At 28.4% G+C, this 467,230-nt stretch overlaps 83 protein-coding genes, 14 long non-coding RNA genes, 1 other non-coding gene and 2 pseudogenes across 131 annotated transcripts in view; 56 read left to right on the top strand and 44 right to left on the bottom strand.

Annotated features, from left to right (window-relative positions):
- Window positions 1–7,318: 7,318 nt before the first annotated feature.
- On the top strand, window positions 7,319–8,377 carry LOC142645443 (uncharacterized). Its single transcript, XR_012846570.1, has 2 exons — window positions 7,319–7,601; window positions 7,722–8,377. It is a non-coding gene; the product is annotated as an uncharacterized LOC142645443 (long non-coding RNA).
- A 2,475-nt stretch (window positions 8,378–10,852) lies between these two features.
- LOC142645444 (uncharacterized) lies at window positions 10,853–11,925 on the bottom strand. Its single transcript, XR_012846571.1, has 3 exons — window positions 11,604–11,925; window positions 11,264–11,531; window positions 10,853–11,194 (listed from the first exon to the last, which is right to left on the bottom strand). It is a non-coding gene; the product is annotated as an uncharacterized LOC142645444 (long non-coding RNA).
- Window positions 11,926–14,859: 2,934 nt separating this feature from the next.
- Frmd5 (FERM domain containing) lies at window positions 14,860–17,470 on the top strand. Its single transcript, XM_027340780.2, is given in 8 exon segments — window positions 14,860–15,144; window positions 15,263–15,482; window positions 15,567–15,867; window positions 15,928–15,991; window positions 16,047–16,213; window positions 16,274–16,379; window positions 16,381–16,468; window positions 16,540–17,470. Coding segments are annotated over 8 exon segments (1,911 nt in total). The 5' UTR covers window positions 14,860–14,922; the 3' UTR covers window positions 17,283–17,470.
- Window positions 17,352–18,798, bottom strand: LOC113791023 (pyroglutamyl-peptidase 1). The gene is made up of 2 exons (XM_075821788.1): window positions 18,337–18,798; window positions 17,352–18,270 (listed from the first exon to the last, which is right to left on the bottom strand). The coding sequence occupies exons 1-2, from the start codon at window positions 18,371–18,373 to the stop codon at window positions 17,648–17,650; spliced, it is 660 nt and encodes a 219-aa protein (XP_075677903.1). The 5' UTR covers window positions 18,374–18,798; the 3' UTR covers window positions 17,352–17,647.
- A 577-nt stretch (window positions 18,799–19,375) lies between these two features.
- On the top strand, window positions 19,376–22,748 carry LOC113791055 (uncharacterized). The gene is given in 9 exon segments (XM_027340774.2): window positions 19,376–19,985; window positions 20,051–20,093; window positions 20,164–20,580; window positions 20,650–20,727; window positions 20,729–20,803; window positions 20,869–20,954; window positions 21,027–21,103; window positions 21,172–21,295; window positions 21,361–22,748. Coding segments are annotated over 9 exon segments (2,427 nt in total). The 5' UTR covers window positions 19,376–19,842; the 3' UTR covers window positions 22,745–22,748.
- A 1,328-nt stretch (window positions 22,749–24,076) lies between these two features.
- On the top strand, window positions 24,077–25,454 carry LOC113791104 (uncharacterized). The gene is made up of 5 exons (XM_075821790.1): window positions 24,077–24,409; window positions 24,477–24,524; window positions 24,577–24,669; window positions 24,821–24,952; window positions 25,034–25,454. The coding sequence occupies exons 1-5, from the start codon at window positions 24,325–24,327 to the stop codon at window positions 25,285–25,287; spliced, it is 612 nt and encodes a 203-aa protein (XP_075677905.1). The 5' UTR covers window positions 24,077–24,324; the 3' UTR covers window positions 25,288–25,454.
- Window positions 25,455–25,537: 83 nt separating this feature from the next.
- amx (TM2 domain-containing protein 3 almondex) lies at window positions 25,538–26,484 on the top strand. The gene is made up of 2 exons (XM_027340779.2): window positions 25,538–25,905; window positions 25,973–26,484. Exons 1-2 carry the CDS (start codon window positions 25,639–25,641, stop codon window positions 26,363–26,365), a joined length of 660 nt encoding a protein of 219 aa, XP_027196580.1. The 5' UTR covers window positions 25,538–25,638; the 3' UTR covers window positions 26,366–26,484.
- Window positions 26,453–28,076, bottom strand: LOC113791058 (tRNA modification GTPase MnmE). The gene is made up of 2 exons (XM_027340778.2): window positions 27,223–28,076; window positions 26,453–27,150 (listed from the first exon to the last, which is right to left on the bottom strand). The coding sequence occupies exons 1-2, from the start codon at window positions 28,070–28,072 to the stop codon at window positions 26,453–26,455; spliced, it is 1,548 nt and encodes a 515-aa protein (XP_027196579.2). The 5' UTR covers window positions 28,073–28,076.
- Window positions 28,077–28,086: 10 nt separating this feature from the next.
- On the bottom strand, window positions 28,087–29,086 carry LOC113791080 (uncharacterized). The gene is made up of 2 exons (XM_027340806.2): window positions 28,964–29,086; window positions 28,087–28,906 (listed from the first exon to the last, which is right to left on the bottom strand). Exons 1-2 carry the CDS (start codon window positions 28,984–28,986, stop codon window positions 28,153–28,155), a joined length of 777 nt encoding a protein of 258 aa, XP_027196607.2. The 5' UTR covers window positions 28,987–29,086; the 3' UTR covers window positions 28,087–28,152.
- Window positions 29,087–29,192: 106 nt separating this feature from the next.
- Top3beta (DNA topoisomerase 3-beta) lies at window positions 29,193–32,508 on the top strand. Its single transcript, XM_027340803.2, has 5 exons — window positions 29,193–29,857; window positions 29,910–30,029; window positions 30,088–30,255; window positions 30,315–31,588; window positions 31,652–32,508. Exons 1-5 carry the CDS (start codon window positions 29,555–29,557, stop codon window positions 32,433–32,435), a joined length of 2,649 nt encoding a protein of 882 aa, XP_027196604.2. The 5' UTR covers window positions 29,193–29,554; the 3' UTR covers window positions 32,436–32,508.
- A 17-nt stretch (window positions 32,509–32,525) lies between these two features.
- On the bottom strand, window positions 32,526–37,759 carry LOC113791078 (uncharacterized). 2 transcript variants are annotated; one of them, XM_027340804.2, is made up of 5 exons: window positions 37,299–37,759; window positions 34,229–34,480; window positions 33,354–33,424; window positions 33,140–33,278; window positions 32,526–33,075 (listed from the first exon to the last, which is right to left on the bottom strand). In XM_027340804.2, exons 1-5 carry the CDS (start codon window positions 37,743–37,745, stop codon window positions 32,923–32,925), a joined length of 1,062 nt encoding a protein of 353 aa, XP_027196605.2. In that variant the 5' UTR covers window positions 37,746–37,759; the 3' UTR covers window positions 32,526–32,922. The 2 variants fall into 2 exon arrangements, with proteins under 2 accessions (XP_027196605.2, XP_027196606.2); XM_027340805.2 differs by lacking the exon at window positions 37,299–37,759 and adding an exon at window positions 35,223–35,497.
- Window positions 35,965–36,679, top strand: LOC142645484 (uncharacterized). The gene is made up of 2 exons (XR_012846613.1): window positions 35,965–36,108; window positions 36,198–36,679. It is a non-coding gene; the product is annotated as an uncharacterized LOC142645484 (long non-coding RNA).
- A 1,090-nt stretch (window positions 37,760–38,849) lies between the features above and the next one.
- OstDelta (oligosaccharide transferase delta subunit) lies at window positions 38,850–41,056 on the top strand. Its single transcript, XM_027340777.2, has 3 exons — window positions 38,850–40,187; window positions 40,255–40,756; window positions 40,829–41,056. Exons 1-3 carry the CDS (start codon window positions 38,968–38,970, stop codon window positions 41,039–41,041), a joined length of 1,935 nt encoding a protein of 644 aa, XP_027196578.2. The 5' UTR covers window positions 38,850–38,967; the 3' UTR covers window positions 41,042–41,056.
- An 86-nt stretch (window positions 41,057–41,142) lies between these two features.
- LOC113791051 (transmembrane protein 107-like) lies at window positions 41,143–44,035 on the top strand. Its single transcript, XM_027340770.2, has 4 exons — window positions 41,143–41,593; window positions 41,990–42,057; window positions 42,555–42,655; window positions 42,932–44,035. Exons 1-4 carry the CDS (start codon window positions 41,513–41,515, stop codon window positions 43,108–43,110), a joined length of 429 nt encoding a protein of 142 aa, XP_027196571.2. The 5' UTR covers window positions 41,143–41,512; the 3' UTR covers window positions 43,111–44,035.
- A 715-nt stretch (window positions 44,036–44,750) lies between these two features.
- On the bottom strand, window positions 44,751–46,274 carry LOC142645491 (uncharacterized). Its single transcript, XR_012846621.1, has 2 exons — window positions 45,945–46,274; window positions 44,751–45,886 (listed from the first exon to the last, which is right to left on the bottom strand). It is a non-coding gene; the product is annotated as an uncharacterized LOC142645491 (long non-coding RNA).
- A 2,350-nt stretch (window positions 46,275–48,624) lies between these two features.
- LOC113791047 (uncharacterized) lies at window positions 48,625–56,968 on the top strand. Of its 3 annotated transcripts, none has more exons than XM_075821710.1 (6): window positions 48,625–48,969; window positions 50,300–50,562; window positions 53,284–54,709; window positions 54,780–54,822; window positions 54,884–55,081; window positions 55,150–56,968. In XM_075821710.1, the coding sequence occupies exons 3-6, from the start codon at window positions 53,468–53,470 to the stop codon at window positions 55,419–55,421; spliced, it is 1,755 nt and encodes a 584-aa protein (XP_075677825.1). In that variant the 5' UTR covers window positions 48,625–48,969; window positions 50,300–50,562; window positions 53,284–53,467; the 3' UTR covers window positions 55,422–56,968. The 3 variants fall into 3 exon arrangements, with proteins under 3 accessions (XP_075677825.1, XP_075677824.1, XP_075677823.1); XM_075821709.1 differs by lacking the exon at window positions 48,625–48,969 and adding an exon at window positions 49,548–50,151; XM_075821708.1 differs by lacking the exon at window positions 48,625–48,969 and adding an exon at window positions 49,548–50,208.
- Window positions 56,952–58,681, bottom strand: LOC113791019 (solute carrier family 35 member E2A-like). Its single transcript, XM_075821714.1, has 4 exons — window positions 58,562–58,681; window positions 58,131–58,418; window positions 57,897–58,062; window positions 56,952–57,830 (listed from the first exon to the last, which is right to left on the bottom strand). Exons 2-4 carry the CDS (start codon window positions 58,312–58,314, stop codon window positions 57,095–57,097), a joined length of 1,086 nt encoding a protein of 361 aa, XP_075677829.1. The 5' UTR covers window positions 58,315–58,418; window positions 58,562–58,681; the 3' UTR covers window positions 56,952–57,094.
- Window positions 58,682–58,739: 58 nt separating this feature from the next.
- On the top strand, window positions 58,740–60,917 carry Alg3 (Alg3, alpha-1,3- mannosyltransferase). Its single transcript, XM_075821712.1, has 6 exons — window positions 58,740–58,968; window positions 59,042–59,450; window positions 59,577–59,697; window positions 59,802–60,120; window positions 60,243–60,387; window positions 60,676–60,917. The coding sequence occupies exons 1-6, from the start codon at window positions 58,740–58,742 to the stop codon at window positions 60,884–60,886; spliced, it is 1,434 nt and encodes a 477-aa protein (XP_075677827.1). The 3' UTR covers window positions 60,887–60,917.
- A 955-nt stretch (window positions 60,918–61,872) lies between these two features.
- Window positions 61,873–63,728, top strand: AstC (Allatostatin C). Its single transcript, XM_075821715.1, has 3 exons — window positions 61,873–62,120; window positions 62,601–62,877; window positions 63,056–63,728. The coding sequence occupies exons 2-3, from the start codon at window positions 62,602–62,604 to the stop codon at window positions 63,239–63,241; spliced, it is 462 nt and encodes a 153-aa protein (XP_075677830.1). The 5' UTR covers window positions 61,873–62,120; window position 62,601; the 3' UTR covers window positions 63,242–63,728.
- LOC142645470 (uncharacterized) lies at window positions 63,653–64,428 on the bottom strand. Its single transcript, XR_012846608.1, has 2 exons — window positions 64,006–64,428; window positions 63,653–63,940 (listed from the first exon to the last, which is right to left on the bottom strand). It is a non-coding gene; the product is annotated as an uncharacterized LOC142645470 (long non-coding RNA).
- Window positions 64,429–64,557: 129 nt separating this feature from the next.
- Window positions 64,558–67,650, top strand: beta'COP (coatomer subunit beta'). The gene is made up of 3 exons (XM_027340733.2): window positions 64,558–64,691; window positions 64,764–66,442; window positions 66,498–67,650. Exons 1-3 carry the CDS (start codon window positions 64,689–64,691, stop codon window positions 67,480–67,482), a joined length of 2,667 nt encoding a protein of 888 aa, XP_027196534.2. The 5' UTR covers window positions 64,558–64,688; the 3' UTR covers window positions 67,483–67,650.
- LOC113791064 (uncharacterized) lies at window positions 67,530–69,924 on the bottom strand. Of its 2 annotated transcripts, none has more exons than XM_027340784.2 (3): window positions 69,774–69,924; window positions 68,094–69,162; window positions 67,530–68,028 (listed from the first exon to the last, which is right to left on the bottom strand). In XM_027340784.2, exons 1-3 carry the CDS (start codon window positions 69,823–69,825, stop codon window positions 67,656–67,658), a joined length of 1,494 nt encoding a protein of 497 aa, XP_027196585.1. In that variant the 5' UTR covers window positions 69,826–69,924; the 3' UTR covers window positions 67,530–67,655. The 2 variants fall into 2 exon arrangements, with proteins under 2 accessions (XP_027196585.1, XP_027196586.1); XM_027340785.2 differs by having other exon boundaries at window positions 69,770–69,797.
- Window positions 69,925–71,478: 1,554 nt separating this feature from the next.
- Window positions 71,479–73,981, bottom strand: LOC113791103 (endoplasmic reticulum chaperone BiP-like). The gene is given in 4 exon segments (XM_075821707.1): window positions 71,479–72,759; window positions 72,761–73,317; window positions 73,374–73,622; window positions 73,705–73,981. Coding segments are annotated over 4 exon segments (1,998 nt in total). The 5' UTR covers window positions 73,829–73,981; the 3' UTR covers window positions 71,479–71,691.
- Window positions 73,982–74,141: 160 nt separating this feature from the next.
- Cog1 (conserved oligomeric Golgi complex subunit 1) lies at window positions 74,142–77,182 on the top strand. Its single transcript, XM_027340813.2, has 3 exons — window positions 74,142–74,288; window positions 74,372–74,614; window positions 74,682–77,182. Exons 2-3 carry the CDS (start codon window positions 74,493–74,495, stop codon window positions 76,936–76,938), a joined length of 2,379 nt encoding a protein of 792 aa, XP_027196614.2. The 5' UTR covers window positions 74,142–74,288; window positions 74,372–74,492; the 3' UTR covers window positions 76,939–77,182.
- Scamp (secretory carrier membrane protein) lies at window positions 76,936–79,159 on the bottom strand. The gene is made up of 6 exons (XM_027340814.2): window positions 78,650–79,159; window positions 78,024–78,564; window positions 77,799–77,961; window positions 77,628–77,729; window positions 77,436–77,562; window positions 76,936–77,370 (listed from the first exon to the last, which is right to left on the bottom strand). Exons 1-6 carry the CDS (start codon window positions 78,683–78,685, stop codon window positions 77,170–77,172), a joined length of 1,170 nt encoding a protein of 389 aa, XP_027196615.1. The 5' UTR covers window positions 78,686–79,159; the 3' UTR covers window positions 76,936–77,169.
- A 79-nt stretch (window positions 79,160–79,238) lies between these two features.
- Window positions 79,239–81,173, top strand: LOC113791039 (uncharacterized). Its single transcript, XM_075821713.1, has 2 exons — window positions 79,239–79,561; window positions 79,645–81,173. Exon 2 carries the CDS (start codon window positions 79,709–79,711, stop codon window positions 81,050–81,052), a length of 1,344 nt encoding a protein of 447 aa, XP_075677828.1. The 5' UTR covers window positions 79,239–79,561; window positions 79,645–79,708; the 3' UTR covers window positions 81,053–81,173.
- Window positions 81,174–82,100: 927 nt separating this feature from the next.
- LOC113791046 (uncharacterized) lies at window positions 82,101–83,195 on the bottom strand. The gene is made up of 2 exons (XM_027340766.2): window positions 82,811–83,195; window positions 82,101–82,692 (listed from the first exon to the last, which is right to left on the bottom strand). The coding sequence occupies exons 1-2, from the start codon at window positions 83,187–83,189 to the stop codon at window positions 82,160–82,162; spliced, it is 912 nt and encodes a 303-aa protein (XP_027196567.2). The 5' UTR covers window positions 83,190–83,195; the 3' UTR covers window positions 82,101–82,159.
- A 296-nt stretch (window positions 83,196–83,491) lies between these two features.
- Window positions 83,492–84,538, top strand: HINT1 (histidine triad nucleotide binding protein 1). Its single transcript, XM_075821669.1, has 3 exons — window positions 83,492–83,980; window positions 84,052–84,082; window positions 84,157–84,538. Exons 1-3 carry the CDS (start codon window positions 83,492–83,494, stop codon window positions 84,396–84,398), a joined length of 762 nt encoding a protein of 253 aa, XP_075677784.1. The 3' UTR covers window positions 84,399–84,538.
- Window positions 84,539–84,566: 28 nt separating this feature from the next.
- LOC113791045 (uncharacterized) lies at window positions 84,567–85,767 on the bottom strand. Its single transcript, XM_027340764.2, has 4 exons — window positions 85,583–85,767; window positions 85,281–85,504; window positions 84,974–85,180; window positions 84,567–84,878 (listed from the first exon to the last, which is right to left on the bottom strand). Exons 1-4 carry the CDS (start codon window positions 85,728–85,730, stop codon window positions 84,600–84,602), a joined length of 858 nt encoding a protein of 285 aa, XP_027196565.2. The 5' UTR covers window positions 85,731–85,767; the 3' UTR covers window positions 84,567–84,599.
- Window positions 85,768–87,098: 1,331 nt separating this feature from the next.
- On the bottom strand, window positions 87,099–88,508 carry Fnta (farnesyl transferase alpha). Its single transcript, XM_027340762.2, has one exon. It carries the CDS (start codon window positions 88,382–88,384, stop codon window positions 87,275–87,277), a length of 1,110 nt encoding a protein of 369 aa, XP_027196563.2. The 5' UTR covers window positions 88,385–88,508; the 3' UTR covers window positions 87,099–87,274.
- A 402-nt stretch (window positions 88,509–88,910) lies between these two features.
- LOC113791040 (proliferation-associated protein 2G4) lies at window positions 88,911–90,872 on the top strand. The gene is made up of 4 exons (XM_027340759.2): window positions 88,911–89,046; window positions 89,119–89,353; window positions 89,423–89,807; window positions 89,981–90,872. The coding sequence occupies exons 1-4, from the start codon at window positions 88,920–88,922 to the stop codon at window positions 90,503–90,505; spliced, it is 1,272 nt and encodes a 423-aa protein (XP_027196560.2). The 5' UTR covers window positions 88,911–88,919; the 3' UTR covers window positions 90,506–90,872.
- A 245-nt stretch (window positions 90,873–91,117) lies between these two features.
- Window positions 91,118–96,029, top strand: LOC113791102 (uncharacterized). Of its 2 annotated transcripts, XM_075821667.1 has the most exons (3): window positions 91,118–91,502; window positions 92,928–93,693; window positions 95,263–96,029. In XM_075821667.1, exons 2-3 carry the CDS (start codon window positions 92,993–92,995, stop codon window positions 95,975–95,977), a joined length of 1,416 nt encoding a protein of 471 aa, XP_075677782.1. In that variant the 5' UTR covers window positions 91,118–91,502; window positions 92,928–92,992; the 3' UTR covers window positions 95,978–96,029. The 2 variants fall into 2 exon arrangements, with proteins under 2 accessions (XP_075677782.1, XP_075677783.1); XM_075821668.1 differs by lacking the exons at window positions 92,928–93,693; window positions 95,263–96,029 and adding an exon at window positions 91,602–92,875 and having other exon boundaries at window positions 91,315–91,502.
- A 105-nt stretch (window positions 96,030–96,134) lies between these two features.
- Window positions 96,135–97,816, top strand: nmd (no mitochondrial derivative). Its single transcript, XM_027340763.2, has 3 exons — window positions 96,135–96,416; window positions 96,547–96,848; window positions 96,910–97,816. Exons 1-3 carry the CDS (start codon window positions 96,273–96,275, stop codon window positions 97,562–97,564), a joined length of 1,101 nt encoding a protein of 366 aa, XP_027196564.1. The 5' UTR covers window positions 96,135–96,272; the 3' UTR covers window positions 97,565–97,816.
- Window positions 97,817–98,016: 200 nt separating this feature from the next.
- LOC142645453 (uncharacterized) lies at window positions 98,017–105,751 on the bottom strand. 3 transcript variants are annotated; one of them, XR_012846586.1, is made up of 5 exons: window positions 105,608–105,751; window positions 104,782–105,391; window positions 102,904–102,926; window positions 98,569–98,737; window positions 98,017–98,514 (listed from the first exon to the last, which is right to left on the bottom strand). It is a non-coding gene; the product is annotated as an uncharacterized LOC142645453 (long non-coding RNA). The 3 variants fall into 3 exon arrangements; XR_012846585.1 differs by lacking the exon at window positions 102,904–102,926; XR_012846584.1 differs by lacking the exons at window positions 102,904–102,926; window positions 104,782–105,391; window positions 105,608–105,751 and having other exon boundaries at window positions 98,569–102,891.
- Window positions 105,752–105,975: 224 nt separating this feature from the next.
- rdx (BTB/POZ and MATH domain-containing protein rdx) lies at window positions 105,976–113,970 on the top strand. Of its 2 annotated transcripts, none has more exons than XM_027340761.2 (6): window positions 105,976–106,133; window positions 110,249–111,060; window positions 111,138–111,265; window positions 111,335–111,691; window positions 111,754–111,896; window positions 112,072–113,970. In XM_027340761.2, the coding sequence occupies exons 2-6, from the start codon at window positions 110,673–110,675 to the stop codon at window positions 112,214–112,216; spliced, it is 1,161 nt and encodes a 386-aa protein (XP_027196562.1). In that variant the 5' UTR covers window positions 105,976–106,133; window positions 110,249–110,672; the 3' UTR covers window positions 112,217–113,970. The 2 variants fall into 2 exon arrangements, with proteins under 2 accessions (XP_027196562.1, XP_027196561.1); XM_027340760.2 differs by having other exon boundaries at window positions 112,054–113,970.
- Window positions 113,971–114,494: 524 nt separating this feature from the next.
- Window positions 114,495–121,642, top strand: LOC113791053 (phosphatidylinositol 4-phosphate 5-kinase type-1 alpha-like). Of its 7 annotated transcripts, none has more exons than XR_012846583.1 (11): window positions 114,500–115,410; window positions 115,489–115,577; window positions 115,748–116,326; window positions 116,411–116,994; window positions 117,088–117,308; window positions 117,629–117,697; window positions 118,081–118,227; window positions 118,395–118,641; window positions 118,826–118,998; window positions 119,065–119,394; window positions 120,526–121,642. XR_012846583.1 is itself a non-coding variant. In XM_075821663.1 (11 exons), exons 1-11 carry the CDS (start codon window positions 115,263–115,265, stop codon window positions 120,535–120,537), a joined length of 2,424 nt encoding a protein of 807 aa, XP_075677778.1. In that variant the 5' UTR covers window positions 114,500–115,262; the 3' UTR covers window positions 120,538–121,642. The 7 variants fall into 7 exon arrangements, 6 of the variants coding, with proteins under 6 accessions (XP_075677781.1, XP_075677778.1, XP_075677776.1 ...); XM_075821663.1 differs by having other exon boundaries at window positions 119,065–119,219; XM_075821661.1 differs by lacking the exon at window positions 120,526–121,642 and adding an exon at window positions 119,908–120,459 and having other exon boundaries at window positions 119,065–119,222.
- Window positions 121,643–121,706: 64 nt separating this feature from the next.
- Window positions 121,707–126,545, bottom strand: LOC142645454 (uncharacterized). Of its 3 annotated transcripts, none has more exons than XR_012846588.1 (3): window positions 124,713–126,545; window positions 123,974–124,654; window positions 121,707–123,892 (listed from the first exon to the last, which is right to left on the bottom strand). It is a non-coding gene; the product is annotated as an uncharacterized LOC142645454 (long non-coding RNA). The 3 variants fall into 3 exon arrangements; XR_012846589.1 differs by having other exon boundaries at window positions 121,707–124,654; window positions 124,713–125,479; window positions 125,553–126,348; XR_012846587.1 differs by having other exon boundaries at window positions 121,707–124,654.
- Window positions 126,546–126,907: 362 nt separating this feature from the next.
- drn (zinc finger AN1-type doctor no) lies at window positions 126,908–131,157 on the top strand. 2 transcript variants are annotated; one of them, XM_027340742.2, is made up of 4 exons: window positions 126,908–127,266; window positions 130,171–130,716; window positions 130,779–130,932; window positions 130,998–131,157. In XM_027340742.2, exons 2-4 carry the CDS (start codon window positions 130,348–130,350, stop codon window positions 131,144–131,146), a joined length of 672 nt encoding a protein of 223 aa, XP_027196543.2. In that variant the 5' UTR covers window positions 126,908–127,266; window positions 130,171–130,347; the 3' UTR covers window positions 131,147–131,157. The 2 variants fall into 2 exon arrangements, with proteins under 2 accessions (XP_027196543.2, XP_075677785.1); XM_075821670.1 differs by lacking the exon at window positions 126,908–127,266 and adding an exon at window positions 129,264–129,533.
- Window positions 131,158–131,862: 705 nt separating this feature from the next.
- mRpL21 (mitochondrial ribosomal protein L21) lies at window positions 131,863–134,074 on the bottom strand. Its single transcript, XM_075821671.1, has 2 exons — window positions 133,913–134,074; window positions 131,863–133,824 (listed from the first exon to the last, which is right to left on the bottom strand). The coding sequence occupies exon 2, from the start codon at window positions 133,204–133,206 to the stop codon at window positions 132,628–132,630; it is 579 nt and encodes a 192-aa protein (XP_075677786.1). The 5' UTR covers window positions 133,207–133,824; window positions 133,913–134,074; the 3' UTR covers window positions 131,863–132,627.
- TRNAE-CUC (transfer RNA glutamic acid (anticodon CUC)) lies at window positions 133,394–133,509 on the bottom strand. Its single transcript has 2 exons — window positions 133,473–133,509; window positions 133,394–133,428 (listed from the first exon to the last, which is right to left on the bottom strand). It is a non-coding gene; the product is annotated as a tRNA-Glu (tRNA).
- Window positions 134,075–134,465: 391 nt separating the features above from the next.
- On the top strand, window positions 134,466–147,160 carry LOC142645467 (multiple PDZ domain protein-like). 3 transcript variants are annotated; one of them, XM_075821704.1, is made up of 13 exons: window positions 134,466–134,830; window positions 135,332–135,431; window positions 135,514–135,713; window positions 135,792–136,232; window positions 136,316–136,617; window positions 140,944–141,574; window positions 141,788–142,048; window positions 142,113–142,386; window positions 142,488–142,927; window positions 143,017–143,190; window positions 143,268–143,870; window positions 143,964–144,263; window positions 146,783–147,160. In XM_075821704.1, the coding sequence occupies exons 2-13, from the start codon at window positions 135,407–135,409 to the stop codon at window positions 147,158–147,160; spliced, it is 4,029 nt and encodes a 1,342-aa protein (XP_075677819.1). In that variant the 5' UTR covers window positions 134,466–134,830; window positions 135,332–135,406. The 3 variants fall into 3 exon arrangements, with proteins under 3 accessions (XP_075677819.1, XP_075677818.1, XP_075677820.1); XM_075821703.1 differs by having other exon boundaries at window positions 134,466–134,890; XM_075821705.1 differs by lacking the exon at window positions 146,783–147,160 and having other exon boundaries at window positions 134,468–134,890; window positions 143,964–144,595.
- On the bottom strand, window positions 143,574–146,887 carry LOC113791081 (uncharacterized). Its single transcript, XR_003474782.2, has 4 exons — window positions 146,312–146,887; window positions 145,993–146,239; window positions 145,771–145,931; window positions 143,574–145,590 (listed from the first exon to the last, which is right to left on the bottom strand). It is a non-coding gene; the product is annotated as an uncharacterized LOC113791081 (long non-coding RNA).
- Window positions 147,161–147,180: 20 nt separating the features above from the next.
- On the top strand, window positions 147,181–168,531 carry LOC113791101 (uncharacterized). Of its 2 annotated transcripts, XM_075821702.1 has the most exons (14): window positions 147,181–147,637; window positions 147,830–148,046; window positions 148,472–149,327; window positions 149,414–150,278; window positions 162,714–162,910; window positions 163,461–163,555; window positions 163,689–163,812; window positions 163,922–164,095; window positions 164,211–164,433; window positions 165,641–165,957; window positions 166,118–166,561; window positions 166,633–166,793; window positions 167,031–167,052; window positions 167,555–167,714. In XM_075821702.1, exons 1-14 carry the CDS (start codon window positions 147,181–147,183, stop codon window positions 167,573–167,575), a joined length of 4,173 nt encoding a protein of 1,390 aa, XP_075677817.1. In that variant the 3' UTR covers window positions 167,576–167,714. The 2 variants fall into 2 exon arrangements, with proteins under 2 accessions (XP_075677817.1, XP_075677816.1); XM_075821701.1 differs by lacking the exon at window positions 167,031–167,052 and having other exon boundaries at window positions 167,555–168,531.
- A 914-nt stretch (window positions 168,532–169,445) lies between these two features.
- LOC113791070 (cyanocobalamin reductase / alkylcobalamin dealkylase-like) lies at window positions 169,446–170,714 on the bottom strand. Its single transcript, XM_027340793.2, has 3 exons — window positions 170,509–170,714; window positions 170,208–170,456; window positions 169,446–170,151 (listed from the first exon to the last, which is right to left on the bottom strand). The coding sequence occupies exons 1-3, from the start codon at window positions 170,569–170,571 to the stop codon at window positions 169,645–169,647; spliced, it is 819 nt and encodes a 272-aa protein (XP_027196594.2). The 5' UTR covers window positions 170,572–170,714; the 3' UTR covers window positions 169,446–169,644.
- A 78-nt stretch (window positions 170,715–170,792) lies between these two features.
- Window positions 170,793–172,538, top strand: LOC113791067 (putative GTP-binding protein 6). The gene is made up of 3 exons (XM_027340789.2): window positions 170,793–171,391; window positions 171,452–172,260; window positions 172,341–172,538. The coding sequence occupies exons 1-3, from the start codon at window positions 170,870–170,872 to the stop codon at window positions 172,513–172,515; spliced, it is 1,506 nt and encodes a 501-aa protein (XP_027196590.1). The 5' UTR covers window positions 170,793–170,869; the 3' UTR covers window positions 172,516–172,538.
- Window positions 172,244–174,417, bottom strand: JMJD6 (Bifunctional arginine demethylase and lysyl-hydroxylase PSR). The gene is made up of 5 exons (XM_027340792.2): window positions 173,984–174,417; window positions 173,725–173,924; window positions 173,507–173,659; window positions 172,659–173,428; window positions 172,244–172,592 (listed from the first exon to the last, which is right to left on the bottom strand). The coding sequence occupies exons 1-5, from the start codon at window positions 174,093–174,095 to the stop codon at window positions 172,544–172,546; spliced, it is 1,284 nt and encodes a 427-aa protein (XP_027196593.2). The 5' UTR covers window positions 174,096–174,417; the 3' UTR covers window positions 172,244–172,543.
- A 110-nt stretch (window positions 174,418–174,527) lies between these two features.
- gny (ALG6 alpha-1,3-glucosyltransferase garnysstan) lies at window positions 174,528–176,968 on the top strand. Its single transcript, XM_027340790.2, is given in 8 exon segments — window positions 174,528–174,985; window positions 175,061–175,149; window positions 175,228–175,765; window positions 175,829–175,913; window positions 175,978–175,998; window positions 176,000–176,049; window positions 176,115–176,183; window positions 176,421–176,968. Coding segments are annotated over 8 exon segments (1,479 nt in total). The 5' UTR covers window positions 174,528–174,734; the 3' UTR covers window positions 176,797–176,968.
- On the bottom strand, window positions 176,810–179,171 carry LOC113791066 (intraflagellar transport protein 81 homolog). The gene is made up of 4 exons (XM_027340787.2): window positions 178,953–179,171; window positions 178,781–178,887; window positions 177,758–178,724; window positions 176,810–177,703 (listed from the first exon to the last, which is right to left on the bottom strand). Exons 1-4 carry the CDS (start codon window positions 179,091–179,093, stop codon window positions 176,867–176,869), a joined length of 2,052 nt encoding a protein of 683 aa, XP_027196588.2. The 5' UTR covers window positions 179,094–179,171; the 3' UTR covers window positions 176,810–176,866.
- A 272-nt stretch (window positions 179,172–179,443) lies between these two features.
- On the bottom strand, window positions 179,444–191,733 carry didum (dilute class unconventional myosin). Of its 2 annotated transcripts, none has more exons than XM_075821700.1 (13): window positions 191,601–191,733; window positions 185,952–186,124; window positions 183,546–185,859; window positions 181,884–183,465; window positions 181,606–181,808; window positions 181,320–181,429; window positions 181,111–181,249; window positions 180,757–181,029; window positions 180,602–180,695; window positions 180,388–180,535; window positions 180,072–180,322; window positions 179,879–180,009; window positions 179,444–179,803 (listed from the first exon to the last, which is right to left on the bottom strand). In XM_075821700.1, the coding sequence occupies exons 2-13, from the start codon at window positions 185,985–185,987 to the stop codon at window positions 179,619–179,621; spliced, it is 5,466 nt and encodes a 1,821-aa protein (XP_075677815.1). In that variant the 5' UTR covers window positions 185,988–186,124; window positions 191,601–191,733; the 3' UTR covers window positions 179,444–179,618. The 2 variants fall into 2 exon arrangements, with proteins under 2 accessions (XP_075677815.1, XP_027196587.2); XM_027340786.2 differs by lacking the exon at window positions 191,601–191,733 and adding an exon at window positions 186,652–186,770.
- Window positions 191,734–194,025: 2,292 nt separating this feature from the next.
- Window positions 194,026–205,215, bottom strand: LOC113791020 (uncharacterized). The gene is made up of 6 exons (XM_027340737.2): window positions 204,979–205,215; window positions 204,786–204,863; window positions 204,582–204,697; window positions 196,578–204,479; window positions 196,278–196,511; window positions 194,026–196,174 (listed from the first exon to the last, which is right to left on the bottom strand). Exons 1-6 carry the CDS (start codon window positions 205,073–205,075, stop codon window positions 194,339–194,341), a joined length of 10,263 nt encoding a protein of 3,420 aa, XP_027196538.2. The 5' UTR covers window positions 205,076–205,215; the 3' UTR covers window positions 194,026–194,338.
- Window positions 205,216–205,887: 672 nt separating this feature from the next.
- Window positions 205,888–207,701, top strand: LOC113791061 (CCR4-NOT transcription complex subunit 9-like). Its single transcript, XM_027340782.2, is given in 3 exon segments — window positions 205,888–206,054; window positions 206,134–206,862; window positions 206,865–207,701. Coding segments are annotated over 2 exon segments (1,248 nt in total). The 5' UTR covers window positions 205,888–206,054; window positions 206,134–206,141; the 3' UTR covers window positions 207,392–207,701.
- Window positions 207,702–208,988: 1,287 nt separating this feature from the next.
- On the top strand, window positions 208,989–210,970 carry LOC113791050 (uncharacterized). Its single transcript, XM_027340769.2, has 3 exons — window positions 208,989–209,478; window positions 209,551–209,728; window positions 209,998–210,970. Exons 1-3 carry the CDS (start codon window positions 209,054–209,056, stop codon window positions 210,127–210,129), a joined length of 735 nt encoding a protein of 244 aa, XP_027196570.1. The 5' UTR covers window positions 208,989–209,053; the 3' UTR covers window positions 210,130–210,970.
- Window positions 210,971–213,279: 2,309 nt separating this feature from the next.
- ptc (protein patched) lies at window positions 213,280–224,245 on the bottom strand. The gene is made up of 10 exons (XM_075821753.1): window positions 223,804–224,245; window positions 222,609–223,722; window positions 218,956–221,101; window positions 218,683–218,875; window positions 218,417–218,606; window positions 218,269–218,338; window positions 217,116–218,198; window positions 215,056–217,044; window positions 214,829–214,971; window positions 213,280–214,760 (listed from the first exon to the last, which is right to left on the bottom strand). The coding sequence occupies exons 3-10, from the start codon at window positions 219,562–219,564 to the stop codon at window positions 213,488–213,490; spliced, it is 5,550 nt and encodes a 1,849-aa protein (XP_075677868.1). The 5' UTR covers window positions 219,565–221,101; window positions 222,609–223,722; window positions 223,804–224,245; the 3' UTR covers window positions 213,280–213,487.
- A 287-nt stretch (window positions 224,246–224,532) lies between these two features.
- LOC142645483 (uncharacterized) lies at window positions 224,533–225,171 on the top strand. Its single transcript, XR_012846612.1, has 3 exons — window positions 224,533–224,634; window positions 224,691–224,786; window positions 224,865–225,171. It is a non-coding gene; the product is annotated as an uncharacterized LOC142645483 (long non-coding RNA).
- A 3,496-nt stretch (window positions 225,172–228,667) lies between these two features.
- On the bottom strand, window positions 228,668–230,003 carry LOC142645482 (uncharacterized). The gene is made up of 2 exons (XR_012846611.1): window positions 229,768–230,003; window positions 228,668–229,700 (listed from the first exon to the last, which is right to left on the bottom strand). It is a non-coding gene; the product is annotated as an uncharacterized LOC142645482 (long non-coding RNA).
- On the top strand, window positions 229,908–231,725 carry LOC142645481 (uncharacterized). Its single transcript, XM_075821758.1, has 2 exons — window positions 229,908–230,411; window positions 230,477–231,725. The coding sequence occupies exons 1-2, from the start codon at window positions 230,365–230,367 to the stop codon at window positions 231,612–231,614; spliced, it is 1,185 nt and encodes a 394-aa protein (XP_075677873.1). The 5' UTR covers window positions 229,908–230,364; the 3' UTR covers window positions 231,615–231,725.
- A 72-nt stretch (window positions 231,726–231,797) lies between these two features.
- Window positions 231,798–233,961, top strand: LOC113791100 (uncharacterized). 2 transcript variants are annotated; one of them, XM_075821760.1, is made up of 3 exons: window positions 231,798–232,012; window positions 232,069–233,505; window positions 233,571–233,961. In XM_075821760.1, the coding sequence occupies exons 1-2, from the start codon at window positions 231,966–231,968 to the stop codon at window positions 233,168–233,170; spliced, it is 1,149 nt and encodes a 382-aa protein (XP_075677875.1). In that variant the 5' UTR covers window positions 231,798–231,965; the 3' UTR covers window positions 233,171–233,505; window positions 233,571–233,961. The 2 variants fall into 2 exon arrangements, with proteins under 2 accessions (XP_075677875.1, XP_075677874.1); XM_075821759.1 differs by having other exon boundaries at window positions 233,563–233,956.
- An 844-nt stretch (window positions 233,962–234,805) lies between these two features.
- On the bottom strand, window positions 234,806–239,920 carry LOC113791056 (mechanosensitive cation channel TMEM63A-like). Of its 3 annotated transcripts, none has more exons than XM_075821755.1 (11): window positions 239,490–239,920; window positions 238,584–238,846; window positions 238,446–238,525; window positions 237,600–238,354; window positions 237,425–237,522; window positions 236,786–237,354; window positions 236,414–236,717; window positions 236,152–236,345; window positions 235,759–236,090; window positions 235,429–235,703; window positions 234,806–235,357 (listed from the first exon to the last, which is right to left on the bottom strand). In XM_075821755.1, exons 2-11 carry the CDS (start codon window positions 238,764–238,766, stop codon window positions 235,226–235,228), a joined length of 2,922 nt encoding a protein of 973 aa, XP_075677870.1. In that variant the 5' UTR covers window positions 238,767–238,846; window positions 239,490–239,920; the 3' UTR covers window positions 234,806–235,225. The 3 variants fall into 3 exon arrangements, with proteins under 3 accessions (XP_075677870.1, XP_075677871.1, XP_075677872.1); XM_075821756.1 differs by having other exon boundaries at window positions 238,584–238,771; XM_075821757.1 differs by having other exon boundaries at window positions 238,584–238,735.
- Window positions 239,921–240,477: 557 nt separating this feature from the next.
- On the bottom strand, window positions 240,478–241,354 carry Trs33 (trafficking protein particle complex subunit Trs33). The gene is made up of 4 exons (XM_027340811.2): window positions 241,212–241,354; window positions 241,083–241,144; window positions 240,788–240,989; window positions 240,478–240,725 (listed from the first exon to the last, which is right to left on the bottom strand). The coding sequence occupies exons 1-4, from the start codon at window positions 241,287–241,289 to the stop codon at window positions 240,603–240,605; spliced, it is 465 nt and encodes a 154-aa protein (XP_027196612.1). The 5' UTR covers window positions 241,290–241,354; the 3' UTR covers window positions 240,478–240,602.
- A 93-nt stretch (window positions 241,355–241,447) lies between these two features.
- On the top strand, window positions 241,448–243,463 carry Coq8 (ubiquinone biosynthesis protein COQ8, mitochondrial). The gene is made up of 2 exons (XM_027340807.2): window positions 241,448–241,642; window positions 241,710–243,463. Exons 1-2 carry the CDS (start codon window positions 241,448–241,450, stop codon window positions 243,435–243,437), a joined length of 1,923 nt encoding a protein of 640 aa, XP_027196608.1. The 3' UTR covers window positions 243,438–243,463.
- Window position 243,464: 1 nt separating this feature from the next.
- Window positions 243,465–245,031, bottom strand: LOC113791083 (damage-control phosphatase ARMT1-like). Its single transcript, XM_027340809.2, has 2 exons — window positions 244,844–245,031; window positions 243,465–244,780 (listed from the first exon to the last, which is right to left on the bottom strand). Exons 1-2 carry the CDS (start codon window positions 244,888–244,890, stop codon window positions 243,484–243,486), a joined length of 1,344 nt encoding a protein of 447 aa, XP_027196610.1. The 5' UTR covers window positions 244,891–245,031; the 3' UTR covers window positions 243,465–243,483.
- Window positions 245,032–245,059: 28 nt separating this feature from the next.
- On the top strand, window positions 245,060–246,433 carry aurA (aurora kinase A). The gene is made up of 3 exons (XM_027340810.2): window positions 245,060–245,174; window positions 245,243–246,128; window positions 246,199–246,433. Exons 2-3 carry the CDS (start codon window positions 245,268–245,270, stop codon window positions 246,322–246,324), a joined length of 987 nt encoding a protein of 328 aa, XP_027196611.1. The 5' UTR covers window positions 245,060–245,174; window positions 245,243–245,267; the 3' UTR covers window positions 246,325–246,433.
- A 55-nt stretch (window positions 246,434–246,488) lies between these two features.
- LOC113791086 (neo-calmodulin pseudogene) lies at window positions 246,489–247,363 on the top strand (annotated as a pseudogene).
- Window positions 247,364–247,643: 280 nt separating this feature from the next.
- Window positions 247,644–250,614, top strand: LOC113791062 (E3 ubiquitin-protein ligase RNF13-like). The gene is made up of 7 exons (XM_027340783.2): window positions 247,644–248,638; window positions 248,716–248,799; window positions 248,860–249,009; window positions 249,074–249,167; window positions 249,238–249,528; window positions 249,592–249,672; window positions 249,732–250,614. Exons 1-7 carry the CDS (start codon window positions 248,564–248,566, stop codon window positions 250,601–250,603), a joined length of 1,647 nt encoding a protein of 548 aa, XP_027196584.1. The 5' UTR covers window positions 247,644–248,563; the 3' UTR covers window positions 250,604–250,614.
- Window positions 249,203–251,171, bottom strand: LOC142645485 (uncharacterized). Its single transcript, XR_012846614.1, has 2 exons — window positions 250,816–251,171; window positions 249,203–249,483 (listed from the first exon to the last, which is right to left on the bottom strand). It is a non-coding gene; the product is annotated as an uncharacterized LOC142645485 (long non-coding RNA).
- Window positions 251,172–251,510: 339 nt separating this feature from the next.
- LOC113791024 (uncharacterized) lies at window positions 251,511–253,323 on the top strand. Its single transcript, XM_027340741.2, has 4 exons — window positions 251,511–251,751; window positions 251,846–252,104; window positions 252,198–252,659; window positions 252,732–253,323. The coding sequence occupies exons 2-4, from the start codon at window positions 252,054–252,056 to the stop codon at window positions 253,191–253,193; spliced, it is 975 nt and encodes a 324-aa protein (XP_027196542.1). The 5' UTR covers window positions 251,511–251,751; window positions 251,846–252,053; the 3' UTR covers window positions 253,194–253,323.
- An 11,296-nt stretch (window positions 253,324–264,619) lies between these two features.
- On the bottom strand, window positions 264,620–267,043 carry LOC113791097 (uncharacterized). The gene has a single exon (XM_075821649.1). The coding sequence runs from the start codon at window positions 266,548–266,550 to the stop codon at window positions 264,733–264,735; it is 1,818 nt and encodes a 605-aa protein (XP_075677764.1). The 5' UTR covers window positions 266,551–267,043; the 3' UTR covers window positions 264,620–264,732.
- Window positions 267,044–275,897: 8,854 nt separating this feature from the next.
- On the bottom strand, window positions 275,898–278,063 carry ClpP (Caseinolytic protease proteolytic subunit). Its single transcript, XM_027340802.2, has one exon. The coding sequence runs from the start codon at window positions 277,976–277,978 to the stop codon at window positions 277,253–277,255; it is 726 nt and encodes a 241-aa protein (XP_027196603.1). The 5' UTR covers window positions 277,979–278,063; the 3' UTR covers window positions 275,898–277,252.
- An 18-nt stretch (window positions 278,064–278,081) lies between these two features.
- Window positions 278,082–280,509, top strand: LOC113791074 (U4/U6.U5 tri-snRNP-associated protein 1-like). Its single transcript, XM_027340799.2, has 3 exons — window positions 278,082–279,894; window positions 279,956–280,178; window positions 280,284–280,509. The coding sequence occupies exons 1-3, from the start codon at window positions 278,162–278,164 to the stop codon at window positions 280,461–280,463; spliced, it is 2,136 nt and encodes a 711-aa protein (XP_027196600.1). The 5' UTR covers window positions 278,082–278,161; the 3' UTR covers window positions 280,464–280,509.
- Window positions 280,510–280,554: 45 nt separating this feature from the next.
- atms (RNA polymerase II-associated factor 1-like protein antimeros) lies at window positions 280,555–282,457 on the bottom strand. The gene is made up of 3 exons (XM_027340801.2): window positions 282,127–282,457; window positions 281,766–282,062; window positions 280,555–281,707 (listed from the first exon to the last, which is right to left on the bottom strand). The coding sequence occupies exons 1-3, from the start codon at window positions 282,345–282,347 to the stop codon at window positions 280,555–280,557; spliced, it is 1,671 nt and encodes a 556-aa protein (XP_027196602.2). The 5' UTR covers window positions 282,348–282,457.
- On the top strand, window positions 282,422–283,640 carry LOC142645487 (serine/threonine-protein phosphatase 2A regulatory subunit B'' subunit gamma-like). Its single transcript, XM_075821770.1, is given in 6 exon segments — window positions 282,422–282,646; window positions 282,706–282,760; window positions 282,835–282,942; window positions 282,944–283,165; window positions 283,240–283,284; window positions 283,353–283,640. Coding segments are annotated over 6 exon segments (813 nt in total). The 5' UTR covers window positions 282,422–282,551.
- Window positions 283,641–283,807: 167 nt separating this feature from the next.
- On the top strand, window positions 283,808–284,423 carry LOC142645477 (serine/threonine-protein phosphatase 2A regulatory subunit B'' subunit gamma-like). The gene is made up of 3 exons (XM_075821749.1): window positions 283,808–283,903; window positions 283,970–284,235; window positions 284,294–284,423. Exons 1-3 carry the CDS (start codon window positions 283,808–283,810, stop codon window positions 284,421–284,423), a joined length of 492 nt encoding a protein of 163 aa, XP_075677864.1.
- Window positions 284,424–284,885: 462 nt separating this feature from the next.
- LOC113791072 (prolyl endopeptidase-like) lies at window positions 284,886–288,869 on the top strand. Of its 2 annotated transcripts, none has more exons than XM_027340797.2 (11): window positions 284,886–285,046; window positions 285,112–285,765; window positions 285,849–285,976; window positions 286,056–286,422; window positions 286,481–286,623; window positions 286,699–286,963; window positions 287,023–287,307; window positions 287,400–287,513; window positions 287,584–287,945; window positions 288,024–288,345; window positions 288,420–288,869. In XM_027340797.2, exons 2-11 carry the CDS (start codon window positions 285,577–285,579, stop codon window positions 288,492–288,494), a joined length of 2,250 nt encoding a protein of 749 aa, XP_027196598.2. In that variant the 5' UTR covers window positions 284,886–285,046; window positions 285,112–285,576; the 3' UTR covers window positions 288,495–288,869. The 2 variants fall into 2 exon arrangements, with proteins under 2 accessions (XP_027196598.2, XP_075677884.1); XM_075821769.1 differs by having other exon boundaries at window positions 285,109–285,765.
- Window positions 288,870–290,089: 1,220 nt separating this feature from the next.
- On the top strand, window positions 290,090–296,031 carry LOC113791073 (peroxidase-like). The gene is made up of 7 exons (XM_027340798.2): window positions 290,090–290,617; window positions 292,421–293,341; window positions 293,494–293,685; window positions 293,785–294,002; window positions 294,113–294,286; window positions 294,366–295,758; window positions 295,845–296,031. Coding segments are annotated over exons 1-7 (2,994 nt in total). The 5' UTR covers window positions 290,090–290,615; the 3' UTR covers window positions 295,939–296,031.
- Window positions 296,032–296,623: 592 nt separating this feature from the next.
- Window positions 296,624–297,344, top strand: LOC113791096 (uncharacterized). Its single transcript, XM_027340825.2, has one exon. It carries the CDS (start codon window positions 296,701–296,703, stop codon window positions 297,202–297,204), a length of 504 nt encoding a protein of 167 aa, XP_027196626.2. The 5' UTR covers window positions 296,624–296,700; the 3' UTR covers window positions 297,205–297,344.
- Window positions 297,345–297,975: 631 nt separating this feature from the next.
- Window positions 297,976–299,783, top strand: LOC113791091 (uncharacterized). The gene is made up of 2 exons (XM_027340816.2): window positions 297,976–298,945; window positions 299,014–299,783. Exons 1-2 carry the CDS (start codon window positions 298,417–298,419, stop codon window positions 299,568–299,570), a joined length of 1,086 nt encoding a protein of 361 aa, XP_027196617.1. The 5' UTR covers window positions 297,976–298,416; the 3' UTR covers window positions 299,571–299,783.
- On the bottom strand, window positions 299,651–301,680 carry Alg-2 (Apoptosis-linked gene-2). Of its 3 annotated transcripts, none has more exons than XM_027340819.2 (4): window positions 301,535–301,680; window positions 300,786–300,914; window positions 300,490–300,727; window positions 299,651–300,040 (listed from the first exon to the last, which is right to left on the bottom strand). In XM_027340819.2, exons 1-4 carry the CDS (start codon window positions 301,676–301,678, stop codon window positions 299,892–299,894), a joined length of 660 nt encoding a protein of 219 aa, XP_027196620.1. In that variant the 5' UTR covers window positions 301,679–301,680; the 3' UTR covers window positions 299,651–299,891. The 3 variants fall into 3 exon arrangements, with proteins under 3 accessions (XP_027196620.1, XP_075677861.1, XP_075677862.1); XM_075821746.1 differs by having other exon boundaries at window positions 300,496–300,727; XM_075821747.1 differs by lacking the exon at window positions 299,651–300,040 and adding an exon at window positions 300,110–300,317.
- Window positions 301,681–301,807: 127 nt separating this feature from the next.
- On the bottom strand, window positions 301,808–303,175 carry LOC113791093 (glutathione S-transferase pseudogene; annotated as a pseudogene).
- A 742-nt stretch (window positions 303,176–303,917) lies between these two features.
- Window positions 303,918–304,224, bottom strand: LOC142645476 (uncharacterized). Its single transcript, XR_012846610.1, has 2 exons — window positions 304,122–304,224; window positions 303,918–304,020 (listed from the first exon to the last, which is right to left on the bottom strand). It is a non-coding gene; the product is annotated as an uncharacterized LOC142645476 (long non-coding RNA).
- Window positions 304,014–308,355, top strand: LOC113791021 (uncharacterized). The gene is made up of 5 exons (XM_027340738.2): window positions 304,014–304,653; window positions 304,720–305,206; window positions 305,272–306,966; window positions 307,026–307,234; window positions 307,291–308,355. Exons 1-5 carry the CDS (start codon window positions 304,623–304,625, stop codon window positions 307,530–307,532), a joined length of 2,664 nt encoding a protein of 887 aa, XP_027196539.2. The 5' UTR covers window positions 304,014–304,622; the 3' UTR covers window positions 307,533–308,355.
- On the bottom strand, window positions 308,056–318,887 carry Ptpmeg2 (Protein tyrosine phosphatase Meg2). The gene is made up of 7 exons (XM_075821744.1): window positions 318,381–318,887; window positions 312,996–313,381; window positions 312,105–312,338; window positions 310,624–311,836; window positions 310,261–310,545; window positions 310,039–310,185; window positions 308,056–309,872 (listed from the first exon to the last, which is right to left on the bottom strand). Exons 2-7 carry the CDS (start codon window positions 313,035–313,037, stop codon window positions 309,637–309,639), a joined length of 2,157 nt encoding a protein of 718 aa, XP_075677859.1. The 5' UTR covers window positions 313,038–313,381; window positions 318,381–318,887; the 3' UTR covers window positions 308,056–309,636.
- Window positions 318,888–319,281: 394 nt separating this feature from the next.
- LOC113791012 (uncharacterized) lies at window positions 319,282–320,168 on the top strand. Its single transcript, XM_027340729.2, has 2 exons — window positions 319,282–319,939; window positions 320,008–320,168. The coding sequence occupies exons 1-2, from the start codon at window positions 319,513–319,515 to the stop codon at window positions 320,136–320,138; spliced, it is 558 nt and encodes a 185-aa protein (XP_027196530.1). The 5' UTR covers window positions 319,282–319,512; the 3' UTR covers window positions 320,139–320,168.
- LOC113791008 (deoxyribodipyrimidine photo-lyase-like) lies at window positions 319,858–321,612 on the bottom strand. The gene has a single exon (XM_027340726.2). It carries the CDS (start codon window positions 321,502–321,504, stop codon window positions 320,140–320,142), a length of 1,365 nt encoding a protein of 454 aa, XP_027196527.1. The 5' UTR covers window positions 321,505–321,612; the 3' UTR covers window positions 319,858–320,139.
- A 186-nt stretch (window positions 321,613–321,798) lies between these two features.
- Window positions 321,799–322,319, top strand: LOC113791010 (protein lifeguard 3-like). The gene is made up of 3 exons (XM_027340727.2): window positions 321,799–321,992; window positions 322,057–322,116; window positions 322,190–322,319. Exons 1-3 carry the CDS (start codon window positions 321,799–321,801, stop codon window positions 322,302–322,304), a joined length of 369 nt encoding a protein of 122 aa, XP_027196528.2. The 3' UTR covers window positions 322,305–322,319.
- A 1,810-nt stretch (window positions 322,320–324,129) lies between these two features.
- On the top strand, window positions 324,130–326,045 carry LOC113791011 (ubiquitin-conjugating enzyme E2 R2). The gene is made up of 6 exons (XM_027340728.2): window positions 324,130–324,273; window positions 324,348–324,468; window positions 324,656–324,742; window positions 324,800–324,897; window positions 324,963–325,097; window positions 325,172–326,045. The coding sequence occupies exons 1-6, from the start codon at window positions 324,206–324,208 to the stop codon at window positions 325,413–325,415; spliced, it is 753 nt and encodes a 250-aa protein (XP_027196529.1). The 5' UTR covers window positions 324,130–324,205; the 3' UTR covers window positions 325,416–326,045.
- Window positions 326,046–326,937: 892 nt separating this feature from the next.
- On the top strand, window positions 326,938–328,902 carry LOC113791095 (potassium voltage-gated channel subfamily KQT member 1-like). The gene is made up of 3 exons (XM_027340824.2): window positions 326,938–327,138; window positions 327,230–327,721; window positions 327,800–328,902. Exons 1-3 carry the CDS (start codon window positions 326,967–326,969, stop codon window positions 328,765–328,767), a joined length of 1,632 nt encoding a protein of 543 aa, XP_027196625.1. The 5' UTR covers window positions 326,938–326,966; the 3' UTR covers window positions 328,768–328,902.
- LOC113791013 (uncharacterized) lies at window positions 328,756–329,473 on the bottom strand. Its single transcript, XM_027340730.2, has 2 exons — window positions 329,067–329,473; window positions 328,756–328,986 (listed from the first exon to the last, which is right to left on the bottom strand). Exons 1-2 carry the CDS (start codon window positions 329,236–329,238, stop codon window positions 328,811–328,813), a joined length of 348 nt encoding a protein of 115 aa, XP_027196531.1. The 5' UTR covers window positions 329,239–329,473; the 3' UTR covers window positions 328,756–328,810.
- Window positions 329,474–329,546: 73 nt separating this feature from the next.
- LOC113791030 (uncharacterized) lies at window positions 329,547–331,589 on the top strand. The gene is made up of 3 exons (XM_027340747.2): window positions 329,547–329,776; window positions 329,841–330,813; window positions 330,887–331,589. The coding sequence occupies exons 1-3, from the start codon at window positions 329,660–329,662 to the stop codon at window positions 331,564–331,566; spliced, it is 1,770 nt and encodes a 589-aa protein (XP_027196548.2). The 5' UTR covers window positions 329,547–329,659; the 3' UTR covers window positions 331,567–331,589.
- On the bottom strand, window positions 331,551–333,250 carry LOC113791071 (uncharacterized). The gene has a single exon (XM_075821748.1). It carries the CDS (start codon window positions 332,936–332,938, stop codon window positions 331,781–331,783), a length of 1,158 nt encoding a protein of 385 aa, XP_075677863.1. The 5' UTR covers window positions 332,939–333,250; the 3' UTR covers window positions 331,551–331,780.
- Window positions 333,251–333,305: 55 nt separating this feature from the next.
- Window positions 333,306–343,770, top strand: fry (microtubule binding protein furry). Its single transcript, XM_027340822.2, is given in 6 exon segments — window positions 333,306–340,410; window positions 340,412–340,849; window positions 340,851–341,042; window positions 341,128–343,089; window positions 343,161–343,416; window positions 343,483–343,770. Coding segments are annotated over 6 exon segments (9,981 nt in total). The 5' UTR covers window positions 333,306–333,501; the 3' UTR covers window positions 343,707–343,770.
- A 217-nt stretch (window positions 343,771–343,987) lies between these two features.
- Window positions 343,988–346,081, top strand: LOC113791015 (aldehyde dehydrogenase, dimeric NADP-preferring-like). Its single transcript, XM_027340731.2, has 5 exons — window positions 343,988–344,262; window positions 344,341–344,661; window positions 344,725–344,888; window positions 344,985–345,677; window positions 345,757–346,081. The coding sequence occupies exons 1-5, from the start codon at window positions 344,089–344,091 to the stop codon at window positions 345,926–345,928; spliced, it is 1,524 nt and encodes a 507-aa protein (XP_027196532.2). The 5' UTR covers window positions 343,988–344,088; the 3' UTR covers window positions 345,929–346,081.
- Window positions 346,082–347,273: 1,192 nt separating this feature from the next.
- Window positions 347,274–364,502, top strand: LOC113796372 (glutamate receptor ionotropic, kainate 2-like). Its single transcript, XM_075821648.1, has 14 exons — window positions 347,274–347,774; window positions 352,818–353,000; window positions 356,166–356,423; window positions 356,509–356,684; window positions 356,755–356,808; window positions 356,867–357,121; window positions 357,206–357,358; window positions 357,429–357,533; window positions 361,870–362,173; window positions 362,247–362,332; window positions 362,431–362,728; window positions 362,834–363,253; window positions 363,415–363,683; window positions 363,755–364,502. The coding sequence occupies exons 1-14, from the start codon at window positions 347,531–347,533 to the stop codon at window positions 364,319–364,321; spliced, it is 3,372 nt and encodes a 1,123-aa protein (XP_075677763.1). The 5' UTR covers window positions 347,274–347,530; the 3' UTR covers window positions 364,322–364,502.
- LOC142645446 (uncharacterized) lies at window positions 362,421–364,576 on the bottom strand. Its single transcript, XR_012846572.1, has 2 exons — window positions 364,453–364,576; window positions 362,421–364,352 (listed from the first exon to the last, which is right to left on the bottom strand). It is a non-coding gene; the product is annotated as an uncharacterized LOC142645446 (long non-coding RNA).
- A 2,972-nt stretch (window positions 364,577–367,548) lies between these two features.
- Window positions 367,549–386,975, top strand: LOC113796404 (uncharacterized). Of its 2 annotated transcripts, XM_075821771.1 has the most exons (11): window positions 367,549–367,879; window positions 368,418–368,525; window positions 381,065–381,883; window positions 382,160–382,216; window positions 383,053–383,096; window positions 383,479–383,596; window positions 383,661–383,870; window positions 383,962–384,751; window positions 384,821–384,936; window positions 384,997–385,196; window positions 385,755–386,975. In XM_075821771.1, the coding sequence occupies exons 3-11, from the start codon at window positions 381,197–381,199 to the stop codon at window positions 385,777–385,779; spliced, it is 2,247 nt and encodes a 748-aa protein (XP_075677886.1). In that variant the 5' UTR covers window positions 367,549–367,879; window positions 368,418–368,525; window positions 381,065–381,196; the 3' UTR covers window positions 385,780–386,975. The 2 variants fall into 2 exon arrangements, with proteins under 2 accessions (XP_075677886.1, XP_027202478.2); XM_027346677.2 differs by lacking the exons at window positions 367,549–367,879; window positions 368,418–368,525 and adding an exon at window positions 369,743–369,987.
- Window positions 367,915–369,742, bottom strand: LOC142645490 (uncharacterized). 2 transcript variants are annotated; one of them, XR_012846620.1, is made up of 3 exons: window positions 369,220–369,714; window positions 368,771–369,097; window positions 367,915–368,668 (listed from the first exon to the last, which is right to left on the bottom strand). It is a non-coding gene; the product is annotated as an uncharacterized LOC142645490 (long non-coding RNA). The 2 variants fall into 2 exon arrangements; XR_012846619.1 differs by having other exon boundaries at window positions 368,771–369,742.
- Window positions 386,976–387,915: 940 nt separating the features above from the next.
- On the bottom strand, window positions 387,916–390,297 carry LOC113796405 (facilitated trehalose transporter Tret1-2 homolog). 2 transcript variants are annotated; one of them, XM_027346678.2, is made up of 4 exons: window positions 390,190–390,297; window positions 389,689–390,100; window positions 389,394–389,617; window positions 387,916–389,331 (listed from the first exon to the last, which is right to left on the bottom strand). In XM_027346678.2, the coding sequence occupies exons 1-4, from the start codon at window positions 390,268–390,270 to the stop codon at window positions 388,366–388,368; spliced, it is 1,683 nt and encodes a 560-aa protein (XP_027202479.1). In that variant the 5' UTR covers window positions 390,271–390,297; the 3' UTR covers window positions 387,916–388,365. The 2 variants fall into 2 exon arrangements, with proteins under 2 accessions (XP_027202479.1, XP_075677887.1); XM_075821772.1 differs by having other exon boundaries at window positions 390,207–390,236.
- A 13,273-nt stretch (window positions 390,298–403,570) lies between these two features.
- On the top strand, window positions 403,571–440,050 carry mmd (disintegrin and metalloproteinase domain-containing protein mind-meld). 2 transcript variants are annotated; one of them, XM_027346672.2, is made up of 21 exons: window positions 403,576–404,471; window positions 407,527–407,568; window positions 407,659–407,807; window positions 407,871–407,959; window positions 408,031–408,100; window positions 409,186–409,268; window positions 409,439–409,502; window positions 409,616–410,041; window positions 410,142–410,380; window positions 414,226–414,512; window positions 414,582–414,913; window positions 417,670–417,750; window positions 418,210–418,433; window positions 419,746–419,944; window positions 420,044–420,266; window positions 420,338–420,496; window positions 420,578–420,680; window positions 426,468–427,894; window positions 436,716–437,247; window positions 437,324–438,011; window positions 438,335–438,914. In XM_027346672.2, exons 1-21 carry the CDS (start codon window positions 404,042–404,044, stop codon window positions 438,779–438,781), a joined length of 6,294 nt encoding a protein of 2,097 aa, XP_027202473.2. In that variant the 5' UTR covers window positions 403,576–404,041; the 3' UTR covers window positions 438,782–438,914. The 2 variants fall into 2 exon arrangements, with proteins under 2 accessions (XP_075677758.1, XP_027202473.2); XM_075821643.1 differs by lacking the exon at window positions 437,324–438,011 and having other exon boundaries at window positions 403,571–404,471; window positions 436,716–437,024; window positions 438,335–440,050.
- Window positions 431,732–432,970, top strand: LOC113796402 (phosphate carrier protein, mitochondrial-like). The gene has a single exon (XM_075821651.1). The coding sequence runs from the start codon at window positions 431,828–431,830 to the stop codon at window positions 432,842–432,844; it is 1,017 nt and encodes a 338-aa protein (XP_075677766.1). The 5' UTR covers window positions 431,732–431,827; the 3' UTR covers window positions 432,845–432,970.
- A 6,382-nt stretch (window positions 440,051–446,432) lies between the features above and the next one.
- Window positions 446,433–448,014, bottom strand: LOC113796371 (uncharacterized). The gene has a single exon (XM_027346636.2). The coding sequence runs from the start codon at window positions 447,942–447,944 to the stop codon at window positions 446,733–446,735; it is 1,212 nt and encodes a 403-aa protein (XP_027202437.2). The 5' UTR covers window positions 447,945–448,014; the 3' UTR covers window positions 446,433–446,732.
- Window positions 448,015–459,762: 11,748 nt separating this feature from the next.
- The window catches only part of LOC113796369 (uncharacterized), a 14,021-nt gene continuing 6,553 nt past the window's right edge, over window positions 459,763–467,230 (top strand). The window contains exons 1-2 of one of the 3 annotated variants that reach the window (XM_075821791.1): window positions 459,763–460,155; window positions 465,804–466,018. In XM_075821791.1, coding sequence (XP_075677906.1) covers window positions 465,917–466,018 — 102 coding nt within the window. In that variant the 5' untranslated portion in view covers window positions 459,763–460,155; window positions 465,804–465,916. Of the gene's footprint in view, window positions 460,156–463,745; window positions 464,191–465,803; window positions 466,019–466,547; window positions 466,686–467,230 lie in introns of those variants that run through there. The other 2 variants (XM_075821792.1, XM_075821793.1) reach the window with 2 other exon arrangements.

Raw genomic sequence — 467,230 nt, 5'->3', positions numbered from 1 at the left:
ATTTTTCTCTTTTTTTTTCTTTGTTCAATATTCAAACTTTAATATCATAATAATAATATCAACCCGAATGATGACCATAGAATGGAAGGAAAAACATAAAATTGGATAATAAGAATCCAAAATAGAATATGCCATCATATAATAAATCACCGAAAGAAAAGAAGAAGAAGAAGCAAGAATTTTTCTGGACAAATTGAAAAATTCTTTGCCGAATAATAACCGAATATAACCGAAAAATTTGAAAATAGAATTTTTTCCAGTTTTTTCCCGTTTTTGTTGTTGTCAATCGGGTATACACATGAATGCCGGAAAATGAACAACAAGCGGGAAAAAAATGAAAAACTTTTTTCCCTTGCCGTATGGAATTTTGTTCTTAGTTCCAAACAAAGACAAAATTCACAAGCAAACAAACAAACATGAAATTTTTCATCAAATAATTCGTTGATTTTAAGGTTTTTTTTTCGGTTCGTTTGTTGTTGTTTTATTTTTCTTTACGAAAAGATCAAAGACAACAAGCAACAGAGAAAAAAGAAAGAAAGAGAATCTCGACAACGAATTTATTCAGTTATTGGATTGAATTTTTCTTTTGAATCGATTGAAATTTTCTTCTTTTTTTGGTTGTCATCGTTGTACGACAAATACTGACTTCTTCGTCGTCGTCGTCGTTTGTACTTGGGTAATTGAATTTTTATTGTGTATTCAAAATGAAAAATCAAAAAAAAATCAACGAAAACAACAACCAAAATAATAATGATAACATTGAAAGATTGGCTTTTTGTTGGCCTTGTTGTTGTTTTTTTTGTCAAAAATTCCAGAGTTTTTTCTTCCAATCATCATTCTTTCCGGAAGTTTTTCATCATCATCATCATGTTGATGGAAAGAGAATGTCAATAAGAAAAAAAACTCTGAGATTTTCAGAGAATTTTTTTCTCTTCCAAATTCTCAATCGTTAGAAAACATGACGAGAATGAACGAAAAAGGAAAAAATTCATTTGAAAAGTCTTTTGGCTATTTTTATCGAAAAATTTTTTCCCGGAAAATTTCTTTGAAATCAATGATTTTTTAAAAAACAGATCCGGAACTAAAAAAAAACAAAAATTATCATTGATAAAACATAAATTTTTTCAATTTATCATTTGGAAAAACACAAACAAACCAAACACAAAGAATATCGATTCATTTAAAGTTTTAATTCGTAAATAAAAGTTTCTCTCTCGACTTCTCTCGCTCTTCTGTCAAACTTTTTTTTCCGAAACAAATAAACAAACGAACGAAGTAAAAAAATAACCAGATTCATTTTGGAAGTGAAAAAAACAAAATTTATTTATTTATTTTCTTCGTTGTTGTTTATGTAAGAACCAGGAAAACTAAAAACTTTCCAAATCAAACCAGATTCACCAATGATTCATTCCAGTTTAAACATCGAATCAAAGCAACAACAAAATCTTTAGATTAACATCAATGATCGACACATTCAATGAAACGTGTTAACCGAAGAAAATAAAACCAGATCTTATATCTAATCATTTGACATGGACATTTGTCTTTGTAACTTTCGTTTGCTTGTGTGTGTGTGTGTGTGGGTAAAATGGGAGGATAATGGTTGATCTCTCTGGTTGTTGCATCATCATTCGGTAAAAAACCTTACGAAAAGATATTGCTTGAAGATTCAGTTTTCTGCTTATCAAAAAAATCAGTAACGAAGAAGAAAAAACTTTCATAAGAAATCGACAATTGGAAGAATTTTCAAAGCTTAACTGATTTATTTGAGAAAAATCTGTTTTTTCTATTTTTGAATCCATTTTCTTTATTTATTCAGAAGAAAACGAAATTTTTCGGTTACTTAAAGGGTCTCGCGTTTTGGGTCGTTTCATAAATAAACTTTTATTTATTGAACTGAACACACAAAGTGTATTCTGGAACCAGAATATAAATTCCAACCAGAAATGAATGAATGAATGGATGTTTAGTTGGTTGGATGGATGAATGAATGAACGAAACAAAACAGCAAAAAAGAGAAAAAACACTATATTTCAATATTATAAACACATTCATATTCACGAATATAGCCCACACACACACACAATTTTGGTTTGAATTTTTCATTCATTTTTTTCTTTATTATCTTTTCTTAATGACCATAAATCTTGTCAAAAATAGAAAAAGAAAAATAATGGTATTCATTCACATTTATTTCGGGTAAAAAAGATGATTTTGTTGTTCTGTGTTTTTCCTCCATCTTCCCCATCTTCTTTTGGAACATAAAAAACATCGAAGCCAGTCTTTAATCTTCCCCAGAATATCATCAGGCCACAAGAAAGAAAAAAAATGTTGATGATGATCATCATCATCATTTTCAACAAAAAAAATAAAAAAAAGTTTTACTTTATTTTCTTTTATCATTTCGAATTCGAACACTAACAACAAAAAAAAAACACTGACAACTATTTCAACTTATGAAGTTCATTTGGGTGTTTCGAATTCGGTTTGATGACATTATTTTTTTGCTTTCAAAAACTTTTTTCCTTTTTCCTTTTTTTCTACTTATATTTCCAAAAGACAATGACATTCAATTCAATTCAATTCATTCGTAATTGATCTTCGTTGTCGTTGTCGTCATCATTATTGTCGTTGATGATTTAGATTCTTTTCTGCTGCTGCTGTTTTACAATGATACAATGATGGAGAGTGAGCGAGAGAGATGCTTTTAAGTTGCTTTCATCATCAAGTTATTATTGTTTGCTTGTTTGCTTGCTTGCTTACATTTGTTTGTTAGATGGATGGATGGATCAATATTGATTACTATGTACTGTATGTTTTATCCAAATTCAACATTGAATAATGATTATAGATCTATTGATGATGATGATAAACAATGCAATATAAACAACAAAAAAAAACCGGAAATAACTATCAAGAAAACAAGAAGAAGAACAAATCAAAATCATATGAATATAATCATCATCATCATCGATATAGAAATCCATCAAATGATGATAAAAAATCAATATTATAAAAACACAAAAGAAAAGAAGAAAAAAAACAAATCAATACAATTAAAGTGTGTGTTTAGAAAACGACAAACAAACAAACAAACGAAAAACATAATAATCATTATTGGATGAAAATAGACAATGTTTGAATGGCCAAAATATATTGGATTAGTAAATTTTTTCAATTCGAAAATCAATAGTAGGATAATCCATTGGAAAAAAAAATTTTTTTCCAACAACAATATCTATACAATATCATCATCATCATCATTAGCATAACAATCAAGTTTTCTTTTCTTGATTCTATCTATTTCTTAGTTTCACATATGACAAAAACAAAACAAAATTATTATGAAGATGACACAAAGGAAAGGAACACACACACATCGAGAACTCAAAAAAAAGAAAACATATTCTATTTCGACTGTAATGACTTGAACAATCAAAACAGAGAAAACAAAGAATATTCTATGAAGCATAAAGGAAAAACTTTCTGAATGGAAAAATATTCTGACAGATTGTTTTTGTTTTTTTTGTTTTGGTTATACTTGATTAATACTGGCCTAGAAAAAAAAAACAGAAAACAGAACAAAAAATCGGTTCGTAAATGTCATCATCATTTGGCTGAATTCTATATTCATATAAATTTTGAATCATTTTTTTTAAACAAAAATATAACACGCTGCTTTCATCTTTTTTTAGTTTGTTCATTTCATTTCATTCGATTTGACTTTTGATGCAAATTCAGCATCATTTAGATTGGCGAAAAAAATGAAAATCTATATTTTCTCTTCTCCATCGTTATTCGTGTATTTGTTGTTGTTGTTTTTTTTTGCCAAATTTCAACCATTTGAGCACGATCATTCATATACGATCAATTCAACAAACAAACAACAAAAACAACAAACTAGCAAACTAACAAATAATCGATTTTACGATAAACAGAAAGATCTTATAAAGCCGGAACTAGATGAAAAAAATATGGTCATGATGATCATCATCATCATTGTTGGCCCGGGTATAAATATCAACCGAAGGGAGAAAATGAGCACGATTATGATGATGGGTTTTGGAAAAGAATTTTGTGTGTGAGAGAGAGAAAGAAACCAGCGTTTACCAGAATTTTTTCGAATAATTTTTCATTTTTTTCTATTTCAACATTGATGGTGTTTTTGTTCCAAAATAAATACTGACAACCACCAAGTTGATTTTGACTTTTTTTTCACCAATCTATGTGTGTTTATATGTCAGCAAAATCGGCAAAGCAGTCAAATCAAAAATGAAAATTGTCCAACCCATGGGGAAAGAAATGCAGAATTTTCTTCTTCTGTCAAATTTCTTATTTAACCAAGTTATTGAGTACAGAATATTGGTCAACACAAAGCAAAACAAACAAATAGAAAATGAATTCGAGAAAAAAAACATATTTGGTGCAAAATTCAATCACCCTCGCCACCAACAACACAATCATCGATATTGAAAAAAAAGCGAACATATTATATTCAAGAATGAAAATATTTTTCAGTTTAGCTGTTACGCATATTATTAGTTTCTGGAACGATCAATGATGATGATGATGATGATAATAATATTGAAAAAAAACTTGGAGTACGAGTGGGAGCCAAAAAAAATAAATAAATAAAAATTTTCGCTAGCCAATATTGATCGGATATATATGTTTTCGAATGATTGGTTGGTTTGTTGTTGACCATCGATATATCGAATCAAATATATCGATTATTTTTCACTGTATACACACTATATATACGGGAGGAAATCATTTTGGTGGTGTGTAAATAGAAACGGCCGGCATTCGATAATTCATTCATTTTCATTTCTGGATCATCAACATAAGATTCTTCTCATTGGGTCATGGTATGGTGTGTGTGGGTTTCCTTATTTAATTCTGAAATCAAGAAAATTTCTGGGTTCGTTTGTTCGTTTGCTGTGAAAAGATTTGGCCTAAAATTTTTTCGTGGTCGATTTTCAAATCGGATTTTGGATTTTGTCGATTTGATGTATCCAGCTAGCAGCAAGTTGTACATCCAATTGTATAGTCTTATTTCGTCTTGTTCTAAACTGAATTCGATCATCATCATCATAATCAACGAAGGAAAAGTTTTTCAAAAATAAAAACTGGAACAAATTTCGATCCATCTGGATAAAAATCAGATGAAGAAGAAGAAAGTAGAAAATCTGCGGATCATTGAATCCCAAAGATTTGAATTCCATAAACCAAGGCAAAGGAAAGAAGCTGAAGGAAAAATTCGGTCAATAAATTTTTTTTTTTCAGAAAAATGTTTTCGAAAAACTAAACGAAAATTTTTACGATAATATTTTTCTTTGAAAAAAAAGTTTGACACTTTTTTTTTGTTTTCTGCATATTCAAAACAAAAAAAATTCAGAGAGAGAGAGAAAGGGGGAGAAACAAGTGACATGTTTTGACAAAACTTTGAACAATAACAAACAAACAAACAACAGCAGCAAATTGATAAACCCAACCGCCCACCAAGAATCCCCACCCCACACAAAAAAAAATTTAATGAACCGAATAAAGAAATTCTGTGGCCAACGAAAAATTTGAAAATGAAAGAACAATAGAGCCTGGCAGCAGCTTTTCTTTTATTTTGGTTTGATGGAAACTTTTTCTTTTTTTGTCATCATCATAATCGAATGAAAAAAGTGAAAAAAAATCGATTGGAATGAAATGATGAACGACGACGAAAAATTGGAAAAACAGCAAAACAACGAAAAGGATAAATAATAAAATGAAAATGAGAATTTGTTATTCACAGAATAAAGAAGAATACATTTTGTTTTAATCGATATGGAATTGGAAAAACAAAATTTTTCTTTTTGTTTTGACAAATCAAATTGGCCAAAGTCTATAGAAAGGGGCAAAACATGATCAATGAAGGAAGAGAGAAAAAAGTTTGACATATATATGAAGGTCGAAATAGTTTTGATGGATCATTTAGTTCTTTTTTTTGTTTTTTTTTGTTTTTTGTTTTTTGGTTTCACCAATTTATGTTGATCATTTATAAGGAATATAAGTCAAGAATAATAAGTTTTTTTTTGGTGTTTTTTTTTAGAATTGGTAGAAAAAAAATGGTACAATTGAATCGATCACACACCAGAATGCAAAAGAATTTATCGAAGAGAAGAACAGAGAAAAGATGATTTGGGAATTTGAAAAAAAGAATTCTTTCTTGATGAAATTATAATTGGTAATTTTAATTTTTCAATGGGGATTTCTTCGAATTCTGGATTTCTATTTTGACTTTTTTTTTATAAAAACAAATAATGTCGAAATGGAAATAAGTATACGACGACTTGAAGAAAATCATCATAAATTTTTGAAATTCTCGAATTAAGAGGAAATGTCAAACACACACACACACGAAGCAAACGAACAAAAATTTGCACCGAAATCATTATGATAATCATTTGATGATCAAACATTTTTGTCAAACATCATTATCCCAATCTTTGCTTGCAAATTTGATTCATTTTTTTTGTTGTTGGAAAAAAATTGTAACAACAACAGCAACAAAATAATGACAATCAAAGAAAACCTAAAGGCAATATGATTTATGAAATTGGAATTATTTTTTTTTTTTTTTGAAAAAAATATAGGTGTTTGGTGGATATACAGGTGTAGATATAGTTGGTAAACATGTACAGTGTAAATAGAATCGAATGTTGAAGAGAATAAAAATGTTCGAAATAGAAAATGTTCCATTTCAATGATGATTTGGGTCATAAAATTTTGAATTTTGAAATTTTTTGATTTTTCATTTATAATTTTGTGATTTTGAAATTGGATTTATTCTTTGTCCCTGTCTGTATATCTAAATTTGTGTTTGTTTGTTTGTTTACTCATCTAATATTTAGAGTTGAGTCCATTCAACAGAAAAAATCAGAAATCATGAATAAACAAAGTCCATTTTTGTTGTTTTTTTTGTTGTGTTTTTGATGCATCCATGCATACATCCAACCATCCATTCATCCACCCACCCACACAAACTGCCAAATTATTCAAATAAACATTCGTTGGATCTTGAATCAACAACTTTTTTCATTCCCCCATCCATCATGATGATGATAATGATAATGATGATGAGGATTCTGCATATCAACCAAAAAAAAAAAAAACATGTCATTATCATTAAGACAGCCATCCTCATCATCATTATGTATGTAAGAAAATAATGACAATGGAAAAAAAAACTTTTTTTATATAATATTTATTTAACAGGCTAAACACGATGTTTTTTCTTTTTCTTTGGTTGGAGAAAGATTATATTCATATCATCTATTTTTTTATTTATTCATATATTTTCATCCTTATAGTTGATATTCTTCATTGAATTTTCCATAAAAAAAAACTCACACGAATCAGGTGATCATTGTGTTCAAATCCGATTCGCACGATAAAGAACAATAAAGAAATAAAGAAAATAATGAAAATTTTCTTTAATAAAATGACCAAAAATGAAATTAAAAGACGAAAGCAAGGCAAAAAAAAATCTTGCTTTGCAGTTTATATGAGAATTGGTGATACATGTTTGGCATGCCAATCAAAACCAAAAAAGCCAAACCAAAAAAGTAAAGAATCTTTTGCAGTCTTTTTTTTCTTTCGGTTAAAAGTTTCCAATTGGAACAAAAAACTTTTTTTCATTTCATTCATTTTATTTTATTTTTATTTTTATTTCATTTTTCCAACAGAAATCATTTCGGTTAAATTTACTCAAACAAACATTAAGAAAAGCAAACAAAAAAATATAACATTTTTTTTTTCAAACTTGTGATGAACATATTTGGTAAAAACAACATTTCAAATGTGATTCTTGGAATGAGAAAACATACAAAGAAAGAAAGAAAAACTTTGATGATCGTTTTGTTGTTGTCGTTGTTGGTGTCGTTATTATTATTATTATTGTCAGAATTGATTTCTCAATTAGTGAAATATTTTTTTTGTCAATTTCAAATACCGGCTTGAACAACAACAACAACAACAGCAACAACAGTTTAGATATCCCGGAATTGGAAAAAATTCATTCATAATGAAGAGAATCTCATCAATAAAGAAACGAAGAAGAAAAGAAAATGAAAACAGACCAACCCACGAAACACTTTTACACATTTATCGTTGAGCTATTTGATGACAATCGATCGATCGATAAATCTAATCGATTTATTGATCCATCGATTGGCAAACAAACAAAAGAATACTGATTATATAAAACTAACAGATTCAAAATGAAGAAAAATACTGAATGAAATTTTTCATACGACCCAAAATTTCATTTTTACAACAAAATAAAAACATCCGGAAATGGATGTTTGTTTAAATAAATAAAAAATCAAAATTTGTTTGATAATGGCCAACAACGATGATGATGTTTATCAAATCAAATGATTCATAATTCATTATGATGATGATGGTTATTGTGTAAATGATGAATTTCGAACGTTCATTTCCTTCGAATCATCCATCCATTCGCACACACACACAAACAGATTGGGTCAAAATGGTCACAATGAAAAAATTGGGGAAATTTTTTTTCCATGAAAATCATATTAAATCGAACCATATCTTTGGATTCCATTCGAAATTTTTAAAAGAATCATTTTTTTCAAAATTCATCATCACAGAGAATATACAGTGAAATTAGTTTAGCGAAAAATTTTTTCAATTTTCTTATTCAATTTTCTTTTTTTTGATGATAATTTTGCAAAAAATGAGCAAACGAAGTATCACTGTAAATTTGATAATAAAACTGACCATTTATAACAACAACAACAACAAAAAAATATGGAAAATGAAAAACCAGAATCCAAAAATGAATGAATAAAATGTCTAACCGAAAGAAAAAATTCAATGACTATCATCATCATCATCATGATGTTGGTCATAATCGTTGATGATCTGATCAACACACACACACATAACACAAACAGACATTTAAAATAGATTTATTATGTAAATTAATTTTTTTTGTTGTTGTAGAAAAAAAACCATATGGTGGTTTTTTTTACAGTTATTATTTATTAAAAACGATTATATATGGCCATGATGATGGTCAGCCACAAACACTGAAAAACTATTACAATGAAAAATAATGAACAACAACAACAACAGCAATACTAAAATTTTGTTGTTGTTCCGGGGTGTTTTTTTCCCCGTTTGGTCATTAAAAAAATATTTTTCAAACTTGACAAAACATATTTTCTCTCTCTCTCATCGTGTTTGTTGGATGATGATGATGAAACAGAAATTATATCCATAATTCATAACAGAATTAAAAACAAGCAAAAAAAAGGAAAAATCATGATTAAATGTGTGGTAATGATAATGTAATAGTCGAGCAAACGAACGAGAGAAAATTTAAACATTCGAAATTCGAACGAAAAAAAAGAAAGTTTCTAGGAAGTTTCTAGGAATTTCAAACCCAAAAAAAGTTGTCAGGAAAATTGACCGGAAACTTGTCATATTTTTTTCATTATCATTAATCTCAATGTTTTATCTTTCTGTTTTGATTTTTATTGGATCAAGAAATTTGTCAAGAAAATTACAACAGACGATAGTTTAACTTGACCTAACTAATAAAATCGGGATATTTTTTTTCAAAAAAAAACGAGACCATTCAATGACCATAATCAATATGTTTTATGTGGGAAATAAAATCATTTGGGGATTATTATCGATGAATCGATGATGATCCCAAAGACCACAAACCACAGAATTCAGAAAAAGAAGACAAAGAAGACAAAGAAGACAATTCTTTTTTTTTTGTCATCACACATCATAAATATATCAGAATTTATGTGAAAAACACACACACACACTATATTTTTGTTATGTTTCTGGTAACCAGTATAGATAAAGTAAAAGCAAAGAATGGAAAAAAAATTATGACAAATTAAAATGCCAGTCTCGATTTTGTTGTTTTCATCATTTGTTGTTGTTGTTGTTGTTATTGTTGTTGAAGCTTATTCTTGTTTCTTCGTGATGATGATGATAATGATGATAAGGGGTCACAAATTCATTGCGTACGCGTTTAGAATCAATTTTTTTTCTCTTCTCTTCTTTCTTTCATTCTTCTGTTTAGGTTGTATATTTCATTTAACGAATTTGATCACAATTTGTTTGCTTGTCATGCAATCACCACCACCATTGACCGACCATTTGAATAAGAATGACAAGGAATCAAGAAAAACAAAAAACAACAGAATTTTTTTGTTGTTTTACAAATCTTGAAAGATATTATTTCTAGACACACACACACACACACAGAATTTGATTTCGGCAGTAATTTTTTTGTTTTTGTTTCTCTCGAATTTCTGATTCGGATTCTGTCTTTTTTCAAAAGGAAACCCTATCCCATTCTCTATTCTATTCATCTATGTGATTAGCGAAGAGAGTAGGGGAAAAAATCTCGATCTTTTTTGTTTTTGTTGTTGTTGTTACGATCGGTACGATAAGAAACGATGACAACAACAACAACAACAACAACAACAAAGATTTTATTCGTAAAGAATAACCCAAACACCCCCTCTTCTTTGAAGAGTAAATCAAGCTTTGAACATTAAATTCTTGCTTGTACGATTCATTTGTATTGTCGATGCCATGATGATTTTATAGCCAACCATGTTTTCATATAGAATAGAGAACCTAAATGAAACATAAAAGAAAACATTACATTTACACATACGGTCAGAATAAAGAGTGAAATAAAATAAAATGAAAAAAAAGAAAAAAAAAGAAATGAAGAAGGTCCATCATATTAGTTTTTTTTCTTTTGTTTTGTTCATTCATTGGCCTTTTTTTCAACAACGACGACGAAATAAAAAAATCTCTGAATCTGAATCCATCCGGAATCATTTTATTATTCTGTTCATGAATTTTCTTTCTTTCTTTTTTTTCAAACACACAAACAATATATATTCAGTAGTTTTTTTTCTCATTCTATTTTTTTTATTTCATTTTCTTCCTGTTTTCTTCCGTGTATTTGGTTGTTATTATCGTCATTTTTCTTCTTCTTCTTCTTGTTGGCATTGTTTTAGCCATTCGAATGAAAAGTCGACCAAGTTAGTTATTTTAAAATCCATTTTTTGGTTTATATTTTTTTTCGATTTTTAAATTTGATTTCTGACCATTCGCGTTCAATCATTTTGTTTGTTTGCGTATTCAATATCTTTATGGAAAGCAAAATAAAATTCATAAAAGTTTTCCGAAAAGATATATAAAAAAATCTTAACAATACTTTGGAGACTTTTTGATTTCCATTTTCCTTTTCCTTTAGCTCCAAATTGTCAATGAAATGAAAAGTGAAGAGAGAAAAAACAAACCACAATAATGCAACATTAAATTGATGATGATGATGATGATTCAAAGATAAAGAAAAAACAGAACCAAAATTCTTCGAAAGATCAGCAGAAACAAGCATAAAAAGGGATAAGAGTTTATGGATTTATTTCCTTTTCTTCCTTGTTTTTTTTCACAAATGATAAAAATATTCTGGATGGCTATGGCTATAGAAACAAAAACAAGGAAAAAAATGAAAAATGCAAAACAATCAGTTTTTTTTCTTTCGTTATTCTTACGTGATTCTGCTTATTCTTCATTAGAAATTCTTCAGAATGAATGGGAATTTTTCATTTTTTTTCATTATTATCATCAATGATGACGTATTAATTCATTCAAATTTGACATGAATGAAAATCAACAATGAGAAAGAGTTGAAAATCCAAATATTGATGATGATGATGATGGTAATGTTGTCATGAATATTTTTCCAGTTTTTTTTTATTTGTTTGGCTTTCTTTTCATCATCTTTTATCTTTGGGTTTCTTTTTTCATTTCGTAGAAATTCAACTCCATCCTGAAGGAACAAAAAAAAGAATGAAAACCTGGTGATATGAGAACAAAAAAAAAAAAAAAAAAAAAAAAAAACGAAAGAAGACAAATATTAGAATATCAAACAAAACACAAAAAAATAGAATAGAATAGATCCCTGTGTCAAACAATATCATTATCATCATCATCATTTTTTCTTGTGAAAACTCTTTTTTTTCATTGATACCTGATCCATTTCAACAAACAAACAATAGTGATGATGATTATTCGCGATGAATGAAATTAAAATTTTTGAAAAAAATTTTCATCGAAAATGAATGTTCTAGGGGAAAAAAATTTCCCAAGAATTTATCACGAATAAGGATGATCTATAGATACAACGACAACAACAACAAAAAAAATGTTTGAAAGAATCAAGGCAATTATGAGATTGATTGTCAGTGAATTCAGTTTTTTTCGTTGTTGTTGTTGAAACACGCAAAAGAAAAAAAGAAAAATCGATTAAATTTGTGTGAACAAAATCAAAAGAATCTTGCACCATGATTGTAAACGTCAGATAAATAAAAATCAAAATTTTGATAAAGAATATGAAATATTAAATAGCTGTTTGTTTGTTTGTTTTTTTTTTGAAAATATTTTTCGTTTCGCTTACCAAGAAAAAAAACAAACCAATCTAAAATGATTGTTTTTTGATATTTTCATTCATTCCATTCAAACCTTTTGGAAAAGAAAAAAGAAAAAGATTAACGTTGCAATTTGCAAGTGAAAAAGATGAAAGAAAGAAAAAAATTTGGTCTAACCATTTAATTTTCGTGGTTGTCTTGGTTATTTTTCACCCAAAAAAATTGGTCTGGATGAAAAAAAAGCATCCATGCGAGAAATTTTGAAAAGAATACCAATAACAAACAACAAAATTGAAAATATGAAATAACCAATCGATCAAATAATAAAGTCAAAAACAGAAAACTTATAATAAAAAGATGAAATGAAATTAGAGAAAATTCTGTAAATTAAGAAAAAAAGAAAAAGTTGCAAAAATTGAAAAAATCGAATTATCAAAACAAGCGAAAATCACTAAACATTCGAAAGAATTACGGAATTATTCCTTTCCAAAAATGACGTACAATTTTTGGTACTTTCGAATATAATTCTTTTTTATTCGTTGAAATTGAGCAAACAAAAATTATCGGAAAAAAACAACAAAAACAACGAATTTCGTAAGAAAACAACAATCAAAGTTAATTTGAAAACATTGATGATCATCATCATCATTATCATTAGATTCATTGTTTTAATCACTATCATCATGAGGATCATCCAACGATTCGAATAACAAATCAAAACGAAAAACAGAAAAAAAGAATAAGAAAAACTTTTTTCCCGAAAAAAAAAGATTACATCATTATCATCATCCGAATGATCGAAGCTAAAATGTTTTTCTGTTGTAAAACAAATTAATGCAACAACAAAAACAAAAAACAGAACAAATGAAACGAAACCGATTAAAAGAAATTTGAATACGAAAAACAAAATCAAGAAATAATTTCATTGAAAATTGGATTATATCGAAATGATTTGTTTTTCAACTAAAAAAAAGAAAATTCGGCTTCATTCTTATTCGATTATATTTTTTGTTCTTGAACATCACCATGCCACAGTTCACCATCTTCGATTGATTTCAAATCGTTGTTGTTCTACATAAACACATCATTGTCGATTGTAAAGATTCCATTTGGAAAATTGGAATCGAATCGGAATACAGCTTTTTGGCTAGCTCCGTGTTCTCTCTCTTGTCTCCAGATTCAGATCAGACCCAGATCTCTCTCGCTTATGAGGTTTTTTTTCTTGTGAAATTTAAATTTTTGTTCGTTTTTTCTGTTTCAACCAATTTCCATTGTTAAACAAAATTTTCATTCAAAAAAAAAGGCAAAAATGGAATTTAAAAATCGGACAATTTTAAATTTAGACCCACTAACGCCATCTTCATTTCATTAAATCTAATCAAATAATTTGGATCAGGATTTTTGGATTTTTTTTTGGATTCATTCATTCATTCATTCATCTACTACTACCACTCTTTTTAACTAATTTATTCAATGAAAAGGTGTGTAAATTTTGTTTACTACTACCATTTTTCACCTACTAATACTACTACCATTAATGGATTTAAAAAAAGAAAAAAAGAAACCAGAAAATTCCTAACAAAAAAAAATAGCCATGTTGGTCGTCAAAAAAGAGAGAGAGAGAATAGTTCCAGTATCCATTATGCTGCTATATTTTAGATGAGCATTATTTTTTTTTGTTGTATCGAAAGAAAGATGGCGCAAAGCAAATTGATGTTTCAATTCTGGTGACTAAATAATAATAATAATTGGGCTCAATTTTCATCAAATTTTTTTTCCCAAAATTAATTTATTACGAAATTCAATTGCATGATATCAGGGTTTTTTTTAAATCATTTTGAAAACATCAGTGAAATTTTTCTGTAATTTAATTTTTTCCCTCAACTTTTTGGTCTTGTTTGCTTCATTTTAAATCTTACATATCAACGGATGTTTGTTTATGTGTGTAACCATGATAATTTTTTTTTTTCTGACAATATGATTCATCAAATTAAATGTCAGATGATAATAAATCCAACCGGTTGATCAGTATCAATTTCTTTGGAAACAAATCTTCTTTTAACGCTTTTTGTAAAAGTTTCTGCTAAACAATTTCAACATCAACAACATTATCATTGAATTTTTCAAGGTTTTTCCCCGTTTTATTTTCTTCTGTTGTTTCTCTCTCTCTCTCTTTCTCACCATTTCATTGTTATATGATTATTATTCAATTTACCCCAAAAAAAAACAGTATTGCATCAGTATTTTGGTCATCGTCATCATTTTTGGTGGTGCGGTTTTTTTCCTTTTTGTCATTTGTCAATTTTCTCTTTTAAATTGTCATTCATTGTGTGTTTGTTTGTGTGTGTAAATAAAGACAACTTCGACGACTACAACGTCAACAAAAAGTATTTTTCATTATTATCAAATACGGAATTTTGAAAAGAAATCAATCAATCAAATAATGGCCAAAACATTATTATCAAGATTTGGTTCGAAAAAAGATCTAACAAATCAATCTGAATATCAATGTGCCATAAGATTATTAGATGATGAAGAAGTATTACAAACAAATTTTCAACGTGAACATAAAGGACAATATCTATTGGATTTTGTATTTAAAACATTAAATTTATTGGAAAAAGATTATTTTGGTTTACGTTTTGTCGACAGTAATAATTTAAGGGTATCTGATCTGTTTAAATTTACATATTTAAATTACCAAAAAAAAAAGTTTTTTTCACTAATTTTGTTTCTTGTTTTTTCGTTGTTTTTTTTCGTTGTTGATTTCAAAAATATTTTAGATATGGCTCGATCCAACACGATCAATCATCAAACAAGTAAAAAATCTAAATCCAATTATATTCTGTTTTCGTGTCAAATTCTATCCAGCTAATCCAACATTATTGAAAGATGAACTAACACGTTATTATCTTTATCTGCAATTACGACGTGATCTATTAAATCGTCGTCTTTATTGTCTTCCAGCTGATGCTATATATTTAATGGCTTGTGTTGTACAATGTATGTATATTCATTATATTATCATTTTTTCTCTCGAAATTCTCATCTTACATTTTGTTCAAATTTTCGTTTTTCACTTTTCAGCCGAACTAGGCGATTATAATGAATCCGAACATAAAGATAATTATGTATCATCATTGAAAATAATACCAAATCAAAATGAAAAATTAGAATTAGAAACAATTGAATTACATATGAATGAAATGAAATCATTAACACCGGCTGAAGCTGAATTAAAATTTCTTGAACGTTCATCAAAATTAGAAACATATGGTATTGATCCATATCCGGTTAAAGATCATAAAAAAGTTCAATATTTAATCGGTATTAATCATTCGGGTATATTAGGTTTTCAAGGCAACAAAAAAGTTTATCATTTTAAATGGTAATTTATTATAATAATTTCTGATTCCAATCTTAATAATAATGATTTACATTTCGACAGGAATGAATTACAGAAAATTACCTATGAAAGTAAAATGTTTATTCTTCATCATTATACGGGCGGTGTAAGAATTTTTTCGATTTCCTTTATTATTGAATTTTCATTGTCTTTTTTTACAGAAAAAGAATCTTGTTGGATTTAAATGTCCAAACGTTTTTGCCTGTCAAAATTTATGGCGTTCAGCCGTTGAACAACGATATTTTTTTACAATGAATTCATCGAATGATATACCAACTATAACGACTGGTGGTGGCCTATTTTCTAAACAATGTAAACTTCGTTATAGGTAACTATTTTGACGTTTGTTTTCCGGAAAACATTTTTAAATTTATTTTTTAAAAAATAGTGGTCGTGTTGAACGTGAAATTATTGAAGATATGAAAAAAATTCCTGATCCAAATGGTTCAACAACAATAAATCGTCGACATTCAATGAATACATTACCATCATCTAATGCGTTCATTTGGTCGTTCAAATACGGCACCATTACCGGATGATGGATCACCTAATAAATTTCAATCAAGTTTTTATGATGATAAAAGTAATTGCTTTTAGAAGAATATCAAAATTTATTAGCTAATTTATTTATTTGACATTTTTTGTTCAAAATAGATCCTTACCTAAATTATTCGGTCGTTTCTGAACCAGAAACTTATGGCCATAAAGATGTTGGAACATTTCAACCAAATTGTTCAATGATTGTTGAACCATTAAATGAAGATTATGAAAATCATCATCCAACACGTATTGTATCATCATCATCAACAACAACAACAACAAATCCATGTTTACCAACAGAATTTGATATGCGACCAGATTTAACACCAACAGGTGATGAACCGAATACGATCTCATTTGAAACACCAATAGTTCGATCATCACCATCACAATTATCATCCATACAACAACAACAACAACAAAAAAGTTCAGAAGAAGAAACAACAAATGATTCGGATGAAACATTAGAACAAGTAAGCGAAATTGTTGATCAAACACCATCAACATATCAACAACCACATAGTAAAAATGTTAAACATTCGAATAAAAATGATGGATCAAACAATCAAAATAATATCATTACTGATAATAATAATAGTAACAAAAATATGGAAAAATTATCAATGAAACGTAAGACAAAAGTATCATGTGGAAAAAAATTATGCATCATGTTATTTACATCATTATTAAGTGCATTGATCATATTCATATTGATTGCTGGTTTATTAATTGTCATACTTGAAACCGATACGGAAATGTTTATCGGATTACGTAAACTGCCAGAAATGATGATATTTCAACGAGATTATTATCAACCAATCAAAGAAAATATATTACAATCAATTAATTCGATATGATTCGTTTATTATTTATCAATATATAAGATATGACTGATATGACCATTAAGTTATCAATATTTTTTTTCCTGCTTAAAAAATGAATTACAAAACATTCGACATTCCCCCCCATTATCGAAACCAAAAAGTATTTGAAAACAAAAATTTTCTATTTTTTTCCTTTCCCGGTAAATTGACTGGAAAACAAACAAACAAAAACAAAACAAATCTTTGATTAATTATCATAATATATCAAAACAACAAACTTATGTTCAAAATTCGATATATATATTTTTCTATTATATATTTTCATTATTTTTATTTATAAATTTAAAAAAAAAAGTAAATTAAATTTTCATTCATCAATTTGATTTGTAATTGAATTATTAATTGGTTGTTTTTGTTTGTTGATGAATAAACGGTGGTAATGATTCTAATTGTTTTAATGCCGAATGAATAACTAATTCAATACATTTCGACAAATCTTTGATAGATAATTCTTGATTAATATCCGGTACATGAATAAATAATGTTCGTCGACAATCATATTGTAATGAACAATGATAAATATATTCACAAAGAAATTCACCCGCACAATCAGATATTTTAGCTGGAATTTCAATATTTCCATCATAATAATGTTGATTGATTTCATCACGAATTGTTTCCAAATTCAAATCAGTATAAATATAATCAGGTTTTAATGGATCATTATTTGAACAACGTTTTGGTAAACATGAAAAAATATCCGGTTGACAATAACGTTCTTTATTGGTAACTGCACGTTTTTCCAAATGTAGACAACGTGCTACACAAGATACACCACAATGTATAACTAATTTTGGTTGATATTTTGTCCAAATTTCTTCAACTATTCGTTCAACTTCATTATAAGCAACCGGAATTTGTATTTTAATTATTTCAATATTCGAACCAAATTGACATTCATCAATTAATTGTACAGCTTCCCATGATGGATTTATTTTATACGCACGAAATAGGCCGAATCCTATACATTGAAAAATCATTTTCTTAAAAAAATAAATCTTTTTGTTTTCATTAAAATCAAACTCACCTGTTAGAATGACATTTTCTTTTTTCTTTGGTTCCATTATTTCAGTTTTTTCAAGTTTCTAAATTTAAATTTTACACATCAAACAAATTGATTGAAATGAGCAATAAAACAAATCAATAACAAAATATATTTAAAAAAAAATATTTCAAACATAAACAAATGATAAGACTCTGTTTGGCTCTTCTGGAATGATGATCATGGATAATAATGACAGGCTATATTTCTTATGATGATGTCATGTTTTTTTGTTTATCTTCGTTCACTCTGATCATCAAATGATTTTTAAAAAATCAATAAATTTGATTCAACAAAATACGGAAATAATAATGGCAGCAGTTTAAAAATAACATTGGTTTGTTTACAATCCGATGGATAACGAAGAATCAAAAATCAAAAAACAACAAAAAAAGATCCTCATCGAACATTCATTTTCTGGGAAACTTTACGGGAACAACAAAAAAAAAAAATACACTGTGAAATGGACCGATCACACAAAACACAGAAGAAGTAACAGCTAATGGATATTTGTGATGTGTTTGTTTTGTTTGTTTGTTTGTTATCCAGCCACATAACAAAAAATCCGATATTAATGGATTCATTTTTTATTTCAATTTCGTTTATTTGATGATTATGATAATGATTTTTTATAATTAAAAGAAAAACTATATTTTCAAATAATGATTCGTCAAACTAACTAACTACTGATATTTTGTTGCAAGTCTAATGCTCTCTCTCTCCCGCTCTCTTTCTATCGCGATATATCCATCCACTCTATTTCACTGATTCTTTTACATATCCAATTTTCTTGTTGTTTGTTTGTTTGTTTGTTGTTTGATACTATTATCATCATCATCATCATTACATTGATTGCAATCATTTCATTTCATTCATTTTTTTGGTTGTATAATTTGTGTTTGTTTGTGTGTGATTTACATCGATTTTTTTTCCTATTAGTTTCACATTATCATATATGAATCCTCAACATTTTTTAGTAGGTGTGTTTGTGTAATAATCATCAAATAAACATTGGACATTTACAAAAAAAAACAGCAACAAAAATTTCATTGGATTCGGCCAACTGTCAAATTGTAAAATGAGTTTTTTATTTCGGAATAAATAAATCGACAACAACAACTGATTGTCAATAACAACCAAAACAAAATGTTCGATTTTTTTTTCGTTCGATATATCGTCTTCGAGTTCTTACATTCCAAAAAGAATTTAACCAAACGAAAAAGTCAATTTTCTTTGTCAAATTTTGCTACTAAGATTTTATTTAATCTAATCATGTGTTTTTAGTGGATTTTTTTTCTTGTTTTCAAACATCGAAATAATAACAAAAAAAAATTAAACACCCACATTGAATCATCCCTTTTTGTTTCTCTTCAACTCTCTCTCTCTCTCCCTCACAAAACATTGTCATTGTTTTCTTTTTTTTTGTTTTGGTGTTCATTTTTTTGGTTTGTTTGGTTTGTGGTGTAACAAACGTGGAAAAAAACAGTTAAAATGATGGATGAAAAAGATGAACGTGAAATTATAATTGAAAAATATCGTAAAGGTCGTGATAAACTTGATAAAGCTGAGATAAATGCATGGGAAGATCCAGATTTTGATATCTATCATGCAACTGATCGTTATGGTTTTATACAGTATGTTGTTTTTCTTTTGTTGCTCAACCTACACCCAATTCTTAATTTGTTTGTTTTATTATTAGCTCCAACCGACTTCCAGATCGATTACCCGAATATGAAACCAAAGTAAGTCATTAATTTCGGGCGAATAATTTAGACAAAATTAATTATTCTGATTTTTTTTTCTAAAAAAAAGCTAAAACTACAAGAGAATAGCCGATTAACAAAATGGCTTAAGATGCTCAAACAATGGGACCAGTATTATCCTGATTCAGAAAAACTTAGATCACGTATTTATAAAGGAATTCCAAATGCATTACGTGGTGAAGTATGGGGACGTTTATTAAACATACAACAATTAAAACAAGAACAATCAGGAAAATATGCCGAAATGTTGGACTGTGGTTATCAATACTCAAAAGATATTCGTCAAATTGATCTTGATGTTAATCGAACGTATCGTAAACATCTTATATTTCGTGAACGTTATAATGTTAGACAACAGATGTTATTTAAAGTATTGGTTGCTTATAGTGTTTATAATTCCGAAATTGGCTATTGCCAAGGCATGTCACAAATTGCCGCCTTACTATTGATGTACATGGATGAGGAGGTAGGAATTTTTTGTGTTTGTTTGTTTGTTTGTTTCATCATTTATCTAATTCAAATTCAAATTGAATAGGATGCATTCTGGTCATTATCATCTTTGATGTCGGATGAAAGACATGCTATGCATGGATTTTTTATACCGGGCTTTCCTAAAATTAATACGTTTTGCTAAACATCATGATAAAATTATTCATAAATTATTACCAAAAGTTTGGAAACATTTTAAGGTTTGATTTGATGTTGTTGTTTTGTATCTTCTTAATTAATCTTTTTTTTCGATTGATTCGAATAGAAATATGACATTGATTCCACTTTATATACTTTAAAATGGTTTTTTCAATGTTTTCTTGATCGTGTACCATTTTCATTGACATTAAGGTTTGTAAATTTTTTTTTAAATCAAAAAGATTTGATTGAAAACATAATTTTTCACTTTTTTAATCCACTAAGGTTATGGGATGCATTTTTACTTGACGGTGAAACCATTTTGACGGGTATGAGCTATACATTGCTCAAATTACATAAAAGTATGTCACAATGTTTGATTTTTTTTTATCATTTTTTATGATAATCATCAAAACTAATATGTTAATAGGATCTATATTGCGTAAATCGATGGAAGAAACGATCGAATTTCTACAGATTGAATTGGAAAAAGATTTCGGTTATCATGATGATTCGGCAATACAGGCATTACAGCAATCGATACAAGAATTAAAGTAACAAAATATCATATAATTTGATTGTTATTGATTTCTAATTTCCGTTTATTCATTTGATATAGGAAATATAAAATGCTTTCACCTGAACGACCATCGGATAATGAATTTCCATCAAGACCATTCGGTATAATTGCCACTGAACGAATGGGTTTTGATGATCAAAGTATTGCCGGTAGTGTACGATTGAAAGGTAATGATGCTTCATCAGTTTGTACCAGTCGAACCAGTGGTAGTCGTGAAGATGTTGGATCAATTTCTTTATACGATAATGTATCAATCAATGAAAGTATTGAAGCGGCAGCTAAACGTTCAAGTCGTATGTCGGATCATTCATCAACAACACAACAATCATTACAACAACAACAACAATCGAACAAATCAAATTTATCACCCGAATCGAATCGACCTGGTTCAGATCGTTCATTACATGATTTACATTATAATCATGGACAATCATCACCATCATCATCATTAAGGGAAAAATCAATTGGTGAAATTGAAGAAGAAATCAATCATTTGAGTGCCGATCTAGATGAAAAACTAAATAGTGCAAATTCTTTAATTTCAACGATTAATCAAAAAAATCGTGAAAATATTAAAAAAATAATTGTTAATGATTCACAGATTGATAATAATGGAACAATACCTACATTCAAGAGTAATTCTTCAACATATAAACGTATATTAACTTCAACTGCCCGCCAAAGTAGTCTAAAATCATCATCATCACCATCATCATCAAAAACAAATTGTGATATGAATATTCATACAATACCATCAAGTACGGAAGAGGCTATCAAGATATTGGAAAATTTTGTTACGAATGAATCGTCGTCGAATGAACATGTGACGAAAACCAAAGTAATTATCGATGATAATGTTGATGGCAATAATAAACGTAGCCATTCGGTGACGACCACCACATCACAGTATTTTCGTAGTCAATCAACACCATCACCCATAATGAATTCCCAAATTCATCATCCTCATCATCATCATCATCACCACCACCATCATCATCAACAACAACATTCACAAATTAATAATAATAATAATAGCAATAATGATACAATAACAACGATTGAAACAAAAATGACCAAAATTACTATACCAATTGGTGATTATCAGTTGATAAATAATGATAATTCATTAATATTGGAATCAAATCAATCAACAACAAAAAATGGCAATCATAGTCCACGTTTAAATAATATACCACCATCATCAACAATTTCATCAACGAAAAAACAATCACCATCCAAAATACGAATATTTGTACCATATACTGCTGATAATGTTAATAACAGTAATAATAATCATCAAACGACAGAAATTTATAACAATAACAAAAATAATGATAATGATGACAATCATGAATCGAAAATTTCTTCACAACAATCAGCAACAAAAAAATCAACAATAAAAATGCCTACAGTTGAAACTTGAAGAATTTAGAAACGAAAAAAATGTATTTTTTATTTTCAATTAGAATCTTCCTAATAATCTTCATATACAGGACATTCAATAACTGTGTGTATTTTTACAGGATATATTTATTTATTTTTTTATAGAAACAAAATCTTTTAGAGCAAATCGTGTTTTGATTTGAAATCTTTTTTTCCATTTAATTCTTGTTGGTTGTGCATATAATAGAATGTAGGTGTGTGTGTTTGTGTGTTGAAAAATTCTTTTCTTTTTTTATTATTTTTCATTTTTATCAATTCAAATTCTTTAATCTTTTAGCCTTTTGATTTTTATAGAAAAACCAAACAAAAATTAATTTTAAAGAAAATAGTGCAAATTCTTGTTTCATTCAATGATTCCATTGTACATATACCATATGTTTCACACACACAGAATATTCGTTTTTAAACACACACACACTTGAAGAATACTGAAAAAAACCCGATAGCCATTTGATTGAATTTTTTTTTTTCGTTTGTTAATTAAAAACCAAAAAAGAAAACATACATAGCAATAATAATTGTCAAAATGAAAACATTCATTTTTGATTCATTCAATTCGTGTTCTTCCGTGTTTTTTTTTCATGATTAAATATTATTATTTGAAAAACAAAATATTGATCATGATTTTTTTTTTTATAAATAATTTATTTGGACTTAATCATCATCATCAAAAGTTCAATGACAATTTTCTGGTTGAAAATTTAAATCATTTAAGAAGTGCGAAAATAAAAACGACAAATCTGGTTTCTCTCTCTCTCTCGCTGTTATAGTTATTTTTCTTTGGGGAAGCAATTGAGGAAATTGCCAATTTATCATGATCGATGTTTGTTTGTTTGGAGAAAAAATGATAATAATAAAAACATGCAAATTGGCCAGATGTCAGCAGCCAATTTTCATTTAAATCTAATTTAAAATGAAGCTTAAAACTTAACTTAGCCAAAATCTATTCTTAATTGATTCAAATCAAATGATTCATTCACACACATGATAACCAAAATGGTAATGGCCGAATTCGTTAACATTTGATGTTTGGATTGAAAAAAAAATTGTTATTTCTTTAATCATAACATGCTTGAACAAACAAACAAAGAATCGAACATCAATGTTTCGGAAATACAAGACAAAGACCAATCCCAGTTTTCTTTCTTTCTTTCTTTCTTTCTTTCTCTTTTCGGTTAAAAATATCTTTGTCAATGATTTTTCCATTTAACAGTCGTGTAATGATTGTTTATTTCTTTGAAATACACACACACAAAAAGCGTTGATTGTTTGAAGATTTTTTCTTTCTTTCATTCGTATTTTCTCTTTTTCATTCAAGTTTCGTCCCAGATTTCAGTCTATACATTCAAGCAAACACATTGTTATGCATATAGGATCGATGTTATTTTCTGGTTAGTTTATGAAGAAAATGTAGGGGCCATTTTGCGATGATAATGATGATGGTGATGATGATGATGGTGATGACAATCATTGGCTGTCATTTTTAGTTTAACTGTCGTCGATAAAACATCTCTAGTTGTTCTCTAGTTGGTGTGATTGCTTGAATCAAAAAAAAAAAAAATGATAATGAAAACATTTTGGATTGTCGGTCTGTATTTGATTGCGATTCTGTTACTTTCGATACAGATTGTTACCGCACATAAAGGTATGGTTCATAACAGATTTGTTGATTGAAATTTTAAAATTTTTCCAATTTTTTTTCGTTACATAAGAATGTAAATATGAAAAAGGCCGCTGGTTAGACTGTGATCCGGATACAGGTAATTATTTTGATCAAAAATCCTTAATAATTTTTTTTTCATCCAAAATAAGGAATGCAAAAACGAATTTTACGATTGAAAACATTTAAACCTCATCTGGTCGATTGTACAAAGGAAAAACAAATGGAACGACCATGTAAAAAACGTACGTTTCATTTCATTTTCAGGGAATTTCATGATTGATGTCATTGTTGTTGTTCATGAAAATTTTTCAGATTAAAGTTCAAAAGATCATCACATCATTAACATAGATTTCATTTTCTTTTTCATTTCATTTCCAACAATTTACAATTTAGAATGTAAATATGTTAAAGGTGCATGGTCAGATTGTTTGAATGGTAGGAAAGAACGTATCGATAAACTACGAACGGATGTATCGTCATCGTTTTGTAAATCGGAAAAAATTGTTAATAAATCCTGTCGAAAACGTATGTCATAGATTCGATTTTTTTTTCTTGTTCAATGAATATTTGATTTGATTTTGATTCGGGTTTTTTTTCATGAAATAGAATGTGCCTATAATAAAACTGAATGGACATTATGTGAAAATGGTTTAAAAAATCGAACACTTACATTGGTTATGAATCCGGAAACACCAAACAGTGATGATTGTGAACCGATAAAAAATATTGTCAAACCTTGTTCAAATCAAAATAATAATAATAATAAAAATAACATTAACAATAACCATGATAATAATAATAAAGGAAAGAAAAATCCAAACAAAAAGAATGGTCAAAAAGTCAAAATAGAACAACAATAACCGAAATTGATCATGACATTTGAATTTGTAAAACACACAAACACAAACACAGTCACAAATTTATTATTATCCATCCATATTCTCATAGTTCATCATCAATATACCAAAGATTTAATCATTTTAATACTTTTTTTCAAAAAAAATAAATAAAAAAATTTAAGAATTGACGGAAATGAATATGATTTTTGATTCGAAATAAACAAACATTACATTGTCTATGAATTATGTCGATGTTTATTGAGAATTTATTTTTGGCTTAAATAAATTTTCCATTTTTGTTTTTGTTGATAATGTTTATCCAATAATTCTTTGCAAATGTTTTGGATTCCATTTCTCGTTTAAAGATTAAAAATGAAATTCATTTATAAATTATTAATCAATTTAGTTTTTTGTCTTTTAATTGCTTTGATTCGTGTACGAACCAATGATAATATTGATGATAATTTATTATCGAATTTGAATGTTGTTGATGATAAAGAAATGATGAAATGTTCATCACAACATTGTTCGAATCTAAAACCCGAATGTTTTAATTGTAATTTTAATTATTCTTGTGTTTATGGAACAATCATGAATACTAGCTGTGTTGTGTCAAATATTGAAAATTCAAATTGTCAGGTAATGGGTTTTTTTTGTTTTGGTTAGTTTCATATTTTTTTTAAATATTCTGTTTTCATCAATAAAGGATCCCGAAAAAACATACTGGAAAACATATTATTGTTCATTTTGTTATCAATTACCACCGGATCTTTATTATTGTCGGCCACAATATCCTTGTCAATTAAATACACGTATAAAGACAATGTGTACAGTTCGTGATGATGTTTTTTGTTTGGGTCATCGAAAATTTTATAAATTTACACGATGTGAATATCAATCAGGATATAAATGGTCAACAGCTTTAATGTTGAGCATTACACTTGGTGGTTTTGGTGTTGATCGTTTTTATCTCGGTAATTGGCAAGAAGGTATCGGTAAATTATTTAGTTTTGGTGGACTTGGTATATGGACATTGATCGATGTTATTCTTATTGCTACTGGATATCTTAAACCAAATGATGGTTCAATTTATATGTGAACTCAAATCTTTTTCTGCTTTTAAACCAATGTCTTATGTAAATAATCATTATTGTATTTATTATCATCATTATTTTTTTAAGAGAAATTATTTTCCAATACAAAAATCTTTAAATAATACATCGAGAACATGTTCGGTAGTAATATTACCGGTCAAACATCCAAGATGATAAGATGCTTGACGCATATGAAATGATGAAATGGCTAAATCTTTATCAAAATTTTCCATTGTAATTGTCAATTCTTTTGACGTTTCAGCAAGATGCATAACATGTCGTTCATTACTGAATGAAATTCTATCTTCTTCATTGTTACCAACACTTTGTTCAATTTGTTGTTTAAAATTCTGAACAAAATTATCGAATCCTTCATTGTTCATACAGCTAACATAGATTGGTTTCTGAATTTTATTTGCAATTAAAATTGATTCAAGTTCTTGACGTTCATTTTTACCGGTCAACAAGTCAATTTTGTTGATAAGATATAATAATTCGGATTTATGTTTTTCGTCAATAATTTTCTTCAAATGATTACTAATTATTAATTTTTTATGATGATAAACATCACTGGCATCTATGACTAAAATTATTAGATGACATTCTTTTGCTCTTTGAATGGCTTTTTGAATTCCTTGCTGTTCAATTGGATCGATATGAGGATGGTTCGAATCTTTTATACCGGCCGTATCAGCGATACAAACACAATTTCCATCAATATCCATCCAAGTTTCGACTACATCTCTTGTGGTTCCACTTATCGGTGAAATTATTGATACATCTTTTTCGCCTAACAACACAATGGAAACAAAACAAAAACATTAACGTTAATACAAACAAATCATGAGTGATGATCACAAACTTAGTTTATTGATGAGACTACTTTTGCCAACATTTGCCTGACCAATGATAGCTACATGAAATCCATCTTTGATTAAATCACTTTTTAATTTTGTATTTGCAATATGTTGATCGATTTCTTTTTTTAAATTACGAATATTCTCACTTAACTCTTTAACAACAGAATCATCGATCAACTCATCTTCACCAAAATCGATAAAAGCTTCTAAATGAGCCATCGATTTGATTATTTGCTCTCGCCAACGGTTAAATTTATGATCCAACATTCCAGATAAACCACCAAGTGCACGTCGTCGTTGATTTTCCGTTCGAGCATTAATCAGATCACGAATTCCTTCTGCTTGTATTAGATGAAGTTTTCCATTCATTAAAGCGCGACGAGTAAATTCACCTTCTTTAGCTAAACGACAACCATGAATATCACTTAAAACTGAAAGCATTTTATTTATTACTGCCAATGATCCATGAACATGAAATTCACAAAGATCTTCACCAGTATAACTTTTTGGTTTTGGAAACCATAATGTCATTCCTTTATCAATGAGTTCGTTGGTTTTTGGATCCACATAATCATTAAGACAAGCATGACGAGGTTTCGAACGAATATAATCAGCTTTACCTTTCGTAATTGAATTGATTACGTTTAAAGTTTTATCACCGGATACTCGTATGACAGCTATAGCACTACCAGAACTTTTAATATTTGTAGACAATGCAAATATGGTTGAAGCAGATGATTCGAATGAACACTTTTGCATCAATTCAATTGTTTTGATCGCGGTTTGATGAATTTTCAAATTTCGTAAAAACATTTTGTGCACGCTTTTAAACATTTTTTCATAAATAAACATCTGTACACAGACGATAGGATAACTATAATCATTTTTTTTAATTCAATTACAAAAAAAAGGAAAAGAAAACAAATTATAAATTAATCAATCTTTTCAAATTTAGGCATAACTAAATTGGTTTGTTGACGATTTTTTCGAATCATATCTAGATAACGTTCATATTTTTGTTGTGGTGTTTCTGCTTGTGGAACATTATCGATTGTATACAATATATTCTGTACATAGGCTCGTGGATCAAATTCTTCTGCTTCTTTGATTTGGGCCAGAATTTCGGCACGAAATTGCTTTTCCTTTGCAATATTTCTTTCAAGTATACGACGTTTAATCATGGCTAGATTCTTTTTACGCCATTTTATACGTTGATGTTTTTTCATTTTACGATGTCGTACCCAGGTTAGATGAGTAAAACGATTTGGATCTTTATGTTTATAGTAATCGGCTCGTTTTTCGATTGATGCATTATTCGTTGTTGTTGGACATATGATGTGTTCATTTTGTTTAGGAAATGGTGATTGAATTATAATTTTATCATTAAATTTAGGATTCCAAGTAAGGGATGGATTTTGAAAATTTTCAATCGAAATGGTCGCATTTGAATTGATCATCAAATGTAATGAAAATGCAGCACAATACAAAGGATGAATAGATTGATGAAAGTCTAACATTGGTAATTTGTTTTTGCTTTCATTATCACCGGCAAAATTTTCCCGATGTTTTTCGGGTAATCGAATAATTTGTTTTGATAAACTTTCATTTGCAGCAGCAACAATCCCCGTCGATGATTTCCCAGTTGCATACATAAAATGATGAAATCTCATCGACGATGAAGCCAACCTTTTAATTAAGAAAAACAAATTTGATTAATTATTAGGGAAAAATGAAAATTCAAACCTCAAAAATCTTGTAGAATTCATTGTCAATAAAGTTTTTGAAAAAATATTTTCGCAACAGAACACATGACTGTTTGGATAAAACGATTTACACCTACAAGGATCATATGGATATTAATAGGATTCTTTGGTTCTTTGTTTCATTTATGAAAATTGCATGAATTTTTTTACAGTCGTCCCTCGTACAACGCGGTACTTGAACAACGCGGTTTCGATAGAACGCGGTTCTAGAATTGCGAAATTATACAGTTTTCCCTCGTACAACACGGTCAGGGTTTCGATACAACGCGGTTTTGAAAAATCGAATTCGCAAAATAATTAAATTAAAAAAATTATGTTTTAAAGCTTAGTCTCGATATAACACGGTACAAATTTCCATATTTCTACTATTTGTAGGTCTCGTACAACACGGTTTCGATACTACGCGGAACACGGTTTCGATACTACACGAGCCATTTCTTCTATTTTACATGCATTTCGTACAACGCGGTTTCGATACTACGCGGAACGACAAAACCGCGTTGTACGAGGGACGACTGTATTCTATCTTATAATATTTGAAGAATATTTTATATTTTAATTAAAAACTATCATGTCTGTTTTGATGATTGCCGAAAAGCCTTCATTGGCTCAATCATTAGCACAGATATTATCGTATGGAAATATGACCACAAGAAAAAATGCCGCTTGTCCGGTTCATGAATATCGCGGCACATTTTTAGGACAAAATGTTTCGTTCAAATTTACATCGGTTTGTGGTCATGTTTATACCGCTGATTTTGAAAGACGTTTTAAGAATTGGGATACAAGTGATCCGGTCGATTTGTATTCAGCTAAAATTGTACGCGTCGAAGCTAATCCCAAAATGAAATTGGTCAATTTTCTACAGAAAGAAGTGAGTTACAAATTAAGATTTGGCTAAATAATGATTTTATTTATATTGTTAGGCTCGTGGTTGTAAATATCTTGTTCTATGGCTTGATTGTGACAAAGAAGGTGAAAACATTTGTTTCGAAGTTATTGATACCATTTCAGGTATGATGAACATTTCATTACGGAATCCTCAGGTAAATTCTTCTCGATGAATCATGGTCAACACAATAGGTTAAATCCATTGTATTATAGACTGTCTTTCGAGCATATTTTAGTGCCATTACACAGAAGGATATTCGAGATGCATTTAATAATCTTCGCCTTCCAAATAAACTGGAAGCTCTTTCCGTAACTGCGCGACAAGAACTTGATCTAATTGTTGGCTGTTCGTTTACACGTTATCAAACTCGATATTTTCAAGTATGTTTAATTTTTTTTTGTAAAACATATGAATTGATGATAATTTCATTCTAAAAAAGGGAAAATATGGCGATCTTGATAGTTCACTTGTGTCATACGGTCCTTGTCAGGTTCCAACGTTAGCATTTTGTGTACAACGTCATGATGAAATTGAATCATTCAAACCGCAACCATATTGGACGATGTCAGCTGTTGTTGCACCTGTTAATTTCTCTGGTGAATACATAACGATGGAATGGATGGGCGAACCAGAATTCAATAACGGAAAAATCAAATCAATTCACAATTCTCTCAAAGATATTAAACGTGGAAAAATTGTTTCGATCAAAAGAACAACGAAAACAACTGGCAAACCAAAGGCATTAAATACTGTTGAATTATTAAAGGTGGCTAGTGCTAAACTTGGTATTGGTCCTCATACAGCCATGCAACTGGCCGAACGACTTTATACACAAGGTTATATTAGTTATCCTCGTACGGAAACAACATTGTATCCGAAAAATTTTGATTTTGTCGACGTATTAGAATCACAAAAATCGAATAATGTTTGGGGATCTGATGTTAGAGATTTATTAAGTCAAGGATTTTCACCACCACGTTCTGGACATGATGCCGGTGATCATCCACCGATTACGCCAATGAAAGCAGCTACACCATTAGAACTTGGTGGTGATTGTTGGCGTATCTATGAATACATTGCACGACATTTTATGGCTTCATTGTCCACCGATATGGTACATGATGTTGTAACGGTCATCGCTCAAATTGGATCTCAATCATTTAGAACTTCATCTTCCGAATTAAAACATCCGGGTTATACAAAATTTTTACCAAAAGGTTCGGCATTAAATGAACGATCAATACCATCGATGCTGAAGGAAAATGATGAAGTTTTAGTATCGGAGATAAAAATCAACAATCATATGACACAGGCACCAAGTTATCTAACTGAATCCGAATTAATTTCATTAATGGAAAAACATGGAATCGGTACGGATGCATCGATACCGACACATATCAATAATATTTGCCAAAGAAATTATGTGAAAATTTCCGGCGGAAGACAATTGACACCGACAAAATTGGGCATTCTTTTGGTGCATGGTTATCGTCGAATCGATAATGATCTGGTCTCATCGAACATTCGTTCAGATATGGAAAAAGAATTGAATCAAATTGCTAAAGGTTTGGCCGATTTCGAAATAGTATTGCAGAAAAATATTGATTATTATCGTGGAAAATTTCTACGTTACATTGAAAATATTCATCTTATGGATGAACTTTTTTCTAAAAATTTTACATCTTTAGTCGAAACAGGCAAACCATTTTCAAAGTATGTTCATGATTTATGTGTTTACATTTTATGAGAAAAAAAATCATTTTCTTTATTATGTAGATGCGGAAAATGTAAACGATATATGAAATTGATTGAAACCAAACCAGAACGATTGGTATGTGCTATTTGTAATGAAGCATATAATCTACCTGGAAATGGAAGCATTAAAACCTACAAAGAAGTACAATGTCCAATCGATGATTTTGATCTACTTTATTTTACTGGACAGAAAAATTTTATATTCTGTCCGAATTGCTACAATGATCCACCGTTTGAAGATATGGGCAAAAATGTTGGTTGTAATCGTTGCACAAATAATGAATGTAGTTATTCTATGCATCGAAATACACTCGGTCCATGTCATGCATGTAATTACAATGGACAATTAATATTGGATCAAGGATCCGGACCAAATTGGAAATTTCTTTGTAATCATTGTCAATTTTCAATGACATTGTTTAAAGGTGCATCCAAAGTAGCCATCGATCGTCAACGATGTCAATCATGTCAATCAAATTATTTGATGATCAAATATCAATCGGAAAAAGCCCGTCGAGAAAATGGTATGACAGATTTTCTTGGCTGTTTATGGTGTTCACCCGAATTACATAATGTCGTCGAAGCTATACAAAATTATTCACGAAGTTTTAATCAGGCACAAAACGGTAGTGAAGGTGATCGTGGCGGATATCCTCATCATTATAATGGAAGAGGAGGAGGTGGCCGTGGTGGTGGTGGACGAGGAAGGGGACGTGGTGGAAGAGGTGGACATTCATCACGAGGTCGCGGTGGTGGTGGTGGTGGAAGAGGTTCAAGAGGACGTGGCAGTTTCCGTGGTAGATAATTTAATTTAAAAATTTTTTATGTAAAATTTTTTATTTTAATTATCATTAAAACTGAATATATTAATTGATTAATCATAATTCATTAATAATTTTATCATCCATCGATCGAAAAAAATGTATCTTTTTTCATTTGTTAAAACCTGGAAAAAAAACAATTAAAATAACCGGAAATAATTATAAATAAATATCTGTTGATAAATTTCGAATGTTGTTGTTTTGTTTGATGGAATCGTTTTGAATTATCGATAGTATCGATAATTTGATTTGTCGGAAAAAAGAAAAAATTGAAGGGGAATATTATAAGAAAATTTTCTTGGTCATTTTGAAAATTTGTAAATCAAAGAGAATGTGAAAGTTTCTTCATTTTTTTGTGTTGGTTTTGTATATTTGTTCCGGAATGAATTAATTTTTTGCTCTACGATCATACCAAATGTTGATTGATCCCATAATTTTGCGAAAAAAAAAACAATATAAAGGTAATAAAATTTAAATCGCCTGAATATCTTTCAATGTTGTTTCAACTTCTTCTTGAAGTAGATGAGATTTTTCACGTTCACCCGATAATTCTTCTTCAAGACGATCAACTTCGGCCTGTAATTTTTGAACAGTACGTTCAGTCAATTCGGCACGTGCTTCAGCCTATAATCATATGAATGATAATAAATTTTTAGTAAAGATTTTATCAAAAATTTTTGTCACTAACTTCTTTAAGTTTGGCCGTAAGAGTCTTGTTACGATTTTCATATGCTTGTTCACGTATTTGGGATTTTTCTTCATTTGCTTCCAATGATTTAAGATTATTACCAACAATCCTCAATTCACTTTCTAATTCGGCAGCTTTGCTATTTACAACAACAAAACAAAACATGAAACAAGATTAATTAGGCATCTGTTTCCCTTCAAAAAAAACAACAAACCTTTCATTTTTCGAAGCACGTTCTTCGGCACGTTCAAGATCGGCTTCAAGCATGGCAATTCTTCGAGCCATCTTCAAAGAAAAAAACAATTAAATATTAATCATTATTATCATTATTTAACAATAAAACACCCGTGTACACACACACGTAACGACAAATTTAAATGATAAATCCATTAATTAATTGCTTCCATCGATAAATAACAGAAAAAGAAATAGAAAATAGATTTTCCCATTCATTCACTTATGAATGATACATTATAGAGAAAATGACAATCGCAATCGTTTGTTATCTAATTGTGTAAATAAATCAAATCAATAATGAACCCGGATTTGGCCATCATTGACTAAAAGACTGATTGACACCACTGACATTATTTCATTATTTTTATTTATATCCTTCAATTGATCAATGAACCAATATCAATCAATCAAACGATCAATCAATTATTTGATGAGAGAAAAATATCATTTTATTTTTATTAATTTTTTTTCTTGTTTAAAATTTAATAATTAATGAACGAAAATTAAACATTGATTTTTTTAAATGAAAAAATGAAAATTCAAAAGAAATAAATGATTTTGGCCAATGATTTTGTTGTTCAAAAACAACCAAACGAATTTCTATGATAAAGTCTGTAAAATATACTGTAAAAAATGAATAGGGTAAAGAGAGAAAAAAAACAAAAGGAAATATAAATGAAAAAAAACAAGGAAATTTTACAAAAATTTTTAATTATGGATTTTCCGGATTTGTTTTTTCCCGGACTTTTACGATGGAAGCATTTATGGATTTTTTTATCAAATAAATTTCTGTTTTACCATTGTGTGTGTGTGTACGTGAGTGTTAATATTTAAGTTATTTAAGTCTCTTACCTCTTCATATTTTTTATCCGATTCTTCTGCAATTTGTCTAGCCTGTGTTAATTGTGCTTCTAAAAATGATATACGATCATCTTCCATATTGGTTTTTGTTTCCAATGTTTTCCTAATACGTTCACTTTCATCTGCTGCTTGTTGTGCTTCTTCTAATTTCATTAATGTTATACGTAAACGTTCTTCAGTTTTTTCCAAATTATCTTCAATCATTTGTATACGACGATTTAATGTTGATACTTCCGATTCGGCCTATTATTATTATTTATTATTGGATTACAAAAAGTAGAAAAACAAAACAAAAATGATATTTATGTGTGTGATTTGATTGTGAAGGAATTGAATTGTTTTTTCAGTAGAAAAAAAACATGCATATAATTATTGCCTGTTGTTCTTTCTGCTACTGTCTCTGATTAAAAATATACATTTTGTTTTGTTGATAATTTCTTTTTTTCCATGTAAACAGGATCTCATCACCCATATATAAAAATGGTGATAATAATAAATTTGGATGAAATATCGATAATTTCTGTTCCTCATTTAGATTTGTTTAGAAATTATTATTATTATTGCATATCATTCCAATGAAAAATGAAAAACAAAAACAAATTCAAAAATTTTTTTTGTTTCCTAATATTCGACCCAAAATGAATGAATGATGACAAAACGAAAAAACACGATGAAATCCAACAATGTTGTTGTTGTTCAAATTGACAAATTCATGAAAAATAATGCGAGCTTTTTTGCTTTTTTGAAAAAACCGCACCCAAAGTGGATTATTATAATTTTTTATAATTTCTTTTTTTTTTTTTTTGGATTAGAATGTCACCATTATATAAACAAAACAAAAAAATATGGATATTTTATGGATACGATAAGAGAATGGGGTGATAAGAAAAGAAAAATTGATAATCGATCAAATCGATAGTTTCGTTCGATTTCGAATCATTTTGAGGAAGAAATCTCAGAAAAAAAATTTGTTCGGAAAACTTACTTCTTCACGACGACGTTTTTCAACTAAATATTTTTGATGATTTTCTTGTGCCGCTTCATGACTTGCTTCAAGATCCTCTTTCATGGATCGCATTTTTTTCTTCAATACATCTAACAATGAACCTTGATTGGCCATTTTTTTTTTGATTTGATTTGTTGATTTTGAATTTACAAATAGAAAAATTTACAAAAGGATTCGCTGACTTGATTGGCGAAAAACAACAATGATGATGATTTTTTCAGATGAAAAAAACAAAATTTATTTTGGTCCCCACAAAAAAACAAACTAAATGGCAGCGATAAATTGATTTTCAACCAAAATTAAGGAATGAATCACGGAATGTTACATTTACACACACACAAAACACAAATAATATTCAAAAATTCAAGAAAATTATCATCACAAATTTGTTTTTCCAACCAGAAAAAAAACAGAAACCGAAACAAAATTCTAGATTACTTTATATGCAAATACACACACACAAACACAATTATGCTATTGTTGTTGTTTGGAACATGACAACAACAACAACGATGATGATGATTGTGAAAACATTGACCAAACCCGAAATCAAATTTTATGTTGTTGTTGTTGTTGTTCAAAACATACACTCTTACACATTAAAGGTACCTATGGAGACCGGGAACAACACTTGAAAAAAAAACAACAAACTAATTTCAACCAAAAATATTCATTTGAGATTTAGTAGCAGTTGAATGATCATATAAAACCATTTAATCACCATCTCTGTATATATTTAAAAAAAACAACCACCACCATTAACCATCAATGATTATCATATCATTATTATCGTCGTCGTCGTCGTCGAATGGAGACAAATGTCGTTCAAAAATAATAACAACAACAACAAGAGAAATCAGAACAGGTAGTTGTGTTGCATCCTATATTTTTTATGTTTTCTTTCAATGATAATAGTGGTGGTGTGTTTTTTTTTTTTGTTGATGATAATGGTAGTGGTGGTATTGATGATGAATCCAATACTTTTGGAGAATTTTTTTTATAACTTCCAAGAAGAGAAGAAGCCACGCCAAAACAACAACAACAACAATAATAAAAATATAGCAAGTCGGCTATATTGAGTACATATTGGTTATGGTATGTCCTCGAAGCTATACGAACAACAACAACAACAACAATACGAGCCGCATTGGATCCTACCAAATAATAAAACAATCATCAAAACCTAACCTTATGGATAGCAAAAAAAAACCAGACATACAAAAAACATTTGCTGAAGCCAGATGTGAAATGAGAATCCATACAATTCACAAACACAAACATGAATGTCCTATATACACAATATATATAAAGGCGGTGTCCTCCGGGGTTGGTTTCTATTATCGACGATATAAATGAAGATTTTGAAGGTTGAATCCTGAATCATCATCATCATTTAAATGTGTTAATAATAAAAAAAATACAACATTAAAAATCTAGCAGCATTATGATATGTGTGTAATGAGTGTGATGCATTCAGATAATAATAAAAAAAATCATGATTGCAGAATAGAATCCAAAATTTTTCAATGAAAAATTGTAAAGGATTCAGATGATCTAGCGACATCTAGTGTTTGAGAAAAAACTAACTAAAAATATAAGCAACAGGTGTTGACTTTTGATTGTTTCAAACAAAAAAAAATGAAAAAAAAATGACTTTTTTTCACCAAAACTATCCTCATGACTATTTGACAAGAAAAATTATTTATTGTCGTGATGATTATCATCAACATCATCATCATCATCACAGAGAGACTGGACAAGATGACCAAAAAAAGATCGGAATTTTGCCATTGTCATCATCATCATTATCATAATGAATATTCAAACAAAAAGAAAACAGCTTGATGATGATGATGATAATGATGATGATTGTGTCGTTTTTTTCTGGACATAACACACACACACAATTTATGTAGATAAGATAATTGCAGCGCAAATTAGTTAGGATTGTAAATTCATTTCATATTTTTTTTTTGTTCTCCGATATGAATTTTTGTGGATAATTAACCCTATCATCACCATTCATTCATTCATATTTTTGGATCAAATACAAACCTTTTTCAATTGATTTTGTTTTAAATCTTTGATTTCATTAGCAATAATGCTAAATTTAAATAAAGTATTTGAATACATTGGTGAACCGAATGCTAATCCTGGATAACCAGTTGATGATTGTCGATTTTGTTGTTGTCTTTGTCGACGACGTTGTAATTCTTCTGTTTGTAAACTTGAACAACGTAAATATGATATATCATCTTCATCTATATCATCTGAATTTGATGGTGTTTTTCGGCAATTATTATTGATTTCAACATTGGTAGTCGTCGTTGATGATTGATCAATTTCATGATTATTATTACGGTCAAGGCCATTACGATGATGATGATGATTTAGAATTGGTAATTCATTTATATCGGTCATTTCAATACCATCACCATCTGTACGTATATCATTGGAAATATTTGGCTCAAAATCACATCCATCGGCTGGTTCTCGTTCCATTTTCGGTACTGTCGTTTTGAAATTTGTCAAGAAAAAATATATCTGCATTATCGAAAATTAATTTTGAATCAATCAATGAATCAATCGGACAACTTACCACAATTGGGTGAACAAAAAAACTTTGAAAATTGTTTCGAAAATAAATCAAAATCGTTCAGAATGTTCCGATCGATCGATTGATTGATTGATTTTTTTCAAACTAAAACCCAGAAAACAAAAAACATAATAATCATATCATATTTGATTAACATTCGATATGATTTTTTGATTTGTTTGTTTTTTATTTCAACTACTGTAAAAGGAATGAAACACAAAAAAATTGATTATTTTCATAAGAAACTTTCCGGGAAACAGAACAAAAGTGTTAAATATAAAAAAAATTATCAACAAAATAACCTTTTTGGATCAAGATAATAATATTAACATTTTTCTTAACATTTGAGCTAGGACTTGTTGCGTTGTTGTTTAACCCGGGTCTATATTACAATCAACAGATGATGATGATGATGATGATACAAACAAACAGAAAAATGTTTTGATTACGGGCGTGTTATTTATTATTTTATTATTTTATTTGTGCGTTGTTGCTCGATTTAGTTTATTTTTAGCTAAACAGTAAAAAAACTTTAGACTTATCATCACATAATTATATTGCTTATTATAAGAGCATCAAACATTCGTTGATGTCTGTGTTGTGTATCATAAAAAGAGTGAGGAATTAAGCTAGGAAAGAGAGTGTGGAGATGAGAGGAGAGAATGAAGAAAGTGATTGAAATTGAATTAATCCATAATTTTGTTGTTGTTGTTTTTGTTCTATAAATTCCGGGGTTAATTAATCAATTAAGGATCATTAACGATTTGGTTGATTGAAATTTATTTTCTCTTCTTTGTTAATCACCGAGAAAAAAGGATTAGTTTTTTTCTCCTCTGATTTTCCTGGATTTTTTTTTCCTTTTTTTTTAAATTTTTTGGTTTGAAAAAAAATTCAAAAAATTAAAAAAAAATTCATTTTCCAACCGAAAGATGTCGTTGTTGTTTCATTTGGAATTGATAAATTTCCCGAAAATTTTGGCCAAAGCACACGTGTCTTTGAGTGGAAATTATTCGGGAATTTTATTTTATTTTTTCTATTCTTTTTTTTTCTCTGGTGAATGTTCCGAATCGATCACATTTACCTGACGATTCTATTTGATTGAATTTCAATTTTTCTAACCAAATCATCATGATTTCATTCCAACATTTTATATTCGTTCTAATATTGTCGGGTCATTTATTTACATCGATCCAAGCTATTGATGAACCACTAAGCCTGACCGATAATGATAAATTACGGCTACGAAAAATTGTCGAATTAAAAACACCGTTGTCGGAAAATACATTGGCCAACATTTACTATAATGTTAATCTTAGGATTCATCTTGATAAATCCATAACAGAATCGCAGAAAATCTGTGATCATATAAAAAAAGATTCTGGTGAAACAATTGAATCGATTTATTTTCAAACATCGATTGCTAAACTAATTACCGGTTGTCAATTGGATCAAACAAAATTATCCATCAAATTACAATCATTAATTAATGATGATTTAATTGTTATGGATATTTATCGTGCTGGTTTATCATTGGCCAATATGGGCAAACCATTAGATTCGGCAAAATTTTCTCGATTATTGATTGAAGCATTAAAACGTGAAGATTCATTATTGAACACTGGATTGGCATTTCAATTGGCATCGAAATTTTCAAAACCACAGGATCAAAATCCATTCGTAGAAAAAATAGCCGATGTTATTGTTCAAGCGGATGAAGTGAATGCAAAATATCTTCAATTTGAAGGCGGATTAGGTGTTTCATCTGCTGTCATTCGTGGCATCTATCAATTGGCTACCGCTGCTAATAAACCTGTTGGAATAACTGCTGCTCAGGCAACAAAATTTGTTAACTATTTTCTTTCACGTAAATATGTTCTCACACCGAAAGGTGTATCGGAAGTAATCGAAACATTGGCATTATTTACAAACAATAAATATCACATTCCATATATGATTACCAAATTTGGATCATCGGCATTATCGGCAACCGAAAATCCAATTTTAACAATAAAAGTTACAAATGTTCTTGGTGAATCAGTTGGTCCGGTAACAGTTACCGGAACATCATTATCAATGAACAAAGATAAAAACAATGCAATAATGAAAAATATTTCATTCAAACCGGTCGCAGGTGATAGTACATTATTTGCATATGATTTTTTTGCCACAAAATCATCATTATCATCGGGTTTCTATACAATGACCGTAAATGTTTCACCACAAAAGCCTGATGCAAGAATACTTGGCAATAATGGAATTCCAATCGGTTTGACTATTTTGACAAAGGTTAAAATTGATAGTGCAGAATTGACCATTACCGATGCTGATGTTGGTACGAAAACTTTTGGGTAAGAATTGTTTTTTTTGATTTTGAATAGTTATTAAAAAATTGAAATTTAATTTTCTCATTTAAAGCCTTATATATCCATCATCACTTGATCAATTGATCGATGTTGATTATTTACAACGTATTCAGATGAAATTTCAGATTAAAGATTCACAAAATGATCAATCAGTTCGTGTACATCAAGCTTTTGTTCGTTTTTATCATTTGGATACTAAACAAGAAATAACATTTGTTTCGGAATTAGATTCGAATGGATTCCATAAAATTGATCTCAATCTACCGGCAAAATCAAAAGATTTTAATGATCTTTCGGGTAGATATCAATTAGATTTATACATTGGTGATCCATTGATTATTGAAGCTATAAGCTGGAAAATCGGTACAATTAATCTACAATTTGGTTCATCGCAATCAAATTTGATGACAGCAACAGCTATTCATCGTAATGAATATTTACCAAAACCTGAAATTAAACATATATTTCGTGAACAAGATAAACGTCCACCAGCATTGGTATCGAATTTTTTCACCATATTAGCTATGTTACCATTGCTTGGTTTATTTGTTGCTGTAAGTATTTTAATTTCCTATTTTAAATGTAAATCCTTTTTATAATTTTTCCAATTTTCTTTTTTTCAATAGTGGTTCAAAATTGGTGTAAATTTATCAAATTTTAAATTTTCATTATCGGCATTATTATTTCATGGTAGTATTGCAGCCATATTTTTACTATATGTTTGTTTCTTTCTTAAATTGAACATGTTTCAAACAATCAAATATTTGGCCGGTTTAAGCTTTATTGCCTATTTAAGTGGACATTCATTATTGTCAAATTTGATTCGTAATAAAAAATGATAATTTTTTTAAATAATAATTTTAAAATGTATACTACATGAAAATAACAATAAAAAATTTATTTGAAGAAAAAAATTTTTTCCCTTGTTTATAACGTTTATTTGATACTGTTCCAATTGGATCTTTTTCTGTCTGTCTGTCTGTCAGTTTTTTTCACGCAAAATTACCATGGTAACACACACAATGTGTGATGGCCAAACAAACAAACAATGATTCATGTTTGGAGCCAAAGACATTGAACGAAAGAGAGAGAGAGCGAAAAAACTTTCCTATCAAACAATAATCCTTGATAATCGATTCCTATTTTGATTATTTTGTTTTTCAATTTTTCATGTTTTCTTATCCTTCCACTTCCCCCCTCTCTTCCGAATAAGAATTACCTTCCAAGTATTTTTTTCGTTGTTGATCATTTTATCATTGAAAACTCTTCAGCAAAAAAAAAAAATTGATGTTTTTTTTTCTTTAAAAAAAATGAATAAATGGATAATATCCTTACGTTTTATATCGCTTGTGGCACATTTAGTCCTTGTCATTTTATTCATTTCAAATCGTGTAAGTATAATTATTATCTTTTTATATTTATTTTTTGCCAGTTGTTGATGATAAAAATAAACGAAAGTAAAGACCACATTCGAATTGAATTGAATTGGATTGTGACGACGGTGATGATCATGATCAATGATCATTGATCATCAATTCGTTAATTTTCAATGTCAATCTAATTAATATTAATGTTTTTCTTCTGCTTCTTCATTTCATTTCTTGTTTGTTTGTTTTCATTTCAATAATAATTATATTCGATGTTTGGGGTTTGGTTGTGTTGATGATGATGATTCGCACCATTTTATCATCATCTTTATCAACAAAAATTTTTTATTTGAAAAAAACATGATTCTTATCAAACCATGTTGATATCGTTTCTTAATTTGGCCACCAAATAAAAAAAAGGATTATAACGTAAGGATATGTTTATCATGGAATCATACTGATAATGAATATTGGTCAAAAGATTATGAGTACGTTATCTATGAATTTTGATAATTCTTTTTCCTTTTTCGAATGTTTCCTTTCGAATGTTTTTTTAGTTTTCTTTTTTTGTCTCTTCCTCTGTTCCTCTTTAATTTTTTTTTCATTCTCCAAAATCATCATTTTCAATTTAGTTTTTTTTTCCATTCGATCGCGATTTAAATTGATTGAATGAATTATTAATTTCAAACGTTACTAATTTTATTTATTTATTTATTTCCATTTTGCCCCCACTTCTCTCCGTCCATCGATCGATTGATTGATTGATCGATAATAACGATATAATGATAAAACGACATGGTCGTCATCATCATTATCATGTCATTATCTGAATCTGGAATGTTAAAAACAACCATTTGCTGTTGGATGTTTTGTTTGGAACGCAATTTTCCCTCTCTTGTCTTATCATATGCGATGGCCATCACCAAAAAAAAAAAAACTTAATGATAACGATTATGGTTGATAATGAATAATGTGATTGAGAAAGATTGGTAGTTGGACTGTCCCTTTCGATCGTATTTTTAATACTCGAATTATTGTCATTCATTACGGGTATTACAATGATACATCCTAAACAAACATTATTTTGTAAGTATTTTATCTGTGTGTTTTTTTCTACCATAATCATCATCATGATGATAATGATTATCACAATGACGATGTTGTTGTAGACTTTTCCCATTTTTTTTCCAAAAGATTTTTTCTTTCTTTATTTTTCCTGATTTTTTCCCACGAAACACCTAATCAAAATACAATCAACTAGAGCCCTTGTCTGTCCTTCAAGAAAAACTTTTTTTTTTTTTATTATGAAAAACTAATTTTCAAATGATTTTATTTTTTTTTTTTATTTTGATTATTTTACAGCATTTTGTTTGCATACATTCGGTACAATTTCATTAACATCATTCATATTGGATGGTTGGCAATGTCAATTATTTTGGTGGTTATTTGTTGGAACAATTTTATTACCATTTTTAACTGAATCCTATATAGTCATACATACTATTCTATTATTATATAATACAAATCTAACCTATATGTAATTGAAATGTCAAAGAAAAAGAAATGGTAATAATTTAAAGAGGTCAGAACCAATTAAAACAAGCAAGAAAGAAAAAGAAAAAGAAATAATGACCAAAAATTTATATTGAAACGAAACGAAAATGAAATAATCTAGACCAGCTGGATCAAGACAACAACAGAGGCAACCGAAAAATATTATTACCCAGCATCATCATCATCATTAAAATTGATGTTGGTTGCGAAAAAAAAAATGTTCCAAAAAACTTGTTGCTTCATTATCGTTGTAAAAAAGCCATCATTAAAGTTCGAGCATTTCAACAACCTCAACAAACATTTCAATTTGGTCCATGATCATCTTGATGATAATAAAATAAAAGTTTGTTTCCTAAAGAGGATTCCTGAAGAGGATCCCAAATTACCATCATCATCATCATTGTACATAGAGAAAAAATCTTCATCATTTTTTTCCTCATTCCTTTTTTGATTATCATCATCATTATGACCACCATGACTACCACTACTGTCACTAACAATCACTTTTTTTTTGCTTTTTCCATTTAATTTTTCAAAACAATCGACCCAACCAACAATTGAGAAACAAAACTAAAAGCAAATAGGAAAAACAAACTAAACAAAAAATGATCCTCTCAATGTCAAATATGTTTCCATCCATCCATTTTTTTTTTGCCATCACAACATGACATTCATATGGCCTTAAATTGAATGAATGAAAAATCCTGAATAGTGATAGCAAAAGAGAGAAACATAGAGAGAAAAAAACAAGTCATACTAACTACGAGAAAAAGAGAAATATCTCCTATGGTGTCCAATATTTTGACAATGCAAAACATTTTTTTTTCAGCAACCAAAAAAACAAAAAACAAAATAATCAAAATGAAATGAATAGACAATGAATTTGCAATAAACATCTATATTTCAAATGAACACAGTGGAAAAAATTTGTCAACATTTGATGCATCCATCAAGGAAAGATCTAATTTCAGATATATTTCATTCATAGTTTTCATTACAACAACAGGGTGTTTTTTTTGTCTTCAATTCTATATATCAATAATCCTATTGGATTGTTTCATTCACTTTATTTGATTAGTTGATTTTTTTCTTTTTGGTCTGGTTTAATTTCTGTTTTTTTAAATGATAGGTTTCCTGGATCAAAGCATCTTTATTTCAATAATAAAAAAAGTATGTCATCCGAAATGGATGACAAAGTAGTAGAAAATATTAAAAAAAAATGGAAATGACCAAAACAAAACAGAAAAATGTCAAACTTGGTGAAATTTCCATTTCCAACCAGGTCTAGGATTCTAACAGGAGAAAAAATGAATAAATATCCTGGGCAACAACAACAACAACAAAAACCGCACCCTTGGATGATTTCATTCTTTGGTTCCAAGTTTTTTTTTTTTTTTTTTTGGTTGTACATTTTGGGTGGAACCAAGGACCAAATTATCTATATTTTTCATTTGCCTGAATAGAGAAAAAATTCCATTTGGATCAGTCTATATCCGCAATGTGTAAAAGTATTTGGATCGGACCATAAAATTTTGAAGATGAACATGCGCGAATCAATTATTTCATTTGAATTGAATTGAATGATTCTCTATGGACCTTTTTTTATTTCTTTTGATTTTTTTGCTGCTGTTGTTGTTCATTTTATTTATTACCATTAAATTTTTGCTTTTTTCTCGTAATTTCCATCAGTTCAATCACATTTTTTATACCCTATGACGTCGACAAACCTTCGTTTATGTGCTTATGGCCATAATCATCATCATCATAAGTTCGGGCGAGTCTTTTTTCTTTTTTCTTTTTTCTTCTCATTCTAACCTTGCATAACCATACAAAGATCAAAGAGGAGAAAAAAAAGAAGTGAAAAAAAGAAGTGAATTCTCGGGGATCATCTGGTATCAGTAAATTTTTCTTCAACTTTTTCTTCTAGATAAAAGAAAGAACAGGTTCTTATTTTTTCCATTTCGTATCGGTTGGTTGGTTAGGATAGTTTAAAAGTTTGTTGATGATGATGATAGTCGTTCCCCAAAAAAAAATTGATCATTATATACCTAGCGAGTTTGTTATGTGTGTGTATCGTTCCGGTTTTTTTCCTTGCTTCTTTTGTGTTATAGTCCGTTTAAAATTTCAGGTTCATCATCATATGTCAGGTCCGAGGTTACTCTTTTTTTTTCTTCTTCGATGATGTTGATGATGCTAGGAATGTTGGCTGCTGTTGTTGATAATAATGGCTCTTTGGCTGGTTGGTTGGTTGGCTGCCTGCTGCTGCTGCTGTTTGTTGGTTATTTCTGTTTTCGGTCATTCGGGTTCGAATTCGATTTTCAATGGAAGAAAAAAAAACTCTGGCATTTTGTCATCATCATCGTTGTCTTTCTTCTTCTTCGTTTATATTTTTGGCTTTAATTCACGGTTACACATTGATAATGTCGGGTATTTATTTAGTCTCTCTACTTACTATATATATTAGGAATGGTAAATGTGTGTGTGTGTGCTTGGGTCGACGTACTCGAAAAACATCCATTTCATTCTTCAATCTTTATTATCTTTGGTCTTTGCTCTACGGGTCGATAGTTTGTTTGGCCATCACCACGGTATATTCACACACACACACACACAAACACAGACAAACAGAGAAAGACAATTGGGGATCATTCATGCCTCACAATGATGATTATGTTGAAATGAATGGAAAAATATTTTCCAAATCTCTTGCTGGTTTTGAATAACGAATAATTTTTGTCGTTTTTTTGGCTGGCTGGCTGGCAACTTGACAACATTTAATGAAATAAAATAGAATGATATTATTGAATTTTGAGCTAGGTACCTTGAATAATTTGATGATTGCAGCAAATTAGAATATTCTTGCTCGAATAGTCTTTATTGATGAATAGAAAAAATTCTTCATTGTTTTTTCACATTTACAATATGACGAACAAACGAATTGGGCTCCAATTACACGCATAGTCATGAAAAATAAGGATATTCAACAACGACAGGTGTTTTTCATAAATTCATATTCACATCGACAGGTGTCCAGGAGTCCATATATTTTCCTCTGTCGATTTGATTTAGTTTGTTAAAATCGACAAAAAACATCATTTCTTGGCATTTTTTTTCGGTTGTTTTTTTTGGTGATAGTGACAGAAGAAAAACAGAAAGTGAGTAAAAAAGAAAACATTCGAATTGTCATTCATAAATGTTGTAACAGAATTTTTTTCTGGAATTTCTGTTTCCTTCCGTTTTTTTTTGCAAGGAAAAAAAACAGATTTTTTTGAAAACAATTTTGCAGAAAAAGGAAAGATCCTAAAAAAATCCTACTCTATATCTATATCAGTCAACAAAAGTCAGAGTTCATTTGAGGTCAACAGGATTGTTGAATGCGTGCGTATGTTGTGTGAATGAATATGATTTGGGAACTTTTCGTCGGTGATTTAGATGATGTTGTCGTTTTTTTTCCTATACACTTTGCATACATTTTATCACACACAAGTGCCTAGATATGATGATAGGAGGGGGAAAAAAGAAGGTGGACAGATGTCAATAATAATAAAATTGAATGGAGTGGGGCAAAGATGTAAAAAAAAGATTGGGATGCTAAACGAAAAACATTGAAAAACAACATCTATGATATAGCCATAGTGTGGTCCCGAAAATGTAGTTTGGTCGGTTGATTGAATCGATTCGACCAACGAAAGACCGGTCGAAATCGGACGACCTTATACAGAAACCCAGAACACAGAACATTGCAGAACATGATAAAGAATGTTTATATGTGGCTGCCATTTCTCGTTGTTTTTTTTTGGGCTAGTCCGTTCAACGACAACAAAAAAAAATGGTCCCCATATATTAAACATCTCAATGTTTTCGTCCTTAGTCGTTCCTTGTTTTTGTTCTATAGTAATAGTAGCATCATTTACTATAAGCATCATTTTACTATTAGGCCGCATCAAATTTAGTTTGATGATTTTGACTGAAAGGAACCAAAGAAATTCGAATATTCTACTGTACTATTTTCATTCATATCATCATATCTGTGTATTAATAGTATGGTCATGACCTATGTGTGTGTGTGCAATAAGAGAAACAAAACACCATCCTGATACAGGAATGATGTTGAACAACATAATGATAATGGTATGTCCAGAAATAAATGAATATCATGGAGTTTTCCTGAAGGGTGTTGGCCAAATTCATATATATAGCAAGCTAGGGTTTGTTCATCATCATGTTTACCAAACCTAATATTTGGCCAAATGGAAAAACAGTCAAACAAAAATTTTCAAACATCCAGATGGTCGACAAACTTTTTTTTCTGGTTTTGTTTTAACCATTCCAGAGAGAAAAAATTAATTGAATTCAAGTTCTATTTTCGACAACAAAAACGATCAACCAGTGTGTCTTTCACTATGCGGGTGTTAAATATATATTGGGGACATATCCATTCATCATCATTTCAAAATGACAACAAGAATTTACCAAAAAACCAGAAAAATACCAAAATGACGCCAAAATAACAAAACTCAAATTCAAATCCTGGCTACACGTCATTTTCCTGGTGTATATACAGGGAGTTTCTCTGGTTGTCCTTGCACGTTACGTTATTAGAAAGAGATGTGTATGTGGTATCCATTTTTAATGTAGCATTTGTGTGATACACATATATGGCGTGTGTGTGTGTGTGCCTGACTGGCTTAATTTATTTGTGTATATACATCACATGTATATGATGATTATTATTCTGCCCCTTTTCTTTTCATTCTAAAACCATTCACTATTCTGATTCCTCTTTCTCTCTCTCAAATATGACTGACTGACTGACTGACAAAAAAAAAAAAGAACATCTAGGAAAAAATTACTTGCTTCGCCTCCCTACGGCCTAATAACCACCATACACACACACAAACAAACAGATTGTATTATACAATAACATTCGCAACAAACCAAAACACACCACTACAACCAAATAAAGCTATAGCACATCATCAACAACATTGGAAATGCAATGAAATGAAAAAAACCAAAAAAAAAAAAAACCAAGCAAGCAAGCAAGAAAAACATTGCTGAAAATAACGTGAATCTCGTTGAATGTTTTTTTTTTTAAATATTGGATGTCGACGATGGATAGATGATGATGATGACCAAGGATCGCGCGCGCGACCAACATCTTTTTATCATTATCATCATACTTTGGCCATTCAATTATGGCCACGACCAAAATGAGAAAAAAAAATGATACTAGCTTTTTTTTTGCTGGAGAAAAAGAAAAAAGTATAGCAATCGCACCATGGCGCGTACTACGTGTATCTGTATGTGTACATGGATATGGATGGTATAAGGGCACCAATAAAATACAAAACAAAACAAACAAAAACGCATATAGAAGATACACACACACACACATACCACAATCATTTTGGGAAACTAACTTAACTAAAATAATGATAATATTCGTGGAAGGAAAAAAGAGAGTTTTTTTTTGCTGAGACCAAACGCTGCAATTTTTTTTTCAGCATAGAAAAGATATACAAATCGCGTCACTTGAACGCACACACACATTATGTTTTTGCAAGTTTCCCAAATTTGCAATAACAACAACAACTAAGAACGAAGAAAAAAAATAGCGCCATTCGAATGTTTGCAAGAAGAAAAAACATTCGAATTTTTTTTTCTTGAAAATTCATTTCACCATCTGGCTTGACAAGCGATCCACATTTTTTTTCATTTATTCTATAGTTTTGGGACCTAGAATTTTTTTCGTTCTTTTTTTGTGATGACATTATTATTCTGTAACTTGTGTGTGTCTGTGACATATATAAACATATGGAATTTGAATTTTCAAAGATTTTTTGGTGGGTGTTTTTTGTTTTTGTCCTTGTTTTTTGATTCACGAAAAGCATCATTGATGATGATGATTAATCAATCATCGATTCTTTCCAATTTTTTGTTTTTTCCCCCTTTAAATTTTTGATCATCATCATCATCTGCTACGATGATTAATCAATCAATCATTCAGTGAAAATCCAAAGCAAACAAGCCCCTACAAGTTTTCAAGTTTTTTTCCTCCAATGTGGTTCTAATTTAGTCTGTCTGGTTTGATTTGGCGTTTTGTGTGAATGATTGTTGTTGTTGTTATTTGTGGTTTTTTTTTGATGTTTTGTTGGGCGACTTTGATCATCACCATCAAGTGACTTGGAGTATTGTTTTTTTTTATCGACAACCAACGACTCTTGTTTTTTAAAAAAAATTTCTAGTTTCCCTTCACACTTCTATTATTCATACAACCAATAGCCAACGCCTTAATACCTCGGTTTTGGCTCCGTGCTTGGCTCGACATTTACTTGGCACAATAAGGCTCGATATACTACGGCACGGCTTGTCTCCCTTGTTTCTGTTTGTTTAGTTTGTTTTTTGTGTGTGTGTGTGTGTGTGTTATTCACTTGTCTAAAATTAAATGTTGTTGTTGTTGTGGTGGTAGCCTAGGACTCTCTATGTCTCTCTCTCTCTCTCCGCTCCCTCTCATCATGTGGTATCTTCTTTTCTAATACAAAAAAAAGTTTGTGTATAAATGTATGTCTATGTAGAATGATGATGATGATGATCGTATTTTGTATATGAGTTTTTTTTCTGGAAGGGAAAGAGGATCCGAAGGATATACAAAGTGAGAGAGAGAGAGAGAGAGAGAGAGAGAGGGAGAGAGCCTAGAAGGCGAAAGAATGTTGTTACAACAACAACAACACAGCAGTAGCAAAAGTAGCAGGCAGTAAATGTTCAAAAAAAAACTGAAACGAATTGAAATGAAAAAAAAACCTGCGCTTGGTTCGATCTTGCGCGCAATTTTTTTTTTCTTCATGTTTTCATTTTATTTTTACCCAAATAGCTCGGTTTTCTTTTTTGATTTTTTCCTTGTGATGTGATGATGGTTTATATTGTCGATTCACAAATTTTCTCTGGTTTTTGTTGGTGATTCATAATAAGAGGAATCGTCGTCACATGCAGCACAACAACACATTATGTTAGGTCTTGATTCGAATGTGAGTTGGGCTCCAATTTCGATTTTTTTTTTTTGTTGTTTCAATTCGAAATTTTCTGTATGTTTCTTTCTGCTTACTTTCTGGACTTTATTTTTTTTTTTTTTTTTGTTATTGAAAAAATTTCATCATTTTCTTTTCTCCATAACAGAATTTTCTCTGAAAAACAAACAAATTCTGGCCTTCTTGGATCAAATCAAAAAAAACTATCAACATTTCATCAACAACAACAACAAACCTTGTGTGTGTGTGTGTGTTTTTGGTGTTTGTTTTCTTCATTCATGTGTGTGTGTATTTCGTCATTATTTGTTTCGAATGTTTGATTCAAAATCAAATGTGAAAATTATTAGTCATCATCAAATTCTTCAATATTTTTTTCAATCAACAGAATCTTTGAAAGAAAAAATTTGCAATGTAAGTACCGATTTTCCTTCGTTCTTTCATTCACAAATCTAGATTTGAAAAAAAGAAAATTTTATGTGAAAAACACAGAAAAAGAGAACCAGAAACACACTTGAATGAACAAAATCTGTATCCAAGTGCCAATTCTTAACAATAACAAACTCAATCTATTTGGCTATTTTCACTACATATGATCATTACCTGTACAGGCATATTTTTTTGTTTCTAGAACAATGTTTGCTGGACCAAACTTGCTCGATCCAACAACAAAAAAATGACAGAAAAAAGTTGAAAATGTTTTCATTGTATGTGTTTTCCATTAAAATAATTGTCATTATTTCCAGTGCGCTTGATATATTCAGGACAAAAAAAAAACTTTGTCAATTTTGATTGTCAATTTTCAATTCAAAAATGTCAACCCAGAAAATTTTGTAATGTTTTTTTTTCTGTATTGAAATGAAATGTTTTTTTTTGCCTGGCAAAGAGCATACAAGGTTCCCAAGATTTAGTTTTCAATCATTTTTTTTATGTGATACTCCCCACCACCACCACATTTTATTTGAAAATGAAATTTTTGTTTTGCTAGGCGCTTAGATACACACATATACACAGAGGTTTGCAACAAAAAAAAGGCGCAGGAGAAAAACGATCCAAACACGGTGTGTGTGTGTATTCAGTTGGAAAATGTATTTCAAAACATACACATACACATGTGCCATGTTAACAGGTGTATTACTGTGTTGATTGAATGAATGAATACATCCCTTTCTCCCCCCCAACCACCACCATCACACTATCATTTTTCCTAAATTTTTCAATGATAAAAATATGTATGTGGATATAGAGTGTGTGTGGAAAAAAGAAAGAGAAAAAAGACTTGTAATATTGTTGCATGTAAATATGGAAATTTTTCAATGTCAAAAATCAAAAATGAAAAAATCACTAACTACCTATGTTTTTTTTATCATGTGCGTTTTTTTTCTTCGTTGAAATTAATAATTAGGCGCCATAGAATTTTTTTGGATGCTTTTGAAACGCTCCAAACACATTTGATTGAATGAATGAATGTACCAAATAGGAAGATAAATAACGATGTAAAGCAAGTATGTGTGAGAGAGTCAGAGAGAGAGAGAGAGAGGAAAGTGTTGAATAGTGAGAAAAAGATATAAGCGTGCCCGATGAACATGGATTTTATTTTTTTCTTCCATTGAAATGTTTGGTTAACCTTCACACACACACAAGAAATTCAGCAAGAAAATTTTAGCTTTGTATACAAAACGTGAAATAAAACGTTTCTTGCTTCACCATTCTACTTTTCTATGATAATAATTCCCTATATTCGCGAATACTGATGGATATTTTCATTTTCATTTCTGGTAGAAATTCTTTTCTTTTTTTTTTTTTGCTGGGTTGGTTAGTTAGCTATGATGTGTCATCGCTAGAGAAAAAAAAGGGTTCCGCGAAAATATAATACAAGTAGCCAAGCCAAAGTTAACATTGATTCAGTGTCGTCATCATTATTGTCGAAGGAAAAGAAAATAAAATGAAAAAAAACTTGTTCCTGAACAGCAACATCACCAACTGCCATCATCATTGTGAATCGAAAAAAAAAACAGGACTCACTCCCTCCACTTTCCTCCCCCAACTTTCCCCCCACACACACATATAAATCCAAGCAGTCATTCATGATTGTAACTTGCTTGTTGCAAAGCCAACCTTTTTTTCTTTTTGCCCCTTGTTGGCGTTGGTTCTATCTTCTATCTATCTGTATAGTCTGTGTCTGTATCATTTTCTTAATTCAAGAAGAAAAAAAATACCCATTCTTTTCGGATGAAAAATTACTCGAGGTTTCCCCATTTGATAATAATCATTTTTGTTCATTATTAATCTTTGCCTTGAAAAAAAGTATGGACATTTTTTTTCAAAAAAAAAAAAAAAGAATTTTTTTTGAAATCAAGGGCCAAAGGGTTGGCAAATGAATTTTCTCACCATATATACCCACCCTGTCTATAGAAGATTTATTTTTTCTTTGTCCAATGTGTGTGTGTGTGTATTTGTACTAATCAATGGTTAATTTCATACGCCTGGATTCATTTCTTTTTTTATTTCAAATGATAATTTTTTTTTGCACTGTTGCACTGTTTGAATTGTTGATTCTATTGAGTTTTCTTGCTTTCTCAATCTGTGTTTGGTGTTTGGTGTTTTTTTGGTCCTAGATTTTTTTGCTGTTCTAGCTACAGAGACACGCACCCACAGACACAAACACATCCTTCAATGTGTTTGTTCTTCTCAATTTAGCATCAAGAATATTTTGGCAATGGCAAAAACATTATATGACAAAAGACACTCATTGATTTGTGCTTTAACACTATAAAATGTATTTTTGGTAAAATAATTTGGACATACTCTGAGTATGCTATCTATATACTTTGTCTCTCTCTTTCTCTCTATATATATTATGTTTGTGTGTGTGATGTATGGATTGTTGATTGTTGGATTTTCTAGTTGTTGTTGTTGTTGTCCCTGTTGTAAAGTTTAATATTTTCTTTGGGTAAGATTTTGGGTTCTGTTTTTTTTCTGGTTGAAAAAATGAATTTTTTGTTAGAAAAATTCATTCTTAAGTCTTTGGGTGTGTATAACTGATGTGTGCGATGACCACTTGTTTGATTGAAAACTTCTTTTTTTTCTGTTGATATATTCTCTAATGAATTTTTTTTTGTCTTTTTTTTACAGAAATGAATCATTTTTGATCAATCATTTTTATCAAAACATACGAAATATTATTTTTGTAACGTGTCCGGTTTTTTTTCTCTATCCCCTTCTTTCGGCAAAATATTTTCAATTTTTGGAGGCAATCAATATTTTTTCTTTTACTGGAATTATTAAGAAAATCAAAAAAAAATAACAACAATTTAAAATGGCTGCAATAAATCATCATATAAGTCATCAACAACAACAACAACAACAGCAATATTGTCTTAAATGGAATAGTTTTCATACAAATATGACCGATGGTTTTCAAAATATGTTAGTACATGAAAATCTTGTCGATGTAACATTAGCCTGTGAAGGTGCATCAATCAAAGCACATAAAATGATATTGGCCACTTGTAGTCCTTATTTTCAAAATTTATTCATGACAAATCCATGTAAACATCCAATCGTTATATTGAAAGATGTAAAATTTAATGATTTAAAAGCAATTATTGATTTTATTTATAGTGGTGAAGTTAATATACCACAAGATCAATTAAATTCATTATTAAAAACAGCTGAAACATTAAAAATAAAAGGTTTAGCGGATTTTGGTGATAATACTAATAATACGAATAATAATAAACATCAAACATCAATTGGAAATAATCATAATAATCATCATTCAACATCATCATCAATAATGTCAATGAAAAATTTATTGAATAATGGTAATAATAATTCATCATCAACAACAACAACATTATCATCATTAAATCATCCATTAAATTATTCAGTAAATTCATTAAATAATTTAATGATGACTAAAAAACGTAAAAAACAACGTACAACAAATATTCAATATCCACAACAACAACAACCTTTAATAACATTAAATAATAATAATAATAATAATCTAACAAGTGCAATCAATAATAGTCTACATCAAAATCTTAATAATAATATCAAATTAAATGGTGGTGGTAGTGTTGGTGGTGGTAATAGTTTAATGTTTAAGAATATAATTCCATTACTTAATGGAATGACATCGACAACAACAACAACATCGACGACGGCGACGACTACATTAACATCAACAGCTTTAACATCATCATCGAATGAAAATGGAACGACAATCGATACAAGTGATGATGATACTACCGGTAATGGTGGTGGTGGTGTTAGTAAAGATGATTGTACTTCATCATCTAAATCAATATCGAATATTGATAAGAATTTTTTCCTAACATCATCATTAAATAATACGTCAACGTCAGATACAACAAATCATTCACCTAATTTGAAAAATGGTGATTCAACAACGAAAACATCGAATAATCATAATAATAATAATAATAATAACAATGTTGTCAATAATAATAACAATAATAATGATGATGAACGTGAAGAATCGGAAGAATTTGAACCAACTAAACTATTGGAACAATCAATGTCAACACCTGAGGTATGATGTATTTTGAATGAAAAATTTGTTTGTTTTTTTTATTAATCAAATTCAATAATCATAAATGTAGAATACCGGTGATGCACAAAGCGGTGATGACGATGATGTTGAAGTTATTGTTGATTAATTTTTTCTTGAAACGAGAATCTAATTGTTTCTTTCTTGAATTTATAGAAAGCAAATTTATGGATGATGAATATTCATCAAATAATTCAACCAATGATATATCAAATGTATTAGCAATGACCAATTTTGCCAATCAATTTGCAGTTCCTAATAATAATAATAATAATAATAATTCAAACCATAATAACAATAACAACAATAACGTTACTGTCAATGGTAATGGCAATAATAATCGTTCAATTGAAGGTAAGTTTGGTTGTTTGTTTGGACATCTGAAATATTTTTTTTTTTTTTTAAATTCTTATTTCAAACAGAATCGATAGTATCGTTTGCTGAATATGAAACATTATTGGCCGAAATACAGCAAAAAAATCTAACAACATGTCCAATTTGTTCGAAAGAATTTATTAAAAAATCAAAATTAATACGTCATTATCATACACATTTTAGTGATTTTCGGCCAAAATTTTCTTGTATATTTTGCGGGAAATTATTCACAACACAAGATTGGTGTAAACGACATGCATTAAATTGTCAATTGAAACATTATCAAAATATGTCATCATTGGATATATTTAATGATTAATTCGATTGAAAATAACCAAAAAAAAGAAAAAGAAATTGATTGCCTAAAAAATTGTTTCCTAAATTGAAGAGCTTATGTGCAACTTATAACAACAACAACAACAAAAATTACAACGAACAAGAATATTCTGAATACTTTGATATAACTAACTAACTAAATTTGTAAATCCATCCTATTTTTTTGATTGTTTGTTGTTTGAATACGAATCCACCCAATTCACATCTACAAAATCATCTTATACTTAAAAAGAACTATGACCACCATAAACATCACCATCAATGGCCTTTTTTTTAAACAGAAAAAAAATCAATATTATTTTCAATTATCGCTGCCCATGATATGATCCTATCAACTTTTTTTTTCTTATCTGTTAATACAGTATCTATTCATTTGAACCAATCTTTTTTTTGTATCGGGATAAGGGATGCTCTTCTAATAATATTGATGATGTCGACATTCGAACGTCGCCTTTTTTTACATTTATTCTGCAAAACAATTTGCGTTAATATATTATTGTTAAATTTTTTTCTTTGGTTCAATTTTTATTTTATTATATATTTTTTTTCGAAGAAATTTTCTGCAATCATTCTTATCATATTAATATCATCATCAAAATCTCTATATGTAAATACATTTAACCATTCACATTGAATATCCGAATACAAAAAAAACAGGGGGGACAAATGAATCAATCAAATCTTAAGATATGTTTATATTTTCAATTTATCCGGTGTTTGTTTGTTTTTTTTATTACTTTTTTACCTTTCATTTGTAATCATTTTCAAGTGTAATTTTTTTTTTTTTTTTTGGTTTCTGTCTACACGAAATATATATTCTATTCGTTTTTTCTTGTTTGTTTTTCTTTTCTTTTTGTTTATTTGTTTATAATTTTTGTCTTGTTTTTGCTTTTTTTTCTGTTCACACACACACACACACACTTGTGCATTATATAAAAAACTATAGATAACAAATTAAATTAACATATTGTTCTTTTCCACAGTCCCACAATGTTAACACAGTGTTAACAAACACACACCAACAGAATATTCTATAAATATTTCCCCAGTTGCAATTTCAATTTCAAAGGCAAAACAAAATTAACATTGTATTTTCTATCATCATCATTATTATCATTATTTTGAAATTTTATAAATTTAAAAATTTTCAAAATGAAAAATACAAGTGGTTCCTTAAAAAATTTTTATTATTATAAAAAAAAACGCACATCAAAATTTTGTAATTTTCTTTTTCTACATCGAACAAACACAAGTAAAAAATATTCTGGTCGCTATTGAACAAACCAAACCATTTATCTCATTCAACATTTCTCATTCTTTCTTTTTTTAAAAAAAAATTATTATTAAATAATGTCCTTATAATTTCAAAATTTATTATTATAATTTTTTTTAATATTTAAAATATATTCAACAGATTGTTTTAATATTATTATTATTATCGATTATTGATTGATAAATATTTTTTTTTATAAATATAATTTTTTTGAAAAAAAAGAAGAAAATTTATAAAATGATTTTTACAACATACAATTTTTTAAAAAATTTTATTTTACAATATTTTTAATTGATTGAAAAAAAGGGATAATTATAAGGACACTTGTTGTCAAAAATGAATGAATTCAAAAAAAAATTTGACTTAGATGTGGCCGAATCAAATCATACGGAATCAATTTGTTTACTAGCTATGAATGGAATATTATCATCATTATTTTGAATTGATAATAATGATTGTTGCTGTTGTTGTTGTATTGTTTTATTATAAATAATAACACCGATTATAACTAATGCTGTACCAAACCATGACATTAATGTAACCGGATTACCAAATACTAATACAGATAACCATATTAATAATGCACGTTTTACTGTATTTGCTACACTATGTGATATTGGACTAATCATATTTAATAATGCATATTCAGTTAGACTTTGTAGATGAAATGATAAACCACATAGAAAATAATTAAAACAAAGAATTAGATTATCTTGAATATTAGTTATTGGCCATTCAAAACGACAATAAACAATATAATAAAAATATGGTATTTGTAATACAATTGAATAAGCACTAGTAAATAATTGTATTTGATTTGGTCCATATTTATCCATAATTAATATTCGTTTACTTAATACATTTTGTGTACATTCGGATAAATTTCCAAGTAATGCGAATGCAAATCCGACTAGATTGAAATGTATTTCATATGCTGAACATAATGATAAACCGATCATAATCGGTAATAAAGAAAGGGTAGTTTTTAATGATATTTTTTCCCGTATAATCAATAATGAAATTATCATTGTAAACATTGGTGCTGATGATTTAATCATTTCGGCAAATGATACTGGTATATACCAAAGAGCAACAAGACCTAATGCAACAGTTAATAGTCTTTTTTGGAAAAGAAATGGAAAATTTTTAGTAAAAAATATTGCCATTTTTAAACAGAATACCAACCGAAATGCTCCAATCAAAGCAAATTTAAATGGATTTGCTATCAGATAATGTAGATGAAATGAACGTAATTTTAATTTATCATCATGATCATTAATGATGGAAAAATAATGACAAAATTTTAGATATGTATAGCTGCCTAGTGAACAGCATAATAATTGAATGACACCTGCAACCAGAAAAAAATGAATTTTGAAAATCAATTATCCATTTGAAAACAAAAACAAAAACACATACCCAAAAACATTGGATCACCATTCTGATATGAAACAATATATTTATTTAGAAACAATGTTGTACCACTGAATAAAAACCATAATAATAAATAACGTATTAATCGACGATTAAAACCGAATAAATTATCAGTTTTATTATTATTATTAATGATAATGGGTATCGTCGTCGTTGTTGTAATGGTCATATTTTGTTGTTTGTAATTTTCGGTCCATCAATCGATTGAAAATTGGCATACGTGTATTTCTATCTATAAATATCAATAATAGAAATTCTTTTCTTTTTTTTTATCTTAATGACATTTGTATATGATTGATTGGTGGGGCAACATGTTATAAATCAAATAAAGAGAGAGAGAAAAAAAAATTGTATGAGCTGTCAGAAGAAAAAACGGTATTTTGGTGGATTATGTTTTGCACAATATATAAACATACAAACAATCGATATTTGTATGATGATATCCTCGTGTATTCACGATCGATGTTTTGTTTCGTTTGTTTGTATCCAACGTGGAGTTTTCGGATCACACAGAAAATCAGCTGATCGGATTTGTTTACATGCGCCAGTATAACGGGCTAATAAAATTGATCAAATTTTTTTTTCAGAAAAACAATGGGTCCGATTCGAAATAAATCAATTAATCGTCATAATCAATCGAGCAATAATAGTCAATCATTTGGCCATAATATAAAATATTTCATTAATTATATACAGGATTTTATAACCAAAAAAGTGTTAACATTTAAAATTTTTCATGAACATGAATGTTATCCAATTGTTTCGAATATACTTTTATTGTTTGAAATATTTTTAAATGTTATCATTATTAATAGAGTTCGATGTAAGTATTTTGAAATTGACAGATTTCATTTTGAGATTTCATTTTTGGAAATAAAAAAAATCTGACATTTTAGATACAGAAATTGATTGGTCAACATATATGCAACAAGTTGAATGTTTTCTAAATGGTACACGTGATTATTCATTGATTTCGGGTGATACTGGTCCAATTGTTTATCCGGCCGGTCATCTTTATGTATATACATTATTATATTGGCTAACCGATCAAGGACAGAATATATATCGTGCACAATATATATTTGCATCATTATATCTGATAACATTATTTATTGTATTTCAATTATATCGTCATTATTCACAAGCACCACCATTTGTATTAATATTTATGTGTCTTACATCATATCGTGTACATTCAATTTATGTTTTACGTTTATTTAATGATACGATTGCCATATTATTTCTTTATCTATCATTATTATCATTTACTGGCCAAAAATGGATACGTGGATCGATATTTTATTCGTATGTATTTAATTTTTTCATTTAATTTTCTTTTATGATTCCGGTTTATTTTTTTCAATTATCTTGATCAACAATGATAACAATTTTTTTTTTTTGTAAATTTCCGTTTTAAAATCAAAATAATAGTTTAGCCGTATCGATCAAAATGAACATTTTACTTTTTGCTCCTGGTTTATTTTTATTATATAATGAATATCTAAATAAATGGAATTTGATTAAAAATCTGGCAATCTGTGCATTTGTTCAGGTAAAATGAAATGAAATGATTAAAATGATAATATTCATAAACTAATAAACTGAAAAATTTTAATTAAAATTTCATTCCCGATTTTTTTTTACAAACAAACATAGATCATTATTGCCATTCCATTTATAACGACATATCCAATTTCCTATATAAAATGTTCATTCAATTTAGGACGGATATTTCTACATAAATGGACTGTCAATTATCGTTTTTTATCCGAATCTATTTTCATTCAAAAACAATTTCATATAATTCTTCTTATTTTACATTTAATATTTTTGATAATTATATTTCGTAAACGATGGATGAATTTGATTGAAAATTTTTTCAACAAAAATAATAATGAAAAAGTAGAGCATTCAAATGATGATTGGCATGAATATCCGGATAAAAATAAACAAATGAAACAAAAAATTGGACAACGTGAGTTTGATGAAAACTTTTGTTTTTCAATGTTATCAATTATCATGTTTACTGATTTAATTCGTTTTCATTTCGTTTTTTTCATTTAATTTTCATACAAAATCCAAAACAAACTAAATTAGACATACTGATGACAATGTTTATTTCAAATTTTATTGGTATTGTATTTGCACGTTCATTACATTATCAATTTTATATTTGGTATTATCATTCGTTGCCATTTATTTTATGGACAACATCAATTGGTGCTAATTATTTTATGACTAAGTAAGTTTTTCCTTATTTTTTCAATTATCTAACTGTTAGATTCTAACATGTGAATAAAGTGCACAGAAGTAGTAATTCAGAAGAGTAAACAAAAACAAAAAAAAAAATCCAATTAATACCTAGTGCGATTGATAATTGTACCGAAGAGAATTGAATTTGATTAAAAACCTCGAGATAGAGAATTAGTTAATTAATTAATTTGATTCAAATAAACATGGAGGTTCATTCAAATATTATTATAACAATATTTTCTTTTTGTTTGTTTTCGTTTTTTTCATTCAAAATTAGCATCTGCATGCTGGGCCTTATCGAATTAGTATGGAATATATATCCAAGTACCGTATGGAGCAGTATCTTGTTACATCTAGTCCATTTAGTCATATTATATCGATTGATTCGATATCGAAATTATAATATCGATATAACGACCATCACTCGAGCCACCATTAATATTGCCGGAACAATCATCAATAATGATAATGATAATAAAATTAAATGAATAAATAATGCAAATTAAAATTAACTGGAAACCCAAATTGCTTATATGAATTTGAAGAAAACATTATTATTTTGGGTTTAATTTCATCAAGTTGTTGTTGATGACGATGACAGACAAACAAAAAATTCAAGTGGATTTTTTTTTAATGTCATCATTGTTGATGATGTTAATGTTTTTGAAATCGGATATACAAGATTCTTACGAACAATTTTGAACAGAATCCGAAACTAATTTGATTTTTTCTTTTTTAGCTTTTCTTGTGGATTAATGTTTGTTTTTATTATTATAAACAGAGATAAATAGATACAAATAAAATTTGACCAAGTGGTATTTTGTTAATTTGTTCAGAAACAAAAAAAACAAAAACAAAAAAACAAAGATAATTAAATATAATAATTTATAGTGTAAATATTGAGAATATTCTCTAGAATCTGGAACCTCATCGATGTGTGTGTGTGGGGATGTGTAGGATATAAGGAAAATGAAAATGAATTCTTCATGTGAAATGATTTTAGGAAAAAATAGGCAATTGTCGTTATTTTGTTTTTTATATTCATCATTCCGGATTATCACATATATTGGACACGGATATCACATTACGCACATGCCAAAAATTCTTTATTCACAAATAACGTTGTTGTTGTTGTTGTTGGAAAAATTCAGATAACACAGAAAATTCTTTCAAACTCTAAATGTATCATTTTGTGTTTTACTATTGAACATAGGGAATAGTTGAAAAGATTTTCTTTTCAACTGAATGTTTCGAAAATGAAATTAATTCACATTTTCACTTTGATACGCATATAGAAATAAAATGAAAAGAATTTCATGTCATGCTCAATTCGATATCACTTTCATTCTTCCTTCTTGTACATACACTTTGATTTTGTCCATTGTATTTCGATGATTGGTCAACTTTTTGTTTTCAATTCTCTTTCATCGCAGATTTTTTTTTCTCATTAATCTTCGTATATAAACGGGATGTAAAATTCATTTGTTTAATTTATTTTCATTTCGATTTAGAATCGAACACAAACACTCATCACAAACATCGAACGAATCGAGAATAGTTTCCAGAACAGGAAATCAACAACTTGCGAAAAACTTTACGACAAATAAAATTATTTTTATCTGTGTTCGATTTTTTTTTTTTTGCTCTAAACATTCGATTTATCATCCAAAAATTAAAAATTTGAAATTTTTTGAAAATCAACGACAAAAAAAAGCCAGACAGGTAAGCCAACTTTTCAGGTGGTATTCCATTTTTTTTGTCTTGTTTGTTTCATTCCTGTTTGAAATGTCAAAAATTTTCGTTAATAAAATATTTGCAGAACAACAACAACAGCAACAACAGAAAAAAACGTGATTCAAACATATTTAAACAATTTTAATTAATAAAAATGTGTGTGTAAAGAAAGAGAAAGAAAACGGAAATCTAATAACATGATTAGATACGATGAAATTTTATTTATTTAGGAATTTCATTATGTTTTTTCCCCCCATTGAATTTATAGCCTTCTTTCAAAGTAAAATGAGGGATTATATTCAATGATAAGGTCAATAGCTAAATTGAAATGAAAACTTGTTATTAATAATAATAATAATAATCATTCAATGATCATAGAATGACATTGAAATCAAAATTTTCACTTTTTTCTTGTTTTGTTTTTCTTTTTTTCTTTTTAAAATTATAAATTAATTTCATTTCATTTAGAATGATAATGTATACACAACAACGATATTTAAAATCATCACCAATTTCAATGATTTCAACAATGACAATCATTTGGTTATTATTTACTATTATTATTATATCATCATTACAAACAATTCATACGGCAGCCATTAATAATGGTGGTGGTGGTAGTCAATCATCAATGATGTCAACTGGTAGTTCGGAAAAATTTCAATCCGATTCGGATATTATTGATCAGATGGCTAAATTATCACCAAATACATCACCATTTGCAACATCCATACGATCCAATATGGTATAAAAACAAATTGTTATTCATTTCAATTCAATTTTCATTTGAAAAAAATTCCCTAAATCCCTGAACTAATTCTTTTCAAATGGAAGAAGATTTTCTTTCTTTTTTTGCTAATCAATTTTTTTTTTTGTACGTTTTATTTCTCCAAAAACAAAAAAAAAAACATACAAATATATAGGATTCAATGAACAATGAACTAGATATTGATGGTGCCAATCATATTATATTGAATAGATTATTCAATATGTTGGAAAGAAAAAAATTGCCACCAAATTGGATGATCCATCAGGCATTATTATCCGGTCAACATAAACGACAGATACGTTATCAACAATGTTATTTCAATCCAATTTCCTGTTTTTAATGCTCCACATAATAATCACACAAATAATACATTCACACACACACACACATACGACATTTGAAATTCATCATCGACTAAACAAATAATAATAGAAATTTAGTATTGCCAAAAAAAAAAAAAAAATGAAGCGAGATAACGATTCAACGAAAAAAAAACATTCATACCATTTAGTGAAATTGGAGAGCGAAAAAACACAGAAATTCAAAACAAAACAACAAAATTTAATCATTTAAATTCTGTACTTTTTTCATCATTCAACTTTTTTGTTTAAAATTTGATTCAACTTTTTTGTTGTTGATTCATTTTTTGAACATCTTTATCATTATCCATTTATCCTTTCTTTAGAATCGTTATTATCGTTGGCCATCATCATTATGGAAATTAATCAAATTTATTTATTTTATCCAAAAAAAAAAAAATCATTTTATATTTTGTGAAAAGAGAATAATAATAATAAAAAAAAACGAAACGTTTTTTTCGGTTTTGATTTGTTGAAAATAAAAATTTTTTTGAATTTGAAACTTTTTTCTTGCTGTTGTTGTTGTTGTTGTTACCGGTCATGGTCAACGGTATACCGGGTATTCCGGTGCATTCGACCATATGATGAAATGAAAAGAATCCTTGTATGTGGATGCTGTCGATGTGTCGAAATAAATTTTTCAACTTTTTCTCGCTCGTTGTTTATTTATTGTGAAACATCTGTATTCATTGAAAGAAAAATTGAAAAGTGTGATTTTTTTTATTTTGTTGTTGTTGGTACCCACCTAATGTTTTTCATTGTTTTATATGAATGTCAAGTTTTTTTTTGAAAACCAATATTGACTTAATCATTAAGTGATTAGAAATGAAACCTTTGAACAGCCAATATTATTATTATTTGAAAGGAAATGATTTGTTCATGTTGAAAATATATGAATCTTTTTCAAATACGATTCAATAATTCATTGATAAATGATGTAGAAAAATTTTTTCAAAGGAAAAACTTTCACATTCACATTTCAGATTTTATCACGTAATATAACATTGTTTTTTTCCCCTGTACATTTTAATCGCCAAGTACGATAAATGGATTTCTAATGAATTTTCATCCGATTAATTACTACTATGGATTCTTATCGATAATCTTTTTTCATATTTTGAAATTTTGATTTTAAAATTGTTTTTTGTCATCGGAAGTTTTTTTGTGAACCAAGTTTTTTCATTGATTCAAAAAACAAAAAAAAAATACATTTCGAATTAAAAGGAATACTATTTTTATCCTACAAGGTACACAAGGATCGATATAGTTTGTACATGTTTTATGTTTTTTTTTTGGTGTCTCACTATTCATTGAACACGTCACACACACACAATCACACTCTGTCATTTTTTTTCAATTCTTTTTACAGAATTTACATTTGAATAATTTAAATTATTTTTTTTTGTTGTTCATTCCATCATTCTTAAGATGGTAGGTTTTAAAATTATCATTTGTTTTTTTGAAAAAATTAATTATTTGATTGATAAATTTCTTATTCATTAGCCATTAAAATTAGATGTTCGCCGTAAATTATTAGCCCATTCGGATCGTGTAAAATGTGTTGATCTTCATCCAGTTGAACCATGGCTTCTTTGTGGCCTATATAGTGGCCAGGTTCATATTTGGAATTATGAAACATCTCAGCTATTGAAATCGTTTGAAATTTGTGATGTACCGGTACGTGCTTCAAAATTTATACCAACTAAAAATTGGATAGTTACCGGTGCCGATGATATGCAAGTACGAGTGTTTAATTATAATACATTGGAAAAAGTATACACTTTTGATGCTCATTCTGATTATATACGTTCGATATTCGTACATCCAACACAACCATATATATTAACATCAAGTGATGATATGCTTATTAAATTATGGAATTGGGAGAAAAATTGGGCTTGTACACAGGTGTTCGAAGGCCATACACATTATGTGATGCAGATTGTTATTAATCCAAAAGATAATAACACATTTGCTAGTGCATCGTTAGATCGAACGGTCAAAGTATGGCAATTAGGATCGAATTCAGCCAACTTTACATTGGATGGTCATGAAAAAGGTGTCAATTGTGTTGATTATTGTCATAGTAGTGATAAACCATATTTGATTTCGGGTGCTGATGATCGTTTGGTAAAAATCTGGGATTATCAGACAAAAACTTGCGTTCAAACACTTGATGGCCATCTTCAGAATGTTGTAGCCGTTTCATTTCATCCAGAACTGCCAATTTTTATGAGTGGTTCCGAAGATGGTACTGTTCGTGTATGGCATTTGAATACTTATCGATTGGAGAATACATTAAATTATGGCCTAGAACGTGCATGGACGATTTCCTGTCTGAAAGGTTCAAATACTGTGGCTATTGGTTATGATATTGGTAGTTTAGTAATTAAACTTGGTCGAGAAGAACCTGCCATGTCAATGGATAGTTCGGGTAAAATTGTTTGGGCAAAACATTCCGAATTACAACAAGCAAATATTCGAACATTAAACGATTCGGAAGAGATTAAAGATGGTAATATTTTACCTTTAAGTGTAAAAGATATGGGAAGTTGTGAAATATATCCACAAACAATTTCACATAATTCAAATGGCCGATTTGTTGTTGTATGTGGTGATGGTGAATACATTATCTATACTGCATTGACATTACGGAACAAAAGTTTTGGTTCAGCACAGGAATTTGTTTGGGCACAAGATTCATCGGAATATGCTGTTCGTGAAAATAATTCCACTATAAAAATATTCAAAAATTTTAAAGAACGACAATCATTCAAACCGGATTATAGTGCTGATGGAATTTTCGGTGGATTTATGCTTGGCATAAAATCTGCTCTTGGTTTATCATTTTATGATTGGGATTCATTGGAATTAATTCGACGTATTGAAATACAACCGAAAAATGTTTATTGGTCAGAGAATGGTGAATTGGTTGCTATTTGTGCTGAAGATTCATTTTATATTTTGCGTTATAATGCTGAAGCTGTTGTAACAGCACGTGAAAATAAATCCGATACAATTACTGAAGATGGTATTGAAGATGCATTCGATGTTATCGGTGAAATTCAAGAAGTTGTCAAAACTGGATTATGGGTTGGAGATTGTTTTATCTATACGAATAATGTTAATCGATTGAATTATTTTGTCGGTGGTGAAATAGTTACCATTGCTCATATGGATAGGTATGTTTTAAACATTTTAATGGATTTTGTTTTTTTTTAATTTTAATTTTTTTAGACCAATTTATTTACTTGGCTATATTTCACGTGAAAATCGTCTGTATTTGGGTGATAAAGAATTAAATGTTGTTTCATATTGTTTGCTATTGCCGGTTCTTGAATATCAAACAGCCGTCATGCGAGATGATTTTGAAGCTGCTGATAAAATTCTACCATCAATACCGAAAGAGCAACGTACACGTGTGGCACAATTTCTTGAAAAACAAGGCTACAAAGCACAGGCATTGGCCGTATCTACTGATCCTGAACATCGATTCGATCTAGCATTACAATTAAAAGATACAAAAATTGCATATGAATTAGCCGTCGAAGCACAAAGTGATACGAAATGGAAACAATTGGCCAAAGTGGCTACATTATTATGTGAATTTGAATTAGCTCAACAATGTTTCAGTAATGCACAGGATTATTCGGCATTATTATTGTTGGCAACATCATCGGGCAATATGAACATGGTTAAAAAATTAATTCAAATGTCATATGAAAATGGTGTTCATAATGTTGCCTTTCTTTGTTCATTTATATTGGGTGATTTAGAAAAAGCATTGGAAATATTGATCGAAACAAATCGATTACCTGAAGCTGCATTTTTCGCCCGTTCCTATGTTCCATCACAAGTATCACGTGTACTGAAACTTTGGAAAGAAAATCCCAAAGTAAAAAATGATCGATCCGTACAAGCTTTGGCCGATCCGATTGAATATCCAAATCTATTTCCAAATTTTCAGAATGCATTAAAAGCGGAAAAATATTTCAATCAAACAAAACAAACAATTCCAGCTCATCTTTATCCTACTGTTGCCGCTCAGGAACGTAATCTAATTGAAGAAATGTTACAATCTGGAGATTTCGTAGATGATGATGGCTCAATGAATATGAACGGACCAAAATTGAATGGCGATATTGATGTAAACATTGGCAATCAAATGAATTTACTGAACATTGATGATGATGATGTTGATGATGATGATGATGACAATTGAAAATTGAAAGAATTGTAAACTGAATCGTGAAATAATTATTATAATAATTAAAACATGAGAAATAATTTTATTTCATTTTTTTACTATTATTATTATGCAAGATCATCATTATTCATTTATGAAAAAAAAAGATTAAATTTATGTAAATAAAAAATATTTGTTCAATTATGTTTTTAGTATGGATTATAACGAAGTTGTGAATGTAGCATAGCATTAGCATTATCGAAAAGAATTGGTGATAAAATACCAGTTGATGTAGTAACTGTCGCACCGGATGTTGTACCATCATTTGTTGTGCTATTACCAGCTCCGCTACCAAGTTCGGATGCTGATCCATTTCTTGCAACGGCTGCCGCAGCTGCAGCAGCAGCAGCCGCCGCTGCTGCTGCTGCACGATGTTCAACATAAGATGCGACCAATGCTGAATTATTAGCACTTGTTGATGTTGCTGTTGTAGCTGTTAAATTGATTGTTGTTGAACAAGGATTAAATGTACTGTTTGATGATCCATATGTAGATAATGTTGGCGTTGATGATGGATTCGGGCTGATTTATTGAAAACAAAAGAAATTATTATTATTTAATTTGGTTTTTTTTCTAAATTTTCGAACCTGTATTGTAGGCTAGGTAATGACCAATATGTAGCATCACAAATCGATGATGAACTTGTTGGCGTACAGGATGTTTGATGATATGGATTGTTAAAATAACCAGTATGATGATGAGAATGATGACGAACAGTATTGACTGTGGAATCGTGTACATTTCCAATCATTGTACGATCATTCGATAATGTAAATGTTGATGCCGGAATCGTAGCTAAATTAGTTGGAACCATTCCTGCATGTGCTGCAGCCAATGTAATTGCCGTATTCGAATGGCCAATATGAACACGACGATCAAATGCTGATTGATGAGAAATTGCCGCTGCTGCTGATGATGACGAATGATTCGAATGACGATTATGTGTCAATGGATATAATTTTGAATCATATGAATTATTACGATTTTTCTTAATCTTTTTTCGTCGTTTAAAATTTCCATCTTCAAACATATTTTCAAATATAGGATTTAATGCCCAATAATTACCTTTTCGTTCCGATGTACTTGTTACTTCACGTGGAATTTTAACAAAACAATCATTCAAACTTAAATTATGTCTAATACTATTTTGCCATCCTTTATCCTCTTTTTTATAAAATGGATATTTTGTATAAATAAATTCATAAATACTTGATAATGGTAAACGTTTTTCCGGTGTACTTTTTATAGCCATCGTTATAAGTGCAACATATGAATATGGTGGTTTAGCTTTTTCATCAATAGTACCATCATTATTAATTGAATCCTGTACGATATTTGTATTTGATGATTGTTGTTGTTGTTGATGCGGTTGTTGCTGTTGTTCATGTTGATGATGTTGATTATGATGATGATTAATCAGATTCTGTACTGTTTCCGTTGAAATTTTATGTTGTTGTTGTTGTTGCTGTATATCTATAGCTGTTCTTGATGATAATTTTTTGGAATCTGTTGTGGTCGATGATATTGGATGATTATGATTAGCAGATAAAATTGAATTACCATTCGAAGAAATATTATCACCTGCACTAACAACAGCCGATACTATCGATGGTTGATAAATGACTGATGTTCGATTCGATATCTGTACAGATAGCTCTAATGATGATGAAAGAATTTTTTTTTTTTTTGAGAGTTGAATTGAAACAAATGTCAAAAATCAAACAAATGGAGAAAAAAAACAAATAATTTTTTTTTTTTTGTAAATTAAAGATTGTTTAGTAAATAATTTTTTTTTCTCGATTCAATTCGAATGTATAAACGAAACGAAACGATAAAAAATTCCAATCATCAATGGAGTGGGGGTAAACAAAAACAAAATATAAAAATAAATAAATAGTAATAAATTTGTAACGGTAATTTACAAACACACAAACACACACAATCTGATTAGTTTGTTAATTACAAATATTTATTTTTTTTTGCCCAGATAATTATACTAACAAAAAAAAAAATATTTCTGTGTTTTTGTTTTTAATCTTTTTTTTTATTTAGAAAAATTACCTAAACACCAACCAACCAACCCGAATCGGTCAACAAACAAACAAAATGATTAGGTCAGGCAGAAAACAAGCAAACAAACAAACATTATTGAAATCATTTTGAATAAACAACCTGTTGCTTTTTCTTCGGATTTTGTTTGTTGGAGAAATTTATTTACCCAAAAAAATAAAAAAGTAAAATTACAACAATAATTTTAAATCACCTACCGGATGCATTCAAACCAAGAAGATTTACATATTTTGAATCCAATTCATTCATGATTCTATCGAAAATGATCCAGAAATTTTTTTTTTGAATTTTGATTTATTGTTGATAAATTTTAATGATATAATAAAAACTCTTTACAAGCACAAACACACACACACACACAATCATAGATTATTAGGTAGTAATTTTGTTTTTTAATTTTTGTATTTTTGTTTTTGTTGGAAATCTTCATACAAAACTAAAACAAGTATCGTTTGTAGCAATTTGATTATGATGTTTGTTTGTTTTTGTTCGGTATGTTCGAAACATTGATGAATATACAGATTCGCAATCAAACATTCGAAGGCACGCTTTCCGTAATGTAAAAAACATTCGAATCGATGCAATTTATCGACGAATTAACCAAGTAAAAAAATGCCGATCCTAAATGATGATGATGACGATACAAACACAGACAACAAACATTGCAACAAATGATTATTATAATATGGCAGCTAAAGTAGAAACAAAAACAAAAAAAAAAATATTATGATTACCAATCCGATACGAATCGAAAAAAATGTAAAAAACATCAACAACGATTACGACGACGACGACGAATAGCGAAAAAAATGTTTTCGGATAGAACCGAAACAAAAAACATCAACAACAAACATGGACCAAATGTTATCTTTTTTCTCCTTTCTAGTCCTGTTCATCATGTTGATGAACATTTTGATTTTTTACCATATCATTTTGAATATTTTGAGTGGGGAGGATCGGATTAATCATCAACAATCAGTAATGAAACAAGGAACGAAAAAAAAATACTGAAGAACGATAACGACTATTACCAATGGTAACCAATTTAATTCAATAATAATAATAACAACATTCATAATCATCTTGTTTTCGATAAAATCCAAAATAAAATCAAAAAATCAAATTCATTAAAATCGTCTCTATCCATGATTAATCATCATCGATGATCATGTTGATGATGTTGATCAAAAACCATCATATATTACCTAGGTGATTTGAAACCAAAAATGGCCGGAAAAAGTAAACAAAATTCTCTAAAACACACATAATTCGACTAACTGACTAATATTTGCCAGAATTATTGAATGATTGACCATTTTCGGTTACCAGTGTACCTGTACCAGTTTGTATTACATTATAACAAACAAATCATTGAATAATATCAAACCATTTGACTCAAACCAAATACCAATCATCAACCAGGATGGTTATAGGAATGGCTAGCCAAATGATCAAATCATACTTATAGAAAGAAAAAACATTATAACTTTTTGTAACCTTCATCTCCTAAGTAGAAAAAATAATAATGATGGCCAATTCCCCCCTCCCTCGTCGATGATCACCATCAACAACAACAATAATATTTGTCCATGATATAGTACAAAGGTCTGTATATGAACAAAATATGAAAACATTGTTACAATGTAGCCATGTTGATGATATCCATGAACAAAAAAAAAAACAAACGAAAGGAAAATTGTTGTTTTTGTTTTTTTTTTTTGTTTTCATAATTTTTATATTCGAATTGAACAAAAACAAAAAACATTCGAATTCGAATCCTTTATATTCGTTTGATGGTGTTTTTATAGATCCAAAAAAAAAACGAAATAAAACCCAAAATCCAAAACAAATTCATTTCCCATCATCATATTTATAGTTGTATTTTTTTTCTTTGGTTATATTTTGTATTTAATTATCATCAATTTTATTTAAATAGAAATAGAAAATATACAAATTATTATTGTATTATTTGAAGGGGAAAGAAAAAAAAGAAAGATAGAATTAAGAATACATTTGAAAGTTGAAAAGTAGATGAAAAAAAGATAAAGAAACCTGAAATAAAACTATTACATAAATTTGGATTGAAAATATTATTTGAATTATTATTTATATAATTTAAAGTTCATCCTTATTGAATTCATCATCGGTACCAGCGCCAGCTTCACCACCAGCACCACCACCACCTGTACTTGCATATAATTTAGTAATAATTGGCTGTACAATATCTTCTAATTGTTTTTTCTGTGCTTTAAATTCTTCAACATCAGCTTCACTATTAGAATCTAACCATTTGATTGCCTCGTCAATAGCTTTTTCCATTGTTGATTTATCATCATCGCTTAATTTACCACCCAATTTTTCTTTATCACCCATCTGATTCTTTAAAGAATATGCATAAGATTCCAATTCATTTTTAGCTTCAACACGTTCCTTAATTTTTTTATCTTCATCGGAGAATTTTTCCGCTTCTTTGATCATACGTTCAATATCTTCCGGTGTCAAACGATTATGATCGTTAGTGATGGTAATTTTTTCCTTGTTACCAGTGCCTTTATCTTCGGCTGTTACTTTGAGAATACCATTCACATCAATTTCGAAAGTGACTTCGATTTGTGGAACACCACGAGGAGCCGGTGGAATGCCAGTCAAATCGAATTTACCCAATAAATGATTATCTTTGGTCATAGGTCGTTCTCCTTCATATACTTTGATTGTGACTGTATTTTGATTATCAGAAGCAGTTGAAAATATTTGTGATTTTTTGGTCGGAATTACAGTGTTTCGTGGAATCAATTTGGTCATCACACCACCAACAGTTTCAATACCCATGGTCAATGGATTGACATCCAATAATACCAATTCACCAGTGTTCTCTTCACCAGACAATACACCAGCTTGAACGGCAGCACCATAAGCTACAGCTTCATCGGGATTGATACCACGAGTAGGTTCTTTTCCATTGAAGAATTCTTTCACAAGTTGTTGGATTTTTGGAATTCGAGTCGAACCACCAACCAATACGATTTCATCAATATCTTTCTTTTGGAGATCAGCATCTTCCAATACTTTTTGTACAGGTTTCAATGTGGATCGGAATAGATCCATATTCAATTCTTCAAACTTGGCACGAGTGAGAACTTCACTAAAGTCTTCGCCTTCGAACAAAGATTCGATTTCGATTCTGAGCTTGATGGGCACTACTGAGTGTACGTTTGGCTTTTTCGACTTCACGTCTCAATTTCTGGACGGCTCGGTTATCACTTCGAATGTCTTTGCCATTCTTTTTCTTGTATAATTTGATGAAATGTTCCATAACTCGTTGATCGAAATCTTCACCACCAAGATGAGTATCACCATTTGTAGCAACAACTTCGAATACACCATTATCGATAGTGAGCAAAGATACATCAAAAGTACCACCACCAAGATCGAAAACAAGGATATTTTTTTCGCCTTCTCTTTTGTCCAAACCATAAGCAATAGCAGCAGCAGTTGGTTCGTTGATGATTCTCATGACATTCAATCCAGCAATTGTACCGGCATCTTTAGTAGCTTGACGTTGAGCATCATTAAAATAGGCTGGCACTGTTACAACGGCATGAGTGACCTTTTTGCCAAGATACGCTTCAGCTGTTTCCTTCATTTTAATCAATACCATTGCACTGATTTCTTCCGGTGCAAAAACTTTTGTTCCAGATCCGGTTTCAACTTTGATATGAGGTTTGGCATTCTTTTCAATCACTATTAGGAAAAGAATAATGAGAATTAAAATGATTTTGGAATCAAAAAATAATTACCTTTAAATGGAAAGAATTTAATATCAGATTGAACAGTTGGATCACCCCATTCACGACCAATCAAACGTTTAACATCGAATACAGTGTTTTCTGGATTGCTAGTCAATTGATTTTTAGCTGCATCACCGATTAAACGTTCGCCTTCAGCGGTGAATGCTACATATGATGGTGTGATTCGATTACCCTGATCATTTGGAATGATTTCGACACGTCCATTTTTAAATACACCCACACAGGAATATGTTGTACCTATGAAAATCCATTTGGTCATTATTATTATTATTATTATTTTTTTTATTTTTTTTTGAGAAAACAAAAACGAAAAACTTACCTAAATCAATACCGATTACAGTACCGACATCTTGTTTATCTTTACCACTATCCTTTTCTTTTGTCTGACCGAATGCAATTAAACATCCGATCATAAATAATGTCGATACTAATAACCTGGTCATTGTTATCACCTATAGAATTGATTGGTTTTGTTTTTTTAATAACTTTTTTGTTATCGTTTCACAATCTAATAGAAAAACAAAATAAGAAAGAATCGTCCGAAGAAATGAAAAGAAGCCGAATAAATTCTGATTCAGTTTACACTGCAGTCATGCGCTCAACAAATACTGATACCAGAATGGACACGTTTCAGATATTTTGTTGTATATATGCAGAGTATCAATTTATACCACGCTTGGTTTCTCGCTCACACACACACACACATATACAGAAGAATTATGAATTGGCCGGCCTATCTCGTATATTGAACGACCAGTTTTATCATCCGTCAACGCGTCATTCGCTGATTGGTCAAATTATTTTCTGAATTGTTTTTTTTATTTAATTTTTATCTAAAGATCAGAATTATCTAAAATGATTGTTTTTCTTGTTAAATTGGATACTATTTTATCAGTTCGATTTGTAAGAAATTCTTTATTAATTTTTTAATCAGGATTTTTTCCCCAATTCATGAATAATTTTATGTTTCGTTTGTCGATCAATAGAAGGAGCCATTCAGGTGATAATTTTTTAAATTACTATTTTCACATTGATTGTCCAATATTGGTTATAATAATGGTAACAAAATTCTGATAATGTATGAGAATTGAATGAATCATGTGAAACATGGAATCAACAAATGTTGATTATCTTTTTCGAAATTATCTTGTTTCCGATGTTGTTCTTGTACAACAGAAACTTAAAAATGATGTACAGAAAAAACAAAACGACTTGAAACAATTGATCGGGTATGATAATTGTTTTTTTCAATTTAACTAATCAATCAATCAATTTTGCTGTTTAATTTTTTTCTAGTGAACGATATAATGAATTGTTTCGTGCGACCGATTCATTCGGTCATATGAATCTTTCGATCAATCAGTTGATTGATTCGTTGAAAAAATTATCGACAACTGTTCAGGAAAGTAAAGATGGACATAAACCGATCAACGTTGATCAAATAAATGATTCGAATTTTCCTATCAATGATAATTATTTTGCCAATGCAACTGTATGCAAGTTTTTACTTGATTTACCATTACAAATATGGAATTTTTTACATGAAGAAAACTTTTTTCTTGCTACCTATGGTAGCTACTTTGGTGATCATATTGTACAATATTTGGCTGATCAACAACAGTCATTTCAATGTTCAAATATTTGCTCACTACGATTATATTCGATTCATAATCTAAAATCACATATTATTCGAAATTGTTGGCAACAGATTGCCGAACAATCATTAAAAAATGATATTAATTTGGATGAATTTGCTCGTAAATTTTCATATTTAAAACTGTTGAAAAATTGTTCAACAACCGAAGTGATTGATGATTTTTTTAAAAATCAAGCTAATAATATTGATACAATAATCAATGAAACAAATCAAATTTCCATATTGATTGAGCAAATATTGAATATTATTTTCAATACGATAAAATGTTCACGAATATTTCATCAATCGGAAAATGATTCACTGGATTGTCTTCTTCAAATACATTTAAAAGAAATTTGTTCGACAAATCATGTTGATGAATTGATTGATGCTAGTCATGCACAGCGAATAAGATGGCCTAAAAAATTATTGTTTTATACCATAAACGATTCTATCAAAATTGAATCAGATAAAAAGATTAAATTCGATGAAACAATTCTAGTGCAATGGATACAAACAATAAAGACAAATTTTTCTACAAAAATTGAACAAAAATTCAAATCGGTTGAATCGATTCGTGAATTATTTCAAGAAATAACTATCGTCGAACAATGGCTAATGAAGAATTCCATACTCGAAAATTATTGCACATTTGTCAATGTTATTGATTTTAATAAATCAATCTGGACAGAATGGTTTATGGCTTTATTCGAAACAAGAGTGTATGAAATTACATCGATCGAATTGCAATCTATACAAACAATTTTCATTGAATCATTGCCAATGATTGAACAAAATTTGTTCAATTGTGATCTTAATATTGTTGAATTTGTTTGGAAAGAATCAAATCAACCATCGCGAATTAATGATTTTAATGGTTTAGTGCAAAAAACATGCGATATGATTAATCAAAAATTATCAAATTTTTATGAAGATATTATCATATTTCAACATAGTCATCAAACATTTCTGATTCGAATTCATTCTAGCATTGCCGAATTTCTTCGTTCACTTCAGATTCAAATTGATTCGGTTAATAAAAATCGACAAAAATCATTGTTACTTTTTGGTGCTGTACTGTTTCAACGAATGCCAGATTTATGTCCATCAATAAGTCAAATATTTTCAATGTGTGATCGAAAAACAGATTGTCTGAGTTGGCAACAAATTTCGACCCAACTTCGTGAGATAAATGAATCTTATCTACAAAACCTATTCGATATTACTATCACCGAACATTTTGCACACATTGATCCGAAATCATTTGTTGATTTGAATCAATTTTTGAAAAATTTTTCCATTTGGGAAACTATTACCATTTCAAATGATCAAGATGATCAATCTAAAACTATTGTTGAAGTACCGATGCAATTATCATTGAAAACGTATAAAGTTTTGCATGACATTTCTAATGATATTAATCGATTTTGTGCTCACACAGTAACTCGTCAGGTATTGATCAATATTTTACGATTAATCGGCCGCCAAATAGTGATACTTTATGGTGATGCATTGAAAATTTTGTCCGAACTAACCGATCCTGTTTTAAAACCACCTAAACAAATCATTTCAATACAATTATATTTTGATCTATTTTTTCTGAAAAAATTATTCATTCAAATTAAACATGATGATCATTTTCGATGCGAATATCTTGAACCAATCAACACAATGATGACCGAATTAGAATCAAATATTGATCCATTCGATATGCATCTTATACATCCTTATATCGAAGCGAATGTCTATCGATTACAAAAGTCCTATCAAATTACATTCGGATTTTTACTATTCGAACGTACAATGAATTCTAATCTTTCAAAACCAATGAATAATTCGAATAATGAAAATGTTCATAATTTAATGTTGATACATTCCTGTCATGGAGAAGATTTTAAAACAATGTTATCGAAATAATGAATAAGTATTGAATTTTTATTATTATTGAATTATTCATAATGTGATTATATGATCATTTTTTTTGATTTTTTAAAAATTTATAATTTTGTTTGTTTTTTTTAATGAAAAGAAACCAATATAATTTTATATGATTATTGCAAAGAATGCAGCATAACACACCCACACACACGCACAGAAAATATATTAAACGAATGTAATATGTTACATAATTATCATTTTTAAAGAATTCTAATAACGAAAACCACCTCCAGATTGTTGTTGTTGTTGTTGCTGTTGTGGATTGAATGCCTGATTCATTGCTTGACGTGCAGCTTGTTGAGCGGCACTCGTTGCCATTTGTTGTACACGTTCATTGCTCATTACTCTTGATGTAAATTCAGCTTGGGCTTTTTGGATACTTAGATCGCTTTTATGATAAATACCATGTACCTTGATGATCGAACAAAAAAAATTTTAGAATTTTAAAGGCAAAATTAAAAAAAATAATAACAAACCTTGATTAGAATATAAACTGATGCCAAAGCATAACAGGATAGAACAAAAGTACATATTAAACAAATTATTCGAAACCAACCGGATATTCCCGATGTAGAAAAATATTTCAATGTTTGAATTAGGCCACTAATTGACAAGGGAAATTTACATTTTGATAATGTTCAATGAAACTTTCATGAAATAAAACTTACATTCCACCAGAGCCCGGGAAGCCCAATGCCCAAACCGATGACAAGACCAATTGACAGAAAAAAACAAAAAAGAAAACCATAAAATTGAATGAACTATCATCCCTGTAAACAAAATGAGGAAAAATTCCATAGTTAAAGTTTGGTATATGCTTAAAAGAAAGAAAAACAAACCGGAAAGCTTTGTATAAAGGTCTAAACCAACAGATGAATGATAATGGTATAAACAATCCGATAGTAACCAATGCAAAACTAAACATTCCGGCGCCACCCGGTATTCCTTCGATGAATGCAAACAAACATCCAATGAGATTGACCAACAAAGTCAGGATATAGACTTGATTTTTGTTTAGAAAAAAATGAATAAATAATATCAACAAACAAACGAGGCAAACTTACACATCCATAATTGATAGACTTGTCGTACGATATTTTGAAAATTAATTTCAATTTCAATATTAATATCCTGATAGAAACAAGGTTGACATGGAAAAAAACTTGGCAATGGTGGAAAATTGTTGACTCGAACATTGTTGAGACGTTGTGCACGATGAAGTTCGGCTTCTCTTGCGGCCAATTCCGCCGCTTTACGATCCAATTCTTCTTGACGTTGTCTAAGCTGCTCGGCTGTTATATTGTTTGATGATGAATTTGTTGTTGATTGTTGTGGATTATTATTATAAGATAAATTAACATTTTGTGTTGCTACATTAGTTGGACTTAATATGGCTGTCGTTGGTGATGTTACCGATGTTGTAGCAGGTGGAGATACTAATGTTGGTGAAAATGGATCAACATTTGTATTGGTTGTTGTGACTGTCGGTTGATTTGCAAATGGATTATAATCAAAATCATCGGAAGCAACAGCAACAGCAGCAGCTGAAACATTATTACCCGAATTTCTTTGTCCAGAATTAGCTGCAGCTGTTATAGCTGGATCCTAACAAAACAAAAACAAACAGAAAATTATCATTCAAAAAAATAGAGAGACAAAAATAGAAAAAAAATAATAATAAACGCCTTACAGCAAATGGATCATTTTCAAAATTATATGTTGACATTTCTCAGAGATTTATTTATGTGATTTTGATTTGACAAAAATTTTTCATTTCAAAAATTCGTTTCAAAAAAATATAAATAAAATATTTTTCACTTTATTTCACGGATCTGATTTTATGATGTCATTTAAATGGTATGCCATTAAAAAACAAACACATACACAAACACAAAATCAGTGAGTCGATATTGAATATTGAAAAAAAATGTTGGTGGCAATTTTAAATTTAGTAATAAACAATGATGATAATGATGATAAATAAATAATAGATCTCTATAGTTATATGTAAACTTATATTAACATAAACAAACTTCTATATAACAAATATATATTTTATTTCTGTAGATTGTAACCATTGCAATATTTTGATTAGAAATTTTTTTTCAGATTTCTTTTTATAACATTGATTTTTTTGGTTTGATTGGTGTCTGGATGAAAACAAAAATCCTAACTTTCATACATGATTATCATTCAGATTAGAAAATGAGTGAATGATTGATTGGAGAGAATTATTTCAAATATAGAAAACAAACAAATATTGTTCATTGAAAATATTCCTGATGATTCATGATGTTTTAACATTAAAAATGAGATCAAAATCAAGATTAAATACAGGGATTTTTTTGTTTTTGTTTAATAAATGATGATTTGACAACAACGAAACACCGACACAGAACACATCAACACAAATACCTTTTTTTCTTTCGAGTTTATATCAATAACTTGGGCGCATGTTCGAATGTTTTGTTTTGAAAAAAAAATATCCGATAGTATCGATAGTGAGTTGAGGGTATATTTGATTGTTATTTGGGCCGGAAATTAACGATTATTTTGATTGATTTGAGAAAAATTTTCATTAACTTAACTCAATAATCATTTGGTAACAATTGAATTCAAAATTGAATTTGAATTATTTAAATTTACAGTTGAAAAATTTTTCTGATTTAAATTTGAAATTTATAGTAATTTTGGACCGTTATTTTTGGTTTTTAATCTGTGAAATTAATTAAACGAAAGACGAAAAAAAATGATCATTAAATTGATTCGAATAAAAATTTTCCTATTCATAATGATCATTGAAATTATGAATGTTTTTGGATCATCAAACATTTTTGAATTGCCCGAAACAAATGTTTCATCAATTGGATGGAAATTATCAGTTGAAAAAATTTTTTCCGGTTCAATATCTTGTGGTTTAAAATATCTACCAAAAACAATTGGATTTTCATTTCATGAAAATAATATTTTTCAATTTATAAAAGATAATGATCTTAAAGTTATTGTTTATCCAAGAATTTGGTCACATATTAAAGAAAGTAAACAAAAAATTCAATTTGATCTATCAATTGGTCGAAGATATTATTTGGCTGAAATCGATAGATCAATGAGAGAATTTTTAACAAGATTTGATCAACATTCACATGCACATGCAATGGCAATTGTAGCCAAAACTAGTGATATATCATTATTTGCCTTTCTTTTTCATCAAAATGATAATAATTTTACATATGGTTATCATTTATCATCAGAAAAAAATATAAACGTTGGTAATATGGATGATTGTGATTTCAATCCAAATTGTCCATCATCATTTGCATCAATAATTATGATCAATACAGATACCAAAATTTTTATTCTTACAACAAAAATGCTTAATGATTCAAGTAAAAATTCATTACAAAATTTTCATCTTGATAAAATTATCGGTTATTTTTGTATGTTGAAAGAGCAAAAAAATCAAATAATATTATCCAAAACACCTTGTAAAATTGATAATCATAATTTAAATGAAAATGATCGATTGATTCATTTTGATTATGGATTTGTTTTCAATCATCAACTATATTTGATTGATAAAAAAAACAATGAGGTATGGGAAATTGATTCGAAAATTTTAAGTCATCATGGAAAAAAATCTTCCATAATCATTAGAAAAATGGATGATGTTTTTTATTGTTCACCAAACCATACTGAAACAATGAAACCAACTACGATCAATATCCAAACAACAAATATCAAAACAAAGATGATCAGTTTAACTACCAAACCGATTATTCGCATTACCACCACCACCACCACAGTCAGTCGGCCGACCGAAAAATCTTCAAATTATAATTCATTAATAATTGCAATCATAGTGTACATTGGCATAATATCAATCGGTTTAACATTATTCATATATTTTAAACGTAATTTAATAATTGATGAATATGTTAAAATGACAAAAAGATCGGTTCCATTATCACGTTTTTCATTATTTCGTTCGGGTATTCGTTCGAAACGTATGCGTTCAGCTATTGGTGGTTGGGGAAGAAGTAATTCATCGAATCGTTCAACTATTCTTTCTACAGAATTAACATCTAATATATAACAGTTTTTTTTTCTATCTCAATTTTTAATGTTAATTTTATTGACGAAAAAAAAATAAAAGAAAGAAAATTTGAATGAAAAAAACAAAATAAAACCAAATATATTTTCGATATTTTCAATCATGTTTTGTTTCGAAAAATTTTCGATAGTATCGATAGTGCGTGTTTGATTGTTATATAGCCGGAAATTAACGATTACAATTAACAATTAACAATAACAATTAACAATTGAATTGAAATTTAAAATTCGAATTATATAAAATTAACAGAGAAAAACTATTTAGATTTAAACTTAAAATTTTAAGTAATTTTGACCGTTATTTTTCTTTTAATCTTTTAGAATTTAATGAAAGAAAAAATTATGATAAAAATTTTCTTTTTCATAATGTTCAACGAAATTATGAATGTTTTTGGATTACCATTGTTTTTTGAAGAATCTGATTCGACTACTGTTTCTTCAAATATTCAAACTATCAAACATAATCATCATATAATAAGAAAATCTATGAATTATTATCCAATAATACTTACAATCATAATATTTATTGTTTTAATATCAATCGGTACAATGTTATTCATTTATTTTAAACGTAATGAAATACTTAATGATTATATTAAAATGGCAAAAAGATCGGCTCGATTTACACGTTATCCAATGAAAACTACTCATAAGATTGATACTACTGGTTCAAAAAGTCCTACATCGACTATTTATTCTGCTTTACGTTCGGCTTTTCTTTCGGCAGAAGAATCATCAACATAAACTTTATATTCAAAAAAAAAAAAATTCAATGTTTTGTTTTCTATCTCAATTTTTAATGTTAAATTTTTTTTTATTTATTCATTGAATTGAAAAAAGGAAGGGTTAATTTGATTTAAACAAATTTAAAAAAAACGAAAAATAAATAAATAAATGGAAAAATTTGAATCAGAAATCACAGTTTTTTTTCTTTGTCTTTCTCTTTATCTTTCTCTCTCGCTCGCAAACACACACTTATAAACACCATCCACATTTATAAAAACAATAACAATATTAAGAAGACAAAAAGGTAAGCGACAAAAATATATTTTCAAGAAAAGGATTTTTTTTTTTGTTGAAAAAAAATTAATTAAAATCCATTTGGATATGAAGATGATGATGATGGTGGTGATACTTGTGTTACAGGTGAATTAGATAATAATGATGATGATTGTTGTTGTTGTTGTTGTTGAGGAGAATAATTATGATTATAAAAATTATTATTATTATTATTATGATTAAAATATTGTCTAAAATTATCATTATAAAATGTAAATGGTTTTGGCATTAATATTAAACGTCCTTGATCAGTACAATCCATATTAAATTGTCCAATAACATCACGTATACGTTGTGCAATAATATTTTGTTGTATAACACGTTGATGTATACCGAAACATAAAAGAAATAATATAATCAATATGAAACAATTTATTGTAAATAAACGATGATTATATAATGATTGCCAAAATGATGATTCCAGTGTTTCAATATCTAATAACCATTGTATAGCTGTTATTAATGTAATTATAATCGATATGGCTAATATCCAACGCCAACGTTTTGTTTGTGGTTCATAATTATGAATAATTTCCATTAAACGATTTTCAAATGCATGTAAATCTGTGGAGGAAAAATATAAATAAAAGGAAAATTGAAATTTAAAAAAAATGAAAAAATTGAAATTTTTATATTCAAATAAGACGTATCAAACAAAAAACGAAAAAATCGAATAATATACCATCACATATGATTTGTTCCAATGACATTTGAATTTGTTGTTCATTAAATTGATATGTTGTAGTTGTTGATGTTGATGTTGTTCGTGGAATTGTTGATAATTCTTGTACATGAATATCATCTTCTTCATCGAATAGTAATGTTTCTATACTATCTTCATCATCATCATCATCATCATCATCATTACTGTTGTAATTAATATTTGTCGAAACATTATTATTATCAAATTGATGAAATGTTGATGAACGTTGATGATGTTGAAAAAATTTTCTTTGTTGTTGTTGTTGATCATTCTGTTGTTGTTGTTTATCATTTGATAACATTATTATTTTATCATCATCATTATCATCATTTATCAATGATTCTTGTGTTTTTAGCATTTTTGTTTTGATTATTGTAAATATTGTGACTGGTAAAATTCAATTCATAATTGATAAAGATTTATAGTTATTATTGTTCGTTGTTTCTCAGTGTGTGTAAGTGTTTGTCTGAGTACATGTGACACGTGTATATGTTTTCGTTTTCTTTTTCAAAAAAAAGAAAGATAAAATTAAGAAAATTCTACATAGAATTTAATTGATTGATTGATTAAAGATTATCGATCTATCTAATCGATAACAACGACAAAAACATTTACAATTTGGACTACAAATCGATATAATCATTTGGTTTTTTAAAGAAAATGGAATGTTTTTGGAAATTTGCTTTTGCAAGACAACGATTATTATTATCAAAATCGAAATCAATTTTTTTCAATCACATGGATATGATGATTAGAGCCAAAACACTATCAACAATAACAACAACATTAGCAGCAGCAGCAGCAAATGCTGCCCAAATCAATAGTAATGGCAAACGGCATGTTGCCGGTATTTGTAGTGGTATATTCAGAATGAAGATTAGTAACGCCATCTTGATGCCATCATTGATGATATCATCATTTGATCATCATTGGGTGTGTTGTCGTCATTATTATTGTAATTTTTCTAATTGGAAAAATCGATCATTACAAATACGATCATTTACTACCGATCGAAAAAAATCAACAACAAAAAAAATGTCGGATGAACAATCAAAAGCACAACAATCAACCGATGATGGTAAAGAAACAATTTTTGGTATGATGTTAGCCGGTAAAATACCGGTAAAATTTATCTATGAAGATGATATGGTTAGTATTTTGTTTTCTTTCTTGAAGAAAAAGATTTGAATTCAATTTCCTTTTGCAAAATTTTTTTTTAGTGTGTTGCCTTCGATGACATCAACCCTGTTGGTATGTAAATTTGATTAGTTCTTTAGCATTTGAGTTTATTTATTTTGTTTTCGTTTTTGTTTTTGAAAATAAAGCACCGGTACATTTTTTGGTCATTCCACGTAAACCAATAACACAATTATCAAAATCAACTGATGATGATCAAATGATTTTAGGACGAATGATGTGTGTTGCACGTAAAGTAGCCGAACAAAAAGGTCTAGCCGAAAATGGTTATCGTTTGGTTATGAATAATGGTCGACATGGTTGTCAATCCGTTTATCATATTCATATTCATGTTATTGGTGGACGTCAATTAGGTTGGCCACCATGTTGAAACAGAAAAAGAAAAGATTTCACAGATCTTTGGAATTCAAAAATTCAAAAAGTTCTTCAACAACAGCAAAAAAATTGATTTTTTTTTAATAACATCATCATCATTATGCATAATGAAATAAATATTTAATGAAAGCAAAATATGTTCAAAAGTTCAAAAAACAGAACCAAAAAAAATTTGTATTTTTGTGTGTTTGATATTTCATGAATCTGATTCATTACCAAATACATTATTAGGTATATTGTGGCTTTGGTTATTGTCATTATTATAAGTATAATTATAATAATAATTTGTAACACAATTTGAACATGATCTGATTGTTGAACCATTATTATTATCATCATTATTTGGATTTGTATTTGTATTTGAATTTTGTTCATTATATTTTGATGAACGACGTTGTTGTTCTTGATGATCTTCTAATCGTTTAATTATATCCATACTGTTTATATGGCCATGATCATAATCGAACATATTTTCCTTTTTTTTTATTCATTCGAAAACAAAACAAACAAAAATAAAATATTGAATGATGTTATGGAAATGAGAAAAGAAAAATTTTTCGAAATACTTACATTCTGTTCCAATTGATCATGTATACGATGACAAAGATCAAAAAATAAATTCTGTATATTAAGATTATTTTTACAACTACATTCATAAAATGGTACATCTAAACGTTTAGCTAATTGTTTAGCTTGTTCATGATCAACAATTTGATAATTTTGATCAAGATCACATTTATTTGCAACCAATATTTTGATTACCTGTGGTGATGCATTCTTTTTTTGAGAAAATTTTTGGAGAAAAAATTTCAAAAATAAAATATTCATTTATTCATCAAATGCCAGAAAAGAAAAATATTTGTTTGTATAAACTTACTTCATCAATATTTTTAAACCAATATTGTACATGTTGAAATGATTCTAAATTTGTTACATCATAAACAACAATAATACCCATTGCACCACGATAATAAGCAGTGGTTAATGCACGGAAACGTTCTTGTCCGGCTGTATCCCATAATTGTAATTTTATTAAATTTTCATCACCATCATCATTATCATCATCATCTAATTTGATCATTTTTTGTTTAAAATCGATACCTTTTTTTCATAAATAAAAATTATTTTTAAAATTTGTAAATTTTTTATTTAAAAAATAAAATTTACAAATTTACATACCAATAGTGGAAATATAACCATCGATAAATGAATCATCACAAAATCTTTGTACAATACATGTTTTACCAACATTTGAATCGCCCAATAAAAGTATCTTATAAACATTATTATTATTGCTATTACTATTTCCATTATCTTTGGTATCCATTTTAATTATTTTATTTTTTTTTTTTAGTTTGTTTGTAAATTGACCAAAAAATAATTGTAGAATCGTTTTGTTTTGTTTTGCGGCTTTGTGGACTAAATTTAAACGACGAAATTTCCAGATCAATAATAATGGCTAGTTGGTTTGTTTGTTTTTGGCGGATAAAATTGTTTTTTTTTGTCTATTTTTCTTTCTAAATTGAAAAAAATCATCATTATTATTATGGTCAGCAACAATTATATTCAATGTGGGAGGGGGAAAAAACAATTTCGTTGAAAACAAACCTCGGATCAAGAAATAACGGTGATGATCGGTTACATCATAATGAAAATGATGTTATTCAATGAAACAAAACAACAACAACAACAAAATTTAATCAAATTTTCACTTTGTTTGTAACTGATGAAATTTAATATTATGAAATTAACGGAAACAAAACAAAAACCAAAACAAAAACCAAATTCAAACAAACAACAAAACAAACAAACAACAACAAGGAGAGAAAATTTTTTCCAATTTCGTTAATAATGATGATGATTATTATTATTGATTATCCAGGTTATTCGATTATTTGATTATTCATTCACAATTGTTTCAATCGGGAATAATGAATTCGAATGATTTTTCTTTGATGATGATGATGATGATGATGATGTGGCTACTTTCATGTGCGTTTGTGTAATGCAATATTTTATTACGAAAAAACCCCAAAAACAAGAATATTCTGTCTGTTGTTTTCTGCAGCCTTCGAATATATATTCCCAAATTTAAGGTTTCTTCTTCATTTTGGTTAGCCCGCTATATTATAAACTGAATTCCAAACCAAAGTGTGAATTGAAACATTGCAAATTGAGAAACATGCGCCAGCACTTGCTCTTTCCTGATTCGTATAAGGAACGATCGACCCAAAAGAATATTATCATAATGATGATGATAACTAGTGAAAAATTTCTTCATTTTCGGGAAATAATTTGCAAATAAAAATAGAATAAAATTAAACAAAACAAACAAAAACAAACAGATATTTTGTTTTGTTTAGTAATTTTATCCAAAAATTTGCTTTTTCAATGGAAATTAAAAATTAACAAAAAAAAATTGAAATCAAATTCAGAAAATTCATGTTTCATTTCGATGTGATATTAATCTTTTGACATTTTAATTTTTTTCTGCTTTCATACGTAGGTTTTGTAAATTTGATTTTTTGAATAAAAAAAATTTCCTTGTTTTTTTGTTGTCAAATTTTAACCGGATTTGCTTCAGGTAATATTCTTTGTTTGCTGTTTCCAGTATGTGTGTACCGTATGTTAATCGGATCTTGCATAGAATAAACAAATAACATGGAAGATTAAAAGATGAAAATACGAAATGCGATTAGTAGAAAATTGATTTATTTATTTATTTCTTGAGAACAAAAAGGAAACTTTGTAATAAAAAACCTTGAGACAATGGAAAATAAAGAGAAAAATCTCTTCAAGTAAATTGAAAAACAATGTTCCCGTTGTTGGTTGTTTGATTTTGGATTGAAAAATTTCAAAATGTTCTGCTGGTTATGATGCATAAAATTTTTTCAACTGTTCCAATTGATAATTCCAATAATTTTTTCGAACAGTATCGATCGATTTGGCCAATTTTTCACAATAATCTACTGCTTGTTCATATAATGATTTCATTGTTTCCGAATTTTTATCATTATCACCGCCATCATCATCATTTTCGATTAATGATTCCATTTTTAATGTTAAAAAACGAAACATAAAATAAACTAAATGCGGTGAACATAATGTTTTATCCGTTTGTTCATTATACATTGTTTGACATTCATCCAAAATCCATTCGAATGATTCAATTTTTGTATCGGATTGTTTGATAAGGCCAAATAAATAATTCCAACTTGATTCATTATTTGGTGCTAAACGATTTTTTTCCATTGTATATTCACATTCTTGTTTGATTATATCGAATGAAAAACCGGTTGTATTTTTAATGACAAAAAATCGATGATTCCATGCCGAATTATTACGTATATCATGATCAATCATTTTTTCGGTAAAATCAATTTCACCATCAAATTTTTTCCAATCACGAATAAACCATTGTCGTTGTTGCCATGCATGATAATTTTTTGAATCATCATAATGAAGTACTTTATCAATAAATTGTTTAAATTTTTGACAAACATCTTCGATAGTTAATTTTCCATCGAATTCATTTCGTTCAATTTTTTCACGAATTTTCCGTAACATAAATTTTTGATGTTCCCAAACTTGATAATTTTTTGGATTTTTCAATATAATTCGATGAATATAATTCAATTCATCGATTGGATCTTTTTTCAAACGTTCCAACAATATACGACGATAATGCCAAACAGTATAATTGGTTGGATTGAAACGAATACAATCTTCGGTTAATTGTAATGCACGTTCACTAATTTCTTCTTTAGCCATTATAGCACGAAAATAATTATATGTATCTTCATATTGTGGAAGATAACTAATCGATACAATTGCATGATGACCATCATTCTGTTTAACCGGTTCAATATCAGCCCAATCTTCACGATCTTTATACATAACAAAATCATTACCATAATATTCATCTGATGATGAATCATCAGCATCAATTTGATCTGGATTCAATATGGTAAATGTAGCCATGATTATAAATTTTTTTTTCAAAATCAAATTAAAATTGTTTCGAAAATTGTACGCAAAAAAATAATCACCTGAACAAAATAAATCAAAACGTAACAATCTTTATGAATATTACCACCATCAACAAAAAAAAATTAATCCAAACAGCCAATCAAAATAATAAAAAAAACCACATTTTGTTACAACAACGGAATATTGTTGAATGAACATTTGCCACTACCTCCGTTTCCCCCCATAACATACAAACAAACAAACGCACACTGTCGTCGTGGTCGTCGTCGTCGTGTTTCCATTCTTCTTCCCTTCTTCTTCTTTTTCTGTGTCTTATGCATGTGTTCGTTCGATCCAGAAAATAATAAACGAAAATCCAAAATTAAATTTTTCATTTTTTTTTTGTTTTGAAATTTTTTTTTCAATTGTTTAATTTTTCATTTTGAAAAAAAAATAAAAACAATTCAGTTGATAGTTGTGTTTATATATAGAATTTTATTATTATTGAAATTTTTCATACGAAACAAACAAACAAACGAATATCATAATGTCCGAAAGTAAAGATTCAACAACAACAACAACAGCAGCAGCAATTAGTGGTGATGGAGAAAAGAATACAATTGCAACGGATATTGTTGTAACCAAATATAAGATGGCAGGTGAAATGGTTAATCGTAAGTTTCTAGCCAAATTCTTTTCTGATTGATTGATTGATTGAATTCTACGTTTTTCTTTCTGAAATTCAGGTGTATTGCAACAAGTATTGGATAAATGTGTTGCTGGTGCTAGCATTATTGATATTTGTGAATTTGGTGACAATCAAATCAATGAAGAAACAAGTAAAGTTTTTAAAAAAGAAAAAGAAATTAAAAAAGGTATTGCCTTTCCTACCTGTATCTCGGTGAACAATTGTGTATGCCATTTTTCACCATTGAAAAGTGATCCAATTGTTACATTAAAAGATGGTGATCTGGTTAAAGTGTATGTTATATTAATTAATTAATCAATCAAATTGAATATAATTACTGTATTAATAAACATAAAATATAGTGATCTTGGCGCCCATATTGATGGCTATATGGCATTAGCTGCACATACAATTGTAATTGGTGCTACAATGGAGAATAAAATTAAAGGACGTAAAGCGGATGCATTGTTAGCCGCATATTATGGTTCAGAAGTTGCATTGCGTTTAGTACAACCAGGTAATGAAAATACTGCCGTTACTGATGCTGTACAAAAAGTATCCGATACATTCAATTGTAAACCAATATCTGGTATGTTGTCACATCAATTGAAACAATATCAAATGGATGGCGGCAAAACAATCATACAGAATCCTACCGACATTCAACGTAAAGAACATGAAAAATGTGAATTTGCTGTTCATGAAGTGTATGCCATCGATGTGCTTATCACCACTGGTGATGGAAAGGTAAATAAAAAAAAAAAATTATTTGATGATACACATGTTGAACGATATGTAGCAGCATCTGTATCATCAAATACAAATCGATCATTAGTTTTCTAATTTTTCTGGGTATTTTTCCATTTTCTATTCATTCAATTTTTCGCACTACAATATCAAATTACAATACACTTATATAGACAAGAGAAATGGATTCAAAGACAACGATTTATCGTAAGACCGATGAAAATTATCAGCTAAAAATGAAAGCATCACGTGTACTATTTTCGGATATTGATAAAAAATTTGCCAACATGCCATTCACATTGCGTGCATTGGATAATGAACAAAAAGCACGTATGGGTGTTGTCGAATGTGTCAAACATAAATTATTAGAACCATATAGTGTTTTATATGATAAAGATAATGAAATAATCGCTCAGTTTAAATTTACTGTATTATTGATGCCATCCGGTTCGCACAAAATTACTGGTCTATCATTTGATCCATCCATTTGTGAATCTGAACATTCAATAGAAGATGAATCATTGAAAACAATTCTTGCCAAAGGTTTGACGAACAAAACAGCTAAAAAGAAGAAAAAATCAAAATCATCAACAAATGTCGGTGATGGAAATAATGATGCGGGTGATTCCTCTGATGCTGTTGCTGCTGCTGTGGGTGCTGCCCCGGAAAATGGTGGTGGTAGTTCATCAAATAAATGAACCGAAAAATAAATAAGAAATTAAATTGTTTTGTATCACCCCATTTCCAAGTAACTAATTGATATCAAGGATTTTATTCATGTATTTTTGTTTTTTTTTATTTTGCAAAACATCAAATGATTTTTTTTTGTTCAATTTGAAAAATCATCATCAAAAACCGATGATATTCCCCTAAAAGATTAAACCGAGAGACAGAGATACTTCTTGTTCGATACTAATTGAAATGTTTGGAAATCTTCACACCAAACACACATATTATAGTTTGTTATAAGAAAAAATCTTGAATAATTTTTCCTTTTCCTAATTCAAAACAACAACAACAAAAATATATCAATTTCAAACAAAATAAAAAAAATAATTATCAAAACTCGCGAAAGATTGATGATATTTGATGTAATAATCGAAAATTTCTTTAATCAATTAATCGATTGATTGACTTGATTTGATGATGATTATCTAATGGTTTTAATCAATGTTTCGAAATCACGTATCATTCATTAGTAATGCCTTTCTATCTTTTATTTTTCTTCGTTAGTTTTCCGTCATCATCATGAGACATTGATTGATTAAAAAAATGAAATGAATAATTCACGTGGTACAAGTATGGTTGTTTGATTTTCAATAATAACAAATTAGATCATCATCATCATCATTAATCCATGAAAAAAAAAGATTAATCGAAGTTTGATTGATTGTTTTTGGTCGGAAAATCGATATGGTTTATGTCTTGATTTTATCACTATAATTTTTTTTTTTGAATCGAAGCTTCGAAGTGGCTATTTAGACCCGAGATGTTGACATGATTCCAATCATTTAACATTTATAAGTGGGTTGTATTTTGTGAAGAGCATCAATTCTATTAAATCGAATCTTTTTGATTTCTTTATTGAATAATCAAAACAAATATTTCTTTCCGTGTTTATAATTATTATGAATTAATTAAATTTAACATTAAAATTAATTAAAATTATCATAAATCATCATTATCTTACTAAGGGTAAGTTGCATGAAATCTGTATTTATTTATTTTTTTATTTGTAAACAAAAAAAACAAAATATTTCTCATTTATTTTCCCTGTTTACCTTGAAATATTAGCACTTTTCTTGATCGCATTTTCTTTCCTATCTTTATTTTTGCTTTTCGCACATTGGTACAACCGTACCACTTTCTGGTCACTATCATCATCATCATCATAATCATCTTTATTTTTATTTTGTTTGAATGAAAAAATATCATTCAATTATTTTTCGTATATGATCAACGTAACAACAAAAATATTAAATAGAAAAAAATGGAATTAAAACAATTACTTGAACGACAATCATTAGCAATTAAATTGGCTAGAAAAGCCGGTGAACTAATTATGAAAGCTTCAGGTGAATTAATATTGGTTGATGAAAAATGTAGCTTTGCCGATCTAGTTACCGAAAGTGATAAAGCAGTTGAAGAAATGGTTTTCGATGAGATTAAAAAACAATATCCAAATGATAAATTCATTGGTGAAGAATCAGCAAACGATACTGATGAATGGTCGGATGATCCAACATGGATTATTGATCCAATCGATGGTACCACTAATTTTGTACATAATTTTCCATTCTGTTGTATATCGATTGGTTTCACTTATAAACGTATACCATGTTTGGGTGTTATTTATCATCCACATTTGGATCATCTATACAGTGCTGTTAAAGGTCATGGTGCTAAATTAACAAAACCTAATGGTGAAACTATTGATATACGTGTACGTCCATGTCCATCATTAAGTAAGGCATTGGTTGTAGCCGAAATAGGCAGTCAACGTGATGAAGCTAAACGTGAATGTGTATTCAGGAATTTGGAATCCATTGCATGGGCAAGTCATGGTATTCGGTCATTAGGTTCAGCAGCATTAAATATTTGTGCTGTTGCATCCGGACAATTGGATGCATTCTTTGAATTTGGTCCATATATTTGGGATATTTGTGCCGGTGTTGTTATTGCAATGGAAGCCGGTGGACATGTTTGTGATACAACCGGTGGTAAATTAGATCTACAAGGTCGACGATTTATATTTGCAAGTAGTGAAAAATTGGCCAAAGAAATTGCTGATAAATTGGTAGTACAAATGGAATTTAAAAATGGTGAAAAATAATTTCTTCAACAAAAAAACAACATCAAACTATCAAATTATTTTATTTTATTATTATTATTATTTTGTTCATAAATCATATCGCTAGAATTGAATCACTATCATTTTACAATTATCAAATTTAATAATAATTATAACCTGATTATATTGTTATCACTTTTTTGTTTGTTTTGACTGAAAAGAAAAAAGAAAAAATTAATATTTTTAAAAAATAAGATGATTTTCATTTTCAAATTGATTTGATTTTCGTGTTTTTTTTTTTGTTATTTTGTTTTGTTTTATTTACAAAGATTTTTAGGTGACGAAAGATTTATTTATTTCTGTTGATTGGCTAATAACAATAACAACAGCAAGAATGAGTTGCTTCAAGGATGGTCACGATTCGTTGCAAACAACAACGACACGACAACAATTTGAATCGGTCGAACGGCCATTTATAATACGTGGCCTATTGAAGGATAAATGGCCATGTATACAATGGACATTGAATGATTGGGCAGATAATTGTCACCATGAAACTAAGTTTAAATTTCGTGTCCATCGAAAACAATCATCATCATCATCATCAAAACAATCATTTTTTAATAATAAAAAAATCAAAATTAATAATGAAATTTATCCAAATAAATTGTCAACTAATGATGATAATTTACCAACTGAAGAATCATCATCATCATCATCCATTGATGATTATTGGGAAAATGAATCTATCGATATGATTACGGCTACAATGAGACAATTTGTTGATTTTATTATGATGGCAAAAAATAATAAAGATGGAAATGAAAAAACCAAATTAGATTCCGAAAATCCATTTCTACCATATTCATTAGATGATTATTGTTTTTATAGTTCTTATAATCATATTGATAAAATAATGGATGATGAAAGTTATCGAAAAATTTCGAATGCAATCAAATGGAATAATTTAGGTCTGTGGAAATCGGAATCGAATGAAGAATTACATTCGACTATTTGGATCGGTACGGCCAATTCCTGTACACCATGCCATCAGGATACATATGGTTATAATTTTGTTGGACAATTATATGGAAGGTAAGTCCGTTTTTTCAACCCTTTTCTTTCGATCTTTCAATCCACCCACGCACAAACACCAATCTGATAATCATAACGGGGACATTTCTTAAATAGAATATCCTCATTTTTTTCCATTTCGATCATTTCAAAATGGTTCATTTTCTCTTCTCAAATGAAAAATCTAGACTGGATCCAATTTCAAAAACACACACACGTTGTTGTTGTTGAAAAATGTACGAAAAAAAATTTAATACGGTCAAATCTAATGTACAAAAAAAAATTCATTGAAAGAAATTCATTCTCTTCTTTTTCGTTGGTTGATTGTGAACTCAATAATTCACATTTATTTTGTTGTTGCTGTCTTTCTCTTTTTTTTCAGTTCGCATTTCGATGATAGCATCGTATTTTTTTTATCCATCAAAAATCAAAAATCAAAAATTTAGATTTTTAGGCCTCCACTAACCATCATCATCATCATCATTCCTTGATAAAAGTTTTTGGATTGAAAACAACAACAAAAAAAAATTGAGAAAAATTTTGGTTTGAAACATTTTCACCGAAAAAAACCAAATTGATGCAATATTGCTCGATATAAGAAAATCTTTTTTGTTTTCTCGTTGAATCCAATATAGTGAAAAAAAAACAATTTACCTTTTTCTCACAAATTTCAAACAATGTCTAACAATGGCTCAACTAATATATACATTTTTCTTCATCCTCGAAATGTGAAAAATAAAGTTATTTAGTTTTTGTTTATTCGTAAACGCGTACAATAGCATAGCGTAAATAGTAGCACGCCTACGTTTGTTGTCATCAAAGAGGCAACAACAACCACGAAAATATTCAAAAATATCGGTCAAGATCGCATTGATGATGATGATGATCATCGACCAATTCCATTTTCTCTTGATATCCTGTGTGTGTGTGTTTGTGTGTTTTGTTGTTGTTGTTTTACCATTTTTCAATACACACACACACAAATCATTCATTTGTATTCTCCAAATTCCAATGACTTTCATTGGTTATCATTGTTTTTTCGAATGTTGAATCTTTCATAATTCATTTTTTCGTTGTTGTTACTGTTGATTGTTGATTGTGAATGGTATTTATGGGCTTCCTTTGAAATGTTATTGATGATTAATAAATGGAATGAATGAATGATTGAAACCACCTTGATTCTGATTCAATCAATTCATTATATTCATTGTTTGAATCAAACAAACATAAAAATGTATCTATTACATTCAAATAGAGCTTGTCATCATATTAGATTAGATTTCTGAATTGAATTAGATCGATGTGTGTGTGTGAGAGAGATAGGTATATTTTTCTGATTCGTTCCAAATGTTTAGAATGGGGAAAAAAGAAAATTGGATTAAATTTTGCGTTTAATAGCACAAGGTAAACATTTCATTCATTCATTTAGTGAATGAAAATTGTCGACCTTTTTTCTCTCTCTCGCTTTCGCAAACATGAATTATTATTTTTTTTTCTGTTTCATTTTGGTTGCCATACATTCAATGATCTGATTTATTAATTGTTTTATTTTTTTCTTTTTTCATTTCATTTTTCATTTTTTTTCCAAAGAAAACAATGGATTCTTTTTCCACCGAATAATATTCGAAATTTATATCCAACACGTATTCCATATGAAGAATCATCTATATTTAGTCAGATAAATTTTCAAAAAAAAATTAATCTAGAACAATATCCATTATTTCAACAATGTAGGCCATATATAATCATTGTTGAATCGGGTGACCTATTACATGTTCCACATCATTGGTGGCATTATGTTGAAAATTTAGATCATATAAATATAAATAATAATGATAATGATCAGGTATCTATTTCGGTTAATGTTTGGATTGATCATACAGCAAAAACATTAATCGATAAGAATATTATCGTAAATTATCGTGATCATATTCAAGAATGTTTAACACAATTATTATTCAATTCATTACATCAAACTATTGGTTTATCCGATGAAAAATGGCTCAATTCAATGGATACGAATCCATTATCGTCAAATGAATTAATACAAACATTAAATCATCTAATTGGTCAACATCGTGATGATAATTCCAATGATGATTGTTATAAATATCAAAAACCAATTGAACTTCAAGTAGAATATCTAAATGAAACGGATATTGAACATTTATCATCACGTTTAATGAAATCGAAAACGATTGTTAACGATGATAATAGAAAATTGATAACATCTAAAGATATTGTCAATCATATACTGGATCCCGAAGTTATTAATATTTTGATTGATAAATTATTAAATAAATGAAGATGATTCAAATAAAATTTATCTAGTTTTTTTTTTGTAACCAAAAATTTTGAATTTTTTAAAATTTTCATTTCGTAACGTAGTTTATGAAGCATGCATTCAAAGTGAACTCACATGATCATTCGCAAAAACATTCGAAACGCATGAAAATCATTTGCTCCATTGCAATGTTTTGCAATTACAATTTATCATTTTTTTTCATTTGACCCTTTTTTTGTAATTAATTTGATTGTTATAAATCCATAAAATAACGATATTTGTATATTTTTTTTGTTGAAAACATTAATATCATTTGATGGAGGATTCATCATTACGACGAGAATTGGCCATTGCCGTCCTTCGTGTTGGTTTAATCGCAGCTGCATCATATCTGACCGTTAAATGGATGATCAATGCCATCGATCCGACAAGAAAACAAAAATCAAAAGCCAAAGAAAAGGTAAATGAAAGAAAATAATGATTATTTACATTGGTCATGTTTAAATTATTGTAATTAAATTCTATCTGATTATATATCGTTGTTTTTTTGTCCTTGTCTTTGTTTGGTATTTTTTTCTTCATTTTTTTAGGCGGAAAAAACCTTACAAAAAATTGGTATATCATCATATAAAAATGTACTAACTGAATATGAATTAACAATAGCATCACAGTTAATAAACCCTGAAGAATTGGACATAACTTGGAATGATATTGCCGGTTTAGATGAAATTATTGATGAATTACAAACTACGGTCATATTGCCATTGAAAGTACCGAATTTAACAATTTATTCCAAATTACATGAACCACCAAAAGGTGTTCTACTATATGGGCCACCCGGTGTAGGAAAAACAATGGTAGCCAAAGCTACAGCTAAAGAAGCTGGTGCAAGGTACACTTAATGTTAATTGTATTAATTCGTTATTAATGGTTTTTTTCGTCATATAAAATAGATTCATCAATTTAGACATATCAGCATTGACTGATAAATGGTATGGAGAATCACAAAAATTAGCAGCCGCAGTATTCACCTTGGCAATCAAAATACAACCTTGTATCATCTTCATTGATGAGATTGATTCGTTTCTACGTAAACGTGAAACACATGATCATGAAGCTACATCAATGATGAAGGCACAATTTATGATACTTTGGGATGGCCTTATTTCTAATAATAATTGTTCGGTAATTGTTATGGGTGCAACAAATCGTCCGAGTGATGTTGACTACGCAATACGAAGACGTATGCCGGCTACTTTCCGCATTGGTCTGCCTAATCTTGATCAAAGGCAACAAATATTGAAGCTAATATTATCGAAAGAATCGCTTGATGATAATGTTGATCTTGAAACATTGGCCAAACAATGTGATACATTTAGTGGTTCTGATCTAAAAGAATTATGTCGACTTTCAGCAATGATACGCATAAAAGAATTATCAAATTCATGTTCTAATCAAATTGATCATACAAATGTTGATCAATTTATGTTAAATTTACGTCCAATCAAAATGAACGATTTCATGATGGCATTGGAAAAAATGAAACGAACTAAGAATAATGTACTTTTAAATGGTTCGGAATTTTTAGACAATTTAACCTATGATTGAAAATAATTTTGTCATATAAATTCTATCATCATCATAATCATCTTAATATATTGTTTATTGAAAAACATCTTAGTATGGCAGCAACAGAAAAAAATTGTTCGTTTTTTTTTCTTTGTTGAAAAAAATCATGTCAACAGAAAGAAATCACTTTTTTTTCTCATATTGTAACCCGTTATTATTATTATTATTCATTATAAATAGTCTTAATTTTTTTTTGGAAAGTATTATTTATTAAGATCATTTTGGCATTGATTTTTTGTTCTTGTTTTTTAAAAAAATATGACACAATTATTATGATTGTTTGGGCGCGAAATAATTTTCAATGATCCATTATAATATTCATCGTTTTCAATTTACATATATATAATTACTAATGTGTAAGTGTGAAAACAACAAAAAGAAAAGGATACAAAATGCGCATACATTGCAATGAACCCGATTGATGGTGGGGATGATGGTGGTGAAAAAAATAGTTTTATTTGAAAATTGATGAAAATCTTTTAGATTTTCATGTCCGGTTGATGATGATATTTCGATCTTTGATCCTTTGTGGAAAAAAAGGGGTGCGTTTTGCCATTGATTGTGATTGATTGATTGATCAATTTTAGTTAGTTTTTTTTTGTTGCCCCTCAAATATTTATATATTTATTTTCACACGATATCGATAATCGAAAATAATATCAATTTGTCATTATCATCGAATGATGATGAATGGGAGATGTTGATCATTGAAATTGATGGCCAGAATGACATTGAAATTTTTCTTTTCTACAAATAAATGTTTGATTAATTTATTGATTGCAAATGTTGTTATTGTTGTTTGTCGAGAATGTGATGATCAACATGGCCATGACATTGACGATTTCCAAAATATCATTTTTGTTTCGTTTGTTTTGTTTCCCATACTCAATCCCAAGAATCATCAGTCTCATCATTTTCGAAATCTGGTTCTATCCGGAAACAAAATTGATCAAATTTTTTTCATTATTGATCTTTGAACCTACTTGAAGAGTGAATGTTTATCTTTATCTTTTTCAAAAAATTTTCCATTTCATTTGATCTTGAAATGTGAATTTTTTAAACATTTGAAACAAACAAAAAAAATTGCCATGTTTATAGATTTTTACGTTCCACCATTGTTTTGTTTCTCATTTTTTTTGTTTTGTTTGGTTGCTGTTGATGATAAATTGCAAATTTTTCTCTTGTTGGAAGCAACAAAAAGATTTTCGTTCCAAAAGAATTGTTTTGTTTTTTTTTTTGGAAAAAAGAGAAAAATAACAGCAGCAATAACACAAGACAACGACAATGTCAATGAAGGATTGTCATTGAAAAAAAAATAATATTTGTCGATATTATTTATTATAGACATTTTTAAACAAGCAACAAATGTTGATCATAATGATGTTGAAATGTTGATCATCAACAACATCATATAAAAATTTTAGTTGAACTTGATCTTGGCGATTGTCGAAGGACATTGTCGACGACATTAAATCAAATCATTACAAATACAGACAAAGAAAGAGAGAGATACACAAGGAGAGAAACAGTCGCCAAATGTACTTGATTTTTTCTTTTCCACCAACAACAAATAAATATGTTCAATGGTAATCAATCTAAACATTCATTCATTATCTTCAATTTTTTTTTCTACCAATGATGAAAAAAAAGATTTTTCAATTGTAAACGATAATGTTCAATGGTAAATGGAATAAAATGAAATTTCACTCATTCATTCTTTTATACGAACACAAGGATTGAGTAGTGGATTTTTTTTTGCATTGTTTTTTTTGTTTCGTTTTGTATATTTAACACAAATTAAAACCAAAAATTCAATTAATGAAACACAATGATTTTTGAATGAATGAAGGAAATGAAATTTTATTCGAAATCGAATCGAAGGAAGTATTTTTGTTTTCCAAAGAAAAAAAATATTCGATAATCGATTATTTCGTTCATCTAATCATCGATTCGAATCAATAATGATCTTTGTTCTTTCAAAATGACAGGATAATGTTATTTTTGTAACAATTTTTTTTCTTTCTTGATCTTTTGAAAGATATCCAGCCGAAAAAAAAACGAGAACATTTTATTGTCAGTTAGTATTGTATGTCATGGACCTCATTTTTTTTGCATTCAATTTTGAAAAAAGTTCAACTTTAAGAAGAAAAGAAAAGAAAAGAAAAGAGTTCGATCTGGTTAAGGATGGAGAATTCTCTCTCTCTCTCTCATTTATTCATGTTTTGAGATGCTTTATTGTGTTGTGTGTTTGATGTGATCACGATTATGCAGCAACAGAAACCATTTTTGTTTTGGTGATCATGATGATGATTATGGTAGCTCTATACACAAATAAAATTTTTGGTGAGAGAATGCGAACAACAACAACAACCAAAAACAACAAAAAGATTGGTTGACCACCTTAAATAAAAATAATCATCATCATCATCATGATGTTTATCGGGTCAAGCCGGTCATTTTAAATAATAATGGTCATTATAAATAAATGAATTTGGATGATGATGATGTTCAATAAATTTGTTAAATTTATTGGTGCTGTTCATTTTGCTCTTTTTGGTTAATCAACAAAACACACCAGATAATTATTATCGGGTAACTAATTGGCCTCATTAATCAATCGATGTGACTATCAATAGATCGATAGGATCGATCTATCTATCTTAATCGACCATCACCACACATCATCAATCGTATTGCAAAAAAAAAGAAAAAGAAAAGAAAAAATCATTCAACCGGAATATTGAGAGAAAGAAATTTTTCATCATCAAAATCATCATCATCATTCTCTATACATCTTTTCTTATCGAATGGCAAACATAAAAATAGCTTCCTTGTTTTTTTTTTTTTTTGGTTCATTAGGCTTCTATCTATTCTTCATATTTTGATTGATCATAAAATACTTTTTTTCCCCGGTAATTCTTCTTGTCGAAAGGGTCAAGATAAATTATCTTTTTTTTTCTTGAAAAAAAGGAACCAAATGAATAAGTATGAATTTTTCTGGTTAATCGATTTTTTGTTGTTGTTTTGTCTCGGATTAATTAATCATAATTTATCAATCATCTTTTCATTAAAACATTTAAGACTAATTTTTCATTTTCCCGAATGATGATGATGATCAAAAATGACAGCAACCAGCAACAACAGCAACAATCCTTGGGACATGTCTTTTTTTTCGGTCAATTTTTCAAATCACATCATTCGGGCGTCATAAGGTTTCATTTTATTTCATTTTTCAATTTTTCTCATTCAGGAAAAAAAAAGATCTTGAAGCCATCATATAGGATCTTTGATCTTATTTCTGATTGATTGTTTTATTCATTCCAGTTTTTTTATTCACTTTGTTTTTTTCCTATCTTTGATGGTCAAACTGATTTCGTTTTGAATGTTTGATGTCAACATTGAACACCATTCCATCTCTCTCTTTCTCTCTTCCACACACACACATAGAATATTTCACAGAATGCTCCCCAAAACAAAACCACAGCGCAATACCGGAATCAATTTTCAAATTGGTTTTTTCTTTCACTGTTGTTTATTCAATCAATCGGTCGTTACACTATATTCCATATCGGGATTGTTTACGAATAGGGGGGAGGATAATAATTTAGCAACCAAAAAATCATTTTACTATTTCAACAACAATTGTCACTCATAATTTTGGCTATTTTGCACATCCTCTTTTCACACACAATTCGATTCTTTGATCAAACAAAAGCAAAATCAAATGAATTTCTTTAAACTACAGAATTTCAATGTGAAAATATATGGAATTTGAATTGTTTGTTTCTGTTGTCATCGTTGTCGTCGTCGTTGCCTAGCTAATCAATTTTCTTGTGTTCTAAATAATTTTGTTTTGTTTTTTAATTTATTTATTTTTATTTCTTAATGTTTTTTTTGTTTTGTTTTTTGTTGCACACCTGGATTTCTCACACAGTGGCTCTCTCTCTCATTCACTCACTAACTTCTATTCGTCGATTATTTGTGTTTGTATGTCATGATGATGATGATCTAAATTTCTAAATTTTCTTTCATTACATTGTTATAGATATTTTTGTTTTCACAACCACCATCATCATCATCATGGAGCATTCTATTTTCTGACCACATTTATTCATTTTTTTTCTATATATCAATCTTTCCAAGCCAAAGGTGATGGTGTTCCAAATTTTTTTCTTTGCTAATCAAATCGTCATTTTCTTTCACAAAAAAGAGTTGATTTTTGAATGATTAAAAAAAGAGTGATTTCATCATTTATGAATTTTAAATCGGAAAATCCAGAAAAAAACCGAAATTTGAAAGTTTTGTTCATTGAAGTTTTTTTTTACTGATCGGCTCGGTTTGTTTATCATTTTTTTGGTTGCTTATTATTGATTGCAATTTGTAAATATTTTGTTGATCAAAATAAAAAAAATTGATCCTTGATCAATTTGATGTCTATAGATTGCTTTGTTGTTTCATTTTTGGCATATAATCATCGGAAAATAAATATTAAAAAAAAAAAATCTTAAACAAATTTTTTTGATGTCAGTGGAAAAGTATACCAAAACTAAATCATCATCATCATCATCATAAGAAGTAGTAAATAAATCTGTGTTGAGATGTGTCCCAGAAAAAAAAATAAGAAGAAAAAAAAATTGGCTCACGAAAATCCCAATTTCTCTTCAAAGATTTATTTTTGATTAATTTTTTTTCTCTTTCTCTCTCTCTCGCTATTGTATTGAAATATTTCTTTCTTTGAAATGATTCATTGATTTTATATCGATCATAAATCAATGAATCATATTTTTTTAAAAAATAAACTATTTCGATTTATTTAGGACTACAAATTGGAATCGAAATTAAGATATAAGAGATATTCGAATTCGAACTTTTCTATTTGGGTGTGTTCGAATTTGAATCAAATGAACGAATATATCGCGATACAATCGAGGTCGTCATCGATATTTGATTCAATAATTTTTTCGTTTTGCATTTGAAATTGAAAGATACTAATAATAAAAAAAATTATTCAGATATTTTTTTTACCCGGTGATGATTATGGTGATGATTAGGATGATGGTCACACACACACACACAAACAAACAAGACAAACAAACAGAAACACAAGATGAATTGAATGATAATCAAGGAAATAAAATCATTGAAATAATAGAGACAGAGACAGAGAGGGAGAAAAAGATGGTAAACGATATTGGTGATAGGGTAATTTCAATGATGGTAGTTTTGTAATGTTAGATATAGAAAAAAAAAGGTGAATGAATGAATGAATAGATAGTTAGTTAGTGAGTAAAAGAAATGATGATCCTGTTTTTTCTTACCTGTTCACATTCTGGTTATTCTTCTGTTTTACAATAAAAAAAGGAGTTTTTATTTATAAATAAAAAAATGTTTGAATTGAATTTTGAAATTATCATTGAACCTATCATCATCATCATTATGATTATCATGATGATGATCATCATCATCATCATTAACAGGTCGAATAGTAGTTAGATTTTGTACCTGTCATCGACTGTCATTCGGTTATCAACAACAAAAAAAAATTGTAGTAGTGGTAAATCATTCTGTCATTTAAAGGTTGCTTTTTTTTTCTTCATTTACTTCCTGACAACGGAAAATAAACTACCCTTCGAACCATCACCACCAACACATTATTTTTTTTCGGTTAATAATTTTACATTAAATAAAAATATGAAAAAATTCAAGTTTTCATTTCCTAAAATGATGAAAACAAAAACAACAAAATGCTTCCTGTATTCTACCTATCTGAATGCTGCTGCTGTTTGACATGTTTGTCATTCGATTCTATTCATTCTCAACAAGAATAAATAGACATTTTTAATAGATTTTCTTTCATCCTTTTTTTTGTTCAACTAATACCCAAATCAAATTTGATCAATTTTCGGTAAAGAATATTCTCTATATATGTGCAGAATACATTAACAGGAATTATACTCGGTAACTAATTAATTCTGTGTTGCTAATAAACACACACAAACAACAAATTAAATGTCCTCGACATTTTTCTCTCTCTCACTCTTTCACCATATATCTCTCTTGTTTATATTGGGCCATGGCTATAAACATAAACATTATCATCATCATCATCACTATGATCAATGTTTCATTATAAATATACAAATTTAATGAATGAATGAATCAAACAAAACAAAAAAACTGAACTAAAATGAATTTATAAGCTTTATAATAATAGCAAATATTTTTCCCCTTTTATTTATTTCAAACATTAGGTCAACAACATTATCATTGTTATTCATGGATCTATGAATGAATGAAAAACTGATATAAAAATAAAATTAGACCGGGTCAAACATATAAATATAGACACCACACACACACACACATATACTCACTTCATCATTATCATCTTTCTCTCTTGCTTTAATGTACCAAAAAAAAAAAAAAAAAAAAAAATGACAATAGATATCATAACAATCAATCTGTCACCTATTTCTACATAGGATAGATGACAGATAAAAATTACCTTTTTGGAACGACAACAACAAAAACATATGATGAACCTTGAACCTTATCTTTGTTGTTGTTGTTGGAGAGAGAGAGACCATATATATGAATGCAGGATCGATCGATCCATAAATTTGACCTTAATTGTAAAATTTGTTTCGTTTTTTTTTGGGTCGGGGTCAAAGCAAGAAGCAAAGAGAGACAGAGAGAGAGCAAGGACATTATTTTCAATGGTAGGGTATCAGGGTATTTTGGATTCACATTTGGTTTATACACGGAAGATAATTTTTCATTCTTTTGTTAACGAAACAAAGATTGAAATGACCTCGGATAGATTTGGGTGTGAACCCGGGTTAAGGTTTTGTTTATGTTTTTTTTTTCCATTCTATTTTGAGGTAAAAATATTTTATCATCATTCATTGAATTGAATTGAATTTTATTCAAAAATTAATTTGGTTTCAAAATTTTTTTTTCTCTCTCTTTTGCCGTTCTTTCTGGAAAAAAAATGTTAATCACACACACGAATATGGGGGTGGAATGTGTTGATGTTATTATTGTCGAAATCCTAATTTTATTTTAAATATCTCAACCTCGATAGCCTTTCATACACACACACACACACACACACGAACGCATATTGAGCATATCAACTATATGCGTTTAAATGTTGTTGTCGTTGTTTCGATCGAAAAAAAATAGAACAAACAAACCCGAATGATGATGATGATGATGATGATGAAGTTGATGTGTTTATGATCTCTCTATCTTCAACAACAACAAGGGAAAAAAAAAGAACGGGATGAGTTAAGATGATGCGAAATGAGTTGATGAACCAAATTAAGTAAAAAAGAAAAAAAAAGATTTTCTTGCCTAAAATAATATTATGAATGATGAATGGCATCAATTTTTTTTCTTGAATTGAAAAACGAAAAGAAAAGAATGGATGAATGAATTGAAGAAACAAAAAAAATCGATGTTATGACCTAAGATTAGCCGTTTTGGCTAGTTTGGATCGAAATAGTGGATTCGAATTCGAATGTTTCGAAATATGTTCGAATTTTTTTTGTTACGTTTATGTTTTTGATTTGATAAAGTTTAAATTCTTGTGATGATGATAATTTCAATATTTTGAAACAAAGTCTATTTTTTTTAATTTTCTTTTCAAAACAAACGAAAGAACGAATGATGGTGACAATATCTAGTTCAGGGATTTTCTCTTTGTAAATTTTATTTATTTATTTATTTTCATTCTATTTATTTTCCAATATTGAGGTTGATGATAATGATGGCAAACAACAACAAAAAAAAGATGGCTTAGTCCTTTTTTTTCATTCGATTTGACCGAATTATTTATTTATTTTGATTCAATTGAAATATAATTAAATAAATGAAATGAAAAAAAATGGATAATTAGATAATATGACAATTTGTAAATGATCAACAAGTAGCTTTTTTGAAAAGGGTTAACAACAAAAAATTGTATACAATTGAAAAAAACTGATGATTTCAGATAATTAAATATTACAATTAGCTTACGATTCTTTGACCGGATTGGAATTTTTTTTTCAAAATTAAATATCGATAAATTTTTCGATTATAAACAAAACGAGAAATGAAAAAAAAATAGTAGAATTCGATAGTGAAGAACAACACTATCGCGATAGTAAAAAGGCAACTAGCTATTAGTTTTGGTAGTGGTATCAATTTCTGTGCAGCGATTTTTTCTCTCAAGCAAAAAAGAAAACTTGCTCATTCGTGTGCGTGTGGTCTTTTCGATATCATTTTTGCTGTGATATTCGATACATTTTCGTTTCATTTACAATTTGGCTGTCGATGGTGAACTGTGTTTTTTTTTCGTTCGTTCGTTCGTTTGTTTTTTCTATTTGTTGCTGCTTGTTAACCTTTTTTCTTTTTTTGTCTTCAAAATAAATCATTTCACAATTATCGCACGTTTTTATCGTGTTTGAAAATATCATTGATTAAAGCTACTTGATTCGATTGTCATCGTTAGAAAAACAAAAATCAAATCATCATTTTTGTGAAGAAAAAGAATAGAATTCTGGTAAGTTTTTTATTTGGTTTACTCAACCAAAAAATGATTCCATGTGAAAACTTTACTTTTCGTCACTGTTTTTTTTAAATGTATTTGTTTTGTTCATCACACAATATATATAAAAATATCGTCAAGGTTGTCGACAGGTGTGTGTTTGTGTATCTATGTAAATGTAAATTCCATATACCTCGAGAGTGGCAAAAAAAATCGACCATTTTTTTTGAAAAAAAAATGTTGATGATGACGACAATTAATGATTGAAAAATTCAATCAAAAATAGAGACTTTGTGTGTGTGTGATTATCATCAGTATCTGATTCTCTTTCATCATCATCATCATTGTGCGTTTTGTGGAACTTTTTATTTGTGCGTTTTTTTTTTCGAACGTTTTGTGTCGGAAGAATGTGTTCGAATTTTTGGTTTCGAATGTTCGAATTCATTCGATTTGTTTGTTTATGATTTTTTTTTGTTTTTTGAAAATAGTTCTTGATAGTCGTCATACTTGTAATTTCGTGGTTGCCTACCATTTGATTTTTACCATCAGCATCATCATCAACATCACTATCAATCATTGACATCATCCTTGTGTTTTGTGATTGATTTTTGATGATCATTCAACAATAATCAGAATGATACCGATTATCAATGATCAATAAATTTTTGTTTGTTTGTGTGTTTTAAGCTTATTGATTGTTTGTCTTTATTGTTCTTTACTCGTTTACTTTTAATTTTGATGACGATGAAAATTTTTGTTCCATTTCTTTGTTGTTAATTGTTTTTTGTTTCGAAGTAGATGAATGATGAAGGTTGAAAAAAAATATCAAGGTTTTTTTTTGTTCTTGGCTGCCTGGTTTTTTGTTGTTGTTGTATATGTTTGATTCTAATTCGATTCGAATCATTTGCTCATCTGTTACGTTTTAGTTTTTTTTTGCTTTTTGGTATTTTGTTTTTGTTTTTTGTCTCGACGATGAATGCATGCGTCGTTTTTTTTTCTTCTTTGTATTCTAATCATCTGTCGTCATAAATGACATTCGTCATTTAAAAAAAAGCGAACTATAATCTTTCTGACTGATGAAGAGCTAATAAATATTGTTGTTTTTCTATCAACCAAAAAAAAAAAAAATTCAAATGATAAACCTAGATGACAAGGTCGAGGTGTTAGTGTTTTGGTTGATTGTGTAGGTCGGTCGGTTTATCTATGATTACTATAACTATTATCATACCGAAAAGTAATGATATCAATTGTTGCAAATTTTTTTTATTTCATTTTAAATTTGTCATTGTTTATGTACTACGTATCATTTACACACCTATACGTACACAGGATTTAAATGTACTTATTTGACATTGATGTTTTGAAACTATTTCAACCCTTTTCATATATTAAACTTTGATAATTATCTGATTTTATATGATAAGGAAATTCCAAACATTTTTTTTTTGTTTTGCTTTGTTCTTTCTAAATTGATTTGTACACAAATGTAGTTGATAATAATTTCAATAAATAAGAGAAAAAATAATTCAAGGTTTTTTTCTGCTTATGTAAAATATATGTCCTGGATTCGTTTCACATTTCCACCGTAATTATTGTGATCGATTCTTCCAATCGAATTTAGAACATTTATTGAACATTTGTCGAGACATCCCAAAATATTATGAATCGATCATCAACAATCAAAGTAATGAACAAATTGGGATCGCCGCTCTGAATTTTTTGTTGTTTGTTGTCTATAGTATTTATTAGGATATAGAGGAGATAGGCCATGTGCTCTACACAAACGACATGACCTCATTAGTCATTACGTATGTAATATTTAAGTATGCATGTAGATGCGGTGTTTGTGTATGTTTGTGTGAATTATTGGGGACATGTTCTCTTTTGTTGTTCGCTTTTTTTTTCGATGATTTTTTTTTTTTTGATATATAAAGTTTGTTGTTTTGATAATGATGAGAGAACATATGAAAAACTATCATACATTGAAAAAAAAATAACTAAAGCATAGGCCACTTACGACACCCGATAGATAGATGGATATATTTGATAGATAATATAGAAAATAAAGGTCCAAAGTGCCCTGACCTCAACCTCAATGTCGACACATTTGGATTTTTATTTTTTTAAATAAAAAAAAGAACGATGATGTGAATGGCAATGACGACGAGGTGTGTGGACTGACTGTTTTTTTTCTTCAATTCATTCATTCATTCGTCTTTTTTTTCATTGTTGAGCAATTTCTGCCAAAATAAATGGCAGGGGCTATCTGTTTTTTTTTAAATTTTCGTTTTGGATAATTTTTTTTTGCTTTCGATTTGTACCTTGACCTCATCATCCTCCTTATCCTGTTCATTTTTTTTGTGGGGGGTTTATTTCTGAATGATTTTTAACAAAGAAAGGTTATCTCTCAGTTTTGTTCGTTTTTTTGAGTGAGATTGGGTTCAATCCAGAAATTTTTAAATATTATAATTCTTTCGATCTTTATATAGAAAATGTGAAGAAGATAAAGTTCAGTTGAGTTCATTTCTTGTGTATTAATGCATAATAATAAAGAGAGAGAGAAAGAAACCAGAGCATCAAACTATTTAGATACACAAACAACATCAAGAATAAATGATATATGGGGTTTTGATGTGTTTGTGTGTGATGCTATGGTGGATGTTCAAATAACGATGATGATGAGAACATTCAACTTTAGGTCTCCTCTATGATGATGAGGGTGATGAGCAGTTTGGTTGGTTGGTTGGTTCATTTTGTAGATTGACCGGATCCAACCATTGTAGAAGAAAAGAATGTCGTCTGCATTGCATCTATTTTTTTTCCATTGCTTCATTGTTTTATTCTTCAAACAAACATTCGAAAGTGTCATGCCCTTTTTTTGTTTTTGTTTGATCTTATAAAAATTCCATAGTGGTGGTGGTGGTGGTTAGTTCTGTTGTTGAATTCTGGTTCTGAATTCTTTTATCGGATAATGTCGATGACTTTTTATGATTTTGGAAAGAGAGGTAGAAAAATTCTTTATCTCTAAATCATCTATTGAGAATGTAGAATTTCATTTTGAAAATTTGATTCTTCTTAGTAATTTAAAATCCTGTTCTGTTCTTAAGTCTTTTGTTTGATCAATTTTTTTTAAATGATGCAGTGGCGCTGGTATTTTTTTAAAAAATGGTTTGATGTCCTCGAGTTCACCTTTGACAGTTGGAGTATTATCGCTTGTTTGCTTGTGAACAAAAAAAAACCTGCACTACTAAATGCTTTGTGTTCAGCCTGATTTGAATCAATAATGATGATGATCAGTGTCCTCGAATATGGTCTTTTTGGGCAAAAATATTATTTACTGATGGCTTAAATATATGCGCGCGCTTAAAGTTTTTTTGATTTCTTTTCTTTTTCTCTCAATTTTCCTTCAAAAAAAATTCGATCTTGCTCATTACACACAACCGACAAACTTACACACACGATATATTGATGTGTTGACCTCTTCGGGGGCCATTTCATCGTCATCATCATCATCATCATCAACATCAAAATCATTTTCATGAATTTCGCCCAATCCAATGTGAATTGTATTGTATTGTATTTGGTATACCATATAACTATAGTTGTTAAGCTGAATGAATGAAAGAATGAAAGAAAAGAAAACAGAAGGCCATTTGGATAAAAAAAAATAGGAGTAGTAACAGCGAAGAATGATATTAAAAATAGCAGTAGCATTTATTAAGGATACATGTTTTTTGAGTGATGTCGAGGTCGAATGAGGATTTTTCTGTAAAAACACATAAATGGTATATGAGTAGTAGTTGTAGTGGTGAATGGTGAGAGATGGGGGCAAAAAATTGATGAGGGAGCAAAAAAAATTATCCTTAACTTATGAATGGTGAATTGAATCAATTTTTGCGCTCAATAGTCGACAGCAACATTTTTATTTTAGCCAATTTGAGCTTTTGATTCAAAAAACGACGACGTCTGGCTGGCTGTCTTTTGCTATTCCATTTTTATTTGTCTCTTTTTTTTCTGTGTGCATATAAAACATTGAATGAATTTGATTTTTTTTAGATTAATAATAGAAATATGTTCTTATTTTTTGTCATTTCTTTCTCTTTTTCTTCATCATTGATTGGTGTATGTAGAACAAATTGATCCATCATCATCGATATTTCTGTTTCTCTCTTCAAATAACAATAATCAAAAGAAGAAGAAAAAAAAATTAATCATCATCAATTTTTTGTGCTAATTTTATATCTACTGAACACACATAAACAACACACGCATATATTGATCCAAATCATCTGTTATTTTTTTTGTGTGTGTGTTCAGTAGATTGTTTTTTCTAGCCTGAATTCTACCTCTAAAGTGATTTACAAATAAAGAAGAATTTTCCATTGGAAACAAGATTATCCATAATTTCGTAAATTTGAAATTTTTCAAATAAATTATCTTATAAAAACATCAAAAACGGAAGCCTCTTCGGGAAGCAGTATTGGTGGTGGTGGCGCCGGCGGAAGTAATGGTGCGGCTGGTTGCGGAATAAATAGTTCGATTGGATCGAATAGTATGAGCTCTAGTAGCAGTAGTAATAATAATGCCTCAACGGCATCAAGAGCGCCATCGCCACCACCAAATTCTGAAACGAATTCACCGGTGGCCGAAAGCTGGTGCTACACACAAGTCAAAGTGATCAAATTCTCATACATGTGGACAATCAATAATTTTAGCTTTTGTCGTGAAGAAATGGGCGAAGTGTTAAAATCATCAACATTTTCTGCCGGCACCAATGATAAACTTAAATGGTGTTTACGTGTCAATCCAAAAGGATTGGATGAAGAAAGTAAAGATTATCTTTCATTATATTTATTACTAGTCTCATGTAATAAAACCGAAGTTCGAGCAAAATTTAAATTTTCAATACTTAATGCCAAACGTGAAGAAACCAAAGCGATGGGTTCGTATATAATTTAATTTATTTATAAAAATATATTTTACTGATTTGGATTTTTGTTGAATCATGAAAAATTATAGAAAGTCAGCGTGCATATCGTTTTGTCCAAGGAAAAGATTGGGGTTTTAAAAAATTTATTCGTCGAGATTTTTTACTAGACGAAGCAAACGGGTTATTACCAGATGATAAGCTAACGCTATATTGTGAAGTAATTTTACCATTTTTCATTTTTTTATTGATCTAATTTTTAAAAAATCTTATTTATCTTGATTAATAGGTTAGCGTCGTAGCTGATTCTGTCAACATATCCGGACAAAGTAATTCGATACAATTCAAAGTACCTGAATGTAGTCTATCGGATGATCTATCACAATTGTTCGAAAGTCAAAAATTTAGTGATGTAATATTGTGTGTGAATAAGAAAGAATTCTATGCCCATAAAGCTATTTTAGCGGCAAGATCACCAGTATTTGCCGCAATGTTTCAACATGATCTTGCAGAGAAGAAACAAAACAGGGTTGACATTACTGATATGGAACCCGAAGTTTTAAGAGAAATGTTGAGATTTATTTATACGGGCAAAGCACCAGCATTGGATAAACTTGATGCCGATCTTTTAGCGGCTGCTGATAAAGTATGTTTTGATAGTTTAATGAATTTTACTTATTCTTGTTATTTATTATCATTGATGAACAGTATGATCTCGAAAGATTGAAAGTAATGTGTGAAGAATCACTTTGTTCGAATTTATCCGTCGAAACGGCAGCCGATGTTCTTGTTCTTGCAGATATGCATAGCGCTAGCCAACTGAAAGCTTATGTCATCGAATTTATTAATACGTAAGTTGATTTCTTTTTTATTTGTTCATTGGCAATCCATATCCCTATTCCAATGTTTCGATTCATTCATTTTAATGCATTGAGACATTAATTTCCTATAAATTTTTTCTATGTGCTTTTAATCGTTTTGAATATTCTCTTGATTAATGATCAAAAGTTTTGCTAATAACAATAGCCATGCTACGGACATAATGGAAACAACTGGTTGGAAAAATATGATACAACGGCAGCCACATTTAATTGCTGAAACATTTAAGGCATTGGTCACACAACAGATGCCACCAATGGGTCCACCAAGAAAACGTGTCAAACAAACATGAAATAACATTGACGAATAATAACCAACCGATCAACTTTATATGTGTGTGTATGTGTATGTGTCTACCTGTCATTGTATGTCCACTCTCAACAATCATAGCTCGACAAAATCATCATTATCTCAACAACAACAAAATCGACACCACTACCCAATATCATAATTATACCGAAATCCAGTCCAATCAATTCACATTCGGTCATTCTCACTTGTTCAGCCATCATCATCAAAGTTGTCGCCAGCCAATATGAATTTTACAGTGATTCTTTTTAACCAATTACATCGAGAAAGATGAAAAATTTTTTTTTTTGCTTCGGTCATGAACTTGTTGTTTGACCATCATCAAATCATTAAGCCAGTACCTTTTCTCATTTAATCTTTAGCCGCCTCTTTTTTTCTATTTAGCTCTCTATAAATATATCTTTAATTAATTAATTTTTTTTTGATGTAAATAACTTTTTTTTTGTTTCAATGTCCCAACACACCTACCTACATACATACATTAATTATCGCTAGGATACCCTATTCCCATACAAACACACATTCATAACACTAGGAATTTCTATTTGATAATTATCCTATTTGATTCTAATATGTAAATTTATTAATGGTATACTCTTTCTCTTTCTCTCTCATAATATTTATCTATGTATTGATGTTCACATTTGTTTGGATGGGGAAGGGAAGATATGATGATTGTAATTGTTGTTGTGTTCATTAGTATTATCATCATCAACATTAGTATTATCTGAAAGAATTTGTGGTTTGAAGATCTGTCATCAGCAACACATCCAACCAACCCCCACCACCACCATCATCAAACAAAGACATCATCGAATCAATTGATGAATGAGTGATGAATAGAAGAAGAAAATCGAAAGAGAGATAGTGAAGAAAAGATTTGATTTGTTTCAATCTCAACAAAATGCAATATTTAAATGAATTTTTTTTCCAAATTATCAACACAACAAATCATTCATATGAATGATGTTCATCATCAAAAAACTCGAATCGAGTTTAAATTGTCCCAAATCATTGTTTTTTTTTAAATTATAAACACAAATACACACACACAAAAGAAGAAATTTTATTTTGTCTTAACCTAATCATCATCATCATCATCAATGATCATCATTATGGAAAAAAACAATATGAATCAGTTTTCCAATCTTGTCAATTCTTGACCTTTAAAATTTTTTTTCTTGGCTTTTGATTCTTGATCTTATCACACATAATCAAGTTTTTTTTTCTGTTTTGCCGGGCATTCTGCCTGGTATATATGTCATATAAAAGCCTTCCCTTTTAACCCCCATCAATTTTTTGTTTGTTTGATTTTTTTCCCCATTTTGATTTCAGATTTTTTGTTCTTCACACAAAAGTATTATATCATTTTTTTTTGTGGTGATTTTTTTCCAACAACATCAACATCAACAACAACAAAACAGATCTCTTTTTTTCTTGATTCAATTTTTTTTTTAATTTTGTAAAGTTTTTTGTTTCTTTTATTTTACATCATTGATTGACCACAAAAGTACATAAAATACACTTGTAAACCACCCACACACACAAGACGATTGCTGAAACTTTTCATTCATTTTTCTCTCTTTCGATTTTTTTTTCTCTTTCTTTTCAATTCACTTCATTCTCATTCTTATTCATCATCATCAACAACAACATCGCTATTTTGATTAAATTAAACACAACTTTTTTTCTTTTGTTTTTTTTTCGATGAATTAAAAAATCATTATTTGTATTTAATTAATTTAAGAAGGAATTACTGTGAAAATTCACAAATGACGTATTGATTCGGGGATATATTTTTAGCATCGATAATAATGGGAAGCGGGGTTGGTAGATTTTTTTTTCAATTTCAATTTGGAAAAGTAATTTCTCGGGCCACACATGCTCGACGGCACGGACAAGACACCACATTTCACAAGGGTAAAAATTATCGAATTAAAAAAAAGGAAAAAGATTCGTCATTCGAAATCTATATGTTGGACATTTATTATCAACGACAACGACGTCGACGCAATTCTGAAATTCTTGGTTTATATGAATTTTTCGATCGTTTTTTATTTCTCTTTTCGTTCAGTGGATTCATTTCATTTTTGTTTGTACAATTATATGGTAATGTGCAACCAAAAACTAACAAACTTCTATAGCATTTTGCTTAAATCTTTGAAATGAATTTTTCTGTTTGTTTTGTTTGTTTTCATCAAGAAATAGTAAATTCGTGAACCGGAAGAGGGCGCTATCGAATAATCTTGAATGAGAAAAAAAAAGAGTCTGTGTTATTATTTGGTGTGTATCAAAATCACCTCCTTGTTCATTTTTTTTGTATTATTCGTTTTGATTTTGATTTTGATTTTAAAAAAACAAATCTTATTTCAAATCTTATTCTATTTCGTCCATCAATTTACAGTGTGCGTGTGTAAATCTATCTCAAACAAAACAGGATAGGATCGAAAGAAATTTGTGTGGGAAGCGAAAAAACGTAAACAATATCTCAAGTGAATCAGGCTCAAATTGTCATTCGTTTTGTTGTTGTTGTTGTTTTCTATCGGTCAATTTCAGGAAGATAAACAATCTTAATTTTCGAAAATAACAAGAATAATATTTTTTTCGGGAAAATTTCGCTTTCAATTTGATTATTCCGGTTTCCTTTCAATGATTGTGGATTGAAGAAATCATCAATTTTGTTTCCCTTGCCAATTGATAATTGAATTCTTATGGTTTTGACATTTTCATCAAATTGATTAATCAATTGATTGATTGATCATCATTCACCAATCATCATCACCATTATCGTAATTATCATCAATCGCCATTATCAATCCAATCCTTTCTTTGATTAAAGCAATAATATTATCAATCAGCTGATAATGTAAATGATTGTAAATTTCCTACAAAAAGAAACAAGCAATATCCTTTTTATAAAACACGAAACACTGCAAAAAAAAATCTCATCTCTCAAAAAATAATTTCAATCAATGAATGTGGATTATTTCATTTGTTGATCGTTTTTAAATGGTTGTTTGGTTGAATGAATGAAGAAAATGTCAACAACATTGATTGAACAAGATATAAATAAACAAAACAAATCAATTGATGATGTTTCTACAAATGATCAACAACAACAACAACAACAACGACGATCATCATCATCATCATTACATTGTCGTCAATCGAATGATGGTAAAATTATAATTTTTAATTAAAAAAAATAAATTAAAATTTCTTATCATTTTTTTTCATAATATTTAAATTTTATAGCTACATCAATTAAAGATGATAGTCATCATAGTAAATTATCATTATCATCATCATCATTATCAAAGAAAAAGAAACCACCACCATTACAAGTATGTATGAATTGGATGATTTGAATGAATAAGAGATTTTGAAAACAGGAAAACAAAAATTTGGAAACAAAATTATAAAATTTTAGGGATAACATTAGATGAATTCTGGATTCTTGTTTAGTTTTTTTTATTTACGGAATATGGTTTTTTTATGTTTTTGTTTGTTATAGATTATGGATAATAGTAATGTACCATTATCTGGTGGTCGTGGCAGTATCGATGATCCAAAAACACCCAATACACCTGGTCCATTATCGGCTGAATCAAAATTACGTAAACAATTGGAAAAAGAACGAAAAATTGGTCATCGAAGAGTGGATGAAGAAGGACAAGTTACATATAAAAAATTTCCAACCACACAGATTATGGGATCAATACAATTAGGTATTGGTCATACTGTCGGTTCATTAGCATCAAAACCAGAACGTGATTTATTAATGAAAGATTTTATGGAAATTGAATTAGTACAATTTAATAAAGAAGGTTCACAAACAACACCGGCTCATCATTATAGTGATTTTAAATTTAAAGTATATGCACCGATTGCTTTTCGTTATTTTCGTGATCTATTCGGTATACAACCGGATGATTATCTATTATCATTATGTAATGAACCATTACGTGAACTATCAAATCCTGGTGCTTCAGGCAGTGTTTTCTATCTAACATTTGATGATAATTTTATTATTAAAACTGTTCAACATAAAGAAGCAGAATTTCTACTTAAATTATTACCCGGATATTATATGGTATGTTTTGCTGTTGTTGTTGTTATTATTATTGATGTTTTTTTTCTCGTTCTTTAATTCCAAATAATAAATATATCATTATAGAATCTGAATCAAAATCCACGTACATTACTGCCAAAATTTTTTGGACAATATTGTTATATTTGTGGTGGAAAAAATGTTCGTTTTGTTGTTATGAATAATCTATTGCCAAGTTATGTTAAAATGCATCAAAAATATGATCTAAAAGGTTCAACATATAAACGTAAAGCAAATAAATATGAACGACAAAAAACATCACCAACATATAAAGATTTAGATTTTATTGATCATCATCCTGAAGGCATATATCTTGAAGTTGATACATATAATGCATTGATTAAAACAATGCAACGTGATTGTCGTGTATTGGAAAGTTTTAAAATAATGGATTATTCACTTTTGGTTGGTGTACATAATCTTGATCAATCGGCCAAAGAAAAAGAAGAACGTTATCGTGCTCAAGCTGAACAAGCAGCATTAGAATTATGTAAAAATTCAGATACAAATCAATTGGATAATATCAATCAAAAACAATCATGTCTTGTGAGGCAAAAATCAACGAATAAACAGCGAATAGCTGCATTTTCCACTGCATTGGAATCGATACAAGCCGAAATCGATCCTATCGATCAAGAAGAGGATATTCCGTATGTTCATTTTTTTAATATTAAAAAAAAATATTAAAAGAGAGAATTTATTTTTGAAAACAATTTTTTTTTTTAAACAATCATTCAATTCAGACCGGGTGGAATACCAGCCCGAAATTCACAAGGCGAACGTTTATTATTATATGTCGGTATTATTGATATTTTACAAAGTTATCGTTTAAGAAAAAAATTAGAACATACATGGAAATCAGTATTACATGATGGTGATACAATTTCAGTACATAGGCCCGGTTTTTATGCTCAACGTTTTCATGATTTTATGAGTACAAAAGTATTTCGAAAAATTCCATCACGTAAGTTATACTTACTTTTTTCTTTTTTTCGAAAAAATTGATTCTTTTTTTCTATTATTAAATTCATTGATATCATAAACTTTCGCACACTTTTCAATTCACATAATCGACATAACTTTTATTCTTTTCTCTTTCTTTTTCAAATGTTTTTTTTTCTTCTTTTCGTTTTTTTCCCACATTAACAAACCTTTTAATGCTTCCTAACCAAAAAAAAAAATCAATTTTTTTTATTATTACAAAATCACTACTTATCCACTGTTCTACTGCTACTTTCGAAACCAAAATTTAAAAAAAACTTTAAACCAAATAAAATCCATCAGTCGATTTGCCCGAAATCAAAGGTCAACATCGAAAATTTCGTAATTTGGTTACAAGTTACATAGGTCTCGGTATGTTGTTTGTTTGTTCCTATGTTTTTTTTTCTTTTCTGTTTTGTCATTTTTTTGATTTGTTGTTCTGTGGAATGTTTGATAATATTTTCTTCTTCTTCTTTCTCTCTCTTTCTCTAATTTTGTTTGTTTATGATTATTGATGATCGTATGGTTGTTATCATGTTGTTCGTTTTCGACATTTTATAATTTAATCCTTTCTTTGTCATTTCCAATTTCGTTTTCATTCATTCATTCATTGCGACCAATGTCAATTTATTTCCTTGAAACACAAAAACAAAACAAATTCCAATTGCATCTTGATATTCATCGAATTCCTGTATTTTGCGATCTTTCCTGCATTCTTTTCAAAATTCTTTTACCATAAAAAAATAACTGAATAGCACTGAATAAACCATCCAATAAACGACCACCAATAATCACCGCCAATCATAATAATACTAGTCAAATGTTAAATAATAATCAAACATCTTCTATTACTAATAATAATAATGATAATAATATTCACGAAAAATCTTACTCGGTTATCGGTGAGAATTTTCTGTTTTTTTCACTTTTTTTCACTAATTGCTCGATTAGTTTTGGAATTTTTAAATTTAAAATTCTTTCTTTTTTTAAATTGAAATGTTTTTTTCCCGGTTCATATTGATTAATTAATTGATTTTATTTTGATACAATTCCTTACTTATAAAAACAGGTATGACACAACCGAAAACGAATCATAATAAACCGCCAATACAATCATCAAATACAAATGTTAATACAAATTCACAACCAAATTCAATTCGTTATAGTTTTAGCAGTGGTATTGATAATTCAAATAAATATCTTAAAACTGCTGTTATTAAACAGACTGTTAATAAACAACAATCAATAATACAAAGTGTGATCCAAAAACAACAATTACAACAACAACAACAACAACAATTTATTAATGATCAGAAGTAGGTTGGTTTAATGTTTCGAATATTTCATTATTATTTTAATCATTCAAATTTATCATATCAATGATTCAAAAATGATTGAACATTTTTTTGTTTTTTGGCTTTTTCGGTTTTTCATTTTTGGTTCGATCATTGATTGATATGAAATCTTTATTATTTATTTTTATTATTTATTATAAATTAGTCATCCGGAATATGAATCAACGGTAAATAGTTCTGGTTCATTTGCATCATCCGGTCTGGGTAGTAGTACACTTCGTAGCAATATTACATGGACACCACCGCATAGTATTGGTACGGCAACACCAACACATACTGAAGGAACACCATCATTGACTGAATCAAGTGAAAGTGAATGTAAATTTTTTGATTTTTTAATTTTAAAATTTCGATGAAATTAATTTTTTTTTCTCATTAATATAGATTATCCAACAACACCGATACGAATGTTACGTCATAAAATGAATCATCATAATCAATCATCAAATCATTCACGTTCGATAAAAAATGAACAAAATATTGATGATAATTTGAATATTGATGATAAGAATGTAGATGAAGAAGAAGAAGAAGAAGAAGTGGTATGTACAATCATTCAACAACAACAATAACCAACAACACCAATCATCAAATGGCTTTTAACCTGTGACTTTTATTCCTACAACAACAACAAGAATGATAAGATCCGGTTGTGAAATATGACAACCATAAATTAAACGAAATGCCATTGAATAAATTAAGGAAGAAGAATCTGTATTGCGCTTAATTACTTATCATATTCTTGAAAGTTCAATATTCTTGAACTTTCATTGTTTTATTTTCTGTCTTTCTATATGTGTGTCTGCGTGTGTTTGTTTGTATTTAATTGTCTTTCATTTTATTTTATCAATCTTTTTCTCTTCAAAAATTTCCACTTTATCCATCGCACATCACAAACGACCAATACAACCATTTTTTTCCTTTTTGTCTTATCATATTAATAATTTTCATTATTATTATTATTAAAAAAAACGTAAAAGGAACCGAATCTTAAATTCCGTATGTGAATTATTTGTTTTTTAATCTGAATGCTTTTCTCAACTAGCAATAGAATGACAGATTCTTGTTTTGTTTGTTTTAGTTGTTGTTGTCGTTATTTTCCATTTTTTTTAATTAACAAATAATTTTTTTTTCATTTATATTCAATGTTGATGATTGTCTCTAATTATTATTTTCATTTCTTTTCTATTGTCTTTGTCTTTTCCGTTGTTTTTTGTCCAATTTAAGAATTCAACAAATCAACCATTAATTGATTATATTACATCAACAACATTACAACGTGCAATGACACCGATACTATCGACCATTACTGAAGATTGATCGGAATTATTATTTGCATTTCCACAATGGGAAATGAATAATATTTTTCATTCACAACTGTTGGACCACATTCATTCTTTATCTGTGTGTGTTTTTTTCCTGAAATTTTTTTTCTAGTTGAAAATTTTAAATCGATAAAATTCGTGATAATTCATCATCATTATTATTGTCATCATTGTTGTTGTTGTTGTCTTTAATTGTTCAAATATCATCATTTTTACTAGAAACTATTCACTGAAAATTGAATTTCCTTCATTATTTGTAAATTAATTCTAATTGAAAAGCAATGATCTTTAATTTCCATGTATTTTACTTGTTTGTCTGTTTTTTTTGTTTCCAGTTCCTATTTATGTTTGATGTTTGTTTTTCTTTTCCTTTTTTCTTACAAAAAAATCATTCGAAATAACATAAGCGAATATCATTTACATTCAGCACAAAATACACAATCATTAATTATAAAATTAACAACAAAAAAATCAATTCTAATTCCCTTTTTCATTTTCTTCCTATTTTTTTTAAAAAAAGACTCGATTATGATGATGATTGATGTATATTCAAAGCGACCGAGAAAAAAACCTCCTGAACCAAATCCCTTTCTTACCCAAGACTGAAACAAAAAAAAAACAAAAGCCATCAATGAGTGCAGCTATGATGAATTATGACAACAACAACAACAACAAATCATCACTATTTTCAAGCAATAAATTCAAAAGCCAAAAATTCATTTTTTTTCTTATGACATTGTTGTGTGTGTGTGACAAAGGTGATATTTGTAAAATTTAAACACACAACAACTACAGCAACATTAAAGTTTTTATTCCGAAATTTTTATTTGAAAAACAACACAAAAATTCTTAGAAATTCTTATCCTTATGATAATGATGATGATTCACACAATCAATAATTCTCAATGACAAATGTATTGTCGTCATCATTTATTATCACAAAACAAAATAAAACAAACAAACAAACTGAAATCAAATTCTATTCTAATTGACGATATTCACAGTCGTCATATTCTGCCAAAATGAAGAAATTCATTAGAAATTCAACCACAGAAAAAACACACACACCCACCCACCCACAATCAAACCGTAACCACCAAAAAATACATACCCGCTACTATATTTTAAAAAACAACAACAAAAAACACTTATGACGCCAATCATATACTGTAAAATGATAGCCGAATACACACAAAAAAAACCACAACCAAAGATGTTTTTTTCTTTTTTTGTTCTTCACATTTTATTTTCCTTGTCAAAAACGATCATGTTTTTTTTATTAGTTACGTCGAACGAACGAATGTCGTTCGCGTGTTCCCATAAATATGCGTATTGGTAACAACAAAACAAAAAAAGTTCAGTATTCATCTAAAAAAAACACTTATCCAATCACGAGTTATTCTGATTTTCATTTTGTTTTTCAGAGATAAATTACTTTACTTTTCCATCTTCTGCTGCCATCGTTATCGATTGAGAAAAGCTTATTATTATTAAATAATTATTGGAATTAATTTTGTTTGAAAACTTTTTTTTAATGATAACAAAAATGTATTTGTTGTTGTTTACAAGGAAACATTTATAGTTTGTGTGTGTGTGTTCAATGTCATCAAAATTGATTGATGCGGAAATTGAGTAGATTTAGGAAGAAAAAAAGCGGAATATAAATTAGAGAAATGTCCCCGTATTACGTAAACATTTTTAAATAATAATTTGTTCCTAGATGCAATTATCACTTGTTGAATAGTTTGTTTGTTTATTAAGTTGTTGATAAAATGAGAAATATCTTTCAAGATCATCTAGTTTTTCATTTTGTTGTTGTTGTTGTTTACGAAAAGATGCTGTTATCCCTGAAATATTTTTTGTTGTTGATCTGATTAAATTTCCGAAAAAAAAGAGAGAAATTAATCGATTCACATAATTATCATCATTATCAACATTAAATGAATTCATTATCATTCCAATATAGGAAAATCATCATATCGTTTTTTTTTGTTGTATACTTTATCCTTGAAAATAGATGATATTTTTTCTCGTTTTCCTAAAGGCACAACATTTGTATTTTTTTTTATTAAAATTATCTAATTTCAGATAACCAATGTAATTAATTGAAAATGTTTATCTAATCTGTATCTATAATTAGCAATTTGTTCATCAATTTCCTATATATTTCCTAATCGATTCTGTTTGTTTTTTCAGTGACTGAACGCCCACACACACACCAAAACACCTTTACAAAATCCTTTAAAAATATACAACGCACATCGCGGAATAAACATGCTTATTCACTGATTTTATCCAAAATTTTGTTATTATAACATGCACACACACACACACAAGTTAACTTACAAAAGTGATTGTTATTAATTATTTGTAATATTGATTGTTAGTAATTTTACAAAAAACGATAAAATCTTAATATTTTTTTTCTGATTCTGATTGTCAATAAGTATTGATTTTTTTCCTGTTTTTGTTGTTTTAAATGAATGAATAAACTTTGATTGATTATTATTGTTTTTATTTTGTTTGGTTTTTATTATCATCATCATTCAGATTCTGATCAGCATGGACTTCTACTTCGGTAACTTTTCCTCGAAATGCGTATTTGGATTCATAAAAATAAATGCAATTTTTTCAAAGAGAAACCATTTGAATTTCTGAATGAATTGTTGATTCATTTAGAAATTAAATCATCAACAACGAAAAAGAGTTTGATTTTTCGCTTGACATTCGTTTTCTGTCGAATTCTTTTGCAAACATTTCTTCTTCTTTTTTTTTACACAAGTTCTTTGAACTTTTTTTGTCGTCGTGGTTATTCATTCATTCTTTATTTGAGAATGAATGTATTATGGGGTGAATGATCATCATCATTTTTATCATGAATAAAAAAAATAAAAATATTCGTCATTTTGAATGTAATGGAAATTCTTGTATTCAACAATGAATATTCAAAATGAATATTCTGGAAGGAAATGAATAAAAAAAAACAAATTTCCTTATATTCAATGAAATATGAATTTCCTCAATGCATATTCTTTTTCGGGGGTGATGACAGAAAATGTCATATCGGAAAAGGCTTTTGAACGAATCGATTGGATAAAATTCTTGGATTTTATTTTTGATCAATATATGCCACTACTTCAACAATGGTTAGTTTAAACTGAAGAAAACCAAATGCGTGTGTGTGTCATGGATGGATAGTATCGACAAATCCAATAATCTGGTTTTTTTTTGTCAAATTGAAGCCATCATGATCGACATTCACTCACACAAACATATGGCGTACCACTTTTTTTATTTAGGTTTCCGTATTTAAAATAAATTTCACTGATAATAATTGATGATGGTCAAGTTAAATTATCGACAAACAAAAAAATAGGAAACAAAGTTGAATGACACTGATCATAGGTCACATTTAAACACAAACACAGTAGGATGAGAGAGAGAGAGAGAGAGAGAATCCTGGTTTTAAAACGTAGTGAACGCATATGCAGAAAGTATATCACCCCCATCCATCAACCAACCACCACACCAGTTTGATGAACTGAATTTGTTTCTTTTTCTTTTCAATTTCGGTTCATTCACTTATTATATAATGCCATTCATGATGATGCCATATAAATTTTGATTTGTTTTATTTGATGCCTTGTTGCGTCGTACACGCTCACTCTCTTTCTTGTTATCTTTATCGAATGATTGAATTCTATAAAGATGTGTGTATGAACTGTTGGCCAATGTCATCAAAACAACGATGATATCATTACATCATCATCCATCATCAAATAGTTTGATGAAGAGCACCCAAAGAAAATTGAAAATGAAAACAACTTTTTTTTGTTGAGAATCTTAATTTTCAAGTCAATTTTGTTAGTTTTTTTTCTAGAAATTTCCTAGGAAAAAGAGGAGAGAATAAAAGGGCCCCATATTTTGCTTATCAATGACTATTCGTCAATCATTAATTGTCGATTTACCTTGGATGATGATGAGTATAGCAACAAGGTAATCTATTTTGATTTCTTTCTCTTTCTCTTGATGAATCAATGGCAAAAAATGCTTTTTTTAGATCTCAATATCAAAACGAATTTGGATTGAATTGAATTTGTTGTTCCACAAATTTTTGTCAATTTTTTCTTTTTTGATTATCTAATACGATTTTTGTCGTTATGGATTTTGATCTAACTGTCTCAAGATGGCGTTATTGGTAAATTGGATTTTTTTGGGTTTCAAAAAGAGAAAATCGGTCCGTTTTGTTTTTCGGGAGCAATTTTCATCGAAATAAAAATGACCAAGTGTTTTCTTTGCAATAAAAGGCGAGAAATTAAAGAAAAAAGAAAAAAAAACGAGAAAAACTTGCTCGCCCCGTAACATTGATGTGCAATTTATTCGAGTATTAAAACAAATCAACAGAAATTGATTTAAGCAAGTAAACAAAAAAAAAAAGAGGTAAACCCGAGTATAATTTCCATCATCATCCAATTCAATCTGTGATGAGGAAAATAGTTGCTGGCTCACACTTGTCAAATCTTTTCGAACAAAAACAAACTCAAAGTGATGATGAGAAGTAATTGATCAAAAATCCTTTGCTTTCAGGAGAAAAAAAAGAGAAGCAATTTACAGTAAAAAACAAAATAAAAAATGATCCACCTATTCCTCTATTGGAAAAAAAAATAAATTTATGAAATTTATCAAATCAATAAAGGAGTAGATTACTTGTTCAGTAGGGCTTCATCAAACACTATATATATAATATCGATGATGATGATGATGATGATTTAGGTCAAGTCTAATGTGTCTACCATAAATCGGTATATACAGGATACAACAGGTATGACAATTTTGTTGTTGTTGTTGTCGTCGTTTTGATATTCAGTTTTAGTTCATTTTTCTTTCAGAAAAAAAAACATTTACATGTAATTTGTATCAGTAATAATTGTGTGTTTACATTTACATTATTATTAAAAAAATAAAAAGGAAAAACAAATCAAATGTTAATTTTTTGTTGTTGTTGTTGATACATATTGAAATGGAAAAGAAATTCATATGATGATGGTGGCTGTTTGCAGAACAAGGGACTATACTTCCTGAATATAACATAATAATGTTTTGAATTTGAATTGATAGAAAAGGAAAGGCGTTTATTATTGTTGTTGTTGATGATGATGATGATGATGATAAAAAAGAAAATAATAACAAAAATTTGGGAAGAAAATAAAAAATTTAAAAAATCCATTAAAAGTAACTTGGTTATTTAGAGAAATTCATTCAGTTAGTTTTGCTCGGGAAATGTTTCCAACAAAAATCGAACGTTTTTGTTTTCGAGCGATAAAAAAAAAACATTTTCGAAAATCGAATGTTCGAATCCTGCTCGAAGTTTTTTTTTCTTCGAAATTACCGATCTCCAATCGATCTTATTTTTTTCCCGAGAAAATATCTCTATATTTTGTTTTTGTTTGTTTGTTTGTAATCTCTATTTTTTACTTTCGATTGTTGATCAGAAAAAAATGTGTAATTATTATATGAGTATAATTATCAGAAATTTTTTTCTTTCACCTTTTTTGCTACAATTTTTTTGATCGAGTACATCAAGATCTAAACAGGTATAAAAACACAATAGACGCAAAAAACAAGAAGATGAATCAGAATGGATTGGATTTCATCATTCTCATCATCGTCATCATCATCATCACCAGACCAATCCTAATGGTGGTAATAATGATGATGATGATTATGATTTGTTGGATGATTATGGCAATGGTGTTGGATGAAAAAATAAAAGTCACATGATATTTAATGTGATATTTGCATCACATTCATTGTGTGACAACCAAAAAAAAAGAGAGAGATACTTGAATGGATATACACACACACAAATTGTCGAGGTCGTTTCTTATGACTTTTTTTGTTTTTGGTTGCCTCTTGAAAAAAAATGATGTTTAAGAAAGGATTTCACCATTTGTTTTTTTCGTCAATTTCGATTCCGATCAATAATAGTTTTATTGAATATATGTAAATATCTATTAAATCATGATTAATCAATTGGATCCGATTTTCGTAGTCATAGAATCGAACAGAGTGTAGGCGGAATTCTTTCAGGAAAATAAAAAAATGATGAAATCTAACTGAAATTCGAATTAAAATCCAATTTGGTAGTGGAACCCAAGAATAACGTTCGATTTGAACCCGATTTTATTTATCCAATAGTTTCTACCGTTAATCACTATGCTACTACTATTCGAATTTTAATTTCGAATAATCTATACTACTACTATATCTCTCACAAACAGAACAAATAAAATGCCAAATCATTGTTGATGATGGTGGTGGTTGTATCTTCCGCCTATCATCATCGAACAAAAAAAAATAGTAGTGGTATTGAAAAATGTAGAATCACCTTTTTATCTTTCTCTTTCATGTTTAAAATGTCAATGCGAAAAAAAGAATGTTAATGATGATGATGACGTAGATAGACCACTAGCATTCGAATATCTGCTATCGTCATCAAATAATATCAACGTATTCAATTGCCTAAAAACATTTTGTTGTTGTTGTTGTTAAAGTTCAGTTATAGTTGGCTTTATTATCGTTTTGCTGCTGCTGCTGCTGTTTCGTGCTCGTGTTTGTGTTCGTCCGTTCGCGGATTGTGGCTTTTCATTTTTTTATTTTATTTCATTTCGTTTTGTTTCGTTTTTTTCATCATTTCGTTGTCTCATTATATTTGTCGCCATTTATTCGATCGTGTGTTTGATTGTTTTTCTCGTGGTTTGCTTGTTTGTTTGTTTGTGTCCACGTCGTCATCATCATCAATGTTTAAAATAAAATTTAAACTAAAAAAGATTCTCTAAAATAAAATAATTCTTTATTTGCGCCTTTTGTTCATAAATCAATTATCATCATCAACAACATCAACATCACATTCATATAAAAAGACAATTTAAAGATTTAAAATAAGAAATCATTCAAGTTTTTTTTTATTTCTAACAAAACAAAACAAAAAACTTTGGCTAATTATCATTTGGGTATTGATGAGTGATCTGATTGTTTGTGTGTTTGTTAGTTAGTTAGTTTGTATGTTGTGTGTGCCCTAATTTTTTATTCACATCTTTCTCATTTGAATTAATCCAAAACACAAGAAAAAACAACAAAATACTCAACAGCTCTTGTTTAGTTTTTGGTTAGATCAATTACCATCATTGAAAATTTTCCAAATTCAAATCATCACATCATAGTTTGTATTTTCTTTCGGGAAATAATATCGAGAATTTAGGTAAGTTTTTTATACCTATTTTACAATAATCAAACAGGGTGTAAATCATGAAAATTTTTACATAAATCTTCTACTAAAACAAAAACATAAATGAAATAGTTAACGGTAACGATGACACAATTTTTGTTTTGTTTTGTTTTTGTTTTCATTTCATTTTATGATGACGTTCTTTTTTATATGATGATGGTAATGTATGGTTTGTGCATCGATTACTTGTATCTGCGTAGTTTTCTTATTTGTGGAAAATGTTAAATGGTGTTATGGTGCCACCCCCTCTTCCATGAATGATGAATATGAAAAACGCCAACCAAAAAAATGATCAATTAGGAAAAATTTCATACAATTATCCATTAGCCAATTAATATTGATTGTTTTACTTGTTAAATTGCTAAAAGATTCTTCTTTAAACGCCTACAGCGGATGTATTTGTTTTGTGTGATTGACATATCGAATAAATCAATCGAAAAATCATTTTTTATTATGTGAATAGAAAAAAATTCCACGCTATTATTTTGTTGATTGTAAGAACATCTGTGAAAAATATGTCCGCATTTCGGATGGGGTTTTTCCCGTTTTTTCAAAAAAAAATGTCATTTTTTTCCCGTTCAAGATGAAATTCTATTCAGACTAGTTTTGCTAGTTATTAACCATTAGTTGTATCTTTTCTGTTTTTATTTTATCTACATTACTTTGCAAAATTGTATTAAGTCAAGAAATAAAATAAAAAAATATGATTTCAATGTCGCAGATATCATCAAACCTACACCAAAATACGCATCAATATACAAGATGAATCTTTTTTTTAAAGTAAAAAAAAATTGACGCCATTTTAAGACTGAGATAATGTGTAATTTGTCTTGTGATTTTTTTTTCCGTTTGTTTCTCACAACATGATGATTAAATTTACTCTTGATTTTTCTGGTTTTCACCAAAAAAAGATATGGTTTTATTTCTTCATTTTTAAAAATGCTGTTCGAACATTTTTTGTTGTTGATAACCCTCCACCATGAATAAGTTTAAAGGGCAGGTATTTTAGTGTGTGCTGTGTGTGTGTTAAGTGTTTAGTTAAATGTCCATCCTCAATGAGTTCTCACCCTCCACCCAAAAAAAAATTTGATCCGATAAAATATCTCAATATGGAGTCCATTTCAAAAAAAACAAAAATATTTTCCTTGTTTCTTAGTGAGTACATCTGATAACTTTGATGAAAAAATCAATGATAAAATTTTCTTTTAATAATTTTTTTAAAAGAAAGAATTATGATTGTTTATGATATGATGATTATTACAATTATTAGAGAAATTTCATCGTTATCACCTTTTTTTCAAGAGAAAAAAATCTTACGAAAATAGTATCCTAAAAGATGATTATCATCATCACTAATAATCTCATCATATCATATGCTTAATGACAATGTTGTTTGATTAAAGAACTACAAAAGAGAGAGAGAGAGATTTGAGTCGTACTCGATTTCGACTCATCACATGAATAATATACTCACCAATTCATAACACCGTAATCGCTCATTCTGTATTTTTCTCTCTTTTTGGTTTATGTGCTTGATATACATGCTTGCTTGAATGCAAGAGGATACAACGCCCGTATATTCATTAATATACAAAATGGCCATCTATTGGATGTGGTTTCAAATAAAAAGTTTTTCCTCATTCACTAAAGGAAAAATGGTGGAGTAGTGATGATGATGATTATACGAAGAGGAAGATTTAAAATGAAATAAAAAAAAAACATAAGGAGTCGAGGTGTAGGACGATGACGACGACAACGTATATACGTTGCAATATCGTTGCTCAAAACACCACACACACAATTGATTCGTTTTTTTTTGGCTGAAATTGTTTGGTTCGTGCCTTGACGACTATTGCTTCTGCTGTTGTTGTCTTTATCGTTTCTATTTGCTTCTGCTGCTAAATAATATTTTCTCATTGTATTTTTTTTCGTCGTCTTTTCTTTAATCTTCATCACCATCATCATCACCATTCAACATCATTATCATTCGACTTTATGATTTCAATAAATCGAGCTGGTTCTATTCGTGGTGGTGCTGATTTGTTTTGTTTTTTTGGTAGCCAATCATCATCCTGGCTGCTGATGAGTACAATTCATTAATGTCAATGAAAAGAGAAAAAGAGAGAGTGAGCTTATGATTTAAGTGAATTTTATCATTTATTAGCACATCTTTTTGTTTGTGATTGATAAGATGAGATGATACACTATTCTACAATCAATTAATTTAAAAAAATATAATGGTATGTGTACGATTGATTGTTTTTTCCCTTTTTTTTAAAGTTTCTTCAAAATTCTAATCAAAATCATCAATTAGCTACCCTATTGATTTGTAAATTTTCTAATCTTTCACCCTTTTCATGTGATGCTTAAATTATTTTATCACTGGTCACTTATAATGCATAATCATCATTAATCATTAAATTTGAATTGTTATACTTGATGATGATATGATATGATTGGAAAATATCGAATACACTTTTTTCACCATTTTTTCCACCATCAATTCCCTTATCATCATCAATTTTTTTTGTAGCTGTGTATTTTCTTTTCTCTTTTTTTTCAAAATAAAATGTATGTTTCTTTCAGTGCGTGTGTTTGAGCATTCATTTTGGATTTTCCTTGACGTTGTTTGTGTGAGTGTGTATATCGACTACGTCGATAGCGATCATGACGACGAATGACGGCCATCAAATGAAACATTTTTAACCATAGAGATAGTATAATTGAGTATGTGTGTTTTAGTTGATTTACTGACTGTGTGACTAAATGAATAGGAAAATAATTTCAATCGATTGCATTTGTTTGTTGTAAATTTCTTTCTTTTTAAAAAAAATCAATCTTTGACAAATGTTTTTCATTTTTTTTAATTTCAATTAGATTGAATATTTTTCATCAATTATTACTTGGCTGACGGATTAAATCGTATTCATCGTATTGATATTGTTCATTTTGGAATTGATGATTTTCTTTTCATCGTGAAATTCTTCACCATTTGGCTTGTTGATTTGTTTTTGAAGTTTTGAAACAACTGAAGTATATCTAAATTTAAGAAAAATGGAAAGCGATCCGAATCAAATGTCACAAAGTGCAGCCTTGTGTAGGTCTGGATGTGGTTTCTATGGCAATCCATCCAGTGATGGCCTTTGCTCTAAATGTTATAAAGATGCATTGAAAAGAAAACAAGCTGCACCAACAACAACTGCCTCAACGAATGGTTCATCATCTCAAACAACACTCGATAATGTGGCAGCCGATAATATCAAAACTTTGATTGCATCATCATCATCATCATTGATTAATAGTAGTAATAATAACAACAACAATAACAATAATAACAGCATAACATCTCTTGTAACAAGTAATTCAAATTCAAATATATCTGCGATATCTGCTCAAGAATCTAGCCATTCATCGAATTCTGAGGTAATTTTCATTTAAAATTGTTAATTAACCTTTTTTTAATGATATCATTTTTTCCAATAAAGGCAAAGGTAGATCAGCCAAATTTGACGACGACTAGTGAAATTAATACCTCTGTTGGTGGTACACAACAAGATGAAGAAGAGGATACACCAACAAAACAACAGAAGAAGAAAAAATTACGATGTCCAATTTGTCGTGAAAAGCTTGTTATCATCCGTATGTTATATAATGAATTTTTTAAAATGAAATTTGTTTTCTTACTCATTTAAAATTATTAACAGGGTTTGATTGCCGTTGTGGTCTATCATTTTGTGGTACGCATCGTTATGCTAAAATGCACAATTGTACATTTGATTATAAAGAATATGGAGCTGAAGAGATTCGTAAAAATAATCCACAAGTGATTGGTGAAAAAGTTCAAAAGATTTGAACAAAACATAGTTTAAAAAAATCAATAACCGCATATGCAAATATTAGTTAAAAATTGTAAAATTCAAAAACAAAAAATACTACAATGGATTTGGTCCCGATGATGATTCATGGTGGTCGAGAATCTAATGATTTGAAAAAAATATAGAACCTTAACATGAAAAGAATCATGTGAAAATATGAAATCAAGTTTACAAACATACCCCAGTTTTTTTTTCTTTTCGTTTCCTTTTATGCAAATACACACACACACAATCATTTCACTAAATAATTCTCAATCTCCAAGTCAAAACTTTATGCAGAGCTCTTTATTCTATTCTTCTTTTTTTTTAATTTCTCATTTCACTTTTTTTTCATTCATTCATTTTGTTTCTCTATAAAAAAAAGGATAAAACTTTATGTTAAATAATTTAAATTTAAACACACACACAAACAAACTAATGAAAAATACATGTTATGTTATTTTAACATACATTTATCATTAAAAATATCAGATATATTTGCTTGAATTGTGTTAACTCATCATCATCATCATCATCATATTCTTATTCATCTATTTACACACACACACAACATGGAGAATGAATGATTGCAAAAAGAAAAACATTTTTTTTTCACCCAACATTAAACAATACTAATTGTAGAATGGATTATGATAATGATAATGATGATTCAATATAATATGAATCATTTTACAATTAATACCCCCCAAAAAAACATTCTTGTAATTGATTTAAATTTTATTAATTTGAATCAAACAAATCAAATCAAATGGATTAACTAATCGAAAATAGCAAAAATATTCAATTTTTTTCTATAATTTGCATGTATAATTTTCACTTGGATTGTTCGTTTTTTTTTTCTTTTTTCGTTTGTTTGTTTGTCGCGTTCAATCAAATATCATCTTTGTCACACCACAATTCATTTTTTTCCCCAAACACTATTCTATTCGCTTTTGTAAATATAGAAAATATTAAATCGTCTTTTTTTTAAAAAAATAATAATAATACTTTCATTTAAATCGTGTGTGTGTGTTTGTAAATTATTTTATTTTAGTTTGTATTGCTTTGCACAAACCGAAATCACAATCAACGATGATGATGAACACGACGATTATTGTGTGATTTTTTTTTAAATTCAAAATTATCATTAAAAGTATGGATGTTATTTGTTGTTTCAATCTTCGAAATGGAAATTGTTGACCATCGAATACCATCGATATAGTCACCCACTCCCAATATACGCCAATAACTTAACCTTATTTCTTCTTATTATTATTTGTAATTTGTAAAATGTAATTCTTTTCTTAATTTGAAAATTAAAATGATAATTTTTTTGGAAAAAAATTACAAAATTTATTTTTATTTCGAAACTAATTTTTTTTATACAAATTATACCGAACATGGCCATGGCATTGTTTTTTGTTTTGTTTGTTGCAAATATTTATTAATGAAAAGGTTATTATTGTATATGGGAAAGGGATTAATTAATCTGTTTTTGATTTGTATTTAATGGATGACAAACAGTTATATCATTGATCCGTAACATTGTTAATGGTTCACGATTAAAACGATAACGTTTAAAACCATGTTTACGTGGTATATGAAACATATCCATATTTGTTTGTGTCATTGTTTTTTCAATGATTGTTGCTTCAACTTGTACAAGATCACGATTTAATACCGGACGTCCAATTAATGTAAAATTTTCATTACCAACAAGTAAACATTTTTCCAATTTTATACGTTCACCAATATCGGCTGGTATTGCTGTTTTTACAGCAAATATATCATTTAAATGTACTAAATATTGTTTACCATAAAGATGTATGACGGCAAATGTTTGACCAAAATTTTTTGATTCAATTATGGAATTTACTTTATGAAATACAATTTCATGTTGTTGTTCCATCAATGTTCGTTTTGTTATTGTTTGATTAACAATTTTCGATATGAATAATGATTGTTGATTAGATTTACGTAATAATAATGAAAACATTTTATTTGTTGTTGTTTTATTTTTTAACGAAAAACAAAAAAAAATCGAACGTAAAAAAATCATGAATTCGAATCAGATGGCAACAAAAGTGTGGTTCAGTTTGATCCATTCATAAATATGGTTATGATTTTTTTTCCTTTTAAACATCCATCTTTAAAAAATTAGCAAAATGATTTCCTCATTAAATTCTACAAATTAATGAAAAACCAATGCATGAAAGGTAATCAACAAAAAAAGAATAATTTGTGATCTCCGATGCCGGGAATCGAACCCGGACCGCCTGGGTACACTGCTAAGATTCGAAATTCTCCTTTTTATCGAATAAAACTTGAGAGCCAGAAATCCTAACCATTAGACCACATCGGATCATCATTAGCGCTAAATGGACGATTTTCAAGTTTTTATCATGAACATTGAGAATATTCTTTTTTCGGTTAATTAATGAATCTATTTTGAATATAGAATCATAGAATCAATTTGTTTTTATTGTTGTTGAAATAAATAACTCATCATAATAATAACCACTAGATGACACCTGCGTGTTTAAAACACAAAGGATTCTTGATGTATATGAATCGAACCAATTATATATTTTGGATAATATTCCATTACAGCAACAACAAAATAATGATAATCATTATTTATTCCATTATAAGGAAAAAGGAACTCTTCTTGTTCCACCTTTTCAATGTTTTTTTTTAAATATTGATTAAATTTAATATATGATTATAACAAATGATGAACTTTAATTTAAAAAAAAGTGATTTACCTGTAATTTACCTACGTGCGTTTGTATGTTATAAACATACAACAATTATAATTGATAAAATTCTGTTTGTAATCAAATAGAAAATTGTGAAAACAAGAAAAACTTTATCAAAAAAACAAAAAAATCAATGTATGGACATCACAGGTAAGACAATCAAAACATCCAAAACATTCGATTCGATTAATTTTGTTCCATTCCGTTTGATGGCGCTTTGAATCTTATCATGTATCCAATATATATAGGGATAACTCGATTATCAACTTAAAAATCAATTAATGAATGAAATTTCTGAAATTTATTAATTACTGAAATTTTGAAAATTCTGACATTCACAATCAATTAATATAGAAGATTTTCCATATAGCAATCAAAGAAAACTGAACAAACTTATCATTGATAGTTGTTATTCATTATTTTTTTGGTTTTTCCAAGAATAAAATAATCATCAATATGAAATCGATGTATCGCTGTATGAAATATATCGTTGGCTCATGTATATAGTATTCTCAAAAAGTATATCTGGCCATCATTGGTGACATTCCACATTCCAATGCACTGAGTATCTACTAATATATAGAATGTGTATGTTTTGTTTGTTTGTTTTTTCTTCCGAATGAAATATCAAAATAAAAAAAAACATCCCAATTTTTGCCCAATTATCATCCATTCATCGAATCAATGAGCTTTGACATTTAATTTTTTACGATATTTTTTTTGTTGCCGATTTCCATCACGATTTTGTTCATTCTGCCAATCCACCCTTGCCCGAGAATAAACAACAAAAGAAACATTTTTTTTCTTTTGATTACCGATTCTGCTCGGGTGTTTCGGTTTTCTCATAAATTTTTCTTCCTCCTTACCACTCTTCTTTATCGAATTGTTTTGATATTGGTGGTAGTTGTGGCCCAGGTAGTGGTGGTACGTTGATTTCATTTTTTTCAGATTTTTCTTCTGGCAAAACAAAAAAATTCTTTAATGGTTTGTTGTTTTTTTGTTTGTTTTTGGCCCCATAAATATCCCCCCTCAATCTTTTTTCGTTTTGTTTTGTTATCATCATTCCATTTAGATAATTAATTGATTGATTGATGGATTGATAAATTGAATGTAACAATTTCATATTTATCATTTTGGTGATGATGTATTTTTATCATGTATCAATCGATAGATAATCAAAACAAAACGAAATAGAATTTGAATTTGAATATATCCTGAGGATTTACCAATAGATGTAAAAATCATGTTTTCAAACCTGAAACAAAATCCTGAAACAAAAAGTTTGTCAAATCGATCGATCGATCGATTGATTGATTTGGCAAGTTTTTTTTCAGATGGAAATGATGATTGATTGTGGAATTCAAGCCCGATAAAAAAATGAAAAACTTTAAATTAATTTTGTTTTCATTTTTTTTCATTTCTCAGAAATTTTTCCCTGGAACAAAACTATCAATATATTTTGAGATAAAATCATCATCATTTTAATTTAAAAAGAAAACGATGAGAATGAATAATATTGTCCAGGGTAAGTTTAAATTTTAATTGAAAAAAAAACTTGTTTTTATTGTTTAAAAAAATGAATTTACCAAATTTTTTTTTGAAAATAGATATTAAAAAACTTCAAGATTCATTGGAAAAACTTTATAATACATCATCGATTAATTATAATGGTAATATTGGACAACAACAACAACAACAACAATCATCATCAACAACATCGGCACATCAACAACTATTAAAAGATGATATACGTATTTTATTAGATGTATTGGAATGTCCTGTATTCGAATCAATCGTAAATGTTCAGGTAGATATTAGAATTTTTACTGATGAAAAAGAATAACCTTTAATCAAAAATTCTTATCAAACATTTTTCAATTCAAAGTATTCATTACAACAATTACGTGAACAATTTATAAATCATCCGTCCTTATTGCCAGTTGATTTTGATATTGATCAAACAACATTAGAATTAAAATTAAATCCAAATATACCAAATGATGATAATAATAATAATAATTTATTGATTAATCAACAACAACAATTGAATAAACATCATCCACCAACATCAACTTCTACTACATTTAAAAATCAAGATAATGATAAAGTTGGAACAACGACAACAACAACAACGGCAGCAGCAATAGCTGGAGATCATAATCAATTCGATGATTATGATAATCGTACGATACCATCGAAATTTTCATTACAACAATATATGTATGAAAATTATGATCATCAAGAACAATCATCATTAGGTGGTAGTGGTGGTGGTGGTGGTATCCGTGATTATTGTGAACCAGATTATGTTAATATTTCATCACAAGTAATTTTATTTATCTATTTTAATCCGAAACAAAAAATTTATTGATTTTTATTTTTTTCAATTGAAAAAACTGAATTGTTTAGGATGAAACATTTCGAAAAATAATCAATGAATTAGCCAAAGGACGTATGATACAAACAGTTGAATTATATAAACCGGAAGGAAAAAGTCTTGGTTTTAAAGTTGTTGGACTTAATCATCAATCTGATTCGTTGGCTACTGGTAGTGGTGGTACAAATAATAATGTTTCGAATAATTCTGTCGTATCGGAATCACAACAACAACAAATTGGCCATCATCATTTTGATGATTTGGCTAATAATAATAATAATAAGAAATTGGGAATTTATATTCAAGAAATACATGAAAATGGAATTGCTGCAAGGTAAGCCGTTTTTTTTTCTTTTGAATTTTATAATTTTTGGGAGAAAAAAAAATTACACGAAATAAGTTTTGCAACAAAAAATGAGATACAAAAAAAAAAAAAAAAAGATTCGGAATCTACAAAACGGGTTTAAATATCCAATTAGTATTCATGAAAATTCATTAGAATTTTTTGTTTTGTTTTTGTTTTTGTTTCGGATCGAAAATGTCATATGAGATTAATTATAATCAAAATGAAAAACAAAACCGATCCGCTTAATAATGTTGATGAATTTTTTCAAACTCATCAATTTTTGTTGTTGATTTAATTTAATTTGATTTGTTATTTCATCATTAGTATTGGAATATCTTTTCTCACTCACTCATTGATCACTCAGTGGTTCATTATTTTCGGTTCTGGATTACATTTTTTTTTACGAAATTCATTCTTTTTTTTGCAGGAGAAATTTTTTCGTTGGAATTTTTGTGTACGAGGAAATAATGTTAATGAACAACAACAACAACAACAACAACAACAACAGAAAAGGTTATGTAATGAGAATGTCAATGTGAAAAAAAAATAGTGAATAGATTTCCGAAACTTTTTTTGTTGTTTGATAATTATCATTCTATGAGAATTTATTCTTTCTCTCTCGCTCGCTTTATGAAAAGTTTAGTTGAAAATTATTATTATTATTAGTAGCATACACCCAATGCAATCTGAATTTAGATTTTTGTTGTTGTTGTTGTTGTCGTTATTATTATTATTATCTAGCCATTCATCCATAATATCATTGCATGTTTATTACATGTCAGTCAGTCAGTCAGTCAGTTGGTCACATTTTTTGGTCCAGTGCGGCCTACATATTATATATACATTTCATTTGGATAATGAGTTTTTTTTCTTGTTTCTTCTTCTTCTTGGTTCAATGTTCATTTTCCTCTCGATTTGGTCCATATTTTTTATTATTATTATTTTTTCGGTTCGATTCTTTATTCAGATCGATCGGTAATTCATGATTTTTTTTCTCCCGATTTGTTTTTTTCTGAATGTATGGTACAGAATGAATACACAGAAATTATAATAAGCAAAAAATAATAATGATGATGATGATGATGAAAATAAGTGTTTTTCTTTTTTTTTACTTTCAAGGAAAATATGTTTATTTTATATGTACTGAATGAATGTTTGTGTGTGTGTTAGTGTTATCTGTGGTGGAAAACCCTCGTCTTTTTCATGAAAAATAAGGGAAAAAAGACATTTTTTTTCTGGTTTGAAACCTGAGAACCAAAATTTTCAAACAAATCTTGGTTCTTCAAACATTCAAAATAGATTCTGCTTTTTTTTTGTTTTGTTTGAGGGGGAAATTTGAATTTTTTTTTAATTTTAAAATCCATTAATGTTGAATATTGAATTTCATTGAATTCAAAGATGAAACTAATATGACATGACATTATATCATCAAATTTGACAATGTAATTATTAACCAGAAGTAACAAAGAAAAAATTGAACATCTTTTTCTTATTCGCATTCAGAATCATTGAATTGAACAAGAAAAATTCTTCGGAAATTCTATATTCTGAATACAATATTTGTATGTGTGTTGCTATATATATAAAAGAAGAAAGAAAGAAAAATTCTTTGAAGGAAATTGCATTTATGTGTCGAAATGTCGATAAATATGATGATCGTGTTTTTTTTGGTAAAATGATAACAGCAACAACAAGGAGGAAAAAAAATGAATTTTACTTTTTTCCCCGATTCTTTTCCTATTGTTGATATGGAATTGGTAGATTCTTTCGAAACTTTTTTTTTGTTATCTCTTATCACGAAATTGTTGTCGTTTTTGTTGTTGTTGTTGTTGTTGTTGATGATGATGATGCAATTTGTACAACCATTTTTTTTATTACCATTCTGGCCCAATTTTGAAATGATTGTTACTTTATTATGGAATTCGTTTTTATTATTTTTTAGTTATGACAAAAAAATAATAAAAGAAAATTCTTTCCAGAATCGAATCTTAATTTAATCATCATTCGACTATATCGTAGATAACGTACGAAACAGGTAGAAATAGAAAAGAATTTCTTTAGAAAATTGTCGTTCAAGTATTCAATTCATTTCAATTCATTGATTTTATCCGTTGTCAAATTCAATTAAAGAAATGTTTGGATTTCTTTTTTTTTGCAGCCAAAAGAAAAATTATATTTCATGATAAAATCTAATTTGATTGTTGTTGGTTTCTTCTCATAATGATGATATTTGGTTGTAAATGTCATCAGATATCATTTATCATATTCTGGAGAAAAAATAGCAGCAACAACAAAAAAAAACATGAAAACAAAAATGTTTCATTAATTTTTTTTAAAGAAGAAAAATAACAATGACAACAACAACAGAGATAAAAATTGACAAAAGAATATCGAAATATATTCTCGAAACAAACAAAACGAAAAACAAAAAGAGCAATAGAATATTCTATAACTATCGATATATTCGTCCTATATGATTGGACAGACAAACGCATTTGAAAAAAAAGAAACGCACGCATATATGCATGATGAATATGCTAATGATGATGATGATAATAATGTTGAAAAAAGAAGAAGAAGAAGAATAACAAAGAATCAAATCAAATGATCAAAAAGAGAATTCCAACTACAATTTATTCAACAACAACAACCAAATTTCCAAATTTACAAACAACAAATGGATAAACTGAATACACTATATACATAAATAGGATAAAGATATATTTCGTAAAACCTAATGGGTTATGTAATTTTGTAGTTTTCTTTTGATTATCATTATTTTCTTTCTTCTGGTTGCTCTATTTTTTTTTCATTCAAAATAAAGAAAATACGCGCGCCGTATTTCATAAAATATTCGCTACAGGAGAGTAGTAGCAAAGTAATTGATGATGATGATGATGGTTGTATTCTATCATTATAAACAGGAATAAAATTCCTTTTTTACTAAAGGAATTTTTTTTTGTTGGATTTTTATATATACGTGTGTCGATCACGGTGTGTGTGTGTGTGTGTGTTTAGATTCTAGAAAATGGAACGAAAGAAATGCTAAAGGTGGATCCCGGTATATATTTTACTAGACCAGAACAACAACAAAACATACACACCATATTTCATTTTGGAAATGAATTTCACATTTTGCCGATACCGTTTTTTCCTTTTTCACTTGAAACCTCGAAAATATGATTCATTCATAGGTAGAGTATATCATTAATGATGATGATGGTCATGATCATTATTGGTGGTGGTGGTCGACGTTTATATTCACATCATCCAAAAAAGAATTGCGCATTCTCTCCAATTTCCAAACAAGAAAATATGGTGAATGTTGAAAACGAAGAATTTCTTTTTCGCTTCAGCAATAGCATCACCATCATCATCATCATTAATATTTTGTCCATAGAAAATTATTATCATTATGATTATTGTTTTTTTCGTTTGGTTGTTTATTTTCTGTTCCCGTTAATATGTGTGTGTGTTGTTGCCATATATTTTTGCGAAAAAACTATTCTGTTGTAGCTGTTTTTGTTTTGTTTTGTTTTTCACTGTTGCTGATAATGATGGTCATCATTATTGAATTCTTTATGCGATTTGTTTGTTTGTTTAGTTTGAAATGATCATCACGATATAATACAGGGTGATTAAATCTTTTTTTCTTTTTCGGTTTCTGTTTTTGTTTTTGTTTCATGTTTATTGTTTGTTCTTGATGTGTGTGTGTGATTTGTGTGACTAATACAAATATCCGGTGTGTGTTTTTTCGGATTCCCGGATCATATTTGTGTTGATGTGTACATTACCGAATCATTATGATTATTTTGTTTTTTGGAAAAATGGTGAATATTATTTGAGAAAAATCTCTTTTTCGGATGTGTTTGTTGTGTTGTTGGTCATGATTGTGATTTGATATTTGAAGCACACACATGAAAAAAAAATACCATGACTGCATTAACAAGCAAAAATTTTTGTTTTTGCTTATTGATATTTCAGTTTGATGGAATCGGTTTTTTGTTCCACAAAGTGATAATGTTTGAAATTGGATGATTCTAGTCGTACAAACACACACACACACACACGCACATCTAACTGATGGTGGTGTTAAGTTTGTTGTTGTGATTTTCCTGTTTCTGGTTTGGTTTGGTTTGTTCATCGTTGGTTTTAAATTTGTTAATTTTTTTTAAATTTTGTTTCGAGAATCTTTGTAAAATCTTTATCTGGTGTGTGCGTGTTTGTGTAAATGGACTTTGAAAACAAAACAAAAGTTTTACCATAAAATTTTTCTTTTTTTTCTATTTATAAAATCATCGAATAAAATAATAGAAGTGGCCTATTAAAACCACGTGATCAAATATTGGCCATTGATCGTCATTTATTTACCAATGATCTTTCACATGAAGATGCTATCAATATATTACAAAGTGCCAAAGGTGTTATACGTTTGATTGTTGCACGTTCAAATGATAACAACAACAACAACAACAAAGATGATGATAATAACGATGATGTTGTCGATGATAATGCCAAAATTACAACAACAACAACAACAACATCGATATCATCAACAACAACATCACCGACAACAACAACAACAACCGTCCATAATGTTGAAGATAAATTCATTACATCAACAACAACGATTAACAACAATCAACAATCAAATTTAAATTCAATTATAAAAACATCGGATACATCTTTATTATATAATAATAATGATGTAAAACGTTCATCATCGAATGCAAGTGATTCATCATCAAATAATTCATCATCATTATCAATAGCCAATAATCAGAATCAGAATAATAATAATATGGTATTGAATACTGAATGGATACAGATTGATTTGATTGAATTAGATCAAGAAAATGAACATGGATTAGGTTTTGGTATTGTTGGTGGACGATCATCGGGTGTTATTGTTAAAACAATTATACCAGGTGGTGCAGCTGCTAAGGTAGGTTTTAAGAATTTTTTTTTCGCATTTATTACCCTTTTTTTTCGCAAAAATTTATGACATATTTTAAATGTGTGTGAGAGATAGTTAATTTAATTGCGCAAACAAAACCGAGAAGCAAAAGAGAAAACATTAATTAAATTTCAAAATTTCAATCCATTTATCTCCCACACAACATTATAATACATAATTATTTTAAAAAAAAATCTTTAGGATAATCGTTTAAAAGTTGGTGATCATATATTACAAATTAATGGTGTTAATATGCGTGGTATGACATCGGATCAAGTTGCACAAATATTACGACAATCAAATGGTCAACGTATAAAATTAATTGTTGCACGTCCAGTTGATCCATCATTAGATCTACAAGTTATACAGAATACATTAACAATTGTACCAACTAAATGTATTAATGATCCAATCGAGCTTGAAAAACAGATACATTTATTATCCATACAACAACAACAGCAGGTTTGTTTTTCATTATTATTATTATAATATTTACCAAATCAATAAAAAAAATTTATATTGATAGTGTAATCAAGAAAATATCGATTACTTAAATCAACAGCCAACAACAAATGATTTTATCGACCAACAACAACAACAAAATTATCGTCATATAAATGATACTAATAATAATAATTTAAAATCATCATCATCGAATAATTTAGTGGCCAATGTATCGGATATATTAAGCTCAACTAATGATCCACAATTTCAATCAGAAATTGAAACATTTGAAGTAGAATTAATCAAAGATCAACAAGGATTGGGTATTACTATTGCTGGTTATGTTTGTGAAAAAGGTAAATAAAAACAAACAAAAAAAATTTCCGAAAACAAACAAAAAATTGACTTAATTCGTAATAATGATCATAATTTTTCATTTCTTGTTTTTCAAATATAGTTGCTGAAGAAATTTCCGGCATTTTTATTAAAAGTATTGCTACGGGAAGTGTTGCTGAACGTTCGAAAATGATACAGATAAATGATCAGATTATTGAAGTTGATGGACGTTCATTATATGGCTATAATAATCTGCAAGCTGTCGATTTATTACGTAATACTGGAAGAATTGTTAAATTAAAATTAGCACGTTATGTAAAAGGATCTAAATATCATGATCAAATACAAAAAGGTGTAATGAATGCCGAACAACAATTACAAGCAACAGCGACAACAACAGTACGTACAAATAATGGTCCAACAGTGATTCAGATCAATAGTCAACCATCGATAAATACATCGAATTTAATGACAAGTGGTCCATCATCGTTAGCTCATCGATCACCGAATGATTTGCGAGAAAAATGGTCAACCATTGTTGGACCAGATTTTGATATTATTGTAAGTAAATCTAGAATTTTATATTTGAAGAAGAATTTTATTCATTTTTGTTTTTTTTCGATTTCTATTCATTCATTCATTCATATTAGATTGCAAGCGTTACAAAATTCTGTCATGATGGTGGCCTAGGCATCGGTCTTGAAGGTGTAATCGATATTGAAAATGGTAATGAATGTCGTCCACATCATTATATTAATTCGATCATACCGAATGGTCCTGTCGGTCGTAATGGTTTATTGCAAAAAAATGATGAATTACTTGAGGTAAATGTTTTGTTTTTCTAAATGAAATCTATATGGTTGATTATTTATTCAAATTTTATTTCAAATAACATATATAGGTAAATGGTATTCGTTTACATGGACTTAAACATTCCGATGTATTACCTTTGCTCAAAGATCTTCCTATCGAAGTACAATTAGTTTGTGCTAGACCAAAGCCTACAACAATAACAAGTGCCAATGATATTATAACTACAATCAATAATACAAATAACCGAAATCCATTTGTCGTCCAAATACCCACAAAAACAACACAACAACAACAATCAACAATTGATATTGCCAAATTTAATACTACAACAAACATCAATGATGTTGGTTATCCATCAATTTCACCATCTTCATCATATCAGTTACATTTTCAACAACAACAACAACAACAGCCACAACAACATCATTTAGATCCATCACCAATGTCAGGAACATCATTTATTGATCGTTTAGTTAAAGCCAAATCGGATGGTTCACTTGCAATGATGACAGCACCAATTGCCGGTACATTTACTGGTCTTGATGATGATGTATCGATTACTGAATTATCAAAAATACGTTCACGTTCACTTGAACCGCTTACTGGGTTAGCAATGTGGAGCCAAGAACCACAAGTAATTAAATTGATGAAAGGAGATCGAGGTCTTGGTTTTAGTATCCTAGATTATCAGGTAAATTATTTGGTTGGAAAAAAAATTCTCTTTTTTTAATTTATCCAATTTTTATTCATTTTGTCTTTTTCAATGTTTTTGTTTTTCCAACAGGATCCAATGAATCCAAATGATACGGTCATTGTAATACGTAGCCTTGTACCGGGTGGTGTTGCACAACAAGATGGTCGCCTATTACCCGGTGATAGATTATTATTTGTAAATGATCAAAATCTAGAGAATGCAAGCCTTGATCAAGCTGTACAGGCATTGAAAGGAGCACCAAAAGGTGTCGTTATTGTTGGCGTTGCAAAACCATTACCATTACCTGAAAGTGCATTACATTTAGCAGCTGCAGTAGCATCATCAGCTACAATTACAAACATCGATAATGATAAAAATCTAGTAACACAGGTGAGCGATTCGCGATGATGATCAATGACAAAAAAAAATGAAAAATTATGGACAACGTTTCTTTCTCTATCAAATATCTATCTATTATATCTACCTATCTTTCTTTTACAAACATACACACGCACACACACACACACACACAACTATTTAACTTTTGCTGGGCTTTTTTTTTAATTAAAAACCAAAAAAAAAAATTGATTATAAAAATTGATTTATTACAACCAAAAAAAAAAAAAAAAAATTAATTATATGAATGTTGACTACTTTCTTAATTTCCTTTTTTTTCTTTCTTTATCATTATTATAAATTATATAAATAATTTGTGCTGTTGTTGTTTGGTGTAATGTGTGTCATCAATATGATTGTTTTTTTCGTTGTTGTTGTGGCCATGTATGCGCTTTTTTGTTTATTTCAAATGGAAAAAATGATAAGGTGAAAAAATCAACCAATGAATGAATGAATGAATGAATGGATGATTTTTTTTTCACCGGATGAAAAATGAAACCAAAAAAAAAAATGAAATTTTTTCAAATTTCTAAAAACTTTGTTTGAAAAATTCATTTCTTCTATTTCCGCTATGAATCTTGCTTCTTCTTCTTTTGCTGTTATGTTAATTTTCTATCAAATTTCGTTTGCTTTCAAAAAAAAAGAAAAAACTTTTCCAATGTCAAACAAACAAACAGAAAAAAAAACAAAGACAATTTTTTCCTTTTTGTTTTCCACAATCCTTTTTCGTTTTGTTTTCCATTCAACCGCAATCCAATCATTCCGATGATGCAAAATGCTTGATGAAAATTTGTTGACGCACACTTAATTTTATCTAATTTTCCTTCAATTTTTTTTCACTGTTATTTTCTATTTGGAAAAAAAACAAACAAATTTGAAATATGAGAAAATATTTTGTTTACTTTCCTGGTTTGTTCCAAAAAAGAGAAAAAAGAAATTGTTTCAAAATCGACTATCGCCAATTAATTCGTCCATCACTTTGAATTAGCTATTTTTCTTGAATGTTTGCAAAATGGAATGCATAACATTGAATATTTTTTTTTTCTTTTTGCATTGTAAACTTCTCTTCATTCATGTTTCCGCTTTGTTTAGTTTTTTTTTTGTTATTCGGGTATGGTGACGATAACAAAAAAATTTTTTTTGTGGAAAACGATGCAGAAAAGAAAACTTTTCAATTTTCATTTCCTTTATACTCTTATCATCGTCATTGTCATTTGTAATTTAATTTTCATCACACAATGAAGGTTGAATACTAGAATTGAATTTTTTTTTGTCCATCTTGATGATTCGAATGAACATGCTACTGTTACACATTTTTAAACTTTAAAGTTTAATTTTTTTTAACACAGAAAAAAAACGAACCAAAAATGAAAGCAGCATTTAGAAATTTTGAAATATTCACAATTTCATTAGTGGATTCTAATTATATAACATGCAACGAAAGTTGAAAAAAGAGAAGATTCTTTCACTATAAAATAGGAAAAAAATATACTCAACTCACAATAATTTAATCGGAAAAAATCGACTCATTAAATAGATGATGTTGATGATGATGATGGTAAAACCAATCAATTTTAGGTTCAATCTATCAATAAATCTTTTTTTGATTTTTGTAACAGGATCTGAGTGTATGTGTGTGTGTGTGTAATTATGATATAGAATCTGTAAAATAAAAAACTATATAAAATCGGTTAAAATTTATTTTTTTTTCGGGAAAATTTACTTATCAGAAATTGATATATAGAGTGATAGATGGATGGATTGATGGATATGATCAATGACGATAGTCACGTGTTAACAATTTAATTTAATGTCTAAAACTTTGAACCAAGAAAAAAACAACATTGAATTAATCGAGTGTTTTTTTTTGTCTTGTTACTGTTAGTTTCTTTTTTTTCGTTGTTGTTGTCGGCTGAAAATCTGGATCCAGATGTTTCGAAAACAGAAAAAAAGTAAATATCGATTATAATCTAGGAGAGGAAAAAAAGTGGTTATAGAATATAAAAAAAAAAGTAATATAAACAGATTTAAACAACTCAAACCTTATTTGACAAGTTGTCGTTGTCGTCAAATTTTGACAATATTTATCAAACGATTGATTAAACTTTTTTTTTATTTTCTTTGACATTTGGATTGCCAACTTTTGTTTTTTTTTTTTGCAATTTTTTGCTCATTTCAAACACGCACTCAGTTGATGATTGCAAAAAGTGAAAATCAAATTTTCGAATCAAACAAACTTGTTTGAATTGTGCCTGCTCATAGATATAGAATGTGACAATGATAATCATATATAATCAGAATTGAACACGGAATGTTAAAATAGATGCCGGATCGATCGGTGGTTTCAAACAAAACAAAATGATAAACGAATTAATCGATTGACAATCGATTCTTTTTTTATTCTATTTTTTTATCATTTGTGTTCCTTCCATTTTCATTCAAATATTTTTTTTCTACTTTTCTTTTTTTTTATTTATAAAAAATACGACTGAAACAAAAAAAAACAAAAATAGGAAAACTACATTCCGAAAACAATCACCGATATTGATGAAGAAAAAATTTTCGAATCAATTAATGATATGGATGAAAAAATTGTTGATAATCAATTCGTTGTTGTTGATGTCGATGATGATGTTGATCATCATAATGATTTAATTATTCCTCATGATCATGACATTCATAATTATAATGATGATCATCATGATAATGATAATGATGATGAAATTGACAATGTCAAGCAAAAAATGATGGATGCTAGATTAACATCGATGCCTAAACGACAACAACAACAACTGCAAAACAAGTCGACAGCCAATGCTAACGGCATAACGGATATGATGGATGAAAAATTTCAACAAAACAACAACAACAACAAACAAATGAAATTTTAACGACAGAATCATCGCCATTGATGATGGATAACATTAACAAACAACATCAACCAAGTGTAGTGAATAATCAAATGAATGATATTAATAGTAGAAAAATTTTGCCATTAAAAACTGTTGATCAGGATTCGAATATTTGTACGACGACAGCGATGATGACGAAAACAACGATGATGACGACAACTACGGCAACGACGAAGATGGTGTTGCCACTATCATCACCAATTTCGAATGACAAAAACGACACCACGAAGAATAATTATTCACAACATCAGCAACAACAACAACCATTACAGAAGCAGCAACAACAACAACATCAAAAAGAGCGTAAAACATCAACATTATCAACATCATCGATCAAATTGAATGATAATAAAATATTGTTGAATAATTTTACATCATCAAAATTATTATTACCAACCACATGGGAACAAACAATACGTTTGACCAATGATAGTCAAAATACTTATTATTATTTAGGTAAATTCTTTTTCTTTCATTTTCTTTTTCTTCATTTCTTTTTTTTCTCGGAAAAAAATTTCAAATTTCAAAATAATAAAATGCATGTGTCTTTGGTGGGTGATAAAAAAATTTTTTCCTTGAAAACTTTTTGTTGTCCAAAAAAAAATATATTCAAATCACTTTTTCATTTGAATTTTTTTTGTTCAATAGGAATGATTCTATCATTAGCTGATAATTCATCAAATGGTTATATTGTAAAAAGTATCGATCCAAACGGTATTATCGGTAATGATGGTCGTATTCATATTGGTGATTATATTGTTACATTGAATGGAAAATCATTACGTGGTTTATCGAAAACCGATGTATTGGCTATATTAAATGATTGTGAACAACAATTACAACAATGTAAAAATGATGATATTATGTATGTATGAATATATGAACACAAACACACACACATCTTATGCGTCTTTAAAAATATTTTACTATAAATAATCCTGCTATATTTTCTCTCTCTCTCTCTCTCTCTCTCTCTCTCTCTCTCTCTCTCTCTCTCTCTCTCTCTCTCTCTCTCTCTCTCTCTCTCTCTCTCTCTCTCTCTCTCTCTCTCTCTCTCTCTCTTTCCCTCTCCCTCGAATATTCTTTCGGTTCAAACTAATTCTCTTGCTTGCTCTCTATCTCTCTATTTCTATTTGTTTCCAAATTCTTTTTTTCAAATCCAATCCTATCCAAATTCAATCAAATCAAAACGAATCAAATTAAATTGGATTTTTTTTTCCTGTTATTCAATCATATTCTCACTCTCTCTCTCTCTCTCTCACACACTATATTTGCAATTCCTATTTATAGAATCAAATATATACCAAAATCAGTGATTGCCAATTGTTTAACAACAACAACAACTAATACTACAATGATGAAACCTGAAACAACAGCTACCATATATGATGATGATGATGATGGTGATGAAAATTTTAATAAACAAGAAAAAGAATCATGCCATCATCGAATTGAAAACGATAATTCATTAGAAAATCGATATGAAAATTTAAAAATTGATAAAAATTCATCATTGACAAATACGACAATGAATTCCGTAAGAAAACAACAAAATTCCATTTCTTTAATCAAATCTAGTGAAGATGAATCAATGAAATCGCAAAAGCAACTTGCCCAATCATCCATTACGAATGATTCTAATGTTGACGATAATGATGATGATGATGAAATTTATGATAATGAAAACAATTCAAATCAACAACGAACAATATTGGCTGAAAAAATATTGGTAAAAAATGATGATACAATGACAATATCACCATCATCATCATCATCATCCGTTGCTAAACAATGGGGTGAGGAAATTTTTGTCGAATTAATACGAAGTGAAACAATTGGATTCGGTATCAGTATTATTGGTGGAAAAGAAATGACCAATATGATTTTATTAGATAATAATAATAATGATAATAATATGAATCAAAATACAGCTACAGCAACAACAACATTATTTTTATCAGGAATATTGATAAAAAAAATTCTACCTGATAGTCCAGCAGCTAAATGTGGTCTAATTAAAATGGGTGATCGTTTATTACAAGTTGATGGTATCGATCTTCGTCATTCAACACATGATAAAGCTGTTGATGTAATAAAAAAAGCAAAAAGTCCGGTAAAATTTTTGATACAATTATTATTACCATTGGTAAGTCGATGAACAAAATTTAACAATTTTTTTGAAAAATTTTAAAAAATTTAAATTCCTTAATTCAATTTTCTTATTTAAAATAGAGTAAACAACAACAACAACATATTATTCAATTGAATAATTCTTCACACCAACAACAACACCAGCTATTAATCAATGAACAATCATCCGATTTGAATGATAAAAGCAACAACAACAACAACAAAAATAAATTATTTACAAATGATGATGATGATGATCTTCATGACAACGATGTCGAAACTGTTTATATTAATGAGAATAATTCAAAAAGAATGAATAATTCTAATGATAATGATGATATGAATACGATTGAAAGACAAATATCATCACAATCATCATTTCAATCATCGACATTAACATCAAATAATAATAATAACAACAACAACATATGCCAAAAACAAGATGAAGATGAATTGACTATGTCGAAAATGAATCGTTCATTTATCGCATCAACATCAACAACATCAACAACAGTAACAGCAACAGAAAAACATTCACATTTATCATCAGCAACATCAATAGCAACAACAACAACAACAACAACAAATGAACAAGAATCCGTCATGAATCTTGTTAATGTTAATCATGATGATGATGATGATCATGATAGTGATGATAGAATGATTGTTGTCAAACAAAAGAATCATAATAATAATAATATTTCATCAAACAAAACAAAATCATCGAAAATAGATATGAAATCAACAAAGCAGAAAAAAGTATCATCATCATCAACAACAACAAAAGTATCATCAGTATTATCAACAGCAAAAATCTGTGAAGAATCATTAAAAGATGATGATGTTGTTGATGATGATGATGAAAAGTTTTCACAAACAAGTGCAGCAAACATACAGCTAACACAATATGAAATAAATGAATCATTGCCTACGGATATTATTGAAGATGAATTTGGCTATTCCATTAGTAAGTGGAAATATTTTTCTTTTCTTTTTCTCTTTCTTTCTTTTCATTCACATTTTCCTCGGATTCTCTGCATTTCCATTACTTTGTTTTTTTTTACATTCCAAAATAATAATCTACTATTTGGTTTTATGTCGTTTTTGTTTTCACTTTTTATTCTTGGAAACAAGCAAAATAGAAAAAATTGACAGAAAAAAAAGATTGTCTTTAATGTCATCCATACTGTGTGTGTAGATAAACGACAGTTACGACGTTTACATAAAAGTGTTTTTTTTACTTATCCATGAAACAAAAAAATATGCTTCGGATGTTTTCTTCATTCATTCATTTAATACATTCCATACACGAATTCTGAAACGTCGTTTTCTGATGTTAGTTTTTTCTTTTATGATTCGTGAAAATCAAATAGAAATTTTTTTCTTCTCACAAATCGATTTGTGAGAAAAACCCCGTTATAAATTCAATGACATGATGATGATGATATTTATGATCAACGAAGAAATGAGAATATGCAAAGAATTCATGAATGTACACCAGAAAAAAAAGCATTAACATCATTCCCCTATATAAATGATACCTAAGAATCTTTTTTTTTGCATAACAGTATTGAAAAACGAGAAAAAAAATTTTCAATGCCAACCATAATAGAATATTCTCGTTATTCGTTTTTCGTTTCAAAATCAATGAATCTTGTTTGTCGTTGTTGTTGAACATTTTGTATGCGAAATGAAATGATTATTTTCATGAAAAAAAAGTCAAGTTGAATTTTTTTTCAAGCAGAAACAAAAAACTTTACAAAACTTTTAAAATTCTATTTGAAAACAAAAAATATATAGAATTCAAAAACTATTCAATGAAATTAGCTTGAAAAAATATTATATATTGTTGTATTCGTGTCGCGTTTGTATTTTTTCGTAAACGAAAGAAAAAAAAAGAAAAGGATTCATTTTTCTACAATTTTTGTTTTGTTTTGTTGTTTTCACTTGAAAATTTAATTTGCTTTGTCGTTTTGAAAACTTTTGTATTGGAACAAATTTTTTTTCAATTCTTCAACACCCACGTACTAATACAAATTGCTCATTAGTTAATAGAATTTTTTTTTTGTTTTGTTTTTTGTTTTGAATTTTTCAATTTAGAAATTGATTGATTTGTATGCGAACAAACGAATGAGAGACATTAATGATGATTGAACAGATCGAAGCAAGCAAAACTTGAAAAATTTAAAATTTGAAATTTTCTTCTTTTTTTTTGATTGGAAAAGAATCTTACTTCGGGTTTTTGGTTTCAAATTTGGTTGTCTTTCAAAACATGAAATAATCTAATTCATCATCATCATCATTTTTTTTGTTCCAAAATCATTAATAATTGTCAACATTCATTCATTCATTCATAACCGAGTTCTTTCGCATCTGCTGCTTATCTATGTTCGCGTGCGTCAATTTAAAATAAGAGAAAAAATTCTTTTCCAATTTTTTTCCCACCACCACCAACAATTCTGACATTCAATATCCAGGAAAAATGAAATTCTTTTCAATATCATCGACAATAAATTATGTCCTCCTGGCTGCTTAGTTTATTTTAGTTTTCTTCATCCCGAAAAAAAATTTGATAATAATTTCGTAACAAGAAAAACCACCATAAATTTAAATTTTTATTTATTTATTTTTTTTACAAACACGAAGAACTTATTTTTAAAAAAACTGGGTTACACAATCGATTCAATCGAAAATACTTGTGAAATATAGACCAATTTTTTGATGATGATGATGATGATGGTGGTGGGTAATAATCATTAACATTATTATCATCATCATCATTCACCAACACTTTTATCATTTCCCATTGAAAAAAACTTTCTTTATATTTTCTCACTTTGTACATTTTTTTTCATATTCCCTATTTTCACTTGCACTTATTTCCACGAAGAAGGTAATCAAATTTCTCCTTCTTCTTCGAAAGAAGCGAGAGAAAATTCAATTTCATTTGAAAAAAAAGTGAAAAATTTTATTCACTTTTTTCAAAATTTGATTTTTGGTTTTTGTTTTGTTTCAAAAAATTCTTTTTCTTTCTCGATTATAACATGAATATTCAGAAGTTTGTTTTTGTACGTTAAACGAGTGTGAATTGGAAAAGAAAACTTGAAACATTTGAATAAAACAACATCGGTTATCGATAAGAAACGAAAAGAAAAATTTCAATTTGCTTGTCTAGAAAAAAAAATACAGAATATTCTCTTTTTGTATCGCTAATATCTTATCACAAAAGCTTTAACCGATTCAATATAAAACACACACACACTGATGACATATTTAAAACATTTAACACACACACACATGGATAAAACAAGAATATTGTTTAGAAATCCTTGTCCAACAAATTTTTTTTTTGCTTTTATTTTGTTAGTGTCTTTTCTTGATTCTTTCTCTCTCACTCACCCGGGAATTTTCCCTCTTATCCCATTATATAATAATAACATTGAACTCGAAAATTTCAAATGTTTTTGTGTCATCCAATTTTCTGTTGTTGTTGTTGTTGTTGCACTTTTAATATATAGAGTGAAAGAGTGAGTTGCTCCAATTTTCACTGTTTTTTCCGTTTTCTGGTTCTCAAATTGTATGGTATATCCCATTTATGTAGTGAATAACTGACTGACTGACTGAAACTGATCTAGCCAACTATACAGTGTTGTTCTGAAATCCAACTATACAGTGATATATCTAAAGATTTTTTTTCCTCGTTCTCTCTCTCTCTCTCTCTCTCTCTTTGTCGATTTCCGCATCCATTCATTCATTAAATTTCACCTTTGATCTTTATTTATTAGGGATGTTTTTGTTTTGTTTTTTGTTTTTCGTGCTTTAAATAAATTTCAATTTTTCTTCATTTTATCTGATTTGATTTTTGATTTAATTTGGAATTTTTCTTCTTTTCTTCTTTTCATTCATTAATACACACGTGATTTTTTTTTGTTTTTCTCTGCGTTTTTTCATTGAAAAGAATTAAATTTTTTTTCCCGAATGAAAATGACAGAAAGCAAGAATCGAAAAGAAAACTATTCATGAAATTAAAATGAATTCATTATTCATTATTTTTCAGGGAAGGGAGAGAAAAAATTTGATTTTTTTTCTTCGTTCTTTTCGATAATCATCTTTGTTTTCGTCAAAAATCGGATTTAATTTTCTTTTTGCTTTTTTCCAAAGAAGAAAATTTTCATTTTTCACAAATTTCCCTCCCATTTAAAATTCAAATATTTATTCAAAAATGATGATGATAATACATTCTATGAAAACAAAATAAAAACAAATGTCTAAATCATTTTTGACTGGTTCTCATTCTTGTCATTTCTTCTTTCTGGATCGTTATCGTGGTTTTTTGTTTCAACAGCCAACCAACCAACCAACAACATTATACATGTTTATTTGATTTGTGGATGGTTTGGTCTGGTCGGCGGATGTAAATATTTCATTACATTTATAATGAAAATTCCTAATATATATTTTTCTTTCTTGTTCTTTCTTTTTTTTTTACTCGAAACACAAACACAGATATTTCCTGTTTTTGTAATTCTCTTTATCATGAAAGACAATCTTGTTTGCGGTATTATTTATTTATTTATTTAGAATATATATTTTCAAATGTCATGTTCAAAAATATCGTTATCGACCAAATTCCTGTGTTTTGTATCTAACCATTCTTATTATTATTATTGAAAAATTTCGAGATAAAAATGTTTGGATTTTTCCTTTTTCTTTACCACTGATGGTTTTGTCATATCATCGCTGATGATGATGATCATCATCATCATCTTTTTTGTTTTATCATTCGGTTTGTTGTTGTTGTAGTAGTTACAAACACATTCGATTCTTTTATTGGCTAGACAACAACAACAACAACAAAATGAATCAAAACAAAAACAAACGACAACAACAACAACAACAAAAACAATCTTGTTTTGTTATTATTATTGGTGGTAAAAACAAAAACAAAAATCTTCTAGAATGGAAAACGATCCAAAAGAAAATGATGAGGAGGATAGAAAAACACATAACAACAACATCAAGATTGTATAATGTTGTTGTTTTGTTTTTATTACGATTTGTTCATTGTTCTGGTTTTTTGTATGTTTGTTTGTTTGTTTTTTCTGGTGTTTCTGGTTTTATGTTATTAAGAATAACAATCATTTTTTTTGATCTACAAACAAAACATTGAAAAAAAACCAACAAATAAAAACCGGAAAAATTATACCAAAATAACATTTCCATATCGTAATTTTTGTTGTTGTTGTTGTTGGTTTGGCCAATTAAAAAAGAAAACTTCTGAGAAATTTTTTTTTATTAAAAAACATATCAAAATCATTGAAACAAAAAAAAATCGTTGTATCAAGCCAGAATAATGATCCGAAATGTGATTTATTAAAAGTTGTATCAATCAGCTAATGAAAAAAATACAATAAAAAGCAGTCATTTATATATGTGAAGAAACAAAATATTGAATTCTAGTTCCGGTATTGTTGTTTTATTTGATAAATAATTTTTTGCTAGTAACAATAATTTTTCTTTGTTATTTGCCAAATACGCTACTGCTCCGTATGCTGTAGCTGATGCATCACAATATATCACATTGAAATCTTCTCGTAAAACAGTTCATAAACCAAGTAAAACTAATGGTAAAGCCAATTCCCAATAATTTTTGTTTACGGCCATAATCGATGCTTTTAATGATCGGTGAAATCTTTCAACTAATCCATTGGCACGAGGATTGTAGGCAACAGTTTGAATGTGTGATGTACCGTTAATTTTAACAAATTCATTAAACAATTGACATCGCAATTGTGTTCCTCTATCTGTTGTAATTTGATCGGTCACGCCAAATCTAGCAAAATTTTAATTCGAAACGAACTTATGCTCGCAAGTATATTCGATAATTTCATATACTTGCGAACTGCAGTTGGATCTTTTTCAATTTTAGCCATATAAGACCATATTATACTTCATAAACAGTTTTACAGTGATCAATAATTTCCAATTTGTTTGGATTTGGTCATCCATAATGAATGACTGCTGTTGAAATCACCACTGACGATCAAATCTGTTAAAGAATGATACTATTTTGGGCGAGATAGTTCCACTTGCTCCGAACCATAGTTCCAATAATCTCGATGTTGTTAATTTCGTACAGCTTCGGGAAGCTTTTCTTTAGATTATTTCAAGACACTTTAGTTTGCGTTTTGTGGAAATTTTTCCCTGTTAAAAATTTAGAGTTTTTTTTCAGAGTTTTTTATTATTGTGATTCAGGTTAGATTCTATTTTATTCATTAGTCAAGAATTTTTTATTGTTTTTTTTTTGTTTCATTTTCGTGACGCTCAATATTTATATATTTTATGGATTTTTCTTTTTCTTTTTGTTTGACTATTAAATTCATTCTCACACTGTGTATGTGTGTGTGTGTATGTGCATAATGTCGATGTCCGATAATGAGAATGAATACAACATGTACAATATTCATTTGAAAATTCAAAAGAAACTTTTGTTTGTTTTGTTTTTTCTCTTGTTTCATTTCGTTGATTAGTACATTGTTATGCTTTGGAAAAATTATTTTATTACTATAAGTTTTATTTGTTTTTTGTTTATAAAGAATATTCTGTTTTTTTTCCTGTGCTATCTCTATTTCTACTTTAATGATTAAATGATAATATTCACAAATGAAACAAACAAACAAACAAAAAATGATTCTTATGATAATGACTATTTTGATCTTTATGAATTGTTGTCAAACAAAAAGAAAAAAAATCTACTCACCATCGTGATATACATGAATAATCGATTGCCATTCGTAACGGAACCATCTTTCTTTTTCTTATCGGAACAATTCTCGGTCGATTATTTTGATAATATCGCAATCAAATTTTTCGTAAAATAAACGTCGGTAGCGATCTTTTGACTCCAAATCAGAAGGTTGTGTGTTCAAATCACGTTGGGGTCACCAAATGTAACGATCTACGTTACTCAAAAGGTTGGATTCAAATTAATCTTTTATTGGTAAATAATCGTAAACACACGCAAGTGACGGTATGCTCAGGGACGTGTAGCCTTTCACAAATACCAGTCCACATCGCGTTTTGTTCAGGTATACACACCCACACACATTGTGATTAGTTTAGTTTAGATGAGAATCAAACATTATTATTCTATCCCATCATTCTTATTTCTTTTTTTTCTTGGTTTTGTTTGTTATCATCAACTATCCATATATCAATAGAATCATCAACAACAACAACAACAAAAAATGATGCTTCTGTATTGATGATGTGATATGATTATTTAGTTTTTTTTTTGCTTCTGTTGTTGTTATCATTGATTCATCATCATCATCTTGATCATTATCATCACTTGAATTTTGTTTATCTTTTTCATTTATATCAAGAGATAAAGAGAGAGATATAAATCATACACAAACACAAACAAAATCTTTGATTGTAGTTGTTGTTATTCTTGCTTGCTTGCTTGTTTTTTTTTATTATTAAAGAAATAAAAGTTATCCAATCTTTCCAATTCCCCCCATACACACACCGAAACACACATATACTTTTCCCTTTCATTCATTATCTATCTATCTTTGAAAACTTTCTCTTTCTCTCTCGATAGATGATGATGAGCAGTTGTTGTTGTTGTTGTTGTTGTGCGGATGTGAACGGAAATTGAAAATCATAATTGCATAAATATTTTATGAAAATAACTTATTTTTTGTTTTTTGCTTGGTTGGTTTAGTTTTCTGAAATATTATTTTTGCGTAAAGAATGAATTAAAGAAAATATTATCAAACGAAAAATATATTCTGAAACCGATTGTTTCTTATGATTTTTGTTTTGTCTTTTTGCTTTTCTCTTTTCATTATTAAATGATGATTGTCGAAACAAAAAAAAAAATAATGAAATGAAAATTTCTGAATTCACAGATTTGAATGTCACAATCGAATGTCATCACCATTGATGAGGAAATTTTCCGGAAAAAAAGGATCAAAAGATTTTTATTCTGGAAACAAAAAGAAAAAGAATAAAATTGGTAATTCTTTACCACATTTTTTCTTTCTTCTTTCTTTTACCCAAACATACCATATTTCGATCATAATCTAATTTGATTTTTTTTTCTTTTTTCCATTCAATATCATCAATGATGATGATGGTTAATACCATTATTATGGTATGATGTTTTTCTTGTTATTTTTTTTTCTTCTTTTCATTATAATTATCATTATTCTTCGTTGTTCGTTGTTGTATGATGAATTTATTTAGAGATGAAAAAACAAAAACAAAAACAAAAAAAAATGTAGAGAATCCTTAGAGCATTATATCGATATATTAGTGCGTGTGTGTGTATGTGGCAATCATCAATGATAAATTTCACTGTCATATTCTATGTTTTTCATATATATAAAAATAAATAAATAAAACCCTAAGAATTCATAGCCAAAGTATATTCGTTCATCTATCTTTAATTTCATTTATTACGACGATTTACAATCAAACAAACACACACACACAAAATGTATGATGATGATGATGATAATGACAAGGGCAAAAGAAAATAAATAAATATATCTAATCAAAAATTTGCTCTTCAATTTTTTCTTGGTTTTGTTTCGTTTTCGTTCGTTTATCAAATCCTCATTAAAGAGTATTATTGAATAAAAGAAAAAAAAACCATTTCGATCCATCATCATGATGATCGACTATTTTGATCCAATCATATAAATGTTAATGTTGTTTTTTAAAAGAAAAAAAAAATCGGAAGTGATCACATGTGTCAATAGAGTCAGAACGAAAAATTTCATTTTTTTCAATGGAAGAATCGTTTATGAAAATTTTTTAAAATTAGAAAAAAAAACATTGGTTGTTATTTTGATTTGATTTTTGGATTTCTTTTTCCTGTTTTTCTACACTTGTATGGCTTTTGTTGTTATTCAATTCGATTACGATAAAATTTTTTTTATATTTTTTTTTTTTTTTGATCAATAATAAATCAATTACCAATCGAATCTGAGGAGATCATTGAAAATGGAAAGAAATGAACCCATAAAAGTTTTTTGTTTGTTTGTTTCTTCAAACATAGTTTTTTAATGGGGAAAAAAATCGATAAACCTCGATTCAAAGGAAAATTTCCTGATCAATAATTAGGTAATGATCGAATCTTTTTTTGTTTGTTTGTTTGTTTTTTCTATTTTCATCAATAAATTTTTCATTTTCATTCATTATTAACAACAACAACAAATGACAAAAAATGAAACAAAACAAAACAAAACTTTATTCAATTCGTTTTGTTGTTGTTGTCATTTCTATCATTCTCTTTTTCCGTTTCTCAAACATTTTTTTTTTTAAATTAAATGAACCAAAAACAAGGCCAACTTTGTCAATTGTTATTTTTGGTTGTTGTTGTTATTTGGTGATGACAAACTCTCATTCATTTCAGCAGCCAAAAATAAAAAATAAAAATTGAACGAGACAAACGAAACAAAACAGAACCAAAAAAAAACATTTGAAAAATTCTTTCGAAATATGTGATGAAGAAAAAGGGGTATGTGATGGATGGGAAAAAAATACGAATTGGGAAAAAAATTACAGTACACAAGTGCCATTGGTATTTCACGCCAATCATCATTGTGTAAAAAAATTGATGTTTTTATTTATTTAATCATTACATAACATATACCAAGGTTGGTGTATATGATGAAATTGATGAAAAGAGGAATTGAATCTTTTCGTTTTCTAAAATTTTTATTCTTGTACATCTTTTTTCAAGATGCTCCATGATCCAGAACAAGAAAAAAGAATTTGATGTTTCATTTAGCAATGTGACAAATGTGATTGAAAAAAAGGGAAAATAACATAAGCAAATGAACATTTCAACAACATTATTATTATTGTTGTTGACAAAAAAAAACATTTTTAAATACATTTTCATTGTTTATGATGAATGAATGAATGAATTTAAATAAATGAAATGTACTGAAGAAGAATATTTGAAAAAACAAAAACAAAAATCATATTATTATTCTTTCTTGGGTATATATGCAATTTTTGGGAGCCTTTTGTTTCAGAATTTTTTTTCCCATTTGTAATGGAATTTTTAATCATTCCAATAGAAAAATGAATGAATTTTTTTCATTATTATGAAAATAGACAATTTTCATTCATTCATTCATTTTGTTCGTTTGTTTGAAAAATGAATTTCTTTCCAAAAAAAAAATTTATTGCCAATTTTTTTCGTTCTTCATTTAGCTGTCATCATCATCATCATCGTTGTTGTTGTTGTTGTTGTTGTCATTGTTATTGAATGAAGAATTAATTATTTGTTTTTGGTTCTATTATCATCATTTACAACAAGATAAATTGTTGAGTTTAAGCAATGATAATGATGATGTATCATCCAAAAGAAAAAAAAAATACACTTTTTCTCTATCTCTCTCTCTCTCTATCTTTCTGACCTTTTTTTCCAGTTTCTTTTTGGGTTATAGAAAGGAAAAAAAATTTATAGTTTTTTTATTTGGGTATTTTATGAAGAAAAAAAACGAAATAAATATTCTGTTGGATCATCTAGAGATGATATATTAGACTGCTGCTGCTGCTGCTGCTACTGTAAATTTTCGTTTATTTGTTTCATCGTTATCATCGTCGTCGTTGTTGTTATGATTATTGAAAAAAAGCAACAAATATAACAGAATCTTGGAAGCAAGAGAGAGAGAGAGAGAGAGAGAGAGAATATTCTTGCACATGTGCTAAACCAACTAACCCAAAAGAGACAACAATATATAATCGAAAATGATTTTCTTTTCTATCTTTTTTTTTTTTTTTGTTGTTGCTCAAACTCGATATAATTCTTTCTTTCCTTTTGTGAGCACACACAAACACGAAAATCATCATCATCAATTCTATGGGTATATCCAATACAGTAAAATAAATCTAAACTTTTTATTTTCACTCTTTAACGATCTTAGGCGAACGGAATATACAAACATAAAAACACAACAGACACACACACACGCCCGTATAAAAGATACCGATACATTTTCCAAGAGTTCCAAAGTTCTATGTTGTTGTTGTTGTTGTTGTTGTCGGTTTATTTCGGAGATTCTATAATTCTGTATATGCTATAGCTACAATAATAATAACAACAACAATCGGAATTCTATCAAGTTTTTTTTATTCAACATCATCATCATCATCATCATCATCATGATCGTTTGATCCATGAAAAATAATAATAACAACAACAATATGAATAGGCCTTTATATGTTTGCGTAATGTTTGAAATGTTTTTTTTGTGCACATTCTCAGTATGAATTTTTTTCAATCCCTATTCTATCTTGTTCAGAGAGAATATTCTGTGTATATAATAACAAAATAGGCAACTAAAGAGAGAGAGAGAAAAAACAAAACAAATGAATTGGAATAGGACGAAAAAAAAAATAAAATTTTTTTTTCATTCATTCGAATCCAATGCATCGTTTAATTCGGTTCGATGCTCGAATTTTTTTTGTTTCTTCTTCGTTCGTTTTTTTTTGGCGAATCAATTTTCTGGTTGTTGTTGTTGATTGTTGTTGAAATAAAACAAATAAACAAAGTTGAAATCATTTTTTTGTTGTTGTTAACAAGAAGAAAAAAATTCTGTTCTTTTTGAATTTTGAAATTGTGTGTGTGTGTGTGTTGAAATTGAACATCATTATCATCGCCATCATCAACAACAACAACAACGTTGAAACATCCGTCAGTTTTGTACAAACTGATTTTGGTTTTGATTATTTTTTTTCTTCAAATTCATCATACGACGTTGTCGATTTCGTTTTTCATTTTCAATTTTTTTTTAAATCATTTTTAAATGATCAATATTATAATAGCCTTTGAAAATATTCGCTATATCAAGTGCCGATTTACAGTTTTTTTCATCAAACAAATTCGGTGATGTGTTCAAGAAACGAAAAAATCTAAAAAGTGAAATCACTCGCAAAATCTTTTAGCGAATAAACAGAAAAAATATGTGATTTTGGAAATTTTTTTAATGATTGAAAAAAACCTTCATCGAACACATTGTAACAACAACAAACAAAAACGACGAAATAATGAGAAATAAATTGTTACGTCGATCAACTAATTAATTTTGTTGTTGTTGTTGTTGTTTCATTTAAAGTTTTCAAAATTCTCTTGATATTTTCGAATGTTCTTCAGCTGTTGTTGTTGTTGTTATTGATCATTTGGTTCATTATCATTTATTTATAGAGAGCAGTAGTTAGTCAATTTATAATCAATTTTTATAATAAAGTGTATGATCTGATTATTATATACAAAATAAACATCAACATATAATAAATAAAATGATTGATCGATTAATAAATTTTCAACAAAAACAACAACGATTGACCAACACTGCCTATCATTATTATTATTATTATCTATTGATGATATCGATCAACAACAATCGATTTGGATTTAAATAATAATATCAGAATTTTTTAATGATTGCAATGTCATCAATGTCATCATTATCATCACCATCGATGATGATGACAAAGATTGATGTTGATCATAATCATCATCATCAAAATAATAATAATAATCAAAGATTACAACAACAACAACAACAACAACAATCCTCATCGATTATAACAACAACAACATCATCATCAACAATAACAACATCAACAACAAATATTCAATTCATTCCATCGAATAATATTGATGATAATGATAATAATGATGATGATGACAACAACAATAATCACAATCAACAACAACAACAACAACAATCAAATCGACAACAAAAAATATCTATAATTCGTTGTAATAATCGAAAAAATTCTATTGATGATGAAGATGACGACGACGACGACGACGACGATGATGATGATGATGATATTGGTGATTGTGATAATGATGACACCAATGATAATTTCAATGTCGATGTTGTTGATAATGATGACAATGATGATGATGATGATGATGGCGATGATGAAAGTAAACATTTTTATTCTCATTCAATTGAATTTAATAAAGACATTACCCTTATTGAATTCTTTTGGTTTTTTTTCTATGTGTATCTTTTTTTGTCTGTTCTTTCCAATCGATCGAACATTCGAATTCGAATTCGAATGTTTGTTTTCGAAAAAAATGAGAGAGAGTGACGGAAGACACAATCGATATTGATCGAAATTTTAATTTGATTTCATTTTTTTTGTTCACCCAATTTTTTTTCCGGCTGTCAAATTTCGTTTTTTTTGTTTGTTTGAAATTATTATTATTTCTTTCAGTCGCCACAATACCTATTTTTATAACTGAATGTTTGTTTTTGACATATTTCATTTTCATCATTCTGTGAATTTTTCCGGGAAATTTTTCATTGATTAATATTGTTCTTTTTTTTCCTATTATTATTATTCTGATTTGGTTTAGAAAAAATTCGTAAAAAATATTCCGATATTGATGGTAAAACTATATTGGTCGATCTACATAAAGGAATGGCTGGTCTTGGTATTAGCCTGGCTGGTAATCGTGATCGTACAAAAATGAGTGTTTTTATTTGCGGTATGCATCCAAAAGGTAGTGCATATAAAGATGGTCGTCTTTGTATTGGTGATGAAATACTTGAGGTATGTTTTTTTTTACATGTTCGATAATCAAATTTGACCGGATATTATCGGAGATTCAGAATTTCAATTTGATTAATTAGTTTTATTGTTTTTGAGATTAGAAGAAGAAAAATTATTGTTTTCAACAAAAAAACAACAACATTTTTCAAACAATAAATTGTGTTGATTGTGTGTGTTTGATTCTATTTCTGTTTTTTTCACATTTGACAAATTGGGAAAATTTTTCTGCTAGCCAATTTCATAGATTCTGTAATCCCACAAACAATATCAAATAATGAGACTGAACAAAAGCAAAAGGGAAATAGAAAAGGAAAAATAACATTAACTTGATTAAGAACAACAAAACAAAAAAAGAATACCGATTGTTAGTTGAGATTTATTATTATTTTTTTTACATTTGTTCTTTGCAAATGTCGATGTGGCTTATTTTTGTTTTCTCTGTTGATTAGATTGGATTTTTTTTGCTTTCTTTTTTTGATCATTAATTTCTGAATTTTGTCCTTGGTTGTCTGTTTTTTTTTCTGCTGTTGTTGTTTTTCGTTATTATTAGGTAAACGGAATTGTATTATATGGACGTAGCCATTTAAATGCATCAGCTATTATTAAAAGTTTAGCCTGTCCAACATATAGAATTATTGCATTAAGGTAAGTCAAACAAAACAAACAAACAACAAAACATTATTTGTCAATGGTGGAATGTCTTTAAAAAAAATATACTTTTTCGGATTTTTTTTCATCGTTATCGTTAAACAAAAAAAAAAAAAAATAAAATAAATAGAAGAGATGGTGCCTTGGATGAAATGGCTGTCAAACCATTGACACAATTTCCCGTACATTTAAATGATTTTCTTGAAGAAAAATATTGTAAATTTAAAGGTGTTCGTACGATTACCGTTCGTAAGGTATGTTTTGTTTTTTTTCTATTAATGTTTTCCTTCTTCTTAAGCAAAAACAATTTATTTTCATTTATTTTGGAAACATTGTATCCATTTTTTTGGAAAATTTATTTAGGCAACACAAGGTTTAGGTATAATGATTATCGAGGGAAAAAGGCCAGATGTTGGTCGTGGTGTATTTGTATCCGATATACAAGATGGTAGTCCAGCTGAAAATGCTGGACTTTCAGTTGGTGATATGATATTATGTGTAAATCATATTGATCTAATTGGTGCCGATTATGAAACGGTAAATAATGATTAATGATGATGATGATTAAAGAATTTTTTTCAATATTCTAAATTTAATGGAATAAATAATCATTTTTTCTCTTGTTTTCTTTCGTTGTTGTTGATAAAAATAGGCTGCTAATGCTTTAAAATGTGCCGAAGGTTTATTGACATTAGTGATTGCTAAACCGATAAAATTAATGCCATATGAATATCAACAACAACAACAATCATCAACGAAAACAACAACTAGCTCAAATATTTCAGATCAACAACAACAACATCATCGTCAGAATCCATCCGAATCGATAATGATTGGTGATCATCATCAACATCAACATGCAAATAAAATTCAAGGTAAACAATTGAATGTGTGTGGGTGATTAATTACTTTTTCAAATGATGAAAGATTTTAATTTGAATAAAAAAACAAATGGCAGAAAAAAATGGCAGAATTTCTTTTTTTCGATTCCAAATTAGCTTTTCTGAAATAGCTAAATCTGAAGAAAATGAAGAATAAAAAACAGAAAATACAATACATTTGCATGTCTTGTCATTTGCATAAACATCATTATTATTATCTAACACTTCTCATTATCACTTTACTATTTTCACACTTATTTTAGTAGACTAAAAAATCTTTGATTTGTTTTCTCTAACATCTTGTTTAATATCAATGTTTGTTTGTTTGTTAAGATGATAATTTTTTCGTTTTTTTTGCTTGATATTATTATCTATTCTGTAGTATTGTCTATGAATCAAGAAGAATTGATAAAATCTTCATCATCTGCAGCTGCACTTAGATCTGATTTGAAAAGCACAATAATCAATACCAACACCACCACCACTAGCACCACCAATACAACCACATCTTACCATCATCATGACAATGATAATTTATTCCCAAAACAACAGCATACAAATTATAATAACAATTCAATGATTGAAAATGATATTGAAACAAAATTGAATGTTAATAATAATAATAATAATGATGATGATGATGATGATTTAATAATAATGTCAAATGCAAATATGACAGTATCGTTATTGGATAATAATAATATGCAAACAACAATAATAACAACAACACCATCAAATATAATGAATTGCACAATCACAATGAATGCACCAAATCAATCTCAACCATCACCTTCTTTTTCAACTTCTTCTGCTTCTTCACATCATTATCCTTTTCCATTACAATCACAATTATTTTCATTACAACAACAACCATCCGAACCACAACCACCACCATCTGTGCCATTATCATATGATCTAGATTTATTAAATAGTAAAAATCTTTACCACAATATAACAACACCAACAGCAACTAATAATAAACAAACAAATAATTTTATTATTGAACCAAAATCATTGATGATGTTGAATAATATGCATCAACAACAACAACAACAACATACATCTGCCATCGATAATACATCGATGATTATAAATGATAAAATTAATGATTCATTATCTTGTTATTCTAATCTTGTTACCTCATCATCATTATCATCAACAACAATTCCAACAACAATTCCAACAACAACAACAACAACAGTGTTATCAATGCCAAAGGGTAAAAATTCTTCATCATTTTCGTTACAACAACAACAACAATTTCATCATTTACATTCCAATATTAGTAATAATGATAAATTAATTATAAAATCACAATCAACAAATGTAAATACAATCGGAGCAACAACAACAACAGCAACATCATTATCATCATTAGCTGCTGGCATTAATATTGAATTACAATCAAATGATTATAAAACCTGTCCCGTACGATTAGGTGATGAAACAACTATTGAAATTATTCGTGAAAAAATGGGACTTGGCCTTAGTATTGTTGGTGGATCTGATACGCCTCTGGTATGTGTAAAAATATGATGTGTTTTGTTTTTTTTTGCTTGTTTATCATTTATTCAAAGAATGGATAAATGATTATCTTCCATAAACATTAATTGAAATTAATTTCTTCTTCTTTTTTTCTGTTAAATATTTATTTATCCTATAAAAAACCATACTGTAGAATACTGTGATAATACATGAAGTATATCCAAATGGTGCAGCATTTATTGATGGCCGACTTAAACCGGGTGATCAAATACTTGAAGTAAATGGTGAAAATTTACGTCATGCAACACATGAACAGGCAATAAAAGCGTTGCGACAAACACCACCTATTATAAAGATGAAAATTTATCGTGATAAAAATGATGATGATGGTGATAACATTGATGATGATTTTAATCAAGAAAATTTAGATATTTTTGATGTAAAATTGACAAAAAAACCGGGAAAAGGTCTTGGTCTATCTATTGTTGTACGACGTAATGGTAATGGTATTTATATTAAAGATATTGTTGAAGGTGGTATTGCCGATCTTGATGGTCATCTTATGATTGGTGATCAAATTATACAGGTAAATGGACATGATTTGACCAATGTTGAAGATGCTGCATTAATGCTCAAAGTAAGTTCTTTTTTTTTGGAATTAATTTGAATCATTTTTTTATTTCATTATTTTTTTTCCCATAAACAAAGACGGCCAAAGGAGTGATAAATTTAAAAATTGGACGATTAAAATGTAATCATCCACCATCACCATTGCCACTTACATCGCAACAACAACAACAACAACCATCATCAACAACATCATCAATGAATTTAAATAATTCAAAATATGAAGAATTATCTGTCGATGAGTAAGTTACACACGCATATAGCATCATAAGATGTTCAAATTTCATCAATTTCATTATATCTTCTTTCTTTCTTCTTTCTATTCTATTCTGTTTTTTTCCAATTTCCTTCTTTTTTCCCTACACCAATTCTATTCTGTTTTTTCTTTCTCAATGTTTTCTACTGTGACCGAAATTTTCATTGCTTACCATTTTTGTTCATTGTCAACATCACTTATGATAAAAAAAAAATGAAATTAGCCGAAAGGGATTCTTTCGTCAGGTATGGGCTTTGATTTCCATTTCAATTTTTTTTCTATCATTTTTTTTGTTTGCTGGTTAAATTTTTTATATTCTTGTTTCATTTCCTATTTGTTTTTCAATTTTAATTTATTTTTTATTTTTTTAAATTTATCATTTAGCTTAATGCATGTTAATGGTTCATTTTTGCTTGCTCTCTATTTTTAAAATTTTAAAATGACAAATTTTTTTCTCTCTCTTTGAACAAAACAATTATTGATTATTTTCTATCATTTTCTATTTTGTTTTCCATTATCATCAATATCCGTTCGTTATTTTTCTTTCTTGGCGCTCTCTGTTATCGTGGATAATTGTTTGAACAACATCGTCATCGACAAAAATGAACATCATCATTAATGTGCCGTTGGCATCGATTTTCTATCAACAACAACAATATTTTTTGGATCGATTTGAAACAAACAACATTTTTTTGATATATTATCATTACGCGCGCGTGTGTATTATAATTATTATATTTTGTATAGAACCAAAGAAATCGTAATTGAAAAAGGATCGGATGGTTTAGGTTTTAGTATTGTTGGTGGTTATGGATCAATACATGGTAATCTACCAATTTGTATACGGAAAATATTTCCAAATAGTCCAACATCAATAGATGGTCGTCTAAATGAAGGTGATATTATACTTGCTGTTAATAATATTGATATTACAAAATTATCACATGATAATGTTGTTGATTTACTTAAAAATGTTAATGGTAAAGTTAAATTATTAATTTATGAAATGAATAATATATCAACAACAACATCAACATCGTATTAAAAAATCAACAAAAACCGAAAGACAAAACAGAAAATCTATTTTTTTATCAAATCCGGAAATTTGATGAACGCGGGGAATCCATTATAACCGCACACACACACACACTTATCGCCTTATATAAATAAATAAAAACAAAACAAACAAACAAAAATTACTTTTTTTTCCCAAAAAAAATTATAATTGTTGTTATTATTATAAATAAACAAACTACTGCAACTTTAACAACAAATTTTAAATTCTATATTTTTGATCATTATCATCATCATTGATTGTTTTATTTGTAAAATTTTACATTTAAAAAAAAAACAAAAAATCTTTTTTTTTCTGTTCCTTTCAAACTTTTCTCATAAAAAATATATATTTTCTATACATATTATACATAAACATTGCTATCAAAGTTCACATTATCAGAGAAAAAGAAATTCCAAGATCCAAGAGTGTATTTTGAATTGTTTTAACGCGACCAACCAAAATGATTCGATAATTTTATTAAAAGTCATCATCATCATTGCCAATTGTAATGTTTTGGTTATATGAATTTTGATTCCATCTTGTAACTCATCATTATCATCATCATCATCAAGAATTGATTGTCATTATAACTAACTTGATTGTTATTTTTATTTTTATTAAAATTATTGCTATTCGGATAAATAAAATTTCATCATTTTATTTTTTATTTATTTTATTATTGTTTTTGTTTTTTGTTTTTTGGATGGTTATTGATGATTATTATTTTGTTTCAACAATCAATCTTAACCTCGCCTTTCATCATTCAATTAATTAATTATTGTTTGTTTTTTTTGACAGAAAATATAAACAAATGTTTATGACAAATCAAGTTTGTTTCATTTCAAATGATGTTTGAAATGTTTCTTCTTTTGATCCCAAATAATTTTCATTAAAAATACAACAAGAATCATTCATTTTCTTTTCATCATATATCTTTTTGGGATAAAAAGAACAAAATTGAAAGAATTTCTTGGAGACTGAATCAATTAAGGGATTTACTATCATTTTAATGAAACAAAATGATAATGATGAATATTCAAAAGAAAACAAAAATTCTGTCAATATGATAATGATCCATGCATTCTTAAACATTGAACACAATGTACGAAATGATTTGATGATGATGATGATCGAAAAAGATTGAAAATCCAATTAAATTCAGCAAAGATTGGAAACAAAATCATCCTCATCATCAAATCAATTCTACTATAAGTGTGTATTGATTATTTACATTGTAATTTTATTCTTGATATTCTTGATTTTCTTTTTCTCTTCTTCTCATCAATGTTGCACTTATTACTATTGCATACAGAGCATTTCTGGGTATGTTTGTTTTCATTATTATTATTTTTTTGTTTGCACCGAAAAAAAATTGACAAATTTTTTCCCTTTTCCAAAAAAAAAAAAAACTCGAAACATAAATATTCAATGGTTGACATCCAGAATCTGATTATTTTGAATTTTCTCTCTTTTCAATCAGTTTGATTTTTTTCGTTTGTTTTGTTTTTTTCGGTTTGTTCAAATGAAAATTATGTCTGATCAATTAATAAATTGAATTGAAAATCAATCGAAAAATCATAGTTAAAAAAAATAGATAAATGAATTTATTTTTCTTTAAAATAATGTAAAAAGTTTCAAAAACATTTTTTTTTTTTTTTTGGAATTCTTTGGGATCCAAAGGAGGTATTCTACGTTTGGAATAATTAAGATCTATATGTGAGTATTTTCTGTTAATTTTCCTGAATGATATATCATTTTTCGACTTATTATCCATAATTATTCAATGGAAATTTGATTGTTCTTGATTCGGAAAATCATTTACCGAAATTAATTCATTTAATTTTGGAAAAATTTCCTGACGAATAAATTCAAAACGTTGACGAGGTTCAAGAGTAAAATATTTAAACTGTAATTCACTATAACGAGATTTTACCGGTATAAAATCTCTATAGCTACCATCACGCCAACGTTCATTAAATAGTTTGAGCAATGCTTCCTGTTGTTGAATGTCAGGTATGACGTTAACCGGTTGTTTTCGTACTAAATCCGGAACCAATATTTGTTTGAGAACGAATACACCGCGTAAACCGAACCAACCACCATATTCTGGATGTACACAAACGCCAAGTTTATGTACGATGTTTTCACGTTTTGGCAATCGGTAATAATAAGCTGCACCGGAAATATGAGCAGCAGTTTGTAGAAGCACACGTGGCCGACGATATGGCATTAATAACTCAAAATCATGGATCCTATCTACTTCGGTACACAAAGTGGATGATATTTCCTATGTTTGTGTTGATATTCAATTTTAAAATCAATATTTTTAAAAGCTCCACTGACCTTGGCTAATATTTCAAAATGATGTCTCATACATTGATCAACGGGATCTCGACAATTCATCGAAAGACAACCATGATTTTGATCTAGATCATCACTGTTATTTATTGTAGATGGATCTAAATTTTTGGCCAAAAATGGTAAAAATGCTTTTTCAAACCACGATGGAGTTGAAAGGACAACAAATGCTAATGTATCATTAGGATATGGGAGATGATATTCGGTATTAACTGCATCATTATACCAACCGATCTACATAATAACATTGAAAATATTTTGATGGTAATACTCAATTTAAACCTACCTTAAAATAATTGATTTCAAGACCAAGATCATTGAATCGTTGTTCCAATTTTTCAGGCAACATGTTTGAAAATGATTATGGTGATTATTTTTGTTTGTGATGTTTGTTTTTTTTAATCAAAGTTCAAAGCATACATATTGATAAAAATAATGTATGTATTTTGTTATCATCACGCCAAAATGATAACAACATTTTCTTTGCCGCATTTTCAATGAAACCTGTTTGATGTGAAGTTTCAGTCTCGAAATATATTTTTGACAAACGAATATGAACCAGTATCGAATTTTTGGATTCGATATAATCGATTATTTCATCTGTTTGTTTTCAAAATTCGTTCCAATTTCAGTTTAACGAAATTATTATGATCCCATTATTTTCATCATATTCATTTTGTCGATTGAATTCGAAAATTTTCTACAATGCTTTTAATTCATATTTTCTAGCATCAACATCTGATTATAATCATCGTATACAATGTCGAACGATTCATCAGGATAATTCAACAACAAATGATCAAAATCATGATGATCAAGACCTGTTGAATGAAATATTTCAGTACAATCTTTTGGCGGATTTATCTCCAAAAAATGTTGTCGTTATAATGCCTCGAATGAAAAGAGGTGCTCTTTTTAGAAGTCATGAAAGTGGTCAAGCATTACTCGATGAAACGGTCACTTTAGTCAAAACAATTCCATATTGGAAAGTTGCCGGTGCTCAGATGATATCGACCAGTGCAATCCATGCGGAAAAAATTTTTGGATCAACAAATCTTGATCATATTAGAGACTATGTTCGAAATCAATCAGCCGATGCTGTTGTTTTTGCAATAGATGTTTTACGACCGATACAACATCATTTCTTTCGAGATTTTCTCAACGTTCAAGTAAAAACAATTACAAAAAAATTACAATTAAAAATTGATGTTCTCGTTTATTCTATGCAGGTCTATGATCGATTTTCAACTGTATTAAAAATATTTCGCGAACGATGTTCTACAAAAGAAGCTAAGTTACAATTAGCATTAGCCGAATTGGATTATATAAAGAAAAATTTACACCATATGCAGGAATGTGATTTTAGTCAATTTTCAATGTCGAAAAGTTTTGGCGGAAATTTCGATACATTTTATCAGATTAAGAAACAGGTAATTCAAGAACGAGAATCTCGCTTGAAACGTGCTCTTTCATCGATAACGACTGCTTACGAGGTTAAACGAAAACATCGAACAACATTGGAGATACCGACAGTAGCCGTTGTTGGTTACACAAATTCGGGTAAAACATCATTGATCAAAGCTTTGAGTCATGATAATAGTCTACAACCAGAGGATCGTCTATTTGCCACATTGGATGTCACTACTCATTCAATAACATTACCATCCAAAATGAAAGCCTTATTAATCGATACGATTGGTTTCATATCGGAAATACCAACAACATTAGTACATTGTTTTCGTTCAACATTACGTGAAATTTGTACGGCTAATCTGATTGTTCATGTTGTTGATGCAAGTCATCCAAATCGACATCAACAGATCGAAACCGTTCATCAAACATTGAAAGAAATTGAAGTACCGGAAAAATTATTTCAAACAATGATTGAGGTATCGAATAAAGTGGATAAATTATCCGATCCAATCGATATTGATGGCCTGGCCATATCGGCAACCGAAAGAATCGGCTTAGATGAACTAACCCGACAAATTCAAAAAAGTCTAATTGAAAATACCGAACGATTGGCATTTGAAATACGGTAAATATTTATTTTATAAATAAGGATCTATGAAATAATTAAAAAATAATGATTTTTTTTTGTCTTATACACATGAAAAGAGTTGCTAATGGTGGTGAACAATATCAATGGTTGTATCGTGAAGCATCGGCCATCGTTGAAATGAAACCTGATCCTCAAGATGCAAATTTTTTGATCGTAAAAGTAGTAATAACCAAATCTAAATTTGGTAAATTTCTTAAATTATTTCATGATAATCTTAATGATCAATATTAATTAATTGATTTACAATGATGTCATCTTGTTATTTATTGCTATTATCCTCATTGCTTGACACACTTGACGATCGATATCTATTTGAAAATATGAAAAAAATACAGATACAGAATTGCACATTATCGTTTAATTGATTCAATTACCTTTTCCGTTTATATTTGTTCGTTGTGCTAATACGTAAATCATCATCATTATCATTAACATCACCGCAAATGTTATCATCTTTATCCGAATTGCATGATTTCCGACAGCTACAATCCGGATTCGAACATTCGGAATCTGAACTGGAACTAGAACTATCTTCACTATCGGATGCAACACCAGTCGGTTGATTGAGATCGATACGTTGAGCTATTGTAGCCATTTCTGGTAAATGTTTAGCTAAACTATCAAGCCATTTTACCGATAATTTAGGTCGACCGCGTACAGTTTTATGCCATACAATAGGAAAATTTGTCAGACTGCAAAAGTTTTGTGTAACGGCGATCGTATTGTCAAGATTGAGCACAACATGCCACCAACCCGAAGGCACAAATACAGTTTCACCTGCTTTCTGAATAATTTCAATTGGTTTGAATTGTTTTGGCCAATCATCCATTTGAGTTCGTGGATATATCACAGAAAACCATGTGATTGCTTCATCGGTTTGATTACCACCTTCATTCTGTTGCACTTTAATAATTTCTTTTGGTGTATTCGTTGGAAATAGACACCAACGTTTTGTGCCCATCACCAAAGTATTCCAGGCACTTGTACCTAATGGATCAATATGTATACCGGTACCGGATCGAGCACTACCCATCACAAACCAACGATATGGTGGACGTTTCTCTTCACCAGCATATTTAAACAAATCATCACGAAAATAAGCGGGCACTTGATAATCTTCAAGTAATTTTTTCTTACGTGGATGCTGCCAATTATCAATAATTAATTGATTTTGATAATAGTTTGAAATAAAATTTATTTTTAAAAATAATTTTATAATTACCTCACCAAATGTGCTATCAAAGATATATAATGGGCTATCATCTTTATTATTTTTCATATAATGAACAAAATATTTCATTTTCAATTTAACACTATATCCTTCATTATCTTCACCACATTTGAATTTTTGATTTCGATATTTTTTCGCCAATCTCTGTCAAATTTGGATATATAATAATAATTTTAGAAATAATTAGGAAAAATTTTTCAATCACTTACTTCGGGATTCCATTTTTCCGACGTTTTCCAATCATCACAAACACCTGTAATAACTACTGGATAATATTTCATTTCATATTTTGCAATAAATTCTTCCGGAGATACTTGATCGATTTTGATTCGTTCACAATTATCTGGACGATAATTCAGATCAAATTTTTCAGCATAATTGAATTTTGTCCATCCGCACATGTCTAACTCTGTTGATTTTAAATCAAATGATGAATTTACATTTGAATATAAACAAGGAAAAACATACCTGGACGAGCTTTGACTTTTGCTTCGATGATTCTTCGATGAGCTTTTTCATCGAAATTTTCATCTTCGGAACTCATTTTTCGATGATAATGATAAGAACCGGAATCAGGCATCAAGAAAACTTTCAAAATGTTAATTAATAATAAGAATGGTCAAATCATTGATTAATAAACAATCACAACAAATACAAGGCGTAAAAAATTCGATAATTTATTAAAAACATGTTGACGGCAACAACCATCAAAACATTGAACAAATTATTTTATTATTCATTTGTTTCAACAACCATTTGATTATCGATAATAATCTTTCATTACAAAGGAATTCAGATGAATTAGGATAAAAATCAAATAAAGTTAATCAAATTAAAGAAATTGTATTTTTAAAAAAATTCATTCATTCAATTAATAATTATCAATGATATTGATAGATGCCACACAGTGAAGAATTTGCGATGTTCTGAAGAAAAATTTTTTTTCATTCATTTTAATCATCTGAATGATAATTGAGCATTTCTTCTTATGATTTTGGATACAAATACCGTACCTAGATGGTAGCACACAAATTCCATTCATACTTATACACGTGTATCAATTTAGAGGGGAATTTTGGCTCATCATCGAATACTCGAATTTAGGGTAAATCGATCGGATTTTTGTTTGTTCATAATTGATACTCAATTTAATTCGATGATTCATTTTATTCATTGATTCATATACAATAACAACAACATCAAAAACAAATAACAAGATATGAATGGAACAACATTTTTCACCATTTTATTTGCCTTGTTAATAAGATGGATGGTTACATTTTTTTCTTATTCAGGCGAAAGAATTGCACCAATGTTTGGCGATTATGAAGCACAAAGACATTGGATGGAAATAACGGTTAATATTCCCGTTAAAGATTGGTATACAAATTCAACGGAAAATGATTTAAATTATTGGGGTCTCGATTACCCACCATTAACTGCTTATCACAGTTGGTTGATGGGAAAAATGTAATTTTTATTTTTTTATTTGTTTCAAAAGAAAAGTATGATTTAAATATTTTTCGTTTACAATTCAAAATGCAGAGCTAATTATTTTAATCCTGAATGGGTTAAATTAAATGAATCACGAGGATTTGAAAGCTATGAACATAAAATTTTTATGCGATCAACAGGTTAGTACATTTTTGTTCTGGTTTCTCAAGGTCTCAAGTTTTTTTTTGTTGTTTTGAATTTTTAACTTTTCTTAATAGTTTTCATCAGCGATTTGGTCATTTTAATCCCAGCCTTATACTATTATGAATTGAAATTATTCGATCAAAATTTTCAATTCAATTACTTTCTTCATCATCTATTCGTACCCAGTTTAATACTCATTGATCATGGTCATTTCCAATACAATTGCATTTCATTGGGTCTATTTTTATGGGCTGTAATTTGTTTGATAAAACGACAAGATATTTTAGCATCAATTCTTTTTTGCCTATCATTCAATTATAAACAAATGGCTTTGTATTATTCATTGCCCATATTTTTCTTATTATTGAGACGTTGTTTCAATCAAAGATCATTTGCTAAATTAACAGCAATTTCATTTTCCGTAATTGCTACAATGATGATTTTATGGTCACCATACTTGAGTGATCTGAATACAGCCAATCAAGTTTTTCGTCGAATTTTTCCATTAAATCGAGGAATATATGAAGATAAAGTGGCAAATTTTTGGTACTGTTTATCAGTGTTTATCAAGATCAAAAATTATTTCGAAGAATATCAATTAGCTTGGATTAGGTTTGTTTGTATTAAAAAAAATTCTTATTTGTCGTTCAAAAATTTCAATTTTTATTCGTTCAGTGCATTTTTGACAATTTTATTTTCATTACCGAGTTGTTATTTATTATTTCGACAAAATACAATGAAACAATTGAAATATTCTCTGGTCAGTATCATTGGCAATGTATAGCGAAAAAAAAACATTGAAAATTTTCCTTAATTTTTTTTAGTTTAATGTATCAATGGCATTCTTTTCTGTTTTCATTTCAAGTTCATGAAAAAAGCATTTTGTTTGTCAATGTGTATGTATATTCGTTTGTGATTTAAACAAATTCTAATCATTGAATTAACCACATCATAATCATAGAGCAATACTTTTACTAACTTATCGTTCAAAATTTATGGTCATCTGGTTTTCATTGATTTCAACATTCAGGTATGTACAAAACTAAATTACAGTTTTTAGATATCAAATTCTTTTATTGAATGATGATAACGCAGGGGTACTGATTTTTTTTGACCAAAAAGATGGTCATATTGATTCTGGTTTTATATGGCTTGAATCAATTTGATAACTAACTTAACTGATCTAATTTTTATTATCGATTTTTTTTTGAATTACCATTCCTATTTCAAATTAATTTTGTTTTTTTTTATATCCCAATATATATAGTTTACTGCCATTATTGATAAAAGATAATCTAGTCATACCATATTTTGCATTGACAATCATCTACGTTGTAATCAATTATGAATCAATGAATTTAAATTCAAAATCTTCGATGCAACAATTGTTTAAAGTTTCCATAATGGGTGCTATTCTATTGAGCCTAGCATCATTAGTTATTGCAGCTCCGGAAAAATATCCACACATTCATACATTATTGAATTGTATGTATTCATTTGGTCATTTTATTCTATTTTATCTATACTTTCTTGGTCAACAATGTATCGATTTTCAAAGAACGGATGAAAAATATCCTAACGTTCAAAATAGAATGAATCTGTTTACAGTTGTTCATCGTCGTCCGAAAATGAAAAGAAATTGATCAATCATAAATGTTTATTATGTTTTATAGTTTTATTGTTAATAAATTTTGTTTTGGTTAAATTTTCTAATCAATCATTTAAAACTAAATGATCTTTAATCATTGTCATTGAATTTGATTGTTGATTTTTTTCCTCTAATTTTTTTGTCAATAAACGTGATTTTATTTCGAATATTACACGTAGATCGCGCCACATTTCCATTTGTTTTTTATAATATTGTTCTTTTTCTTTCCATTCGGTTTCCTGTTGACGAAGATTTTCTTGTAATTTTTGTTCCGAATCAATTTCGGTTTTTAATTGTTCGATTATTTGCCCAGCTTTATCAGCAGATCCAAGTAATTCTGTTTGTTCAATTTGAATTGCCAACAAACGTGCTTCAATTTCAAAATGTTCACCAATTAGATCATCACGTTCACCAATCAATCTTTCGAATTCAGCTTCGCTTCGACTTAGTTCGGCTTCTAAACCGGCTGCTGCCGAATCATAAAGACGTTTTTTCATATCATATTCTGATTCGGCTTCATTAAGTTCTTCTTTCAATATTCGTATCTCTTTAGTTACATTAACCAAAGATGATTTGACATGTTCCAATCGATCTTGAAAATTATCCACTTGTCTATTTATTTCTTCATAATCTAATTGTTCTTGATCATTATCATCGATACCATCACCATTATCATCTTCATACAATGTATTAAGAGTAGATTCTTTCATCTGAAAATAACCTTCCAATCCTAATGTTTCTTCATTTTCATGAATCTCTTCCAATGTTTCTTTTTCCTGTTGTCGTAATGATCGAAGTTTTGATTGTAATTCATCAATATCACTACTTATTCGACTTAATTCATCTTTCATTTCATTCATTTCGGTTTCACGACGAGATATTTTTTCAATATATAATTTAAGCTAAAAAAAATGAAAAGATTATTTTGATCAAATAAGCAAACAAACATAACTTACAGCATCACCACGTAACGCTGATTCTCCATCTACAGAGAATTTTGCCCGCAAATCTTCCAATTCTGCTTGTTGAATGGACAATGTTCGTTCTAATTGTTCACATTGTTTGATTGTTTCTTCTTTTTTCCTGGCAACAACTTGAGCATTTTGTCGATAATGTGAAAGACGATCTTCTTCATTTTGTTTGTCAAGTAATTTTTTCTCCACTAATTCATTGATTTCTTGTGTCAAAGCTTGTACCTGTGTGACTGTTCGCTGTAATTGATCGGTAACATTTGAATCTGCATGTTGTTGTATCTGTTCCATATCGCGTACAAGTAACCGTAAATCAGTCAATTCATTGGGCAGTACATCTTTTACTAGTTTAGATTTAATATCAATCTCATCCTTATATCGATAAAGCATCACTTCAGGCGATTGTATCGATTCTTGCCAATCTTGTACATTTAATTCATTCAATTCGGTTTGTTGTTGTTCCAGATGTTTTTTAGCCATCGTAATTCGTTCCTGCTGTTCACGTAATTGTCTTTGTAATTTTTCATTTTCATGACGTGCCATTACATAAGCCCGTACGGCTTCAAATTTTATATTTTGCGATGAATTAGACGTTTCAATCATATCTAAATTTACTCTACGTTTTACAATGTCCAATTTATTTTTAATTTGATCTTTTTCCAATTCCATTGTTTTGATATCTTTTTGAAGCTCAATAATCGAATCAATAGATTTCTTTTGCATTTCATGTGAACTATGAATTCGTTTAAATTCATCAATCAGATTCAAATATTGTCGATATAATGTCATTACATCTGGATCACCTTCAACATCTGGTGATAGTTCAATTTTGACAAGAAAATGTGCAAGATATGCTCGTTTTTTCAGCAAAGGAAGTCTTCGCAAAAGCCATTCAAATATATTGGTCATCAAATCTTTATCAGCCATAATAAGATTCTTACGAAATTCAACGCTAAAATAAATTTATATTTATTGTTGTTATGATCGGGAATTTTTCAGGATACTCACGGATTACTATGTGATGGTGGTGGCGAATATTTGAATATTCGTAATGTGTCCAAAATGGTGGCCACAATATCTTCAATATTTCCAACGCGAATGAATGGTAAATTTAACTGTGATACAATGATCATGTTAGCTATCATTAAAAATTAAAACAAACGACAAACTCATTTCCTACCTTTGGATCGACAATATTTAGGATTTGTATCAAAAGATCAAGACGTTGTTCTTCACGCAGGTTATCATAAGAAATTAGATTTAAATTCTGATTAAATGGTGGCTGATTTAATTCATCGATAACATATTTGATTTGATCCATTTTTTACAGATTCTTCAATGTTCAGAATTTTTAAAGATTCAATCATGAATTTTCCAAAAAACAAAACAATCAAACATTAAGGTTGTCATGGCAACCAGTTTTTTTCTCAAATTTCAACATTTTATCCCATTTCAAATAAAAAACAAATTTCTATTTAATAATCTTTTTAATTAAATCTTTTAAAATGATAATTTTTTTAAAATTTACAAAAATAGATAAACAATTCAATCTAATAGAAACATGTACAATAATTTTTGTTTTTGAAAAGATGTGAAATTTCACATACAACAACAACAACAGCAACAATTAAAAACAACAACAACGATAATAATTTAATCTCGAAAACAGGATGAATGTGTTTAAACGGTTTATTTAAAAACATTGTAAAAATTACACAAATGGAAGTGCTGAACGTATATATAACACATAATAATTATAATTATTATTGCAATGATAAATTGAAATGACTAACTCTCATATTTTTTTCGAGTTGTTATATAACTTATTTGTAATTATTTGCGATTATTAAATCTTTTCCAAATATCGTTCCAATTGTTGAAAACAAATTGGTAAATCAAATTTTTGAAAATCACATGTTAAATCGGTTGCTTGTAATATTGAAATATTATCTTCATTATTACCATCAATGTATGGAATGTATAATGAAATATCTAACGATGTTTTCATCAGGTATGGTGCTTTGGTTTGTTCTACATTTATTTGAATCAAATTATGAAATTTTTTAAATTAAGTTTCAATCAATTTCAACAACAATTTATACTTACGATCGTGTGGTTGTGGTTGCTGTTGCCTACGTTTATGTAATTCTTCTTCAAGATTTTTAATAAAATTGGTCGATATTTGTTCCTCATCCGATGGTGTATACATTTTGATTATTTTCATTATTTGTGCCATTCTATATTGTGATGAAATAATGAATTCAATAACAAGAACTATGATGAATAAATTAATACTTACGTTAATGATTCGGTTGTCAACACTATGGCCGGTATCTGTTTTTCTGTTTTAGTTGAAATCAATAGCTTAGTAGCCTGTAATATTGGATCCATTTGTGCTTTAACACTATCCCATTTTATAATTTTATTTTCACGTAAAAATTGTTCAAATAATGAGATATTATAAATAATTTCGATGGCACGTTCATTTGTACATAGATCTTTACGCATTATTAGATTATTTAATGATGTTGCTCCGATGAAATAGAATATCTATACAATGACAATGAAATTATTAAGTGATGAACGAATTTGAAAATATTTAACAAGTGATATACCTGTTTAAAAAATTGATAGATAAAATTTTCATCCAAACGATGAAGACGAAACAATGCATGCATATTAGATAGCTCTTTAAATAAAGTATGGATTTCACGTTCGGTGGGTGATGGCGGACCAGAATCTGGATCAGAATTTTCTTCTCGTCTAAGAATCACGAAACGTTATGAATTAAAACATGAAACATTAAACAGATTTTATTGAACAACTTACTTTTGTCTCAATGACATTCCAGATAATTCTTGATGTTCCAGAACAGCCGGTACAATTAATGGTTGAATTTTATGTGAAAAAATTTTGAAATTACCTATAAAAAAATAAAATTATAAAATACTTTTGATTCAAATTTCAGTTCAAATGAAACATACTCATGAAAAGATAGATCATTAGGTTGTTTAAGAGAATATTGAATTCTGTTAGATCAAATTCTTTCAATGAATAAACATAATCTCTATCATAATCCGGTTCAATTGCTTCATCTGGTTCTTCACCATGTTCGGATGAACTTTCATTTGATTCACCATTGACTAATTTTAAAGCTTTTTGATCTTTATCATCAAAACCTGAATCAATGTTATCCATTTTAGATGGGCTTTTCGAACGGTCAATTTTCTTGGCTATTTCAGGTTCAACTTCATATTCTACAATGAAAAATTAAAATTTAAAGATTATTCTATTTTTTTTCTTGGATGGGGATAAGGAACAAGGTGATAAATAATTACCTGAATAATATTTAATCAAAACAGAAATTTTAAATGTTGTTGATAATAAATGAACAAGAATTTCATTCTGGCCATTAGTTGCTGCTGATTTTGCTTTTTTCTTCAACCATTGAACAAATTCGATTAAAAATGTACTAGCCTATTTAAAAAAAATTAGATAAACGAATGAAACATACACTCAAATCAATTATGTTTTAAAAAAATCTAACCATTTTTTCATTATTAATATCATCGGCATAACGAAGACACATATAAACAATGAATGCAATCGTATGTGAATGACATTGACTTGCGTAATTCATATTGGTTGGATCAAAATCTTTCGAAAATGGTAAAATGGTGAGGAATAAAAGATATTTAAAAAAATTAGAAAAGTCAAAAAAACAAAAATAAATTTTTTTAAAACAATGCATATGTCTGTCGGGGTGTTTGAGTATTATAAGCAAAGTAATATAATTCAAATGTTTCAAATAAGGTCGAGAAAAATTTTTATACCATAACAAAGAATACGATTTATTAGGCCACAATCTTTTAGAAGAAATTTAAACATTCCACGTAAATTTTTCGTTTCCGTATCACTATAATCGGATTGTGAATGTATCGATAGATTGCCTTGTCCATCATTCATCTGTGAATTCGGTGCTATCAATGAATGTGATTTATTTGATTTTGAACATTTATAGAATAGATTTTCATTTCTAAAGATATTTTTAGGTAAAAAAAAAGAAAAAGAAAATTAGCATTCATCATAAAGATGTTAATTCGAAACTTACTTTAATTTTTTTATTAGTTCATCTTTAAGTGCCATTTCTTTGTCTAATCTGGCAAACAAATCTTTATAGGTAGCGACTAGATCTTTTTGATGTTTTTCTTTTTGGCTTTGTTCACCATCAAATGTAGATAGATGATCTTCCATCAATATGACTCGTTTAAGATCGGAACGTTCTTTTTTATAACGTACTAATTCATCTTGAAGTTCTTGAAATTGTTCCGAAAGTAATGTTGCGGCAGCATTTGGACTTTTATCATCAACATTTTTGGCAATTTGTTCACGAAGTTTTTGATTTTCATTCAATAATTTTTTCATCTCTTGTTCTAATTCGGTACATTGCATCATGATCGATATACGATCAAGATTTGAATCGAACATTTCTTGTCGATCGGATTGTAATAAAATTGTATTGATTTCTTCATCACCAAAATGATTCACCGATCGTTTATTGACAGAATGTTCACCTGTTGCATCTTGCTTCTCTTCAAGATCCATATATTTGAATAACAGCTGCTGTTTTGACGTTCTTTCCTCTTCACGTTCAGCAATTAAAATACGTCGTTCACGTTCAAATTCTTCACGTAGTTCACGTTCACGGCGTTGAACTGCTTCATCGATTTTTTCAATATCTGCTGCCATTTGTTTTTTATTCTCCAAAATTTCACGAATTTTCTTTTCCAATTCAGATTTTGTCTCTTCAAGCCTGATAACTTTTTGTTCCAATTCTTTATTTACTGTAGTTAATTTCTCTAATTGTGATTGATAATCTTGTGCTTGTAAATAATCTTGACGTTGTTGTGCTTTCATTTCAGCCAATTCCGTTCCCATCTGAACCATTTCCTGACGTAAGGTAGTATAACGACCTTCGGTCAATTTCAGCAATCGATTTTCTTCTGCTAATTCGTCGATACGTTGTTGTAACGTCATGATCTTTTTCTCAAGACCTTTATTCAGATTCGTAACATGTTCAACACTACGAGCCTCGATTCGTAATCGACGATATTCTTTTTTGGCAAGAAATCTTCTTACACATGCTTGAGCTATAATAATCTTCTTTCTTGTCTCTTGATATTGTTTTTGCGCCCAATAACCACGCCAATATCGTTGTATGATAATTGCTGCACGATTCTGGCGCATTTGTTCATAACGTTTACGAGCCAAATAAGCACGACCCACTGTTTGTATAGCAATGACACTTTTACGTATTGTTTGATAACGACAATGCTGAACATATCCTCGCCAATGTTTCTGAATAATAGTGGCAGCTTTAGTCTGACGAAGATGTTGATAATGTTGACGGGCAAGCCAACCACGGCCATATCGTTGTATTGCAAGCACTGATTCTCGTATACGTTGATAACGTTTTCTTTGTAACCAACCGCGAATCATTTTCTGTATAAGAATAGCACATTCACGAAGTTTTTGTGATCGTATTCGTTCCAACAATGCAACCTGACCAGGTCGAAAGAATATTTTTGTCTTACCAAATTGATACACTTTTCTTTCCGCTTGTAGTTGTTCTTCTGATTTTTGTTTTTCACTAGAACTATCACTTAAATTGAAATGTGAATAGATTTTATCCTCTGTACAATGAAAACAACAAGAGAAAAAAAAATTGAAACATTCAAAATTTGAAAATATGTAATTCAAAAGGAAAACTTACCATAAACAATTCGAACAATATCTTCACAAATGGAACGAATTTCAACGGCGAAACTGGAACCAGCACGAACCAATTTTCTTGGAGTTGGCTTTGGAACATTTTTTGCTACCGTTGAATCTGTTGATTTCTTTTTAGTCGGTGTTACTGATGATGATGGTGATGATGATGATGTATGACAGGCAACACGTAATACACGATAACGATTGGCGAAATCCTGATATGACCATCGTGATGGATAACCATTCGAACTGATACGAATTGTTTCAAGTACACCACATGCACGTAATTGTTGTACAGCACGAATATTATTAAATTCAAATGCTGCTTTATTATCATTCGGTTTTATACAACGAACATAATGTGGTTCAGTTGAATTCAGAATATTCATCAAAGCCTCTAATGATTCACGAAATTGAAAACCAATTGTTGCTTTAGCTTTCTTTTTTTGTCGTTGTTGATCTGCTTGTGTCATGCTTACACGAATTTTACCACCAGCACCTTTGTTAGCTGATTGAGCTGATACAATTTTATCATCATCATAATCCAAAAATAAGCTTTCAGCTACGCTTGAACGTTTAAGTAAATCAATCTGTTCTTCCCATATTGTATCACGATTCTTTTCCAAAAAACCATCAACATTATATGTTACAACATCGGCAAAATGTTCAATAATGAATGATGTTTGAAAATTGAATTTAGGTTTTTTGAAAACATCACCGGTTGGTATTTGTTTATACAATTTTGAACACCATGTACGATCATTACCTTGTGGCATACGACATTCTTCATCCAAAAGACATAAAATACCGATTGGTTTTGATTCAATTAAATCAATTACCGGTTGATTATCGGTAAATGTTACGAATTGCCAATCAATACCTTCACGTACATATTCATCTTGTTCCAATTTAAATACATGCCAATTGAATTGTTGTTGTAATACTTCATTAGCATAATTGATACAAAATTGTTCGAATGAATTATTTTCAAAATGTTCAAAACCATAAATATCTAAAACACCAATAAATTGATATTCATTAATTGATTGTGTTGGTCCAAGCGATTGATTAATAATCGAAACAATCCATAAAAATAATTTTTCATAGATAAATTTTAGCAACGCTTCCAAACCATATTGAGCCATTTGTGCATTCAATGGTGTTGCTATTATTTCACGGCCACCGGTTTTCAATAAACGACTAGTCAACCATTTCAAAGTGGATGATTCATTCAAATCCAAAAGACGACAAAATGTTTGCAATGAATGTAATGAATTTTTATTAGCTAATGTACAGCTTTCATCATCTTGTCCACGGCCAAACATTATATTTCCGCCATGTAATATGGCAGCTATCACGGCAAACAATATGTTACGTTGTTTATCACTAAAACTAAGCGTATCAAGTGCCTCTAAAAATCTTGACATATCATCATAAGGTGATTGTTCATTTGAACCAAGATAAATAAATTGTTGATCAGATAATCCAAGATGATCTAATTTATTTTGTTTTGCATATGTACATAATTGATAAAATATATGAAAATTTCTTTCACCCGAACTTTGATAGGTAACACGTGATTTTTCCAATAAATATGTACGCATATTACCACCCATAATATGACGATTACGACGATCAAATAATATTTGTATATATTTACCAAATCTTGATGAATTATCATTACGAACAGTTTTAGCATTACCAATTGCTTCCATAATTGGATTCGATGCCAATACACGTGCTTCAATATTTGAATCTGAACCGGCAATCGATGCAAAATAACGCATTGCAAATTTTGCCGATACTGTTTTACCTGCACCACTTTCACCCGAAACAATAACCGATTGATTAATATTATTACGTTCTAATTTTGTGAATGCATCTTCAGCAACAGCATAAATATGTGGATCCATTTGTGCTAAATTGGCTAAATTTGTATGATACATTTGTATTGTATCTTCACCATATATTTCGAGATCAGTAAATGGATTAATGGCAACCAATACAATACCACACCAAGTATATATTTGTTGATATTGTAAAAATCTTATCCTTAGATTATAAAGTACTGATGGTTCATGTAAATATGAAAGACATGTTAAATCATTCGAACCAATTAGAATATCTGGATTTCTTAATGGCGGTAAATCTTTTAAAATATCTTTCACCTGTATTATTTGTTCTTTTAAATCTTCATCATCATTACCAACATCATATGGTATCAATAATAATTGACCAGAATTTTTATCAAAATTTTCTTTTATCTTGGCACAACGCCATACATCGGTAGGATGTTTAATCCAAACACGTGTTCCCTTTATTTTACAGAGAATAATAATAATGAAAAAAAGAAGAAAATCATTTTAATCAATGATATTTATATATAAATGGCATTATATAAAATTACCTTTGTATAAAGCTCAGGATACATGATTGTTCCCATTTTTTGTTATTATTATTGATCAACACAATGTATTCACCACCACCACCACCTTTAACCACGATTGATTAATTGAAAATCGTTTTTTTTATTATTTTGCAATTACGAAAATAAGAAATGCTTTTTTCTGAACAACAAATCTGTCAAAATAGAAATGAAAATTTAAAAGAAAATTATGAAATTGAAGATATTTTGTTCATGTATTCGGGGGAGAAACAAAAATAGGTCGATATTTGAAAGGAACAAAACTAAATCAAAAAAAATGACGATTTTTCTTTTCATTTATTTTATTAAAACGTTACATAAAACGGATGCCGAAACAAGAAATCAAAAAAAATCAAAAATGAAACACACAAACAGTCAGATATAATTTCATTGACAGAATTTTACTTTAATGTCGTCTGTGTGTTTACGTGTGTGTGTGGGAGTGGGTGGTTGGGAAGTTGGTCGCCCACATTATCATCATCATTATTATTATCAGGCATAAAACAAAAGGAAATTGTCAATATTTTTGTTTTTTTTTTCACAGATAAATTTCAGATGAAATTTGATTGAAAAAATGTTGTAAGTTTGTGTCGTTTTTGCCATAATAATATTTATTGATTTTTTTTTCAAGAAAAGAAAGAAACGAAAAATCTATCAATTGTAAACGGTTTATAATACAAACATTTGTAGTAAAGATTCTGGCCAATGGGTTAGATAATAATCAAGGAAAAAAGGTTAGCTCATGAATAAGAAAATCAGAAATGTATCAAAAAAATTCATCCTGATGTGAACCAATCATCATTAGATTGTGTTGAAAAGTTTTTTCTTTAAAATTTTTTTTCACATGAACTTTTTTTTCGGTCAGAAAAAAAAACCAAATCAAACAAATTCGTCTTATATGAATGTGTGTATGCAAACAACAGGTTAGAATTCATTTCAAGTTTGAATTCATTTGCAACATGATGATTGATCTGAATTTTCGCAAGCATTATTCAATCAAAAGAAAAAAAAAGAAAATCGATTTTGATTGAAAACAACATTCACACACACACACACACACACACACCTACAACAAATGTTTAATTACTTTTTGGACAATTTTTTCCTTTCAAGGGAAAATAAAATTCTGCATTCAAGCAATCATTATAATTTTCTGGTTACAAAAAAAATGTTTCAATTATGATTAATGATTATCGATCAATCGATTGATTTATTGATTTTAATCGATAAACAAAATAATTAATCAATTTTCTGGTGATTATCAAAAAAGAGAGAGAAAAAAACAAAACATTTGAACAAATTCTACTCAAACAACAACAAAAAAATGTGAGATTTAAAACGCCCAAACATCCTTTTTTTTTTAAAAAAAAACAAAATCATAATTAGGATAAAGATGATGATAATCCAACTTTTAAACAACAACAACAACCAACAAACCTGACAATAGGTTAATGATCTTGATTTTCCAGTACTACCATGACGATCATCAAAATTGATTGTCGTTTTATTCATTCATTCATTCATTCATTTCAGCTAAACAACCTGAACATTTTTTTTCACAATGATAATGATGATGACTCATACTAATCGTTTTATTAGATAGATAGATCCATGTACATACATACACTCCATTTGGGTAGGAACTCAGCATTTGTTGTTTCTCTTTTACCAAAACAATGGATGTGTGTTGGATGATGAAGCGATTATTATTATTCTTTTTTTTTCGAAAACTCAAAAATTCATTCAAACAGAATGATGATCACAAACAAACAAAATACAGATTGAAATGAATGATTGAATTTGATTTTTTTTTGTGCGGAAACAAAAATTAAAACAGAAAAATATATAATTAACACGGGAGAAAAGGAATTTGTTTGAAATTTACCTTCAAAACAAAAACATATTTCTATTTTTAAAAATGATGATAGTTCCCCGTCAAATCATTATGTCGGATAATAACCATCACCATCATCCATTCAACATGCTCACGTGATCCATTTTTTCTTTATCAACCAATAACCATAATCATTTTTCAATTTTTTCCAAAAATGTTGATGACATTTGAAAATGAAAAATTTTTTTTTAACCGAAAAAATAAAATTGACAGTTACATTAGGTAGACACCACTACAAATCATATTGACACTATAGTCAGGTGATGATAGTCAAATAAAATGAATTGCCTAAAGGAGAAAAAAGAAAGTGAAAAAGTTCCCGGAAAATAAAATCTAAATTTTAAAAAAAAAACAAACAAACAAAATGAAAAACTAAAGATACGGAAACCAAACGGATATATCAGCGAAACACACCAACCATCTGATGATGATGCAAATGATAGATGTGATTGATCAAATATCATAGTGGTGGTGATGGGGGGATCAAAAAGAAATGAAATTTAATCGATTTTTTTCAAACAAAACGGTTCAACTAAAAAAAACAGAGTGAATGTGACATGGGTGACTGGAAGTAAATGACCAAACAAACAAAACAAAAAAAACCAGGCAAATGAAATTCATTTTCAATCAATTGTCAATTGTATATAAACATTGTATCATTATCATCATCATTTGATACAGAAAAAAGCATTCAAAAACAACAACACAAAGAAGTTTCTTTCTTTCTTTCATCATCAAACTTCCGATCTAACATTACATTCATTTATCAAATGAATGGAATGAAACTGAATGATAGTTAAATTACAATCATCATCATCATTTTAAAATGGATTGAAAAGTAAAGTAAAGTAAAGTGAAATTAAAGTTTTGGGATTTGATTGAAAAACAGAAAGAAAGATAGAGATTTTGTAAGTGCGTGTGGGTGTACAATACAAGTTACAAAATTAGAAAAAAAAGATGTTTTTTTTTCGCAAACCGATAATTACCGGGATAAATTAGAATTTTCTTAATTGAAAATAAGATCAACAGATTAACAAAATCCTGATTGAAAAGAAAGAAAGATAGAAAAAAAACGAAAGTTGAAAATTGAATACCAAGATTTTCGATTAAGATTATGATAGGAAATTTTTTCTTTTGTTTCGGGTTTTTTTCTCATCGAAAATCATCATCACAACCATCAACATGAAATGAAATGAAATGACGAAAATAAAATAAAATCCCGTGATTCAAAAACATTTGATTGAATTGAATTCTATTTTTAAATTTTTTTTTTCAAATTTAACGATGATTTCTTTTCAAAGTTTGTTTCCTCTCTCTCTCTCTCTCTCTCTCTCTCTCTCTCTCTCTCTCTCTCTCTCTCTCTCTCTCTCTCTCTCTCTCTCTCTCTCTCTCTCTACCGCATCAATATGATTTTTATTCAATAAAAACTATACGACAATTTCAATGGCCACACGAAAAAGGGCCAATAACAAAAAAAATAATAATAATTTCCATTTCAAACGAACGAAAAAACATTGAATTTGAATAATGAAAAATCATTGCGAATCAGAAAAAAAATCAGAATTGAAACCTTGAACATTCATCACATATATTTCAAAAAAAAATTCGTGCAAAATTCAAATGAAAAAATGACCATCAAATAACAATATCTAGCCAAAGTAATAAACATATGATACAGGTGCGTATACACAATTTATCATGGACAATTTTACGGGAAATTTTCAATCTTTCAAGTTTCATTTTTAAATATATTCATTATAAATTGAATATCAAAAACGAACGAACAAAAAAATTGGAAGAATCATCCATTTCAACACAATTCAAATATTAAAACAAACACTAATCTAGGTTATACAAATCGACACAATCTCTTTTGATTTTTTTCCTGTCCTGTAACCACATAAAATCATTAATTAGGTCAAAATAGGGGTTTTAACATTAAAAAAAAAAATTTAAAAATTCATATTTTAATGTTTGGCCTTTTTTTTGCTCGAAAATCACATAATATTAAAATATAACATCTTTTTTTTCTCCAATGATTTTGACCTTACTTTTGTTCGGTGATGGTATTTTAAAGTTTTAACGACAGAAAAAAAAGTCAAACAATTTGACTAAAATCATTGAATGAATGGATGGGATTAAAATCACAATCGGGAAAAAAATGGGCGAAACAAAGATATCGCCAAAACAATCGGTGAAAAAAAAGGTGGTGAAGTTTTTTTTTGTTTTGTTGAATAAGAAAGAAAAATAATCATAAAAAATATATCATAACTTTTATAAGAATCAACAATCAAAGACAAAGCATCGAAGAAGAAGAAGAAAAAAATTGTTGCATTCGGAAGGAAAAAAAAGTTATTATTCGATAAATATATCGATTGTAAAATATCGATAATATCGATTTCGAATATTTTTTTTGTTTGAAAATTCGAAAACAAAATATCAACAACAACAACATTGTGAATTGATTTGAATTTAAAATAGTTTTTGATTGATATCATCTAATCATTATAATGGTAACGAAAAAAAATTCGGTCATCATCATCGATTTTTTATAATCGTGATAAATAATGATTGTTAAGTCTACTACCGATGAATGCAAACGAGAACGAAAATATAAACGAAAATTGACCATAAAAGAATAGAAATGAATGGTCATGATAAATCAAATGAATAATCATCCAAAAAATGAATTTCAATGAAAATGGCCATGCATGATTGGTAACCAAACAAGAAGAGACCAACAAGAAAAAATACATATTTCTTCACACACAACCAATATATACAAAAAAAAAATAACGATTGATAATCATTATGATAACTATGGAATTTTTTTTTTATTCATAACATTGACCAAACAACAACAACAACAACGACAACGAAAAAAAAACATTAGAAAAAAAGAAAAAAAGGAAACGATTCGAATCTGGTCATTATCATCATCATCATGATTGTTGAAGAGAAAAAAAAGGTAAATGCAAATCCTGTAAGCCTCGTTCATTCATTCATTCATTCATAAGGTATGGTTGAATGGATTGCATGCAATGTTCAAATTATCATCATCATCAACAACAACAACAACATCCAAGTTCAAGAGAAGAAAAAAAAAAGACAATCCATTTTTTTCCATTTCTACAACGAACGATATTATTATTATGATGATGATTGTCGACACAAACACAGATATAAACTTCAAATTCACAAAACTAACGACCTGACGATGTAAATATAAAAAAAAACAACAAAATTTCATGGATAATATATGAATGTTTGTGTGTGTGTGTGTGTGTTTGTGTATATCTAAGATATAAAACAAGAAACCAACCATTCACATACACATCCACATCCATTTCGCAATTATAAAAATATGATGATTTGTCGAGGTCACCAAAAACAAAACAAAAAAACATATATTAACTGAATGGTTATATATTCAATATGATCTTATTCTTTGAAAAAAATGATTATCATCATCGTAATAATCAAAGGTAATATTTATTCAACAACAACAAAAAGAACAAAAATTCCATTTGTTGTCTTAGCAAATTTACCGCACACATTTACTCAACAAACAAAATTATCATTTGAGGCCATCGTCATGATGATGATAATAATCACGATACATTTTTAATGTAAATACAAAAAAATTATTTAAAATCGTAATTAATAATAACCAGAAACATAAAAAAATGAAAAAATCGAATGTTTGTACCAAAACGAAACGACAAACGAAAACTTACCGAAAAAAATTCATGATGAGATCAATGGAAAATGTGTTGGATAAATGTGAAGAAGACGAAAAAAAAGACACCAAAAGGAATCATACAGAAGAAAAATCACAGCTTCAAAATTGAATACACATGCTAATTGAAATTGCACAACGAACAAACAAAGATTTTCAAAAAAGAAAGCACCGAATTATTTTCCGTTCGAATAACAACCGGAGAAGAAGAAGAAAAAAAGAGTGAAAATTTACTTGACAACAAATTTAGGAACCAGACAACCAAAAATGAAAACAAATAAAAAACACTTGATCCAGCAAATGGATCGAACAAACAAAACAAAACAAAAAAAACCAATGGAATGAATTTTTATATTTTGGAATGAATTTTGTTGTTGTTTTTGTTGTGATGATATGTTTGTGTTTTTGTGTTAATGACGACGTGTTGTGGTCCAAGATGCGTAATCATATGTGAGTAGAGAGATTATTGAATGACGTAATAATCAAAATGAAAATGATAAAGGAATTAATTTTAAAGAAGCAGAAAAAACAAAAAACAAAATCAAATGGAGTGTTAACAAACGACGCGCGCAGAAATCGAATAGTAAACGTCCATTCCAATGTTAATCATATGAATGAATGAATGAATGAATTGGATGGATTGTTGATGCCCATCGCACATGGATACACTGAACTGGAAATAAAAAAAATTTGGTGGTAGTGGTGAATCCTAAACATAGTGGTAAGTAAAAGATTGGCGCCTAAAATTGTTATAGTAGCATAGATTATAGTGAGAGATATCCACAGCAACAAAAAAAAAATATGCTGCTATTTCTTATCAGGATCCATCAATTGTTGTAGCAGTTTTTTTTTTTTAAATCTGGATTATTACCTGGATTTACGAATTTTATGCAAAAAAAAGAAAAGGTTAATTTTTGTTTTTTCGGAAATGTTCAAAATTCATCAATCATTGGTGGTGAATTTATTGTTTTTTTTTCTTCATCTGTTCTGGTCGAGGACAAAGTTTTTTTTTCTCTTAATGATCAACAGGTTGTCGACAGAATTAACATCATTTGATCGATTCAATAATAATATATCACGCCGAAACGTATTCGTGGTTTTTTTCTTCTTCTGATTGATTGATTGATTGTATTGTTTTCGTATTTATTTTTAGAATAGAACAAAACCGATTGATTGTTTACCATCAACAATCGATGGAAAACTAATCGATGGAAAACTAATCGATCAAAAGATCATATATATCATCACCGGTAATGACTAAAAAAAACAACTGATGATCTAATGATTTTTGGATGATTGATTGAAAATGGAAGATTTTTTTGCCCTACCGCAAGTTTTATGATAAGCATTTTTTAAAGAAGAAAATTAATTTTCTATATCAGTAATCGCGGAACTACTATATTCAATTCAAATAACTTTCAATTTATTCAACAGATTGAAAGAGAAGAGGAAAGTAAAGATAAATTGAAATTGCAAATTGAATTTAATGATATAATCACATCATTAATGTTCCATATTTGGAACAAATTTCTTTATCTTTTTTTTTATTTATTTAAAAAAAACGCGATGCTAAATTTAAAATAAATAAATGAAAATGAAAATCTTCAAAAAGAAAAAGTTGTGGTGGTGGTAAAGGATGTACAACAACAACAACGAGATCCACAATACACTCAGAGATGGATAAAAATAGCCGATTCGAATCGTTTTTTTCCATACTAATCTGGATCGAATTGATCAATATTGATCATCATCATCATCATCGTCATTATTACGCCCAAAATACATCCCATTAATCATTGTATCGAAAAAAAAACATCAATCTAATCTTATATCAATCAAAAAAGATCGATAAACAACAACAAAATTGATGCTTAAATTTAACGGAAATGATAATATCCGATATTTGAGCAAACAAACAAACAAACACCACACCTACAATTTTGTTTCATTGTGGTTCATCATTATCATCATCCATAATCATCATGATGAAAAATTACATAGCCACAAACTTTTTTTTTTTGAATAAATCAGTTTCTTTTCACCTGTTTCGGTTTGAATAAAGAAGGAAAGATAATGAATGATGATGATGATTATCATCACCTTTTACATCATTTTTGAATGGATCCATTATGATGATGATGATGATGATGATGATGATAATGATTCGAATGAAAAAAAAAGATTCGATTCGAATGTAAATGTGACACCTGTGTGTGTTTGTGTGTATGATGGCCTCGAATCAGATCATCAACAATTTTCAACAACAACGAAAAAAAAGATAACTTGATGAATGATGATGATGGTGAACCATTGAAAATTCCATTGTTGACAGTGCAAAAAAAAACAACAAACGGAAGAGAAAAAACAAAACAGGAAAAATGAAAATTTTTCAACTTTTACCCGCGACAAACATTTACTGTAAGTTTACTTCTGAAATTTTTCATTTATTTAATGTTTTTCTTTGTTTTCTCAATGAAAAAAAAATTCTAATAAATATTAATGAAACAATAATGATAATGATTGAAGACATCAAACCATTAACAACAACAAAAAATGAAATGATATGGTTCCATATATTCTCTCTAAAACATGAAATTAACAAACAAACAAACAAAAGCAAGAAATAACTAATAATTGGTAAGTGAGGAACAAAAAAAAAATAAAAATAAATTTTTTCAGATTTAAACATAAATTGTTAATTAAGGGAAAAAAATTCATCTTCTCTTTCTTTGAAATCTAGATCCGAAGATTTGATACTTCAAATTTTCGTTCCTCTTGTAAATGTTTAGCTTCATCAACAAGTTGTATAATACGTTGTAACATTTGTGGTGAATCACAATAAACATAGCATGGATTTATATGTGATGGATATTCAAAATTTTGTCTTTTATGAAAATAATAATCTTCTTGATTAGAATTTCGTCGTACAGAAGAAGATTGTGATGTTGATTGTTGATGAAGTTGTTGTTGTGGAATACCATGTACAGGTGACATACGATTCGACATTGATTTTGTTGGTGTTTGACGAAATTCAATAAAATGACAAATGATTGCCGTTTTTGTTGTTGTGGTTGTTGTTGATGATGATGATGATAATGATTCATTTAAATGATCCAATTCTAATTGTGTTCCAATCATCGATGTTAAATCTGTACAACAAGACTGTGTTTTAAGAAAAAATTCACCATCATGTAACATCATACGATGATGATTACATTCATAAAATGAATCTAATGGTAATATTTGTAGCTGTTGTATTGGACAATTCATTAAAATTAAATCTTGTTGATTACGAAATTCACCATCATCATTACCATCATCCCATACTTCTTCTGATGGTAATTGACATTTACGTATTGGTGCATGAAAAAAATAAAGCCGTTCAGTTGTTAATAAAACAAAATGACGATCCGATAATGGAAATACATGTACAAATTGTTCACCATATTCACGTTGTGTACCAAAATCAGTTGTATTATAAAATCTTGATTGCCATTGTGATTGTTGTGATTGATATCTTGTTAATCGACCATCAATAGTTAATGTACGTGGTAAACGTACACGTCTTACTTGTCTACCATTTATACCGAAACATGCTTTACGACTTGAATCACGTACAGCTGTAGCAGCACCCGAAGCAAAATCTAACATTCCAACAGCTGGTTTAGTAAATGTACCAAGAACACCTTTACTTAAACCGGATAAAAAACCAGTTACACCTCCATGATTAACGATACCATCATAGGTTTGTGTTATTACCGATGTAATACCACCTAGAATACCATGTGCTAAACCGAATGCACCGACAACTAAATGTGATCGTTGACCACCAATACCACCGGTTTGTTGTTTAATTTTTCTACGAATTTCTTGATGTCGATCATCCATCGTAACAAATCCCAATGATTCGGATAAAACCGATGTAACTTTAGCCGTTGAATCCGATATTCCATGCGTAACATTCATAATCAATCCACGAATACTACCATCCGAATAGAATTCATTTAAACCTTCAATAACATTATTGATAAAACCAACAGGATTGCCCAGAAAATCTACTGTTCCAAGAATTTTTGCTGCTTGACTTCGTAATTCACTTCGATAATGTTCATGTATTGAATCCTGTAAAAAACGTCTAGTCATTAAACTATAAACTTTATGAAATGGTTTCAATTGTATTAATGCTTCTTCGAATCGTATCAATTTTATGCCAGCTTTCTTTTTCAATTCATTAAGACAATGACCAATAGTAGATGTTGATGTAAATACCGATAGTTTTACACGACGAAGTTGTATCAATAAAAAGGCAAAAAAATATTGTGCCGAACGTGATAATGAACTGGATACAACATTTCCAGATGTATGATATAATAATGATGGATTTGTTGCTGTTGAATGAGCAGTAGCAGCAGCAGCAATTGCAGCTGCCGATCCATTATTTATAATCGATGTTGATGAACTAATTTCATCCATTTCCGAATCAACTGGATCATATTGAATGAATTCCAATAATTTTAATAAAACTAATTCTTCAATATTCAACACCAAATCATTTATGCTAATCTGTAGACTCTGTTTGAATTTTTATTTTTGGAAAGAAAAAAAAAGAAATTCAACAGATAATATATTAGACACGAAAGACACATCAAAACAAACAAAGACAAAAATCACTTACCTTAAAAACATTAATCTCAACATTCGGTATAAATAATTTATGTAAATTAAATGTTATTGCTGGACGTTCAGCTATATTGTTGTTACGTTGTTGTCCTGCTGTCGTTGTAATCGATATTGAACGTGATGATTGTTGTTGTTCCTGATCTGATTGCTGTTGTTGTTGTTGTTGATTATCCAGATTTGTCACATATAATACAACTTCTTTTTCCGAATCAAATAGTTGATTGTCGACCTATCAATCAATCAATCAATCAGAATAATCAAAACTTATTTATAAATAGTAAAAAACAAAACAAACCTGAAAATCTTCGACAACACAATTTAAACGACATTCAGCCGGATTACATAGTAATTCTAATATAATTTTTTTCATAAATAAAAATATAATTTCTTCATTCATTTTTGATATAATCGATATGCCAACCGAATCAATCTGTAACTGTAATTCTAATTCAGTTTTATTCAGCAAACGTATTAGAAAACTTTGTTCGGCCATTGTATTTGTTAATAATTCATTAAGTTGTGCTGTACCAAATGTACCACCACCACCACCACCATTACTATTATTTGAATTATCTGAACGATTAAATGGTACTAAATTTAATTGTCGACCATTTGCTGTCAATTGATTATCTTTAATACGTAATACTCGACTAGGACCATCGGCCAATATCGATACATTCAAAACACCAGATCCTTTTCGCATTTTTTGTTTAATCATTGCTTGTTGTCGTGGAATAACAGTTTTAATCATTGATTCAGTTGGCCCTAATGCTATTACAGCCATTGTACCGGTTTGAAATATATCGTTTAATATGGTCGATGTATTTGTAACAACAGGTTGAACAAACATATTCCAATATTTTAAACATCGTAAACGACCATCTTCAGTAAAATGCCATGTTTGTGTTGATGAACGTTGTGGATTTAATTTACGAACAGCTAATGGTATCGAAATAAAAGCTGCATTCGATATTAGATTATCAATTTCATCATCCATTACATCTAAAACCATTAATGTTGATGAAGAAATTGTTGTTGGAAATTTTACTTCAGCAAAACCTAAATCTTGAAATCCTGGTGGTTCGGATGGTGGTGATGATCCTTCATGAATCAAATGATTAAGTTGATCTAGACGCCATAATTGACTTCGTTTAGCTCGTTCTTTTCGGCCAAGAAACACTGGTTTTGGTCGATCATTTTCAATACCAATTTGATATGTATCCGGTATTGGACAATTTGATAGATCATAATCAGGTACATCTAACACAAGCATTTTTGAACCAACATCATGTTCAACAAATGATAAATCCGGTCCAGCCATCATCATATACATTAATTGTTCAGTATCATCATCCATATAATAACCAGTAAATGGTACACCAACATTTGTTGTTGCTGATGTAAATGTTTCTTCAAATGCTAAATAATAGAAATTATCATAGGTTAATGTATTGCCCGGTGCAAATGAATTAAGATCATATGTTGATGATGAACCACCCGGTGCACAAACAGTTAAATGTGGTGGCTGTGTTGGTTCATCCAATGCATATGGTACGGATGAATTTGGCCGTACAATTGTACGATGATATGAACAACCAATTTGATAAAATTCTATAGCCACTTGTGAAAAATTTTCCACACGAATTGGTGGTGGTAAACTATTTGCATCAGTAAATACAATAAAATATGTTGCATTTTGTAATAAAATTTCTACACGTATAAAATTTGATCGTCCCGAATCATCACGAATATTTAGCTGAAATGAAACCGATGGTTCTGAACCAACATCAAAACAACCGGACCATAAACAACCAATTAATGATGCTATTCGTACGCATAATAATTTTGGTCGATCCGTTGCTGGCCAATGGAATGGCATATTTGATTTAGGTAATGCTGAAATTATCTGTGATTTTTCCACTGATTCATTATTACTTTGTGTACTTAAACGACGACTAAAAGAATTTCGATGACTATTTGTACCACTTTTGATTGGACTTGACATTAATGATGGTGAAAATGTATTTGTTTGATCAAAATTATTTCCATATAATGATTGACCCGAAACATCTGACGACGGTTGGACAAAACATTTTTGTGCAAATTCTAATTTAAAACTTGTTAAATTTTCAATCTGAAATCTTGGTGCAATAGTAACGATTTTTGTTTGATTATAACGATCACGACCTTGTCGAATATCTATACCAAATTCATAGATTTTTTCCTGTGGTATACTATCCTGTTGTGAATATTCAGTAACTCTTAAACGACGATAAAATGTACCCTTTTCAAGACAGAATAGATTACACCAACGTGGTGACATATGTGGTAACATTCGTCCTAAACGCATTATACAATAATGTGATGAATCTGGATCGGCAAAACTAAACAATAACGGTGATATTGATCGTGCACGTTCATGTTCTTCATATTGACCGGCAGCCTCAGCAATTTGATTTGTACCACCATCTTGTGCAAAAACAAGCGGTAAACCACTACGATTAACAATCCAATATGGTGCATAAATAGTTATAGTCATTGCATTCGATGGTTTTGGACAACCAGTTTGTACGGCTATATGTGCATTAAGTATTAATAAACGATTACGAGCATCATACATATCGATATGAGTTTCGAAATTTTTTATAGCACCCGGTTCAATATGTAATGGTCGACATCGAGGAAAATGTTCCATTTGAAATTCAATACTGAATGATTCTAATGGTGAAATATAATGTACAGAATAATCATCACCAGATTTTATTGTTCCAGTTGATGATGATAATAATTGACTAGATGTTGATGAAGATAATGATTGTCCATTTGAATTTGGATTATTAATAATTTTAAATCGTAATTCATATGGAAGACGATTAGCCAATTGTAATGGTGGTAATAATGTTATTGTATGTGATGGTAATGTAACTAATGGTGAAATTTTTGGCATCATCATCATACTAGCATTCGATGATTGATTTGATTGACGAAAAATATTTCTTGATTCAATTAATGCACCAATAGAATTACGTTCAACTAATACGGATACAACATATGCTTGTGATTTTGAATATGATCCATGTTGTGTATGAGTGATTGGTGTACAAATCTGTAATGAACAATCTAATTCACCAAATTTTCGTACATGATTCCAATTTACATATGTTGAACAGGTACCAATACCAAGATCACATGGTCTTAATTGAATTCTTGCATATAACAAATCTAATGGAACAGGAAATATTCCATGTGGTGCAATCATATATGATGTACGTACATCAGACATTGCTGTATTGACAAATTTTAATTCAACCATTTTGGTTGTACGATTAGTAATCAATAATGATGATCGAACAGTAATCAATTTAATTGCTGTCGATTGTAATTGAATTTCAAACACTAATATAGCCGATTGATTTGTATATCGTTCCGATATGACATGTCGTATGAATGTTCCTTCCCGTTCAATAGATAATGGAAATGTTTCCTGCCAACCATCAACTTTTACAAAGATTTTCAATTGTGAAATAGTTGCCGTTGATGATGATAATGATCGTGTTGGTAATAAATTCTGTCGATGTTTATGACTGGAATTTTGTTTCGATGATGATGATGATGATTGTAATAGATCAACACAATCAAAATAAACAATATGATCAGCCTGAACATCAAGAATCGGTTTAAGATCACAAGGTGTAATAAGATCGGCTGCTTTTTCTGTGGAGAACATTTTTCTTGAATTCGATAAATACATATGTAAATCAGTACCGGTATCATTTTTCAATGCAAACGGTATGAATGGTTGACGATGTCGAAATGTACGACGATCCGATGGTAATGACATAAAATGTTCAATATCTTGACGCCATGCTCGATGAACTTTTTCAATCAAATCTAATAATGTACGTGAAATGTTCATATTGAACATTTTTCTTATCTCAATTTTGATTGCTAATTTTTGCCGTGCAACAGGTATACGATTAGTTGATGCAATTGCTGCTGTATTTAACATTGATTTTAAATGACAACGTGGTTCATGATGTTTCCAGGAAAATGCAACCTGACAATTTTCAATAAATGGTTCCCAACCGGATAAATGTGAATTATAATAATCACAATAAAAATTTGTTTGTGCATGTGCTTCAATTGATCTAGTATAATATTGCATTAAACGAAAATCGGTAACACCTAATTCAAGTAATGGTAAATCAAGTTGATTACAATCATCAATAATTCGAATAGAACCATTGGAAATTTTTACTTCAATCACCGATAATATTGATAATAATAAATTTGATGATCTTGATCGATTTGGATTTTTTCTTCTATTATCATTTTTATTGATATCATTTTGTAAAGTTATAATATTTGTAGAATTTATCATTGCTACATCAGTGGTTGTAGCAGCCGATACATCCGATGTACATTGTGAATGATTATCTGTATCAGAATTTTGATTTATTTGATCATCACGATTTTGTTCATCATTTGTTGTTGTTGTTGTTGTTGGACTTGAAAGCATATAAGCTGCTTCAATAATATCACCATTTTTTAAGGCTAAAGCACGAAGACTTTCACGTGGATTAAAACCCAAATCAATTAAATTGTTTAATCGACTTCGAAATTCTTCAGCATTCAATCCTGAACTAGATAATGTTATTTGCTGTAACATTTCCATCATTTCATCATCATTATCATCATTATAATTTGGTTTTACTGTTGTATTCAAACTAGAATTATTCTGATCTAATGTCGATGAATGAATCGATGATATTGGCTGTTCAATCGAAGTTAATGTATTAAGAATATGCCAGAAAACTAATAAATCTGTATAGGAAAATCGTACATCAATGGCGGAAATTTCAATGGAAAGAACCATTTCTGGTTTTGCTGTAGACATATTTTTACTATTTTTATGTCGTACACCTAAATCATTTGAAAATGCGGGCAATTGATCGGAACAAAAATGTTGACGAATGGAAAATTTTTTCGGTAATACTAATGGATCAATACTATTAACCGAACTTATTAGATTAAGTCCATCAACTATATTGACAGAATCGGATGATTTTTTACCAGTAGCATTAGTGGTTACAAATGATGATGATGATGTTGTTGTTGTTGTTGTTGACGATGTCATAGAATCATTCATCGATGAAAAAAGAATTTTACGTTCAAGTACAATTTCGATAACAGTTTTTTGTAGAATTGGTACACCAAACATATCACAGTAATAAAGTTTATCCACAGGTATAGTAAGTTCAGGTTGTCGAATTTTTGAATCATTCGATCGATTCGATGATGAATGTTGAGCAAATTTTTCAATATTTTTTGAACAATCCAATGAATATACACTTAGATCACGAATTTCAGCATTATATGAATTATTTGAACTTGATGTTGTTGTTGTTGTTGTTGCTGATGATGATGATGAATTTTGTGATGATGTTAATAATGGTAATTGATTACCGGCTGTACCGAATTTTCGTTGCCTTTGTTTTGCCGGTTTCCAAACAATCATTTCACGACCAACCGAACGTATTATATCGGTCGAATGATTATGATTATTAAGTAACATATGACCAAGATGAAATACAACAACTTCATGACTTGATGGTGAAATTGGACATATTATAACCGGTGAACGAATAAAAACATTCAATTTAAAATTATCAACAAATGGATTTGCCATTGATTGATTTTTGGATTTTAATTTTGTTTTACGATTTGTAGATTTTGTTTGCATTTTAAATAATGATAATTTCGATGATGATGATATTGTTCGTATCGATGTTGGTGGCGGTGTTGGTGATGTTGTCGATTGAACATCATTCAATTGTTCGGCCATCGAATCAGCAGTAGCAGTAGTATCGGGTACTATTCCACGTAAAACTTCAGTAGTTGCAGCACGAAAACGTTCTTTAAATGCACGTGAAAAATATGCTTCAAGTACATCACTAAAACATTTTCTACATAATGAAAGTTCATATACCAATATACTTGAATGTACATAACAAAATGATGCCATTTCAATATTCAAACGAAGAATATTTTCATTCATATGTCTTGATAATGAAAACATTAATGCTTTTTCAACTGGAATTGATGTTGTTGTTTCTGCTTCACTATTATTACTAATTATTGTTGAATCATTATCATTATCATCGATAGTTTTTCCAATTGATAATACACGACGATGACGATTAACGTTAGGTGCTGTTATAAGATCTAATAATTCTAATGAATCCATACGTCCATCAATAGATAACATATCTGAACTAAAACGAAATTGCCAACCACAACCAATAAATATAGCTGTTGCTAATTTTTGCATTGAATTTGAATTTTCCGTTATTATTGTCGATATACTATCATCCGTACGTAATAATGTTAGATTTAAATTTTGACATTCAAAATTCAGATCTAATTGTAATTGATTTAATTCATTTTGTGTTAGATAAATATTTTTCGGTTGTTGTTGTTGATGATGATTATGATGATCAGTTACTGCAAGAATAAGTTGTTTTCCATTACAATTATGATTACCATTATTATAATCACGATTATGACAACTACAAGCATAAGCATTTGGATTTGTAATATCGATACCGATTTTCATCTGATTAAATTCAAATTCTAATATTAAATTTCCTTGTTGTTGTTGTTGTTGTTTATTTTGAAAAAAAGATTGTGAATTTTGTTCATCTGGTGATTCTGAAATATCCGTTCGATCTGTTGTCGTTGTTGTTGTTGTTGTAAGATTATTGAATGCCATCAATTGAAATGATGAATTATGTATCTGAAAATTAAATTGACAATAAATAGCATCACGTGTTATAAATATATCTTCAGTTATTGTTGATGATAGATTTAATGATGATGATGTTAGTGGTGGATTAGAATGTTTATCCGAATGAAAATCATTATTTTGTTGTTCAGATTCTTCATTGGCATTTGTAGATGATTTTTGATCCGTATCATTTGAACTATAATTACTATAGTAAAGATTTGATAAAACATTAAATGGTAAAAACCAATAACCACTAGATGTTTGTGATTGTTCTGTTATCGTTTCATTTTCATTATGATCTTGTGTAGGATTCAATTGTTTTTTTAGAATTTGATTGGCACGCCAGAATACAATTTCACGAATTGAACATAATTCATCTAATGTAAATTCATTTTCAACACGTTCTTTTAAACAACGTAAATCACGTGAAAATGATTCCGGATAGATTAGATAACATAAATAGGCATTATGATAGCCAACAATATCACGTGCACGTTGAAGAATAAAATGCCAATTAAAACGTTGTCGTCTTTGACGATAATCTTCAAGATTTGCGTTCACTGCAAAATGCCACCATGTTTTCGGTTTAAATTCATAACGAATTGAAATTTCTTCGTCTTCGACATCTTCATCATCATCATCATTATCTTGTTGTTGTTCATCAGATTTTTTCTGTATTGTATTAATCATTGGTCGCCATTTACGATAACGCCATAATGTTTTATGTGTTTGAAATGCAATACTCCAATCTAATAGATGTTTATATTGTATAGCTGTCATCATAATTGGTACACATTCTAATTGTACATCAATTACAGTTCTTGGTTGTTTACATGATTTCAATGACATTTCTGAACAATTTCTTTTTAGATAACATTTTCCATTAACCGGTGCAATCATATAATCATGTTCAGTTTCAATATTTTTATGATTTAAATTTCGATCTAATGTTTTTCGCATATAATCAACCATAATATCAAAATCAAATTCACTAAATAATAATGTTTCTACATCAAAATAACAGGCAAATGATTCAAGATCAATTAATTTGAATAGAAAATTATTATCATTATTAAAATTTTGTCCAGTAACAAATTTTGGTTGCCAATTTTCATCTGTTGAACAAATTGTTAAACTACGTATAACAATACCGGTTGCAAATGTACAACCAGATATTGTTGAATAATCTTCATAACGTATATGTATTGATGATATTTTTAAATGAATATTCATTAAAACATTATTAATTAATGATGAACCATAATTAAGCCATGATGAATATGATGATGAATAATATGAATTTGGTTCAGTTAGATCATCATCATGTAATGCTTTCCAACGTTGTTCCATCATATCTAATTGTGATATTTTAAATTCTTGTTGTGAACGTTTTTCCTCTTCTTCATTATACTTTATTTATTTATATAGTTTTTTTTACAGAAAAAAACGAAACATTTATAATTAGTTGATTAGAAATCGGAAAATAAAAAGTAAAAGGGTAAAAAAACATACTGAAAAATTTGTAATCGGCTTTACAATCAGAAATAAATCTTCAATAGTAATAACTAATGGTTCGGATGTAAATGAACTCCAGCTTGGAAATTTTATCGAAATTTTTCCAATAAAACCTTTGCATTTTTAATTTGAATTTGAGAAGAAAAAAAAAGTTTTAAATTGAAATACTGTGAAATAGAAGAGAAAAATCAAACAACCAACCAGTATTTGCTTCCAATGGTAAACCTAGATATCTTATTAGATCACGTTTTAATGGAAGATGTTCGAGTTCAATTTCGCCTAAATTTTTTTGTGAGGTGGGGGAAAAGGATGACAAAATAAATTGAAATACGGAAATTGAAAAAAAAATCATCATCATAAATCATCTAGGTTATCAAGAAAAAAAAACCCATACCATTTTTCAATGACATACGAAGCTGATGTGTATTGACATTTCCAAAATAATCACCAATATAGGTGTTTAGAATCCAGGCAGCAAAACTTTCCAACATTTTTTTTAAAAGATTACTTTCAAATTTTTAATCCGTTTTTCTTAGAAATAAAAATTTCAATTAGAAGAAAACTTTTTTAAAAAAAAAATCCATTTTATTTTCACACTTTGTTTTAAACACGTGTCACACAGTACACACGGTGTGGAGGTTAAAAGAAAGAATGAACAAAAATAAGACTAATGACAAAGTCAAACAATTGTTTGGAATGAAAAACAAAAACAAACACACAAATTAAAGAATGTTCTGTTTTTGTTTATTCGGATTTTGTTTTTTTGGCTCGTCTTTGAATAAATAAATTCACTGATCACAATCGTTGTTTTGTTTTGTTTAGTCGTTTTACAAACCCTCTTTAAAACAGCTGATTTAATTCTATTTTCATAACATTTTTTTTAACACGTTTCATTCCTGAAATCAATCCAATTCAATTATAAAAAATAAGGAGAAATTATTACAAAATTTTTTATAATCAAGTTCTAGATGTACACATCGATCGTTTTACATTTGTATACGAATTGGATTCGTTTTTTTTTCGTTTGTTGACGAAGTAAGATAACACAATTATCAATTAATATGATTGAATCAGATGTGGTAGAAAAAATGTCGAAATGATAAATTAGATGATGAAAAAGATTTTTTTGTTTTTAATCGAAATTTTTTTTTTTCATTTGTTTTTTGTTGATGAAATCATTTTTCTAAAAAAATAAATCCATTAATAACATGCGCAATTTTTTTTTTTTTGGTTCGTCCTATATGAACGTTTCGAATTTTTTTTTCTTCTCTCGATTTTTCTGTCTCATCGTTTTTTCGTGTTCGGTTTTTTTTAGTTTGTAAAATTTTTTTTTTGTTGAAAAAATTCTCATCATTCTTTTTTTTTTTAATTTTACTGCAAAGTCATTGTTATCCAATTGAATTTCTATTTCAATTTTTATTTTATGTTAATCGATCTCATTGTTTAATTTTTTTTTCTAAATAACCAAAGGTAGGTTTTGTGTGTTCGGAATACAATATTTCTGTAATTTTCTTTATTTCGGTTTTTTCGGTATATTCTTGTCAGGTAGAATAAACAATGCTGTCATCAAATGTTTCATCATCAACATCACAATCAAATCAATCGATTGCTATGATGAATGCTGCAACTGTACATGTATCCCAATTATCATTGAATCCTGTTGGTAATTCTGGTGTTCCAGTTTCTACTGCTGTTACATCTACGACTGCTGTATCATCGACTGGTTCTACACCGGTATCTTCCGGCCTTAATACACCATTAACAATAATGCCAACTAGTGGTGTACAATCTGCCGAAACTGAACGTATTTTACAATTGATTGGTGATCTACTTAATTATGAAACACGAGAACATGCTTTAATGGAATTATCTCGAAAACGTGAAAATGTTGAAGATCTTGCTGTTTTACTTTACAATTCATTTGGTGCCATGGCTGCATTATTGAAGGAAATCATTTCGGTTTATCCAACCATTCATCCGCCTACATTGAATGCACATCAATCGAATCGTGTTTGTAATGCACTTGCATTGCTTCAATGTGTTGCATCACATGCACAAACTCGTGGCGCTTTTCTTCAGGCTAATATACCATTATTTTTGTATCCATTTCTTAATATGAACACATCATCGAAAACACGTCCATTCGAATATCTTCGATTGACATCATTGGGTGTTATTGGTGCATTGGTTAAAACTGATGAAAAAGAAGTTATTAATTTTTTGCTTAAAACTGAAATCATACCATTATGTTTGCGTATTATGGAATCTGGAACTGAATTATCAAAACTGTTGCAACATTTATTTTGCAGAAAATTCTTCTTGATGAAACTGGATTGAATTATATCTGTCAAACATATGATCGTTTTTCACATGTTGCCATGATTCTTGGTAAAATGGTTGTTGCATTGGCTAAAGATCAATCGGCACGTTTGTTAAAACATGTTATTCGTTGTTATCTTCGTTTATCGGATAATCCACGTGCACGTGAAGCATTACGTCATTGCTTACCTGATCATCTTAGATCGAATACATTTGCAACTTGTTTGAATAATGATCGTGGTACAAAAAGTTGGCTAAATCAATTATTGAAAAATATTGAAAAAGAACCACAATCATCACAACAATCACAAGTAATGGGTGGTGGTCCAAATGGTAATGGAGGTAATGTGGTTGGTCAAACATCATCATCACCAGGAGCTGTACAAACAGCAACAGCAGGTAATACTAATTTAATGCATACAGCAGCCGGTAATGTTCCTGTTTCCGTTGGACAAATGAATACACCAACTAAATCGAACAAAATGTAAAATGTAAATGAAAAAAAAATGTCATAAATTATTCATTCATGTCCAAAAAAAAAAATGAAATGAAATTATCGAAAATTTAATAATTATAACATTCACATAACTTTAGAACTTTCGATTTAATTTGTAAATGAATTCCATTTTTGTAATTTTCAAGTTTAAAAAAAAATTGTGATTATAAATCTATCGTTTTTCTTTTTTTCACTCTCTGGATTTTTCTTTTATTTCTATATAAATATCTATAAATAATTTTGTATTCAAATTTTCAATTATCATCCCCTTATCGATAAATAAAAATGATTTTCATCTTTGATTTTTTTTGTTGTTGTTGTTTACTTTGTTCGAATTGGGAAAAATATTCGACAAATTAATGTCAAATTTGTCAATGTTTTGTTTAATTGTATGGAGAATTTCTTCAATTTTGGATTGTTTTGTTCATCAATTATCGAATATTATTACATTAGGAGAAAAAACGACAAAACAAACCAAGTATTGTAAATTATTTATAAAGGCAAAAAAAATACATAAATGTAAACAATGTCATTTGATTTCGAATTGCACTGAATCTATTTCGATGATGTTTCTCAATCTAAATTGACCAAAACTTATTATCATTATTATTGGAACACTTAACATAATCCAATTCATTTTGGGCCCAAAAAAATTATTCGGTATGTTTGGGATTGATCAACTGGGGAAAAATCAAATCCAATTTAGCAATGTTCAAGAAGAATCATTCAATTCAATGTTTACCTTATTTGTCCGAATATGATCATTGGGATTCAAAAACAAGAGAAATTTTTATCTAAAATAATGTTACGTCATCATTCACAACCATACCCAAATGTTGAACGGAAAAAAAGAATTTGTCAAAAAAATTTATTCATTTTTCTTTGCCTGTCATTTTTTTATAAAAAATGATATACTGGTTCATCATTAATAGATGTCTAAAAAAAAGATGTTTTTATCAAATTCTTGACCTACCAAACGAAACAAAAAAAAATTTGAATAATAATCTTGTTCAACAGAATTGATGGTTTTTGAATTTTGTTTTTATTTTTTTCCGGGCATCATTCATTTTCTGTAGAAAAAAAACAAGATGATGATCAATGAATATTGAGACGTCTCAAGAAAAAAAACATTAGTTTGTATTATCGCCGGCAAAATGATATAGAAAAAAAAACAAACGAATGATTTGTGCGCTAATGAAATGATATAAAGAATATTCGAGTTTGACGCCCATTTCTCTATCTTGGTCTTTTTCTTCAACCTTCTTCGCATGCATCTTATCAGAAAAAATTGCAAATGAAAAGAACAAAATTAAAACACCTAATAACCGACTACGGAAATTAATTCGTTGTTGTTTGTCATGTTTAGCCTAGTTATATTTGTTCATTGATCGATCGATTGATTGGAAAGAAATTCTTTTCGAAAAAAAAAATTTCACGAATAAAAACCAATGTTTCAACATTGAAATGATTATTATTCATCATTTGGATGATATTTAAGTGAAGTTAATTTTGTTTTTTTGATCCACAAAATTCAGCAACAAAAAAAAAACAAACATTGTTTCAAATCATTTTTCAAAAAGAAAAAGAAATCAACTTGATCAACGAACACAACATTTCATTTTTGAAAGATATCGTTCATTATCCAATCCAGAGAATGATATCAAAATTTCAACATTTAAATTTTATCGATATTTTTCAAATGATAATTAATCTTAAAAATTTTTCAACATTGAATAATAATTGTATAAAATCTTCATCATCAACATCTGGAAATATTTCAACAATATCGACAGAAGAAGATAAAATGATTAGATTAACATCGACAACAACAAATCCTAAGAATAACAATAATAATAATAAATATAATAAGATTAAAACACCGATGACAACATGGTCATTAATGATGGCAACATTTTATTTTTTATTATTATTTTCTTGTACAACATCGACAATATTTTGGAGTTTTGCACATGCAAAACCATACGCAGCAATGGAATTTTATCGTCCATATGATCATCGTAGTGCAATGAATACATTGAAAGAATTGGATAAATATTATTCACAAATGGCACGACCAAGGTAATTTGAATTTTGATTTTTTTATCGTTTTTTGTTTCAATTACAAATTCACTTTTTTCTCCAAAAAAATAGATTCGGTAAACGTGCTAGTAACAACAACAACAACTTTGGTGATGATAATAGTGCTGTAGATTTACAATCACAACCGCAACAACAACAACAACTACAATCAAGTGGTGAAATAATCGAAAATGGACCATATCGTTGGCTATTGATTAATCGTGATCAACCATTAACTAAATTGACTGAGGTAAATTCTGATTGATTGACCTTAAAAAAACAAAGATTCCTAGAAAAAAATATTTGAAAAAAAACACACATGAATTTCTCCTTTTAAATCACACACATTACACATGAATGTTTGATTTCCTATCTGGAAATTCAAACAAACAAAATCCACAACAACAACAACAAAAAAAATCATTCATTAATTAACTAAAATGAATAATTTATTCATCATTATCATCTTTTAAATCATCATCATTCATTCATTCACTTATAAATTGGTTGGAATTATAGAGTTATTTATTGGAAATTTTAGCTGAAAATCTTGCCCGACAAACCGATTTAAAACGACGTAATGAATCGAAACGATCACAACAACAACAACCAGAACAACCACAGCAGCCATCGTCACAGGAAAAATTTTAATCAGTAAAATATAAATCAATCGATGATGATGCAAGAAAGCAACTCTAATTTTTAGAAAAATCAAATGATCATCATCAAAGAATCATCGAAACAAAGTGAAAATAATCTTGTTTCAATCCGAATTTTTTCTTCTCACAAAAATTTCATCCTTTGGCTACATTATTGAATTTTTTTTTCCTGTTGCACCTTCACTAAGAATTTTATCATCATCATCATCATCAACGATTTCATTCATTTGGGAGAAAAAACTTTCAACAAATTCTGAATGAAAAATATTGGACTAGAATTTACAAACGAAAAAATTCCTAATATTCATCATCATCATCATCATCATCATCGAAATTTTTCACATTTTAAATCGTAGAAATGCAATTATTTTTCCATCTAATTACATTACATTTTACAAAACAAACAAAAAATCAAATTATCTTATTATTAAAACGAATTATTTCAAAAAAAAACGATCAAAATCAAAATATTGGATATCTCCTGTTTCTCTCTCGCTCTCTCTCTCTCTCTCTCTCTCTCTCTCTCTCTCTCTCTCTATCTCTGTATCTCTATCTCTATCTCTGTCTCGCTATATGACGCACACTTAATTTTTAATTTTGATTCAAAACAAAAATTCAAAAAAATTCAGCTTTTTTTTCTCATCATTATTATCATCATTGAAAAACAAACAAAACAAAACAATCGAAACAAAAACAAAACAACAACAATAAAACATATTTGTTCAATATAACTGTTTATTAATTTGATTTAATTTTGATTAAATTTGGGAAACAGAATTACAGATAAAAATAATTGATTGGCAATAAAAAGATTTTTGTTTTTGAAATTATTATTCTTTTGTTGTTTTTTTTGAAGATTGAATGAATGAATGTGAATGATTAGAATGACATTTACATTTTTTTTTGTTTGTGATTAAAACAACCAAATTAATGACATTTCCTTCGATGAAAAAAAAAGTTATCTAATTGATAAGTTTTCGATGGTGATAGCTTTTTTTTTAATTGACAGAATTATTAAGTCATAATCGGATAATAATATCTATAAGTTTTTGACAATTTTTTAATTAATTTCTTTTTTTTTAAAAAAAAAGATCAAAATATAATAATAATGAAACGAATTAATAGATCACGAACAATTGAAGATAAGAAGAAGAAAAAGGAAAAAGAATTAGTATCGATAAATCGAATCTTTCTTTTAACAATCGATAATGATGGACGACTATCGTTAATTACAATCGTGGATTAAAACCATTTTTTTTTATCATTGTCGATATTATTGCTACCATTAAAATCGAAATAATAAAGTTTTAAGTTTGACATTTTTCTCCGAAAAAAAATGAAAGACATTAGTAAATAAAAAACTACAACTACAACAACAACAAATAAAGTTGTTAATGAAAAAGAATTTATGTTTCATTTTTTTCCCCCTCCATTTATTTATTACTATTATTATGGTTTTTATTTTTTATAATGAATGTCCATTATTTCGATTAGATTATTTCAATGTAGTGCAAAGAAGAAGAAGAAGAAGCAGAAGCAATGCAAGAAACAATCCAATAGATAAACAAACCATATTGATAAAATCTATTAATTTTTTTTAAACAAAATTAAATGACCAAAGTTCTTTGGATCTAGAATCTATTTCGAAAAAAGAAAAAAGAAAAAGAAATGAAATGCATAGGGTTGCAAAATTCCTGGTTGTCATCATTTTATATATGTGTAATTGCAGAATAAAGAATATAAAAAATGATGATAATAATAAAAAAAAATGGTCATTTGTTTTTCGTCTATTTTCAGCCCTTTTGTTATTTGAAATCAACAACAACAACAAGAATAATTATGATGAAATGTTGATGAAATGTTCTTTTCTTTTTATTCCATTTTATTGTCATCATCAAAAAAGATTCTTTTTCATTTTAGTGATGATGATGAGTGATGTGGATGCACTCAACATTCTTTACAATAGGAAAACAAACCAAATTTACTTATATGACGATTCCTTTGGGAAAAACTAAAAAAGGGGAAAAAAGACAAAAGATCTTCCTAAAAGATTATAACATTGACAAAACAACAACAAAAAAATAAATCATTGGATTCTGATTCTGGATAACTAACTTTATGAATGATGTCTTCATTCATTTCCTCATGTAAACCATTTTCATGTAAATTATTGATAATGTAATTTTCTTTTGAATAAAATAAAACAAAAAAATTATTATCATTTTATTCCATTATTATACAATTCTTTTTCTTTTCTTTTTCTATTTTGTTATCAATGTCAAATCAGAAAATTCAAATGGGAATTAATATTTTATGATAATTTGTTTAAAATAATGAAATGAATATGAAATTTTGAAATTGGAAAATTCTAATTTTTTTGTTTTGTTGTTGCTGTTTTTATCCGACCGAAAGACAAAATCGTCCATGAAATTTTCAATCATTATTCTATTACGTAAGTATTTTTTCGATCAAAGATTTGCATTGTTGATTCATTCATTCATTCATCTGGATATTTATTTTTTTATTTTCATTTTCAAATATCAACCATAACCATCATAACAACAACAACAACAACAAAAAACGATGACGATATCAAATATGACAAATTAAACAAACAAACAATGAATGAATGAGGACATTCAAATAATTGAAAATAATAATAAAAATTTGATCAAGTAATAAATCATTGTCATCATTGTTTTTCTTTTCCAAAGAAATTCTTATACGATATATGGATCAAATATTATTTTTATGTTTTATTCCAAAAAGTCGAATGGAATCAAAATATTTACAATCGAGAAAATTCTGTCAATTTTCATCGCTTGTTGATTTTGTGTAATTTATGTTTCTATGTTAACAATGTGATGGTTACGATGACGAAACTAAATAGAGAAAAAAAAACATTTACAGGAACAAATATCATTTTGTTTTCTGTTGGATACCTGTGATTGATTACTATCCATTTTTATAATTTTAGTTCTTTCTCTATTTAAAAACAAAAACAACAACAAGTCCATCGATTCATCCATATTCATCGATTATAATCCAGCATAATAAGATAATCAATGATTTTTGTTATTGATCAGAAAACTTTCTTCAGTTTTTTTAAAAATAGAACCGAAAAACATCTACGCACATCTAGTTTAATTTACAAAAAGCATATTTATTCATTTTCATAACGAACAAAAAAAAAATCTGATAATTTCGTTGTTCCCCAAGGGATGAATACAACAGAAAAAAAATTATTTACAAATTAAGAAATAAATAAATAAATTTAAAATAAAAAAATTTACAAATAGCAAAAAAGTGAGATTCGAGTATTTTTCATTTGTATTTTTTTTGTCAAAGATTTATCGCCATTGTTGTTGTTGATGATGATGATGATGATGAGGATGATGATTTGGCAAATTTGTCGATTGATTCATCATCATTGATGGCTGATATGTGGATGTTGTGGATATTAATTTATTTGATGATTGTTGTTGTTGTTGAAATCGTCGTACTTGTTGATTTGAATGATGAGGATGATGATGATCAAATGTAACAGATTGTCCTGGATAGAAACGATATTCATGTCCTGTTGTTTGTTGATTCGGTATATGAGGATGATGATGATGATATGATGATGGATGTGGTTGTGACATAAATATTGGTTGATAATGATGTTGTGATTGTGTTTGTGGATATTGATGATAATTTGCACCAGGAAATGATACCATTGTTGGAACAATCGGATGATGATGATGATGTTGTATAGGATTCGTTATTACTGTGGCTGCTGGTGTTGATCCTATTGTAGGTGTTGGTGATGGTGTATATGGATGTAATTCAATCTGTAATTTTGCTGTTGCCATTACTTTTGTTGTTACAGTTGTTGTTGATGATGATGCTATCGAATTAGATGATTCACAACGAGAATTATTATCACCATCGTTTGACATTAATGGTGATGGACTGTTAGTTGTTGCTGTCGCTGCTGATGATGAAGATGATGATCTAATCTCTGAGGTAGGTGTTATGGATGTTTTTGGATTATTATTCGTAATGGTTGTTTCAACAACAAATTCCGGATGAACAACAATTGGCTGCGTTGTTGTTGCTGTTGTCGGTTGAATAGTTGTTATATTTGATTGTTGTGGTGGCGAGCCTGTATTATGATTAGGTAATGGTGTTATTGTTGGTGTTGGTGTCGATTGATATGATGATGGCTCTTCGGATATTGTTGATAAACTTAATTGTGAATGCATTCGTTGTAATTCTTTACGTTGTGCTCGATAACGATTAAATAATGATGATGGTGTACGATTAATTTTTGATGGTGATTTTCTTCCATTTCTATGACCTATACCAGCTGTTTCTAGCATCAATGCTTCAATGTATCGATTATTTGATGAAGAATGATCATTACCAATAACACTACCATTATTAAAATGATGATTTATTGTTGATGGCCATGGTAATGTAATCGGCGATGGTGGTGGTGATGGTGTTGAAATTCTATCTTCATGTTCAAGCGGTTGTAATTCAGATTTTGGTCCAATAATTGATAATATAATTGGTAACAATATAAATGAATTGATGGTAACAATTAAAATAGATGCACCAAGTACCATGAAAAAATATCTATAACATTAAAAAAAGGTGTTTATATTATTATAAAGAAAAACAAACAAACAATCGAATATAAATACCTAATGATAAAATCAAATTCTGAAAATGATAACATTATCAATCCAAATAATGTTGATATAATTCCATGCAATACTGGATTGGCCATATGTTGCAAAGCCATTGACATTCGTTTATTACGATTACCTAAAGCTGTGTTGAAACTCTACAACAACAAAAAAAAAGATTAATAATTAATAACTTGCTACTTTAACTAATTTGAGAAAAGAAAAAAAATATAAAAACTTACAATCGTAATATGAATCAATGGATTCAATGATATTCCAATCGATACAATCAAAATTACTGCTGGTAAAGCGCTTAGTTTGATACCGATCCAACCGATAAAACCAAATAATATCAAAACGTTAATGATAAGATGGGCGACAATAATAACCGGTGTCCATAAACTACAGGTCAAAACTAATGTAGTAACAAAAATTCCAATCAGAACAGCCATTAAAGCAATAATCATATAGAAACGAAGACCAAGATATTGTTCCCAATATGTAAATGGTATACCGGTAGGAAAATTTGGTAGGCCACGTTCTTCAAAACGTTGACAAACAGAACGAACATCCTGAATAGTTTGAACAATTTCTTCCGTCGAACGAATATTATTCAGATGAAATGGAATCTGTGTAAATATTAATGGTGGTGATTTTGGTATCTTTAATTCAACATCATTAGCTTCATGAATCCATTGACGTGGTTCAGGTTTGAATGCAGCTTGCGAAGCACCATAACCCATAACATCATTTGATATCCATGCGCTAAGATAATTATAGAATGCTTTTGGATTAATAATTCCTTGACTATCGACTAATCGAGCTGAAAGCAATAATGATTTATCAACCGGATTATCTGGACGACCCGTTTGAACAAGTAATTTATAAGCTAAAATAGATTCAGATGTTGCATTTGGATACCAACGTTCACGTGTTATACAGCCACGTTTACGATCATAATCGAATGCATCTTGTAATTCTTTTAGCCAATCACGAAACATTGGCAACCAAAAATCTGGTAATCCACCATCATCATTTTTAATAATAGCATCGATTCTATTAAATGTTTGATGATAATCATATAATAATCTTTGACCATTTGGATAATCAAAATTTCCTTTTGTTACAGCAAAAATATTATAATAACTAAAATATTGTCGCCGTAATTCAAGAAAACGATATTCATTTGTACCACGAGGAACAATATCGGTAAGATCAAGACCATCATTAACTTTTGTGATTCCAATCACCGAAATCACAATAAGAACAAGATAACAAAGTAAAACAAAAACTTTTATCGGACGACGTTTCAATACAGGTGTAAGATAATGTTGAACAATATGATTTGTAGAGAATTTAAATAATTTGATTGTTGATTGTTTTGATGATGATGACGATGAAGTTATTTCGGTTTGAATTCTATTCAATATATGTGGTTTCGATGATGATGATGATGAAGAAGAAGGAGCAATTGGTGAAGTTTCCTGAAATTCTTGTTGATCATCATCATTTTGACCATCACATTGTGTACGTAGATCACCACCACAATGATCACATTGTCGTATAATTTCATCATCATCATCATCAACATTATTACTAATTGTAACAATATTAGATGCAAATGATGTTGTACGATGTTGACAACGACAAATAGCTGGAGAATTTCTTTTCACAATATTATCATCATGATGATGATGATGATTAACATTATTATTATTATTATTAATCATTGGTTGAATACTGTTTAGATAGACATAATTATATGGCTGTTTAAATGATGATGTTTTTAATTTCGATGATTCTGTTGATGAATGATGATGACTAGATTGTTGTTGAAGATTTGAAATTGGATATTTATTAGACTTATATCCAGATGTTGTTGTTGTTGTTGAGATTTGATTATTATGTGGCTGAAATTGTGGTGTACGACAACAGAATAGATAGAAACACATGTTGATTAAAAATGATGATGTTTTCACATCATTTTGATTTGTTGTTGTTGTTGTCGATTCAAGATATAAACTTCGAAAACGTAAATCAATCGAAGCAATAGCTGGAAATAAAATAATCACAGCTATAGTTGTAAATGTAATTAAAATGGCTGTTTGTAAACAAAAACAACGTAATGCTGGTATCGGTATTATTGCTGCCGAACAAAATGCAACAATATTACCAATCGATGATAATAAAATATTAAAACCGGTTTGTTTTAAACATTCGGCTGTTCGATACTATTTGAATGTAAAACAAATTGATTAAACTTCATATTAAAAAAAAAGAAAAATTTGTAAATTAAGCTTACCTGATGAGGTACAAAATTAATCATAAAATCAGTAGTATAAAGATGAGCAATAAGAAACATATTATCAATACTTAAACCAGATGCTAATAATGGTACAATTTGTGTTGTTGTTGCATTAAATGAAAGACCAATTAATGCACAAACACCAAGACCAGATGCAACAGCTAAACCGATTAATAAAACACCTAACATTCCAAGTATAGATTGTGATCTTTCTAAACGGATATGTTTATTACGCCATCTTGATAATGATAAACCAGCATGTAATAACATTAATATATAACCAATGGATAAACGAATAAAATTGACTTGTGTAAAATTTCTCATTATATCTGTCAGTGATGCACTAGTAAAATGATGAACATCATATTGTTGACTACCGATAAAATCAGTTTCCATCATAAATTGTTCCAATTCTTCACCGAATTTTCGTTGCCATGCTTGAAGAATGGAACGTGCCTTATCAATTGACCAATCCATAACATGTTGAACTTTAATCGTACGTTGATGATATTCAAAAAGATTTTGTTCACCCATTAATTGTATGATTGATTGTAATGCTTTAGCACGAACAATATGTCCGGATCGATTTTTCGCAACACCACCGACAATCAAATCTTCAATCCAATGCATATATTTTGTTGCAAATCCATAACAACCATCAGTTAATTCATAACCAATATTTGGTAATTGTCCAGATAATTTATTTGGTGATGTTAATGGACAATTAAAATCTTCTGGATCTAAACATGGTTTTGATTGATAACCACTGGTTATACCGGCACGTTTCATAAATTTTCTAATTGTTTCAAGTGGTTCTAGAATAGGATTAATACCCGAACTACTACCACCATTATTATCAATTAGATTATTATTATCGATAATAGCACCGGATGATTCAATCGATTGTTTCATTAATGTAATCATAACGTCGACCATTTGTTGTGGATTTAGATTTGTCCATTGTACCTGTTGATTATATCCGGGTATTTTTACTGGAATTTCAGGACCAAGTAATTTGGATCCTTCCCAAAAACAATCCAATGGTGTTATAATTGAACAAGGGAAAATATTTTCCAAAAGCTATTTCGCAAAATTTACTATATTAACCATACATTTCAAACAAAAAAATAATTAATTAATTCAAACTTACCGAATCAAGATGATGTTTATCAAAGTAAGGACTACTTGGTGTATAACAAATGTCTTTAAGATTCCATGTCCTATAGGATGATTGAAAAAAAACAAACAAAAACAAATTTTATCAAAATAATTGGAGAAATTTTGTATTCAAAACTTACGCATCAAACATTTCGACAGTGGTTGTAATAGCCGTACGCATTACTTTCAAATGAAATAATAATGCAGATGAATTTAAAACATTACCATAATTATGTTTAGGTGTTTGTATGATTATTTGATCGGTTGTACCATAACCATCGCCAAGAATATTTCGTACATATTGTAGTTCTTTTTCCAATCGTCCACCATCTTTAAATTTTTAATTTAAAGATAAAAAAGTAAATGGCAACAAGTGTCAAATGAAATTTGAAAAGCAAAAACAAACCTTCAATCCAAAGTTTTTCAACATTATCTTCAATATGAACAGATTTAAGACCAGCTATACAAACAATTAATATTAATGATGCAATAAACATAATGGCACCGGCTTTTTTCTGTATCCATAAACCTAATTCAAAAAATCTTGTCTGTATCATAAAACGTAACCATAATGATGTACCATTGCCATTTGCTTTGCCCTTTATTATCGAAACCAATCGAAAAGAAGAAAAAAATGATGATGATTTGAATTTAAAAAAAAATTACTATTATTATTAACCTTTTCCATTTGATTTAATGCTAATTCTGCATCAAACCATGATGGCCTTTGTAAAATATCTGGACTTTTAACACTAGATTGTTTGACTTTAATCCATGCTGGATTTGTTTTTAGATTTGTTGTTGTTGTTGTTGTTGCTGGATAAAATTGTGTCGTATGATTATGATGAGAATATTGATGTTGTTGTTGTTGATTATTTATTGATGATGATAATGGATGTATTTGATATTGTTGTTGATGATGATGATGATGATTAGAAGGTATCGATGATGATGATAATCGTTCATCAATACTATCACAAGAATCAGCTAATGACCATGTTGATAATAATTCTTGATTATTATTATGATTATTCATTTGATCATGTTGATAATGATGATGATGATAATGAGAATTATTATTATTATTATTATTCATTGTATAATGATGGTGTTGTTGTTGTTGTTGATTATCATTGATTGAGATATTACCACCAACATCACTAAAATTACCACCACCACCACCGCCACCGGGATCTGATGGATATGATGAACATTTTTTAGTTCTTTCAATCGATATTTTTTTATTCGATTTTATTTCCATTATTTTTTCTTTATCTTTTTCATGCATTCTGTTGATCAATTTCGAAAAGAAAGAATCGATAAAGAATTCACATTATTGAATTGATTGAACACATTTTTGTTGTTGTTGAGAAAATAAAAACTCGATCCAGAAACAAAAATGCAGAAACAAATATTCAACAACGATAGATAGTGAAGAAGAATGGAACGAAAATTAAGTCATTAAATGTTTTATAGGCTTTTTGTTGAACATGAACAACAACAAATGAATGAATGAATGAATGAATGAGCGAGCCGAAAGCTAGCGTAACAAGCTAGCGTAAATTGAGTTGTTGTTCATTTTTTTTTACATACAGAAGTCATCAGCTATAGATGATAATTATTCCTTGATGGAAAATTTTAAATTTTTTAAAACAGAATTGCTGTTATATGATGATGATGATGTTACACACAACACACCCACACACACACAAACAAGAATTTCACATTAATTTCAATGGAAAAAATTAGATTCTTTTTAATCAGAAAACGTTGATGATGATAATTTCGGATTTCGGTAGAAAAAATGTGAAAAACAAAACATTCAAAAAATAACAAATGAACTTTGAGCTTCAAAAAAAAAAATTCATTCCATTTTTTCTTGTTGTTGTTGTTTTGGATTCCTGATTCGATTGGATGGATGGTTGTTTGGTTAGTTGTATCTATGAGATAGATAGATTTGGATTGTTTGATGATATTGGTAGTGTGTTTGTGTGTGTGTTTGGTCTTCGTTTTTCATTTTCTGTTTGAAAGAAATGTGTGTACGGGTGTATTGAGTGTATCCACACTGTACTCTGGGGTGCTATCAAATGGCCACACATTAAGAATTTTTCCCGAAATTTTATTTTTGGCCAGAGAATGTCTGCATTTGTTATTTGGTTGGTTGGAGTGGTGAATGATAATGTTGATCGTTGATGGTGATGGTGGTGGTGGTGGTTGTTCACCAATATGATCGTTGAAGAAGGAAAAATTTGAAATTTTTTTTTTTATTATAATGACTAGTGGCTTTAGTGTGGTGGTTCAATTTGTTGTTTCGAAGTTTTCGATGTTTTATTTGGCTTAACAGAAAAAAATCATGGTCTGGTGATGGTTTGAAATTCGTTTCTTCCCAGTTTTTCTTTCGACATTATTTTTTTTTGAAATCTTGGCCATATTTTTTTCTGAAATTTCCAGAATGATCCTCGAAGAATATCATCATTTTTTTTGTTGAAAAAAACTTTTCAAAAATTGCGCGCCATAATTTTTTTCCCGTAAATTTTTTTTTGCCCAATAAAATTGTGTAGCTTAAGAATTTTTCCAGATAAGAATTTCTTTTTATAGTTTTGTAGTAGTAGCAGTAGCTATTAACCATAGTGGTGGTGGTGGTCAACTTGTTGTTGTTCTTTCAACTTTGACTTTTTTTTTGGGTCAGAAATAGAAGAAGAAAAAAAATGGCTTCTAACTAAAATATCTTTTTTCGATACAATCTCTTTCTCTAAAGTTAAGGTTATTTTGGCCACACAAACACACCAAAAGAGAGAGAGAGAGAGAGGGACATAGGTCAAAACCTATAGAGATAAAAGATGGGATAAGATATAGAGAGAGAGAGAGAGAGAGAGAGAGAGAGAGAAAGACAAATCATGCTGTGTGGTATAAAACTGGTCAACAGCAACAACAAAAAAAAAGGTGGTCATGAAATAAAAAATGAATTCTCTTTTTGCCATTAGATCGATAGTTCGATAGATCGATTGTTTGTCAATTTCTTGATAGGCAAAAAAGAACGAGAGAGGAAGAAGATAATAGACCAATATTTCATTGACCATTTTTTTTCTTCTATAGCCAATATTGTACCGAATTGATTTGCAAACAAAAAAAAAAATTGACTGGATTTTTTTCCAAAAAAACAAAAATCTTATTCAATGATGGTGGTTTTTTGGGTAGCCATTGGTCGTCATCGTCGTCGTCGTCGGTCATCGAAGTCTTGATCATTTTCAACGGTTGTAGGCATGACTTGAAGGCAATGAAAGCAACCAACAACAAAAAAAACTTCGAGTGAGGTCTTCATCATCATGGAAAGAAGACGATGAAAAAAATTCTGAGCAATGCTAACAGAGAAAGAGAGAGGGGGTGGTGGTTGGTTGGTGGGTGACCACCGTCAACTTTTTTTGATACTTTGTTTATTTGTATAGTCCAAAAAAAAATGATTCAGTTTCTCGACCGAAAGGCCAAAGATCATCAGCAATGAAATGAGCAATGATTCCGGTCTTCATCGGCTGGTGGTATACGACATATGCATTTGAAATTCATTCTATAAATAAAGTAATTTTTTGGCGCGAAAATTTTTTCAAAAACAAAAAAGAATCAAATCAAACACACACACCTTATTATCATTATTTTTTCAATTAAAAATTTAAATTTAAATTTGAATTATCTTTGCGAGATGTTGAAATCAGATATTACCCAAAACCAAAAAAGAACTAAATTGTTGAAAGATGAATGAAATGTTGAAGAAATTCTACATCAATTTGATTAAAATTAATGTTGAAGCAAAGCAAAGAAAATATCTTTTGGAATCTGGTGATTAATTTCACATCGAAACAACACACATGCACAGAGAGATCAAGATGATGAAGGAAATTTGATTTTTTTTTTTAAAATCTTCAACCGAAGAAGAAGACTTCTACATCCAACATGATGATAATCACATTTTTTCTTCTGCCTGTTTCGTTTTTTTCTCGGTAAGAAAAAAAATCTTGAGGTAAATGATTGGCTGCCGCCATCACCAATGATGATGATGATGAAAAATTGCCATAGATTTAAATGTTAAAAAAAGAAAAAAGAAAAATTGACCACACACAGACATACGGGACATTGAAATCGGTTTATAAAAAGACTAAAAAAAAAAAAAATTTCCCTTGATAAGCTGATTTAGTTTTAGATATGGAGAATATCTTCTTCTTACATATACAAGATTAATATTTTTTCAAAGATTTAAAATAAAGTTTTTTTTTTCTTCTCGGTATTCTTTCTTTCTTTCTTTCCCTCTCTTTCCCTCTCTTTCAATATACCACCTACCTAAGATCTTATATACAGTATCCGATTATATCGGTCGGAAGTACGTCATATATGAATTTAGTGACCATTATGTTCATCAATTTTCTTCAAACATCTGATCAAATCTTAGACAATAATTAAACAAGACAATCATTATTGATGGCCACCGGTTATTATCATTTTGGGGCCATTATATTCAACAACAAAAACAAATGACCATCATTCTGGTAATCAATATTGGTCATTTGATTTCATTTTGTTTTGAAATTTTATTTGATTTTTCCTTCAATTTTGTTTTTGTTTGAATTTCATTTCATTTCATTTTTTGATTCGTGTGTCATTACGGTTTGTTGTTTTTATGATGATATTCTTCTTCTTCATTTAGTAATGGCGGAAAACATCTTTTGATGTTCGGCTTCTTTCGTTTTTTTTTCAATTTTAATTTTATTTATTTATTTCGTTGATGGTAGAAAATGCAAACGAAAAAAAAAAATCTACAAGTTTGACCGATCATTTGAACTTTTTGAATCTATTTTAACATCGATATGATGATGATGATGATGATAGATGATGATGCTACCGACGACGATGATGATGATGATGATGATGTTAACCATTTATTATGCAATTTGAAATTTTTATTCAAGTTTTTGTTGTTGTTTTGTTTGGTTTTGATTGTTCAATTTTTCTTGAATTTGAATTTTGAATGTCTGTTTTTTTGATTTGAATAATAATCACATATATCCTTGATGATGATGAATAAAGATTATGTTTGAACAATAAAATTTTCATTCGTTTCTTTTTCTTCTTCTTCTTGTTCATCTCAAGATTTTTCTTTTTCTCAAACAATATCGAACCGGAAATTAGCAAGATTCCGGATTTCTTTCCATTTGTTCGCTTACTGTGTACGTCTTTTTTTCTCGAATGCAAATTTGAATGAATAAAAAAAAACAGGCCAAACATTGATGGCCATCGATGATGATTATGATGATAATGGTTGGCTGGCTGGCTCGTATTTTAAATACATATAGATGATGTGTGTGTGTGTGTGTGTGCTTAGATGATTGATCACCATTTTGGGAAATTTTATTCTATATTTTGTTGTTGGTTCTTTATAGACCATGATAATTGCCTCCTACGAATATATTTTTTTGTTATGATAAAAAATTTTGAAATAGAAAAAAATATTTTCAAGATGATGGTTATACTCACTTACCTGAAATACTATTGATTATTTAATGATTACTGTTTGAACTTTGACATTGAAAATCTTGAATTTGATGATGATGATGACCTCGATTTTTTTCAACATCTTCGTTTTTTGTTTGTACATCTTGAATTCAATCTGAAGGTTTGGTCAATTTTTTTGTATCTTCACCTGTTTACTTTTGTGGAATCACTTCAATTTCTATTGTTCTATTCGACACAATGATAATCTAATAACAATAAAATCCGTTTTTCTTCGATACAATCGGATCATTGGCCAGGAATATTTTTCTTTTCCAAAGCCGGAGTCGGTTTTTGTTTTTCTCATCATTTTCATTTTAAACAAAATTCTTTGGTAAATATTTACTTTTTAGCACCAAATATATTCGATATAACGAAAAAAAAAACGTTCGATCGATGTATCGATTGTTGTTGTCGATACTCATCATCATCATTTGGCGAAAAATCGAATTCGAATCGATTTTTCGAAATAGCTTTAGGATATTGGGTGCCCATCAAATTGCCGATGAATTTCGATTTATCGACATTGATTTCTTTTTTTTCTTAATTAACCCATCATTACCGAACATCATTATCATTCAATTCGTTCTTTCTTCGGTTGTTGTTGTTGTTGTTGCTGGTCAAACATGCACGAAAAATCATCTCCTTTTTCTTAGTAATGGTAAGCCGGATTTTGTTCATTTCATGTTTCGCTTTCATAATAATGATGGTGGTGATCATCATCATTATGGTCATTTGTTCAAAAACAATGAAAAATTTATATTTCGAATCAAATGATTGGGTGATTGGTTGGTTGTTGATCATCATCATCATCAAAAATGTCAGTATCCTTATCAACATCACGTTTTTAAAATTGAAAATTTTTCATTCCTATAGAATTTCCTTTCGATTATTATGATGTTATATCACTCTTTTTGATGATGATGATGATGATGATGATGAGAAAAACAAAAATGTCTTTATTATCGCCAGGTAATTTTCATTTTTTTTCATATAATCCTCTATACATAATCATCTTTTTTTCTCTTCTCTTCTCTTGTTGTTTGACAGTCCGAACATCAATCAAAGTGTTCTTCATTATATTTTTTGTTGTTAAGTTCTGGTTCACCATTCAAATACATCATTCTTTTGTATGAATTTTGTTTTTTTACCTGCTGTTTCTCTCCATCTTGATATGAATGATAAATTATTACCCAAATAGAATGTGAACAAACAACAACAACAGCAACAATCTAAAATCCTTAAAAGATAAAGATATTCACTACCATCACCAAAGAAAAAAAAGACGATTATCATTATTTTTTTTCTTCTATTCTCCCTGATTAATTTTTGTTGTTGTTGTTTCTTTGCCATTTTTTGACAGGTTTTTATTCTATTCAGATGATGATGATGAAGATGATATCAGGTAAATGGATTTCTCCCACTCTTTTGCAATATGTGTTTTGTGTTTGTGGGCGCCATAGACTTACATCATGATGATCACCCTATTGGTCAGAACAAGATAGAAATGATAATGATAGAAAAATGAATTTTGTTTGGGTGAATTCAGATTCAGTTTGTAATAATCGTGATTTACAAGAAAAAAAATTCCATACGCGTGTCAATCATAAAAACACACCCTATTCAAAAGTTTTGAAAAATTCTTTCTTCAAATCAATTCTTTTCAACTTTTGAAAAAAACCAGGATAAACACGAAACCAAAACCTTAAACAAAAATTAAGACATTTAATATTTGGTTTTAAAGAAATCGTGTGGCCGATCATTGTCGATGGTGTGTGTGTGTGTGGTAGGTATCATCAACGATGATGAAGATATTGGTAATGGTGGTCGTCTTCGTCATCGTCGTGATTACATGATGAAGACGACGACGACGATCATCATCATCATCATTATTGTTGAAAATGATTATGTTTTTTGTTTGTGTGTGTGTGTGTGTGACCAAACCCTGATTGGTATAATTTTCTTCATTGAAAAATGTGATATGACCAAAAAGACAATGATGATGATCGATGATAATTGTAGGGTAGTAGATTATTTTTTATCTTTTAAATATATACCTTCATATGATAGAAACATTTCACCTGTGTTTTTTTGTAAGATACAAGGTGTTTTGGAAATGAGAAAATGAAAAAAGTTAACTTTTTCTTTCAATTCTAATTGAAGAACAATTCATATTTTTCAAATCACTCTGTATTATATTCTTTGATGACTTAATTTCCATCATCATCATCATGATTGTTTTATTCTTCTTCTATATAGGGTGATTACATTCATCATTTCGTTTTTTTTGTTTCTGTTTTAGTTTTTCTTTTTTTTTGGTGTTCAGGGTGAATTGCTTGAATAATATTATCCTACCGATCATTGAATGTTTTAGGAAAAATTATAGAAAATTACAGCTATCATGATTTGCGGATTTTTTTTTCTTGTCGGTTGCTTGACTGAAATGAAAAACAATTCAAAAAAATAGCCATTCCAAAAGCCTGATATGAAGTTGAACAAATCAGACTCGAATAATAAACATGATGAACATTGGAATTTCTTATAAGAAATCATTGACTTTAATTTTCTGAAAATTTAAACTTCTTTTTTTGTTTCGTTTATAAGGTTAGTTTGGATCAAATTTCAAGAAAAAAAATCAATGATACTTGTTACTGTTTTTTGGTATCAATTTCGGTGACATCTTAGCTTTGCTTTTGTGTTTAGTTTAGTTGTTTAAGAGTAATAAGATTCATTGGAAATTTTTTCATAAATTTTTCAAAGTTTTTTTTAATATAAAGAAATTTTTCTTTTCTTTTCTTTTCTTTTTGACATTCAGAATGGATCAAAGCATTTTGCCGATATGGATATTTTTTTCGGGAATTTATTTATTTATTTTTGTCATCCAGGGTTTGTTTGCCCTGCATACACACACACACACACACACACTGGTCATCCGATTATACCTAGAATAGATATTTTGTGTGGCACCACAAATTGATAATAAAAAATTGGACCTGTTGCGCATTTTTTTTCTTCATTACCTACTTCGGTTATAGTCAAAAATGTAACAAACGACTTTTTTTTACCCGAAAATTTTCCAAAAAGTAAAAGATTTTTTATTTTTTTTGACATAAAAGAAATCGAGAGAGAGAGAGAGAAAAAGAAAGAAGATTATGTCGGTGTTCGTAGATTCATTTCTGATTTCGAAAAATTGCTCCAATTTTTTGTTTCTTTGTTGGGTAAAACTTTTTTTTAGTTTTTGCAGAACAACAAAAAGACCTGACCATTGTGGAAAAAATGGCCATTGCTTTGTTTGTTTGTTTTATTGATTTGTTTGATAACTCTTTTTTTCACTTCTTTTATTCAATCAGGAAAAAAAGATGATAAATCAAATCAATTGGTTTTGATCAATCTGATTTTTCGATGAAAAGAAAGGTTATTCTTCAGTTGTTCAGTTGCTGTTTGATTATCTAAATTTTTCTAAATTTAAAGATTATTTTTGTTTGTTTTGTTTTGTTTGCTTGAAAAGTTACTTTACGATGAACCTTTGTGATCCTGATGATGATGATGATGATGATGGTACATTCTTCTTATCTCGTCCCTTATTCCCTTAGTTAAATGAATTGAATCAAAAATAACCAATTGAAATATTTTAGTTTATCTGGTAATGATGATAAATCGATGATGATGATGATTTGCTAATCATCACCATATGATGTGTCAACTTTTTTTCCTTGATTTCTCGGCAAGATTATAAATATTTTTGCAGATTTCCCTCTCTTAACCAGAAAAAAAAACGAAATAACTTTGTGAAAAGATTTATGTCTTTTTTCGTTTGTCGGGAAAGTTTTTTTTTGAGAAAAATTAAGCCATAATCATTTGATAAGTCAATCAGTTTTCGGTTTTGTCGAAATATTTCTTCCAATTTTTGATCGACATGATTTTTTTTATATTTTCAAACAATCAAAAATGAATCACTTGGTGGTCGATATTTGAAAAAAACAGGTTGTTGTTGTTGCTGCTGTTTTTCATTGTCAATATATGTTTGGATCGATCAAATCGATTCGGTTGATTGATCGGATCGAATCACACCACACACACAGACAGTCTTCGATGATTAAATGACACAAATGAAAATAATCATTGAACAAAAACAATGGACAATGTTTTTACCATTTGAAAACAAAAATAATCCTCAATTTCCTGTCAAAAAAAAAAAATCAATTGTTTGTTGTTTTTTCTCAATGATTTTTTTTTCTCCGCTTAGCTTGTTTTGACTTTTTTTTTTTTTTTTTTTTGACTAAAAAACTTTCTCAATCCTTCTCTCGTTATTCGATAGGGTCCAGTGATTTTTTTTTCTTTTTTTTTGAAATTGATCATTTCCATATTGAAAAAATAGAAATGAAGAGGGAGAGTGAGAGAGAGAGAGAAGAAAAATTGTCGGCAAATTTTGTCTTTGTTTTTCGACCACCAAACAAAAATGATCATTCAATCTTCGAAAAAAGGATTGAAGAAAAAACGAAAATTGTCAACAGAATTTGAAACAAAAAAAAATTTGGCTTCTTTCTTCGAAGACTTTTCTGTTTCTTATATATCACTTTGCTTTCGTATTTGTATTTCATTTGAAAATTAATTTACGACACACTTTTTCGTTCAAAGATCAGACCAATGGTCAACACTGAAAGACTGAAAGTCAATCCTTTTTAATGACAAAATTGTCGTCGTCATCGTCGTCGTCGTCCCTATCGTTTATCATCAACATCGTTGGTGGTGGTGGTGACTTGATCTTTGTGACTTGGTGACACCAATATTGGTATCTTTCTTTTTTTTTGTGGACTGATATTTATGATTTGCCACAAGGGATGATAATAATGTGAACAAGTGAAAAAAATGGAATGGTTCACCATTCAAATTTTAATTGTTTTTTTTCTTTCAAATTTTCAGACAAAATTCTAACCATGATAATGATGATAATGATTTTCATCCTTGCATCTTTTCGTCTTCATCTTTTTTCATTATCAAATTTACAACAACATTATTTTGGATGATGAGAACTCTCGAAAAAAAATGATAATAATTTCAAAGCCCACCAACGAAGAAGCCATACCATGATGATGATACAATCATGATTTGATTGACCATGATAATCGTCGTGTGGCTAGAAATTTTATTTTTTACTTTTGCTAAAAATTTTTGTGTGTGTTTCGAATTTGAAAATTGATATAGCATTTTGGTTGATTATTTTACATTTTTTTCGAAAAAAAAACATTTTTATCATCAATTTTTTGTTTTTGTTGTTGTTGTTGTTTCAATTGAAATCATTTTATTTTTCTTTTTCGCTAGATCATCTCTATGTGAATGAACCGTTTTTCTAATTTTTCTCTTGTGGTGTGTATGTTTTGAATAAAATTTCGGAATTTCAAATTCATTTTGGATTGATGATGTTGGCGGCTGTGTGGCAGCGCATCATCTTAGCGGCGGCGACTGTTGGTTTGATTTTTTCTTCATTTGATTTGATTTGATGGTGGTCCTTTTTTTTCTTCTGGTTAATTTTATTTCAATTTTAATTTTACTGAATTCTGTTTTGTTGTTGTTGTTGCATTGATGATGATATAAATCAACGATCAATCTATCAGAGATCAGTAACATCTTCATTGAAAATAAATTGTTAATTTTCCAATATAAATACTGCTAGAGAGAGAGAGAGAGAGAGAGAGAGAGAGAAAATTTTCACCACCAAAAAATCGAATACGAAATGAAAACAATTCATCGTTACTGGATGGAATAGTGATGATAAATATTTGATTGAAATGATGATGATGAAAAAAGACCACACACAAATTTTCTTTTTGGTTTGGTTTGGTTTGGTTAGATGATGTTGAAACTGATTTAAACAACAACAACAAACTGTTATGATAATAAATAAATGTTTAATGTTTGATAATGGTATTTTGGATTTTTGGAAAAATCAAACCTCAAAAACCAAAGAGAAGAATTCCTTTAAACATTTGTTTTCGTTACTCGTATAAGTCTGGTTTCAATTATTATTACTATTAGACGACGACGACAAAATAAATAAAAATTTCCTATTTTCTCAATCATGTTATAAAATAATAATAATAATAAACATTTGAAGAATGTTTTTCTTTTTTTTTTTGGTTTTGAAAATGATGTTATTCCTAGCTAATTGATTCATAAATAATGAAAATTTCAAATATATTGGTTGATTGAATGAGAAAAACATTGAAGTTTTTAAAACTGATTTGATTCAACAAATATGGAACTACTTTGGCCATCCAGTGGTAAGAATCGAAAACTGTATCCAAATTTTTTTTCAAAATTTATCGATCGAAATGAGAACCAAAAGCAAATTTCCAATTCAAGTCATCTGATCATATTGTATTAATCAAATAGAAACATTTTTTGGATCACCAACCATTCAATTAATGACAAGTAATGATTATCGATATTTTCATATTTTATGATGATCAAATATGGAATTGTATTTTCTGTTTGACATAACAAAATTCATTTCATTTTTCAATCAATCATTCATGAATCATCATTAACAATGAAGATTAAAAACTTTTCACTTCGATTATTTGTCAATTATTCTAGGTAAGAATTTGAAAAGAATTTCTTTTTTTTTTTGAATAAACTTTTTACATTTCCATTTGAAATAGCTTCATAGGTTTGACATTCGATGAAATGAGATTGAAGAAAAATTGTTGGCCACAACTAATCAAATTTTTATCATTATTAATGGTTCATATTTATGCTTATATTTTATTTAGAGATTATCAAAATAATAATGAAGGAATGAATGCAAAAGAATTAAGTCAAAATCATTTTGGAACATTGATTGATTTGGTTTCTGAAAATTTTTTTCCATTAGCATTCATCTTTTCATATATATTCTATTATAGAATTGGTTATTCATTAATACGTTCATGTGATTCAAAATTATTCCAAACGATATATGATGATACATCGAGAAAAAGTCAAATAATTTCAATCATCATATTGATTTTGATTAATATTTCAATAATATTGAATTATGCAGGCTATGGTTTTTGGTCATTACAAACAGAATATCCATTCGAAATGATAATTAAATTCTATTCAATGACAATGATTTTATATAGTCAAATATTCAATAATGTATTATGTATTTATTTTAAATTTGCAATCCGACAATTATTACAGCAAACATTACAGAATTTTATTGGGAAAAAAATTAATGACAATCAATGTTTACGAATAATTCGTACATTGGCCAAACAATGTAACAATTTTCATTCATCAATGGCATTTTTTATTATAATGAACATTTTGAAAGATTGTTTTTATCTTCTTTGTTCATTTATTTATGTTTATTTGGATAAATTTTCCATCATTCAATTTATAATTTTAATCATTCATTTTGGTCTTTTTGTATATTGGATATATTTGGATTATGATGCAAAGAAAATTTTATCAAATTTATTTCATCAAATTCAACATCAATATCAATGTAAATCAATGAGACAACAACAACAACAACAACAATCGTCATCATCATTGAAAGTGAAAAATATCAAACAATTGATACAATCAATCGATAATGATGATGATCGATTGATAGCTGAAATTGATAAATACTTGTATCTTAATAATAATTATGGATCACGTAAGGAACTACTTCTTATAGAAATGGACGAATTATATAGTGAAGATTATCATTTTGAATTATTCAATTTATATCGTTTAGATCAGAATTTTTTGATCGATTTTTTAGCTTTTACCATATTGTATTTTGTTCTAATCATTCAAACAGCCTGATAAATCAAATTCATTCGTTTAAAATGTACATTTTTTTATTTTATTTAAATACATTTGGTTCATGAATTGATACTATGAAATTGATACGTGAAAAATAAAATAAAATGATAAAACGTCAGATTGCTGAAAATAACTTTTCCTTCTCGATAGTTGATGGATAACTTGTTTTCAATATTTATTGGATTCAATAACATGTTGGCCTTGATATTGGAATAAAAAAAAATTTGATAAATATTTTCAAAATCATTATCAAACAAATCGATGATGATGATCGATATGAAATTGTATTTTTGTTTGTCAAAATAAATTCATTTTATTTTTCAATAAAACATTCATGAATCAGCATTAACAATGAAGATTGAAAACTTTCCACTTCGAATATTCATCACTTATACCAGGTAAGAATTAGTAAAGTATTTTCGAAAGAAACTTCTTTCATTATTAATCGAAATAGCTACATAGGTTTTACATTCAGTGAATTGAAATGGAAAAATTGGCCACATTTAATCAAATGTATATCGATGATAATAGTTCATCTTTATGCTTACATTTTATTTAGGGATTATCAGAAAAATTTCGAAAAAATGGATGCAAAAAAAATTAGTCCAAATTATTTTGGAACGTTGATTGATTTGGTTGCTGAAAATTTCTTTACATTGGAATTTATCTGTTCATATATATTCTATTATGGATGTGGTTATTCATTAATACGTTCATGTGATTCAAAATTATTCAATACAATATATGATGATACATCGAGAAAAAACCGAATAATCTCAATAGCCATATTGATTTTGATTAATATTCTATTATTATTAAATTACGTGAGCTATGGTTTCTGGTCATTACAAACAGAATATCCATTCGAATTGATTATTAAATTCTATTCAATAATGATGATTTCATACAGTCAAATATTCAATAATTTATTATGTATTTATTTTAAATTTGCTATCCGACAAGTATTGCAGCAAACATTACAGAATTTTATAGCGAAAAAAATTGATGACAATCAATGTTTACGAATAATTCGTACATTGGCCAAACAATGCAACAATTTTCATTCATCTATTTCATATTCCATTTTATTAAACATTTTGAATGATAGCTTTTATCTTATATGTTCATATCTTTATATTTATACGGATAGATTTTCCATTTTTCAATTCATAACGTTAATCATTTATTTTAGTTTTTTAGCCTTTTGGATCTATTTGGATTATGATGCAAAGAGAATTCTATCAAAATTATTTAACCAAATTCGACAACATTATCAATGTAAATCAATAAGACAACAACATTTTTCATTATCGAATGTAAAAAAGATCAAACATTTGTTACAATCAATCGATGATGATAATCGATTGGTGTCTGAAATTAAATACTGGTATCGTAATATTTATAATGAATCATGTGACGAAATACGTTTAATAGAAATGGCCGAAATATATAGTGAAGATTATCATTTTGAATTATTCAATTTATATCGATTAGATCAGAAATTTATTTTCGATTTGTTAGCTTTTACTTCATTATATTTTGTTTTAATTATTTAAACAGACTGATATTTATATTCAACAATTTTGATGAAAAACATTAACAATTTATACCTTTTAATTTGAACGAATTAATCATTGCATAATTATTTTAGGTTTATATAATGAAATGAATATTTTAGTACAACATTTATTATTATAATTATATAAAAGTAATAACATTGAAACATTATTAATGAAATTATTAAAAACAATCAATAATTATAATGATCGATATGGAATTGTATTTTTGTTTGATACATAATAAATTCACTCTTTTTTTTGATCATTCTTGAATCAGCATTAACAATGAAGATTGAAAATTTTCCGCTTCGAATATTCATCACTTATTCCAGGTAAGAATTAGTAAAGAATTTTCGAAAGAAAAACTTCTTTCATTATTATTGAAATAGTTTGATAGGTTTTACATTCAGTGAATTGAAATGGAAAAATTGGCCACATCTAATCAAATGTGTATCGATGATAATGATTCATCTTTATGTTTGTACTTTATTCACCGATCATAAAAAGGCAAAAGGAATGCATGCAAAAGAATTAACACGAAATCATTTCGGTACAATGATGGATTTGGCTTTTGAAAATTTTTTTCAATTAGCATTTATCTGTTCATATATATTCTATTATATAAATGGTCATTTATTAATACGTTCATGTGATTCAAAATTATTCAATAAAATATATGATGGTTCATCAATAAAAAACCAAATAATTTTAATAATCATATTGATTATGATCAATGTTTTTATATTATTGAATTATCTAACTTATGATTTTTGGTCATTTCAGACAAAATATTCATTCGAAACCATTATTAAATTTTTTTCAATGATGATGATTTTATTCAATCGAATATTAAATATTGTATTATGTATTTATTTTAAATTTGCTATCAGACAAGTATTACAGCAAACATTGCAGAATTTTATGGCAAAAAAAATTAATGACTTTGAATGTTTTCGAATAATTCGTACTTTGGCTAAACATTGCAACAATTTTCATTCATCAATGTCTCATTTAATTTTATTAAACATTTTGAATGATAGCTTTTTTCTTATATGTTCATATCTTTATATCTATATGGATAGATTTTCCAATCTTCAATTCATAATGTTAATCATTTATTTTTGTTTTTCAGCCTATTGGATTTATTTGGATTATGATGCAAAAAGAATTCTATCAAAATTATTTAACCAAATTCGACAATACTATCAATGTAAATCAATAAGACAACGACATTTTTCATTATCGAATGTGAAAAAATTCAAACAATTTATACAATCAATTGATGATGATAAACGATTGATAGCTGAAATTGATAAATACTGGTATCATAATATTTATTATGGATTACGTGATGAAATACGTCTTATTGAAATGGCCGAAATATATAGTGAAGATTATCATTTTGAATTATTTAAATTATATCGAATTGATCAAAAATTTATGGTCCATTTTTTAGCTATTACTTTATTATATTTTGTTCTTATCATTCAAACGGCCTGATATTTCAATCAAATCAACAAGTTTTTTTTTGAAGTTGTGCAAAACGAATGCTCTTTTATTAGCAAGTAATGACAGTATAATTTATTAAATTTATGTAGAATTCTTTTTTTTTAATTATAAAAACAATCAAAATTTATTAATTTTATTAATCCATTTATTATAATTAAAATCCATCAAGCAATATGAAAAATGTTTAAAATCAATAAAATATCCTATTTAGTAACAAAACTTGATCTAAGAAAGAAAGAAAGGAAAAGAAAGTTGGTACATTGGAAATGGATAGAAAAAATTATGGATAAAAATAACAAAATATTAATATCTGAAAAAAAAACACCACAACACAATTAATAATGATCACAACTGTTAAAATAATTATGCATTATGAGAATTTCTATTTCAGTTCAGTTTAATTGGATTTTTTTTTGTTTCCTTGTTTGAGTCCTAAATTTTCACAGTTAAATTTTTCAAATTTTGAATCTCTGTATCGATTCAAACGAATATCACACAACAAGTAGGAAAAAAATGGACTAGTTCACATTCGTATTATCATCATTATTGTTGTGTTTGTGATTGTGATGTAGATGATTGTTGAAATAATCCATCATCCAATAAATGATATAATACTGGTGGTGTATAGGAACAAACACAAAAATCTCGTTTCTGTTTATAATTACGATTATTAATCTATATATCAAAACAAAACAAAAAACAAATTTTAAAAATAAAATATTTTCATTTCAATAAACAATGCTTACACGTGAGGTAATTAGATTACGAAACCAATGTTGAAAACCAAAAAATGTAAATGCCAACAATGTTATGATCAATACAATCAATATGAATAATGTTATACGTGAGTATTGTGTTTTAATAATCATTACGGTGAATAATTGAAATTGCATTAAGATGAGACCGATATGTACATACATTATGGCACTTGAATGTATACGGCGATTAATTTTTGTTGGTTGATAAACATGATAGATATTATAACGATCAACGATATGTTTTCCAATCATATACAATAGGCCTAATCATTATCAAAAAAATTAATACAATTAAAATAACATTACATTAACACATACCACAAGGAGCTATAAGTGGACAGGCAAAACTATAGATGACTGTCATTGTAAATATAAGTAAAAATCTTGGATAACTAACACCAAATGGAAAATCAAATGTAACCCATTTTCGTGCTTTTTGATATTCGGCAGGTGAACGTAAAAATAATGAATAAACCAGATATAATACCAATTCAGGTATACGTAAAATTTCTGCAACATTGCCAAGTATTGCTGCTTGTAATGCATAAATGACAAAAAATGCACCATTATCAACCGGAAATAAACAATGCCAACGAAATTTATGTTGATCAGTATTTGATGCAAGTACAGCACCCAACATTGCATTTATACTATAATTATACATTGATTAATCATAAAATTATTACCATTAAAAAGAAAAAGAAAAATTACCTAAGAAATCCGGTCGATGGCAATACAATAATCATCATGACTAAAAAAGCATATACTTTTGACATGACAGCATGATTCAAATTGGAAATTGTTTTATAAGGAATCATTTGACAAGCAAATGTTACAATCGATGGTAGAATGACGGCCAATAACATTAATAGAAATGGACTCATGAAATCAGCAATTATTGAATTCTATAATCGGAATGAGAAAAAAATATTAATAACAAAATTAAAAAAAACAAGATAATTCATTATATTACCGGTTTAAGTATGCCTTGTTTGATTAATTCTTTCGTTGCAATTAGATCAAATATTTTCAATAAAAAAGCCGGTGTAGATAGAAAAAAGAATATTATAAATAGAATGATTGAAATGGCCATTTTTCTTAACCATAATAAATTCATATCGAATGCAATATCACGCCAATTAACATCATCGGGAAATGGAGCATGACTAACCAAACATTTAGCCAAATCAAATTCATTACGAAAATTTAGACAAAGGCCAAATAACAGACAATTGGCACAGGAATGTTTTTGTTTATTTTTTATATATTTATATACCCTATATTCATAATGATAAATGAATAATAAATAGTAAAAATAGTTCATATATAATTAATTATAACTAACTTCATGGCCATTAATTCTGTTTGAAATGTAATAAATGCCGAACGAACGGATTGTTTTGGAATATTTCGCAATTCATCATAGATTTCAATTTCGAGTTCTTGTTTTTCATTTCGATAAAATTCAGCTGCATCAACATTATTTCGATGACAACAGCAAATACAACAGCCAAAAAGTCGATTACAATTAATAGGACGAATCATAAAACGTTTATCATTAACATTATTTTCTAAAATGATAACAACACCTTGTTGCTGTTGTTGAATATTTGAATTTTCTTCTGGTTGTTGTTGCTGCTGCTGTAATCGAAGTTCATTATTAATCTCTTCACAATATTTTAATGCATTTACAGCATTCTGATATGATTGTTCAAGTGAATCTAATTCTCTTACATCAGCAATCAATTGTATACCACTGATTTTAACATCGGGAAATTTTTCATCAAAATAAATTTTTAATTTTTCAACAAGATTATCAAGTATAGGAATACGACGTATAAGTAATGTTTTACAAAACATAAGATCATCATCGGTTTTTAATTCACTTGAAAAACGATTCATAAGAAATACACCCTTTTTGTACAGAGAAAAAAAATTATTGAAAAACAAACAATGAAATTGCAAATCAATAAAAATCACTTACCACAATAATGATAAATGTTGAACAAATGGCATGTGCCCAATATAGATTCGAATCATGTGGTACATTACTAATCGATGTACGAGCAAATGCTTTTCCCTCTTTGTTTCAATTAAAAAAAAACAAAAATTATAGTTATTGATAAATCATATAGTATCTTTTTTTTTGTGTTAATTACCATTATTTCCTTGTACATTGATAGGAAGTATGATGACAATAGTAACAAATGATAATATAAATAAAAATATAATAATATAACGTTGAAATAATAGATATTGATAGGCATCATGTCCTTTATTTTTAAGTATATCTTCATCCGTTATGTTTAATAAATGTGAAAATAAACGTTGAATATAATTGATTGGATTATTACTTAGATTAATGAAAACTGTTTGTACATTTGAATTTTGTTCAATTGGAAATGTTGATTCCGTTGGTACTAGATTTGATTTTGAACCACTTAAATCGGCTGCTGTATTCGATGCAAATATATTATTATCACCATTACTATTTGTTTTTTGATGTTTTGTTGCATTGATTATTGTATTTGTTGTTACAGTTGATGTTGTTGATGATGATGATGATGATGATGACGATGATGGTGATGAATTATTATCTTGTTGATTATTCTGTGCTAAAATTGTTGTCAATGCTGATATTGATGATGATGATGGTTGTGATGTAATATTATTTACAATTGTTGATGATGATGATCCATATGTTGTTGAATGTGTACGTCTATGTTGTTGATGTGATTGTAGATTACGTTGATTTATTTTCTTTTGATTTTTACACATACTTAAATGATATGGTAATATTGCTGGTAAAATATTCTGTTCATTAAAATAAGATTGAATTGATTGAAAATTTTCATTTGCATGTACAATTTTTTTCTTTTTAAAATCACGATTTCCATAAATAAATTGTATCCAACTAGAAAAAAAACAAAACAAAACAAAAAGGAATTATTTTTATTGCTAATTAATTGAAGTGTTTTTTTTATAAATAAAATATTTATTCATACTTGGTTCGATTATTATTTTTCACTTCATATGAATGATAACGTGCCAGATAACGAAATATAACAAATGGTAATATTAAAAACTAATACAAAAAAATTAATTTAAAATTATTAATTAAAAACTCTGTTCAAAATACATACCAGACAAAGTATCAATTGTATGACCAATGATTCGGGTATTCCTTCCCAACCACGATCAATTTCAATTAATGTCATATTTTTTGATAAAAATACATTACATGTATAATTAAGATCATATTCAGCATCGAATTGTATGAAAAAATCATCAAATACTTTATGATAAAGATCATTTAGATAATCCATGGTTGCTGTTGTTGTTATTATTATTAAATTAACATCAATAATATAATTTTTTCTTCTTTTCACTTCATAATTGAATTAACCTGAAATTCAAACAACAACAACAACAACAGTGACAACCAACGAATGAAAAATTCGTTCAAATTGAAGTAGAAATTAGGCGTCGATTGACCTTGAAAAACAAACAAAAAATGCACACCATACACACAATCAAGAATCGAATCAATTATGAATTCGATTATATGAATATAAAATATTCTTTTTTTTTAATGGAATATAAGACGAAAATGATTGCAGGAAAAAAGAAAAAAATAACATTGACGTAGAATTTACACTCTATTTGCACCAAATGTTGACAGTTAGAAAAGTAAAAAAATTCATTCATTAAGCAAAACACAGAGACACAGTATGATGTAAAAAGAGATATGATATATGTATGTAAATCCATTAAATTTAAAAGAATGTGAATGGTAAATGTAATATATTCAAGGGCGTTGACGGTAAAATTGGGTGAAAAAAATGAATGAATTCAGCTTTTTTCCTTTCTTTCTTTCTTTCTTCACCCAAACAATGTTTCAAGAATTTCCCCAAACACACAAAAAACAAAACAATTTTGAAAATGAATCACGCAAAAACAAAACAAAATAGAATGCTTTCAAACAATGTTGATAATCGGAAATATTGTTATTGCACTGATTGATTGATTAAATTTGGTTTGATGTGTACCTTTTTGTTGTTGTTGTTTTGTTTCATTGATTATCAAAATATCGATGGATAACAGTCGCTGTTGTTGTTGCCGATGATGAGGGTAATCATCAATGAATTAATCAAAACGTTCGATTTTTTTTTGTTCGATGATTTGTATGCGAATTTCAAATCGGAATTATTAATAAACATTACATTTTTGTTTGTTTGTATAAAGGAATAGTTTAATTTTGAGTTGTTGTTGTTGTTTGAAGTAAAAATTGCTCACTAAAATCGATTTTACGATGATGATGATGATGATGGAAAAATGTTGACGACAATTTTTTTAAACGCTATGATGACAAATACTTTTTTTTGTTGGTTTCTATGTCGTTATTTATCTTCTCTTTTGTAAGAGCTCGAGTATTTTTTTTTTTTTTTTTAGTAAAAAAATCATCATCATCATTCATTTTTTTTCCTGATTAGCATATTTTATTTTGTTTTGATAAAAAAAATTTTCTCTACCCATCATTCACGTTTATAAAGGATTTGTTATTGTTTTTTTTTCTGGAACAATCCATTTACTGGTCTATATGAATGACCAAAAAAAAAAAAAAAATTAAAATCCAAAAATTTATTATCATTTGGAGGGGAAAAAGGGTAGAATGCAATATTTTTTTTTGGGTTTTTTTTTGCTGTTGTTTTAGGAAGAAAATCGACGGAATTTTGATATTTTTTTTCATTGGAAAGTTTTTTGTTATTACAATTCAAAGATTAATCTTAATTATTGATTGATAAAAGAAATATTATTTTCTCAATGGATTCGTCGTATCGAAATGAAAACAAAACAAAACAAAACAAACAAACACCATATACGCACTTATCATCGGATTTTTTTTCTATTTGCTTTCATCATTTTGTCAATAAAAAATGATATTTTCTTCCTGTTGTTGTCGTTTACGTCAAACAAACAAACAAAAAGCTAAAATATCAATCAAAGAAATCTCGATTTAGTTTTATCGTTGTTTTCTTTTCTTCTCTCATTTGCATTTTATTATAATTTTATGGAATGATTTGAAATGACAACAATAATAAGATATATATGGAGTGGATGATACAAATTTTAGAATTGATTTTTTTCGGTTAATAGATAAATTATGTATGAATTTTTATCTGAAATTTTACACTTGGTGGCTGTGAAACATCAGCAGTTACAACCGATGATATACCTAGATTGAATAATGCACCACGTATTAAGCCACAACTGAATGCTAAATACTAGAAAACGAAAACAAAGATTTAATTATAAAACAAAAACAATTTTGAATTTGGAAAAATACCTTGCCAATTTGATCCATATATTGTTGTGAATCAGTCATTCGTATTAGAAAACGAAATTGATTATCAATCAATACGTAAATACCTTGATGATTTGTACGTAATGTATCGGCTTGTTTACCAAATATTACTGACCAAAATTCTTTACAAATAAATTTTATTATTTCTAATTCATCTTTAAAACGATTCCATTCACGTGTATATCTGATATTCGGGGGGGGGAAACGAGAATAAAATTAGATTATCATTCAGATTATTATTCAATCAGAATCACAAATCTGAAAAAAACAAACAAACTTTTCAATGAATCGAAATCCAACCTGATAGCCAATCGATTCTTGTCGGCTTACATCATTTGGCTAGTTTTTCAGGAGAAAAAAAACGATAAAAAACAATAAACAAAACGAAAACAAAGAAGAAACAAACCTTTTCTTCACCATTCATTTCATCAAATAATGAAACAAATTCCATATGAAGAAAATCTAAAAGAATATCATCGGCCATGATTTGTTTACAGGAATATTAATCATCAACCAAGAAAAAAAACAAATCGATTCAGAATAATATCAATCAGCTGATTCACTCATTCTGCATGCATGTGTGTTTGTGTGTGACATTGATTCAATATTGTTTTTTTTCCACAAACAAACAAACAAAAAATCATGTCAAGTAATTATCGTATTCTTTTACATTTTCTTACAACATTAGATGATGCAATTAGTGTTGCAACTGGTTTTCGTGGTAATCCACATCTTTTAAATCGTATTAGACAATCATTAGTTGAACAATCAAAAATTGATGTTTCAAAATTGAAAAAATTTCAACCATCATCGGAATTGGATCTTCGACAATTGAAAGTAAAATATTATTTTTCATTATGATTGGATTGTTTTCACTCTAATTCTCGAAAATTTTTTGAATTAGATTGATCCAAAATCGGTAATTGATGATGTAACGATTGTGGCCGAAGGATTACGACAATATGCTAATTATGTGGCTAAACATTCTGTTAAAGTTAAACCGATGGTTAAGCCACCGATTATTGAATTACCTAATCTTATACCACCACGACCATCAATATTGTTAGAAGAGGAAAAACATATAACTAAACCCGTTGTTGCTGATTCACCAAGGCCATCGACGACAAAACCAGTGATAAATAAACAAAATCCCCGGGAACAATCATCAAAACAGTCTGATGGTAGCAAATTTCGTACGAATTATTCAACACCGAAAAGAAGTTTAGACGAAGTTGCCTTATTGAAATTATCGGAAAAAGCACGTGAACGTAAAGTACCGGCAAATCGTTTTGCACGTGTATTATCATTTGGTGGCCTTGCAGTTTCGATGGGATTCGGTGCAGCCGAAGAATTAGCCAAAAGAGTTGTAGGAGCTGTCGATAATGATAAGGTTGAGAATTCTGTTTTCTCTACGAATCTATTTTTGACAAAAAATAATGCACAAAAAATTGTCGATACATTATGTCAAGTTCGTGGTGCAGCATTAAAATTAGGTCAAATGCTTAGTATACAAGATAATGAATTACTTGGACCAGAATTACAAGCTATATTTGAACGTGTACGACAATCAGCTGATTATATGCCCGAATCACAATTGGTTGCAATGTTAAGTCAAGAACTTGGATCAAATTGGCGATCATTATTTTCAAAATTTGATATGAAACCATTTGCTGCTGCAAGTATTGGTCAAGTACATCATGCACAACTTGATGATGGATCATTAGTTGCTGTTAAAGTTCAATATCCAGGTGTTGCCGATAGTATTGAAAGTGATATTAAAAATGTATTGACAATTATTAAATATGCAAACATTTTTCCGGAAGGTTTATTCATTGATCATATAATGAATTATGCAAAAGTTGAACTTGCATGGGAAGTTGATTATTGTCGTGAAGCACAATGTCAGATACGTTATGGTAATCTAATTCGTGAACATAGTTATCAAGAAGAAAATCTTCGTGTACCACGTGTATATGAATCATTATCAACAAAAAAAATTTTAACAACGGAATTAATTTCCGGTATACCGATCGATAAATTGGATGATTATGCTGAAACATCAGATCCGAATGTTAAAAATTCCGTTATGGAACGTATTTTACGTTTATTTTTTCGTGAATTATTTGTTTTTAATTATATGCAAACCGATCCAAATTGGTCGAATTTTTTCTACGATTATAAAACCGATACATTATCATTGATTGATTTTGGTAATTGTCGTCCATTTTCCGAACAATTTGTGATGAAATATCATGAAATAATCGAAGCTGCAATTGAAAATGATCGTCAAACAATATTGGATAAATCATTGGAAATTGGATTTCTAACCGGTTACGAAACAGAAATGTTTAAAAATGCACATGCAGATTCTGTGCTAATCATTGGTGAAGCATTACGAATTTCAGATCGTTTTGATTTTAGTCGTCAATCGGTAATCAAACGAATTAATAATCAATTACCAATATTGTTGAAACATCGATTAAAACCACCACCGGAAGAAATCTATTCACTACATCGAAAACTTTCCGGATTATTTTTACTTTGTTGTAAATTAAAAGTACAAGTAAATTGTCGCGCAATTTATGATGATGTTATCAATCAAATGATAAAATTAAAACAATCAAATCAATAATAAAAAATGAAAATAACTATAGAGAACTACACGGATCACAGTTTATTTAATTTTTAAGAAAATGTATAACAGCATATTCACCAATTTCCATCCAATCCTTAGGAAATTGTTTAATACGTTCGATTGTAATTGGATCATTGATATCGACAACAACATCAGCTTTAATTGTACGCAATGCACAAATAGCTTTAGGTTGAAATTCTCGAAGTGCTTGTTTGAATGATGTTCCAATATCCCATTTAAGATCGCCAATTAATTTTCGATAATTAAGATCACCTTTAAACAATACCAGACAGGATTCATTACATAAATTTTGATATAATTCCGGTGCTATACGTGACATCTGTGCATAATCATGTGGTAATGTCCAAAAATCATGTTCTTCAACTATCCATCGACGATGACGAAAATTTTCATTGAAACGATTGTTTAGATTTTTAAGATTCGAACTAATTTCCGGTGTATCATTAATATATTTTAATAACCATTTTATATCATTAGTCATTGTATCCGATACAAACCATGGCATACATTTTACATGAATATGTACAATTATTTTATCTTTTGGCAATAATCCAATAGTATGCATAGCTTCTAACCAACAAAAATCAGTAAATAATTCATAGCCAGCATTATCCAATATGATATCTATTCGATATGATTGTTTATCATTAATATTAGTAGACAATTGTTTCAAATAATACCAAAAATTTTTTAAATCATTCACAAGAATTTTCGATTCCAATTCATTTAAATCAAAATCACCGGTTTGATTACGTTCACCACATGATATTGATAGATCTAATTTATTACCCCATAATGAATGCATTGTATAAAATTTAAATGTAGATTCTTGATCGAATGATTGTTCGTCGTTGCTTAGTGATAATAAATGTGTGGCCAATTTTTCGGCCGGTTTTATACAAAGTTTAAATGATTCTTTTTTAGCGGTGAAAAAATGATCAAAATTTTGAAAATATTTTGAACGAATAAAAATTTCACGCATCATTCGATAGAAATAACATTCACTTAAAAGCCAAATAACATTATAATAAGTAACATCATTATTTTTGCGATATTCATCAGCCAATAAATCATTCCATGCTTTTGCATCTGGTAATGTCGATATAATTGGCTTTATTGGTTTGTTTGTTTGAAGTTCATACTTAAGTTTAGCCAATTCTTCAATCAATTGTTTAGTCTCTTCTTCCGCTTCAGTTTGTTGATCCGATGGTAATTGTAAATCAATCGAAGTAATTTCTTTTCGTTGTCGACATAATAGATCAATTACTTTTGTTATGATCACTGGTAAACGATAACTAAGTGTTTTATATGCAAATGAACTGAATAAAAAGAAATGAAATTGAAATTATCAAATTAACTTCAATTATATTGGCTATATTTACTCTTTATATTTTGCTGATAATGGTTCCGGTAATGTTTTTGAGGCCATTTTTATTTAAAAATAAGTAGGAAAAAAATACTTTATTATTTCTATTTCTATTATTAAGTAAATTTAAATTTTTCTAAATTATTTAATTAAAAAAAATTAAGAATCAAATTTCAGCTGAGTTTCATTTCAACAAGATTCTTTAAAAAAGAATAAAAATTCAGTAACGTATTATGTGTACAGAATAACTCATGTTTATTTTAAAAATTTTGACCGTTTGAATTTTTTTTAATTTCGTTGTGTGTCGCTCTGTATATGCCAAACCTTCTCACATCAACATTATAAGGGTAACAATTTTTAACAAAAAACATTTTTTTTCCAATTAATAATTATCTAACCGATTTCTTTTCTCCAGCAAAAGAAAAAAAACACAAAGAAAAATGGCCAATATATTGACCGATATTAACAATGTCGAGCAACAGCAACAAAATTCACCAAACAAATCGAATGATAATAAATTGATTGTTGACAAAAATGAACATCGGCAACAGTCGAATGATACTAATACTAATAATAATAATAATGAAATGAAACAATGGACATTGAATGATTTTGAAATTGGTCGTCTATTAGGTAAAGGAAAATTTGGTAATGTTTATTCGGCACGTGAAAAACGTAGTAAATATATTGTTGCAATGAAAATTCTATTCAAATCACAATTATTGCATAATAATGTAACACATCAATTACAACGTGAAATTGAAATACAATCACATTTAAAACATCCAAATATTTTACGTTTATTTGGCTATTTTCATGATGAACATCGTATATTTTTAATATTGGAATATGCATCCAAAGGTGAATTGTATACATTATTAAAAAAAATGGGACGATTTCCTGAACGGCAAGCATCAGTGTATATATCACAAATAATCGAAGCATTAAATTGTCTTCATCAACGTAATGTAATACATCGTGATCTTAAACCTGAAAATATATTGCTTGGTTCAAAAGGTGAAATAAAAATTGCCGATTTTGGTTGGTCAGTACATGCACCATCATCACGTCGTGAAACAATGTGCGGTACATTGGATTATTTACCACCTGAAATGATATTACAACGACCATATAATCATTATGTTGATCTTTGGTGTTTAGGTGTATTGGCATATGAATTTATTGTTGGACGAGCACCATTTGAGACAAAAAATTCATTTGAAACATATCGTCATATTGTTACACTTTCATATGATATGCCAAATCATATTAGTGATGAGGCAAAAAATTTTATTCAAAGGGTTAGTATTGAGTTGAAAAAAAAGACAAATTTGGTTTCATTTCATTTTTTTCATTCTTTCATCAAAATAGCTGATAGTTAAAGAACCTGTACGACGAATGTCATTGATGGAAGCACGTCATCATCGTTGGATTAAAATGTATCAACAGCCAGAGCAACAACAACAACAAAATCATGATTCGAAATCGAACATTTAAAAATAATCAACGATAATATGATTAGAATGATTTCAACACGCGTAACTACTTGACTTGCTGTATTTTTCATATTAAATAAAACAAATTATAAGAATTACTAAATTGAAAATTTTTTATGTTTTTGATTTGAAACTTAACAACAACAACAAAAAATCATTATTTGAATGGAGACACAAAAAAATCTACTTTATAAAGAAATATTTAATATTTTTTCTAAAGGTAAAAAATCATTTGGTTATAAAGAATTGGGACAAATAATGAAATCATATGGAATGACTACCAGTGATCTAGAATTACAGGATATGATTGGACAAATGGATTTAAATGTAAGCGGTGAAATTGAATTTCGTGAATTTTTACTATTTATAACAACAAAAATTAAACAACAAGAAACTGCTGAAGAATTATATGAAGCATTTAAATTATTTGATCAAGATGGTAATGGTTTTATTAGTAGTAAAGATTTACGTGAAGCATTAGCAAATCTTGGTGAACGATTTAGTAAAGATGTTATTGATGAAATGTTTAATGAATTTGATATCGATAGTGATGGTGAAATTTTTATCGATGAAATTATTACCAAATTAACGAAAAGTACTAATCAAAAATAAATTTTTTTTTTTAAATCTTTTCCATGATTTTACAACACATTTTTTCAAATTTTTTATTCATGAACGAAATAAATTTTATAATTCTTTGAAAATATTCACATTCGATGTTTTTTCATTCGATTCTTTTGCCTGTTGTTCCATACTTTTTGTCGATACTGGTTTAGGTTTCAATGAAAACCATTCATCAATGATTGATTTATTCTTCTTTTCATCAACATTATCCATTGCTTCAATTCTTTCCTGTTTGTTTTTTAAATGAGCAGGAAAAAAAATCTGGTTAATAACAACAACAACAAAAATCATATGAAAACTAACCTTCATTTTACGGATTTTTTCCTCATCCGATGGTATAAACATTATACCGACACCTAAAATAATAAAACTAGCACCAGTAACCCATTTGGTCAATACAACTGCACCTTGATTGATGGACATTTGAACAGTAAAATGCCAATCAACAAAAAAAATCGAAATTAATTTTTCATCAACATTTAAAACATATATCAACAATATGTTTCTGAAAAAAAATATCGCTATTTGAACCTTTTTCAATCCTTCAACAGTGGATATAGTTTCGAATGTTTTTCTTTTCTAAATGATAAACAAAACATACATTTGTGGTTTTTATTAAACCCAAAAAAAAAAAAAAAATTTTTTTGTTTGTTTTTTTTATTGGCGTTTCGCCTTCAAATCCTTCTTCTATATATATTTGATTATCATTATTATTATTTCCAGTTGTAAAAAAATAATAATGTGTATAAACAAATCAGATTATGTGAAACAAAAATAATAATATTGTATGTGTGTGTTATGATTTTAATATTAGTGGTTGATATTCGTTCTGATCAATAATGATCATTTACAATTGAATCGAGTTGTTTGATTTGAACATTTTTTGTTTTTAATTCAATCAAATTTCATTTTTTTTCTCCAAATAAAAATCATCATCATCATCATCACTTTGATTGATTCATCAGATGATGGATCAGATGGTAGAATAATAAAAAAAAATTTGAATCATTTTTTTTCTCACCCCAAAAACGTATACATTTCTATCGCGTAATCATTGTCTGTGTATATGATTACAATTAACAAATGACTTGAATTCAATCAATGATTTTAATCAAATTTTTTTTTGTCGTCATCATTATTAACATCAAAAACGATAATCATAATTTCGACACGCACACACCTTTTTCATTGATATATTCAATATTTCCATTGTTTATATAAATTTATATAGTGTGTTCATTTGTTAATTAAAAAAAATATCCAACCAAACAATAATGTACAAGTCATGATGATGATGATCTATGTTTATTATTATCATCATCATCATTATTGATTAATTATAATTGATGAAAATCAATAACAAAATATATAGAAACCAACAACGCTGTGCAAAACAAAAACATAAACAAAAATCATCATCAGCCATAGATAAATTGATTGAGGAAAAAGAATTTTCTGTTTTTGTTGTTGTTGTTGTTGCCAAATTTTTTTCCCTGGATTGATTGAAAATCCAGCTCATCAAATCATACGAATTTTGTTTTGTTTTGTTTTCTTATGTGACAAAAAAAATTATTTGCTCGAAATTAAAATATTAATCAAAAAAAAGAGTTGAAAAAATGTCTCGACAATTTATCAATACTATATTCATGTTGGCACAAGTTCAATCATTCATATTGGCCGATATTGCTGTTGTAAGTTATCATAAATTTTCCACATTTTTCTTATGAACCGTAAATTTAATATTATTTTTTTGTTGTTGTTTTTATAGCTTGATTCACAGAATAAAAGTGTTGAATTGTTTATTGATTATAAGATATCATATACACCACCAATACCTGAAGATGGTATTTATGTATGTAGAAACAAAAATTTTTTTGATCTAAGATTTTAAAATTGAATTTTTTTTTAATAGGGTGCACTAACACTTGCATCACCATTGGATGCATGTGGACCAATCAGTACACCACCAAGCTCTACAGATCAATTGAATCAAACAATAAATTGGTTCGTATTGGCTTATCGTTCATCATCATTTCATGCAAAATGTTCGAATCGTGAAAAGGTATGGTGGAGGATTTCATTTTTTTTGAAAATTATAAGTGAAATGAATTTTTTTTCAATTAAAGATTCAAAATGCAGTCAATGCCGGATACAAAGCAATCATTTTATATAGTCCTATGGATTTTTATCAAACATCATTCATTCATTCATCATCTGAACGTAAGATTCAATTTCATTAATAAGAAAAGGATAAATTCAATCAAATTTGTTTGATTTTTATTTGGTTTAGATTTTAATATTACAATACCAGGATTATTAGTTTCACATGAAGATGGTCAAACATTACGTTCGAATTTTCTTTATCATAGTGGTTTTAGATTGTTTATCACATCGGAAATTCCGCCAAATTTTAGCTATTATCTGATACCGTTTGCAATTATAATTGGTGCCGGCATATTAATCATTGTATCATATGTTGTATTTCAATTAATGATGTGTATTATGGAACGTCGTAAAGCACAAAGACATCGTTTATCTAGAAAAGATTTGAAAAAAGTTACACTTCAAAAATTTGAAAAAGGTTTGATTTTTTTATTTTGTCTTGATTCATAATGTTTTGATAATGTTTTAAATTTTTGAATAGGTATATTTTATGAAACTTGTGCCATTTGTCTTGATGATTATGTTGAAGGTGAAAAAATTCGTATTCTTCCATGTAATCATGGTAAGTTTTATTAATATTTTCTTTGGTAATAATCATTTATGATATTTTTTATCAACAAGCATATCACATGAAATGTATTGATCCATGGTTAACAAAAAATCGTCGTGTTTGTCCAGTTTGCAAAGCTAAAGTTAAATTACCTGGAATGGAAGAATATTCTGATTCAGATTCAGATAATGATAATCAACGTAGTAATCGTTTTCAGCAACCGAATGAACGTACACAATTATTACCATCATCATCATCAAGTAATCGATCATCGAATCCAACGACAACAATGGCATCAGCAGCTGGTATTCCAAACAGCGCTTCTTCCAATACCGTAAATCTAGAAGAAATTCTTCGTCCATTTATTTTTCGTAATTTAAGACAATCAAGAACATCAACAATAATAACAACACCGGGTTCAAGACGGAATCGTTATACAAATATACCAGATCTATTGGATGATTCAACTATACGGCCTGGTCCATCAACTTCAGCACCAATTATTTCGGCCGAAATATCTTCACAACAATCTGGACAGCAACAAATTAGTCGAATTCCTTCATCATCAGGATTCAATAGATCCCGACAGAATAGACGAAGAAACCAAACAAATCTGCCACAACCTCAATCACAATTACAACAATTATCTTCATCATCTGAACATACACCAAATGTTGTTCCAAATGTACAGATCGTTATTGCCGATTTGCATTCAACAACCTCACCAAACATTGATCAACAAAAACAACAGCAATCATCATCATCATCCGTGTTGATAGCTCCACCACAATTATCAATTAATTGTGATTCATCCGATATGGATGATCAAAGGTCGTTATCACCTGATCAATTATCGATCAATGAAAATAGAGAAAATAGATCACAAAAACCACAAGGATCTCGACCACAAAAATCTTCGTCAACAATAAATGAGATTGTCTAAGAACAAAAAAATTGGCAAATGTGCATTTTTCAAACTTTGTTTCCTTTTCCTTAAGAAAATATATATGCTTTAACAATGTTGGTAATATGTTGATATCAATGACAAGATTTTTTTTTGGCCTTTCTTTCAACAACTACGATCGATTTAACTTTAAAATTTGTATTTTTGTGATAATGTTCGCCATTGAATAATTGTTTTTTATTCTTACTCACCAATTTCGATTCATTTCTAGTTCATTTTATTTTTTTCTGTTTTTTTTTTTGGTCGAATTTCTTGTAAATATTCATATAGCACCCATTCATCCCTAAATACACACTATCCATCATCATTGATCAAGTTGGTGATGTTGATAAAATTCACTTATTTTTTTCCTTGTAATTGTGGCTATTTATAATTGGCCCATGTTTTGTTTTTCATCTGAAGTGACAAAAATTAGTGAAAATCAAATGGATCTTATATAATAAAATTGTAATCATTGATTGATTATTAATTTTTTAATTTCATTATAAATAAATGAATTTTTTGTTTTCGGGATTTAACAAAACATTTCTCAAGTTTCCAAAAAAAAAAACATTTTGATGGTGATTCGAATTTATTTTTTTTTTTGCATTCAACCAACACCATCTATCGGATGACCAAACAAAACTAATCGAATGTAAACAAAAGTGATACAAAAACTTTATTGTTTTGTTTACAGTTTTGGATGGATTTTTTTTTCGTGATAAATTTGGTTTTTTGTATTTGATGAAATTATTTTTGCTTTTGGTAACTCTGTTCGAATCGAATCAATCAATCAATCAATCAATCAATCAATCAATCAATCATTGTTGTTGTTAAAAAAACAACAAGTCTAATCTAATCGATATTCACATTTTTCTCTATAACAAAAACTTTCAATTGTTTTTGTATTTTGTTTAAATTCACTCTCTCACACTTAATGTGTTGATGGTGATGATAATTATCATCATCTAAGCAAAACAAAAAAAAACATCTTTCATTTCCATCAAAGATAAAAATAAATTCATATGATGGTGGATCAACATTAACAATAAACATACCACCACTACACATTTTGATAATTTTGAAACTGGACCGACCACTTTTAACTGGACGACCTACATTCTTCGTTGCCTTTATCGTTGTTAACTGTAAGATTTTTCTTTTTGATTTTATTGCTTGATATTTGAATAAAAAGAGAAATTTTTTTCTTTCTTCACTCCTTTCAATAAATTGCAACAACAGGAAAATTGTTTTGTTTCGTGATCCAATTTGAGTGAAAGTGAAATCCTAAAGAAAACGACGTCATTTTTTTTTTTTTTTTTGTTGCTGTTGTTTAATATTAAGAAAAGAATTAAAATCCAAATTATTTTGTTTCAAAAAAAAGAAACATTCGAAAGACGGATTGTTAAGAACCAAAAAAAAAAAAAAAAAAACTAAAAAAAAGAAAGAAATGATGATGTCAAGAAATTCATCAAGAAATCATCTGGACAACCAATGTCAGGTAAGATTTCTTTTCCTGGAAATTTTTTCGGTTTACTAATTATTTAATTTAACTTTAATTTTTTGTTAATTAATTGTTCTTTTGTTTTGTCAGGAATGTGGTTGCCATTGTGATAGCTGTATGAATAACAACAGTATACATTTACATCAGGAAATTGAATCATTAAAAGAAAAACTAAAAGAACGTGAACAACAGATTGTATCAATGGAAGGACAGATTATAAGTCATGCAAAACAATTTCCAAAAGGTGAAATGCAAGCATTACGTGATAATCTTTATCATTGGCATGATAAATATGATCGACTATTAGAGAATTATCGTCGTCTACAGAAAGTAAATCAAAGTTTAGAGGATAAATTATTACGTGTTGCTGATCGTTTTGAAACCGAACGTATCGGTTTAAATCAAAATGTTGATCAATTAAACATACGATTGGATGAAGCTAATGCTAGCCTATCATTGATGAAACAACAAAATGAACAATATCGTAATGATTATGATTTAGCCATACGAATTATTCAATCAACACCAACGACAATGATCAATATTGGTTCGGTAATATTTTTTTTGATTTTGTTTATTGAAAATTGATTTTAATTTTTTGTTTCTTCTTTATCAAATGTTTAGTTTCCCGAAGATTTTCAATCACGATATCATAAACATTTAGATGAAAAACAGAATAAACATGATCGAATGTTAAATAATGAAAATAATATGAGAATAAATCATCGTGTACCGATACCAACATTTCCACCTACTGCTATTCTATATTCATTAAATGATGAAAAATCATTTATTAATGATAAAGAAAAATTATCAATGAAATCTGATGAACAGACTGCTGCAGCAATACGTTTAACACAATTATTAACAAAACAACAGAATATTTGTTCAAATTGTAAAACTAATATCGATATGAATATTAATCAACCGGATTTAATAAGACCATCGAAAATAATATCGAATGATTCGTTTATAATGGAAATGTCAAGTAAAAATTTATCACCATCAACAACAACAATGATGATGACATCGAAATCATCATCATCATTAATGAATAATGATAATAATCATACGATTATTATCTAGTAGAAGAAAAATTAATAATAATAATAATTTAAAACAAGCATTTAGATTTATGTAAAAAAAATGACTTTATATTCCTTATGTGTCCAGATATTTTATGTAACGACTGTGATTGGTTATTATTGGATGTTTTTTTGTTTTGTTTCGAATCAATGTTGAATAAAATTGAAAAATCGATTGATTTTTTTTTCTATTAAAGAATGTTTAGTTAGTTTTTTTTCATCACTGCCGCTTCTTTACAAAAAAAAAGTAAAATAATTAATTGTTGATTAAACATACCGACCTGTATGATGATGTTTTTTTTTCTCAATCATAATTATCATTATCATCATCATCATCCTAATCATAATCATTATGGTCAATTGAATGTTGTTGTTGTTGAGGGAAAGCAAAAAAGAAACAAATTCCGACTACACAGGTACAGGTACAGGTACAGGTGAGGAAAAAAATTGTTTCAATGATCAATTTTCCATTTTCATTCACTGTTGTTGATGGTCGTCTTTTGATTTTCCCACTTATAACATTCCACAAAGACAACCACATGTAATATCTCAGTTGTTTTTTTTTCTATTTCAGTAAATGTCATTTGTAATACTTAGGATATATCTTTTTTTTTCACTATCACATTCTCCCCATTTAGGCAGATATATAAATCACCAATGATCAACAGTGTTTGGTGTGTAGGAAAAAAAATGTTTAATTTTTTTTCTTCGATCAAATCAAGATCATTTAGTTAATTTCACACACACACACACACACACACACACACACACACACACACACACACACAAGGTGTGATTGCTTAAATGTTTAAATAATGATGCTTTTCTTCTTTCCCTTCGAATGAAAAAATATTTGCCATATCAATATTTATATGTTACATTTTTAAACTAAATGATGATGATGATGATGATAGAAAAACAAACCAATGGCCAACAACATTAATTTTGTTTCTATCTTTTTTTCATTCATTCATTCACATTATATTTTAATCTCTCTTTGAATAGTCATTTCTTTTTGGATCTTCAGGTATTTTTCTGCTTTCTTTTGAAGGAAATTAATCTTCTTTATCGACCAAATAATAATAATAACAACAACATTATCTATTGAATTTTTGCTTTTTAAATAAGAAAATTAAACCAATTCAAGTGGGAAGACAAATTTTGATTATTTTGAATTTCTTCTTCTTCTTGAAATGACAACAAGCATGAAATAAGAAAAAAAAACACAGATATGAAGAATTGATTTGGATTGGTTTTGTTTTGTTTTTATAAATATAATGACAAGGATAGGATATTTTTCTCGTTGTTTGTTTGTTTGTTTGTATTTAGGTTGACTTCCTTTTATTTTTTCTTGAAATACTTTTCATTTATCTGGACACTACATGTGATTAATTGATTTTTTTTCCAAATAAACAAAACAAAACAAAAAACAAAATAGAATAGAATAAAAAGGGAAGGAAATTTTTGAAGAAGAAAACTAAAATCTTAACATTTTTTTTTCTTTTCAAATAGAAAATCTTTTGATTAATTACCGCCGGTATTATGAATGAATGAATGGTGAATCAAAGAAAGGTAACAAAACACAAATCTTTAGATAAAATACATGACACCTATTTTTTTTTAAAAAAAATGTGTGTAATGATAATGGTAATTTGTTGATAATGATGATGATGATGATGATCAGTGTATCATTTTTAAAAAATTTTATTTTTAAAAATTTCATACTGTGTGACAACAACAACAACAACAACAACAATGACACAAAGAAACAGCGGTAAGTATAACAGATTTCTTTATAGTCATGAATTGACCGAATTAAATTCCATCGAATAAAGCTTGATTCATCATCATTAGGTGGTAGATCTTCGAAAATTTTCGCGGCGGTAGATCATTATAATCATCATCATCGTTATTATCAAATTTTTGATCTATTTAAACAGAAACATGTAACACCAATGAATTTTTTTTTCTATCCAAATCGATCCACCTTTTGAACAATAAAAGATTCATCCATCATTTGAAATGATGATTCGTGGTTGATTTTAGATGAAATGTGTTGGTGTGTGTGTGTGTGTGTGTGTGTGAACGATTTTGGTTGACATCTCACTTTATAATTAAGTGAATTTCAATCAAAAAAAAACTAAAAACTAATAACATTGATAATAAATAAACGAAAAGAAAAAACAAATTTATAAATATTGGATATTGGACATTGGTGGAAATAAAAACTGATTTCAAAATCAAAAATTGGGAAAAATCTTTCCCATTATTCATCTGTTCTTTTAATGTCCTTTGACCTCTCTCTCTCTCTCTCTCTCTCTCTCTCTCTCTCTCTCTCTCTCTCTCTCTCTCTCTCTCTTGGTGTGTTTCAAAATGGTGTGAATATTTTTGTTTTTTGATTTTTTCTGTTTGAAAATTAAATGTAGACTTGTCACACCATTTGATTTGATTCGTATACACCGGGGCACTTCAATTTTTATAATTAATGATCATCATCATCGATGGCCATCATTTCGAGGTTCATCCCTGATCGTTAATGTGTGTGTGTGTGTACGATGTAAATAAATATTGAAAACACACACAAACAAAATACAATTTGTTTGGCAGGAAAAAAACAAATTGCTAAATGCTAAAGAGAGAGAAAAAACGGAATCATCATCATTATTTAATGAATTTGAAATCATCAAAAAACTATCTACCGTCATTGTAATTACCTTCATCATAATCATAATCATTTAGGCTGCTAAATTCTTCAATTTTTTTTTTTTGTTGAAAATGAAAAATTCACATTCATTTTTCAATCGAATGATGGTGGTTAACAAAAATTGTCATTTTTTCTGTTCTGTTCTGTTTGATTTATATATTCGATATTTTGATGAAACAAAAGGCGAAATAAACAACTAAAATACATAAGGGATAGGACCATAAATGATGATGATGACAGTAAAAAATCAGGTTAACCAATTTTTCATTTCAAATTTTTCAAATCATTCAAATAGGTGTGACCATCACATCAAATAGAAAACAAAAATCCAATTCAATTCACTATGTGATTGACTAACTAATTGTTCATTGTTTTTTGGAATGAATTTTTGTTGAAATCAAAAAAGCAAAAACGGTTGCTGTTGTTGTTGTTTCATCAATCAATCACAATTTGAATCGTTTGTTAAGTTCGCTGATCATTAATCCTTTCCTCTCTTTTTCATTCAATCATTCAGGATATTAACCGGGCAAAAATAATGATGATCAGAAAAGTGTTGTCATAATCATAATCATAATTATATAGTTCAACCAAGTCGAAGAATGTCAAGAAAAAAAGGATTATGATTAACTAGCTATCCATATATATGTGATTATCAAATTTTGATATTGAATTGAATGTGGGGTTAGAATGCATCATTATCATCATTATATAAAAAGTTTATAGTGTTGAAAAAAAACTTGTTATTTTGATGATTGTATCTACACTATATAAGTGTGTGTGTGTGTGTGTGTAATATTTGATTATTCTTTTAGTTCTTTTTGTGTTGATATGTTTTTGTATTGATTGATGGTGAACAATACATACATGTCTTCAAATTGATGAAATGAAACAACAACAAAAATTGGTTTGAATGGATGGATCACAGAGACTTCTCTGAGTTTTTTTAAAAAAAAAAAAGTTTAAAAAGAATCATATTTAGTTTTTTGATTGGTGTTGGCCACCGTCATTCAACATCATTATCATTTATCAATTTTTGTTCCTATTATGGAAACACAAGGAAAATGATTTTTCTTCATTATTATAGTCGTTGTCGTTTGTTTCTTTTTGGTTTAAATAATCATCGATTGTAAACTGTCCTTACTGTTAGATCCTATCATTATTATTATTGATAATGATAAAGTAAAGTAAAAAAAAGTAAAATGATGATAAAAAGAACTTTAGTTAAAAACTTGAAAGGAATGAAAGGCTTGAATTATTTTGAATGTTAACACTTTGATCCAATAATAATGATTCTTTTTTCGGGTTCATATGTCATTTCGTTTTTTTTGTCAATTCAATCACAAAAAAAGGTCTATAATTTTAGATTTTCGTTATCATTATTACATTTCGGGAGGCAATAATGCAGCATAGAATGTAGTGATTCTGTATGTATGATTGGAAAATAATGATGCTTAATAATGATGATAGAATCCTATCGTTACTAATAAAAATGCGAAACAATTGATTTGAAGATATTCTTCAAAGTATCATGATTGATGATGATTATGATTTGAATCCAAATATCGATTGTTGTTTTTTTTTGTTTCCAATTCAAAACAAACAAACAAACAAAAAAAACGGTAATGTTTTCTGATGATAAGTTTTTTCTTCTTTTATGTTTTTTGGTTATTTCTGATTCTATTCTTGAGAATTCTATTATCGATCGATTGATTGATTGATCGATCAGTAAAATTTACAAAAAAAAAAACATAGTTTTTTAAAGACAAATAACAAAACTTGAACCAGATTAATATTCCTCATCATTAATCAGTTTTGTTGTTCTTTTTAGCAGAACAGCTAAGCTTTTTTAACAACAACAACGAAAACGACAATCACAGAACCAAAAAACAAATTTTGTTTTTGTATTTTTTAATTCCCGCAAAAAAATCATCCATTTTCAATTTGCCAACAACAACGATGATGCTAGTGATTTGCTGCTTAATGTTTTCTGTGTTTGATCGTCATACGAAAGAAGAATTCTGTTAAGTGAAATGTTGTTGTTGGTTATGTTTGTTGTTAGGATAAATAAGCCCGAAGAAGAAGAAGAAAAAAAAAGAAAATAGACAAAAACCAAACACACACACAGACCATTTGTAATTTTCAATGATAAATTGATGATGATGATGATGACAATAATATCAACAATGATGATTTGAAGCAGATCTTCACCATTATCATCAACAAACAAACAACAAACAATTCCGAATCAATCACACATTTTTTCATCATCATCATCACTTGTCTTTCAAATTTGATCAAATCAAGATCATCATCATTGAATTTATCTAAAGAATAAACATTGCATCAAGCAAAGTTTTTATCAACAACAAAACAAACGATGATGATAACAATAACAATCAATGATGATGTGGATGACAATCTATATGATCTGTATCACAATTATGATTCAAAAATTGACCCAAAAAAGAATCAAAAATTTTTTTGATCCTAAATGTAATCATAATTGAGAACACCTGTGTTGTCAAATGGAAATTTCACCTGAACAAAAAAAAATTCTTTGGTTACCGAAACAATCGATTCGACAATGAATGAATTGATGAAAAATATATCGCACATTATCATCATCATCATCATCATCAATTGATATAATGATCACCTGTCGAGCTATTAGTGATGGGTTTTTTTCATCAGAAAAGGAAAATACCTCAGCAAAAATGATTAATTGATTTTTTTTTCCAATATGATGATGGATCGGATATATTACGCGACTAATGAAATAGTATGATGATTCTTTTCTTTTATGATTATCATCAACAGCAATGTTTTTTTTATCCAATCGACATTATTGATCGATTTAAATGTTCATAATGATGATGATGATGATGATAGTCAAACACCTCTGAAATAGAGGTCATCGAGGTTAGGATTTTTTTTTTTTTTTGGCTTTATTTAAGGAATTTTCACTGTTTGCGAAATAAATCTTTTTTTTCTAACTTGATTTGATTCGACCATCAAATAATATCTGTTGTTGTTTTTTTTCTAATTTTATCCTCGACCTTTTCGTTTTGCCTATTGATTTTCAATCCTAAATCATTGTGTTAATGATGATGATGATAATCTTAATGGCAAACAAATGGTGGTGGTAAAGTTGTCAAAAAGAAAAATTCTTGCTTCAAAAACAATATTTTTTTCTCAAGTGGAACAATGAATTCAAGAAAATGGAAAATTTCAACAAAAGAAAAACAAAATTACTTTCTCTTTATCATCCAGTTTGAAAAAGTAGTAACCACAGACATTCTCGAAATCTCTAAATGATGTTTGTTTGTTTGTTTGTCGATGATCAAATAAACAACAAAATCATCATCAGAATGTCAAGCTGATAATGATTTTGAATTTGTTTTGTTTTGTTCAAAATGTCATTTCCTATCATCATTTTATGCAAATGAAAAGAAAAACATTTCAAATGTGTGAAATCTAATACCACTTTTTTGAATACTTTGTATATTTTTTTTCAAAGTTTCTTGCTTGCTTGTTTTACAAATTTCAAGCAGTAAGCAATAATAATCAAATGATTATTATTGCCGAAATACTGACAAAAATCTTTTGCAATGTGAAGGAAAATGAATATAAATTTAACAAAATAATTTATGGAAGATGCTTGAAAATAGTGTGAAATTTTTCTTTTTTGGAAAAAAAGACAAATTTCTAAACATACACACAGAGAGTTCCAAAACAATCTTTTGCATACATTTCAGGAAAAAAAACGGCAGTGATTTATATTATTATTATTATTATACATCAGACAAATTTAGTTTTAAGAAAGTTTACAAACCAAAGAGAGAGAGAATAACACAAGAAAAACAGTTAAAGATGTGTTTGTTGGATGTTTACGAACAAGCATGTATAACAACAACAACAACAACAAATTCCAGTCACAACCTAATAAAATAACCTAAACAAACGGATCTGATTACCAAAAAAAATGTATGATCGTGATGATAATTTACATAAATCTTTTTCCCCCTCTCTCTTTTCCTTCGTTTCTATTTTTTCAATTTTAGCATCCAAGAAGAAAATCATTGGTCTGTTACATTTTGTGTAATAACAACAACAACGAAAAAAAATGTGTCATCTTTTTTTTCTTCTATAAGTGTCTGCATCGATTTATAATTACACAAATCCTAAACCATCATTATAATGTTGATGATAATTACACGAAAAGATGAATAAAACAAACAAACCATACGATGATTATAATTTAAATTATCGATGAAATATTTTGATTTTTTTTCGCTTCTTTTTTAAGCCAGATGTTTGGTGTTTTGAATGGGAATATTATGTTAATTTTTTTCAAATATCCCTTTTCAAATTTCAATGTGTTAATCGTTTTTCTTTTCTCATCCAAAATTCTATTAATGATCCGAACATACATACAGGCTTCATTTGATACAAATTTCGAAAAATAAAGACATCATCATCATTAACCCTCGGCTATCCATGTGGGGTCAAATTTGACCCCAACGACATTTAAAACTTCGCCATTCGAAAATCTATCGACATAAATCAATTTTCTCTTGAATGATCGAAGATCTATGTTTATTAAACATGATAGGCAATTTTCACCGTTTTCCGACTAAAAATAGTGGAGAAATCATCGATTTTCGGGATGAAGTCCAAATGTGCATAACGTAAGTGCTGTAGGATCCCGACCTACAACACTTACGTTATGAACAAACCCGAAATTTAATAGGAAAATCAAAATTTGTTTGCCGCTTTGTATCATTAATGATATGCTTTTAAGATAAAATTTTTTGATGAAATTTTAAAATTGATAATATTTTCAAAGAGTTGAGCACAAAATTTTAGATTATTTTAACTTTCTAACATAATTTAAAAGCAATCAAAGTTGGGGTCAAAAATGACCCCACATGGATAACGACGTGAGAAATGCTGCGTGAATAGCGGAGGGTTAACAACGTCATCATATTTAATTTTTGGAAACAAAAATCTGAAATCAATCTGATTTATGACGATCGATTTAACATTGAAAAGTGATACAGTGTGAATATTTTAATAATAATAATCATCATCATCATCATTGGGACAACACAAGAAGCCGACAGTATTTTCTTTCTTTGGAAAAAAAAGGAGAAGGATTTTTTAATGATGCTACACCAGGACAAACAAACAAACAAACAAACAACAACAACATTATCTTAATCATAAATTTTGGAATAAAAATAATTTTTTCTTAACACTTCTTCGAATGGAATATATCCATTTCAAGTTTAGAAACATTCTTTTTTTTGATGTTAATTATCATAAACAACAACGATGATGACAACAACAACAAACATTTCAATGATAATAATCATTATCCAAGCTTCATTAATATTCTTGTTTTTGTTGTTGTTGTTGTTGTTGAAGCTTATAATTTGTAAAAAGTTCATAAACAAAACAAAATTATTATTATGATAGCTTAATTCATGCATATCATTTTATCATCAGTTTATAAATGTTTTTACACATGAAAAAGCTTATATTTTATTTGACAAAATCATAATTTGTTTGTTTGTTTTTTCCAAGCTGACTGGATGTTTATTCCTTTAACACACACACCTTCCTTATTATTAATTTTTTCCAATGGAGAATTTATTCAAATGTTTCGCTCGTTTGTTTTGATTGAATTGTATACAAAACAAAACCGAAAAAAACCAAATAGAAAACAAACAAAAAAAAATGAAATAATGGTTCCAAAAATCAAAAGTAGTTTGTTTGTTTGTTTGTTTGGACTATAGGCGGCAAAAAGTAGAAATAATGAAACAACAATCTTTTGTTTTACCACTATACATGGCTAGACCATTGTGGTCATTTCATGTATTTTTGTTGTTGTTGTTGTTATTTTATCATTGTAATTGAAAACAACAACAACAACAAAACAATAACAACAACAACAAGGATAACAACAACAACAATAAAGTGTGACAAAGATTGTCTGCAAAATTTTTTCAATTCATTTTCACCTATTGAATGATGATTTTTCTTGTTGTTGTTGTTGTTGTTGTTCCAAAAAAGAAAAATCAATAGAAAATTTATCGGTTTTTTTTCTGGATTGATTTTTTGAAAAAAAACCGCAAAATTTATGAAAACTACATTTGTCGTTTGTTTGTTTGTTTGTTTGTTGGAATCATTGTCTAATGTAGTTTGGAACGTACAAAAAAAACTTGAAACTTTAAAGTCGAAATTGCCGCTATGAAACATGAATTTTTCGTTTTATTGTAAAGTTTTTTTTTCTCCATTTTAATTCAATGATGAAGATTTTTTTGATCATTTTTTTTATATTTATTCGTTGACCACTCGTTATCGACCATTCATTTCATACAATGAAGTCGGTTGTTTTTTCAATCTTTCAATGGTGGTCATTTTTCGGGAAAAAAATGTTCCAAGAAATGAATGGATGATGATAATGATGATTTTGGAAAAGAAAAGAAAAAAGGAGAAAAGAAAACTTGAACCAATCTTCGGTGGCCATTTGAATTTCTATCGTGATTTTTATCAAAGAAAAAGGCTTTTTTTTGTTCCATCAATGATTTCATTGTTTTCACTGTTTTATTTGGATGATAAATCAACAACGAACAACGAAAACGAAAAAAATCAAAACGAAGCCGACAAAACAAATTTATTACCAAAAAAAAAAAAAAATGTCAACAATGATGATTATTATCAATCACAACCAATGATGATGATGATGATTAGATACAAATAAAGTTTTCGGTTGTAATGATTGACACATTGATGAATGTCTTCATTTGTGAGAAAGCAATGGTGAAATGTTCATGTCCATTTCATTTTTCCAAATGTAATTCTCTATTCACAAAGACATTTATGGTTGAATTACATAACATAGAAATTGAATCCGTTATTTTCTTTTGTGGTCTTCTTTCAAATAAAGATAATAATGTCTTTATTTTCGAAAAAAATTTTCTTCTTCTTCTTTATCGTTTTGGGTTCATTTCAGCAAATATAATAAATTTCATTCGTTCCAATTGACTAATTTGGTTAGGTTTTTTTTTAAAAAAAAACCTGTGTCCATTTGGTCATTTTTTTTCGCTGTTGTTGTTGAATTCACTAATAATGATCATCAGATTTGGTTGTTTAGAATGATTGAACTAATGAACATTGGGAACCATTACCACCACTACCAACATAAAAAAATAACCACAATCATTCACGTGTACGTAGTTGACGATAATTTTGTCATCTTAATTCTGGTTGTTGATGGTAGTTGTTGTTGTTTCTCTAATGAAGAAAACATTTTTTACCGTATAAAATTTACACCTTTAGGGTAATGTGTTTCCAATTTTTCTACTCTTTTCACTTGGTTTCTATCGTTGACATATGATTATCATGGTGATCATTTGATGATGATTAAGCCATTTTTCTTTTCTTTCTTTTTTGACATTTTCATTTTAACATTTATCTTGAATTTTTTTTCATTCTGATTCGATTTGGTTAGGGATTGTTATTGACCGATCAACCAACCAACCAACCAACCAATCGACCGCTATTTGCCGTAAGCAAAACCAAAAAGTTGATTCTTCGGGTTGATTAGTTGGGTGGTAATGATGATCATCATCGTCATGATCAACAAGAATATCTTTTGGACCTGCTGCTGTGTATGTTCATTTGGATCAGTGAAAAAAATTTCAACAACAAAATTCTTATAATGGAGAAAAGTTACGGGTCAATTTACCATTCTAACCACCATAACCACTACACTATATATTTGGCATCTGAAATCTAAAATGAACATATCACCAACTAACCGAACAAACATTTTTGAATCTGGAACTAATTGGACCAGAGCTCAAATAGCAAGAAAAAAATCCGTATAAATATCAATGAAAATGTCAAATAAATTTCTTTTTTTTTCGGTTGAATCCATCTGGCAAAATTTCTGTTCATTTGTTGTTGTTGTTGTTTATTTTGATACACAACAACAACAACAATCTGTCGGCATTCAATGAAAAAAAAAAATATCATTATTATTAGTTTTGTTGTTGACATGACACATTTTAGCATTTCATTTGACCACAATGACATTTTATTTGGTGAAAATGAAACGAAAAAAAAAAATTATTATGAATCATAATATTTAGTTTTGAAATATTTTCAATCAATATTTTTTCCCAATTTTTTGCTATGATTTTTTTTTGAAAAAAAGGATGGTAATCTGATATCGGTATCGATAATATCAATATGACAATCACTGAATGAATGCTTTTAGATAATGATTTATATCCGATATGGTTCGGTTCAATTTTTTTTCTTTTTTCTTTCTGGTTTCTTTCATTTAAAACGAATGGGTTGGTTCTCGTGAACATTTATCTATTAGTTGGTAATGATGTGTGTTTGTGTTTGGATTTTTTTCGGTGTGTGAAAGTGTCAAGTAATTTTTCTTAGCTAAATTTCTTTTTATCCCTTTTTTGGGTTTTGTTTAAGAATGAAATTCAATACTAATGTCGTAGTTGTTGTTTTTTTTCTCTCGTTTCCTTTTTTTTAAAAAGAAAAAAATTTTACTAATGATTTTCTTCAGTCACTTAATTTCAGGTATCAAATTATGTTATGAATATTGTTATAAAAAAGAAAGATTTCCGATCATTTTGTAAAATGATTCCGCTTTTTGGTTGTTGCTAAAGGATTAAAACACTGGGATTGGTCATTTTTTTTAATTTTACAGAATTTTTATTTATTTATTTGAAACTAAATTTTACAAAAATTTTTAGAAATTTTTAAAAAAGGGTTTTTTACATTTAAACAAGCAAAAACTATCTATCTATGATGATGATGATGCAGAAGATTCTTTTGCTGGTGATGATTTAGTTTTTTCCAATACAAATGAACCGGTTGCAGCAGCTGCAGCAGCAGCAGCCGCCGCTGCTGCTGCCATTGCAAATGATGATGAAAATGGATTCTGATGTTGATGATGATGATGATTATGAAGAGGATTTGTTGGATGACCAATTGGAATGGTTGAAGGTGTCGTTGATGATGATGATGATGAATTTGTAGAAGCAGCAGCTAATGTTTTTAATGCTTGTAAACCATGTAATTCATACATTTCTTGTAATAAATGATTATAATTATTAGCCGCTTGTTGACTAAATAAACTATATGGATTAAATAATGTTAATGGATTATTTGTTGAACCTAATATTGATCCACCATTTTGTTGACGATGATTTGTAGAAGGTTGCAAAGATGATATTGATGATGGTGGTAATGGTGGTTGTTGAGCAATATTTGGTGATTGAATATTTGATCTTAAAGATGATCGTTCAGCCAATGATAATGGTGATGTTGTTGTTGTTGTTGTCATCGATGATGTTGATGATGATGATGATGATGATGTAGAAGATGATGATGTTGATAATCGATCAATATTATATGATGATGGAATGATTGATTGATGTGAAATTGTAGCCGTTTGTGGTAAAAGATTTTTAAATAATGGATGTGTTGTATGTGGCTGCGGATGTGGCGGTGGATGAGGATGTGCAAAACCAGTTCGTAATGGATGCGAATGATTTTGATGATGTTGATGATGTTGAGCTGCGGCAGCAACAGCAGCCATATTATATGGATTACTAAACCAATTTGGTAATGTTGAATTTAAATGACCACCAGAAGCGGATGAAGAATTATGAAACAAAGCTGCAGCTGGATGATGATGTGGATGTGGATGCGGATGTGGATGATGTCCATTCGGTATAAAAGGATAAAGATTATTATTAGCAGCGGCAGCTACATTTGCAGCAACAACTGAACGACGAAATGCAGCCGCTAAACGATTACGTGATGTTGATGTATTACGACGACGTAATTTACCGGTAGTACCACCAATAAAAACATCATCACTACATGGATCAAGCATCCAATAATTTCCTTTACCCGGATCATCATAATGACGTGGAACTTTTACAAAACATTTATTTAGGCTTAAATTATGACGAATAGAATTTTGCCATCCTTGTTTATTATCACGATAATATGGAAAATTTTTCATTATAAATTCATATATTCCATTCAATGTAAGACGTTTTTCTTTACTTTGACGAATAGCCATCATAATTAATGCATTATAACTGAATGGTGGTTTTTCATATTTTTTCTTCTTTTTTGTTGGATTTGTTCGTTGTTGATGGCCATCACCAGTTTTCTTTACAATTTTTTCATCATTTTCTTTTGATTTTTCATCATTATCGATTTTCTTTTCCGATTGATTATTATTTGATTTTTTTGTTTCATTCGTATCATCATCAACATCATCATTATCGGTATTGATTTCGACATTTTTATCTTGTTTTTCATCATCATTATCTTCATTTTCTTTATTATTTGCTTGTTTTATCAATTCAATCGATCGATCGGGTATTGGTGATTCATTCTTTTTTCGATTATCATCATTATCATTATGACAATAATTTATTGGTGAATGTCGATGATTATGATGGTCAAAATGATCATTATTCTGATCATCTTCAGCATTTTCATCAGTATTTTTATTTGATGCAATTAAATTTGATATTGAAAATGGATTTGTATTATGTTTAATAATTGTTTGTGTTGATAGTTTTTTTGGTGGTAGCATCATGATTAGATTTTTTTTTTTGTTTTCGTTGTTTAAGATTCAAGCAGAAAACATGAAAATGAAATTATTCAATGTTGTTGTTGTTGTTGTTGGTTAAATGATGACATTGATATATCAAAACAAAACAAAACACACACACAGATATTCGACAAGGCAAAGCAAAATTGAAAATGAATCGAATGAATATTTTGGAAAGAATGGTGAATCGAATTCATGAAAAGTTTATTTTTTTTATATTGAACAAAACACAAAACAAAACAACAACAACAAAAGTAGGTGGTAACCTCAAAGTTTTTTGATTGAATTATATATATTATTTTCTCTCACAAAACTAAATATTTTCGTAAAAATATTGATTTGTTGTATAAACCACCATCAACACAACATAACACCAAAGAAAAACAAGAAAAGATCAAAATGATTGTTACTGTTGTTGTTGTTGTCGATTTCGATGTTGATGATGATGATGACAAGAAATGCTACAACAACAACAACAACAACAAATATATACAGTTGGTTAGTATATACGGGTTTTTTTTGATGAATATTTTTGTTGTTGTTGTTGTTGTTGAATATATATGTGTTCAAATATTGATTATACATTAATGTCAAAATTTTTCTTGATATATCCAATGAAAATGAACAACAAAATTATTACGGTAGTGGTTGTTGTTCGTATATGTTTTTGCTGTTTATTTCAATGTTTTTTCGTATGTTTTCGTATATTTTGTCAAAACTATACGTTGAAAAGTTGTATGTAAATAATAATAATGAATTTTGGTTGGCTGGTTGGTTGGTTGGTTTTTGGGCCATTCAATCACTTGTTTCTCTTTATCGTCGTTAATAAATGTGTTGAAATAGAAAAAAACAAATCCCGCCTATTTATATTGTAAATAGTAAGAAATAAAGGCGGTGCTTATTTCAAAACTATTTTCATCCTTAATGATTTGTTTTGCTGAAAACATTCCCAAAACAACAACAGGAAAAAAAGTGGGCAGTAACTGTTTTCGTTTATATTATCGTTTGATATCATCGACGATGATCTATGTATAATACAAATCAGGCAAAATAAATACCAAATATTGTGAACATTGTTGGCCAACGATGAAAATGATGATGGTATGAGAGAGAATGAGAGAAACACAAATTTGGGAATCATTTAAACATTGAACGAGAAAAAAAAAGTAAAGAAATAATCATTACAAATTACAAATATTTTGTATTTGTTTTTAGTATACAATATATTCACAGAAGGAAAAAGAATGAGAAAAATGTTGAAAGCGTTGATAATCACCATCATCATCATCATCAGTACATTAAACATTGGCAAAGATTTAAGATGTCAAACGATGATTTTTGTGTTTTTTTTCATAATGATAAACGATACCATCAGAGTGAGTGAGAGAAAAACATTTTGCATTCATTTTTTTCTGAATTGATTTGATTTGTTGATGATTATTATCAATGAATTTTATCTTTGGATGGTAATGAATAAAATTTTCAATATCATCCTCGTCATTTTTTTAAATGTTGAAATCCCTAAATATTCATTCATTCATCATATTCTGGTCGAAAGATTTTATCTTTTTTGTATACAAATAAAAGGATGTTTTCCTTTAAAAAAAATAAAACTTTAAATAAATTTCCAGTGTTATTTAACCATCAGTTTGATTAATGTTTTGGTTGAATTGTCTGTTCTGTGTGTTTTGGAGTATAGAAAACACTGTTACATTTGAAAAACTGACAAATATAGCTTTCGATGATAATTTGCTTTTTGATTTTCCTAATGTTTGACATATCTAAATTGTTTTGTCGGTATACGACAAGCAATTTATTTTTACTAATTGAATCAGACACGCATACAAATAAACAAGAAATAAACAAACAAAAATATTTGCCGCATCCTTTTTTTCAAAGATGCTGTTGTTGATGTTTTCTTGTCCATTTAGTTTTGTTTAAATTCAAAATTCATGTCAAATCATTTAGATTTGATTTTCTCTTTCTCTTTCTCTTTCTCTTTTTGATTTGTTTGTTTGTACTTGTTGATTATGTGTGTTTGATGTTTGATGTTTTTGCATTTTCCGCTTGTTGTTGTTTGTATCGGTACACTTTGATGATTAATTTTGTTTTTAAATTGAATCATTTTACATTTCAATTATGAATCTTATTTTTTTTCATCCATTGAATTATAGGCTTATGAACGGAATATTTATTTTTTTGTATTAATCGAATAACCGAAAATATTTCGCAGAGAAAATTTCCAGAAACATTTTCATTTTAGGAAAATTTATGTTTTTTTTAAAATAAAAATCAAAATAAACAAACACAAAAACAAACAAACATATTTTGGTTTATTTTCATATATATTGAATGTCTGTTTGAAACAAAAAATTTGATTAAATTCAACAAAAAAACAAAACAACAAGATGATAAAATTTAACAAATTCTGTTTGTTGCCAAAACATTTACAATTTACATCCAAACATAAACATCATCGACAACAACAACAACAACAACATAAATATCCAGAATGATTACATCATTTTCCCCCCTAGTCTTCAGTACACGACAAGATCCAGATGGAACACAGAAAAAAAAAATCTTGGCTTTTAATTTTTCTTTTTCGCTTTTCGACTTAATGTTTGTTATTGATGTTTCTGTTGTTGTTGTTGTTGTCTTTGGGTGAACCAATCGACCACTCAATATAGTGAGATGTTGTTGTTGTTGTTGTTGAATTCAATATTTGAATCCACTGATATAATTTTTTTTGTCTGTTTTTTTTTGCAGTTATCCCAAATGTTTGTGTGTAATTTGCCATGCATTTTATACATCTGCTGCTACTGAAGAAAACAGAATGTAATTGATGATGATGATGATGATGATTATGGTGATTATGGTATAAATGTTTGATGATTGATAATGACACATTTCAAAAAAAGATTGTGTTTTTGTTTTCTCTGTTCATTTTCATTTTCATTTTCGTTTTTTAGGATTCTGATTTGAATGAAAGTTATTATTATAACCAATAATTATCTCTAAAGTTTCTGGATTCTTTTCTTCGTTTCAACAAGAATCATTGATGTTCAATGTTTTTGTTTTGTTTGACATCATGTGTGTGTGAGTTTTGTTCGGGAGTATTTTAGATTTAAGATTTCTTTTTGGCTGATGGGTGAATAGCTGGTTGTGTATTTTCATTTCCGAATTTTTTATATTTTCGTTTGATATAATAAATATTCATAATTATAGGGACACATTATCAATTTTCTATTCGATAAGCAGATGTAAATTTATTCATTATTCAAAAAAACCAATGTTTCAAACGATCCAAATGTTTGGAACATTGGTTTTTTTGTTTTGTTTTTCGTTTGTTTGTCTTGAATTGCATATAAAATGACATGTTTGACCTTTTTAGCGGTTCAAAAAACATAAATGGTTTGCTGACAAATTATGAAAAGCCATCATCATCATTAGTGAAACAAAAAAAAAGTATCATCAACCAAACCAAACCAAAATGAATCAAGGAAAGAAAAGAAAAAAAGCTTGGAATGATTGACATATCCCATAAGCTATTCTGTTGTTGTTGTTGTTGTCAGCAACAACAACAACAACAACAACTTCAAAGAAATTAACCACACAGCCAATCATCCCAGTGATGGTGATGATTGGTTCTGTGAAACATCAAAAAAAAAAAATAACAATCAACAACCGAACCAAACCAAACCAAATGTATTTATTTCTCTACAGCCAAACAAACTAAAAATGATGAAAATGATTCAATCAACCACACAAAAAAAAAGACATGGGTCAAATCAAACAAATGGGTAATACAGAAGAAATATTTTAACACCGAAAATTGTAACATTTTTTTTTCTCGGTTAAATAGTAGTTCAATTTTTGATGGATTTGTTGTTTGTATTCGTGGTTGTGGTTCATTTCAAGTTAGTTAGTTAGTTTTGCCGGTTTTTTCTTCGTTGAAGAAAAAAACATTTCATATTTTGTAGTTTTGGTATTCAGTTTTTGTTTGTTGACCTGTCAAAAAAAATAAAATGTTCGTTTTCATTGACACAAAACAACATCATCCGAAATACCAGTCCCCCTTTTTCACAAATTTCTGGTAAAATTTTAAACGTTTTTTCACTTCTATTCGGGATGATTTGTTTATCCCAAAATAATTTATACCCGATTCGATTCAATTCGATTCGTATTGATTTTGTTGTTTATCCATAGAGCTGGGAAAACTGTCACTGCAAACATTGATTATAGGTGAAAATAAACCCATATGGTGTTTCAAATCAAATTCCAAAAAGGGAAGAAAACAACAACAACAACAAATATATTACCCTAATCATCATTATTATAATCATCATCACCTTTTCAGTGAAAAAAAAACTTTAAATAAAATGTGTCATGTCAAAAAACGGTGAAAATTTGAAGAAAAAGAAAAGAAAGCAAAATGATTTGATCAAATCATTTTTGACTTGTCAAGAAAATTTTTCTGAATTGAAAATTCAAATTTCAAGATTTTCATTTTTTAATGTCAATCTTTTCTTCACCAAGTTCGTTTGTATCGAAGAAAAGGTGTCGAAGCAAGAAGAATCTGGCTTTGGAAGGTAAATCTAAATCACAGCTAACGATGGCGGCAAACATAAGAAGAAATAAAGGTATCCAACAACAATCAATCGCGGGTAACACCAAACAACAACCGCAACAACAACAACAATAAAAGCGGCGGTCAAAAAGTCAAATGAACAACAAAAACAACAACAAAAACGAATGTTAAATGTCAAAAAAAAAGTGAAAAGATGGCTAAAAATCCATTGTTAGTTTGAATTTGAATTTGTGTGTGGTTGTTGTTGTTGTTGTTTTGTATTCCAGGATTGAAAAAAAAGAGATCAAAAAACCGAATAAACGAAAAGCTTACGTGGTTTGATTTTTTGCGCGGTAGCTTTTTTCTTTTTGGCTATGGCGGTAACGGATCTTTTTCTGATCTGTCATATGACGACAACACGATTTCTATTGTTATTCCTTTTTTTATGTGATAAAAACGTGTGTGTGTGTGTGGTGTGTGGTGTTAATGCTGATGATGATGATGATCTGTCCATCCATTTGTAATTTGTTGCTGACAACTTAATTTCCAAATAATAATAAAAAATTTTTAACACTAAAACTTCCCCCCATCCCAAAACTCTCATGTCAATATGGATATTTGACAATCATTTTGACCAAAGATAGATTTCATGTCCATTTCTCTCTCTCTCTCTCTCTCTCTCTCTCTGATCATTATTGATTGAAAAATGATTGAATATTTCAAAATGTAATATTTCACCAAACCAAAAAAATTTTCAAACTGAAAAATTCATTCGTTTTTGTTTTGCGGTTTCCGACACACATACACCAACAAACACACACCGGTTGGTTGTTGTTATTATTGTCGGGTTTGTTTGTGATCATTTGCCGAAATTATTTTGGCTGTTTTTGTTGTCCCTTTTGTTGTGGTTGTTTGGTGATCCAGGATCGGCTTTTTTCATACCTTGTTTGATCTGATTTTCTCTCTTTCTCTCCCACTTTATCATGTCATTCAATTGTTTGTGGCTACCGAATTATTTCCAACAAAAAACAAGAAAAAAGAACAACATTTTGTAACAAACCGCGCTTCAATGATTATCAATGAATATGCAAAACATATGTATGTTTCTTGAATGTTTTCTTTTTTTTCATTGGAAAATATAAATGTCTTTATCATACAAATTGTGTTAATAATAATAATAAAAAAAATTGGTAACATCTTAATTTAAAGGTGTTGGCAATCAATCAGTAGTTTTTCATTGATTCATTCAATGGTGGTTTTTCTTTCTATTTAGGAACAAAAAAATGACCAGAAAATAATGGCGTGAAATGAAAATCATTTACATTAACACTAATAGCTTGATAATGTGTTTGCTGTTGCTGCTGCTAAAATGGTTTTATTCATCCTGTCGATGATGATGATGTCCAAGTATGTTATGCGGTTTTCTTTTGTAATATTTTTTTTCTGTTGGTTCCAGTTAGTCAACGTGTTTTTTTTGTGTTCGGTGTAAGTGTGTGTGTGTGTGTGTGTGTGTGTGTGTGTGTGTGTGTGAAACCAATGACTGAATAAAACACACAGATTGATTTTACAAATTTTTTTTTAGTTTAGTTTATTCGGCTTTTTGCTGGTTGTTGTTCTTTTATTCTTTTCTGTCTTTGTTGATTTTTTACAATGATTTTGATTCGGAAATAATCCAAATTGATGGCTTTTTTAGCCAAAGTTTTTTTTTATAAAAATAATAATACAAAACACACACACAAACATTAACGCTAAATGTTTGTTATTGTTTCTCTTTCTCTCTCTCTCTCTCTCTCTTTACTGATTGTAAAATGACTCTTTTTTCACACACACACAAACCAACAACAAGGTCCTGTATCATTGATACAGAAAAAATCCATACATCAAATAACATTTTTTGGATCATTCATTCATTCATTGCTGGATCATTATAGTTTTTTTTTTTTTAAATACTGGTCTTTTCTTTACTATATGGTTCACAAGAATTGTTGTTTCATGGATCATAATCATCATAATAATAATGAATATTGGTTCACACACACACACACACACACTAACCACGGTAATGGTGAATGAATTTTTCGGGTATAATAATAATAATGATGATCATTTGTTCCTGAAAGTTATTATCAACATCAACAACGATAACGTGTTAATTTTCTATTCATTCATCGTTTGTTTTTTTTTGTGTTCGAAAGTTATGGTTGACACTATATTATAACTAATAACAAAGTAATGATGTTTGGGAAATAAAGAGAGTGAAACAAGGGAAAAATTGAATTTTTTTGTTGTAAATTTACAATTTTTAAACGATTTTTTATTTCAATGAGAAAAAATTGATGTTTTTTTTCTCTCTCATTCAAGCTTAATTATCTCTCTTCAGAATGTTAATCAAATGGTTAATTAAATGTCGACAACAAAAAAAATCCAATTCGAAACCAGACTCTCCCATGAAATTATTCTAGTCTTGACAATTTAACCCAAAAGAAAAAACTAATTATTGTCAAACATTTGTATGCAGATAATAATTAAGTTCAAACACAAAAAACTGGACAAAAACAACGAAAAAAAACTTTCCATTTTAACCCATCATCGGGGTTCATGGAATGTTTTTTTTTGTTTTTCACTTTTCAAAATTTCATTTTCGTTGTTGTTGTTCGGGTATCAAATTTTTCAAAAAGATTTTCTGGTTACACGCACATATGGTAGCCATATTTTTTCTGGTACCCTTATTGATAATGATAGAATCGATGATTATGATGACCATTCAGTAACAGTACCAGCAGAAAGTTAACGAGAAAACGACAACGATTCATTCAATTAGTGTCATTTTAATGAACAACAATGACAATGTTTGTAAATTATCTAGTTTGTTTGTTTCGGTTTTCGTTTTCATTTTTGTTTTCGTTTGTTGGTTTATATTATCAAATTCATGAGGGTGTTTGTGTGCGTGTGATGGAGTGAGGGGGTTAAACTGGACAGGATTTTTTTTTCCCAACTCGAAATAAATCTTGATCATTATAAATGACACATATTCATTCAAATCTGGTTCATTTTTCAATCAGATCTCATCAGTTAACAGAATCGTTAAGAAATGAAAGTGGAAATTTTTTCTTTTTTCAAAACAGAAAAAAACTGGTGAAATTCTGGTTTTATTTTCAGGTTTTGGTTTGGCTTGGTGTGTGTGAATCAGATTCGATAACCACCAAATTTCATTCAGATTGAATATTTCGAAACAAACAAACAAACAAACATTACCATTACCATTACCATTATTGATGAAAGTAAATATTTTGAACATCATCAAAAAATTCTGTTATTCAGATCAAATATTCTGTATGCTGTATGCTTGTTAGTAATTCAATATTGCCCTATTTGATTTAGTCTGAACAAATGGAATGGAATGGAATGAAAATGATAATTTTCAACAAACAACCATATAATACGAATGTTATTATTAATGAACCATATTAATATTTTTGTTTGTTTGATTCGAAAATAAATAACTAAACAAGCTTGTAATATGATTACAATTATATGGCTAATTATATATGGCGCGAAAAAAACATGTTGTTTGATATGATCAAAGCACAAGGAAAATCCTGAAGAATTTTCTGAAACTTTAAAAATTTTAAACAAAACGAAAAACATTGATTTCACTCTCCTTCTCTCTTGAATTGAGAATGAAAACAAAGCGTGAGAATCAAAAAAAAAAAAACTAATCACACAATGAAAATCAGAATCAAACAATGAAATCAGAATAAATATTTAGATTGAACAACAACAACAACAACAACAAGCAATTGTTAAATAAAACAATTTAACAATCAAAAAATATTCTTCTTCTCTGCATGCAATCGAAAATGTTGATTATGATGATGATAATAAATTTTGACAACAACAACAACAACAACAACATTGAAAACAACAGTAAAAATCATCTTCATCTTGTCATAATTTGGAAAACATTATTTGGAATTTTTTTTCATTTAAAAAAACTGATGTTGTTTGAATTGAGAAAAACAACAACAGTGAATCAAATCAATCAAACATTGATGATCCTATTCGATTATCATCATTATTTTTTTTTTTTGCCATTCAAAAGAAGCAGAAAAAACACTGAATATAAACTCATCATTATCATGGATATTTTGGAACCATTATTTTCTCGTTTTCGTTTTGTTTCCTAAATTTTCTCAATGTTCACGTGGCTAGTTTCTTTTTTTCTTTCTGTTGCTTAACACTTGGCTTGTTTTACACACTTGATATACGTTGATTATTATCATTATTATAAATTCTCAATGAATTTTCAATGAATGATTTTCAGATTTTTTTTCTGATCACCCAGTGTGTGTGTGAGTGTTATTAGTTCGTTGCTTGCCTTTTTTTTCTGTACTGTACTGATCTACATACGGACCGATATGGATTGAGAGTGAGAGATATGATCTTGTCGAGAGCGAAAAAGAAAAAAGAAAAGTAAATTTGTTTAAATTGAATTCAATTCAATTGAATTTGATTGAAATCATGAAATGATGTGTGTTGTGTGTGTGTGTGTGAAAAAAAAGTCAGATCCTAATCAAAAATAATTAGATTGTCGAGCGCGTCTATTCGGTAATACGCTTTTTTGTATGAAGATTTTTTTGGGGATGAAAAAACACAGCACAAAAACATAGTGGACAACAACAAACGATACTTTGGTGTGTCCGCGTGCCAATGTGGATGGATTTTTTTTTCATTGAAAAAACTAAAGATAATGATTCTGGAATGATAAAATAATAATGATCGGCTATCACAAACACGAGCCAAACATTTAATTGTATTAATCAATTATAATTAAGTATCAATTAAAAAATTGATTGAATTTAATTTATCAATATTTCTTCTACGTTTCTTCTCACTTACTTTTCACATTCGATTTTGATCTACTTAAATTTCAGAGTTTTTCACTTTCATTCATTCCCAACCATCATCATTATCGTGATCATCATTTGATCATGAAATTCTGGGATTCCTGTTCGCTACATGTTTTCAACAAAATTTGGCCAATTATTCGGAATGGTTTCCATTTTTTCTGGACAAAGAATCATTGAATTCTTGGCAAAAAATAATAATGATGATGACGACAAACGAAAATTTAAATAATGATTGATCTACAACAAACTTGTAACAACAACAACCGATAATTAAATGATTTTTGTTGTTATTTTGGTCAGTGTGTGTTGTTTGTGTTTGTCGTATACAGAATCACCAGAATTTTATTGGTAAAGAAAATCATTTTCAAATGAAATGAAAAGGAAACAAAACGATTTTTTTTTCTTTTCGAATATAGCGAATCAAGTGTTATAATTAATGACAAATAATGATGATGATGATAATAATAATAGCCATAATTTAGTTTTGTTGCAATATATTCGTTATATAATGATAATGTAATTATATTGATTGAATTGAAATGATTAATAATCAGATGTTTGTTCAGTGAAAGTTTTTCATTTTACTTTGCTGATTCGTTGTCGAATACACCAAATATTGAAGCTACCGAATGTCAAATTTATTCGATTATTATCGAACAATCTTTTTGATCAATCTTTTTTGGCCTCCTCTTGACTTAATTAATGACCTTTCTCTCTAAGTATTTGACATGATCATGGCCATTAGATAAGAGATTATAATGTGATTTTCTAATTTCATTTATCGATAAATTTTCAATGAACAAACATCGTTTTTATTTGTCGGATAATGATCATTGATGAGGATGATTTTTGTTTTCGCATTTAGTCAGTTTGATACGGAATAACAACGCCCAACTAGAAAAAAATTACACAGCTGGATATTTATTTATTTTCAATGACAAGCGGTAATTTTGTTGTTTTGTTTGGCATTTTCCGAATTGTTTTTTCGTTTGATTAGTGAATGATTTTAGTATAAACTTAAAGAATAAAAAGGCCATTGATTTTTTCCTCAAACAAATCTAATAACATCAATTTAAAATTACAAAAATTTAAAAAAAAAAATTTATTTAAGGCAAAAAAAAATTTTGGATTTCCGAAAAAAAACATTCGAAAATGAAAAAAAAATAATTCGATGATATTATGGCGATGCAATGCCATCTATTGTCGATCATTTTGAATTTCCATTTTCATCTTTTCGATTCGATTGTTGTTGAACATTTGATAATGGCCGTGATAGAATATTATCAATTAATCCTAATTCTTTTGCTTCTTCTGGATTAAGATATTTATCTCTTTCCATATATGATTCAACAGTTGATAAATCTAAACCAGAATGTTTTGCATAAAGATTATTGATTAATTTTTTTAATTTTAATATTTCTTCTGCTTGAATTTGAATATCGGTTGCTTGTCCAGCTGCCTGTCCATGTGGTTGATGTATCATTATCCGTGAATGTGGTAATGAATAACGCATATTTTCCGTACCGGCTGTTAATAATAAACTAGCCATTGAACAGGCTTGTCCAACACACCATGTTGCAATTGGTGGTAAAATATATTGCATTGTATCATAGATGGCTAATCCTGAAGTGACAACACCACCCGGACTATTAATATACATATGAATAGGTTTTTTGCTTGATTCCGATTGTAAAAATAAAAGCTGAGCAATAACCAACGATGATAATGTATCATTGATTGGTCCCATTAAACAAACAATTCTTTCTTTCAATAATCTTGAATAAATATCATATGAACGTTCACCACGGCCAGTTTGTTCAACAACAATCGGTATAAGATTAAGATTACGTTTTTGTTGTTGTTGTATTAGATTGGATACCATCGAAATATTTGTTCGAGGTAATGATGATCGAATTATGGAATTTAATATCATCTTGTCGTTGTTGAGAAATTCAAACAAAGAAAATTCATTCGAAAATCACATGGCCAATAATTTACAACACGTTCTTTATGAATGTATTCGTATACGAAGAATATTTTTCATCTTCGGCTTTTTTTCTCGCAATATTTTGTTGTTGTTATGATGAAATAAATATCGAAAAAAACTTGAACAAAAATGTCCGATCCGAATGAAGTTTTTGTAAAAACTGAAAATATTAAAGAAAAATTAGAACGAGAAAAAATTCTTGAACGATTGGAAACTCAACGTGAAAAACGAAAATTATTGGAAAAATATCGTAAAGTTAAAAGTCTTGCTCATGATGATGATGATAATAGAAATGAAAGCGATGAAGAAGATGCAGCCGAATGGTATCAGCGAACTAAACATCAACATAAAGAACAAAAATCAAAGGTAAAAAACGATCATGAAATGCCATCACCAAGTAAACGTACAAAAACAATTGATAAACGTTATACATCATCTGATTTAAAAGGTTTAGCCATTGGTCATAAATCTGATTCGATAAAAGAAGGACAAGCAGTTGTTCTTACATTAAGGGATAAAGATGTTCTTGATGAACAGGAAGATGTATTGGAAAATGTGAATATTGTTGATGATGAACGTGCAGCAAAAAATGTTGATAATAAACAAAAACGACCCGAATATCGTCCATATGATGATGATGAATTTGAAATGGAAGAATTTGGTAATTTTAATAATAATAAAAAACAATCATTACTTGGAAAATATGATGAAGAAATTGAAGGACAAAAAAATGAAATGTTTCGTATTGGAACAACAATAAATACTGGTAATAATCAACTTGGTTCATTCAAAACGAATGCCGATATATCTACAACAACAAATAGTAATGGAAAAATTTCATTAAATTGGAATGATCTCAAAATCGCTAATGAATATTATACACCCGAAGAAATGGCTGTAAAATTTAAGAAACCATCAAAGAAAAAATCATCAAAAAATCTACGACAAAAACATTTAGCAACGAATCAACAAGCAAATGTTATTTCGAATGTTGAGCTTGTTGAACCACCACGTTCGAAACGATCACGTCGAACAAATTCAACCAATGTTGATTCGACAAATGAAAAGAAAAAAATCGAATTAAATATCGATAGTATCGTTGATAATGATGATGATGATCTAATCGGACCGGATGAAGATCTTTCTGGTATTGTTATCGATGATGAAGCAGAAAATGAATTACAATCAGTATTGCATAAAGCAAGAAAAATTAAATTGAAAGAAAAAATATCTGATCAAGCATTGGCAATTGCAAAAATAGTTGAAACAGTTAAACGTGAAATGAAACCCGAAGAAGATGAAACTACAAATGAATCATCAATGGATATTGATTATTATCATACAAATGATGGTGATAAAATTATATTGAATGCAACGGCTGAATTTTGTAGAAATCTTGGTGAATATTCGGGTGCCCAAATGGAAATATCAAATCATCGAACAATGATTGATGATGATGATGATGATAATGATGGTGATGAAAAACCTGCTGTTATTATACCGGAAAAATCCGTAAATTCTACAGTGAATAATTTAGATAATGATGATGATGAGGAGGAGGAAGATGATTTTAAATTTCCAAATAATTGGAATGAAGTTGATATGAAAACTGAAGATACTGGTAATACATCAGATGAGGATGATGATAATAAAATCTATGATGATGATGATGAACATTCAAAAATTAAACGAAATCAGCCAATATTAGAAGAAGAACCGGATATTAGTAAAGGTGTTGGTGGTGCTTTAAAATTGGCAATGACCAAAGGTTATCTGGATAAAGAGACAGCAAAATCATTTGGTGCAACTTGTGCCACATCAATCATACAAGCACAATCATATACGATTGAAGAGAAATTCTAGTAAGTCAATCAAACAAATTCTTTACTTATTTAAAACTGATTTTTTTTCGTTTTTTTTCAGTGAGGATGATCGAATTGGACGTCGTGATCGATATTCCGGTTCAATGCAAGAATTTCGTGAAAAAGAAGGTTATCATCCTGATTTTAAACTAGATTATGTTGATGAAAAAGGCCGTATGATGAATCAAAAAGAAGCTTTCCGTTATCTTTCACATAAATTTCATGGTAAAGGACCGGGAAAGAATAAAATTGATAAACGTATGAAAAAAATGGAACAAGAAAGTGTATGTATTTTTATTTATTCAAATGAATGGATTATTAATAATGAAATGCTGAGGAAAAAAAATAATGTTTACTAATTTTGGTTTCTTTCTTTGTTGTTTTTATAGAAATTACGTCAAATGAGTTCAACGGATACACCATTAAATACGGTAAAATTATTACAAGATAAACAAAAAGAATTACAAAAACCATATATCGTTTTGAGTGGTGGTGGTCAACATCATCATCATCATAAATCTTCTGCATCAACATCATCATCATCTTCAGCACAAATTTCGAAAAAATGATGTAAAAAAATTTTTTCATTAAAATACAAATTTTTTTTAAATATAATGACTATGATTCTTTTAGTTTTCATTAATGATTATTTGTTAAGGATCAATCTGAATCGGAACCAAAAATCTGTTTTGTTTGTTGTCGTTGATCATCATCGCTGTCACTATCGCTACTAACGCCGCTTCCACCATCACTATCAGAATCATCACTTGATTGAGCAGATGATTCGGCCGAACTTTCTTGTTTTTTCTTTTGTACATCTTTTTGTTGTTGTTTTGGTGATGATTGTTTCTGTTTTTGTTTACGATCATTTTCATCATTATCCGATTCTTCACTTGAATCAGATGATGATGCTGAAGATGAATCGGCAGATGAAGATGCCGATGATGATGATGATGATTTTGATTCGGCTGATTCTTCATCATCACTTTCATTACGATGCTTTTTATTTCGAGATTTTTTCTTATGGCCCTCATTTTCCTCATTCATCTCTTGATCATGTTCTTGTGACTGTTCCGATTGTTGTTGTTGCTGTTGATGATCATCATTTTCATTGTATTCCATCATTTCAGATTTAGTGGCAGCAGCTGCAACCGCTGCTGCTAATTCATCATCTTCTTGTGGCGGTTCCAATTGTGTCATACGAATTTCTTGAATTTTATATTCCTGTTCATTTAATTGTCGATGTTTGACAACTAATTTTGAATTGGTTGCCGTATGTTTTAAACGTCGTTTACTAAGTTTAACACGTGTTTCCAGTTCATTATAGCAAACGGCATCATCACGCCATACGAAAAAATAATTCTCTTCATAACCTTTTGTTGCTTTATTCTTTACGTTCCAATTATATTCACGTGCCATAGTATATTCATATTCTTCATTTTCAGTATAATCGCGACCCTCAAGTTCATCGATTTTACGTTTATTCATTGAATCTTCAGTAGGCAGAAAGTATGCAACAAATTGTTCACCACTTTCATCCATTACACCACGTATCATAGCTTGAGACATTTCTTTCTCTTTTTCTGGTGGTGCAGGATCAGCATCAAACATAACCTGTGCAAATGGATATTTCCATAATTCAAAATCTGGAAACACTGGCCATGTTTTCACTGGTTTTAGACCCGGTTTACCCGGATGTGAAAGAATCGGTTTCTTAGCCGATTCAAATGTTTTATTAATAGCGGCAATTTGACTATCACGATCTAGATAGAAATTTTCATCACGCATTCGTTTACGAACACCGAAACCAACCCTATTTATCAGATGAGAAAAAATGGTAAATTTTTCAGATAACCAAACTTAATACTTACTTTGTTTCAGTTTTGTCACTGCTTGCACCATAACGATTGAATTCCGTCGAAATATATTCAGTCTTTTTCAACCAAGTAATGGCACGATTATGACAACGTGAACGTTTTGTATCTTGTGGTGCGGCAATTTCATCTTCAAGAAGTTTTTCATCTTCTTCAGCCAGTCGAACATTTTTATATTCATTGACCTCATAGGTTTCGGGATTGATCAGATCAATAGTGACACCAAGATCTTGTTCAGTGAGTAAATCATGTTTATAATTTTTTTCCAACGATGTTTGTTTATATTCAACAAATCTAAATGAAATTTGATTGATGGATGTTTTCATTTTTAAAAATAAAAAATTTGAATTAATCTTACCTATTCGTATCGAATGGATAGACAATAAATTTCGGATCGAATGGTATATCGGGCAATGTATTACTGTATTTAACTTTACAGAATAATTCTGGTCGTCGTTCAATCGGTTTTTTTGAAGAAGTCGTTGACGCTGATGTGTTTGTCGTTAATGATAATTTATCCGGTGTGGATTGTACCGGTTTATTACCATTTGTAGCAGAAATCTGTACAACTGGTGCCATTCTTGGTGCATGCGATGATAAAACTTTTAAAAATTGATTTTTTTTCAAATACAAAAATTCCAATTCGACAACAAAAACTCGTGATGAGAGTCAAGAATTTCATTCGAATTATTCGTTCATAAAGTACGTTCTACATTGAATCCAAAGAATTTTTTATTTGACACTTGTTGCATATTTTTTCAAATTAATAAATCCAAATGAATTATGGATCCATTTCATTTGGATAAAATTCCTGAATTTCATCGAAAACGTAATGGAAATGAAAATGTTATGTGTGCAAAACTTCGAGAACAAGCAAAGTAATGTGAATCAATCAATAATGAATTGATAATTCGTTTTTAATGACAAAAATTTTCAGATTTTTATTCCTAAATCGATTGAGTAAAGAACAGATTCAGAATGATGAATTACAGGTATTTTGTTGTCGTTATTTTTGATTGAAATATATCTAATCACATCTTTTATTATTTGAAATGATGATGATTAGCAATTATGGATATTATTGGAGAAAAATGTCCATACATTATCCAATGATATGAATGATGAACAAACAATAAATTATTTAGAATTCAATCAAATACGTCAACAATTAGATCCAGGATTCAAAATTACGAAAATATTTTCAAGCAACAATTTTTTTCAAATTACTTGGTGGTGAACATAATCAACAATCATCATCAAATCAACAACAATTAGCTATTGGAAAAATATCGATATTAACATTTTTTCGTTATGTAATGCGTAAAATTTGGCTACAACAAGCACGTATATCTTTATCGTTTTGCGATTCATCAGCCACTGGTTATCTTACCGAATTAGTATGTGACGTTTTTTAATGAGATTTTAGATTGAAATGATTATTTTTTTCCCCCACTAAACTCAATAATATAAGGATCTGGAAAACTATATTCGTCAACTAATTCCAACATTGACTAAGGTTCGAATTTTTTCTTTTTCTGTTTGTTTTTTCCACTGACAATAATCATTATTCAATTTTCAATTTAGCTTAACAATATGGATAAATCATATTATCCATTTTATATTTGTGTTGCAACAAGAAAATTTTTCTTTATTCTTGATCCACATAAACATAATCGAATACGAATAATAGATATATTATTTTCCGGTTTACTCGATGATCTACTTGAACTTCGAAATGATTATCCAAAAGATTCATCTAATCAACAACAACAAACAAAAATGGCAACAGGAAATCGAAATCAAACTATCGATGATTTTAAATGGTTTTCAGCTGCTAACACTATACGATTGTATAACATGTATCTGGAGTAGGTTTTTTTGATCTGATTTTGTTTTTTTTTCTAATGGAAAAAAACTGATTGATAATCGATTTGATGTGAAGGAAATCCCACGGTTGAACTAGATTTTAATTTAATTAAATTTAATCTTTTATTTTCTTTTCTTTATCGATTATTAGCCTTGATGATGATCATAATGGTATGATATCGAAATTGGAATTTTTAAAATTTGGTAATTTTAATGAATTATTTGTCGAACAATTGTTCGATGTTTGTATGACTTATAACAAAGAAATTGTATGTATTGAATTGATGTCTTTCCGATTCGGTTTTTATTTGAATATTTCGTTGAATAATCAATAGGATTTTAAAACATTTATTGATATAATTTTGGCATTGGAAAATCGTAAAGAAATTCAATCGGTTTATTTTTTCTTCAACATATTAGACATTAATCGTTGCCATTATTTGGATGATTTTGTTTTACGATATTTTTTCAAAGCAATCGAAAATCAGATGCGTCGTCAAGGACAGGAACCGATTAATTTTGATGATTTTAGTAATGAAATCTATGATATGATTAGACCACAACAATCAAGACGAATATATTTTGATGATCTTGTTGCCAGGTATGTATTTTCATTTGATCAAATTATTGAAATTTCAATCATTTTTTTTTGTTTTCAGTGGTCATGCCGATACAATCATCAGTATATTGATCGATTTTAATGGATTCTATGCATATGAAAATCGTGATTCAAATATTCGATTAAGAAATGCAAACATTCGACCATTGTCACCGATGTTAAATTCTTGATTTTAAAAATAATTTTATATTTCATTTGTAAATGTATCACATCATTTTTTTGAAAAGAATCAATAAAAATTCTTAGAGAAATTTTCCGAAAAAATATGAGAATCCTTTTGAAACAAATAAAAAAAATATTTCCTTGAAATATTGAATCAGATGTTTGAGTTGTATAAACACTTCCTTTCTGCTGTTACATTCGATTTTTTGACATTTATTTAAACGGTTTTTTCTGTTTGTTTCCAATGATATTGTTGTTTGTATAAATAAAAAAAAGGAAATAAAGTCTGAGTTCTTCATCCATTATTTTCACCTAGACAATTATCATCTGATAATGATAGATGAAAATATGAAAAAAAGGAAACGTCAATCATCATCATCATTTTTGAGTATTTTTTTTTCTGTTGATCCATCTGCAATAAAATAAATAAGAATTTTTCTCCCTCATTTTTTTCCACCCCTTTCTATTTGGTGTCTAATATTTCATCGCTTTCATATTTGCTTCAAATTTCCAAAGTCGTTTGATGTGTTTATCATTGATGACATGATGATGATGATAAGGTGATGTCTTTGGTATTACATGATAAATGTCATTATTATGGTCATCATAATCCATCTCATATCAATGAATGGTATAACAATAAACCTTTTGAAATAATAAAAATTTTATATGATCCATTATTATTATTGTTAGCAGCATCATCATTAACATCAGTAGCCTATATTGCAAGTGTTTGTTAGCAAGTAGAAGCATCGTCGTCCGGTAGATTATCATCATACATTTATATCATCATCACAGAAAAAAAAATAAAACTAAAATTTCATGCTGATGACAATTGAACGGAAAAAAATGACAATCATGATTTTTTTACAGAAAAAATATTTCAAATTTTTATAAATCCCATCCTATCAATCCATTCAAATTTTCATTTTCATTTTCTTTCATGAAATGCCCACATCATGCATCATTTATATACGCTGTTGTTGAATAATTAACTTTTTCACTTACGGAATATCAATACGGTTCATCTAATGAAAGTCATGTATGTTTGATTTTTTTAAAAAAGAAAAACTTGTCAATCATAATCATCAACAACAACAACATCATAAGATTTAATTGAAATTCGCATCAGCAAACACAAATAAATAAACAAACAAAAAAATGAATACATTTATCATGATATTGAATTTGATTATCACATTTTCATTCTTATTGTCAACAACAACAACAACATTAATAACTGCTAAAGCAACCATCACTGAACATCGTTCAAAACAACAACAACATACATGGAAATCATATCCGGATTTAAAACGTGAAAATATTTTCTATGAAAGATTCGGCATTTGGGTAAATAATATTAATAATGATGATGATGATGATCATATGTCATATGATTGATTATTTTAATATAATATTTATTCATAATTTAGACACAGGATCCATATTATTGGTTAGAAAATTCAAAAAGTAAGGAAACAGCTAAATTTGTTCATGAACAAAATAAAATAACATCGGAATATATTCATTCAAATGAAAATTATGATTCAATCAAAGAAAAGTATGTATAATACATAAATGATGATCGTTTAATTTTAATTTTGTTTTGTTTTATTTTGTTTTATTTTCATATTTGTTAGATTTAAACAATTATATAATACTACAACCTATGGTATACCAACAAAATATGGTGATAAATATTTTGTTTCTATACGTAAACCGGAACAAAATCAGGCAATCATTTATAGCCTTAATTCATTGGATGATGAACCTATTGAATTTTTAGATCCAAACAAACTATCACAAGATGGTACAATTGCATTGAAATTTTTATCATTTTCAAATGATGGAAAATATTGTGCATATGGTACATCGAAAGGTGGTTCCGATTGGACTATAATTCATATAAAAAATGTTGAAACATTAGAAGATTTACCCGATGTTCTAACTAAAATAAAATTTTCCAATGTTGCATGGACAAACAATAATGATGGATTTTTTTATGCTGTAAGTTTTTTTTTTGTAAAAAAAATAATGAAATCTATCAATATTCTGTATTTTATAGTATTATGATGAATATAAAGGTGATGGTGAAGGAACCGAAACGATTATACCAGAATTTCAGAAACTTTATTATCATCGTTTGAATACTGAACAAAAAAATGATATTAAAATACTTGGATTTCCTGAACATCCCAAGTGGTTAGTGTAAGTTAGATGAATTGTTTTTTGTTTGTTTGTTTGTTTTTTAAACAATTCACACATTATATATAATCAATATAGAGGATCGATCTTGGTAAGCGAAGATGGCCATAAAATACATTTATTTCCCACCGAAGGAACATCAAATACACCATGGTTATATGCACGTTTCAATCCAATGAATATAAGTCAATCATCAATTTCATTTGATTGGATTGTTTCCAAACAACAAATTGATTCGGAATATCATTATGTTGGTGATGATGAAAATTGTACATATGTACGTACAAATTATAAGGCAAAAAATTTTCGTCTGGTATGCGTAGATTTAAACAATCCATCACGGGTAAATTTTGACATTAATGGCTTGAATTATATCGTTAATAATATTAATTATTATTAAAGGATAATTGGCGTGATATAATAGCTGAATCAACAAAGGCAATCCTCTCGAATGCTTACATAGCTGATTATGATAAAATTGTTGCTACCTATATGATTGATGTACAGGACAAATTAAAAGTACATCGATTATTAGATGGAGAATATCTTTACGATATTCCTATTGAAATTGGTTCGATTGTAGCTGCCGTTAGTAAAATGAAAAGTCCAGAATTTTTTTTCCTTCATTCAAAATTCTTATCACCCGGTGTCATTTACTATCATGATCTATCAACTAATAAAACAGTGGTTTGTTTTTTTTTTTTTTTGATGATACTAATGATGATTAGCATTTTTTTTTCTTACGATTTCGTGATCTTTTCCCTATGTTTCTGTTTTAGGTGTATAAAAAATCAATAATTGATGGTTTTAATGAATCTGATTATAATAATACACAAATTTTCTACAAAAGTAAAGACGGAACTCAAGTTCCGATGTTTATTGTTTCGAGAAAAGTATGTCATTCATTCATATAATAAATAATGATAATGATTGATTAAAAATTCATTGTTTTATTTTCTTTAGAATATTACTCTTGATGGCCAAAATCCAACATGGCTTTATGCTTATGGTGGTTTTAATATTAATGTTCAACCTTCATATAATCCAATGGCCATGTTTTTTGTTAAATATTTGAATGGTATTTATGCATCGGCCAATATACGTGGTGGTGGTGAATATGGTGATGATTGGCATAAACAAGGAATGCTTTTGAATAAACAAAATGTTTTCGATGATTTTGCTGCTGCCGGTGATTGGTTAATTGAAAATAATTATACATCAAGAGAATATTTGACCATAAATGGACGATCAAATGGTGGTTTATTAGCCGCTACTTCAGCCAATCAACGTCCAGATATTTTTGGTTCGACAATTGCCGAAGTTGGGTATGTATTCGTGTTCATTAATAATTAATATCGATGACCTAATGAAATGTAATCAATTTAAATTATTATAAATTATAGTGTATTGGATATGCTTAAATTTCCATTATTTACGATTGGTTATGCATGGAAAGAAGAATATGGTGATGTAATACATAATAGAACACATTTTAAATATGTACAAAAATATTCTCCATTACATAATGTACCTCATAATCTTAAACAATATCCAAATATGTTGGTCGTTACAGCCGATCACGATGATCGTGTTGTACCGGCACATTCATATAAATTTATTGCTGAATTACAATATCGTTTAGGTAAAAAATTACCCAATACACCATTAATGATTCGAATCGATTCTAATTCTGGACATGGTGCAGGAAAACCTGTATCCAAATGGGTATGTGTGTTAATGATTTTTCCCTTCTTGATTACATTGAAAATAATATCTCTTTTTAAAAAAATATTTTACAGATTGAAGAATATACGGATAAAATCTGTTTCCTTTTAAATTCAACACCATATAAATATGATAATCAAAAAGATTAACGAATATCTAAGTTTTAATTTGACAAATTTTGTTTTGTTTTGTTTGTTTTGGTTTTTCTCCTCAATTGTTTATTTTGATTTTAATTACTGTTTTTGTTTTTTTTATATTTATAAACACGAAAACAAACACACACACACACACCTGGTAACAGGTAGAAAAAAGAAATTATTAATCGATAATGACGATGATGAAAGCTAATCACACACACACACAGACACAACGACACAACAACAATTCATAACGAATCCATCTAAATTAATTTTATTGAACAAAAATGAAACTTAAAACTACGAAGAAAAAACAACAACAATTTAATTACATCATTCTTGCAAAACAAAAAAGAAAAAAAAACGAATGATGAATTTCATAATTGAATTTTTTCTTTACTTTTTTACAGAAAAAAAATTTTTTCTTTGTTTTTTTTATTTATATTTAAATAAATATTTATCTATACACCCAATAATAGTAAAATATCTTTATTGTGAATCGTTTCTCAATCTTATCCAAAAAGAAGAAAAAAAACTAATATTTGTGTGCTTGTTTGAGTTTTGTTTTGTTTTGTTTGCATATTACAATCGAAACATCATCATCATCGTGGACAATAATGATTGGATGATGATGATGATGGGAAAAAAATGAGATGAAAAAAATTTTGTTTTTTCATCATGATTTTTTTTCGCGGAGAATGGTGATGATAATGATGATCAATTTTTTACATTTTTTCTCATTTTTTGGGAATTCAATCACGAAAATAATGAAAATCAATTGTCGACCATTGACCACACATTGGCAAACAGTTTGTTGTTTCAAATTCATCAACTATTTTTTCTATCAGAAAAAAAAATTTTTTGATGAAATATTCAAAAACGAAAATATGTAACAAGCATGAACCATGGATTTATGATGATGATGATGATGATGTCAATCGGGTTTGACATCAATTGTCGATGATGATCATGATGATGATGATGATGATGATCCAGGATCGACTTGAAAATGTTTTTTTTCTTCTTCTCTTTTTTTTTTGTTGTTCAAAACACAAAAAAAAATCCATTTAAATTGATTCTGATGATAGACACTTGTTGACAGACACACATTCACACAAACAAACAAACAAACAAACATAAGGGCTGAAGAAGAAAAAAAATAAACCAGAGTAAAAAAAGAGTTCCAGAAACAAAAAGCCATAAAGAGTTAGGCATTCTCTTCTTTTTCTCATGATGATCGATGGAAGGATGGATGGATTGATGTTAGTAGAGAAATCAAAAGATTATCCATCCCAGTCTTCTCTCCCATTACGAAGACGTAAAAAAGTCAAAAATTTTTTTAGCGCCGAATTTTTAAATTTTTTTTCTTCTTCTTGTCAATCGTTTTTCTTGTTCAATTATGTAACGAAAAACGTTCGATTTTTTTTGTTGTTGTTCATTTCATTAGAAATTATCATCATCATCGGCGGTTTTCTTTTCTTTTTTTACCATTTTGAAAATTAAAAATATTTTCCAAAAAAAACTGTCGAAAATCATTCGACCGCACAGCCGATCATCATTTCATTTTCATTGTTTTTTCAATCATTAAAAAAAATTTGTTTGTTTCATTTCATTTCACGCCATCATCATCATCATCATCCTCATCAATAATTAACATGATCGATACATAACCATCATCATCATCAATTCAAATAATTTAAAAAAAATTTCCAAACAACGTATCTTTTATTCAATTACGGATTTATCAAACAGGAAAACATTTCATTCAAACAAAAATTATTGATCACGTTTCGTATGGTTGTGTGTGTGTGTGTGGTTAGCAGTGTACATCGTGTGTGTGCCAAATGAAAAATTGATTTTGTAATTCAATTCTTTTACAGAATATTATCAATTCGGAAAAAGGTTCTGTTCTTTATTCTCAAAAAATATCATTTTTTTTTTCCGTTGAAATTTTTGATCAAAAAACAAGCAACAAAAGTTGAACAAACAACAAATTGAACAAAGTAATTTGAATTCTCTTATTTCATCGAAAGAATAAACATCGTTATTATCATTTTATAATATTATTGTGAATTTTAAATGCAAAAAAACTAGATTCCAAATGATATCCTTATAACCTCGACCTCAACAAACATGTAAGTATTATGTGATTTTTTTGTGTTGTTGTGAATAGTTTTATTGTCATCATCATAATGATCATCATTCTTTTGTTTGTTTTCAATCATGGTCATCATCATAATCATCATTATTAAATAATCAAAAATCTTCTGTATTTGTGTATGTGTTTTTGTTAATGATTTCATCGTTTATCTTTTTTTTTTTGTTGTTTTTGTTGTCGAAATCTTTACATTCAGAAAGAAAGGGCAAAAATTGACCAATCATTTTGTAAAAAAATGTATAGAATCCTTGTTTGTCGTTTTGAATCATTCTGTTTTTTTCGAGAAAAAAATGAGAAAAATAAACATCAATATGGTCACTTTTATGTTGTTGTTGTTTGTTTCGTGTTGTTCAATAATAATTTGCCATTTCAAATTTGCTGTCAAAAAGTTAAAAAGGGTGATCGCTGTAGATGACAACGCGTTTATCTATGTTTTTTTTTCTTCTGCTGCTGCTAAAAGATTTAGGTCGATCTTGTGGTCTCGATTTTGGCTATCCATAAAAAATTTAGAGGAAAAAATTTTCCAATTTCATTTCATTTTTCATTTTTTTTGATCATTCCCATTATTTGTATCTTGTTCAATCAAATTTACAATCTTTAAATAGACATCATCACATCAAATCACATAAATAAAATTTCGTAATATTTATCATTCGATTTTTCATATTGATCTTCCCGTTTTACCAGTGTGTTGATCATTTCTACACTTTTATAATATTTCGACAATTTTCGATTTTGAAATCCGAACAAAGATTTTATTTTTTCTGGAAAGATGTGTGGAAGATTTTATTTTTTTTTTGGAAGAAAATCAAAATTTTCAATTTGATTTTGATTTGTCATCATCACCACGATGATTATGATGATGATGATTTCCAATAAAGGTTTGACCTTTTTTTTTCTTGATTTTCTCTCGCATCAAAATTGATTTTTTTTTTTGAATTTTTTTCGAACAACAACAAAAAAAAAACAATAATTTAAAATTGAACAATCGTAAACAAACAAATCAAAAATCGAATATGAAATAATCAATAAATTTACGATGAACAACAAAAAAAATGTATCGACCTTTTAATAAGATACTGTCTGGACAATTATGTTTAACACCTGAACTTGCACTTGTGGAACAAAACAACAAAGTTGTTGTTGTTGTTGATCTGTAGATATCGTTGTTGTTGGTCAATCAGTGTTGTTGTTGTTGTTTTTGTAGATTTTTTTTTTTTTTTTGGATAACCTCAGGTGAATTTATTGATCTGTAATAATTTTCCAATTAACCATGTCACATTTTTATTTAACTTTTTCTGATTGAATCATACAATGTGTGATCAATCCAATTACCACGATAACAACAACAACAACAACAATTTTTGAAACACGATAAATTTTTCTTCTTAATATTAATAGTTTTCTTTGGGATTGTAAAACGAACGGTTCAAAAATACGTAAATCAAGGAAGTATTCATATAGGATCCTATAGAAACAACAACAACAACAACAAAAAATTAGTTCAATTGGAAATGAATGATGGTAATTACTCTTTGGTAGTTGTCGTTTTATTTGAGAAAAACGAATGAAAAAAATTAATATTCAACATTGACTTGTTTTTCCTTTCGTTTCGTTTCGATTTGATTTGATTTGATTTAATCTGTGTCCAATTTGAAATGAAAGTAATGTTTTTTTTCTGTTTGATAATTATCGATGAGGATTTTTTTCTTCTTTTTCTTCTTCAAATCTTTTTTGGAAAAAAACGGATGTTTTAACTTTATTTTGTTTTCAATTATAGGCATTTTTCATATCGATTCGATATCCGTAAAAGGATACGATCATTATCAACATTATTATCGTTATCATCATTAACATCATTATCGACAATTATGAGAATAATATCCACAATGATCATTCTATTATTACTTATAATGTTCAATCAAGGTATTAATAGTCAAACAACATTACCAATAACAACAACAACAACCACGTATAATCAAAGACGTATATCATCAATACCATATAATAATTTTAATCAAATGAATTATTATTCAAAACAACAACAACAACAACAGAATTTAATGCCAAATTCAAATCTAATTAATAGAAATTATGATCAAATTCAATCAAATTCAAATAATTTAGATCGATCATATCAAAATAATCAACAAAATGATTATAATTCGAATCAAATAGATAATGATAATCAGAATTTTAATCAAAAACAACAACAACAACAAAGATGGCTTCCTATTCAACAACAGCAACAACAACAAAATTCATTTAATGATAAATTTTCAACAAAACGTTTAAATCCATTTGAAAAATATCTAAATAATAATAATGATAATAATAAAATGATGACACTGAAACGATGGTCACAAACATCAACAAAATCACCATTTGCTCGATTAACACAACGACGACAATCATATGAAAATGAAAATGAAAATAATAATCAACAAACGATAACAAACGGTCAACAACAACAACAACATGAAAAAACAAAATCAAATCATGATTATTTAATGAATGATAATATTGATAATAATGTTAATAATAATAACATTAATAATAATAATAATGATAATTATTTAGCCAATTCGAATGAATGTGCTGTTATATTGAAACGATTTGATACAAATGATAAAACATCACCATCATCATATGGTGGTTTATCATATAAAGCAATGATGGAAGCATTACGTGGAAGTTCCCAGTAAGTTACTTATTTCAAACAATAATAATTTGAATCTATTTTAGTTAAAATCATTATGATGATGAGAATATTAACACTATTTACATTATTTAATAACAAGTGCTTGCATGTGTGTGAAAAATAATTTGCTAATTTATTTTAAAATCAATTAGAGAGTTTAATGATGAAGAGTCACAAAATCAATTATGTATCACTTATGATGATGTTAATGTTGCTGTGGAAAAAGCAATGAGAATACGACGATATATACGTCCAAATGATATTGATAATTTGGAACCACCACCCGAACAGATTGCTGAAACAGCTGAAGTTATACAGGAAGCGACCAAAATATTGTCACATAGGTGGGATAAATTTTGTTTACTAAAGATTTTTTTTTGTTGAAATGATGATTATTATCATTGTTTTTTTTTCTCGTATGATGTGTGTTATTTTTTTTACAGATTCGAACTATCATATGATGAAATATTAAATGCATTACCATTGATCGATATGTCACGTACAATATTTTGGCCACATTGTCCGGGGCATGTTAAACCAATAAAATGTCGTATGGAACGTTTCCGTACATATACTGGTCATTGTAATAATATTGAAAATCCATCATGGGGTGCAGCTAATACGGCATTTGTACGTTATCTTCCACCTGTTTATTCAAATGGTATAAAAAATGATTATGATGATTTTCAATGCAATAATTAAAATGTTTTTTTTTCTTTAACAAATATCTGATCTTTTTCGTTTGTTCGATTTTTTTCCTCCATCTTAAAGGCATCGATGGTTATCGTAAATCCGTAATAAAAGGACGTAAATTACCTCATCCAAGATTAGTCACTCGTATGGTACATGCAGATTTTGATCGTCCATCAACAGATATGACCATTTTAGTTATGTCTTGGGGACAATTTCTTGATCATGATCTTGCATTAGCTATGCCACCAAGATGTATGTGTTCTTTGGTGTTTATAATTTTTTTTCTAGATCTAAAGGTCTTCTTTTGTTTTGTTTTTTGTTTCTTGATTAGTTTTCATCGATGGCCATGAAGTTGAAGTTGATTGTTGTAGGTTACCACCTGGACAACCAGCACATGAATTATGTGAACCAGTACAGATACCACCAAATGATCCTGTTTATGGACCAATGGGAAGAAAATGTCATGATTTCAAACGATCCATTGCTGGCCATCGCCCGAATTGTGCATTAGGACCACGTGTACATGTGAATATTCTAACATCACCGATTGATGCAAATTTTGTATATGGATCAACACGTGCTGCTGCCGAACGATTACGAACATTTCGTGGTGGTCTTATGCGTACATGGAATATATTCGATAAGGAAGGTATGAAACCTTTATTACCGGCCGAAGATAAAAATCCCGATCTTGAATGTATAAATCGTCCAAGAAATCTATTCTGTTTTATTGCCGGTGATATTCGTGTTAATGAACAGATACATTTGACTGTATTACATACATTGTATGTTCGTGATCATAATCGTATGGCAATCGAATTGGGTCGTATTAATCCACATTGGGATGATGAACGTATCTATCAGGAAGCACGTCATATAATGGCTGCAACTGTACAACATATTGCATTCAATGAATGGCTACCGATTGTTATCGGTGATAATATGATGGAACAACATAATCTAAAATTAGTAGAAGAGGGTGGCTATTGGAATGGTTATGATCCACATGCACATACATCACCATCACAAGCATTCACTACATCAGCTTTTCGTTTTGGTCATACATTTATACAGGGTAAAGTAATGCGTTTTGATAATAATCATAAAATGATTGCACAACATAGCTTAAGAAATTTATTACGACGACCATATATTGTTTATCGACCGGGTATGATTGATGAATTAACCATGGGTTTAGTTGATACACCGGCACAAAGTTATGATTCATTTATTACAAAAGAAGTATCTGGTCATCTATTTCAAGAAGAGGATGATTTCGCTGGTATGGATTTACCGATGTTAAATTTATTACGTGCACGTGAACAAGGTGTACCCGGTTATAATTTCTATCGTGAATGGTGTGGACTTCAACGTGCCGAATCATTTGAAGATCTTATACCAATGGTCGGTAATCGTACGGCACAAATGTATAGTGAACTTTATGCACATCCCGATGATATTGATTTATGGAGTGGTGGTGTTTCAGAATTTCCAATGCCTGATGCATTAGTTGGTCCAACATTTGGCTGTATTATTGCTAGAAATTTTGCTAATATTCGTAAAGGTGATAGATTTTGGTATGAAAATCCAGGTATGCCATCATCATTTACACCTGGTCAATTAGCACAGATAAAAAAATCAAGCCAAGCACGTATTATTTGTGCTAATGGTGATAATATAACAACAATTCAACGATGGGCATTACGACGACCACATGAAATATTGTAAGAAAATATAAAATTACAGAAATCATTTTTTTCAGATTCTAATTTTATTATTATTATTATTTCTTTCATCGTTCACAATTTAGCAATCCACGTTTACGATGTAATGAAATTCCTGACCTCGATTATAATTATTGGCGTGAAAATCCAAATACTGGCCTTTGGATGTTGAATGGTTAACATCCAAAAAATTTTCTAAAACACTCAAACTGTTATTTATTGTGTTTGTGTTCGTTTTGTTTTCTTTGCCAATCAGTTTTTTTTTGTTTTCAAATTTTGTAAATATAGTTTTAATGAAATGAAAAGATGAAGGTAATAAATTATCAATTTTTTAAAAAAATTTGAAAATTTCTTTAAATATTGATGAAAATGAAAAAAAAACCAATAAATAAATCAACAACAAAAAAAACGTTCTTCATTTTCATATTTCAAATAATGATAATGAATAAAATGAGTGCCTGTGTTTGAAGAACTGAAGATCAAATCAATCATTTTGCTTGTTCAAAATTGAAATTGTTCATATCTTTCATTTTTTTTTCTGTTAGAAATATATATTTGATTATGAATAAAACGACGATGATGATTATCTATATCAGACCTGAAAAACGGTACTGAAGGACGTTTTCGTTTTCGTATAGTAGTAATTGATTTCGATTTAAAATCGCAATCAAAATCCAAGAAAACAAAAAAAAAAACAAATCATGAAAAAATAATTAAAACATTTTCATTGTCAAGATCAAGGTTTGCTTACTTTTGTATATTCAGAATACAGAAACAGAACAAACTATTTTTTTAATTAGAAAAAAAATGTTTGTAATCAAAATATATAAAAAGAATCATTCAGTAATGATCATTTTTTTTCTTGAAAATATAATATTTATTGTTGATTGATGTTTGTTTGATATTTTTGATTTACGAAAATATATCATAAAAATCATTGTAATGTTGAACAAAAAGATAAAAATTTTAATTTTACAAAATATAATTTGGTATGGTTTAATATTTTCCGAACAAGATAATGATCAACAATCAAACGATGAATTTTATTATTCAACATCATCGATAATCAATCCAACACATAATAATTGTACAATTCCATGTGAACATGAACGTTTCGACATTGGTAAAGATTGTGTGAATGCTGGTGATCGTTGTCAATGTGTTGCACATTGTTGTTGGGCATTTGATTGTCGTAATTGGCCAGTATTTGCACAATGTCGTAAAAAATGTAAAATTCGTGATTGGAGCCGTTTTGGACCAGCAGCACTACATCATGATCATCCAATCGAATGTAATCATTTTCCATGCTATGAACATTATCTTATACCATGGGATATACGTAATGTAAATCAAACTCGCCAAATTAATTGTATTAAACATTGTTGTTTTGCATTTAATTGTAAAAAATTTTCCGGTTATTGTCGGGAATTGTGTTTACAAAAATGACTGTTTTTTTTCTCTCTCCAAATATCCATTTTGTATAATTTTGAAATCTGTAATCTAAAAATTTGAGAGAAAAAAAAACAAATGTCCAAATTAGAGTTCACTCTATATCACATGTTCATAATAATTATCGATGAAATAAAGGCGACTAATTCAGATTAATTTTTGCATTCAAATCTGCCCATAACAACATGATCAATCGTGATAAATCGATATGGGAAAAGGTTTTCGATGCAAAATGTCATAACGAAATAAATTGATTGAACATATGAATAACTAACCATTTTATACTAATTGGATGACCGGTGGCTGATTGTACAAAAATCTCATCCATGCCTGAATTAACGATCAGGATAAATCTGAATTCACAGAAGATAAATTTCAATAGAATCATAATTAGTAATAATTTAATTTTTAAAAAAATGATATATTCAAATAACAAAATAATCAGAGAGCTGGGGTTATCGACATTGTAAGAATATAACATTCGTTCAGGTTTAGAACATGATTCCATCATTTAAAATAATTCATAATAAAAAAGCTACAAATGATTTGATACATACTTTTAGAGAATCCATAATGTAAATGAATTGGTTACTGCAAATGGAAGAACAAACAAAACAAAATGCTCATTAGTAAATTAGTTTGGATAAGAGAAAAAACATTTAAATGAAATAATTTGTAAAATTTCAGTATCTAAATTGTCGTCAATAAGAATTCAGACGGCAATTCCTATCAATAGATTGGTTCATCATGGATAAAAGTTTTCAGGGAAAATTAATTTTCTTAAAAAAAATTAAAAAATAACCAACCTCGACGAGCTCAAGACAAGTACAGAAGTTGAAAAGGAAATGCTAAAGCCAACCAACGTTGTTGTCGATAATGCACGTGGTTTTTCTTTTTACCTCGAATAAACTTTGATTCGTCTCATTCTACTCATTCGTAGCTATGTGGGTAGAATGAGAAGATCCAAAAAAAAAAAAAGTGATGGTTCGTATTTCAAATAACAGATGGAGTGATCGAATACAATCATTTTCACTTTACATCCCGCTAAAAACTTTATTCGCTTTATTGCTGTATTTCTTTTTTCCTGGAACACATCCAAGACGTATTACTCATTTTCTATTATATTTCATCATTGCATAAGTTGAAACGTTACTCGTTTTCGATGTGTCCAAAAATACATCCTGATAAATCAGGAAACATTGATTCAACATGATGAAATTGTTTTATATTCCGACTGTGATTTTTTCCATATTTATTATGAATAATTCTATTCTTTGGAAACAACCAAATTCAATCGATTTTGTCGATCAAATCCAATCATACGATAATAACAATAACAATAATGTGATGACAAATTTATCCTGGTCATTTTTTCGAAAATTCATTTATCAATTATCATCAACATATAATGATACTTGTCAATATTGGTATGATGATCGATTAATATTGATAGCTACTATTGATACTGAATCATCATCATCCATGGCCATAGACTTACTACCTCATTTATTACTTTCAATACAAAATAATTCGAATTTTACATTGAATAATGATTATTATCAATCATTTAATCGACTTATTGATTCGATTCATTTCGAAATTTCGAAACAACCGATTTACAACTTTTATACAATGTTTCAGATATTTGTCTTCCTAATCGTATTGATTATCTGGTATTACAGTAAATCTTTGTACTTTTTTGCACATAGCATCTATTTCATGATATTCGAATCGATAGGTAATTTTCTTCTCTTATCAAAAAGTGAAATTAATTATTGATTTTTCTTTTCTTTTTTTCAATTTCAGTTCTTTTCATACTATTTGATGATTCATTCATCACACCTCTATATTACGAATCATTTATTATATTGATCATTTTTTCATTCTCATTCTATCTCACTATCATTGGCTATCCTTTGTTTAAACGCAATATTCTTAATGATAATACTGCAATCGATGGTAACAAAATCATCAAAGAAAAAAGTGATAAAAATAATTTGATCTCAAACAATCGTATTGATTTAGATTTTGATTCTATGCATATTCAATCGAATGAAATCATGTTGGAAAATTTAAAAATTATTCACGAACAACCATTAATGCAATCAACACCGATAAGTGAACTTTCAACAACACAACAATCATTTTTGGGTGATTCCGATTTTTCATTAGTTGATTGCACATCAAGTTTTAGTACATCATTCAATTCGAAACAAACCAATGAATCAATACTTAATCACATTCATTTATCATCATCAAATTTAGTTCGAAAAATGCCATTATCATTCACTAATGTTGAATCAATGAATGGTTTATCTGCAAGGATACCTTCAAATGATAATGTTGATAATGAAATTGATTGAAAAACAAACAGCATAATGATGACATTTTCATTACCAAATGAAACAAAATTTGGCTTTTTATTTCTCATAATTATTCAGTATTTCAAATTTTAATTCCAGCTTTTTTTTATTATATAATTTTCATTTTTGATGATTAAAATTTATGAATAAACGAAAAAAAAACAAAAAACAAATTGAAGGCAGGTTTTTCTCAGACAAAAAAAAATACGGATTGGAAGTATGATTACCGGGGGTTAATTATAGAGGAAAATCATCATCATCATCATCATCAGACAATGATGAGATGATAGCCAATTATTTTCTTTGATGCATTGAACTAATTTATAGAGCAATATTGAGTACCATTGTAAGAAATTGTTCATAGGAAATTTTAATCCAACCATCCATATCAGTATCGTGTTGACGAAATGCATTAGTCAAACTTTGTAATTGAACACAAAGTTGAATAAAATCATCGAATGTAACGTGACCTGTTGGAACAAAACAAACAAAAAAAATTGCATAAGAAATCAAAATTAAAAAAAAATCATCAGCGAAAATAACATGCAAAGCATAACGTCAAAAAGGTTAATTGGAAATTGAAAAATTTCTATAGAAAACATTAAATAGGGATGCTGATAGGTTATTTAGAATAGAAAAGAATGCTGTTAACAACTGGTTGGGTCTGTTGCTGATTTTCTTCATTCCTCTTATTCTCAGGATTATTTTGGTTTCACAAATACAGAAAGTTTAGTTATTATTGGGCCACTATTCATTATTATATAGTTGATTCGATGCGAAAAATTCCATAACAAAACAAACAACAATTGGGAAAAGGAGATGAACGAAAAAGAAAAAAAAGAGAAAGCGTTTTTTTAACAAATTTATCAATCAATAATTTGATTTAATGATCAATTTTTTTATCGATATGTATGCTTACCTTTACCTTCACGATCATAACGTTTCATTAGAATTTGTAGAAAACTATCAGTAAAACGATAGCCAAATGTTGTCAATGCTTGTCGCAATTCGTTTGGATCAATATTACCCGAATTATCACGATCAAATGATCGAAAACAATTAAGCCAATCGGTTACATAACGCCATAGATGTGAAAATTCTTCAAAATTAATCGAACCAGTTTTATCCTTATCAAACATTCCAATCATTAATCGAACCTATTTCGAAGATCATCACATCAGAATTGGAAAATTTAATCATCTAAAATGTATTTACAGTTTCTGGATTGAATGGTTTCCATGTACCATTGCTTAATGCACCTTGTAATTCATTCGATGAAATCTGACCACTTTTATCTTTATCAACTTTATCGAATACAGAACGTAACCATTGTGGATTAGGCATCTGATGGGCATCGGATTTTGACATTTTAAATTTCGAATGTTTAATTGTTTCCCACAAAATTAGAAAAAAAGGGATCAAAAATTAATATTTAAGGTAGAAAAATAAATTCACTAATGATGATGCGTTTCGTTAGTTCGTACGACTGATTGATTTGATCGATCGATCGCTTGTTGTAATGAAATTAAATTACAACAACCAAATAATTGATGATTCAAACACAACTAATCTTATACTATTCATACACACAGACAAAATGTGATTATCGCCAAGGCCAATTTGAAACACAATTAAATTCTCAACTCGAACATCAACAATATTTTCTCTTTTCTTTTGCCGTTAATAAACAACGTTACCGAATTTGTTTTTCGAATCTTTCAAAAAAATTAAATACAAATCAACTTGGAAAATCAACATTTATCAGGTCATCAAGTCAACAACAATAGATTTATTCTTTCGGAAAAAAATGAAATGAAATGAAATGTTGACACAATTTTCAAAACCAAAAGAAAGAATTCTATTTATAGAGAATCAGGATTACTACAATACAATTTTGAATAAAGATATTCTCGCAACAACAAAAAAAAACCAAATAAATCTTTCATTCCCACACATAAACTTACGTATGGTTGATTCGTTGGATATGATGGATATTGTGGTAGATTATGATGATGAAATTGTTGTTGTTGTTGTTGCGGTTGTTGTGAATATTGTTGATAATTTTGATATGGATAATTTTGACGATTATTATTCATGTTCCAAGACATTTTATAAAGGTTTGTTTTTTTTCTCTCGATGATGTTAAGTTATAAACGGGAAAAACTTACAAACAATGAAATTGAAACTTTGAGGAGCCAAAAATATAAATAAAACAAGTATGGAATGATTCGACAAAATTTGAAACAAAAAAAAAACAATTTAATTAATCAAAAGGAGAACTATGTGTTACAATAATAATAATCAATTGTTGAGTGTTTTTCAAGTTTGTGCGTGGCATTTATTTCTCTCCAAAAAACCATTTTTTTTTGTTGTGGAAAATATAAAAATTTTTTGGGCGTTATCGATAATTTTTATCATTATTTTCTCTTAAAAAAGTCATGGTTTTGTTTGAAAAATGTGGGATTACATCATTTGCTTGTTGCCATATCAAAACAACAGACTTGATGATGATGCAATGGTGATGAGTCAACATCAATCATTTTTTTTCGAATACAAATTCAATGGATGGCGCCTATGGAATATTTTTAATCCTTTTGGTATTTTTTTTTATGGTGAAAAATTTCAATAATAATAACGGTATGATAGGATTTAATTATTAACTGAAAAGATAAATTGATAATGAAAAAAATAGGTTTTTTTTTCTCACAACTAAAATTATACTCATATGAATTATTCACTTTTTTTTCTATGGATGAATTTTAAATCATTGAAATTGTTTTAAATTGAAATTCAATAATTATAATAATAATTATTGATATGTACCATTCCAACGAGCCGGTGCACCATTCAATGGTTTTGGTTCTTGTCCACGAATATATGCAGCAATTTTTGGCAATGATTCAAAACGTTTGATAAAATTATGAAGATTTTCGAATGGTTCCAAAATTTCCGGTGTTAAAACTTTATATTTGATCAATAATTCATACAAACAAAAATCAACATAGCTTAGATTAGTACCAGCAACAAATGGACGATCGCCAATAAATTTTGACATTAATTCCAATTGAGCAGGCAATGCTCGAAGATATTCAACTTTCAATTTTTCACAATTTGGATCATATGAAACACGTCCCATTGAAATAACCATATCGACTGTTTGTTGTTCACATAATGAAATTCGAATACGTTCTTGTTCTGTTTCACCATCCAAATTATGACGACGTGAAAGATGACGTAAAATAGCCAATGTTTGTGTTAATTTAATATCACCATCAATATAATATGGTAGATTTGGAAAATCAAGTCCAAGTTGAAATTTTTCATTTAACCATTCGGATCGATCAAATGTAGGTGGTGGTCCATATTGATAACGTTTATCGATGAAATCGACACCAACATATGATAATAACATACGAATTGGTTGTGCTAAACCACGAATATCCCAATAACCGACAATTGGTTTGGATTCCATCCTTTTTTTGTTGTTGTTGTTTTATCTTATCAAAATTGATGCAAAATCGATAATCGAGTAATTCAATCACACGAATGAAAAGAAATATTAAAAACCAATAACAAACTAACAAAATATATACACCAATAAGCGATTGACATTGGAAGCATATAGAAAAACGCGCGCGTACACAACCGGGGGGAGGGTTCTGTTCGTAAAAATTCGATTTTTTCGAATACAATTTCTAATTCAACATTCCATTCTACTACTACAATTTATTCGCAAAAAAAAAATTCAAATTCATAATTCTGTTCCACTACCACACAGGTAATCGAACAACAACAACAAAAGAAAATAAAGTTATAATTGAAAATAGTAGTAGCATTGATGAAAGTTGAAAATTTTTTTCTTTCAACAAAAAAAATTATAGCAGCATAGCATATGTCATACACACTGGTTGCAATGCAACGAAAATAATAACAACAACAACAACAGCAACAAAAACTCGCAGCAAAAAAAACGCAAAAAGAACAAAACGAATAAAATCTGTTGTCATTCTGTCCATCCATCATATTGAAATAGATTCGATTCTCTGGATTTATATATTGTAACCATGTTTTTGTCTTGCTATCTTTTCTATATTTCTGTTTATTATTATTTTTTTTGATTTTCATCAAATGTTTTATTAAATTCTTATCTCTTAAACAAGATTTTCATACAATTCAAATGAATATTTGAAAAAAAACCAATGAATCAATGTGTACAACATTGAAATTAATATTCATCATTTCTTTTTCTCTGTTTTCAATTAAACTGATGATGAAAAAAAAGATTAATGTGATGTTGATAGTTAATGTTTGATTTGATCATCAAGTTTTGGACCATAAATTTTCACAATTCCATTGGTTTCATCGTATCACAATCATCATTTTACATCAATCAGATAGATGTATCATTTCGTTCGTTTATGATTCGATCCGTAATTCAGGAAAATAAAAACTATTAAAAAAAGAGAATAAAACAAACAACAAAATAAAAACAACGAAAAAAAAGCTTGAAGCAATTAATTAATTCAAAATAACTGATTATCACTAACTTACTTGAATCAAGTATACTATTGTATTGGATATTTTGCGAAAAAAGGGATAGAGCAAAGAGATTTAGCTTTAAAAAAAAAGCTAAAAAAACCTGTTAGCCTGTTTGTTTGCAATTATCAATCAACAACAACATATTGATTGCAAATAATAATGAATTGAGCCATATGAATTTGTAGTGTATTTCAATAGTGTGGCCAGAAACGAACAAAACAAAACAAAACAAAAAAGCTTGACCAAAGATCATGTGCCTTTAAATTGAATATTTTCAATCATAAATGTCTTGTTTAAATTCTTTGTACATCTTTATTCATTGAACAATAATAACGTAATCCAATAATCAACAAGATATATTCAATATCAATGTTTGAATCATCATTTCCATTTGGATTATTTTTACTATTATTTTTTATGATTCAAAATCAACAACAATTACCATGTGAATACAATTATTTTTATCATAATAAAAAAAGAAAAGTAAAATAATAAACAACCCTCTCAAAAAAAATGTTGTCCGCCGATACAAACAACAACAAATGTAAGTTTTTCTTTTTGATAAATTTTTTGTTGTTGTTATTCTTTGTTTTAATTTTAAAATTTATAGCATCAGGTCTTTATACATGCCAAACATGTAATTCAATATTTACATGTTTAAATTATTATCAAAAACATCGACAACAACATGCCGAAACTGAAGGTGTAAAATTATTAACTTGTTTACATTGTACATATGTATCGGATAATGGATTCCATTATAATTGGCATATTATGTCACATGCATCATCACCTCCACATCGGTGTGATGTTTGTGATCCGAATAGTCAATCAACGAATAATGATCAATTTTTAACAACTTCATCATTAACTACATCAACAGCTTCAACTGCAACCACAATATTATCATCATCATCATCAACGAATCAATTCAAGCAAAATGTTGCCAATTTTAGTGATTCAAATCATCACCATCATAATAACCATTCATCATATCATCATTTTCCTAATAATAACGGCGCTTCCATCAATGGTATCGATCAAACATCAATAACGAATCGAATATCCAATACAATCATTTCCAATGATGGAAAATGGTATGATTTGATTTTAAGAGACCAATATTTTGCATTTGCTAATAAATTTTTTTTTCTAATCCTAGCCGCTCGATTTCGACTGAAACCGACGATGATCTCATTCTTGAATCACAACTTTATTCACCAATACCTGGAGATGAATCACCATGTCCGACATTGTCCATGGCAAAAAATTCATCAGCCATTTTGAAAAAAACTATTTTCCCTCTATCTATCAATCGTCAGAATCATGAAAATTATGATACGAGACAATTATTTGATTCACATCTACAGCAACCTCAATCTGATGATCAAGATCAAGATGATAATGCTACAATCATCGACGAAAGTGTTGATGATGTAGATGATAATAATGATGTAATTTTAGACAACAATAATGTTCATTGCGATGGTGAGAATGGTGATTATGATGATGAAGAAACTGACGAAGAAACCGATGTTGATGAAGAACCAGTCCTACAGTTTCAGCAACAACAACAAGTGTGTGATATGAATGGTGGAATCTCACATCAAAATTTTTATGGAATCGATGATAATGGTGACAATCATATGGTCAATGAAGAAGATGAGGACGATGAAGATGAAAATGATGATGACGGCATCATTCATCAAGATCAATTTCAGCTGCAGCAGCCACAAGAATTCAATAATGGTCATCAAGACTTCGATATACAAAACCATCAATTAATGTCGAATGGGTTTAGTGACGAGCAACATATGATTGTTGCTGATGCCGATAATGATCATCTTGATGAAGAAGACGATGATGATCAGCAGCCTGATCTCATTGGTTTTGATGATGCGGATGATGATGAAGATGAGGAGGAAGATGAAGATGACGAAGAAGATGGTGAAAATTTCGGCAAAAATAATTGTGATATACAAATGCCACAAACTCAAACACAGCAGCGGCAACAGGTTTCTGCTGATATCTATGATTTCAATAGTGATGAAGATTTAGATCAACAACGTCCACCACAGCTCAATATTTCATCTAAATCTTTTAATTTATCATCTTCGAATCAGCATCAACAATTATCAAGTTTATCTCATCATCATCAACATCACTTACAACCCGAACGATTCTTAAATCAAGCTCATCATCTTCATCAGCATCATCAATCTATCACACAAGGTCTTCCAACACTGCAGATCAACAATTCGAATGCTAACGGAAATGATCAGCAACACCAGACGCAGAGTATCCATCACAATTCAAATGCACAATCGTCCCTTAATCAGAATCATCCAGCAGCGTCATTTACAATAGCTCATCCGAATTTTATATTTCCAAATGCTGCTGCTGCCACAGTTGCTACTGGTCAATTGTTAACAACAGGTCCTCATTCACAGAATAATCCTAATGCGGCTACAGCTGCAGTAGCTTCACCAAATGCACAAGGTGCTGCTGCAATATTTAATCCTAATGCGACATTCACTGCCGCTAATGGTCAGATGGTTCAATTAGTTTCTTTACAACCGTTTACCCATCATACAGGAGATTCAGGACAAACAGCTACTCAATATTTACAATCTGCTCAAACGAATAGTGGTACTCCAATTGATACTGGTTTACCGGGTCTTTCCAGATTACCATCATCAGTTCCAAATAAAAAGGTACATTCGCAGCTGCCATCGACGAAAACTTCTAAAACTCAACAAGTTTCATCCGGATTGGTGTTTGCCAAGAAAACGCCGAAATCTAATAAATCTCATTCATCTTCTTCATCGAATAATAATACTAATCTGGCAGTGTCAAGGTTTGTTCGTTGAAAATAAAAAAGTTTTTATCAACAATTTTTTCTTTTTGTCTTTTCAGCCGAAATGAATCATTATCGCCAACAGAATTAGCAAATAGCCTAGGCACTACCATCACCAAAATTGTAAGCCCCAGTGATTATAAACCAATGAAAGGCAAAGGTAAAGGAAATCGAAAACCAAGAATATCATTCATTTCTGTAGTCAATGGCATAACGCTTGGTTCGGATGGTATTCGACGAAAATTTCATTGTTCACATTGTGGCAATGGTAAGTCATTTACTGTCACATGAATTATTTACTCAACATTGTTTATTGAATAATAGGAAAAAGTTTCAAAACGAAATCCCATCTTCAACGTCATATGTTGACACATACAGGAGAGAAGCCATATCAATGTCAAGAATGTGGTGCAAAATTCAATCAATCATCATCATTACGTAATCATATCATTGCTATACATACAAAAAGATTTCCACATACTTGTACAACTTGTGGAAAAGGTTTTCTGATGCCGGCCGTTTTACAGAAGCATATCAGTGCTACTGGTCATCAATCAGAAATTTGATCAATCATAATTTTTAAATTTTCATCATTTTATAATGGAAGTTGAAATATACCCATCATCAAGACGCTCATAATGTTGAAATGCAAAAAAAAATTGCTGGTAACAAGAAAAAAAGCAATAATCTTATATAAGCTATGAAAAACTAGATGATGAATTGATTGATAATAATTAATATAAATGACAACCATGTTTACACCACCAGCAATAGTGTTTCAAATAAATTTGGGTTCCAATCATTTTTTCAACCGTCATTGCCAAATATTGAAAAAAACAACCATGATGGACCAAAAATAAATCAATGGCATGCATGATTCGAATTTTTTTTATATTAAACATTTACAATGTTGAAATGATCATAATTCGGTCATATATGTGTCATTTGTTCATTTTTTTCCAATTTTTCTAATTCATTCTTCCTCACTTTGTAAAATAATTAACATTATTTTTTTTCTATCGTAAGAATTTTTTTTTAAATTTATTATTATTATTATTATCATTTAAATGACAAAAAAAATCTCAAAGATTTATGCATGACTGAAAAATTTATTATTATACTGATTATCAATGTTTGTTTAAATAATAATGATGATAATAAAATTATTTTTGTACATCGGAAAAAAATGTATGATTGATTAACAAAATTCTGTTCTCCATGCATCGATTCCGGATCGGAAACACATTGCCATCCGTTTTTGGAATGGTGCTCGATGATAATTTTTAGATGTTATAAGAATAATGATTTTTTTTAAATTATTTTTATTCATCTTCAAATGAAAGATTTGAATTTCGAAAACATGAATAAATAAATGATAATAATTATAAAGATGTGTGATCAAAAAAATGAAGAACCAAATAGGAAAAAAAATGATTTAATGAGTTTTAGTAGGGAAAAAAAGCGTTTCTATTTTTGTTGATTTCGAAACATTAAATAAATTGAACAAGAATACACTTGTGTAATTGTCAAAATTCAAAAAAAAAAAAATTACAAAAATTTTTTCGAAAAAAAGAAACGAAAATAACAAAAAAAAATTAAAATTCACAGAATTCATATAAAATGGCCATTAAAAAATTTGAAGAAATATGATTAAATTACAAAACAAAATTTTCGAATGAATGACACACACACACATGTTTTGTATGATTCCTCGTTTCGAGAATCGTTCCAATTTGACTTTTAAAATCGATAATTATCAGTGGAATTCAATTTTGAAAAATGAAAACATTAATTATTGCCATTATATTTGAAATGATTATGGCAATATCTAATTGCGATGAATCATTCTTTTTTCCGAACAAATATTATTTCTTTATGCTTTTTTAAAGCTTTTTTGTAAAGTCTTCAAATGATCTTTGACTGGCAAATTGGTCATAATCACCATCAATTGATGAATTGCAGTTAAAATTTCGAATGAAAAAAAATTTATCGAAGATTTTAGCTGGTAACAATAAAATTTCTTCCTCGTTTTGATTGATGTTCGAACGAACACACAATTACTGATTTGATTTTTGCAGATTTTCGAATGATCATTACAACAAATGAAGATAACAGAATTGATTTGGATAAAATAAAAATGGCCATGCGGTGGTTGTTTGATCTTCAGGACAATAAACAACAACAACAACAAAAAATGTGCTTTTGGTGAGTGTGTTTGTGTATGCATGTGCAAGTATGGAGTTTTACAAAATAATCAAATATACTAAAAATGATTTGAATTCATTGAACAAAAAAAAATTATGCAAATATCAATGACAAATTTGATTGCTAGCTTCTTGCATACTTCGGATCAATTATTAAAAAAAATTGTTAATTTTTTCCAATCGTATAGCGGATAAATAAATGTGTATATGTTTGTTTGGATCACTATGGTTTCTCTGGATTCAATCACATTTTTTTTGCTGTCATTTGATTAGCAGGATTTTTGATAAATTGTTTTTAAAAAAAAATTGAATAGTAATTCAATAAGCTTGTGAATCGAGGTCTATTTGTTAGTTTCTGTGTGTGTGTATGTGTTATATGAGTTATTTTTTCAGATTAATGATTGATTTTCTCATTCGAATTTGAATCATTCATTTTGAAAGAAGGATGAAATAAATCGATATCAAATCAATCACCATCAGTATCTGATTGATCACTTTCTTCGAATTTTGTTAGATTAACATTTTCCAATAAACCTTTCCACATTGCATATTCGAGTACGGCTAAACAACAGAATACATATTGATCGGGCATCTGAATACTATAGGCACGTTGTAGACGAATTTTTTCCACCGTTTTTTTAATATCGATACGGCCACGATCATCTAATCGTTGTATGCTAATATCGATCGTGATAAATGTGCCTAAATGTTTCAGTTGGGGGAAAAATAAGAAAAAACATTAAACAATGAAAAAAAATCCGATTGATCGAAATGTAAAGGGTGATGACAACAAAAAAAAACATCATCCCAATATCATATCAATCAATCAAATCGTATGGAAACAAATAACAATAAGAATAATACATACCAGTACGACCAATGCCCGCACTACAATGGACAACGATTGGTGGTCCTAAAGGATGGCCCTTCCAATCGATCGTTTTTAGATATTGTTTTTGATAATCTCGAACTTTTTGTCGAAATTCAAGCATTGCAATAGCTGACTGGGGAACACCTGGTTATTGTTATCATTATGTTCAAAAAAAAAGAATATAAAAATCAATTTTTTTTCAATAAAAATATAACAAACCGAAATCGGGCCAACTAGTAAATTGCATGTGAACAATAGTACGACGTTCATTTGTATCCGTATTGACCAATGTTAGATTCGATATCATCCAATCTTTATCCTGATCAACATGATTATTGATGATAAGAAAATTACCAAATTTTGATGTAGCTTTCTCATCTAATGGCCAATATTGGCCACATTTGGCACGACATCTTTCCATTGTTCGTGTGGTCATTACAATCACAATTGTTTTATTATACCATACACATCTCCAAAAATCGACAAATGTTTTTGTCAATGGACCTTGAAAATGAATGATGAGGATGATGATCAATTTATATGTTGTGTAATTTTATTCAATCAATCATTAATAATTATTACCTTGTGTTGAGATGAAAGCTCTTTTTTGTCGATAACCATCAACATAATTGGCATTAATATAATCCGAATTAGGATCATTATCGATCATTGGTAATCGAACACGACTATGATCATAAGTTAAAACATCAACATAACGATTTTTCTGTTGATTAGCTTTATTACGTGCCGTATCGAATGTACCGGTCGGTGGTGTTAATTTTATCTCATTATATTCATCAAGCATTCCTTTACGTTTTTTCTGATTAAGATGTTGTAGAAATTCTTCTAATGTAACACCTTCAATATCATCATCAATTTCTTCATAAATTTCTAACATTGATTCAATTTCATTTGGTTGACCTATTGGTGATGGACCATCATTATCATTATCATAATCAACATTATTATTCATCATGGTCTGTATTGTTGTGACATTATTACAGCCATTTATCAATGGCGGAGGAAATGTGGCTGTTGTTGTTGAACTATTGGCTGTTGTTGTTATCATATCCGAATTGTTGTTGTTATTATTATTCATAATATTTACAGATTTATTATCATTGTTCAAAAAATTATTCATAAATGAATGTTTGACCGATGTCGATGATGATGTTGAAGACGATGAAGATGATGTTGATGAAAATGTATGATGATTTTTCATTGTACCGATTGGTGAACTATTTAATGATGATACATTTGATGATGGTGGTGTTGGAAATAATGTTTTATCCGATGGAAATGATGGACATAAATCACCCATATCATTTTTATGTACCTGTAAACAATGTTCTAACCATTGTTGATGATTAATCTGATATGTACCACCGAGATCAATCGGTATTAATTCTGATGAAATATGTGAAGAAAGTTGTGCTAAATTAATCATATGTACACGATCTCTTAATTTATCTCGTATAAAAAATTGTAATATACGAAATGGTGTTTTAAACCACATTGGTGCTGATAATATTAAAACTTTTTTCAATCGTCCAGGATATGCACCTTTTAAAAGGTTTAAAATTTTATGACTTAGTTCATAATCAAAATTATTTAATTTTGATCCAATCATATTATAAATGAATATGATTCCGGATTTTTGTGCTTGAACATCATCTAATGCAACATCCAATTGATAAACAACACCTTGTAATGTTGTTTGATGTGTCGTTTCCTGTGGTATATGTTTGCCAGCGGAAAACATTGCAATCATTGAACCAGTCTTATCCTGTTTTGGCTTCAAACATTAAAAAAACACGCACAGTAAAACACAAACAAAACACGAGCACCACAAAAACAAAAATCACAATCAATGACAATGAATGATATATAAAACATTTGAAAAAAAACGAGGACAACATTTTTGATTGAGAAATATTAAAAAATGATTGATAGTCGGATTGAAAATTGAATAAATAATGTATTTAATTTTTGTCACAGAAAAAAAATTGAAAACCAAACATTAAACATTGAATAAAATTACAAATTATGATTTGATTACTTACAAGTATTGTAAATTTTCCCGTTTCTAATTCACGTTTTAATGGATCTTTTAATGGATCAAATTTGACTAATCCTTCACGAAAACGTATCGTTTCATGTGATTTATATAACATTAATGAACGATCAAGATCAAATTTACGTGCCATTAAAAATTTACATGCTGTACGTGGACGCATTAATGGTTCATTATTCTGTATACGTGATCTATTGACCACTTGTAGAAAATTATTTAATATCTAATCAAAAAAAAGAGACAAAAATGAATGTTATTTAAAAAAATCGAAATTTTTTTGGTGAAAAAATACTAATCAAAAGAAAAACAAACGAATTTGAAAATTCTTTCATTCTTTATGACATCATATTATATCATCATCATCATTATTTATTCATTTCGATTTCGTACACACACACACATTTAAATATATAGAAACATAGAATATGTACAGGTAGAAAATCTTAAATACCACTATTATTAACAGTTCTCATCGAGTTGCATAATAATGAAAGACTTTTTTTCTCAATAGACATGTGATGATGATGATGATGATGATTAGAATTAATCGATAATAATAATAATAATAATCGTAATAATAATAACTAGTAAATGGTTACAATGTCTAAAATTAAGAAAGAAAGAAACAAGAAAATCAGCATATTCATGAATTAAAATAATGATTATGAAATTGTCGATAGCAAAGAAAAAGGAATACAAGATAAACTGGTTTAGACAAGAACTAACCAGTAAGAATAGTTAAAAAAATGTTGAAACAACTATACTGAGAAAAAGAGTGAGAGGTAAATATATAGATGAAAAGATAATAGGAAAAAAATAGAAAGAATTAAATTGAAGAAAAAAAATTTCAATGAAAATTCAGAAAACAAATGATTCAAACCTTTTCTTGTTCCGGTGTAATTATATCGGGTAAAACATCCATGATGAATAGATAAATAATGATGATGATGATGTCAATCACGGAAAATGTTCAAGTTTCAAACACACACACAGTGATAATTATCATTTGTCAATGCAACAAATAAAGATGATTCATTTTGTTGTCGTCGATGAATAGATTGAAAAAAATACAAATGTTAACAAATTCCGATCAATAACAATGAAATTATTTGATTATCTTCAATAGTGAATTGATTGATTTATTGGTTGAAAATTCTTCTTATCATCATTGTGATGATCGTGTGTCGCCGGTGTTTATATACACACAGTCATTAATATAGATTTATTGTTTCCATACATTTTCCGATATTTATTTCATAGAGAATTCTGGAAAAAAAATTAGAAAATATCAATCACTATGTCAGTAAAATTATTCATGATATTTTGGATGGAACATATTTCATCACAATTGGAAAATATCATTCGCGTAGGTTTTCTTTTTGGTTGTTGTTGTTGTTGTTCGAAAATTGAAAATTTCATTCATGTTTTTTTCCCACAATATTTAATATATTCTATATAAACATTGTCAAATGATTGAATTCCGTGAATGATTACTATGCGAACATATAACAAACAAAAAAATTACGTAATAAAAACGGAATTGACGTGTTCGAAACATTGATAAGTGATGAAAAATAAGCTTAAGAGCGTAAATGTCTTTAGAAAGTTTTTTCTTTCTCTTATTTTATATGTAAGAATTGTGACATTTCAAAATATTTTCCTTTTATTTGTGAAATAAATTTTTCTGTTTTTGCCCACAAACAAAAAATCAAAATTCTTTCTGTCTGAAATATGGATCAAAAAAATTTGCAAGAAAGAAAAAAATCAGAAATAGGAAAAAGGTCAAAAAAAACTGATGACGATGATGAAAATTTGAAACATTTCCGCAGAATAAAATTATTATTCATTCATCAAACATGAAAATCAAAATTATAATGATCATCGATCAATCAAAAAAATTCAATGGAAAATATTTGGTCATTCAAACAATTTCTACAGAATTTATTGATGCCATTATCGTCATCATCATCATCATCACCAAAAAAATGATACAGACAAAATGACTAAACAAATTGCATAAAAGAAAGACATACAAAAAGGATGCAATATATTTTCATCGTGAAAGAATCATACCTGTGAAAAAATAATAATGAAATAACATACACTGGTATAATAGATAATGAATAGATGATGATGATTTAATATTTTGACTATGAAAATATTTTTCAAGTAGTTTGTACTTACAGCTTATTTTCTGTTTTTCTTGTCACTGGTTCACATTATATATAAATATTGAATTACAAAAAAAAAGATTCAATTGATAATAATGTGTGATGACCTTGGTAAACTGATTAATAAATAATCAATTTACTGTTAAAATTTATCAATTTTTTAACATTTTACCAAAATATTCATTACAAATGTTAGAAAAGAACAATATGTCTTTATGAAATTATGATAAAAATATAAATGAATAAAATTGAAGAGGGAAATTGAATGAATTTTTGTCAGATTAAACAGAGATAAACGTTGCATAGTACGATTTGAAATTGATTCCAGTGAAAAATCGAAACAATTTTTTTTTCATTTACATTTAATTGATATCCCTCTTTTCTGTCTAACATGCTTATCATTATAATGATAATGATGATGGCCTAATTATAACGGTTAATAATCTTTATTAACTTTAACATTGTTTTTTATATTTGTTAGAAAATCAAATAATGATAAAAGAAATTCAGAATATGAGAAAAATACAATTCTTTCATTTGAAATTCGAATAAGTTTGTTTTCTTTTTATCAGTTTTGTGTATGAATCGATAATGATTCTGAGAAATTAAAAAAAACTAAAAAGCAAAATCGAAATGAAAATCAAATCGTAACGAGATAAGAAAATAACCGATATCATATCATTTCAATATAATTTTCATTAATGATTTTGATTTTCATATATTGATCATCAACTAATGACAAAAAAATTATAACAGATCATATTTATACCAATGATCAATGAAAAATGATCCATATAAATCAATGATGTAAGAGATCACATGAGACCAATCATCACGTTTTCCAAATAAATGCAAAAAAACACAATCAATCGATAAAAAACGACCTAAGACAATAATGATTTCTTAGCTAGTTATCAAGGTTAGACAATTTACATAGAAGACAAACAAAAAAATCATAGCTCTGTCAATGCAAATTGCAATTCATATTTCTCAAAAAGGCTGACGATGATGATGATGATCGATACATAAATCATCATCATAATCAGGATCGAAAAAAAGGATTCTTGGAATTTTTTTTGTTGTTGGAAAGAAAAGGATTGAACACGCAATTATTCAATGGCAATGAAGAAGAAGAAGAAGAAAAAACCTGTACTTCACACGTACACCTTTTACAGTAGATAATAAAAGACAATAAACAAATTATTTAAAAAAAAACAAGATTCGGAAAAAATGAATTTCTTTGGAAAAATTTTCACAGTATTTTTCCCCATTCATTGATCGACGTCAAACAAACAAAGAAAATTCCAAAAAAATTAGAAATAGAAATAGAAAAACCAACTTGAATACTGACGCTTTTTCTAAAAATCTCTCTTTCTCTATTATAAACATCTTTACACATGAAAAGAAATGATGTTGTTTTTTTTAGTCTCAACATGTGATGAATGAAAATCATAACATTTATCATATTCTTAATGTGTTTCTATGGAACAAAATCATCACCAGTTTTACTTAGTGAATCAGATTCTGTAAGATTTAGCAAGAATTTATACATCAAAAATCTATCGAATCGACAGTTTTTTTTCTCTTTTTTTCCTATAAACTAATGTTGATCATTCTTATAAACAAAAACAAAAACAGCAAATAGGAAAAAAAGGGAAATTTGATTCAATCTTATTTTCAAAAGAAAAAATTGATGCACATCAACATTTAAACGAAAATGATGATGGCCATGAAAAGCTTTTATTCATTAGAAATTCAAAGAATCAACAACAACAACAACAACAACAAAACGATTATAATTTGAAATTCAAACTTGGAATAAGGAAAAAAAACAGGAAAAAATAGGATGAGAAACAAAATGGAAAAACATTTTTTGCTCAAATTAGATTAAATTTCCGTAGAAAAAAATAATTAATTTCAATGAGTTTTTCTACTCTTGGATCATTGAGGCAAAATACACATATGCCAAAAAAAACAAACAAGATTTAAAATTTCTTTTGAAATGAAATGGGAAACAAAACATTTGAAACCCAGTGTAATTTAAAATTCTTTTATCTATACTAAAAAAAAATATGCCAAAAGCAATGTTATGATTATTTATTCATTTACTCATTTGTATCGTGTCATTTCTTTTCTGAAATTTTCTCGAGAAAAATTTAGTCCATAAAAAAATAAGGCCCGATAACGATAATCATATTTTCAATGGAAAAAAAACATAGCATAGGAAAAAAAATTAAGGATAGATAGAGGAATATCAATTTCAATAATCCTATGATATTTTACATGGAATTGATCAAGAATAAAAAAAAAATCTTCATTGAACAATTTATTGTCCCTAAAGTTTTTCATTTTTTTGGTTCCAATGAACAATCAAACAAAAAGATACATGTGAAAAATTCTCCTGAAAATTGGTATATACAAAATTTCTTATTTCTCAAGCAATGTTTCCAAATCGAACACACATAGAATGGATGGGTAAGAAAAAAAAGCTTCTCCATTTTGTAATGAAATTGAATCGAAAATTCTAGCAGTGAGAGAAACAAAAAAAAACAAATGAAAATGAGCATGTTTCAAAAAAAAAGAACATTGTATTCTGTTGTTGAGGGGAAAAAATCCCTAGTTGCTATGTGTGTGTTTGGAAATATTTTAGAGTTACATAAAATGAATCAAGAGAAAAACCAAAAATGAAAAACAAAACCAAAAAAAAAGACGAACCACAGGGTCACACATAATAGAATATTTTGTCAATTCATCATTATATTTCTTGATTCTGTTTATGTAACAAAATGTTTCAAAATAGAAACAAGAAAAAAAACATTGATGGCGTTGTTGATGTTCATCATCATCATCATCAATAATTCTTTAAGAAATTTATTGAGAAAACAGAATTACAGAAAAAGAAATCAAAAATATGAAAATAATTTTGATTTTAAAATTCAATTCTTTTTTTCATTCCTTATTTGAACACAAGAATTTTTCAATTTCAATTTCATGTACACACTCTACATTCATTTCATATGCTATTTTTTTTTTGATTATTTAAGTAACTCTACCTTGTTTCTGTTCTCATTCTTGATGATGATGATGATGATGATGATGATGACAAAATATTAAATTGAAATTTAATTCATTTTGTAGTGGGTGTTACAATTTCTATATAAAATGATAACAACAACAACAACAAAAATTACAAAGAAATCAAATTACGTAAAAAGAATGAATGAATGATGACGATAACGAATGTACATTTGAATTCGAGCAGCAACAACAACAAAAAAAAAATTAATGAATAAATAACAAGTGTGGAATTGAATGGTGAAGAAAAAAAAACGAATCAAGTTTATCAGGAACTTATTGTTTTCACAAATTGTCCGAATAATACATTCATTCAATAATGATAGTTGATCATTGAATGGAATCGAATCTTATGAGAAGAAGAAAAAAATGATTCTTTCAATAATTCCAGAATAATTTTTACAATATTCTCAATAGAATTGATTCCAATTAAATGATGAAATCTCCCATTAATGGTCAGAAATTTTTTTTCCATATTCAGTCATACAGATTATTACATAATTCAGAATCGAGTTTTGACTATTGAACAAAAAAAAATATTCCAAGAATTCATTCATTGAATTGATTAGGTTTTTGTTGTTGTTTACTTCGTCATCATCATCATCATCATTATTTCAGGTCGAAATAATTCTCAAGAATTTCTATTCTCTTCAGATATTAAAAGTGAATTAATTCGACGAATGAATCAAAAAACAACAACAGCGACGAATCATAAGGGAAATTTTCCAAAGAATTTTTACTTATTTTTTTCAACAGTAAACACAGAAGGGAAAAAAACGAAATTCCAAATTTTCATTATTAATATTGATTTATCAAGAATAACTAACGATAAAACTATTTAGAAGAATACAAATAACTACAAACAACAAAATGTAATCTTTGAAAAATAACTGAATAATTTTCATTGATTCGAATCAAAAGATTAAAAGGAAAAAAGTGTACTTTTTCTATGTGATTTCAATGGAATAGAATTTGAATTTCATCGAAAAAAAAGGCAGAATAAACCTGGATAACCTTACCTTTGGTGTTTGGTGTTGAAAAACAATTTCGAATGATTCAACAAACAAAAACTAAATTCAAATTGAAGACCAAAAAAATCGTTTTCTTTTTTTTGGATGGAGATGATGATCACTATTTTCGGGAGTTGATATTATTCATTTATTTTGATTTGATTGATTGAATTTGGAAACAATCGAACAAAACAACAACAAAAACATTGATAAATTGAATTTTTTGATTTGTTTAGCTGATATATTCTTCTGCTCGGGAATGTTTCAATTTTTAAAAAACATTTACCGAAAATCTAGAATTATCCGAAATAAGTTTTTTTATTCTCAATATATATTTCTCGAAATGGACACACCAAAAAAAAAGAGGAAAAGAAAAAAAACCAAACAAAAAATACACATCACACAAAAAACATGATGGAAATAAACCAACAACACGACAATCGAACGCGAATTGGATATCGGCGACAACAAGAAACAACAACAACAACAACAACAACAGTAGCAGCAGCAATGATAGTGAAAAAACGGCGGCCGCTTCAATATCTTGGCCAAATTGAAACAATTTAAATTGTGAGAGTATGTATACCCGAAACCTGATTATTATCCCAAAAGTAGCGGTAGCGGTAGCGGTAGTAGCATAGGATTTTCGCGAAGATCCTCTTTTTGGAAATTCTTTGTCTTTTTTTTTGAATATCCTCATACTGCTACTACCGATGATATATAAAAGTATATCATTTTTTTTCACCGATGCTAGTAGCAATAATTTAAGTAAAGAATTGGATTCTCTATCTCAAACAGAAAAAAAATGGATCAACACACCTTTTTTCTGGTATTGATACTGGTTATTTGTATGCTGTTACCCAATCAAATATATAGTAATGCATGTGTGCGTATACCACTTCCTCTTTTTTGCTATTCGAATGTTTTTGTCCAATTTCATCTGATTGGATTTTTGTATTATAATTTCAATTGAATTTATTTTTTTTGATTTTTTGTTTTTGTAAATTTAAATCTATTCATTATTTTTTAAGATTGATTGATTGATTGATTAAATCAAGATTAGAAAAAGAATCATTAATTCATTATTTTTTTTTGAAAAGAAAGAAATCAACAGGTGTTACAGCCAAAAAGAAAAAAATTAATGAATGTTAGACAACGTAAACGTAAATGCCGTGAGCCAAAATTTTTTGATTCAGAAAGATCATCATATCTACAAGAATTATATGATGAATATTTAACAACTAAATGTCCGGATGCACGAAAACAAACATTATCAAATTTGGCAAATTTTGCCTATAATCCGGAAAATTATGGTCATCTAATTTCAATGTCAATACATTGTTTATTTTTACAATCAATCGATTCGACTGATGATTTTATTGCAATCACATCATTAAAAGGATTATGTAATATTGTTTGGCATCCAATTGTAGCCAAATCAATTGGACAAAAAGAATCAATTATAAAAATTTTATCATCAATTGAATGTAGAAAATATTTAATCGATTTTATTATTAATGGATTATTATTATTAGTCATCATTTTTAAAAAGATGAACATACAAATCGGTAATGAAAAATGACTTGATATGTTTATATATAAAAATTTAACAAAAAAAAACATTTACTGTTTTTAGATAATGATGATGATGATGAACAAATACAATTTCGATTAAAACGGTTAATAACAATGATTGGTAATGATATCAAAGATGTTCGTGTACAAAATTATTGTCATTTGTTAATGGATAATGATGATGATAAATAAACTATACTAGACGTGGTTTTTTTAATTGAATTACTTTTGGTGCAACAATATTTTTGAATGTTGATAATGTACGTTCACGACTTGATTTAAAATCAATTATTGGTTTAGGATAATTTTTTGGACAAAGTTGTGGTTGTTTAATTATATATTGATGAATATTTTGTTTCAATGGAAAATCGGCAAATTCTGGTAACCATTTACGTACATAAATACCTTTTGAATCAAATTTTTCACCTTGTAACATTGGATTAAATATACGAAAATATGGTACACTATCAGTTCCACATCCGGCAACCCATTGCCAACTGAATGGATTAATAGCAGGATCAGCATCAACAAGATGTTCATAAAACCATTCTTCACCAATTTGCCATGGTATTAAAAGATTTTTAACTAAAAATGATGCAACCAACATACGAAGACGATTATGCATCCATCCAGTAGTCGATATATCACGCATAGCAGCATCAATAACAGGAAATCCAGTATTTCCAGTTTTCCATGCTTCCAAATGATCATCACTGAATTCGGGCCAAAAATCACGATATTTTGGATTAAGTGGTATTTTTGTCATATCCGGATGATATCGATTAACATGATATGCAAATTCACGCCATCCAAGTTCCGAACAAAAACGTTCAGTTGATTTTGTATTCAATCGTTCATAGATTTGTCGAACACTAATCTCACCAAAACGTAAATGTGGTGATAATTTGGATGTACCATCTTCACAGAAAAAATCTCTTCCATGATCATAATCCGATAATTTTGTTTTTACAAATGATTCAAATCGTTCTTGAGCGGCTTTTTCACCAATTTTCCAATATTGATCCATTTGATTCCATCGATCCGAATCGTCCATTTTCGGTAAATCAATGTATTCATCGAATTCAAGATCAACATAATTTTTTCGGCTATATTCGGGAATCGGTAATGGTTTTACTGGTGAACAATTAGCATGAATAGATTTCCAAAATGGTGTAAATATTTTATATTCTTTAATCATATCTTCGGGTTTGAATATCAAATTAGGTTGAAATGAATCATGGATTTCATCATAATCATCCGGTAATTCGAAATCCAATCCATTCGAATGTATTCGTTCGATTTCAATATATTTACTTAGATATTCAAATAATTCGGAAATTTTATCCGAATTATCTAGATAAAGTACTGGTATCCAAAATGGATCAAGCTCTTCAAAAAATGTTTGTAAACTTCTACAAAGCCACCATTTTGATGTTAAACCTAAACGTTTTTCCATCACATAAACAACAATTACTTGTTTTTGTCGACGTACTGCATGATATAATGCTGGATTATCAAATTGACGTAAATCTTTTTGTAATAATACTAGATAAACCATTGTTTTTTATCGTCAAAAAAAAAATGATTTCGAATTTACAAAACAAAATTAAAAAAAAAAATTCAATGTGTTTCAACAAAATCGAATTAGGAAACAACAATAAACAGCGACAGTGGCTCCACCAACCTTTGTTAATTATAATTAATTTTCGAATTTCAAAAATCTTATAAAAAATTGGCCCGGCAAACAAATTTTAGGAATTTAATTTAGTCTCGATTTTTTCTACTATCATTCGTTGACAAAGAAATCAATTTTAATTGTTTTGAAACAAAAATAATAATAACAGAGAAAAAAATGGGTAGACATAGTAAATCACATGGTTCATATGATGTTGAATCCGGTAGATCACCAAGTCCACATCGTTCAATTGATTTTGGTTCAACATTCAATTCTATTACCATACGTAATGCATTTATACGTAAAGTTTATGGAATATTAGCATTACAATTTGCATTTACAACATTGATTATATTTTTGGCTAGAAACAAGTTAAGTGGTATATAGAGAATATCAAATTATTTTAAACTTTTTTCTTTCTTTTTTTTTGTATAGCAAAGAAATTAATCAAGTTTTCACTGGTCCAAGTGCCGGTGCACTTTATATTGGTTCATTGTAAGAATTTTTTTTTCCAAAAATTTAATTTTAAAATTTCATAATTTGATAACAAATATTTATACATTTACAGGGTAGCTTATCTGGTCATTTATTTTACATTGATTTGTTGTGAATCATGTCGACGTACCGTACCGAATAATTATGTTCTACTGATGTTATTCGTAAGATTCTTTCAATTTTATTGAATATTGATCTTTTAAATCAATTCTTTTTGTTTTGTTTTTTCGGCAGACATTTTTTCTGGCAATCGTAATGGCCTTTATTTGTTTACAATATGATTTAGAAAGTTTATTATATGCTGCCGGTATAACATTTATTGTTTGTTTACTTGTTTCATTATTCAGTGCTTCAACATCGGTAAATAAAATTACAACTAATTATCAAATTGAATTCAATATTGAGCCGTTTTTTTTTTTGTTTTAATTAGTTTGATTTTACAAGATGGTCATGTATAATGTTTATCGTATTAATAATATTTTTTATTGCCGGTATTGCAATGATGTTTATTCATGATCGTACGACTCAAATTATTTATTCAGCAATTGGTGTTGTTGTTTTTACCATTGTAAATATGAATTTTTTCGTTTGTTTGTTTTGTTTCTAACACAAAAATTACTTTCTTTTCATTTTAAATAGTATTTAGCTATCGATACACAAGCAATATTAGGTGGACGTGAAGTTGAAATATCACCCGAAGAATATGTTCTTGCCGTTATACATCTTTATATTAATATAATCAATCTATTCCTTATGATATTAAGAATTATTGCACTTACAAGACGTTAATATCTCTGTATCAAGATTGATTATTAAAAAAAAAAATTTAAAATTTTCGTAACAACATTTATGAATTAACCAAAAACAAAATTAAAAAAAAAGTTAAATTAAAAAAAAAAATGAATCGTTGTTTACGTTGCGCTCGCCCAACAACACTAACAAAAAACAAAACATCCAAAAATTAATTATCCTGACAAAGTTCATCGTGATCATATTTTTTTTTCTTAAATTTTAATAATCGAAAATAAAACCCGAAAATTAGAATTATCGTTCAAAAGAAGAAGAAAAAAAACGTAGTGAAAGAAAAAAATTAGTGGTGGCGAACAACGGTGGTGGTGGTAATTTGATGGCTGTAAAGTAGTAAATGTTCTTATAAGATCTTCTTGATGAAATATCGTTCATGAATTTTTTGCTATTTGATATTGATGCGATGTATGTGTTTGTATTTGTTTGTGTTTGAATATTTTCTTTCCTTATCATCATCATAATAATTATTTGGTCGGGTATCTTTGTGTGTTTAAAGCAGCAGCAGCAGAAAATATAACCGTATAGCCCGTAGGTGTACGGTTTTTCGATAAAACCAAATGTAAATGTTATGCTCAATGTTTTATTTTTCTCGACAATGATAATGATGATGATGTCTATATTTTGTCTTCGAATACTTCTTTTGATCATGATTTGATTTATTTTTGTTTTTCGTTCTTTTTTTGTTTTGTTTTGTTTTTTGTTTAACACAGCCAAATTATCATCGTATATTGGTATATGTCATCATCGCTACGCATCGTCTTCGTTTGTTGTCCTTTTTTTTAAGAAACAAAAACAAACAAATCCGATCAAATTGATTTTAAACTTTTGGATAATTTTCGAAATTTGTTTTAAATTTTAATAGGATCTTCATTTTTTTCAAATTGAATTTAAAAAAAAGCAAAAAGCAAGAAAAGATTCCAGGTATGTGTTTCATCATATGATCTAACCTTTTTATAAGTTTCAAATATATAAGCAGCATTTTTGTTTTCAAGATTATCATATGTTTTTCTTATGAAACAAAAAAATGTAATTAACATTATGTTTTATGTGTTTGCTACGTTAACAACAACAACAAAAAAAAACTTCACAAATTGATGACGTCTTGTTTTTCTTCAAAAAAATTAATTTTCGCATTTTTTTCTTTTCCTTTTTCTTAGATTCATTCTTATTGGTTATTGTTTTTCATTTCCTGATGAAAGAAAAAATAACCGAAAAATAAACACGCGGTTATAACAACTTAATTATTGTCAAATTATCAATTAAAACAACAACAACAAAAAAAATGTCCACATCATCGACTAGTCAGGCTAATGTTAGTGCTATTCGTACATTGGCATTAGAATTCAAAAGGTTTGTATGGATGATATTTAGTCTATTCAATTAATTTTTGTTTGTTTGTTTTGTTTTTTTATGGCCATTATCAGTTTACAAGAAGAACCAGTTGAAGGATTTCGTGTTAAATTATTAAATGAAGATAATCTATTTGAATGGGAAGTGGCCATATTTGGACCACCTGAAACACTTTATCAAGGTGGTTATTTTAAAGTAAGTTGTTGATCCTAGGATGTTTGATTGATGAAAAAAGCAAGTGTGGCAAGCAAAAGACCTTGATCTAGTTTTTTATTTGTTCATTACAACATTAATCTTGTTTCCTTTTTTTGCTGAAGGTTATTTTTGAGATTTTTTTTGTTCTGAAAAATTCTTGTTGTTTTTTTATTTTGAAATTTGATAGGCACGTGTTGTATTTCCATCCGATTATCCATATAATCCACCATCATTAAAATTTTTAACCAAAGTTTGGCATCCTAATGTATATGAAGTAAGTTTTTTTTTTGATTTTTTTTTGTCATTTTTTAAATATTTTATCTTTGTATAGAATGGTGATCTCTGCATTTCGATATTACATCCACCGGTTGATGATCCACAAAGTGGTGAATTACCATGTGAACGATGGAATCCAACACAGAATATTAGGTATTTTTTTGTTTTTGTTTTTCTATTAAAATTTATCAAAATTTTCAAATTTTTTATTTCCTAAGGACAATATTGTTGAGTGTAATATCATTGTTGAATGAACCAAATACATCATCACCGGCAAATGTTGATGCATCAGTAATGTATCGTAAATGGAAAGATTCAAAGGGTAAAGATAAAGAATATGAAAATATAATCAAGTATGTATTTCCATTTTTCATTCATCTCATTGTAAAATGTTAAAATTCTCAATAATTTTTTGTTTTTCATTTAGAAAACAAGTTGCCGCAAGTAAATTGGAAGCCGAAAAAGATGATGTTATTGTGCCTACAACATTGGAAGAATATTGTATTAAACATAAACATAAACCAGATTTAGATATGGATTTAGCCGATTATTATGTTGATGAAGATTATGATGATGATGATGATGATGATGATGATAATTATGATGTTGATGATGAAGAATATTGTGATGAAGAAAAAGATGATGATGATAGTGGTAATGGAGAATCTTAAACAAAGTTTCAAATGAACATGATCATCTCAAAAAAACTGATTTGGAAAAAGATGATTATATTCTCTTTATCGCAATTTATGTAAATTTTTTTTTCAATTCTCATTTTAAACATTTGCAAAAACAAGCCACATCATTTCAATCAATTGAATCAAATGTAGCAGCTTCAAAAATCAATATATAGCTTTCAAATTTTTTTTCTCTCTTTAAAATTCATCGATTGATTTGATTTTGGTTGTTCCCATTTTTCATCAACACAATCATTCATCATAATCATAATATTTTTGTTCGTGATAAATAAATAAAATTCTTAGGAGGCAAACCAACTCTATTTTACCTGAAATACATTGCTGCTCTTGAAATGTTTGTTCCATAATAACCCTCACACACACATACACTTTGAAAAATTTTTATGCCCAATTTTTTTTAGTAGCTTTGATTTTTGCTTTCAAAATTTTAATGATTGTAAAATTTCTAGACACTTTTCTTGACAAAAAACAAACAAACAAACACAAAATATTGATTTGTATTACGAATTATGGATAATCATTACATTCTTTTAATAATAATAAAATACACAGATATTGAATTTAATAAAAATAAATTTTTTTTTGAAAATATTTTAAACTTCATCCAAACTTTTTGATTTCTTCCTTTTTCTTTCACTATTATCATTGATACTATTACTACTTTGATCATCATCATCATCATGATGATGACGATGAGATTTTTTACTATGACGACGACTACTACGTCTACTACGAGATTTTGATTTTGATTTCGATTTAGATCTTAATGATTTAGATTTTGATTTTAATGATTTTGATTTACTACTTAATGCTGTTGCCGATCCTAATGATATTAATCTTTTTATTGATGATGATTTTCTTGAACGACCACGACGACGACGACTACTACGACTAGAAAATCTTGAACCACCACAACAAACATAATAATAAAAAGCAAATAATATGGCTACCATAACACAAATTCCTATAAGAAAATCAAATAAACCCATCCGGTTGAATCTTTTTCTGTTGTTGTTGTTGTTTGGATCGAATTTGAATAAAATAAAAAATTTTCTTTAAAAATTCACAGAAAATTCATTCTGTTCTTATATTCATAATAATGTTAATTTGATTTGATTTAATTGATTCGATAGCGGAGGAGAAGGAGGGAAGCTAGGAGAGTTGGTGAGAGGAGAAAAAAAATATTGCTAATTCATTTTTGAAAAACAAATTTTTCTGTGAATATATGAATTATTTTGACCATAATTAACCTAAATTATTATATCAATATGATCAATATGGTAATATTATTGATAGTTATTTATCGATTCATCAAACAACCAATGATGATGATTACCTTGAAAATTGGACCATTTTTTTGTTTGCCCGATTGAATGTCTAGTCATGTTCTGAAGCTAAATTCGATTTATCGGATCGATCGATCGATTTTTTGTTTTTCGATCAATTCATTTTTCAATTTGTAAACGATTGGTGTTGTTGATACATAATTGAAAATAGTAATTAAAACGAAAATATAGAAAAAAAATGTTTGAATTTCATCAACCATTATTGGTACGATTAATCAATACACCAAGAAATAAATATGTTGTCTATATGTTTTTACATGTACCAAGACATTGGCTTAGTATTTGTTATCAAATTTTTATGATGATGTTGATAACGGTTTGTATTCTGGTCACAATGTTTATGCAAATTAGTAAGTTCAATCATGTTAATCAATCAATTTTCTTCAAATTCAAAAAATTCAAATCAAATTTTTTTTTCTTCAAATTCCTTGATTTTCATAGATGTTGGTAGTCAAACCGAATATATTGTATTATTTTGGTTAGATCTTTCCTGTTTGATTATATTCTGTTCAGAATTTATATTAAATGTATGGGCATCAACTGTATTACCACAATATTCAGGTCCATATGGAATATATTGGATGTTAATAAATCCATTATATATTATTGATATGCTTGTTATTGGTGTAACAATTGCTGATGTTGCAATGGATTGTGTTTGGTTACCATTGGCTGCCGGTTTACGTGGTTTTCGTATGATTTGGTTTCTACAGAATCGTTTTGTTATGATTCGTTTATTATGGAAAGCAATTTGGTCGGAAAGATTTCAGCTAATGGTTTCGATTTATTATTGTGCAGTATGGGTTTTTTCATTCGGTTTTCTTATGTATTTTATTGAACAACCTTTTAATGATTATTTTAATACGGTTGCTAATTCTGTTTGGTGGGCTGTTGTTACATTTACTACTGTTGGTTATGGTAATGCTGCACCAAGTAAGTTTTAATCTTTCTTTTTTTAAAATTATGATAAATCGAAAATACTTCAAATTGATCAAATTTCCTGATAATTAGTAACAACTGCAGGCAAAATTGTAACAGCATTTGCAATGATACTTGGTGTTTGGTTATTTGGTCTTCCGACAGGTATTGTTGGTGCAGCATTAGCATTAAAATGTGAAGAAGAATGTAGTATGGCTGGAACATTACGACAGAATTTCGGTGCTGCAATGGTACAAAATGCATGGCGAGTATATCGAATATGTAAAGAAGAACAACGACGACAAGAAGATGATCCACCATTATTAGTTCGTATATCATCAATTAATCATTCATTACAATTTACCAGTCAACCAAATGTACCATCATCTGATATGCATGAATATTTTAATCCGATTGCAGTAAAATTTGTATTTCTATTAAAACATGCATATTATAAAAGAAAATTTATTACAAGTGAAGAGATAAATGATTCAAAAAATTTTTATGCAACTTATATGCAAACAAGTTGGCAACAGACAAATATGTTATTGAATATACATTCAAAAATTGATCATCTTTGGGATTCGATGACTGAAGCTCGTCTACAGATTGAAACATTAAAACAACAAGAACAACAACCACCGCAACGACAACGACGAAGTATAGCCAGTGATCATGATGGCAATGATGATGATAATCAACCTCCTCCTCCGCCTGGTGATGATGGTCAATCCGGTGGTCAAAACGATTTACCATCAGATCGACGAACCAGTGAAACAACGGTAAAAAGTAGTAATCATTCTGTTGTGGATAATAAATTCACTGTTAAAGATAGTCCATTTTTATTACTGAAACAAAATGGAATTCCATTAAAACGATTATTACGAAGACAAATTCAATGTTGGAATTGTCTTTATCGAAAACATTTAAAACGTAATCATCGTAAAAGTATAGAATTAGATGATGATGAACAACAACAACAACAACAAGAAACTGAAACACCACAATTATTATTAGATCTTTCAACACCACGTTCATCACAACATGATCTTTTATTATAAGATTTTTTATAATGAAAAAAAAACGAAAATATATTTTTTGAAATTAACCAATAACATTTGCCCATTCAAGAAAATGAATTATACACCATAATACATTAAACATGATTGACATTATCATTAAATTATATTTTAATTCTTTTCGTTGCATAAAATTCATCATACCAATTGAACAGCATAATGTTGCACCGGCTACTAATGCCCAAACTGTTGTCATGTTTACTATATAAAAAAATATAAATAAATTTTGTTTGTGAAAAAAATAATGAAAATAATAAAACATCATTAACATTCATACTTACATAAACCCATTAATGGATGATAAATATATCTAATTAATTCATCGGTTGCTTGTTCCGGTATTGGTCCTTGATATATACCACGTATACAATATGCATGATAACCAGCATACCATGTTATCATTGTAATAACAATATAAATCAAACAGAATAACCAATGAAGCCGTTTGTCCATTTTTTTTTCTTATGATGATTTCGGTATTCGATATAAAATTGAAATGAAAACATTTCCCATTCAACATATTGATGATGATGATGATGGTTGAAAAAATTTTGAGGAAAATCAAATCATAAAGATTATCAATTTTTTTCCTGGTAATTTTCAAAAATTTTTTTCCTCGAATTTTTTTTTGTGTGTCTTTTCGAAAAAAAAGTTGTATAACAATGTAATTTGTTTGTTGTTTGATTCGATTAAGATTAAGTTCAGTTTGGTTTTGTTTTTTTGTTTGAAACAACAACAAAACAAAAATGTAGAATTTAAAAGAACAAATTGGCCATTAAATTCACTTTGAAAGTTTAGAAAATTCTTGATTGATCGGCATTGATTGATTGAAACGGACGGATAGAAGAAACAATATCTGGATATAATAATAATAATGATGAACAACAAGGAAAACAATATTATCGATCTTAATCATCATCATCATCATGGTCATCGTCGTGATCATAAACCACAAAAAACTGTTTATGAAAAAGGTTATTTTCGAATGATTGTAAGTAAATAGTTGTTGTTTGAAAAATATTAATTACAAATTAAATCATTAAAAAATTATTTAGATTAATTTTATCTTAAATGAAGATAAATTTCGTTCAAAATTATTAAATTTATCAATACCAAAACGTTCCGTTAGTTATGAACAGGCATTTCCTAAACGTTCGAAATTCGAACATTTTGAATATATTGGTTCCGGTTCTTATGCACAAGTTTATCGACATAAAATTATTAATCAACAATGTGAAGATATTTTACAAAATGATCCATTATTAATGTCAAATGATAGTATTATTAAATTTATTGAAGTATTTAGTGAAGGTATTATTGAAAATTTATTCGGTGTTAAAACATCAAGTTCAGTATCAAATTATAAAGATGCTTATAATGAATTTCGTATATCGACTAGTCTTTCCTATCTAAATATTGGTATTCGTTATACAAATCTTGGATATCAATGTCCATTATTTCCATATGTTTATGGTTGTTATTTGATAAATCATTCAATGATGCCCGATTATTTTGAAATTCCAACAACAAAAACGGATAAAAAATCTAAATGTGTTTTTCGTTTTGATTATCGAAAATTAATGGAACCACCATTGAATGGTGAAAAAAAAGATGATGATAATAATGGTGATGACGATAATAATAATAACGATGATGATGATAATGATGATGATGGAAATACAATGAGTGCTGGTCGAAGTAAACAACCATTATCAGTTGTAAAAAGAAGAATCGCACCCGAAGTAGCAGCAATCAAAATGGAAGATTGTGGTCAATCATTATATGATCAAATGGAAAATTATCGACCATTGGAAATTTTATCGGTAGCCAAACAATTATTATTGGGCTTTACAATTGCCGAAAAATTATTCGAATTTGAACATCGTGATCTTCATCTGGGAAATATTCTGGTCAAACCATCACCATATGAACAATTGATTTATGTTTATGATGATCAATTTTTACAGATGCCATCTAATAATCTATTGGTCAAAGTGATTGATACAACATTTTCACGTCTAAAAATCAGTAAGAATTTATTGAAGCAGTGTGATATTTGTTTCTTAATTTCTGTCATATTTTTTTCGCTTTTAATCATTAGAAAATCGAATTCATTATCGAGATCTATCACATTTATTTGATGCAAAAGATTTTGAACATCGTGTCGATGCAGAAAATAACAATCAGCTTGCACATCAAAATGAAACATATAAAGCAATGGCTTCAGAGGTACGAACCGATTGGATTGGTTTTTATCCACGAACAAATATGTTTTGGTTAATTTATATAATTCGAAAATTTGGTCGAATAATGCGTAAACAACAAAATCAACAACAACGACGATTTTCAAGTGAATGGTTTCAAGTACGATCTATTCTTAAATGTTATATACATTCATTGTTTAAAATGAATAATTTACAAACATTTTATCGTAAAGTAATGATACGTCCACAATTCAATCTATTAGTACCGATTCGAAGAATGGCCATTGATGATACTAGCGATTCAAATTTGAATCATCATAAAAATAATAGTTCATTATCACGTTGTCATACTATATCAACAACATCAACAATTGGTGGCAATGATGTTGTAGAAGAATCGAATATAGTTAAAATTGATCCTAAGCTTTCACGACGACGACGACAAAAATCACAATCAACAACATCGCCAACAATTAGTAATCAACAGGCGGCGACAAAAAAATCTAAAGAAAAAAATTCCGATTCCGATTTAAATTCAAACGAAAAAAAAATAATGATAAATAAAATGCATAATTAAGTTTATTATTATTTATCAATTAATCACATTAATACATATTGTAAAAATTTTTATACATTCAATGAAATGAAAAAAAAATGTTAAAAATAAATTACAAAGAACAGATGCTAAAACACAGAAAAAAAACATCTAACCTAAATCTTTTGAATAATTGTTTTTCTTTGCTATATTTATATGATAAATCTAAAATGATAGAATGATTTTGAAACAATTATCAAAGCAGAGTATTATTATTATCATCGATATTATTCGAATCAAGTAATGCATCTTTATCATCGATCATTTTACCACCACCATTATTTCCACCATCATCATCACCACCACCACCATCGTTACCATTTAAATTATTACCATCATTATCAACATTATCAAACATCATTGATTTATCATTTTGATGACCATTATCAAATTTTTCAGCCGATTTTGGTTGCCTTTGATGATCATTATTATCCAATAATCCTACATTATTTTTAATTAATTTTATAACAGGATCAATTTTTGGTTTTTGAATTTGTTCATTTGAATGATCTTTTTGATCAGAATTTTGTTGAGGAGGTTGTTCTTTTGCCGTTTCTGGAATAGCTTGTGATTGTGAAGATTGTGCTTCGGCAACAATACCGGGAGCAGGAATAATATTCTTATTCGAATCCATCGATGATGGTAATGATGATGATTTGGATAATGATGCAGCCTGATTATTATTCAATGATGGTGGTGAATGTATCACATTTATGGATTTAGATTGTTCCATATTGTTTGTTTGTAATTGTTGTTGAGCTTTTGAATTAGAATTAGAATTAGAATCATCAACATTTTTGTTCGATAATTTTGATGTCGAATCTAAACGTGATTTTACTTCAGTATAATCAGATTTAAGTTTTTGATTTTCATCCAACAAAGCTTGATTTTGTTTGCGTAATTCACTGACGATTGTTTCTTTTGCTTCCAACTGTTTTCGTTGATCATCCATCGAATGTTCAAAATTTTCATTAGTTTTTTGCATTGTTTTTAATTTTTCCGATTGTTCATCAAATTGATTCTTTAGATTAATTAAATCATTTTCTGTATTCTGTAAATTTACTTTAGCTTTACTAAAATTTTCTTCACGTGATTCCAATTGTTTATTAATGAACGATACATCTGCTTCTAATGAATTTTTTTTCTGTATCAAACGTAAAAGTTGACTTTCAAGATCATTATATTGGATACCAAGACGCCAATAACTAACACCAAGAACACAAAGACCAACACATAATGTTGCAACAAGAAATGGTGGACTACGACCACCAAATGGACGCATATGACCACGAGCAGCAGATGATAATCCCATAATTTTTTTTGTTCTGTTTTGATAAAAATTTTGTACTGCCATAAAATACTAAACACAATTATATGAATAAAAAAAATGTTGTTTTGTTAAAGTTAATTCAATTAAAAATTATCGAATTGAAGAAAAAAAAATATTATGGCCATCAGTGACGATGTTGAACTTTTTAAATACTTTTAGGTTGTCAAAAATCGATCGGACTTTTTTTCCGAACGAAAATCTGCCACAAAAACAAAATTTTTTTTCTTCTAATTCGAATGGACCATTCACAAAGACGATATATCTTTTTACCGTAATATCACTTTCTTCAGACGCGGCCGCGAGTAATTCGTCCTTTATTGATGGATTCTTGTTATTTCGTTCGAGATTTGTTTTTGGATTTTAATCAAAATAAAATTTTGAGAGTGAAGAAAAAAGAAGTTTTATTTTAAATGTTTTTTATTTTGAATTTGTTTTTCATCAAATTGACAACTCCCAAATACAATTGCATCTGAGAGTGTTGTTGTTGCATAGTTTTCATCAATTGTCAGTAAATTTTAGTCAAAACAATGATAGTTTAGGTGTTTTTGTCATTGATACAACTAAAAAACGCACATCATCAATTGATCATGATGATGAATCATTTTGATAATAATAATATTGTTCCGGAAAAACCGGGCGAAGTGATATTACGTAAATTATTTCATGAATTTACTGTATTAACTGAGAAAAAAATCGATACAATTCTTACCTCTGAATCATTGGAAAAACCATTAGCAAAATGGTTACAACGTGGTGAAGATCCAATATTTGATCAATTGTTAACTGCATTTGGTACGGTAGCTGAACATTGTCTGCCATCACAATTACGTTTATTATTCGAATGGTATCAACGACAAATTGATGCAACAGCCATATTTGCTGAAGAAAATCAACGAATAATCAAATCAAATCAAGAGGCTCAATTTTCAACAAAATCAGGATCATTGACTAAATCGAATATACAATCATTAGATAATTCGGATATTGAAATCTATTATCTGTTGGAAAAACGTGATCTTGCTGTTGAATTTATTTTTTGTTTAGTATTGATCGAAGTTCTTAAACAATTACCATTACATCCCGGTTATGATGATCTAACTAATCATATTGAAAAACTTGCATTCAAACATTTTAAATTTCGTGAAGATGCACAATCAAATCCTAATCTAGCTAATATTAATATGATTGCCGATCTTTATGCTGAAGTAATCGGTGTATTGGCACATTCACGTTTTCAATCGGTACGAAAATGTTTCATGAATGAATTCAATGAATTACGATCACGTGATCCAGGTCCAATTACAACACATTCGATTATATCGTTATTGATGGGAATGAAATTTTTTCGAATAAAAATGGTACCGATTGAAGAATTTGAAGCATCATTTCAATTTATGCATGAATGTGCACAATATTTTCAAGAAGTTAAAGATAAAGATATTAAACATGCGCTTGCAGGATTATTTGTCGAAATTCTTGTACCAGTTGCGGCTACTGTTAAAAATGAAGTTAATGTTCCATGTTTAAAGAATTTTGTTGAACTTCTTTATTCACCTTGTTTGGATCTTTGTACAAAGAAAAAACATTGCCTGGCATTATTTCCATTGGTCACATGTTTACTATGCGTTAGTCAGAAAACATTTTTCCTTACAAATTGGCATTATTTTTTGGCAATGTGTCTTGGACATCTAAAAAATCGTGATCCAAAAATGTCACGTGTTGCATTAGAATCACTTTATCGTTTATTATGGGTATATATGATACGTATTAAATGTGAATCAAATACGGCAACACAAACTCGATTACATTCGATTGTAAATTCATTATTTCCAAAAGGATCAAAAGGTGTTGTGCCAAGAGATACACCATTGAATATTTTTGTCAAAATTATACAATTCATTGCACAGGAACGATTAGATTTTGCAATGAAAGAAATTGTATTCGATTTATTATCTGTTGGTCGACCAATGAAAATGGTATTAACACCGGAACGTATGAGTATTGGTTTACGATCATTTTTAGTTGTTGCCGATAGTTTACAACAAAAAGATGGTGAACCACCTATGCCAAGAACATTGGGTGTACTTCCTTCAGGCAATACATTAAGAGTGAAGAAAACATTTTTAAATAAAATGCTTACCGATGAAATGGCTAAAAATATTGGTATGAGTCATTATTATCCTTTTGTACGAAAAACATTAGGCGAAATTTTACGTGCATTGGATACACAATTTGGTCGACCATTAATGATGACATCAATACAAAATGTAAAAGAACCTGATGATATGTTAAGTGGTGAACGTAAACCAAAAATTGATCTATTCCGGACATGTGTAGCAGCTATTCCACGTTTAATACCGGATGGTATTTCAAAATCTGATCTAATCGATTTACTTTCAAGATTAACAATAAATATTGATGAAGAAATGAATGTTTTAGCATTTCAAGCATTACAGAATTTAGTCGTTGATTTTGCTGATTGGCGTGAAGATGTAATCGATGGATTTATTAATTTCATTTTACATGAAATACAAGATTCGAATCAAGATTTATTAATGAATTCATTACGAATGTTGTTACAATTGTTAACATCATGGAAAAATACTGTTCAACAACAGCAGCAACAACAACAACAACAACAACAAACAAATTCAGTAATGTTAAGCAATATACCTGAAATAGGTTCAAAATCATCATTAAATCCTTCATTACAAGCAAAAATGGATCAAACAGCAAATGTTTTATATAATGTTGAAGGATTAGCATTAGTAATGTTATGTCATTATAGACAACCAAATCGTCGTTTAGCAAGTTATATAATTAAAGAAGTTCGTATTATATCAAATATATTATTATCATCAACTGTGAATAAAATTTATGATGAACCAGTTGCAACAATTATTGATGTTACATGTCCAATGATAATTGGAAATTGTTTTCCATATATTAGTTCAAATGAACGTACAACCATTATGTCAATGTCATATCAGGTTGATTTACAATGGATTGCTGAACGTACAAACAATTCATGGATATCTGATCGTATTAATAATGAAAATAATAATAATAGTAATCAACAAAAATCAACAACAAATATAATAACGAATAATATTGGTAATAGTGTTAGTGTTCATCAACAAAAAATAATTGATTCATCATCAATAACAACTGGAAACAATAATCCAACCGGAACAATCAAATCACAAACAGAATCTTTTCCATTGGATACTACATCATCATTGATAACAACAACAACAATGACAAATAATTATGATGATGATCTTAAATTGAATGCATGGAATATATGTTTAATGTCATTAATGGCTGAAGTGATAAAACATTGTCCAAATGCAATTGCTGCTGCATGGCCAATCGTACGACAACGATCAAATACATTGTTTCAAAATATTGATCCAAATCCGGCGAATGATAATCGTGCATCATCGATTCTACGTACAACATCGAATCTAAAACGTTCAATATCATCATATGAAAGAAATTTTTATCTTGAATTATGGAAATCTTATCTAATGTTTGCCTGTAGTATTGCACCATCATCAATACCTGTTTCATCTTATTTATCAAATGTTAATGATAATTGTCCATCACCTGATCCGCTTTCGGAAAAGTTAACATCAATTGAAGGTAATCGTTCACCAATAATGAATCGTGGTAGTAGTGCACAGAATCTATTCAAACAAACTATTCCATTACTAAGAGCTGAACAATTTGATCTTAGAAATGCGGTTATATTAGGTCTTTCACAAATCAATCCATATGCATTGCCTGATTTGATTGAAGAATTAATGCCTTATTTTCGTGAAGCAATTGATCGAAAACAGGAAAATCTACGACGTCGTAAACGACGGGAAATGTTACGAGTACAAATTGGTCGTCTATTTAAATTTATTTCGGAAAGAAAAATATTTGCACAATGTCCAATTGGTTTATCATCAACATTGATTGAATATATTGATGGTGTACGATTATATTTTGAAAGTGAAACAGATAAAGAATGTAGTACAAATGATATTAAAGAATCATTTTGTCATTTTATCTGTAATCTAATCAAAAGTTTTCCCATTGAAACAAGAGAATCAAAATTTTCTCGTGAATTACGTCATAATTTATTTAATTTATTTGCTACATGGAGTGGTAAATATGGTAATATGTTATTGAATAATAATAATCAACTAAACAATCATAGTCCTCGTCATCATAATCATCATCATCATCATCATCATCATCAGCAACAACAAAAAAATACTGGTCAACAATTATTGGATTTTAGTTTTATAACCGAATTAGAATTTCTATCAATACGTTCAATGGCAACTGTATTATGTGCTGGACCAATGTTTGATTCGAAAAATTATCTTTTTGATAATTCAAATCTTTATCAATGGTTATTGAATCTATTGAATGCATCGGAAAAACGTATCAATGATATTGGATTGGAAACATTGATTTTATTATTGGAAAATAATACCGAAGCTGGTACATTACTTGAATGGTTAATTGAATGTTGTTATACAAGACCGGCAAAAATTGCTGATAGTTGTTTCATTGCTTTAGCAACAATATTTTCTATACGTGAATATCCATGTGATCGTTATATTGCAATCATTATTGTTACGATGATCAATGTTGCTTGTCCAAGAATCGAAATTCAACAATTAGCATTGCAATTATTACAAATATTGGATAATCGATTTTTTTTCTCAACAAATAATTTTCGTGATTATAATAGTCGATTATTACAGGAACAACCGAAAAAAATATCACCACAAGAAACAAATGATCAAACAATAAATATTCAGATTGCAACAACAACAATTATCGATGATCATAATCGTTCGGGAACAAGTGTAAAAGGTTTTGAACCATTATTAATCGATCTTTATCGTTATTCAATGTTAAATATTTCAAAACGAATGGCTCAACTACATCCACAACTTACAATGATTGTATTCAGTGAGATAACATATCGTATTCAAACATCATTACCAAATGTTTGTCATAATCTTTTACAATTTCTAATACCATGGTTATATAATATGCAATTAGTTGATACAACATGTCCGGCAAATGTTGCACAACAAAATCCTGATTATTCATATTCACATGATGATGATGATCAATATAATTATGGTTGGGGATCAATTGAATCAACACAAATGGTATTGAATAATCTTCTTTATATAACTGTAAAATTTGGTGATAATTATCCGGAAGAATTGGAAAAAGTTTGGGCATCATTATGTCAAAATCGTCCGGCCAATTTAAAGATAATATTTCGTTATCTATTTATTTTGACTGGATTATCACCGAATGAATTATTACCATATGCAAAACGTATTGCTATATATTTAGCACGTGCACAGCCTGAACGTGTAATCGATGAATTGATGGCCGATTTACAGGCTGTTGAATTATTAAGTTTTAATGCTGAACGTACTGAAGCATTTCCATATTTTCGTATTGTTCATCGTAAATGTTCGGCCACACATCTTGAAGATCATGAATCAAGTAATAATAATTATGGTCATAATAATTCTACTTATGCAATTCATCGTCGTACAACGATCGGTACAGCACCGGGTAACACAACAAATGATAGTCGTGATACATCGACTAGTGCATTAATTACCGAAATTGGTACATTACATACAAAACGTCATAGTAAAGATTTTCATACAAAATCCTATGATCATGATGCAAATGGTGGTGGTACGAATAATAATAAATCATCAATGGATCAATATAGAAATTTTGATAGCTTAAATGGTAGTTCATCATCCGATGAATATAATGGTTCAATTGAATTACCAAATGATGATTCATTACCAATGTCTGATCGTTATATGAAACCATCAACACCACAGCCACGACCATTACCAATGCCTGAATATGGTGGTTATTATGCACCATTAAAAGAATTATTAAGCGGTAAAGATTGTTCGAATAATAATCTTAATGTTCCTGTACAACAATCATTATCGAATAATCAACAACAAGCGATCGGTTTTCATCGATGTTTTCTTGCATTAATGTTGATGAGCGATGTCATTACACAGGATATACATGTTGATTGGACGCCACATATACCACTTATGTTACATATAATATTTCTTGGTATGGATCATAGTAAAGCAATCGTATATGAACATTGTAAACAATTATTATTGAATCTATTGGTCGCCTGTTGTAAACATAATGATAATCTTACTGTTGCAAGAATTTTACTTAAAAATCGTATACAACAACAGAATTTCGGTCTTTCCATACAGAATAATTTTGTATTTAATTTTCAATCAAATAATGTCAATGATCAATCGAATAATAATAGAAATGGACAAAAGAATCCAAGTGAATTGGATTTGGATAAAATTTTTACTAAAAGTAGTGAAAATCTTGTATCAGCAACAACAACAACAACAACAGTTACGATTTCTGATTCGGTTCATTTGAATGATATTCAATTGAAAATTGATAAAGATGATTGTGATGATCAGATGTTAATCAACGACGACGATGACGATGATGATGGTGATGAAGAGAAATCAACTAATCAAGGAGATGATATGAAACAAAATGATTCAATGGTGAATAATCGTCCTCAACGTTTTTCATTAGATTTTTATATAAAAACTTTAATCGATTTTATATCATCAAAACGTGGTGGTCCATTATGGAATAATGAAGATATTACAGCTAAAGTTTGGTCAATTCGATCAGCTGAACAATTATCAACATTCGCTGAACATGTACTTTGTGTATTCAAAGAATCCTTACCATTGGCTAAGATTGAAAATCGTTGGGCTGATATTGCATTATGGCAAGCATTACAATGTTCATCAAGACATTATGCTGGACGTTCATTGCAAACATTTCGTGCATTAAAAATTCCTATTAATCGTTCAATGTTATCGGATATTTTATCACGATTAGTTGAAACCGTATCCGAACAAGGTGAAGATATGCAAGGTTATGTAACAGAATTGATGCTTACATTAGAATCAGCAATCGATACATTGGATATGAAACCACGTTCCATATTGGAATTGATAAATCAATATTTTCATTTTGATACGGATTCAAAAGATGATGTTGCTGTTGTTGAAGATACACAACCGAATGATAATAATGAAGAACCAGAAGAAGAACAAGATTTTGATTTGGATGTTGATCCACAACAACAAAGACAAATGGTCGATTGTCTATATCCGGCCGAAAGTTCAGCAACCTTAGTTGCTGGAACAAATACAATACGGCCATCAAGAGCTATGGCCAAACAGTTTAGAAAAGTTCCTGCTCGAAGTAATACTTCATATTCAATGTCATTTCCAACCAGACGATTTAATTTTCTTGATGAACATCGTCCTCGTTTCTGTACAACAAAAGATGTTGATTCATTCTATAATGATAATCGTAATTCTAAAGGAAATTCATTGGCCAATGTATCTTTGGGTCGTTCACAATCAGCCCAATCGTTGAAAGAATCCACCGGATGAAGATGATAATCAATCATATTCATTAGATGATAAGAATTCAATGTTGGCACAATTTTTCTGTATTGGTGTCATTCTATTAGAAACTGATTATGAACATGAATTTTTATTGGCTACAAGATTATTGGATAAATGTTTGCAGAAAATGTCGCTAGATGATCCTGAATGTCGAGAAAAAATTGAAAAAATTTTTATGCATATTAAATGGCCAAATTTTCCCGGTGTTCATCAATTATTATTGAAAGGTTTAGCATCGAATCTTTGTTATGAACCGACAATCAATCTACTTCATAAATTAACACCTTATTTGAAAATTTCGGTTATCGATCCGAAAAATTCTGAAACAGCATTCCCATTCCATGTTATGGCTATGTTACCATATCTATTACATAATTATGATGATCCGAATGAACTTTGTATTCAAGGCTGCAGTTAGTTTTGCTGCCTGGTGTAATGAACATTCGAATATTAATCTGGAAAATTTGGCTACCGTTATGACATTGTATAGTAAACATTGTTTTAGTAAGGAAAATTCACAATGGACAAAATGTGTTGTAAAATATCTTTATGATGCATATCCAGGGTCATTTGTAATGATTATATCGTTTTTAGTTGAGGTAAGAATAATGTTTTTTTGTCTTCTCATCCTCTTAACTTGATATTAATTTTTCATGTTTTTTTTCTTTGTACGAAAAAAAACAGGTTGCCGAAAAAGGACCAGCCGTATTCCTTAATCATATATTATCGATTCTACATTTTATGCTCAATTATATCGATTTGAATAGTAGCCGATCGATAAATGATGATTTAATGCGTGTAGCAAATAAATATATTGAAGGACCACAATGGAAAGATGCATTAAAAATATTAAAATTAGCTGTGACACGTTCATCTATATTGGCTGCACCATCATATTCATCAAATTCAACATATGCATCATCGATCATATCGAGTATCGTATCTTGTGGTTCATATTCGGATGGTATCAGTATGACGTCAAGTACATTTAGTGAAAGTGAATTCGGTAGCAGTGGTATTAAACGTGAATTACCGGGACGTACAATGGATTTTACTTTTGATATCAGTCAAACACCAATTGTTGGCTCCAAATTTATTGCCAAGCGAAAAGCAATGACCGAAATTGCCGCTAATCGAAATGCTAAAGATAATGGTACAGATTCGGCAATCAGTAGTATTGCTACATCTGTTGATAATAATAGTAATTTGGTTGGTGATCGTAATGAAAAAAGTGACTTTATTCTTCATAAATTATTCGATGTTCGTGATACTTTTGCCATTGATAATGGTGATAATGTCTCAATAGCAAGTAATGAAAATTCGGCTACAAATGCCGATACAATTGGTGGCCATAATATAAATATTGATCATAATTCTACGTTGAAAAGAAGTAGTTTAGTAGCTACACAGACTAGAATTCGTGAACGTTTAGTCAATCTATTCAATCGTTGTGGTAAACGAATTGTTGGCCTACCAAAATCACCATCGGTCATTTTTAGCCAAAATAGTGATGTTGGTATTGATAATCATAAATCATCGATGGCTTCATCAACTGAAGATATGTCGGCAACAAACAATGATGTATCGGGTGATAGCAAACATGATGATACAGCACATGGTGAATTTGCCTATTTCAAAGAATTTGATTTTCTTGAATACGAACTTGAAAGTCAAGAAGGTGAAAGTTTGGATAATTTTAATTGGGGTGTACGACGAAAATCATTATCAAATCTTGATAATGATGATGTTTCTTCCAATAAAACAAACAAAATGAATGATGAAATAATAAATGTTACTTTTGAACCATCATCATCATCGCCAATCAATTATTCACCTCGAATGTCAAAAAATGATGTAGATGAATGTTCATCCGATGATGAAGTTGAAAGTGTTTCACCACTATATGATCTGTCATCACATCATAATCAGATACAAGTATTCAATGAAAATTCTACACATTCAAGACCAGCTAGTCTTATATCACATGGATCATCACATAGTCTTGTTTCTGAACCGGAATCATCATTAGTGAATACTGTTTCATCATCGATTATAACGAATCCACCGATATCTACATTGAATATTGAAGCCGAAGAACAATGTTCAACACATTTTATGCGAATGATTAATGATCATTCAGGTCAAATGATGGTAATGGCAAATCAATTGATTGTGAAGATTTTAAAAAATACATTCAAACGTGTCATATATTTAACAAGAGAATCATGTGAAATACTTTTACAGAATAATAATTTGGATAATAATCAATATGGTTCAGTGGCCAATCGTTTTATGGATTTGTTGGATATAATTTCAATGCAAAATGATTTTCCATTTGTTCATATAAGCGAACGATTATTCATAACAATGGATAATCTATTGAAAGAACAACAATTTGTTATTATGGGATTACATGCACATTGGGAAACATTTAATGAGAAAAAAGATCAACTTTATAACTGTATACAGGAATATAAGAATTTCAAAATAAACAATCAAGATAATTCATCGGCCATTGATTCAACAACTACATTGATTTCTAAACTTTGTCAACATTTATATCGAATGCATTTTCAACTATATTTATTATATGAATGTTATCTTAAATTTGTTGATTCAATCAAATCCATACAGAATAATCCTATGGTAATTGTTTGATTGTTTTTTTTTTTAAATTTTAATTTGGTTCATTAATCTAATTTTGTCAATATTAATAGGTAATCAATTATTCGAATGAAATTGGTGAATTGAAAAAAGATTTAGCTAAATATCTTGATGATGATAACAATATATCTGATCAACAACAACAACAACAACAACCTTCGTTTATGTCGATTAATATATCATCGACTACATCATCAACAACAATAAGTAAAGAAAATGAAACCGAACTTCTTGATCTAATACAAACAAAACAATATTCACAAGCTGTAAAATTTGTTAAAATTTTAAAAAATAAGATACCTGGTATGGGTAAATTTTCTTTTCAATTATTTCTCAAATTTTTTTTTGATGATAAAATTTCATTTTTTTTTCTAGATTTAAACAAAGAAGATTTAATTGAAACATTATTAAACATTTATTGTCGATCAATATTATTGATGCCGAATAGTGTTGTTGATGGCGGAAACGAAAACGAATCATCATCACCATCATCATCATCATATTTAATTATTATTGAACCTGAATATAATCTTGCCGATATTATTCGTCAATTAATGGATACTAGTTTTGTTATTTATAATAGTTGTCCAAATAATTAGAAAAATTTTTTTACAATGATATTTTTTTATCCTGTGAAAATAAAAATTAATGTGATATTCTTTCTTTATAATATTTTTTTCAATAAATAAAATTCTGGTAGAGTTGAAAAAAAAGTTTGATAAAATTGAGGAAAAATAAAAAAAAACAAATCCTCGACATTGATAATCGATAAATATTTTCTTCTTCAAGTACAAAATAATCATCAGATTTTATTAAAAACAATTGAAAATAAAATGTTGCTTTCGAATGATGTTTGTTCATTTACGTTTTCATATAAAAAGCAGCGCGAACAACAGTTGTCCTTTCTTTCTTTCTATTTGTTTGTTTGTTTGTTGGTTGGTTGGTTGAAGGTGGTATATTGGCTGTTTTGTGAAAACGATAATGAAAATGAATGAATCAACGATTGAAATGATCGTATGGAAAACACGACAAACATTCAATACAGATCGTACGAAAAATATTCAATTCCGTATTAAACAATTGAAACAATTGCGAAAATGTTTGACAGAAAATTATGATCAATTTATGGATGCACTTTTGGCCGATCTGGACAAGGTATATTTATTTATTTACGAATGTGGATTTGTTTTTCTTTACATTGTTTGTCTTTTTTTTGTTGTTGTTGAAAATAAGCCAAAAGCCGAAGCATCAGGAACTGAAATGCTTCCATTACTAAATGATATTGATTATCAATTGAAATATATTCATTATCATACACGTGTGCATTATACGAAAACGAAACATTTAACAAATATTTTCGATTCAACATACGTTCATTATGAACCATTAGGTGTTGTATTGATAATAAGTCCATGGAATTATCCATTAACATTATCGATACGTCCATTAGTTGGTGCAATTGCTGCGGGAAATTGTGCCATTCTAAAACCATCAGAATTTGCACCCAATTATGAACGATTATTGGCCGAATTATTGCCCAAATATTTGGATCCGGTAAGTCAAAATTTGTTTAAGTTTTTGATGAAATTTGAAGGTTAGAAAAAAAAATATTGATAGGAATGTTATCGTGTGGTTACTGGTGATGCCAGTGTATCATCACGTTTATTGGAAAATCATTTTGATTTAATATTTTTTACTGGTTCACCATCAATCGGTAAAATTGTTTATCGTGCTGCGACAAAATTTTTAACACCGTGTGTAATGGAATTGGGTGGTAAAAAGTATGTTTGCAAAATTGCATTTTGTTTTTTTTTGTTCATCCAAATCGTGAACAAAAAGAATCGAATAATTTAAGATTTTTTTTTGTTTTGTTTCAGCCCAGCATATTTAGACAATAATGTTAACGATTTTTATGAAACAGCCAAACGAATTATTTGGGCTAAATGTATTAACAAAGGACAAGTATGCATTGCACCCGATTATCTAATTTGTATGAAAAAAGTTCAGGATCAATTTATAAAATTGGTTCCCGGTTTTTTGAAAGAATTTTATGGCAACGATGCAAGTCAATCACCATTTTATGGCCGAATTGTTAATCGTAAAAATTTCGAACATTTACGAATATTACTTGAATCGAATAAAGAAAAAGTTGTCATCGGTGGTAATATCGATGTACAGACAGGTTTTTTTCCATTGACAATAATGGCCAATGTTACATTTAGTGATCCAATTATGCAAAAAGAAATATTTGGTCCAATATTACCTATTGTAACTGTTGAATCATTGGATGAAGCTTTAACATTGATTCGTCAGAATGAAAAACCATTGGCAATAAATGTTTATACTGATAATGATAATGTTTTTAAACGATTTCAAAATGAAACATCAAGCGGTACAATTGTTAAAAATGATCATTTTTTTAATCTACATGCTAATCTATTACCATTCGGTGGTGTTGGTAATTCTGGTTTCGGTAATTATTATGGTCCATATTCATTTCGTACATTTTCACATGCAAAAAGTGTTATGATAAAACGACATAATTTTATTACAAATATTTTAATGAAAAAGTAATTTTTTTTTTGTTTGTTTGAGTTATTCTTATGAATTAATCAAATTTTTTTTTGTTTTGTTTCATCCTCACTATAGACGTTATCCACCATATAGTGATTCAAATCTTCGTATTTTTAGTTTTCTATTGGCACGTAATTTTATTGATGATATTGATTTTTGTCAAACATTTCGTTATCTATTAACATTTATAACTGGTATTTTGATTACACTATTCATTGTTTGGATTTTGTCGATGAAAGTTAAATGAAACAAACAAAACAAAACAAAAAACTCAAGAATATTCATTATTTTGATAATGTCAAACATTCATTATCATATTCAGGGATAAAACAAAAGAAATTTTTTCATAAGATATCACTATCGATTCGACAAAAATGAAATTTTTTTTGTTTCACGCTTTTCAAAACATTTCATTTATAATTCAAAGATTTATTCAAAAATAAATTTCATTTCCGTTTTTTCGTGTTTTTTCGTGTTTTATTTGTATTTTGTTTTGTTTTCAATGAATGAAATTGTTTTATGCATGAATCATAATATACCTGAAAACAAAAAAAAACAACAAGGATTCCTTAGATTATGTGATGTGATGTGATTTATTTCTTTGTTTTTGTTGTTGTTGCTGTTAATCTTACATTCTATGATTAGATTTTTTTCATTTCAAAATATTCCAGTTGCTTTTTTTTGTTGTTCGTTATTCGTAAATTCATTCACATCGTGTGAATGATATACTTGATCTTTGATTTTTTGTTTTTTTCAATTTATTCTGTTTATTTATTTTTTCGTTTGAGAAATGTGACAATTTATCATCATCATCATCATCATTGGAAAGAATTCGTTTTGAATTCACTGAATTTTTTTTCCAACTGTCATCTTCATCATCATATGATTTATATTCGCTAATTATTCATCATTCAAATATAGAAAAAGGAAAAAATTCGGGTTAGATGAGAAAAAATTCTTCGACAAAATTTTGTTTCGTCGACAAATTTCGAAATATTTCATGCATCATTTTTGTTTTTCTACAAAATAATGCAAAAGAATTTGCTCGTTAGCAATCTTTTTTTTTCTGGGAAAGAAAATAAAAAAACGGGCCAGGTACAAGGATTTTATGAAAATAATGATTCTAATTAACGGTAACACATTATTATTAGATTCATTAAATATTTTTCATTCCTTTCTCTCGAAAGAAACGAAAACTTTTTAACCAATTTTGATCTTCTTTTTTCGTTTGGATACGGCAAAAAAAAACATCTTTAACTTGTTTATGTGGTCGGGTTGGTTAATGCATGTGCGCAATATATGTAAAAACATTTCATAATGATGACGATTATGGTTCCAACAACATAACTAACACACATACATACACACACACACATTTGATACTAAAATGAAAATGCGCAAACCAAATTCTGGAACAAATATCACTGTTGAAATATATCGTATTTAGTTACTACTGTGTGAATCCATTTGGATTTTCCAAGTGATGTTTCAGTTTGGTCTGGTTTAGTTCGGTTCAGTTTGATTTAGGTTTGTTTTTTTTTTTTTTTTTGATTCGGTGGTTTTTTTCAAAAAAGAAAATTGACATTTTAGCAATCGAAAACAAAATCAGTTTTCAAAAGAAAAAAAAAGACAATTTATTTTACAAAAGAAAAAATCGGTTTTATTTTTTTTAAACCGAGAAAGAAAGTCTTGTGAAATGGACAATTTTTTTCAAGTTCGGTTTTTGAAAATGTGAAATTTTCCGTTGCTGTAATTTAACAATCCCATCAATAATGGACCGAAAAAAAATGTTTTATCAAAAGCATCATAAAACTATGGATGATTATTATCATTATCGTTATTTTCATCAATGATTAATTGCATTCACCAATTTAAGTGGCCAATTTTTAATTTCCGTTTTAGTTATTTAAAAAAAAATAAAAAATCAATCAATCAAACATCCTTAACAATGTTTAAATGTTTTAAATTTCGTCATCGTCAATCGATTATATCATTATCATTATCATCAACATTATCGATTATCATCAATCATTTAATAAATATTATCATCATTTCTACAATGGTCAATTGTTTACCAAAAACAATTAAAATTGGTAAGTTTGTTTCTCATTCTCTCTCTGTCTCTGTCTCTTCAATCATTTTGAGTGCCCAAACAGGAAAAAATATTTCATCATAATGTCAATCAATTTTGTGTATAAAATTTGCAATTTTATTTTTTATTTATTGAATACAACCAAAAAAAAAACTAAACCGATTATATATATAACATTCTCTTGTCTTTGTCATTATTTTGTGTTGATAGAAGTTTTATAAATATTTTTTCGGGAACTTTGAGATTATGTAATAATATAGAGAAAGAGAGTTGATGTTTTTTTTCTTCAACGACAGAATAGAATATATAATATATTTGCATATGTCAAACACACACACACATATTGAAAATATCTTGGCTATGAATTTCACCTGTCATCATAATTTTGAGCTGATTATTATTATTTTTTTTCCATTCATTCATTCATTCAGTTTAAACAGTTTAAATTCTATTGTATTTTGAATTATGTAAAAAAAGAATGAATGCAAAAAATAAAATTCTTGATTCTATGCAAATTTCCTTGCAAAAAATTCTAAATTATAACAAATTCTGTATGTAGAAATGGGAAAAAAATTTTTGATTTTTGATAATGAAAATCACTTTTTTTCATATTCAGATTCTTCTTTTTTTTTCTCTCTCGTAAACATAATGTATTTCAAAGGGATCTTTCATCATCATCATCATCATCATTTTCTCATCATTATCATGAGACAATAAAATGCAATCCCAAAGAATTGCATTTTGGATTGTCTCTATGATAATAATGAGAAAATGATGATGATGATGATTTTTTTCTTCATTCATTTCTTCAATAACTAATACCATTTGACATTCATATACTTTTCGTGTTTGAATCAATTATATGAAAAAAAGAAAAAGAAAAGAATGTTATATAATCCTCCAGTCGATTCCATATGAATTAATGTCTTATACACACGCGCACTTGTTTTTTAAATGATTCCTTTTTGGGTAATTATAAATAATTTTTTGCTTTTGTGTGTGTAAAAAAAAATACCTAAAGAATTTCATTGATTTTCTCAGTAAAAATCCGTTTACAGTAGAGCAAAGAGTAATTACAAATTATCATCAAACACAGGTGACAAGCAAAACTAAACTTTTTTTTTCATTCACTTTCTTGTTTATCCACCACCAACGCATTCCACATTTTCATTCAATGTTTTGCCATTTTGTGTTGTTTTTGTTGCCGTTGTTTCTGTAAATTAATTATCATTATCCACACCAAAAACTTCAACAACAACAACAACAACAAGTATTTGAATTGTAATTTGATTAGCCACACATATTATTATCGTTATTTGAACGAAAAAAAAAGTTTTACAGAAAATTTCTGTGTTTTCTTTTTGTCCTTCCTTTCTTTATTTCCGTTTCTTTGGTTATCAATTTTATTTTTTATTTTTTTGTTTGTTTCCATAATAAACAGAAAAAACAAAAGCATCCTTTTTATTTAAAGAAAAAACTTTAAGAAAAAACAATGCAATGTCAAAATGATGATGATTAAAATGAATGAAGACAAATAAAGAATACGGGAGAATCATTTGGAATGAATTATTCTTGTTGACTAGGAATATCTTTTCTTTCTTTTTTTGTTTTGTTTTGTTTATCCGGATTTTTGAATCTCAATTCTACCGGAAAATAATTCTTTCAATGATGATGATCACGATGATTATGCGACACACAAAATGCAATCAAAAGAAAGAATTCCTTTTTTATTCATTCAAGAATTCCTTTGTTTTGTTTTTTGTTTTGGATGATTAATTGACTTTTGCGTATATATGACCTTTTTTTAATGACTGACTAAAGTTATCATATTTTTAACAACCACTACTAATCTTGTTATTGTTTTTAGTGTTTCATTTATTTTATTGACTTTTTCATCCATTCATTCATTCATTTCTTTTTTCCGGTGCAGCCTAAAAGAATATCATCATATTGCCTAGAAGCTATTGGATTTTTTTTTCTCTGTGTGTTGATTTCAACAACAACAACAGAAAAAAAACTTCATTAACTTTCATTTAATGATAATAATAATGATTTTTTTTGTTCCAGAATTAAGATTGATTTTTCGTAAATTATGACAGAATTTTTTTCGGCTTCAAAACATTAAAATTAAATTTATGAATTCTGTTTCGAAAAATAGAAGATTTTTTCCTTGTCCAGTTCTTTGAGATTGTGAGATTCTGTGTTGTAGAAGTTAGAGAATACAGAATAAAGAATAAAAAACCATCCATTTTCTCATCAAGGTAGTGGCCAAATGTACATATGAATGACTGATGAAGCAAATTGTGATCGAGGACAGATGGTAAAACTACAGAAAGAAAAATGAATTTATTTTGTGATGTCATCTCATGGATCTAAAATGTGCTATGCTAATGATAAAATCATCTTCACTGAACTGAATTTCAATCAATTTTTTTTTTTTTGTTTTCGGTTCTATATTCAATTAAATTCAAATTAATTTATCTTGATGTGTTTTTTTCATTAAAAGCCATTGTTTTTTCTTTTCGTTGATGATTTTTGCCATTCTTTAATAAATTCTTCTTGATTTTTCCCTTTATATTTTAGTAGTAAAAATCATTGAATCATTGAAAATCTAATAATGTTGATTTGATTAAATTTTTTTTCTCATTTTCTTCTTTTTTTTTGCAAAATCTGTTTTTGAAAGAAATCAAAATAGATGATGATAATGATGAAGAAAAAGTGAAAGAATCTGCAATTGTCATCTATGATGAGAATCAATTCTCTGGCCTGGAAACCAAGGAAATCATTATTGTTTTGTAATTAGAACTGATTTTTTGGAGACTAGCATTCATTTGACAGAGAATTTTGTATTCTTTCTTTTCAAACTTTTATTAATTCTGTCTATATGCAAATAGATTCGATTTTCTGATAATATTTATTCACAGAATGCTGGCAGCCTAAGGGGATTTTTTTGTTTGTTGTTTGGAATTTCTCAATCACCAAAATCAATAAATTTTAATGTGAAAAAAATTGAAATCAATAATAATGGGAAAAAAATGCGAAACAAAATCCCTTTCTTATCAATGCTGAACAACATAGAGATAGATACAGAAAAAAAAACATGGAATACATTCGCTTGGTCCACTTACCAATGGTCTGGAAATTTTACGATGACACTTATATTTGTTTGTTGGTCTATTTTTTTTATGTACTATATATTTTTTTTTTTTTTTTTTTGGTGTTGTTTCTTTATATATTTTCAAAATGTTTATATGCAGAAATGATGATGTGAGAATATAAGATAAATAAATATTCATAACATTAAATAATTCAACATTCATCATCATCATCATCATCATCATCACCAACAACATCATCCGATAAAACTTACCTAAAATAGACCAATCTCTATATATTATATGTTTTTTATATTCATTTTTTCTCAAATTTTCGAATGAAAAAATAAGAAAAGAAGTGAATGTTCTTTTCATTCAATTCTATTCATAATTTCTTTCTTTCTTTTTTCATTCGACCAAAATCAAACAACAACAACAACAACAACAACAAAATCATTGATTATAATGATGGTGGTGGTGGTGGTTATTGTGGATTAAATAAGAAAAATTTGATAACAGCAACAATAACGACAACAACAACAACCAAAGATGACTAAAGACATAAAACATTAACAACATACTAATAGCAATTATATTTAATGCATTCACACGATACATTTATTTATATAATTTTCTTTTTGCATTCCAAGCAGAATCGACGATCCATAGACACTAAGGAATCGCCATCCACACACACTAACACACACGTTTTATAATGATAATAATAATAATAATTCTTAATACATTTTATATAATCGGTATTAATAAAGAAAAAAATAATAAAGTAAATAAATAGATAACATTTTTATATTTTCTTCTATATATTTTTTGTTTCATTATTGTTCTATTGTGTGTTGAATGGAACAAAAAATGATTCTTTTTTTCTTTTTTTTTGTTATTCCGAACTCATCATAAAATCATTGTTGAAATGAAAATAAAAAAAATGGAAAAAAATGGAAAAAAACAAAATTCCTGACCTAAATTCAATGTTCAAGGGAATGAAAATGAATGAAAATGATTATATTTTTCATTTTTTTTGTTTTCTTATGATGATAAAGAAGAAGATCTAAGAATTGATCCGAATTAAATTCTTTCAGTTTTGTAATGGTGGTGGTGGTGTAAAAAAGAAAATAAAATTGGTTTTTGTTTCTGTTTCAAATTTCCAAAAAAAAAAAAAAATATTTTGCCATGTAAGCTTCTCTCTTTCTCAAAGATTTTTCGAAATCGAAAAGGCCTTTTGGATTGAAAAGAAAAAAGAAAAATTGATCATCATGATTTCAAAGGAAAAAGAAAAATACCATCATCAATTTACTAAAGTTGTGAAATCTATAGAATTCTGGAAGAATATCCCAAAAAGAAAATTGGTATTTGGTGGATATAAAAAAAATTGTTTTGAATTCTTAATTTCGATAAAAAAAACATTGTTTAAACATTCGAAACATTGATAATGATTATTCATGATCATTATCATTATGATTCTAGGCTCAGATAAACATTATCACTTTATTTCTTTTTTTTTAATAAGAACTTTATCGAATAAACAGAATAATGATACTTGAATCAATTTGTTTTTGTTTGCTTGCTTTATGCATAACATCATTTGTCAAAAATAATAAAGAATGATTCTGGGTTATGGCGATGATAATCAAATTGTGATTTATTCTTTCTTCGCACAAAATGATGATGATCGTCATTATGAACATCGTTGTTGTTGTTGTTGTTGTTGCTATGCAATGTCAATTTATTTTTCGATCTTAGTGAACAACAACAACAACAACAGTTAATGTTTGCTCAAAGAATGTTCAATGGTGATTTATAATGATGATGATGATGATGATTGTAGATTTGTCGATAAAGTTATCATCATTTTATTTCGATCAATAATTGATATTTACAATCTTATTCTGAAATTATAAAACATTTTTTGTTTTGTTTTCTCATTATTTTAGGCGGAATATTTTCACCGGATCAATTTGAACAGGCAACTGTATTTCGTTATGCAATCGATAAACTAAATAATGATAATAATTTGGTCAATAGCAATAACAATGTAAGAATATTACCGAAAACAAAATTACAAGCACAAATTGTACAAATTGATTTGGACGATAGTTTTCATGGACATAAACAAGGTATGTTTTTTTTTTTATCTTTTGTGCATAATACTTATGAAACTTTATCATCATCTTTTTCTATTTATTTATTCATGTGTTATCCAATGTATGACACATTTTTTATTTCCACGACGATATCTGATTGATTGGCTTTTTTTCTCTCCTAAAACATGTATGAAAAAAATGAGCAAAGTTTTTTAGAAAAATATGCAATGCTTCAAGCATATTTACGGGAATGTCAAAAAGACACGCACACACACACACAGAATATTCTTATTGTCATAATTTTCAATTTTTTTTCCTTGCATTCAACTGTTTACTACTTTCCAAAATATTGATTGAAAGCATCCGATTTGTTGTTGTCGTTGTTGGTTTAAAAAAAACTTTTATCGAGTTCCTGTTTCTTTTTTAGTAACGAAATTGGATTTTTTTTTACTTACTTTCAAATTTCTTTAGTTTCATCAATATTTTCAGCAGAAAAATACAGAGAAATACAGTTGTTTCAGAAACATTTTTCTTCCCTCTCCGTTGAAAATCATTGAATTGACATTGATAATATACAATGACTTTTGATGGGTTTTTTTTTCACCGAAACACAGAGAATGTGAACAATTCAATCAAGTGAATTATTGATGAATGTTTTTTTTTTGTTAACCGGTTTGATTCTTGATAGAATATTTTTCCGTTGATCAATCGTTTTCTTTTTTTTGGATTTTTCTGAGAGAAACTTGAAAGCAAATCGATCCAGATTGGATTTTTTTTCAAAATTCATAAAGTTTTTTTTGTTGCTGCTGCTGTCACTTTTTCCCCCGAATGAATTATGCTTCGTTAATACTCCAAAAAAAAACTCTTATCTAATAAAAAGTTTATTAGGAATTTTTTTTTCTCCAAAAAAGCCAATTTGAAAAAAAAATTTCAATTTTCATCATTATCGGCGTGTAAAGAAAATGTAACTGATAAAAATGAATGCTTAAAGATTCTTTAACAAAAATTTTTTTTCCGCATCCTTAAATCCTTTATTCCCGTTATAAAAAATTGTGAAAAAATTCTAATTATTTCCGCATCCCTGTTATCAATTTTCACAACTTGTAAAATTTGATTTTAACATTCATCCATCAATCGATGGATCGATCGATCAATCAATCGATTTATTTATCTTTTTGTTCTGGTTGTCAAATATAAATGTTTTTTCTGTTGTTGAAATAGAAAATGAACTAAACAACGACAACAACAAAATTAATCAAATAATCATTGTTTGATGATGATAGCAATTTTGAGAATGAAACATTTATTTAAATGTTTGTTGTTGTTGTCAACAACAACTACAACGTCCAAAGTGTTGAATTGTCCAATGATGATGATGATGATTATTAATAATGAAAAATTGTTATTTTCATTCAATCAACTGCCAATTCATATATTCAATTCACTGGACGATTTTCGATTCTATGGAAAATGTTTTTTTTTCTCTCTCCATATAAATATTGCCCGAATTGATTCAAAAGAAATTCTTTTTTTTTGTCCAATTTTCTTTCAAGAAAAGATTGAAATCAAATTTATTTGACTTGATCGGATTTTTTTTTCTTCTTCTTCTTCTTCTGGCCTGACAAAAACGAAAAGAAAAAAGTTTTTTTTTCCACACTTTTCCAAGTCCTTATAATAATGATGATGACAAGTGTGTGATGAAAATGGCGATTGGCTACATACAGAAAAAAAATGGACAAAAATAAATAAAAAGTTTTTTTTTTCTTTCTTTCAAAAGCAAGAATTGCGAGAAAAAATTCTAATAAAAATTTCCAAAGATATTATTATTCTGTGATTTTTTGTGTGTTCAATGATTATTGAAAAGTTTTTTTCACACATACATTGATTGTAGACAGAATTCAAAATCTTTTGAATTAAAGTAACAAAAATCCTAAATAATACATAATAGTCTGCTGTTTTGATGTTATTTTTCCCAAAATTATTCTAATTATTCCAATAAACGATGCGAATCTAAATGCAAAATCATCAATTTTTTCTCTTGCGAATTCACTGGTAAAGACAATGGTAAAAATATAATTATCTTGTTTTGTTTTCATTTTTTTGTTTTGTTTCTACTACTGTATTTGGTTGCTTTTTGGATTTGTTCTTCAATTGTTTGGATTTTCCATTCAATTCAGTTTCAGCTCGAGGGTAATTTGTCATTTTTTTTCTATGTAAACATTTCATTCGCACACACACCACAGAATACACTATACACATTTTCGTCCTTTTTACAAAGAATCGCATCATTCGTTTTTTTTTTTTTTTTCCAAAAAAACTAATGGTAACCATAAGTAGTAGACCATAGAAGCGAAAACAACAACAACAAAATCCCAAAAAATTTAAAAAAAAAACAACAAACGATTCAAAACAATCATCATCTCATTAATCGTTTTGAAGTATTACAGTTTGAAACAAAGTGAACGAAATGAAATTGCCAAATTGGCCTGAACAACAAAAAAAGTTTTACATTTTTTTTTGTTTTCTCGTAAACTTTCTCGCGAAAAAATTATTATTGTCAGTTACATCCATTCACTGAAAAAAAATGAAATGATAAATTTTTTTCTCCAAAGAAAAAAATGAATCGATCAAATTGAATGATTTTTGGAGATTTTTTTCAATAGGAAAAGCATTCCGTTTATCAGTCAAATACAATATTTTTTGAAATTGAAATTGAAATGATGATGAGAGGTGTGAAATGTTATGTTTTGTTCCTTCTTTTGTTCCAAAAAAAAATTCTGGATTCCGGAATCGTTGTTTCTAACATCAAAAAAACATTGTTCATTTCTTTTAAGTAATGAATTTTTTGTTCTTTTCTTATTGCAAAAACACAATTGCCGATAAGAATTTCAAACGGAATTTCCTTTTTTTTCAAACACAGCAGAGACAAAAATACAGAGAATTCTCATTATTCAAAACTGATTTCTTCATTTACACAATTCTGGTTTTGTCGTTTTGTTTTTGTTTTCAAACATTGGTTTGGTTTGGAAAAGGCAATTTATTTTTTTTGTGAAAATTGAAATTTTATAAAACAAAAAAAAACATTGAATTTAAATTTTTCCTGCTAGACAACGAAAAACATTAAAATTTTTCATTTTATTTTTGACATTTTTCTTTCTTGTTTGGTGTTTGATAATCACATGGCACGACAATACTCAGTATGTTCATTATTGGAAAATGGTTCGATTGCATTGTTTGGACCATTGAATGGAAAGCTATATCATCATGTACAATCAATATTGGATTCATTAGAAATACCACATCTGGAATGTCATTGGAATACAATGAAACAAACAAATAATAATCAATTATCGGTGAATATTTATCCAAAACATGATTATTTAAGTTTGGCATTTATTGATATTGTTAAATCATGGAAATGGAAATCATTTGTTATTGTTTATGAAGCTAATGAAGGTAATTCAGTAAAAATTTAATTAGTTAGTTTTTACCTGGATAAATTTTTAACCAAAATTGAAATTTTTAACCAAAAATAAATTAGGTCTAATGCGTGTACAAGAATTTCTAAAAGAAGCAGAAAAAAATGAATGGAATATACGATTATATCAGGTACAGAATCGTATGTATCGTGATATATTCTGGGAAATTAAACAAAATAAAATCAATAATTTATTATTGGATTTGGATCGTGATAATATATTTTTGGCGCTCAAACATGTAAGTTGTAATTTTTTTGTTTAATGTTGTATTTTATCATCAATAACAAAAATTCATCAATATTAACCAGGCACAACAAGTTGGAATGATGACCGAAAATCAAAATTATCTTATTACAACATTGGTATGTTGGTGTTTTCATATTCGGTTATTGTTTCAAAATTTTTTGTATCATTCAATAGGATCTTCATACAATTAATATGGAAAATTTTCAATATGCTAAAACAAAAATTACTTCACTTAGTTTAATTGATTTTTCATCAAATGAGCTTCATGATGTGATTAGCCATTTACGACGTCGTTTACGTACAATGACATTATCATCATCATCATCATCATCATTAACAACTGTATCAACGATATCATCATCATCATCATCATCATCATCTGTATCAACATTTCCCGATCCACCCATAAGACTTGCCAATACAATTCTGGTAAACATTCAACATTGATTATATTTTCATTGATAAAATAATAAAATTCAAAATTTCATTCTAATTCATTTAAATTAAAAATAGACAGAATCAGCATTAATATATGATTCAATAAGATTATTTGCAACAGCATTAAAAGATTTAGATCAAAGTCAATCAATTTCTATGCCAACAACATCATGTACAAATATGAATCCATGGTTATATGGTACATCATTAATGAATTATATGCGACCGGTTTGTTATATTAAAGAAAACTTTTTGTTTGAAAAAACTATCATTCAAAATCATTTCAAAATTTCACCAGATTTCATTTCAAGGAATAACCGGACTAGTTGGTTTCGATCAACAAGGAAAACGTAGCCATTTTCGCTTGGATTTAATGACTGTAACACGACAAGGTTTTCAAACTGTAAGTCATTTTTTTCGCAATTGAAAATTATTAGAGGAAAAAAGTTGACAGCCACCACCATCATCATCATCATCATTATTATTGAACAATTTATGATAATAATAATAATTTTAGGTTTCAAATTGGATGTCAAAAAATTGCAAAAAAAAATTATTGAAAAATCAAACTTTTCAATTTTCAAACTTTTTTTTCAATTTTTTTAAAAAAGAAAAATCACGACATACACACACATACGGATCTCGTTCTGGAAATAATTTCCGTTTTCAATTTCATTAACGAAACGGAAAAAATCATTTTTCTGCTTCATAAAATGTGTATTTGAATCTTTACATTCGAGATGATGATGATGATGATTACAGAAATATTTTTCTCTCTTCAGTGTGTCTGTCTGTATCGAATTAGAAATGATCCTCATCATCAAAATCATTGTTCATTGATGTTTGATGATCGTTATAATGTCTGTCGGTCATGTGTGCGTGAAATAGAAAATTGCCGGCAAAAGTATCCGGATTTCTGTTTTTTTGGTTGTTGTTGTTGAAGTCATCATTTAGGAAATAAAACAACAACAACAACAAAAATGACATGAAGATTTTTTTTTGTTTTGAATCTTTTTCTTTTTTTCATGTTTAATTGAGATCAAAAAAAGAAATGATCAATCATAGTCGTTGAATTGAATCCGAAGAATCAGTGTAAGGAGAAGAATTTGAAATTTTTCTTTTCGCTAAACGACGATGATGATCTATCTGTCTAATATCACATCATTTTTTTTTGAATTTCTCATCCACAAACATATCCGGTCAATGAGATTGATTTTTTTTCTGTTGTTGGTTATTCTGGTCAGCTACATTCAAATATATATTTCTTTCCCATTTCCCTTAGATTCTTCCGGTCTGTCGCTTTTTTTCTTGTTGTTGTTGTTGTCGCTGTTTCTACATGGCTTAATTCTTAGTTATAGGGGAGAGAGAGAGATTCGAAGAAAAAGAATTGGATAGAAATTCAAATGTAATTCGGATTCTGATTCCAGTATTCTTCAGTCTCTCATTCAACAACTACTCTATCATCACTTTGAATCTTTGTTGTTGTCGTTGTCGTTGTTGCTAGGCTTAAAGCAACAAAAAAACTCAACAACAACAACAACAAAATAACAAGAAAACATTTGGCTTTTTTTTCATTGGACATCAAAAAAAACCCTCACAAACAAAATATATATCGGCCAAACATCATCACTGATAAAGAAACAAACAAAAATATTAATGACAAACATATAAAGAAGAAGAAGAAAAAAAATTCCACCGAGAATTCTATCAAAAAAAGAAGAAGGAAAATCTTGAATCCGAGTTTGGTTCGGATATAATTTTATTTTTTATTTTTTGTTAGGTTTTCGGTCTCGTTTTGCTCTCATTTCAATATGATTTATGTTTAGTTGATTATTGGTTTTGGAACATCAACTTTGAAAATCAACTTTTAATACATTTTTTGTATACAATCAAGTTTTCTAGTTAGTTAGTCAGTCGAATAAGTTTGTTAGTTGTTTGTTTGTTTATTGAAATAAATTTCAGAAGAATAATACATTCACATCAGAATAAACGTTTGACTACCATAAAAGAAAAAATCGATTCAAATTTCATCAATATGTTTTTTTTGAAAATGGTTTTTTTTTCAAAATTGTTGAATGAATCTCATTATCGTTTATTCGGATTAAACCAAATGTTTGCTGTTCGTAATTTAACATTGAGAAAAAAATCGATCAAATCTTGATCCAAATTTTTGTCATTTGAAAAGCTAAACTTTTAGCTAAAATCGCCAAATACATTATATTCGTCGTTTGTTTTCTTCGTTGCATTTTTCATCAACAAAAAAAATGAAAGAATTGTCGAAAAGAAAGATGATGAAAGATGTATTGTTAAGCCCAAACAAACAAACAAAAATTATATTCACATTATATTTCTATACAGGCTTAAACACAGAATCAGCTTCCATTCATTTTTCATTCATTCATTCATTCATTCTTGTTGTTTATATTTGAAAAATCAAATCAAATCGATACTAAGATTGATTCCTATTCTTGATCCAACAACAATGTTTATTATTATTATGTAAGTTTTTCTTTTCTCTCTTCATATCATTTGCTCATTTCCGATTCAAATCATTCATTCATTCATTCATTTAGTTAGTTATTTATATATACAATTTGAAATTATTTGTGGTTCGATGATTCTGATTTTTGTTTCTGATTTCAATCACAATATATAATCGATTTTTTTTTCGTTGAGAATCTTTTGCATCCATTATCCAATTATAAATCAAATGATAATAATATGTGTTCAATGGAGAAAAAAACGATTGGGAAACGCTGTTTTGTTTTTTTGTTTTAGTTTTCTCACCAGTTAAATCTTCATTAACCATAATAATGATGATAATAATAATGGTTATAAATAAAAAATTGTTTCACCAAGATTTTTTTCAATGATAATGTTAAAATTAATTGCCCCAAATTTATTACAAAAGGTTTTGTATTTCATTTTGCTTATTGCTTATTATTATTTTTATAGATTTTCGTCTTCAGAATCGATTCTAATTAATTAGCTAATTAATTACTCAATTTGACAGTATTTATCAATTATTATTTTTCTCTCCCGATTTATAAATGAAGTATAGTAATGGCCAAACACATTAAAACACTGTTAATGAAGAAGAAGAAAAAAAATTATTAATTTTTTTCCAACCAGATCAATAAATATTAAGTGCAATCAATATTTGCAGAATAAAATATACATACAGAAAATTCAAATCACTCTTTTCTTCGTCGAGAAGAATTTATTGCCTAGATTGCATTATCCATTAGGGAGCATCATATGTTTATATGGAAGTATATATGTATGATTTCCAGAGATTCGTTTATTTGTTGTTTTCATAATGATAATGGTGTTTGGAAAATCTAAAAAAAAAAGCAAAAATTTAAAACATAAATTTTGAACAAGGCAAAATAATTCTTTTTTTTTCTATGAATAATGAAAATGAAACAGAATTCTAATGAATGTGCATTTTATTTATGTACATCAAAATCACCAAACACAGCAGCAGCAGCAGTTGGGCTATAGAATCAGCAAAAAGAATTCCATTCATTCACACAAATAAAGTTCACATTGAAAATGAAAGATCGGTTTGTTCAGAGAATCAAAACAAACCGATCTTTCATTTCAATTTGTTTGAATGTAATTAGATTTTTTTTCTCACACTGAAAATCAAATTTTGAAATGAATATCAAACCAAATGAAGAAAAAAAATCAATCAATTCTTTTTGAAAAAAAAATTCTATTTATTTTCTGATTATAAAATGAGAATTTTATCTTCGGAATGAGGAAATGAAATCCAAGAAAAAAAGAACACAGAAACAGAAAAACAAAACGTTATTCCATCAGAATCAGAATCAGAATCAGAAACACACAAAAACACTGATTATTCAAATGAAAAATATGAAAACAAAAAACGAAATTAATACATTTTTCGTTTTTGTCTTGTTTTAGATAAGAATTTGCATCTTTGAATATCTTTTTTTTTTTGCTCCAAGTATTTTGATATGATCAAAATTATTCTTTTCATCCAGAATATCCAGTAGCTAAATTCTGTATTCTGTAATTCCTTTTCTCTCTCTCTCTCTCTCTCCCACAAAGATTTAAGGACACAGATGTTACTGTTGTTGATGTTGTTGTTGTTATCGGTTATTTCATTTCATTTCAATTGTTTCATATTCATTTCGATGGGATTTCTTTTTTCTTTTTGGTTGGACTGTGATTTATTTCAAATTCAATTTGTTACAATATATATTACGTGTGTGTGTTCAAACTGTGTATGTTGGACGATTGATTCTATCGATTGATGATGAAATAAATTTGTTGTTGTTGTTATTGTAGAGTTACAATAATTTATTGATAATGATTTCTTTGTTTGAATAAGAAATCTTTGTTGTTGTTGTTGTTATTGTTGTTTTTCTTTCTGTTAGTCATGATTCTGATTCTTAATTCTGGTCATTATCATTATAATCAACACACACAGAAATTAATGTTATAATTCAATGTGTTTTTTCTGTTTTTGTATTTTCTGGTTTTTAATGAAAACCCGGAAAACAATTTTTTTTAATGAAAACCAAACGGATATGCGGGTATATTCAATTCTTGTTTGTTTGTAGATTCTTTGTTGTTGTTGCTGTTGTAGATGCTAATTAATGAAAATTGTTAGCTTGTCGATTGTTCACCTAATCAAAACTAATGATGCTGGTTGGTTGGTTGCTCGGTTATTATAATTATTTTTTTGATTATTTTTTTCTATTATAAAGGTTGGTTCATGGGATCCAAATGAATTGGCATATAAACGTTTAAAAATAAAACCCGAATGGCAATCAACATTTCAAATTGGAACATTAGAAAATAAAACATTACGTGTAACAACAATATTAAATGATCCATATTGTATGTATACAGAATCATCGGAAACAAAAATTGGTAATGAACGTTTTGAAGGTTATATTATTGATCTTGTTGAAGAATTATCCAAAATACTTGGTTTTAAATATATATTTAAACTTGTTGATGATGGTGTTTATGGTACAAATGAAAATGGTGAATGGAATGGTCTTATTGGTAAGCATTAATAATAGTAATCTTTTTTCGTTATTTGATTGATTTTTTGTTTCTTTTCTTCCACGTCATGAAGGTGAAGTAATTAAGAAAAAAGCTGATATTGCTGTTGTTGATTTAACAATTACATCGAAACGTGCCGAAGCTGTTGATTTTACATTGGTTTGTTTTCACATTATTAAAAAAAGGAAAATCATAATGATGATGATCGATTTTGTTTCCTTTTCTTGGTTATTTATTTTCTTTTGGAAAAATTTTAGCCTTTTATGAATACAGGAATCAGTATATTGTTTAAAAAACCAACCACCAAAGTGACCACATTATTTTCATTTTTATCACCATTATCAAGTACTGTTTGGTGTTATGTATTAGCTGCTTATGTTGGTGTATCGACTGTATTATTTTTTGTTGGTCGTATGTCACCATATGAATGGGAAAATCCAAATCCATGTCGTCAAAATGATGGTGTACTTGAAAATAATTTTTCACAGCTCAATAGTTTTTTCTTTACAATTGGTTCATTAATGCAACAAGGATCGGATCTAGCTCCTAAAGTATGTTTTTTTTCATTTTGGAATAATAAACAAAATCTTTGATGATGAATGGTTATTTATTTTCTTTGTCCTTTTTTCTATGTTTGTTTATCTGATCAACAAAAAAGAGCCATGTCTACCCGTACAATTGCTGGTCTTTGGTATTTTTTTACATTAATCATGATATCATCATATACAGCTAATTTAGCTGCATTTTTAACTGTTGAAAAAGTTATTTATCCAATCAAAGATGCTGAAGATTTATCTAAACAAACAACAATTGAATATGGTTGTTTAAATAGTGGTTCAACAAAAGCATTTTTTCGTGAATCAAATCTATCAACATTTAAACGAATGTTTGAATTTATGAAATCACGTCCACATGTTTTTATGGCTAAAAATGAAGATGGACGTAAACGTGTTGAAAGAGGAAATTATGCCTATCTAATGGAATCAGCTAGTATTGAATATATAATTGAAAGAAATTGTAATCTAACACAGATTGGTGGACTACTTGATACAAAAGGTTATGGTATTGCAACAAGAAAACGTGAGTTACATATTTAACATTATTTTTTTTGTAACAAAAAATCCAATATCATCGCTATTCGACCCTACCAATTCATTGTTTTTAAAAAGTGACACACTTGTCAAATCATCATTCTAATCTGATTATTATTGTTCTATTTTTTTCATTTCATCTTAATTTAGGATCAAAATATCGTAATCTATTATCAGAAGCTATTCTAAAATTACAAGAATCAGGACGTTTATTAGAATTAAAAGAAAAATGGTGGAAACAGAAAAAAGGTGGTGGACAATGTATTGATGATGCAAAAAAATCATCATCATCAGTAACGGCATTAAAAATGGATAATGTTGGCGGTGTATTTGTTGTATTGATTGGTGGTTTAGCATTAGCATTTTGTGTTGCACTTTGTGAATTTTGGTTTCATACAAAAACACCACATAAAGCATGTGTAAGTTATTTTCAATTATAATTTTCTATTGAAAAAAAAATCTTAATGATTTCTCTCATCATCTAATCTAGGATGTTGTTTGTGAAGAATTATCAAAAGATTTAAAATTTGCAATGATGTGTCAAAGTAAAACAAAGCCTTATCGTTATCCATCACCAAGATCACGATCAATATCATCAACTGAATCATTTAATACAGTATTATCACCAAATATTATTAATGGTAATATTAGTTTTCAAACCAATAATATTATTGATGATGGTAATAATTTGAAAATTCATAATCAAATGATTGGATGTTCATCATTAAATTCTAATGATGATGATGATGATGATAATGGTGGTGGTGGTGGTATTATAACAAATTCATTAGGGCAAATGCATCATTCAATTTCACAGTATTCAAATTGTCAGATTCTTTCAACAACAACAACAACACCAGCAGTAATAACAGCAGCAACAGCGGCAACAATCAGTCAACCATCATTACAAAATCAACGACAACAACAATCATCATCATCATCAAATGAATTACAGACACCGACAACATCGATACAATATTTACCACCACCACCACCATCATCATTATCTACAACAAATGGAGCGACAATAACATTGACCAGAACAAATCGAGCTTGAAATGGAACAACAACAAAGACGACGATTAATTCTGTAAGGGAAAGAAAAACAAAAAACAAAGCAAAAAGAATTATTATAAGAAATCGATACATTTTCTTATTGAAATATACATTGTTGTAACCATAATTTACCATTGCCAAATAATTGTTGTCAAATAATAAAAAATTTTCAAACACTTTTTTATGTTTTGATGATAATATTCATTCATCTGTGTGTGTGTGTGTGGGGCGGTTGGATGTTTTCGATGTTTTCGAATGTTTATTTTGTTCCAAATGAAAAACAAAAATCTTTCGGAAATAATAGAATATGTCGAGAACTGAAGCGCCATCTAATGTTTGTGTTTCAAAACTTTCAATAATTTTTTTTTCAAAAAATTGAATTCCGGACAAAGAATTTTACTTGGAGAAAAAATTGGATTCCATTTCATGGAATATCGACAAACACTGATCATTGACCATCAAAATAATGATATATCTTTAGTGAATATAACAGAACAGTACAGGAAAAAATAAGTAACAGACATTCAGATATCATTAGTAAAACTAAAAACGTTTGGATTTTTTTGATTGCAACAAATTCAAACGAAACAAAATAAGAAAAAATTCCAATTATTTATGAGAGCAGAATTTCGTTCAAAAAAGAGAATTGAAAAATCAAAAGAATCAAAAACTAATCAATGTGAAGAAAAATTTTTCAGCCAAAAAAAACATTCAGCATTACTCTTGGGTATTTCGCGAGATGTGATTCATCATTATTTTGATTCGGTAACGAAAAATTCTGAAACAAGAGAAAAAAATTTCTTTAAAAATTTTTTTCCTTCTTTAATCTCACTCTCTGTCGGTCTGTCTGTATGAAAACTGTTTCACTTGTTTAATCCAAAAAACAACAGAATGAAAAAAAAATGTTTCGATCGATTTTGTTTTTCGATTGAATAAAATGATAATTTTAACAAACAACAGAAAAATCCAAAAATCAACACACAGGACTTACAGAATTGTCTTACATACATGTCGTCAATGTTGTTTGATTGTGATGTATCTTTCTTACGTTTTCCATTGAAAAAAAAATATGATATAAAATTACAACGTAACCGCATCACATCATTGAATTGATTTTGGTTACATTTTTTTTTGTTTCTTCTCCAAAATTCAAAACGAACAAACTGTTTAACATTATTGAATTTCATTGATGATCATCATCATCATTGTATCGATTACGCCATCATCATCATCATCATCATTATGCTCGGTATATCCGTCATTGATTTTATTCAGAAGTTTGTTTACCGTTTTTCTTCTTCTGTTGTTTCTTCATCTTACGAAGAAACAAAAAAAAACATGATGGCAATTTGAAATCGACTTGCATATTTAAAAAAAAAAAAAAATCCGAAAATATCCTGCAACAAAAAAAAAGTATCCAAATGAACGACTGTTATAATAATGTCTCTATGGTGTTTCTTCTTTTCGGCTTCTGTTTGATGATGACGTTAATCATCTCTCTCTTGCTCTCTCTCCCGTTTGATCATCATCGATATATTTTTACTTTGAGAAGAAAACAAAAAATGTTTAAATATAAATGTATGTGTGTGTTTTTGCGGTATGGCTATGAATTAATTTCATCTTCTTCGCACTCACTTACATATATAAAGTGAGTCTTTTTTGTTTTTGCTTTTCATTTTTTGCTCATTCATTTCCTCAATTCAATGTTTCAACAAACACAAAAACACACATTGGAGAAAAGAAAGAAGTTCATTTGAACATCATTTTGGAATCACATGATCATGATGATATGGTGGTGATAATGAACAATTTAAAAAAAAAAACATCCCCCGAATCGATTCCAGTTTTCTCTCATTGATTTCAACGAATTTATATCCCCTATTTATTAAAATTTCATTCAAAAAAAAATTAAATCAACCCTTCATAACCCTGTTCATCACATTGTAACCAACAACAAAAAACCGGATATAAACAGAAATTTTTTATTTTTTTCCCGACAAAACAATACCCGGTGTGTTTGTGTGTGTGCGTAAAAAAGTGAACAAAAAAAAAAAATGAACAAAGACCTAAAAGTTCATTACCCATTGACATTCTTGTAACCCTGCATGTATGTATGTATCATATATATTTTAAAAAAAAACCGTATTTGAAATTGAAACCGTACATGCGCATTGTTGTTGGAACACTATTCGCATTCAACTGCGGGTGTGTGTGTGTTGTGTGTGCTTTTGGATCGATTTTTAGTTTTGAACTCTTATTTTAACCTATGCTTGTCTTTTGTGTACTTCGGTCTATCTCTGTATGTGTGTGTCTGTAACTTATTAATGCCGATCCAACAAATGAAAACCGACATTCATTCATTTTGTTGCAAACCAACCAAATTGAACCCACTACTACCATTATTACCAATGAAACAAACCAACGAAAAAAATTCCTGACTATATTTCCTGATCCATATAACCACTACCTCATCCGATTTAGGATTCTTTGTCTAATCAATGGTTGGTTGCTGTCTTTGAATGTGTATGTGTGTATGGGTATAACCAAACTCGACAAACATTCAAACAAATAAACAACAGCATCTATTTTTTATTCGTAACCAAAATTTCTATAGGGGGAATAATGTTGGAACTAGCAAAAAGAAAAAGATAGGACCAGAATATATGTTATGTGAGCATATTATACATACATACAGAGAGCATATAAATAATCCAGAACGATCCAGAATAACGCCAACACACACACACACACAAACTAAATAACCAGAAATAAAATGATGCTACTGCCGTTGCTGCCTAAAACTGTATTGATGAAACACACACCAACAACAACAACAGCAACAACAGAAACTCTCTTTTTTTGGAATTTTTTTGTTTTCAATTTTGTTTCTTTCGTTTTATCAAATGAAATGAAATGAAGAAGAAATAATAACAAACAAACAAAAAGAAAAAACAAGAATCCAAATGGAATCAATATATACTTAACGGTCGTGTCCATTTTTTTCGGTTCTTTATTTCACTATCTCACTATCTCACTATCAGTGTGTTTGTTTGTATGTTTGTTCTTCAATATTGGTTGGTTGGTGTTTGTTATATAAGTTGTGTAAGATTCTACACAACTAACAACAACAACACACATATACAAGAATTCTATTTTCAGCTCATTTTCTTACAAAAATTCTGGTAATTTTTTTTCATTATTATTATCTATATTTCTTATGTGTATTTAAATTGTTTATTCATTGACAATCAACGAAAAAAACATTCGAATGCTGGTATAAAATATTATTCTTATTTCTGGAACTAAAAAAAAAGATAAAACAAAAACCATTTTCATAATTCAAAGTGTGGCTTTGGATAAACATTCTCTCTCGTTGTGTGTGTGTGTGTGTGTCTTTTAGACACCACCACAAACAAACAAACAAACAATTATTACACACACCGATAATTGATTAAAAAGGTGTGCGTGTGTGTGTGTGTTCTTAATTATCATTATCATCTGAATAATGAATTTGTGAAACAGAAAAAAATTCATCGAGAAAAACCACAAACAAAGTATGGTAAGTATTTTTCCAATGTTAATTTTCATTTTCAATTTTTTTGTTTTGTTTTGTTTTTAATTGTTTTGATTTTGTTTGATGTTTACAAAAATTCTGTTTCTTCTTGTCTTGTCTTGTGTTATATAACACACCGAAAGAAACAAGCATTCTGCGCTGTGTTTCCATAATCTTTGAATTTAAGGCAGGAATTTTCTTTTTAAATAAACCCAATGTTTGTGATGAAGAAATTCATTTGTGTTTGTTATTATTGGGTGGGCGAAATGAATAGTAACAACACAAATTGAATAGCCCTTGTTATTTTAAAAGTTTCTATTCGCAACTTTATTCTGGTTATAATGATGATGAGCTTGATGTTTATTTTTTTCTCTGCTCGTATTTTTTTCTCCTGTCATAATGATGGTATGTTTTGACATTTGAGTTTTTCTGGTTTATTTTGAAAAAAACAACAACATGTTTGATATTGGTGACAAATTTGATGACAATCTTTATATTTTTTTCTTATTATTTTTCCATTTTTTTTCGTTTTCAATCTTTCAAGTGACAAATATGATGACAGTAACGATGATGATGATGATGATGGCCAATACCGAAATAATTCGATAATTGAATTCTCAAATTTGGAAATTATTTTCAATATTGAAACAAGGTAGGTTTCGTTTATTTAATTTAATTTTCGAATCTAAAATTTTTTATTATTGAAAAACATAAATGAAATGCAATGCGCATGCGAATTTCGAAATTTTTTATTCTTCGTTTTTTCGAGTGATTAAATTCTTGTGAAAGCAAAATCTAAGAATAAAAAGAAGAAGAAAAATTGTTATAATTAGCGTTACGTTCATCATCATGATGTGTACTTAAAGTTTGTTGTTTTTATTCTGCAAAATTTATTACCAATTTTTTTCAAAAATGACAGTTCTACCATTAGTTGATGGTGATGGCGATGTTTACTTCGGAAAATCGTTAGTTGGTTAGTTTAGTTTAGTTGATTTTAAAATGGAAATTTTTTTCGTTTTGTTTTGCTGGTTTTTGCATAGAATAACATAACCAAAACCAAACAAACATTTAGACGTCACATTCATTGATGATGATGATTTTCCTGTCATAAATTTTCCACAAGAATTTTTTAGTTTTCCATTTTTTTTTCTTAACAACGTTGTCATTATTTGTTTATTTTTTTTTGTGGTTGTTGAATTAATTTGAGAAAAATAATTTTATTTTCTTGGCCATTCAATTATTTATAATCAAAATTGGTTCCATTAAATATATAATAAAATGAAACAAAATGTCAAAAACAAAAAATTTCAAAACTTGATAAGATAATGATTCATGATGAATTTTACATTACGAAATTTGGATGTCAGATGAAAAAGAAAATTTTGTAATTTTCACTCGTGTAAATCACTGGCATTTCATATTTTAACATTTGTCAGCCCGTTTGGATCGAAATAGATTCGAATATTATTAGTTTCGAATGAAATAAATGTTCGAATTTACATCTGATAATGATGATGATGATGATGATGTTAATCGATGATTATCGATGATTATCTTTGATAACGATATCTTTATCATAAATGTTATCTTTGCTTAATAAAGATTTCATTTCATTTCATTTTTTTAAAAATGAAATAATATTTCCTTGTTTCTGCTTAATCATAATCATGCTGATTTGATTTTGTGTCAATGTTATGCATCATGTTCAACTATGATGATGAACTATTTTTTTCCCTCCAAAAAATAATTTGCAGCAAGATAAAGAAAAAAAACAAGTATCAGTTTCATGTCCAAATGATGATAATTGAATTTTGGTTAGAATTTGAAAAAGGTCATGATTTAAAAAAAACGTAAATTTTTTTTCATTCAACTCAGAAGCAGCAGAAAAAAATGCATTGATTTTGCAAATCCTTGATCAAAATGAAAATGAAAAAAGAAAATCTGCTTCATCATTTGCCACGTTGATAATGATGATTATCACATCATATATTGAGCGCGACAAATATCAGCTAACCAAACCGCGATCGACCCAAGAAATAAATGTCATTTTCCTTTGAATGTTTTTTTTTTGAACATACCCCAATTCTGAAAGAAAAAAATCTGTCAATAAAAATGTAAGCATGACATTCATTTATTTTAAAGTTTTCAAATATAACAAATAATGATGGTGATGATAATGAAAAAATATCCAAATCTTTTTAGATCAAATCGATTACCTTTGGAAATAATTTTTGTTCAATTCAATTCTAATCGAAACATTCTGATAAAATTTTATTCGAAATTGAATCCAATGGCCAAAAAGTAACTTTTTTTCCCTCCAAAAATGCTTTTCTAGATTAGCTTCCATTGAAAATTATTAAAATATACTGATTAAATACTTAGTTAGCCATCCTTATTTGTTTCAATAGATTTGTTTTGAAAATGTTGTTTGTTTTCAGCCATCAAAAACATTTATAATAATTTTTTGAAACAAACAGATTTGCACCACAATAGTACATTGGAAATTCTTATGAATTCATCAAATTCTCAAAAGTACACAGTGTTTTTTTCGTTCGGATTTTGATTCGTGTTTTTCTTTTATTCTCTTTTTCCCTACAGTGACTATTTTGCACCCCTCAAGTTTATTATCGCGTTTAATCGAAACGAATTGAAGAAAATCTCCATTTTCCAGATAAAAACACTTTTCTGGATTCTTTTTTTTCGCCATTATTATTATTAAGTGACCATATTTCCTACAACATTTTCTTATGTTTGTTGTTTCATAACAAAATTTTTCTTTTGATAGGTTTCTTTTTCTTTGTTGTTGTTGAAACGTTTCGAGTGAATATATTTATTTGTATCTCTAGAATATTCTCTTCCTTTATATCAATGTTAGTGTTTTTTTCCCATTTTCATTTTATTCTTTAGAGACAAACACGCAAATACAACACACACACACAACAAATTATGTCACAAATTAAATTGAATGAATGATGATATGATTGGCTTCCTTTTTTTTCTCTCTCTCTCTCTCTCTCTCTCTCTCTCTCTCTCTCTCATTCATTCATTCAATTAGAAACTATTAAGAAGAAAGAAAAATGAAATCTAAAAAAGAATCGATTCGAATGAATTCATCACAAAATGACGAAATACTAAAAGTTAATTGTTGAAATAGACAAAAAGAAAAATCCATCTTGTTTTGATCTTTGTACAAAAAACAACAACATTGAATTAGAAATGGACAGGAATTTCTATTTAAACATTTTCATTCCATTCATTCATTTATGAATGAATGAAAATAGAAACTATAACTAAACAAGTGATAATAGTCGCACGCAATGTATGTATGAATTTATCCAATTTCCTTTTCCATAGTTATTACCAAATACCCAAAAAAAATGTCATATTCTCTTTAGGTGATCGAGAGTGGATGATGATGATGATGAAAGAATCGATTCTTGTTTTCTCTTTCTCACTCACTCTATATATAAATGCATACAAGTATATGCCATCCATTATGAAAATACAAACGAAAATAAAAATAATAAAAAAAACATGCACAATATCGATTTGTCAATTCTTCCGTATCGACATAGAAATTTGACTTTCTCATTCTTTCATTCTCTCATTCTCTTTCTCTTCGGAAATTCCATTGAAAAAGAAAAAATATTATCATTATTTTCAAATGATCATATTCAGGTTGTTTTTATATATTCTTTTGACGACAGGTCAATTTGGACACAATTTTTTTTTCTGTTTGTTGCTGGTTGCTGTTGTTGTTGTTTACACACTATATATGTATTTTCTGTCAATTTTCTTTTATTTGTCATCATCATCGTCGTCATCATCATCATTATTCATCAAGTTTCTTCTTCTGGAAATGTTATTTTTTCCTGTTATTCTTTTTTTTCCTTTCCAATAAGTAGCTATAGTAATTTGTTTCAGGTTGAGATATTTTCTCTCCCAAAAAGGTTGACTGATGATGATTGAGAGAAAACACTTTTGTTGTTGTTGTTGTTTCGCACTATAATTATTTTGTCATTTTTTTGTTTCCATTGACTTGATTCTTGTTGTCGAAATTATTGAATCGAATTGAATATCAGTCAATAATGAACTACTAAACAAAATTCTCTTTGAAAAAACAGTTTCTATTATTAAGATTCTGTTTGATGAAACAAATTTTTTTTCTGGCTTCACTTGAGTTGATTTGTTGATTTCAATTTGCTTTTTTTGAATTGTTTTGTTTGAGGGGTAAAAAATACATTTCTTTTTTCATCAAAATCAATCAATTTTTCTTCTTTCAATTAGAACAGAAAATTCACTTAGTTAGAAAGAAAAGATACAATAATTATTCAATATGTAGTTGTTGTCAAATATTTTCATTTCAATAATGATCATCATTGAAAATCTAATAATGACTAAGATTTTTCATTTTCCAATACAAAATGGATTAAAAAAATGCACTGTTTTTTTTTTTGTTTGTTTAAATCCGATTCTTTTCCCCTGTCTCTAATTTATTCATTCAAAAAATATATTTCATTCTGATAATTAGTTAGTTGTTGGATGATGATGATAATAATCATGAACACAACTTGTAAATAGTGAATTGGTTCCAACAACAACAACAACAGAATGCCGATAATGATTTCAAAATTTACTAATTAATCAGCCGATTGAGGAACTATTGAAACTAAAAAAGAGGGAAAGAAGAGAGAGAGAAATAATTTTGTATAAATCAAAAGTTCATCATCATCATCATCATTATCATGATTGTTGATCGAATTTTATTCAGAATTTATTTCTGGTACTTTATCAAATTCCAATGAATATTCTTGATGTTGATAAACCAAATTGTCATTTATGAGAATGAATGTTTGCCATTTTTGTTTTTTGTTTTTTTTGTTTAATTTTCCACTAATTGGAACAGTTATTTGATTTTGATTTTTTTTCCGAAGTTCAACATCATTATTATCATCTTTATCATTCATTCATTATCATTTCAATTTCAAATTACCCGTTAACTTGTTTTTGTTTTCTGGCAGTTTTTTTTTATTATCCGAGTTAAATAGTTTCAAAGAGTTCTCCTCTCTTTTTTGGAATTAGTCAATTTTTTTTTTTGGTTCGGGTTAAAAAGAAATTGAACGTTAATGACGATTTAATTATTTTTTGTTTCCAGTATTTCTCCTACTCTCTCTCTCTAGTTTTTTTTCAATGAAAAGGGAAAAATTTCATAAGAATTGGCAGTGTTTGGAAAATAACAATGTGTTTTTTTTCTACCAACTTTCTATTGCTTGTATACGAATGGAATTTACTTTTGCTTTCATATAAATTCTTTGTCACACTGTTGTCATTTATTTTGTTTCTTCTTCATCATCATGGTTAGCAAAATAGAAAATATGATTTGCATGTTTTTTAATTACAATAACTATTTTCATTAAAAAAAATAGTGTGGAGAGAGTGATGAAGAACAACAGAAATTTAATTATCAACAAAATGAAGAAAAAAAAAGTGAATCTCAGTATTAATATTCTGGTTCCTATTGAAAACCTAAAACCCAGAAAAAAAACAATAATAACATTATGAATTAAACTAAGATAGCCAGAAGCTGAAAATTCTGTATGAAAAAAATGTTGATTAATTAATAAAATTCATAGAAAATACGAACAAACTGCGATTACAACCAATCTATTTTATAGTTTTCGTGCAATGCAGAAAATTGAAATTTCTTTTTTTTTTTATTCTACGAAATTCACATTTTTTTTTTGTTGAAAAAAATCTATATTTATCATATGAATAATTTATATTTCGATTGAAGAATGATGTTGTTTTGTTTTGTTTTGTTTTTCACCCCCACTTGTTTATCTTGTTCTGATGATAAAAATAATTTTCTTCTCTCTTTCTCCATGTTGTGTTCCATAGAATATATATTCAGTGTATGTTTTTAAAATTAATTTCAGATTGGTTTTGTTTACATTGAAAGTTCAAAAATTGTTGTTGTTTATTTAAAATTCTTGGGGACAGTGTGTAACGAAAAAAAATTTTCTTTTTGAAAATTCTCCTGCATAACATTGTTTGTTTGTTTGTTGTCTACAGTTGTTGTTGTCGAAAGTTGAATGAATTTTTAATGAAAAAATATATAAAGATTCATGGATTGAATAGAAAATTTTGCTGTAACCGTTGCTGGAACGATGCAAAAAAAAGAAAGATGACAATACCAGCAGCAACAGAAAAATAAAATGATTGAAACTTGCTTTTATAAGTCAAATAGGAAAGAAAAACCTGTAACATGATCACTGAAATTGAAAAGAAAAATCCTGGATTTTTCTTAAAAAAAAAATTCTTCTGGATTTTTTTACGTTTGAACAGTGAACCAAAAAAAAATTTCATTTATTTTTCCAGCAACAACAAACATCGTGACATCGCAAATGTTTTGCTCCTTAATTGGTTATATATTCTTTTCAAAATCTATTTTCAACTTATTCGGTGTCCAAAGACTGGCTGACTGACTTATTTTATTTTATGACTGACTTAACACGATGATGGTGAATCTAACATCAGGTTTCAGGCCATTTCGTGTGTGTGTGTGTGTTTGGCTATTTTATTCTGAGGAATATTCTTGATGTTGTGAGTTGGAATGAATTTTTATTATTATTATTTTTTATTTTCCGGTCATAAACAGAATATTCTTTTTTTCATGAATTGAAATTCTCAAATTTGAATGTGTCAGAAACATTTATTCAGTTTGATCATGTTGTCGATGTTGTTGTTGTTGTTGCAATTTGGAACACTCAAAACGCCATCGCACATCGATATCATGATTGTTCGTGAGTTGAATTTAATCGGTTTTGAACTTTTTCTTTTTATATATTCACTGTGTTGTTGTTGTTGCTTTTTTTTCAATTTGTAATATTCAACAACAGAATTCGTTTGCTTTGATATAAACATTTAAAATTACTTATAAAATTACATTTATAAATATCGTATTTATGAATGTAATGGTGTTGATTTGTTGTAACAAATCATCATCAGAATCATTTCATAATTATCACATTATTATTGTTCATTTTCCAAAACAAAACTAACATTTGTTTGTGTGTGTGTGTGTGAAACTTTTCTTTTATCATTATTAGTTTTATATTATTTTAGTTAATATACTTCTGGTTTCTTTTTGTTGTTGTTAGCTTAGAATATCATTTCTGCACGAGAATCATTGGTCATTTTGTTTTGTTTTTCTTGGTTTTCACTAAATTATTGTGTTAATTAAGTTTTTTTTGGCTTTAATAAATTAATTAACAGCCAAAAAGGCTTTGCAAATTCTTAATAATTTAGTTTTATCAGGAAAGAAAATCAAACAATCTAATAGTTTTCTGAATTTGTAAAATCCCTAGAAAGTCTGGTTAATGTCAGAATAATTTGTTTGTAATTTCAATGATATTGATGGTGGTGATGATGATGATGAAAATCGAAAGCAAAATAACACAATTTCATTCGGATCGTTGTTGTGATTGTCAACGACAGAAGCAAACAAAAACAAAAAATCAACCAGAAATTCTCAAAGTTTTTTTTCTCTTTCCAATTCAAATGAATATATAACCCCTCATTCTCTCTTTCTTTCATTGAATTGAATTTTCCATTTGTAACTGGTATATAATAAATCGGACTTTGGATTTAATCCCAACCAAAAATAATGTGTCGAGAAAATGAGAATCAAAAAGAAAAGAAAAATTTTGTTGATTGACAAAATTTAGTGATAAATTTTCTCTATTTTGTTGACATGTAATCTTGTTGTTGTTGTTATTTGGATCGTTCATTAATTTGTCCCTCACAAATAAGAATGTCAATAATGTTTCTTTCTTTTTCTTTCTTTTTCTTGCTATAGCCACAGAATCGAAACAAGATTTTGATCGAGAAATCGAATTTTCCAATTCGTGATTCTTGATTTTTTTTTGTCGACCACATCAACACACATCAATTGAATTGACTTTTTTCCTAGATTTTTTTTGCTTTTGCTTTTTCACAATATCAAGGGATGAAAGGGGGTCGCTAGTGATGAAAAAACAAAAAACAAAAATCATTTTGATGTTTGTTTTTTTTTCTGTTCGGGAACCACATTTACAAATGTGTATTTCGGAATTATTTTGATGATGGCTTAAGAACATACATTTGCATTTGTTGCCAAAAGAAGATTAAATTTTTCTTTTCATATATTACGGTTTTGTTGTTGTTGTTGGTTTCATTTGTTCATCATCATTTCGATGATGATGATGATGATGAATAACAACAATAACACGGTTAGATGATTTGAAAATAGTTATTCTTCATCTTGTCATCATCATCAATGAATTATGTTGTTGTTGTATCCAAATTTTCAACAACCGAAACAAAAAACAACAAATTTTTCATATTGAATGAAATTTTGTTGTTGTTTTTTTTTACAAATTTCATAAGATTTTGGTTCAATATATATATTTCGAAATGGATGAATGAATGAATATCGATCAAACGAAAAAATCCTCATGATTTTTTTGCGTTTGATTTCTATCTAATTTATCTTTCGCTTTTTGTGAGTGTGTGTCAAATTTGACTTTCCTTTACGTACAAAAAAAATCAAAAATGAAAACTTTTTTGAAAAAAACAAGTATTTTTTTTGTTGTTGTTGTCTTCATTTCATCACATCATTGATTGGTGAGCATATTGGATAGAAAAAAAAACTGTAAATACTCAACATATGTGTGTGTTTGAAGTTTCTTCACTGGTTTCGGTTTCTTAAACCACCAAAAAAAATAAAAACTAAAATTCATCGAAATTCTGTCTAAATACTTTGATGTTATTCTTGCATGTAAGTTTTTCATTCATTCATTCATTCATTCATTGATCTGATCGATAAATAAATGATAATATCATCGTTTTGAATGCTTGAATAAAGATGTTTGATTGATTCGATTAGTTTGTTTTTTTTTCACATTTTATTTTCATGAAAAAAAGAAACATAGCATAGCTTTTTCGAAATATACAAACAAATGTAATGAAATGCATGATGAATTCGAATCATTCGGATTCGATTCTATCAATGTGAATAAATTTTTTATAAGCACCAAACAGCAAGCAATCATCATCATCATCATCACCATCGATTGATGATAATTTCAATTGATGATGGTAATATATTGACATACACACATACATATATGATAAAATATTTCAATCATTTATATCATCATCATCATCATATAGATTTAAAGGAAAATAAGTTCATAAAATATTCATTCAGTTCAATAATATAAAAGTGATAATGATGAATGAATGAATCGATCGATTTTAACAAGTTGTTGTTCAATTCATTTTTTTTCATCATCATCATCATCATTGAGTATTCTTATTATTATTTTGTTTTTCATTATCGTTATTAATCCATTCATCTTATCATCAGATCTCTCTCTCTCTCCCTCCAATCGATATTTGATGATTATGAATAATTGAATAACATCATCGAGTATGTTACAAAGATGTTTTGATCTGTTTGATTATTATTGTTTTTTGGTTTATTTGATCTTCAACAAGAAAAAAAAATGTTTCACTGTAAATGTTTACTGATTTTCCAATATCAGAATATCTAGAATTGAAGATTGATGAAATACAGAATGAAATGAGAACAAGAAAAATTGTTTTTACGTTTATTTTCTCCATCTATTTCTTCTTGTTTTTTTCATTTCATTTCTCTGTACATTTTATAATGATGATGATGATGATCATCATCATCATCACTTTATTAGTGATAGTAAATTAACGAAAGAAAGATATTTATTTTTCTCTCAAAAGCTAGACAAGATTCTAAATTCTTTTTCGTTCCTGGACCAAAAAATTCCAACATTTTTCTGTTTCTCTGTTGTTCATTATTTGTTATAAAAGCTTATAGATAGAAATAAATAAGAAATTCTTGTCCGTTATAATCATTTTTATCAGATTTTTTTGTTGTTGTTGTTGTTGTTGTTCCACTTTATTATTAGCTAATAATATTTTTTTTCCAAATTCTTACATCATAATATCGATATCCAGATTGATTCTATCTATTTCAAAAAATGATAGAGTATAGAAATACCAACAACAACAACAACAATAAAAAAAATGAAAACTATTAGGACAGCTAATGATCATCCCATGAGAGAATATCATCATCATAGAGAATAAAATCAAGAAAAAGATGCTTATAATCATCATTAGATATTGGATATTGGAGTACTTTTTTTTTGTCCAATCTTTTTCCAACATTCACATTATTATTATATCGATTTATAGTTGACTATTTTTTTTCATTACTTTTTCTGATTATAAATATTTTCTATTCAAAGATTTAAAGATTTTATTAGACAGATTGATTGATTGATTGATTGATTGGAAATTGTTACATAGTTTGTATCGATATTCTGAATTCTCTATTAATTTCCTTTTTTTACTTTATATATTAACAACATTATGAAACATTCTTTATATGCTAAAGGCAAAATTTTGAACAGAAGAAACAAAAAAGTATATCATTTTGGGTTTTGTTTGTTTGCTTGTTTCATTCTATGATTTAGAATTTGAATCTGAATCTAATCGATTTTTATTATTATTATTATTGGTTGACTGGTATTATTCGTTGTTGTTATAACAAATTTACAATTTATTTTTATTCAAATGACAATAGTTTGTGTGTGTGTGTGTGTGATGATAGATGTTTGTCAATAGTTTTTTCGATCAATATTTTTATTTTGGTGCATATTTAATCAAGAAGAAGAAGAAGAAAATCACAGTTCATTTCAATATATTCACATTATGCATTTGTTACATTTTTGTCGTTGTTGTGATGGATATACAAGAAAGAAAGAAAAATAATAATACAATCTATAGATTTATTTCGATAGAAAAAAAAATCTAGTTTACTTTTACTTTTTTTTATTATTTGATTTGATTTTCTATTATTGGACCCTTATGAAACAGAAATGAATATATCTTCTTCTTCTTCTTTTGCCCAATCCAAATAGGAAGTGTGTCTATATCTTTGACAAAGTGTTTTTTTTTCTATTTGTCTATTCGGGTCGGTTGTATAAAAAAATTTGTTATTGTTGCTGAATAACCATTGATACAAATAGATGCAGAAGTTTTTTCCCCTCTCAACATATACATCTTTGTGTTATTTGAAAAACGAAATAATTTATTCATCATCATCATTATCACTGTTGATACATATCAATGTAATTCATGTATCTTTTTAGAAATTTTTTTTTTTGACTTCCATATGATCACCTACCGAAAAAAAGAAAGAAAAAGAATCCAAATATCAAATAATTCTCGATTCATGAATGATGATGATGATGATGGAATTCGTGAGTAAACAATTCTGTCTCTCTTTCACTTTTATTCTCGATCAAATATTTTTTTTATTCATTCATTCATTCATTCTGTTGATATTTCCATTCAATGCCTTCTATTTTGGAATAATAATGATAATGAATATAAAATGAATGAATGAATGAATGAATAAATATTTTGTCTACAGAATGGTTTAAAACCTGTGTGTGTGTATGTATGTATGTTTCAATTGTATTTTGATGATGGAAAATAACATGATTTTGGGTGAAACAAAAGGGATAGAAAATGAAAATGAATAATAAAAAAACAATGAAAATTTGATAGATATGAATATGAATATGAAAATATTTTATGTTTTGTTTGAAAATTTAAATTTTGATTTCATTTTCTTTACCTTCATTCAATATACGTTGGTTGATTTATATTTGCATATTTTTGTTTTCTTTTTTGAAGGAAACAAAAAACATATTCTCTTTTTTTTTTTGATCAACCTGTATATCTTGCGGGGTATTTTCTCTTTTCATTTTGAATGACAAAAACTTTTATTCGAACAAGCTGATGATGATGAACTTCAGGGGAAAAAAATTCTTTGGAAATTTTTTGTTTTGTTTTCAATAAATAAAAAACAAAACTTCAAATCCATCAATGCGGAAGGCGGTACAGTGAAACAACAACAAAATTACTATCGTTTACTTATAGGGCGTATTCTAGTCCATTTCAATTGATCATTGTTGTTGTTTTTTAATGACAATAACAGACAGAATTTTATTTATCTCTTCTATAATTCTAATAAACCATATTATTATTATTATGTAATAATAATCTAATGGAAAAAATGATTACTATTGTTGATTGAACTAAAGAGAGAAAGAAAGAAAATTGAATTGTATTCATTTAAAAGAAAAGAAAAGAAAAGAAAAGAAATTTAATTTTTGTTTTATCTTATCCAGAAAATTATCCTTGTAAATACTTTTAGTTAGGTTAGGTTAAAGTAAGTTTTTTTTTGTGTTTGTTTTACACATTTAATTTTTTGTTTGTTTGTTGCTTCTGTGCTTACCACCCCCAACCGTAAACATAATCGAATTTAACGAATCAAATAATTCGAACAACAACAACAACTGGCAATCATAATATTCAAACAACGGACCAAAAAATTTACGTTTTTTTTTTTCTTTCTTTTTATCAGTTTAATTTATTATTATTATTTTTGTTTTTTTGTTTGTTCCGTGTATACTCTCTCCACATACGTACATAACAGTTTTTTTTACATTTAAATTCTGATCATCGCGTGTTTGTTTTTTTTATATTTTCATATAATAATAGAGAATTGAAAATACATTCAGATTCAAATAAACAAACAAACAAACAAACAAACATTCGGTTTCAGTAAAAGGAAATATTGAGTTTGTTAATTGAAAAAAAATTATATATTGATATATGAAATATAAATGACCTTTATTATATTGGTGATAAAGAAAATCATAATTATTATTTGACCATTTTCACATTGAAAATTGTAAGTACATTTCGTTTTTTTTTCTTTTATCAAAACGAAAAAATTAATTAAAATATTTTCTCACACTGTTGTTTCTCGTTGTGTTTAAAAAGTTGTGTTTAAATTTCATCTAATCTTCTGTTGCCGAGTAGTTTCCTTTTCATAATCATTGTTTGTAATTAATTAGTTTATCCATTTATATGGTTTAAGAGTAATGAATTTTATTTCGAACAACAACAACAACAACAACAAAAAAAGTTTTCGTGAATTTTCTCTGGTTCTTTAATTTAATTTTAATTTCAATTTTTTACTTAAATTAATTTCAAATTCCTTTTCCGTTTTTTTATTCTCTTTTCTTCCAATAGATATTATTATTACAAGTCCTATTTCGATTCTTAGTCAAAGAAAAAAAAGCGGTGAAGAAAGAACAACGAAAAAAAATACGAAGAAGAAGAATAATTTTATTTATATTTTTTTTCGGGTAATTCGTATGAATTATGTCTGAAGACGATGTTTATGAAAGTTTTTGTACAATCAAAAACGACAATACCGACGACGACGACCAACAACAACAACAACATCATCTTTATAACGTTGATAAAAATAACAATAACAACATCTTAATTAATTTATCATCCGATCAAAATATTGATTCGATACGTAAAGATTCAATTAATCAACAGAAACGTTATCGATACGAAGATAATATTGAAAATTCAAAAATTTTAGATAAAAATATTTTAGATTCAAATAAAAATAGTAAAAATATTGAACAATTATTACGTAATTCTCGTACAAACAATTCATTATCATCATCATCATCATCTATTGTAGAACAAAAACAACAATCGATCAATTCAGATGGTGATGATGGCAATGGTGTTAATGATGTTGATGATGATAATGATCAAACCGATAATGACGATGATGATGATGATGATGATGATGATGGTCCAAAACGTAAACGTATCCGTAAAAATTTATTAAATACCAGTAGTAATAGTAATAATAATCATAATAACGATATAATCAACGTTGACGATAACAACAACAACAACAACAACGGAAAAAATAATAACGCCCAACAAAAATCAACATCAACAATATTAAAACAAGATAATAATCATAATAATAATAATAATAATCTTATTAATATGGAAGTTCGTTTTCTAGTTTCTAGTCGTGTAAGTTCCATTATCTTTCTTTTCTCATTTGTTTAATTATTATTACCTTTAGAGAGTTGTTAACTTTAAGTAAAATTGTAAAATAGTTAGATTTAGGTAGTAGTATCAGAATATAGAATCAAATGAATTTTTTTTTTTTGACGTATTATATTCTAAATAATTCATTGTTCTTTCTCATTTCTCAATTCTATATTATTGTTGGGGCGGGCTATTTATTTGAATGGTCTCTTTTTTTTTGGTAAAAATGAATGGCTATTTAAAAAAACCCGATTATAGGATGCCGGTGCCATTATTGGTCGTGGTGGTTCCAACATAACTCATCTTCGACAAACTGTATGTATTCATTTGATTAAAAATTTAAATTTCATTCTTTTTTTTTCAAATGAAAAAATTGTTTATTATCATTTCCTTTTTTTGGATATATTCATCCTTGCTGTGATTTTTTTTTTTAAATGAGAGAATATAACTTTCCTTAATAATTGAATCTTTGATCTGCTTGGCCGAAAAGAGTTATTATTTTATAATACTAATCTAATGTTGTAGGAAAATATTTCCTAAAACGTTTCTAATAATATTTCTAATTAATTTTTTTTTATTATAAAAACCAGTCAAAACTGATAGAAAATGTTTTTCTCTTTCTTTTTACTCTTTTTTTTTCCTTTTTTTCTATTCAATAATCGATTCCCAATTATATATTCAATCATTCACCAATGACCGATTTTGACCGTAAAAATAACCGTAATTTAAAAAAACCTATGACCGAACCTTGTTGATTCAAATGAATATGAATTGGCCGATGATCATTCGTCGACAACAAACCACACGACCAACGAACCACAAACCGGCAACCATCAACCATATATAAATTTTTAAAAATTAATCCATCAACCTGGTTAATATGTGTTATGAAATTTGTTATAATTTGGCTTCATCATTGGGCGTTATCATTACCAAATGACAAAACATGATTTAAATTTGATTGCTTTAATGGGACCGGTGTGTGTGCGTGTGTATGGGTTAATCGCATATTTAAACTTGAAATTTTTTGCTTCCTTTCTGTATTTCATTATTATACCAAACACCAATGAAACCATCACCAACCCGTTTGATTTGAAAACCCAAATTCAAACAAAAAAAAATCAATTATTATCAATGAATGAATCTTATAGTATGAATCATCAATAACCGTGCCCGATTGTCTTTCACCAGAACGGTATAGTTTGTTTTTAAAAAATTTTATTCATCACATTTTTCTATGTTTCGGAATTGTTGAGCTTATTATTTCCTTCCGAAATGAAATTAGTTTTAGTATCCGCTTATTCAATGATCTGTTTTTTTCCCGCTCACTAATACCACCAATCCTGCCATTGCTGCTACGCCTACCTTCACCTTACCCGACGGAAATTCTTTAGATTAATCAGATATTTTTTTGTTGTTGTTGCCTATTTATGTGTGGGTGTTGGTGTTAATGCGCGTGGGCGTATTTGTTACCTATTCTGGTTCTTTTGTCTAATCTTTATTTTTTCATTTTTTCCAAATTCTTTTGAATTGAAAATTTACAAAACAATATTAATAACCTACAAACATAACAAAAGAATATTAACGATCGTGGCCAACGTGGATAAAGTTATCAAAATTGTACGAGAAATATTGAAATTTATTGACTCAACAGCAGTATCATCTACTTCTGCTTCGATAACATCAAATTCTTCGGTTAGTAGTTTTTGTATTTTTTTCAAATTTCTATCATTTGTGAAAATATTCAAATCTCGTTTAGCGTTCAAGATTTCCGGCAAATAAAGCAACAAATAGAAACTCATCGATACCAGTTATTGGTAGTGATCAACGATCATCATCTCGAAATGGATCATCCGCATCAACAACTCAAACTACTAATAGTCTTTGTGAAATACGATTATTATTACATACATCACATGCGGGTGGATTAATTGGTAAAGGTGGTGCACGTATTACACAATTGCGAGAGGTATTTCATCTTTCTATCTGATAATATTTGATTTCTGTTTTATGCAATTTCATTCATTATATTGTCACTTTTTTTTACAAAAAAATCACAGGAAACTAAAGCTGGAATTAAAGTATATTCGGAATGCTGTCCACAAAGTACCGAACGTGTTTGCGCTGTAACTGGACCGATCGATATTGTTACAAATGCCTTAGGAATTATATTGAATCTGATTCGAACGTTTCCCATCAAAGGACCAAATCAATTATATAATCCTGCAAATTTTGATCCATTCATGTCGTTACGTTATGGTGGGTATGGTGAAACAGCTCCTGGACCGTTACAACATGGTCCATCACAACCGTCGATTCAACAACCACCTCCCCATCATGAACCAAGCCGAACAAATAGTATATTTACACCACCACCGATTCCACCACCACCCCCTGCACAATATCATCATCCAGCACCACCAATGCATCATCCACATCCGCATCCTCATCACGCTCATCCCCATACTCATCCTCATCATCATCCATTCTCGTCGCCATCAAATACCGGCAATCGTCATTTATCAACATTAACTAATGGACCACCACAATCTCAAACACATCCTCATCATCATTTAATGGATCATGGCCGTTCTCCATCCGATTTTGGAGCCACATCACCATCATTTTTGGCAGCCGCTGCTGCTGCAGCTCATCATCATCATCATTGGCCACAGGCAACAAATACAGGTCCACCACAAGTCAGCTGTAGCGGTGGTGGTCGAATGGCAACTATACGTGCGGCAGCAGCTGCCGCAGCAGCAGCAGCCGCGGCTGCTGCTGCTACTGGAAATTCTGGTCAACCGGATGTATTCGGTCCCACAAACGATGATCCATTCCGTTGGATTACAGGTGAGAAAAAGTTACTAAACTGAATTCGTTCTTTTGATTAAATATCATGGTTTATCGTTATGCATTTAGAAGCAAAACATTATGATACAAATCGTCTTCAGAATACTTTGATGAAACGTGATGATGTTTCATTCATCATTAATCCGAATGGTACAGCTATTTCAACGATCAAAGTTAATCATAAGGTACTATTGTTTTTAAATTTCAAAGTTCTGAATCTGAATTTTTGTTATGAAAAATTTAAGGTTGTTGGTGCAATAATTGGTCGTGGTGGTAATCGTATCAAAGAAATTCGTATTAAAACACAGGCCGATATTTCAATCGATCAAATGAAAAATAGTAGCGGTGGCAATCCATCATCATCTGCAGGCGGTAGTACACGTTCGATTACGGTCAAAGGATTATATAATGATGTTCAAGCAGCCGTATCCATGATATGTAACTGGTAAGTTTTACAAATTAATTTATCAATCAATGATGATTATAGATTGATTAATTGATTATGCATGAATTCACATCGAAAATTCGAATCGATCAATAATCGATTTGAAATAAAACGAATAAATATTTATGTCTCAGTTGATCTGGAAGACTAGTGATTTTGTTGTTCTCAAGTAGAACTTGTGTAATCATCAATTCGAATGATTATATGGTTCTCGATGCAAATCACCGGAATCATTCCTATATTCTTTGCCAATATGGAAAAAAAGCCAGCATAAAAACATGTTTGTGTTTTATGCGTATTTAAGATGAAGAATTCTGGGATTCATATATAGCATTTCTTAAACAAAGAGTAAACATAAAATCACTATCTTCTGATGAACTGATGAACTGAATCAACGGCGATGGAAAAAAAACTCAATATTTTGCATGCTCTGCTGAAATTTTTTTTAACGTTCATTAGAATTGAATTATTTTTAAAAATTCGTGATTTTTTTTTGATTTGATTTGATTTCATCAATCTAATTTTCTTCACGATTTTTTTTTCTAATTTTTATTACAGCATCGATGAGAATCAAAATATTTGATTATTCAACAACATCATCATCATCAACAAGTATTTCTAATTCAATCTAAATTTTCCATAAATTCATATTATAATGGTGGATCTCTCTACAATTTCAAAACACATATACACACATATACACTTTCATTTGGATCTGGTTCATGGCTCTCTCAATGGCTGGCAATCAAAAATTGAATATTCTCACTTCTTTCGTTTTTTTCCAGTTTTCACACACACACACACATCACTTTCATTGCAAAATTTATTTCAAAAATTTTTTTCAAAACACATCTTTCTTTTTCAATATTTGCCGGAAATTTTGCAAATATATTTTTTCCTTTTTTTGTAATGTTTTGTTTTTATTTCTAGAGCCCAAAAATGCATCATGAATCGTCATCATCATCATCATCATGGGAGAAACTTTGATGAATATATAATAAATGATGATGATGAAAAGAGAGAAAACTAATATTAGGTTTGAATGAATTCTCGGGTAAAAGTTTTCACTGATTTCGAGTACTTATTTTCGGTATCATACGATGGATGATGAACGAACAACAAAAAAAAACTTTAAAAACTTCAAACTGAATTATTTGATGATGTTAAGGAAAGGCTGATGATGTTGATACGATTTGATGAAATCCACTTATCAAATAAAGTAAAACTAATATCAAAACAAACAAAAACAAAAAAACGATGAAAAATAATGACAACTATTGTAGCGAATTTTAGATTAAAATTTTTCTCGATATTTATGATGATCATCATAATTCTTTATTCATTATAATGATGATGTGGCCATTGTTTTATTCATTTGTTGTTATAAATGAAGTTCATGTAATGTTTTTGTTTTTCAATTTTTTTTTCTCTGAAAAACCGGCAAAATATCATTTCCTTTTCCATTTATATTTCAATATCATTTTCCCATTATAATAAACAAATACAACAACAACAATAACAATGGAAAGAAAATTTTAATAAACACACAGAGACCAATCACAAACACATACACACACACTTGATTAATTAGTTTCTTGTAATAATAGATCAAATAAATGCAAATGCGAAAAAAAATTCAAAATCAATTGAAAAAAAAACACAAAAAATCATTTTCCAAGAAATTATAATTGAAACACACATCATATTCAATTATTATTTTATTGTGAAAAGAAAATTGAAATTTCAAAAAATAAAATTTGATGCTAAATAATGAATGAATGAATGATTTGTCGATTCTGGTTTTGTTGTTATTGTGTTATTCTCAATATCATCATGATTGAATTTTTTTTTTTTTTGATTTCAAAACAATCATCATCAATTGAATTTCAATTATTCATTCATTGCACGAACAACCGACAACAAATAACAATGGCTAAAAAGATCACCAATCACCATTTCGATCAATATAATGTCAATGTTTACAATTCTCGTTGACGATGATGATGATGGATCAAATGACAAACAAACGACAAAATCAAACAAAAGAAAATCTCGTTTCGAGTATTGCTTCAAGGCAATATAAATATCAAACACAATTGTAATATCAATAATATTATATTCTGGTCCATTCAATCAGATAAATGAAATCAACCAACAGATTTTAATCGAAAATTATCGTTTATTATAATCATTTGTTTTTTTTACATGAAAAATTTCAAAATCAAAAAAAAAAAAAAAATGGAAATTATTCGAATGCTTTTTTCCTGGAAAATTTACATCCACATCATCATAGTTCCAATAAAATATCCTTATGAAGGTTATTTTATTGGAACTATGAAGGTCTAAAAGCTCGTGATGTTTTTGTGATGTTATTAATCCGATTTCGAATGGAACAACAAGGGGTCATCACAGAATCCGTTATAAATCCGATCATTGGAGTTTTTTTTTTGTTTTAGATTTAATCAACAACAAATTTACACATAAGAGATTCGTGTGTTCATGACACTTATCATCATTGATGATTGTAATTTTTTGCTTGAATAAAAAAAAATTTACATATGAAAATAAAACTTATGTTTTTTATGCAAGGAAAACCTTTACATTATATACATTTCATTCGATAATAATTCGTGGATCTGGTCTATCAATAAAAATAAGAAAACAAACGGGAAAATAAATGAAGCCCAGATAATAAAAAAAAGATTGAAGTTCATCATCATTCGATTGTATAATTTAATTTTGTTATCATTGGAGTTTCTATTATTATTTTTTGTTTTTTTTCTTGATGTTATAATATAAATATTTTTGACAAAGACGACTGATGGATAAAAAAAACGATCAATGAAAATTGAATGAAACACATATATGCATTCAGACATGAATTATAATTCAATTAATCCATCTTAATGCTGTTTTTTTTAGTAAAATTCATTTTTTCTTGATACAAGTTTCAATCCAATTTTTCTCAATATTATCCAACATGAAGAGATAGATAGTAAAGAATTTGCTTTACGAAAATAGTTTTTTTTTTGGAATAGAATGCGCTCCCCTAAGTAATCCCTGAACAATTGATACAATTTTGATAATGAGGAAATTCTTTGAAATTATTCTTTCTAAAACAAACAAAATCTCATTAATTTCTTTACAAACAATACACGGGTAATAGTGTTTAATAATTAAAAATTTTTCCAATTTCTTCCATAGTTTTTCCTTTAGTTTCGGGTAAACAATAGGCGAATATGATACAAATAAAACTGATCGATGAGAATATCCAATATGTACCATATTCATTGAATATGATGAAAAATGATTGTGTTTCATTAACGACAATAAATGTGAAAATCCAAGAAAATATTGATGCTATGGATGAAATCAGCCAAACGGTTTGTGGTGGCGTTATTTCAGTAATTATAATCCAAGTGATTGGACCAACACCCAACGAAAATGAGCTGACAAATATGGACAGGCATATGATCGGTAGGTGAGAACTAGTCGGCTCGATCGATCCATCATAATCATGAGCTAATTCTGGATGTTTATAATAATAGAACCCTAATGCACCTATGCTTAAAGCCATTCCTAATGCCGAAAGCATAATCAAAATTCTTCTTCCGAATCGATCAATAGCAAAAGCGCCAACAATCGTAGCAAGTAGCATAAAAGCATTAGATATTAGTGTCGATTGTTTAGCAGTTAAATTGGAACCAGATCTGGCGAAAATATCGTTCATATAAAATTGAACACCATTGACACCGGAAAATTGTTGAAAAAACAATGCAAATATTGCAATCAACATCGGTTTATAAATATCAGGACGCTGAATCGAACGCATGGATAATTTGATTCGATTTTTCTTTGCCAAACGAACCTGCTGTGCAAATTCATAAAGATCACGAAGTTCGCCATGAATATCACTTTCTTTTGTTCGCAAACGACGAAGATTTTTTTCAGCCATAATTAAAGCTTCATTTGATACTGTTATGCGATTCATACACCATGTTGGTGTTTCGGGCATAAAATACATTGTTATCACTAATAAGGCTGCAGGTAATAATGCCCAAAATGCCAATTGATTCCAATGAAAATTAAAAATGTTGATAATATCCATAAAAACGATGCCGAGTACGACAAAAAACTTGGATTTTAAAAATAATTAAATGATTAGAACAAAAAGCATATGATCCAATGATAACTTACATTAAAACTCATCCCGATATGACCACGATCATTTGGTGTTGCGATTTCCGCAAGATATGTGGGAACAGTTGCAAGAGCAATACCGATACCTAATCCCGTTATTATACGTCCTGATAGAATGAGAAATGAACTACGTGCAAATCCAATACAAAGCCAACCAATACCAAACGGTAATCCTAATGACATTAATGTTTTTCGTCGTCCAAGAAGATCAATGAACAATCCTTTTTTTAAAAAAAGATGTGAGATTTTTAATTTAAATTTTTAAATGACATTAAAGAATTAAAATAATTACCACATAGAAGACCGCCAAAAATTGCACCAATAGATAGGATTGATGATATTAGACGTTTTTCCTTATTAGAAGGCAATAATGGTGTATGCCAGCCGCTGGAATCAGTATAATTTTCATTCATTTCCTCCATAGCAGGTGAATTCCATCCAAATGCACTGCCCAATGTAATCGAAGCCATATGAGCGCTTAATGTTGCACCATAAACTAGCCACGAAGATTGATAACGTGAATGGTCGCGCGATTCCAATCGATACAATTCATCATGAGGTTGAAATATTCGATCGAAATCAGCTAATGGAGGATTTAAACCAATGACATTTACAGTATGATCATTGGGATATTGCTGTAATATTTCGTTTTGTTTATGAGGATTCGGCGACATAATATCAAATGAAAATGAAATTGATTCACGCTACATATGATCATTAAATTTTTAAAAAACAACAATAAAATTTAATTTTTGTATCTCATAGTTTTTCTAAAAAAATAAAAATTACATACTTGAAAAGATAAATTACCTTCCATCTGATCATAATAGCGATGATCATCATTGATAATTATTGATATCTCAATGATGATCATTGATGATTACAGTGCGAGATTGTTGCCTTAGAATCCTAAAATGCAAACGTCAATGGTAATAATTTGATTAAAGCCATCAAATCTACTTTGCCATGATTTGATTGGAATGGTTGTTTTTTTAAAAATTCATTTTCTAATTGTAAGATATCGATGTAGAAATCATTGATTTTTCCAAATGACTCTTATCATCACTACAAATTATGTTAAGTAGTGATGAAGTAAAAGTTCCACAATCTACTTCCTGTTCTTTCGAAATGACTCATATCAATAATTGGACATGTAGAAAACAGAAAGTCTATCTTATAATCATTCTTTTAAAATCGATATTTTGCAACAAGCCTAAACAAATCAAAATTCAATCAGGGAAGATTGATGGTACTTACATTTTACAACGTATTTTGTAATTAATTGAAAACACCATCTATAGTTTATTTCTACATCACTAGATGGCCATATTGTAGTCATTATTTTGGACAATTTTGCTCCAAAAAAAAACTTTGTTTCAAACAATTAAATGAACAAATAAATGTTGATGATAATAATTGTTGTTGTTGTTATTATATTCGATTATTATCATCACACACGAATAAACAAAAACGTCGATCAATGATGATTTGGAACTAATTTCCGATGATGACGATGATGATGATAATGATGATAACTTTCACCGATCAATAATAGCTATTAGCTAGATTTTCAATTATCAATTCGATCTGTACAGAAAAAAAACCAAAATACCAAACCCGATAAAAAACGATAACATTTACGGTTTTAGGCTATGTGGTTTTCATCATTATCATGACCGTCAATGATGACATTTTCCATTTTCAACTTATAAGAAATTTGCCAGATGTGTGAGTGTGTGTTGATAATGATTTCAAAAAAAGATCAATTTTTGTTATTTTGTTTCCATTGGACTCTTTCTTTTCTTGACCGACGAAATAAATATTTTTGGTTCGAAACCAAACAAAAAAAAAAACCATATCCAGATCAAAAAAAAAATTGCACTGAAAAATATTCTCTTGGAACAAAGATTGACAAAAATCGAATGTTTTGTCAAAACCAAAACATTCGATTGGTGGCGCCACATATGTAGGAATAGAGGAAATTAATTTATCGAATGTTTGAAGAAATTTTTTTTTTTGTGATAATTTTTGGGAAATTTCTTTTGATCATCATCATCATGGTTAATTATAAATCTTGGAGGAATGAAGAACTGAAAACTATGAAGACGACGACAACAACGACAACGATAATAATAATAAAATGTCACCATGTTACTACCATTATTCTGTGATTATTTTTTTTCAATGTCCATAATTGCTGTCAATTCCATTCCGATTTTATCGAAATTTGCCATTTGCCATTAAAGATTTTGTTGTTTGTTTGTTTGCTTGTTTCATCCATACACTGATTTGTTGTTGTTATTATTTTGCTTTTAGCTCCAACAACAACGATGAAGAATGAAAAAAAAGAAAAATAAATAAATAAAAATAATCAATCCACCAAACAACAACAACCACCAATCGAGCATCAAATCTATCAACAACAAAAAAAGAAAAGAAAAGAAATTCGAGTTAGAATTACCAGTTTCCAGTTGAATATTACATTTTTTTTTCACTTTCTCTCTCTCTCTCTCTCTCTCTCTCTAATTCATAATCCATTCCACCAAAGAAAGAAAAAGAAAGATTTTGTTCGTTTTCATCATAACCGGAATTAGGCAATGAAATTGTTGTTGTTGTTGTTGTTTCTATGTGTGTGTGTGTGTTTTGTTAAATTCCATTTCCATTTTCATCTCCAATCCACACTGAATATTCCTGGTAAATAAAGAGAGAGAGAGAAAGTGAAAAAAAACAAATTGACTTATCAGAATGATTATATTGTTTTGTTTTCATATTTGAACATTTTTTTTATATCGAAATAGAATCTCTTTATTTTTCTATTCCGATATATTTGATTTATGAAATGTTGTTGTTGTTGTTGTTGATCGAATAAGAAACAAATATTGATAACGGAAATATAACAAACATCAAACATCATCAAACAACAACAACAACAAAACCAAAATGAATTTATCATTTGATTCATCAATTTTTTCTGATTATTAGCCATCATCATCATTATCATTATTAAAAAAAAGTTATTGACAACTTGTCAATAACTTAATGGTTTGATTTTGGACCCAAATTTTACACGCAAACCATCATTATTCATTCAATATGGCCAATTTTCAACATTCATTTTATTTTTTTTTTCGGTTATATCAGATGTTTTATCAGGCTAAAAAATGAAATATATATGCGAAGTGAAAACAAAAAATTCATTCATCTTGAAAACATTAAGAATATTCCAAAACAAAACGACAAAATATTCTTATTGCGTGTACATTTGCTTGATGATCACAACGATGATGATGATGATAATAGTCAATCTGTGAAACAAAAAACAAAAAAAGTTTCAAAATGAAAAAAATTTCATTTCATTTTCATTCTTTTTCCCCTTCATCTCTATATATCTTCTTTTTTTATTATATTCATTTATTTATCCATCTTGTTGTCATTGTTGTTGTTGTTTGGAAAAAGTTTAATTTTCAAAATTGAACATCTCCGAAAACAAAAATATCATCATCATCATCATCGTTGAATGGCAAGGCCTTTTGCCGTTGCTGTTGTTGTTGTTGTTGATAACGATGTGATGACATTCAATTCATTTATTCAGTTTTTTTTCTCTCTTTCTCTTACAGAATTCATTCATTCTTCATTCATAATAAGATTCAAACATCATGATGTTGATGATGATCGTTGTCGTCGAAGACACTAAGATAAAGATAGAAAAAAAAATTTTCTTAGTTGCTTTTTTTAGCATGATGATCTTTATATTTTAACGGGGGTTTTTCTTCTTTTTCTTTTCGTTTTGGCTGTTGGTGGATATAGCCAAGCTGTTGTTTGTCTGGCATCATCATCAACAAAACAAAAACAGCATTAGAAACAATGTTTTGGATAATGTGTCAAAACATTTGGATCAATTTTTTGTTGTTGTTGTTGTTGCTTGATGCTATGTATGTGTGTGTTGGGATATTTGGGTTGAGATCTGGTTTTTTTCTTTTTCCATCAAAAATCTTTATCTGCTGTTGTTTTTTTTCATAAATATGAATATTCAATTGACAGTTTCTTCAAGTTTTAGTATTTTTTTTTTTGTTCATTTCATTTTTCATTGTTGATTGATGCCTAGAGGATGTGTATGAATGATGAATTCATTTTTAGAAAAAGAATTTGATTAATAAATTCTTATTGAAGTATCAATCAAATAAAATGAAGAATATTCTATAGAATTCTTTCTTTTAGCTAATCTTACAACAGCGTTTTGTTTATTTGCAGAATAAATAATGTTTGAAACTTTTAAATTTGAAACATCATCATCATCAGTAAATAAAATGTACAGTTTCGGTATCGATTCATAAATAATGATCATTTTAGATCGATTTTCTGTTGTTCTTGTTAGCATTCGAAAAATTTTATTTTTATTTTTTGAGAAAAAACAAAAAACAAAAACATGATGATGACAAATTGTTGACACTATCAAATTGTTTCAGCACCAAAGAATTATCATTATTATTTTGTTCGATTCTATTTTAACAATCCGGATTCGATCGGGTACAATTTGGCTATGAGCAATGAGCAATTCGAATAATTGAAATTATCGACAAAAAAAAAATAGTGAATGGGGTGTTTGGGAATTTGTCAAAACAAAAAACAAAAAAGTTTGTCATTAAAATCATTCACATGATTATAAAATCTATGGAAAGACAAAGATTTGTTTTTTGTTTTTTTTGTTGTTCCAGTTGTTTCTATCGATCCGTATTTATATAATCAATGTTTTGGTTTGTTTGTTGAAGTTTATCATTTCGGAAATTATTATCATTTTTGGTAATTTGAATTTCTTGGAAAATCTTCCCCTCAAAAAACAAAAAATGTTAAACAATCATTTGTAGACTATCGCGATAGTTCGATATATCGTTTGTTTTTCTGTTGTTCGATTGTATTCGATTTCCGATATTTTTTGTTTTGTTGTTGTTTGTTTTGCTTACATTGGATGTTCTTGTTTGGTTCCATTTAAATTGTGTACCACAATTCAACGATACAACAACCATTTGATAAAAAAAAGAGCCTCAAGAGATAAATTCTTCTTTTTTTTCTATACATATGAATTTTGATAAAATATAAAACCAAATTTTTGTTTTCTCACTTTGTTTTATCAGCCATTGATCGATCAGCTATTGATTGGTAATATTATTTTGAAAACATATACTGTATATATTGGTTTAATTCTTTATTATTTTTTCACATACAGGAAAAAAACAAAAACAAAAACCGAATATCCACTGAAAATTATGATCTTTCTGGCTTGGACATTAACAAAACAACAACAACAAAAAAACAGTGTACATTATCTTTTGAACGACGACAACAACAAAATAAGAATCGTATTGTTTTCTCTTTTTCTAAGACTGTATGTAATAATAACCGAAGACAAGCATGGTTTCTCAATCGAAACGGTTATACGATGATGATCCACGACTATATCCACCCTCACATACAACTATTACATACAAAAAATTATTTCAGTATTTATCGACAAAAAGAATAAAAATCAACTATGCAACAACCAACAACCAACCAAACAGAATATTATTGATCCATTCTGGTCTGTTTTATACAGACAGACACAAATAATTATTATCATTTTGTCTCACACCCAAAGAAAAGAAAAATGTTATTGGAATTTTTGTTTTCTATTCCAATCAGAACCATTTCTCCTTTTTTCATGGCATTCGTGTGATATTCATCGACTGAAAACACATTTCCGATAATGATAATAATTTATACCAAAAAAATAAACAACAACAGTTTGTGTCATAAATGAATCAAATACCAAAAAACTAAATCTTTCAAACCATTCAGTAAGCAAATATAAGCGATCCAAAGACGAAAAATTCATTCAACCAATTCATTTCTCAACAATTTGATGATGTTATCCAAAACTTTGTACTTTTATTTGATATTCATGATATAAAACCGTATAGAGGTAAAATGATTTGTTTGTTTGTAAACAACATACAAAAACACTTTAGAAATGTTTTCGAATGATGAAATCCATTTTGAATAATAATTCTAATTCATCAATTATTCATCATCATTCGCCAGCAACAATTTAGATTGAATTGTTTGAAGAAAAAAAAATTTGGATAAAATCATTTCAAACCTAGAAAAAAAATATTGATTATTTCCAATCACATTTTTTTTTTTGCTTTGTTGATCCATTTAATATTTGTATGTTTAACAAGTTTCGTTATATATAATATTTTCATCGTTCGTTGTGTGTGTATGATTATTTGATTCCAAAAGAAACAAAAAAAAAAATTCAAAGACAAACATCTGAACAAACATACCATATAATAATAATGATAATACAAACCAAACCAAACCAAACCAAAAAAAAAAAATCTTCAATAGAATTTAAGCCAAAGAATCGAAGTGAAAAAAAGGAAAAGACAATTGTATTTTCATTGGGGCACCAGAAAAAATGGAAATGGAATGAAATTGGTCCAACATACAGAGAAATGAAGAGAGAAAACAAAAGAAAAATCATTCCATTTTCATTCATATCGTTTTATATTTGTGTGTGTGTGTGTGTTTATGTTTATTTAGCCTAAATCTTTTTTCTTCTTCTTCTTCTTACCAACTTCTATTTCAAATATTCTATTTCAATGGACGAAAATTCTGTATGATGATGATGATGATGATGAAACTAAGAAAAAAAATTTTTTCCCTTTTCTTTCATTATATCAATAAATGTTTTTGTTTTGAAATAAAACTCGGAAATGGAAATGATGTGTGTGTGTGTTTGGTGTGTATGGTGTGTGTTTATATAATCGAATGAAATTGTATTTGAAATTGGATTAAATTAAAAACAACGCTTCTTCCTTCTCCTTCGTCTTATCTATGTGCATTCTTCTTCTTCTTCATTTTTGTTTTGTTTTGTTTTTCTTTACAATCAATTTCATTTCAATTTGTTTGACCATTCTTTTCGGGTTTTTTTGTTTCGAGGAGAAATTCCAAACATTTGATAAGAATCACCAAAAAAAAGAAAGAAAATTCCTGGTTTTGTTTTTAATTATAAAAGATTAATAATTTCTCAAATATTGTTGTTGATGATGATTAATAAATTTCAAATAATTAGAATTCTTTTGAGAAATTTTCCGGGAAAATAATTGTTTTTTTTTCAAGAAATTTTCCTAAATGTCCACAATTCTTTCGTCAATAAATCGAACATTTTTTGAATAAAAACCCGTTTCACATTGACAAATAATAATAATAATTTTTAGGACAAAAACATCCAAATATCCCAATATTTGTAAATCAATTTGATAAATTAAATTGATGTTCGTGGTGTGTGTGTGTGTTTAGTTTGGTTTAGTTTGATTTGGTTTGATTTGGTTTGTTGTTTTACCATCATTTCTTATTTGTTTTTCTTATGTGATTGTGACTGTGTGTGACATTTCATTCATTGAATTTTGTCCAAAAAAAAAAAAAAAAAAATCTTCTGGATCATCATCGTTTTGTATCCTGTCTTTTCTTGTTATTATCATTATCATTTTTTTCTTTCTTCTCACCAACACAAACACAAAATACACAAAACACACAGGATCTGTATTTTATTATCGTTTTTTTGTTTTGTTTGTTTCATTGATTATTATTATTATTATTGTGATGATGGTATAAATGTAAAATGTTGAAAATTGCTTTTTCAGCATTATTTCAAACCAACAAACACACAGAGAGAGATGTCCATAGGAATTATCATTATTGTATCAGAATGATGATGATTTAAATTGTAGCCGATTGTTTGTTTGTTTGTTTGACCACCATCATTTAATAATGAAAATGAAAAAAACGAAACGAAAACGAAAATGATTTCGATCCAATCAAATCAATTTGTTTCTATTTCATCATCATCATCAATCGATTCAATTCGATTGATTCGGGTAGCGAATTTTTCTTTTTTGCCAAAGAAATTTCTCTCAAATTCAAGAAATTCAAGAAATTGAAATTCATGGAAAACAGTAACGTTATGATTGATTAAGTGTCATAGAGGAAAAACAAAAAGGAATGATTCTTTTTTTTTCTTACAGATTTTGAAACAAATGAAATGGAATTAGCTCCCCGCACCATCATCATCATCACTGAATAATAATCAATTCGTTTAGTTTTAATCAGTTGAAATTATGAATAGAGAGAGAGAGAGAGAGAGAGAGAGAGAGAGAGAGAGAGAGAGAGAGAGAGAGAGAAATTCATTTGTAAATGAATAATATGGCCAACATCAACAGAACAAAAAAATCGATTTAAAATAAGAATTGAGACTTGAGACCGAATAAAAAAAAATTGCATCTTAGCTTGATTATCATCCATTCTCTTATTATTCAGTTTCTCATTTCCTTTCTTTTTTCTTCGTTCATTTCTATCATGATGATGATGATGATGATGGAATAAAAAGAATGAAAATTCTTGTCATCAAATCACACAATTCTGTTGTATCTTGTTGTAATCAAAATTGAACATCCCCCCCCAAAAAAAAAGACTTACCCCTATGGATAGAACACATATTATAATTTGATTAATTTGGTTCGTGTTTTTTTTGTTTTGTTTTGTTTTGGATTCAAATGGTACTGGAAATCCTGCTTCTTTCAACATTGATTTTCTTCCTTTTTCTTCTTTACATTGAACAAAAGAATGAATAAATTCTATGAAAATAGAAAAACATTTGCATTAAAAGCAAATGATGATTATTATTATAACAATTTTTTTGTTGTTGTTGTTGTTGTTGTTGATCGATTGATGTTGTTGTTGGATCAATATACACACAAATAAAGTGAATTCAATTTCATTGATTTGTATCGAATATTGTATTTTTTCGTTTCTTTCACTCTTTTTTTTCCTTATTGTGTTGAAATAGCCATTTTGAATTTATCATTATTATTATTATAATTACTTTTGGACAATCTTCTGTTTCTGTTGTTGTTTTTGGCTATTTTTTTTCGTCTTGGCAACAACAACAACAACAACAAAAATACAGACTATTTCGATCGGAAAAAAAGAACAAATGAGGAAGAAGAAGAAGCAAAAATCTCGAAAACTGGTGTAACCAAAATAGGAAAAAGACAAATTAATAAGCTTTTAACTTGATTAAAATGACGACATAGATTTTTGATTTGTGTGTGGTGTGGGCGTCATTTCTGTCTATCATGTATGTGATGAGTGTTTTGAAACGTTTTTTTCTTTAAAATTTCTTCTTAAAAATTTCTACAGAAACAAACCAGGAATTATTTTTTGGGAAACAATTCTGCAATTAACATTGCACAATTCTTTGCACTAAAAAATACGAAATGGTGGTGGTGGTGGTGAAGAAAAACTTTTCACAGATTTAGCTGTCATTGTTGTCGTTTTGTTTTCTCAAAAATTTAAACAAATTTTATTTTTACTTCAAACTTTTTTTCACTTTGTTGTAAAAAAAAGTTACAATTCCGTTCTTTATTTCTTTCTGACCAATTTATTCAATTTTTTGTTGTTGTTGTTGTTGTTTTATCGTTGAATATTCTAAGATTTCAAACATCATCATCATCATCATTATTTGTATATTTTTTTCGACTAAAAAGTTTTCATTTTTTCTAAAATAAATGAAACAAAAACAGAAAAAAGTTTATCATTAAGCATGGATTCTTTTTTTATTCAAAAAAAAAAAAAAATGTAAAAATTCACAAATGACATACAAGCTTCTCTATATATAAAGGCATTGTGTATATATATACAAAACCCGGGAATATTCTTTTCAACCGGGAATTATGACCACTACCACTACCATTATTGACCATAGAACCGGTCCGGAATATGAGACACAAAAAAAAATATAAACCATTTTTTCGATCATATGAAAACTAAAAAAGATTCATTCAACATCAATTGAATTTTTTTCGGTTATCTCTATTTTCATGCGCATTTTTTTTCCTATTTTCACTATATATCTATTGATCAACCGATACAGAATTGCCATCTTTTTTTTTTGTTCATCTTAACAATGTTGTTATCTTTCTCTGATGCTGTACTTGGATTTTTTTTCTGGTTCGTTTTTCAAGAATTTTGGAAATTCTTGTTTTTCAGTTGATCGTTTGAATTCATACGATCCGGTTCGTTTTTCTTTTTGCCGTTGTCGTTTTTTTCATTTGAAAATCTTTTTGTTGTTGTTGTTAAACTTACTTAACCAATTTGCAACCAAACAGAAAAAAAAGTGGTGATCAACTGGGAACTGAGAAAAAGAGTGAAAACCAGAAATTCTTTCTTACATTGTACGTGGGTGTTTGTTTGTGTGTGTGTTTTTGTTTGAATGTTGGAAACAAGGGTAATGATGTCATCATCATCATCATCATTAGAATTTAATTTTTTGTTCAACTTTTTCTTCTTCTTCTTCACAAATATTTAAATATTCATCGTTTATTGATTTATTGAACAACGGGTTTTTTTATTCATTCATTCATTCTTACGACAAAGAAATTCGTGTTTCATACAGAAAACAACATCAACAGAATTTCATAATAATAAACATTATCTTGTGACACGATAAACTGATGCATATTATGGTGATTCATACCTGATAATATTCATGAAATTCTGGTTCATCTGCTTTTTGATTGAATAAATCGATAAATTGCATGTTTTTTGATTTTCTGGTTTTTTTCCTTAGTGGACAACAGAATTTTTCGAAACATTCATCATTTTTTTGTTTGCTCATTTTCAAACATCTTATTTTGATTATTAAAAAGAATATCCTGTAAGTTTTTTTTACCAAAAATCGAAAAAACATCAAACAAACAAAATTACGCACGTGCCAAACAACAAAAAGTTGATCATTAAAAAAAAATGATGATAATGGAAAAAAAATTCATCAAATGAATTTCAATAATTTTGAAAATTTTTTCAAGTTTTTTTTATCCCAAACAACCACTCGACATAAATGATGTTCGGAACTGAGTGAAAAAGAAATTTGGTTAAAATTTTAACCTCTTCTGCTACGTTATTCTGGAAAAAAACATCAGCTGAAATGAACCAATTCTTCCCTCAATCATTTTTCCATTTCAGTCAGAGAAATTTAAATTCATATTCAAAAGAGAAAAAAAAAGAGAGAGAATTTTTAGCAGAATAAGCAAAAAAACAGAAATTCTTTTGATTGGTAAGAGTGGATGAAAAAGAAAGAAATTCAGAATTTTCCAAAAAAAATATATAATCTTGAAACAAACAAGATGAAAAGATGATGTGAAAAAATCCGGAAAACTTTCTTTGAGAATTTTTTTTTTTGTTTCTGCATCGATTGCCAAATTTCTTTTTTTTCTTCGTGCCCATACATATAATCTTCGATGAATAAATTGTTCTTCAATCGAAGAACTATTTATTTTATTCATTTTTCAAGTGCAAACGAACCAAATATTCAATGAAAACATCCACAAATGCAAAATAAACAAACAACACAGAATGGTTGTTACTACCACCAGTGATAATGAACTTGTAGACTTGTATATTTTAATTGATTAATTAATTAAACCCTTTGTTTTCACCGGATTTTTTATTTACCTATGAACAACACTATGGTAGTGACTATGATAGAATAGTGAAAGTTGTGAAGAATTTCACGAAAAAGAGTGCGCCTAGTGAACGGGATGAAGAATTTCGTTTTTTTTTTGCTTTGTTTTTTTATTGTCATTCAAAATGCTGACACACCATACTTGAAATTGATGATTAGAATTTTAATTTTTTTTTTGTTTTTTTTGAACAACCAAACAAACAAAACAAAACAAAAAAACTCTGGACACTAATTAGATCGGATGTGAAACGGAAAAACTCGTTCGATAGTAAAGCTTCTGGCTATTTTCATCCGTTTTTTTTTTTGTTTTGCTTTTCAAGAATTTTTTTTCTTCTTTAAAAATCTTGAAATCGATTCTTTTTTGGTATCGATAGTTTCGGCCATCATATTTTGATCTTTCGATTTATGATGATGATTTTCATCCAATTTTTTTTCCGGCCAAATCATCAATCCAATCGGATCAGGATATTTATGGAGAGAGAGAGAAAAAAAAGAGATTTTATGCCACCATTTTTCAGAATTTTTACAATCGAGAATTTTTTTTTAATTTATTCGTTGCCGATAAGAAATACAGACATGGAATTTTATTATCGTTTTTGTATTATAGCCATAGCAATAAATCCATACATTCAGATACTAAACACTTATTTTTTTTCTTCTATTGATATAAAAATTCTTGTGATGAAACTGAACAAAAAAAACTGAAACTGTGTACTACGTCATAAAGTTTTGAATTCTTTTTTTCAAAAAAGAAAAAAAAAGCTGTTTCTCAACACACAAACACACATCATTATCATTCAATTCTCACACACACAGAATCCTATAATATTCAAGCTACTTAAAGAGTCTATATTTTGCTGCAGATATGAAAAGAAAAAATTCTTTCTTTCTTTTTTTTCCAACGAAATAACACATACAAATCCGTTAGGCATTTGTTGTTGCTGTTCGAATTATATATTTTTTTCTCTATAAAAAAAATGATAAAATAAGAAAAAAAACTATCGAATATGATAAAGGGAAAATAATAGAATCGAAAACAGCTGCTGCTGCTGCTGCTGCTGATGTTGAAATAGTTATGTTTGAAAGAAAAGAAAAAGAATATTCCATATAACATTTGTGTGTGTGTGTGTTAAGTGTAAGAAATTCCATGACGAACATTTTTATCCACCAAAAAAAAAAAAAAATGATTACAAATTTTAATCTCTCAAAACTGGAGAAACTTTGGAGTGTGTGTGTGTGTTTGGGGGATACACGTTTTGCAAAGAAGAAAACCGATTCTTAACCTTTCATTTGGAACAATCAAAATACATCTTTTTTATCCTCCCCCCTCTCAGTTTTCAAATAGCTAATATTAGCCATTTGAATTTGGAACTGAATTGAAAATTAATAATATTAGAAGGAAAAAAAACAAATTTTTTCTTTGTTCAAAGTTTAAGTTGATTTTAGCTTCTTCTTCACTTCTTCTTTATTTAGTCTTGTATCATTGATTCAATGATTCAATGATGATGATGTTCATTATTAATGCAACACCATACTTGCTACTTTTTAATATACACCACTATTGTGTGAATGAATGAAAACAGTGGATGAACCGAAAAAAAGAATGCGAAAATTCGTTACGAATACTTTCGTTTCTTTTCAATTCAATTTTAACTTGAACAAAATCTTATTTATATTCAATCAATACAAGATTCTTTTCATTTCTTTTCTTTTTTTTTGTTATTGTTGATATTTGAACCCTGTATTATATAAAACGGGTTAAAGAAAATTTCAATAATTATTGTAAAAAGCAAAAAAAAAAAAAAAAATTAAATTTTCATTTTAAACAAAATAATTTGATGATTGAATTGTTGTTGTTTGAAGAATCGATATTGATTGAAAAAAAAAGATTCGAATCGGTTGTTTTTGTCGATTTAAAAGAATTCTTTCTAATTTGATTTGGACATGATAATTTTCGTATCATTAATTAATTCTTGAAAAATTTTTTTGATAAACGCACACAGAATTTGTTAATTGGACAATTTTGTTATCCGGGTTTTTGTTTTCTTCGATTACCCCTGGTTAATTATTGTCAACAATTCGGCATGTTTGGCGAAATTTTCAACAGAAAAAATTCCGGAGAAACCTTTCCTTATCCAAAAACACTAATTCTAATTTCAATTTTTTTCTCTCTGTTTTTCTTAACAGTGATACCACAGCCGCACACAGCCGAAAGAAGAAATCTTTTGTGGAAATTCTGTTGTTTAATTTTTTTTCTTTTGGAAATTTTTTCAATCGAATCAACTTTTAAATTGAAAATCATCAAGCTATCAACGACGGCATCATCATAATTAATTAATTATATTCAATTAATTAATTAACTTGAATCAACCGAATCACAGCTGGAATTGATTGTAATTTTTTTAAAGTGTTTCTTCGTGGCCTTTGTGTTTGTATACGGAACCCGATTTTTTCCCGGGCCATGTGTGTGAGTGTGTTTGCATTTTGAATATTTGCACTATTTGCATATTTGAACCAAACTCGATCCAAAATTATCAAATGTCATTCAAACATTATCGAAACAAAACTGTCATTCAATAAAGTTTTTTTCTTTCTTCTTCTTTTCCTTTATTTATTTATTTATAAATTCATCTTTTGATCTTTGATGTATGTCAAAATAGTTAAATAATAAATAAAAGATGCTAGAAATTTGCTCATCTTGTAACCAGAAAAAAAATTTGAAATCCAATAACAACGCCCACAACTGAATTGCTCCTCCTTGTTTTGTTAAATCTCTTAATATCTAATTTGAATACGCATCATTCATTCATTCATTCATTAATTAAGTAATCAATTTTTATCATCATCATCATAATCATTAACTATGAACTGTTATTCAACATCTTTCTTATAATAGATCTTTATTGTTGTTGTTGTTGTTGTTTATATATACAGAATTCATCATTATCTACCTCATTATTAACATCATCATTGATTTGCAGAATCCCAAAAAGAAGAAACCATCATCATCTTTGAATCTATAATAAAGAAAAGAAAAAGGAGGGGAAAAAAGAAAATCAGCCAATCAATAAGTGTTTTGTCGATGATGATGATGATGACCAAACAACAATCACGTTTGAATAAAAATCCTCAATATTTCAATTCATCAATTTTAATCAAATGGAAAATATGGCTAAAATCCAAATATAAATTGAAAATTAATGAAAATTTTGTTGATAACGGTGATGATGATAAAAAGCAAACATCAATGATGATGAAAAGAACGCGAAGAAAAAAACGTCGACGAACAGATTTGAATGGTCAACACCAGCAAATTATGAAATTAGATTTACATTCAATCAATATTATTTTCATCACAATTTTTATCTATTTATTCTTATTATTATCAACTGCCAATGCTTCCAATAACAACAACAACAACAATAATAATATTATCATGTCGAATTCATCATCAACATTATTATCATCATCATCAGCATCAGCATTAATGTCATCATCATCACATTATTCCGGTAAGTCCAATGATTGAATGAATGAATTTGATGTGATGGTCCTGTGAATCGGAAATTGATTTTTCTATTTCATTTGACTGTTGTTTTTCTTTCAAATTTTCAATATTTTTCATGATTTGATCAGTAATCAATCAATTTTATGAAATGAATGTTGTTGTTGTTGTTTTTTCCCTTAATTTTTTCTGAAAAATAAAAGTTTCCCATGTACACAAACGAATAGAACGAAGATTCTGTGGTTTTTCTTCGTGATTTCAATCGAATCAAACTTTCGGTAAACTTTTATTACAGACAGGCAGAAAAACATGTAAAAAGTATGTAATAATTTAACAGTAAAAAATGAAAGAATATTTTTTCGACTGTCAATAACCAACAACAACAATAACGTAACGAAACGAAACGATCAAAGTTTTTTTCTTTTTTTCTTACATAACATCCTAATGATGATGATGATGATGATATGCTAGCAAAAAGAAAAAGCTTTTATATCTCATCATCATCATCACGATAAAAGTTGCTGTTTTTTTTCAATTTTGAATTTCAAATAAAAAAACAAATTTTTTCTTTTGGTTATTCCAGAAAATCTATCAGAGATGATTCTTTCTTTTTTTTGTATACATTGATGATAATGCTTTTTTTTCTCCCCTAACAACAACAACAACAACAACAACAGTAGTAACACCAAATAGTGATGGCTAATTTAACATCAATCATCAAATTTACATCATCATCATCATCATCATCATCATGATTGTCGTTGTGTGTTTAGATTTAGATTTTTATTATATAATATATAGTCATCATCATAGCACATCATAACCAATCCATTTTGTTGTTGTTGTTGTTATGGATGGATGTGTATCTACATTTGCTACAGCAAAAATGAAAATAATAAAATTTAAATCTATGTTTTGGTGTTGGTGGTGGTTGTTGTTGGTTGTAGATTCTAGTGGTTGCTATTCCAATATTATCCTTTATCTATTTTTTTCTTCATTGTTTGAAACCATTTGTTCCAGAATTTTTCTTTTTCACTGTTGTTGTTGCTGTTGTTGTTTGGATGAAAAATGAATGCTGGACTTGATCATTCGGTTTGTGTGAATGCTATGTTTTGATATTGTTTTCTGATCACAGAGAAAAGATTTTTTTGTTTTGTTTTGTTCGGCAACCATATGGGAAACCCCAGAAAAAAAATTCATTGAATCTATGTTCAATGATAAAAAATTGGTTTTTTAACATCATTTTTTTTTTGTTTTGTTTTTGTTTTTCGGATTTTGGATTCTGTTTTCAATTTGTAAATGCTGTGTGTGTGTGTATAGCATCTTGCTATTTTCACCTCTAACATGGAGGCCATATTGGTTTCGAGAATTGAAAAAAAGGGTTTTTTTTCTATTTTGTCGACTGCCATTAACATCGTCATTGTCACATTCAATTTTTGCAGAGTGAAAGAATGGAAAAAATGAATAAAACGGTGACGACAATTTCATTCTTTCAATTCTCTATTTCCCTACACATACACATAGTGATAATAAATTCAATTTTCAAATGAATCACACTTGAAATCAACCGGAAATTTGTTTCTATTCTTATTCCTTGACTAGGTTTTTTTTCATTCATTCATCCATTCTTGTTTCATTGAATCATCAGGAGGAAGCCCAGTTTTTTTTTGTTTGGCTTCTTCATCATCATCATTATAATTTATGTCCATTGTTTTCAACGATGCTATTTTATTTTTTCTGCATTTCTGCTTTACTGTGTTTCAATTGGGCCTGGAATATGGTGATTCATTAATTCATTTTTTGTTTTCGTTGTTTTAAAATAGCTAGAGAGAGAGAGAGAGAGAAAGATTGTGCTAGAAAAAAGACATAAATTGAATGATAATACACAGAAAAAAAACGACAGAATTATTTAAATTATTGATTGTATTATGGTTGGGGCACAATGTTAAACAGTGCGATTTTTTCCATTCTCTTTGAATGCCATTCACATGATGTCCGTCTATTTATCGATAATGTTGAATTATTATTATTATAAATTCTGTTTTATTCTTTACTTACAGAACAACAGAATTATCAATATGGAAATGTGTATATAAAAATGTGTGAAAAGAATTTTTTTTCAGGTGATAAGACCAGGATCGAGAAGAAGAAAAACCTGAAAAAAATCAGGCAAATATATTTTGTATTTGTAAACGAAAGAATTGATATGATAAATAGGTTTTTTTTTCTCTGTTGTTGTTGAAATGGAAATAAATATGATGATGATTTTTCAAATCTTTTTTTTTCTATTTCTATTTCGATTCAAATTCAAATTTTCAACATTATACACACCTTGAATGTCATCATTATTATTATCATCGATAATAATAATAAAAAAACCGATTGAAATTCAGGTTAATGAAAAGGAATCATTTTTTATGGGGTAATATTTTTTTTTCAATCACTTTTACTATTGAAATCCAATTGTTATTGTTGTTGTTGATTTTGACAAATTCATTCGCAAAGATATGATAATAATATTTACTAAATATAATTTCACAATCGATTCAAGGTGTATGCATTTGTCATTTTGAAATGTCTTTTTTCTCATATTCTCATTTCAAACATTTTTTAGGAAATAGAAAAAAATGTTGATAACATCGATGGTAGATATGTCTTATTTGGTTGAACTTAGTGTTGTTGGTGTTTTGTCGTTTTTGTGGTTGTTGTTGTTACCGAAAACCAAACCAAATTACAAAAGAAAAAAAAAAATAGGATTTTTGCCGAAAATAAAATTGATGTTTGTCATGCATGTTTGCGTGTCATTATCATCGTGTTTGTGTTTTTGTTTGTGTATGTGATAATAGTGATAGTTCGACGAACTAAGATCTGGATCACTGTTTCTAATTCGATCGGATTTTTTCTGTTTTTTTGGTTGAAAATTGAGTTTTTTTTTCGTTCAAATACACATTCAAGCCTAATTATACGGAGAATGATGTTCTTTGACTGATTTTTTTTCCTTTTTTTTTATTGTTTTAAATTATTAATTCATATTTTTTTTATCATTGTGAAAATTTGAACAGAATTTGATCAATATCGAGGCGATTTAGACCATAGACAAGTTGGTATGTAAAATTTTTTCAATACTCATTTGTTGATTATGAATAATTAATTAATTTTCTTTTTATTTACAATTTTTTTATCAACAACATTAGCTGAAGTTGAACGATTAACTCGTCAATATCCGGAAAATGAAAGATTAATATCAAGTATACCAAGTAGATTTTATGAAGTAACATTTCCAGTACAAATACGAAAACATGAAAAAATGGGCATTTCAACAAGAGATTTATTAGCTAATAAGGTAATTGTAATGATTATTATTATTCATTTGTTCATAAGTTTGATTAATTGATTTTTATTTTAGACTGGTCAAGTTGATCGCCATTATCAACATACATCATTTACAATCAAAGCCTTTAATTACAAGTTTCGCCTTGATCTGGAGCTCAATTTGTATGTATAAATGAATCAATCAATCAATCAAAAATTGAATTTCTCATTTTTTTTCATCCATTATTTTTCAGATTTTTATTAGCACCAAATTTAGTACAAAAACATTTACTACCTGAAGGTGCACAACATATCTCCACACAGGTAACAACATTTTTTCTATTTCCATTTCTTTTTTGTTATGATATTCTCAATTCCACCATTGAATCATTGAACACTGGAATTGGAATAGGAAAAAAATTCAATTCATCACATTTTCAGTTTGAGAGGAAATTTTATTTACATTTTCTCATTCAATGATTTTTCTACCCAATTCAATTTGATCAATATAACCAATAGATTTTTTCTTCTTCTTCTGCCAAACACTTGGAAAAAAAAGTTTATTGAGATATCATTATTGAGGAGAATGATGAATTAATGAATGAATGAATGATTCTATTTTCTCCATATATAATTAAAACCTAGCTATAGCTGAATTGAAAACGATATTTATCGATAGGAGAAAAAAGATTTATTGATTTTCATCATCATCATCATCACAGAATTCAGTTTTTTTTCAAAGCAATTCTTTCAATTCTTGTCCAGTGTTTCAATGTATTTTTGTGTGTGTGTGTAGGAATTGACTGATTCCATATAGATGTTTTCTTTTTTCTTTGAATTTTTTTTATAAAAGAATTTCCCGTTTTTTATAAATTCCATATTAGAATGGCTCTGCATCTGACATGTGTAGAATAATCTTTAGGTTTTTTTTTGAAACTTGATTCATTATTGGATTATATAACAATAAAGAAAATACAACAACCGCAGCAATTTAAAAAAAAATGTTTTTTTTGAACAATTATTTATATAGGATTAACTTGATAATCAAAAATTATTTTAGATAGATCATTTCGTGAAAACTTTCCTGTTTTCTTTTCTCTTGATAATAAGAGAGAGAGAAAAAAAAATTCTTCCTGGAAAGTTTATCCAGCTTGAATTCTTTCCCCTGGGAAAAACAATATTCTGGATTTAACTAAGAAAAGAAAAAACAAAACAGGGTTATTTTCAGGATGAAAATTGTTCATTCATTCATTCTTTGTTGAGAAAACAAAAAATGTTGATTGTAATATTATCGATATCTTTTTGTTTCGTATTGAATATTCTTTATTAATCAATTTGTATGATGTTTTTTTTTCTTTTGTTTTTCTGTAATTTTTTCGTTTGTTTTGTTGTGCCCATCAACAAAATAGGAATATGAAAACTGTTATTATCATGGAACAATCAGGGATTATCCTGGTGCATTGGCAGCATTCAGTACTTGCCATGGGATTAGGTATGTTTTATTAATGAATGAACATTGTTATAACATTGTTGTTGTTGTTGTTGTTGTTGTTGATACATAATTGATCAACAACAAAAACAACAACAACAACAACAACAACAATCAATGAATAATAATAATAATAATCAATTATATACTTGATATTCTTTCTTTTTTTTAAGCGGCGTGATACATTTACAAAATGAAACATTTGTTATACATCCATTCTTTGGTGGTGATCTATCGGTAATTAATTAATATATTTCTGTTTATCAATCATTAATCAATCAATCGATCGATTGATTATATTTCGTTTTGTTTTGTTCTTTTTTTTTGTTTTGTTTTTTGATTCTGTATAGCATCGTCATCCACATGTAATATATCGTTATTTTAGTCCAGATTCATTACGTTCAACAAAACATACATGTGGTAATACACGTATGCATGAATGGGGTTTCAAACAATATCGTAAACGTCCAATACATTCGGTTGCAGCGGCTGCTGCACAACGACAACTACAACAACAACATAATAATGTTGATGATATAAATCATATGGCAACGAAATTATTTCATGAATTAAAATCAACAACAATGATAACAAACATTGTTTCAACACCATCATCAACAAATGATCAAAATAATGATGATAATGATGATGATGGTAAAAAGTTTCAAAGATCACATGTCAACAACAACAACAACAGTAATAAAGGAAATAGAAAACGTGATGTACGTGCTGTGGATAAATTTATTGAATTAGCCATCGTTTTAGATCAAGGAATGGTATGTTCATATATCACTATATATTAATTAAAAATTTAAATTAAGTTTTTTTTTCAAAATTTTTCTTGCTGTTTAAACAACTACAACAACGAAAAAAAAGTTTATATCACGTAATAATAGCCGTATGGATGTAATCAATGATGCATTACAAATAATCAACTGTGTTGATGTTTATTTTCGTTTAATTAATACACGTGTATCGGTTGTTTATGTTGAAACATGGGCACATGGTAATCAAATTGATGTTCGTGATGATGTACGACAAACATTGCTCAATTTTATGGAATATGCATCAAGAAAATTATATAAAATTACAATGGATGCAGCACATCTTTTAATGTAAGTTTAGAAGAAAAAAACACACTACATTTGTTTTTCGGTTTGAAAACATATGTCAGTAAACAGAATCCGTTAGATACCTAAATATTCTTTTTTGGCCCCATTGAAAAAACAAATCATCATAAATGATGATTTGCTAGTTGTGTGTTTACCATCAGCAAAACAACCAAAATCAAAAACATTTTTTTTTCGTTGCCTGTCATCATCCATTTTTAAAAGGCAACAAAAAAAAATTTTCTGTATATAAACGACAAATAGACGAAAAAAAACATCATCATCATCCGGACCACGATATTACATAATGTTTGTCTGTGTGAACAATAATTTTAAAATCGTTTTACATTCTCTCTCTCTCTGTGTATCTGTCTCTATGTTATGTGATTCTGTGTGGTTCATTTGAATACAAATGTTTGTTTACACGACAAAATTGTTGTTGTTGTTGTTATTATTGTTGTCGGAACATTTTTCTCGATTTCTTTTTCTGGATTCATAGTGTGATTGTAAAAAAAAGGAGGAGTAGTTGCAGTATTTTGGCCCGATGATTTTGTATTTTGTTGTTGTTTACCGAATAGAATCCATAAAATTTATTCCCCGGTTACATGATTGAATCACCCATCAATTTGATGATGATGATCAACATCATCGTTTTTGATTTCCATAATAATCATCAGATCAAATGATAATCATCATCATTTGAAAAAAAAAATGGAAAGAAAAAAAAGAAATATTTAATGTTTACACTTTCTGTTTGATAACATTTTGATGATATTTTCACACAGAATATTGACAAAAAAAAAATTCAAATGTGATGCAAAATCAACAAAATTTTTTTTTTTTGTAATCGATTTTTTCCAATTGATTATGGAAAAATCACTTTGTTGATGATGAAAAATTTACTTTTTTTCATACAAAATTCTATTGTTTTTTTTCTTCTTTTCTTCACACATTGGATTCTTTTTGATTCCAGAATCATTGAATGAATGAAACATTAACATCTGCTACAATGATTATCAGTTATCTACCATTCAGTCACACAGACAGAATTTCTGTATGAATCAGAATTTTGATTTTGATTTTCGTTGAAATAATTTTCGACATAAAAAAAATTGTATCGATCATTTCGATTATTTTGTTGTTGTTGTTGTTTTTTTCCCACTGAAATATTCGATTCATTCAACTAGAACTTTAAAAACCCACTAACCAACCATTATTACCGATGATGATATTGATCATCATCATTTATATTCTATATGGATGATATTCACGAAAAAAAATCGTTCATGACCGATTAGGGAATTTTTTTTTGCATTCGGTTGCTTGCTTGAATTCTTTCTTTTTCTTCTTTGCGAATTCGTGGTTTTTGCTTTTCTATAAATATTTACGTTAATGATATCGACCATAAATTTTTTTTTTTTTGCGGGGGAGGGAGGTTTTTTTTATTATTTTTTTTTGTCATTCAAAATTCTCTTTTTATCCATAAACCCGAATGATGATGATAAAAGATGTGCGCTCGATGCATTATCATCATTTATCCATATGAATGAATGAATAAATGAATCAAAGGGCAAAAAATTCATCTTCTTGATATTTTTGCAAAATGAAAATGCTTTATATATTTTTTGTCACACACACAGACATATAGATCGAGAGAAAGAAGATCGATGCATTGAAGAAAGCAAAAACATTGAATAAAAATGCGTGTTTAAAACTATAGAATAGCATCCCTTTTCGCATATACACATTTGAAAATAAATGAAAATCCAAGCACGTAATCCAAACATTGCCATTCATTCAACCAAAAATAACGAATAACGAAAAGAAAGAAAGAAAAACAAAGAATAAAGATGGATTTTTAACATCCGAATCAATTCAATTGATGATGATGATGATGATGATGATAATAGGCAACGATCCATCACATTCACACAACATTCATTCATTCTTTGTCTTTCGGATTTTTTTTTTTGTTGAAACGATACGAGAGAGAAAAAAAAACTGAATACCAAAAGCAAAAGAATCAAAGATGATAACGAAAAAAAAATCCAATAATAAAATTGTTATTGAAGAATTGATTTGTAATATGTGTGAATGTGTGAATGACAAATCATTTACCACAAATCAAATGACAATTTTCAATGACCACACACACTTATTAAAATTCAAACAATTTATTTCAAGTGATCCAAAAATACTTGATCAATTTTCATTTTTTTGTTTTCCTGAACAAAAATACCAGATCAAAAATCACTTGATCATTTCAGAATTTTTTTTTTAATTTCGAATGAAAAAACCACAACCAGTGTTTCAGAAAATTCCAGGCAGAAAAACCATCACCATCATCATAAGATTGATGATAAGATTTAATTATAAAGTTTTTTTCGTTCTTCTTCTCGATTCATTCTTGAAATGAAATGAAATGTGACATAGCCGGAAACAGCAACAACAAAGAATTGATGAAGAATTTCAATTTCACTTCGTTTTTTTTTCTTCGTTTATTTAATTAAATTCATCTTGAAAAAATGAATGAATTTTCTGTTTTTTTAAAGCATCCAAAATGATGAGAAAAACAACAAACTTTTTCCTTTATTTTTTATTTTTGTTGTACAGAACTTAATTGATCTGATAAAATCTATGATGATGATGATGATGTGATTAACTTTTGAAATACTGTCATCATCATCATCATCATCGGGAAATATTTTCGGGAAAACTTTTCGTTTTTCGTAAGTTTTCATGAGAAAAATTACTATGATTGACATTCAATTTCACCCAAAAGTATGTGGGCGTGTTTTCAGGGAACTTTTCCTTTTTTTTTGTTTGTTTGTTTTTTTACCGGGAAATGAAAACTTTTTCGGAAATTCTTTTTTACCAAGAAAAATAGGTAATGATTATTATCAGTATTTTTTTCAAAAGTAGAATTTGAAATGGAAAAATCTTAAAAATCTGCTGTCATGTGGATTTTTTCTTTTCTCTTTCTTTGCCCATTTCGATATCAAACAAACAAACAAACAAAAAAATATTGCAGAATTTTCCATTTATTTCGGGTTTTGTTTGTTTTTCGTTGTTCATTTTCATTTCTAATATTTATTCCGGTTCGATTGTTGTTTATCCTGTACATACAATGATGATGATGAAAGAATTCTATTCTAAAAAAGAAAGAAAGAAAGAATTAAATGAATTCATCATCCATATGGCTATTATATGATGATTATTATTATATGAAATGATTAAAAGAATAAAGCAAGCGAATGAAGAAAAGAAAAAGAAAAGAAAAGAAAAAAACTTCCAAGAATCGAAAATTCCTTTTGCTATATTTTATTTATTTATTTTTTAGCTTTCTTTTCCAACTTTATCATCATCATCATCATCATCATGATATTACATCATCATCATCTAATCGTTTGTTAACAGTTCAATAGATTTTCTCATTAAGTTTTTTCTTTTGGTTCATTCGTTGCTGCTGCTTTCCTTTTCCCCTTCATACTTGCGTTTGTTATTCCACATTCGGTACATTCAATTTTATTTTGATTTTTTTATTCTGCCATTCCCGCCAGCTTGAATCAGTATGTATGTGTGTGTGGGTGGATGTTTTGTTTGAATTCAACTTTGCGTAAAACAAAAACGAAAAAAATAAAACCTAAAAATAAACGTATTGATAGTGTGTGTGTGTGTATGTAAACATAATAATAGTAAAAGAAATTGTATACTATTTCTTCGTTGGTTTGGAACTTTTCTGTTTCCGTTGTTGTTTTTAGATTCTGATTCAGTGTGTTTTTACCGAATTGATTGACTTGATTGATTTTTTTCTTTTCATTTTTTTTTTTTTTGTTGCAAATCCACCATAGAGGCCGTCCATTTCGTTCGGGTGAAGTTGGTATGGCCGTACCGGATAGTATTTGTACAGCAAAAGCAGTCGGTGTTAGCCAAGATGCAAATATTTATGAACCACATTTAACAGCATCAACAGTAACACATATGCTTGGTCATAATATCGGTATGGGACATGATGAAGAAACAAAAGATTCATTAATCGTTTCTGGTGGTGCTGCTGCTTCTGTTGGCAGTGGTAGTAATATGGTAAATTTGGAACATTCACTTGGACTTACTGGATCAACATCATCCGTAAGCATGGGTAAGTTTTTTTTTGGCAATTATAAACTTTATTTGATTTTTCGTTTACAATACGGAAAAAAATCAAAAGGAGGAACATGTAAATGTAATGATTGGTGGGGATGTATAATGGCTAAAAATATTTTAAATGATGATCGTATGCAACCATATCATTTTAGTAAATGTTCATTGGATGATTATAATAATGCCTTACAAATTGGTCATGGTATTTGTTTGTTTAATAAACCAAATCAATTGGAAGATTTTCGTTCATGTGGTAATGGTATTATTGAAGATGAAGAAGAATGTGATTGTGGATCATTTCAAGAATGTAGCCAAAAAGATCCATGCTGTGATCCAATTACATGTAAATTACGTGTTGAAGCTGAATGTTCAAATGGTGCTTGTTGTATTGATTGTAAGGTAAGTTTTTGTTCGATGTTTATTCAATTTCTTCGTATTCTTTGATACCATTTATCTGTATAAACAATAAACTTTTTCATTTTCTTTTTGATAATGAATCTTGTCTTTATGTAAAAAATGATCGATATGATTGAAACTTTTTTCCCCTCTATATTCGTGATCAAACTTTTTGAAAAAAAAACTTTGAAGTTTGATCACCATTCTCAAATATATGACATGATCGGAAAAAAGAGAGCAAAAAGAATACTGCTGCTGGCCAATTATTGATTCCTTAAAATGTTTTTTTTTTTTGTTACTGAAATCACTGAACAGAGGTCATTCGTAAATTTGAAGTCCAGTGATTTTCGCTTGTTTAGAAAACAAACAAACAAACGAAAGATATACAAAACAAGGAAACATTTATTTGGACAATTATTCATAAGAAATGTTTGATTAATTGTCCATTTAAATTTTAGCAGCCAAAAAAGAAAAATTTGTATTTTACTTTAGTTTAGTTTTTCTGCATTGCTTCATCATCATCATCATCATCATCATCGATTCTTGGATCATTGAATTTTTCTTTATCAAAATGTTTGTTTGTACTATTCATATAGATATCCCTTGTGTATTTTTTCTTTCTTTCTTTTTTTGATCGTTTGTCTTTCAATGTGTGCTGTGCTGTGTGTGTGTGTGGGAATGTGAATGCTCAGTCAGTAGAATCTAATTTAATTATGATCAATTTGATCGAAAAAGAGAGAGAGAGAGTGAGAGAGAAAATTTACCAAAGTGACGTCGATGATGATAACTACTACTAACTATGAACACAGGAAACAAACACTACCAGAATATTCAGGATCAGAATTAGAATCATTTTTTTCAAAACTTTGCAAAAAAAAAAAACTTGGAATAATTCGACATTTGTATTTTGAGCATTTTTTTTTTTTTTTGATATGATGTTCATAAAATAGCTGGATATCTGAACCGAGGATACCATCAAGGAAAAAGCCAAAAAACAATCCAATGTAATAAAAACTAAAATATGATAAACTTTACACATTCAACTTGTTTCTTGTCTTAATCATATTTTTTGTTTTCGGCAAATATTTCTCAGTTATTATTTTCATTGACAATTTTATTTCAAAAATTCTGAAAGAATGTTTCTTTGTATGTATTGGAGAGATTGAGATTTCTTATTCTTCTTCTTACCACCATCATCATCATCATTATCATCGTTTATACAATGACAATAACTCATTGATGATGACTATTTTTTTCTGTTATTAAATAAGCAAGAGAGAGAGAGAGAGAGAGAGAGAGAGAGAACAGAGAAAAAAATATTGTATCATCATTGGGCAACAACATTGAAAGAAACGGAGAAAAAAATTGGAATGATGCTTATTATTATTATCATCATTATTATTATTATTATTGCCCGATTCTTTGCTATTCATTCATTAGAAATTGAATGAAATGAATGGAAAGAAATTTTTTATAAGAATGAATTGTGAATTGGACAGATTTTACCAATGAAGAGAGTGATGAGATAGAGAGAAGAGAGAGAGAGAGAGAGAGAGAAAAAAATGAAAAGAATTTCGTAAGAAACTAACCGAACACTTTCTCTTTTTTTCTTATTATTATTTTATATCTGAACCATACGGCCAACAACAAATGAAAGAATGAATGAAGAATTTAAAGAAAAGAATTCTCTTTTTCTCCTTCTTGTTGTTGTTATTGTGGTGTTGAGAACCACAACAACAACAACAGTAAAAGAATAAAGAATCCTGAATAGAATTGATTTAACAAGCATCATTCATATTTGGAATATGCCCTTGGATAACTTTCATAAGTGAGAGAGGCAAATATGTTTAAGCATCAATTTGTCTGACAAGACTTTTAATGATTCAAAAAAAATTAAACCAAAAAAAAAGAAAACTTTTTTTTTAATCCTCGGACATCATCATCATTCATGCTTCAATCAATCAATGAAAATTAAACTGAAAAGATTCTGTGAGAATCAAAAAGCAAAGGAGTTATAATTTGATTTGTACAATTTTTTTGTTGGAAATTTTTATGGAAATGTTTATTCATTTTTTTTCGGGAAACATTTCTCAACATCATCGTTATTTCCTACATCATTATTATTATTATCATCGTCATTCAGTACCATGTTGGAACAAAAACAAAAAACATCAGTAAAAAAATGAAAAGCATTCTTCTTGTTATCTCTGTATGGGCTAATGTAGATTCTTACAACGACAATGATCAATGTTGTTCTTGTATGTTTCATCTGAATATATTTCACAACAAGAAGAATTCTATCTTAATTATGCCCTGGAAAATTTTCTTTGCATTCATTTTGAAAAAAGTGAAAAGCACTTGTGATGACTAAATAAATATAAATTACCAGTAGAAAAAAGAAAAAATAAAATGTAAAGTGGTGTGGTTGTTTTTACAAGTTGATTACATTCATGAAACTCTTTCATTTCTCTTTCATTTCTCTCAATATCTATTTTGCTTGTTTGTTTGGATATCATTATTTCCGATTCAATTCAATTCAATTCAATTCAATTTGATTTGTTTGTCAACAATATTATCCAACATTGAATATTTTTTTGTTTTGTTTTTGCCCTAAAGGTTTATTCATGTGTTCATATAGTCATTAAATTTACAACTGTGATGATGTAAACGACCACAATGCAACACAATTTGATTGATACAGACAAAATTCATTTCATTTCATCTTTTCTTTGAAAATTTTCTCTCTAATTTTTCTATAGCTAAAACCAATGGGACATGTTTGTCGTATGGCTGTCGATGAATGTGATCTAGCCGAACGTTGTGATGGTCATAATGGTGAGGTAATTAGTTAATTCAATTCAATTCGATTTGTTTATAATTAATTAAATATAAATTACAAATTAATACTTTTATTAATTAATTATAATTTTTATATATGAAAATTAATTAATTTTAATAATTTTCTTTTTGTTTCACTTGAATCGAAAAACAAAAATTGATCAAACACCATCCGGTCATCAACCAAATAATAATCATCATAACAAACGAAAATGATGACGGGAAAAAACTTTTTTTATTTCTGGTTCTGGCACAAATAATCTTCCCAAATAATCATACATTTATTGATCATCATCTTTGTTTGTTTGTTTGTTTGGCTGAATCATTGGCACATCATGGTTCAACGAAAACAAAAAAAAAAAACATATCGATCCAAAACAAAAAAAAAAACGGACGCCCACAATCCAATAATAACAAACAAACAAACAAACGAATGAACGAATAAATGAATGAACAACCAGTGTCCACCAGATGTTTATAAAAAAAATGGCCAAACATGTAATGATGGCAATGGTTTCTGTTATAATGGTGAATGTCCAATATTAAATCGACAATGTTCAATATTATGGGGTGAAAATTCTAAAGCATCTGAATCTATTTGTTATAAACAATTTAATGCACAAGGAACAATACGTGGTAATTGTGGTGTTGATACAAATGGACAACATTTAAAATGTACTGAAGAGTAAGTTTTTTAATTCATTCCAGTTTTTTTGCTAGAATTTCATTTGAATATTTTAAAATTTAGTTGTTCATCACCATCATCATCATCATTAAAATTGTTAACCCTTTTTTGGAAAAAAAGGGTTGGAAATTTTTTCTTTTTCAAAACATAAACGAAACAAACAGAAAAAAAAAGTTTAACCCTTTTTTTCCATTTCAAAAAAAAAATGAGATCATTTTCAAGATCGATTCCAATGCTAATGATGATGATGATGATGATGATAATGATAATAAAATTAATGAACCTGATAGTGTTGATGACATATATCCGTTGAATTCTCATTGAATTTCATTGTTGTTTTGTTTGTTTCTGTTTCGAAAAAACTTTATCCACTGAATACGAATGATGATGATGATTGTACGGAACATCAATTAAATACAGACCGATATCGTATTGCAGATTTTCTTCTGAAATCTTTTTTGTTAGTTTTTAGTTTTCTTCTATGAAATAGAACATGATATCAGTATCTGACGGTGTAACAAAATAAGAAAACTTTTATCGTATAAATCCGGAAATCACAAATATATTTTTTTACACAATTCGGATGATAGTCGATAAAAAACGACAACAACAACAACAAAAATAACAACAACAACATTGGACATTTGTTACTTTACAAATGCATTCTTGGAATTCATCTTTTGTTTGTCATTAGGATTTTGTCGGAATTCAATTCAATTCAATTCAATTGACGATGGTGGTATTAAATGATATTTCACAGCCTAAAAGAAGAACCATATGGTGTGATGCAGGAGAGAAAGAATATTCTTTTCCTTTTTTTTTTGAAATTTTTTTTTTCGTTTCTTTTCTTAGAATTAACTATAATGAAAATTAATGATGATGATAAAAATAGGGGGGAAAAACACGGAAAAACAAAAATCTGACAAAACCATAAAACGAGAGAGAAAGAAAAATTGAAAAAAAATAAATTTTTTTTGGATTTCTTTTCGGTTGTTGTTGTTGTCTATCGCTTGTTGTTGTTGTTGTCGAGTCAAGAAAATCTCTATTTTTTTTCGCCCCGAATGATAATAATTAATTTGACTATACACCCACCACACGCACACACATGGTAAGATTCTAAAAATAAAGAATCTTATTATAGTTTTTTTTGTGCTAAGGATAATGATCTTGGTGATTAGTAAGTTTGTTTAAAAAATTCCTAGCTAAAAATTCAATAATGATGTTTGGGTAATTTGTTTATGTGTGTTTTTTTCTCTTGAAAAACTAATTTCCAATTCATTCATTAATTATATTAATTATTTTAAATTTTTAGGAATGTAATGTGCGGTTCATTACAATGTCAATTTGGTAATCAGGTACCATTGTTTAAGGCAAAAAATCAAGAATATTCACGTACAATGGTTTATACTGGTGGTATTGAATTTGAATGTAAAGTTGCAAGTGGTTCAATTCGTGATGATATTATCAATATGGGCCTGATACAAGATGGTACAAAATGTTCAGATAATAAGGTTTGTTTGTACTTGTGTTATATATGAAAAAGTTTGTTTTTTCCTGTTGTTATTTTTTCTCTTCTTCCTCTTTTTCTTCCTCAATTCGATACAAAACAGATTTGTATAAATCAAACATGTACATTATTAATGGATATAATTGGAGAAACTGATGGTGTTAGTGGTGGTTGTCCAAAAAATATTATCGGTGAAATATGTTCCGGTCATGGTCAATGTTCAAATTTAAATACCTGTACATGTGATATTGGATGGATGGGTATTGATTGTAATCATCGTTTAACCGATGCTGAATTAGCATCAATTCGTCTAACTGATTTAGATGGTATTTATTTATTTTATTTGATGATGATAATGATATTTTGATTTTAAACAAACTTGATCCAAATATTTTAGGTTTGAATAGTATTAATAATAAAAATGATCTATTAATACCACCATTATTATCGACACCTGTAGTTGGAATTAATTCATCCAGCGATGAACCAAATATAAATTTTACAACATTTATGGATAATCTATTCAGCCAGACAAGTCGTAATATTAAAGAATATGGTAAGTAATTTTATTGAAAATCGTTCAATTTAGATTATTTAATTGTTTATTTTTAATTTGTTTGTTTGAAAAAAATTATAGACAGTAAAAATAGTTCATTATCAGCTGCACAATCGGCATTAATATTGGTATCAATTGTTGGTGGTGTATTTATATTTTTTGCCTTAATGGCAATGTGTTATCGGTAAGTTGGAAGGAAAAAAAAGAAAAACCGAAAATATATACAATCCTTTATTTCATTTTGAATGATAAAAGTCAAATGTAAAGTGTAGAATAAAAAAGTATTTAAGCTTAAAAGAATTTTTTTTTGCTCATCATTTTTATCGGAGAATAAAGGGTTATTCTTTGTTATTGTTGTTGTTGTTATTTGTAGAATAGAATTTAACACACACACAACAACAACAATAATGAAATTCAATTTTATTCTCTATCTTAGTTTTTTCGCTTACTTTTTTCATTTTTGTTGTTTTGCATGACAGAATTTTTCTTTCTTTCTAATTTAAAAAGTTGACTAACTAAGTGAACAAACAAACGAAAAAAATAAGAAAAGAAAACATCATAGTTAAGAATAACATCAACATCATCATCATAATAAAAGTTTAAATATATTGCCTTAACCCTTAATAAATCGAATGAATGAATGAATGATTATCATATATGGAGATTCGAGTTTGAGTTCGTTTTATTCTGTTGAATAATGAGTTAGAAAGAACTAACTAACTAACTAACTAACTTTTGGGTTTGGTTTCGGTTCATTGCTGCATTCAAAATGGGAAAAAATGGGAAAAATCAATGATGCTTTGCTCCATTTTTTTTGTTTTAATGAATGAATGATTGTCTAACGAATTGGAAAATGCAAAAAGAAAAAAAAAGAAACAAAAAATTCCCCAATAAAGAAGTTTGGGTTAAAAAATCCTTGATCATTATTATTATCATTATTATTATCAAAGAATGAAAATCTATTTTGAAGAAACAAAAATCGAAAGGATTGAAATCAATCAGAAACTTTTTTTATTCAGAAAAAAATTGATACATTTTGAAATGAATGTAAATATTGTTTTTAGGATTAATTGTAATTAATTTCGATTGATCTAAAACACAAGGGGAGAATGAAAATCATTCATTCATTCATCATTCAAAAAAAGAGAGAGAGAGAGAGAGAGAGAGAGAGAGAGAGAGAGAGAGAGAGAGAGAGAGAGAGAGAGAGAGAGAGAGAGAGAGCTTAGTTGTTGATTCCAAACTTTCGATTCAATTTCATTCATTCATTCATTCAATGATCAACAAAAAACGAACGGTAAAACTTTATTTGTAATCAATTTTGTCAGAAAGAAAGAAAAAAATATAATCCTCAAGAATAAACAAAAAACTACAGCAGGCAGATTCTTTTCATGTGATTGAATGAATTTTTTTTTCATAAAAGTAGAAAAAATGAATCTTTTTTATTTCTGCTTCTCGCAAAATTATAATAACACTCATCATCATCAGGATTCTCACTCAATTTAATTTCTGATTACATAAATTATATTCATTATCTTTCATATATCACTTTGATTCATTCATTCTCTCTCATTACTAATCAACATCATCATTGATTATGTAATGAGAATGACGACGATGTTATTTTCCTAAAAACAAAGCAAAAAACAAAACTAGATTTTGCTTTGTTTTCCTCTTCTTCATGAGTTATTATTATTATCATCATTATTATGATATAATAACGGACAATCATCGAATGATGATTATGATTATGATGATAATGATGGTCAAGCGTATAGAGAGAGTGTGTGTATAAGAGAATAGGGCAAAGTGAATTTCTGTATACAGACCAATTGAAGCGTTATAATATTTAAAACTGAAAAAAACTGAAAAAAACTAAAAACAACAGACTCATCATCATCATCCATTGATCCAAAAGTGTTGTGTCCATCATCATCATCATCATCATCATGTACAATGTATGAGCATATACATGGTTGGATGGTTGGCCAATCCATCCATTATTAGCATCTCTCTCTCTCTCCTTTCACTCACTCATTCTGATATAGAATAATGATGATGATAATGAAAAAAGATTCATTTTTTTTGTTGCGACGAGAAAAAAGAATGAAAAAAAAGAAAAAATTCATTGAACAAGAAATTTTATATATTCGGGGGGGAGAAGAATTTTGAGAATCATCATCATTCTCTCTATAGACTGATTATGATGATAATGATGATGATGATATTAATTTCATGCATCAATACACCATATTATCGGACCTTGATTATTAACATGAACCAAAAAAAAAACTGGTGGTACTTTAGTTGATAACTTGGTCTTTACTCAATCTTTTTTTTTTATTTTGTCTAAGTGAGTGTGTATGGGAATCCATTTCGACTAAAATAGTCTTTTCGTGGTTGACGAATGGTGACGATCCAAGTGTTTTTATCCTTTTCACATTTCTATTTCCACTCACACAGTGTTATAAAGTGAATGAATTGGATTTTTTTTCCATATTTTTCAATTATTAAAAAAAGAAAAGAGAGAGAAAAAGAGAAACAAAAACATGATTATTATTCATTTTAATTATAGTCATATATTCTCTTTTTATAAAGATGATTATCTTATCTTTATGTGTGTCGTTTGTCAAGTAAAAGATTCATTGTTTCCGTTTTTTTTCTTTCAGTCTCCTCAGTGTTATTCTTGATGATGTGAATAATAATTTTCGATGATGATGATAATGATGAGTGAAAATCATGTGTTTGTATCTTACAAAAAAAAGGTTAATTAATTTCCATTTAGTTCCTTTGATGATGAGTAATATTGAAATCATGTTTCTTTTATGAAACTGAAAAACGAAAAACAAAAAACAAAAAGAAAAATTCATAACACTCAATTCATCGAGCATTAGAAGAGAAAAACGAGAGAAAAAAAAACACAATAATTAGTATTCATTATGATGATAATAATAATAATTACAAAAATTCTTTTCTTCATTCTCTCTTCTTTTTCTCGGATGTGTTCATTTGTCAAGATGGATTTTTTTTTTGTTGTTCATCTCTTCGTTTGTCGTTAAAATAATTACCATATTTTCCATGTATAGAATATAATGATTTTGACATTTTTTTTCCATTGATTTCGAAAAAGTCATTTTGATGGCAGGGCCAGGGACCAAAAAAAAAAAAACAAAGTTTTTGGGCCTTTTTTGAGTAAAGGTGTTAAAAAAATTCAAAAGATTTTGTCAATTTTTTAAAAAAATTAAAATTTATTAGTTTCTCTTATTGAAAAAAAATGAAATTATTATTATTTTTATATACAGAAATTTAATAAAAACAAAAACCTATTTCAATTTTTTTGCACGATTAACTGCGAAGCGATCAGCTATATGGTCGAAATCAATCAATGTTTATCGACGAACTGTTATTCAATCGACAATAATGCCAAATTAGACGATTTTTGTGTATCGTTGATCTTAAATAATTTTTGATTAATTTTAATTTTGAGAATGAACGTTCGTCCAATGATGCAACAGTAATTGGCAACGTCAAGAGGATTCGAAGAAGCGTCACAAAATTTGGGTATAATTCCAATAAATTATTTCGAGAAAAATACTCGAAAATTTGTGAGAAAACCCCATTTTCGAAGGAAGAACCTCCCGACAAATTTTTATTTCATTCACCAGATCATTACACTCAATGTTATCTTTCGAGGCATTGGGAATTTTTCGTCATTTTTAGATTATCGGATTGAGTCTGATCAAATGGAATCGTTTGCAAAGCGATTTCAATGCGTCATCGATTATTAACAGAAAATAATCGATACGATATTGTTCTTAAGGTGATGGTTTAATCCATTCTTTCATAATCGAAATGTTTTTCGAAATTTATGTCACTGTAGGAAAAAAATAGAAAATTGTTTTTTTCGAAAAATATTTTTTTCAATCATGAGCAAAACAGCTAAAAAACTAACAACGGTTACAGTTTTAATAAAAAAACACGCTGTTTTTCTTCAGAGACATTCGTAACTAACGTAACATAGTAATCATTATAACTGTATTTATGCTCGGAAAAAGAATCAATGATTGTGATGGACATTAGCTATCGATTCAATCGATTTTGTCATTTTCCTCAATTGAAACTTTCTTATTTTGACAAATGTTTCTGATTTCAATCAGGTATTTTGCTGATGTTGTTTTGGGTTCCATTTTGAAAAGATCGAAAATCAGCAAATCGAACCAAGAAAAACATTAAAGTTTGTTTGAAAGTTTCCAAAAATCCAAAAACAAAAACAAAAATTTTAACTTTGAAACATTTCTTCCTTTCCCCCACCCCATACATCCAACCGATTGACCCGAAAATTCACTAAGAACAAAACAAAACAAAAAAATCATTTGATTTTGTTCATATCGATTTCAAGTTTCCAATCACTGATGTTGGTGATCACTATTGTGAATGAAAAACAAAACAAAAAAATTTCGATTCAATTTGATATCGGCCGAATATTCATATAGCGAAGAAAAAAAAAGTATAAAGTAAAAAGATTTCATTTTGATTAGATTTTTTGTTTTTGTTTTGCTTTGCTCTTTTTCTTCAAAAGTTTCAATTGCAGTTTCGATTTTTTTTTCTTCTTTCGATTTTGCTATTCTTTCGATTCTTTCGATTCTTGGAATGAGTTATATTTCTATAAAAAAAAATTATTTAAATTTGTTTCCAAAGCAAAAACAAAAACAAAAAACCCAAATTTGCCCTCTCCACCATTGCTTTTTGCAAACATTTTTTCCAACCAACCGACCATCATCATTTGAAATTTTTCGCTAGTTTCCGGTATTTATTTATATTCACTGTATCGGAATTGAAAAACAACAGCGTCAGGAAAATAAAATTTCATCCAAGTATACACACAGTGCACAAGTTTTTTTTTCCTGTTCATTTTCTTTCATTCATTGATTTGGCATTCAATTCGATTGATTTTTTCTGCTTTGTTTTATTGCCAAAAAACAATTGGAACTTGATGTTGTTGTTGTTGTTGTTGTTTCAATGATGTTTTGAAACAACAACTCTATAATAATAAGATGCTTTGCATGTATTTTGATTATTATGAATATTCAATTCAAATGAAACGAACGAATAAAAAAAATTGCAATTTCATTTCATTTTCTTTTTTTTCTGGAAATCGATCCGGAATTTGTTCGTAAACAGAATAACAACAACGAGCACATTTTTTTCCCATTCTTCTGGCCTTTTGGTAATTGTAGTTATTTTTTCCTGGTTTTGAATCTGTTTGATTTTTGAATGTTTTTTTCGTTTTTTTTGTTTTTCGTTGTTGTTATTGTCAAAATTTCAGAATTTCAAAATTTTCGTCTTAATTTCTTTCAATGTTTCGACATTAATCGCTTATTAATTTATAATTTATGATTTTTTCTTTCTCTCTCTCCGGTTGACACACAAACAAAATACATTTCAATCATATTTCGCACTGGTGTATCTTGTGATCTTATGACCAACAACAACAACAACAAAAAAATCGATTATTATTACAGAAGAAGCTTATTAATTGCAATCAGATTGTCATTGTCATTTCTGTTGTTTAATTTGGTTGTTTTGTTTCGGCAAAAACCGAAAAAATCCGATTGATTTTTTCTGGTTATTCGGGTTATTAGTTTTTTTTTAGTTTTTTAGTTTGATATTTTTTGATTTTTATTTTAATTAAAAACGGATTTCCGTCTGATGTGCGCGTCTCATCATTTGTGTAAATGATGTTGCACTGAGAAATTGATTCTCAAAGTTTTTTTATTATTTTGCGGATTAATTGATGTTTTTGCTGCTGCTGCTGCTGTTAGTTAATAGATAATTTTTTGGTTTTTTTCAGAAATTTTCCGGGTTTTTTTCTCAATGAAATTCATTTTTGGTTTAGTTTAGTTTTTATCGATGTTTTGTTTCTAAATATGAATTATATATTTGTTTTGTTTTCTTTTTGATCCAAAATTTCCAGACGACGAAGTTTAATGCCAGGTAAAACCGAACGGCATATGTTAAAGAAGCAGATGCAAATAAATGCTGCTGCTGCTGCTGCACATCGTGATTCATCATTCAATGGTCTTCCATCATTACCACCACATATTTCCTGTTATGATGATAATAATAATGGTAGTAGTGGTAATCTTTTTAGTTCATTACCAGGATATCATCCATCACCTGATGATTTATCCGGTTTAACAACTGGATCACATACAAATTCAATGCCAAGAATTATTAAATTTGGTTCAATGCCTTCATATCGTGAAGATAAAATGATGGAAATGAAACAGCAACAAAAACAATCAACATTACCATCATTACCGATTGGTTTAACAGGAATGACCATTGGTCAACAACAACAACAACATTCATCATCAACACCATCATCAACACAACATCATCTTTATTTAAAAGATAATCGTAAAGATTCGGCAACATCACCAGTTGATCCAGCATTAATGGATCAAGATGATGAACTTTTATTGATTGATGAAAGAAATATTGGTGGTGGTAGTGGTGGTGGATCAACTGCAACTACACATCGTTTTATTGAATTATCACCAAATAATCTTCCAAAATTATCCTGTAAAGATAAACAACATCAACAACAACAACAACAACAACGTTGGGCATCAATACTAAGTCAGGCAAATTTACCGTTTGGTGATTTACCAGCTGCTGTTGCTGCAGCAATGGTATCATCAAATGATTCACTTGTAAATCCTATGACTGGAAGTGTTAATGTTGGTGTTCAATCACAATCACAGCAACAACAACAACAACCACAAACAACTGGATTAATATCATTACCACCACCGCCACCACCTCCTTCACAATCATTACAACAACAACAATCATCAACCGGAACAACAACATTATTACAACAAGAACAAGAATTAAGACATTCAAGACATTCATTACATAGACAATCATCAACAACAACAACAACTAATGATGATTCAGCTGGTTCTGAATCACCATTAACCGAAGTTGAAAGAACATTAAAAAATTTAAATGGTTATCATGAAGATATTCTTGAAGCATTACAAACAGCTCAACGACAACAACAACAACATGTTCGTGTTACAACAACCGGAAGTGATAGTGTTACTGGTACTGTGATTAGTGCTTCCAATATCTGTGGTAGTGGTGTTGGTGTTGGTAACAATAATAATAATAATAATGATGTTTGTGTTGGTGCTGGAACAGGAAATATATCACCCGGTGGATTATTAAGACAATCACAATTAATTGGTCATCATCGTTCACATCATCAACAACAACAACAACATCATAGTAGTTTACATCATCCTCATCATCATCAACATCATCGTAGTAGTCATGGTGGTGGTCATCATATGGATTTGAAAAAAACATTATTCGATTCTGATTATGGAAGTGGTAAGTTTGTTTTATTTTTAAAAAAAATATTGGTTTTCTGGATTGAAAATATTTCTTCAAAAACAACAAAATCAATTTAAAAACATATAGAGAGTGATAGTAGAGACAAAGTGGATTTAAAATCAATTTTCATTTTGTGTAATCTATAATTAACATCATTCAATTCAATCAGATTCCTGTCAATTTCCTATACAATCGATACAATCGATATAATCATTAATTGATTGATATTCGAATGTTTCGTTATTTTTTTGGATAAAAATTGTTCTTTTGATAACCGAAAATTTAAAGTTTAAAAAAAGGAAAAGAAAAAATTTAATTTCATGTTTCCAAAAGAAACAAAAAACAGAAAAATTCAATGATGATGATGATGTAATTAATTACATAGTTGTCGCCAATCTAATATTATTATTATTTTGGTTCTAAAAATATCCGCATCGGATATATTTACAATGTGTGTGTGTGTGCGCGATGCTTCAAAGAAAATGAAATGATTTCTTCTTTTTTTTTTGGTTCAAAAACATTACTTTGAAAGAATATGCTTGTAAGGAATGCTATGATGATGATGATAATGTGACCAAGAATCTGTTTCTTTATTTTTGTTCATTTTCACTCAAGCCATCTTTTCTATGATGATGATGATAATGGTGGTTTTTTTCTGTTTTATTTTTTTCGGTTCTTTTTCACTAACAATCAGTATGTGTTTTTTTTTTTTTTTTTTTGTTCCTTATTTTATAACTAATGGCTTTGATGTTTTCTTTATATTTTTTGTCCGAAATCGACCGAATGGTAGAATGGTAGGAAAAAAAAACCCGTATGAATTTCGTTTATGGTTCTTCTTGGAAACAAAAAAATCAATTCTTCAACAATATGAAAACATTCTCATCAAGTGAGTAGGAGAGATCATCATCAACTACAAGAAAAATGAGAGAGAGAAAGTAAAACTTTTCAAGAAAAACTTATATAACAAAAAAGAGAGAGGGAGAGAGAGAGGAAAAACAAAATATACTGAAAGTAAATTTGATCTTAATTAGGGTCCATTTCGAGCCATTTTCTCCATATCCAGATGATGATGATGACTACGATGATGATGATCGGTCGATATCGAACCGGGAAAGAATGAAAAAACAAAAAAATGAAAACCCGGTATTTATATGAAAGAATCATTCATTTATTTAATTTTTTTTCGAGATTGATGAACGCTATCATAATGTACATTTTGTTGTTGTTGTTGTTGTTGTTGTGCACTTTATGTTTCAATCAAAAAACAACAACAACAACAACAACAGGAAAACCTTGATTGTCTCCTTACATTCAAGTTGACAAGTGTGTTTGTGTGTAACAGCAATTATATAATGGCTTTGTTGTTCTTGGTCATTTTGTTTTTTTTTTTGTAGAGAAAAACCTTTTTTCGAATACAAACAAAACAAACATGAGATACTTTTGGAAAAGTGATTTTTATGAAACTTAATTTCAAATTTCCACTTTCATTTGTGATTTAAAGTATAAATTTTCTTCATTTTCCATGTTCTTCATTCGATGATTTTCTCTGAATTTTTTTTTCATTTTTTGTCCAATTTAAAAAAAATCAATTCTGCACATCGATTATACCGTAGAACACTCGAATCGATTGATTCGTTATCATTGATGGATAGCCAAGAAAAGGATTTCATTTTGCTTTTTTCCTTGCAAAAAAACATTTTTCTAGAAACAATCAACTAACCAATTTTTTTTTGTTTTGGTTGATAAAGTTGTTTTCCGGTTGGTTAGGTTTGTTGTTGTTGTTGTTGTTGTTTTGATTCACCCGAATCATTTTATAACCGTCACAATCTCAGTAGACATCAATATTTGTAAACAAAACTTCTAAAAAACTTCAAAAATTTCTAGAAAAACTTGAAAAATCTCTTGTTGTTGTTGTCGGTAATTAGTTAGTCTCATCACACACACACACACTAGTTTCAAAGAAAAAACCGGAATTCTTGATGATTCTTCAATGATGAAAACTTTTTTTTTCTAAAAAGGAAGTATGTTCATCCAACATATCCAATACCCGGAGATGTTTCTTATTTTATCATCAGGAAAAAAAAATGAAGAAATATTCAAGTAGTTCATCAAGCTACTACTGAATCATTATTCCGTAAATGTTTTCTCATTTGATTTCATTTATTTTGTTTTCGGCTATCTGATTAATGAAGAAACGGTTTCCATTTTCCCAGATAAATATACCCGGTAACTTTGTTTTGAAATGTCCGAAAAGAAGAACAAGAAGAAAAAAAATCAATAATGTTAAACAATTTAACAACAAAACGAATCGAATCATGTTTCATCATCATGTATCATTTATGATAATATAAAAGATGGTCATTTTGTTGTTGTTGTTGTTGTTGTTTTTGGTATGTACATCATCATCCGGTATCATATAACCGGTTACAGAAATTAATCGGAAATGTTTTTTTGCTTGTTTTCGCTATAGTCATTTTTGTCTCTACTTTTCGGAATTTGAAAATTGAAATTAAAGAAATCTTTCGGCAATGTTTTCGGCAATGTTTTTTGGTTTCCGATTCAGAATTTTTTCGTTTATTTCATAATTTTGAATGATGATAATTGAAAAACCCAGGAGGATTTTTTGCTTGGTTTTTGTTTGTAAAATTTTGTTTGTTCAAATTTTAAACAGAATTTTGTTTGTTTTTTTTGCTTTCAAAAGTTGATGACTGACACAATCATTTTTGAAAAAAATGACATTAATAATGATGATGATGATGATGATGATTTCATAGAAAGAATCAATTTTTTTTCATTTCATTTCAAAAACAAAATTTTGAAACATTCTTGTTTTGACAACAACAACAACAACAACAAAGATGACAAAGATGTTTTCACACCATCATCAGATTAGATCAGACGATCGAGATAGTTGGTTCTGAACGTTATTTTTTTCTCCGTATAGCTGTCATCATCATCATAAAACGCTGTATTTTCGGTTGATTTTCAAAACAAAACGATGATCAATGATTCAACTGTGTGTGTTTTTTAAATGAAAACAAACATCAAAGAATTAAATTAAATTTAATTACATTGCCCGTTTTGTTGTTGTTTTTGTTTTTATTTGTTGCCGAAAATGTTTTCGTTTTGTTTGGATAAAAACAACAGTTTTAGGATTCTGTGTTTTGATTTTGATGATTTTTTTTTGGACCAAACCATCATTTGTTTTGTTAAACTAACATTCAAATCATATGTATGTGTCCTGTGTATTTAATGAAAACAAATTGTCATCGTTGTTTCGTCGTTGTTATTTTAAACAAAAACAACACAGTAATGGAAATGAATAAAATGAATAAAGTAGATGACAGGATGAAATTATTGTAATTAAAACAACAAACAGGAACGCGAAAAGTGTTGAAAATTTTTGCATCACTTGAATAGAATTGATTTGATTATCATCAACATCATTGATGTTGATTTTTTTTCGTTGACAGGATTTTTTCTTCATTTTACTACAACATCAACATCGTTAGTTGATCTACAGAATTTATTTTGAAAAGTTTTTCAAAAATCTTTCGGATGTGAATAACACAACAGAATCAAATTTCATTTGTTCCTGACTTTAAAGTTTTAAATTTTTTTCAAAAAAAAGTTTTTTCTTCGTTATCGATTTATTAGTTTTTCTTTCCTTCGATCGTTGTTCGGGTAATTCAATAATTGATTTTCATTTTGATTCTTTTGAAAAAAATCGAATAACGGTCATAAACTGACGTTACGGCTGTTGCGAAAATATGTTCGAATTGTTCGTTGTTTTTTTTTTTTTTGTTGTTGTTGTTCGAATTGTTATAAAAATAGCGGCCACGTTTTTTCCCAACGTCATCGTTTTTTTTTTTAATTTTTTATTTTCAACCAAAATTGTTTTAATTTACGAAAATATAACAATCTTCAAAAATGAATTTATTACGTTTTGCATCCTGTTCAAATGATAATAATGGCAATAATCAAACAAAAAACATTGTATTTGGTTCGACCAAATATTATGTACTTTGTGCAGCTGGTGGTGCAATTAGTTGTGGTTTGACACATACAATGTTAACACCATTAGATCTAATTAAATGTCGTATACAGGTTGATCCAAAACGTTATCGTAATATAACCAATGGTTTTTTAATTTCATATCTTCATGAAGGTGGTTTACGTGGACTTGGTAGAGGTTGGGCACCAACTGCTTTTGGCTATTCTTGTCAAGGTCTTGGTAAATTTGGTTTCTATGAATTATTCAAAAATTTTTATTCGAAAATATTGGGACCAGAAAATTCTTATCATTATCGTACATCATTATATTTGGCTGCATCAGCTTCGGCAGAATTTTTTGCTGACATTGCATTGGCTCCATTCGAAGCATGTAAAGTTCGAACACAAACATCGAAAAATTGTCCATCAGAATTTCGACGTGTAGTACCATTGATTTATCGTCAAGAAGGAATGGCCGGTTTTTATAAAGGTTTAATACCACTTTGGTTTCGTCAAATACCATATACAATGATGAAATTTGCTTGCTTTGAACGTACTGTTGAATGGTTATATCGTAATGTTGTACCTAAACCACGTGATAAATGTAGTAAAGTTGAACAATTAACTATTACATTTTTAGCCGGTTATATTGCCGGTATATTCTGTGCTATTGTATCACATCCAGCCGATACAGTTGTATCAAAATTGAATCAAGATCGTGGATCAACTTGGATTAATGTACTTGGTAAATTAGGACCAATCGGTGTTTGGAAAGGTCTTATGCCACGTATCATAATGATTGGTACATTAACAGCTGCACAATGGTTTATATATGATGGTTTTAAAGTTTGGCTATCAATACCACGTCCACCACCACCAATGAAACCGGAAAATTTTGCAATCTTTTCTAACGACAATAATAATATCGATATTGTTGAAGATAAGAAAGACTAGAGATTCAAAAAAAAAAAATTGATCCATTTGAATCAAATAAACAACAAACAAACAAACAAAAAAATCAAATTCTTATCCATCATTTATTCTACTTTAATATAATATAATAACGTAATATACAACTAATGATGATGATAATAATAATAACATGGTGGACCCAAGGGTCTATCAATAATTGTGGATCGATCAATATCCGACATTCAATGGCTCCAACAACAACAAAAAAATAGTGGACAAATGAAAGAATTTTTGTCTTAATTAAGAACGAAAATTTCTTTCATATTTTTTTTATTTAGTTATTACATCAAAACGATCAATTGATTGTGCCAAGAAAAGTGGGCTTTGGTATTTACGTTTCATCATCATCATCATCATAAACATTATTCAAGTTTTTTCTTCTTATTCGATTTGTTTGTTTGTTTTCATTTCTCATCACAGTTCCATTTATCATCATCATTTATTTTTGGTTGTTGTTTGATTTTGTTTTGCCCCACTCTCTTATTGCTTTTTTTCCAAATACTTTTATCAATAGCCAAAACCAGAACTTCAGAAAACGAATCAACCCCAAGAATACATACATACATACTGATTTTCTATTTGGAAAATTTGTTTCCATCATTATTTCTTATTCTGCTGCTGTTCCTGTATTATTTTGTTGTTGTTTTTGTTGCTTTTCTTCAATGTTGTACAAAATAATTACGTATTCGTTAAATTATAACGATGATGATGATTATTATTATTAGAATTCTCAATTCTTCAAACCAAATAGAAAAGCGAAAGCAAAAAATCATTTAATTTCAATGGTTTTATCATGGTAAACACACACACAAACAAACACACACACCAATCATAATCATTATTATTATCGTTGTTAATTTTGTTTGTTTTATTTTAATTCCATTTTTTCTTTTCTTTTCTTTCTTTCATTTGTTCGTTTGAAAACGGATTCGATTGATTTTTCCGTTTTCAGATCGTTTGATATTTCAAATTATTTTCGTTCAATCAATTTGCTACTTTACACACACAACAAATTTCAGTTTAGTGATATTAGTTGATCCTGGGATTCAAAATGAAAATGAGAATCCAAAAAAAAAGAAAGAAAAATTATTCATATGGAAAATTATTCTTGATTCTTTTATGGTCGTTTCCCGAAAAAAAATAAAGCCAAAATTAAAATTTTCTTTGGCCTACTTAATATATACACACGCACTAACTGTATTAATCAAGAATCAACCAGAAGAAGAAGAAAAAGTTAGGAGAAAAAAAACAATTACAACCAAGAATTATTTGACTGTATTGGAATAATGATGATTCGTTCGTTCGTTTGTTTGTTTCATTTCATTTCATTTAATATGATGACTTTTAATATTCTTCGTTTACATTACGTTATTCGTATACCAAAAAAGATTTGATTGTTTCAAAAAAGTTTCTGTTTTCTGTATTTGTATAAGTTGAATATATAAATTTATTTTCTATACGAACAAACAATTTGTTTTTGTGAAACAACAAAAAACAATTGATTATCGAGATTTAGAGATTCTTTAGATTTTATTATTTTTATTTTTATTTCTTCAACGAACCAATGAAGCCCGTAAGGCCAATTTATTTTTTCGATAAATTCGTTACGCAAAATTCGTTTTGAGAGAAAAAAAAGACAGAATCAAAAAATTGAAAGAAACAAAACAAAACAAAACAAAAATCTATGCGCTTCATTAAATCCATTAAGAATCCACTTTGAATCCTACAGAATTGGAATAAAATTTTTCAAATCTCTTTTTTTTTTTTTTTGGTTCTGATCCAATGACATCATCATCATCAGAATGAAAGACGAAAGAATGAAAATATCCTATTGTTACGATTGAAAAAAAAATAGTTTTTCCTTGGAATTTACGTTCTGAATGATTAGTTTTAAAAATTTAAATTTCATCATCATCATTTCAATTAAAAATAGTAAAAAAAATCTTTAAAATTTTTCTCTGAAAAAAGAATCATTTCATAGAAAGAAATGACAATGGAACTGTATTCCAGTATTTTATCAATTCATTTTTCTACTTATTCGACTTTGCCGATAAGCTTGATTCCCTCTTTCTGATTCTTTTATTCTTGTTTGTATATATAGAATCTTTTACTTACTTTATCCTTGTTGGTCATAATATATGTGGAAAATTAATTTTTTTTTTGCTGTTAATATTATCATTTCGTTTAAGTAGAGATTTAAAACATCACATATATACTCAATAGATGAAGAAATCTAAAATAGAAAAAAATAAGAATGCTAAACTTATCTTTTCATTCAAACATTGATTCACTATAGTTTCCATTTCTATTCTTAGATATTTTTTTTCAAAGAAGAAAAAAGCTTTAGTTTATTTTATCATTTCATTCGACGATGATGAAAAAACCGAACCGAACTGAACCGATTTCCATTTTTTTTCATCTTTTCTTTTTTTTTTCAATGAGAAAAATTCTTCATTTTTTTCTTGGTGTGATGTGTTAGTCGGTCGGTCGGTTGGTTAGTGTTATTCTCAATCTTTGCTCAATCAATATTCTATCCATCCATCCATCCATCGAATCAAAATGGCGGCCGCCTACATCTCAAGTATTCAGTCATTGTCATTTGTAAGAGAGAAAGAGAAAAAAAGGATAAGGAAAAAATAAAGAATTTCGATGTTAAAAAAAATTATTTTCTGCCTTTTTATAAACGAGAAAATAAAAACAGAAATTATCGATTACAATCCTGAGATTCATATATGAGGAAGAAAGGAAAAAATGGAAAATTTTCCATTTTTGCTTCCTAAAGATTTTCTTCATTCATTCCATCATTGTCTGTCTGTCTGTCTGTTTTTTTTTCTGGTATAGTTGCGAGAGAGAGAGGGAGAGAAAACAAAAATCGATAATTTGAATCACATAGCAAGTTGCAAAATAAAAAAAAAAAGATTTTAAAACGTAAAAAAAAAAGTTCCAAAATTTTTTCATTTTTGGATCTTTTCGACTTTAGTCTCCTTTTCTTTTTTCTGAATATGGATCGAAAGTTTTTCGTTTAAGTTAGTTTTTTTTCGCTGTGTTAACATCAATTTTACATTTAAAAATTTTCTTTCAGAATTCAATGTTTTTCAGGAACTTTCTTGATGAATGAAATGTTGTTGTTGTTGTTTCACTGGTGCCAAAGATCATTTAGCCATTTGCCATTTATATCCCTCCTGTTTGTTTTTTTCCCTGAAAAAAAAACAGAAAATTGTTTGCTTTTTACTGATCTAAATCTGATCTGATATTGATGTTTGTTTATATGTTACAAAAATGAACTGTTTGAATTTGGATCGTTAGTTTAGAATTTTTCCTGATGTTTTTTTTTCTTTCTCACTCGGTTGACAATTTGATGATTTTTGTTTCGTTGTTGTTGTTGTGTGATTAATTGATTTTTCCACTGATGATGATCAACATAAAACCAGTAGCAGTAGCAGAAATATCATTAGCCTTGAAATCTTTTCTCTATATTTAAATACAAATGATTTTCATTTTGTTTTGTTTTTGTTTTTTTTTTCTGGGGTATAAAAAAAATCATTCATCTTCCAATTGATTATATTGGTTGAAAAGAATTGAAGGAAAATTTTCTCTTCTGGATAAATAAATAGAAAAAAAATACATTGATTTATTAAGAATTTCGTTAACCATCAACATCATCATCATTCTTATTTGGGCCAGAATTTCTTTTTTCTTTTTCGACCATTGTTTTTGTGTATGTGTGTGTGACTTGAATTTTCAATTTCAATACAAGTAAAAAATCCTGGGAAAATATACAGTTAATTAACTTTGAATTTGATTACATTTTTCTTACCATTTTTTTCTTTTTGTTTTGTTTTCGTTTATTCAGGTTTGATGAAGATTAATGAACAATTTCAAAAAATTACGCCTACTGGTGGTGCTGTTGATATATCGAACGATCTTCATGGTCCTCATCATACATCATCAACATCTGTATCCGCAAATGTTATTCCTGGAAGTGGAACGGCTAATGTTGGTGCTGGCTCATCATCAACAATAAAAATTCGTAATCTAGCACATCTTTTACAACAATTAGATGAACTTGGTGGTGGTGGTTCAGCACCAGCATCCGCACCTGGTGGCCTTTCAACAACATCCGGTGGTAATCAAGGTGGTGGTACAGGTGCAGGAGGAGGAGGTACGGTTGCTACTACTGATAGTTCAGATTTATATAGTGGTATTGGTGGTGGTGGGGGTAGTATTACTAGTGCTGGTGGTAATTCATTATCACGACCATCAAATCAATCTTCACAATTAAAATTTGATCTTGATTATTATATGGGAACAAATTTACAAGGTTTTGTTAAACAAACAGCTCGAATGATACCACCACCGCCACCACCATCTTCAACAACTTGTAGGTATGTATAAATTTTTACCGAAATTTTAATCATTTTTCCATTAATTAATGAAATTGTTTTCATTTTTGGAACACAGAACACGATCAACTAATTATAATCCATATACATCAACAACGGCACCAACATCATCATCATATTTTGCAACATTACCACCAATGTCACCATCGACAACAACATCAACAACAACATCGACTACAGCACGTGAAGATGATATGATTGATTGTATTGCTACCGGAAATGATATGAGTGATAGTGGTGGTGGTTGTAGTAATCAACATAATGGAAATAGTATTGGTATTAATCGAAACAATAATAGTGGTGGTGGTGGTGATCGAAGACATCGTCGTCGTCGTCGTATGAATCGTTGTAATCTGATGGATGGTTCTTCCGATGATGTTGATGATGATGATAATAATGATGATGATATTGATGACGAAGATGATGATGATGTTGATGTTTGTAGTGATGAAGATGATGATGATTATGATTATGAAGAAAATGGTAGTGCATTCGATTCCGATCTAAATGCCGATATAAATTCACAATTTTCTGGTTTCAATAATTTAATAATGTCGATGACAAATGATACTGGTGGTATAATCGATAATAATAATGGTGTCAGCGGTGGTGGTGGTGGTAGTTTTGGTGTCAATTTTTTATTCAATAATAATCAACAACAATTTCAACAACTTGATGGTGGCAGTATCGGAAGCAATAATGGTCTTAATTCATTAACACGAAGTGCAAGTGAAGAGGCACTTCCTGTAAGAAACTTTCTTTTTAATTTTTTTTTTTGTTTCTGAATTGATTTCAAAGATTTGAACGACGGTTGAATCTCTACAATCTCTATGTATTGTGTATATATAGAATCTGATGAATCTTTATTGCCGTCGTTACCGGAATGTAGTTTTCGTTTGTCATTTTTTTTTGTTGAAAAAATCATTTTAACAATCATCAAACATTCATTAGATTCTATATATACACAATGCATAGAGATTGTAGAGATTTCTTGTTTTTAATTTTTCCATTTATTTTACTTTGAAATTTTCTAAATTTTATTCTGATTTTTTTGTTTTGTTTTTTTCAGTGTTCAATACGTCGTTCGAATCGTCAATCATTGCCCATTCAACTCCCACAACGATTATCACAACAATTACTTCCGCAATTACATCAACAACGTCGTCAACATCACCAACAGCAACAACAACAACAACAGGAGCAACAAGATTATTCAATCCATATGGGTGCAGAACAATTTTCACAAATGAATCCATTTCCATATCCGATGACGATGACAGCAGCAGTAAATTTAATACAGCAGCAACAACAACAACAACAGCAAACAGCGCCGAACAATTATTGTACATTACCACGACATTGGCTCGAAGAGATGGCCCGACAATATCATTTTCAACAATTAATACAACAAACACGTGCTCAACAACAACAACAACAGCAACAACAATCAACAATGCAATCATCAGTCACAGCAACAACAACAACAACACCGACGATGACCGGTCAACAGCAATAACATCAACATTACCATCATTGAAACAATCACGATTCATAGTAACACCTGTACCAGAAGAAGAAATATTTGATAATATAATTACAACCGAAGAAGAAGAAATATTGATTGGACAATTGAAAAAAATGACCAATACAACATCATCAATTGGTTCGGATCAATCAACAGCAACAAATACAATGATGACAATGACAATGATTACAACATCGGATACATCATCATCCGATATATCTGCATCAACATTATCGATGGCAACAATTCTTCGACGAAAACAACGTCGTGAATTACGATTACAGGAACAATCATTAATGTTAGCATTGAAACAGGATCTAATTGATCACGATGATGATGATGATGATGATGATCATAATAAACGTTTTATGATGATGGCCAAACAAGATTTGGAAATGGAAATTCCTTCTGAAGCTACAACCACTACTACTACTACTACTGAATCTGAATCGACTAGCTGTTGTTGTAATGATGATGATGATGATAATAACAATAAAAATGTTGATAAAACATCCATCAAAATTAATGATAATAACAATGTAATCAATAAAATGGCTACAATTGATTCATCATCATTATCAACAGCTACAACAACAACAACAACAACATCCGAATCGAATGCAAATGATAATGATAATGATAACAATAATGGTGATAATCGAATGAAAGTTTATCGTAAACATCGGCCATCATTACAATATCAAGAATATAAAGTTTAATTTTATTCTTAATTTATAAATATTTTATATCATTATTATTTAGGAGATTATTCATATTTATATTTATCAATAACATTGTATATAATTAATCCATCGAAAAAAAATTTAGAAACTAAAGATGTTTATGAGACAAAAACAAAGAGTACACACATGTTATTCAATATTGTTAGTCATAATAATTGTTCATCATTATCATTATTTGAACGAAGAGAATAATTTTAATTTTGTTTTTTTTAATTTAAAAAATGCATCATAAAAATGCCCGAATCATCGAACCGAACCGTTAATGAATATCTTGTCCTGTGTGTATATTTTTTCCATAATATTCTTTGTATTTAAAATGAAAATTTTCTTTATCATTTTTGTTTTGTTTTTTCAAAATTTTCGTTATTTACTTTTCGGTTTTAAATTTTGTGGTTTTCTCACAATTGCCCGTAAAGATCTTTCACCGGAAAACAAAAATTATTGTCCATATTTTTCAAAAAAACAAACTATTAATACACATTGGCAAACATTAAATATATCATTCTAGAGATTCAAATTGATTGATTTTTTGTTTTCTTAATTTACCCGAATTTAAAGTTGATATCGATTTTGTATCGATGTGTGCATAGTCGTCGTTGTTGTTGCTTTTAAACGTATTCATAATCAACACTATTTGGATCTTGATCTGAATCACTCGAATGTATATCATTGATAAGAAATGGTCCAAATACGACGACCGTAACATAAATTATAATCCAAAATAATAAATATTGTAATGTTCGTAGTAAATCTGGTGTTAATTTTGGATTCAAAATGGTTATTTTGGTTGTAAATTTTGGTAATGACATTGTAGCTAATGTTGAATCATTATCATCATTAATGTTAGATGATGTTGAATCTAATTGATTATTAATGTTATTTTTATAATGTAAAATTGATTTTTTTGTTCGATGTAATGATGATCGTTCAACAATCTTATCATCATCAAATAAATCCAACATAAATTGATTACGTATAAATTGTCCATATTTTTCACATTCAATCGAATCATAATGAAAATTTGGACAATTTTTTCGTTGAATTTCCGATATATCATCCATATATGATGATGGATTTGTTGAACATACATCTCGAATACAATTGATAAAATTCCATATTGGACAACAAATCATTGGTTCATTTGGACCACAATTCATTAGAATTTGTTTTGTTAATTTTGGTTTATTGATAGTTTGATTTGATGATGATGATTGAATATATTCATCAGTACCTAATTGTATGATACAAGACCAATTTTCACTAACTTCATCCACACATTTCTTTAAAGTTTTCTTTGTTTGCCAACAATTTTCATCACCATCGACAACAACAACAACAATGATTGATAAAACAATTATGGTGGTAACAAAACAATGAAACATTGAATACATATCAAACAAACAGATTTATTTGGCATTTTTTTTAGTGAATTTATAGCCGAATAATTCGAAAAAAAGAATATTCAAATTAGATTAAGTTTTCACTAAGGAAAAAAAAGTAAAAATATTCCAAAAAAAAACAGCTAAAAAAAATATCCAAAGTGAAACGGATTGGGACGAAAAACATTCATTGGAATTCCATTATGGTTGCGAGCCAAGAACCAGGATTATTATTAATTCATCATCATCAATGGAAGATGATAATGGTTGTTGTTTTGAAAGAAAATGAAACATAATTTCAAATTTAAATAAAATGAATTTGAATTTGATGAATAAATTTCATTTCAATGAATCAAATGAATGAATGGAACAAAACGTTGAAATAAAATTTCAATTGAGTTGTCAAACCAGAGATGGAGAACAACAAAAAGAGAAAATTTGTTTTTTTATTTTCTTTTTGTCAGAACAAAAACAGAGAGAGAGAGTGGTGGTATTGATATTGAAATTAGTTTCAAATTGGTTACAAATTGTTATTACCGGTGATATCCGACCAATATCGATGATGATCATGAAATTTAACGTCTCTTTTTTTCTTTTTTATTCGTTGTTCGCTTCGACAATTTCTTAAGATTTTTCTTCCTTTTCTTTTCTTTTCTTTCTGCATAAATAAATGATATAATGAAATGTGTGAAATAAACAAATCGGTTTGTTTTGAAATTCATGAAAAAAAACCAAGAAAGAAAAACATTCATTCACAGGATTCATACAATGAATGAAATTTTCTCCCAATTGATCATTTATCCAGAAAAAAAAGGTAAATTTATTGTTCGTGTCATCATCATCATCATCAATCATCAATTGAACCAAACAAACAGAAAAACGACGTTATTTAAAACTAAATAAAGACGTCATCTTCATCATATGGTTTTGGCTGCTCAATTCATTTTCCCAAAGTTAAAACGTGTGTGCGGTTTCTTTCTTTATTATTATTATCTGATGGAACTGATTTCCACTTCTTAAAGTCTTTTCTATTTCACCTAATTTTATTCATACTTTTTCTTCATTCAACATTTGAATAATTTATTTATTTATTTATATTCAATTCGGGTCAAAACACACACACACACACGTGCGCACATATGTTCAGGTAGAATTGATGATTGGATAATTAATTTTCACAAGCAAATCAAAAAAGTCAAACAAGATCCGGATTTGCTACCAGAAAAATTTCCAATTCATTTTCAAGGTTTTTCCTCTGCCAAAAAATAAAATCGTATTAATCATCATCATCATTAGAAAAACTCCAATTAAAACTATTGATCGAGAACAAACAAACAAAAAAAAAGAGTTATAATAATCCAATGACCATGAAAATTAGAAAAAAAATCCATTTGAAAATATTCAATCGATTGATTCAAAACCGAAAAAAAATTAATCTAGTCAATTGACTTTCAGTACGGTCGGATGGATAAATGAATGGATGGATTTGATTTTGAATTTTGAACTTTTTTTTCAATAAAACTAATAATAATAATAATAAACGGATCTCACAATCATTATCATTGTTATTTATTAACCCTAATTTCATATTCAATTCATTGGAATAATAAAAAATTTTTTAAATCTCAAAATATGAAAACTTTGCCACCACCATCATCACTCTCCTTTGTTCGTCTTAGTTAATGCTCTGTTTTTTTGTTTGTTTGTTTCTTTGATCCAGGATCCGTTCACTAAAACTTGAATTGTTAATTGTGGCAATAAATTATCCCACTTGACATGAAAATTTTCTCTCTCTTTCTTTTTATTCACTCATTCTTTATCTATGTTTGTTTGTTTGTTTGTTTGTCAAAAATTGACACAATTACAAATAAGTGAACATAAGCGAAAGGAAATCATCATAATCATCGAAATCACTGGGTTAACCCTGGGTTTTTATCTCTCTTTCATTCTCATAATTTTTTTTCACATGTGTGGTTTTTTCATTTTTCTTTTCATTTTCTGTTTGTTTATCGTGTTAACCCGTTGATTGTTTTTGATATCTGTTTTTGTTTGTTTGTTTTTTTAGAAAAAAAATCAACGTTTAACATCGTTCACAATTTTAAATAGTTATTCGGAATCATTTTGAGATTTGGGAAACAAATATTGAGATACTCTGTAATAAACAAACATAAACAAACAAAAATTCAAAAGTGGACCAAAAGGATTACTGAAACTCTGTTTTTTCAAACTGTTTTCTTTTTTATGAAAAAAATAATTCCAGGAAAATTTCTGTCAATATTTAAACATCAATTTTTTTTCTGGCTGGAAATAGAATGGGTTAGAAATAAATTAAGTCATCAAAAAAAAAGAAAATCATTTTTTAAAATCAGAAAAAACAGTTTGGCACATCATTGAAATTACCGATGTTTACATTCTGCATCACATTTCTCACTGTAGATACACACACAGACACACATTCATTAATCAACCGATGAAATATTATGAGGATAAACTCTTTCAATTTCTCATTTTCTCAACCAAGAAATTCAGTTTATGATTCGACCTTGTTGTATTTGCAAGTTGAATATATGACCTTTATCTGAAGTAGATTAAATCTAAAATCATATATTTATATTTAGTATTAAAAAGGTTAATTATATAATAAATTAGTTAAGTTGATCAATATAAAAATGGATGAAAAATTGAAGATTTTCCATCCCATTGTTCAGTTAATAACAATTTTCTGTATTGGATTTTTTTTCAGTTACTTTTCCAAAATAAGAAAAATCTTTTCATTTCTTTTCATTTCATTTATCGATAAATAAATATAATCCTTTCGTTACGATTGATTAATTATTGATTATAACTAATAAAGTTTCTGAAATCCAAAGAAACTGAAAAACTCAAAACAGAAAATATTTCCATTCGAATTGGGCACGGCATTTGACATTTGGTTTATTGTTACAAATCTTTTTCTTTTCTTTTATTTTCTTCTGTCTATTTGACATTGAAAAACGGTAAGGATTAATAATCATTTCAAAAGAAACGTTGTTTACCGGTCGTCGTTCGGTTATCGATGAATTAAATGTTTTATTAAAGATTTCATTTTTTCCCCAATTCAAACTAATTTAAATTCAAACTTTGAAAATTTTTAATGATTAACTTTAAGTGATTTTTATTTGAAAGCAATAAAAAAAAATACGGAACGAAAGAAAATTCAATTTTTAAAAACCACCAACGATTTGTTATGATTTTCAATTAGCCAAATTCATTCATTCATTAATCATATGGTTCGAATTGATACATTGATGGCCATTATCATCATCATCATCATCATCATCGAATGATCTATTACCGACTTTTATACCACACACACATGATGAGCACCACGATACCGCACTCGCGTAGCAAATATGGCAAATATTGTAAAGTTACCATACATTATATTTGTTCAAGTAACTGTAAAATTTTTATTATATTTTCATTCATCAATATTATGACAGAATTGGATTGGCCATTTTTTTTCATTATTAACAATTTCATAATCAAAAAATTCATATGAATGAATTTAGGCCACACAAATACATAAATCTAATATATATTTCAAAATGACATTAAATGATTGAACGACTTATCATTTATCCAGAAGTAGAAGAAGAAAAAGAGAAAAAAGTTCAAAGTTTTACCAAAATGTTGGTGTTTCGATGAATGTTTCCAATTTTGGCCATTGCGGTTCAATTGATTATTATTGTATCGAAACAACCAAAGAAAAAAAATGAGAAATATTAAATTATGATCAATGAATGAATTATTATGAAGTTTCTTTTCCGAGTAAACAACAATAACACACACAAACAAACAATGCCCTGAAGCCTGATGAATCAATCTGGCCAAAAAAAAATTTATCAGTGTTTCTATCTATGATATTATCAAATTAAAACATAAAATTAGCAAAATACATTATTTTGTATCATTGATCATTCAATGTTTTACAATGTTTGATCCAATTGATGAATCAATCAATGAAATAAACAAATCCAATATTGATTATGATTCTTGAAATCCTTATTCAATTCAAATCGTATATTCAATATGAAAATGAAAAAAAAATTTCATGCTAAATTAAATCCCAAAAAAATGATTCGATTGCCAAGTATAAAATTTTTTTCAATAGAAAAATCAACGAAAAACTTTTTGTTTTTCTGCACAAATCAAATCAATCATAATCGAGTTGATAATGTTTTCAAAAAAAATTGGTGATTTTTCTTTTTGGTTTGCTTTGAATTGAAGCGAAAATTATTGTGGAAATTTGAAACTTTCATTTTGCAAAAAAATATGAATTTTTTACCGTTCACACAACAACAACCATCAAGAGGAAATGAACCAGAAAAAAAATGATAATTTCCTGCAAAACAAAACAAAAAAAAAAAATCAAAATTTCATTGTTTTGTAATTGAATTTAATTTGAGCTGTATTTGGAATGATTGTCCAAAAAGGAAAAAAATTCTCGGGAAATTTGAAGCGTTAAACGGATTGAAGATTTGGCAACAAACAACAGAAAAATGTTAATTTCAAATTACAGACCAAACGAATTTGACACTTTTCTTTGCAACTACCGAAATACTGTTAAATTTTCCAAAAAAAAATTGAATTCAAAATAAACCTAAACACAAATCGAAAAACATTAAACAACAATTTTGATTTATTTATTATCAAGAGGAAATAATAATGATGGTTGGATGGGGGAAAACATCATTTCACCAAACAGAAGAAAAAACACCCAACCATCATTTTTGAAATTTGAACCAAATGTTTTCGTAGTGTTTATGTTTGTGAGTTTGTGTGTGTGAATAAAATACATAAATATGTAAATTTTTCTGTGAATCCTTTGTTTACCCAAAACTGGATTCAAAGTTTTTTTTCACTTTGTGTCATCTGTCAGCACGCGAGTGAAAGTTTTTTTTTTGGAACAACACTCTATATTTGATAAACATTCAACACCAATTCGTTTCAAACAAAAAAAATGGATAGAATTGCTACTGTGTCATTGATTGATTAGCTGATTTGATTTCTTTTCATTTTCCTGTTGTTGTTGTTTGAAAATTTACAATATGAAATTTTCATTATCATTTTATTATTGATTGATTGATTGATTGATTTGCTAAATACAAACAAACAGACGTTGTTCTTGTGTGTGTGTGTGAAAGAGTGAACAAAAAACACACACAAATTACCGATTGATTGATTTGTGTATGTGAAAACAAAAAGAACTGATAAAAGAAAAAACAACAACAAATGATTCTAATGTTTCAAATTGGAACCTGGAACAAAAAGGTTCCAAAAAAATATGAATCACAAAAAATTCACAGACCACAATCCTTTCTTTTTTCTGTATATGCCTTTTCCATTAAATATTCAAAAAACTTTATTAATGTAAATCAAGTAATAAAAAAAAACTTTAATTTTATTTCAAAACAATATGTAAAAAAAAGAAAAGAAAAAGATTTATTATTCTCATTATAAATAATAATCATTGTAATTTGTAATTATAATCGAGGAACCAACAAAAGAAAAAAACGGCCATCGGTCATTTTTACATTCATGAAAAAGAAATTGTTGTTTCCCGAAAGAAAAACCGGCACACACACAAAAACATATGGCCAAAATGTTTATTGTGATTTTATTATGACACATATTTGTTTGTTTATTTGTTTGTTTTTACGTTTACAAATAATAATAATGAAAATGGTATTCCCATAATAATAAATCATAACCGGCTTTCATTGACCATTTTTTCATTTCATCGTTTTTCCATAATAATAATGGAAGAATGGAATTCAATTATTCATCATCATCATAATCATCATCCATTTGGTTATAATCACCATCCACATCATCATCATCATCATTGATCGTTTCCAAATTATTCACATTGATCGATGATGTCGATGTTGGTGATCGTTGTTGTGAACATTGATGATGTTCACATTCACATTTACATTGACGATTTGTTGTTGTTGTTATGGATAATGTTGGACTTGGACTTTTTCGATGACCATGATGATGATTATTGTTGTTGTTTACCGTTGTTGTTGTTGTTGTTGATATTGGTGATAAATGATGATAATTTGGATGTTGTTCTTTTTTATGTTTTACACGACGATTTTGAAACCAAATTTTTACCTGTTTTTCTGTAAGGCTTAAATAATGTGCAATTTCGATACGTCTTAAACGGGATAGATACATACTTTTGGCAAATTCATGTTCCAAATGTATTATCTGTGTTGATGTAAATGCAGTACGTAAACGGCTTGATGAACTTGATGACGCTGTCGCTGTTGTTGTTGTTGTTGTTGTAGCCAGCGTTGATGATGAACTGGGGGATTTTGATGATAACGATTCTTTCTTTGATGATATTTCATTCTTTTTTGAAATGAATGATTTAACGTTTGACGTTGAACATTTAATTTTCTTTACTTTATCCATTTTGGAATGTTTTCGTTCATTTTTTTCAAGTTTTTTCTCATCTTGATCATCATTATCATTAGTTAATGGCTTTAAAAGTTGTTGTTGTTGCTGAAATTGATTATTTGTATTTAATTTAATCAATAATTCTTCTTGTGATTTGTTTGGTGATAATTGTCTTGATGGTAATTGATCTACTATCGATGATGATGGTGGTGGTATTAGATTTTGAAGAAAAAATGCTGGTCCCAACATATAATGTGAATAGAATTTTTGATAATCATTCATCAATGATTTAAATGTCGTTTCCGTTGTTGTTGTTGGTATCATCGATGATGCTGATACAATTGATGTTGATAACGGTAACGGTTGATGCGGCTTGGATTGCACTTTTTCCATTGTTGGTAATGAATTATCTGCTGCTGATGTGGTTCGGATTTTCAATAATTTCGAATGATTATTGAACATTGGATTATTATCATTATCATCAATGTGATTTAAATCATATTGATCATTGAAATTGGTTGTATAATGTGATGCAGAATGATGATTCAATAATGAATCCATAAAAAATGATCTTGATGTCATCGTTATTTGATTGATTATTGATTTGAAATTGAATTTTAAAATTCAAATCAATTTTTCAAACAAACATAAAATTAAAATCTCTAGTTTAGCTACCAGATTTTATATATGACAATATTTTACCTTTAATAAAAAAAGACCTAGCTTGCTGAAAAGTTTATCAATTATAGACTATTTTTACCGATTGAAAAACATAAACATTGCAGTAAGTTACGCCTATTTTTGGGTCGTACCTTTCGAAAAAAGGTCATTTCTAGGGTCCTAGGTTCAAATGGAAACAAAACCATGGTCAACACCCATATAGACTCATTTGATTTAGTTTAGTTTATGTTCAGTTCAATAACTGAAATTCGTTTTTCCATAAATATTGTGTTGATAACATAATTACCGATCTAAATGATGAATGATGAATGATGATGATGATTACATTATTGAATTTCAAATTTTTCGCTATTTTATTCATTTTCATCGCCATATCAAATTACCAAATAACTAGAAATAAATAAAAAAAAATGAGAATATCTTTCATCATCAGAACAGGAAAAAATATTCATACAAAACAATTCATCAATCAATCAATCAATCAATCAATTAATCATTACCATTAGTTTGATTTAATTATGATTGATTTGAAATTTGAATTCATTGTCTGTCGTCAAACGAGAGACCAAAAAAAAAAAAAAAAAAAACTATCAAATGAAAATATGCCTCAAGTATGGATCACTTCATTAACTGAAAACAATCCAAAGTCAATATTCAAATAAAAATTTAAATTTTAAATTTTAGATTTTTGTTTGAATCAAATATTTACAGAAAATCACACACACAGAGAATTTCTGATTAAAACAAAAATCATTTTTTTTCTTTGTTTGGTTAATGATAAAAAAATTCAATTTTTTTATTTGATATCAAATGAATCAATAATTTAAAAATGTAAAAATCTCCTACACATATGGAATGTTTGATAATCAACGACGGTTTGTTTATTGATTTTAAATCAATAAATTATTTGTGCTTGTTTCTGGAACATTTCTTCACTTTCACTTCTACCAAAAATCCCCATAGGGTCTATAGAGGTTTTTCTTTTATTTGTTGTCTGTTTCGGTTTGTTCAACCACATCCAGATGTTTTGTTGAATTTTTAAAAAAAAGAAGTTGATCCATTTTCAACCATCAACCATTATCATCAACCATAATGAATGAGATTGCAACCAAAAATAATAAAAAAATAACCCTGAGGTTATTTGATATTATTATTATCCGTTTGTTTTTCTGGTATTTATATCTGAATAATGATAATCAATCAATGATGATGATAATTGACAATACATCAAACATAATGTTTTTGAAATTTGTTTAAAATAATCAATTTGAAATGGATGAATATTTTTTCAACTTGTTTCCAGGCTATGAATAATCCAAGCAAAGTAGAAAAGAAACATTATTTTCAAACACTTTTCTTCTTCCAAAATTAATTATCGGAAGAAATTCCCAAAAAAATACTGATTAAACAGATTTGATTTTGAAATTTAAACAAAAAACAAAAACAAATAAACAATAACAATAACAATCGAAGACAAAATTGAAGGGAAATGAAAATCAATTATTTAGCAAAAAAGATTTTCCTGGAAAATTTCTCTCTTTTGCAAACAATTTGCAAATGTCATTCAACATTCGGATAAATTCGTCATGAAAATAAGTCATCATTATCATCATCATCATCATCATTTGTTGTCCTTGGAATATAAATATAAATTGGACCAATTATTTATTCTCATGAAACATTTTTGAAAGTATTCATTGGAGAATCGTTAATTATAACGATATTTTTTTCCAGTACATCCATGTCGAAAAAACATCCATTCTAACGACCGGCTAGCATTTTTTGTCATCCTTCTATTTTTTTCCCAGTTATTATCGTTGTCAATCTACTTATTACTGTAATATTTAATGATGATAATGATGATGATGATGTCATTATAATCATGATTATATATAGGCCAAATCACCATTATCATCATCATCCAAAAACGGGAAAACATTCAGAAATTCATTGTTCTAATTGACAATGAATCAATCAATAGCAATTTAGTGTGAGGTAAGTGTGAACCTTTTATCTTCTTTTTTTCTTTTTTGGTTTCAAAAAACAAACACCAAATTCTAATTTGACAAAACAAAAAAAATGAATTGAAAAATAAAACATTATTATTGTACACAGTCGGTGGTAAAACGATTCAATTTTACAAACTAAATGTTTTTTTTCAATTTTATTGTTATTCGCTGTTTTTAAACTTATCAATGAGGATGTGTTTCTCTCTATGTGTGAAATGTGGATGTTTTCGGAATACAATAGAGCCATACCATTGTGATTGAAATCAATCACAATCTTGATCGATTTAAAAAAAATGAATTTTTGAACAAAACAAAATATCATCAAAACCTATAAGATTCAGAATGAATGAATTTGAATTTGAATTCAAATCAAAAATCATTGATTTGATTTGATTTGATTTGATAAAAAAACCTGAAAATATTTTGACAAATGAAGTTAAATTTGGATAAAGATAATTGGCTGGCTATAATATTTAAAATGTCACCATTATCAAAACACCCATATAGTTGATGATGTCAATGTCGTCGTCGATCATGATGACGACTACGACGACGACGACAATCAGACGAGACATATTTGATCCAATGACCCTTAACCTCACTTTATAAACATTCATAAAGGTCATGAAACCATGTAATTCATTTGGTTTAGGTTCGTATTGTAATAACAACAACAACAACAACAATGGCGACACAATCTTTGAATTTAACAAAAGTTTCAAATTACACAATCAATAAACAGAGATCGAGAATGTAGACAAAAATATTTTTCCTGATATCAAATGATCGAACATGAAAATCAATGTTTTTTTTTATATTTTCAATTGAAATGAAAACATTGATTGTTTGTTTGTTTTTATTTCCAAAAAATAAAACAAAATTCACAATTGTCGTTTTTCGTCTTAAATCATTTTTTTGGTTTTGTTTTCGATGTCCACATACACACACACAATGGCCATTATGTTGACAAGTATTTTGGCACCTTGTTTTTGGTACCAATCATTCCTATTGACAATAATAATCTTTGACAATTTGTTTTTTCTGCAAACAACAACAACAACAAGTTTTATTGATTACCAGGCAATTTGTTTTTGTATATAGAAAGGTGTAAAGCAGTGATTCTCAACCTTTTTGTTGTCGCGGCACAATTTTAGAATTTTTAAATATATAACAGTTGCATTTTCAGAATTTCGCGGCGCACCAAAGTGCCGCGGCACAATGGTTGAGAATCACTGGTGTAAAGAATAGGAAGGTAGTAATGAATAATTTACAAAACAAGAGTCAATTATAACCACTTTAAACAACTACACTATGAATATCTTTTCTTCTTTTTGTAAATTTAGTGTGAAAAATGAAATTGTTTGGATGTTTATCTTGTAAATTGAAAATTTAATGTTTTTTTTTTACTTGCTTGAACCCAAAAGAAATACAGAGAAATGAGAATGCAAGAGAGAGATTAAATCTCTTATTTCATCATGATTGTTTTGGTTATTATAACCATCATATTACACACACGGATAGTTTTTTTTAAGTTAGCCTGAAAATCCAGAGGATAAAAAACATTAAGATTCAATTAGCCATTTTACCGAGTAATAATTTTTTTCCATTATTACAAAAAAGACTAATTCATTTGGAAGAGGTCAAATGTTCAATTGGAACAAATCATCCAATAGGAATTTGATATTTGATTTCATTTTGTTTTCGTTCAAATTCATCAATTTTTGAGTTCATTTTGATTGCGAAATGAAATAAAAAATTAAATTCTTTACCGAGAAATCTTTTACGGAAAAAAGAAATTGAACTTAAAACAAAGGATTTTTTAATATCGAAAAAAGAAAGAAAAATTGAAAAGTGCTATTTTCTGCAGAACTATGTTTGGTTATTGAATTTTTTTTCTGTTGAAAATAGTAATCGTATTTTTTGACATCAAAGAGAAACTGTGTGTAATGACTTTGTGTATCGTCATAATGATGAACAAGAGAAACGAAAACGAAAAGGCCAGAATCATCATCAAATCTTTTTCTTTTTTTTGGTAAATATCAATATGTTGAACCTTTTCTGTTTTTCGGGGAAAAAAATTATACCGAAAAAAAAGTAAACGGTCAGTGAACAAAATAAAAACCAAGCCGACTAATAATGATTTTTCATGTATGTTTTTTGTGTTGGTGTTCCATTTGGATCAAAATGAAATGAAACAACAGCAGCAACGACAAAAAAAACGATCCAAAATAAATTCCAAACTTTTTTTCGTCATTGCCAACATTCAAAGAACCGGCCAAAATTTTTACCATTACCATGACCATCATCGATAGCTTCGGTCAATTTCATAACAGAACATCGACGATGATGAAAGCAAAAACAAAAAAAGAACTTTTCATCATCATCAACTGAAAAACGAAAAAAGAAAAATCAATCATTTTCCTGCTCGCTCTTGATCTGTTCCAAAAAGAAAAAATTATTATTTTGTTCCAGCAACAAAAAAATGAATAAACACACACACACACAACAAATGGACAATGAATCGTTGAAGAAACATTTATCAGCAACAGCAGCCGGATAAAATGGGAAAACCCGGTCTGTTTAATTTCGTTTCTGTTTTGTTTTCTCGTATTATACGTGTTAATGAGTGTTGGAAAAAAAATGAAAAATACAGAACGGTAGATAACAAAACACAGAAATTTCATTGTTGATTCATTTAGTAATGATTTCATCAACAACAAATCACTCCCCATTATTTTGAATAATAATAATAATAAAATTATCATAATCAATAAAGTTTATTTAGATATTTTTGTTTTTTTCATTTTTATCATTTTTGCATTAATAATAGGTCAATGGATCATATATCATATTTCATTTTTAGAATGATTTTATCAACAAACATTGATAAACATTGACGACGGAATCAATTCTACTAATTAATTTTTCCATGTTCTGTTTGCATCAATTTCTTTTTCATTCTTGATTATAATTCTGATTTAGGAATCTAAATCAGTCGATAATACTCGATTTTCATCATCATCATTATCAATGGAAAAAAAGATGTATTTTTTTCTCACTGTGTAATCGATTCTTTGGAAATATTTTGTATATATTTCATTGCAAAATAGGAAATAAAATCAATAATAATTCTTGTTGTTGTTGTTGTTGTTTCTCTTGCTAAATATAGTCACAAAAGTAAATCGATCCATGTTTTTCTTTGGGAGGAATCGAATCAAATTAATTGAATGTAAATGTAATTCGTAAAACGAAACGAAACGAAAATCTCTTGATAATCAGCCAGAAAAAATGAAATGGATAGATTAAGTATGAAAATGTAAGAATGTTTTCTTTCACTCTTTATGTAACGATGTAGGATTTGGTTGTTGTTTTTTTTTAATTAACCTAAAAGTATTATTCACTTTTGTGGTTAAATCCTGATGAAATAAGATTTTGAAAATATATAACATTATCAAATTAGCCAAAAAGAAGAATTTTTTTTTAAAATTCATTTCATGAGATAAAATTTTGGTGATGAAAAAAACATTGATTTTGGAAGAAAACGCAAATAACAAGCATTTTGTTGTTTTTGTTCGAGTCTAGACATATCATTTTCATCTATTTTTAAACAATTCAAAAACATTATCATCAGTCAGTCGGACAACAACAAATAGGTGAAATATATTGGCCATTATTCAAAAAAAGGTAAGAAGAAATGCAATACAGGTAAATGAGCGGCATAGTTGAAATTTGCGATAAAGAAACAAAAACCCATTGAACTTTGAAATAATACAACACCAAATGACAGACAATAAAGATATGAATTTCATATCTTGTTTTCGCTTTTGTTTTTTTCTATTTTTATCAAAGAAAATTTTCCATATTTCATCCATTTTTTTTTTTTTTTTTTTGGTTAATACGATTAAATGGAACGGTATTTTTGTTGTTGTTGTTGTTATTGAATTCAAAGATTATGATTATGATGATGATAATGTTGTTGTCGTCATCAAATATGTTTAATCATTCTAAACTATCCTTATCTGCGATGATCAAAAAATTTTTTTCCCAAGTCTGTTTCTTTGTGAAAACATTTTGTTTGTTCCAAATGGTATTAGCGAGAAACAAAACTAAGAAAAAAAACACTAAAAGTATTGTAAATGGAATTTTGGATGTGTTTCCGTTTTGGGCAAATCTTTATTGAAATAAAATTTTCTTTTAACATCATCACTTAAAATTGGGGAAAAAACGAATCTCTTGTTTTTTTTTGGGTTTAAAAATACAGAATATTCTTCTCCAGCAAAAAACTTTAAAACTTTGAAAAAGAATTCAACAACAACAATGATTTTAAATGACTTTTTAACATTTTGAATGTCTGTGTGTGAAAAAAAAACATCATTGTTCATCACTTTTTTTACATAATTTTTAGCTTTTGTTTTGTTTCATATTTTCATGAGAAAATAAAACTTTTTTTTTTTGGTTCCGATTTGGCTACAAAACAACAACAACAGCAACAGCGAAACCACAATAGCATCATCATTATTGTTATTATTATAGCCATAATAATAATGATAATGATGATGATGATGATGATAATCTGGATTGATAGATAGTTAAAAAAAAGGATTCATTCAAACACACATTGAGTGAATGAAAGTGCAATGAATGTCATTATCTTCTTTATCATCATTATCATTGTTGTTGTTGTTGTTATTATTATCATTTTTCAGTCATCCAAACATAATCATGAATAGGAATATTCTTATGATGATGATGATGTTTATGATTATTATTTTTTTTCTAAAACATTGAAAAGAATAGCGATTGTCTTCATTGTTGATGAATGGAAAATATAATGTAGTTATATGGAAATGGAGAGAATGAATGAATCTTATAATAAGTTATTGTCGATTATGATTATGATTATGGTTATTATATTATATGAACACTCGGTTTATAACAACAACAACAACGTTAAAAATCATTTCAACAAACATCATGATTATCATCATCATAATATAGACATCATTATAACAATTATTACAACAATTTTCTTTATCCTGATCTTAAAAATGTTGGAATTTTCACCAAAAAATATTCAAAAAAAAGTAAGATTTTCTTCGATTTATGAATTGATCGATTACAAAAACAAATGATAAATGGATTAAAACTAAGTTTGTAAATAAAAGTAAATTTCACTGGAAAGGAAAAACAATATATTTCAATTCAAACTAATAGAAATTCAAACCTATTACCTACACTGATTGAGATCTGTTTTTTGTTTGTTTGTTTGGATCGATCCCCCAAATTTTTGTATTGCCCATTATAAACTAACGACAAACAATGACAATGATGATAATGACAAACATTGACCCGCAAAAAAAACTGCTTATCTAACTTGGGTGCATAACAACATTCGTTTATTGAATGAAATAATAATTGGCCATATAAAAATGTCTCAATTATATTTGATCCGTCTGTTTCACTATTCAAATTACTTTTGAAAAAAACCTTTTCTTTCTTCGAAGATAGACAGGGTGATTCCTTTATTCTTTATCATCAAAAAAATACACCGTAGACAAAATTATATGAATGACATTGATATTTCAAAGTCAATAACAACCAACAACAATAACAACCTGCATAATCAATCTGGACAATTGATAATCAAAAAAAAAAAAAATTAACAATTGAATTATTCTCATAATCCTATTTCCAACCATAATGGTTTTACTATTTTGTTTAAATTGAATTTATTTAAATTGGTTATTATCATCATCAAGAGAGATCAGATAGAGAGAGTGAGTGAAAAATTTAAAAATTCAGTGTTTTTTATTCGCAATCATCTAAATCCATAACATTTCCGTTGCGGTAGCTGTGTTTCTGTTGTATGTATGATTTAATCTTGTTGTTTTTCATTTCAAATTGATCCGATTATGAAAGAAAAATGTCGGTTCATAATGATAATCATCATCATCATCATCAACGACATTATTATCAATCAATTGATCAATTGAAAAAAGAGAAACAAAACAAAAAAAGAGAAAAAATATTTCTTTGTAGTTGGATTTTGGTTTGACGGAAAATTATTGTCGAAAGTAGATTTTTTTTAAATTGCTTGCAACTAAATTGATGAAAATAAAAAAAAAGAAGAATTCATCAATCTATAGTTTAATCTTGATTGAAAATTGTAATGAAATGAATGAAACTAGAGCCCAGAGATTTATCCAGTAAATGACACAAATTATTATTATTATTGAAAACATTGAATGGAATTTATTCAATGATTCAAAGATTCAAAATGTAGAAAAAAATACTGATCCAATAAGTGTGTGTGTAGTATATCATCACTGTATTTGGATCGATGAAACAAAATGGATTCACTACCAAAAACAAACCCAAATAACAATTTGAAGAAAAAAGTGGATCTTTAGTATGAATACTACATGAAGAATTTGGCCAAAAATTCATTTTGGTCAATTGTTTTTCATTCATTTTCGTTTTCATTCAAAGCTTTCAATTCAATTCAATCCAATCATTCATTTGTTAGTTTTTCATTCAGAGTTCACTTATTTACTTCTTGAGAAACTAGAAATGTGTGTGTGTGTGTGTGTATAGAATTGTGTGGATATAACAAAATGAAATAAGTAATTCGAAATGATGAAAATAAGATTGATTTTATTTTCTTTGCATTCATTCACTATATTCATCCAAACCAAACCAAACCAAAGCAAGAAACCAAACGTTTATTCATCATTACAATGTGTGGTGTATGAGGATATTTTCAGAGGGAAAAAAATATTCAAACATAATCAATGATGTACAAATAAATGAAATATCCATTCGGATAATTGAATTCTTATGATCCAGTTCTTTTTTTTTTGTATAAACAAAAAAGAACCAAAGATAAATTCAGTGGTGAATGAAGTAACAAAAAATTTAACACAGAATTGATAATTTTTGAAAAATAAAAACCGTCCCGCCATCTTTTGTTGTAAAATGGAAATGGTGTTTTGAAAAAAAAATTCAAACAACATTATGCAAATAAAGAAAATGATCAAAGGAAAATCAAAAACAAAACAAAACATTGAATTGAACAAAAACTAAATGAAATGTTTGTTTGAAATGATGAAAAAATAAACATAAAGTAATAAACCTGTAGTGAACTTTGACCTTTTGTTTTAACACAAATGTATTATCACCGAAATTCATGAAAATATTTTACATCATTCATCCGTTGATTGATTGTTCGGAATTGTTTTTCTATTTCTGATGTTTTTAGCATCAACACTGGATTTTTTTCCATTGCAAATACGTTAAAAAAACCTGTATGTAGATCCTAACTACGTAACATCGACCATCATCATCGTGATCATAAATAGCATCATTTTTGTTTGCCGAAAAAAAAGATGTTATTTCCAAATGTTATCAAGAAATAAACTAATAAGCAATGATGATGTCATTGATGAATCATTTATTTATTGCTTTTTCAAAAAACAAACGATTCATTCATCAAATATATTTGAAATGATCGGAAATGGGCAATAAAAAAAAGTTTTTTAAAAAAAACATTCATCAATAATCGATTAATCATTAATTAAATCACGAAAATTTCAATTGAATTAAAAATCACAGGTGCACATTTCTTTTCATAATGACCATCATCATTTAAAAACCCGAAAGAAAACCAATCTGGTCAGTTGAAAGCAAAAAAAGTAGACAAAAACAATGAATCTGTTTTTTTTTTTGTGAATGAAAGAAATGATCAACAACATCAGGATTCAATCAAATAAGATGTTGTAGAAAGAAAGTTAAAAAACAAAAAAACAAAATCTGGCAATTGAAAATGAAATCCGATTTCATTTCATTCATTCACATTGTATTCAAATGAAAAAAAAAATGAAAATGACCATCATTTTCGTTGAAATTGTTCTTTGTTTTTTTTACAATTTCTAATTTGTTAATGAAATCTAAAATGAATGGATTGCAATCCTTTTTCAAATTTTAAAGATGATGATGTTGTCTTAACTCTCCCTACTTATTATACCACCTCCATCATCACTATATCTGATTTAAAACTTGATTTTCTTTTTTGTTTCAAAGAATGCAATAGCCAAAAGAAAGCAAAATGGACATAGATTGAATGTAAAATGAAGCAAAATATGAACAAACGAAAAATCCTTGACCGAGAGACAGTAAGATAGAGAAAAACAACCAAACTGGTCATAACCAACCAATAATTCCTGAAAACATCACCAAACAACAAAAAAAACTATATGATTATTATCAATCGAAACAACCAGATCCTTGATCCAATATTTGCATACCGAGATATAGACTTGGTTATAAAACTTGCTTTCTCTGTTTATTCAGAGCAAATATTCATTATCATCATCATCAGCAGCAATAATGATAATGATGTTTTGAAAACAGAACAGACCAAATGAACAAACAAAGCGAAACGAATGAAATGAATTTTTTTTATTTATTTCAATCGTTGCTATTAAATTCAATCCAAAAAAAAGATGCTAATTGTGTTATTGTTGTTTGTTGCAGTTGTCGACAAAAAGGTATTGAAAAAAAGAGAATTTTTCTACTTTATTCTATACAATTAACAAACAAACAAACGAACAACTTTCAAATCGTGCAAGAGAATGGATATGAACGAATCGATAAGAAATGGTTAGTTTTTTTCACTTCTTCTTCTTCTTTGAATGATATTTGGCCATGGAAATGATGATGATAATAATTGATGACGATGTTTGATGTTTGTTGTAGTGGTGCATTGAATAAATACTACGAAAATTTTTCCAACCAAACATCTACTTCGATGTTTGTCTGTGTAATAGTAAGAATTATTATTCGACATGAATGTAAAAATGAAAATATTGAAAGTAAATTTTTACATTTTACAGTTTTTGCTTGTTCATTGCATCAACTGGTTGTTTGATCGCTTGTCAATACTAAGGAAAAATATTATTATTTTTTTCTGACAACAGATGAAAGAAAAAAATTTACCTGTGATGATAATTAATTATCAATATTTATTTATGTCGTCTGCATCGTCGTCGTTTGAAGAAATGTATTTCATAATTTCTTCCTTATCCAACAACAGGAAAATATTGCCGCAAGTGTATTTTCTCTTTCTACATCCGTTTGTTTCGGGAATATTTCTCATTTCTGGTTTTGTTGTGCAAAAAAAAAATTAATAAAGAAATTAAAATTGAAACTTGTGATTCATAAAATTTCAACCGTCATCCATTCATCCATCAATCTTCACAAAATCTTTATCGATAATCACAACTTGTTACATGTCTTACGAATAGAAAAATCAAATGAAAGCTTTTTTTTTGCAAATCGCCTGTGACATTTGAAAGTGGAATTTCAACTTTTCAAATTCAATTTATTATGATGTTATCATTGAGATTTGTGTCAATTCTGATTAAAAATTCTCGAAAAATTCTCTTCATTCGAATTCTTGGTTAACGAAGTCGATTTGACAAACTACGAATTATTGCATAGTAATTGATAACCACAAAAAAAAATCAATGACAACAACAAAATCATACATTTTTTCGGGTGATAATAATTTTTTCCACTTTTTTTCCTGACAAACTTTACAAATGATGATAAATTGAAAATCACTTTGATCAAATCAATATGTGATTGATAGAGAAAATAACAACAACAATCTTTCTCTATTTTTCCATTGAAAAAATTGATTATTTTATTTATAAAAATGACAGCAACAAAATCACAAGGCCCAAAGCAAAATGAACATTCATTCATTCATTCATTGATCGGTTGATCAGAAAGAATCAATGAGAAATAATTTCTTCTTAACACTGAAAAACAAACAAACAAAACAAAACAATCAACAATGATAATGATAAATTTAATGTGATAAATCACGATCACCACAACCTAATCCGAAGAAAAATCTATGGCAGATACTTATAGTGAAAGTGAAATCTAGAGCAGTGAATGCTGTTATTGTGAAAATTGTTGATTATCATTTTGTTTGAAAACATTTCTTCATCTTCAACAGGTGTGTGGGTGTTTTGTTTTCAATTATTATTACATCATTCGTAATCTTTCTCGGCAATTTTTTTTTGATAGCCTCCCGGGTAAGTTTTTTATCCTTTATCTTTAAAGCTTAAGCCATAATAAGAAAAAAGGTTGGTGAACTTTCACCGGAAAGCATATTACCAGGTATTTGCTACCTAGGTATATCATTTGGTTTCAGCAAAAACATTTCTTTACTAAATATCAATTTAGAAAACTAGGTGAATGATTGTTTGTTTTTTATGACAACCAGAAAACCAGAAAATTTCTTTTTGAGAAAATTTCTTTCAAATCCATGTTACTATGGTGACCATCATTGATAATCATTTGAATTTTTAAATAATCAAAAAAAGGGTAAAAACATGATTTCCCCCACTAAAAAACAAACTAGATAAACACATACGCCTGAATGAATTTTATCATCATCAAAATCATTTCTTTGAAGAAAAGGAAAAAAAAATCCAAATCAAAAAGACAAACATTGTCAACTTTCAAGGTAAAATTCATTCATTCATTTTATTTGTTTATCATCTTCATCATCATACCTGTACCTTCTTTATTATTATCATCATCATAGACAAAAACTAAAGATCCAATCACGACATTAAGCTCAACGACCATCTTAAGAAGAAAATTCATATCAAATCCAAAGAAAAACCAAAACCAAGCAGACATACACATACATTGTTGATGATTATCAACAAATGATTATTACATATTTACCACATACACACAACGAACAAGTTTTGTTGACAATCGATCAAAATTTTAAAACAAAAATCATAATGAGAAACTAATGTCTTTTCTTAATTTGAAAATTTTTTTTGTTTCTAATTTAAATTTAATTATTGAAAATCAAAAAAAATTATTTAACACCTACCTTTGATTTTCGTTCAATTAGTTTTGTAATTTTGGAAGATTTCTTGTTTGCATTTCGTCATGGTAATCTTAATCAAATCAGTTTGAATTCAACAAGTTACTTTTTTCCACAAGTTTGTTTCATCAATTTTATCAGTTATGAATTTTTTTTTGGTAACATTTTGAAATCAAGGTCAAACAATTCATTCAATTTACCTATGTAAGTTAGAATAATCAATTTTCATCATCCATCATCATCATCATCATCATCATCATCATGATCATGATGATAATCACGATCGATTCTTTTTCACTAAAAATCGATCAAATCATTGTTTGTATTCAAATTTATTGATCAATCATTTTTTTGGAAGAAAAAGTTTTTGACCATTTTTTTCAATGAAATGATGATGATGGTAGTGGCCACCAGAATCCATCTTTAGTCAAATTGATTGATAAGATTCTTTTCGATTTGATATTTTTTTTTTTTTGTTAGTTTGTTTGGACAAAAAACCTTAATTTTCCGATAACAACAACAACAGGAAATTCATTTTTGAATAACAATTGAAAATCAAACAAACAAACTATACTGGCGCCATCATTTATCGAATGTGAATTGAATTACATTACAATTCATTTATCTAAAAAGAATTGATATTACACAATGGTATTCCATATCAATCAATCAATCAATCGATCAATCAAATTTGATCATTGGCCAACAACTAGTGAAGAAAAAATCCTTCTTTTTTTCATTATCATCATCATCGTTATCATTATTAAACTTCCTTGTCAAAGAATTCTTAATATTTTTTTTTTCTTTTTTTGGTTTAATAATAGATTGAATGGATTGAATTGTGAAATTTCAAAAAATAGAAGAGAAAAAAATTTAATATAAAAAACTTTGAACTTTGAATCCTGATTTCTTGCTGTTGTTGTTGTTGTCGAATGAACAAAAGAATTCAAAATTGATTAGTTTGACGAGTCGGTTATGGTAAGAATTTCAATTGACTATTTCTCGTGATTATGTTTCATGTTTCTCATTGCAAAAGTGAATCAAAAACCAGAAACATTAGTTTATTTGATTGATTGATCGATATCCAGCTACCCTTATTTATCAAATTTTGATCGAATCATTCTTGATATTTCCGGTTGTTGCTATTTTACGATGATGATGATATGATGGCCATTCATTTTATTGATTTTCGAGGAAAGAAAAGAAAAAACATTGACAATCAAATCAAATGAATCTCTTTTGTTTTGTTTTACAGATTTCGGTAGGTAACGTGTGATAAAGCCAAAACTAACATTTCACACTTTATTGAGAATACTAAGAAAAAAAGATTCTAATTATACATCTCTCGGTTCAACAACAACAACAACAAGATTTTATTACCCACTTCTTCTTCTTTGAATGATCTGTTGTCCAATGGTTAATTAAAATAGTGTTATGTAATCAAGATTAAGACTAAAAATGATAATGATGATGATGATGGCTAGATTTGAATTCTTTTAGAAAAAAAAGAAACAAAACAAAACAAAAAAAAATCAATTGATGTGGGCAAAAACAGAAACAACAACAACAACAAATCAATCAAATGAAAAATTTGAAATGCCAGAACAAAATTCAATATCAAAACCAAAAGGAAATGATAAAAAAAATTTCAATTGAATTGAAATCAGAAAAAAAAATTATTATCAATTTCCTGATCTGGATTGAATGTGGATTGAAACACACACACACACACACACATTGATTTGATATTTGCACATTCGCAATTGAATTGCCAAAAGGAAAAAATAAAAAATGATATTGATGAAATGAAGAAAAAAACAATGTAAAACAATGAAAATTCTTTCGTTTGGTTGGTTGAAAATTTCCCAAAAAACAACAAAATTTACAAAATTCATTCGACCAAATCGAAGTTATTATTTTGCGAAAAAAACTAAGAAACAAAATTCTCAATATATTTTCAAATGATGATTATGATTAGCCAATAATAAATAATCAATAAATAAATAAAAAATTGATTTAAAAAAAGCCTTAAAATGGATAAGCAATAATGTACTTCCTGAAAAAATAATCAATCAAATCGATAATGATGATGATGATGATGATTACCCGTTTATCTATCCATAGCTGTTTGTCAAAATTGTTGCAATTGGATTGTTTTGATTTAGAAAAACAAACAAACAAACAAACAACAATCCAATGATGTTAATAATAATTTTAGGATTAGATTTGCTGTTTATTTGTTTGTTTGTCTAGTTACTCTCTATCTTGATCCGTATCCGATTCGTTTGATTGAATTTTCAAAAAAAAAGAAACAAATTTTGAAAAAAATTTTGACAATGAAAAATTTGTTTCAATTTTGTTTCCAAACACACACAAACAAATTTTCCATCCTTATCTGGTTGTAATTCAATTGAATTGTTGGTTATCAAATCTTCTTGTTTTCTTTTTTTCCTTTTTGATTGTAACGGTTTCTCTCTCTGGCTTCCTAACTTTATCTCCACACACACATCAAAATACCACTATCTTTATGTCGTTATAACAGTAAACAACTAACCACCAAACACCAAAAAACCATCATCATTATAAAAATGGCAGCCAAAGTAGAGAAGAAAAAAATATCCGATATCTTTTTTTTCAAATTTTTTTTTTGTTTCTCGTTTGCTAAAGTGAATGATTGATAAGATGTTTAGTTCATCATCATCATCATCATCAAATGTTTCATAAATGATGCAAGAAAAATAGCAGCAAAAAAATGATTTTAACAAAATCCAATAAAAAATTTGCCAACATTTTTTTCATTTGTGTGTGTGGTGTTTTTTTTGTGAATGGTGAATTATATGGTGGTTGAGGATATCCGTTTTATTCAAACAAATATGACATTAACAACAACAACGAAAACAATGCGTAGGTGTAAATAGTGATAAACCTCGTAAATGGTCATCATCATCATCAACGAAAATTAATTTCAAAAATCAAACAAATTCGAGTTCAAGGTTTTTTATTTACAAGAATCATCGTTCGCCGATGGTTTTAATTAACTGTTAGTTTCAACATTGTCAAGATTGCATGGATTATTTGTAATAATTCAAAAAAAAAAAAACATTTTTTTTGTGGACAAAATTGACAATTATATATTGGGTGTGTGTGTGGTGTAACTAATCTATCGATCAAATCGATTGTCATGTTCATCATCATCAATAATAATTTCCCAAATAATATACAGGTAATGTTCATTATGAAAAAAAATATTATCATTTTTTTGGGTGTGGGTATTTGAAAATGGCGGTCTCTCTCTCTCTGTTTTGCTCCGAAAAGATTTACCGTTGAATCCATAATAATTTGATTTCATTGATTTTGTTGAACAAATCATTCGAATGTGATGTCATTCAATTTATGGATTTTATCCCCAAAAGAAAAACATTACATTTAAAAAAAAATTTCCAGTTAATCTTTGTAGTGTCAATATTAATCAATCAATCATTTGTTCTGTTTGTGATTAAGTTTTGTTGGTCTAAGAAAATCTTCAATGTGTGTTCCGTATTTTCTTTTTGGATGTTCTAATTTTTTTCGCCAAACACAAACTGACTGCGAAAAAATTGATATGTTTTTTTTTCTTGAAATTAATTATGTCATTTCGAGCAAAGACTTATTGAAGAACAAGAAGATTGCAAAGAAACATTCAGCCGATTAAATGAAATGATATTTTTGTCTATGAATTGTGAATGACATGATTTCATTTCATATTTTTCCTATTTTCTTCTTTGCTCTAATAGGCCTTTTTTTTGTTGTTGTTGTTCAGAAAGTGAAACATCTTCTTCTTTTTTTGTTGAAATACGATGATGATGATGATAATAATAATAATTAATTAGATCATCATATTTGATAATTATAAATCTTTTATGATATTTTATTTTGATGCTACAAAGACACCCACACACCACAAAGATATCAAATTATCATAAAGCTCAATGATGTTGTTTTATCCATCGACAAAACGCCTCCATCTAAAATCATTTAAAACAAAAACAAAAATTAATCATCACAAGATCATAAACAAAAAAAAACTGCGTATCCATGATCCACATATATTATGAATTTTGGTTAAATGTCATATAACCACCAAGTCTTTCATTCATTTTTTTAGAGGAAAAAAATTTTTATTACGGCCATCATCATAGTTATTTGGATGATGACATTAATAAAATTTTTTTTTGAAAAAACAAAAAATTTAAAATTTGATTGCATCAAAATCAAACAATAACAACGACGCACCAGAATCCAATCATCACCTGAAATGTCAACAAGTGATTTTTTATTTTTTATTTTTTTGTTGATAAATAGATCAATCAATTGAATAATGATGATTTTTAACCTTTTTTTCCCGTTAAATATCAGATCAAATCAATCGATTAAATCAATCGATATTTTTTCTGGTTCATGATTTTTTTTCGGAAAAAAATAAAAAATTGACCGAATTTCGAATATCATCATGTTCGAAACATTCGAAACAATCGATAGTATTCGTTCATTACTTAATTTTTTTTGAACATCTATTTGACATCAATTTATTCGATGATATCTTGATCCTATTTTTAGAATGAAAATTATTATTTGATTCAAATTTGTATTTCATCGATATTTTTGTTTTATTGATTTTCTTAATTTATTGTTTGTCTTTTTTTTAAATATCAATAAATATCGTTTATCGATGAACTCGTTTGTCATCATAATCATAATCATTGTTTTTGCTTTTGTTTTTGTTTTTGTTTGCCACTAAAAGATCATAACATCAATTTTAATATGTGTTTTTGTGTCATATCTTTTTTGAATATATAGATTGAATTTCTTCTGCTGATGTTGTTGACATTTTCCATTTTCAAATATGTTTTTTACATCGAAATAATCTTCTAGTACATAAATCAACTTAATTCGCGATCTGATCGAGAAATATGGATTCATTAACATCAAAAAAACAACGTTCAAAACAACAATCTGGTACATATGGCCAATATACATTACCGGCTAATTCAAAATCAATGATAATTCAAAAGGTGGGTGATTTTTTTAATCATTTTTTAATCATTTCTTTGCAAAAAAAAATCCCAAATTTTAAATAATGATCAAAAGATGGCGATAGTTTTTAGATTTACGTTGTTTATGAATCCTATGAAACAGGATACAGTGTACATGCATGTGTGCTCGATTGTTGTTTGCATGTGTTTGTGTTATTGATTGAGTTTTCGAATATTCGAAAATATCTCTTGTGTTTTTTTTCTTCAATATTTTGATTAAATTTGAGAATTTTTTTGTTTTTGTTTAAAAAAATAATCAAATTTTCTTGATTATTGAAAACGATTTAATTGAATGAAAGAAAGAAAGAAAAAAACGAAAACAAAATTTATTGTATCATTGATTTAAATGTAATTGATTGATTGATTATACGACCGATTATAAAAGGAATATAGCAAATATTGAAATACAAATGGAATCACCGGAAAAATTTGATAATGAATTACTTATGGTTATTGATCGTTTTTCATATCAATATTATTATAATAAACGTTTAATTGGTGGTGATATTAGTCTTTATCGTAGCAGTGGACGTGGTCGACCTCGAAAACAGCCGAAAAAACAAGGATCATCATCATCAATTATCAGTGTTGATGATGATAGTTGTATCATTTGTTTAGATGGATATATTGATCAGGATAAAGTTAGGTAGGTAAAAATTTATTGAATGATGATTCCTGATGGATTAATTGATTAATTAATTAATTGATAATGACAAAAAAAAACATCGACTAATCATCATACAAACAATGAATAAAAAAAGACGATTACCATGTATGCATCTATTTCATGAAGAATGTATCCTACAATGGTTTAAATCTATTAGTTATCAATGTTCTTGTCCTGTTTGTCGTATAAAAATATTTTGTAATAATGAGATGAGTAAAAAATGGTCAATACCAAGACATTTATTGGAACCCGAAAAACATGTGATGATTAAAACTGATGAACAAATTAATCGTGATTCCAATAATAATAACAATAACAATAACAATAATCGTAATGTAAAACGTCGTACAAATCGTCAATCTAATAATATTAATGTTGTTAATCAAGAACAAAACAATATATCTACAACAACAACATCATCGAATACTAATATATCATCATCATCACCACCAATTGCATCAAGAACTAGAAGTCAATTACGTCGTTTATCATCGCAACAATCAATTTCAACCACAATGACAACA

The sequence above is a fragment of the Dermatophagoides pteronyssinus genome, unplaced genomic scaffold, assembly GCF_027571235.1.
Source record: "Dermatophagoides pteronyssinus isolate colony J.1.1.1.1 unplaced genomic scaffold, Derpt_VIB-CSIC_2022.12 sq0012, whole genome shotgun sequence".
Classification (NCBI taxonomy): Eukaryota; Metazoa; Arthropoda; class Arachnida; order Sarcoptiformes; family Pyroglyphidae; genus Dermatophagoides; species Dermatophagoides pteronyssinus.
Note: the sequence above shows the minus strand (reverse complement) of the source record. Positions and strands in the feature narration are given on the sequence as shown.

Coding starts and splice junctions, on each gene's coding strand:
- LOC113791097 (XM_075821649.1), bottom strand. CDS start 266,550: ATGATGCTACCACCAAAAAAACTATCAACACAAACAATTATTAAACAT.
- HINT1 (XM_075821669.1), top strand. CDS start 83,492: ATGGAATGTTTTTGGAAATTTGCTTTTGCAAGACAACGATTATTATTA. Junction 83,981..84,051: donor TTATCTATGAAGATGATATG/GTTAGTATTTTG, acceptor ATTTTTTTTTAG/TGTGTTGCCTTCGATGACAT. Junction 84,083..84,156: donor CGATGACATCAACCCTGTTG/GTATGTAAATTT, acceptor TTGAAAATAAAG/CACCGGTACATTTTTTGGTC.
- AstC (XM_075821715.1), top strand. CDS start 62,602: ATGATAATGTATACACAACAACGATATTTAAAATCATCACCAATTTCA. Junction 62,878..63,055: donor CATCCATACGATCCAATATG/GTATAAAAACAA, acceptor ACAAATATATAG/GATTCAATGAACAATGAACT.
- atms (XM_027340801.2), bottom strand. CDS start 282,347: ATGGCACCAGTTGTACAGATTTCTGCTACAAATGGTAATAAACCGGTA. Junction 282,063..282,126: donor TATCCATTCGATACGAATAG/GTAAGATTAATT, acceptor AATTTCATTTAG/ATTTGTTGAATATAAACAAA. Junction 281,708..281,765: donor AGTGACAAAACTGAAACAAA/GTAAGTATTAAG, acceptor TCTGATAAATAG/GGTTGGTTTCGGTGTTCGTA.
- LOC113791010 (XM_027340727.2), top strand. CDS start 321,799: ATGGGTAGACATAGTAAATCACATGGTTCATATGATGTTGAATCCGGT. Junction 321,993..322,056: donor ATATTTTTGGCTAGAAACAA/GTTAAGTGGTAT, acceptor TTTTTTGTATAG/CAAAGAAATTAATCAAGTTT. Junction 322,117..322,189: donor GCACTTTATATTGGTTCATT/GTAAGAATTTTT, acceptor ATACATTTACAG/GGTAGCTTATCTGGTCATTT.
- mmd (XM_027346672.2), top strand. CDS start 404,042: ATGATGATGATGATGACCAAACAACAATCACGTTTGAATAAAAATCCT. Junction 407,960..408,030: donor CTTGATCTGGAGCTCAATTT/GTATGTATAAAT, acceptor ATTATTTTTCAG/ATTTTTATTAGCACCAAATT. Junction 419,945..420,043: donor CAAAATGTTCAGATAATAAG/GTTTGTTTGTAC, acceptor GATACAAAACAG/ATTTGTATAAATCAAACATG.
- amx (XM_027340779.2), top strand. CDS start 25,639: ATGAAATTCATTTATAAATTATTAATCAATTTAGTTTTTTGTCTTTTA. Junction 25,906..25,972: donor TTGAAAATTCAAATTGTCAG/GTAATGGGTTTT, acceptor TCATCAATAAAG/GATCCCGAAAAAACATACTG.
- LOC113791046 (XM_027340766.2), bottom strand. CDS start 83,189: ATGCTAAAAACACAAGAATCATTGATAAATGATGATAATGATGATGAT. Junction 82,693..82,810: donor GGAACAAATCATATGTGATG/GTATATTATTCG, acceptor TTTCCTCCACAG/ATTTACATGCATTTGAAAAT.
- LOC113791062 (XM_027340783.2), top strand. CDS start 248,564: ATGTCTCGACAATTTATCAATACTATATTCATGTTGGCACAAGTTCAA. Junction 248,639..248,715: donor TATTGGCCGATATTGCTGTT/GTAAGTTATCAT, acceptor TTGTTTTTATAG/CTTGATTCACAGAATAAAAG. Junction 249,168..249,237: donor CATTCATTCATCATCTGAAC/GTAAGATTCAAT, acceptor TATTTGGTTTAG/ATTTTAATATTACAATACCA.
- LOC113791078 (XM_027340804.2), bottom strand. CDS start 37,745: ATGGAACGAGAACCAGCCGATGGATGTGATTTTGAGCCAAATATTTCC. Junction 33,279..33,353: donor CGTGCTTCGAAAAATGAAAG/GTTTGTTGTTTT, acceptor TGTTGTAAATAG/CAAAGCTGCCGAATTAGAAA. Junction 33,076..33,139: donor TTACGGCCAAACTTAAAGAA/GTTAGTGACAAA, acceptor ATATGATTATAG/GCTGAAGCACGTGCCGAATT.
- LOC113791058 (XM_027340778.2), bottom strand. CDS start 28,072: ATGTTTATTTATGAAAAAATGTTTAAAAGCGTGCACAAAATGTTTTTA. Junction 27,151..27,222: donor TAGTCTCATCAATAAACTAA/GTTTGTGATCAT, acceptor TTGTGTTGTTAG/GCGAAAAAGATGTATCAATA.
- LOC113791047 (XM_075821710.1), top strand. CDS start 53,468: ATGGCTGCAATAAATCATCATATAAGTCATCAACAACAACAACAACAA. Junction 54,823..54,883: donor TGATGACGATGATGTTGAAG/TTATTGTTGATT, acceptor TTGAATTTATAG/AAAGCAAATTTATGGATGAT. Junction 55,082..55,149: donor TAATAATCGTTCAATTGAAG/GTAAGTTTGGTT, acceptor TATTTCAAACAG/AATCGATAGTATCGTTTGCT.
- beta'COP (XM_027340733.2), top strand. Junction 66,443..66,497: donor ACCATTGCTCATATGGATAG/GTATGTTTTAAA, acceptor TAATTTTTTTAG/ACCAATTTATTTACTTGGCT.
- Cog1 (XM_027340813.2), top strand. CDS start 74,493: ATGGAATCAACAAATGTTGATTATCTTTTTCGAAATTATCTTGTTTCC. Junction 74,615..74,681: donor GACTTGAAACAATTGATCGG/GTATGATAATTG, acceptor ATTTTTTTCTAG/TGAACGATATAATGAATTGT.
- LOC113791013 (XM_027340730.2), bottom strand. CDS start 329,238: ATGGACAAACGGCTTCATTGGTTATTCTGTTTGATTTATATTGTTATT. Junction 328,987..329,066: donor TCATCCATTAATGGGTTTAT/GTAAGTATGAAT, acceptor TTTTTTATATAG/TAAACATGACAACAGTTTGG.
- LOC113796402 (XM_075821651.1), top strand. CDS start 431,828: ATGAATTTATTACGTTTTGCATCCTGTTCAAATGATAATAATGGCAAT.
- Top3beta (XM_027340803.2), top strand. CDS start 29,555: ATGTCTGTTTTGATGATTGCCGAAAAGCCTTCATTGGCTCAATCATTA. Junction 29,858..29,909: donor TCAATTTTCTACAGAAAGAA/GTGAGTTACAAA, acceptor TTATATTGTTAG/GCTCGTGGTTGTAAATATCT. Junction 31,589..31,651: donor ACAGGCAAACCATTTTCAAA/GTATGTTCATGA, acceptor TTTATTATGTAG/ATGCGGAAAATGTAAACGAT.
- LOC113791096 (XM_027340825.2), top strand. CDS start 296,701: ATGTTGAACAAAAAGATAAAAATTTTAATTTTACAAAATATAATTTGG.
- LOC113791064 (XM_027340784.2), bottom strand. CDS start 69,825: ATGAATGAATTGGATTCAAAATATGTAAATCTTCTTGGTTTGAATGCA. Junction 69,163..69,773: donor TCTTGGTTTGAATGCATCCG/GTAGGTGATTTA, acceptor CATCATCATTAG/AGCTATCTGTACAGATATCG. Junction 68,029..68,093: donor TTACCTAGCCTACAATACAG/GTTCGAAAATTT, acceptor TCAATAAATCAG/CCCGAATCCATCATCAACGC.
- LOC113796371 (XM_027346636.2), bottom strand. CDS start 447,944: ATGACATCAAGATCATTTTTTATGGATTCATTATTGAATCATCATTCT.
- LOC113791083 (XM_027340809.2), bottom strand. CDS start 244,890: ATGGCCTCAAAAACATTACCGGAACCATTATCAGCAAAATATAAAGA. Junction 244,781..244,843: donor TTATCAGCAAAATATAAAGA/GTAAATATAGCC, acceptor CTTTTTATTCAG/TTCATTTGCATATAAAACAC.
- drn (XM_027340742.2), top strand. CDS start 130,348: ATGGAAAGCGATCCGAATCAAATGTCACAAAGTGCAGCCTTGTGTAGG. Junction 130,717..130,778: donor GCCATTCATCGAATTCTGAG/GTAATTTTCATT, acceptor TTTCCAATAAAG/GCAAAGGTAGATCAGCCAAA. Junction 130,933..130,997: donor TGAAAAGCTTGTTATCATCC/GTATGTTATATA, acceptor AATTATTAACAG/GGTTTGATTGCCGTTGTGGT.
- JMJD6 (XM_027340792.2), bottom strand. CDS start 174,095: ATGCCTGATTCCGGTTCTTATCATTATCATCGAAAAATGAGTTCCGAA. Junction 173,925..173,983: donor AAAAGTCAAAGCTCGTCCAG/GTATGTTTTTCC, acceptor TAAAATCAACAG/AGTTAGACATGTGCGGATGG. Junction 173,429..173,506: donor TTGATAGCACATTTGGTGAG/GTAATTATAAAA, acceptor GATAATTGGCAG/CATCCACGTAAGAAAAAATT.
- ptc (XM_075821753.1), bottom strand. CDS start 219,564: ATGCATGAAAAAGATAAAGAAAAAATAATGGAAATAAAATCGAATAAA. Junction 218,876..218,955: donor CATTAAATCAAATGGAAAAG/GTTAATAATAAT, acceptor TCGATAATAAAG/GGCAAAGCAAATGGCAATGG. Junction 218,607..218,682: donor TGAAAAACTTTGGATTGAAG/GTTTGTTTTTGC, acceptor AAAAATTTAAAG/ATGGTGGACGATTGGAAAAA.
- LOC113791056 (XM_075821755.1), bottom strand. CDS start 238,766: ATGGATTATCTAAATGATCTTTATCATAAAGTATTTGATGATTTTTTC. Junction 237,523..237,599: donor CAATGTACAAGGAAATAATG/GTAATTAACACA, acceptor ATTGAAACAAAG/AGGGAAAAGCATTTGCTCGT. Junction 235,358..235,428: donor GTAATCTAATTACCTCACGT/GTAAGCATTGTT, acceptor TTTGATATATAG/ATTAATAATCGTAATTATAA.
- nmd (XM_027340763.2), top strand. CDS start 96,273: ATGGAGGATTCATCATTACGACGAGAATTGGCCATTGCCGTCCTTCGT. Junction 96,417..96,546: donor AATCAAAAGCCAAAGAAAAG/GTAAATGAAAGA, acceptor TCATTTTTTTAG/GCGGAAAAAACCTTACAAAA. Junction 96,849..96,909: donor GCTAAAGAAGCTGGTGCAAG/GTACACTTAATG, acceptor CATATAAAATAG/ATTCATCAATTTAGACATAT.
- LOC142645481 (XM_075821758.1), top strand. CDS start 230,365: ATGAAGATTAAAAACTTTTCACTTCGATTATTTGTCAATTATTCTAG. Junction 230,412..230,476: donor TTATTTGTCAATTATTCTAG/GTAAGAATTTGA, acceptor CATTTGAAATAG/CTTCATAGGTTTGACATTCG.
- Coq8 (XM_027340807.2), top strand. CDS start 241,448: ATGTCAAGTAATTATCGTATTCTTTTACATTTTCTTACAACATTAGAT. Junction 241,643..241,709: donor TGGATCTTCGACAATTGAAA/GTAAAATATTAT, acceptor TTTTTGAATTAG/ATTGATCCAAAATCGGTAAT.
- LOC113791023 (XM_075821788.1), bottom strand. CDS start 18,373: ATGGAACCAAAGAAAAAAGAAAATGTCATTCTAACAG. Junction 18,271..18,336: donor AGAAAATGTCATTCTAACAG/GTGAGTTTGATT, acceptor TTCAATGTATAG/GATTCGGCCTATTTCGTGCG.
- OstDelta (XM_027340777.2), top strand. CDS start 38,968: ATGATTTCATTCCAACATTTTATATTCGTTCTAATATTGTCGGGTCAT. Junction 40,188..40,254: donor GTTGGTACGAAAACTTTTGG/GTAAGAATTGTT, acceptor TCTCATTTAAAG/CCTTATATATCCATCATCAC. Junction 40,757..40,828: donor TGCTTGGTTTATTTGTTGCT/GTAAGTATTTTA, acceptor TTTTTTCAATAG/TGGTTCAAAATTGGTGTAAA.
- LOC113791051 (XM_027340770.2), top strand. CDS start 41,513: ATGAATAAATGGATAATATCCTTACGTTTTATATCGCTTGTGGCACAT. Junction 42,058..42,554: donor TATTGGTCAAAAGATTATGA/GTACGTTATCTA, acceptor TGATTGAGAAAG/ATTGGTAGTTGGACTGTCCC. Junction 42,656..42,931: donor TCCTAAACAAACATTATTTT/GTAAGTATTTTA, acceptor ATTATTTTACAG/CATTTTGTTTGCATACATTC.
- LOC113791008 (XM_027340726.2), bottom strand. CDS start 321,504: ATGGTTTATCTAGTATTATTACAAAAAGATTTACGTCAATTTGATAAT.
- LOC113791095 (XM_027340824.2), top strand. CDS start 326,967: ATGTTTGAATTTCATCAACCATTATTGGTACGATTAATCAATACACCA. Junction 327,139..327,229: donor CACAATGTTTATGCAAATTA/GTAAGTTCAATC, acceptor TGATTTTCATAG/ATGTTGGTAGTCAAACCGAA. Junction 327,722..327,799: donor TTATGGTAATGCTGCACCAA/GTAAGTTTTAAT, acceptor CCTGATAATTAG/TAACAACTGCAGGCAAAATT.
- LOC113791020 (XM_027340737.2), bottom strand. CDS start 205,075: ATGTTGGAAAGTTTTGCTGCCTGGATTCTAAACACCTATATTGGTGAT. Junction 204,864..204,978: donor TCGTATGTCATTGAAAAATG/GTATGGGTTTTT, acceptor AAAAAAATTTAG/GCGAAATTGAACTCGAACAT. Junction 204,698..204,785: donor ACCATTGGAAGCAAATACTG/GTTGGTTGTTTG, acceptor AAAAATGCAAAG/GTTTTATTGGAAAAATTTCG.
- Fnta (XM_027340762.2), bottom strand. CDS start 88,384: ATGGCTACATTTACCATATTGAATCCAGATCAAATTGATGCTGATGAT.
- LOC113791080 (XM_027340806.2), bottom strand. CDS start 28,986: ATGAATTCTACAAGATTTTTGAG. Junction 28,907..28,963: donor AATTCTACAAGATTTTTGAG/GTTTGAATTTTC, acceptor CTTAATTAAAAG/GTTGGCTTCATCGTCGATGA.
- ClpP (XM_027340802.2), bottom strand. CDS start 277,978: ATGATATTAAATTCCATAATTCGATCATCATTACCTCGAACAAATATT.
- LOC113791019 (XM_075821714.1), bottom strand. CDS start 58,314: ATGACCATTACAACAACGACGACGATACCCATTATCATTAATAATAAT. Junction 58,063..58,130: donor TGGTGATCCAATGTTTTTGG/GTATGTGTTTTT, acceptor TTCTGGTTGCAG/GTGTCATTCAATTATTATGC. Junction 57,831..57,896: donor GCTTTGATTGGAGCATTTCG/GTTGGTATTCTG, acceptor TTTCCAAAAAAG/ACTATTAACTGTTGCATTAG.
- LOC113791073 (XM_027340798.2), top strand. Junction 294,287..294,365: donor ATTAGCTATGCCACCAAGAT/GTATGTGTTCTT, acceptor TTTCTTGATTAG/TTTTCATCGATGGCCATGAA. Junction 295,759..295,844: donor CGACGACCACATGAAATATT/GTAAGAAAATAT, acceptor TTCACAATTTAG/CAATCCACGTTTACGATGTA.
- LOC113791039 (XM_075821713.1), top strand. CDS start 79,709: ATGATCATTAAATTGATTCGAATAAAAATTTTCCTATTCATAATGATC.
- rdx (XM_027340760.2), top strand. CDS start 110,673: ATGAGCTCTAGTAGCAGTAGTAATAATAATGCCTCAACGGCATCAAGA. Junction 111,061..111,137: donor TGAAGAAACCAAAGCGATGG/GTTCGTATATAA, acceptor GAAAAATTATAG/AAAGTCAGCGTGCATATCGT. Junction 111,897..112,053: donor GTCATCGAATTTATTAATAC/GTAAGTTGATTT, acceptor AATGATCAAAAG/TTTTGCTAATAACAATAGCC.
- LOC113791074 (XM_027340799.2), top strand. CDS start 278,162: ATGTCCGATCCGAATGAAGTTTTTGTAAAAACTGAAAATATTAAAGAA. Junction 279,895..279,955: donor ACGATTGAAGAGAAATTCTA/GTAAGTCAATCA, acceptor GTTTTTTTTCAG/TGAGGATGATCGAATTGGAC. Junction 280,179..280,283: donor AAAAAATGGAACAAGAAAGT/GTATGTATTTTT, acceptor TTGTTTTTATAG/AAATTACGTCAAATGAGTTC.
- LOC113796405 (XM_027346678.2), bottom strand. CDS start 390,270: ATGATCATCATTGAGATATCAATAATTATCAATGATGATCATCGCTAT. Junction 390,101..390,189: donor AAGGTAATTTATCTTTTCAA/GTATGTAATTTT, acceptor GATCATATGTAG/CGTGAATCAATTTCATTTTC. Junction 389,618..389,688: donor TTTTGGCGGTCTTCTATGTG/GTAATTATTTTA, acceptor TTTTAAAAAAAG/GATTGTTCATTGATCTTCTT.
- LOC113791102 (XM_075821667.1), top strand. CDS start 92,993: ATGAGTTGCTTCAAGGATGGTCACGATTCGTTGCAAACAACAACGACA. Junction 93,694..95,262: donor GTTGGACAATTATATGGAAG/GTAAGTCCGTTT, acceptor TTTTTTCCAAAG/AAAACAATGGATTCTTTTTC.
- LOC113791040 (XM_027340759.2), top strand. CDS start 88,920: ATGTCCGAAAGTAAAGATTCAACAACAACAACAACAGCAGCAGCAATT. Junction 89,354..89,422: donor GATGGTGATCTGGTTAAAGT/GTATGTTATATT, acceptor CATAAAATATAG/TGATCTTGGCGCCCATATTG. Junction 89,808..89,980: donor TCACCACTGGTGATGGAAAG/GTAAATAAAAAA, acceptor ACACTTATATAG/ACAAGAGAAATGGATTCAAA.
- LOC113791045 (XM_027340764.2), bottom strand. CDS start 85,730: ATGGATACCAAAGATAATGGAAATAGTAATAGCAATAATAATAATGTT. Junction 85,181..85,280: donor GGTTTAAAAATATTGATGAA/GTAAGTTTATAC, acceptor TCTCAAAAAAAG/AATGCATCACCACAGGTAAT. Junction 84,879..84,973: donor ATGATCAATTGGAACAGAAT/GTAAGTATTTCG, acceptor ATAAAAAAAAAG/GAAAATATGTTCGATTATGA.
- LOC113791101 (XM_075821701.1), top strand. CDS start 147,181: ATGATGGATAACATTAACAAACAACATCAACCAAGTGTAGTGAATAAT. Junction 148,047..148,471: donor TGTAAAAATGATGATATTAT/GTATGTATGAAT, acceptor TCCTATTTATAG/AATCAAATATATACCAAAAT. Junction 162,911..163,460: donor TTGGTGATGAAATACTTGAG/GTATGTTTTTTT, acceptor CGTTATTATTAG/GTAAACGGAATTGTATTATA.
- LOC113791030 (XM_027340747.2), top strand. CDS start 329,660: ATGATGAACAACAAGGAAAACAATATTATCGATCTTAATCATCATCAT. Junction 329,777..329,840: donor AAGGTTATTTTCGAATGATT/GTAAGTAAATAG, acceptor AAAATTATTTAG/ATTAATTTTATCTTAAATGA. Junction 330,814..330,886: donor ATTTTCACGTCTAAAAATCA/GTAAGAATTTAT, acceptor TTTAATCATTAG/AAAATCGAATTCATTATCGA.
- LOC113791067 (XM_027340789.2), top strand. CDS start 170,870: ATGATCCCATTATTTTCATCATATTCATTTTGTCGATTGAATTCGAAA. Junction 171,392..171,451: donor GAGATTTTCTCAACGTTCAA/GTAAAAACAATT, acceptor TATTCTATGCAG/GTCTATGATCGATTTTCAAC. Junction 172,261..172,340: donor CGATTGGCATTTGAAATACG/GTAAATATTTAT, acceptor ACACATGAAAAG/AGTTGCTAATGGTGGTGAAC.
- LOC113791021 (XM_027340738.2), top strand. CDS start 304,623: ATGTTGTCCGCCGATACAAACAACAACAAAT. Junction 304,654..304,719: donor CGATACAAACAACAACAAAT/GTAAGTTTTTCT, acceptor TAAAATTTATAG/CATCAGGTCTTTATACATGC. Junction 305,207..305,271: donor ATTTCCAATGATGGAAAATG/GTATGATTTGAT, acceptor TTCTAATCCTAG/CCGCTCGATTTCGACTGAAA.
- Trs33 (XM_027340811.2), bottom strand. CDS start 241,289: ATGGCCGATGATATTCTTTTAGATTTTCTTCATATGGAATTTGTTTCA. Junction 241,145..241,211: donor AAATGAATGGTGAAGAAAAG/GTTTGTTTCTTC, acceptor CTGAAAAACTAG/CCAAATGATGTAAGCCGACA. Junction 240,990..241,082: donor GGATTTCGATTCATTGAAAA/GTTTGTTTGTTT, acceptor CCCGAATATCAG/ATATACACGTGAATGGAATC.
- LOC113791012 (XM_027340729.2), top strand. CDS start 319,513: ATGAATGTTAGACAACGTAAACGTAAATGCCGTGAGCCAAAATTTTTT. Junction 319,940..320,007: donor AAAGATGAACATACAAATCG/GTAATGAAAAAT, acceptor TACTGTTTTTAG/ATAATGATGATGATGATGAA.
- Scamp (XM_027340814.2), bottom strand. CDS start 78,685: ATGTCAACATATAATTTTGAAAATGATCCATTTGCT. Junction 78,565..78,649: donor TTGAAAATGATCCATTTGCT/GTAAGGCGTTTA, acceptor TTGTTTTGTTAG/GATCCAGCTATAACAGCTGC. Junction 77,563..77,627: donor TTCCCGGGCTCTGGTGGAAT/GTAAGTTTTATT, acceptor CTTGTCAATTAG/TGGCCTAATTCAAACATTGA.
- LOC113791100 (XM_075821760.1), top strand. CDS start 231,966: ATGAAGATTGAAAACTTTCCACTTCGAATATTCATCACTTATACCAG. Junction 232,013..232,068: donor ATATTCATCACTTATACCAG/GTAAGAATTAGT, acceptor TAATCGAAATAG/CTACATAGGTTTTACATTCA.
- LOC113791066 (XM_027340787.2), bottom strand. CDS start 179,093: ATGGATCAAATCAAATATGTTATCGATGAATTAAATCAGCCACCATTT. Junction 178,725..178,780: donor CCACCATCACATAGTAATCC/GTGAGTATCCTG, acceptor AATTTATTTTAG/CGTTGAATTTCGTAAGAATC. Junction 177,704..177,757: donor CAGCGTTACGTGGTGATGCT/GTAAGTTATGTT, acceptor CATTTTTTTTAG/CTTAAATTATATATTGAAAA.
- LOC113791071 (XM_075821748.1), bottom strand. CDS start 332,938: ATGGCAGTACAAAATTTTTATCAAAACAGAACAAAAAAAATTATGGGA.
- LOC142645467 (XM_075821704.1), top strand. CDS start 135,407: ATGAGAATGAATAATATTGTCCAGG. Junction 135,714..135,791: donor AATCAATCGTAAATGTTCAG/GTAGATATTAGA, acceptor TTCAATTCAAAG/TATTCATTACAACAATTACG. Junction 144,264..146,782: donor ATAAAAATCTAGTAACACAG/GTGAGCGATTCG, acceptor AAACAAAAATAG/GAAAACTACATTCCGAAAAC.
- LOC113791104 (XM_075821790.1), top strand. CDS start 24,325: ATGATAATGAAAACATTTTGGATTGTCGGTCTGTATTTGATTGCGATT. Junction 24,670..24,820: donor GGAACGACCATGTAAAAAAC/GTACGTTTCATT, acceptor TTTACAATTTAG/AATGTAAATATGTTAAAGGT. Junction 24,953..25,033: donor TAATAAATCCTGTCGAAAAC/GTATGTCATAGA, acceptor TTCATGAAATAG/AATGTGCCTATAATAAAACT.
- LOC142645477 (XM_075821749.1), top strand. CDS start 283,808: ATGATATCGAAATTGGAATTTTTAAAATTTGGTAATTTTAATGAATTA. Junction 283,904..283,969: donor TGACTTATAACAAAGAAATT/GTATGTATTGAA, acceptor AATAATCAATAG/GATTTTAAAACATTTATTGA. Junction 284,236..284,293: donor TTTGATGATCTTGTTGCCAG/GTATGTATTTTC, acceptor TTTTGTTTTCAG/TGGTCATGCCGATACAATCA.
- LOC113791091 (XM_027340816.2), top strand. CDS start 298,417: ATGATGAAATTGTTTTATATTCCGACTGTGATTTTTTCCATATTTATT. Junction 298,946..299,013: donor CATGATATTCGAATCGATAG/GTAATTTTCTTC, acceptor TTTCAATTTCAG/TTCTTTTCATACTATTTGAT.
- LOC113791024 (XM_027340741.2), top strand. CDS start 252,054: ATGATGATGTCAAGAAATTCATCAAGAAATCATCTGGACAACCAATGT. Junction 252,105..252,197: donor ATCTGGACAACCAATGTCAG/GTAAGATTTCTT, acceptor TTGTTTTGTCAG/GAATGTGGTTGCCATTGTGA. Junction 252,660..252,731: donor CAATGATCAATATTGGTTCG/GTAATATTTTTT, acceptor TCAAATGTTTAG/TTTCCCGAAGATTTTCAATC.
- Alg-2 (XM_027340819.2), bottom strand. CDS start 301,678: ATGTCTTGGAACATGAATAATAATCGTCAAAATTATCCATATCAAAAT. Junction 300,915..301,534: donor ATCCAACGAATCAACCATAC/GTAAGTTTATGT, acceptor GATGCCCATCAG/ATGCCTAATCCACAATGGTT. Junction 300,728..300,785: donor AACCATTCAATCCAGAAACT/GTAAATACATTT, acceptor TCTTCGAAATAG/GTTCGATTAATGATTGGAAT.
- LOC113791072 (XM_027340797.2), top strand. CDS start 285,577: ATGAATACATTTATCATGATATTGAATTTGATTATCACATTTTCATTC. Junction 285,766..285,848: donor ATGAAAGATTCGGCATTTGG/GTAAATAATATT, acceptor TTCATAATTTAG/ACACAGGATCCATATTATTG. Junction 286,624..286,698: donor GAACATCCCAAGTGGTTAGT/GTAAGTTAGATG, acceptor TAATCAATATAG/AGGATCGATCTTGGTAAGCG.
- LOC113791011 (XM_027340728.2), top strand. CDS start 324,206: ATGTCCACATCATCGACTAGTCAGGCTAATGTTAGTGCTATTCGTACA. Junction 324,743..324,799: donor GGCATCCTAATGTATATGAA/GTAAGTTTTTTT, acceptor ATCTTTGTATAG/AATGGTGATCTCTGCATTTC. Junction 325,098..325,171: donor GAATATGAAAATATAATCAA/GTATGTATTTCC, acceptor TTTTTCATTTAG/AAAACAAGTTGCCGCAAGTA.
- LOC113791070 (XM_027340793.2), bottom strand. CDS start 170,571: ATGTTGCCTGAAAAATTGGAACAACGATTCAATGATCTTGGTCTTGAA. Junction 170,457..170,508: donor TTGAAATCAATTATTTTAAG/GTAGGTTTAAAT, acceptor GTTATTATGTAG/ATCGGTTGGTATAATGATGC. Junction 170,152..170,207: donor ATTTTGAAATATTAGCCAAG/GTCAGTGGAGCT, acceptor ACACAAACATAG/GAAATATCATCCACTTTGTG.
- Ptpmeg2 (XM_075821744.1), bottom strand. CDS start 313,037: ATGGATGTTTTACCCGATATAATTACACCGGAACAAGAAAAG. Junction 310,186..310,260: donor TACTAGTTGGCCCGATTTCG/GTTTGTTATATT, acceptor AACAATAACCAG/GTGTTCCCCAGTCAGCTATT. Junction 309,873..310,038: donor TGCGGGCATTGGTCGTACTG/GTATGTATTATT, acceptor TGAAACATTTAG/GCACATTTATCACGATCGAT.
- aurA (XM_027340810.2), top strand. CDS start 245,268: ATGGCCAATATATTGACCGATATTAACAATGTCGAGCAACAGCAACAA. Junction 246,129..246,198: donor CAAAAAATTTTATTCAAAGG/GTTAGTATTGAG, acceptor TCATCAAAATAG/CTGATAGTTAAAGAACCTGT.
- LOC113796372 (XM_075821648.1), top strand. CDS start 347,531: ATGATTAATTGCATTCACCAATTTAAGTGGCCAATTTTTAATTTCCGT. Junction 363,254..363,414: donor TGGTATTGCAACAAGAAAAC/GTGAGTTACATA, acceptor ATCTTAATTTAG/GATCAAAATATCGTAATCTA. Junction 363,684..363,754: donor AAACACCACATAAAGCATGT/GTAAGTTATTTT, acceptor CATCTAATCTAG/GATGTTGTTTGTGAAGAATT.
- mRpL21 (XM_075821671.1), bottom strand. CDS start 133,206: ATGATTTTTTTACGTTCGATTTTTTTTTGTTTTTCGTTAAAAAATAAA.
- Alg3 (XM_075821712.1), top strand. CDS start 58,740: ATGGGTCCGATTCGAAATAAATCAATTAATCGTCATAATCAATCGAGC. Junction 59,451..59,576: donor CGTGGATCGATATTTTATTC/GTATGTATTTAA, acceptor TCAAAATAATAG/TTTAGCCGTATCGATCAAAA. Junction 60,388..60,675: donor GCTAATTATTTTATGACTAA/GTAAGTTTTTCC, acceptor ATTCAAAATTAG/CATCTGCATGCTGGGCCTTA.
- LOC113791050 (XM_027340769.2), top strand. CDS start 209,054: ATGATATCAAAATTTCAACATTTAAATTTTATCGATATTTTTCAAATG. Junction 209,479..209,550: donor TCACAAATGGCACGACCAAG/GTAATTTGAATT, acceptor CCAAAAAAATAG/ATTCGGTAAACGTGCTAGTA. Junction 209,729..209,997: donor CATTAACTAAATTGACTGAG/GTAAATTCTGAT, acceptor TTGGAATTATAG/AGTTATTTATTGGAAATTTT.
- LOC113791053 (XM_075821661.1), top strand. CDS start 115,263: ATGAAGAAAATGTCAACAACATTGATTGAACAAGATATAAATAAACAA. Junction 117,698..118,080: donor TACAAGTTACATAGGTCTCG/GTATGTTGTTTG, acceptor ATAACTGAATAG/CACTGAATAAACCATCCAAT. Junction 118,642..118,825: donor CAATTTATTAATGATCAGAA/GTAGGTTGGTTT, acceptor ATTATAAATTAG/TCATCCGGAATATGAATCAA.
- didum (XM_075821700.1), bottom strand. CDS start 185,987: ATGGGAACAATCATGTATCCTGAGCTTTATACAAAG. Junction 181,030..181,110: donor TTTGATTAAATATTATTCAG/GTAATTATTTAT, acceptor TTTTCATTGTAG/AATATGAAGTTGAACCTGAA. Junction 180,536..180,601: donor GGAATGTCATTGAGACAAAA/GTAAGTTGTTCA, acceptor CGTGATTCTTAG/ACGAGAAGAAAATTCTGATC.
- LOC113791015 (XM_027340731.2), top strand. CDS start 344,089: ATGAAAATGAATGAATCAACGATTGAAATGATCGTATGGAAAACACGA. Junction 344,263..344,340: donor TTTTGGCCGATCTGGACAAG/GTATATTTATTT, acceptor GTTGAAAATAAG/CCAAAAGCCGAAGCATCAGG. Junction 344,662..344,724: donor TGCCCAAATATTTGGATCCG/GTAAGTCAAAAT, acceptor AAATATTGATAG/GAATGTTATCGTGTGGTTAC.
- LOC113796404 (XM_075821771.1), top strand. CDS start 381,197: ATGTCTGAAGACGATGTTTATGAAAGTTTTTGTACAATCAAAAACGAC. Junction 382,217..383,052: donor TAACTCATCTTCGACAAACT/GTATGTATTCAT, acceptor TGAATCTTATAG/TATGAATCATCAATAACCGT. Junction 384,752..384,820: donor TCCATTCCGTTGGATTACAG/GTGAGAAAAAGT, acceptor TTATGCATTTAG/AAGCAAAACATTATGATACA.